The following is a 457,206-nucleotide window of genomic DNA, read 5'->3' as shown; positions in this document are numbered from 1 at the left end:
TTCAGGAACAAAGCAAGTGTTTGGGGCAAGTGTGAGCAGAAGTAATAGGCTCAAAGGAGAATTTAAAAGAGGAAAGAGAGAGAGAATTAGAGCTTCCAGTCTTTACTGAAGAGGCCCAAAGACTTAGAAGGTGCCCTAAGCATTCCTGAGTCTCACCTGCAACCAATGCAAGTTCCCTCTTGATCCTGGCAGCCCTGGGCAGAGTCGTACCCACCTACTTGAACTCCCCTGGGGATGGTGTGCTCATTACCTCCCACGGCAGCCCAGTAACCAGCAAACAGTACCAACTTCGAGGAAGTGTTTTCATTGCCATTGCCAGGAGTTGCATGGGAATAATCCTTCTAGAAGGGGACCTGGCCATTGATAAATGTCAACCTTGAAAGCCTTGAAAACATGTGCTTCTTGTGCCTCGGTCGCTCCCGGATCTTTTCTGAAGAGGAGACCGTTTGGACAACACTCTAAGCCTGGGAGTGTTTACTGTGTCATTTTCATGTTTGTGCAAAGGTTGAAAACATCCTAAATCTCCATCTGTGGTGGACTCAGGAAATAGTTGATAGATCTCCTGTGAAATACTGTTGTGCGGCCATTTAATACCCTGTTGTTCCCTCGTTTTTTAAAGAACAGAGGGATTTTATTTATTTTTATTCATTTATTTATTTAGGTCTCATCGAGTCTTCACACTGCACGAGGGCTTTCTCGAGTTGCAGTGCACAGACTTCTCACTGGGGTGGCTTCTCTTGTTTCGGAGCACGGGCTCTAGGCACGTGGGCTTCAGCAGTTGCAGCACAGGGGCTCGTTAGCTGTGGCCTGTGGGCCCTGCAACTCACTGGCTCAGTAGTTGTGGTGCACAGGCTTAGCTGCTCCGAGGCATATGGAATCTTCCCGGAAAAGGGATGGAACCCATGCTCCCTGCATTGGCAGGTGGATTCTTATCCACCGTACCCCCCGGGGAAGTCCCTGTGTTGGTTCTTCTCCTTTTCCTCCTCCGCCTCCTTCAGAGAGATGAAATCTGCTTTTCTAGATCATGCGTATTTGAGTTCTAGCACTGCTTCATGGAAGCAGTTTAGATCGCTGTGCAGTATCTGGAAGTCAGAAGAACTCTGAATTAATTGAGAGGAGAAGGGGTGAGGCCAGAGATCAGGCCACCCCCAGCTCTTTGATTTCTCCTTGGCTCCTCCCCAGCATCATACTATAGAGCTCCCTCCTGTTACTGGAGAACATCCAGTTAATCACCACCAAGATATTCCAGATATCTTCTGCTTCATCTCTCTATGGATGCTTATAACTTATTTTTGCTTGCTTGCTTAGTTTTTAAAAATGTTTTATTGTGGACCATGTTATACTTGCAAAATGAGGCAAAACTTGTTTACAGTTTGTTGACTGAAATAAAAATGTACAACCAATAAAAGTTGTGTTAGGTTTTATAGGGTTAAGTCCTCACTGAGAACTGTAGCCAGAAAGACAGCCTCTCAGATAGCTCTGAGGAACTGCTCCAAAGAGGTGGGAGGACTCAGAATATATATATAAATTCTGTTGTTGTTCAGTGGCTAAGTCGTGTCTGACTCTTGGTGACTTCATGGACTGCAGCACGCCAGGCTTCCCTGTCCTTCACTGTCTCCCGGAGTTTGCTCAAACTCTTGTCCATTGAGTCAGTGATGCCATCCAACTATCTCATCCTCTGCCACCCTCTTCTCCTCCTGCCCTTAATCTTTCCTAGCATCAGGGTCTTTTCCAATGAGTCGGCTCTTCGCATCAGTTGGCCAAAGTACTGGAGCTTCAGCATCAGTCCTTCCAAAGAATATTCAGGATTAATTTACTTTAGGATTGACTGGTTTGATCTCCTTGCTATCCAAGGGACTCTCAAGAGTCTTCTCCAATATAATAGTTTGAAAGCATCGATTCTTCGGCACTCAGCTTTCTTTATGGTCCAACTCTCATACCCATACATGACTACTGGAGAAACCATAGCTTCGACTAGACGGATCTTTGTTGACCAAGTGATGTCTCTGCTTTTTAATGCACTGCTTAGGTTTGTCATAGGTTTTCTTCTAAGGAGCAAGCGTCTTTTAATTTCATGACAACAATCACCATCCTCAGAGATTTTGGAGCCCAAGAAAGTAAAAATCTGTCATTGTTTCCACTTTTTTCCCATCTATTCACCATGAAGTGATGGGACCAGATGCCATGATATTAGTTTTTTGAATGTTGAGTTTTAAGCCAGCTTTTTTACTCTCACCCTCATCAACACAGTTAGTTCCTCTTCACTTTCTGCTATTAGAGTCGTATCATCTGCCTATTTGAGTTTGTTGTTGATATTTCTCCCAGCAAACTTGATTCCAACTTGTGATTCATCCAGCGTGGCATTTTGCATGATGTAGTCTTTATATTAGCTAAAGAAGCAGGGTGACAATATACAGCCTTGACATACTCCTTTTCCAATTTTGAACCAGTCTATCGTTCCTTGTCGGGTTCTAAATGTTGCTTCTTGACCTGCATACAGGTTTCTCAGGAGACAAGTAAGGTGGGGGCTGAGAAACACAAGTAGTTGAGCATTCATCTTGATAAAAGATTACCGCCAATCACTAAAAGCAGACACCTCAAGTTAATGATTTTAGTGCTTTTCTATGGGTGAGAAGATATAAGAATCTGAGGTCATTGAAATTCTCCCCTAGATATGCATCCATCTAGGGACCGTCTATCCAAAACACAGAGTGCTCCCTCTTGTCTTTCTGCATCCTGAATTTCCCTCAGGGTGCACTGGAGGTGGGCCATTGCAGTGGCTGATGACTTGATCCTTGTAGAACTGGAATGGCAGCAACTTTTTTTCTTTACAAGTTTAAAAATAATGAAATGAACAATGCCCTCCATTCAAGTTAAAAAAAACAGAACTATCAGTAACCTTGAAAGTGATATGGAAGTGTTAGTAGTTCAATTGTGTCCAACTCTTTGTGACCCCATGAACCGTAGCTTGCCAGGCTTCTCTGTCCATGGGCTTTCCCAGGCAAGAATATTGGAATGGATTGTCATTTCCTTTTCCAGGGTCCGTCTCCTTTTCCAGGGGATCTTCCCGAAGCAGGATTGAACCTAGGTCTCCTGCATTTGCAGGCAGATTCCTCACCGCCAGGGAAGCCCTAAGAGTCCCTGAAATCACCATCAAACTGCTGATTGTAAATCATTCCATCACTATATGTGTAAAACTTTCTTTTGTTCTATAAACATATATATTCACACATATCATGTATATATGTATCCTCTATAAGATAGTATCTATATATAATACATATAATATATACATTATATTATATAATATATAAAATGTTATAATGTATGGTATATATTATATATACTATATAGCTATATAGAATAGATATATAAAATAATTTTATATACTTTATATATCTATTAATAGATATATTGTATATCTATTGTATTATATATCTATTTTATATACCTATACATATAGCTTTACCACTCTGTAAGTATTCCTAAGTAGGCTTCCATTGTGGCTCAGCTGGTAAAGAATCTGCCTGCAATGTGGGAGACCTGGGTTCGATCCCTGGGTTGGGACGATCCCCTGGAGAAGGGAAAGGCTACCCACTCCAGTATTCTGGCCTGGAGAATTCCATGGACTGTATAGTCCATGGGGTCGCGCAAAGAGTCGGACACGACTGAGTAACTTTCATAGGTAAGTATTCCTAAGCAATGACTTGGGCTTCCCTGGTGGCTCAGATGGTAAAGAATCCACCTGCAATGCAGGAGACCCGGGTTGAATCCCTGGGTCGGAAAGATCCCCTGGAGAAGGGAATGGCAACCCACTCCAGTATTCTTGCCTGTAGAATTCCATGGACAGAGGAGCCTGGCGGGCTATAGTCCGTGGTGTCACAGAGTCGGACATGACTGAGCGACCAGAGCAGCAGAAGCGATGACTTGTTTTGTTTTGCCTGTCTCTGAATTTTATGGGAATCAAAGAGTACTTTATGTACTCTTCCGTGACTTCTTTCTTTCATCATCCTCTTTGTGAGCTTCGTCCCTGTTGTCTCTGTGCTGGCGGTTTGTGCATTTTCTGTGCTGTGTAATAATTAGTTCATGCCATCACTGCATGGAGGTTGATCTCTCCACTTTTTTCTGTTGATGAATATATGTGTTGTTACCAGGTTTTTGCTACCAATGGCATCTTTTTACATTTCTTCTGGTGCATTTATAAAATAATTTTTCTAGGGTATTGTTTTGGTCAGTGTTCAACCAGAGAAACAACCAGTAGGAGATACAAGTTTAAGAGATTTATCACAGAAATGTAAGAGTTGATCATCACTAGTTAAAAAAATATTTTTTATAGCAAGAAATGTATTTCCCTGACTGTGGGGGTGGCTAGGCAAGTTCAAAATTCACAGGGTGACTGGCTGGAAATTCTGGGGCACCAGCCAACCACAGGGGGAACTGCTTCTTCCCGGAAGCCTCAGCTCTGCATTTAAGGCCTTCCAACCAATTGGGCTGGGCTTCCCAGGTGGCACTAGTGGTAAAGAATCCACCTGCCAATGCAGGCAGCGCCAGTTTGATCCCTGGGTCAGGATGATCCCCTGGAGAAGGGATGATCACCCACTCCAGTATTCTTGCCTGGAGAATCTATGGACAGAGGAGCCTGGCAGGCTGCAGTCCATGGGGTCACACGAGTCTGACATGACTTAGCGACTAAACCACCAATGCACCAGTTGAATCAGACCCACTCAGAAAATCTAGAATAGCCTCCCTTACATAAAGTCAACTGATTACAACTTTAATCACATCTATAAAATCCTTTCACAGCAACACCCAGCTTAGTGCTTACTCAATAACCAGGGACTGTAGCCCACCCAGGTTGACACCTAACACTGACCTTCACATTTACAAGGAAGAGTAGTAAGTGTGCATCTTTATACACAATATCCTGTCATTTGTTAAAAGTGTCTTCCCTTTCTTATTGGAAGAACAGAAAAGCTTGTTAAAGTCTGAAAATCAATAAAACAACGAACACTGCTCTCAATCTCCTTCTAAGGACCCACCGCAGACTCTATGCAAATACACTCATAGAGGAATTCCAACTTGGATTTCATTCCACTTTTGTAAAAGTAGCCTCATATTATTGATGCTGTTTTGCAACTTGTGTTTTTAAAAAAATTAATACTACTTCATGGGGATCCCTTATGCTGGTGCTTTTAAGTCTAAAATCAGTCATTGTAGGGAATTCTCTGATGGTCCAGTGGTTAGGACTCAGTGCTTTCAATGCCAGGGCCTGAGTTCAATCCCTGGTTGGGGAACTAAGATCCTGCAAGTCTTGCAGTATGGCCAATAAAAATATAATCATTCATTATAGTAGATGCTTGATATTCTGTGGGATAAGGGAAGTTGTCATAACTTTGCAAACTCTCCCACACAGGTAGGTACTTGCTTTGCTTCTGGGTTTCGCTCCCTGCAAACAGTGCTCTGTCCACGTCCTTGAAGACGTGCTTTAAGAGCCAGGTGCTTTTGTTTCTGTGGGACAGAATCCTGAAGTGGAAGGCAGATTAGTAGGCGTGCAGATCTTAAATGTCAACAGCTACAGCGACTCCCTTCTGTAAAGAGCGGTAGCAAGTCACACTTCCACAGCAAGGTCCCATCAGAGAGTATCCATTTTCCTGCTTTCTCACCAGCACTAATTTTTAACAACTGGGTTAACTCTTGCCCACCCAATGAGTAAAAAAAAACCTTTGTCATCATTGCTTTGATTTGTATTTTCCCTGTTGGCAAAGTTGACAAGTTGTCACAGGCTTAGTAACTATCTGCATTTTCTTTTCTGTGAACTGTTTGCTCATATTCTTTGAGTATTTTTCTGTGGTATTGAGGCCACTGTGGGCTTCCCTGATAGATCAGTTGGTAAAGAATCCGCCTGCACCACAGGAAACCCTGGTTCAATTTCTGGGTCGGGAAGATCCGCTGGAGAAGGGATAAGCTACCCACTCCAGTATTCGTGGGCTTCTCTTATGGCTCAGCTGGTAAAAAATCTGCCCACAATGCGAGAGACCTGGATTCAATCCCTGGGTTGGGAAGTACCCCTGGAGAAGGGAACGGCTACCCACTCCAGTATTCTGGCCTGGAGAATTCCATGGACTCGCCACTGTGTCATTAACAAAATTGTTAGATCAGTGTTGGTTGGACTCCAAACACTAAAGCAGTTCCCATCTGGGGGCCCCTATATGCAGCAGGTAAGAATTAAATCTTTATATCAGCGAGATCTGGGACTCTGCTCACTTGAGTTTGTTCCTGGGGGACATTACCTCTCTTCTTGGACTCCATTTTATTTATTGATTTTTTGTCTTTAAAACGGGGTTTTAAGGGTTTCCTGGATCTCTTAGGGTTGTTGTGAAGATTTAAGGAGAAAAGGTGTGTCATGTGCCTGGTAAGTGGATGTCAGATGTCGTTACTGGGGGTTAAGTCTAAGGAACATGCCTTGCTCGGTGGTCACATGCAGACACCTGCAGTGCCTGGTCAGCCGTGGCCACAGGGGGTCACATGGCCCGTTGGGAGGATCAAAGGCCGTGTCCTGGGACAATGCTGTCACAGCAGAAGGGCCTGCTTCATGCTCACTGGGTCAGCCCTGGGTGCTCTCCGCCCAGGAGCTCTATTCTCTTAAATGATGTGAACTTCAAAAACTGGCTGGAACAGGGTAGCCTTTAGATAGGGGCCCTGGTAGGGTGGGGGGAAGGGGAGAGCACAGGCCAAGATCCTGAGGACGTTAAGGTCTGCCCCTTTGCCTGGGGCCCCAAGTCAGCTGAGGGACCCAAGGGAGTGGCCTTGGAGGGTGGGATGGGAGAGGCTTCCATGTCTTCTGGGCACTGCGCACAGCCCTCTCAACAAGCCCATATGGTACAAACGATTATGATACCCTCTTTACTGGGGCTCAGAGAGGTGAGGTCACTTCCCCAAGATCACACAGCCAGCAAATGATGGAGCTGGGATTTGAACCCACGTCTGTCTGAACCCACAACGCCATGCTCCTTCCTACCCATGACCCCTCACTGTCTGGCTAATGAGAGAGGGAACTGCCCTTGCTTTCAGAGGGTCAGTCCACAGAGAGCACACAGACCACATGCCAGTGGGAAATGTCACCCAGAATTCTCCATGGACAAGCAGTGTGCTTAGAAGGCATTAATGCTGAGAAGTGACCTTTACTGAGTGACACAGTTTCAGGTGCTGTGCAAGGGTCTTATTTAATCCCCTGCAGTGCTATGAAGTGGTAGGTCCTGTTCTTGGCCCCTTTATAGAGATGAACAAACTGAGGCACGGTATGGAGCCATCGCGTTGGACAAGGACCCCCAGGAAATAAGGGTTGGGGTGGGGACACAGGTCGAAGTCTGCCTTTGTATCAGTTTTCTGAGGACAGCAGGAAATGGTATTAGTTGGAAAAATAGTTGGGAATTGGTGGAGTGCGCCCTCTGGTGGCAGCCTCGATGGGCAGCGTCTATAGAGCGTGGAACTGAGCTCAAATCCCCACTTGGACATTTCCTCACCTGACCTGGGGCGTCCCTGGTGGCTCAGACGGTAAAGTGAAGAAGTGAAGTTGCTCAGTCGTGTCCCACTCTTTGCGACCCCATGGACTGTAGCCTGCCAGGCTCCTCGGTCCATGGGATTTTCCAGGCAAGGTTACTGGAGTGGGTTGCCATATCTGCCTGCAACGTGGGAGACCTGAGTTTGATCCCTGGATTGGAAAGATATCTAGGAGGAGGGCATGGCAGCCCACTCCAGTATTTATCCTTGGGATGGGAAGATCCCCTGGAGGAGGGCATGGCAACCCACTCCAGTATTCCTGCCTGGAGAATTCCATGGACACGGGAGCCTGACGGGCTACAGTCCATGGAGTCTCACAGAGTTGGACACAACTGAACAACTAAGCACAGCTCAGCACAGCATATAACCTAAGCAAGTCATGTCACATGCTTGTGCCTCAGTTTCCGCATCTGTAAAATGGGGGTAGTAATGGTAAGGACTTCTTGGGTAGCGGTGAGGACTCCATAACGGAAAGTGTTCACAGGTTATGATTAATACATGCTTAACAATGACAGTTATCCATGCCAAGGGAGTGACTCCTTTCGTGGTGGGAAGGGAACCAGAGTGCCCACTCTGCCCCAGCTCACCAAAGGGATGAGGAGTAATGGGAGGGCATCCTCAAAGCTTCAAAAAGTTACTTTGGGGCAAGTCAAGGACCATCCCATTACCTCCAGCCACCCTCTCCCCTCCTTCACGAGCTGCCTTTCTATTCTTCCAAGACCATAACAGCCAGGATGTGTCAGAGCAGCCTGGTCTGCCTCCCCCATCTGGCTGTGACCACATACCACATCTTAGCTAATCTCCCCCAAACCCTGCTTTTCTCATGCCCTTCACTTCCCAGCTCAAAAACCATGCATGGCTCCCCAAATTCACTGCCCACCATCTACCGTCAGCCTACCCTTTTGAACTACCTCTAGCTCTCACCCTCCCCTCATAGCAAGCCCACAAGGCACATGGTCTCAGAGGTGCTGAGCTCTGAGCCAGGCTTGGGGCAGGGAGAAAGCTGAAAATAGGGCTTGTCGTCAGATCCAGTCAAGCTGCTTTACTCTCTGCCCCAGAACCAGCCTTGTCCAGGCTGTACCCACTGCCGAGAATGCTGTCCTTTCTCTTTGATTCTAATGTCGCTATCTGAAGTCGGAAACGGCAGAAACCAGCTGCAGGAAACCAGAGTGTGATCAATATAACCTACCACTGCTTAAAGATGTGGATGCAGACTTTGACATATGGATAGTTATGGGGTGTATGTAGAAAAACATAAGGATAGACAAATGGATATACTTATGGACATATAAATAGGCACACACCTATTATGATCCCACCAAGAGTCTGCAAGATTTTCTTCACATCCTCTCCAACGTCTGTTATTGTCTTTTTTCTTTTTAAAATTATAGCTACCCTAACTACTGTGAAGTGGTATTTCATTGTGATTTTGATTTGCATTTCTCTAATAACTAATGGGGCTTCCCTGGCGGCTCAGACAGTAAAGAATCCGCCTGCAAAGCTAGAGACCTGGGATCGATCCCTGGGTGGGGAAGATCCCCTAGAAGGGAATGGCTACCCACTCCAGTATTCTTGCCTGGAGGATCCCATGGACAGAGGATGTTGAGCATCTTCTCATGTGCTTACTGGGCGTTTGTATATCTTCTTTGGAGAAATGTCCATTCAAGTCCCCTGCCCACCTTTTAATTGGGTTTTTGTATTTTTGTGGTTGAATTGTAGGAGTTCTTTGTATATTCTGGACTTTAAACCCTTATTAGATGTATTATTTGCAAATTATTTTCCCCCATCCTGTGGGTTGTCTTTTTGCTCTCTTAATGATATCCTTTGAGGCACAGAAGTTGTTTAATCTTAATGAAGTCTAATTTATCTATTTCTTCTCTTGTCTAAGCTTTCAGCGTCACATGTAAGAAACCATTGCCAAATCCAAGGTCAGGCAGGTTTTCTCCTATGCTTCCTTCTAACAGCTTTATAGTTTAGCTCTTAAAATTTAGGTCTTTGATCCACTTTGAGTTAATTTTTGTGTATGACATAAGAAAAAGGTGGATATCTAGCTTTCTCAGCACCATTTGTTGAAGAGAACATTTTTTTCTTCATTGAATCATCTTGGCACCCTTGTTGAAAACCAACTGACCATAGAGGTAAGGCTTTATTCCTGAGATTTCGACTCTATTTTATTGGTCTACATGTCTGTTCTTCTGAAAATACCACCCTGTTTTGATTACTTTCACTTTGAACCAAGCTTTGAAATCTGGATTCCTTGAAACTTCATATGGATTTCAGGATGAGTTTTTCCATTTCTGTAAAAGAAATACTATTTGGATTTTGATAGGAATTGCATTGAATCTGTATATCCCATTGGGTAGAATTGCTATCTTAACAATATTAAGTCTCCAAATTTGTGAACATGACTCCACTTGTTTTTTTAGAATCCTCTGGTTACCATTTGAATAGGGGATTCTTAAAAGTGGTAATGCCTACAGAACTCAAAGACTTGAATCCCTGATGGTCAAATTTGAGGCCAATGGGAAAGACTCATTTCTCTAAGAGACAGCATAGAATGCTTTCAGAAATACCACGGGTCAATTCAGTAGGATCTATCCAGTGTCCCTAGGCTTGAGGGAAGCCGAAAAGAAAGACAAAGGTTGTTTCAGAGCCTTTGGTCCACGATTCCTCCTGTATGTTAACAAGCAGTATGTGAGAATGCCAGCTTGCTGAAACATGCTTTACTGTCTGGATCATGACTCAAAATGAACCTCCCCAGGACTTCCCTGATGGTCCAGTGGTTAAGCCGCCATGCTGCCAATGCACCGGCCAGGGAGTTAGACCCACATGCTGCAACTAAAAAGAAAGAAAGAAAGATCCAGCATGCCTCAACTAAGACCTGGTGCAGCCAAACAACCAACACCACCACCACCACCCGAAATGAACCTTCCTCCGCTGATTGGAGCATTCCAACCTTCTTCCAGGACTTGCCTGCCTTCTGCACAGGCTAATGTAATTCTCTCGAAGACCACAAGATGGCAGCAAGAGTGGAGCTGCCAAGAGGTCAGGAGTACAGGCAAGGATTAGGGAAAGAAAGGGGACCGATGCCAGGGTGAAGGTGTGAGCAGCTCAGACGTAGTTCCATGGATGGTGCCCCCCCACCCCCAGTCGCATGCACGGTGGGTCTAGGATACTGACTGTGAGTAGGAAGCTGCCCAATGCCCATGGGTGGACATGCTCAAAGTTAAAATAGATACGAAATTGTTAGCACACCAGTATTTTCATATTATACATCTGTAATTGATATAAGATTGTACACCAACTATGCTTCCATTTATAGAAAGAAACAGAAGTTTATGTATGGAAAGATGTGTTGTGGCAAATTTTTCAAAAGGGAAGATCTTTTTCAAAAATGTTCAACAATAATGAAAGACTAGGACACGAATTGCAGCAAGATCTTTTTTGATCCACCTCCTAATGAAAATTTAAAAATGGGATCTAATTAAACTTAAAAAGCTTTTGCACAACAAAGGAAACCATAAACAAGATAAATATCATATGGTATCACTTATATGTGGAATATTAAAAAAAAAAAGGGTACCAATGAACTTATTTACAAAACAGAAGTAGAGTCGCAGATGGATAAAACAAACTTAACGGTAACCAGGGGATAAGGGGGTGGCTAGGGCTAAATTGGGAGATTGGTATTGACATAAACACACTGCCATATATACAATAGGTAACTAATAAGAACTTGCTATATAGCATAGAAAACTCTCAACACTCTGTAATGACCTATATGGGGAAAGAATCTAAAACTGAAAAAAAAGAGTGAATATATGTATACATGTAACTTATTCACTTTGCTGTACACCTGAAACTTACACACATTGTAAATCAACTATCAGTTCAGTGGCTCAGTTGTGTCTGACTCTTTGCGACCCCACGGCCTGCAGCACGCCAGGCTTCCCTGTCCGTCACCAACTCCTGAAGCTTGCTCAAACTCCTGTCCATTGTGTTGGTGATGCCATCCAACCATCTCAACCATCAAATCAATTATACTCTAATAGAAAATTTTTAAAAATCACAAAAGGAAAAAAATATTCTTGCTCTGGCCAGTATAAGTTGTTAGATATCCATACTTAATACTTCTAATAATATTCACTTATCTAAAATTACCCTTTAATTGATAGGGTAAACAAGCAAATAAACAAACCCACAAGAAAATGACTAACATCCCTATGATGACATACCTATATGATGGGACACAGTGACATCCATATGAGGAAATATTATGGTGGTTTCAAAGAACATTGGATGACTTGAAAAAATACTCATGATTCCATCAGTTCAGTTCAGTCGCTCAGTCGTGTCCGACTCTTTGTGACCCCATGAATCGCAGCACGCCAGGCCTCCCTGTCCATCACCAACTCCCAGAGTCCACCCAAACCCATGTCCATCGAGTCAGTGATGCCATCCAACCATCCCATCCTCTGTCGTCCCCTTCTCCTCCTGCCCCCAATCCTTCCCAGCATCAGGGTCTTTTCCAATGAGTCAACTCTTCGCATGAGGTGGCCAAAGGATTGGAGTTTCAGCTTCAACATCAGTCCTTCCAATGAACACCCAGGGCACACTATAATATATGCATGTTGACTCCATCTTTGTAAATATACATATGTTTGTATGGCTGCATAAAGGAACAGATGGAAGGTTAACTGAGATCATTCCTGGGTGGTAGGGGTTAGGGGTGACTTTTAAAAGCAGATTTCAGGGACTTCCCTGGTGGTCCAGTGGCTCAGACTCCTCCTTCCCAATGCAGGGGGCCCTGGTTTGATTCCTGGACTAGGAACTAGATTCCACATGCCAGGACTAAGAGTTTGGGTGCAGCAACTAAAAGACTCTGCATGCTGCAACTAAGACCTGCTGCAGCCAAATTTAAAAAAAAAAAGTTTTTTTTAAATGGAAAAAATCAGTTAAAAAACATGGGTTTCACTTTTTCAAAATTCTCTAATATGCCTGAATTAAATGCATAATCTGAAAAAAATACATACACACATGCACACAGATACACACATACTACACACACATAAGAAAACTAGCATTTTCCTTTAATACGGGGGATGGAGGAAATGAGGCAAAAATTGGGGCTAGTAAAGATCTCTCTCTCTCCCTGGCCCCCCACCTCTCTTCCCCTCATGCAAAGACACATCAAGAAGGCAGCCACCCTCAAGCCAGGAAGAGGACCGGCATCAGCTGTTCGGAGTTGTAGGCTTTTATAATAAACTGGTAATTAGTAAATAAGCTGTTCTCCTGGTTCTGTGAGCCATTCTAGAAAATTACTGAGCCTGAGGAGGGAGTCATGGGAACCCCCAGTTTGTAACTGGTTGGTTAGAAGCACTGGAGGCCTGGGGGCTTCCCTGGTGGCTCAGAGGGTAAAGAATCTACCTGCAATGCAGGAGGACCCGGGTTTGACCCCTGGGTGGGGAAGATCCCTTGGAGAACAGAATGGCACTAGTATCCTTGCCTGGAGAATCCCATGGACAGGGGAGCCTGGCGGGCTACAGTCCAGGGGGTCACAAAGAGTCAGACACGACTGAGTGACTGACACTTTCACACTGGAGGCCTGGACTCGGAAGTGGAGGCGGGGGCAGTCTCGAGGGACTGAGCCCTTAACCCGGGGGTCTGACCTGGACTCCAGGCAGAGAGGGTCAGAACTGAATGGAGTTGTGGGACACACAGCTGGTGTCGGGGAGTGGCTCACTGAGAGAAAGTCCCCCTCGCCCCCAGTCTGGGGTCAGACGTACTGGGAGCTGCCTGGTGGTCCAGGGGTTGGAACTCTACGCTCTCACTGCCAAGAGTCGGGGTTTTATCCCTGGTCTGGGAACTGGGAATCTACAAGACACACACCATGGCCCCCAAACCCCAACTAACCAACCAAACAGAAAGCATGGCGACTGGCGTCAGAAGTACTGAGGGCAGAGGAAGAAGAGAGCTTTCCCTGTTGCGTGGGAGCTGCCTCCCCTGGACGCAGGCTGGGCAGGGTGGACTAACAGGGCCTGGAGTTGGAGGAGGCCGACTCTCCTACAGGCCCAGGCCCCGAGCTGCTCACCAGCCCCTGTGCGCTTGAAGCAGCCACTGCCCGAACAGATTAGCACACATTTAGCGGCTCAGAACCACGCAAGTGCGTCATCTCACGTTCTGTGGTCAGAGGCCCAGCAGGCCTGGCTGGTTCCCCTGTTCTAGGCCCCACAAGGCTGAAATCTAGGTGTTGGCCAGGCGGCGTTCCTACCTGGAGGTCCTGGGGACAGTCCGCCTGCAGGGTCGCTCCGCCGGTGGGTGAGCTGGTTCCATGTGCTGTAGGACGAAGGTGCCTGCTTCTTGGTGGGTGGTGAGCCCTTAGAGGCCTCACAGTCTCTGAGAGCAGCTCAGAGGCCTTGCCTGCCTCCTCCGCAGCTAACTCTCTCTGACCTCAGGTGGAACCACTTCTCTGCCTTTAAAGGCTCGCTTGGGATTCAATTGGACTCACCTGGATCCTCTCCCCACCTCAAGATCTTCAACCACATATTCAGGGTCTCTTTTGCCATGTCAGGCAACATATTCACAGATTTCAGAGAGTCATCTAATGGTTTTACCCACTGACAGTCTCTGCTTAAACCATCTGTTTCATCAGAGGTTGCAAAAGAGCGGTATTTCTAAGTTGTCGTACTTTCAACAAACATTAAGTAGGATTTTCCAGTTAAAAATTTTCTTTATCAGTCGTGGCCGTTTGTTTAACCTGAAATAAAGTTTGTACGAGACAGGCTGGGTTTATTTCTTATTCATTGTTTTCTGAAAAAAAAAAAAGGGAGGGGGAGAAGGTAACCTAGGTAATTTCAATGACGATCCGTGACTACATGTTTCTTTTTTTTTAATTAAAAAATCTTTTAATTGAAAAATTGTTTAATTGTAGGCAAATTGCTTTACAATGTTGTGTCGGTTTCTGCCGTACAATAAGCCAAGTCAGTGATAATTTTATATATATATATCCTCCCTCTTGAGCCTCCCTTCCCCCCTTCCATCCCCACCTCTAGGTCATCACACAGCACCGAGCTGAGCTCGCTATGTTATAAAGCATCTTCTCACTATCTGTTTTACCTGGTAGATTATATATGTTAATGCTACATTCTCAGTTTGTCTCACTCTCTCCCTCCCGTGCTGTATCCGCAAGTCTGTTCTCTACATCCGTGTCTCCATTCCTGCCCTGCAAACACGTTCATCAATACCATTTTTCTAGATTCCATATATATGCATTAATACACAATATTTGTTTTTCTCTAACTTACTTCATCCTGCATAAGAGGCTCTAGATTCACCCAACTCACTACAACTGATTCAGTTTCTTTCCTTTTTATGGCTGAGTAATATTCCATTATGTATGTGTATATATTACATATATATACGTACCACATCTTCTTTACCCATTCTGCTGGCAATGGACATCTAGGTTGCTTCCCTATCTTGGCCACTATAAATAGTGCTGCAATGAACACTGGAGTACATGGGATGACTGCATGTTTCTTGATCACTGAAACTTTTCCTTTTCTTTGCTCTTAATGACCTGAAATGTCTACTGAATGCTGAGAAGACTAAAATGGTCCCGTTGTGCCTCTCTGAAGGGCTTTGAGTTGCTCACTTTATCCTTGCTGGTCTTTGTCCACTGTACACGTATCACTTAGCGTGAGGTTATAAACTGCCCTTCATTCTTCTATAAGGAATTTGTTCTGGTTCCTCCAAGTACATCATAAACCCTGTAAGGATGGAGCAATGTCTCACAGTTTCCTATCTATGGATCTAGAGCAAGTTCAGGTGTCTAGAGGGGTCTGGTCACCGGTGGACCGAGCAGATGTGAACTTAGACTGGTCCTTCTTCCATTTCTCAACCTCAGGCCACAGCACTTTCCTTTGTCCTTGTTCTGGGCCAGAATAGTGGTGCATTCCAACATCAGCTCACTGATACTAAGCGCGTGTCCTACAACAATTCAGTCCAGTTCTGACACTGCCTGAAGATGGTGTATACCCTACAGGTTAAAGGGCAAAGTCCAAACAAGATTGTTCCCCACTCCACATCCCAGCTGCAAGTGGGGTCCTCAGACAACTCTGACTTCTGCCTGACTTGGCTACAAATTCAAGGATTCCCGTGACCCCCTTTCAGGTTCAATAATTCATAGAATGACTCATAGAACTCAGGAAGGGGCTATTTTTACAATCACCGTTCTATATAAAAGATACAAATGAACAGCCAGATGAAGAGATACATAGGGGAGGAGGGTTGGCAGGCACATGAGTGCGGAAGCTGCCATCTCCCCATCTTTGTGATACATTCATATGCTCACCAACCAACCAGGAAGCCTTGTTGTCCAGAGTTTTCATTAGGGTTTCATTACAAAGGGACAGTTGATTAAGTCACTGGCCATGTGCTTGGCTTCAATCTCCAGCCCTCCTGTCCTCTTGGAAGGTTGGTCGTGGGCGGGGCTGAACATTTCAACACTCATCACATGCTTGGCATTTCAGGCATGGCCAATCCATCCTTTGAAACTAAGGACCCACACCTTGTTAGCATAACCCAGGGAAGGTTGGAAGGGGCTCCTCAGAATACAAAAGACACCCCAAATCAGGAAGTTCCAAGGGTTTCTGAAGCTCTTTGCCAGGAACTGGTGACAAAGACCAGACCTATTCTTGTTTACCTGAGAGTTGGTATATGTGGTAGTAATCAAACATTAAGTGGATATATGAGGTTAACATATTTAGATCTCCAAGTGTCTTGAAAGCCAAAGCCAGAGGAGAAAGCCTTTAGATTTGGCAAGAAGAAGGTCACAGATGTGGGGGAAAAGGTAGGCTCAGAAGGAAATGACAACAGTCATACATACGTAATACATGCACATGTCTATCTACATAAAATAACTGCTGATGTCTGTCTAAATATCTATCTATCCCGACAGTCACAATCCAAGCCTGTGGGGAGTGTGCAGTTGTAAGCAGAGCCCGTCTCATTACTGGTTTAGGAGACCTTGATTTGGCAGGGCCCCACGGGGTTCTGCGTACAGACGGGAAGAGACAGGAGGCAGGTAAGGTGGAGGAGTATGAGGGCAAGATGACAGAATCACAGGAACCGAGGGCCAGGAAAAGGGGTTCCCTCTGGGAAGAGATCCCTCCTCTAAAACTTAAAGGAAAAGGAAGGACTTAATCAGAAAAATACAGAATGGTTCACAAATACGGCGCACATAAAGCTGGATGAGAGCAGATATATTAATAACAGAGGTCACACACGGGACGAGATTTCAGCGAGGTGAGGCGAGATGTTATGGAGGACATGGAGGTGATGATTTCAAGAGAAGCTGAAGAAGCTTGGGAACAGGTAATGGGGCCTGTCAAGGGAGGCATGTGTTACTCGTTTATACCACAAACTGATTCTTTAAAAGCTATTGCTTGATGGCCTCTAGAAGTTTCTCCCAGCATTACTATTCCAGGAATCCACGACTTCTGAGTGAGTGCATCTCATTGGCAGTAGAATACATCCCTGCTCCACAGCTTCCTGCTGTCTGCACTCTCTTGAAAGAAAGAAAGAAATATATGTGCAAGAGTAAATCACATCCAAGCAGTCAGAACCACTGGTGAAAAGAGACAGGAAAAACAAAGAAGGAAGTGTATCCGAGAAGGTGCTGATAACCAGGGACAATTTTGGGGTACTTGTTGACAGAGAAACTGATGGCAGAAGCAAGTATACCTGGTGGCAGGTATCTTGGAAGGAGGTGGAGCTTCGAACAGGTGTGGCAGGCACTCTTGGTTGACTGACCCAACCCCTACCCATGGCTGTCTTCACCGCCCCGCTTTTTGGAGTCACTTTTAAGCTGCAAGCAACGCATGACAACGGTTCCGGGTGATGAAACATAAGACTTTGCTGGATGAGGCTTCAAATAAGAGACACCCTGTGGGTAGGTGTCCCCACTTTTCTGTTCCTCCAGCCTGACGGTGAACCCGCCACGCAGAGGGGCAACAGCTACTCTCAGTGCCAGGAAGACTCGACTAGACAAGTAAAGAGGGTGGAGCCAGAAGGAGCTAGGGGTGAGCGTGCCCCGGGTGGCACTCAGCCATCTCTGGAGACATTTTTTTTTTAAGAATTTATTTACTTATTTGGCTGTGACGGGTCTTTTTCATCGTGGCACACAGGCTTTCCAGTTGTGTTGCATGGGTTCCGGAATGTGCGAGCTTAACTGTCTTGCAGCACGTGGGATCTTAGTTCCCCGACCAGGGATCGAACCCACGTGCCCTGCACTGCAAGGTGAATTCTTAACAGGGAGGTTCCTGGAGACGTTTTTGGCTATTGCCCCCGGGGGTGGTGCGCTCGCATTTCCTGGGTAGGGAACCAGGGGCTGCTGCTTAACGTCTTACACTGCTTACACCACGAAGAACTATCCAGCCCCAAATACCAACTGTCACGGTGGAGACAATCTGCTCCCGGGGTGGGGGGGAAGCCTGATGGAGCTGTTGAGTGAGTCCTGGATTGCCCTCCTTAGGATTTCATCAAATGGAACCAAAAAAACCCAATCATTTAAGTGCCTGAGTTGGGCTATCTGTAATGTGTGGTCGAGTGAATCTCAAGTTCTTAGAGCAGAGGAAGCTCTTGGATGGAAGCCCATCCCAGGGCAATCTCCAGACAACAGTTCCTTTAGATGATTTTTTTCTGGCACTTTCCACGGTTGTATGGGACATCCCGACTTATCTTTGAAGCAGAGAGAAGACAACCATTCAGTCGCTTCTTTTGCTAGAAGATGCCAACACCAACAGTCCCCTCCACCCACGTCGCCAGTAGGATCAGCTGGGTCCAAGATCACAGGCCTAAACGAGAGGTTAGGAGTCATGAGAGGCATGCTTTTTCAGAATCGGTGGCCTCAGAATTAGGGGCCCATTCTCTTTTCCATGATAAAACAATGTGTCTTTCTAGCTTAGATGTCAGTCATTCCAAGGTACCGAAACAGTTTGAAAGGATTTCCTAGAATTAAATCATATTTGTCAGAAAAGTTCTGAAAGCTATTCGTTATTATGCACGTGAAGGCATGATATAAACATCTCCCCACGCTGGTGCAACTGAAATATGATTTATCATTTAATCAACTCTATTTCCCAGGTGGCTCAGTGATTAAAGAGCCTGTCTACCGACACAGGAGATGCAAGTTTGATCCCTGGGTTGGGAAGATCCCCTGGAGGAGGAAATGGCGACCTACTCCAGTATTCTTGCCTGAGAAATCTCATGGACAGAGGAGCCTGTGGGCTACAGTCCATGGGGTCGCAGAGAGTCGGACACGACTGAGTGACTGAGCAGGCACCGTCAAGGCGGTCACACCCCGGCTGGCAGAGCCGCGGCACCTTTTTCTCTTTTTTCCCCTTCTTCTGCCACTCTTTCTCAGTGTTCCTTTCTTTTCTCTCTTCTCTTTTCTCTTGCTTCCCTTGTTTGAGTTCCCTGCTGCTGGCGCTGAGTGGAGCACTAAGATTCCTTCCTATTCTTGAGGATAATGGTTTTGTAGGATGGAGATGGGAACCCGATCTAATAAATAGCCTGCAGGATCCTTCAGCGGTGAGAAATAGCATTATTTCTCAGGGACACTCTTCCAACTCCCACACCGTTTAGACCTGCTAATGAATCTCTGCTTTTCCTTCTGACCTGGAAAGATGAAAGCAACTCAGGGCCTGGTACCCTGGTCCTTCCCTCTCTGTTCCTCCTGGATGACATTTCCCCTGCCTCCCTGGAGACAGTGGGAGGGTCTGACGGTCAGCACAGTTCCCTCTCAGTTTCATATGAGGAATAATGAATCAGGGCCCCTGGGAGGTGAATTCCGGTCACCAAAATAGTGTTGGAGGGAATAAGGTTAAGAAAAGGAGGGGTTTGGGGCACCTGGTTCTCTGGATCTGGGCCAGGAGGAAGTTCCTCAGAATCTCATCATCAAAACTGTAGTTGACCGTCCAGAAGACACAGAGATGCTGATATTGTATGACCAACTCCAGGACTGTCCGGAAACCTTCAGCCATGTCAAAATCCTGTGCCCCGCTCCCCTTCTCCCAGGCGTAGATGGTGAGCAGCTCCAAGGCATACTTGGGGGGCAGAGACCCCTTTTGCTTCAGTTTGCTTTCACACTGAGGGAAGAGTGGAAACATCAGACGATACTGGTTAAAGCAGGGAGGCGACACACGCGTAGCAAGAAGGTACACACAAAGGATGCTACAGCCGCAGCAGGACAACCGAGTCATGAGACACAGCCCTGGGGGGACTGTTTTGCTGGGGGCCTAAGAAGGGCCGCTCTGCAGCTCAAAGGCAGCCACGCAGGCTTCTTTGTTGAACTTTGGTTTTATGTGCCTTTCCAGTGTTATAACATAGTCTTGCCCTGGATTTCGGTGGCTCAGACGGTAGAGAATCTGCCTGCAATGAGGGAGACCCGAGTTCCATCTCTGGGTCGGAAAGATCCCCTGGAGGAGGGCATGGCAACCCACTCCTGTATTCTCGCCTGGGGAATCCCATGGACAGAGGAGCCTGGCGGGCTGCAGTCTGTGGGGCCGCAAAGAGATAGACACGACTGAGTGACTAACACTTTCACCACTTCCCAAAGCCCCACTCTGTGCTAATTATGTGGCCAGACATTCCACCTGCATCATTCATTCCTGATCCTCCAACATCCCTACCCAGCAGGCAGAGGTCACCATGATGAAGTCATGGGGAAGCAAAGTGACTTGCTCAAGGTCACCCGGGAGCCCTGGGCGCTCTGAGCACCCTGGGGCTGGGCATAGAGCTGGAAACCACAGAATTCAGTCTTTTCCAGTTTCAGGAATCTGGACACAGAAAGGAAACATCTCCCGAAAGAGCAGCTATTGTGTGGGTGCTCAGAAAATACCCCCGTGAGCTGATGGAAGTGAAGGGAGGTAAACCAATATAGAAAATGCAGCCCCTGGTCCCACCTGTCACTCCAACCTGCCTTCCAGGAGTAGCATGTGTTTGTATTATGGGCACCCATCAGTAGGTAAGCCATGCTGGCGACTTGTAGGCATGCACATCCCAACTTCATCCTCCCTTCGGTTCCAGAATTCTTTGGGTGTCAGAGCAAAGGCAAAATAAACCACAAGTAGCAGCTTTGGGGGTATGAGGGGCTTACATCTGACCCAACGCAATGAGGTTAGTGATGCAAATGCCACAACGACACTCGGGTTAAGAGTGGGAAGATTCCTTAATGTGATTCAGTCCCCACCCAGCACGGGCAAGTGTGAGCACCTGGTAAGTGCTGGTTTCGTGGTCACAGCGTACTGACAAAAATAAAGACCAGGACTTCCCTGGTGGTCCGGTGGTTAAGAATAGGCCTACCAATGCAGGGGACTCACATTCAATCCCTGGTCTGGGAAGATCTCACATGCAGCGGGGCAGCTGAGCCTGTGGGCCACAACTACCAAAGCCTGTATGCTTAGAGCTTGTGCTCCACGCCAAGAGAAGCCCCCGCAATGAGAAGCCCGTGAGCCGCGACTAGAGAAAAGCCCAAGCAGCAACCAAGATCTAGTAAAGCCAAAAATAAATAAAAGCATTTTAAAAAATACAATAAACAAATAATTAAAAATAATAATAATGAGGTGGCTCTAGGACAAGAGCTGTCATACCCATTTGTACCAGTGCTTCACCAGGCGAATTAAATCCTTCAGTTTGGGGGGCAGGGAGCGAACAAAATTGCGCTGTAGCTTCGTGAAACACACAGAAAATTCTCCCCCCAGGAAAACATCAGAAGATTTATACAAATAGATGAGTTCAGCATAGGTCCTGGGGCTGGGTGTGGAGCCAGACTTCAGTTCACCTAGCATGGGCGAGAAATTTACATTATGCTATAATCTCTCTAGAAAGTAACAGATCTCAAAACACTGTTAATATGATTTAATTCTGGGAAATTACTTTGAACTCTGTTAGTGTATGTAAACTACTGACGTCTAATGTCTCCAGAGTAATGAGTTATTAAAAATTATATGGTTTATATGACTATAGATGGCATTATTCGGAGAAGGCAATGGCACTCCACTCCAGTACTCATGGCTAGAAAATCCCATGGATGGAGGAGCCTGGTAGGCTGCAGTCCATGGGGTCGCTAGGAGTCAGACACGACTGAGCAACTTCACTTTCACTTTTCACTTTCATGCATTGGAGAAGGAAATGGCAACCCACTCCAGTGTTCTTGCCTGGAGAATCCCAGGGATGGCAGAGCCTGGTGGGCTGCTGTCTATGGGGCCACACAGAGTTGGACACGACTGAAGCGACTTAGCAGCAGCAGCAGCAGCAGATGGCATTATTAAAGTGTTATCTAGATCTGCACTGTCCTATAGGGTAGCCATCAGGCAAAATGGCTATTTGCATTCAAACTCATTAAAGGAAAATTGAAAAATTTAGTTCCTCAGTTGCACTAGCCACATTTCAGGGTCTCCATAGATACAGAACATAGATATAGGACATTTTTGTTATTGCAGAAAGGCTTTCTGGACAGTGCTAACCTGAGCTTTGGAAACTATGGCCCCCAGATGACATCTGGCCCCTTTCTTGTTTTTATAAATAAAGTTTTATTGGAATACAGTCATGCTCATTTATTAATGTATTGCCTATGACTGCTTTCAAGCTACAAAGGCAGAGTTGAGTAGTTGTGATAGATACCTTATGGTCCTTAAAGCTGAAAATATTTGCTCTCTTATCTTTTATAGGGCTTTCCTTGTGGCTCAGATGGTAAAGAATCTGCCTGCAATGCAGGAGACCCAGGCTTGAAAAAGTTAGCTGACCCCCAATCTATATACTGTCATTTCCTCTCTAAAGACACTAAGAACCATTCAGAAGGAAAGTACCAGAGTCTTCTTGATTTTGATTTGGAAAATGCCTGACATATCCTTGGTTTCTTTTAATACACCATTGTGTATCTGTCACTCACAAATGGAATTTCTAAAGGAAATTTTTGCCTATGATTGAAGGTGAACACCCAGATTTCCTATTTTTGCCTCAGAATTTCTCCCAAAGTCTATTTTTAAAATTTCCTTCCCTAATACTTGAGGCATTTTATCTATAAATGTGTACTGAATTCCTGTGTACCTCATTCTTCCATAGACTGTGTGAGTGATACCGTGGGAATATAGGATGCAGGTTCTGGCTGCTGCCGTTGTTGTTGAGTCGCTCAGTCATGTCCAACTCTTTGCGACCCCACGGACTGTAGCCCACCAGACTCCTCTGTTCATGGGATTCTCCAGGCAGCAGTACTGGAGTGGGTTGTCATTTCCTCCTCCAGGGGATCTTCCCAACCCAGGGATCGAACCTGCATCTCCTGCATTGGCAGGCGGATTCTTTAGCACTGAGCCACCAGGAAAGCTCTCTGGCCTTCACTGGGATACTTAAATGAGAATGAAAATGCACACAGGTGAAAGATGTTGATGTCATTATGTCACGTGTTGGGGCACTGGACCCAAGACCGATTAGTAAGTCACATGACTTTCCCTCTACCCTGCCCCTGCCTCCATCACCCCAGAGTCCCTCTTCCTCTTCCAGAGGCTCAGATCTTGGGAGTCTTACCCAGGGCGTTAAACGCAGGCAGCACATCAAAGTCAACGCTTTCATTGAGGATGTTGGATTTCAGAGTGAAGCTCAGCACCCGGGGAGCCTTCCATTTTGAAATCTCAAACTTCACTTCAAAATCCTTCTCCTGATGACAGGCTTCCAGCTGCGCATGGACTTCCCTGATGATGTTGCATCTCTCGTTTTTTGGGGAGGCGTAGCTTTTCAGTGAGTCTGCGAACACTACGAGGTTGGCATTGGAGCCAGTCTTCAGAGCTGTGCCTTTCACAGTCGACCCCCCCTAGGGAAGAAAGGCAAATCGAGATACAGCATTTTCTAGAGCTTGAGCCCCTCACCTCTGTGGGCTGGCGCCCATTGGGCTAATTGATGTGGTTGCCAGGGGTAGTCTCAAGTTTGTGTCTCCAATTAGGGCTGAGTCCTAAGCAGAGTGTTTCATTTTCCCAAGAAATAGAATCCTCTGATTCCAAAGGTGGTTTGTCTCATACTTTTTGATGTGTGAATTTACCCACAAACAATGGATGGTTTAGTTTTAAATTACCTACTTCTCAAGTCAACGTCCTAAAGACTTCTGGTAAAGACTGCGTAGCTTTACAGACTCACGGACGTAGAGAACAAACTAGTGGTTACAGTAGGGGGAAGGGCAGGGGGAAGGGGCAATAGAGGTGAGGTGTAAGAGGTGTAAACTATTAGGAATAAAATAAGCTACAGTGACATACTGTACAACATGCGGAACAAAGCCACTATTTTATAATAACTATAAATGGAGGGTGCTCAGTCGTGTCTGCCTCTTTGTGACCCCATGGACTGCAGCCCGCCAGGCTCCTCTATCCATGGGATTCTCCAGACAAGAATACTGGAGTAGGTTGCCGTCTCCTACTCCAGGGAATCTTCCCGACCCAGGGATCAAACCTGAGTCTCTTGCATCTCTTGCATTGGCAGGTGGATTCTTTACCACTGTGCCACCAGGGAAGCCCAACTGTACCTTATATAATATTGTACAGCAACTATACTTGAAATCAATAATTTTAAGAAGAGACCATAGAGAGAAAAAAGTATCCTCAACTAATAGTAAAAATCTAAAATTTTCCCACTACAAGTGATACACTACAAGCTAAGGACAGGCAAGGATGGCCAAGCAGCAATTCTTCACCTCTGTGTCAACCTTGGAGGTTAACGCAGAATCAGAAGTCTATCGTGACTGGGAATTCTCTGGTGGTCCAGCGATTAGAACTCAGCCCTTTCGGCGCCGTGAGCCTGGGATTCGATACCTGGTAGGGGAATGAAGATCCTTCGAGACACACAGTGTACCTCGCCCCAAAGTCTATCACGAATGACTTAAGCAGTGCCTCAGCACCCTTCACTGAAAACTGGGGTCCCAGTTGCTGACCTCCCCAGCTTCCCCCCCACATCCTTTGCCCTCACATTTCTGGTGGTCAGACCCTTGCCAAGATCCAGGGACTGCTTAGTTCCCCGCCAAGAACAAAGGAAAAGGCCAGGGCTCACCTGGATAACTTGAATCTTTGTAGTAGAATGTCGAAAGCAATTTTCTTCAAGGAATGAACAGATGGTTTTAACAGCTTTCTTGATCTGCTCTTGGAAAGTTTGGCTGGGCTGGAGAAAGTCCTCGATGAACTTATCTAGAAGGTGGCCTGGGGTCATGTAGAGTGGTGCAGGCTGTGGAAGGAGGCAGCTGTGAGATGCCCCCTGCCAGCCGCCACCTCCCACCCTGCTTCCTCCCCTGCCTTCTCTGTTCCACCGACCCCTCCCTCCTACTCTCCAACCCTCCTGCTGGTACCTTTGTCATCTTGAGTTCTCACATCGACATACCCTAAGAACATGGCTGAGAGTTTCAGGTGGTACCCAAGATCCTCCTGAAACAAAAGCTCCCCTCCTTGCGCCTCCTTACCCCTAGGAGGGATCTGGCTCCTTCTCCCAAACAGGTTTGTGAGGCCCCGGGCTCTGAATCACTCTCTAGTTTCCACTTTCTGTTCTGGCTTCGTCTGCCAATGGCCAGTACCTCCTATGAATAGCTTCTCCTACTGCCGTGTTCCTTCCTTATTTTCCCATTGATTGTGGGTATTGTTGACTCCTGATGATCACACTCATTCCTTTTTTCAAGGTTCTATCAGCCTCTGTTAAACACCCTGTGCCCAGGTGGACTGGTTTCCGGGTGCTGCTGTAACAAACCATGGTTCTGGAGACCAAACGCCTGAAATCAAAGCGTGGGCGGGGCCAGGCTGTCTCTGAAGGCTCTGGGGAGAATCCTTGCTCGCATCTTCCAGCTTCTGGCCGTCCGCGGTCTTCCTTGTCTCATGCTGGCATCACGCCTACCCCTGCCTCTGTTGTCACGTGACCTCCTCCCCTCTGTGTCCATCCCTGAGTGTCTTCTTATAAGACCCAGTCACTGGATTCAGAGCCCACGCTGATCCAGGGTGACCCCTTCATTGATGACACCTGCAAAGACCCTGCTTCCAAAGAAGGTCACACTCTGAGGATCTGGGGGAATGTGAATTTTCCGGGACACTATTTGACCCTTCACGGCAGGGGATGTTGTTCCCTCTAAGTGTGTTGAAGCGAGGGATGTCCTGGGGTCGGAGGGGCTGTGTGCTCATTCTGAAGGGGACAGTTCCCTGCTCTCGAATCCAATGGGGTCCTGGAGGGTGGGACCTGCTCACTCCCTCGCACCTGCGGTCGCTTCTGGAAGGAAACCATATTCTGATGTGTAAAGGGGGTCTGACATCCGCCCAGAAGTGCGGTTCTCTCCTCTTCAGTAGAAAACGTCAGATGGGATGTGCCCGGTGGACCACAGGTCAAGACACCTCACCTGAGCCTCTTCCCTTTGCTGTTCTGCTCAGGCCTCAGTCTGCAGAGGCAGTCTGCTTCTTGCTCGGGGGAGGGGGAACAGCGATACCCCTCCCCAACGTCCGCGTCCTGCTCTATGACTCTGCCTACCTTATACGGAAGATGGGACCTTGCAGATATGATCAGACTTGTGTCGATCGATGTGCTTCTCCTTTGGGGGAAAGGAGGGGGAGAGTCAATGCATCTGGCCCCTTCATTACTTCCCATCTCCAGCCTCACTTCTCTCTCTCACCCCTACCCCCACAGTGTGTGAAAGGAGCTCAGGGCCTGGTCCAGCATCTGCTGGGGGGACCACCACTCACGTTTCCCGGGCTCTGCTCCATTCCACCCGTCACCACCTCTCACCTGCTTCCTCTCCTGCGGAAACTAACCTCTCGTCTGCAGATGCCCCCATTCCTCTTTGTTCAGTTTTGCACTACACCATCATTTTAATGGAAGGGAAGGCCCCTAAGGGTGCGTGTACAGGTTGAACTGTGTCCTCCTAAAAACTGCGTTGAAGTCCCAACCTCTAGGCCCTATGCACGTGACCTCATTTGGAAATAGAGTCTTTGCAAAGAGGTAATCAAGTTAAGGGGCCGCCCCTGGTGGTTCAGTGGTAAAGAATCCGCCTGCTAATGCAGGAGGTGCAGGCTTAATCCTTGGGTGAGGAAGATCCCTTGGAGCCGGAAATGGCAACCCACTCCAGTATTCTTGCCCAGGAAATCCTGTGGACAGGAGAGCCTGGGGGAGCTACAGTCCATGGGGTCACAAAAGAGTCGGACAGTGAGAAAACAACGACAAGAATCAAGTTAAGATGAGGTCGTTACTGTAGGTCCCTTATTCTGTATGACTGGTGTCCTTATAAGGAGAGCAGAGAGACACAGAAACAGACAAGCATGGAGGGAGGACACTGTGAAGACACACAAGAGAGGTTCACATGACAATGGAGGTAGGGACGGGAGTGATGCTGCCACAAGCCAAGGACTTCTTGCAACCATCAGAGGCCGGAAGAGGCATGGAAGCACTCTTCCTTGGAGCCTTCAGAGGGAGCGTGGTCTTGCTGATGCCTTCATCTTGGACTTCTAGTCCCCAGAACTGAGAAGGAATACATTTCTGTTGCTTTAAGCCACTTTGTCACAGCAGCTCTGGGAAACCAACTTAGGGTGACCTTGGATAGACTGTAGTCCGAGTGCCAGGCGGGCCCTGTCTGTAGCAGCACACCAGCTGTGCTGAAAAGTTCTCTCACCAGAACATTCCAAGATGGTCCAGGTGACTCATTCTGCCTGAGAGAACGCAACCAGTTTTGAGCTTCGTGTTTTAGCAGTGGCCAGCAGATGCTATCTTTGCTCACATTATTGGTTGGGTCAGTTGGATCCAAGATTACCGGCCTATAAATTCCATTAGATTAAAAAAACAATAATCAGTTGGGTTGCTTGTGGGAAAAGAAATCAGTTTAAGGGAAAGAGGCCTGGACTGGGCACCCACGAATCTGTATTTTACCTGCTGCAGTCCCTCCCAATTGCTGAAGTGCTTTGTCTAAGGTGTCTAGCCTCTCTGGTCCTGTTTACTCTGCTTCACAGACATGTTCCATTCATAAACTAATAAAATGGCCTCCTCTTTTTGCTGACCTGTCTCCTTAGCCCCTTCTTTCTATGAGGGGAAGTGCTTGCTTTGTGGACAAAAGGTGACAATGGTTTAGAATGTGAGAAGTGTTGAAGCATTCCTCTTTCAGACAGACCTCTCTTTGCCTCCTTAACCACTGCAGCTGGCATTCTTTTGACAGATCCCCTGGCTGGGAAAAGTGGGGATGGGCTCTCATTCTAAGGGTGCACAGCCTGGCATGTAGATAAAGAGGGAAGGAGAGATGGCACGGGAAGCTTGGTACCTTGGGGCTTGGAGCTGGCTCAGCAGGATGTTGCGGATGGTCTCATCTCCAAAGTTGTAGTTGACTGTCCAATAGACACACAGCTGCTCCTGCTTCTCGATGAGCCTCAGAACAGTCCTGACACCTTCAGCCATATCAAAGTCCTCCGCTCCACACCCCTGTTCCCAGGCGTAGACTGTAAGGAGCTCCAGTGCATATGGAAGCAGCAGGAAGGGATCATTCAGCTTTTTCTGGCACTGTGAGAGGAGAGAAGCCTGGAGGATAACTTGGGACCCATGCCAGGGGTCTGAAAGCAAGGAACTAGAAGTCTATAGGAAGTCACCACCCCCTGCTAGTGACTGAAATGATACTGTGGCTAAAATTCCATAGACTGACAATAACAAGTGTTGGCAAGAATGTGGAGCACCTGAAACTATCATACACAGCTGATGGGAGTGTGAGCTGGTACAACCATTTGGGAACGCTATTCAACTGTATTTACTAAAGTTAAATCTATATCTATATAGTCCACATATTTATTCATATATGCCATGTGTATATGTATACACATATACATACATATTCATATATGTAGCTAAGTCGCTTCAGTCATGTCTGACTCTTTGCGACCCCCATGGACTGTAGGAGCCTGGTGGGCTACAGACCATGGGGTCGCAAAGAGTCGGATACAACTGAGCAACTGAGCATGCACGTGCACACACACACACACACACACAGCATACCTCATAGGACAGCAGTTTCACGCCTGCATTTTTACCCAAGAGGAATTGACTGCTTAAAGTCACCAAAAAAAAAAAGACATGTAGGGGAATATCAACTGTAGCCTAATTCATGATAGTCCCAATTTGGGAATGACCTATATGTCCCTTAGCAGTGGAATGCATCCAAGTACAGTGTATTAATGCAATGGAATAGTATCAAACAGTGAAGAACCACTGCTTCCTGCAACAACATGGAAAAACCTCTCAGGCCTAATACTGAGCAAAAGGTGGCAAACGTAAAGTACATTTAGTATGATTCCACCGACATCAAGTTTAAAAACAAACAAAACTAATCTGTGGCGACTGATGTTAGGATAGAGGTTTGTTTGGGAGCAGTAGGGACTGGGAGTGGGCAGCCTGCTGGGGTGCAGGAAATGTGCCCTATTTTGATCTGAGGATTGCCTAAGAGGCTACAAGAATGCATTGAGCTGTATTCCTTTGTGTGTGTGTTTGTTTGTGGCATGTGGGATCTTACTTTCCCTACCAGGGTTCGAACCCGCACCCCCCGCATTGGAATGGTGGTATCTTAACCCCTGGACCACCAGTAAAGTCCTGAGCTGTATTCTTGAATGTGAACATGTTAGTCACTCAGTCATGTCCGACTCTTTGCGACCCTGTGGACTGTAGCCTGCCAGGCTCCTCTGTCCATGGGATTCTCCAGCCAAGGATACCAGAGCGGGTTTCCTCCTCTGGGGATCTCTGGGAAACCTCCTCTGGGTTTCCCCAGGGGGTCTTTCTGACCCAGGGTCTCCTGCATCGCAGGCAGCTTCTTTACTGTCTGTGCCACCATTCTTAAAGTTGTTGTATGGACACTTAACCCAAGATGAATCATCTCAGTCAAAGGGAAACAGACGATAGATAGCAACAGACACACAATTTCAAATTTACCTTTCGACACCAGTGTTTTACCAGCAGGATCAAATCCTTTAGTTTGCTGGGACAGTTGCTAAAAAACTTCTCCTGGAGTTCAGTGAAGCAGACTGAGAACTCACCGGGCCCGGCTCTCACCGTATCCGAGGCTCTTTTGAGTTCTCGGTAGCTCCAGAGGCTGGACTTCTCACTTAAGCCTGGTGTGAAAGAGAAGCAGAACTTTTGATTGTCAGGGAACCTGGCCTTGGTGAGCCCACAAAGAAGGCTGGATGCGGCTAGATAGCGTGCGTTCATTGCTTCATCTATAAGAGGATGGGTGTATTTGCATAAAAGGTGAGGGGTGGCCTGTCCTGCTAGATAATAAAATGTAGTTAGGCTAATATTTACTAAAGAAGGTAATTTTAAAATTCCCCTGTAGTTTACTTTCCTCAGAAATGAAATGAGATGTCAGTAGGTCAGTCGTGACCAACCATCTGAGCCACCGGGGAAGCCCTACTTTTCTCAGAAAGCAACCATTATTGTTTCGTCTAGGGAAAAAAATGAGAGAGAGAGAGAGAGAGAGAGAGAGAGAGAGAGAGAGAGAGAGAGAGAGAGAGAGAGAGAGAGATTCAGGTTTGGAACGTGTCACTCTGCCGCCATCTCGTGGCAGCTCCTGGATACTACATGTGAGGAAGACCTGATCTTTTCGTTCTCACATCATCCTTGCATGACGGGGTGAAGCCAGCAGAGGGCGCTCTGGCCTTATTTCCAACCACTCTGCTGTGAACCAGAGGAGAGAACATAGGATTTCCTACGAATTCTGAGTCACAGTTATTGTTTCGTCTAGAAAAAAAAGAGAGGTAAGTTTGGCATGTGTAATTCTGCCGCCATCTCGTGGCAGCTCCTGGATACTACATGTGAGGAAGACTTGGTCTTTTCTTTCTTACATCATCCTTGCATGACGGGGAGAAGCCAGCAGAGGGCGCTCTGGCCTTATCTCCAACCACCTTGCTGTGAACCAGAGGAGTTCGGTTCAGTTCAGTCGCTCAGTCGTGTCCGACTCTTTGCGATCCCATGAACCGCAGCACGCCAGGTCTCCCTGTCCATCACCAACTCCCGGAGCCTACCCAAACTCATGTCCATTGAGTCGGTGATGCCATTCAACCATCTCATCCTCTGCCGTCCCCTTCTCCTCCTGCCCTCAATCCTTCCCAGCATCAGGGTCTTTTCCAATGAGTCAGCGCTACGCATCAGGGGGCCAAAGTATTGGAGTTTCAGCTTCAGCATCAGTCCTTCCAATGAAGACCCAGGACTGATCTCCTTTAGGATGGACTGGTTGGATCTTCTTGCAGTCCAAGGGACTCTCAAGAGTCTTCTCCAACACCACAGTTCAAAAGCATCAATTCTTCGGTGCTCAGCTTTCTTTATAGTCCAACTCTCACATCCATACATGACCACTGAAAAACAATAGCCTTGACTAGACGGACCTTTGTTGGCAAAGTAATGTCTCTGCTTTTTAATATGCTGTCTATGTTTGTCATAAATTTCCTTCCAAGGAGTAAGCATCTTTTAATTTCATGGCTGCAATCGCCATCTGCAGTGATTTTGGAGCCCCCCAAAATAAAGTCAGCCACTGTTTCCCCATCTATTTGCCATGAACTAGAGGAGAGAACACAGGATAGCCTATAAATTCTGAGCCACACTGTCTCTTCACCTTGTCCCCAGGCCTCCTGTGAAATGGAGCAGGACACGATGATCCTTGCCTCTTCCCTCCCCCACCACGTTCTCTGTCTGCCTTTTGCCTGTGGAAAACTTTTGTCAAAGGATAAGTTTAACCGGAGAGATGAGAACATGCAGAAACAAAGGAAAAGAGTCAAAGGAGACCAGATAATAATAATGTAGTCATTAAACGTAATTGAGCTACAGTCCATGGGTCGCAAAGATCCAGACTCAACTAAATGACTAACTCAATATTAAGCTTAGTCAAGGACCTTTGAGAATTTCCTTCTCAAGGATTATAGATAACATTCTGAGCCATATCCATGAGCTGTCATATAGATACTGAAACTCCAGGTGGAAGAAGTTAACTACACCACAATGATCAGACTGTACCCATGACATGAGCTGCTGCAGTTCTGAGAATGGACCCCAAAGAAAATGGAAACAAACCGACCCTGGAACTGAAGATAAACTGTGCCTAAAATAATCGAGATGATGCTGGTCTGACCACTGATGACCAATTCGAAGATGACTGTCAGAGGTGACTGTACTTTTTCTTCATGTAGCCCCCTCCCTCGGTCTATAAAAGCCCTTCCCCACTGACGATCAGCAGGAGGAGTCAACCTTTGGACAGAGGTCTGCCCTCCCTCAAAGTTGCTGGCATCTGAAATAAAGCTAACTTTCCTTTCCATCAGCCTGGCCTATTTACTGATTTTTGGGCGGTGGGCAGCTGGACCCACACACCTTTCAGTAACACTTTGAGTCAGGCATGTATTCTCAATCTTTACTTTCCGAAAGCCCTGGAAGTTAGCTGTTTCTAGCTTTGATCTTACAGTTGGACAAAGGTGGGTTAGTAGTAGGATCAGGGTGAGAATTCAGGGCTGCCTAACTCACAAACGGCTGCATTTTTTTCTCTAAACTAGGTCATCTGTCTGTGAATGTGAGTCATCAGGTTGTGTGTGTGTGTGTGTCCACCTTGAAGGCACCAGGCCTGAGGCTTAAAAGACTCGGGCTTTTATTCTAGTTCTGTCAGTAACTTGGTGTGTGGCCCTGGATACAGTCATTTCTTTCTGATTCCATTTGTTTAATGAGAGGTTGGATATCAACTCTGATATTTAAGTTTGTGATAATATATGTACCTAATGCTTGAGACTAAGCTGTTGACTATGGTGAGTCTTGTCCACTCAATCAACCAACAATCCATCTATCCATCTAGTCAACCATCCTTCCATCCATCCATCCAGTCAGCCATCCATCCATCCATCCATCCAGTCAACCATCCATCCATCCATCCATCCAGTCAACCATCCTTCCATCCATCCAGTCAACCATCCTTCCATCCATCCAGTCAACCATCCATCCATCCATCCAGTCAACCATCCATCCATCCATCCATCCAGTCAACCATCCATCCATCCATCCATCCAGTCAACCATCCTTCCATCCATCCAGTCAACCATCCTTCCATCCATCCATCCAGTCAACCATCCATCCATCCATCCAGTCAACCATCCATCCATCCATCCAGTCAACCATCCTTCCATCCATCCAGTCAAACATCCTTCCATCCATCCAGTCAACCATCCTTCCATCCATTCATCCAGTCAACCAACCACCCATCCATCCAGTCAACCATCCTTCCATCCATCCATCCAGTCAACCATCCTTCCATTCATCCATCCAGTCAACCATCCTTCCATCCATCCATCCAGTCAACCATCCTTTCATCCAACCACTGATCCATGCAAACAGTTCCCCATGGAAGATCCTTGCCTTGATGTTGACCTGATTAGAGGGCAACCCCAGACCTGCTCTAGCTGGACTTTTCTCAGATGTTTTCCCCATCCTCTACCTCTAACCAATGTTTATTCTAGTTTACATCTTCACTATGGTCTGCAGAAGAGCAGCGACCACCATGAAGCTGGTTGGAAATACAGAATTCTGGACCTCAATCTCTTGAATCAGGACCATCATTTTGAAAAGTTTCTCAGGGGATTTGTGTGCATATCACAATTTGAGGAACTCTACTCTAGGTTCTAGAGTCTAGAACATTTCCTCCAAAGTCAACTAGGAGTTAAAGGAGAGGTTCTAAAGAACAGAGTAAGCTCAAGGTAGGAGGAGTCTTCTCTCTTGAAAGTCTTCCCTGGTGGCTCAAACAGTAAAGAATCTGCCTGCAATGCAGGAGACGAGGGTTTGATCCCTGGCTGGGGAAGATCCCTTGGAGAAGGGAATGGCAACCCACTCCAGTATTCTTGCCTGGAGAATTCCATGGACAGAGGAGCCTGGCAGGTTACAGTCCATAGGGTCACAAAAAGTAGGTCACAACTGAGCGAGTAACACTTTCACTTTCCTTTCACTTTCAGTGGTATTTATTCCATCCCCACGCTACCCACCACCTCTTTCATTGGCTTTGTTCTCTTGACAAGCCCTTCCAGACCCATACCCCCAACCCTCCCCACAACCCTGCACACACCCAGAAGGGCTCACCCAGAGCATCGAAGGCAGGCAGCACATTGAAAGTGACGTTTTGCTGTTTTGTGGAAAGCTGGACAGTGACCCTGGAGCTCCTGTTGGTGCTCTGGAGCTCCATCTTGGCTGCCAGATTCAGCGTGGACTCACAGCGTTTCATCTGTGCCCAGATTATGCTGAGGAGTTCATAGTGCCTTTTTATCTGGTCCTGGAATTGCTCAAGGTCCCCGAAGAAGACGACAAGGGTACCATCGGAGTTGCCCCTCAAGACCGTTCTCCGGCCATAGGAGCCACCCTACCAGCAACAGAGAAGCAGATGTGAAGGTCTGCACCCTCTGGGGTCCCCGGGCACCCCAACAGGCAGAAGTATTTCTCAACTCGAGCAAAAGTCCCACACGTCACCATAGTCTAAGAGTTGAGTGGCTGGTTGGACCAGGACACCCACAGCAGCACTTTCCCTACGAGCCCCGAACAGAAGGCAACTTGAATGACCATCAGCAGTAGAGCAGACAAATGCGGTGTGCCCACACAAGGGGATACATGGCCACAACGAAATGATAAAACAACAGCTGCACACAACAACGTACCCTTCAGCAACTGCTGGGTCAAAAACAAACCCCACACATTGAAGCCACACAGTGCATGATGTCTTTTAGACAGGGAGACCAACCTGCTCGGTTTTAGCCCCGAGACGTCCATGTCTCAGAAAACCCTTCAGGCGCGGACAAACCCGGAAGGTTGGTCACTCTATATGAAGTTTAAAAACAAGCAAAACTAATCTATGCTGTTAGAAGTCAGGAGAGTGGTTGCCTGGGGTTGAGGGTAATGACTGGACAAGGGGCCCAGGGACTCTTGGGCGGGGGCTGGGAAATTTTATTTCTTGACCTGGGTATAGGTCACACATGTGTGTTGTCTGTGGCAATCCATCAAGCTGTACACAGGTATGTGCACTTGTTGTACGTATTATTTTAATGAGAAAAAATTAACAATATTGAGAGGTAAGATGGCACAGTGGTTAAGGGTGCATGCTCCCAAACAAATTGCTGCCATTGTTTAGTTGCTCAGTCGTGTCCAATTCTGCGACCCCATGCACTGTAGCCCACCAGGCTCCTCTGTCCATGGGATTTCCCAGGCAAGAGTACTGGAGTGGGTTGCCATTTCCTTCTCCAGGGGATCTTCCTGACCCAGGGATCGAACCCATGTCTCCTGCACTGCAGTGTGGATTCTTTACCACTGAGCCACCAGGGAAGCCCTTCCAAACAGATTACCTGAGCTTAAAATCCCAGGTTGAATGCCAACTAATAATAACTTCCCCAAGCTTCATTTTCCTCATCTGGGCCAAGACAGGAGACATCATGTGTCTAGGTGTCTTTACTCCCAGGGTTAGTGGGTGTGTGTAAGGGCAGAGGCCAGAAAGCATGTGACTGCAGAGAAGTGGGATTCCAGTGCTGGAGAGCATGGGGGTGGGGTTGGGCATACATAATCCCCTCCCCACCCTAGGGTCCTGGCAGCTTCCCAGCATCATTTCTCCCTCAAAATTCCAGAATCTTCAGCCTCCACCTTAGGGTTTGTGCCAGAGCACCAAACATGTCTAATTGATGAGGCTTCCCACCTCCTTGGTGTTGAGAAATCACAGAACATCCTTGAGTAGTTTTACTGAACTCTTGTAGGCTCAGTTTACATGTCTGTAAAATGGGGAGGGTAAAAATGATGCAAGTAACCACAGCTAATTTACTGTTATTGCTTTGTACAAAGTCCTTGCCAGAACATTATGTGTTTAAGCCTCTTAACACTTGGCACTGAGTATTATTCCCCTCCCATTTTACACATTCAGACACTGAGGCACAGAGAGGTTAAGCAACCTACCCTGAGTCACACAGCAGTAAGGGGCAGAATCAGCGCTCTCCCAACCTGTACCCCTAAACTCTACAGCCTGTTCCATCATGTCACTCGAGTGTGGGCTTAGACAAGGTGATGTCTTGCACACCCAGAGCCCAGAACACAGCAGGTGCTCAGCACCAAGTCCTTGTGCCTCCTGGGTCCCAGAAGCACTGATCCCAGCCATCTACTCACTTTGGCCACCCCTGTCACGGTGAGGGACTGGCAGGGTTCCTGCAGGGCTGCACAGATGGCGTCCACTGACTGGTCGATGTCTTTCTGACAGTCTTCAGAGGGCCTCAGGTACTTCTGAATAAATTCCTCCAGTTTCTCAGAAGGCTGCTCATAGAGGTGGGACTCCCAGCTGCCCATGGCTCTGACTGTCTGCTGAGATGACAGCTGGTGGCAGAGCGGGAGGCTGAGGAGAATAAGGAACTTCTGTGTGCAGGGGGAGGAGAGGGGCGAAAACCGAAACTTAAAACAGGGGAAAAGGAAACTCACAGTCTTCCTGCCCAATCCAGGCCTCGCCCCCAGCCTTTCACTGCTCTCAAGGGAGGCTTGCAGTTAACAACGAGGCCCCTTGAGCTGGATTATGAGGGCTTGATATGGGCTAGGTCCGTGTCTTTGAACACGCTACCAGCCCTTTTTGTGCCTCGATTTCCCCATCTGTAAAATGGGGGTAACAGTGGTACCTATCTCACAGGCTTACTACAAAGATTAAAATACTTGCAAAGTGCTTAGAACAAGACCTGGTAAATGGCTAGTGTTGTAAAGTGTTTGTAAAGCGACTAATTTCATAGGGGGCCAGAGGTCTTTTTTTTTTTTTATAATTGAAGTATAGCTGATTTAAAATATTGTGTTAGTTTCAGGAGTACAGCAAACTGATTCAGTTATATTTACATATATATATACCTACATATAAAATGTAAAAAATTATTTTCCCAGAGGTCATCTTTTGAGCCTCTTTCCCCTTCTCCCTGTTCCCAATGGTTTGGGAATTCAGAGTTGATGAGAACAGTGAGGAGAAGAGATCAGAGAGGGCCTTGACTTCTTTAGGGACACACAGCAAGGCAGGGGTTCAGCCACTTGGGTTTTAGTTCTGCCCCTGAGCAAACACATGTCCCCAGAGGCCTGCTTCTGTGTGCCCAGTCCCTCAGCACACACATGAACACCTGCCAGATTTCATCGGGCATTTAACCACACCCAGCAAGGAAGTGAAACATGCCCAGTAGCACATAGGCCAGAGAGGAGACAGATGTGCAACTCTTGGGTCCAGAACCATGAAAACGAAACTCCTGGGCAACGCCCACTGGCTCCCTCTGTAACACAAAAGGCAAACATCTCCAAGGTGGGACAGGAACAGATCCCCTTTTCTGCTGTGATGATTAATTTTGTTATTATTATCTTTTAAATGGCAATTATTTATTTGTCGATTTTGGCTGCGCTGGGTCTTCACTGCTGTCAGCGTGCACTTTCTAGTTGCAGTGAGTGGAGGCTCCTCTCCAGTTGTGGTACATGGGCTTCTTATTCCCGTGACTTCTCTTGTTGCAGAGTTCAGGCTCCAGGGTATGCAGGCTCAGTCGTTGTGCCACACTGGGCTTACTTGTTCTGTGGCATGTAGAATCTTCACAGACCAGGGATCGAACTTCTGTCCTCTGCACTGGCAGGCAGATTTTTAACCATTGGACCACCAGGAAAGTCCTGTGAAGATTAGTTTTGTATGTCAACTTGACTATGACCATGGTACCCAGATATTTGGTCAAACATTCTTCTAGAATTTTTTTTTGGAATATATTTTTGAGATGAGATCAACATTTGTAAACTTTGGGAAAAGCAGATTACTCACTATAAGGTGGGTGGGCCCCATCCAATAAGGTGAAGGGATGAGAAGAAAAAGGTCTGATCTCCCCTGAGGAGAAGACAATTCTGTAAGCAGATGCTTCTTTGGGTTTCCAGCTACCCTGGCCACCCTACCCTGCAGAATTTGGACTCACTGGCCCCTGCAATGGCACAGCCAATTCCTTAAAACAAAATTTTCTCTAAATCTAGATTTATAAAACCAACTGGTTCTATTAACCTCAAAAGTAAAGCAACCATTGTTTTACCCGCAAAATGGGTTTATTTGGGAACAGCAAAGAATTTCAATTTGGGACAAGCAGGCAATAGCAAAAAGCCATAGGCAAGTCCAGCCAACAAAGAAGAGGAATATTACTTTATAGAAAAAAAAAAGGAGGAAGTTAGGAGGAGTTGTTTGAACCCGAGTCAGTTGGAGGAAAGCAAGAATTCAAGGTGATGATGGGTTCTCATTGGCTCAGTTGCCAGGGGAGTTGGCTTCCTCTAGGGGAGATGCAATTACATCTTTCCTGTCCTGGCCTGTCATTGACGATTTTTCCCTGTTGATCATTCTTCCTGCTGGGGGTGTGTTAATTGACTTTCTTTCCTGGGATTGACCTCCAGAGGTATTTGAGGTGTAGAGCTCCCTCTTCTGGTCTTCTGACTCCATGAAGTTTCCCTTTGCGAGTTCATTTTCACAATTTGGTTTCTCTGGAGAAACTTAATGATCGCTCCTGTCCATCAAGGGCCCTTCCCTGCCCTTATCCTTCTAAAACGCCTAGAGGTAGGCTGGGCTCAGGTCATAAGGCTTCTTTTCTAGATGAAAATATAGAGGCTTAGAGAGCTGAAAAATATTTGTCCGAGGTCATACAGCTTGTAAGTTGTCTGGCTAGCTTCTAACTACCTGCTTTCTAAAGTCTGTGCTTTTTTATTTTTAAAAATATTTTATCTTGAAATCGTCTGAAACACGAAGAACTCTCTCATATCCTTGATCCTGAATATTTCACATTTGCTCCTCATTCTCTGTGTACATTGTATCATCAGTATTATTATTACTGAGCCATGTGAGTTGTATGTTGCAGGTATTATGTCTCTTTACTCTTTAAAAAAAAAAAATATATATGTATATATATAAACTTAGTTTTTCAGAGTGGTTTCAGGTTCCCAGAAAAACTGAGCAGAAGCCAAGAGATTTCCTATATGCCCCACTACCACCACGCACAGCCTCCTCCCACCCCCAACAACATTCTGCAGTGGTATTTGAGCTGAGCCCCGAAGAATTGATGCTTTTGAACTGTGGTGCTGAAGAAGACTCTTGAGAGTCCCTTGGACTCCCAAGGAGATCAAGACAGACCATCCTAAAGGAAATCAACCCTGAATATTCATTGGAAGGACTGATGGTGAAGCTGAAGCTCCACTATTCTGGCCATCTGATGCAAAGAACTGACTCACTGGAAAAGTCCCTGATGTTGGGAAAGACTATGAAGGTAGGAGAAGGGGATGACAGAGGATGAGATGGTTGGATGGCATCACCGGCTCGATGGACATGAGTTTGAGCAAGCTCCAGGAGTTGGTGAAGGACAGGGAAGCCTAGCGTGCTGCAGTCCATGGGGTCGCGAAGAGTCGGATACGACTGAGCGACTGAACTGAACTGATTTGAGAGGTGAGAGCGCCCCCTTCTGGTCTCCTGGCTTCACTGAAAATGGGGTTTCCCGTTTCCGAGTTCATTTTCAGTTTCACATCAGTATCCCCTAGCAGGGTGGGACACTTGCTAAAACTGAGTAACCCACACGGACACATCATAACCACCCAGACCCCTTTACTCTTTTTTAAAAAAATAATTGTATCTGTTTATTTATGTCTGGTTGTGCTGGGTCTTTGTTGCTGTGCAGGCTTTTCTCTGGTGGCGGTGAGCCGGGGCTGTTCCCTAGTTGTGGTGCTGTGGTGTGCGGGCTTCTGGTTGCGATGGCTTCTCTTGCTGCAGAGCACAGGCTCTAGGGTGCGCGCGGACTTCAGTAGCTGTGGCCCGTGGGCGCTAGAGAGCAGTCTCAATAGTTGTGGTGCACCGGGGCCTGGCTGACCCGAGGCATGTGGGATCTTCTGGGACCAGGGATTGAACCCGTGTCCCCTGCCTTGGAAGATGGATTCTGAACCACTGGACCACCAGGGAGGTCCCTATTGAGGGTATCCTTTATGGCCTCGGTAGAGCTGTGTTCTCTGCTTTTCCACGGGAGATCATTTGGTGGGTGTTTTTTCTGGACTTATACAGCACATTGGCCCCAAGCACATCCACTTCCCTCACCTTTTAATCCCATCTCCCACCATCTCTCACAGGAATATCAGTATTTTGTTCTCACCTGGCAGAGGCTTGCGCTTTATCCGTTCTAAGAGCCTGTCTAAGAGCGAGTCTGCGCCTTCTCCTGGGGTCCTTGCCGGGGCATGAAGTCCTGAAGTCGAGGAGGAGACTTCCAAATCAATAAGATCTTGGTCATCTGACCTGACTCTGCAGCCCCTTAATGAAGTGCCCTTGGCGTCACTCCCCCACACACCCACCTGACTTGTGCTGGTACACGCTGCCAGGTCTGCTGGCTGTTACAGATACGGGACCATTCCTCCCTCAGCAGGCCCAGCGTGTCCCCAGCTGGGCTGTGTTGGGACTTGACCATACTTACAGTCCTAGTGGGCAGGAGGGGAGGTGGGTACTGGTCCTCAGAGTTGGGGGGAGTCTTATGGACGAGAAGTCTCTGCAAGAGTCTCCTTGCAAGGGGGCAGATGCTAGCTTTTAATAGCAGGGGTGGATGGGACAGCTCTGAACCAGAAACCTGGCTTTACTGTTTCTTGTGGTCATATAAGCAGTACAAATTACAGCCCAAAATTAATAATAATCTGAAAACTCAAGAAAGTATACAGATGAGCCCTTCTCGGTTGGGTTCAGCTACACCTCAAGTACTCAACAGCCATCCGTGACTAGTGACTACTGAATTACACAGGGAAGTTCTAAAATTTTTCCTAGGTAAATAATCAGAGATGTGGACAAAGGATGAACCAAAGATGCTTGTCTCAGGATTATCTGTAGTTGAGAATTGAAAGGACCCTCAACTCTCCAATAGTAGAGTATTCCACAAAATGTCAGCTCTATGAGGCAGGGATTTTTGTCTGCTTTACTCATTGCTATGCTCCAATACTTTGGCCACTTGATGAGAAGAGCCGACTCATTGGAAAAGACCCTGATGCTGGGAAATATTAAAGGCAAAAGGAGAAGAGGGTGGCAGAGGATGAGATGGTTGGATGGCATCACCAACTTAATGGACAAGAATTTGAGCAAACTCTGAGAGATAGTGAAGGAAATGGAAGCATAGCATGCTGCAGTCCATGGGGTCGCAAAGAGTCGGACACAACTCAGTGACTGAACAACAGTGATCCAGTGGCCAGAACAATGCTTGGCACAGGGCAGGTGCCCAATTAATATTTTTAATTGAATCAATGAATATGCACACACACACACAATATGTAGATATACTTCTTGGCTCTGTACCTTGAGGTTAACTAACACCCAACAAATGGCATTTGCTACCATTTTTGTTATTATTGACAATAAACTGGACCATCACCTTTTCCCCCAGGTTCATAGAAGAAAGTCAAAGCTGGGATTCCACTCTTCTGTCTGAGTCTCTCTGGTGTCTTGGAGAGGCTATTGTGAGGCTCCAATGGGGAGCGGGCTGTCTATGAAAGAAAAGAGAGCACAGAATAGTGGGAAGGCTGGGGGTCAGGAGACCCGGATTCTGGTCCCAGGTCTGACATCAATTCACGGCTGTCTTTGGATCCAGGCCCCCTAGCCCTAGAAATGAGGAGGGCTGGCCCAGACGGCTCTGGAGACTTTGCCTCCAAGATGCTCTGGCATTCAGAGGATGGTACATGTCCAGTTCTCTTCCACATGGGGAGGGGCTCCTCTGTGGAGTTGGGTTCTTGGAGAGGATCTATAGAGCTGTCTAAAATCATAGGCCTCCAACATCAGGTTGCTGTGTTCTTGGGGCTGAAAGAGAGAAGCACGTGGTCACATTGGAGAGCTGGGCCTCCCCGCTTGGCACGGGTCTCAGTGAGCATTCACGGTGGACATTGTGACCTGCCGCCTGGGTGCCCTTCGAGGAAGGCCACGCCCCCTCCTGAGTTGTCCACATTCAGTGGCTGACCCGTGTTGGGGAAAGGCCTGGCCACCTCGGTCTTCTGCAGGACAACTCTGGAGGCTATTGGGCCCCCCAGGGGGATGGTCTGAGATGGCCAGCATCCCAGCTGCCCCTTGCCTTGTGTTGGTACCCGCCTCACTCCCCTTCTTTACACAGGTGTCGGTTCCAATGGTCCTCCCCAGAAACATCCTGCACGCGAACTTCATCCCAGAGCCTGTTTCCTGGGAAACCCATCTCTGGCATCATCAGCCCTCCCCACGCCAGCTTGAGAAAGATCCCTACTCTTGGAGTGGAAAGATGAGGCCCTCAGCCCTGACTTAGCTGTGTGACACGCCCACGTCCTCACCTACGCTCGTTTGTCGCGTGATATGGAGGGGGGAGGGGATACAAGGCAGGCTGTTTAGCTCAGCGGAGTAAACCCTGGCATTGGAGTCTGCCAAGTGGGATTCCCGGCTCTGCGGCTCCCTAGCTGAGTGGCCTTGAGCGGTGACTTCACCATTCTGAGCCTCCTTTTCTCATCTGTAAGATGGGAGTAGAAATCAGGGCTCATGGGGTGTTATGAGGATTTAATGAAACAATGAAATTTAAGGGGCTAAGAACAGAGTCTGACCCCAAAGCGGGTATTCATTAAGTGGTGGTTGTTATTCTTTTTCTTCTTAGTGGAATGAGCCAACTGGAGCTGTTAAAAAAGTTACTTCTGGCCAAGGAGGTATTAATTAAAGAATAAGCTCTGAATAGGGATGTGAGAAATCTAGGAACCCTCTGATTGGGGTCAAGATGACTGTAAAACGGGGAGCACAGCCTGGCATGATGTGAATGGGAGTGACCTCTGTGAAAGTGAAAGGTGCTCAGTCATGTCTGACTCTTTGTGACCCCATGAACTGTAGCCCACCAGGCTCCTCTGTCCATGGGGATTCTCCAGGCAAGAATACTGGAGTGGGTTGCCATTTCCTTCTCCAGGGGATCTTCCTGACCCGGGGATCGAACCCAGGTCTCCTGCATAGGCAAGCGGATTGTTTACTGTCTGAGCCACCAGGGAAGCCCTAGTGACCTCTAGTAGGAGGCAATTTCTTTGGAAGGAATGGTCTCTAGCTACACACCCCATGCTGTGTGGAAGGGGTGGGGGCAGGGCAGCGGTAAAGAAGCAGAAGCTCTCACCGACACATTCCAGGAGCCCACTGGAGACCCGTCCCCTTTCTTAAAGCACGGGTAATCCAGCCAGACCAAAGCAGCTTGTGCCAGCCGCTGCCAGCTGTATGAGTCTTCACCAGCAACATTTCCTGTAGGTTCTGCCGGGTCCAGAATCACAGGCCTGAAGAGTAATATTTAGAGAGAGAGAGAGAGATGAGAAGCTGGGTTCTGTCTGGCGGGTGGTCTAGATGCTCCAGGAAGGGCAAAGTAACCAGCCTGGCACAGGCTCAGACTCAGGCAGCATCAGGGTTCCAGCAGAGCACCACTCCCTGGGGTGTGTCCTGGGTGCCCTGCTCCATGGAGGACGGTGAATGGAAGGAGGAGCCTTGCATTTGGGCTTTGATAGACCTGGGCTTGAATCTCACCTCTGCTCTTCTGTAGGAGTGTGACCTTGGGTAGATCTCTAGATCTCTCTAATTCTCAGTATGCTCATCTGTGAAATGGGCAGATTTGAACATCTCTACTTCAAAGGATGTTCTATGAAGATCTAGGTAAGCAACATGGAATACTCAGCACAGTAATTGGGCCATCATAAGGAGTTAGTGTGTGACAGTTACAATAATCATAATTTTTACTATAATATTAGAGTGTGTTAGTCTTACAGCAAGCTCTTACTTCCTTGGAGCAATTATTATTGTTGCTGCAGCTGTTGTTATTTTAGTTGAAATTTCAGCTGTTTCGCTCATTTTCTGTTAGAGTTTGGACAAGCTCTTTACTGCTCAGAATCTTGGTTTACTCATCAGCGAAGCAGTTAACATAGTGCCTGCCTCCCATGGTTGTCTGCACATTGTTTTTAAAATTAGATGGTAGTAGTAAAGTGCCCAGTAGTAGTAAAGTGCCCAGATACTTATCTGATACTGATAAGTATCAGAAAATGATCAATAAATGTGGAATCCTCCCAATTCCTTCATTTCCAGGGTGCTACAGCTGTAAGCAGGGGTTCATTTATGTGGGGAGATAAGCCACGAGGGGATAGAGTACCTGGGTTTTGCAAGTTGCCTGGTCAGGTATTCTTCAATAATAGGGTTTTCAGAGTTATAATTCTTTTCCCAGTAGATGCGAAGCTTCTGATGGTTCAGGACTAATTCCAAGACAGTCTGAAATCCCTGAGCTGTGTTGAATCTTGTTTCCTTGCACCCTTGCTCCCAGGCATAGACCGTCAGAAGCTCCAGGGCATATTGTGGGGGCAATGGCTTTCCAAGCTCCTCCTTACACTGAGGGAAAACAATCAGAAAAATGGGCTTGTCTAGCATTTGTGTAGAGCACATTTCTCATGGATCAAATTCAGCCTGCCACTTATTTGCAGGTATAAAGTTTTCTGAGAGCAAATCCACACCTATCCATTTAGGTATAGTCTATGGTGGCATTCACAGAACTATTAACTCACCTGTTCAAAGCCAGATGGCTAGGAAGTGAACAGAAGTGTGTGTGTGTGTGGTGTTGGTGGGGGGTATAGCACTCATTAATTCACCTAACAATCATTATTTGAGCTGCTCTCATGTGCCAGGCACTGTTGCAGGTTCCTGGGATACAGCAGGGAATCAAACATATCAATCCTTCTGTTCTTGTACGTTTATATGGGGAAAGCGAAAGCGAAGTCCTGTCCGACTCTTTGCAACTCCATGGACTGTAGCCCAACAGGCTCCTCTGTCCATGGAATTTTCCAGGCAAGAGTATTGGAGTGGGTTGCCATTTCCTTCTCCAGGGGATCTTCCTGACCCAGGGATTGAACCTGGGTCTCCTGCATTGCAGGCAGACGCTTTACCATCTGAGCCACCAGGGAATAGTGGGGAGACAGACAATGGCACTCCACTCCAGTACTCTTGCCTGGAAAATCCCATGGATGGAGGAGCCTGGTAGGCTGCAGTCCATGGGGTTGCTCAGAGTCGGACACGACTGAGTGACTTCACTTTCACTTTTCACTTTCATGCATTGGAGAAGGAAATGGCAACCCACTACAGTGTTCTTGCCTGGAGAATCCCAGGGACGGGGGAGCCTGGTGGGCTACCGTCTGTGGGGTCGCAGAGTCGGACACGACTGAAGTGACTTAGCAGCAGCAGCAGACAACAAATATGACTACTGGAAAAACGATAGCTTTGATTAGTTCTGAACAGATGTGAGACTTGGACCATAAAGAGAGCCGAGCACCAAAGAACTGATGCTTTTGAATTGTGGTGCTGGACAAGACTCTTTGAGGGTCCCTTGGACTGTAAGGAGATCAAACCAGTCAATCCTCAAGGAAATCAACCCTGAATATTCATTGGAAGTTCTGATGCTGAAGCTGAAGCTCCAATTCCTTGGCTACCTGATGGGAAGAGCCAACTCATTGGAAAAGACCCTGATGTTGGGAAAGATTGAGGGCAATAGGAGAAGGGGGTGGCAGAGGGTGAGATGGTTAGAAAGCATCACCGACTCAATGGACAGGAATCTGAGCAAACTCTGGGAGAGAGTAGAGGACAGGAGAGCCTGACATGCTGCAGTCCCTGGGGTCACAAAGAGTCAGACATGACTTAGTAACTGAACAACAACACTGAGACAATAAACAAACAAACAGGCACATGCAAAGGCCCCGAGGTTGGAGTGTAGAGTTTCTCTCCTCTAATGAAGAGAAGAGCATGGCCTGAGGGTGGTGGTGAGGGGGCAGAGATGGGGATTCAGAGAGGTCAAGGGCAGATCCTTTGAGCCTCCCAAGATGATCTGGACCGGGCGGTAACAGAGGTGGTGACCATGGATGAATCATAAATATATTTTAATATAGGACCAATAACATTTGCTGACTAGTTGGATGTGGGTGTCTGTGAAGAAGCCAAAGATGACGCTTGGTTTGGCCATAGTAACTAGAAGGATGGATTTGTGATTTCCCTCCCCTCCCCTCTATTACCTCTCCCTCTTCCCACTGCCTCTTCCTGGCTCCTCCCCACACCTCTCCCTGCTCCTTCCCTTCCTCCACGCCACCCCTCCCTCCTCTCCGGTCCTCACTCTCTCCCTTCCCCTCCTCCTCCCTCCTCGGCTCTCTGCCCAGATGGGATCGGCCATACCAGTTGGTACCAGTGCTTCACCAGGCGGATGAGGCTCTTCAGCTTGGTTGGACGGTTCTTCAGGAAGGCTCGCTGCAGCTCCGTGAAGCAGGGGGAGAACTCACCTTCTTTCCTCAGGTGCTTGCACTCTTGGATGAGCTGGACGTAGATTTGAGGGTCAGGTCTGTAACCTTTGGTCAACTGACCTGTTGGGAATGAATCCATGTTTCGACGTCAGCTCTTCTCTGAGATTCTTTCGGTCACCCCCAGGGACACAGACTCACTGGCCTTGCGGGGCAGTGGGGAGGTCAGCAGGCCCAGAGCCAGGAGGCCTGAGATCCATCCCTGGTCTTCCCTTCTCCTACCTCCACCGCCATCACCCATCGTCTCTCAGCTGGATTCAGCAGAGGTGGTGGCACCCTCCTCCCTGGATCCTCCACAGCCCATACAGAGGCCTTTAAACCTGATCCTTCCACTTCTTGCTTCCCAGGACCTCTGGATAAAATCCCAAGTCCTCACAGTGGCCCACGTGGATGGTTAGACCTGTCTCCTCCCTCATTTTACCTCCTGCCTCAATCCCTTTGCCACTGACTCCCCTGATTACTTCACTTTTTCAAATATGCCAAGTTCATTCCTGTCTTTGCACCTGCTGTTTCTTCTTCCTGGGAGATCTTCCCATGCTTGGCTCCTTCTCATTCTTTGGGCCTCAGGTCAGAGGTCACCTCTCTTGTTGCCCTATCTACCGAAGTCCCCTGATCCTCTTTGCTCTCTTTCGCGTCACCACATTTAGTTTTGGTCACAGCAAGTTATCATTTCCTTCCTGGTGTTCATATGGTCAGGCTCCAGGAGAGAGGTTCTCTGTCTGTCTCATTTAGAGCCATGGAACAAGCCTTGCACCTCCAGGTCTGTGTTCCTGCTCAGTCGCTCAGTCCTGTCTGACTCTCTGCGACCCCATGCACTCTAGTCTGCCAGGCTCCTCTGTCCATGGAATTTCCCAGGCAAGACTACTGGAGTGGGTTGCCATTTCCTTCTCCAGGAGATCTTTCCGACCCAGGGATCAAACGTGCATCTCCTGCTTGGCAGGTGCATTCTTAACCACTGAGCCACCAGGGAAGCCCCGCATCTAAGGTACACAGTGGAAATTGAGCCTCAAAGAATGTATTGCTTCCTGTCCCAATGATCCTGCACATTATCTCTAGATTCCAACCCTCACTATAAGTTTGATATGGTTGCCTCACATTTTGCATAAAAAATGAAATTAACATGTTGAATTTACCCTAGACCCCGTTTTTAGAAAGAGAAGATCACACAGTTTGCCAAAAGTCAAACTAGTAAGCCTGGTAGATGTTCTGTACAAATATCTTGACCCCCAACTGTACCAGTTTGTTGTTTAATGTCACTTCAGTGGCTGAGTATGACCCTAGGCCTTCTTGTCCCAGGAGAGATGCTGGGGTCTCCTCCCACTTGAAGGGATACCTTGGTTAATAAGATATTTTATTTCTGCTCAGAGACAAGAAAAGAGAACGGAAGAAGCCCTGACGTAGGACAAAGACTGTAAGAACATGTGGCTGGGAGCACTCACCCAGGGCATCAAAGGCAGGCAGGACATCGAACTCCACCGCCTGGTTGAGCTTGGGGGACCTCAGCACAAAGCTGAGAACGCGGGGATTCTCCCATCGCGGTTTCTGGACCTCAAACTTCACTTCAAATGTTTCCTCTCTTTGACAGGCTTCCAGCTGTCTCCTAATTTCTTTGATGAATTCTCCTCTGCGCTCAAGCTGTTCCTGAAAACTTTTGAGATTGATGAGGAAGACAACGAGGTCAGCATCTGATCGTCCTCTGAGGGTCGTGCCTTTGCCTGAGGAGCCACCCTAAAACAGGTGATGAGAATGAGAACTGACATTTATCATTGAGAAGAGCCTCTCTAAATAAAATGCTGAGAACAATCACTAACAGTTTGAGTGCTAGCCGCTGTTCTGAAGGCATCAGTGGCTGTAACTCCTAGAATGGTCACAAGAACTCTGGGATCTAGCTATTGTTATTATCTGTTGTCATCTTCCGGTTGGGGAAATAGATGCTGAGAGATCATGTATCAGTCGAGTCACACAGCTAATGGGTGACAAAGATGCAGTTCACATCCTGATTGTCTTTTTCCAGGGTCCGTATTCTTTCCTCCCTGTAATTTACAACCTTATGTGATTAATACTGTAAACTGGCCCATGGCTGACTTTACTTGATCTGCAAGCCCTACAAGGTACTGAAATTGATAGGTGAGGAAACTGAGGCACAGAGAGTTAAGTGACTTGCCCAAGATTTCACAGCCAGCAGGTGCTATCTGCTTTCAAAACATATACTCTTAACCAGCTCGTGACCCTGCAGAAATAGTGAGATCCCAGCCTGGTCAAAGATTAGTGGACTGTGGATGCTGCCAGGATTCAGATTGCTTATCTCCATAGCAGTCGTGACCTAGGTGGTTTATACACATCCTCAGGGCATTTGTTAAAAACTTACAGATGGATGCCCTCACCCCAGAAGCTATTTTCACAAGTGTGGTTATAGTTCTGGCATGGATAAATCCGAAAGCACCAGCCCCAGAGACCTCAGCCTTCTGCTCTCTGTCTGTCCCTGTGCAAATGCTTGCTCACCAGCCCCCTTTCTCCCCAACCAGGCAGTTCTGGACTCACCTTCACAACTTTGGACACCCGGACTGGGTGAGGGGCACATCGGAAACACCTCTCCTTCAGGAAAGTGCAGATGATGTCAATGGCTTCTTTGACCTGTGTGCGGAACTCCTCGTTTGGCAGGAGGTGGTCTTCGATGAACTTGTCTAGAGACTTGGCTGGGGTGTTTCTGAGCTCCATCACGATGCTGGGGACTGGAGAGCCAGAGGCGGCAGAGCTGCTGCCTGAACCTGTGAGCTTCTGTCTTTTCTGCTGCCTGCGTCTAGGAGGCTGTTAAGTTTCGTTTCACTGGCAGGGAGGAGCTGTGCCCATAGTCTGGGCTGCTGCTGGTTTCATTTCCTTGGAAGGGAGGAGCTTTAGCTGGAGTCTTTATCTCTCCTTTGCTCTGAGTAAACCAAACACTGCTTTCATCCTGTCAGGTCTCCCAGCACATTCCTCTAGAATCCCAGATTTACTCCTGCCTTAATGCAGGAGACCCAGGTTCGATATCTGGATCAGGAGATCCCCTGGGGAAGGGAATGGCTACCCACTCCAGTATTTTTGCTGGAAATCCCACGGACAGAGGAGCCTGGCGGGCTGCTATACAGAGGGTTGCAGAGAGTCAGACACGACTGAGTGACTAACACTTTCACAAGCAGCCTAGAACATCTGGTCTTTCTTCAGAATATACTCTGAAAAGGTGTTTTTAACCTAGGTTGGCATTGTACCCAAGAGTAACCACAAGTAGAAACAGATATTTGGTTTCTTTTTCCTCTTTTTTTTTGTTGCAGACAACATTGCTCTATAGCCTCCTATGGTCCTTGCAGCAGTACATGAATATTGCAAACAGAAACAGTAAAAAAATCTGGAAGCATACATTCCATCCTGATCCTAAACCTCAAAGACTAGAAGTGTAACTACTTCGGTGTAGTCTTGTGAGATATTTTTCTAGGTTAATGCACACATACATATAAACACAATTTCTCTTTCTCTCTTTTAATGGCCTAACTCCATACATTTCACTTTTTGATTAATAAACGTTATTTCCTGTCAGGGGAGTGTAATCTCCTCAGTTCTGCCTCGTCACACGGACGTTAAAGCCCTCGGCGCGCCACAGCTCTCAGACAAAACGTGTTATAGCTCTCGGGTCTCGGATAGACAGTAGTATAGCTCTCGGACAGATCAGTGTTACAGCTCCGAGTTATAGCTCAGTCTTATTTAGAAAATAAAAGAAAAATACATCCTGGAGGCGTGAGGGCATGCCCACCCAAAAGACGCAAAGAGAAGAGAGAGAGCCCCGGCCCTTTGGCTCCTCTTTTTTTTATGTTTTTCCCTCCCCCTGGGCCTGCGCTATGTAAACTGGAGTAGCCAGGAGTGCTGTTTGTCCTACCTGAGGTCCTTACGCCAGTCCTCGGAACTTCCTTTGTTCTATTTTCTCGGGCTTTTCCCTTCCTTGTCTTTTAGCCACCGCCATTCTGGACTCCTGTTTCCTATTCTAACTACCTAACATTTCCTAAGGCACTTTCAGGATGGCAGAAAAATTGCAAACTCTCCCTAACTGTGCAGTTTGAACACGAATGTACCCTGGCATGCCTCGGTGTCCCAATCTGTAAAGAGGGCGGCCAATGAAAAAGTATTCATAACGTAAAAGTTGAGAGTTGTGTTTTATTCGGTGGGACTTTTTAGGACTTGAAGCCGGGGAGACAGCCTCTCAAGTGCCCCTGAGAGAACTGCTCCAAGAAGGTGAGGGGAGGAGCCAGGTTGTATGGAAGTTTCTCAATGTAGGTCAGGTAGTCTGGACATCAAAGCTTTTTTTATATAAATGAAAGAAAACCAGATATTCTAAGTTAAGGAATTTAGCACTTTCTATGTATATAAAAGTCTGGGCTCAGTGTAGTCATTCCTTTCAAATGCATCTCAGCTCTCTGGGGCTGGGGTCCTGTTTTCACATCCTGATCTTTCTTTCCTTCCTCAGGGCCCACAGCAGGGAGTGGCTGCAAGATGGCAGGTATGATTCCTTCCTGAGTTCCCTCAGGGCTCACCAGCTCACCATTCTTGTTGACTGTGCCATCCTTGTTTACTAATAGGGCAGGCAATATTCCATTTCTCAGAAAACTTTTCTCTCTCACTCATGGAACTACTTCAGAGGATAATCTGAAAGGAGAAACACAAAAGGAGAGATGAAAGGTATCAAAGCTGAGCAAAACTGAAGGGCAATTCTGACTTTAAAATTCTTTGGCCTGCTTGCTTCGCTTCAGTCGTGCCCGAATCTTTGCAACCCTACGGACTGTAGCCCGCCAGGCTCCTCTGTCCATGGGGTTCTCCAGGCAATAATACTGGAGTGGGTTGCCACGCCCTCTACCAGGGGATCTTCCCCACCCAGGGATCGAACCCATGTGTCTTGTGTCTGCTGCATTGGCAGGCGAGTTCTTTACCACTAGCGCCACCTTTGGGACTTCCCTGGTGGCTCAGACAGTAAAGAATCTGCCTGCAATGCAGGACACCCAGGTTCGATCCCTGGGTTGGGAAGATCTGCTGGAAAAGGGAATGGCAACCCACTCCAGTATTCTTGCCTGGAGAATCCCCATGGACAGATGAGCCTGGTGGGCTACAGTCCCTGGACTCACAAAGAGTCAGACATGACTGAGCAGCTACCTTTCACTTTCACTTTTCGGCACCACCTTTGATCTTAAATTGGCTAATTTAAGATCATTAGGTCTCCTGTTCCCCTTTTCACAATGGTCACCAGGGCAGATCTTTCACTGGTGGCCGCTGTAACTCTTTTTTCTGGAGGGTTGGGTAGACGGGGTGCTGGGGGAGCTGGTGAAGAAAGCAATTCGCATATGGCTGGGATTTAAGGGAGCAAAGTAGAGGAGCCCAGGAGCTAATGTTTTCTATTGCACTCTATAAGAAATTACAACAAGGTGTGAAAAACCAGGGCTTCCCAGGTGGCACTAGTAGTAAAGAACTTGCCTGCCCATGCAGGAGACCTAAGAGACGCAGGTTTGATCCCTAGGTTGGGAAGATCCCCTGAAAGAGGGCATGGCAACCCACTCCAGTATTCTTGCCTGGAAAATCCCCATGGACAGAGGAGCCTGGTGTAGTAAAGAACTTGCCTGCCCGTGCAGGAGACCTAAGAGACGCAGGTTTGATCCCTAGGTTGGGAAGATCCCCTGAAAGAGGGCATGGCAACCCACTCCAGTATTCTTGCCTGGAGAATCCCCATGGACAGAGGAGCCTGGTGGGCTACAGTCCATGGGGTCACACAGAGTCGGACATGACTGAAGCGACTTTGCACGTGAAAACCCAGACTCATCCCTGACAAGCATATTCTTTTGTTAAGAATTTTTTACTTGAAGAAAATCTGTAGCACATCAACACTGGCCTGATTCTTAGCTGGGTTCCCGAGGGAAGCACTGCTCTCTATTATCAGAAACACTGTGGGCCAGGGCATGGGAGGGAGTGCCTATCAGGTTGGAGAGATTGGTAATAAACACTCTTTGCCGTGAGTAGGGTAGTGATGGTAATTAGAGCCATAATGGCAGATATTGTTGAGCACTTCCTATGTAGCAGATCACAGAAAAGTACACCTCTGAAAAAAAAAAAAAGAAAGAAAGATGCACCTCTCAGATCTCCAACTGCAGAGGACAGATCTATGCTGCCCCATTGTTAGAAAAATTAAGTTCACACACTTTGCCATAATTCAAACAAGTAAGCCTGCTAGGGGTTTTGCCCCTACATTGTGCCAATTTACTGTTTCCTGTTGCCTGCTTGGTTTAGGCAAGACTGCCCCAGGAGAGATATGATGATCTCTGCTCCACTTTTTAGAGACACCGCATTTTGGTAAGCCGCTCGAACTGTGGGAGACTTCTGCTCCGAAACATGAACAGAGAGAAAGAAGCCCTGAGATAGGACAAGGCTGAAGCCCCGGAAGGCAGGTAGTACAGCAGACCGCACCCCTGGTGGGGCTGGGGCACCTGACAGGAGGCGACTTCCAGGGAGGCTCAAAGAACTCCAGCCTCATCTCCTGCTTCAATCTCAGCTCTTCCCAGCTTCGTTTCTTCGGCAGGAAGTGGCCCAGAATGGGGACTCAGCGCTGGGCAATCAGGCATCTATGATTCTGGTGTTTCGAATTTCATACAAGCATTCCCATCATCCCTTACATGCTTTCTTCTCTGTTGCTGAGTCTGGTGAATTTGTGGTTGAACCAGCAGTTGTGAAGTGCAGCACTCTCGAGTTTTCTGTTACCTGCATCTGCCAGCTTTGACCAAATCATTACAGCTTAGCTGAGAAACACTTATCAAAAAAGTTTTGGAAGAAATTTGCTTTATTGTTTCTTGCAGTCATACAGGATATAGATTTACAGCAAAATACAATAAAACCACAAAATTCAGAGAAGTATAAAGCTCACTCATCATACTATAATCCAACATACCCACTGAAAACACTGAGGTCTTCATGAAACCAACATTACAAATGAAATTAAAGAAAACTTACTAAGTACACTAATATAAAAAGGATATCCAGGAATAATATGACAAAACAGTAATAGCAATGCAGGGAAAAACTATAAAATGTAGTTACAGAGTAATTAAAGAAGAAAATTAATGGAAAGAAGTTCCAAGTTTGTGGACTGGAATTCTCAATATTACGTGGATGTCATTTTCCCTGAACTAATTTATGGAATTCCAATCAAATGCCTCCTTGTATTTTGGGTGAAAATTCACAAACTGAGTATAATATTAACATAGAAATAAGAAGAGCCAAGAGAAGACATTAGTTTGGATAGAACAGAGTTTTCTACAAGACACTGAGAATTAATATCAGGCTACAGTAGTTAGTAAAGGTAGTATTAAACCAAGGACACAAAAATTGATCAATGGTATAACACAGGCTTACACACAGATGACTCTGGATATATGTCTGAGGTGGTTCTGCAGAACAGTGGGGAAGGATGGTCCCTTCAGCAAACGCTGCCGGAATACTCGGCATCCAGATAGCAGAACTAGTATGGACCACCAACTCACACACATTTGTCTGTGTTTTGATATGATATTCATAAAATCATTGCCAAATCTATGTCATGAAGCTTTCTTCCTGTGTTTTTTTCTAGCAGTTTTACAGTTTCAGCTCTTATGTTTAGGCCTTTACCTATTCTGAGTTGATATTTGTGCATGCTGGAAGAAAAGGTGTGATTTTATCCTTTTGCATGTGGATATCCAATTTTCCCAGCTTGATTTATTGAAGAGACTGTCCTTTCCTCATTGTATATTCTTGACAACATTGCCAAAGAGTAATTGACTGTGTAAACAAAACACTGACAATAAAATAAAAATAGACAAAGGGGAACTAATCCAACTAAAAAGCTTCTGCCCAGCAAATGAAAAAAACCCAATGAAGTGAAAAGGTAATTGATGAAAAAGAATAGATATAGGTATAGTTGAATCACTTTGCTGTACATTCAAACTAACACACAACGTAAATAAGCTATACTCCAATATAAAATAAAAATGAAAAACAGGTATAAAATGAAAGGGAGAAAAGGTAATGGAAATGGAGAAAATGATTACAAACCACTATCTGATAAGGGGTTAATTACAAAATAATGAGGGCCTTGGGCTTCCCTGGTGGCTCAGCTGGTAAAGAACCTGCTTGCAATGTGGGAGACCTGGGTTCGATCCCTGGGTTGGGAAGATCCCCTGGAGAAGGGAAAGGCTATACACTTCAGTATGCTGGCCTGGAGAATTCCATGGACTATATACAGTGCTTGGAGTCACAAAGAGTCAGACATGACTGAGCAACTTTCACTTGGACAACTCAATAGCTAAAGGACAAATAACCTAACTATATAATGGGCTAAGGATTGAATTTTTATTTTTCTAAAGAAGGTTTACAAAGGGCCACCAGGTATATGAAAAGATGCTCATCGTTATTATTATTTTAGCCACACTGTGTGGCTTGCCTGATCTTGGTTGCCCAACCAGGGACTGAACCCTGGCCCCAACAGTGACAGCGCCCAGTCCTAACCACGGGACCACCAGGGAATTCCCACACTCAATATTATGAATCATCCGGGAAACGGAAATCAAAATCATAAGACATTGCTTTTACCTGTTAGCATAGCTATTACATGTGTTAAAGGACACTCGTGTTGGTGAGCATGTGGAGGGCCTGGAACTCTTGACCACTCTTGCTGAGAATGCAGTTTGGTGCAGCCACTATGGAAACAGTATGAGAGTTCCTCAAAAATTAATACGATATGATATCTACTATATGATCCATGTGGCTCTTCAATTAAGCAACTATTTACCAATTCAGTTAATCTACTAGTGACTGTAGCTTTATGTATAATTCTGAAACACTCTCATAAAACAATACAAGTGGGCCACCCACATGGTAATTACATGTGATTCCAAAGTGTATTCTGGGCATGAAGAGATACCTGTGCTAAAGATAACACGATGGTAACAAAACCCCATCTGGGGTAGAATCCCATTTTCAGAAAGACTCAACTTAGACATGGAAATTGAGACAGAAAAGACTAGAAAGTTAGGTCCCAAATTTTGGAGATACTTTGGGATTCTTCCTCTTTTTTAAAAAACAAAAATATTTCTCACTTTCATGTTAAATTCAATGACCAAGTATGGTCCTCGAAAATCCCTAGAAACAGGAGACACAGCCTGTCGTCCTGTCTCCAGGCCACATGGGAAGCACCAGGGTCTTACGTGAGGCAGACCGAGTTAGAGGAAACCAAGGCCAAGACCTTTATGGTCGTTTCTCTGGGAAAGGCAGGCGAGGCAGGGAAAGCAGTCTTTGGACTGGCAAGTGTGAATAATGTAAGAGGGCTGTGGAGAGGAGGGGGTTTCCTGAGTCGTCTGGTACCTGGTCCAGCAGGAGTTGGGCAGGGTGGGTTGTGGCTCAGACTGGCTCTGAGTCTGGGCGGTGGAGCAAAGAGGAAATGCTCGACAGGTTTGCATGGGAAAGGCCAACAGGTGACCTGCTGGCTGTGTCTAGGAAACAGCCAACCCCAGGAGGGCAGTCTCTCCAGGATCAGCAGGGCCCAGATGTCAAAGCACCTGAGAACACAAATATAGAAAGGATAAAGACAGAAGCCCTGGACAAGGAGCAGGAATGAGGGTTGAGATGGGGTGGGAGAGGGTGAGATGGTGGCTTTGTCTGGGAGCCACCTCGTAGGCAGTGACATTGACTGAGAAGAGGTGATCGCTGAGGATGGCCAGGATGTGCCTCGGGTCGTCATCACAGCTAGGATTTGCTGAAGAGCCCACCCTACCTTGAGGGTGGTGGCAGAGGTGCTTGTGTGGGTCTGGGTCACTCCAAGGAGCAGATGCCAATGTGAGATTAAATGCAGGAGATTGTTATTTGGGGAAACACCCAGGTGAGAGACAGTGATCAGGGATTTTATAGAAGCTAGGAAAGCTCACAACCCTGATCTAATCTGACTCTGGGTGAAGGAAAGCAGGAAGGACAGCTGGCTCCGCAGTCAAGACAGGTCCAGCAAGGTCGTGGAGGGTCCTTTTGCGAACGTCCCATGTCAGAGCTTCCCCTGACTCTCAGGAATGGGGCTGCCTGAGTGTCTCTGGCTCCCTTGGTCATTGTCTGGGAGTTGCAGGTAGGCAGCGTGGCTTTGGTGTCAACGTGGAGATGGATCGCAGAGGGCAGTAGCTGGGACCCTCAGCTGAGTATGTTCCCTCCATTGAGGCTCTGCTAGATTCCTTCTCATGGTCCCCAAATGGGAAACAGAAAAACTCAGTGTATGAAGACACATTGAGAGCAGAAACAAAGAGCAGGAGCTTCACAGCAAGAAGGACCAAGGTTCAACTTCACACTCTCGTCTCTCACACACCAGGGGACTCTGAGTGAGTGGCCAAGTCTCAATGTATTATTATGAGAATCAGAGTAAAACTCATTTCACAGGGATGCTGGAGGCCTCAAAGGAGGAACAGCAATATGGAGAAGCCAAAGGCTGTCTTCCAGCCACTCACGTGACCAGTGACTCAGGTGGTAAGAACATCTTCATCTTTTGTGCATCCTTATGGGAGCTTTCCTGGAATGGACTTTTGTAAATGACACATTGGTTTTGGTACCGAGGCAGTGTGACAATGTAAGTTGGTAAGCCTGCTGTCTAACCCAGTGATTAATTCTGGGGCAGACACAGGTGTAATTCTACATTTTCCAGTAACCACATTGAAAGAATACAAAGACCGAGATGAAATTCCATTTGACTTAAGTAGCATTTCTAGAAGTTGTTGTTTCAACATGCCATCTAATGAGGAGGTGTCACTGGCACGTTCCAGGGGCTCACTGGAGACCTATTCTGATTCTTACAGCACGAGTACCTCAGCCAGACTTTAACCTCCTGTGCCAGCAGCTGCCACCTCTGTGGCTCTTCACCAGCCACATTTCCAGTCGGGTCAGCCGGGTCCAGAATCACAGGCCTGGAAACAATAGTCAGAGAGGACAGTGAGTACATGGGCTGTGTCTGGGGTGTTCAGAGCTCCCGGCAGGGCAAAATACCAGCCTGGGCAGACGGGTGTCTAGGGGCAGCAGAAGGGCCCCATGTGACACCTCTCCCTGGGTTGTGACTTGGATGCCCTGCCCTATGGTAGGCATTGAACATGAGGTGAAGGAGGCTTGCATTTGGGCCTTAAGAGACCTGGTTTGAATCTCACCTCTGTTCTTTAGTAGTGTCTCTTTGGGGAGGTCACCTGAATCTCTAATCCTCAGTATCCTCATCTGTGAAATGGGCAGATTTGAAAATCCCTACCTCAAAGGATGTTGTACGAGGATCTAAAGAAGCACTTGACATGCTCCCAACAGTAACTGAAACATATTAAGGGTTCCATACATGACAGGTTTAATAACCAAAATTGCACTATTCTATCAGAGTGTTTTTGTCTTACAACAAGCTCTTACTTCCTGGAAGCAATTTTTATTATTGCTGTAGCTATTGTTATGTCAGTAAAATTTCAGTTATTTCACTCATTTTCTGTGAAGGTTTGAACAAGCTCTTATTTCTCCAAACCTCAATTAATCTGTGGAGTGGTTAGCACAGTGCCGGCCTCACAGGGTTGTAGGTTATTATTTAAATTTATTATTTAAATTGTGTGGTAAGAGTAAAGCACTCAGCCTGATTGACAATAGCTGATGATCAATAAACATGGAATCCTTCCTCTTCCTACATTTCCAAGGTACCACAGCTGTAATCAGGGCTTCATTTATATGGGGATCTAAGCCATATGAGGGTAGAGTACCTGGGTTTTTCAAGTTGTCTTTTCAGGTATTGTCCAATAATAGGGTTTTCAAAGTCATAATACTTTTTCCAGTAGATGCAGAGGTCCTGATGCTTCAGGACTAGCTCCAAAACAGTCCGAAATCCTTCAGCTGTGCTGAAATTTGTTTCTGAGCCTTTCTGCTCCCAGGCGTAGACAGTCAGCAGCTCCAGGGCATACTGTGGGGGTAGTTTTCTCCCATGTCTCTTCTTACACTGAGAAGAGGAAAAAAATTAGAAACATGAATTTTTCAGCTTTTGTGTGAAGAGTTAATGAGTTAATGCAAAGCTTCTCAAACTATTCCAGAAAAGTGAGGATCAAGAGATGATTTCAAACTCATTTTATACCAAAACCAGACAAATATAGCACAAAAAAGAAAACACTAGGTCTGATGATCATAGATGGGAAAATCCTCCACAAAATACTAGCAAAGTAAATTCACCAATATATTATAAGGTCATAGACCATGATCAAATTATATATATTCCAAGGATGCAAGGATGCTTCAGTATCACAGATCAATCAGTTGATACATTTGTATTAAGAAAATAAAGGATAAAAAGCATATGACCATTTCCCCAGATACAGAAAAAACATTGGAGAAAATTCAACAGGCATCTGTGATACAGACTCTTTCCAAGCTGGCTATGGAGAAAACACAACTCAATATAAGCCATATATGACCAATGCACAGCTAAAATCACACTCGGTGGTGAAGGCTGAAAGCTTTTACTTTAAGATCGGGAACAAGACATATATGCCCTCTCTCCCCACATTCATCCAATATAGTATTAGAAGTCTGTCCACAGCAATCAGGCAGGAAAAAGAAACAAAATACAACCAGAGTAAAAAGGAGGACGTTATACTATTGCTATTTGCTGATGACATAGTATTATACATAGAAAACCCAAAAGACACCACCAAAAAACTTAAGACAACCAAAAACTGAATGCAGGAATATTGTAGGATACAAAAGTAATACATGGAAATCTGTTGTACCTCTATACACGAATAGCAGACTGTTGGAACGAAAAATTTAAAAACGATCCCATTTATAATTGCATCAAAAAGAATTTAAAAACTAGGAATAAATTTAACCATAGAGGTGAAAGACCTGTACCCTGTAGTGTATAAGACTTTGATGAGACAAACTGAAGATGACAAAAATAAATGGAAAGATATAGTGATGATGGATTTGAGGAATTAATGTTGTTAAAATGTGCAAATTACCCAAACAAACCATATGCACATCATCATGGTGTATGATTTAGTGTCGCTGTGCCATGTTACTCTTCACAAGTGAGAAAATGGGAAGCACAAATTCAGACAGTCAGGAAGTGAACAAAAGAGTGTATGTTGGGAGGTGGGGAGTAGGGGATTAGCACTCATTAATTTATTGAATAATTACCCACCGAGCACCTATTATGTGCCAGGCACTATTCTAAGTTCTGGGGCGATAGCAGTGAATAAAATATATAATATTATATTGTATATTTATACAATATATATAAATAAAATATGCAAATCCCTTCTTTTGTGGACCTTTTTAGTGGGGAGATAGACAATAAACAAACAAATAAGCTCATGCAAAGGCCCTGAGGCTGGAGTAGCGTTTCCTTCTTGGAGAACTAATGAAGAGGAGAGAACAGCCTGGGAGTGGTGGTGAGGGGGCAGAGATCAGGGTTCAGAGAGGTTGAGGGCAGATCCTGTGAGCCTCCCAAGATTACGGACGGTGGGGGAGAGGATATGGGGGTCGGTGGAAGTGACCGAGACGGTAGCAGTTGATGATAATGGGTATATTTTAGATACAGGACCAAGCCACTTGCAGACCGGTTGAATGGGTGTGTGGGTGTGTGTGTGAAAAAGAAAAGAAAGACCCACGGTTCTGCCCAGAGTAGGCGGAAGGATGGAGCTCTCATTTGCTGATATGGGAAGACTAGGAAGAATGAGATGCCCACTGGCACTGTCCCAGGCCCCACCTTTTTTCCTCCCTAACTTTCCCCCTCCCTACAACCTCTACTCCTCCACCTTGTTTCTTCCTGTCGTCCTTTCCTCTTTGTTTCCGGCCCTCTCCCCTCCTCCCTGCCCTTCCCTCCTCTCCATTCGTCTCTGTCTGTCTCCCTCCTGCCTCCCGCATCCTTTCTGATCCTCCCCTCTGCCTTCCTCTCCTCTTCTCCTCCCCACACCTCTCCCTGCTCCTTCCCGCCCTCCACGCCACCCTCCCTCCTCTCCCGTCCTCACTCTCTCCCTCCCCCGCCTCCTCGGCTCTCTGCCCAGATGGGACCGGCCATACCATCAGATACCAGTGCTTCACCAGGCGGATGAGGCTCTTCAGCTTGGCTGGGCGCTCCTTCAGGAAGGCTCTCTGCAGCTCCGTGAAGCAGGCGGAGAACTCGCCTTCTCTCCTCAGTGTCTCACACTCGCGGATGAGCCGAACATAGACTTCAGGGTCAGGTTTGTAATCTTCAGTCACCCGACCTATGGAGAAGGCATCCAGAACTTTAAGGCATCAGCTCTTTTCTGAGTTTCTTTCTGTCGCCCCGGAGACACAGACTCACTGGCCTTGCGGGGCAGTGGGGAGTCAGCAGGCCTAGAGCCAGGAGGCCTGAGGTCCATCCTCAGTCCTCCCTTCTCCCACCTCCACCGCCATCACCCATCGTCTCTCACCTGGACTGAGCAGAGGTGGCGGCACCCTCCTCCCTGGATCCTCCACAGCCCATACAGAGGCCTTTAAACCTGATCCTTCCACTTCTTGCTTCCTAGGACCTCTGGATAAAATCCCAAGTCCTCACAGTGGCCCATCAGGATGGTGAGACCTGTCTCCTGCCTCCTCTGCCATCTCACCTCCTGCCTTGATCTCTGTGCCACTTACTCCCCTGGTCACTTCACTTCCTCAAATATGCCACGTTCATTCCTGTCTTTGCACTTGCTGTTTCCTCCTCTGGAACCCCCAGATCTTTGAGTGCTTGGCCTCTTCTCATCTCTCAGGTCTCAGGTCAGAGGTCACCTCCCTTGTCACCCTGTCTCCGAAAGTCCTCTGATCCCCATTGCTCCCTTTTGGGTCACCCTATTTAATTTTTGCCACAGCAAGTTATCATCTCATTCTCGGTGTTCATATGGTCAGACTCCAGGAGAGAGGTTCCCTGTCTTTCATTTAGGCCATGGAACATGCCTTGAGCCTCCAAGGTACACAGTAGAAATTGAGCATCAGAGATGTATTGCTCCCTGTCTGAGTGATCCTGCAGATTGTCTATAGATGCCAACGCTCACATAAGTTTGCTGAGGTTCCTCATGCTTTGAAAAATAGATGAAATTAACATTCTGAGTTTACATCAGATCTATGCTGCTTCATTTTGAGAGTGGGATTTATCTACTCTTGGGCTTCCCTGGTGGCTCAGAGGGTAAAGAATCTGCCTGCAATGCAGGAGACCCAGGTTCAATCCCTGGATGAGGAAGATCCCCCGGAGAAGGGAATGGCAATCCACTCCAGTATCCTTGCCTGGAGAATCCCAAGGACAGAGGAGCCTGGCGGGCTACAGTCCACGGGGTCACAAAGAGTTGAACATGGCTGAGCGACAAACGCTTTCACTTATCTATTCTTATTTTATTGAAGTTAATTTATTTACAATATTGTGTTGGTTTCGGGTGTCCAGCAATGTGATTTAGTTATAAATAGATAAGATACACTGTAAGATACTGAATATAGTTCCTTATTGAAAGTGAAGTTGCTCAGTTGTGATCAACTCTCTGAGACCCCATGGACTCTAGCCTACCAGGCTCCTCCATCCATGGGATTTTCTAGGCAAGAATACTGGAGTGGGTTGCCATGTACTTCTCCAATAGTTTCCTATGCTATTCAGCAAATCCTTGTTGGTGATCTGTTTTGTGTGTAGCTTCCTCATTTTTAGTAAGGTAAGATTCACACACTTTGCCATAAGCAGAACTAGTAAGCCTGGCTATAAGAAACATCTTACCCTGAAATTGTACCAATTTGCTGTTTAATATTGTCATGGTGGCGGAGTATGACCCTAATTATCTTGCTCTGAGAGAGATCCTAAGATCTCCTCCCCGTGCTGACGGGATGTTTTAAAAGGCTCTTGAACTGAGGGAGATTTCTGCTCAAAACTTAAATAAAAAAAAAAAAGAAAGAAAGAATGAATCCCTGACATAGGACAAAGACTGAAATACCTTGTGACTGGGAGTGCTTAGCCAGGGCATCAAAGGCGGCCAGGGCATCAAAGGCAGGCAGGACATCAAACTTTACCCCCTGGCAGAGCCGGGGGGACCTGAGCACAAAGCTGAGGGCACGGGACTTCCTCTTTCGCCGCTTCTGGACCTTCACTTCAAATGTTTCCTTTCTTTGAAAGGCTTCCAACTGTCTCCTAATTTCTTCGATGAATCTTACTCGGTGCTTAAAGTGCTCCTGAAAACTTGTGAGATTGGTGAGGAAGACGACGAGGTCAGCATCTGATAGATCCTTCAGGGTCGTGCCTTTGCCTGAGGAGCCACCCTAAAACAGGTGATGAGAATGAGAACTGACATTTATCATTGAGAAGAGCCTCCCTAAATAAAATGCTGAGAACAATCACTAACATTTTGAGTGCTAGCCACTGCTCTGAACTCATCAGTGGCTGTAACTCCTAGAATGGTCACAAGAACTCTGGGATCTAGCTATTGTTATTATCTGTTGTCATCTTCCGGTTGGGGAAATAGATGCTGAGAGATCATGTATCAGTCGAGTCACACAGCTAATGGGTGACAAAGATGCAGTTCACATCCTGATTGTCTTTTTCCAGGGTCCGTATTCTTTCCTCCCTGTAATTTACAACCTTATGTGATTAATACTGTAAACTGGCCCATGGCTGACTTTACTTGATCTGCAAGCCCTACAAGGTACTGAAATTGATAGGTGAGGAAACTGAGGCACAGAGAGTTAAGTGACTTGCCCAAGATTTCACAGCCAGCAGGTGCTATCTGCTTTCAAAACATATACTCTTAACCAGCTCGTGACCCTGCAGAAATAGTGAGATCCCAGCCTGGTCAAAGATTAGTGGACTGTGGATGCTGCCAGGATTCAGATTGCTTATCTCCATAGCAGTCGTGACCTAGGTGGTTTATACACGTCCTCAGGGCATTTGTTAAAAACTTACAGGTGGACGCCCTCACCCCAGAAGCTATTTTCACAAGTGTGGTTATAGTTCTGGCATGGATAAATCCGAAAGCACCAGCCCCAGAGACGACAGCCTTCTGCTCTCTGTCTGTCCCTGTGCAAACGCTTGCTCGCCAGCCCCCCTTCTCCCCAACCAGGCAGTTCTGGACTCACCTTCACAACTTTGGACACCCGGACTGAGTGAGGGGCATATCGGAAACACCTCTCCTTCAGGAAAGTGCAGATGATGTCAATGGCTTCTTTGACCTGTGTGCGGAACTCCTCGTTTGGCAGGAGGTGGTCTTCGATGAACTTGTCCAGGTTGTTGGCTTGGGTTTTTCTGAGTTTCTTCATGGTGTTTAGGCGGGGAGGGACGGAGAACCAGTGGAGGGAGGCAGAGTTGGTGGCCTAAACCTGTGAGCTCCCGTCTTTCCTGCCGCCTGGGGCTAGGCTGCTGTGAGTTTCACTTCCTTGAAAAGGCGGAGCCTTGCCGGAGTCCGGGCTATTGCTGGTTTCCTTGCTTCAGAAGGGAGGAGCCATACACTTGTTTTTTGCACTGAAGAAATTAACCGCCTCTTTGATCCTGACCTTTGTCTCCCACCTCTTTCTCCTGCTTTCTGAGACTTTCTGTCTTTAACCAGCCCCCTAGACAGTGGCCCCCAACCTTTTTGGCACCAGAGACTGGTTTCTTGAAAGAAGAATATGAATTCTTGCAGAGGGTTCAGGCAGTAATGAAAGCGATGGGGAGCCCCAGTGAAGCTTTGCTTGCTTCCTGCTGTGTGGCTTGGTTGGGACCCCTGCCCTACAGCATTAGGCCTTTCTTCAGACTATTCTGAAAATGTTGCTTTTTTAACCCAGGTTAGTACCTCACCCAAGAGAAATCATAAGTAAAAACATTTTGGGAGATTTCCTTTGTCTTTTTTGGTTGCCTACCAAACTGTTTTATCGTCTATGATCTTTGCAGCACTACCTGCATATTTCAAAAAGAAAAATGCCAGGAAAAGAAAAGAGCATAAAGACCATCTAGGATCCCAAACCTCAAGAACTACATCTATAAACATTCTGATGTAGATCTTTTCAGGTATTTTTTTTCCCCTAGGTTAACGGGCAACTGTGTGTTTCTTTTTTCTAAATGATGTTGTCCTGTACTTTCCCCCCTTTTGATTAATAGACTTTATTTCCTAAAGAAGCTTCAGGTTTACAGAAAAATTGAATAAAAGTACAGAGTTCACTTATGTCCCCATCATTTCCCCTATTTTCGACTTTGGTGTGGTAAGATGAATTGATATTGATATGTGAAAGGTTGTTGCTGAACCTCAAAAGACGCTGGGATTCTTGGCCTCTGGAGAAGAATTCAGTTCGGGGCCAGGGACGAGGCTTGATCACTCAGAGCGTTTGTGCAATAAAGTTTTACTAAAGTATAAAAGAGATAGAGAAAGCTTCTGACATAGACATCAGAAGGGGGCAGAAAGAGTGCCCCCTTGCTAGTCTTTAGCCAGATATTATATAGCTAGCAGTCTGCTAACTGAAGAAAGGAAATGTCTCAAAACTCAGAGAATGGCACCAGGCCCGTCACCCACAACATGCATTTTGAGTTAACCTTGGCACCAGGTGAGTCATCCCGGCCATAAAACGATTGACTTGACTCTTGAAGAAAGGCAGATTTCCATACAAATATATAGTTTCATTAACATAGATTAGGAGAACAATGTATGAGTATAACATACTGGTTTGTCCAGTAGGTTCTGAGCCTTTAGGTGAACCAACTTGAAGACAGAGTCTGGGGTAAATGCATATAGTACATTAACATAGCTTAAGATAAACATTTCCATAAGAAACATGCATTGGTTAGCTCAAGGTTTGGGAAAAGTTAAGTTCAGGTGGAACCAGGTGTCATTATGGCAAAACAGGATTTTAAGAGAAACTTCTTTTCAAATTTGTATGTTATAGCCACGCATTCTGGGGAACAAACTCACTCAGAAGGACAATGCAGATAGTGGAGTGAAGTTTATTACACCGGCGGGCCCAAGGCAGAGTCTCCTCTTAGCCAAGGACCCCAACCGACTTTTGTGAAAACCTTATATACCTTAAGTGTACTGCTCAAGCCCACTTCCCCAAATTCCTTAAACCTAGCCTGGAAAGTGTTAAATGGAGATACAATCAGGTTACAGCCATGATTCATAATCAGAAGGGTCAGCTGGTTATACACTGTAGCCTATACCAATGGGTGCCATAAAGATTACAAAGGTGATTGACTACATAGGGGATTATTACCTTCTTTTTGGCGATGGGAAATCTGGGTATGGAATCTGGTGTTTTATCAGTCCAGGAGGCCAGTTCAGCTGTAGGTATGTTATCCCCATGGCTACCAGGCACATGGTCCAAAGCTCACTGAAAGTGCAAGATGGAGTTTCCTTCTTTTTCAAGATGGAGTCAGCTCAGCCTGTTCCTTTTCTCCCTCAGTATAGAGAAGGGGAAAAAATACAACACTAGTTTGCTTCCTCCTGCCGCTTAAGAGAGAGATGAAAAATGTCTGACACTTGCAGCCTATTTCCTCCGTTTGGAGACCCCTGGCCTTCCTGCCTGTTACCCTTTCATGTGTTGTTAGCAAACAAAGCTCAAAGTTTACTCTACGGTTCACTCTATGTTGTACATTTTATGACTTTGCCCAGATCATAATGTCTTGTCTACCCCAGTTATGAAATCACCCCAGAATGTCTTCACCTCTTGCTCCACCAACTTATCTCTGAGCTTAGATGTTTCTCCTCTTCTAACATATGCATTCAGTGCTAAAAGTTTTCCTCTAAGGGCTGCTTTCACTGCATCTCAAGATTTTAATTGGTTGTTTTTTTTCTTTTCCTCGAGTGCAAAATATTTTTTCCATCTCTCTTAGACTTTTGGACCCATGTGTTAGTTAATCTTCAAAGATGCTGGACTTCTCCAAGTATCTTTCTTTTCTTCATTTCTTGTTTAATTCTGTTGTGGTAGACAGCGTATCTTGTATGCTGTCTATTCTTCTGAATCTGTTAAGGTGCATTCTTTCTTGGTGAATGTCCCACGTGAGCTTGAGAAACATCTGTATTCGACTGTTGTTGGGTGAAGCGGTCTATAAGTGCCAATTAGCTCTTTCTGAATCACCCTTGTCTTAACCAGCTCATCATTAATTGACACTCTCCACTTCTTCTACGTAACATATTGACAAGACATTTGGAACCATAAAGGGGATGGGTATCCATCTATGTGTCACTCTATACATACATTTGGAATATATGTTTATCAGAGATTGTTTGCTCCCAAATGACTTTTGGGCAATCATACATATTGATGAAATATGTACTTTTGACAAAATATATGTAAACAAATCCTTGTTGTTGTTCAGTCACTAAGTCATGTCTGACTCTTTGCAACCCTAGGGACTGCAGCACGTCAGGCTTCCCTGTCCATCACCAACTCCTGGAGCTCGCTCAAACTCACGTCCGTTGAGTCAGTGATGCCATCTAACCATCTCATCCTCTGTCTTCCCCTTCTCCTCCTGCCCTCAATCTTTCTCAGCAGTAGGATCTAGTGGTGCGCCATGAGCACAGGAGAGAGTGGTAATTCGGGTCTCCTGCCATTCCCGAGAGAGCTCTGTGGTCCTATTGGGCACCTATCTCCACCTGGTGGCAGCTGACGGGATTAGAGGCAAAATGATGGACTTTTAGGGCAGAGGTTTGCAAAGTCATGATGGAGGTAGGAAGACCAAGCCATCAACCAGGAAATGTTTTCAAATATACCTCTAGTCCCCAGGGTGCAGCAGAATCTGAAGGGAGCAGAGAAGATAGCAGGGCAAACACGGTACTTGGAAAAAAAAAAAAATCTCTCCAGGTGATTCTAATATGCCAGCTTCTGTCCCCAACCTTGAGAACCACCCTTTTGGGGGTGAGAAAAGGAAACTGCCTCAAACTTGGCATGGAAGAGAAGTGTCCCTTGGATGGAACTGTCAGCTCCTTCTGAGAGGTAACCAACCTTCCTGATGAGTTGCTTAAGCACTTTTGGTGTAAGCTGAAAAATCTCACTTGTAGGGAGCTTCCGAATCCTTCTGAAAAGTTAGTTTACTTACTAGCTCACATTCACGACCATTGAGAATCTCAAGTGAGGTATCCTCTCTGAAAAGGCTCAGCACAGGATGTGCTAGAATCAAAGGAGGTGTTTGGTGAGTTGCCTTCTTGGATTGGTGTGTTAAGAGCAGTGCACAGGGGGTCCGCCAATCTAGCTCCTTTCCTAGCATTGCAGCCATGAAATGTGGGGTGTGCCATTCCCTTCTCCGAACCCTGGGTTATTCAGCTATCAGATAAGTGAGTTGACTGAACTAGACTCTGGCTCAACTCTATGGTCTCTTTCAGGCTTGACTATCTGATTCCACAACCACTAGGGGTTTTTCCCCAAGGCTGGGCTAGGCAGGAGAAGAGGAGGCTGTCCCCTTCTTATTGAGTGGACACCAGCAAAAAGCATTCTTCCAGGAGGGTGTGAGCTCAGCCAAGTTGGCTGGAGCCCACTTTTCCAAGATGAAATCCACCAGAAAGCACACTTCATGGGCTCAGGGACCACATCTGCCTTGTTCACTGTTATAACCCCAGTGGCTGCAACACAGTAGATGCTCGTTAAATACTGACTATCTGAGTAGGCATCATGCATGTTCGGCAGGAAGAGAAAGCTTCCAGAAACCAGAGAGGACAAACACCCAGGCCACTGGTTTTCCTGGATATTCCTACTTTATTTTTGGCTACATCATCACAAAGAAAGGCGATGGGTGGTTCTGCATGCACCAGAGGGCGTGTGTGTGTGTGTGTGTGTGTGTGTGTGTGTGTGTGTGTGTGTTCTAGGCAGGGAGGTGCTTACATCTGTCAGGGCGGGGGCACGCCTGGACCGAGGCACTGTGAGCTAGCTGCATGCTGAGTCCAGCGCCAATACCAGCGTTAGGCCTGGGCAACACAGCCAGCATGCTTTCTCCTAAGGGCAAACCGTGAGAAGGACGTGGGCTGAGAATGGGCACCAAGGGGGCCCCTGGGGAGAGAGAGGGTCAGCAGGGAAGATGGCACCCAGGAAGCAGCTGGCCATCGTGGAAAAGGCTAAGTGCCTGGCGTCAAGAAAATGGTTATTCAAGGCAAGAAATCGATGCCTTCTGATGACTTGTCAAGGGAGCTGGGGGTGGAAGGCCCTGAAATGGAAGGTTAACAGGTGTGCGTTTGGAGACAGTGCGAGTTTTAGCGTCCATCTGGCTACTTCTGTAGATAATGGTGGCATTTTGGAGAGAACAGGGTGATTTTCATGGAGGAAGACTTACTGGAAATTGGGGGGAAAAAATCAAACCTTTCTCGCAGGGCACTGGAGATAACCTGACCTCAAATCTTATAAAGCTTGGCCTCACTGCCTTTTCCTCCTTTAAAACAATTATTTTTTTTTAATTTTTAGAAAGACTGAACAATCCAGGATGGAATAAAAGCCTTTGGTGTCAGGATCTGTCACTTTCTAATGTTTTATGTGCACGATGGTGTTTTATTCTCCCAACACAATGAACAGGGTACAAGAGATAAAGAGACAGAGAGAGAGAGAGACCAGAGACAATTCTGAGTTAGAGGCAGGATACAAGAGAATCAGAGAAAGAGAGAGTGAAGGGAAGGGGTCATGTGTTCATTTAACTAAGAGCAAAGGAAGGAGAAAGGCTGGGGGCTGCTATGGAGAGGCCCCCTGGAAATCAGGGCTCTGGTTTGAACACCTTCTACGCCCACTTGGGGAGGCCAGGGGCTGAGAAAGGCCCTCTACGCGGAGCATCTACACAGCTTGCTGGATGCTGCCATGCACCCGGGGCAGTGCTAGCGAGCGGCCCAAGGTCCAAGTTCACCCGGCTCTGCCAAGAGGAGAAGTGGTTACAGAAGCAGGGACCTATGTGGTAGTTCAGGATTTTGCCGGTTTCTCAGCATTTGCTGGTCAGGCTGGTGAGAGGAGGCAAGGAGGTGAGCCTGTGTTAAGATACACTTTTTTGCTTTTGCTATTCTATCCCCTCAGAGAGGGGGAAAGAAGGGGCGAGAGGTGGGGGCAGAGAGAAGAGATAAGGGGGTGAGGAAGAAAGAGGTGAATGTGGCATCGGGCGAAAGGAAAGAGAAGTGGGAGAGGGGTGGTACAGAATGGGGGCTAGTTTCTGCTAGGAAGCAAATAGGGAACATCCTGAAAGACGGGGGCTACCCAGTCCCTTGGGGTATTCTGCATGGTCATTTCTTGATGCATCTAGAGCCGGGAAGTGTGTTCCTAGTCACCGGACAGTTTAAACACGGGAGTCTATTTGGTGGCAATTGAGTGTATGATGTGAAGAGGTGGGGGGGAGCTGGGATGCTCCATTTCTGTTCCAGTGCTCATCCTCATGACCTCTGCTGACAGCTGAGGGTATAGGTGGATGGATACTAGGTGTGTCCAAGGCCAGGAGGGTCTAAAAACAGTCCTAAATGATGAAAAGCCTCTGTAATTCACCTGGGCTGAGAGGTTATTAAATGAACAACCTCCTTGTGAAAACTCCCCATCCCTACAGCTCCATCCTGGAGGGATCAGAGACAGGCTGGATTCAGAGCCCACATCACAGCATTGCAGAGAGCAGAGGTTATTGGTGGCAATGTCCGCGGTGCAGGGGAGACCTCAAAGGCAGGCTCCAGGAGGGATGGGTGGGGGAGGTGTTGAGAAGAGAGATCAGAATGCAAGGGGTAGCTGGGGCAGGCTGGGGGCAAGAGTGAGGGAGCACAAGGTCAGGGCACGGAGCGGGGGACCTGGGTGCCATCCTAATCACTCGACACGTGGTTCTCGTTCTGTAGCTGGTGCCAGCGTTCGATCTTCTTGTCCTTGTTTTTCAGACACTCGTACCAGTGTTTTAAGCGCTCTCCCTTGGCTGAGATCCCCAGCTGGCAGCCTCCTGGAGGACAAGAGGGGAAGACAGGGGCAGGTGGTCAGAGTGGAGGGATGCACGGGAATCTCATCTGGACTCAAATGAGTCCCCCAGTTCTAGCTGGGGGAAAACCTGCCACCAAGCAGTGACCACCCCCCTCCTCAGCCACTTGGGATCCAATCTTTCTCCTGGAAGTTGTGGTTGCGATGTTATTATTACCACTGGTTTTCTTTGTCTACAGACTCCCCGCTTAAGAACCTGCGCTCCCTACTGTGGCATCAAGTCATAACTACACTATCTATTTTTCAAGACTTTATTTTTTTTTTAAGTCTTTATTGAATATGTTATAATATTGCTCCTGTTTTATGTTTCTGGCATGTGGGATCCTAGCTCCCTGAGCAGGGATCAAACCCAAATTCTCTGCATTGGGAGGTGAATCCAGAGAATTCTTAATCTCTGGACCACCAGCAAAGTCCTTAAAGACCTTTTTAAAATCACCCCTCTGCTCACTGAAATTCTCTCACTACTTCTGGGGAGTCATCATGCTTTTCCAAGGAGTCAGTTTCATCACCCTGCTCAATCCCGCCTGCACTTCTTTGCTCAAAGCTGTATCCATTGTCTGGAATTCCCTCCCTGCTCCACAGGTAATGATGGTGCTTCCTCATTATTTGGAGGGGGACTGGGAACAGTAGAACCTTCAGCCTGGACTTGCCAATAGACTATGGAGACTTCCTTTGCACCCTATTTTCTGCAGAGGCCACACACTCCTCTCTTCTGCAATTGTTTATTCCACTGGAGGTGATTTGTTCAGCAAATAACCAATCATGATCCAATCTTCCCAGCTTTGTAACTCAAACTGGACCCAAATGAGGACCCTGGGTCCCGACTTAGCATTTGGACAAAGTAATTGCCAGAGTAAAGCAGGGTCCTCAAACCTCTGCATCCCTGGGTAAGGCTCTCTTCTGGGAGGACAGAGGATAGCGTTTTGCCCGAGAGCTGGGAGCACTCACCGATGTAATCATTGGACTTGCCGATGTCATAGTCCCAGACTGAGATGTCCAGTGACTTTTTCGCCAGGTCACTGTGTTTGATGTCATAGAAAAATTCCTAAATGCAGCAGAGGAAGGCACGTGAGTGACAGGGTTCTCTGAGCCTTCAGCATCAGGAGTTAAGAGGCTGAGTCCCAGGGGTGCATGGACCAAGGGGAGGCCCTTGTATTGGTTATTTGGGATCAAGGGGGTCTTTACCCCAGGCCTGATAATCCCCTTTCAACAGACACTCTGTATAACAAAGTTTCTCTTCTCAATGACTCTGCTTGAAGTTGAGAAGACTGGTGGGGTTTTTCTAAGAAGGCTAATTCTGGTTACATTTCCTTGAAGGTAGATACACATGAACTCAGTCCTTCCATTCTGATAGCTTCTGAAGTGGTTTTCCTCCCTCTTCATCATTCAGAGATTAAAGGTAGTTGAGGTTTAGGTATTTATGTTTTCAGATAACCTGATTTTTCAATAACTCTTCTGCTCAATCATAAAATTCACTCATGTTCACTTTTATTATTTTTTTTAATTTTATTTATTTTTTTTCATGTTCACTTTTAAAACAAACATGGAAGCAACCCTGGCCCCCTGCAAAAACCCAAAATCAAACTTGTAATCTATCTGCCCAAGAATGACCATGGTCAACATTCCCCATGTGTGACCATATTGGTGTTATGTCTTAAAAAACCAATGTGAATATTAAATTGAATTTTATATCATATGAAATATTCAAATATTAAATTATAGAAATACAATATGAATATACTATACTGTGATTTCCTTTTTCCATTTTATAACAGATGGTAAAAACCAATTTTGCACGTTAGCAGTTTTTCTGCATCACCACTTTATTCTTTATTAATAACTTTTTTTTCTAAATCACCACTTTAATGGCTTCATCTACCAGCTTCATGGCTGTACCGTAACCTAGTGCCCAAGAGTTCAGGATTTAGGTCCCTGACAAGTCGCAGTGTGAATACAGAAGAAGGAACACCTTAAATGGGTATCTGGAGAGTGGCTTTAGCAGGACTGGATACATTGGATGGACCTGGGAATTGAGGGAGAGGGAGAGGGCAGTGCCAACGGGGTGGGTGGTAAGGGGGACAACTGTTTCTATTTATTTCCTCAAATATCAGTATTATACACAATTAGAGTTGGTAAAGATATTCTCTCTCCAATCACAGCATCTTTCCTTTGACATTCCAAATCTATAGACTTCTGTCTTAGGCTTGATTCCCTCCAGTGATGAGGAACTCATTCCTTCTTCTTTAGATAATTCAAGATTATCTATGAAAGAAAGCTTTTTCTTTTTAAATGTGCTTTACAACTTTCTAGCAGGGAATTTGTTCCACCTTCACATATAGGAACTATTACAGTGCATGACAAAAAATGGGGCAGCCATACCTCATTAAATTCAGGATTCAAGGTTTTCTTCTTAATTTGAGTCTTGTGTTTGGCTTTCTTTCCCATGTCTGGTTTCAGCCAGCTGAGAGGAGACGTAAGAGGCTATTATGAATGAAGTTTAATGAATAGGAATAGCCTCCTGATGACCCTAAATGGCCAACTAGTGTCAGAAGAATAATTAATGAACAGATCAGAAAGTGAATCAATGTTAATAATGCCCGGTGTGCATTAGAGCATTACCTGGTGCCAGACGTTACCTAAGCACCTTACGCACATTTAATCCTCAACAAACCCTAGATGGTACAGCCGCCCGTTTACATATAAGGAAACTGAGGGACCAGAGAAGTTGAAACATGTGCCTCCAGTCACGTAGTTGGCGACTCAAGCCAGCTGTTGCCTCTGGAGTCTGTGCTCTTAGCCAGGACTTTCTCTCAGTGGATCACTGAGAACCTGGATGATGGTGTCTGGGGCTTCACTACTGATTACCTCTTAAGCTGGGCATCTGTCTCACTGTGTGACCTTGGGCAGGTTCTTTGCCCTCTTTGGGCCTCAATGTAAAATGATCTTGGGGAAGCTCTCTGGTTCTCCCATTGCAAGGATCTAGGACCCTCTCTGGGGCCCATGGACAGTCCCCAGCATTGACTCACAGCTTGACGAATGGATCTGAGTAGCCATTGGCGTCCATGGCCGCCAGGTGCACACAGCGTATGATGCCCACAATGAGGCCTCCCTGCTGTGTGCTGTACATGAGAGACACCAGGATCTTGCCACGTTCCTCTGTGTCACCAATACGCTCCACCTGCTGCAGTAGGAGAAGAGGGTGTGTGGGTCTAGGAGGGACAGGGTCCAGGAACATGGATGGTGATCATTAAGAGACAGTCTGTGGAAAGTAGGAGGACTTGGGCCAGCACAAGAGCACCATGAACAGCAGACACTCCCCTCCAACCTCCAGGGAGGAGCAAATGTTGAAATCCAAGAGGCCCAGTCCTAGGCACATGGGGGCTGGTGGCTTTATTCTGACTTAGTCACAGACGAAGTCTGACTCTGATGATAAACTGAGCCTGACCCTGATCCCAGCCCAACTCTGAGCTCAGAACCCCCCATCCAACCAGTCTTCTCAAAAGTGTAGTGCCTGGGACCAAGGACATGGTTGTGAAGCCCAACTTGAGCCTCTGCCAGACACATAGCTTAAAGGACCTGCCCTACCTTCCCAAGGAGGGAGCGTGGCATGGCCCTAGTGCAGCAGAATTACTAGAAGAGCTTCTGCAAACAAGGCCAAGGAACATGAGGGTGTCTCCTGGGGGCAAGAGGATGGGGCTTCCCCCACCAGCTGTGAAGAGCATGCTCCTGGTCTCATGTTCTAATGCCCCGGGCAAGGGCACTTCTCATCATGAACCAACAGGTGGGTGGTTTGGGGAGAAAGAATGGGAAAAGGGCCAGGGAGGGAGAGAAGAGGGAGATGCCAAACCTCGACTGTGGCTTCAACTATATTTTCCCATTTTACTCAGCACTCACCTCCTCCTCATAGAGGGCCATGCCTCGGGCTGACCCGGTGGTTCCGGCACGCTTCATCTTGAGGAGGGAGATAGAAAAGATAGAAAAGAAAAATAGCACTGTCAATGGGGCTCATTGCCCTACTCAAGAAAGGCCAGAGACCCCTTCTCCCCTCCACTAGCATCCAGAGCCGTGAGGAGGGGTCCTCCAAGCTTCAGTAGCCCTCCAGCACTCCCCCTTTCAGCTAATGTATATATATATAAAACGCTAACCATTTGAGAGACCATGTTAATGCACAACAGCCTATGATGTAGATTGCATTAATGTCCCCATTTTACAGATGATGACACCAAGGGTCAGAGTGGTCAAACCACTTGCCCCAATCAGTAAGTGGCAGACTACCAGATCCACAAAACAGATAAGGTTTCATCTTCTCTGGCTGAAGTGGCACGGGGGTCTTGAGATATAGTCCACCAGATGCTTCTTCCCCTATGGCTCCTCTGGGGAACAGAATGTAAAAAGTGCTGGTTAAATCCAACCTCTCCCCTTTAGAGATGAGGAAACTGAGGTCCAGAGGAGAGGGCACAGTGTTTATGAGGTCACTGTCCTTGGTGGGACACATGAAGGGAGTCAATGGTGAGAGGGTGAAGAGCAAAGATCAGCAGGGTTCTGGGGCCAGTGCAGGCCTGTCCTGCCACCTCTGTGCCTCTGGGACTGGCTGTGTCCATCACAGCAAGATGGGCAGACCCAGGAGCTGAAGACCCAGATGGGGGCCTGGTCCTGTTCTGATCAACTGGACTCACTGAGTGAGGGGAGGGAGACGAAGCCTGAAGAGCCAGCTGTTACCAGCAAAGACCCAGAGGAAAGGCTTCCTCCCAGGCACATCTAGCGATTTATTGGAACCTGGCATCCGGTGTCAAGTTTTCCTTGTTGCTTTGTCTGTACTATAGAACATGGTGTGGCACGCATGAGAGTCCCTCCTGAGGCTGGCCATCTGGTGGGAGGATGCTGCAGGCAACTCCATGGGGGCACTGGCTCACTGCCCAGCGAGTAGGCACACTGGCCATTGCAGGAAAACTGGGCTATGGCTGGTGTCTGAGAGCAGAGTTACTGACTCGTGGTATATCTTAGCAACTCCCTCCTCTTTCTGGGCCCCAGGTGGCTCAGAGGTTAAAAAAAAAAAAACAAAACTGGGTAGGTTGGATTATCTCTAAAAATACAGATTGCTAGGTCTCACCCTTCCTCGCTAAGTCAAAATATCCAAGGAGATCTCCCACTAAATCTATTCTGTAAAGCTCTGGTTTTAAAATCTCCAGTTGATTCTGAGGTGCAACCCATCTGAACAGCCTCAGTGTGGTTCTCGTCCTTTCTCAAAAGGTGAGTATCACATCTCACAATAACTGTTGTAATGCTTTACATGTACTCTCAAATCAACCCTTAAAAGACCCTATGAGGTTGGTACCGTATTTTCCCATTTTACAGATAAGAAAACTGAAGCACAGGGGGGTTAAGTCAAGTGATTCAAGTTCTACTTAAGTGGCAGAAACTGGGACTCAAACCCAGTCTGGCTCCAGAGCCTATGCTCTTAAGCGCTATGCTATCCTGCCTTCTGTGTGTATCTGCGATGCTTTATGAACTTCTTGACTGACAGGTGGGTAAGACAGCATTATTTTCTATAATAACAACAGTTAATTTATGAGTGTCCATTATGTGCAAGGTTGTTTTAGTTATGTCTTTCACACAACCCTCCTACGAGGCAGGTGCTGTTGCAATGCCCATTTTATAGACAAGAAAAACTGAGGCCCAGAATAGTTCAGACCCTTGGCGAAGGCCAGGGGGCAGGGACATGGCAGGGCTTTGAACTCAGGCAGACCACCCTGCCACACTACACTGCCCTTCAGAAGTGATGCTAACCAGGGTTGGAAGAAGGCATAGCCAGGAGGCAACCCTGATGTTCGGAGCTGAAATCTTTACCCTCCTCCCCAAAGCTGCTGCAGCCCCTCTCCTGTCTGGCACCCGACAGATCTATCTCATCTTATCCCTCATTGAATGCTCAGGGCATAGGCACTCACTGGTATCACCCGCTCCAGACAGATATTGAAGTTTTTCCTCTGATTGGGCTTCAGTTTCTTCAGGGAGAATCTGGTCTCACCAATAAACTCATTATGGCCAAATTTGTCCTCATCACAGACAGAGATCCTGTGGTCAATAAAAAGGATGGGGAGGAAAAAAAAGAGTATATATTGAGCACCTACTGTGTACCAAGAGCTGTGACTGATGATGGTAGGGAATATATAATGTGCACAGGAATAATACAATCTCCTATTTATTGAACACTAGGCCAGGTATTTTTAATTTCTTCTTGATCGCAGTATAACTTAACAAGCAGTAACATGCACAAAACTTAAATTTTTAGCTTGCTGGATTTTTGAATATGCATACACCCATGTAACCACCACTCAGAAAGATCAAGATGTAGAACATTCCAGCTCCCAGAAGACCCTCATGATTCCTCCTAGTCACTAACTTCCTCAAAGATAACCATCTTGTACCCTTGGCAAGATTCAGTATCTTGTTTTTGACCTGCATATAAATAAAATCAGATGTATAGATTCTTTTATATTTGGCTTCTTTGTTCAACATTATGTCTGTGAGATTCATCCATGTCTATAGTAATTTGTCCTTGTTTTGGTTGTATAGTATTCCATCATGTAAATATACTCTAATAATGTTGCTACATATGGGCATTTGGTTTTGAGCTATTTCTAGTTGTTATTAATGAAGCTGCAAGGAAATATTTACATTCATGTCTTTTTGTATGCACATGGGTGTGTTTCTATTGGGTATTCCTGAGCCAAGCTTCTCCTGAAGTTAAACACACAAATTTAACCTCAGTAGAAATGTCTAAACAGTTTTCCAAAGTGATTTCTCCAATTATATTCCTACCAGTAGTTTATGCAGGTCCTGGTTGTTCTTCATTCTAATTTTGATTTTGTCAGTTTTAACTTTTACATTTCTTAGTAGACCATAGTATTTATCTCCTTGTAGTATTAATTTACATTTCCCCAATGAGTAACGAAGCTCAGCCCCCTTTTCATCTGCTTTATGGCCATTTCAGCAGCATGTTTTGCAAAGTTAGGCTAGGACCTCTTCTCATTTAATTCTTTCTCTTCTCCCAAACCTGTGAGTTTCCTACTTTGGAGAGGAAACTGGGGCCCAGAAAGGTTGAATAATTTTTCCCTAGTAAGGGGCAGAGATGGCAACTCATTCCAGTATTCTTGCCTGGAAAATCCCAGGGATGGAAGAGTCTGGCAGGCTACAGTCCATGGGGTCGCAAAGAGTCAGACACAACTGAGCAACTAAATACCACACAAGGGGCAGAACCAGAATTTGAAGCTCCTGAATCCCAGAACACTGTATTGTCTTTTGCTATTCATTCTGTACAGCATTAAGTATGCTAGAGACACAAAAATGGCTGGTCATGAGAAAGGTACTTCAGGAGGCCCAAAGGACCAGTTGAGGCATGATAATTCTTCCTGACATACTAAGAGGAAGGAAGGAATTTCCCCCTCACCAAGGCATGGGAGGCAGATAGGAACTAACAGCACCTTGCTTCTTGGCCATCAACATTTGTTGAATGAGTATACTCCAATAAAAAAATAAAATTGCTGAACAAGGTTCATAGTTCTACAGGGTCAGAACACCCTCCTTCTGAGCCCATGTGTACACACCATTCGGCCAGTAGGGGTGTGAACAACACCATCCTTTCTACAGGACAATGTGTCTCCAAAGACTTAGGAATAGTCATCATATTTGACCTAGCAATGTCACTTGTAGGAATTTACCTTGAAGACGTAAGTGCAAAAATATGTAACTAAAGATCCTTCCTATAGTTTTGTTTGTAATTGTGAAAAAGCAGAAATAACATAAGTATTCTGTAATGGGGAGACATCTTAAGAAAATTATGAAATAATCCTGGAAACATTAACAGTACACATTGAAAATAATGTTGTAATTACTCACCAAGGAAATGCAAAAACCACAATGTGACACCCCTACACACTCACCAGAATGGCCAAAATGGAAAAGTGTTGATGAGGACGTGGCTGGAACTCCCAGACATTGCTTGTTGGAGTGTAAAAACAGTTTTTGCTAAAACAGTTTTGGAAAACTGGCAGTTTCTACTAGAGCTGCTGCTGCTGCTGCTGCTGCTGCTAAGTCGCTTCAGTCGTGTCCGACTCTGTGCGACCCCATAGATGGCAGCCCACCGGGCTCCGCCGTCCCTGGGATTCTCCAGGCAAGAATACGGGAGTGGGTTGCCATTTCCTTCTCCAGTGCATGAAAGGGAAAAGTAAAAGTGAAGTCGCTCAGTAGTGTCTGACTCTTAGCGACCCCATGGACTGCAGCCTACCAGGCTTCTCCGTCCATGGGAGTTTCCAGGCAAGAGTACTGGAGTGGGGTGCCATTGCCTTCTCCGCTACTAGAGCTAAACATATACATATACTGCGGTTCAGTCATTACACTCCCAGGTGTATATACGACAGAAATGCATGCAAGAAACAGCTACTACAATGTTCCCAGCAGCACTATTTGTAATAGCCCCAAACAGAAAATCAACCAAATGCCCATTAACAGTAGAATGAATAAATGAAACCATGTTATATCCACACAATGGAATACTAAACAGCAATGAGAAAGAACAACTTACAACTACACACAACTCGGGTGACTATCACAAATAGACTATTGAATGAAAGAAGATAGACATAAAAGAATGATGTGGTTTGATTTAATTGTATCAAGTACAGAACTAGACTAAGTTAGCATGTCCTGTTAGCAATGAGGGTGGTGAACCCCCTGCGGGGAAAGGTCCTTACTGAAAGGGGGCACCAGGGGAGGGCTTCCGTGGTCCAGGGCTGTTCTGTTTTCTTAACTCAGGGTGTTCACTTTGTGAAAATTCATCTATCTGTACACTTTTCCCATGTGCACTTTTCTCAATGGATGTTACACTGCTATAAAAATGTGTGCTTAAGATAATTTTGTAGCTGACAGGAATGTACTTGGAACAGCCCCTTTGAAGAGCAGTTTGTATGTCTTGTAAAATTAAAAAGACCCACACCCCATATCCTGTGATCCAGAAAATATTCCTCCTTGATTTCTAGCCTAAGGAAATACTCATATGAACACAAGGAAGCATGAAGGATGCTCACTGAAAATTTGTTGATAATAGAGAAAAGCTGGAAGCTGTCTAAATGTCTGTCCACAGGGAACTGGATAAATAAACTAGTAAACAATCACATAAAATTTTAAGATATGCCAAACAATACCATATACTGTTTATAGACACATAATTATGCAGCTGAAGCATAGGATATGCTTGGGAATGATACCCATAGAATTCAGAATAGTGGTTAGCCCTGGGGAAGGAAGAAGAAAAGGGGTGGGGAATGGAGTATACAAGAGGAGCTTCAACTTGCATCAGTAGCGCTTAATTCTTTACAAAAAAAGAGCAGAAGCAAATACAACAAAATATTAAGGTTTTTGAAAGACAGAGTATTGCACTCATGGGTATTTGGTTTTTTTAATACTCTGTAAAAGTGTTACTCGCTCCGTCACGTCCGACGCTTTGCAACCCCATGGACTATAGCCCGCCAGGCTCCTCTGTCCATGGAATTCTCCAGGTAAGAATACTGGAGTGGGTGGCATTCCCTCCTCCAGGGGATCTTCCCAACTCAGAGATCAAACCCAGGTCTCCCGCATTGCAGGTGGATTCTTTACCATCTGAACCACCAGGGAAGCCTGTATATATATTCATGATATTTAATAAAAAGCGTTTAAAAATATGTAATAAATCTATGCCGTGGCATACTCCGAAGCAGTTAAAAATGTAGGTAGATCTAATGTGTAAAATAAATAGCTAGTGGGAAGCTGCTGTCCAGCACAGGGAACTCAGCTTGGTGCTCTGTGATGACCTAGAGGGCTGGGATGGTAGAGTGGGAGGGAGACTCAAGCTGATTCACCAACACAACACTGCAAAGCAAACATACTCTAATTAAAAAGTAAAACAAACATCCTGAAAAAAATTAGGTGGATCTAAATGTCTTCTCATGGCCACAACGCTAAGATATATTGTTAAGGAAAAAGGCAAGTTCCAGATATATTCGACAAGATATTTCTTGTACTGTAAATGACGGTGTCTGTATATTTATGTACACTATATGTATGTATATGGGGCTTCCCAAGTGGTGCTAGGTAAAGAACCCATCTGCCAATGCAGGAGACTAAACCACCACCACCATGTATGTATATAATGAATATACACACACTCACAGAAGGAGAAGAGACCCCCAGGCTGGGGAAGCGACGAACATTTAAAGGCAGCTTTATTTTCTCAGTAATTCTTCACGAGAAGAATATACTCATTTATTGTGTGCTAAGTCGCTTCAGTCATGTCCAACTCTGTGCAGCCCCATGGACTGCAGCCTGCCAGGCTCCTCTGTCCATGGGATTTTCCAGGCAAGAATACTAGAGTGGGTTGCCATGCCCTCCTCATTAATGCATTTTAATACATTACAGAAGAATATGAAATGGCATCAGTATGTTGTTAAGTGAAGCTGGCTGATTACTCAATAGGATGGTCCATTCTTATAAACATTTAAAAAAAACTTTGTTTTAAAAAACTACTTTTGCACACACACACACAAATACACACGCTAAACCGAGATGTCTAGACATCAAGATGTTAACAGTTTCACTTATCTGTACTTTCAAAAATGTCTACCTGAAATAGATAACATCTTTTAGAAGTAAAACTACCCTGAGATGTTTTAAGGCATAGCTCGTGGGGACTGTGCGTGCTTGTCTGCCCAGCCTTGGCCCTGTCTCTGCCCTCCCACCCAGCAGGCACCTGAGGGTCTTCCTTTGCATGTCGTCGTCTGTGATGCCATGGTAGACCAGAGTTTCGTTCCAGATGGGGTTTCTGGTGTTCCGCAGGGTTTTTGTACGAAGCTTGTTGGACTAGAACCCAGAGAGATGGACAGACAGACACCTGCCTCAGTGGGGAGCCAGCCCTGCAGCCACAACCCTTGGGTGTGGCTGGGTGACTTAGGAGTCCACTCCCCTTAGGAGTGTCCACGGGCTCTGTTCTCCCAAGTGCATGTTCTCGGGGGAGTCGGGGTCAGGCTCTAGGGTGCATCACCAACACTGGACAGTGGGCTACCCCCTCCCTCCAGGCACTGGGCCCTCTCACTGACCTTTTCATAAAGACTAGAAAGCTACGATTTCTTTCTTTGAGAAAAATGATTATTTCCAGGACAGGGAGGCAGAAATGAGAGTCACTCACTCCTAGGCAGTGAATACATAATTTCTGGGGATACTGGGACGATTCTATGTCCCCAAATAGCATCCTCTATGTTGGAAATTCCTTGGAGGGGACAAAGTTTTTCATTTTACTCTAAGAGTGAAGGCTAGAAATGCACCTGGTGACAAATCTAATTCATACTAACATGTAAATGACTGATTGAATTCTTTAGCAAAGCAGGTTTGGATTTAGGAGTGGACAAAGGAGAGAGTGTCAAGCAGAAGCAAATGTTACTCAGATTAGAAGGAGTAGTGGCCAACTAGTTTGGCCATGGCCAGATGGGACTGTCTTTTCTTCACTTGATCTTAGCCTAAAGGCCGAGAAGCGATGGGACAGTCTTTTCTTGATCTAAACAAAAAAAGAGTGAGATAAAGTGTGTGGGGGTGTGTGTGTGTGTATGCCTGCACACATGTATGTGTATCCTTTTTTGTCTTATGGGGCACTGGATACTTACAGAAATTTTTAAAAAGGTGTTTTTCTAAGATCACATGTATAGTATATAGTCAGCTTTGTTTTTAGGACATTCATGTCAAATAACACAAAGCAAAAAATAAAACTCAAGGCACACTTTCATTTCCAGCCTTGTGTTCTGAGGGAGTCAATCCAAAGAAAGGAGAATTAATCCCACTTTTCCTCCTCAGAGCAAAATAATGATCAGCAGGTGAGGTGGAATGGGAGAGAAAGGTAGGAGGGATGGGGGCTCATTTTCTCTTAATGATAGAATATTTTCTCAAGTTATCTGGAGAGAGTTTTTCATCCTTGTTGAGAGATGTTTGGCTGAGGCACAAAATGGGTGGGGGAGGTGGACCGTGGTCAGCACTGGGGAGCCACTGAAGGTGGTTGAGCAGGTCAGGGCATAATGAGGGCATCTGTTTCTCTATTGGATCCTCGGTTTCTGAGTTGGAGAAATGAGCAGAGCCCCTGCCTCTTGAAGGAGGATGGCTCTGGCCCATGCCTTACCCCGTGCAAGGACTTTGCCAATCAGGGAAGAGGGGTTTGGGGGCAGATAGGGCTATTTTAGGCTCTAAGCTGGGAACCTTGGGTGCTTTCCAGAGCCCATGTGCCCAGCTTGCCGAGAGGCCCAGGCCATATGGTACCTTGCTGGCTCCCGGCAGGAGGTGCAGCTTAACATAGGGATCGGCCAAGCCATTCGAATCCATGGGCTTCAGTCCCTGTAAGAAAAGAAGGCAACGGTGTGAGGGCCTGGGGAGGTCTTGGGCACTCAGCTATTGAAGGCAATATGCAGTTATTGGTCCACCCTGTGTGCTTCCTCCTCTGAAGAAAGAGAAAGGAAATACAGCATCTCAGAATGAGCACTGGAATCAGGCAGATGAGGTTTAAAGCCTGGTCATGTCACTTACTGGCTGTGTGACCTTAGGCAAGTGTCTTAACCTCTCTGAGTCTCATTTTCCTTGCCTGTCAAATGGGATGTGTCTTGGGCTGGTGAGATCGAAATGAATTCCCACTTGTAAAGTGTTTGGCACAGTGCCTGGCACACTGCAAGTGCTCCATCAAGGTTGGATTGTTATTGCTTAGATGGAAGGACATGTCCCAGAATGGGTGGGAGAGGAGGAAAGGCTAGGGAGAGGAGGCTTGCATTCTGGCCCTGGCCTCTTCACTCACTTCTGAGACCTCAGTTTCTCCATCCATGTGATGGAGATCACAGTCTCTGCTTGGTCCCTCTCAGAGCTGATATGGGGCTCAAATCAACCATAGGGAGAGGAGTCTGTCTGGGGTAGGAGTTAAGCTGGGCTTGTTAGTATGAGCAATTCCAAAATTCCTGGGGCTCAGATACACTTTGTCCACTCCCTAGGCCCTGGCTGGGCAGGTGTCTTATCTCTGGGCTCCCACAGTCTCCTTTTAGAGCACTAATCTCCAGTCCCACGGGTTGTGTCCTGTGTTCTCTGGGAACTTCAGTTTCCCCATCTGTTCAATGGGCTGATCACAGCCCATGATTCATGGGATTCTTGGAGGAGTAAAGGAGCTCTCATCTGTGAAGGTTGAGCTCTGGTCCTGGCATAAGTTAAGTATGATCAATATTTGTTAGTACTATATGGGAACAGGAGGCCACAAAGTAGGGTGCAAGGGGTAAATCTGGCCTGGTAGTCTAGTGGGTAAGAGCACAGGTTTTTGAGCTGGACAACATTGGTTCAAATCCCAGCTCCACTTCTTCCTGGCTCTGTGACCTGAGCAAGTCCCTTAATTTCCCTGTGTCTCAATTTCCCCATCTACAGAATGGGAATGATGACGGAACGTTCCTCACAGGTTTGTTATGAAGATTAAATGGGACAAAATAATCTGTAGAAAGCCCCAGAGGGTGAATAATATTCGTGTGTGCAGGAGTGCTCAGCCGCTCAGTTATGTCCAATATTTTGCAACCCCATGGACTGTAGCCCACCAGACTCCTCTGTCTGTCTATGGGATTTCCCAGCAAGAATTCTTGAGTGGGTTGTCATTTCCTTCTCCAGGGGATCTTCCTGACCCAGGGATGGAACCTGGGTTTCCTGTGTCTCCTGCATTGCAGGTGGATTTTTTACTGCTGAGTCAACAGGGAAGCCTGAATAATACTCAGGAGATGCAATGGTGATGGTTTCTTATCCATTTCTAGAACAAAGTTCATAAGAGCACAGCCTATTCTCGCTCATTCTAACATTCTCCAGCATTAGCGTAGTTCCTGGTACACAGTAGCTATTTAATAAACATTTCTGGAATGTCTGCTTGGATTTTGAGTTTGCAAATTAGCAGATGTCGTGGTTTTCAAATTGAAACTGGAACATGTTTGTTTGGTAAACATACCAGTTTACCAAAGTTACTACCATTCCCTAACACTTTCCACATGCTTTTCTTGTCTCTATTACCAACCTAGCCCCTAAGTCATTAAGCCCCTGTCTCAAGGGGGCTGTAATGGTGTGGCTTTCTCCCATTTCTGAAGCTGGAGGCCATTACATCTGGATTCAAATCCAGCTCTATCCCTTACCAGTTGAGTGGCCTCAGGCTTTAACTTTCTAAGCCTCAGTTTTCCCATCTGTACAATGGGGCTAATAATAATCTCTTCCTCAGAAGTTCCTGTGAAAATTAAACAGATAATATAGGGCCTTACCTCACTGTGTTATTGGGGATGGGGTGTAAATGCATCTAAACACATGCTGAAGAAATGACCTGGGTGTGTTGATCTAGAAGTTGTGTTTAGCATTTCACACATCACTGATCATCCAAACTGGGACATTTTGTGAGTGGGAAGGAGAGTTCTTAATTATTTTAGCAAGGCAACAGGCATAACTGGGGACCATCTGTGCAAACTGGGATACCCAGCTACCCTCCTTGTAATACTCACCATCGCCCTTATGGGAGAGGCTCTACTATTATTCCCAAGGCAGAGAGGTTAAGTAACTTCCCCCAAGTCCCACAGCTAGGAGCAGTAGAGCTGGTGTTAGAACCCAGGAAGTCTGGTTCCTGAGCCTTGCTTGTTCTCTACAGACCAGACCTGGGGCAGGGGAGATCCTGGTTAGTTTTTAATACTTCCTGAGGTGGGCACTGGCATCATCCAGGCTTCCTCCGGGGCTAGAGTGGAGTCAGCTCACTACCCCTGGAACCTGCAGCTTAGAGATGCTCTCCCAACCTGGTCTGCCCTTCCCGCCCCCTCAGAAGACCAGATGACTGTCCTTGTATCTGCAACAACAGGGCTTCCCAGGTGGCTCAGCGGTAAAGTATCTGCCTGCCAATGCAGGAGCCACAGGAGATGTGGGTTCAATCTCTGGGTCAGGAAGATCCCCTGGAGTAGGAAATGGGAACCTACTCCAATATTCTTGCCTGGGAAATCCCATGGACAGAGGAGCCTGGCAGGCTATCGTCCATAGGGCTGCAAAGAGTCAGACACTATTGAGGTAACTTAGCGCACCTGATCTGCAACAATAGGCTCCTGACTCTCTGCTACTCCAGCTTGACAGCCACATCTGTAGAAGGAGCTGTTCAGTGACATGTAAGCTGTCAAGATCGGCTGTCACTGCCTCCTGGGTGACACCTCTGCGGTGCCCTCCAGAGGCTGTGGATGGGGCAGGTCTCAGCTCTGCCTTTGAAGCTTGGTTGCCTTCATTCCAGGAGGCAGATACAGTTGAGTGAAACCCCTCCCGGGCCATCCCCACAGGAAGTCCTCCCCTAAAGGAATTAGCCATGGCCAATTCCTGCACTTTTCTCATTACTGTCACTGTTACAGATAGACAAGGCCATGAGAGGAGATAGGCCTAATAACCCATGCCATCCCCAAGTCCCCTTGAAATGCCAGAGCATACTGAGCGGTCACCAGCTTGGCTTCCTCACCCACCTTGGCCTTTATGATGGTGCAGTGCAGGGAGCTGTTGTCCTGGTCATAGAGAAGGCTGAACTCCAGGGCACCCAGGGTGGCTGAAGAGGACAGAGGCAGGTACCAAGAAGACACCCATTCAGTCATTCAACAAACATTTCCTAAGCACTTACCATGTGCCCAGTCTGGGATAGGCATTGAGCATACAGGGGAGAGGAAGACTTATCTGGACTCCTCATCCTCATAGACCCTCCTCTTCCTTGGAGCCCTCGGCACACCTATGATCAGTTAATCATTTGTGCAATTGTCTAGTTAATGACTTCTATCCGCTAGGTTGAGAACCCCATGAGGGTAAGGCTGTGACTGTCTTGTTCACTGGTATGTCCGCACTGGGCACAGTGCAGGGCACACAGTTGGTACTCACTTACTTGCTGAAGGAATAAATGAGTCTTAGCGTTTGCTGTTGCCTGTGTCTAGAATGCACTTCCTCTAGATCCTCATGTGGCTGGTGACTTCTCATTATCCACTTCTCAGTTTAAATTAAATGCCACCTCTTTAGAGAAGCCCTCTCTGATTGCTCCACCTAAAGCAGCTCCCTTCTTGGTCATTCACCCTATTTTATTTCCTTTACCGTGCTCTATCTCTATTTGAAATCAACTCATTGGTACATTATGTATCTTTCCACTAGAATGCTAGTTCCATTAGATCAGCCATCTTGTCTTTCATGGTTTTTTTTTTTTTTGGCCATAGTATCCCTAGCACTTATAATAGTTTAGGGGCACCTAGTTGGTGCTCAATAAATACTTGTCAATACAGAGATGAGGGAGGGAGGGAGCCAAATACAGAGACAAGCTTGTTATAAATCATCGAGGACAGCTCCTATTAGGGATATATATCGGCTGGGAGGGATATTCTAGGCTTGGCAGGTCAGCGAAGAGACACTTCAGGTGGATGGAAGGAGCAGTGATCACTGCTCTGGGCAGAGGGACCAGGATTCAGAAAGCCAAAAGGTAGGATAGACATGGTGCCTTTCCAGAGCAGAAGCAGCCTGTGGCCGACAGCTCAGGCTCCTTTCCCCCGAGCCTGCAGCCCCATGATCCCTGGGGGAGATATTTCCTCCAGGTCTGGCCTTCGATCTGCTGCAGCACTGAGACTGTCAGTCAGCCCCTCCACTCATTGACCATGTGAACTAGGACAAGGCCCTGAACCTCTCTGAGACTCCATCTTCCTATCTGTGAAATCAGAATAAGAAAAGTGACTATTCCTACACTCACTGGGATGGTTCAAGTGAGCACATGCACGTAACACACTTAGAAAAGTGCCTGGCACAAAATAAGTGCTCAGCAAGTGTTGACTATTACTATTATTACTTCTGATGCTCATGTTGCATAATAATAATTCCTCATGTGTGTTTTGTACTATATAAAATGATTTTTGGTTTTTGATGCCCTTTCTCAGGAGGTAGCTCAGTTTACCCTGTACTTGTACTTTGTACTATCTAAAATGTTTTGTGTGTGTTTTGTACTATATAAAATGATTTCTGGTTTTCGATGCCCTTTCTCAGGAGGTAGCTCAGTTTACCCTCCCCTCAGCCCCACATGGGAGGCAGTATTCACTCCCCTTTTTACAATGAGGAGAGATAACATGAAGGGCCAAAGCCTTTCCACCGATTACAGCCATTGGTCCATTTCTTCGGAGCAGGTCCAGTCTCCCCATCTGACCAGCAGCTCTTGGAATGTCCCTCCAACCCCACAACATGAATCAAGTCCAGGCACGACCCATCTGTGCTTCCTTCTAGCTCACAAAGGCCACCCCAGCTCTCCCCTGCAGGGCCCAGCCACACCCAGAAGTGCCGCTGGTGTGTGTGTGTGTGTGTGTTGTGTGTGTCCCCTTGGGACTCAGGCCCTGAGTGAGAGAAGCACAGAGTCGACACTTTATAAATCATCGAGTGGATAGATGCAAGAGGAAATACCAGAAAATTTTAAATCATGGTTAAAAAAATGACTTTTAGAAGACACACTGAAGAGTTTGGGAAACTATTAAAACACACACCTCTTTGTATCCACCTAGGAGTGGAACTGCTGGGTCATATGATAATTCTATGAAATCACCCAGTAGAACACTGTGAAGGTAGTTGAATTGTACTCATAAAAAATGATGTAAAAGGTAACATTGATGTTATGTGTGTTTTACAATGATGAAAAACCATATAACACCTATACTTCAGAAAGCTGATGTCATTTTGTGAACTTAGTAACACCAATTTGTATTTTTATAACTTGGCTAACATGTTTATGGGGGGCTGGGGTATACAGAGCCGTTCCCAGGCTCATTCCTGTTTCCCAAGGGGTGACCACTGAAGCGACTTTTTCAGCCACCCCTCTGTTACGAGTCACCTACTTGCTTCATCTGAATCGTAGCTGTTGGCTTCCTCCTCGTCCTCCTCCGGGGGTGGGGGCTGACGGGCCGGGGCCACTGCTGGCTGTGGAGCAGCCGCAGAGGTTTGGGGATAGGGGCCCGGCGGGTGGCCCGCTCGGTCCTCCCTGGTTCCAGCTGCCGAGTAGCCTCCGACTCCCCCGGTTCTCTCCTCCCGGGGTGGGGCGGCGGCCCCTGTATAGTCGGGGTCACTGGGAGCCACCTCTGCAGGGGAGATGGGGAGAGGGTAAGAAAGAGGCAGCTGAGTCGCTGTGTTGGAACTCTAGCAGTGACAACTGCTGCAGTGTTACTGCGAGTGATGAGCACCAACAAACCAGGTGCTTGTCAAGCTTTGCACCAGAATCACCCACTGCTCTGCAAGGCGGGGACTATCACTTCCCTTGGACGGTGGGGGTGGGGTATGGCACATCGTGCTGTTCCCCAGATCTCAGAATGTCGCCTTTGTCAAAGCCACCCAAGGAAGTTTGCAAAAATGCAGATTCCTGGGCCCCAGCTAGGATCTATTCGCCCTGTGATGGGGCCTTGGAATCTATGTCTTATAACAAGACCCACGGGCTGATTCAAATGGAGGCAAAACAGACCTCACTGAGAGCGCTCGCTGGTGTGGGCTCTGAAGCCAGGCAGCCTGGGTTTGAATCTCAGCTGTGTGTCATGGAGCAAGTGACTTGTCTCTGAGCCTTAGTTTCCTCATCCCCAAAAAGGGGAATTTTACGACCTGAAGGTGCTCAAAAAGTAGTAGCTATATTTAAAAATTTTTTTCTAATATATGCACAGGTGGCTCAATGGTAAAGAATCCACCTGCCAAAGCAGGAGATGCAGGAGACACAGGTTTGATCCCTGGATAGGGAAGATCCCCTGGAGAAGGAAATTGCAACCCACTCCAGTATTCTTGCCTGGGAAATCCCATGGACAGAGGGGCCTGGTGGGCTACAGTCCATGGAGTCACAAAGAGTTGGACATGACTGAGGATCTGAGCACATCTCACAGTAATTCGTGCATTAGCAAGCAGTCAATATGTTGTAGCGATTGGGGTTGTTACATATATATTATGTAATAATCACTCTCACTTGGAGTGGCAAAGAGAGAAGGAAGTTTGGAACGCAGAAGGCGACATCATTTGAGTGTTTTGCCCCAAGCACCACCCGGCCTCCATTTCAAGGTGTAGACACAGGCCCAGGGGCAGCAGGTGATGGGCAGAGGCCACGTGCTAAGGTTTTCTATCTATCAGTTTACTTAATCCTCACAACTCTATGAGGTAGGTCTTTGTGTTATTCTCATTTTAGAGATGAGGAAACTGAGGCTCAGGGAAGTTAAGTGACTTACCTAGGGTCACACAGTTAGGAAGTGAAGCAGTGATTTGAATCCAGGCAGCCTGTGCTCTTAACCACTGTATGTATTGTAATTTTCTGTCCATCTAATGTTAGTACGGACTCTCTAGAGTTTTAGAATTAGGGGGATACTTTATAGAGATCATCAGCTAGGTCTCAGGATGCAGAATGGGCCAATGTCTGGTAGCCCCTGCTCTCTCTCTCTGTCCACCTCTGTCTCTCTATCTCTGTCTCTGTCACTCTCTCTCTCTCGGTTAGTGAAAGAGAGGTGGTCACCCGCACAGGCACAGAAAGAAGCAAACACTTGCCTGGTCTCTGATCTGGAAAGCGTCCCGTCGGCCCCGGACCGGGTCTGTTGCCTCCTGGGGGTCCTGAGTGGGGCAAAGAGAGAAAGAAGCTTGGAACAGAGAAGGCGGCATCATTTGAGTGTTTGCCCCAAGTCCCTATCATTTCACGGTGCAGACACAGGCCCAGGGGTAGTGGATGATGTGCAGAGGTATCCGGGGGTGCAGAAACAGTACCACTGGGGGGATCCTGGGGTTGGAGAGACCTGGCTTCAAGCCCCAGTCCTTTCTTTCTGAATCTCAGCTTCCTCCCCACTGTGAAGTGGGGCTGGTGATACCTGCTCTTCATATTTTGCTGGCTGTTATGAGGTCAGCGAGCTAATGGAATAAGAATCGCTTGCAAGGTAACAGGCAAGTCCACGCTTTGTGTCCACCATTATTACAGGGTCATTACCAGTCCAGAGGATTCTCTACAACTACATTTCCAAAGCTTGGGATGTGGGAGCGAGCCACAGGTTTGGGGCATGAAATAAAAATAACATTCAATGACACAGTGAGAAAGTCATTCTGGGCTCCATTGGTTCGATACTGATCCCATCATGGGAAAAGTCTTACTGAGGTGCCACTTTTCTTTACACGTCTCTAACCTTTATAAGTGTCCCTTCTGAAAAAGTAAAAGAGGACAGGCCTCAGGCCCCCAACCTTCAGCAGGCCAGGGTACTGAGAATATCACTGCACTGTTTTATCTTCAGTACATTAATCTTTTAAAGATTTATTTATTTGTTTATTTTTGGCTGTGCTAGGTCTTTGTTGCTGTGTGCGAGCTTTCTCTAGTTGTGGTGAGTGAGGGCTACTCTTCATTGCAGTACGCAGGCTTCTTATGGTCCAGGTGTCTCTTGTTGCAGAGCAGGGGTTCTAGGCACACAGGCTCAGTAGTTGTGGTACATGGATTTATCTGCTCTGCCCCATGGCATGTGGGATCCTCCCAGAACAAGGATCAAACCCATGTCCCCCTGCATTGGCAGGCAGACTCCTAACCACTAGACCACTACAGAAGACCCAGTATAGTAATTTTTGTAATAGCTTCCACAGTAGGTTGAATTGCATTCCCCCAAAGATGTTCAAGTCCAGATTCTCAGTCCCTGTGAATGTGAATATTTAGGAAGAGGGTCTTTGCAGATGACCAAGTTAAGACGCAGTCATTAGGCTGGGCCCTAATCCGATATGACTATGCCCTTATAACAAGGGGAAATTTGGACACACAGGACCCAAGCATGGAAGGAGGATGATGTGAAGATACCTCTACAAGCCAAGGAATGCCTGAGGGGAGAGGCTGGGACACATTCTCCCTCACGGCTCATGGAAGGAACCAACGCTGGCGACACCTTGATTTTGGACTTTCGGGCTCTACAACTGCGACACAATACATTCTTTTTATTCTAAGCCACCCAGCTAGTGATAATTGTTATGACTGCCCTTTGTGGTTTAGTCACTAAGTTGTGTCCAATTCTTTGAGATTCCATGGACTGCAGCACGTCAGGCCTCCCTGTCCTTCACTATCTCCTGGAGTTTGTTCAAATTCATGTCCATTGAGTGGGTGATACTATCAAACCATCTCATCCTCTGTCGTCCCCTTCTCCTCCTGCCTTCAATCTTTCCCAGCATCAGGGTCTTTTCCAATGAGTTGGCTCTTCAAATCAGGTGGCCAAAGTATTGGAGCTTCAGTTTCAGCATTAGTCTTTCCAATGAATATTCATGACTGCCCCAGCAAACTATTAATACACTCTCTTTTTTCTGGTATGGAATACTGGTTTCCCATTATTATGGGTTTCTTTTAAAATAACAAAATTTTTAAAATATTTTATTTATTTATTATTTGGCTGCACCAGGTCTTAGTTGCAGCATGTGGGATATTTAATCTTTGTTGCAGGGTCCTTATTTGTGGCATGTGGGATCGAGTTCCCTGACCAGGGATTGAACCCAGGTCCCCTACATTGGGAGCATGGAGTCTTAGCCATTGGACCACCAGGGAAGTACCTAAAATAACAGCTTTTTCAATGCACCTATTAGGAATTATTTCCATTCTTTTATACAAGCCACATTTGCTCAAATTTTCTCATATTGCTAATCTCTTTCCCACTATTTCTTCCTGAATCTCACACACCTGTCTGAGAACATTTGCCTTTTCATTAAAGTCCAAGGTCCTTAAATTTTCCTTGAGAGAGAGTTTATGATAACAACTTTGCTCAGTTATGTTTTTAAAGGGAGGTCAATTTGAAGAAAATATTAAGGAAATAAGAGGGCAGATGGTAGATGTACATGGTGAGAATTGTAAGAGTGGAGTGACAATACTGGAAGGTGGGACACACTGGGGGATGAAATACTGTCACTTTTTGCATTTAGGTGGATATGACGCTACCCACCCCCCTCCCATCCCTGCTGGGCTCCCAGCCTGGAGTATTACTCATTCTAAGGGTCTTGGAAGAGTTTAGGGTTTGGCAGTGGCTGCAGCTTTGCAAAAAGCCCAGCAGATTCTGCAAGCAAGGGTGGGAAGTATTGGGGTCACAGCCGAGTGACAACCTGGGCAGGCAAGTGGGTGGCAGGTACCTGGTTGCCCAGGCTGGGGAGGTGCCGGGCTCTGCATTGAGGCTGGGGCAGGTCTAGGAGCCTGGACTGAGTTGGCCCGTCTCAAACCTGCAGGGGAAAGGAAAGAGCCTGTCATGTTACACACACACACACAGACACACACAGACACGCACACACACATGCAGTCAAAACAGGAAGAATCTTGGGATTGGTGAGTTGGCAGAAGGTACGGTCCTCTGGGTATGAGCTGGATGCAGCTCCCTGACATTCTCGGCTCTTTCAGACTCTCTTCTCCTCCCCTCAGTGTGTTCTCTCTTTTCAATACTTAGATCCCCCTGAGCAAGTCACAGCAGCAACGTGGGTATTGAAAAGCCCAGGTTCTGTGATGTTGCTCTCAACATCTATGACTTTACACAAATGACCTGTCCTCTCTGGGCCTCAGTCTCCTCATCTGTCAAATAGGGATAACAATGCCTAGCTCACAGGGCTGTGGTGGAGACACATAATGATACAATACATGTAAAGTGCTCAGAACAGTGCCTGGCATAGAGTAAATACTCAACATCTGGTAGATGTTAATAATTTACTTTATTATTGAAAAGCTGTTTTATTTTTAAAAATCAATTTGGAATTTATTTTGGTACTTGTATCAAGCAGATTTCTTTTTTGGTCACACCTTGTGGCATATGGGATCTTAGTTCTCAAATCAGGGATCGAACCCATGTCCCTCGTACAGTGGAAGCGCTGAGTCTTAACCCCTGGATGGTTGAGGAAGTCCTGAAAGACTGTTCTTATCCTCATGAGGACTTAGTTTTGCATCCCAGATTTTTCTTTTATAAGCTGTGTGTCTTTGGGCTGGTCACTCACCCTCTGTGAACCTCAGATGCTTCATGCAGGCAATAACTCTACCTACTTGATAACAATGGGCTGATGTTTATTTATAAGAACTTACTTAATTTCACACCCTGTGAGGTGGGTGCTTTATGAGCTCCATTTTACAAATGGGTAAACTGAGGCACAGAGGGGTTAAGGAGCTCACCTAGTGTCCCCTGGCTGGTTAGTAGCAAAGACAGGGTTTGAACTCAGGTGTCTGATCTCTGGAGTCTGCCTGAGACTGTTAGGCTCTACTGCCTCTTGTAGAGCTGCTGGGGGATCAAATGCAGATGATACACATAGCAGCTCCTGGTGCCCAGAACGTAAGACATTCCTGGAAGAATGCCTTGTCCTCTCTCACCTCACTGGGCTGGATCCTACCTTTCCTGAATTTAGATCTTTTTAAAAAATGTATAACTTTTATTTCCAGAAATAAAAATGTGTAGGCTTTATAGTAAATCCTCTTTTTTTGGCTGCACCCTGTGGTATGTGGGATCCTTGTTCTCCAACCAGGGAAATCCTGATTATTTATTTTTATTTTTATTTTTGGCCATGCTGAGTGGCTGGTGAGATCTTAGTTCCCTGACCAGGGATCAAACTCATGCTCCCTGCAATGGAAAGTGTTGAGTCCTAACCTCTGGACCACCAGGTAAGTCCTGAATTGAAACATTTTTCACAGGAGAGATGCTTGAATGCTCAGAACAGAAAGTACTTGGCCACCTCTGGCTGGGACTAAATAATCCCCAGTTTCTTGTCCCAGGGTCCTGCATTAGCACAGCTTGTTTGCTTGTTCATTTTGGTCCTTGTTCATCCATCCATTGACTCACTCACTCATTCAACAAGTGTTCACTGAATGTCTACCAAATGGCCAATGAATAAATGGATAAAACACTGTCCTCCCCATTCCTTCTGATTCTCCTTCTCCGGGAAGCCTGTCCGGATTTGCCCATCTCTCTCACCTGCTGGGCTCTGGCTGGGGTCCCCAGCAGCCGTGCCGTGGCTCTGGTCCCAGCTGTCTGAGTCCCGGCCAGAGGAGCTCATTCGTGCCTCAGAGGCCCTGCGCACAGGAGGCCCGTAGCTTCCTCGTCCAGGAGCAGAGGTCATGTCAGGGCCTGGAAGGAAAACATAAATTGAATGCAGAAAGGGCACCGGAGGAATGGGGGAAAGGACTCCTGTCCCCAGAGTAGAAGACCGAATCGGCAGAACCCACCTGTCTTCTGACCTGGGCCCCTCCTGTCTTCAGTGTCACCTGCAGAGAGAGAGAAAAAATGACGAGGGCTATGTATTTGATGTTTTTGAAGAGGCATCACTTAAGGAGCTCACAAAAGGGTCTGTCCACCATTCCTAAGAGCTAAAAAAAAAATTAAAAATTCCCTCTCCCAATTTCCCCTCTAATGTAGAGACTGCTTACAACATCACATTATTTCCTTTGAAAATGAGTTGGGATCATCAGCTCTGTATTGTTTCTAGAATGTGCTTTGTTCACTTACTTTGATTTTCCCCAGGATTCATCAGGCATGCTCCAACCTCAAGCCCTTTGCAAGCGATAGTCCCAAAGATTCTATGGGCATTTTTAACCACCTTGGTCAGTTTCTCCCAAATATCATCTCTTCAGACAGCCCTTCTCTGACCATTCTGCCCAACATGAAGCTTCTATTCCCTCTACTTATTTCACTTCTCTTCCAGGCACCTATCACTACCTGATATTTATTGTATTTGCTTTTGCTGTTTGTTGAGCATCTGTTTGTCCCACTAAACTTTAATTGCATGAGAGCATGGATTTTATCTGCTTTATTCACTGACTCCCTAGGGCGTAGAACAGAGCCTGGAACTCACTAGGTGTTCAGTAATTGCTTGTTAAAAGAATACTGAAAGCTCATATCATGGGCATAATTCTAAATCTCTTATGTGTGAAATATCATTATGTCTTAAAAAATGTACATGCCTTAATTTAAAAATATTTCATTGCTTAAAAAATGCCAAAACAATTGCCACGGTAACATCAAAGACCACTGATCACAGATCATTTTTTTGTGTGTGAAAAACTGCAATTACTGTGAAATGCAATAAAGCAAGGTGCAATAAAACGAGGTATGCCTGTAGCATCTCATTTAATCTTTAAAATAACCCCATGAGTTATTAACCTCATTTTATAAATGAGGAAAGAGTTTCAGAGAAGTTAGATTACTCATCCAAGCTCACACAACTTGTAAGTGGCCAGGCTGGACTACAAATTCAAGTATTCCTGGCCTCAGATGTTCAAGATATTGACAGTTTTGCTATACAGTCTTCTCAGCTTAGATGGAGTAATGCTTAACAAGGAAGAAAGATGCCCTAGTGATGGAAACCCAGGGCTCCTCAGGGATACAGAGTATGCTGACAGTTTGGTGAGTCTCTGCAAGGAGCAGAAATTGCTCATGCCTTGCCAGGATGAAAGTATTTGTTGAGGGCCTTTTGAGTGTCAGACACGGTACTGGGTGCCTTGAGAAGCTGTAATTGGGCACTTCAATTTTTGCAACCTTCAACTATAACTTTCCTTTCAGAAGTACTGCCTGAGCTCAACTCCAGAATTGTCATTCAGAACAGTTTTTAACACTTTGTTAATTGAAAGTACTGCGAGAGCTTTATGTGGTCAGTCTTAGTGGCCTTATTAAATTAAAATGTGTTCTACTGAGGTTACATCTTTCCTTTTTACTGTTTGGTCACTCTTTTTATTATCATTTTAATAATTAATAATAATAGATAATAGTGATAATATCTATAGTAGCAGTAATTTTCTTTTTGCTAATTTCCTTTTTATTCATCTTTCACTTTTAATTAGTCCAGTTTCAGATTTGCTGGTGATTGATATAAGAAATATCAGGAGAAAATAAGGCCTTTTCGGCAAGTCTCCAATCCCCTGCCCTCAAGACTCCAGTGTGTATTTTTGTGCTGGAAGTCTTTCTCAGTTCCTAATTTTGACTTCCACCTCTGCTGTACCTCTAAGTACTACATCAGGGATGACAACAAAGCCTTTTGGCAGCCTGGCATTGCTGGAGAGTTCCCTGTGCTACCCTCTTGATAAGGGCTCATGGTGAGTTGTGAAGGGGACATAGGAGTTCTAGACCGAAGCCCAGAGGCTGGCTGGCTGTCCACCAGCTGGGTAGAAACCCAGACATGATGTCAGGACATCCTCCAGGTAGACCAGTTAGCCAAGATCTGTCCTTAGTCCTGAAAGAAGAAGTTGTTATTTTCCTACCTCGAGTAGGAGCCCGGGCAGGGTGCTTGGGCTCAGGAGTGGGCTGCTCAGGGGCAGTGGGCACAGGCTCACTGACCGGCTGCTGGGGCTTGGTTTTCTTTATGGGCATAGGCTGTGGGAGGACCTGTTTGGGGAAGCCCTTGAAGAACCATGCTCCAGAGCGCTTCCACACCTGGAGGAGGAGAGGTAGAAGATGAAGACATGGCAGCTGAGCACTACTGCTCCTGTCTTGATGGATGCTAATTTTCCACTTTGCTCCCTACCCTCAGAGCACTGACACAATAGGCTCCAGGAGTCGAATGGGACCCGTCCACTCACCTCTCTCTGTTCGATGCAGATTTTGCAGAGCCACACAGGGTGTGGGCGGTTGTTGGAGGTCTCCACCCCACACTTGGTGCAGACATTCTGGGGACAAAACAGAGCCCAGCACACACTCAAGATATGCCAGGTTCAGAGCTTCTGGTAATAAGAAGTGGCTGGGAAGGGTGGCAATGAAGCCCCATTCTCCCTTGTTCCTCATCTGCCTCCCATGACCAAGGCCAGTTAGAATAAAGTTCTAATTTGAGTCTTGATTTCTGATAACAAGAACTGGAGTCATTCCCAAGCCCTCAACGCAGGGATTCTCCAAGAGTCTCTGTGGGGCCTGAGTTTTCAGCATCCATACCAGGGAGATCATTGACATAATTTTTTAAAGAGAGACTATTTATCTGTTTCTTACTTTATTTCTTCTTTCTTTCCCAAATGAATCAGAGACAACCTAGACTATGGCTACATGTTCAACTCCTTACAAAAAACGAAGTTATCTGAGTAAATGCTGTGACTATGAGATGGAACATAATACTTCTGGCTGAGTTTCCTGCCAGTCAAAACAAATAGGTCACAAAATTCTCACTATCTAGCTGACTACAGAAGGCAAGTTTTTTGGAGTAAGATAACCTTTCCCCAATATTCCATTCTAAATGTTAATTGGGACCCCAAGTAGGAGATGCCAGGTGATATTATGGATCTCTCCAGCTGGGTTGTTTGTTCCCTTGAATCCCTTTTCTGGGGATCAGACAGACCCAAGGACAGTTGTGTTTCTGCAGACAGCTTGAGCAGAGGGTACAAGGTGGAGAGGGTACAAGCCCCAAGAGTGAATGCTTGGGGCTTCCCTGCCAGTCCAGTGGCTAGGACCTCATCCTCCAATGTAGGAGGTGTGGGTTTGATCCCTGGTTTGGGAACTAAGATCCCACATGTCTCATGGCCAAAAAACTAAAACATAAAACAGAAGCAATATTGTAACAAATTCAGTAAAGACTTTAAAAATAGTACATGCCAAAATATCTTAAAAAAACAAAGAGTGAATGCTTAAGAAGACCAAAGTCTAACTTGGCCTAACTTGGCTGGACAGGGGCTTTCTAAATATAATGCAGGGTAGAGCTTGCTGTGTATGCTTTCCACGTGCACATGTATGTAGACATAACCTCAACATACTTTTTTTTTTGGCCACGCAAGATCTTAGTTCCCCAACCAGGGATTGAACCTGCACCCTCCTGTGGTGGAATCACGGAGTCTTAACCACTGGACTACCAAGAAGTCCCCCAGTATGCTCTTTAGGATGACCAATATCTTGCTAAGCCACAACCAGGATATCTGTAGGTTCAACCACAGTTCATGTTCTGCCTCATTCTCCCAAGTTCATGCTGTATGGAGTAGAGCTCCAAGGGGACAGAAGGGTCAGCATGACATCTAGGGGAGGAACCATGAACAGGCACAAGAACATGCTAGAAGGAGTCACATTCTGGCAATTACCCTTCAGGATCCAAGCTCCATCCCTAAGACCCAAGGCCCCCAAAAGCCTGGACCCCAGGCTCAGGCCCTCTGCATGGGGTGCGCAGGGAAGCAGGGAAGGGGAAGGAGATGGTACCTTCTTACAGTCCTCACACACCACACAGGCGGAGCCCAGCATCCCCAGCTGTTCTCCACACAAGATGCAGCGGTTCACCCCGTCCCCGGCCACGTTCTTCCTCATGTTCTCTAGGCGGTCCACCAGGCGCCTGGAAGCAGAGTCAGGGTTATATGGACCTTACAGGACCAGGGACCACCAGCATCTCCCTCAATATCTGGCTGATGGCCTTAACTTTCTTTGGGGCACATATTCTTGAGTATCTGATGATGACTATCGGGCCCCTCCCCAGAAAAAAGGTACAAACATTCTGATACACTTCAGAACATCGTGGAACCCCTTTCCTGTACCTCAAAGCCCATCTATTCTACTGGCCTCAGATTAAGAAATTTAATCTTTTCTCCTGTCACCTCCTCCAGGGACACTGTCTTTTGAACTACAGATCTTTTTATCTAATTGTCTACACAATGTCTTCACTTGGGTCTCAAACTTGTGCTTTCAACTCAACTCTTCATCTTGGCTGCTCTTCATCTCCATCCCCAGCAAATCTGCTCCCATTCTCAGAAAGCAGCAGTGCTATCCACTAACTTGCTCCAACCAGAAACCTAGAGGGTCTTCCTGAGCTCCTACTCCCCATTCAATGGCCCTACCAAATCTTACTGGGTCTAACTCCCTAACATTTCTAGAATCCACCCATTTCTCTCCGTCTTCATCTCAGCCAAGCCGCAGACATCTGTCCTCCGGGTAACTGCAGGAACCTCTCAGTCTCTGTGTCTCCATTCATCTCCTTCTATCGTCTGTTCTCCCCACCACAGCCATGGAGAGATTCCTAAAGCATAAATCTGATCATGGCACTCCCACTTCCCCCTAAAACCTTTAGCTGGTTCCCATTCCACAAGGTTTCCATGATCCTATGTGGTCTGGCCCTGGATAAAACCCTAAACTTCTTCTCCCTCTTAGTTTTACTTCAGTGGTTCTTTAAGTGTGATGACCAGACCATCAGCACCAGTGTCTCCAGGAAATTTGTCAGAATTGCAAATTCTTGGGCCCCATTCCAGAATAACCTAATCGGAGAGTCTGGGAGGTAGGGCCTAGCAATCTGCTTTAGCAACCGCTCCAGGAGATTCTGGTAAAATTTTAAGAACCACTGCTTTGGTTACCCTGGTCTTCTTTGAGTTCTTGTTCTCCTAACTGCCTCAGTGCTTCTGTACAATCTGTTCCTTGTGCCTGAAACATGCCTTCACCCATTGCACATCTTTGTGGTCTTTCTCTCTCTCTCTCACACACACACACAATTTTCCTGACTAGATTCCCCTTATCCTTCATATTCCATATATGTTTCATATTCCAATATCCTCTCTCCTTAGAAACCTTCTCTGACTACCCATTTTATTTACTCTAATTGCAACCTTTCTGCATAGCACTTGTCACATGTATAAGTAATTGTGGGATTGTCTACATTAAGCAATTAGTTAACTGTGAGTCCATCTCTAGACTATGAACTCCCCTGGGTCAAGGATCTTGTCCTCAGGGCCAGAATAGTGCCTGGTCCACAGTGAGTGTTCACATGATGCTCAAATGAATGAATGAATGAATGCAGCCCGCTTCCCAAAATTGTATCCATCAAAAGCAAGCTGAATTGGATGTCAAATGATGTATAACAGAAGTTTATACTTACTAAGTACATAGTGCTTATTATATGCCTGGCATGGTATGAAGTGCTTTGCCATCCAACCCTAGGAAGTACTATTAATAAGCCATTTTGCAGGTAAAGTAGTGCTTATTATATGCCTGGCATGGTATGAAGTGCTTTGCCATCCAACCCTAGGAAGTACTATTAATAAGCCATTTTGCAGGTAAAGAAAGTGAGGCACAAGGAAGTTAAATTACTTGCCCAAGGTCACACAGCTAGGAAATAGCAGAGCTAAAACTGAAACCCATGTATCTTATGTGCTACACTGTGTGTGCGTGTGTGTGTGTCTGTTAGTCACTCAGTCATGTTCGACTCTCTGCGACCCCATGGACTGTAGCCCGCCAGGCTCCTCTGTCTATGGAATTCTCCAGGCAAGAATACTGGAGTGGGTTGCCATTCCTTTCTTCAGGGTATCTTCCAGTGCCAGGGACTGAACCCAGGTCTCCTGCATTTCAGGCAGATTTTATCTTCTGAGTCACCAGGGAAGCCCATGTGTTATGTTAACCCTTCTCAAACTTAATGTGCACACAAGTCACAGTGGTATCTTGTTAAAATGCAAATTCCAAGGCATCCGGTCTGGGGTAAAGCTTGAGGTACTGTGTTTCTAAAAACTCCCAAGTGATTCCACACGACACTACTGGTCCCAGGACACACTCTGAATAGCACAAGGCTGCACATAATGACTCTCCCTGTGGGGGCATCCTGCTTTGATCTCAGGTGGGTTGTTTTTGACACTTCCCACCAGTCTGAGGGGCTTCCCAGGTGGCATCAGTGGTGAGCTGCCTGCCATCCCTGCAGGAGATGTAAGAGACACGGGTTCGATCCCTGGGTTGGGAAAATCCCCTGGAGAAGGAAATGGCAACCCACTCCAGTATTCTTACCTGGAGAATCCCATGGACAGAAGAGCCTGGAGGGCTATATAGTCCGTGGGGTTGCAAAGAGTCAGGCATGACTGAAGCGACTTAGCACACACACATCAGCCTGAAGAAATCTCCTGCTTTTTCCCTCAAACAAAACCTTATTGTTTCCATGCCAGCCACTGCCAGTGGACTCAGATGAATCTGCACCCTGCCCACCCCTCCATCCGCTGGCTCTCAGCTGTGGACACCAGAGGCATGAGAACCACTGGGATGGCACTTGGGCATCACAGGGTCCAGGAGGTCCCTGGCCAGCCCTGCTGGCAGCCACCTGATGCTGACTCTCCCCACAGGCCTTCTCTCCTCACTTCCGCCAACCCTCAAAGCGCTCTAGTCGCTGTGCTATAAATAGCAGCTTCTCTCTTTATGTTCCATTCAACAGGGGCACCCGAGGAGGAGCCCAAAGCAGCTTGTGGGCACTAGAACCTGCTGTGACCCTGATCAGACAGGGCTGTTTAGGGAGGCAGCATGTGAAAAAGCAAAGGCAGCATGCTCTCCCCCTCCTCCTCCTCTGCCCCAACCCTCCCCACATTTTCCCTAGAAATGGTTTTTATAGGATGATGCAATGATGCGAGGTGACCGAATCCAGGGGCTCCCGGTGCTCAGTCTCAGTACACAAGTAGCCAGTATCTACTGAGCACTTACAATGTGCCAGGCCCAGAGGTGAGCACTCCATGTGGATTTCGTTAATGAATCCTTTCAGCAGCACTGCAAGCTGAAGACTATTCTTTCCCCCGTTTTCCAAATGAGAAAAGTGAAGCACAGAGAGGTTAAGTGAGGTAGTCAAGTCACACAGCAGGAAGGTGGGTGGGGAAAGCCTGAACTTAGATCCAGGCAATCTGGTTTTTGAGTACCTGTTCTTTTTTTTTTTTAATTATTTATTTATTTTTAATTTTACATTTAAGTAAATAAAAAATCTTAGTTCCCTGACCAGGCATGGGCCTGTGTGCCCCTGCCGTGGAAGGGTATCGTCTTAACCACTGGACCACTAGGGAAGTCCTTCGAGTCCCTGTTCTTATTTAGACCTCGCTGCTGCTACTGCCAAGCAGAGCCATGGGGATTTTATTGAACAGTCCAATCTCCCCCTGCTCTATTCCATTGCCTTCCGCACATCAAGGGGACCTCGATCACTGGTAGGGACCAAATTGCACACATGATTCTATCTCTTTTGCCTCTGACTTCTCAGAAGCTGGGATAAGACACCCAACTACTGAGCTGCCATCTTGTTCCCCTAAAGAATCCTCAATGTAGGGTGGAGAAATCTGGATGTTAGCCTTGAATTTTGCCTCTCTGGACTGCAATTTCCTCATCTGTAAAAGAGAAGGTGTTGGGCTAAGTTGGTCATTGTCAAATTGTGCTTTATGGCACCCCAGGGGTTCCTCAGAGACCATCTTGGGGCCACTCACTGGAGTGGTATATCGGGAGTGATGCTGAGAGCTATAAAACACCATTTCATCCAGAGTATATCTGTGTCTCTCTTTCATTTGTTTAAGCTGTTGAATTAGATTTCCTTTGGAAAGTTGGTTCCACTATTTAAAGAAACAGTCTGAAGTTGTCTGGAGCAGACAGATTTGAAGATGCCTTTCAATGCCATAGAATTACAAAATGTTATGAGACAATGAGGTAAGCTAATGGAGGCAAGGGATGGTAATTGCACAGTGTCATATATATATATATTTCTTTTTTTTTTGGACACACATTTGTTCTCACATATTTTTTTCCCTTCATCCACAGCCAGATGAAGTGATGCATCTAGCCAGAAAGTAGTTCCACTTTGTTCTTCTCACTCTATCAGTGGTGGTGATAGTGGTGAAGGGGGCGGTCCCAAAGCACAGAGCACACTAAGCCTGGGCTAGAATCTGGTTCTCTGCGTCAGTGAACCATCTTCGCTTTCCATGAAGTCCCCTCGTGGCCTCCTGCCTCAAGTCAAGCTTTGCCAACCCAGCTCAGGAAGAGAGCATGGGATAGACGACCCAATTCTAAACTGCAGCATACTTTACTCAGGAAACCTAGAAGGCTCACCTGCCGCCACCTGCAAACCCGCATTCTCGCATCCCTCCCAAGATACTTGCTCCTTCCATAATTCAGTCCTCAACTCCAAAAGGCCCCATTAACATGCATTGTACTGAGAGTGTCTCATTAGCTTCTATCAGTGGCAGCAAATGGCATGGAAAAACAGATTGAAGATCATTATCCAGATCTCTCAGCATAGCAACCCTTGTTATTTGTGAATTCAGTACAGACCGATGAAGAGAGAGGGAAGTAGAATAGGGCTGGGCAGACCTTCCTTCTCTGCTCAAAGATAGGGATGAGCTGGGTGGCAGGTGTGGGGGTGGTTCCAGTAGCCTGACCATTCGGACAATCTCTCTGCAGCCCCAGATGCTAGGGCCTCAACATGGAGGGCCTGAATAGCCAAGGAGCATAAATTTGGAAATAAAACTTTGCAGGGAACTAAGTCCAAATTATGTCAAGGAAGACCATGAGTCATAGATGGGTCTTTATCCTGGTGATAAAACACATTTCAGTTTCTTCAACCCATAAGGAATGTTTCTTGTTACCAGCCTTGGCAGTAAAGTCCTATATGCACTATGAAAGACGCCTGTAATCCTCAGTGCACGTTAACGATCCAGAAAGAATTAAAAATACCAACGCCTGGGGTCCCAGCTCTAAAACTTCTCAGTTATGGATTTGATTCCACCCAGAAACCAGTATTTCAGCCTGTGAGCCTGTTGAGAGCCACCACGTGGGGGTATGTTCTGCAAATGGATGGTCCATCTAGATTACCCTAGGAGAGTGTTCAGCATTCAGATTCTGTGGGACTGGGATGGGTTCTAAGTGTCTGTAGTTTGGAGTGGCTCCCTATGGGATCCTGATGCTGGTGAATTTTTGGCCACATTTTGAGAAATGCTTCAGTAGGGAAGGAAGCAGTGGGACAAATCACATGAGAAAATGCTCTCCTCATTATGTTAAGTGGAGGAAAGCCCCCCAAATCCATGCAGAACTGTGATCGTGATATAAGGCCGGGTTTGGAACATGCTCATCTCAATACATTTGCCTAGTGTGCAGTAGGCAAAAAAAAAAAAAAAAAAAATTAGAAAAGAAACACACTGAAATAGTCACAGTGATTATTTCCAGGTAGTGGGATTATGAGTAACTTTTATTTCCTTCTTTAATACTTGTGCTATCCTCTTCCCTTAGGCACCCAGTTAGCTGGACTCCTCTATACTTTCTTAACTTTCTATAATAAACATGAGCTACTTTATGTTAGATAATAAAATTAGCATTTTTGGAGATAGAAAACATGTAAGCCAAGGGTTAAAAGCCATGGCCTTAAATCCTACCCTTTATCCAGTCAATGACCTAGAAAAAGCTTTGTGCTCTGTGTGCCTTCACCCCAGACAATAATGTGAGCAGTTAGATGAGACACACCCCAAGCTTCCTCCCTTGGGCAACATTCAGGGATTCTCAGATGCTGAGGCTGAAGTATCAAGATTTCTCCTTGTGTTTTGAAACTGACGGACCTTCACTGACTAAGGGAAGACCCGTCCGCATTGGCAGGCTAGCTTTGTTTGCCTGTCTAATGTCTCCACATTAGGTGCCCAATTAGCTGGACACTGTAAGTGGCTGTCAATCTCTAGTTATGTCTTTACATGCCTGATTAACTTTATGATTCCTACTCGTGCCTCGGATCCAGGAAACCCATCCATCACCAGGCTGGGTGCTGAAGGGGAGCTGATGGTTATTCAGTGAAGTTGGGTGGGTATCTCCCGTTTCCCAGGATGTTTCTGGAGGCACCAGAAAGGTTATGTTAAGGGTCTCCTCCTCTGGGCACCAACAGACAACTCCTGGAGGTGGTGGGAAGTGGATTCCCAAGGTGCTTTGACCTTGCCATCCAAATAGATGCAGATGGGCTATTCATTCATGTGACGAATATTTATGGAGAAACTACTATGTGACAATAGACAATGAAGACACAATGGGGAGCAAAACAGATGAGGTGCCTGCCGTCATGGAGCTGGCATTCTAGTGAGAGACTTGGACATTTTTAAATGATCACATCAATCATCATAATTATGCTCAAAGTACTCTTAAGGACAAGCATGGGCAAATGTGAGAACTCAGAAGGGACATTAAGTAGGATGGGGCCTCAGAGAAAGCAAACACTGAGATGAGACCTGAGGATAGAGGAGCTGGACCAGTAAAGAGGGTGAGGAAAAGCAATGCAAGAAGAAGGAACAGCAAGTGCAAGGGATTTGAGAGTTGCTTAACTGGGCTTAGGCTGGATGGCAGAAAATGAGGCTGGAGAGGTGGGCAGGGGCCACTCCCTTCAAAGTCTTAAGTCTAACATGATGGGACAGCATGAAAGGGCTTTCGGTAGAGGAAACCCAAGTTCCTCCATTTAGAGACAATGTATACAGTGGAAGTGACAAATAGATTTAAGGGACTAGACCTGATAGACAGAGTGCCTGATGAACTATGGACAGAGGTTCGTGACATTGTACAGGAGACAAGGATCAAGAAAATCCCCATGGAAAAGAAATGCAAAAAAGCAAAATGGCTGTCTGAGGAGGCCTTTCAGATAGCTGGGAAGAGAAGAGAAGTGAAAAGCAAAGGAGAAAAGGAAAGATATTCCCATCTCAATGCAGAGTTCCAAAGAATCGCAAGGAGAGATAAGAAAGCCTTCCTCAGCAATCAGTGCAAAGAAATAGAGGAAAACAACAGATTGGGAAAGACTAGAGATCTCTTCAAGAAAATTAGAGATACCAAAGGAACATTTCATGCAAAGATAGGCTCGATAAAGGACAGAAATGGTAATGGACCTAACAGAAGCAGAAGATATTAAGAAGAGGTGGCAAGAATACACAGAAGAACTGTACAAAAAAGATCTTCACGACCCAGGTAATCACGATGGTGTGATCACTCACCTAGAGCCAGACATCCTGGAATGTGAAGTCAAGTGGGCCTTAGAAAGCATCACTACGAACAAAGCTAGTGGAGGTGATGGAATTCCAGTTGAGCTATTTCAAATCCTCAAAGGTGATGCTGTGAAAGTGCTGCACTCGATATGCCAGCAAATCTGGAAAACTCAGCAGTGGCCACAGGACTGGAAGAGGTCAGTCTTCGTTCCAATCCCAAAGAAAGGCAATGCCAAAGAATGCTCAAACTACCGCACAATTGCACTCATCTCACATGCTAGTAAAGGAATGCTCAAAATTCTCCAAGCCAGGCTTCAGCAATACATGAACCGTGAACTTCCAGATGTTCAAGCTGGTTTTAGAAAAGGCAGAGAAACCAGAGATCAAATTGCCAATATCCGCTGGATCATCGAAAAAGCAAGAGAGTTCCAGAAAAACATCTATTTCTGCTTTATTGACTATGCCAAAGCCTTTGACTGTATGGATCACAGTAAACTGTGGAAAATTCTGAAAGAGATGGGAATACCAGACCATCTGACCTGTCTCTTGAGAAACCTGTATGCAGGTCAGGAAGCAACAGTTAGAACTGGACATGGAACAACAGACTGGTTCCAAATAGGAAAAGGAGTCCGTCAAGGCTGTATATTGTCACCCTGCTTATTTAACTTCTATGCAGAGTACATCATGAGAAACGCTGGGCTGGAAGAAACACAAGCTGGAATCAAGATTTCTGGGAGAAGTATCAATAACCTCAGATATGCGGATGACACCACCCTTATGGCAGAGAGTGAAGAAGAACTAAAGAGCCTCTTGATGAAGGTGAAAGAGGAGAGTGAAAAAGTTGGCTTAAAGCTCAACGTTCAGAAAACTAAGATCATGGCATCTGGTCCCATCACTCCATGGGAAATAGATGGGGAAACAGTGGAAATAGTGTCAGACTTTATTTTTTTGGGCTCCAGAATCACTGCTGATGGTGACTGCAGCCATGAAATTAAAAGACGCTTACTCCTTAGAAGGAAGGTTATGGCCAACCTAGATAGCATATTTAAAAGCAGAGACATTACTTTGCCAACAAAAGTCCGTCTAGTCAAGGCTGTGGTTTTTCGAGTGGTCATGTATGGATGTGAGAGTTGGACGGTGAAGAAAGCTGAGCGCTGAAGAATTGATGCTTTTGAACTGTGGTGTTGGAGAAGACTCTTGAGAGTCCCTTGGACTGCAAGGAGATCCAATCAATCCATCCTAAAAGAGATCAATCCTGGGTGTTCATTGGAAGGACTGATGTTGAAGCTGAAACTCTAATACTTTGGCCACCTCATGCGAAGGGTTGACTCATTGGAAAAGACCCTAATGCTGGGTAGGATTGGGGGCGGGAGGAGAAGGGGACGACAGAGGATGAGATGGTTGGATGGCATCACCGACTCGATGGACATGGGTTTGGGTAGACTCCGGGAGTTGGTGATGGACAGAGAGGCCTGGCGTGCTGCAATTCATGGGGTCGCAAAGAGTCAGACACGACTGAGCGACTGAACTGAACTGAACTGATGGACATATGAATGGAGCCCTTGGAGACCTGGAGCAGTGAGAGCTTCAAATGCCAAAGTGGTTCTAGGTGGAATGAGGCAAGCAAGTCCCCAGACTTTGTCTACACATGGGGCTGGACCAGGCCTCTTGAAACTATAAGATTGTCCCCAGTGGGTCTAACTCAGTGGTGAAAGTGTTCCCTAGCAGGAAGCCCATGAGATGCCATTGCATGCTAGCTGGCTTCAAGGAGTCCCTCTGTGTTAGCTTCTTAGTAGTGATGTCACAAATTACAGCTTAGTGGCTTACAGCAACATAACAGTTCTAGAGATTACATACCTCACATGGGTTTCACTTAGTCAAGGTACTGGCAGGCAGGGGTGTGTTCTTGCTGGAAGCTCTAGGAGAACATCTGTTCCCTTGCCTTTTCTAATCTCTAGAAGCTGCCCACATTCCTTGGCTTGTGGCCCCTCCCTCCATCTTCAAAGCCAGCAGTGTAGCATTTTCCAATCTTGCTGTGACCCTCTCACCTCTCTCTTATAAGGACCCATGTGATTATATTGGCTATTCCAGGGTAATCTCTGTATCTCAAGATTCTTAATCATACCTGCAGTCCCTTTGGCCATGGAAGGTAACACAGTCACAGGTTCTAGGGGTTAGGATGTGAACATCTTTGCAGGATAGCATTATTCTACCCACTATACCCATATTCCTGCCCCCATCTGGCATGCAAGTTCTGTTTCCACCTGGTTCAGGTCCGAATCAGATTCAAGCCCTCTTCTCTGGAGCAAGGTTTGGGCAGTTCCTCCCTGCCTGGCTGTGGATGTCAGACAAATTAAGTTTTTGGACTCTGTGAGTTTCTGATCACCTTCTCTGGGTACTCAATCCCAAGAAAACAGACTCTCTCCACAGCACACGCACATGAACACTTGAACACACACACACACTTTTAGAATTTAGAAATGCGAGGCACTTATGATGCAGGAGTTGGGGTATCCTTGCTTGGGTGCACATTTGCACTTTGCGATTTCCTGGCTCTGAGACTTCAAGAAAGTTACATAACCTTTCTGAGCCTCTGTTTTCCACCTTAAATTTAATGAAAACAAAGTCCTTGCCTCCTGGAATTGTTGCAAAGATAAAACGAGAGTGTTTGTAAAGTGCTCGGAACATGGTAACTGCTCAGTTGTGGTTGCTGCTAATTATTTCTTCTGGAAATTTGTGGCTTTAATAGCTCCCTAGGCTCACATTTTTTCCCTGTGTAACTAGGGTGCTAAAATCTGTGCATGAAATCCGTCTTTCAAAAGCTTTTAACGGGGCTGCTGTAACTAGAAACTGACAGGACTCGTGTGCTCGTCTCTAAACACACACACAGATGGCACATACAACCACACAGGAACACGGGTGTGATTGGCACCCGCATACAGAGCATGCTTTCACACACACATGGCTGTATACACTGCTTTTGCAAGGAGCCTAGCCCTAGTTGGCTGCCTTCTGCAGACAAAGATATAAGCCAATTGCAGATCTGACAGTGCTTGTTTGTTAAGCTCAGGCTCCCTCAAAAAAAGTCCAAATTGGCCCCAGAAACGTTCAGGCAACTGCTTTTGAACTTTCAAACCAGCATTGCCATAGCATCTTGATGAATGTTGAAGAGAAGCCTAATGGATGTACAATTACTCCAGAAAGTAGGTTTAATGGGGTGAGCTGCAGAGCTGAGCAGAATACCCTGCCTGTGAAGGTGTGATGGCTTTACGTGCTGGTCCCTGAATTGGTGAGGAAAATGGCGAAAAGCTGGGCTTCCATCACTGATGGTGTGGAGATAGACAGCTGCCTTTAGAGCCATGATGGAGCATGATTGCACAATGGTTTGTAAGACGCAGTGAAGTGGGAGAGGGCGTCATGTTGTCTCTCTTTCTCTCTCTCTCTCACATACACACACCATTAATTCCAGAGTCATGCTGCTTTCCCCATCACCTTAATTGCCAAGTGGGGAGATGCTACCGTTAGGTTTATTAAGCTTGGCATTTCCTGAAGTCTAGATTGGGTCATCTAGACTGTGAACATGGCTGCTCTGAAGGGGGCTGGTCTGAGACTCCAATGCCAAGGTGTCTCAGGAACCGTCCTTAAATCCCTTCATCATGAAGCCATGCTGCTGGCATGCAGGGTGCGTGCAGTTCAGACTCATTAATTTCTACTGCTATTTATTACAGTCATTACCTGGGGAGCTGTTGATCATACTCTCTCTCCTTGATGGATTGGTCAATGGGATTCTGGTCTGGACCCCAGCACTTTGGGGAAGGTGGTCACCCCGGGTCAGGGTTGGAGCCAAGAGAGCAAGCCTGAGGGCCCCACTGGGCCGATGTGGTCAGCTGGGCAAGGGACTGGGTCATTTAAACCCAATAATAGCAACAGTCATCGGGTGCTGGGCTAAGCATTCCTTGTGCATTGTTTTCCTTAAGCCAGCTGATCTCACCTGTGAGGTCAGTTCTATTATTCACTCCCACTTTACAGGTGGGGGAATGAGGCACACAGACAGGAAGTCACTTACCAAGGGCACACAGCCAGCAAGTGGCCGAGATGGGACTGGAGGCTGGGTCTAGCTACTTGGGTGCTGTTACCCACTTTGGAAGAATGAAGCCTTTGTTTCTTTTCAGTGCTTACAGTTGGGGCTCTTTCTAACTCCTGCAACTGCCCTTTCTTGTCATGGAAAGTAGGGTTGAGAGAATATGATGCTAGGCCCACAGCGAACAGTGGAGAAGGGTGAACTGCCCCACTGTAGGAAGAAGTGTGTGACATTGAATCTTTTAACCTGAGCGGATATATGAGACACCCTGTAAATTATTGACTTCCCTGAAGCTCTGAAGTCTTTTGTCAATTGCCTTCCCTACCTGCACCTCTGAAAGGCAATAAGATAATGTGGAAAGACAGATTCAAGTTCAAAGTTTGGTTTGGCCATGAAAAGACTGTGTGCCCCTGGGCAATGCCTTAACTTCAACTTCACTAATTTCATCTCTGACATAAAGACAGTAGTCTGTCACTCTGAGAGGACATAGTAGGGATTAAAGGTAATACAACATATTTGAAAGTTCCTAATACAATGCGTGGCTATAAATGATTCTCTCTCCATCAGTCAGTTCAGTTCAGTTGCTCAGTCGTGTCTGACTCTTTGCAACCCTATGGGCTGCAGCACGCCAGGCTTCCCTGTCCATCACCAGCTCCCGAAGCTTGCTCAGACTCATGGCCATTGAGTCGGTGATGCCACCCAACCATCTCATCCTCTGTCGTCCCCTTCTCCTCCTGCCTTCAATCTTTCCCAGCATCAGTGTCTTTTCCAATGAGTCAGTTCTTCGCATCGGGTGGCCAAAGTATTGGAGCTTCAGTTTCAGCATCAATCCTTCCAATGAATAGTCAGGACTGATTTTCTTTAGGATTGACTGGTTTGATCCCCTTGCAGTCCAAGGGACTCTCAAGAGTCTTCTCTAACACCACAGTTCAAAAGCATCAATTCTTCAGCGCTCAGTTTTCTTTATGGTCCAACTGCCGTATCCATACATGACTACAGGAAAAACCATAGCTTAAATCTCTCTATAGAATAGCAGAATAGGCATCTAACTCTGAAGCCAGCTAGTCTGGGTTTGCAATCCCAGCTGTATTGCTTGTTAGCTGTGTGACCCTGGGAAGTTGCTTAACCTCTCTGTGCCTCAGTTTCCTCATCTGTAAAATGGGAATGATAATAACATGGCTTAATGCGTAAAGCTATTGTGAGGGTTACATAGATAAATCTACATAAAGCTTTAAGTACATTGCCAATGCATGATGCTTTATAATGGTGGGCTATTATTATTTCCCTAGAAGTTGAGTATGGTTGGAGGAAAATTCTCATTTGTTTCTTCTTCCTTTTTTGAGTCACTCAGTGAGAAGGCTAGAGCAGTGATTCTCAACAGGGGGTGATTTTGCCCCTCAAGGGGGCATTTGGCGATGTCTGGAGACATTTTGGATCATCACAGCTTGGTAACAGTCCCAGTTACTACAGGCATCCAGTTGGAGGGAGCCAGAGATGCTACTAAAAATTTCCACAGGGCACAGAACCACACCCACCACAAAGAATTCTCTCTCTCCTGATGTAAATATTGCCAAGGTTCAGGAACCTGGGACTAGATGGACTTGGAGATGGACATAGTCCAACTCCAACTCCCCATTTTGTAGATGAGGTCTGGTAAGTCAGTTGGGTTTAGAATTATCCAACATGCATTCATTTGCTCTCTTCCTTTTATGCCAGGCACTGGACTGCTTAAAGAATCAGGAAGATATCTGTTTTCATTGGGGGCTTCTCATATAGCTTAACTGGTAAAGAATCTGCCTGCAATGCAGGAGACCTCAGTTCAAGCCACTCCAGTATTGTTGGGCTTCCCTGGTAGCTCAGCTGGTAAAGAAGCCGCCTGCAACGTGGGAGACCTGGGTTCGATCCCTGGGTTGGGAAGATCCCCTGGAGAAGGGAACAGCTATTCACTTCAGTATTCTGGCCTGGAGAATTCCATGGACTGTATAGTCAGTCCATGGGGTCGCAAATAGACACAACTGAGCGACTTTTACTCACTCACTCAGTTTTCATCTTGTGCAAACAGATTCCATATATTATTAAGGATGCATGGACATAAGAAAGCATTGATCTGATCCCTTGGAAAACTGAGGTACTACTCAGTGTTTCTCAACATTTGGGGATTCAGGATCCCCCCAAACCTGATGACATCTATAAATATCTATAAATATTTCTTCTTAAAAATGAACACATACACACAGATAACTATGTTTATAATAACAGGATGCCCCAGAACCCTTGAGTTCTATCCACAGAATGTCTAGGACTCCAAGTTAAAAAAAAAGTAGCAGAGAGGAGAAGATGACCTGGCTTGTTGTCAGCTTGTCAAACCAGAGGAAAGATGCCTAGCTAATTAGATGTAGCAAATTCCAAGCATTATTACTCACTTCTCCCTCTGTCCTCATTTTGAGAAAAATTCTGTGCTAAGACTATAGGGGATGGTGGAACTGAGATGGGGAGGTGACAGAAATTCAACAGATTTTGTCAACATCAGGTTTCCCAGTGTCTCTTGGACTTCCTCCTCCATCACAGTGTTTGGACACCAAGGTTAATGACAAACCCTAATTACTTCTTCGGATCCATCTGTTGAGGGACATCAACCTCAAATGGAAACTACCAAGCTGCCTGTCCCCTTGCAGACAGAATATATGAGCAAATGCCTTTGAGAGGCTCTGCATAGAAAGAAATATGATAAAGACATGGAGGAACCTACCAAGGAAACAAAACAAAAACAAAACCTGCACACACAAATTTCCCCAGGCAAATGTTTAATTCCAGATTTAATATGTTTTAAAAGTCCTGTGGGCACCCTCTGGGTGTCTGTTCAATTCACAAAGGACCTTGGCACTCTCTTGAGAAGCACTCAGCATCCTTGTTTGTGTAGCCTGGCACCTCTGGTCATGGCTGATTGGATGAGGGGCAGGCACTCAGAGTGACCTGGACCAATCAAAGTGCCTTTCTTGGGAATTTGGAATAAGGGCTAAGAAGAAATATAGCAACCAAAGAGGTACAGTATGCGATTATATTTTCTAAGATGTGGATGAGAAGCAGAACTTTCATGAGTCTAGGCTGTGTCCCTGCCCTTGGATCCCTTGAGATATCTCTGAATCCTTTACATTCAAGTCCCCCTTTTGCCTAATGGAGTAGAATCTCCAAAGAGAACTCCCATTAACAGCTTCCTCCCCTGGATGTGTAAGTCATTCTTCCAGGAAGAGGTGGATCCCTTTCTCCTCTCCAGTAGAATCCAGTGGAGTGATGCTCTACCAGTCCCAGACCTAGCTGTTAAGAATCCCGATGACTTCCATTTTTGCTCTCTTTGCCAGGTAAAGGGACTCAGGCCAGACAACTGAATAAGGAAAGATTTCTTGGAAAGAGGGGCCATGCAGAGCACACTGTGTGGAAGGATTGGAGCTTTCCTGGCCCTTCCAGTCCAACCCAGTCACTCACTGAATGCAGTTGAGTGAGTGACCCCTTGCCCATGCTACACGGAGCAGAAAATCAATCTGTCAGAGTCCTGCCTAAATTCTTAACCCACAGAATCATGAAAAATAGTAAATTGTGGTTGTTGGCAGTCAGGAAGTGTTGGGTGGTGTGTTATGCAGTCATAGTTAACTGAAACAATCTAGCTAGAGTTAATATCCTTTCTTGCAAGCCAAATGTCCTAACCAGTATAGAAAGTTTATAGCAGTCAGGGCATGCAAAATAAATTCTGAGATCCCACTTAGGCTTGAATAAGGAATGTGGGCAAAATGAGGCTCTTTAATGAGTTTCCCATCTGACTGTCATCCTTCCCTCCAGGGATGCTGAAGAAAGCAGAGCTTGATTGTGGGCTGAGTAGTGAGTGAAGGTTTAGATACCCCCATGGTCAAAAGCAAACAGGCTCCAAGGCAAGAATCAGCTCTGGTCAGCTGCATTGCCTGGGGCTCCCTAGGGCAGCTAACTCTAGCTAAACCACCCTAGGGAGGCAGCAACTCCTGGGACACCTGAAGCTGATTCTCACTTGGAATCCTCCACGGCTTTAGGACCATGGAGAAAAATTCTGACAGCTTTGGAGGTAGAAATAGGTTAGTAAGATCACTGGGAAGGAATCACTGGGCCATTATAGAAGGGATTCTAGCTTCTAGCTCCCCAAATGTTCCCTCTAAACCTGAGCTTTAAACACTTCCGTATTCTGCAGAGTCTAACAATTTGAGGCCAGGCCTTCAGGAAAGACACCTAATAGTTAGGAGCATAATTCTGAGAGTCAGCCAGAGAAGGACACGTCTCTTAGCTCTGTGTGACCTTGGACGAGTGACCTAGACTTTCGAAGCCTCAGTTTCCTCACCTGCAAAATGGGGATAATAATAGAACTACTTGATCAGGCTGAGAGGTGCAGTTAATGAGTTAAGCCCATATGAAGATTCGGTGTTTGGCAAACAGTAAGTACTCAGTCTATAAATGGTACCCATTATAATGATTGCTTATTATGTAAACAATGACTTTGCATGTCTCCCAGATGACTGTTAGGTAACAGAAAAGGAAGTTCAGCATCACAGAGCTGTCTGGGCCCAGAAGGGGACACAGTTGTATCTGCAGGTTTAGTAGAAAGAGCTCATTTGTTAAGAGGGGCAGCCAAGAACATGGTACAGGGTCTTCCACCAGACACCCCCAAATACTGTACAGTTGGATCAGGAAGGATCCTGAGACCCAGGCTGACCTGCCTTACTGGATGGGTGGGGAACTGAAGCCCCCAAGGCTCATTAACTGAGCCTCAGGTTCTGGAGGGGGAGCCCCGATGGCACCCCATTTTCAGCCTCACTCTGTGTCTGATGTGTTGCTCTCCTTTCATCTGACTCCACTCTGATCCTCTCCCAGGAAAGCGTGGGTTGAACAGGAATGAGGGCAGGTTCGAGCTCATAAGACACAAATAGCATGGGTTTGCCTCTGGCGATGCCACCAGCGAGGGCTGGCAGCTGGAAGGGTGCGGGGAAACAGCGGCAGCCAGAATCCTCCAGGACTGTCCTCCCTCCCAGCAGGATGAGAAAATGTACTGTCTCAGCAAGGGGACACTCTGTCACCATGGGCTTGGCCCCGGCTTCCCTGGAAGGCTCTCAGATTTCCTTCAGGGGAAGCCAGGGGCTTGCCAAATCACAGTCTCGGGCATAATTCTAGAACAGAGGCCTTGGTCGGTGTAAAAACACACATTTCCTCAGCAAACGCATTGTTAAATGATCATTACCATTAACTGAGCATGTGCTCTGTGCCAGGCACCGTGATAATATTTTGCATGTGAATTAAACAATCCCAGAGAAATGTGTGCTAAGTTATCCGTGTTCTTGTTGTCCTTCAGTCGCTAAGTCGTGTCTGACTCTTTGCGACCCCATGGAATGCAGCACACCAAACTTCCCTGTCCTTCACTATGTCCTGGAGTTTGCTCAAACTCATGTCCATTGAGTCGATGATGCCATCCAACCATCTCATCCTCTGTCACCCTCTTCTCCTCCTGCCTTCAATCTTTCCAAGCATCAGGGTCTGCAGAGGCTGCAGGGTCTGCACCTACTTCCTGTGTGTTCTTAACATCATTTTCCATCCAGGAATAAAATGATCTGCAGAGCCTCCCCATTCTGCAGATGAGGAAACTGAGGAAGGGGGAGCTCAAGTGGCTTTCGTAAGGTCACACAGGGGATAAGAAATAGGGCTGGATTTTGAACCCAGGTCTGTCTGACTCTGAGGCCTCAGGAGTTAACTGCTGTGCTCTTCCACCACATCACCAGATCAGGCAATGTAGCAGGACATGGGAGGAAAGGCAGGGAGCCCACCTACCCTGTTCTTGAATGTTCAAGCTAGAATCCGCTTAATTCACAGTTCAGTTCAGTTCAGTTCAGTCGCTCAGTCGTGTCCGACTCTTTGCGACCCCATGAATTGCAGCACGCCAGGCCTCTCTGTCCATCACCAACTCCCGGAGTCTACCCAAACCCATGTCCATCGAGTCGGTGATGCCATCCAACCATCTCATCCTCTGTCGTCCCCTTCTCCTCCCGCCCCCAATCCTACCCAGCATTAGGGTCTTTTCCAATGAGTCAACCCTTCGCATGAGGTGGCCAAAGTATTAGAGTTTCAGCTTCAACATCAGTCCTTCCAATGAACACCCAGGATTGATCTCTTTTAGGATGGATTGATTGGATCTCCTTGCAGTCCAAGGGACTCTCAAGAGTCTTCTCCAACACCTCAGTTCAAAAGCATCAATTCTTCGGCGCTCAGCTTTCTTCACCATCCAACTCTCACATCCATACATGACCACTCGAAAAACCACAGCCTTGACTAGATGGACTTTTGTTGGCAAAGTAATGTCTCTGCTTTTAAATATGCTATCTAGGTTGGCCATAACCTTCCTTCTAAGGAGTAAGCGTCTTTTAATTTCATGGCTGCAGTCACCATCAGCAGTGATTCTGGAGCCCAAAAAAATAAAGTCTGACACTATTTCCACTGTTTCCCCATCTATTTCCCATGGAGTGATGGGACCAGATGCCATGATCTTAGTTTTCTGAACGTTGAGCTTTAAGCCAACTTTTTCACTCTCCTCTTTCACCTTCATCAAGAGGCTCTTTAGTTCTTCTTCACTCTCTGCCATAAGGGTGGTGTCATCCGCATATCTGAGGTTATTGATACTTCTCCCAGAAATCTTGATTCCAGCTTGTGTTTCTTCCAGCCCAGCGTTTCTCATGATGTACTCTGCATAGAAGTTAAATAAGCAGGGTGACAATATACAGCCTTGACGGACTCCTTTTCCTATTTGGAACCAGTCTGTTGTTCCATGTCCAGTTCTAACTGTTGCTTCCTGACCTGCATACAGGTTTCTCAAGAGACAGGTCAGATGGTCTGGTATTCCCATCTCTTTCAGAATTTTCCACAGTTTACTGTGATCCATACAGTCAAAGGCTTTGGCATAGTCAATAAAGCAGAAATAGATGTTTTTCTGGAACTCTCTTGCTTTTTCGATGATCCAGCGGATATTGGCAATTTGATCTCTGGTTTCTCTGCCTTTTCTAAAACCAGCTTGAACATCTGGAAGTTCACGGTTCATGTATTGCTGAAGCCTGGCTTGGAGAATTTTGAGCATTCCTTTACTAGCATGTGAGATGAGTGCAATTGTGCGGTAGTTTGAGCATTCTTTGGCATTGCCTTTCTTTGGGATTGGAACGAAGACTGACCTCTTCCAGTCCTGTGGCCACTGCTGAGTTTTCCAGATTTGCTGGCATATCGAGTGCAGCACTTTCACAGCATCACCTTTGAGGATTTGAAATAGCTCAACTGGAATTCCATCACCTCCACTAGCTTTGTTCGTAGTGATGCTTTCTAAGGCCCACTTGACTTCACATTCCAGGATGTCTGGCTCTAGGTGAGTGATCACACCATCGTGATTACCTGGGTCGTGAAGATCTTTTTTGTACAGTTCTTCTGTGTATTCTTGCCACCTCTTCTTAATATCTTCTGCTTCTGTTAGGTCCATTACCATTTCTGTCCTTTATCGAGCCTATCTTTGCATGAAATGTTCCTTTGGTATCTCTAATTTTCTTGAAGAGATCTCTAGTCTTTCCCAATCTGTTGTTTTCCTCTATTTCTTTGCACTGATTGCTGAGGAAGGCTTTCTTATCTCTCCTTGCGATTCTTTGGAACTCTGCATTGAGATGGGAATATCTTTCCTTTTCTCCTTTGCTTTTCACTTCTCTTCTCTTCCCAGCTATCTGTAAGGCCTCCTCAGACAGCCATTTTGCTTTTTTGCATTTCTTTTCCATGGGGATTTTCTTGATCCCTGTCTCCTGTACAATGTCACGAACCTCTGTCCATAGTTCATCAGGCACTCGGTCTATCAGGTCTAGTCCCTTAAATCTATTTGTCACTTCCACTGTATACTCATAATGGATTTGATCTAGGTCATACCTGAATGGTCTAGTGGTTTTCCCTACTTTCTTCAATTTAATCTGAATTTGGAAATAAGCAGTTCATGATCCGAGCCACAGTCTGCTCCTGGTCTTGTTTTTGCTGACTGCATAGAGCTTCTCCATCTTTGGTTGCAAAGAATATAATCAATCTGATTTCGGTGTTGACCATCTGGTGATGTCCATGTGTAGAGTCTTCTCTTGTGTTGTTGGAATAGGGTGTTTGCTATTACCAGTGCGTTCTCTTGGCAAAACTCTATTAGCCTTTGCCCTGCTTCATTCTGTACTCCAAGGCCAAACTTGCCTGTTACGCCAGGTGTTTCTTGACTTCCTACTTTTGCATTCCAGTCCCCTATAATGAAAAGGACATCTTTTTTGGGTGTTAGTTCTAGAAGGTCTTGTAGGTCTTCATAGAACCGTTCAACTTCAGCTTCTTCGGCGTTACTGGTCGGGGCATAGACTTGGATTACCGTGATATTGAATGGTTTGCCTTGGAAACGAACAGAGATCATTCTGTCGTTTTTGAGATTGCATCCAAGTACTGCATTTTGGACTCTTTTGTTGACCATGATGGCTACTCCATTTCTTCTAAGGGATTCTTGCCCACAGTAGTAGATATAATGCTCATCTGAGTTAAATTCACCCATTCCAGTCCATCTTAGTTCGCTGATTCCTAGAATGTCGACGTTCACTCTTGCCATCTCCTGTTTGACCACTTCCAGTTTGCCTTGATTCATGGACCTAACATTCCAGGTTCCTATGCAATATTGCTCTTTACAGCATCGGACTTTGCGTCTATCACCAGTCACATCCACAGTTGGGTATCGTTTTTGCTTTGGCTCCGTCCCATCATTCTTTCTGGAGTTATTTCTCCACTGATCTCCATTAGTATATTGGGCCCCTACTGACCTGGGGAGTACATCTTTCAGTGTCCTATCCTTTTGCCTTTTCATACTGTTCATGGGGTTCTCAAGGCAAGAATACTGAAGTGGTTTGCCATGCCCTTCTCCAGTGGACCACAATCTGTCAGACCTCTCCACCATGACCCATCCGTCTTGGGTGGCCCCACACGGCATGGCTTAGTTTCACTGAGATAGATAAGGCTGTGGTCCGTGTGATCAGATTAGCTAGTTTTCTGTAATTTTAGTTTTAGTGTGTCTGCCCTCTGATGCCCTCTCGCAACACTTACCGTCTTACTTGGGTTTCTCTTACCTTGGGCCTTGGGTAATTCCTCTAGCCGCCGCCGCCGCCACCGGCCCCAGCCCCTGGCCTGGCCTGGGCCCTGTCGGCCGCCGTCCCCGGCCCCCGGCCTGGCCTAGCCCCTCTTGGCTGCCGCCCCCGGCCCCCAGACCGGCCTAGCCCCTGTCGGCCACCGCCCCCGGCTCCCGGCCCGGCCTAGCCCCAGAGATCCCCTTAATTTACACCCAAAGGCAGCCCAGTTAACAGGGATAGATTCTGACATAAATCTAAACCAGCCAGTCGCAGTGTCTTCTCTGGAAATTTGGACCCTGGACTACAAAATTCCAAGCTCTCCAGCCTCATGGCCACAGGAGACGCAGAAAGAAACTGGGTTGTGTGGGTGGGAGGAGCATTGTCTACCATGTTCACTCACTCACTCAACAAATACTTTACTGCACACCTACTATGTACTAGGTCCAGGGATTCCATGGTGAACAAAATAGGCAACAAGGTCTATACTCAGGAATCTTATCATCTGATAGTGAGAGATATACAGCAGTCAAATTCAATGTAAAATACAAAGTGTGTTAGCTGGTGGGAAAGTGGTATGTAGGAAAAAGGTTGGAAGTTCTTGCCTCCAAGCAAGAATTTAACATCCATATCCTTTTGCAAGGATATCCTTTCTGCAAGGCTGAGGCCTCTTATTGGTTGAAGTGAACACACACACCTACACACACACTCAAGCTCACACTCACACACTCACAAGACCTCCAGCCTCACCTCCAGTGAGGACAACTCCTCACTCCTGATATATCTTTTTAAAAGCAAAATAAAAACTCAACCCTATAAGCAAACCCCTCAAGACCTACTCAGGAAGCTGATGGAGGGCTGAACACAAGCTGACTCTGCCTATGCCAGGTTATATGTCACTTGTCAGCATCACCTCTGATCCCCCAGTCCACCCTGAATAAAACGATCCGCAGACGCTCAAATCAAAGGCGCCCACTTCCTGTGTGTTCAGAACATCATTTTCCACCCAGGAGCCTTGTTAACCCCCTGCTGAGTGGATGGGCAGGGAGATGGAAGGACACCCCAATGCCCAACCAGTTGTGAGCAGTCAGCAAAGGCTGCTCCCCACTCTGCCCCAGGGAAGAAAGGTCTGGGAAGGAGGTGACATCTCAGTGACCCCTCCCATTTCCCATCTGAGGTTCAGTCTTGGAGGACCGCTTGGTGGCCTCCCTGAGTCGTGGCAGTGGAAACTTCTATCCATGCCATGAACCGCACCCCCACCCCCCAACACACATATACTCACTCTTCTCTTCTCCCAGGCACGCCACCCCTCTCACTTCCCCATCCACTACCCCTCCCGCTCTAACACTCCCCTGGCTCACTGACGCTTTCACTCCCTGACACACACAAGCCACACATTGTTCTTCCATCCCTTATGTGTTTTTGTTACCTCTGCCCTCCAAACCCCACTTTACCCCTCCCTGCTACCTACCATTCATTAAACACAAAGTATGCCCAGACCACATGATGCAAAGAACCAACTCATTGGAAAAGACCTCGATGCTGGGAAAGATTGAAGGCGGGAGGAGAAGGGGATGACAGAGGATGAGATGGTTGGATGCCATCACCGACACAATGGACATGAGTTTGAGTAGGCTCCGGGAGTTGGTGATAGACAGGGAAGCCTGGGGTGCTGCAGTCCATGGGGTCGCAAAGAGTCGGACACAACTGAGTGACTGAACTGAACTGAATGCCCAGGCCTGTGCCAGGAATGATACAAGCATCATTTCACTCCTTACGACAGTCCTGTGGACGATGACTTTTATATCCATCCCCCAATCTATGAGTGAGCAAACCAAGGCTCAGAGGGTGAAGCAACGGGCGTGGGAGCTGCAGCTGATAAGCAGGGAGTGGAGATGGAACCCTGAGTTCTTGGTGTCCAGACCCATCAGCTTAACCTCTGCTGCCTCCCTCTCACGTTGGCTCCCCTTTAGGAAGGATTTCTCCCGTTCTCTCATATAGTTCATTTCAGGTGTGCATTCTCTTTCCCGTACTGTGCCTTTGATGTAGACTTGCTCCCCTTTACCTCACCCTCAGCTGTACGTTCTGCCTATGTCACTAGAACACATTTCTGTGCAGCCGGAATGTACTCACACACACACCTCCAGCCTCCAGAGACAATCTCCCCCTTCTCCATCTTTAATGCACCCCCCAGCCCAGACATCCCCCTCCCCAGCCAGCCCCCAGCCCACTCTCTCCTCTGTTCTCTTTTCTCCTCTCCCAGCTCTCTCATCTCCTGCACCGAGGATTCCGGTTCTGCCTGAGTGGGTGGCTTGGTGCATCACAGATCACAAACCCCAAAGGCAGCCCTGCTCCGTCCCCTCTCCCAGCACCCCGCCCTGGGCAGCACGGCCTCCCGGCCCTTGACGGCTCTAAGAATGGAGGGAAGCGCGGGGCCTCACCCGATTCGCTCCTGTTCCATCTCTTCCATCTTCTCAGCGCGAGCGATCACCTTGTTGATGATTTCCTTCTCCTCATCTGTCAGCTCTTCCTGTTTCCTCTGTCTGTCCGGCTGACTGCTGGGGTGGACAGACCATCCTGTCTGGAGCCTGAAAGGTAATTTGGGAAGGCGTGAGGCTGGAGAGAAAGTAGGCTGTTGTGGTTAGGCTCTAGCCTCTGGAGTCTGGTAAACCTCAGTTCAAATCCCTTCAGGCAAAAGAATCCCAATCTCTCAGAGCCTCAGTTTGCCCATCTCTACAATGGGGCACATGGGGGCTTTGCAGGTGGCACAGTGGTAAAGAATCTTCCTGCCAATGCAGGAGACGCAGGAGATAGGGATTCAATTCCTGGGTCAGGAAAGTTCCTCTGGAGGAGGACATAGCAACTCACTTCAGTATTCTTTCCAGGAAAATCCCATGGACAGAGGAGACCGGTGGGCTGCAGTCCATGGGGTTGGAAAGAGTAGGACATGACTGAGCGACTAAGCATGCACACACACACACACACACACACACACACACACACACACACACATTGGGGAACATATACATCCTTCATAGAGTTCTGCTGAGTTTATTTTTCTTAAGTGCTTAGCATGTGGCAGACACTCTTGACTTGACATTTGAAGGAAGTTAATGGAAACCTGGGCTTCCCCTGTGGCTCAGACAGTAAAGAATCTGCCTGTAACGTGGGAGACCTAGCTTCTATCCCTGGGTTGGGAAGATCCCCTGGAGAAGGGAACGGCTACCCACTCCAGGATTCTGGCCTGAAGAATTCCATGGACAGAGAAGCCTGGTGGGCTACAGTCCATGGGGTTGCAAAGAGTCAGACACAACTGAGCGACTTTCACTTTTCATGGAAACCTGTAGGATAATGGTGCTCTCAGGAAAAGAGTCCAAACAGTAGACTTTACAACTGGAGTGGAAAAAATTCTGGGAGAGTGGTCTGAAGCCCTGGATCCCAGGTTGACCCCAACCCCTACCTGGCACAAATATGTTTAGTGTGGACCACAGCAATTTTTTTTCAAGTTTAAACTAGTCGCCAATTAGTTTTATAAAAATCTCTCCATTTCACACAAACATCTAGATTTCCTGCCTCCAAAGCTCCTGCAGCATTTTAAGTTCCATCCTGTGCTCTTCTTGACTTTTATGTTTTAATAAAAAAGCAAATACTGACATGGACTTCCCAGGGAGCAACAGTGGTAAAGAATCTGCCTGCCAATGCAGGATATGTAAAAGACGTGGGTTTGATCCCTGGGTTAGGAAGCTCCCCTGGAGGAGGGCATGGCAACCCACTCAATTATTCTTGCCTGGAGAATCCCTTGGACAGAGGAGACTGGTGGGCAACAGTCCATGGGGTGGCAAAGAGTCGGACATGACTGAAGCAACTTAGCAGCAGCAAATACTGATGTAGCACCTCCTGGAGGCCCACATTACTTCATTTAATCCTCACAAAATTTCTACAAGGCAGGGATGATCATTGTCTATTTTCTGGTGAGGAGACTTGGGTGTGGAGAAATTAGACAACTTGGCCGAGGTCGCACAGCTGGAAAGTGGCAGAGGTGGAATTCAGACCTGGGCAGCCTGCACACTTAACCTCCCCAATATGAGGTGAATTGAATGCCTGTCTGTGTAGCCCCGGGGATGGTGCAGAGGATCAGAGCTGGGTAGAGAGCTAATGCTACGGTCTATGGCAAGTTATCATTTTCTCCACTAATAATATCCTCCACCACCCCAGGCGCTGAGGGGCATCACCCAAGTGGAATGCAGGGCTCAACACCACTAGAAATTCTTGTCCCTGTTGGGGAGAAAAAAAATCAGTAATTACGAATCCCCTGGAGCCAGCACCCAATTAGCTGCCAGCCTCTATTACTTCCACTGCTCTAATCACGTCAGCAGGCATGAAATTGCCTTTTGACACTTAAAGTTGAAAATTAAAAGCCCCAACTCCTTCCCTCCTCTCTCCCCACCACCTCTCACATCCTCCCACCTTAGCTGGTTTGTTCAGAAGAGCAAAGAAGGAAGAGTTTGAAAGCAACTGGAAGCAGATGTCTTGTGAGAAAGAGGAGGGAGCGGCTGGGGGAAACACTGATGGAAACATACCTTGCTTTGGATCAGGGGCCTCTGGGGATGAACAAATGCTAAACATACTCGATGGAAGAAAGATCAATATGGCAGCCAGTATACCAGATGGTTCCCCAGGATATCTGCCTCCTGGTATTCACTCTCTCTGTGTTGTCTTCTTTCACATTGAATCCCAGCTGGTGCTGTGTGACCAGCTGAATACAATGGGTGTGACCATGGGTGACTTCCAAGGCTAGGTCATGAAAGACATTGAAACTTCTGCCTTGGTCTCTTGGGTCATTCAGTCTAGGGGAAGTCAAATGCCATGTTATGAAGACACTCAAACATCCCTGTGAAGAGGAACTGAGCCCCTGCCCCCACCCCACCCCTGCCACCCAACAGCCAGCACCAACTTGCCAGTGACCCTCTAGTCCTTGTCAAATCTTCAGATGGCCTCAGCCCCAGCTGACATATGACTGCAGCTCTGCCAGGATCACCTAGCCAAGTCACTCTCAAATATCTACCAACAAAATCTGTAAGAGGTAATAAGCAGTTACTGATGTTTAAGCCACTGTGCTTGATGTGATTTGTTCTATAGCATTGTTGTTCAGTTGCTAAGTTGTGTCTGACTCTTTGCGACCCCATGAACTTCAGCACACCAGGCTTCCGTGTCCTTCTCTATCTCCCAGAGTTTGCTCAAACTCATGCCCATTGAGTAGGTGATCCGTCCAACCATTTCATCCTCTGTTGTCCCCTTCTCCTCTTGCTCTCAATCTTTGCTAGCATCAGGGTCTTTTCCAATGAGTCAACTCTTCACATAAGGTGGCCAAAGTACTGGAGCTTCAGCTTCAGCACCATTAGATAACTGGAAAAATCAACCTAGCAGAGGATATAGATGGGGTGGAACAAAGCCCCATCTACAATGCCTATGTTCATTTTCGATTGCTGCATAACTAGTTATTACAAACTTAGGGGCTTTACACAACACACATTTATTATATGTCACAGTTTCCATGATGGGAGTCCAGGCACGGCTTAGCTGGGTCCTTTGCGCAGCATCTTACAAGGCTGCAGTCAGATGTCAGATGGGTCAGATTTTCATCTAGAGGCTTTCTAGGGGAAGAACAAGCTTCCAGGTAAATCTAATTTCCCAGCAGCCATGTGACCTAGGACCCCAACTTCTTGTTGGCTGTTGGCAAGAGACCACTTCCATGTCCTAGAGGCAGGCTGCAACTCCTAACCAAGCACACTTCAACTTCACCCCATGGGCCATGTTCTTCATCAAGTATGCAAGGTGACACTGCAGCTCCAGTCAAGTGAGACGGTCTTACATGACATGACGTGATCACAGGGCTGAGGTCCCATCCTGTTTGCAGTATCCCATAGGTTAGAAACACAACCCCGGTCCTGCCCACACTCAAGGTGAGGAGGTTACACAAAGACATGAACACCAGGAGGGGAGGGCCATGGGGGATCACCTGCAAGCCTGGCTTACACAGCCTCCCTATGGGGGTCCTTCCAGCCTTGCTTGAATGCTCCCTGGGATGAAGACCTCATTCTCTCATAAGGAGTCTATGCCGTGCTGTTGGAAAGATCTTCCTCAAGGTATGCTAATATCCCTCAGCCTGATGTTTCTTTCCATCAGTTGCAAAGCATACAATGGACTCCTGCATGAGGAAGACCACCCATCCTTCCCAAAGAGCCTTAGTTACAACCTCATCCAGCCACCTCCCCTCTTCTTCCTCCTTCATCCCCACTTCTCTTTCTTCATTCTCTTCTGATCCCCCTCCACGTATTAAAAGTGAAGTGAAACTGTTAGTTGCTCAGTCGTGTCTGACTCTTTGTGATCCCATGTACTGTAGCCCACACATCTCCTCTGTCCATGGACTTCTCCAGGCAAGAATACTGAAGTGGGTTGCCATTCCCTTCTCCAGGAGATCTTACTGACCCAGGGATCAAACCTGGGTCTTCTGCATTGCAGATTCTTTACTGTCTGAGCCACCAGGGAAATCTCCATGTATCTCCTGTCTTTAAAAAGCAGCTTAGGGACCAAGACGGAGCACACGTGAGATGCTGGGCCATATACCCAGTAGAGACCCTTTCATGGACACATTCCTACAGCTCACCGTCTGGTGATGGGTATGGTCAGACCTGAAATCAATGCCTGCAACCCCACCACACAACTCGCTGGGATTAGCACGCACAGGAAATGTACGACTCCAGAAACACAAGCAGGAATGGGGTCCCCAAGAGGCCCATCTAGGATAATTGCCTCCATCTGCAGATGAGCAGAAGGCCTGCTTGAGCTCCCAGCATCTCTCCAGACCTTACCCACTCCCTGTCCTCTGCTCCAAAACACGAAGTTGACAAACAACTCATCTAGTGTTTGAAAATGTCACCAATTGGTCCCAGTGGGGATTCACAAGCCTCCTGTGGATTTTCATGTTTTAATTTCAAAAGCAAACAGAGGGAAACTCTGGTTTTTCAAACCAAAGCCTTCGCTCTGAAGGGAGAGAATGGCCATATCTGGGCCTCCTGTGGGCTGGGGAACATTATGAACATGGGGGCCTTGAGAATACTCCAGTGACAAGAAGGTCCCTAAGGGTCCCCTCCCTAAGGATTCGGACTCCACGTCCCTAAGACCAAAGTCTGGTGTTGGGATCTCATTAAAGACCAAAAGTGAAAGTGAAAGTCGCTCAGTCGTGTCCAACTCTTTGCAACCCCATGGAATGTAGCCTGCCAGGTTCCTCTGTCCATGGAATTCTCCAGGCCAGAATACTGGAGTGGGTAGCCATTCCCTTTTCCAGGGGATTGTCCCAACCCAGGGATCGAACCCAGGTCTCCCACACTGCAGGCAGATTCTTTACCATCTGAGCCACAAGGGAAGCCAAAAGTGGAGACTAAAGTGTTGCCTCCTTGGACAAGTTCCTCAGAGCATTGTATCCAATCCAGTAAATCCCTAGAGGGCCTACTGCACACCAGCTTGAGTCCTTCTTGACCTAGAGGGGTTTAAGACCCAAATCCTGGGTCTGTAGCTTATTAGCAGTGTGCACTGGGGCCCTGCACCACTCTGAATGTCTGTTTCCGATCTGTTAAGTGAAAATGATTTCATGTCTTTTTTTCTACCAGGACTCTCAGAGGCTACTCCTTTAAAAAAAAAAAAAATCACTTATTTCTTTGGCTGTGCCAGGTCTTAGCTGCTTCATGCAGGATCCTGGATCCTCTATCTTCACTGCAGCACGTGGGATCTTTAGTTGCGAACTCTGTTGTGGCATGTGAGATCTAGTTCCCTGACCAGGGATCAGACCTGGGCCCCCTGCATTGGGAGCGAGAAGTCTTACCCACTTAGTCCCTCAGAGGCTACCCCTGACCCTCAGTGGCTGCATGAGGAAACACCCCCAGCTTAGTGACTGAGGCAGGTCAGGGCAAAGAGGGCTGACCCATCTCCACTCTTATTCACATACTTAGGACAAGGCTTCCTGGAGAATTATGAAGGCACCTGCCTCTTATTCCCCCAAATTGTCTAAGCTGTTATAGTTCCCTGAAGAGATCTCAAAGGGTTGCCGGTGAGTGGGCCGTAGAGGGACAGAGTGGACAGGGAACCAAGCCCTCCATCCTCACTTCAGCCCAGAGAGCAATGCTGGGTTCCCACTAACAAAGCAGGGATACCTGTTAAAAAGAGAGTGAGCAAAACCAATTTTTAAGAATTTAATATTTAATAAAACCATGAGATCTAGTTTATCGCATTGGTGACCTCAATACTTCACCCTTCTAAGGATCCATACCCTTTGCCATGTGGATTTAAAATTGCTTTCACCCAAAGGGCAGAGTCTATTTCTCAACCCTTGAATCCCGTGTAGAATTGTGGCTTACTTTGGCCAATAAAACAGGGGATAGATGTGCCATCCCGGGGCTAAGCCTGAAAAAGCCTTGCATGTTTCTATTTACCCTTTCATCACTGAAACAAAAAGCTCAGGACAGGATGAGAGGCACGCAGAGCTGAGTCATTCCAGCCACAGCATCTTAGATCAGCCGACAGTTTGATACACAAGAGAGCCCAGCCAAGACCACCAGAGCCACCAGCCAAGCCCAGACTGCAGAAAATAAATCATCATTGTTATATGCCACTGAGGTTTTTTTTAATAATTATTTATTTTTAATTGGAGGATAATTGCTTTACAACATTGTGTTGGTTTCTGCTGTATATCAACATGAGTCAGCCATAGGTCTATGTATGTCCCCTTCCTCTTGAATCTCCTTCCCACCTCCAACCCCATCCCACCCCTCTAGGTTGTCACAGAACATCAGATTTGTTACACAGCAAAAGATAACTGATACACTATCCACTGTGGCAGCAACAACAACAAAGTGAAGCTTGCTAAACTCGCTACATTTACTTTATAGTTTGGTATTATTTTAACTTACAGTTGCACCATGATACGTTTAATGCTTTCAGCCACTAAAGATCTTTATGCAGCTCCACTCTTTATCTATCTTATATATTTGGCTTCTGAATAAAATTGTATTCACAGAAAGAATTTTGCTGCTAATAAAAGTCTAAAGATCACTGCATGTGACCTGCTCACCTTCCAGATGCCCAACCATCAAAAGAGGTAAGGGAACTGCCAAGAGAGCTGTGAGGGGAGGATATGGTCAGAGGCTCAAGAAACCAGCATTCTGGGTGCGCTTCATCTGTGACCTGAATGTACCTGCTCAGGTGCATCTAGAGACTGTTGGAAGGAACCCTCCCCAACAAACCAGCACAAGTGGCCTCTAATACAAAAGGAAACTAGTCCTGACTCCAGGTGGAAGCCCCTCACAGATGTTCCCCCCACCAAATACTGGAAAGCACAGACTCCCAGCTTCTTCCTGCCTCCTACCTTGATTCTTCCTTTCATACACACAATAGTCACGTAATAAATACCCACCAGATGTCTCTATTAATATATTATAACTCCCCAAAGGAGTGGGATGATGGAAATGCTGTCAGGGCACAAAGGCTCTGAAGCATTAAACAGCAGTGGTGTGCAGAAAATTAATCCTTTTTCTTTTCTTTCTTCTTATTCTCTCCCTTCCCCTAGGATGCCAACAGAAGCAGGTGTCAGCAGGAACTCTCTTTACAGCTCAGAGAATGAGATTTTAATGAATCTTGAAGGGGAGGGTGTGGAAGGAGGGACATCCACAACACAGAACATTTTATACAAGTCCTGCTGCTATAAAGGCCCTTTTGGATGAAATTTACCCCTACCAGATTCAAGGGGGTGCCAGAAGGATGCTATGGTTCCCTAACCCCCTTCAGAAAGCTAAGGGGATCTCAGCTCCCGGCAATCTTTTAAGCCAGACTGAGTTCCGTTCAGCTTTCCTAAAATCTCATGCTCTCTCTCCTATTTAGACTTTTCGTATCCTGTTCCCTTACCTGGAATTCCTCTGTCTCTTCTCTGTCTTGTACCTCCTTTACACAATCTCAGCTTACACAATACTGCTTCCAGGAAACTTCCCCATCATTGTCCTCCCACAGGACACCGTGACTCTGCTATTATAACTCCTTGCACAATAAAGTGTATTTGTTGGTGACTGACTATTTATTTGTTTGTAAACTCTTCTGGGGTTTGGACCTAACAGAAGCAGAAGTTATTAAGAAGAGGAGGCAAGGATACACAGAAGAATTATACAAAAAAGATCTTAATAACCCAGATAACCAAGGTGGTGTGATCACTCACCTAGAGTCAGATATCCTGAAGTGTGAAGTCAAGTGGGCCTTAGGAAGCATCATTATGAACAAAGCTAGTGGATCCAACATCCGCTGGATCATCGAAAATGCAACAGAGTTCCAGAAAAACATCCATTTCTGCTTTATTGACTATGCCAAAGACTTTGACTGTGTGGATCACAATAAACTGTGGAAAATTCTGAAAGAGAAGGGAATACCAGACCACCTGACCTGCCTCTTGAGAAACCTGTATGCAGGTCAGGAAGCAATAGTTAGAACTGGACATGGAACAACAGACTGGTTCCAAATAGGAGGAGGAGTATGTCAAGGCTGTATATTGTCACCCTGCTTATTTAACTTATATGCAGAGTACATCATGAGAAATGCTGGGCTAGAAGAAGCACAAGCTGGAATCAAGATTTCTGGGAGAAATATCAATAACCTCAGATATGTAGATGACACCACCCTGATGGCAGAAAGTGAAGAAGAACTAAAAAGCCTCTTGCTGAAAGTGAAAGGGGAGAGTGAAAAAGTTGGCTTAAAGCTCAACATTCAGAAAACTAAGATCATGGCATCTGGTCCCATCACTTCATGGGAAATAGATGGGGAAACAGTGGAAACAGTGTCAGACTTTATTTTTCTGGGCTCCAAAATCACTGCTGATGGTGATTGCAGCCATGAAATTAAAAGACGTTTACTCCTTGGAAGGAAAGTTATGACCAACCTAGATAGCATATTAAGAAGCAGAGACATTACTTTGCCAACAAAGGTCCGTCTAGTCAAGGCTATGGTTTTTCCAGTAGTCATGTATGGATGTGAGAGTTGGACGGTAAAGAAAGCTGAGCACCGAAGAATTGATGCCTTTGAACTGTGGTGTTGGAGAAGACTCTTGAGAGTCCCTTGGACTGCAAGGAGATCCAACCAGCCCATCCTAAAGGAGATCAGTCCTGGGTGTTCATTGGAAGGACTGATGTTGAAGCTGAAACTCCAATCCTTTGGCCACCTGATGCGAAGAGCTGACTTATTTGAAAAGACCCTGATGCTGGGAAAGATTGAGGGCAGGAGGAGAAGGGGACGACAGAGGATGAGATGGTTGGATGCCATCACCGACTTAATGGACATGAGTTTGAGCAAGCTCCGGGAGTTGGTGATGGACAGGGAAGCCTAGTGTGCTGCAGTCCATAGCGGTCACAAAGAGTTGAACACTACCGAGAGACTGAACTGAACTGAACTGAAACCCTTCTAGACATCCACTCAGACTTTGACTAACCTTGTATTCCTGATGCTTAGCACAGTGCATGATACATACTAAGCACTGGGTATTTGTTAATGAAGGAAAAAGGGAAGGCAGAGAGAGGGGGGAGTAGAGGATAGAGGGGATGAAGGAGGGAGGGAGGGAGCATGGATATATATCCTACCTTTCAGCTTTCAGCATTCAGGAAGCCTAAAGTTCTTAGGACCCTCTAAAGTCATGAACTTCTCTCTTGCAATGTTCATATTTATAATCAGACATCTCAGCATCTCTACTAGCATGTCTGAATGATACACTCACAATATTCATAAAAAGATATTGTCTGACCAGAATTTTACCAACCAACAACAGAGAACGTAGAACACACACCGTGTGTGTGTGTGTATGCACACATACACAATGTATACATACAAGGTGTGTGTGTATATATATATATAGTGTACATATATATGCACACACATAAGGGTAAGGTAAAGTTGTAATCCACACCTTCCTCTGACTTTGGTGCTTTACAGTTTACTAAGCTTTCCCACGCATCTCATTTGACCACACCACCTCCCAGTGAAGGTGGAAGGGGAGGGTTAACATAGCTAGGAGCTTCGTGTATGCTCAGTCACTAAGTCATGTCTGACTCTTTGCAACCCCATGGTCTGTAGCCCGCCAGGCTCCTCTGCCCATGGGATTTTCCAGGCAAGAATACTGGAATGGTAGCCATTTCTTCCTCCAGAGGGTCTTCCCAGCCCAGGGATTGAACCTGTGTCTCCTCCTGCATTGGCAGGTGGATTCTTTACCACTGAGCCACCTGGGTTAACATACCCATGTTATGAAGGAGATGGCCAGTGTTCAAGGAAGTAACACTGAGTCCCAGAGCAGAACTTACAATTGGGTGTTCTGAGGCCAGACTCAGTGCTCTGCTTGTGGATCTGTGATAACTTCCCTACCATGGGGAGTGTAAAAATGACCTTCCATAGTCTCCCAATGTGTATACACAATCAAAGCCCCATCTGCTTTGCAGCCTAACTGTTCATTTGTTGGACCCAGCATACAATCCGTCATGCATATTTAGCAAATGAATCTAATTTGAAACAAAAGTTATGAGCAAAGATGGGACCTCTGAGTCAAAGGCATTTCATTGGGAAATCAGGCTGACCTCCCATGAGGTGACAGAGACCATGTGTTTAGCATATAACTTTCCACAAGCTCTGTTCTTCTCTTCATCATCTTTGATTAATGACAGCAGTCATTTGAGTTAATATTTTCTTTATCTAAGCACAGTGTTCCCCGGCAAAATGCAAAAGAAACAGAAGGTGGTTAATAAACTTGCTGAATCCCACAAGCTGCTAACAAAAATTAAATTGAGGGCTCCCCTAAGGAATATTTTCCATCCTTTTATGAAGAATTTTTTTCAAGAAATTTCACATTTTTTTCTCAAGAGGGGTGTGCTTTTTTTTTTTAACAACTTGGATTTTTTTTTATTAGATATATAAAACATGCTAGTTCCTTTTTGAACCATCTCTCTTTAGGGTCAAGCCACTTTCATCAGAAAAGAGATAAAATTCAGTCTGTAAAAAAATAAAAGTATCATAAAATACTCACTGTTCTTTATCACTGAAGGTAGGCAAAGAAAGAAAAGAAAGAGAAAAAATGAATAAAGTTAGGGAGAAAAAACATCTCAACAATATCAACACTGGATGCAACAACCACACAGTTCAGTTTAAATTACAATGACCTACTTCCATTTTTTATCAGTCATTATTATCTTATTTTAGCACATCTAAAACATGGTTGCTGTAGGGTCGTATATCTACAGCTTTGATGAACATGACCCATCAGTTCAATTTATTAATTAACCTGTCTGATCATTTATGTATTTGAATAATATTTTTTTGGCACTGAAGAGGAATCATTTAATGATAACAAGGCCACCACCATTCTTGTTTTCTGTTGTTTCAAACACTGAGGGTTAAAGAGCACACCGTTGTTTAGTAGCTAAGTTGTGTCTGACTCTTTGTGACCCCATGGACTGTAGCCTGCCAGGCTTCTCTGTCCATGGGATTTCCCAGCAAGAATACTGGACTGGGTTGCCATTTCCTTCTCCAGGGGATCTTCCCAACTCAGGGATCGAACCTGCATCTCTTGCATTGGCAGGTGGATTCTTTACCACTGATCTACCAGGGAAGTTCTAAGGAGCACATTAAGAAAGGGCAAAGAGCCCTGAACAGTGGTTGGATCATCCAAAAGCAGAACTCACAGTGCCCCAGTTTGGGGAAGCAAGTCCTTTCATTCTAAAAAGAAGACCAGCCTCTCCATTTATTAGTCATTCTGCCACAGACAGGTCACATCTTCCCTTTGTGCCTCAGTTTCCACCTCTGGTCTCTAAGCCACAGCGAATAATCAACTATCAGAGACAGCATTTCTCCCCACGTATCCCCAACATAGAGAACTGAATCCCTGCTCCACCCGTGCAAGAAAAAAATACATTTTCTTCTTTCAAACACAATCACAACTGTCTTCCAAACACCATCGTTGGATTCAAGGAGACTGAGAGAGGAAGGTATTTGAAAATCACAAAGGCAGTAAGTGTATCTGGCTAGCCAGCAGTTAATTAAGACTAGATTTCTTAATTTACTGGAGAGAGACATTAGAGAATCATCTGCATTAGCACATCATCACTGCCGCAGACTAGATAGCATGTGTGATGACTATAATTCACCCATTAACATTTATTGGAAAACAATTTTTAATATCTGAAGAAAATGCAGTAGCAATCACACCAGCCAGATGCATTAGGAATGCCAAGATGTTTCACAGGAACCCGGGAGCACTTTAAGGAAATAGCATCCAGACTGCTTGAATAATTCTAATTTAATTGTAAGGCAAATTGTTTGGCTTCATATTGACTAAAGTAAACTGTGATGGATGGGGTTTTAATTAACTGACATTTCTTAAATAAAATAAATATTTTATCCCATCCACCTTCAGGCAACTGTCTATCTTATAGAGAGACAGTTTTTGGCTGATAAGATATTCTTTGCCAAATGAGTTTGGTATCAAGAGAACATTCATGGGAAGGGCTTGGAAACTAGAAATTTCCTTCCAAAATGGAAACCAACAGAGTTCAATAATGTCTTCAAAACTGTTAAACTCGTAGAACTAGAGGAGGTTTTAGGTGGAAATAGTAAACAAACAGGGACTTTTGCTTCAGAGAATATGAGTGGACTAAATATTCTGAAAGACCCTCATCAACATATAATTAGGACCTTGATAATTAAGGGTGAATCTTATTAACACAGTTCTAGGATTGCTAGAAAGTAAATGAATTCTCCAAAACTCCTGTACCTTTGAAACAAACAGACAAAATAGACTTCATCAAAATAAAAAACGTTTCCTCTTCAAAAGACTCTGTTATGAAAAAGAAAGTGCGAGTCATAGACTGAGAAAAATATGTGCAAAATGTCTCCAACAAACGACTTTTATCTACAGCACATTAAAAAAAAAACATGTAAAACTTAATAACAAGAAGATAAATGACCTGATTTTTAAGTGGACAAAGTGTTTAGACAGACACTTTAACAAAGAGGTTATATGAATGTCAAACTTACATAAAAAGATGTTCATTATCATTATTCATTAAGGGGAGTGTAAATGAAAATCACAAAACAAATACCACTATGTACCCATTAGAATGGTTAAAATGGAAAAGACAAATCTTATCAAGTGTTGGTGAGAAAGGAGACAGACAGAACTCTCATACACTTCTGGTGGAAATTTAAAGTGGTACAAACAATTTGGAAAACAGTTTGCAAGTTTTTTTAGAAGTTAAACATTTACCTACTAAGCCACTGAGACGTTTTCCTCCTAGGTATTTCCTCAAGAGAAATACAAGTATATGTCTACACAAATTTTACTTGTACTAGCCAAAAAAACTAGAAACAACCCAAATGTCCATCAATAGATGAATGGCTAAACAAACTGTAGTACATCCACACAACGAAATATTACTTTTTTAACAATAAAAGGAATAAACTATTGATATGAAAAACACTATGAATGGATCATGAGTTTATGCCAAGTGAAAGAAGACATCTTCCCTTGAAGAACTGATTCCATTTATATAATTACTTAGGGATGGGTGGTGACAGGGAGGGGCAAAGGGGAATGAGAACGCATATAAGTGTAAAAATGATCAAATTGTACTTTAGATGTGTACTGTTGGAGGTACATTAGTTATACCTTTACAAGGCAATTTTTTTAAAGAAAAAGAAAACCCAGCAAACTGAATCCAGAACTGGGAACTCTGAGCAGGAAACCAATGTAAACACCAACGTTGTGTCTCAGAGACTGACTCTGAGCTCCTAACTAGATGAAGATGCTCAATCTGGGACCCACTAAGGGAGCTCAGATCACATCCTTGGTGAGTAGCACACACTTCCTGGCAGAAACAAATACAAATCTCTCTGAAGAAAATATTCTTATGGTAGATCCCCAGGATTCTCAACAAGATGAGCTCATAACAAAAATTACCAAGCATTCAGGGTAAATAAGCTGTGATACATATATAAAATGGAATACTACTTGGCCATAAAAAAGAACACATTTGAGTCTATTCTAATGAGGTGGATGAACCTAGAGCCTATTATACAGAGTCAAGTAAGTCAGAAAGAGAAAAACAAATATCACATATTAACATATATATATATGGAATCTGGAAAGATGGTACTGATGAACCTATTTGTAGGGCAGCAATGGAGACATAGACATAGAGAAGAGACTAATGGACAAGGGTGGTAGGGAGGAAGGAGAGGGTAAGATGAGTGGAGAGAGTAGCACGGAAGCATATACACTACCACGTGTAAAATAGGTAGCCGATGGGAATTTGCTGTATGACCCAGGGAACTCAAACTGGGGCTCTGTAACCATCTAGAGGGGTGGGAAAGGGTTGGAGGTGGGAGGGAAGTTCAAGAGGGAGGGGATATATGTACACCTATGGTGAATCCATATTGATGTATGGCAGAAATCAAACCAGTATTGTAAAGCAATTATCCTTCAATTAAAAATAAAGAAATTTTTAAAATTATCAAGCATTCAAAAAATAAGACCTTTGAGTGAAAATCTTCAGTGATGATAAATAATAGACATAGATTGCCAAGGTCTTTAGGCGGTGGTATGCTGGTGAATGTTTAACAGTTGCACTTTGAGAGAAAAGCCCCACTGAGGCTGATTTCGAGTACCTATATGATATCACTAAATGTAAAACTGGGAAGGAACATGCAGTAGCACACTAATGTACAGTGTTTCACTATGCAAGTCTCACAGACAACAAGTAACACTGAGAATAGCAAAATGTAGTAAAATAAGCAAGACATGATTAATGCTGAGTATTTACCACCCATGTCTAACATAATTTAATTATAAAACTATACAAGTTAATTTTTAATAACAGTCATATTTAACAACCAACTTGCAAAATTCCTGCAAACTTAACAGCTCTAAGGAGCCAGCATGGTACAGAGCCAATACACCACCGATTCAGGTATAATAATTACTTAATACAGAATGTGAAGTTATTTTTATGTGAATTTCCCAATTTTTAAGTGATCAGGCCAAAACTAAAAAATATATTTCTGCAAGTCAGAGTCAGCTGGTGGTCTGTCAGTTTGCAACCTCTAATTGAGACCAACTTCCTTATTTAATTGATGAGGAAACTGAGGCCCAAAGAAGGGAAAGAGACTCAGCCAGTAAATTAGTTCAGATTTAGGACCAGAATCAAGTCTGATTCTAACTAACAGGTCAGCGCTCTTTCCATTTCACCAGACCACCCCTCATTTAGGGCATGGAGCTCAGAGTTTCATCTTGTTACTCCAACCTTGCAAAGTAGTAAAATCAGTGGAGGAGTTTCCATGACAGACCTCACACCAGCTTCTTTTCTCCCCACCCCAGAGATGGAAGTTCTCTTTCTTTCCCTGCTACCCCTCTCCTTCTTCAAGTGTAGATCAGGACCTCATTGCCCCAAAGCAGACGACTCCCAGGAATACCCAGCGACTTACTTTGATTGCAGGGCTCGGTCACTGGGACACATCCAACGGCTTGAGCTGCTGCTGAACACGGTGTCAGTCATGGCCAAAGCCTAGCACTCCTGGAAAACATCAGTCCAGAAAGGTCATCATGCAAACGGTCATTCAATCACTCCTTATTTCTCAGGTCCCTTGTCTATGTCTGAGGGGTATGGGGAAGAAACAGAGCTTCATCCAGCTTCTCTGCTTTCCAGATGGGACCTTCAGGACCAAGAGCCCCCTTTTGGCAGAAATGGATCAGAATGAAGAACTCTTTCCCTTTAAACTGTGTTCCTCCCATTCATTTTTGATGTAAGAGGAAGGGTGCGTATGTGCATGCTAAGTCGCTTTAGTTGTATCCAACTCTCTGCCCCCACCATGGACTGTAGCCCACCAGGCTCCTCTGTCTGTGGGGATTCTCCAGGCAAGGATACTGGAATATTGCCAAGAATACTGGAGGGTTGCCATGCCCTCCTCGAGGGGATCTTCCCCACCCAGGGATCAAATCTGCATCTTTTATATCTCCTGCAGGAGGGTTCTTTACCACCAGAGCCACCTGGGAAGCCCAAGAGGAAGAGTCAGAGCTCTTAACTCCAATCCAGGATATTTCTACTAGCGGATGTCATCTGGCTAATGTACTAGTCAACTTGGCCTTGAGTAGGTTAAAAAAAAAAAAGCAAAACCCATCTCTCAGAGTTTTGAGGTCTCAAATGCTAGAGTCATCCCTGGCTTGCTTTCTTTTTAATACTCTACATCTAAGCCATCAGAAAGTCATGGCTTGATCGTCATAAATAGAGCCAGAATCTTCCCAATATTCTCTGCCCAATTTGCTTCTGTGCTGATCCAAATCTCTGCTGCCCCAGCCTGCCTTACTACAAGAGTCTCTTCACTGTCTCCCTGCTTCTGCTCTTGGCCCACCTCAGTCTATGCTCCACACAGTGACAAGGGAGATGGTCACAGACGTAAACCACAGTTTGTGAAAACAACATCACCACAGCTGGAATCTCCCTGCTAAAATGTAAACCTCTTGCAGAACTCTTCCTGTTTTGTTCTCTGTTTAATCTCTAACACCCAGCATAGCTCCTGGGATGGAGAAGGCATTTAGTAAGTAATTGTTGAAAGCATGAATGAGTCGCTATCAATGCTAAGCAAGTCCAGCTGAGCTTAGGCGAACTTGTGTTCTTTCTGGATCTCCACTCCTCCCCGCTCCCCCAGGTATAGCCAAAGAATAAGGGGAAAGAGACCATGGAGATCACATTTAATTTATTGTTTTAAAAAGTTTTGGAAGGTGGGTCATGGGGTCCAGTGGGTCCTGATTTCACTGAAGTTCTTGTTACATCACAGTCCTTTTCCCTAGGAAGCCAAATAGATGAGCAATTGGGAGGGGAACAGGGAGAGAACTGTCTTTCCTATTCTGCAACCAGTGCAATTACTAAATATTCACATGGGTGGGATGGGGGTGGAGGGCTCTGACGGTTGGACACAGGAGAGGAAAGACCCCTTACAGGAAAGCCATTTCATCTGCTCCCAGGTGGTTAACATAATCTTCCTAGAATAATATGACCGTTTGATTGTTTCCACTCTGAAAACAGAAAAAGGAGCGATGACTCCTGTTGTGAAAGAAATATGCTGAAAAGAACCTTAACTTCTCATTACTGCCTGTACCAAGAGCTGAATGAGGCTGCCCGGGCCCCCTGGGGTCCCCTGGTCCCTGCTGGGTACCGACAGCCTCAGTCCTCAGTAATGAGCTTCCTCGGCTGCCTTTGACCAGAACAGCCAAGCGTTCATTTGAATGCATCGCCTCCTGAACCAAGATGCAACAGTGCCCTTGGAGGATCCCAGGAGGCGGGGATGAGGGGATGGGACAGGTGATACACAGTCCCCGCCCAGGAACTCTGATCTCCAAATTCTGGTGCTCGGAAGAGACAACTGCCCACCCAGACCCCTGTCTGGGGATCACATGCTCTGTTAGAGTTAAAGCCCTGGCTTAAATATAGTGAGCCAGCGCCAAGTTCAGAAAGCATAAAATAACTACCTTCCCTGGAAGCCAGAGGCTCAGCTCTCTGCTGGGCACCACAGCAAAGGGTCCACCACAGCCCTGTTGTGAGCACCAAGGAACGAAAGAAACAACAGCAACAATCACTAGTTCAAATATCAAGGGTTTGGTACCTGCTAACTGCCTTTCAGGTTTTATCTCATTTAATCCTCAAAAGGTCCGCACAATCAAAGCTATGGTTTTTCCAGTAGTCACGTATGGATGTGAGAGATGGACCACAAAGAGGGCTGAGGGCTGAAAAATTGATGCTTTCGAATTGTGGTGCTGGAGAAGACTCTTGAGAGTCCCTTGGACAGCAAGGAGGTCAAACCAGTCAGTCCTAAAGGAAATCAACCCTAAATATTCACTGGAAGGACTGATGCTGAAGCTGAAGCTCCAATACTTTGGCCACCTGATGCAAAGAGCTGACTCATTGGAATAGACCCTGATGCTGGGAAAGATTGAAGGTAGGAGGAGAACGAGGCAGAAGAGGATGAGATGGATGGATGGTATCACTGACTCAATGGACATGAGTTTGGGCAAACTCTGGGAAATAGTGAAGGAAAGGGAAGGCTGCTGTGCTACAGTTCATGGGGTCATAGTGGACAGGACATAGCGACTGAACAACAACAACAATCCTCAAAATAGATTTAGGAGGTTAATGTTCTTAACCCATTTCACAGATGAGTAACTGAGTCACAGAGAGTTTAAGTGGACTTCCCAAGGACCTTCTTGAAGCCCTTCAAGGAAGCAATCTAAATGTCTAATAACAAGCACTGGCTAGCAGGATGCTGGTGCATCTGTATGGTGGAGGACTTCACAGCTGCAAAGAATAACGAGACTTTATGATGGATATGGATTGATCACCAAGATTGCTTGTCTAGTGGCAAGGCCAAGATGTAGAACATTGTTCCAGAAGAACATCATTGTGTAGACAAGGAAAGTAGGACAATGTGCATGTTTAGGTTGTATATGCATAAAGCATCTCTGCAAAGAACACACAAGAAACGGACAACATCATTGACCTCTATGGAGGGAACCTGGGAGGCTAGGCCTGAGATGGGAAGAATTATCACATGATACCTCTTTGTATTTGTAGCCATGAGGATATGTTAGCTATTCAAAAATAAATGTCTTTTTTAGAAGATAATTTTAAAATAATCAAGTACTTCAATGGCTGTCCATCGCATATAAGATTTAAGACTCTCTCCGTGACCTCAAGGAACTGTCATGACCTTCTACCTGCTACTATTCCTAGGTCTCGGACCCTGCTCCAGTTCAGTTCAGTCATTCAGTAGTGTCTGACTCTTTGCGACCCCATGGACTGCAGCACACCAGGCCTCCCTGTCCATCACCAACTCCTGGAGTTTACTCAAACTCATGTCCATTGAGACAGCGATGCCCTCCAACCATTTTGGCCTTCCCTGGTGGGTGGCTCAGAAGGTAAAGCATCTGCCTGTAATGTGGGAAACTCAGGTTCAATCCCTGGGTTGGGAAGATCCCCTGGAGAAGAGAATGGCAATCCACTCCAGTACATTTGCCTGGAAAATTCCATGGATGGAGGAGCCTGGTGGGCTATAGTCCATGGGGTCGCAAAGAGTCAGACACAAATGAGTGATTTCACTTTCACGCTCCAGTTATCCTGGCTTTTCCTGCTGCCAGGTGTTAGCCTCTGCTGTTTCTCTGTCTTGATAGCATCTTCCTCTTACTCTTGCATAGCTGGTTTCTGCTCGTATTCTGCTGGTCTCGCCTCAAATGTCACCTCCTCCAAGAAGCCTTCACCGACTACACCTTCTAAGTCACCTCCTCTCACCCCTTACTTAATTCTCACTGTTTGTTTCCTCTATAATATTTATCAAGATATGTTGTTGTTGTTTAGTCGCTAAGTCATGTCTGACTCTTTGCAACCCCGTGGACTGTAGCCCACCAGGCTCCTCTGTCCATGGGATTCTCTAGGTAAGAATACTGGAGTGGGTTGCCATTTCCTTCTCCAGGGATAATACTTATCATGATATGTAATTATTATTATTTTTTAACTTATTCACTGTTTGTTTCCCCACCTATTCCATAAGATCCATGAGAGCAGGGTCTGCGTCTGTATTTGTTCAGCAGCGACTCCAGTGCATATGGAACCAACTTCATGAAGCTTTGACCTGTATAGTCACACAGGGACCCATGTCTAGGACCTTGAACTTAGAATGGCCCTGTACTTAGATGAGCCCACACTTGGCTTAATGTTTTACTCTCATCATTTCAAAATGTTTTATAGTATTTGAACATGGGGCCTTACGTTTTCACTTTGCAGGGGTGTGGTATACAGTAGATGTTCAATGAATCTCCACAGAAGTCCTAGAGCTCAGTGAGTGCAGCAGGTACTCAGTAAATCTGCATATAAGTGACAGAGCCAGGCCTTGTTCCAGATCTGCCCACTTCCACAGCTTGGTACTAATCTTTAAATCACCTGCATTTTAAAATGACTCAAAGACCCAGTGCCAAGCCCAGAAAAGATTCCAGAACCCTGCCTTTCTCCCTCTGCATTTTGTTCTATCTACTTCTCCCCTGGCTCCCATCAGCACTCTTTGTTAAGGAACTGTGCCTCCATTCCCCAGAATCGGCAAGGTCTTCTGCTGGGTTTAGCTGAACTGAAAAAAAAAAAACAACCCTAAACGTTTATCCATTAAGCTTTAGAGTCACAGCAGGTGTCTAAGAGTGAGGTGGCGGGGCTGGGCTGGGCTGGTAGCGGCCCTGCACGTGGCACGTCAGGGCACTGCAGGGACCCAGCGTGAGCTGCAGCTGTCTGCGTGGAGTTCAATGCCACAGTCAGTCTCCCAGCCCCACAGAGCTGGAGTTAAACCAGATGCTTTGCAGCAGAACCTGCAGCCACCAGCTTGGATGGTGCCAAATCGGTTCCATCTCTCTGTCTTTTTTCCTGCCCTGTTCCTCTCCCCCTGAGTCCAGCCTATCTCTACTCAATTACGAATCTGGGGGGGAGGGGAATCACTCAGACTGCCTGATGGGATGGTACATGCAACTTAACACCAAGGGCTCCAAACAGGAGTGAAATGAGGCTGGGGGCACTTCACAGACAGCATCCAGGCTGAAAGTGTGTTTTGTTTGGCCCGTGCAATAGTTTTTAAAAGTAAGAGTAAGCCAGTATTTTAAAGGCACAGGATTTAATTAAAAATACAGATTGCCAGCTTCTCTTGAGAAATGGGAAGAATAAAAAATAAACGTATAGAACATCTATTACTCTGTGGCAGACACTGGTCTAGGCACTAGGGATATGGCATTAACACAAATAAAAAAGGAAAATCTTTGTCTTCATGGAGCTTCCCTTCTAGTGGGGAAACAGTAAGTCAAATGAAAGCGTGTCAGCTGGTGATTGAGTGCTTTAGAGAAAAACAAAGGAGGATTGGTGAATAAGAGGGAAGTTTGATTTTAAATAAGTGGTCTAGGGAATTCCCTGGTGGTCCAGTGGTTAGCGATCTCACTACCAGGGGCCTGGGTTCGATCCCTAGTTGGGAAACTAAGATTCCACAAGCTGTGCGATGTGGTTAAAAAAAGAAAAGGTGGAGGCTCACTGAGAAATATTTGAGCAAAGACCTGAAATGGGTAATGGACTGAGTCATGTGGCTATCTTGTGGCAGAGCATTCTAAGTGGAGGGGGAAAGCAAGTACCAAGGCCCTGGGGTGGATATGTACCTGGTTAGTTGGAGAAATGATAAGGAGGGCAGAATGGCCGGAATGGAGTGAGCAAGGGGGGGATGAGTGGGAGCTGAAGCAGCAGTGGAGGTCGCGGGGGGTGGGCGGTGGACCTCAGATCATCAGGACCACTTAAGCTTCTACTCTGAGCAATGTAGGAGCCACAGAAGGACTTTGAGAAGTGAACTGAATATATCCTATTCTGTCTCAACCATGCATCCAGCTTTGATTATTTGACAGGCACTCATGGTTCCTACATACCTTTGCCATGGCAAAGACACTTGGTCCAGTGAGAGAAAGATGGTGGTCTCTTGCCCTGCCTACTGTACTTGACAGAGCTGAGCATGCCTCCACCTGCCTGCAAGCCTTGCCGTTCCACTCTCTCAGAGCCCCAGAATCCTTTACCCCAGTTTCATCCAGGGGGTGCAGGCTGCTGCTGGCTTCTCTTTGCTTCCAGAACCAGATGGGTCATCCCCAGCCTCCCCTGAACCTGGCCAAAGCTGGAATGACAAGACTGTGACTCCTTCCACGCTGAGCTGGTTGGTGTCCAAGATGAGGACAGAAACAAGTCTGAGAGATGCTCGAGATAAAGGCATCTCTGTGCTGCCAGCCTTGAAACAGAGCAAATTCACTGTCATCTCCCCAGGGTTCTCCCATCACCGTATCGCAATAACAGATGGTTCCTGCCATAAGCCCTCAAAAAATTCCATAGGAAAGTCCCCATTTTATGGGTTTTTAAGGCAGGCACAGAGCTCATCCCCCACTGCTCTACAACTCTGGCAATTTGCAGAGACCACGTTGTAAGGGACCACAGTTGTCCTAGCCTATGCAGCTGATCCATCATAAACTAGCCAGTCCCAGTTAACGTACCAGCTGACCACAGAAGTGAACAAGCCCAGCCAAGATCATCCAAGTCTGGCCTAGACCTGAAGAACCACCCAGGTGAACTCAACCCAGTCGCTGACTTTAAACAACCTTGAGATAAATAAATGGCTGTTGTTCTAATTCATTCATTTGTGGGTTGCTTTGTTATGCAGCAAAATCTGGCTGATAGTGCAGCCCAAGCTGTGGAACAATCACCGGCTTTGGACCCAAAGTCTGGGATCTGACCTTAGTTCCCCTATTCATTTCCTGGCATCTCATTTAATCATTCTGGGCCTCATTCAGGTTTTGCATCTGTAAAATGAAGACATAAAAATTCCCATCTTTGTCATGCCAACTTCACAGGGTTTTTAGGAAAAGCCGAAGGGTTAATACATATGCAGAGGCCTGGTAATACAAAATACTTTGTAAGGATTAGGCAAAGAGGTCATTGTTAGTGCTATTTGAAGGTGGGGCTGGGGAGAAGAACACATGTCTAATTTCTAGGTGTTTTTTAGGCCTGAGTGAGACACTGCAGTGGATACCTGGGGTAGAGAGTTCTTGCTTTTTCCTATCCAGCACTTACCCCTTATTATTATTATTTTTTTTAAAGTAACAGCACCTCCAATTTTCCTTTGGGAAACCATCCCTCTCTCATATCAATCTGTGTGGCTCAGACAGAGGTTACCCAAACCTGGCCCCTAAAGGTGGACCAAAAATCCATCTCTAAACAATCAGTGTATTATGCACCATGAGCTCAGGGATAGGCACATGTCCCAGTCTGGACCAGTAAAGGTATGCCCTAAGACTTGCTGGATCTATGTGGAAAGAAGCATTCTTTTTCTGTTGTGATTGCTAAACTGGTAGAACAGAAGCCTAGAGCTGCTATTGGTCACTTTTGCCACCAGATGAGAAACGTCTGTCAAGGGATGAAAGAGCTGAGAGATGGAGAGTGACTGGTTCCTAATGATGCTGTTGGAATGCTGGATCCAACAACACCCGAATCTCTCATGGTCTTTTTTGGCTACCATATGTTGAACATATGAATGAATCAGTCCAGATCAGTCGCTCGGTCGTGTCCCACTTTTTGCGACCCCATGAATTGCAGCACACCAGGCCTCCCTGTCCATCATAAACTCCCGGAATTTACCCAAACCCATGTCCATCGAGTTGGTAATGCCACCCAGCCATCTCATTCTCTGTCGTCCCCTTCTCCTCCTGCCCCCAATCCTTCCCAGCATCAGGGTCTTTTCCAACGAGTCAACTCTTCTCATGGGGTGGCCAAAGGATTGGAGTTTCACCTTCAACATCAGTCCTTCCAGTGAACACCCAGGACTGATCTCCTTTAGGATGGACTGGTTGGATCTTCTTGTAGTCCAAGGGACTCTCAAGAGTCTTCTCCAACACCACAGTTCAAAAGCATCAATTCTCTGGTGCTCAGCTTTCTTCACCGTCCAACTCTCACATCCATACATGACCACTGGAAAAACCATAGCCTTGACTAGACAGACCTTTGTTGGCAAAGTAATGTCTCTGCTTTTAAAAATGCTATCTAGGTGGGTCATAACTTTCCTTCCAAGGAGTAAGAGTCTTTTAATTTCATGGCTGGAATTGCCATCTGCAGTGATTTTGGAGCCCAAAAAAATAAAGTCTGACACTGTTTCCACTGTTACCCCATCTATTTCCCATGAAGTGATGGGACCAGATGCCATGATATTAGTTTTCTGAATGTTGAGCTTTAAGCCAACTTTTTCACTCTCCCCTTTCACTTTTATCAAGAGGCTCTTTAGTTCTTCTTCACTTTCTGCCATAAGGGTGGTGTCATCTACATATCTGAGGTTATTGATATTTCTCCCGGCAATCTTGATTCCAGCTTGTGTTTCTTCCAGCCCAGCGTTTCTCATGATGTACTCTGCATGTTAAGTTAAATAAGCAGGGAGACAATATACAGCCTCGATGTACTCTTTCTCCTATTTGGAACCAGTCTGTTGTTCCATGTCCAGTTCTAACTGTTGCTTCCTGACCTGCATACAGGTTTCTCAAGAGACAGGTCAGATGGTCTGGTATTCCCATCTCTTTCAGAATTTTCCACAGTTTATTGTGATCCACACAGTCAAAGGCTTTGGCATAGGCAATAAAGCAGAAATGGATGTTTTTCTGGAACTCTCTTGCTTTGTCGATGATCCAGCGGATATTGGCAATTTGATCTCTGGTTCCTCTGCCTTTTCTAAAACCAGCTTGAACATCTGGAAGTTCACGGTTCACGTATTGCTGAAGCCTGGCTTGGAGAATTTTGAGCATTCCTTTACTAGCATGTGAGATGAGTGCAATTGTGAGGTAGTTTGAGCATTCTTTGGCATTGCTTTTCTTTGGGATTGGAGTGAAAACTGACCTTTTCCAGTCCTGTGGCCACTGCTGAGTTTTCCAGATTTGCTGGCATATTGAGTGCAGCACTTTCACAGCATCATCTTTTAGGATTTGAAATAGCTCAACTGGAATTCCATCACCTCCACTAGCTTTGTTCATAGTGATGCTTCCTAAGGCCCACTTGACTTCACATTCCAGGATGTCTGGGTCTAGGTGAGTGATCACACCATCGTGATTACCTGGATCATGAAGATCTTTTTTGTACAGTTCTTCTGTGTATTCTTGCCACCTCTTCTTAATATCTTCTGCTTCTGTTAGGTCCATACCGTTTTTGTCCTTTATTGAGCCCAGCTTTGCATGAAATGTTCCCTTGGTATCTCTAGTTTCCTTGAAGAGATCGCTAGTCTTTCCCATTCTGTTGTTTTCTTCTATTTCTTTGCATTAATCGCTGAGGAAGGCTTTCTTCTTTCTCCTTGCTATTCTTTGGAACTCTGCATTCAAATGGGTGTATCTTTCCTTTTCTCCTTTGCTTTTAGCTTCTCTTCTTTTCACAGCTATTTGTAAGGCCTCCTCAGACAGCCATTTTGCTTTTTTGCATTTCTTTTCCACGGGGTTGGTCTTGATCCCTGTCTCCTGTACAATGTCACACACCTCTGTCCATAGTTCATCAGGCACTCTGTCTATCAGATCTAGTCCCTTAAATCTATTTCTCACTTCCACTGTATAATCATAAGGGATTTGATTTAGGTCATACCTGAATCCCTTATGAATGAATATGTTCCTTTTTTTTCCTCCTGAAGTCAAATTTGAATTGAATTTCTTTCATTCAGTTCAGTTCAGTTGCTCAGTAGTGTCCGACTCTTTGCGACCCCATGAAGTGCAGCATGCCAGGCCTTCCTGTCCATCACCAACTCCTGGAGCCTACCCAAACTCATGTCCATTGAGTCGGTGATGCCATCCAACCATCTCATCCTCTGTCGTCCCCTTTTCCTCCTGCCCTCAATCTTTCTTAGCATCAAGGTCATTTCAAATGAGTCAGCTCTTCGCATCAGGTAGCCAAAGAATTTGAGTTTCAGCTTCAACATCAGTCCTTCCAATGAACACCCAGGACTGATCTCCTTTAGGATGGACTGGTTGGATCTCCTTGTGGTCCAAGGGACTCTCAAGAGTCTTCTCCAATACCACAGTTCAACCCTCCTAACCTCTCTCTATATGTCTTTGTAAACCAGCTGCTGCTGCTGCTAAGTCACTTCAGTCGTGTCCGACTCTGTGCGACCACATAGACGGCAGCCCGCCAGGTTCCCCCGTCCCTGGGATTCTCCAGGCAAGAACACTGGAGTGGGTTGCCATTTCCCTCTCCAATGCATGAAAGTGAAAAGTGAAAGTGAAGTCGCTCAGTCGTGTCCGACCCTTAGCGACCCCATGGACTGCAGCCTACCAGGCTCCTCCATCTATGGGATTATCTGAGCAAGAGTACTGGAGTGGGGTGCCATTGCCTTCTCCGTATAAACCAGCTACTGTGGAGCAAACAGGGAATCTCAAAAAAAAAAACCAAACAAACAGAATTGGCTGAAGTCGGGAAAAAAACACCCATCTTCAGCCACCCACCAGAAACGACCCCCCACCACTTTACTTCAGAGGCACTGCCACCCAAGCTCAGGTTGTGCAAGAGGACAAGAGACATTTGTAATGCATTCTCACCAAGGCCTGTTGAGACCCTGCAGTGACAATTAAAATTCAGTGACAATAAATAGCACTAATTAAAAGCAAAACTAAGTACTTAATAAGACAAATGAGGTGCCAATATCAAAAACTAGGATGAGAGAACTGGCATTAATTAAAAACAAAGACTAATTTCTTCCCTCCTCCAAATGGACTGCATTGTGTGTGTGTGTGTGTCTAGAAAATGTTTAGATTTATTAATGTACAAAATGCCATGGAAGCAGACAGGTTATGGGATTGGCTCTGCCTGGGTGTGTGGGTGGGGTTGGTCCTTCCCAAAAGGGGGAAGATTGGGACTGGTCTCTGAAGGATGAGCTGGAGTATGCAAGACATGAAGACTGGAGGAAAAGATGAGGGAATAGAGTGAGCAAAGGCTCAGAGGCTTCAATGGACATGGAATATTTAAGGAATGGAGAAATTCAGGGGGATGGAGCCCTGAATTTCAGTGATTGTAGGGCTGGAAAAGAGGAAAACAGAAAAGACTGAATAAGTCCCAGTGATGAACACCTGTTTCTGTAGGTCAACAAGGACAGTAGATAGTGTCTCCAACACTCTCCACCCAGACAACCCCTGTTTCCAGTTAAAGATCCAGAGGCTAAGATCACATATTCTTAGCAGACAGTTCAGCAAGGTGACTTAGGGTGTGAGTTGGGGGGCCAACACCATTCTGCTATTTATGAGCCTGACAAGTGGATTCCCCTTCCTGAACCTCAGTTTCCTTATCTGTAGAGTGGGGACAATAACAGCACCCATCTCAAAATGGAATTTGTGAGGATTAAATGAGATGAGTCCTGACACAAATCTTCCTCTTGTCAAGTGGGAACTATCATTTATTTATGTTATTATTATATCAGTTATGTTTTCTTAAAGAAATGGGAACCCAACTTTGGCACTAGTAGGAAATGTCTCAGGATTCTTGAAGCCAGATTAAGTGTGTGAACCATGATAATGAATGATGGAAATAAAAACAAGAAAATGCATTCTGTTATTATGATAAGAACAATATAATTGTACTAAAGCGAGGGTTATTTGAGAGTGCTATGGAGAAGGAAATGGCAACCACTCCAGTATTCTTGCCTGGAGAATTCCATGGACAGAGGAGCCTGGCAGGCTACAGTCCATGGGGTCGCAAGAGTCAGATATGACTTAGCGACTAGATCATCATGGTTGTCGTTAGTGCTGATAACTAAATATTTCTGGCTTCCCCCAGTGTGGTAAGATTGCTCTTCCCTCTCCCTGGAAAGCTAGAACATAAACTGTTTTGGACAAAAAAAAAAAAAAGAAAGAAAGAAATTTCCAGGTGGAAACTCTAAAGCTAGTGCTCATGTCACCACTTTCCCCTTTTCCTGTCTTGACAATCGTAGATGTATGAGGATGGAGCTGCACCCTCAGTCTGGGTCCCTATGTGAGGACACATGCAGAGCAGACACCCACTGCTAACCCACTATATCCAGGTAGCATGAGTGAGAAACAGATCTCTGTTGTTTCAGGCCTTGCAATGTTGAGGATTGCTGTTACCATAGCACAACCTAACCCATCCTTTCTGGGCTCACTATGAGCCAGTAACTGCACTAAGTGTTTCATGTGCAATATCTTGTTGCTATCTTCATAAACATCCTAGAAAACAGGAGCTTTTGTTACCCACTTTTACAGATCAGAAAACTGAAGCCCAGAGAGGTAAGGTCATTTGTCCAAGGACACACAGCCAATAAGCTGTAGCAGTGCCTGCATTCAAAATGAGGCCCCGGCGGAAAGCACCTGACACACGCTGGAAGCAGGGCAGGGCATCCAGCACCGACCTTCCTGAGGGAGAAACGTCTCCTGCTAGAGGGAGGTGCCCCCATCATTCCCCTCCTTCCCTAGGTTATGAATCCCTCTGAACCCTGAGTCACAACCAAATACTGAACAACAAAATGCAAAGGCAGACACTATTAACAGAACACTCTTCAGGGCTCCCTGCACGGCCCAGCCAATTACCTGATTCCTTGATAAAGTGGAAGCTTGCCTTTATTGTGTTGTTAATCGAGTTTATCTCTGCTCCAACTCCATTGTGGTGAGTAAGGAGAAGAGGAAAAGCTCAGGATTGATTTCTGCACTTGCGCACACTTGCACAGACACACACAGCCCCAAACAGGAAAATGTGATTAGACAGGTCTGCGTATTAAAACAAGTGATTTAGCTTAATGGCCTCTGGCTGCCACTCAGGCTCAAGTTGCAATACCATTCATTCTGATTAAAGCTCAGTTGGAACTGACTTATTTGCAGCCCTAAACTAACTCTCCTCATGTCACAGAGACCACAAGTGCCACCGTGATCCCTCCTCTGCCTCAGGGATGAAATACTCAGAGCAGAGATGGGCATTTATCGCTTTGAAAAAAACAGCATCCTCTCATCTGAGGGGCACTTTCACAAATCATAGATAGGAGACATAGCACTCCCATTTTACAGATAAGGAAACTGAAGCCCTGGTTTGCCAAGGTCACATGGTAGCAGGTAGAAAATCCAAAGATATTCCTGGATCTGGGTTTTGTATAAATGGGCCTTCTGAACACTCTGTTATCTTGACTATTGTTGCAAATAATACAATATTTGTTCTTTTAAGTGAAAGTTGCTCAGTCGAGTCCGACACTTTGCGACCCCATGGACTGACTATACAGTCCATGGAATTCTCCAAGCCAGAACACTGGAGTGGGTAGCTGTTCCCTTCTCCAGGGGATCTTCCCAACCCAGGGATCAAACCCAGGTCTCCCGCATTGCAGGCGGTTCTTTACCCGCTGAGCCACAAGGGAAGCCCAAGCATACTGGAGCGGGTAGCCTATCCCTTCTCCAGCGATGGTGGAGCCAACCAGGTATAAATCCAGGTGTATCTTCCCTTGATACCAATACTCCTGACCATTACTCTGGACAACCACTCATATAACACAGCTGCCTAGCTAGATCTGGCACCAACAAGTGAAAGGTACAGTGAGGGAAAATCTGGCATAAGGTAAAGAACAGTTCTTGGGAATTCCCTGGAAGTCCAGTGGTTAGGACTCAGCGCTTCTACTGCAGGAGATATGGGTTCGAACCCTGGTCGGGGAACTAAAATCCCACAAGCCACACAGTGTGGCCCCAAATCCCCCAAACCAAAAACAAACAAACAAAATCCAGCTCTTGTTAGAGCTGATACCATCAGAGGTAGCAAAAGGAGGATGTGCTACTTTGAGAAGTAATGAATTCCCATTCACTGGAGCTGGTCAAGCACACACAGCAAAACTACTTGTTGGGACTGTTGTAAAGAGGGCTATGTGCTTTTCTGAAATGGCCTCTTTCTGCATTTGAAAAGGAATGGTTCAAGTTCACAGACTTTCCTCTTATGTGTGAGCAAAACTCCTCAGATTTCACTTGTCTGACTCTCTCATCAAGCAAGCAAGGCCAGTTTCCGTTTATAAGACAGAAAGATTCAATACTCTGGTCTCAGATGCGCCCTGCCCTGGGAAAATGCATATTTCATTTCATCCTTGGGAAGAAGAGGCAATCAGGGATCAGGAAGAGCTTTGCTTGCCTCCTCACCTCAACACACACAAACACACACTCACATTCACTGTCACCCACACCATCTACTTCGGTCCACCAACACCTCCCTATACCCCTGCTACAGCTCCCTTCCTTCCCACACCACATACTTAGATTTGTCCATCCCCACTGACAACATTCTGATGCACTTATGCCCATTCACACTCAAACTACACATCCACACACCCTCTACCACACACACTCCACACACTCCTAACCACCCCTCCTCCACACCCTCAGCACCTTCTCCACCCATAACACACCCACGTCTATGCCAGTCACCCCCATACCCAACTGCATCTACACACCAACCATCTTCAGTTCCAACATACAGCCCCCCCCCCCCAACACAGTCGTTTTCACACATGGTACAAATTCCATGACAGACTCTTCCACCAAGAGCTCAGGCTTTGGATTCACATGGACCTAGATTCAACCCCCAGCTAAACTTGAGCTGAGTGAAACTGGAAAAAATTACTTAACATTTCAGAGCCTCAATTTTCTTGAGGCTGTAAAATGGGGGCTGTAACAGCCCTTACTTCATAGGGTTGTTGAGAGGTTGGAGTGGAAAACACGGCAGTAGGGAGCATAGATGCTAGTGCTGGGCAGGGCAAACCCTCCCTTGGTGCCAGCCAGGGGCTCTTGCAGGATTCCTACCCTCCAAACACACACTGGTTACAGGGTCCCTGACCGGGAAGGACAGTTTTTGCCTCAGATGGTCCAGCCATGCTACCTCCCTGGGATGTGGATTCTAAGAAATCTGAGATCAGGTCAGAAAGAACAAAAAGCTTCTCTTGGTTCCCATGAATAATAAATATTGAAGACTTGGCTCCATCCACTCCTCTCTCCTAGTCTCCTGACACCAGGTGGGGGAAGGCAACAGAAAAATAAATCTCGGTCAGTGTTGGCTGGAGAACCCAAATGAACCCCAAAGTTCCTGTTCCTCTCCCTATGTCCCCATGAAAACAGCCACCAGAGTAAGGATGGATGGAGCACTCTGCAATTTACAAAGCCCTTGGTCTTCACAATGACCTGGGCAGGTGGGTGCTATGACCTTCATCACTGGAGGCAGAGGAGTGCAGAGGTTGAAAGGTGCTGAGTTGCCACAGTTCAAATTATAGCTCTGTCTCTTTCTAGCTTTATGATGTTAGGATAGTAACTAAACCTCTCAGTGCCTTAGTTTCCTCATATGAAAAACTTCATAATAATAGTGATAGTAGCAGTTACTTCATAGGGATGTTGAAGGATTAAATGAACTAATATTTGTAAAGTGTTTAGAATAGTGTCTGGTACATGGTTAGAATTAAATAAGGAGCAGTCCCCATTATATCCTGTCACATCTCCAGGATATAATGGCTGAGAATAACAGCTCTAATGGTATTTACCATTTACTGAGTGCCAGTGACCACACTAAATGATTTACATACATTGGCTCATACAATGCTTGCAAAGAGACACTACTGAGTGCGTTTTACACATGGAAAGTTGAGGTCTAATAAAGTTAGTTGGCTTTCCCCCAAACTGAATCAGAGCCAATAAGAAGAAGGACTTAGAAAAGCTGGGGAGACATCAAGAGAGCTTTGGCCCAAGCTATGGTTCAGGACCACAGACAGCGGCACACGTTTAATACTTTACTTCTCTCATTTTGGAGCTTCCCTGGTGGCTCAGACGGTAAAAAGCATCTGCTTGCAATGCAGGAGACCTGGGTTTGATCCCTGGGTGGGGAAGATCCCCCGGAGAAGGAAATGGCAACCCACTCCAGCAGCACTCTTGCCTGGGAAATTCCATGGATGGAGGAGCCTCGTAGGCTACAGTCCACGGATGGGGTCGCAAAGAGTCGGACACGACTGAGCGACTTCACTTTTACTTTTTCTCTCATTTTAGTGAATATATGAAAGTGTGTGTGTGTGTGTGTGTGTGTGTGTGTGTGTGTGTGTGTGTGTACATAGGGGTAAAACTAGTAATTGATGAACTTTTTAAAAGTTGGGATCCACCATCATTTTATGACGTGATTCACACTTTTCTCCCTGAAGTTCATGCAACGGAAGCTACCAGGATGGTAAGGTGTTGAGAAGTCTTTTTCATCCTCTGAAATGTTCCTGCTCCTCCACTTAACACCTCAAGTCCCAGTTCAACTCTCACAGCCCCATGATGCCTTCTATAGCCCCTTGAACACTTTTGATTCTGAAATTTTAAAGTACTTGGAATACAGAAACTCAGGGCTTAGCCTCCTATAGTTCACAGAAATCATCCTCCACAAGATGGAATATTCCATGGGGGGGATGGGAAGTGGACAACTGTCCCTCCTTCTCCTGGTATCAGCACTCCAATTTTATTTTAGTGAACCATCTTTTTCCTATCTTACCCATGGAGTTCTGATGGGGATGACCTCAACTACCAGCCTTGGCGCAGTCACATGACCCTGGTCGGGCAATCAACATATTCTCCTCTTCTGATTCAAAGTTGCATTGGTTCCCCAATACAAGCCAATTAGACTCAGTCCCACAACTTGTGTTGGAGTATCTTAGGAAGGAGTTTCTCTTTTTTCTTTACTGGACTGAAGATGGGATAAGACAAACTTAACTTGGTGAGGTTTGACCAGGTAGAGAAAATCTGCCTGGGAGTGAGGGTAACCCAAAGGGAAGCAAAATGAAGAGACAGTCAGATCTCACCCCTACAGCTGTTAAGCTGTGGGATCCAGTCACGCCTCAGATGTGTCATGGACTCATTGATTACACTGACCAATAGATGTCCTTTAGCATCGCTTGAATTAGTTTGAGTTAGGTTTTCCATCAATGTAGCTCGAATAGACTAAGATGTGTATTAAATAAGGTGTCTTTAAACAGAAACACTGGAGAAGGCAATGGCACCCCACTCCAGTACTCTTGCCTGGAGAATCCCATGGATGGAGGAGCCTGGTAGGCTGCAGTCCATGGGGTCGCTACGAGTCGGACACGACTGAGCGACTTTACTTTCACTTTTCACTTTCGTGCATTGGAGAAGGAAATGGCAACCCACTCCAGTGTTCTTGCCTGGAGAATCCCAGGGACGGGGGAGCCTGGTGGGCTGCTGTCTATGGGGTCGCACAGAGTCGGGCACGACTGAAGCGACTTAGCAGCAGCAGCAGCAGCAAACAGAAACACAGAAAGCAAGGATATATAAAGATTGGTTGATGCAGTGTGACTAGAAGTTTGCAGGAACTTAACCCTAATTTTCCCCTGGAAGCAATGGTTTAGTCATTTGTTCATCAGTGACCATGATGATGAACTTTACAGAATATAACATGATGACTTTACAGAACATAACTACTGCAAAGAATGATAATTTGCTCCCTCCCTCTCTCTCTCCTCCCCCCCCCCCCGCGCCCCACACAGCTTCCCAGGTGGCTCAGCAGTAAAGAATCTGCTGCAATGCAGGAGACTCAGAAGATGAGAGTTCGATCCTTGGGGGGGGGGCGGAGTGGGGGATAATCCCCTGGAGAAGAGCATGGCAACCCACTCCAGTATTTTTGCCTGAATTTTCCAGGCAGAGGAACCTGGTGGGCTACAGTCAGTCCATGGGGTTGCAAAGAGTCAGACACAACTGAGCAACTGAGCACACACACACAAACACACATATATATATACATATATGTACATGTAAAATAAACAATATATACATAATATGTAAAGATGTTATATATTATATATACATATGTATCATATGTAAATATATATAGAATACTAATCAGCAAGCACTTCTACCTTTCCACTTTTCCTCTTACAAAGAGGACTATTAAGTGGGACAAATGCTTAGTAGTTTGGTCTGTTTTTTATTTTATTTTTCAGAGTGCGGTAGAGGCAAAGGGCCGATAATAAGATAATTGATGCAAAGAGGCAATTTGGGAGGCAAAGTGCCAAGGACCTAAAAGGACTGTCATTGTGGTTTGTTTCCTGGCCAGTTTCTCCCATGCAAAGCCAAAGGTGCACTTCAAGTCCCATTCCTACACCATCACCTTTCTGGGGGCAGAATGAGGTGAAGAAGAAGAATGGAAACCAGTCAAAAGCGAACATATTGACTTGGGGTTTCACTGGGGATGGAAAGCTTGCAGGAATCATCCAGTACACAGCCTTTCTGGAGTCTAGTCAGATAACACACCACTGCTGGGAGCAAATGGGTTTTTAAGTATATTTTTAATCTCTGACATCCACGGGGCATGCTCAGAGGCAGAGGGTTTGCAGTGAGCCAGGCGTAGTTGCAAGTGGTTCCTCTCCAGCCAAGCTGCCAGCTCAGTTTCTACAATAAAATGGGTCACTTATGAGGGCTGATTTGAGGGAGTAGGATAGTCCTCATCTTTCAAAGTCGAGAACGAGTGAGGATTGAGTCCCCTTGTCCCTGATTCCCAGCTTCTTATTCAGGAAAGAAAGGAAAACTTGAAGGTCATTTCTCGCTAGAAGAGGAGTTGAAGTTTTGCAGTTGTTTCTGAGTTTTTGATCTGGTTTTTGCATGACCAAGTTGCCAGGAAAATCAAGAAAGGAAACGAAAATGTCCCCAACAATGGGACCTGGTGACAGAGGAAGCTTGAGTGAAAAACCAAGCTCTTGTGATGTAGAACTGAAGCCAGCAGGAGGTACTGGGTTAAGGGTCTGAATTTAGAGGCAAAAGGAAGAGGAAAGTGAAAAGTGAAGTCGCTTAGTAGTGGCTGACTCTTTGCAACCCTCTGGACTGTAGCCCATCAGGCTCCTCTGTCCATGGGATTTTCCAGGTAAGAATACTGGACTGGGTTGCCGTTTCCTTCTCCAAAAGGAAGAGAAGGTGATACTCAACTCCTCCCACACTCATTTCACCTGGTGCTTCTTGGGACATCTTCAGACCCTCTCCTCAAGAATTACCTTTCCTAGGAAGCCAACCTGTCTTTAGTTTAGGGACTCACAGCATTTGAAGTACCTAAATCCAGACATGTCACTGAGGCTGGTCCTGGCTCTATCCCCTGCTAGCCTGGAACCTTAAGCAAGTTCCTTGGCTCCTCACTTTCCTTGTCCAGAAAATGGGGCTTATCACTGTGTCTTCTACTCAGGACTGATGGAAGAATGGGATGAAATTAGACACGCAGCACTCCTAGCATGGTGCTGGCCCATATTAAATGCTCAATAACTGGCAGTTCTCATTCCAAAGTAATAATAATTCTAATACAGGGTCCTCATTGCCAACCACAGCCTGTAAGATCTGAACTTACACCCGGGTCCTCTTGTTTTTCCTGCCTTCTGCACCTTGTGTTGACCTTTCCTCTCCCAAGTGCAGTAATCTCCAAACTGAGGCACCTCGGTGATCTTTTAAAATCTTGGGGGTTGAGGTGAGCATTCTGTGGCCCTAGAGCCCCAAGAGGATGAGAGGGGTCAATGAGGCAACCAGAAGGAAATGGTCAAGAACCATCGAAAGGCACTGACACATCCCAGGAGACCCTCATCAACTCTCCTACATGCACAGCATTTTAACACCTACAAAGATATCACAATAGCATTCCTCTTAATCTTCATTTCCTTGCAAGTCACATAAGATTAAGAGTTTTAGGGCCCACTTCAAAGATGCCCAAAATGAGGACACAGGAGGTAAGATGACTCACCAAAGGCACATCAGTGGTAAACAGAAGGATTGTCTTAGAACAAAGTGTCACATTCCTGGCTGCACCCTAGAACTGTTGAGGGGGGATGGGAGGAGTCAACAATGCTAATTCCAAGATCCCAACCAAACCAACTAAAGAAGATGCTCATAGTGGGTACCCACATCATACCTTATGAAAGTCCTCCTGATGATGTTACTGTGCAGCTGGGGCTGGGAACCACCAGCTTAGAACCATGTGCCCTGAGCCACACTCTTTCCAGGCTCCCTCTCCTCAAGCCAGTGTACCTTCAACTTGAATGCACATCAGAGTCAGCTGGAGGGCTCAGGAAAGTAGACCGATGCCCACTTCCCAGCCCTGCAGATTCTGATTCGGGAAGCCTGGGATAGAGCCCCCAAATTTGCATTTTTAAGTTCCAGGGTGATGCTATGCTGCTGGTCTAGAGACCGACCACACACACACTCCGGGGACCAACTCTGCGTGTAATGCTAGAAAAATAGAACAGTCTTTTGGACTTTGTGGGAGAGGGCGAGGGTGGGATGACTTGGGAGAATGGCATTGAAACATGTATATTATCATATGTGAAACAAATTGCCAGTCCGGGTTCTATGCATGAGACAGAGTGCTCGGGGCTGGTGCACTGGGATGACCCAGAGGGATGGGATGGGGAGGGAGGTGGAAGGGGGGTTCAGGATGGGGAACACATGTACACCCGTGGCGGATTCATGTCAATGTATGGCAAAACCACTACAATATTGTAAAGTAATTAGCCTCCAATTAAAATAAAGAAATTTATATTTAAAAAAAAAAAGAAAAGAAAAATGGAGCCCAGGAGACCTAATTTCCTGGTCCATAGTTTCCCTTCTGCCGACAGCACTCTCTTTGCTCTGAGTCAGAGCAAATGTTTCCAGAAACCAAGGAAGCCTAGGGGGAGGCTGAGGGCTTTAGGGCTTTTTCTTCTCTTGTTTCTCTCCTTTTAAAAATAATCCACCACTTAAGAGACTGTCACTGAGTATTTGCTGCTTGTTCTTCCACACTCAGTCCAAATCCTTCTCCTGCAATGCAGGTCTTCTTAAATATTGAATAAGTCTGCTGTTCCACCAATTGCCACAGCCAGAGCTGAGGTAATGTTGATATTGACAAAGGATTAATATCATTAATCAGGTTACAAAGATCAGGCTACTGAGCTGGTTTTATAAAAGACCTTCACTTTCTTTCCCATCACCAAAATTTCTAGTGCCTTAGCACCTTCCCTGACTGTCCCTGACCCCTTCTAAGGCACGGGGTTTGCTTTCTCTTTTACTGTTTTTGCCATTTAATGAACCGTAGGATGAGTCAGAACAGCCTGGGGAGTGGGTCAGGTTTCGAGCAAGAGCAAAGAGCATTAGATTGACACTGTCAGTGCCCATTTGTCTAACAAATACTACTTACTGAGCACTTACTGTGTTGCCAGACGCTGTGGGATACAGTGTATTGAGCTTATAGTCATAAATAAAATAGTCAGATATTCCTGCACTGGTGGAGCTGACATTCTAGTAGGGGGAGATAGACAACAAATGAAATAAACAAGTAAAATTGTGTGTCATATGGTGTTAAGTACTAGGGGGAAAAATAAAATAAAGAAGGAAGAAGCAGAATTCTGGAGGAGGGTGATATTTTAAATAAGATGATTAGAAAAGGCCTCACTAAGAAGCTGATGTTTAAGTAAAGTCCAAAAGGAAGTGAGGCAGTGGGCAGAGAGGGGAAAGGATTAAGAGTACCCCCTCCAGACTGTTGAAGTAATTTCGTCACTATCATCAAAATAACAGTAACTAGTGTCTATCACGGAGAAGGCAATGGCACCCCAATCCAGTACTCTTGCCTGGAAAATCCCATGGACGGAGGAGCCTCATAGGCTATAGTCCATGGGGTCGCTAAGAGTCGGACACGACTGAGCGACTTCACTTTCACTTTTCCCTTTCATGCGCTGGAGAAGGAAATGGCAACCCACTCCAGTATTCTTGCCTGGAGAATCCCAGGGACGGCAGAGCCTGGTGGGCTGCCGTCTATGGGGTCGCACAGAGTCGGACACGACTGAAGCGACTTAGCAGCAGCAGCAGCAGCAGCAGCAGTGTCTATCAAGCATCTCTCATGCCTGTTCCAATGAAAGTTGCTCAGTTGTACCCAACTCTTTGCGACCCCATGGACTATACAGTCCATGGAATTCTCCAGGCCAGAATACTGGAGTGTGTAGCCTTTCCCTTCTCCAGGGGATCTTCCCAACCCAGGGATTGAACCCAGGTTTCCCACATTGCAGGCAGATTCTTCACCAGCTGAGCCATAAGGGAAGCCCCATGCCTGAGCAAAGACTATATATATATACTGACGTCTTAAATTCCCAAGACAATCCCAGGAAGTAGATGTTATTGTCATCCCCATTTTCCAGATGAGGAAACTGAGGTACATGGAAGTTTAGTAACTTGCTCAAAGTCACACAGCAGCAGGAAAGTGAAAGTGTTAGTCGCTCAGTCATGTCCGATTCTTTGCGACCCCATAGATTGTAGCCTGCCAGGCTCCTCTGTCCATGGAATTCTCCAGACAAGAATACTGGAATGGGTTGCCATGCCCTTCTCCAGATCTTCCCAACCCAGGGATTGAATCCAGGTCTCCCGCATTGCAGGCAGATCATTTACTGTTTGAGCTACCCAGAAAGCCTGCACAGCAGCAGAGATGGGATTTAAACCCAGGCAGACTGGCAACTATCCCTACCTCCTCCCTCCACTCTCAGCCCCCACATTTTCAGGAATTGGACCCTATATCATGATTAACTGCAGAACACTCCCTGGTTGGGGTCCCACTGTCTTCCTGATTTCTAGGAAGTCAGTGCTATAAAGAGAATGGGTGTGGGGGGATTGGCCAATACGAGAAACTTTCTCAGTCAGTTTAGAGTATTTCTTCCCCTTATTGTGAATCCTGTGTTGAAACTAGGAAGTCATTTTCAAAACAGAAAATGACTAGGTCATCTTTTTGCTTGTAAAATCGCATTGCTCTCAGAATAAAGACAAGTTGCCCTATGATGGCCCTGCAGGTACTACCAACCTCATCTCACACTGACCTCCCCATAACCCTATGTTTGCGCGATGCTGGCTTTGTTCGACCCTTGAATATCACCACCTCAGGGCCTTGACACATGCTGTTTTCCCCGCCATGAATATTCTTTTCTCTTTTTACTTGGTTAACTTCTATTCATTCCTCAGCTCCCAGGTCAAATGTCACTTCCTCCAGGAAGATGAGGTCAGATTTCTTCATGACATGCGTTCATAAACTTGTGTTCCTCTCTTTAGAATCCCTGCCTCAGGTTCTAATTATACATTCATTTGTATCATTACTGATTTATGTCTACCTCCTCCAGGGAAGGTACCAACTCTAAATTGTTTTCCACTGTATCCGCACAGTGAGCACAGTGCCTGATAAATACTAAAAATGACCAAATAGAACATAAGGACCCCCCCCCAATATCCCTCAGAAAATGGAAATTTACCTTCTATCCAGGTCCTTAAAGTTTTTTACACTGTCATTATCTCTCTCGATTTACTTGTTTTGAATAACAAAATAGTTAAGAAATTCTTTCTAAACTTTTCAACCATTATGCTCCAAATGTTATCTCTTCCTTTTCCCATTCTTTAACAAAAGGTATTTGTAGCAGATGACTTTTTTAAAAATTATAAAATTGTCCTTACTTTTCTGGTTTGTTGATTGTTTTTAAAATATGTATCAGTGGCAGAAAGCATAGTTTTTACGGATTTGATTATTTTATATAATAAGTATTTTTGCATAATATAGTTGATGAATCAAACACTATAAATGGACATTTGACCATTTCATCTATATTCCTTAATAGGTTTTGTTTTCTTTCTTTCAGCTCCTAATAGGTTATTTTTTAAAGTCTGGCTAACCATTTTGTGCAAGTCAGGAGGGATTGATTTTACTGGGAAAATGTGGAAATTGAAGGTCGACTTTATTATTTGGGGACATCTGACCTACATGGTAGTAGGCAGTCAATAAATATCTATCAACTGAATAGTGGTATGTTGAATGAATAAATGATTGTATGTTGGTTGAGAGGACCTCTAAATTCAACGCAGAGCAGACCAGACATTCATTTTTGAATTATACCCCTGACAAAAATGAACTCAGATTTATAGCCTCATACAATTACCTCCTAATGTGCACTTAAAGATCATGTTCTGTCTTAGGATTTTCATTTCTTCAGTTTGGCTCTGGAAGGTAAAATGATCAGAAGTGACAGGAATCAGATCTAAGTTAACATCAAGAAGGACAACCATGCTGATCGGACCTGTTCAGCAATGCACAGAATGACTTTGTAGGTGCTGAGCCAACCATCCTAGAGGCATTCAAGCCCACTGCCCTGAGAGTGATGAAGAGAATTCATCCATGGGAAAGAGCACTGTTCTTCCCAGAATGACCCATGGGTCAGCAGCAACCATATCAGTCAGGAAACCCTTTACCTTGCGGGTTCCGGGATACAACTCAAACCTTCTGGGTCAGAATTTCTAGGGATGGGCCTTGAGAATTAAAAAATACCCCAGGAGATTCTTGCTTACACTAAAATTTAATAACCCCTGAAGTTAATGACTGGGTAAAATAAGCTCCCAGACGTTTGGATTTCTCAAATGGGTACAATTCTCTTCCAGATTTTAGGGGGGCACTCCCTAGGGTTGTCAGCTTTTGTTGTTGTTATTTTCCAAAAGGGCACTAAAAAAAAATTTTTAAAGAAACTACCATCAACTATTGCCAACGTGTCATTTTTAAAGAACATATTTTAACATTAAATGAGCAGAAAAGACAATGTCAGACTAAATGAAAAGTTGTTCTAGGAAAATTTAGTTGGTAATGTTTTGCCTATCTCTAAAGGCCTAATTTCCTCCTTTCACCAAGGCTAGTGGGAACTTTATTACAGGCCAGATCCATGCTTGGAAACTACTAGTACAAGTGATCTCCTAGAGCCTTCCTGAACTAGGAATAAATCCAAAGATCCGAGAAAAAGTATCGGCTATTAACAAATAACAACAGTGATGATGATAGGATCCTGGCATCTCTGCCCATATGAACCTATCTGACCTTGTGAGAACCCTGTAAAATCCATGTTGCGGTTAACAGCATTCCCATTTTACAGTCGGAAAAAAACTGAGGTACAGGGAGCTTTGGTAACTGGCCAGGTCTGCACAGTTAAAAGGGATGAAATGGAGATTTGAATACCCAAGGAGTCTTAGCTCTCAATGCTAAGCCCCTAACAGCCAGGCTGTCCCACAGGCAAGTCAGGTTATTTACAAATGCCTGGTCCACTCATACCCCTGCCTTGAGCCAACCAACTGGTGGAGTGAACAACAAAGAGCCCAGAGGTTTGCTGATGGCATATGCAGGGGAGTGAGGACAAAAGCTGGGAGAAGGGGAGATACTCAACTTTCCCCAAAGCATGAGAAGTAGCATACAGAACCCTGTGTGTTTAGCATGGGGCTCCCAGCACCCTATGAGAGTCAGCCACCTGCTGTGTTTTGTGACTCGGAGCCACCCACCAGGAAGTGCTCACAGCCACAGCTGCTGGGGCCCACCAGGAAGGATGCTGAGGACACAGTTTTAACTAGCTGCTGGGGCCCACCAGGAAGGATGCTGAGGACACAGTTTTAACTATCTGCTTTTTCCAGCATATTGTCACATTTTGTCAGCTTGATGCCTTGTCACTGGCCTGGTGGGCCTGCTTTGCTTTAGAGTTCTGTGGCTTAGCCATTGTCATCCCTAAAGACTGAACCTTTTTCTGGTCCCCAACTTACCTTGTGATCTTGGGAAAAAGGTTTACCTCTATGCGGTTTAGTTCCTTCATCTGTAAATGGAAGTAGTAAATCCCAACTCTCCCCTTCAGAAGGTTATTGTGAAACACCATTGACTCTAAAAGTAATTTTTTTAAATGTAAGTCCTATGCAATAATAAACAGCTAGCATTTCTATAGTTGACCATGTACTGGGCACTATTCTGAGTGCTTCATACGTATGTTAACTCATGTAATCTTCATAGCAGCTCTACAAAGGAGATGATATTATTATTCCCATCTTATAGGTGAGTAAACTGAGGCCAGAGAGGCCAAACAACTTGCTCAAGGTCACAGTCCAGCAAGTAGCACAGCTGAATTCCAAAGAAGTCTAGAGGCAGTGGCTGTGCTGTAACCACTGAGAATACAGCATCCTACTGGTCAGTGCCAAAGAATGCTCAAACTACCTCACAATTGCACTCATCTCACACGCTAGTAAAGTAATGCTCAAAATTCTCCAAACCAGGCTTCAGCAATACGTGAACCGTGAACTTCTAGATGTTCAAGCTGGTTTTAGAAAAGGCAGAGGAACCAGAGATCAAATTGCTAACATCCGATGGTTCATCAAAAAAGCAAGAGAGTTCCAGAAAGACATCTATTTCTGCTTTATTGACTATGCCAAAGCCTTTGACTGTGTGGATCACAATAAACTGTGGAAAATTCTGAAAGAGATGGGAATACCAGACCATCTGACCTGTCTCTTGAGAAACCTGTATGCAGGTCAAGAAGCAACAGTTAGAACTGGACATGGGACAACAAACCGGTTCCAAATAGAAAAAGGAGTACATCAAGGCTGTATATTGTCACTCTTCTTATTTAACTTATATGCAGAGTACATCATGAGAAACGCTGGGCTGGAAGAAACACAAGCTGAAATCAAGATTTCTGGGAGAAATATCAATAACCTCAGATATGCAGATGACACCACCCTTATGGCAGAAAGGGAAGAAGAACTAAAGAGCCTCTTAATGAAAGTGAAAGAGAGTGAAAAAGTTGGCTTAAAGCTCAACATTCAGAAAACTAAGATCATGGCATCTGGTCCCATCACTTCATGGGAAATAGATGGGGTAACAGTGGAAACAGTGTCAGACTTTATTTTTTTGGGCTCCAAAATCACTGCTGATGGTGATTGCAGCCATGAAATTAAAAGATGCTTACTCCTTGGAAGGAAGGTTATGACCAACCTAGATAGCATATTTAAAAGCAGAGACATTACTTTGCCAACAAAGGTCCGTCTAGTCAAGGCTATGGTTTTTCCAGTGGTCATGTATGGGTGTGAGAGTTGGACGGTGAAGAAAGCTGAGTGCCGAAGGATTGATGCTTTTGAACTGTGGTGTTGGAGAAGACTCTTGAGAGTCCCTTGGACTGCAAGAAGATCCAACCAGTCCATCCTAAAAGAGATCAGTCCTGGGTGTTCCCTGGAAGGACTGATGTTGAAGCTGAAACTCCAGATACTCGGGCCACCTCATGCGAAGAGTTGACTCATTGGAAAAGACCCTGATGCTGGGAAGGATTGGGGGCAGGAGGAGAAGGGGACGACAAAGGATGAGATGGTTGGATGTCATCACCACCAACTCGATGCACATGGGTTTGGGTAAACTTCGGGAGTTGATGATGGACAGGGAGGCCTGGCGTGCTGCGATTCATGGGGTCACAAAGAGTCAGACACGACTGAGCGACTGAACTGACTGACTGGTCAGTGAGATCCAGTCCTTTACAAGAGTGATGTTCTTGCTTTGGCTACAAACCAGAAGGAGCTGAAGACTAGACAATCCATTTCTGTAGAGCTTTACATTGTTAAAAAGCGTTTCTAAGTTGCTCGATCTTTGCAACAATTCTGAATAGTAAGGGAAGAGGTAATTGACTATTATCCCATTTTACAGAGCAGAAGAATGAGGCCCTGGGAAGTTTATTTCTTTGCTATGGAAACTTGACTGTAATATCCCAAAGATCTGGATTTGAGTTGCTGAATCCACCCTTTACTGAATGAACTGGGAGCAGGTGGGGAACTGAGACCTCTCCAGCTTTATGCAGCCTCAGAATTCTGTATGCAAAATGGGAATAATAGTACTGCCTCTTTCCCAAGGATTTCTGAGGGTTAAAGGCAGTCACTCATGCGAATGAAAACCACAAGGGCTACTCCTTGGGACTGCTCTGTCTATCCCCCAACTCATTTGCTTCCTGTACGAAACTACAGCTCCAGGATATAATTACCACGTTGCATAGCTGGGACTTGAACCCAACTGGATAGACTTTATCTCAGAGATCCTTCTAGCAAGAGGATGATGGAACACTGAGAGCAGGTGGGGAGCTCCCCAGGGCATCAGAGACCACCCTGCAGTAGAGCCCTGAGGCAGCCGTTACAGTCTGTGTCAAGCAGAAATGCCCCCGTGCTGTTCCATTGGGGTAAAGGCTTCCATTCCAGCTCTGCTGCCATGACAACCAGAGGGAGGATTTTCCAGAGCTGAAAGCTGCTCAATCCCAGGGCCTTGAGGTGGCTCTGGGGAGCCTCTACGGCCACTGGAGGAGGCCAACTACCAGCCTCTGAAGCATTTTACCCTCTGAGCATATTCAGGGCCAATGTGATCCTTTCTTGCCATCAGTGTTTTTCCAGAGGCCACGTTAGTGTTAGAGGAGGAAACCAAGGCTCTGTGGGGTACACAGAGCAGCTGGTGTGGCTGAGTCTGGAACAGGTTCTGGGTCTCTCTGTGTAGTTGGGGAAATGACTCAACAGGTGGGCACTGCCTCAACCTCAGCCAGGAGACTGCTCCCCAACACACACATACACTTCCCTCCACACACAGGGTAAATTCAGCAGAACATGGAGGGGTCATGAACACCTATTTATCCACATCTCAACCCCAAGTGTCATTTAAGACAAAGTTTTCTTACACAAACCATATCATGCATAATCTCATTTCACTATCAAGCAATCTTATAAAATATGTTAAGACTATCCCCATTTTACAGAAGAAAGTGAGACTCAGAGAGACAAACTCACTTTGCCAAAGGTCACACAGTCAATAAATATCTGAGACAGGATTTAAACCCAGATGTCCCAGACTCCAGACCCCATTGACTTAATCTCTGCTTCCCTCAACATACCTATGGGGTCTTATATTAGAAGCTGCTACTCAGTGTTTTCTGAGCAAACCATCAAAAGTAAAACAGTAAAGCATCAACCTGCACCTCTCAAATGACACTGCTATATGCTAAGTTGCTGCAGTTGTCTCCAACTCTTTGTGACCCTTGGACTGTAGCCCACCAGGCTCCTCTGTCCATGGGATTCTCCAGGCAAGAATACTGGAGTGGGTAGCCATTCCCTTCTCAAGGGGATCTTCCTGACCTAGGCATTGAACCCGGGTGTCCTGTATTGCAGGTGGATTCTTTACTATCTGAGCCACCAAGGAAGCCCAAAATGACATTAAATTTCTATTAAAAATGAGTCTCTATGTCTTGAAAGAATCCAAATGCCCAGTGCAGGGACATTTCCAGAGATGATCTGGGTAACTGGAGAGAAACTAATATAAGAAAATGGGTAAAACATAAGGGATTTACACTTTGGAATACAGCAACAATTAGAAGCAAAGGATTAGATACACATCTCATGATCTCTTAAAAAGCAGTGCTGAGTGGGGGGGGGTAAGAAACGGTGAGATCTATACCACCATACCATTTATGGAAATTAAAAATACATGTTTTTCGAACTTATGGTTGCTGGTGGAAAGGACAGTTAGGGAGTTTTGGAAGGTCATGAATACACTGCTCTATTTAAAATGGATAGCCAACAAGGACCTACTGTCCAGCACAGGGAACTCGGCTCAGTGTTATGCAGCAGCCTGGATGCGAGGGGAGTTTGGGGGAGGATGGATACATGTATTTGTATGGCTGAGTTCCTTCGCTGTTCACCTGAAACCATCGCATTGTTAATGGGCTATATCCCAATACAAAATAAAAAGTTAAGAAAAAAATACATGTTTTGCAGGTGCCTAAACAACAAAAGAGATGATCATTGAACAGAATAGAAGGGTTGCCTATTAGGGGAGGGGTGTGGGATAGGGGGATGCTGCTGCTGCTGCTGCTAAGTCGCTTCAGTCGTGTCTGACTCTGTGCGACCCCATAGACGGCAGCCCACCAGGCTCCCCCGTCCCTGGGATTCTCCAGGCAAGAATACTGGAGTGGGATAAGGAGAATAAATAATGAAAAACTGAAAAAGAAGCCGGCAAGGATGGATGATGGTCATGGTCGTGTACTAGAATATCAGAAAGAATAAGTTCACTCTCGGCACCTTGTATCAGAACGAAAATTTCACGCTAATCTGTAAAGCAGATGAGTTCTCCGTGGGAAATTGAGAGGCTGTTAATGAGGACAGCTCTCCTCCCACTATAACCAGAAGTAAAGCCCCCACCTGGTAACCAGCATATAAGCACTGTTTATTTTTCCCGGGGATTACTTCTGCAAGTGGCTTATACGCTGTTGACGTGCCCAGGCCCGTCTTTAAAAAACACACAGATAACACGGAGGTCGGCTCTGGCCAGATTAACCCTTCCAAAGTTTAAAAAAAAAGAGAGAGCGAGAGAAAGCAAACCAAAAGAAACAGCAGCAGATGCCTTTCTGAAAGGCATATGAGGCACGTCATTGGTCTGCACGTCGCTTTCCCCCGCTCCTGGGGGGACGGGGCGGGGGGCGGGGGGCGGGGGGCGGTTGGGGATGAAGGGCCTCCTGCGCTCTTCCTTTGGCGCATGCTCAGTGCCGACGATGCCCTCTGGCCTAGGTTCCCGGCTCAGGTGAGCCACAGGTAGGTCTCTAACGATCAGAGGGGAAGCTGCAGACACCAGAAGTGGTCCGTCATCCTGGCCAACAGCCTTTCCCGCAAGCCCCCCCAGCGCTCCCCACCCCCGATCTCCAGACCTTTAGGAGAGAGACTTGGCCCCACGCCCCAGCCTGACATGGCGGCAGCGGCCACTTCCAGTGGCTTCCTCGGCTTAGCCAAGTTCCGCCGATGTCCTCCTTAACCCTGACAGGTTAATCCAGCCACTGCTCATGGGATAAAGAAAAACTCCAGCTGCTGCCTTTTCCTCTGGGGGTTGGGGGGGGGCGGGGACGGTGCACGTTAGCCGGTCTGGGAAGGGCATTTGCAGACCCCCTGAAAGGCCCCTTCCTCTGCACACCCTGTTGGTCTTGGCGTCTTACCCCACGGGCCCCACTTCCGGTGCCCGGAATCACAACCAATGAACCACTGCCGAGAATGGGCCCCCACACCTAATCCATCAGTAAGAGGTGGCCGAGCTACTGCAGATGCCACCTCGAGTCTGACCACCATCTTCCTTGCACCCCCTAGTCCCCCAGGCCGCGTCACTGCTCCCCATCACTGGTCTCCTGGCTTCCACTCCTGCCTCCTGCAGAAAACAGGAGTTTTCTGCTCTCCACTCAGAAAATACAGCGATCATTACCAAAATTGTAAACTAGGTCATGTCACTCTTCTGATTCAAACCCTCCCCCCTCCAATGAAATAACATCCAGACTCCATGCCTACCCGGGCAGGTCCTGCAGCCCCCAGGCCCCTCCCACCTCGGCCCCTTCACTTTCCAGTCATCCTACCGCACTGGCCTTCTTGCTGTTCCATAAAGACAACATAGTTGTCTCTGCCTTTGCAATTGTCGTTCCCCCAGCCTGGCTCCTTCTGGCTCCTTCTAGAGACTCAGCTCTCAATCCAACCAATACCATCTCCCCTGGCCATCCTTTTTGTAGCTAATTTTTAAAACTTTTTATTTTGTATGGGAGTATAGCTGATTAACTATGTGATAATTTCAGGTGAACAGCATATAACTAAATTTTAATTACTAAGTTACCTCTCTCCCTGCACACCATTTATCACTACCTGTCATGTCATACTATTTCCTTCATAGCACTTGACATGGTCTAAAACCATCTTGTTTGTGTGTTTCTTTTGTTCCTCACTAGACTGTAAGCTCTAGAAAGGCAGGGAACTCGGTCTCATTCACTGCTGAGTCCCCAGTGCCTGGCTCATAGTAGGATACAATAAACATCTGAGAATGAATGAATGAATGAATAAATGAGGGAATAAATAAATGAAAGGGAATGAGTTTGCAGAAAGCAGTGGGTCTCAAAGTGGAATTCCTGGAGCAGCAGCATCCATGTCCCCTGGGAATGATGTGTTAGACATACAAATTCTTGGGCCCCATCCTAGTCCCACTGAATCAGAAACTCTGTGTTAACAGCCCTCCAAGGAATTCTGACCCAGGCTCAAGTTTAGGAATCTCTGTCATAGGGACCACCTGCAGTCTCTTGCCAAATCCCTCTTGTGACTAAGGAGTGCAGAACTAACTGGCTGGGTGGTCAGTCTTGTTGGAGGATGGAAGTCAGAAAGGAGGAAGGAGTCAGTCCCATGCCCTTGACTGACCACTGGTCCTTGCATGCCCAGGTAGTCTTCAGAGCTATGCAGAGCTGTGCTGAGCACACTGAGGCTGGGGAGGGCTTCAGAAACCACTCTGCCCCTCCCCAGAGCAGAAGGACAAGGCAACTTGCCCAAAAAGTCACATCTCTGGCCTTTTGAAAGCTCCACAAAGTCCCAAGCACTTGACCTTAGCAGTAAGATGATCAACTGATCCTGATTTGCTTGAGCTTTTCCCACTTTTAACACAGAAAGTCCCGCCTGCCAAGAATCCCCTCAGTCCCAGGCTAACTGGGAGAGTTGGTTCACCCTACTCAGAGCGCTGACTTGAGGTCTCAGGAACTCATAAATGCACTTGCTTCCCAAGTCACTTTTTATTTATCTACCTGGGTGAGACTAAAGATGGGATGGGGAAGGGCAGCATTTAGGAGAGGAAGATGGAAAGAGATTGGGAGAAAATGCCAGCCAGAGGGAGAGAGCAGAGATCAGATGAGGGAGAATGAAGGGAAGGAAAGATGAACCATGAGAAGAAAGAAAGGGAATTTTTAAAGGGTGGGAAGGATGGAGAAGGGGATATGGTGGGGGTGTGAGAAGGGGAGAGAGAAGAGACAGAGACTTAGAGACACAGTACTACAGTGACAGAAAAAACTGACAGGTAGAGGGGATAGGACAGGGGCAGCCTGGGCTGGGGGGAAGAGTGGACTACACAGATGCCTTCTGGAAGCATCTCGCATGGAGGGCCTCCCGACAAACCTTGAGAAATTATCTCTCTTCTCAGGAGCCACAGACACCACACCACCTCGCCACCAATGGCTGGCACCAAACTTGCTTGCCTAATCTGTTCTCTACTGAAAGCTGCTTTCATTCACAAGCTGCTGCTTGTCATGGTGTAGATGCATTCAAGAGGAAAGAAAGGAGAGAAAGAAAGAAAGAGAGAGAGGAAGGAAGAAGAAAAGGCAGATGAATGAACTTATAAGATTATATTAAGAGATGCGGAGAGATTTTTTTTTCTCCCGCTCTCCAAATAAATCTTTCACAAACCAAACATCATCATGACGCTGTCAGATGAATTTTCTCTTGTTGATTGATTGCAGAAGGGTGGGCAAAGCTCCCAGCTTCCTGAGGCCTGTTATCTTGCTCACTAGCTGCATTCCTAAGCCAGAGTCTGACACAGCTCCATTACAATGAGATTTAAGCGTGTATTATGTCTTTAAAAGTAATGACAGCAAGACAATTCCTTCGAAGAAACCACAGTGACAGTGCATGCGCAGTCTGGTGGCTCGGCACAGCACCGTGGTCTTCCACTTTTCCCTGGCCCAAATGGGAAGCTTTGTTGGACTAAGAGGAGCCAAGTCTGTTCCCTGGCCAGGCTGGAGAGGTGATCCTTACCACGTTGACAACGAACCATCCTATAACCTGAGTCCTTGTATCCTGCCTGAGAAAGCAGCAGCCCCCTAGAACACTCAGGTTAGCAGGGAATGCTAGGTCCAGCTTGTGCTCCCATGGGAAATAAGAGGGAGCCAGTATCAGAAAGATAATGATGTGTACTGGGGAGACAACAGACTCTGTTCTCAGCCCCTTGGGGGATGTGGAGGGTGGGGGACCATGGCAAAAAGTCTGAAGCTCACAACACACCTAGAACTGTTATAACTAACATCTGTAAAAGTGTTTTGCATTTCAAATAACTCTTTAATCTATAGCATTGGTGGTTTAGGAAAACACCGAGCCCAGGGCCCTGCACTCAGGGTTTCTAATGGGATGGGTCCAGAATCTAACCCGAGAATTTGCCTTTTCTAACAAGTTCTCAGATGACACTGATACCACTGGGGGTGGGGATGGGAGGTGGCGAGGACCGTACTCTGAGAACCACCGAGTCACATAAACCACCCAGTTCGGTGAATCAGTCTCTTGAGCACTGAGAGCTTTTTACAGCAGAATGTGAACCCAGCAATGTTTGTATTTCTCTGCCTTTTGCCCTCCCAGGTAAAGCCGCAAGCTCACTTTGTGCAAATGCTGCTTCTCACTAGCAAAAAGCTTTTCAGAAAGCTCCCCTCACTTTTTAGAAAGGATTTTACAACTCCTCCTCACTAAAGTGTAAGTGACTAATAAGGCAGGATGCATTATTCCACCCCAAAAGCATCTGCTCTTCATCCAAGAGCAAAGCCTAAAGACAAAGAATGAAACTTTAATGACGGATTTCACATGTCAGTGAGCTGAGTGTTTTAGGGTGAGAAGGAAGCCCTCTTTGTGCTAAAACCTGCGCCCCTCCTCGAAAAGATCACATTTTGTAGGCAGTCGCTTACTTTATCTAAGTCCCAAAGGGATTATGTCTTTGTCACTATTATTTTTTTGCCAACGCCCACCATGGTGCCAGGCATACTGTAAGTACTCAATAAATGTATGACATATGGATAAACATCAGCTAACTCTTTGACAGGAGAGAAAGGCCAGTTCTTTGCCTGTAGCAGATCTGAGATGAAAGCCAACCTTTTTTAAACTCTTCACCAATGACTCATCATAATGAACCAACGCTAACTAAGGACCTACTGCATGCAGGTCACTGGCTGGACCATAGGCTAAAGGCATCTCTCCAAATTGACCAGTTCACTAGTCAATCAAGGATTCATTCATTCATTTATTCACTCATGCAAGTCATTGCTGAGCACCTGCCATGCTAACTCTGACTCTAAAAAGGAAGAGGGCACAGCCTTGGCCCTAAGGATCTTGCCTTGTAGCATCTTGGGAGCTGCATGTAGGGACACCCACCGTGGCAGGGAAAGCACCAAGGCAGGGAAGGGAGGGAAAGCTCAAGTCTCCTAGGAAAAATCCTTGGGCTCCAAGCTGGTGAGTAGAGATGATTCAGCAAAAGCCTCCTAAGGATTTGGAGGAACAAAAGACACAGCGTAGTCAGGAGGGCTTCTCCTCCTGAATGCTCTCCTCCAGGGCCTGCCCACCACACTCACGACTGCCCTGCTTCCTTGGGGCCTCACAGGCTTAAAGAAAGGTGGTCATTATGCCCATTTCATGGGTGAATAAACTGAGGTCCACCTCCCCTCCCCCCGCAACTGCACAAAGACCACGTACTGAGTAAGTGGGACTGGAAGTCCCCTATCTCCATGCCATGTCCTCTCTCTCTGGGTCCCAGAGCTGTATGCCTGGCACAAAGGAGTCACCTTTCTCTATCTAACTCAGTCTTATTTAGGTCAGGGGTGACTTCACTGTTACCATCACCAACAGCATCCCCATCACTCAAATTTATTGGATACTTACTCCTTGCCAGGCTCAGTGAGAAGAAGTTTGCAAACATTAACTCAAAATACTCACAGTTCCTTTACTATCCTCACTTTAAAGATGGAGAAACTGAAGCCCAGAGAAGTGACATGACATAACCAGAAGTGCTAGAACCGGGATTTAAACTCAGGAGATCTATTTCCAGAGCCTATGCTCTTTACCACCACACTGTGCTCCCTTCCTGCACCTGAGGAAAATGAGGCTCAGAGAGGTTTAGGGTCTCGCCTGAAGTCACACAGCAAGCAAACATTGGAGCCAGGATTCAAACTCAGGTCTGGTTGCTCCCAGCATCCCACACTGCAGCCCCTAGAGGCTAAAAAGGATGGCTAAAGAAACAGACCGAGTGGGGAACAGGAAGGAGAGGGGGCTATTTTTGTGGTACCTCCTTCACTCTCCTAGCACATCAAGGATCTCCATCCTGGGTGGCAGCTGAATAATTTAAGCTCATCACTCCAGCCCACCACTACTGGGTCCCGGATTTATTTTTATCTCAGGTTACAGCCACAGTGCTTAACAGAAATAAACCATGCTGTTCGCTTCTCATCGTCTTTACATCAACTCCTGATTTGTCTGCATTCATGACTAGCTCTCAACTTGAAGGGGATAAAGAGCAGAAGATAAGCCCATATGTCATGGTGGTTTTTATTAGAAAGTGTCAGATTCTCTACGACCCACAAAGAGACAGAGAGAGAGGGTTAAATAAAGAGTAAATATCACAGCCTACAAATAGATCCCCAGAGCAGCCACTCTGACCAGACCCACAGCATTAGATAGGCAGCCAGGATGTGTACAGGCAGCAAGAAAACAAAAAGCACAGCAAACCAGGGAGACTGACCTCCCAGACCACTGCTTCGGACTGCAGAATCTCTGGCCACTGCCTCCCTCTCACCACTGAGAAAGGAAACATCCGCATTTGTCCCCACAGCTATGCTTCCTGATCACCTCACAGGACAGAAAATTGGAAAGGAGCTGCTGAAGGTCCTCCCCCTGGACCCCGGTTGGGTCAGGGGAGTGGCGGCTGCTGGAGCCAGGAATGAAGGCAGGATGCCTTGTCTTTGTATGTTGGCTGTGCATGATTCACTGTGTGGTCTTGGGCAAGCTGGTTGCCTTTCCTGGCCCCCCTGAAGACTAGATCAGAGGTTCTGAACTCGAGGTGCTCAGGTGGGCTATAGGGTATAGGCATCTTTCCAGAGTGGAGGTTCTCAAAGGAATCCTTGGTGTCTTTCTGGGATAAGTCTCTAGAGGGCTTTCAAGTGCTGCCAGATCTGCATGTCTATGCAACTGAAGCCACAAACCAATAAGACCCCTCTCCAGCTGAGCACAGGATTCTAGGAACCTAGCAAAGTTCTCACAAGAGCCAGTCTTCTTCCTGATTCACCCAAACAAAACCTGCTCAACACATCTGATAAACTCCCAAACACAGGGTTAACCCTTCCTAGAAGCATGAGTGTGCACACACACAAATATACATACTCAATACTCATCACACAGTTATAGAGCCTCGGAGATGGAAGCGGCCTTGGGGTCACCTAGACAAGCTACTTCATAGCACAGATGGGGAAACTGAGGCCCAGAAAGGGGAGGCAGACAGAGCTGGGGCTAGGACCCAGGTCTCCTGATCCAACTTCAAAGCTCTTTCCAGAAGCTTCTGTTTCTCTTATGCTGGTGCACCACAATGCACCAATTCAAATGTGATGAGGGAGGAGGGAGAGCAGCCTCTTGGATCTTAACCACCCCCAAGGAAGTAAGGATGGGAGGCAGTGAGTAGATGTTCGAAAAGCACCCATGGGTGGATGGCCCAGTCCCAGCTTACCTCAGGTGGGCTGGCCTGCCCTGCATGGCTGAACCAATGGTTATCATATGTATGTGTAACTGAATCACTTTGCTATACCCCTGAAACTAATGCAACACTGCAAATCAACTCTGGTTTTATATATATATATATATATACACACACATACACTCCTACACTGGTTATATTGCATTGGATGGTTATATGGCCCCAGCCCCCTAAACCTCCCTGTAATCCAGCAATTAAAGAGTTAACACTCAGCATAGCAGGAGACCCCTGAGATCCCCTACTCCAGGGCCCCAGCGGTGGTCCAATCTGACCAGTTAGTGCCAAAGTTCAAAATTTTAAATATCACCCATAGGCTGATCTGTGGCTCATTTGAATCAAATTTCCCCACATTCATCATTCACACTTAGGTTTCCCAAGGAGAAGACAAAGGCAACTTCCTCCCCAAGGTCACCCAGCAAGAAAAACCTGGGATTTTGAGGACCAACTCTTTGGTACTAACCACCACGCATCCCTTCCCGCTGCCTCACATGTCATGTCCTGCCTGAGCAGTCACATACTTTGGGATTTTGGTGTCCCCACTTGGCTCTGGGGATGGAGAAAGTGACTGAGTGGGCCCTGCTTACGCTTTCCAGTCTTGGGGGCTGATGTTTTATTCCTCCCACCTCCAAGAACAAGAACTGGAAGAGGAAATCCTCAGGGACGGGGTGGCCCCTGAGATAATAGTGAAGATGCTAAAAATAAAGACATTCATTTCCAGAAAGGTAGATATAATCAAACCAGGAAGCAAAGCAAATCCCCTTTTGATGGGTCACAGATTAGCAGCAAAGGCATTTAAAATTAAATGTGAGTTTTGGATTCAGTTACAAGGGACCTCCCCCTCCCACTCACTAACAGGTTGGTGAGGCTGATCCCATCAGAATAAAGAAACTAGAGCAGGATATGGTCTGTCCTGGAACAAATCTGAAGCTGGAGCCTAGAACCCTTCCCAAGAAGCCAAACAAACCTTATTCCCTCCATTCTCTACTCTGAGACAGGCTCAAGGATGAAATCCCCTGGGCTTGGTGCACCCTCTGTGTAATCACTTATAGGTTATACCACCTGTGAAAATAAAACCTTGTCTGCTCAGCAGACAGCTGGCTGCTCCCCTCTGACCTGCCTGACCACTCATTCCAAGAAAAATGTGATCCTTTCATGTCTCCCAGATCTCTCATCTCAGGAAACTGTGAACAGGCAAGCTTGCACAAAATCACCACAATTAAATTACTCTGCTGTCCCTGGAAGATGGTACAATCTGCACCCAGTTCTAAGCAAGCTTTACTTGGCATGCCTAGGTTACCCTAGGCAAGGGTTAACCATCCAGCCATAAGTGATCCTGTCTCATCCAGAGTCAAGGTGCCCACCCACTAGATCAGAATACCCAGAGACTATCCATGCCAGGCTGGCCAGTCCCAAAAAGGGTTAATTCACTCAGAGAACTGCTGGCTACTTTCAAAAGCTTCTGTTGCAAGGGAGAGGACAAATTGGGCAGAAGCCACAATTCTGATTGCATTGCCTAAAACATGAGCATATTTTACCCCCACCCTGGGCAGTGAGCCGAAATCTCATTTGGCTTTGGGGTGCCACTTAGGCAACCAAACACTGCAGAATGTGGGCAAATAAACATGGTCATTCCTCAACACCCTTTCCCTCCCACCTACCTTCTATCCCACCAGGTCATGTACACACCTCGTTGCAACTGGGACTCCAAAACCCCTAGCCCATTTACACAATTGAGAAGAATATCACTTACCAAGACACCAGAGGATTGCAGGGGGAATGGGCAAGTCAAATTCTTGCCAACTCCTCTTTTCCCTGATGGGTGGGAAGATGCTAACTCCGGATGACTTGGTTTGAAAGCTCAGCGGAGGTGCCTGAAAGAAAATTGTTCATTTCACTTTCCTACTCTTCCCAAAATAAAATCAAAGCAACTGCACGCGTGAGCACACACACACACACACACACACACACAAACACACAGAGTAACTATCCCTAAATCATGCAGGTCCAAGATAAAAAGAAATACCGCTGCCGGAAGAGGAGAAAACTCAGACTAGTCAGTCGACAAGGTAAAGACAGTGGCTCCCTCAGCCTGCTCTCCACATGGATGAAGGTTTTCGCTCTGTGAATCTCTCTTTCTCTCTCTGTCCTCTCTCCCTTTCTGTCTCTTTCTCTTTCTCTCTGTCGTCCGCGTAGGCAACTCTGGGGCTGCTGGCAGTAGACGAATCAATTGCTTCCCCGGTGCGGGAATCAGTGGCGGCTGCCACCACTGCTGCAAAACCTGGTGTGAGCAAGGGAGGGGGCAGCAGTTTCCCGGCGCAGAAGGAGCTAAGCCTGCCTTCCCCCCGCCGTGATTTATGTGTGAGGTGCCTTGAGAAAGAGGGATGGGAGCCCAGGAGGTGAGATTGGGCGCACCAGGGATTTTAGCTGGTGGAAATGGCAATCGGGAGACTGGCGATGAGCACCGCGGACAGCGCTAAAATGCGGCGGCGGAGGGGATGGGCGGGAAGCGCACCCTCAGGCTGCGAAGTTAAGTAATTGGATGGTTACAGCAGAAAAGGGGGAGAGTCCAGGGGAGGTCGGGGGGGGGGGGCGGAGAACGGGACTTCTCGACATCACACAGTGAAGTCAGTGACAGCCTACCTACCACACACTTGTTCTAATCTTGTCGTTCACTCTCGGAGCAAAGAAGCTGTAACTTTACAGCCCTTTTCCCACATATGCCCCCAGACCTTCACTCCTCGCTCAGAAAAGAGTTTGACCCCAGCGCTGGAGCCTCCAAGTGGCTCCTTCCACCAAATCAGCCTAGCTGACCTGTCCTCACCCACGTTGCTGCAGATTTCTGAACTATACCTCAGGTGCCTTGAAAACCAGGGCAGGAAGATGAGGCTTAGCAAATGGAAATTTCTATGGGGCAGGATGGCTTAGTTGAATAAGCGCTTGACAGGTTTCTGGAACCAAGTCGAGCCCCCATATAACCTTGGAAAAGTCACTTAACATCTCCAAGTCTTATCTGCATAAAATGATCATATGACTACGTGATCTTCCTAAAGATAGGAAGCAAGAAGTTAAAAAGCAACAAAAAGAACACCCAAGTTGTGGGCTGCTATAACCCCATGATCCATAATGTGTCCTGTGATTCAAATGCCTTGACAGAAGGAGAAAGGAATTGGCAGCCAATCCAGAATGGTATATGCCAGGCTCACTTTTCAGTTCACGGTTTTGAGTGGGATGAAGCTGGGAGATTATAGAAGGTCTAAATCAGACAACTGAGCCATGGTCAAAGACCTAAACCTCAAAGACCCAGATTCATCTTCTGAAGTGAAATCACTATACAGACAAGAAAATAAAATCATTAAAAGGAGAAATACATAAAGAGAAATTGAGTGGACTTCCCTGATAGTACAATGGATAAGAATCTGCCTGTCAATGTAGGGGACACGGGTTCAATCCCTGGTCCAGGAAGATTCCACATGCTGTGGGGCAACTAAGCCCATGCATCACAATTACCGAAGCCCATGTGCAGAGCCTGTGTGATGCAACAAGAGTCTACTGCAATGAGAAGCCCACACACCACAACTGAAGAGTAGCCCCCTCTCTCTACAACTAGAGAAAGCCCATGTGCAGCAAAGAAGACCCAGCACAGCCAAAAAAATTAAAATAGATAATTTTTTTTAAAAAAGAAAGAAGTTGATTCCCATGGCTTCCAACATTCCAGATCTCATTGGGTCTTATTCCTGCTTGTTGGGAGGAAAGGACAGGAAATCTCAAATAGACCAGGATCTGTTTAGAACTTCTCAGAAAAGTGAATTCGAACCCTCTTTACTGGAGACCCTACTCTAGACAGTCCCACTGAGAGGGCCCAGAGTGAGCTACCACATTCCTCACCTAATCTCCTCCTTGAAAAGTAGGGCTTAAAACATCAGGATCTTAGAGACCATTTAGAGCTTCACGTTATTGATCATGATGATGGTGATGATGGTGGTGGTAGTGATGATAATGGCTGCTGTCATTCATTGAGAACCAACTACACACAAGCCCTTTGGCTAAGGACTTTACACGTGTCATTTCCTTGAATCTTTACCATGACCTTTTGAGGGAACTATTATTATCCCCACTTTACAGATGAGGAAACCAAGACTCAAGAAGTTAAGTCTCTTGCATAATGTTACACCAGAAATGTCAAGACGTAGGATTGAAATCCAGGGTTGTATAATTCCAAAGCCCATGCTTCGGGATGCCTCTCTCTGTCAAGTCCAAATGCATTGTACAATTCTTTGGCAGGACTTTATTGAATCTTTTCTAGAAAGATCTTATGACACAGGTTTAATGCCCTCATTTTGCACATGGAGAAACTGAGGACCAGAGAGGGACAGTGACTTACCCATAGCCCAAAAAGATAGAAAGTAGCAGAGTTGAGTCTGGACCTTAGGCCTTTCAGATGCCAAGGCCTGTGTTCCAGCGTCTAGAACAGTATCAGGTACATATCTCAGTAGACATCCGAAGACTGATTCAAGAAACCCACATAGGATGCTGATGGTGGAATCAGAATCCAATTAATTCCCAGGTCTTTTGGCTCCCAGTTCCAAGGAATGTCTACCCACCTCCCCCACCTCACAGCTTCCCTGGCATTAGGCACATGTTCTGGGAAGGTCTGTTATGAATTCAGACCACCCTTAGGGAATGAAAATAGCTACCACCTGCTAAATGTCTAGACATCTGCCACCTGTATTAAGCACTTTACGGTTGCTAACTCCAATGTTCATAACTACGAGGTGGGTGCTATTATTGCCCCATTTCCAGTTGATGAGACTGAGACTCAGGTGAAGTAAAGCCCCGAAGCTCACACAGCCAAGAAGTGGCACAGGCAGAGATGCAAATCTTGGGTCTGTCTGATTCCAGGGCCTCTGTTTTTGCTATCCTGCTAGTTTTTTCTCAAACTGGCCCCCTCTCAAGAGGCCCCTGTTAGAGTATAAGTGAGGCCTAAGTTCCACCACCCTCCTCCACCCCTGCTTTCAACCTGAGCAGTCGCACTTTTAAATGTTTTGCATACTGGTCATCTGCCCAAGCCTTCATTGGAAGAGAGCTTTGCAGTAAACTTAAAAGATAATAATATGGTTGAAACCAGAGCTCTGCACCTTCCCCGGTGACCATGCCATCTAGGAACCAGCTCTGCCTTCTCAGATTTTGCCTCCAACCTCCCTACCTCCCTGCTCACCATCTTCAAATCCCTCTTCCATTCTGAGAGCTTCTGGAGAACTCTTCATTCAGAGAACCAGCTGCGGCTATAAGCTCAAGGCTAACTAAGCCCAGTCAGGCTCTGATCCTCTCGAGGATGGAGCACTGCAAAGGGATTTCTCAGGGCCCTGGATTCAGCAAGCTGTCCTGTCCTGTCCTTGTGCTGCTGAGGCCAGAGGCAGTCCATTAAGACTCTCCATCACCTCCAGAATAGACAAACAGTGGTGATGGTGGTGCAACTATAACGAGAGCTACCCACTGTGTGCTGGGTGACTAGTATGACCATGCTGTTATGCCATCCTCACAACAATCCTATGTGTTAAGGTGGTAATTGTTTTATTTCCATTTTAAAAAATGAGAAAACTGAGACTCAGTTGCCTAAAACAACTAGCCCTTTAGTTCATAAATGGTACCACTAGGATTTGGACCGAGGTTTATAACTATTATGCTATATGACATCCTAGTTAAAATTGCTGCTTCCATTTTTTACGTGCGTGTGATTCACCAGCTGACATGTTTTATCACCTCAGCAATATTCATGACTTTTAACAGTGAAATGAGATTGTCCTGCATTATCTGTCCATCTTAGAGATGAAGAAATTGGACACAGAGAGCCCAGGTGATGGGTCTAAGGTAAGACAGCTAGAAAGAGATAGGAAGGGCAGGGTGTGAATCTGAACAGTCAGTCTCAGGGGCCACGTGCTCTTTTGTCTCCCGGAGAAATGGTGCTGAGTTTGCCCAGAAAGAGCAAGTGTTCCCATTTCACTTGGCAAGTGGGACAGAACAACGGCCCTCTAAGATGTCCACGTGCTAATCCTCAGAAGTGGTGAACATGTTACCGGATGTAGCAAACGGCACTTAGCAGGTATGATTAAGGATCTTGAGATAAAGAGATTACCCTGAGTTATCTGGGTGAACCCGGTGTAATCACTATGGTGTTATAAGGGGAAAAGGAGGCAGGAGGATCAGAGAGGAGAGGTGATAATGGAGTAGAGGGTTGAGAGAGATGGGGAGAGAGAGGGAGATGAGGGAGAGGGAAGAAGGAGATGGAGAGAGAAATAAAGAGAAACAGAGGGAGGGAGGGAGGAAGAGAGAGAGAGCTGTGTTATTGGTCCTAAAGATGGAGGCTGCTGCTGCTGCTGCTAAGTTGCTTCAGTCGTGTCCGACTCTGTGTGACCCCATGGACGGCAGCCCACCAGCCTCCTCTGTCCACGGGATTCTCCAGGCAAGAATACTGGAGTGGGTTGCCATTTCCTTCTCCAGAAGATGGAGGAAGGGGCCACAAAGCAAGGTATGAGGGAAGCCTCTAGAAGCTAGAAAAGGCAAGGAAACAGATTCTCCATGAGAGCTTCCAAACGGAGCACAGCCCTGCCAACACCTTGATTTTAGCACTCTGACCTCCAAAACTGTAAGACAATAAATCCGTGTTGTTTTAAGCCACCAAGTTTATTGATATTTGTTACAGCAGCCATAGGAAACCCATACAGCAAGTTTGCTGGAGGACCCTACAATGAGAAACCCATGGCAAATCAGCCTCAGGAATCACAACTGAGCCCCATCTTGGCCAGAGGACCCAGGGCTTCAGTCCTATCACTGCCTGTTCTAAACAATACAGTGTACATGCGTGTGCAGGTGTGCATGTGCACATATGCCTGTAAACGAGTGTACACAGAAGGAGGTCCTGCAAGAGAGAAGATTCATGCTCAAGCCTCAGCCCAACCGTCAAGCTCTGTCGCTGGATGGCACTGGCAAGGCACGACATGCTTTATTCACTCCCTCCTTCTCTTTCTTTAAGAGCCTCCAGGGAAATGCTATCATCGGGAACACAAAAGAGAAGAAATGTCACAGGGCAGCTTTCCAGGAGCACAACTCATCACAGGGGATAAGTCAAAGACAAAACAAGTAGATGGAGCAGAGAGACAAGTGAGCAAGAAAAAGAGAAAGAGCTAAAGAGGGAGAGAGAATTGCTGGGTTCCTCTCACAGTTGCTTTGTGCCCTGGGAGATCCTGTCCCACCAGAAAAGGGACAAATCTTAGGAAAGACCATTAGTCCCCTTAGGAGAAAATATGGCTAAGTACAGGAGAGATGCTGCAGGACTTGACAAAATAAGCTTTTAAAACAAATCAACAAGTATTACTTATTAACCAGTCGATTTGGTGTTATCAGGCAAGGCACTTCTAGGGGAAAGAAACTTGGACTTTCCTTCTGGTGCTATGAGCTTGATCCTGGACTCCCCCCACTCACCAGCTGTGTGACCCTGGGTAGGTCACTTGAACGTTCTGAACCTCAGTTTCACCAACTGTAAAATGGGACTGCAAGACCCTTCCCACCTACCTGCAAATGTGGCTAGGACATTTCATTGAGCTAATGAACGTGGATGAGTGTTATATACTCTAAAAAAAATAGCAGTTACTATTTATTAAGCACCTACTATGTGCTGGGTGCTTAACTAGGCTCATTTTTTCCTCAAGGAGTGCAGTTAAACATCCAGTCTCAAACTACTACTGGTGCTGGAGGAAGGAGCATCAGCAGAGACAGTATAATGAAACGGTTAAAAGGCCAGGTTTTAGGGTAAAGCTAGCTCGGTTCCAATCTGGCTTTACCACATACAAACTGTGTGGCCTGGACGAAGTTACTCAACCTCTCCATGTCTCAGTGCTCCCATGAGTAAGGTGGAGATTGTAACAGTATCTCTTCATATGGCTGTCAGTAACTAATGTATGTAAACCCCTTAGCTTTCCTGGCATATAGAAAACCCCGTGTGTATCATCTTTGCTTATTATTGTTACTACAGTGATGATGATTATTGTTGAAGAGAGGCGTTTTCCAAAGGGCGATACATGCTGTGCTGAGGTGAAAAGGGTGATGTTAGGTGGCCTATAGACACTTTTTTTTTTTTAAGGTTTAAATGTTATTTATTTATTTTAAAGTGCATCAGAAAAAATATTGTATTTCCATTTCCAGTAGTGACATAATGTTTTCTTCTATGCAAGTATACTTAAGTTGATGCAATGTAAGGCAAAAATAGGTTTGATTTTCTCTTTTATTTCCAGCACTTCAGTAGCATTATCTGCCCTGAATCCATCCTCTAGGTATGCTAGATTTACCTAACTGCCCTGCCCCCAATACCTTTAGCAACTGCATCTCTCGTGGGTGGGGGTGAGGAGTCCCAGTTACTCCAGGAAATCCAGAAGCATGGTCTAATGACAAGAAAATAAAGAAAGAATAGAGAATCTTTGCACTCCCAGGCCCCCTCCAGAGTATGCTCCTAGTCTATAACAAATCACTTCAGTCGCTCAGTTGTGTCCGACTCTTTGTGACCCCATGGACCCCAGCACTCCAGGCTTCCCTGTTCATCACCAACTCCCAGAGCCTGCTCAAACTCATGTCCGTCGAGTTGGTGAAGCCACCCAGCCATCTCATCTTCTGTCGTTCCCTTCTCATCCTGCCTATAACAAATAAATAACACTTACTGAAGACTAACCATATGTTAGTCCATCATATGAGCTCCTGAAATACAGCCTACTCCCTGGGTCCAGCATACATTATAACCCATTCTCCCATCAGACTGGATGCTTCAAGAATACAATTCAGTCTTGAGTGTCTCTAAGTTCTCAGGGCCCAGACCACTTTGATATTTTGTCAGTTCTGCATGTGGACTTCCCAGGTGACACTAGTCGTAAAGAACCCAGCTGCCAGTGCAGAAGACATAAGAGATGCAGGTTTGATTCCTGGGTTGGGAAGATCCCCTGGAGAAAGGAATGGCAACCCATTACAGTATTCTTGCCTGGAGAATCCTCATGGACAGAGGAGCCTGGCTTAGAACACGTGCAGTGTTGAATAAGTGAGTTATTCTTAGAATGTTTAATATTTGTATCTTTTATTTTACTGAAATCTCAGAAAGAGGGTGTCTGACCACCTGAAATTGCATGTATAGTCATAAATGGGATATGACAGTAGTTTGTGGGATTCTGCAAGGGGCCTCATATCTTCAAGATACAGCTAGCTTTGAACGATTTTAGAAGGACTGGGGCTAGATCATCATCCAAGATGATCAATACCAGAATTGCTGGCTACAGGGAGAGAGCAGAACAAGCTAGGAGAGGCCAGGAAACTAGCCTGAGGAGTGAGATTTTAAGTTGGTTAAATTTGGACAAGAAGAGTTGAGTGAGGAAGAGCAGCTTGAGAAAGAAGTTCAGCTGTCCTGACGCCCACTAAGGCATGAGGCATGGAGGGGACTGACATTTGCTGGCAGAATCCACATTTTCACAAGAAGCTTTAAGCTCCGGGTTTGTTTGTTTGCTTTTGAAAGAATGAATCCATAATGGAGGGATCCCAGGCACTCTGACTGAAAGTGGGGAGTTCAGGAGAGGCAGAACTGTATCCCATTAGGTCTTTCAAAGCACACCTCCAAGAAGACCCTCTCAAACTCTGGTCTGGCTTTCCTCTTAAAATAAATAAACCAGATTCCTCACTTCTGCTGAGAACAGGTATCTGTCGGTATCTCCCATTCATCAGCCAGTATCAGGGAGGGAGCAAAGGGCAAGTTTGGGGTAGGAAATGGCAACCAACTCTAGTATTCTTGCCTGGAAAATCCCATGGACAGAGGAGCCTGGCAGGCTACAGTCCTCTAGACTCTACAGGCTAGAGTCAGACATGACTGAGCACACACACACTCAAAGGGAAAGTTGACTCCTCATGAAGTGACTTAGATACTCACCAAACACCAAGAAGAATGACTGCAAGGGAACTGGTCTTGGGTCCCACCTCTTCCACTCACTGGCTGTGTGACCTTGAGCAAGTCACTTCATCTCTCTGAGCCTTAGCATCCTTATCTGTAAAATGGGACAATACTAATACCTACAGCATATGTTTAAGGGAATAATTCAATGACATAAAATATGTGGCCTGATACAGTCTGTGGAGTGCCTGAAAGTGAAAGTGTTAGTTGCTCAGTTGTGTCCAACTCTGCGACCCCATGGACTGTGTAGCCCATCAGGCCCCTCTGTCCATGGAATTCTCCAGGCAAGAATACTGGACCGGGTTGCCATTTCCTTCTCCAGGGGATCTTCCCAACCCAGGGATCAAACCCAGGTCTCCTGTGTCTCCTGCGTTGCAGACTGATTCTTTACCACTGAGCCACCAAGGAAGCCCCTGGCACATAGCAAATGCTCAGCACATTAGTTGTTGCTATTGTTATTATTATCCAGATCTTATTTTTTGTTTTATCATTACCTTTTGCCAGATACTGGGGATACTGAAATGAGTAAGATTCTACTCTTCCATGCTACAGGCCAGCCGGAGAGATAGAAAAATGTCCCCCAAATTACAAAACAGTATATGACAAGCCAATAAAAGAGCCGCGAGATGCATACTACAGAGAGGACGCTTGTTTCTGTTGTGTGTGTGCGGTGGAAAGAGGTTGAACAAGGTTACCTCCGCAGGAGTCAAGGGAAGCGGATGGGGGGGAAGAGGGGCATGCCACGTGCTCCCAGTGCCCCCAAGCGTCCCTCCCTCCCCACTCCAGTACTTGCTCCAACATCTGGGAGCATCTCTCCTCCAAGGAAATTTCTCAAGATCACACTTATGTAATACTAACATGACACGACAGATATCCAGAAGGCTTGAAAAAGGAAAAGGCTGGTTCTCTCCAGCAATCCCATTTGGCCAAGCAGGCAAGGCAGTGAAAAGTGCTGTGGAAATGGTGAGAGGCCGTTTTTCAGGAAGCAGGCTGGTGATCAGATTAGCCGACTGTTACCCAGCAATGTACACTGACACAGCCTTCCTGGAGGGTGCTCTAGCACTAAAGTGTCCAAAATCTTAAAAATTATATGCACCTACCATTTTGACCCCTGAGAGTCTCTTAAGGAATTTAACCTAAAGAAACAAATAAATGAATGTGCAGAGATTACAGAGATGCTGAAGCCCCGATACTTTGGCCACCTGATGCAAAGAGCTGACTCCCTGGAAAAGACCCTGATGCTGGGAAAGATTGAGGGCAGGAGGAGAAGGGGATGACACAGGATGAGATGGTTGGATGGCATCATCGACTCAATGGACATGAGTTTGAGTAAACTCTGGGAGATGAAGGACAGAGAAGCTTGGCGTGCTGCAGTCCATGGGGTTGCAAAGAGGTTGACACAACTTAGTGACTGAACAACAACAGAGACTATCATCATGACAATGCTTATCATGATGACAAATTGGAAACAACCTAAGTATCCAACAGTAGGGGGGCTGTTTAAATAAACTGTGGTATACATGAGAAGAGGTGACTCATTGGGAAAGACTCTGATGCTGGGAAAGAGTGAAGGCAAAAGGAGAAGGGGGTGGTAGAAGATGAGATGGTTAGATAGCATCACTGACACAATGGACATGAATCTGAGCAAACTCTGGGAAGTAGTGGAGGACAGAAGGGCCTGGAGTGCTTGCAGTCCATAGGGTCACAAAAAGTTGGACAAAACTTAGCAACTGAACAACGGCAACAAAAATATTTCATACCGGGGAGGTGAAGCAGCCCCACACTGATAGTTTTGGTATAATCCCCAAAAGATACAATCTTTGTATTTTAAAAAAAAAAAAACAAAACATGCAAGGCACTTCTCTGGTAGTACAGTGGTTAAGACTCCATGCTCCCAATGCAAGGGGCACAGGTTCAATCCCTGGTCAGGGAAGTAGATCCCACATGCCACACAGCATGACTAAAAAATTTTTTTTAATTTTTAAAATGTACAAAATGGTATATATGGTTTGAAAGTGAAAGTCACTCAGTCACGCCTGACTCTTTGCAACCCCATGGACTATACAGTCCATGGACTTCTCCAGGCCAGAATACTGGAGTGGGTAGCTGTTTCCTTCTCTAGGGGAGCTTCCCAACCCAGGGATCGAACCCAGGTCTCCCACATTGCAGGCAGATTCTTTACCAGCTGAGCCACCAGGGAAGCTGAAGGATACTGGAGTAGGTAGCCTGTCCCTTCTCCAGTGGATCTTCCCAACTCAGGAATAGAACTGGGGTCTCCCGCATTGCAGGCAGATTCTTTACCAGCTGAGCCACCAGGGAAGCTGAAGGATACTGGAGTAGGTAGCCTGTCCCTTCTCCAGTGGATCTTCCCAACTCAGGAATAGAACTGGGGTCTCCTGCATTGCAGGCAGATTCTTTACCAACTGAGCTACCCCATTAATAACTACGGTTCCTGGGAAGACAGAAATGCTGGAAAGATCCTTCTATGTGCACCTTATATCCCTCCTTCAAAGTTCTGGCCAGTCATTCATTTACTCACTCAACAAACATGCAGAGAGCCAACTTGATTGCCAGATGCTAGGGATATAGAAGGATGCAAAAGTGTTACCATCCTTGCTTTTGCCAAGCTTACAGACTCAAAGGTCACTTCCTCCAGGGAGACCTCTCTGATAGTTCCTCTTTTCTGATCCCCAGTAATCACCTCCCCAGAATTTATGAAGGAGGATAATAGCAATTTCCTAAGATTTTAGCTAAGTTCTTTACTTGGAGGATATTGTTTAATGATTATAGCAACCCTGGAAAATAAGTCCTAGGATTGATCTCCCTTTTTTGGATGAGAAGACTGAGGCTCAAAGAAGCTAATATATTTGTTCAAACTCACACATTAGCAAGCAATCAAGCAGGGACTCAGCTCACTTCTGTCTGACATCAGAGCCCATGCTCTTAAGTACCATATTTGTGTTCAGCCAACACGGAAGACCCTGGAACTGCCCTCCCCAAGAGCCTTCCCCAGCTCCTCCCAACAAGGTTGGACTCTCCTTTTCTCTGTGCCCATTGCACATATCTGGCCACCATAATAGCCTGTCTCTTTCCATTGTGATCCCCAACATGGGGGAGACAGACATCTGACCAGCCTAAGTTTCAGGCTTAGTTATCATAATTAGAATTTGTCAGTGGTGAAAGGGATTCTGCAAGAAGCCCCATGTCTTCCAGATGCTGTTCTCTGTGGACAAGTTTAGAAGGACCTAGGCTAGATCATCATCACCTGGCAAGACCAAGGCCAGAATTTCTGGCTGCATCCAGATATCTGTTCCTTGAGGACAGGGGACTACATCTGTCTCATGTACCTAACAGGATAAATCCTAAATAAATAGCTGAATGAATGAATGATTGAAAGGGGGGCATCATTTTTGCCAGCCATTTATTTCCTACATAAAAGTTGTTTCTTCCTCTGGGCTGGATGCCAAAAGCTCACTGAGTCTTCCACCATCATCACTACGCTCAAGAAACTGCAAAGAAACTGAGCAGAAAGAAATACAGGCCACCCATCCACCCAGGGTCCCACATGGAGGAGGAGGCTTGGAGGAAAGAAGGGGAGTGATGGCTGTGGAGGAGGCCAGCTGCAAGTCTCCTGCCCCAGAGCTGATGCTTCTAAAGCTGCAGTCACATGGGACATTCCTGCTCACTCAGACGGCAAACCCAGGAACCTCATGCCAGCCCTTTCTAGCACAGGAAACTGAGAAAGAGAGAGAGAGCCACAGAGAAGATGAATCTGGCTGCATTTTGAAAATGCCTACTGGTTTTTAGGGGGAATCACGTAATTTCCAGAGGGCACTTTTCATAAGAATTTATGTGTCATTTTCAAGTCAACCTTGAGGGGCATCAAAGCACAAAATCATTTCTCCTCATCAGCCCATCTTGATATTGCTGCAATTCATTGCAGGGAAAGGGAGAGGTGATTCTGAGCCTCTCCATCCGCACCTGTAAAATGGGGGCAAGCTTATCTACCTTCCTAGATGTTTATAAGCACCACAGGAGTACGTCAAGGCTGTATATTGTCATTTAACTTATATGCAGAGTACATCATGAGAAACGCCGGGCTGGAAGAAACACAAGCTGGAATCAAGATTGCCGGGAGAAATATCAATAACCTCAGATATGCAGATGACACCACCCTTATGGCAGAAAGGGAAGAACTAAAGAGCCTCTTGATGAAAGTGAAAGAGGAGAGTGAAGAAGTTGGCTTAAAGCTCAACGTTCAGAAGACTAAGATCATGGCATCTGGTCCCATCACTTCATGGGAAATAGATGGGGAAACAGTGGAAACAGTGTCAGACTTTATTTTTCTGGGCTCCAAAATCACTGCTGATGGTGATTGCAGCCATGAAATTAAAAGACGCTTACTCCTTAGAAGGAAGGTTATGGCCAACCTAGATAGCATATTTAAAAGCAGAGACATTACTTTGCCAACCAAAGTCCGTCTAGTCAAGGCTATGGTTTTTCCAGTGGTCACGTATGGATGTGAGAGTTGGACGGTGAAGAAAGCTGAGCACCGAAGAATTGATGCTTTTGAACTGTGGTGTTGGAGAAGACTCTTGAGAGTCCCTTGGACTGCAAGGAGATCCAATCAATCCATCCTAAAGGAGATCAATCCTGGGTGTTCAATGGAAGGACTGATGTTGAAGCTGAAACTCCAATCCTTTGGCCACCTCATGCGAAGAGCTGACTTATTTGAAAAGACCCTGATGCTGGGAAAGATTGAGGGCAGGAGGAGAAGGGGACAACAGAGGATGAGATGGTTGGATGGCATCACCAACTCGATGGACATGGGTTTGGATAGACTCCAGGAGCTGGTGATGGACAGAGAGGCCTGGTGTGCTGCAATTCATGGGGTCGCAAAGAGTCAGACACAACTGAGCGACTGAACTGAACTGAACTGGGGGACTGAAACATATGAAAGAACCCATAAAAAAGCTCAGCAAACAGCAAGTGTTCAAAGAATGCCTGTTCAGTCTGAAAGCGGTAAAAATCACCACTAAACTTCAGTGTTGTGTGCTGCGTGTTTAGTCATTCAGTCGTGTCCAACTCTCTGAGACCCCGTGGACTATAGCCTGCCAGGCTCCTCTCTCCATGGGATTTTCCAGGCAAGAATACTGGAGTGGGTTGCCATTTCCTACTCCACAGGATCTTCCTGACCCAGGGATGGAACCCACATCTCTTGCATCTCTTGCATTGGCAGGCAAATTCTTTACCGCTTAGCGCCACCTGGGAAGCGAAACATTAGTGTTATTCCCTTTCAAATGTATGGAGATTTATTTTTGTAAATAAGTCTTTTTATTTTGCAATGATTTCAGATTTACAGAAGAACTGTGAGTGCCCACAAATCCTTCATGCATCTTTTACTAACGTTAACATCCTACATTTGTCAAAACTAAGAAATTAACATCGGTACAATACTAACTGACTTTTTATGGATTTTACCATGTCTTTTTTTGGTTGTTCTAGGATCCAACATTGCATTTAGTCATGTTATCTCTTAGTCTCCTTGTCCAAACTGTGAATTTCTCAGTCTTTCTTCTTCCATGACATAAACACCTGATGAGTACTGGTCAGATGTTTTGCATAACATCTCCCCAATCTGGGTTTGTTTGATGATTCTCATGATTAGACTGGAGTTATGAACTTCGAGGATCCCTTCTCATCACGTCCCATCAGGGGACATATGATATCAACATGACTATGTCTCTTTTTCAGACACAATCCTTAGACTTGCATACAACCCAAATCTTCTTGATCCAGTATTTCTAACTAACTAACCACGGCTCTGTGGCTTTGGATTTATCTAATCAGCACTGCCCATGGGACTGGGTGGGGGCAGAGTCACACAGCACAAAGAGGAAAATCAGAGAGGTGACAGGTTCTTTTAAGAGGCTATGTCAGTGTCCTAGGGTCACCGTAACAAATTACCACCAACTGGATGGCTAAAACAACAGATTTATTCTCTCACAGTTCTGAAGGCTAGAGGTCCTAACCAAGGTGCCAACAAGGCCATGCTGTCTCTTGAAGGCTGTAGAGAAGGACCTGTCCATGCCTCTCTCCTCCCTTCTGGTGGTTGCTGACAATCTTTGGCAATCCTTGGCTTGTAGCCGCATCACTCTGATTTCTACCTCTGTCACCACGTGGCCTTCTCCTGTCTGTCTCTTCTGTGGCTATGTCCTCATCTCTTCTTCTTACCAGGATACCGATCACATCAGATTTAGAGTCCACCCCATCCAGCATGGCCGGTCTTAACCTAGCTAATTCTATCTGCAAGGACTCTATTTCTAAATAAGGTTCCAGGTGGACATGAGTTTGGGGTATGCTGTTCAACAAGAGTGCAGAGAGGGGATGATAGGTAGGGAGGCAGGTCAGGATCTGAGTTCAGCTCTTCACTGACTAGTGGCTTGGACAAATCATGACCTCTGCTGTCTTACCTTCCCCATTAGTAAAATGGGAAAAGGTGATGACGATCATTATCTGTATCATGGCCATTAATTAAGCTAAGACCTATTATAGCACCTTTTAATCTATGATATACTTTACAAATATGAGTTATTATCTGTGACAGCCATGAGAACGTGCCTTACAAAGTTCCGGCTACAGGAAGCTTAATTGACTGAGGGCCCCAGCTGCTGTGCTCTCAAATCCATTGGTGCAAATGAGGCCACGCTTCCCATGGGCTGTTCCCAGCCAGTAACTGAACGCAGCAGGAATGCTAAAACAGGCCTAATCTGGGAGAGATGGGACTTCTCTGCCAGAGACTGTCAGGAGAGGACGCCTGACACCTTGCTGAGACTTTCTTGCAATGCCTGGGAGTCCAGGACACTCCTACTGAATCTTCCTTCTCTCTCCCCTTCACTCAGTCTGATGGCTCGCCAAGCCTTCCCAGCTCCCTTGCTATTTCTTCCCCCAGGTGTTTCCCCTAATTAAATCCTGCAGTATTTAATCCCATCTCAGTGTCTGCTTCCTGAAAGACCCAGACTGGCACATTATCCCAGAAATCACCTGTTATCTTTGCCCGAGCAGCACACACTTCCCTGCTCCTGACTGCCTTTCAAGTAACTCACTTCTCCCCTACAGTCTGTCCCTGAGGTCTGGGTGAAACTGATGCCTCCCTCTACTCCAGAGGCTGGCACCTGCACAAGCCTAACCTATCTGTCTGCTGGATTGGCCACAATAGCCAGTGTTTGGTACAGAGAAGGGCGTGGGGACTCGATGCAAACCAATGAGATCCCCATCTGAAACTCTGCTAGTGCTCTTAGGAAGAAGGCATACTTTTACATTGGATTGCTAACATGGTAGAATATAAGTCTGGAGCTGCTGAGGGGCATTTTTGCTTCACTCCAGCCTGAGACTGAAGTCTACGTAAAAGAGAGAGTGATGTAAGAAACTGGTGCCATTATTTGAGCACCTGGATCCAGTAATGTCTGAAGCTTCCACACTTGTCCATAATGTAAACCAATATATTCATTTCTTGCTTTCTGCTTTTTGTTTTTTTTTTTTTTTTGCTTTAGCCTATTTGAGTTGAGTGTTCTAACTAAAAAATTAAATTTATAATTTTTCCTGACAAGACTCTTCCAAGTGAGGGCCAGAGGATGAGATTGGGGCTTCTAGAGAGGGACTACAAAGTCAAGTAAATATCAAGGATGGACAAAATGGATTGTTTTAATTCTATGTGTGAACTACTTTCAGAGTGTCAGAAGGATTAACGAGAAAAAAGAAACAACCAAAGAAGCATCAGTGGGAGCCAGTTTGGCATTAGGCTGCTTTTTAAAGAAAGCTTCGCCACAATTAGGATTTCCAAATATAATCCCTCTCTCCTTCGACAGAGCCCAGTACCTAGACAGCTACTTCTAAAAATAAGAGAAATAAAATCTGTTTTCTGATGAATCACAAACACATTTCATCTCTGGCTCTTCTGTCTTGGGGTGGAACTCAAAAGAAGGTGTTTCCCTTCTCATAAAAAAATTAAAATTTGTGGAGATTCCTATCAATAAATTTGTTCTCCTCTTCTCCCTAAATGTAGATGCTTTTTTTGCAGATGCTGGTGCCTCCCATTTGGAAAGGAGGCTGATGTTAGGCCCGTAACATCAAGCACGTTGAGGTTCATCCCACAAGGTGAAAAGCATCTTGGCCATTCTTTGCTTGGCAATAAACAAGAGCCCCAACAAAACCAAGACTCAGTGATCCCTATTCTCATAGCTCATCTAGGAGCATCCAGCCTGCTGAGGCATTGTGAGCAGGACTATAAAATTTAGCAAAAATGCAACCTGTGAGGCATTTCTAACTCAGGGCTCAATCTCCCTCCTTTGCAAATAAAAACAAATAACAAACCATTAACATTTGGCTGTGTCATCATTAACTAACATGAGGAGACCAAACCTCACTAAGCAATTAATTCCACTTTCTTGAGTAAATGCAGACGGCAAACTAAGGTCTGTCTTATATCAGGACCCTCCTGCCCCTGTTTCAGATGTGTCTCTTTCCCTGGCACAGCTTTGATGGCAAAAAAGCAAATGCACCTACTTGTTCTTTAAATAGATCTCTGCCCTGGCTGCCTTGACAGCTAATGGCCAAAGGATGCTAATGCACAGTGGCACCTGTGTTCGCAAAATCAAGGAAGTTTTCCATCAACTGACTTGCTCCTTTATTAAGAGGAAAAGCAATCAGGCATGCAGGAGCAAAGCTCGGTTAGGAGATCTGAACCTCTGAACTGCACGGAGCAGATGCCCAGGGATGAGAAGGACTCAGATCAATAATAGTAATAACCTTAATTATTCCCACAACAACAGCAGCAGAAATGGCTATTATTTGCTGAGCACTTCCTGCAAGCCTGGCTCAGAATCACTGCTTTGTATGCATGATCTCACTGAATTCTCATAGTAACTCTAAGAAGTAGGTGCTAATATTATCTTAGCATAACAAGATGGTTGCAGCAGATTGGCTGCAAAAAAAATGACCCTAATTCTTCCTTCCTTGTACCCACAGTCCTTGCAATGTGACTTCACAATGCAGTGAGATTTTGCAGCTCTGCCCGTTAAGAGATGGGTGTCCCTGGTGGCTCAGATGGTAAAGAATCTGCCTGCAGTGCAGGAGACCTGGGTTGGGAAGAACCCCTGGAGAAGGGAATGGCTACCCACTCCAGTATTCTGGCCTGGAAAATTCCATGGACTGTATAGTCGCAAAGAGTTGGACATGACTGAGCGACTTTCACTGAAACTGATACCGTTAAGAGATGGAGTCAATTTCTCTACTCCTGGAATCAGGCTAGCTTGTGTCTTGCTTTATCCAATAGGATGTCAAGAGCCTAGAGTTCAAAGGGCCTTGCAATTTCTGCTTCCTCTCTTGAACACCTGCCCAATAAGAAGCCCAAAGTGTCCTGCTGAAAGATAAGACACTTAGGCTAGTCTTGACCAGTCAGCTCCCGGAGACCCTCAGTCCCTAGGATAGCACAGAAAAACTAGCCAAGCCCTGCCCTGATTGGCATTTCCACCCAGGCTACCCACAGACTAGTGAGCAGTAATAAATGCTTACTGTTAGGTGCCCCTCGGGTTTTGTGATTGTTTCTTACATAACACTATTGTAGGAACAAATAACTGATACAATGAGGAACCTAAGTCACGGAGAGATTAAAGCAATCTCCCAGCAACTTTCTTAGCACAAAGATGTTCAATCAACATTAGTTAAATGAGTGAATGAATGACTAACTAAATGAATTGGAATTCAAGTCCAGGTCTGTCTGACACCATAGTCTGAGCATTTGACTAATAGGCTATACGAGAATGTACATTTCTATCTTAAATGAGTTTGTTCCCTTTCAAAACCATGCAGCACAGACCTGACTCAATAGACACCCCCTCATTTCTAGTCTCTGCCACTCCTGATTTCTCCCCAGCCCATTTAATTCAAACCCTTGCTTATGAAGGAGAGAAAGTGGGAAATGTAAGTAGTGATAAAAGATGTTGGACACAATTATAATCCACCCCTGGGGGGAAAAACGTATTTCAACTTTTCTCTGTTTTTATATGTTAGATATACTGGATTACCACTACCCTGCCCCCATACTCTCCATCTTGATATCTATTTTTTTCATCTTTTTTTGGGGGGGTGTGCTGTGCTGAGTGGCTTGCAGGATCTTAGTTTCCTGAGCAAGGATTGAACCTAAGCCACAGCCGCAAAAACACCAAGTACTAACTACTGGACCACCATGGAATTCTCTGATCTCTATCTTTTAACTAGTAAGTTTAGACCATTTATATTTATTATGATTACTGAGATTTTTTAATTTAAACTTTTTATGTTATATTGGAATATAGCCTATTAACAATATTATGATAGTTTCAAGTCCACAGCAAAGCAACCCAGCCATACATATACACATATTCAATCTCCCCTAAATTCCTCTCCCATCCAGGCTGCCACATGACATTGAGCGGAGTTCCCTGTGCTATACAGTAGGTCCTTGCTGGTTATCCATTTTAAATGTAGTAGTGCATACAGGTAGATCCCAAACTCCCTCACTGTCCCTTCCCCTCACCCTTCCTCCTGAAACCACAAATTCTTTCTTGAAGTCTGTGAGTCTGTTTCTGTTTCAATTACTGAGATATTTGAATTTTGCTCTACCATCTTATATTGTGCTTTCTGTTTACCCTGCATTTTGCATGGTCCTCCCTCTGCCTCTCCTGCCTACTATTTTCCCCGTTGCTAATAGGAAAGTTATAGTTTCTTTCTATTCTTTCAGCGGTTACTTTCCACTTTTAATATGCCTGTGGCATTTGATCTAAAATGATAACAACAGCAATCTAGAGATTTATTTTCACAACATGGCTGTTTCCTTTGTTAAGAGGTGCTTTGCACATCTTCATTGTATCCCTTTCCTTCCCTCATGCCTTTTTTTTTCTTCTTAATTTTTAAACTTTTGGCTGTGCTTGATCTTCATTGCTGGACAGGCTTTCTCTAGTTGTGCTGAGTGGGGGCTACTCTTCTTTGTGGTGCACAGGCTTCTCATTGTGGTGGCTTCTCTTGTTGCAGAGCACGGGCTCTAGACTGCTTGGGCTTCATTAGTGGTGCACAGGCTCAGTTGCCCCTGAGCAATCTTGAGGACTCTTCCTGGACTAGGGATAGAATCTGTGTCCCCTGCCGTGGCAGGCAGACTCACAACCACTGGACCATCATGGAAGTCCCCCCTCGGGCCTTTCTTTACAAAGCAGACTTGTTACTTGACTTTCCTTTCCAGCACCCTCAGTTCACTTCAGTTCAGTCACTCAGTCGTGTCCGACTCTTTGCGACCCCATGAATTGCAGCACACCAGGCCTCCCTGTCCATCACCAACTCCCGGAGTTTACCCAAACCCATGTCCATCAAGTCGGTGATGCCATCCAACCCTCTCATTCTCTGTCGTCCCCTTCTCCTCCTGCCCCCAATCCTACCCAGCATTAGGGTCTTTTCAAATGAGTCAACTCTTCGCATGAGGTGGCCAAAGGATTGGAGTTTCAGCTTCAACATCAGTCCTTCCAATGAACACCCAGGACTGATCTTTAGGATGGACTAGTTGGATCTCCTTGTAGTCCAAGGGACTCTCAAGAGTCTTCTCCAACACCACAGTTCAAAAGCATCAATTCTTCAGCGCTCAGCTTTCTTCACCGTCCAACTCTCACATCCATACATGACCACTGGAAAAACCACAGCCTTGATTAGATGGACCTTTGTTGGCAAAGTAATGTCTCTGCTTTTAAATATGCTATCTAGGTTGGCCATAATCTTCCTTCTAAGGAGTAAGCGTCTTTTAATTTCATGGCTGCAATCACCATCAGCAGTGATTTTGGAGCCCAGAAAAATCAAGTCTGACACTGTTTCCACTGTTTCCCCATCTATTTCCCATGAAGTGATGGGACCAGATGCCATGATCTTAGTTTTCTGAATGTTGAGCTTTAAGCCAACTTCTTCACTCTCCTCTTTCACTTTCATCAAGAGGCTCTTTAGTTCTTCATTTTCTGCCATAAGGGTGGTGTCATCTGCATATCTGAGGTTATTGGTATTTCTCCCAGCAATCTTGATTCCAGCTTGTGTTTCTTCCAGCCCAGAGTTTCTCATGATGTACTCTGCATAGAAGTTAAATAAGCAGGGTGACAATACACAGCCTTGACGTACTCCTTTTCCTATTTGGAACCAGTCTGTTGTTCCATGTCCAGTTCTAACTGTTGCTTCCTGACCTGCATACAGGTTTCTCAAGAGACAGGTCAGATGGTCTGGTATTCCCATCTCTTTCAGAATTTTTCACAGTTTATTGTGATCCACAGTCAAAGGCTTTGGCATAGTCAATAAAGCAGAAATAGATGTTTTTTTGGAACTCTCTTGCTTTTTCGATGATCCAGCGGATGCTGGCAATTTGATCTCTGGCTCCTCTGCCTTTTCTAAAACCAGCTTGAACATCTGGAAGTTCATGGTTCATGTATTGCTGAAGCCTAGCTTGGAGAATTTTGAGCATTACTTTACTAGCATGTGAGATGAGTGCAATTGTGCGGTAGTTTGAGCATTCTTTGGCATTGCCTTTCTTTGGGATTGGAATGAAAACTGACCTTTTCCAGTCCTGTGGCCACTGCTGAGTTTTCCAGATTTGCTGGCATATCGAGTGCAGCACTTTCACAGCATCATCTTTGAGGATTTGAAATAGCTCAACTGGAATTCCATCACCTCCACTTGCTTTGTTCGTACTGATGCTTTCTAAGGCCCACTTGCCTTCACATTCCAGGATGTCTGGCTCTAGGTGAGTGATCACACCATCGTGATTATCTGGGTCGTGAAGATCTTTTTTCTACCCTCCCTTAACCCCTACTTCTTCTTTCACCATGGCCAGTGGTGATGTGGGCAACAAAGTAATTCTATCCACTGACACCAAGAAATGAAGGAAGATTCTGGAATGCTGAATATCAACATTAATTTTAAAAAAGTGATACACCCCCTCCTCTCTGTAAAGAGCTTTAATCTTTCTCTTCAGGGGATTAAAACATTTGAAAGTAGCAAGTGAAAACTAATTTAATCTCTCCATTCAAATATGTTCCATCAGCCTATAGATTAGTTTTCTTAAAAAAGAAAAAGATGACAGTGCTAAAAGTGAGAAAAATAAACTCAATTTGTAGTAGCAATCAACATTTCAAAGCTGGGGTCAAGCCTCATAATGGAAAAGAAGCAAAAAGTCTTTTCCACACCAGGGAATCAATTCCACCATCATTATATTGTACCTCTTTTTGCTTCTGCAAAGCTCCATCCTTCAAAGTAAGGTCTTATTTATTTTCTCCTCCCCATTAAATTTCTGTACAAGCCTTGAAGAACAATGTCCCAATTACAATACTAATAAGAGCTAACAATTATTGAGCACTTATCATGTGTCAATCACTACTTTGGCCACCTGATGTGAAGGGCTGACTCATTGGAAAAGATCCTGATGCTGGGAAAGATTGAGGCAAGAGGAGAAGGACAGAGGATGAGATGGTTGGATGGCATCACCAACTTGATGGATATGAGTTTGAGCAAACTCTGGGAGATAGGAAGGACAGGGAAGCCTGGAGTGCTGCAGTCCATGGGGTCGCAAAGAATCGGACACAACTTAGCAACTGAACAACAACAAATCACTAGTCTAAGTACTTGACATGCTGTATAATACATTCAATGGCCCACACAACGCTATGTACTGAGCACCATTATTATTCCTACTTCATAGATCAGGAAACTTGAGACACAGAGAGGCAACTATCTAGGAAGTAGAAGAAGAAAGACCTAAGCCCAGGGGGACATTGCCTCTGGCACCCATGTTCTTAACCACTATACTCCATGGCCTCTCAAGTCCACACCATTGCTGTCCCCTAAGATAGATCACTGTCCAGTTACCTGTTTCTCCCTCAGAGTACTCTCCACCCTTGTCCACTCCGCTCTGTAAGGACCAAGGATACAGGAGGCTGAACTATACAGACTGCATCATTGGACTCCCTTGCCCGTTAGGTTTGGCTAATGGGAAGCCTTGGTAGGAGGTCAGAGGATGGGAGGAGAGACAGCTGGTGTATTTGTTTCCATGTGCCTTTCCAGTGGGGTCACCATAGGTTGGCCAAGCACCTTACCCAAATGCCATCCAGCTCTGCCCCTGTCAGGTGGCCCTCTCCACAACTTTCTCTCTCAAGGTCCAGGTAACTTTTCCCTCCTCTCATCCGTTAATACCGAGAGCCGTAACCTTCTGCTGGTTCAAGCCCCCTGGTTGTTGCACAACTTTTTGAAGGTTCTCTAAATCTTGCCTTTCATACCCTGCAGACCTCCTGCCTCTGTTTCTGGCTGGTTCCTGACATGGCCTTGGCTGATACACATGCCCAGAACAATTCATCAGAATTTCCTCAGAATATCACTTCACAGACAGCAAAGAGCTTCTCCCCAAATGAAGCCTCTCCTTGCGGTGGCTTCTCTTGTTGCAGAGCTTGGTCTCTAGGTGCCCGGGCTCCACTAGCTGTGGCTCCCAGGCTCTACAGCACACTGGCTCAGTAGTTGTGGCACACGGGCGCTTAGCTGCTCTGCACAGCATGTGGGATCTTCCCAGATCAGGGACTGAACCCATGTCTCCAGCATTGGCAGGCGGACTCCTTACCACTGAGCCACCAGGAAAGCCCAGGAAGAACTTTAAAGCAAAGGTGATTGAGACTTAATTTATTCAAGTAGAACTCTAGCCATTGTTTCCATCACCCCAGAACCAGCAGCAGGACTTTCCACTGGGGATGGTACAACCTCCTAGGGAGAACTAAGAAAAGTGGAGAAGAGGCATTATTTTAAGTTGCAGTGACCAAGAGGGTGCTCCTGGTATTTAGTGTCTGGGGGCAAGGATTCTAAATGCCCTGTAATGTGCAGGACTGCTCCTCACCAGGAAGGCTGATGTGTTCTGAATGTAAATAGCTCCCCTTTGGTGAAACCAACCAGCTCACATCTGACATGAGGTTAGGTGGGGTCAGATGACAGAAGGCAGAGTGAATTTGCATCAGTACATTTTTCTCAAAGGACAGGACGAGAGATAAAAAGGAAAGGGGAGCTACAAGAAAAAGAGGATCTGGAGGATTTTTGTGTTTTTTTTTAAATTTTAGAGTGAGAGTCGAGAGTAAAAGATTGGTCAAGAAAGTAACTGCCATCACTGTAGTAATCTTTTCAAACTCTTTAGACCAAGATCCATGGTAAAGACTACGTTTTACATCACAACCCAGTTCATATACACACACACATATCCAGATGCATGGCTAAAGCAGAAGTTTGACAAAACAACACTTTACATTACCATTAACAACGTTCTCTGTTATGTTCTATTCTATCCTATGCTGATTTCTACCTACTAAATTAACTTTCCAAGACATTACTTTGCCAACAAAGGTCCATCTAGTCAAAGCTATGGTTTTTCCAGTAGTCGTGTATGGATGTGAAAGTTGGACCTTAAAGAAAGCTGAGCTTCGAGGAATTGATGCTTTTGTACTGTGGTGTTGGAGAAGACTCTTGAGAGTCTCTTGATCTGCAAGGAGATCCAACTAGTCCATCCTAAAGGAAATCAGTCCTGAATATTCATTGGAAGGACTGATGCTGAAGTTGAAGCTCCAATACTTCAGCTACCTGATGCAAAGAAAAGACCTGATGCTGGGAAAGGGAGAACTAAGAAAAGTGGAGAAGAGGCATTAAAAGACCCTGATGCTGGGAAAGATTGAAGGAAAGAGGAGAAGGAGATGACAGAGGGTGAGATGGTTGGATGGCATCATTGACTCGATGGACATGAGTTTGAGCAAGCTCTGGAGTTGGTGATGGACAGGGAAGCCTGGTGTGCTGCAGTCCATGGAGTTGCAAAGAGTCAGACATGACTGAGCAACTGAACTGAACTGAAGCAGATCTCACTACTTGGTTTGAAAAACATGGCTGAAGACATAACCAGAATGTATTTTAAACATAAAAGATGTGATACTACATTATGTTGATAAGCATGGGGGGAAATGAACACTCTCGTAACTACAAGTGAGAGCAAGAATTAATGCAATTCCATTAGTGGGCCATTTGGCATTCCATATCAATATTTTAAATGCATATGCCTTTGACTCAGCAATTTCACTTCCAGGAATTTCTTACCAGTTTATTCACGTATGTGCCCAAAGATGAATGTAAAAGAATACACACTGCTGCATTGTTTGTAGTGACATAAGATTAGAAACAATACAAAAGTTCATCAACAGGACACTGGTAAAGTGAACTACAGGAGTTGTGTCTGACTTGTTGCGAACCCATGGGCTGTAGCCCACCAGTGTCCTCCCAACCCAGGGATGGAATCCAGGTCTCCCACATTGCGGGTAGATTCTTCACCATTTGAGTCACCAGGGAAGCACCCTCTTATATAGAATCCTAAGCAACCATGTAAATGAGGCAAGTTTACACAAACTGAAATGGAATCAGGTCCAAGACACAATCATATAGTTGAAAAAGCATGGGCAATATGCTGGTAATTGTTCAGCTGAAAGATGAGTACAGAGGGATTTATCATACTGTTCTTCCTACTTCTGTTTATGTTTGAATTTTTTCCATAGTTAAAAAATGAAAAAGACAAGCGTCCGAACTGTGTTCAGTATGGTACCATTTATGTTTAAGCCAATTTGTTTTCATAGACAAGAGGATATAAAAGACTGGAATCAATACATGTCTCTGGCAAGACAACTAGGGGACAGATGCAGGAGGGAGGGTTTTAATCTCATATCCTTTCCCGTCTTTTAATTTGTAACTATGCATACCTCTTCTCTATGTGTGAATATATCATTCGAATGGAAATAAAACTGGTTTGCCAACCTCCATAAGGATAAACACAGTTTCTATCTGAAGTCAAAAGAATCCAAATAATACCTGAAAACAAACACACATTAAAAGGACATTTAAAGAATGTCCTCCTAACTTTGACTCTCATCCACTCCCCACTACACCACTACCTTTGGGGATTTCCTGGGCAACCTAGTAAAAACAGAATAGTGTTTAATTATATTTGGGGATCAGATTGTTATCTGTTTGAATTGACACAGAACAAATCCTGGGCCCTGAGGATGCCAATTATACCAAGTTATACAGGAAATGATTTCAAGTTTAACCTGTTCAGTTTCTTCACTTTAAGAATAACAGAACTACAATACAGCATTCTATTTCTCAATATCCACCTAAGAGAGGAGGTCTGAACAAGATATTTATTACATACAGCATGGTTTACAATAAGGAAAAACTGAAACCAGCCTAAACATTCATCAATAAGAAAATAGCTAAGGGAACACCCTGGTGGTCCAGTGGTTAAGACTCTATGCTTCCAATGCAGAGGGTCTGGGTTCAATCCCTGGTCGGCAAACTAGATCCTACACGCCGTAACTAAGCGTTCACATGCCGCAACTAAAGATCTTTCATGCTGCAAGGAAAGATCGAAGATCCTAGATGCCACAACTAAAACCTGGGTCAGCAAAATTAAATAAATAAATAAAATTTTTAAAAAAGAAAATGTTAAGTAGGTAGTGACCTATTTGTAGGATGCAATACCTTTATGGAGTGAATGTCTGTCACCCACTCGCCTACTGACATGCATTGTTGGCCCCTAACTTCCAGTGTGATGGAATTAGGAGGTAAGTCCTTGGAGAGGTAACTGAGTTTAGGTGAGGACACGAGGGTGGGCACCCCATGGTGAGATTTAATGTATGAGGGAGAGACAGCAGAGTTTGCTCTGTCTCTGCCACATGGTGACACAGAGAGAAGGTTAGCTGTGAGCCAAGAAGAGGGTTTCACCAGGAACGAAATCATTTGGCACTTTGATCTTGGACTCCCAGCCCCCAGAACTGAGGAATGAATGTTTGTTGTTTAAGCCTCCCAGTCTGTGACATTTTGTTGTATATTCTGAGCTGACTAATAAAAATACCATGAAGTTATTCAAAAGTATAAAATGCATATATGTACTGACTTGAAAAGAATTTTAAGACACCTGTTGGGTGGAATAAGCCAGTTGTGATTACAATCTTACAGTATTTGTATGTACATTTATGTATAATACATGTTCATATACCAATACTATACATATTAATGCATTCCCAGGTGGTGTAACAGTAAAGAAACCATCTGCCAATGCAGGAGACACAAGAGACGTGGGTTCAATCTCTGGGTCAGGAAGGAACCCAGGAGAAGGAAATAGCAACCCATTCCAGTATTCTTGCCTGGAAAATTCCATGGACAGAGGAGCCTGGCAGGCTACAGTCCATGGGGTCACAAAGAGTCAGACATGACTGAGTACACACACACACATTGGTACACAGATGCACAGAAAATTATCTGGAAATGTAAACATTTAACATATAGGATACTTCAAGAACGTGGGAGAGTCATGATCAAACGGGATTTTGGCTTTGGTTTTAAATTTTAATTTTTTATTAAAATATATTTCTCTATTACTTATGTAATTTTAAATTATTTCAGGATGTACCCCTTCCAAAAGGTTCAGAAAAGATAGTCTGACCTCAAGCCATATGGTCAGTCTATGTCAAGGATATTTCTAGAATCGAAATTCTAAAATCTGCATCTCAATCTGAGAGTTCTTCCCACAAGCACTTAGTTCTCCATCTTAATTTCGAAACCAACAAAAATTACATTCTCTTCCTGAGACAGAATAAAGCAGAACCCATATCCCCCCAGACACCAACGAGGAGATAATGTTTTTATGCACTAAACATAACATGGTTAGATTTCAACAAGGTTAGCTAAGACAATTAATTTCAAAGCCTTCCAACTGACAGCAATACACAAATTAGCTTCCACATCAGCTTTAGGAAACTAATTTCGCTACGGTGAAGAATTCAGTAGGGGGTTCTGATGCGTTTTAAAGAAGAAGAGGATTCACTTCAAAGGGAGACAAAACTATTTTCTAGAGCAACTTCACAATTATACCACAAGGACAGTGTTTACCTCTAAAATCAACACCCAGTAGGAATATGCTGGGAGGAAGAAAGAAGCCTCAAAACAGTGGCAGGTTGAAATCTGCAAGAGACATCCACGAGAGGAAAATAAAAAAAGAGCAGAAGTCTCAGGAAGTTTGTTGGCAAATAAAGTAAGCACTAACATTCATTTATTTGGCCAAAAAATATTGAGTACTGACACTGCTAGGTGCTTGGGAAACAGCAGCGAATAAGACACACAAAAACCCTGCCCTCTTGACACTCTGGCAATAAATGTAAGTACTACAATAATCTGAGCAGGTGAATAGGGAGCACTCAGTTAAGGGGTTTCTATTTTAAATACAATGACTGGTCAGGGAAGGTCCCACTGAGAAGGTGATGTTTGAGTGGTCACCCGAAGGAGATAAAAGAGCAAGCCTGCAGATATCTAAGGGACTTTTTTTCCAGGCAAAGGGAATGACAAGTGCAAAGGTCCCGAGGAAGGGACATACCTAGGATGTGTTGTGGAGCAGTGAGAGGCTAATATGATTGGAGCAGAGAGACCACAGGAAGAATCCCAGGAGATACTATAAGAGAGGAAGCCAGGAACCCAATGGTGTAGGTTCCTGTAGGTCACTGTAAAGACATGGGCTTTGACTCAGAGCCATGGGAGCCATAAAGGAATTTAGAGAGCAGAAGTGACATGAACTCACATACCACTGAGTACTCTGATGGAGAGCAACGGGAGGGATAGGAAGACTAGTTAGGCGTCTTACTAATTGCAATAACCCAGGGGAAGGATGGTTCGAGTACTGGCTTGTGAGCTAGGGACTTCACAAGCCATATATTCCTGTTTGTTTGTTTGAATTGAGATGTAATCCCCACACCATAAAACTCACTATTTAAAAATGTACAGTTCATAGACCCACAGACATAGAAAACAAACTTATGCATGCTGCTGCTTCTGCTAAGTCGCTTCAGTCGTGTCCGACTCTGTGCAACCCCATAGACGGCAGCCCACCAGGCTCCGCCGTCCCTGGGATTCTCCAGGCAAGAACACTGGAGTGGGTTGCCATTTCCTTCTCCAATGCATGAAAGTGAAAAGTGAAAGTGAAGTTGCTCAGTCGTGTCCGACTCTTTAGCGACCCCATGGACTGCAGCCTACCAGGCTCCTCTGTCCATGGGATTTTCCAGGCAAGAGTACTGGAGTGGGGTGCCATTGCCATCTCCAAAACTTACGCATACCAAAAAGGAATAGTGGGGGTGAGGAGGGATAAATAAATCAGGAATTTGGGACTGACATATACACATTATTATATATCAAACAGATAAACAAGGAGCTACTGTATAGTATAGGGAAAGTGAAAGTAATAGTTGCTCAGTTGTGTCCAACTCTTTCAACCCACGGACTATAGCCCGCGAGGCTCCTCTGTCCATGGAATTCTCTAGGCAAGAATACTGCAGTGGAGAGCCATTCCCTTCTCCAATGAGGGGTCTTGCTAAGGCCCTTGTTCATGCCACGATTAGGCAATCCAGTTGATGACATGGTCAAATGGTCAACAATGATCCTCTTCTCTAGGGGATCTTCCCAACCCAGGGATCGACCCCAGGCCTCCTGCATTGCAGGCAGATTCTTTACCCACTGAGCCACCAGGGAAGCCCAGGGATACTCAATATTTTGTAATAACCTATAAGTGAAAATAATCTGAAAAGGATATACACCGATATAGATAGTTAGATCTGAATCACTTTGCAATATGCCTGAAACTAACAGAACACGTAAATCAATCATATTGCAATAAAATATACAATTTTACAGTTCAGTTGTTTTTAAATGTTCACAACGCTGTGCAGTGATTGACATTATCTAATTTCTGCACATTTTCATCATTTCCAAAAGATACCCAGTCACTTCCCATTCTCCATGACCTCAGCCTCTGGTAACCACTAATTACTTTCTGTCTCTACAGATTTGCCTATTCTGAACATCTTGCATAAATGGGATCACACAGTATGTGACCTTTCAACTCAGATTTCTTTCACTCAGCATCCTGTTTTCAAAGTTCCTCGATGTTGCAGCCTGTCTCAGTATTTTGCTCTTTATGGCTGAGGAATATTGTTAATATCTTATCAAATCCTCACAAAAGGCCATGAGGAACAGCTATCATTACCATGCTCAGTTTTTTCGTGAGAAACTGCAGCACTGAAAGGTCAGGTAACTAGCTCAAAGGCAAACAAGAGATTGGAAGAGCTGGCATTGACCTTGGCAGTCTTACTCCAGAGTTGACCATTTGACCATATCATTAACTGTCTTGCCTAACGGCGGCATGAATAAGGACCTTAGCAAGGCCCCTCGTTGGGCTGGGGAAGTGGGGACCCTGATTTCATACAGAACCGAGCAAGGCTATGACTGAAACTCAAACATCATGACATTCTATTCATCTGGGTTCTGCTCTAGCATCTCCTTTATGCACTGGTGGGTCCTTCTCATTCTGGTGGAGTCAGATGAGATGGCTGAAAGGGATATATACAAGGTGAGATCAAGGCAGTAGAGGTGGGAGCAAAATGTCAACAGCATTACTTCTCCCACAGCTGAACTCAACATCAGTTCAGCTCAACCAACATTTGCTAAGCACCGACTATGTGCTAGATCTCTGTGAATAAAAGTCCCAATGAGATGTGGTCCCTGCCCTTGAAAAATTCACATGGGAGTTTGGAAAATGGCCATCTCAGTATTATCTCAAAGAAGAGGCTGTGGCACTCTTATCTTTGTCTTGTCTTTGCTATGCTGGGTGCACAGCGTTTGTCCAACAGACATCTGCTAAGGAACATCTCTGCACTAGCGATGTCACCTGTTCCCATTAGCTCTGTCTTATTAACCCTGCTCCACCCTCAGCATTCCTTCAAACAGGCCGTTTAATGCCCTACGCAATCCCCCAGCCACACCTGTTTGGGAAACGGCTGGTCACCTCACTCACGCAGTACCAATCAGAGTTCTGTTGCTGAGGATTTGAATTAGGGCTATAAAGACTGAGCTATTTTGCTCTTGGAAGGAGCGGTTATTGCTGTCAGGGCTCTGTCCAGATTGCCTTCAATCTCTTTACCATTTTTGTGCACACTGGCTGCCTCTTAGTTGACACAGAGAAAGCCAAGAGTCTGGGAATTAATTCCCTTAACTAGTGACTGATACGTTGTTGTTCAGTCACTGAGTCATGTCCGACTCTTTTGCGACCCCACAGACTGTAGCCCTCGAGTCTCCTCTGTCCATGGGATTTCCCAGGCAAGAATACTGGAGTGAGGTATGGGGATGTAAATACTCCAGCTCCCTCACCTACTTACAGGGACAGCTCCAAGGTCTGACTACACTGTCTCCAGAGCTGCCCCTGCAGGATTCAGTGAAGATCACTCCCATCACTTCATGCCAAGTAGATGGGGGAAAAGTTGAAACAGTGACAGATTTTATTTTCTTGGGCTCCAAAATCACTGTAGATGGTGACCGCAGCCATGAAATTAAAAGACGCTTGCTCCTTGGAAGAAAGGCTATGACAAACCTAGACAGTGTATTAAAAAGCACAGCCATTGCTTTACCAACAAAGCTCCATATCGTCAAAGCTATGGTTTTTTCCAGGAGTCATGTGAGAGTAAGAACACAAAGAATGCTGCAGTCCATGGGGTCACAAAAAGTTGGAGACAACTCAGCAACTGAACAACGATAACTCCCTTGGAACTGTCCTTGGTAACCTGTTCCTGCATGGCCTCTTTTCCTTCCCTTGAGATCCCTATTTCCTTACCCTCTTCACAGTTTCCCCTGGGAACACTTCTTCATAAATCCTTTTCACATGAATCCTCATCTCAGGGTCTGCGTCTGGGAAACAAGCATTGCTTATCCATTCTCTTTTCTGTGAGGCACACCAGGGAGCTATGGAGTCTTCACTTAACTGCATCTGCACTTGCTGTTCAGAAATAATCTCACAAGCCACGCCTAACATCTCAGAGTCCAAAGGGAAGCTGGCCTTCCTTCCAAAAAACAGTGATAACAGACATACAGTAGAAACATCACACCCTCCTCTCTACTGCGTCCGTGACAAACATCTTCCGTTTCTCCCACTGATAAGCTCCTCCCTGACCAGCTGGGACCACGCAGACAAGCAGCAAGGTGTCTGAGGAATGGAGAACTTTCAGCGAATACAGGGTCTTTAGAAAAGGATGACTTGTCTCTTTCAAACCAGCAGGAGAAACATTCTCCTCAGGACAAACCGAAGTCCCTCATGGATCAGATGACTGTGTAGAGCAGGTGCATTTCCCATGGTTTGAGGATTCCAAAAGAAACCCTCTAATGGGTCGGTATCAATCAGATCCCAGCCAGGAAAACAGGTGCCTCTGTAAGTATTTCAAACAAATGAAACTTAATGCTGGAAACTGTATGGGGGACAGAAAAGATCAGAAGCCACAATGGGATGGTGAGATGACCAGAGACTGGCCACAGCAGAAGGCCACCACTTGTCCCCAGGTCTGTATAGCCAGAGGGAGGAAAGGGTCTTTACCGGACCCCATGGGTCAGGGCCACAGGGCAAAGGCCGGAGCTGTAGAGGATACACAGCCATGGCCAAAGAAGCCTTCCATGGTAACAGGAGGCAGAAAAGAAAGGCTCCAGCTTCTGTGACACCAGTTTTTGCTGATTGATCACCATTATAATAAAGAGTAATGGTCACTAATGGGCTTCCCTGGTGGCTCAGCAGAAAGAATCTGCCTGCCAATCCAGGAGATGCAGGTTCTATCCCTGGGTCGGGAAGATCCCCTGGAGAAGGAAATGGCAACCCACTCCAGTATTCTTGCTTGGGAAATCCCATGGACAGAAGAGCCTGGAGGGCTACAATCCACGAGGTTGCAAAGAGTCAGACATGACTTAGCAACTAAACAACAATAACAATGGTCAGTGAGGAGGCAATGAAAACACCTACATTTAAAATCTAGAGACTGATGTGGGACTTGAGATGCCATGTTTCACCTTACTAAATCTGGTGTTTCAGCTCAGAGCCTCTTTGGGGTGGTTGCCAGAGTCTGAACCAGGCTGCAGTGGCCACTGGGCCGTGAACATCCACACTGCCTGGACTCGGGCTGCCTGGTCCAGCTCAATGTGACTCAGCACCTGGAAACATGTGCTTCTTTAAATAGATCCTGCTCTCAGCTGGGTCTCAGTGGTGATCAATGACTTATCTGTCATCACAGGGACGTGTCCTGGGGCTTGCTGAGCTGCTGAGCTGCTGTGGAACAGAGGGACATACAGGGCACTGGAGGAAGGTTGTTGGTGGCTGTGACCCTGCCAGAGGACGAAGACAATGGCCGAGTGAGACACCACCCAGAAGCAGGGGGTTTGTCTACACCCGTCCCCCAGACTGGTCTCTTAGGGTTTAGTGCCACTCTCCTCTCCCCAGAGCCCCTGCAGCTTTGTAGAGGAACCAGAAACAAGGTGGGCCAGGATCAGGAGACCTGATCCAATTCCAGCTTTGCCACCAAAGAGCTACACGACGTTGGGCAAGTCCTTCACTTTCCTATCCTCCTATCCATCAAGTGACACACTAATTATAAAAGCATAACAGGAGGCAGATGACAGCCTGTTCATTCTCAATGGAGGATCGGCCAAATGACTTATGGTCCATCCATATCCTGCAACAAATGCTACTCAGATGAGAGTGGTAATTGACATGGGCTGAAATGAAACCATCTCCAAGCAGGGTGTGGGGCAGTGAGCTGCCATCTGAGTGTTTTTAAGTGGTTTCCTATACAGACAGGTACTACAGAGTATTCGTACAACATCTCAAAGGATACGTGCACATACATTCTGGTGAATCACATGAGCAGAACTGGGTTAAAAGCCCAGCTGATCATGTAGGTGGGTAATCATCTGAACTTCACAATGCCTCATGCCTCAGTGGATAAAAGGGACAAGAGCAGCTGCCACAGGAAGAATGACAATAGCAAGGACAGTGGCAACAACCATCATCTCCAACCCCACGAGAATAGCATGAGCTAAGCTCACTCTGGCCAGAAGGCAAGATAGGCGCATGGTTCATGAAAGGTACATAAACTAGGCCTAATACGCCTTCCATCCAGGTGAGAGACCAGATTTGCCACTTTAATATCCATACTATGATGCCAACCTGCCACCTGTTCGTCTAGTGCATAAAGCACATAGATCCACCCCCAACCACCCATCTTGGAGAATGAATTAGGTCTTCTGGGCTTGGGAAGCACACAATCCCACTCTACTCCACTCCCACTGAAACTACCGCTAAGGACAGAGAGCTCTCTGGATATTCTCAGCCCTTTTCTCCAGAAGGCTACATACTCGGATCTTGTTACTTCAGCCTCTTGTAGAGCTGTCCACCAGGAATGGCACTTAAACGTGAAATCCTGGGCTTTTTATCAACGAACATGACAAATAACCACAACCATGCCAGATCTATTCTTGCTTCTGCAGAGTTTTATTTGGGACACTGACCCCTGATATTTCGTGCCCCCTATTTAAATTCATCTTAATCCATTCATGTGTTTATTCAGTAATTATGCAGTGAGGGAATCAATAAGAAAAAGACAATCTAATAGAAAAATTGTTAAAAGGTAATGAATAGGCAGTTCATAGAAAACACAACTGACTCTAAAGCATTTGAAAAGATGCTCAATCATACTAAAAAAAGGGGGGGGGAACTGCAAATTAAAGCTACACTGAGATACCATTTTCCCCATCAGATTGGCAAAAATTCAAAAGGTTAATAACACACTTTGTTGGCGAGGCTGTGAGGATATAGGTATTCTCAAGCACTGCTGGTAGAAGTGTTCCTATGGTGCATAATTTGGCAATATCTATCAAAATTATGAATGCAGATATTCTTTGACACAGCAATTTCCCTTCTGGGAATTTATCCTGCGGCGATATTTGGACTTGTACGAAATAATGTATGTACAAGGTTATTCACTGCAGAATTGTAAAAGCAAAATACTGGGAACAATCTAGATGCCTTTGAACAGACTAGTTGAATAAACAAGAATATATCCAAACAATGACATTCTATATAATTTTTTAAAGAATGAGATCTCTTTATTCACTGATTACAGAAAGACTTCCATGATACATTGACAAATAACAAGACATAGAGGTATATGGATATGGCATTTCTGCAATAACACTGCCTAACAAACCACCCCAAAACTTTGAAGAGTAATCATTCATTCTCATGCTCATGGATCTAAGAGCTGGCTGAAGTTCTGTAGATCTTGGCTGGGCTCGGCAGGGTAGCTCTGCTTGGAGCTGCCCTTCAGGTCCTGATTGAACCTACTCCACATTCTTTATTCAAGGGCCAGGGTGAAGGGGCAATAGTTAACCATGACATGCTCCTCTCTTGGTGGATCATCGAACACAAGAGAGCAAGACCAGTCACATAAAAACATTCCAAGATTCTCACATCTTGTCAGCTCACACCCCATTGGCCAAAACAAGTCTCATGGCCAAGTCCAAAATCAAAGGATGAAGAAAACCCACCATGAGATCACAGCTAGAGTGTGGATGTATGGGACCACCAAAGGGGAGTGAAGAATGGGACCAATAACTGAATCTAACACTGTATCAACACACACGTATAACATTTAATTTTACTTATCTTGGTATAAAGATGTCTGACATTCCTGCCTCCCTTGTATAGACTCTCTGATTACATTGTTCTGTCAAACCCTAGAAAATCCAGGATAATCTTCCTACCTCAAAATCCTTAACTTAATGGTATGTGCAAAAGTCCCTTTTGCCACACAAGATAACATATTCACAGGTTCTTGGAATTAGGACATGGACATTTTTAGAGGGCCATTATTCAGCCAACCAGAGCTAAGATTCAAACCCAGGCCTCTCTATCCCCTAATCATGTGCACTTTTCACTGTTCTTTGCTGCCTCGAAGAAATCTGGTGATTATTTCTGTGAAATCATTAATCCCAGGGCTTTTGTGGGTCTATGAGGAGAGAAAAGTATATTTCTCTGCAGATCGGACACAACAAAATAATAATACACACTTTACCAAAGAGAAATGCCCCCCTATTTCCAATTGGAGTGGGCAGTGTTATTCATAAGGTAGGGCAACAAAGGGTGATCCTCACCACCCCTTGCCATTTGCCAGGTGAGGCTCCAGGAAGCGGCCAGTGTGACTTTTCTGCACTATTCATTTGTTTCCTTGTTTGTTATCTCTTCCACTAGAATGCCAGCCTCAGGAGAGTGAAGACGTATCCATCATACTCATCACAGTGCGCCAGAGCCCAGAAGAGTCCAGCACAAAGTTGTCATTTCATTGATAAATGCAAACCCCAAAGTTGCTCTGACCCAGTGGAGAGAATTTCACTTGGGTATGAAATTTGAAGATGGGAGAGGGAATCAAGTGGGCTCCACCCAGAATCCCCTACCCTTGGGAAGGGTCAAAGTGAAAGCTGAGGTCCCTGGTCAGGATCATAACGATGGGAAAATGTGAGCAAGATAATGTTTGCTTAGCCGTACCCTTCTGAGAACAGAGATTACATCTCTTGAACATTCTACATGAAGCATTCTGAATCGATCGTGCTTAGACATCAATAACAATTCACCTATGAAAAATTCTCCCACAAGGGCACAAAGATAGATGTACAAGGATATTCACTGTACTGTTTGTAGCAGCAAAAATACTGGACACAACCCAAATGTCTATCAATAGGGACTTGGGGAAATAAATGATCATACAGTCACAATGATGGAATGCTTTGCAGCTATTAAAAGAACGAGATAGATGAGGGAAAACGTCCAAGATATATCGCTAAGTAAAAACAGTAAGTTACAAGAAAGTGTATAAAGTATGGCCCTATGTTTAAAAAAACAATATATATCAAAACTCATCGAACTGTGTACTTTAAGATCTGTGCATCTTACTGTACATAAATTATAACTTGATGCCTTCTAGTTCTTTGATTTTAAGAAGCAATTTTTCACATTGTTTTTGAAATTAAGACTTGCCTTTTCATGTAATGCAGTATTTTAAGTTTTGTTGAAAGGCTGTTAAGTCAAAAGAGTAACTTACTGATGATGATGGTTTAGAATGGAAGAAATACAAAGGAAATGCATTAGCATATACATAGACGGTAAACAAGAGATAAGCATATGCATAGAAAAGCTAAAAATATAAACATTTTGAATTTAGGAGTGAAATAATGGAGGGTAGAAGGTGTGGGAACTAAGTAATATTTTTCTGTAATTGAATTTTTCACTAGGGACACACATTCCTCTGGTAATGAGAAACAAATTAAGGTTAAGGAAAAACCCTTTCTGTGACCTATACTTTTTGTGGGGAAGAGTGAAAACCCACTTCGTATTTAGGAAACTCTGGGCCATCAAACCCTGGGGAAGGAAATGGCAACCCACTCCAGCATTTTTGCCTGGGAAATAACATGGACAGAGGAGCCTGGGGGGCTACAGTCCATGGGGTTGCAAAGAATCGGACACAACTGAGCGACTAAGCACACAGGGGCATCAAAGGGACATTTGACAATTTAACAGACCAAGGGAACTGAACTTCATTTGTGTTGTTAAAATAGAAAGAACTTTGTTGTTTTCTGATTATAAAAGTAATATGTATTCCTTGCATGATTAAACACCCAAACAACATAGGAAATTGGCACTGAAAATTACCCACTGTCACACACTCTACCCCCTCAGCGAGACCGAACCTGAACATTGGGGTGCATAACCCCACTTTCAAAAGCAGCACCAATCTATACATACTGTTTTAAAACCCAATTCCATCCCTCTTAATATGTAAAGAATATCTTTGCATGTCATAATACTACAATACATACATACACATTATCATTTCAATGATCCTAAATATATTCCATCACATTTTTATACTGTAATTGGTATAAAAGACTCTGTTGCTGAACATCTACATTGTTCCCAATTTTTTTGTCAATGTAAATAAAAGTACAAAGAAAATTCTCATACATTTATCTTTAAACATTTATCTGATTATTTACTCCTCAGTAAATTCCTAGAAGTTTAACTTGCTGAGTAAAGAACGCTGCACACTCTAAGGGCTTCTGATCCTTGTGACCATATTTCTTCTCCATAACAGGAGTCATCATTAGCATTATCAAATATTGAGCATGGACTTCTTGCCAAGGCTTTCACTCCTTCTGAACAATCCTATGAGATTGGTGTATTATCTCTCATAGGAAACTGAGGTTCGAGAGGTATATAACCTCTTGACATCACACAACTAAAAACTGGCAGAGCCAGAAATAAGACCCAGAACTGTCTCCAAAGGGCAGGCTCACAATCATAGCACTTTGCTGCCTGCATTTGAGCAAGCTCCAGGAGTTGGTGATGGACAGGGAAGCCTGGCGTGCTGCAGTCCATGGGTCACAAAGTGTCAGACACGACTGAGGGACTGAACTGATTAATTTGACTCCCAGAATAATTCTATCATTTCACCATCCAGCCAACAGTGCACAAGAAAGCCCATGTCCTCGCTTTCTCCTGCTTCGTCCAAACTGAGTATTCTCATTTGAATCATGTAAGGAGTATGCAATCGCTAGCAACAGAAAGCTCAACTCAAACTGCCTTAAATAATTAAGTGATTCATTGGCTCAAAACCACAAGTCTTATGGAAAGCTAATTGTCAAGAACAGCTTGACTCTGCAGCACAATGATAAGACAAAGGTTCAGGTTTTGTTCCTTCCCCCTGTGTCCGGGGTGCTGGCTTCATCTTCCACTTGACTCTCCTTCATGGTCTTGAGACAACTGCCAAGGCTATGTGCTTTATTCCCCAAGTCCAGACAGGAAAGAGAAGGTTGACTTTGGAAGTCCTCTCAGAAGAGTAGGAAAGATTTCCCAGCACTCTTAGCTTCTCCATGGCTTGAACTGGCCCAGAAGCTCATCTTGAACCAGTAACTGTGGCCAGGGGGTGGGATTGTGATGATGAGTTTACGCCTATGAGCTACAAATATGAGCTACATATTTGCATTCCTAGATCCCAGAGTGGGGGTTGATTTCTTTCCTGGTGGCTCAGATGGTAAAGAGTCTACTTGTGATGCGGGAGACCTGGGTTCGATCCCTAAGTTGGGAAGATTCCTTGGAGAAGCAAATGGCAACCCACTCCAGTATTCTTGCCTGGAAAATCCCATGGGTGGAGTAGCCTGGCGGGCTACAGTTTGTGGGGTTGCAAAGAGTTGGACATGACTGAGCAACTAACACACAAAGACAAAAAGACAAAAGGCTAGAGAGAAAAGGTATGGAATGAAAATCAGGACACTATCAAGAGAAGGAAGGCTGATTTGGGGGTTGGTAGAATGCACTTTTGTGCTCCACCATCTCCTCTTGGGCTCACCATTGTAGTGCACCCTACATGTTAGTCTATCCTTGCTCATGGCAGCGAGATGTATCAGGGAATTAATATCCCCAGGAGCAACGTGGAACCAATAATGATAGAGGAGGTGTATAAATACCCCAGCTCCCTTACCCTTTCAAGTGGGTCATCATGTTCTACAGTAACCCCTAGAGTTCTCCAATGGGATTAAGCTCCAGTTGCCCACAGTAATAACTGACTGGTGACTCGGTCTTTTCTGGTCCTTTCTCTTCCATTCTCATATCCCCTCTCACCTCCCCAGGTTTCCTGGGACGACCTTACAAATAAACCACTTAACACCTGACTCCCTGACTTGGGGTCTATGTATAGAGAATCCAAACAATAACTGTTAATGCAATTGCAAAGTCTGCTACATTATTGCTTTTGGTATGTGTCTAATTTAACCACATTCTGCAAAGATAAAACTGCAGCATTATGATGGAAGATAGACATTCATGTGGTAGCTCTCCACACTGATGAAAGAACAGTACCTATCCCTAAACCACCTTCTTCACCTTCAGTGTGAAGGAGAAAAGAGGCCCGCTTCCATCAGAAACCACTTTGCATGCACAGCTACCTCAACAGTGACCAGACAAGAATGTATTACTAAGCCCCTCATTGGGAGACTGTCCTGCAGATAGAGACATTTGGACTCCTTGGCGAGATTCCTTTAGGAAAAAGAGTGAGAACTCTCTCCCATGGTAAATTGGAGTTTTTAATATGCTTCTTCCTGGGAGTGTTTGCTATAAACAAACTATCAGTCTGGTTGAGCGATAAAAAGGAAGCTCTTCTTCAAAAGATGCCACACATTAATTTTTAAGTTCACTCCCAAAAGATGTAATCCCCTCTTTTGTGCTTGTTAATGGGATTTGCATGACAATCATTTATTTATAATTAATTGCCATATAGCTTTGCATGGCTGGATGCAGCACAGGCAAATGGCTGATTCCTATCAGAAAAAGGTATGTGAGCAGCTTCCTTTTAGGGAATGAGCCATAAACTAAGCAGATTTCTAGCTCAGAAATGGTCCTTTTCAAAGAGGAAAAACCTCTAGACTCTTTTAAATTGGTCCCAATTTCTCAGCCTCAGAGTAGGAAAGAAATTAAAAGATGATTGAATTCAAATGCCTCCTTTTACAGATGAGAGAACTGAAGGCCAGGAAAAAGAAATCTCTAAGATTACCAAGTGAGTTAATGCAGAGTTAAAACATCCCAACGCCCAGCTTGGTGCTTGTACCATTAAGCCCTCTGCCCACACCTCCGAGCACTGATGAAACAGACAAAACATATTTCTGTTCCCAGAAGGCAGGGCTGCAGGCTGTTCGATCAAATGGATTGAAGGCAGAGGCAGAAGAATGCCTGGCCTAGAATGACCTTGAAAACACATCACTCTCTCTCTTGCTTGCTCAGAGGAGACTAATTCTGGGATGAACTAGAATTCTTACGATAACACACAGACTGTTACTTAGATCAACAGTATCAAATGCAAATGCCTTTAATCTCCATGTAGGCAACAAATGGGCAGAAGAGGTAGAAGGTGAACCTCAGGAAGTGGTGGGGACTGAGGCATATATGAGAGCCCTTGAGCATCTCAACCATGCCAGCACTGACAGATATTCCACATTTTTAAAGAGAGACTGAAAGTCCAAAGTGTGATATGAAAAAGTGTTGCATGATATCTGCCAGCTTTCAAATCTTGGTAATTGGCATAATTTCTTAAATAAAAGATCTAATCTCCACACAAGTCAAACAAAATATATCATCTCCCAAAATATCAGTTTGTAACTACTGGCACAGGGTGATAACATCTGGTGACAGAGCCAGTCATTCATTCATTCAAACATGCATTCGTTTGTTCAGGGTCAATCAGAGTGATTTTTAAGTCTTTCTACACTTCAGAATCACCGTGGAAGCTTAAAAATCCCAGGTCTTACATCATACCAATCACACCAGCAAATTCAAGAGTGGGCACTAGGCATCAGGATGTTTCAAATACACCTGGATGATTCCTGTGTGCAGGAAAGTTTGGAACAGGTGGTCTACAGTGCGCCAGGCTGTGGGTTAGCTACTAGGGACACAAGGATGACCAGGACGAACATATTCCCCGTCTTCACAGGGCTTAGAGCCCAGTGAGGCATTCAAACAGGTAACCAGATGTGGCCATGGCTGTCAGCTATCCACCAAACCTGTTCTCCGCCCCACCATCTTCCAGGGCGCATGCCGGACTAAAGTTTTCCTAGTGTCTTTTGCAGATAGATGGAGCCACACACGGGAATGCTGAGCAATAAGAATGTGAGAAGAAGCCATTTGTGCCACTGCCAGGGATAACTCATGACACACGGCAGGTGTGCGTTTCTTTGCTATTTGATTCCTGCTGCCAGGTATTGAGGATGGCAGAGCCACTCTCCACCCAGGTCAATGGGTCTGTGACCAATGGTGAGGACCATTTATTGACGTAGACATGTCCCCTCTGAACAGTTGTTGAGATCTTGTTACAGCAGCCCAACCAATGCACTAAACAATTATAATAAAGACTATGACAGCAATAGCATCAGATGCTAGGGGAGCACAGATCAAGGTGTGAGGAGGCAATCAGGGAGGGCCTCCCGTTTATTCACATACTCATTCATCCAACAAATATTTCTTGAGCACTTGCTATGCACCAGGCATTGTTCTGGATGCAATTAATGAAATCAGTTAATAAGTTATTATATAAAAATCCTGTTTAAGAGTTGCGAGGGATACAGCAATGAAGGAAAGACTCAAAAATCCCTGTCCTCATGGAGTTTAGGCTCTTCAAAGTATAAGTGGCATTTAAACTCAGACCTGAAGGATAAACAAGGTAGACAGAAATCTGGGAAGGGAACACAGATATCAGTGCTCCTGGGAAGAAAAAAGACACGTCATGCAACAGCCATGAGAAAGGGAGAACGTGTCACTCTGGGGGAGCTTTGGGGCTTCCCAGGTGGTGTTGGTGGTAAAGAAGCCACCTGCCAATGCAGGAGACGTGAAAAACACAGGTTCGATCCCTGGGTTGGGAAGACCCCCTGGAGAAAGGAATGGCAACCCTCTCCAGTATTCTTGCCTGAAGAACTCCATGGACAGAGGAGCGTGGGGTTGCACAGAGTCAGATACAACTGACGTGACTTAGCATGCGTGCCCGCCAGTAACTGGGCATGGCTGGAGCACAGAGCAAGAAGCTGGGGGTGATGAGTGGCAAGACAAGAGACAGAGACTGAAACCGAGAGACATCCAAAGAGACAGAAAAAGAAACCGGCAGAAACACAGAGAGGGAGACAGAGGAAGGCAGAGAAACTGGCAGAGACAGAAAGACAGAACCAGAGAGATATCTGACAGGGACAATGTGACAGGCACCACAGAGCCATCTCCTCCTGATCTCACACCCTCTCAGGGCTTCCTTTGACAAGGGAGACAGATGTCCACATTGACTTAAATTTACCTTGCTTTGTTGAGAAGGTAAATATTTGATCTCCTACAACTCCCAGAGATTTCTCCTAGGTGAGAAAAGCATTGTTAGCTGGAGAGCAAGCCTATGATGGGCTGGGACAGAGTCAGGGGTGAGGTTTGTAATTCATAGACTGGGGCTTGGGTTGAGGAGCTGGCACGAGACTTGAGTTCTAGACCCTCTTTGACTCCAGGCAGGAGTGGGGCCTGTGCCTCAGTTGCTTCATCTGTAAAATGAGAACTTTCCTACTCTGACTTTCCATGGCAGCGCTCACCAAGGTTTTTATCCTATATTTAATTGTGAAATTGTTTAATGGATGCTTTAAGAGCTTGAGAGAGAGGTGTGTGTCTGTCTTATTCACAGATGAGCACGTAATACATGTTCAAGAGCACTGACTTGTTTAAAAAGAAAAAAGGAAAAGAGTGGGAGGAAGAAGGATAGAAGGAAGAAAGGAAGGAAGGAAATGATGTTAAAGACATAATGAGTACTATGGCAAGAAAGCAAGGAAAAACAGGATACAAGGGGACTTAACCTCACCTGGCTTAAATCTTTAGGAAGAGAAACCCAGCAGGATGGGTCTAAAACGGCTTTGATGAATTTCCCAAGTTCAGTTCAGTTCAGTTCAGTTCAGTCACTCAGTCGTGTCCAACTCTTTGCGACCCCATGAATCGCAGCACACCAGGCCTCCCTGTCCATCACCAACTCCCAGAGTCCACCCAAACCCTTGTCCATCGAGTCGATGATGCCATCCAACCATCTCATCCTCTGTCGTGCCCTTCTCCTCCTGCCCTCAATCATTCCCAGCATCAGGGTCTTTTCAAATGAGTCAGCTCTTCGCATCAGGTGGCCAAAGGATTGGAGTTTCAGCTTCAACATCAGTCCTTCCAATGAACACCCAGGACTGATCTCCTTTAGGATGGGCTGGTTGGATCTCCTTGCAGTCCAAGGAACTCTCAAGAGTCTTCTCCAATACCACAGGTCCAAAGCATCAATTCTTCGGTGCTCAGCTTTCTTTACAGTCCAACTCTCACATCCATACATGACTACTGGAAAAACCATAGCCTTGACGAAACGGACCTTTGTTGGCAAAGTAATGTTTCTGCTTCTTCATATGCTGTCTAGGTTGGTCGTAACTTTCCTTCCAAGAAGTAAGCGTCTTTTAATTTCATGGCTGCAATCACCATCAGCAGTGATTTTGGAGCCCAGAAAAATCAAGTCTGACACTGTTTCCACTGTTTCCCCATCTATCTGCCATGAAGTGATGGGACCGGATGCCATGATCTTAGTCTTCTGAATGTTGAGCTTTAAGCCAACTTTTTCACTCTCCTCTTTCACTTTCATCAAGAGGCTCTTTAGTTCTTCTTCCCTTTCTGCCATAAGGGTGGTGTCATCTGCATATCTGAGGTTATTGATATTTCTCCTGGCAATCTTGATTTCAGCTTGTGCTTCTTCCAGCCCAGCGTTTCTCATGATGTACTCTGCATGTTAAGTTAAATAAGCAGGGTGACAATATACAGCCTTGACGTACTCCTTTCCCGATTGGGAACCAGTCTGTTGTTCCATGTCCAGTTCTAACTGTTGCTTCCTGACCTGCATACAGGTTTCTCAAAAGGCAGGTCAGGTGGTCTGGTATGCCCATCTCTTTCAGAATTTTCCACAGTTTATTGCGATCCACACAGTCAAAGGCTTTGGCATAGTCAATAAAGCAGAAGTGGATGTTTTTCTGGAACTCTCTTGCTTTTTCGATGATCCAGCGGATGCTGGCAATTTGATCTCTGGTTCCTCTGCCTTTTCTAAAACCAGCTTAAACATCTGGAAGTTCACGGTTCACGTATTGCTGAAGCCTGGCTTGGAGAATCTTAAGCATTACTTTACTTGCGTGTGAGATGCGTGCAATTGTGAGGTAGTTTGAGCATTCTTTGGCATTGCCTTTCTTGGGGACTGGAATGAAAACTGACCTTTTCCAGTCCTGTGGCCACTGCTGAGTTTTCCAGATTTGCTGGCATGTTGAGTGCAGCACTTTCACAGCATCACCTTTGAGGATTTGAAATAGCTCAACTGGAATTCCATCATCTCCACTAGCTTTGTTCGTAGTGATGCTTCCTAAGGCCCACTTGCCTTCACATTCCAGGATGTCTGGCTCTAGCTGAGTGATCACACCATCGTGATTACCTGGGTCGTGAAGATCTTTTTTGTACAGGTCTTCTGTGTATTCTTGTCACCTCTTCTTAATATCTTCTGCTTCTGTTAGGTCCATACCATTTCTGTCCTTTATTGAGCCCATCTTTGCATGAAATATTCCCTTGGTATCTCTAATTTTCTTGAAGAGATCTCTAGTCTTTCCCATTCTATTGTTTTCCTCTATTTCTTTGCACTGATCACTAAGGAAGGCTTTCTTATCTCTCCTTGCTATTCTTTGGAACTCTGCATTCAAATGGGTATATCTTTCCTTTTCTCCTTTGCTTTTCGCATCCCGTCTTTTCACAGCTATTTGTAAGGCCTCCTCAGACAGCCATTTGCTTTTTTTTTTTTTGCATTTCCCAAGGGAAGCTTACAAATATTTATGCCTCTTGTAGAGGCAACCACAACCACAGAGGAAGGAGAACCTGGCATATACAAGCCACCACCAGGAAATCAGCAAGTTGGGTGGCCACCATCCCCCACCAGCCCTCACCCCCACAGTGCAGGCTTGAGTGACAGTGTCGTGCTGGAGGAGAACCTGTGTGAGCAACCTGGCTCCTAGACATTCTGGAACCAGCCCAGGCTTCCTCTGGGGCTTGACAGTGGTTCTGTAAAATCCCCAAGCATTTGTTCCTCTCCTTCCTCCTTCTTAGGGTGGAATTCTGGAATTTGCTCCTTTCTAGCTAAAGCTGACTATTTCTAGACAGTGGGAGGACTTGGGATTTTCCAAGGATGAAACAGGAGGTGAACTGGTAATAGGAACAAATGAGGAAGTGACAGCACATTTGTGGAAACAACCAGTTAGGAGATCAAATTCATAAAGACTTGGGTGACTCCATGAACCCCTGTCAATAAAGTAAATGTGAACAAATGAACAAATGTGGAGAAAGGAAGCTCCTCTTTATTGGAGAATGCAACAAAGAAATGTAAAAGGGATGATGGAGTTAGAAGTGAAAAGTGAAATACTCAGTCATGTCTGACTCTGTATGATCCCATGAACTATAGCCCACCAGGCTCTTCTGTCCATGGAATTCTCCAGGCAAGAATACTGGAGAGGGTTGTCATTTCTTCCTTCAGGGGATCTTCCCAACCCAGGGATTGAACCCAGGTCTCCTTGCAGGCAGATTCTTTACCGTCTGAGCCAGCAGGGAAGCCCTTCAGAAAACCTTCAGTGGATGCTGATTGATGAGTAAAGTGAAGTGAAAGTTGCTCAGTCGTGTCCGACTCTTTGCGACCCCATGGACTATACGGTCCATGGAATTCTCCAGGCAGAATACTAGAGTGGGTAGCTGTTCCCTCCTCCAGGGGATCTTTCCAACCCAGGAATTGAACCGAGGTCTCCTGCATCGCAGGTGGATTCTTTACCAGCTGAGTTACTAGGGAAGCCCAACACTGATGAGTAGCAAGAGAGATTTATATACATAATCCAAAGTATCTCCCCACAACTTCCTTATTAATCACAAAGAGGAAGATAGCAGCCTTCAGTGGAGAAACATATTGGCCATATAAATCAAGTGATCAAGGTGACCCTCACCAGGAGTAGGACAAGTTGACAGCATGCACTTCCTGATATGATGTACTGAGAATTCAGCATCACATCTGCATTATCCCTGCTGAAGTACACAGCCTGACTCTGACCACAGTGAAGCACCAGGGAAGCCCAAATTGAGGAACAGTCTACAAAATAACGGGCTTGAATGCTTTGAAGGTGTCAAGGTCAAGAAATGGAGAAGGGCTGAACAGTTGTTCCAGGACAGGGAAGGCTAAAAAAGACATGACAACTCAATAAAATGCAGAATCCTAGACTGGATTCTGGACAGAGAATGAAAATATGTTACTGAGAGAGTTGACAAAATTTGAAAGTGGATGTAGATTCAGTAACAATGTCACAGAGATGTTAAACTTCCTGATTTTGAAAACTGAATTGTGGTTACGTAAGAGAGCATTCTTTTTCCTGGAATACACACTGAGTTATTCAGTGGTTTAAAAAAAAAAAAAAAACTAGAAGAATCTGAACATCAAAGCAGAGGGTAAGGGCTGGTTTTAGGGGTTGGAGGAACTGTGTTCAAATCCCAGGTCTATTATACCCTGGCTGTGTGACCTTGGGCAAGGCACCTGACTCTCTGAGCTTCAGTTTTCCCATCTCTAAAATGAGACTAAATGGTTAAGACTCCACACTTCCAATGTAGGTGTCACAGGTTTGATCCCTGGTTGGGGAACTAAGATCCCACATGCCTAATAGCTCAGCCAAAAATAAAAACAAAATGAAGCTGCCGATGGTGCCCGTCTTCACAGGATTTTTGCAAAGATTTGATGAGGTAACCAACTGCAAGACCTGAGCACAGTCTCTGGTGCACAGGACACTAGAGGCAGCTCTCAAGCTACATGTCTCTGGGTTGGAGGAGATCCTCAGTCTTTCAGACTCGCTTTCCTCCCAAATGAGGGTCTTATTAGGAAATGCTCTCTAAGGAAAGAAGCATGATTCTAAATACCAAGGAAAAGACAGAGATGTTAGTGCCGTAGTCTAATTCTTTTGCTTTACAAATGAGGAAAATCTCTGAATCTCCCACAGTGGCTAACACTGGTCTTGCCCATAGTAGGTGTTCATTAAAATTTTGGTGAGTCCAACTGAACCTGGCGAAGCCACTTGACCTTGATAGTTCTAGCCTTCAAAGATAATCAGGATCAAAGACTGAGCATGAAAGCACATGTATGTCATTACTAGAAAGTGAAGATGAAGGCAAACCAGAAGGAAATCTCACCCACATCTCCCCATGAAACCTTACCAGTCCTCAAACCTGCATCTTCATCCTGGATTGTCTGGGTGAGCTCTGAACATAATTACAAGTGGGAGGCAGAGAGTGATCCGACTCCAGAAGAAGCCAGAGAGGAGACGACAGAAGCAAGAGGCTGGAGAGAGACAACTGCTGGCATGGGCTATGTGCAAGAAATATGGGTAGAAGCTGAAAAAGACAAGGAAGTGAATTCTCCCCTAGAGCTTACTGCCAACACCTTGATTTTAGCCCCAGGAGACCCATTTTGGACTTCTAGCCTGCATGACTCTAAGATAATAAATACGCATTGTTTCAAGCCACTGAGTTTATGATAATTTGTTACAGCAGCCATTAGAAACTAATACCTGTGCATCATGCCATCTCACAACTCCCTTGGTCCTCATAGCACTGTGACATCAGGAGCAATATTTCCCCAACAAAGAACCAGACTTTCTTCTTCAGATCTGCAGGGATAATGACCCCCTCCCTATCCACCACACTGATAATAACCCCCGTCTAGAATTCCAAATAAGAAATGATAAAGAATACAAAAGCCCCCTGAGAATTCTCAGATATATCCAAGAAGCCATTGGACTTCTCACAATACATAGGATGAGTGTTTGGACCATTTTTATTCTGATTTTGAAGGGACAAGCGATCCAGAAAGTGTGAAGGAACAGGTGACATCCAAATGGTATATGCAGGTGGCACTTTCAGACTTTGAACTTGAGCACTAATGGTCAAGGCCTCCCAATCATAATGCAGAGTAGAGATGTGTCTGAATCTCTGCTGAACCGAGGTGTTAATTACATGTCTTTGAGACAGACAGTTGGTGAGAAGGCTAAAATTAGCCAACAATCTGATATGTTGACACTTGGCATCAGTAACTGAAGCTTCTATGAAAGATATATTTATGAGATGAGCTTATGTTTCATGATGACATACAGGCTTTCAGAAGCCCCAAGAAACTCTGAAAGTTCAGCATTTTCTCTCCATCCTCCTGGCTATAATGGTGAGAAAAGCTGCTGGCCAGCCCCCTCCTTGAGGTTGAAAAGGGAAGAAAAAGAGAGGGGCAAAGACATCTGATTAAACGCCAAGTCTTTGTCACTGGAATGTGTCTTTCTGGTGACATTCATTAATGTGCATACCCAGAACCAATGATTTTCATAAAAGTAAAGCAGAATAAGTCTTTGTGGCTAACTGTAGAATCAATTGTGCTTCAATTGCTGGAACTCATGCCTAGAGTCTCCGACCTCGGAACACCATTATTATACGTCATAAACTGAACCCAAAGTTTAACTAAAATTATCTCATTTAATCCTCACAAACACATCAGGTGATGGATGCTATTACTCCCTTTTACCGATCAGGAAACCAAGTCTCAGAGAAGTGAAGTCACTTAGCTGTGTCTCAGGCCGGGTTTTCCAAGGTTTGAAGTATTTACAAGAGAGAGAATTTAATGCAGGGAATTGATCACATGGGTGAAGAGGGAACAAGGATGGTGAAGCCACCCAGAGATTAGTGATAGCAGAAAGAAGATCTACACCTAGGCTGCAGGATGGAGGGGGACAGTCATATACCTGGGCCACTGGGGAATTAGTTCACCTGATGGAAGCTGGAACCTTGAAGGGAGCAGAGAAGGAAGAGCAGAAATACCGTGGTTTCCTCTCTCTTCCCACATTTTAGTGTAAGGCCAATGCCTTTCACTGGCCAGACCTGGCAGGAAGCCAGCCAACAAAGAAGTCTGAGTTATGCAGCCCATAGGGATTGAAACAGAGCAGGACTCTATGGTCCTTGTCCCACCACGTCCTCTACCTGCCTTCTGTCTGTGGAAAACTTTAGCCAAAGAATAAATTTAATCAGAGAAGTGAGAAATTCAGAAACAAAGGAAAACAGTCAAAGGAGACTAAATAATAATAATACATTATTAAGCTTACTCAACTCTGAAAATTCATTGGAAGGACTGATGGTGAAGCTGAAGTTCCAATACTCTGGCCACCTGATACAATGAGCCGACTCATCGGAAAAGACTCTGATGTTGGGAAAGATTGAAGGCAGGAGGAGAAGGGGACGACAGAGGACGAGATGGTTGGATGGCATCACCAACTCAATGGACATGAGTTTGAGCAAGCTCCAGGAGATGGTGAAGGACAGGGAAGCTTGGCGTGCTGCAGTCCATGGAGTCACAGAGTGGGACACAACTGAGCGACTGAACAACAACAAAGCATAGTCAAAGACCTTTAGTTCTTTCTCAAGGGCTGTAGATAATAATCTGAGCCATATCCTGTGAGCTGTCTGATAGACACTAAAACACCAGGGTGAAGAAGTTAACTATAGATGACCAGACATGAGCTGCCACAATCCTGAGAACTGGCTGCGAAGAAATGGGAGTAAATGGACCCTGGAACTGAAGATTAACTGTACCTAAAACAACCAACATGATGCTGGTCAGACCACTGATGACCAACTTGAAGACGACTTTTAGAGATGACTGCTGTTTCTGCCTGTAGCCCCTCTCCCACTTCTATCTATAAAAGCTCTCACCTCCCTGCCTGGGCTGGGTGGGTGGGTGGGGCAGTCAGCCTTTGAACAGACATCTGCCACCCTCTCCTCCACAGTTGCCAGCATGTGAAATAAAGCAAACTTTCCTTTCCACCAACCTGGCCTGTTTATTGACTTTCGAGTAGCAAGGAGCCGGACCCACCACACACCTTTTGGTAACAGGATATGCTCCCAGTCCCAGGAGAGCTAAGAAGAGCCTTAGCCAGAATATGACACAGGTCTGCACCATCCCAGTAAATCACAGGTCCTTTCATGGGAGAACACAGAAGCCAAATGTAAATTTCTTGAAGATAGCACCTGTGGTCCCCTACAGACACTGAAGAGGCTCAGATAACCCTTCTAGATTCTAGGCAATGCTCCCTTGTAGGCAAAAGAGGAGTTGCCCAGAGGACTGAGTCCCAAGCCTGGCTCAGAGAACAGCTCCTTGTGTGACTTTAGACAAATATTTTTACCCTCTCTGAGCCTCAGTCTCCTCCTCTGGTACACGGGTGATAGAAATTTACCCCTCGCAAAACTGATTTACAAAGCACCTGGTTCACAGCAGGTAGTCCAAAAATGGACCTAATTACACCACTGCTACCATCAACATTATGTAACCTATTCACAGGATTATCATTTTATCTATAGGCGGTGGGCTCTCATGAGGAGACAAGATCGGCAGAAAAGAAAAATGAGTTCCTCAGTCACGTCTACAGAGCTGTCCTGGGCATTCTCTCAGAGACTCCTCTGCTATCAAGTAAACTTACTCAAGCTGAATAACAGTTACACGACCTGCTTCCAGGAAAGAATACCTAGGGATGCCTAAACTCTGTTTATTCTTGCTTCTCCTTAATGAGTGCATTTATCTCACGCTGTGACCTTCCTTTGCTTTTCTTAGAAAATTATCCGCTAGAAAGTAGAGAAAGCCAAATACCTAAAGCAAACAAACCCACCTCCCAGACCCCTGCAGATCTGTTGTGAGCCTTTGCATTAGAAGGGATCAGGGAAATGCAAGGCCATCATTAAGACAATGAAATGTATGAGGTGGGGACATTCAGCACTGCCGGAGCCGCTCTGCTATGACTGGATGGGCTTCATCTGTTCTGCGTATGGCCATCCAGTGAGTCACCTGCTGTTTCTGATTGGGCTGGAGATACGGTGGCTCCCCAAATGTCAACACCACTCACCTTTCAGGGGTACCCTCCTCACTTCCTCCACACCTGCGCTGTTGAGGCAGAAGGAGGGAATCATGTAAAACAGGGCTACTCAAAATACAATCTCAAAAATGCTTACTCTCTGTACCATATTGAATAGCACTCCCCTCTGCCAAATGAACATCCACCTAGAGCTTCTGAATGTAATCTTATTTAGCAACAGAGTCTTGGTAGATGTAATGGGTTAGGATGATATCATATTGGTTTAGAGTGGCCCTAAGCCCAATGACTGGTGTCTTTATAAGAAGAAGAGAACACACACAGTGATGCTCACAAGGAGGAAGGTCATGTGATGATGGAGGCAGAGATGGAAGTCATGCATCTACAAGCCAGAGAATCTTGGTAGAGGCCAGGGAAGCTGCTCAACACCCTACAATGCCCAGAATAGCCCTCATAACAAAGAAATGTCCATCCTAAAATGTGCTAAGGTTGGAAAACCATAGGCTAAATGAGTCAGTCAAGGTGAATTTAAGATGGGTTTTGAAGGATGTGTAGGAGTTTATGAAGTGAAGAGGAGGGGAAAAGGCCTTCTAGGCAGAGAAAACAGCCTATCCAAAAGCAAGGAGGAAACTAAAGGGCAAGGCCTGTTCAGAGAAAGGGGACAGCTCAGTATGAGTAATAAAGTAGAATAGGGCTGGATCCCAATGGACCCAACTAAGTCTGAATTTCATCCTATTAGCAATGGGGAGCCATTTACAGTACTTGAACAGGGTACAGTATCATTACTGAATGATAATCTCATATGAAAAATTAAGGGAAGATGAGCAAAGCCAGGGGTAAGAGGCCATGAGATCAGTCTGGTTCCCCACACCTTCTCTGCCCAGCCTCCAGTTAATCCTACATCTAGGCATCTAATCTCTGGCAGACCTGACTGCAGAGTGGTGTTCTCCATCCCAGACTCTGCCAGGCACACATTCAAACAGCCATGGGCCTCAGTGACACTGCTGGCCCTGCCTGGGAAATCCTGATTCAAACAGGAAAGAGTACAACAGACTTCCAACCCCTGCCCTCTAGCATTTCCAGCCATTTTTATTTGGAAGAGACTTTGTTTCCTGCTCCCTTAATGAGAGGGAAGGCAGTCTAATTTGAGCTCTCCTTAGAGGCTCACACAGAGACACAAAGAAGTTCCTAAGGTTCTGTCCTCAACACTCTCCATGCCTTCTCCCTTCCTTTCTATCGACCTTGTCTGCAAAGTGGTTTTAGGGTCACAGTGGAAAGGCCAAGCCTTACCTCCTCCCAGGGGACACAGAGACACCCCCTAACCTCCCAGCAAATCAGCCGCTTGCCATCTTTGCCATGAGCCCACAGAATCAATACCATGCTCTCAGATCTTGTTTTTTCCTTGAGTGATCTTCCCAAGGCCTTTATCTCTGCTCTGTGGCAATCAGGGTCACGAACATTAGAGTTTCCATTTCAGGAGCATGGTGGACTCATTCATCGTATGACTTGGACAAGTAACCTCTCCTGTGGGTCTTGTGTTCCTCATCTATAGAGTGGGAACAGTAAGTTCTCTAATTCAAAGGATTGTGCAGGGATTCATGGGAACCATGCATGTAAATTGCTTAGTACAATGGTTGGCATGTAAGAAACACCCAGCAGATTGCATAGTAACAATATCATGGTTACCAAGTCATCTAATGCTGCATGATCTTTCATACACCCCTATTTCTTGCTACAAGATCCAAAACCACAAAAGAAAAAGGCGGAAGGGGAGGAAAAATTCTCAAGGTCCTTTTACATGTTTGCCATACCTGCTATGTGCATGCATGCTCTCCTCTAAGCCTCATATGGGGTTTTCTAGGTGGCTCAGTGGTAAAAAGAATCTACCTGCCAATGCAGGAGACATGGGTTCAATCCCTGGATCAGGAAGATGCCCTGGAGGAGGAAATGGCAACCCACTCCAGTATTCTTGTCAGGGAAATCCCACGGACAGAGGAGCCTGGTGGGCTGCAGTCCACAGGGTTGCAAAGAGTCAGACACGACTGAGCGACTAAGTACACTCACATGCAAATTTCCCATGGCACCCTTGAAGATTTCCTTCAAGAAAGAATTTCCTTTAGCTCTGAGAACCTTCAGGATCAACTGCAGCATTCAAGGCAAGGCCACCTTCTCAGGCAGCCCCAGACAACAACACGCATGTCAGGGGTGCCACAGCCTAGCCATTTCTGTCCAACATAGGGTTCTCCTAATAGGTGCCCTTTACTCCAGGGCCCCCCATTGGATTGGCCAAGACTTGAGCAGATCTGCATCATGGCCTGAAGGCTCTCCTTGCCCATTCTGCTTCTTTCCCCCTTTGTCTTTCACTGGCATCAACCGTTCAATAAACCTCTTGCACCCATAGCTCTGTCTCAGCGTCTACTTCTTGGAGGACCTACTGAAATACCTTAAAACAACTCTAGATGCTGTATCTGTGTGTTTGCCTGTGTGTGTGGGTGTGTGCAAGTGTTAAGAGTGTGCTTCCTTAGGACTTCCCTGGTGGTCCAGAGGTTAAAAATCCACCTTGCAATGCAGGGAATGTGGGTTCAATCTCTGGTCAAGGAACTAGATCCCATATGCCGCAGTAAAGATCAGAGATCCTGAATGCTGCAACTAAGACCTGGTGCAGCCAAACTAAATGATAATTTTTTTTAAATACAGAGAGTGTGTGTTTCCTTCCTTATAGCATGGAGTCATCCTGGTCTATCCATCACATGAATTAACTCTGAAAAACATAAGACCTTCATCACAAACGTGAGATGCATGTGCAAGCCAGTGGACGGGACCCAGCACCCAGCATGGTGCCTGGCACATGGCAGGAGTCACTCAATACATACTCATTCCATAAATGACTAATTGATGACTGTAACATGGTGTTCAGGACACTCCTCTGAACACTGTAGGACAGTGCTCTGCATCTTACAGAAGCGAAAAACATTCAAAACGAATTGCTTTTAGTCCAGGCCCAGTAATAAGAGGAGCCAGCTTGTACTGAGAGCTATGGTGGATGACGGATGCACCCCCTGGCTCCCCTACAAGGAAGGATGTGCCACCCTAGCTGCAGAGCCATGGCCCTCATCGCAGCTCCAAGCTCTCCCTCTGCTCTTTCCTGCTCCCATCCCCTCCTTTTCACGAGTGTTGATCCTGAGAGGTTTCCTTAATGAACATCCTGCCAGCTCAACTCCACTTAACGGTGCTAAGAGCATGCACCTGCATGAACTCGGTGCATTCTCACTGCCATCTTAGGGGCAAGGATAATGCATCCCCCTCCATGTTGCCGACGAGAAATCCAAGGCTCACAAGGGTATCACCTCCAGCAAAAAGAGAGCTGAGGTGCAAGCCCCAGTGTTTGGGACTTCAAAGCCCGAGGTGTTACATCTTTGGGAATGAAGGTTGCCATCCTACACCTCCAAGCTGAGTCTCAAAGGCAAGCCCCAGTCGCACAAATAAGCCAAGGTAAGCACCATAGGCAAGCGCCTGACTCCCCAGACCTGAGTTTTCCCTTGAGTGTCCCCAGAGGAGCCTCAGTGGGACCCACATTGACCCAAGAATGCCAATCAGTTAACACAAAAGGTCATTTTGAAAGGAGTCCCTGCCAAGCCAATAACAAGTTTAAAAGGATGTTTAATCAAACCTATTTATCTGATTCAAGCCTGAACCTGAGAAATGAACTTGAGACTTTTCACAGCCCACTGGAAACCTGTCAAAGCAATCAAGTAAACACAGAAAATATGTAGCTTCTTTATGGATTTTTTCCCCCCACCGTCTCACTGGGCAAGAGAAAGAGAGAGAGAAAGTATAAGGGATGCACCAATTTGATTGAAATATTTACTGTCTTTGGAACCAAAAGAAAACCTTTCTCCATAATGAAATGTCTTTTTTTTTTCTAGAAGACTTAATTAGAAAACCTTCAAGGGAGAAAGCTCCCAAAAGGGTATGACATGATACCTCCATCTGAAACTGTTAAATTTTAAGAGGAAGAGGAGGGAGAGGGCTTCCCAGGTGACTCAAGGGTAAAAAATCCACCTGCCAATGCAGGAGACGCAGGAGACGTGGGTTCGATTGCTGGGCTGGGACGATCCCCTGGAGTAAGAAATGGCAACCCACTCCAGTATTCTTGCCTGGAAAATTCCATGGACAGAGGAGCCTGGCGGGCTGCAGTCCATGGGGTCACAAGAGTCAGACATGACTGAGCGAGGGAGCATGTACATGCACGCATGAGGAGGGAGAGGTCACACAAACCACACCAACAGGCAGAAGCCAGGAGGCTGTCGAGAGCCCCTTCAACAGAGCAGAGATGTGAAGAAAGGAAATTAAGAAATCTTTTCCTGATTCACCCTTTGCTGTGAAGTCTCTGAATCGCATCCACAGGTGACTAAGCTTTTAGAAGACAGGCATTTCCTTTAAATTTAATAGGAATAGAGAGCTGGACATTTATTGAAGCCAAAATGCTAAATAATAGGTCATGTATTTTTCACTTGACTGGCAGTTTCCATCATGCATTGGGGGGTGGATAAAATGACTGTTACTACCTGACTCTCTGACGACTTAAAGTCTCTCCCTTGACTCTTCAAAACGACAGTGGTGGGAACTTGTGCGCGTGTGTGTGTCAACACGTTCCCCGCCCGTTGAGACTTCTCCCTCTCTCACTTCCTCCATCACTCCCTCCCCGCCACCTCTGCTCTCCCTCTCTCTCTCCTATACAGGTACACACACACATGTGGTTTAGTGGTGGTCTAGTGGTTAAGAATCTGCCTACAAATGCAGGGGACACGGGTTCAGTTCCTGGTCAGGGAAGATCTCACACGCCCAGGAGCAACTAAACCCATGTGCCACATCTATTGAGCCAGTCAAGTACAAAATACATGACCTCTCTCTCTCTTATACATGAAATGAACTTGGAGAACTTAGAATTTCCCTTCCCCCTAAGTGAAGAACACCTCACTCTTCCCCATCCTCAATATTTAAACATCTCAAAATACAGCCAGCTTCAACACAGAATTCTTACAAATGATTAATGACAGCCCAGGATCACTCTGAAACTCTGCCCGTCTATTTCCTTGTTTTTAAAGATTTGTATATTTATTTTTGGCTGTGCGGGGTCTTCACCGCTATGTGTGGCCTTTCTCTAGTTGCAGTGATTGGGGGCTACTCTTTGCTACAGTGCATGGGCTTCTCATTGTGCTGACTTCTCTTGTTGCAGAGCATGGACTCTAAGCAAGCAAGTGAGCTTCAGTAGTTGTGTCTCAGGGGCTCTAGAGCACTGGCTCAATAGATGCGGCACATGCGTTTAGTTGCTCCTCGGCATGTGAGATCTTCCCTGACCAGGGACTGAACCCGTGTCCCCTGCATTGGTAGGCGGATTCTTAACCACTAGACCACCAGGAAAGCTCTCATCTATTTTCTTGTAGGAAATCGCAGAGGATTTCACAGAAATGCAGTCCAAGCCATCCTCGTTCAGCCTATCACCAGAGGGCAGAGGGTGGGGGTAACAGCCTACAGGACCTGGTAAACGCACTGATTGGAGACCCCAGATGCCCAGTAAACCAGCCTCAGAACAAACAGCCAGCTTCATTCTCTGCTAAATTCTTCAGCTGGGGTTGGAAGACCTTTTCATGGTTCTCACTTTCTTCTCAGGTGCCATAGGGAAGGGAATGGGGCTTCCCAGGTGGCTCAGAGGTAGAGAATTCGCCTGCCAATGCAGGAGACACAGGTTCCATCCCTGGGTCAGGAAGATCCCCTGGAGGAGGAAATGGCAACCCACTTCAGTATTCTTGCCTGGGAAATCCCATGGACAGAGAAGCCTGATGGCCTATAGTGGGGTCTCAAAGAGTCAGACATGACTGAGTGACTGAGCTCACGCACGCACACAGGGAAGGGAATGGACAGAGACTCAGCTGTCACCAACATCGGCAAAGGGCCATGCCAAGGGTTTTCAGGGCTTGCAGATGGGAAAACCGAGGCCCCATGTCACAAGTCAAGGTCTCTAAAAGCACACATTGAAATAAGAGTTTGAAGTTCAAGATGTTTACTAGGGATCAAACTTGTCAAAGGAGGAGGTGGGAAGCAAGACTGGACAGAGAGAATTGTCAGTTTCAGTGCTGGCCAACAAAGCCTCGGCCAGCCCCCTGAGGAGTTCTGGGATAAATACTATCCATGGGAGTCACCCTGTATCAGGCTGAAATGGCCGGGTCTCTATGCCCCGACCTGGCTCAGACACTTAATGCTGACTTCTCAAGGAAAGACATGCCCTCAGGCAAGGTGGCTCTGCAGCTGAGGTGGACCCTGAAGGACTGACCATCTGCTGGCCACATTCTCTGCAGCTGGACAGCAAATCCAATCATGTATCTTCGTGTCTGCTTCACCCAGTGCATCAGCTTCCTAGGGCTGCCATATTAAGGCACCATAGGTGAGGGCCTTACAACAACAGGGATTTAGTGTCTCACAGTCCTGGAGGCTAGACATCCAGGATCAAGGTATCAGCAAGACTGGTTCCTTCTAAGGGCCAGAAGGGAGAATCTGTCCTGTGACCTCCCCCTAGCTTCTGGTGGTTTGCCAGCAATCTTTGGTGTTTCTCAGTTTCTGCTGTATCACTCCAGTCTGTTTTTGTGTTCATGTGTGTGTGTGTGGATCTAAATTTTATCTTTCTATAAGGACATTAACCAAACTGAATAAGGGACCCATCCTACTCCAGTGTGACCTAATCTTAACTAATGACATCTTCAATGACCCTATTTCCGGATAAGGTCCCATTCTGAGGTATTAGGGGTTAGGACTTCAATATATGAGTATGGGAGGCAAGGGGAGACACAATTCAACCCATGATGCACAGAAAGGCTAAAAAACACACCCACATTCACACAGAATGTGAGCAGCAGAATTGCAATTGAAAGGGAAGTCTTTCAACTTTTAAGAGACCAAAGCCAACTGAGTTACAAGTTATCATAAACTAAGCAGTTCACTGGCCCTCACCCCAGACTCTGTTAATGCCACTAGTCAATACTTGGGATTGCAGTGTGTTCCTCTGCTCCACCCAAAGTGGGTGGGGAATTCTTTAAAGGTTAAATCCTGGGAACAGTCTAATAGTTAATAACCACCTAGAAGGCACTGGGTCTTAAGCTTTTATGGGTCTCAGAACACTTTGGTTTCCTAATCAAATTTATGACTGCTAGAAAAAAAAATTATTTTTTGTGGCATATAGGATCTTAGTTCCTCGACCAGGGATTGAAGCTGTGCTCCCTGCAGAGAAAGTGCAGAGTCTTAACCACTGGACTGCCAAGGAAATCCTAGAAAAAATTCTTATATGGAACTTTGCACTCCCCAAATTTTGCACACAAGTTCAGGGCATTCATAATGCTCATCCATGATCATCAGTAGATATTACTCCTGCTATAAGGACAAATTGAAAAAAAAAAAAATAGAAGCCTAAAAAGGGAGTTCAAGAAGTTATGAAAACATGAAGTTAAAAGTTGGGATCTGCCAATTTTGCCCCACAGATGTGGGGGCAGGGTCTTCCACAAGTCTGGTGACTTGGGAACAGATGGAAGGTGGTGCTAAATTTTCCTGCTCCCATGATTTGCCACTTCCAATTTTATGTTACCAGCAGAGAAGGAAAATTCTGCTTTTGGAAAAGAAGGAAGATCTACACCCAGCACCCAACCTTCAAGAGGATCTTGCCTGCAGTTGAAAGTAAAGTCACGTCAAGACTTCCCCCTTTGAAGATGAACTGAAAGGAAAAGGGGGGTACTTTGGTTTTCCTCTTTCATAGTAGGTCTGCTTTATGTATCCATGTGTTTTCATTTATTGAATTATTGGGCTAAGGTCTGGCTTCATAACAAACTATTGTAGGCAAAGAAACCATCATCCCAGGAGAGAAGTTATGTTTCTGAATCAATGAGGCCTTCTTTGGTTTATAAACAACAGAAAACCCTACTCAAACTGGCTTAAGAAAAATAATAGAATTTTGTTTTTTCATTTAATGTACTGGTATCGTGTTCAGGTAAGGTTTGATCCAGGAACCAAAACCAGGTCATCAGGACTCTTACGTTTCTTTCTAATCTTTAGAATCTGTCTTTGCTACTTGGCTTTATTCCTTGACTCCATGCGTCATTTCCAGTATTATCAAGATTCCACCCCCCTAGGTTCAAAGTCCATGGGAAAGAAACTTTGCCTATGGTTCTGTCACTGGTTTTAACTAATTGCAGTAGTCATCTGATGATGAAGCTGAAGCTCCAATACTTTGGCTACCTGATGCAAAGAGCTGACTCACTGGAAAAGACCCTGATGCTGGAAAAGATTGAAGGCAGGAGGAGAAGGGGATGACAGAGGATGAGATGGTTGGTTACCATCTTTGACTCAATGGACATGACTTTGAGCAAACTCTGGGAGATAGTGAAGGACAGGGAAGCCTGGTGTGCTGCAGTCCATGGGGTCACAAAAAATTGAACATGACTGAGAAACTGAACAACATCAAGTAGTCATCTAAGAAAATGCCTTTATATTTTAGAAATATAATCTAAAACATGTAGGGGCAAAATGGCAACTATGTGAGTTTGCTTTAAGAAACCTCAGCAAAGATAGAGAATTAAGGGATAGGTGAAGCCAGTGTGGCCAAACGTGTATAATTGTTGAATCTGAATTACGGGCATGTGAGGATTCTCCATGCTACGATTTCTACTGTGGGTTGATCTACAAATTTTCATAATAAAGATGTATTTCAAGAGTCATCAAATCTCAGTGGCTCTGATTTTATCCCACATCTCTTCCTAAACCAATCGCTGTGGCCAGAAGAACGCAAACCTCTAATTGGTCACATTGAAAGCAATTTCCCACCTCTGAGCTGTGGATGAAGCCAATGTCACCTGCAGCATCCCTGGGAGGAAACCAAGGGGTCATTACTAGAAGAAGGGCAGAGGAATGCACAATCAGCTAGTGTCTACGTCTCACACCGCCTCAGTCAACAACAGTCATGGTCACAAGAAAGCTGATGTAGGCCTCTTTTTACCACTCAGCATCATAAAAGCTCCCTTTCTTTCTCCCATCTCCTCCATCACTTTCCTAAAAAGTGAAGCTGATTTTTTTTATTCCTGAATGAGAATTTATTTTTGGCCTACTCTGTATATCTACCTACAGAACAGAGTTAGGACACTATCTCTGAAGAACTCCACATTCCTTTCCAAATGAGGTGATTCCAGTGACCTACTTTCAAGTTTTCTGGGTGAGACACAAGAGAAAGGAGGAGAGCTTTCCAGAAAAATCCAAGTCTAATAGGCAAAAGTTCTCCCAATCAGCTTCTAATCCATTTCCAAGGCAAGGAGTCTTCCCACCTATAAATGAGGGAGCTGAGGAATGGAAGATTTTTCTGGGCTCTTCCAGCCCTGACATTTTATAGCACTTTTATAGAGTTCGTTCATCAAATTATCACAGGTGCTGATAGATTTTTATCTTGGAAGAGTTTGGAAAAGGGAAGTTTCACTATTTTTAAAAATCCATTTCAACTTTACTGAAAAAAGAGGGTTTTTTTTCTTTTGTTAATGGAACTTGGAAATGCATAAAAATTGGAGACATAAACTCTTGGATAAAAAGTATTAAAAGCTCCACTTCCCAGCTGCCTTATCATCTTCATTTCACTGGGTCATGTGTAACTTGGGATTACAACATCTAAAACGGCCATATCGCAAATGCAATTACTGTGGCAATAGTGGGTTCCATAAGTATGCATTACTGAGATTGGCAGCTCTTGCCCATGAGCTGGAAAATCCAAATAAGGTAGGCTACCACAAGAAAAAAATCATTATCTAATCTTATTATTCATTGCAAAAGCTATCAAAGCACAGCAGTCTACTTTAGCATTTTTTTTTTAAAAGGATATTATTTTGCTTACAATTGTTAGCCCAACAAGTTTAATATATTTAACTTGAGCAAATACATTAATGTTTTCTAATATATTCCTGGAGTGTGGTATAGTCACAATCTGGCCTTCCATCTGTTTGCTTCCCTGAAATATTGCTATCCTAAGTGACTGCTGTTGTTTGTTTTCCTGCTGATCAACTGAAAGCTTAACACTCTTCCTGTTTCCAAGGGTCAGATCTGTTAAGATCATCCATTGTGACCCAAGCCAGGCATCGCTGGAGATTCACAGACTTCTCCAGGCAACTGAAATTCCAGGAAGGGCAATGAAGTATTCGTTTTCATGGTGGCAGATAACAAAAGTAGATGTCTAGTTCATATTCACACCCCTAGAGGAGTTTATTCTTTTAGAGCTTTTGTTTCCAGCTACAATTTATTGAGCATTTGTCACATGCCAGAAACTCTGATAAGTGGCTTATGTGTATCATTTCATTTAATCGTTGAAACAACACCAAGTTGTGGATATCTTATTATAACTGTTTGTCAGATGGATGAGAAACCTACACTTAAAGAGATTAAGTCATTTGCTCAAATCATAATCAGTCACTGGTGGGACACAGATTGACTTTAATCCAAGTCTGTCTGTCTAATTCCATAACACTGGCTCTACACACTGAGATAGAATAAATTCTTCACCATTTCCTGGATCCATGCCCTTTGCCATGCACTGCAAAGGTCCCCCCACAAAAGACAGAATGTATTTCCCTGCCCCTTGACTCTGGGTTTGTCCAAGTGAATTGATTTGGTCAACATGATTCATGCAGATATGACAGAATCACATACTTGGAACATGGCATACAGTTGGGCTTGCCCTCTTGAAATTCTACCATTACTAAGAAAAGACCATGCCTTGGCTGGCTTGCTGGGCCTGGGGGGAGGAGCTATTCCAATCTACCTGCAAATTTGTGAGCAAAAACTAAATGTTTGTTATCTCCCACTGAGATTTTGAGGCTGTTTGTTATACAGCAATAGCTAACTGATACAAAAACTATAGTTTACAGTCTTGTGTATTATAGAACTTTATCACAGCTGGGAGGAAAATTCTGTTCTTTTAATTCAGTGTTAGTCACTAACAGTTATAGTTATAGAAAAAAGAAATTATATAGCCACCAACAAGAGGGAGATATCACCTGCCTGCCACAATCGATATCCTCAGAGCTATTGGCCCCATGTCATTTATCATTATATTCAAATGAATGACTTGACTAAGTCATATGAAACCTATGAGTCTGAAGTTGAACTGTGCACTTCCTCCAAAAATCTCCAAATAGTCTATCAACAGAGGAATAAAGAAAGAAGATGTGGTGTGTGTGTGTATATGTATATGTGTGTGTGTGTGTTTGTATAAAATGAAATATTATTTATGAAAGTGAAAGTCATTCAGTCATGTTCAACTCTTTGCCACCCCTTGGACTATACAGTCCATGGAGTTCCCCAGGCCAGAATACTAGAGTGGGTAGCCTTTTCCTTCAGGGGATCTTCCCAACCCAGGGATATATATATATATATATATATGTGTGGTTTAGTTGCTAAGCCAGGTCCAACTCTTGTAACCCCATGGACTATAGCCTGCCAGGCTCCTCTGTTCATGGGATTCTCCAGGCAAGAATACTGGAGTGGGTTGCCATTTCCTTCTCCAGAGGATCTTCCCAACTCAAGAAGCAAACTCAGGTCTCCTGCACTGCAGGCAGATTCTTTACCAACTGAGCTACAAGGGAAGCCCTCATATATAAGGGCTCAGTTGGTAAATTATATATATATATATATATAATGGAATATTGCTCAGCTATAAAAAAGAATGAAATAATGCCATTTGAAGCAACCTAGATGGACCTAGAGATTATTATACTGAGTGAAGTAGGTCAGATACAGAGAAAGACAAATATCATATGATATTGTTCATATGTGGAATCTAAAAATGGGGTACAAATGAACTTATCTACAAAACAGAAATACAGGTAGAGGTATAGATGTAGAAAATAAATTTACAGTTACCAGGAGGTAAGGAGGCAGGGATAAATTGGGAGATTTGGACTGACATATACACAATACTATACATACAACAGATAAGCAATAAGGACCTACTGTATACCACAAGGACTCTACTCAATCTGTAATGACCTATATGCGGAATGAACCTAAAGAAAGAGTTGATATGTGTTTGTTGTTGTTGTTGCTGTTTAGTCAGTAAGTCGAGTCTGACTCTTTGTGTGCCCATGGACTGTAGCCCACCAGGCTCCTCTGTCCATGGGATTTCCCAGTCAAGGATACTGGATTGGGTTGCCATTTCCTTATCCAGGGGATCTTCACGATCCAGGAATCAAACCTATGTCTCCTGCATTGGCAAGGGGGTTCTTTACCACTGAGCCACCTGGGAAGCTGACACATATTTATGTAAACTAATTCACTTTGCTGTATAACAGAAACTAGCACTACACTGTAAATCAGCTATACTCTAAAAAAATTTTTAAGAAAACAACATAGCTATTTTCACTGTAAAAATAAATAAATACATGGCAATTTTTTTTTTTTAAGAAATCTCTAAACATACACACACACATCTCCCTATCATTCAGGAAGATGGTTGTCAATATTAAACTTCAATCTGTCTCTCAGCTATTGCAAAGGGATTCAAGAAACAACCTAAGTACAGAACAAGCCTGTTGTGGGGACAGTCTTTCTGACATTTCTTTTCTTCAGGGTCTTTTGGTGCAATGAGGAGAAAGGGGAAAGGGGAAAAGCGACAGATTCAAAGAGAAGCTGCTTCAGGGCAGAACGCAGGTGATACATGAGGGGAAAAATAATGAATAAAGAGAGGAAAATAAAGTAGTGGTCAGATTCAGTAAAAAGGATGACAATACATTCCCAATTCCACTGGCATGGGGAAAGTACCCAATTCAAGTCACACAGAGGTTGAGTCTGCTGTTTCCTTGAAGTTCTGGAGCAGCATCTGACTTGGCTCCTATTAGTACAAGATGGACAATTCCTTAACAAAACAATAAAAAGCTTAGATTGGCCAGCTGCTCCCACCTTTCCTGTGATAACATCCTACACAATAGTCACTGTGTCCTATTGCTCTCTTTGCCATCCCTGTACTCAATCACACTATTGGACAATTTCTTTCTGCCCCATTATGGCCAGTAGATACAGCCCACTCCCCTCAGGAATACACAATGGCAATCATTCTCAACTGAAGGAGGGAACACACATTCACCTGTAAAAAGATCCAAATCCTGGGGGGGAGTATGTGTGCATATGTAATGAACCACCTGCCAGTAATCTTGACAACCCAGACACCCTCCACTTTGTCCCCCAGTTGGGAATTATTTCTATAAACTGTAGACGTATTTCCTCAGGAAGAAAAAAATGTTCTTTCTTTCACTGCATTTGCCCTTTAAGAAAATATGAGAATGTTACTTATGCATGGAGTCCTGGATATATTCGATTTTCTTTAATAATCCAAATTCGTATTTAAGTATATTTTTAACTTAGTGTAACCTGAATTATGACTGTTTAATTTGAATAAGTCAACATACACTGCTGGCTAATTGAAGGTAAATCTTTCTCAAGCTCTGGGCTAGAATAAATTTTCATGGCACTCCTTCCTTGGGAAAGTTAAGAGCTGCATTAGACAAGCACAAGGAAAAGAAAAAATTCTCTCCCCGCCCTCCTCCACCACCCTGTTACCTGTGTGGATACCAGAAGAGGACAGGCTCGATTTGATAGTGAGAATCTAAGCTGGCACAAAATTAAACAGAATGAATTTGCCTGAAGAAGAAATTCATGTTTAAAAGCAGGACCATTGCACTTTCTTTATATAATAGTTTGCATTTTGGTTATTTGCTGCCCTGGATACTTTCGGGAAGAATGAATTAAATATTCAGGGTGAATGAGTTCCATTTAAGATCTGAAGTTTTCAGCTATGAAAATAGGAAAAATATATAACATTTTAACTTGACTGTGGAAGATGATGGTTGCATGTTTCTAATTTGTATGTGTTTCCATTTTGAGATAAGATGCTTTAATAAATCTCTTAGATATTAAAAAAAAAAAGCAGGACCAAAAGAATGAAACAATACCGTTTGCAGTAACGTGGTTGAACCTAGAGATTGTTATACCGAGTGAAAAAAGTCAGACAGAGAAGGACAAAAATCATATGATATCACTTTTATGTGGAATCTTAAAAAAAAATGGTACAAATGAACTTATTTACAAAACAGAAATAGAGTTACATATGTAGAAAACAATCTTATAGTTACCAGGGGGAAAGGAGGGAGGAACAAGTTGGGAGACCTGGACTGACATATACACAGTGCTATACATAAAACAGATAACTAATAAAGACTTACTATATAGCACAGGGAACTCTACTCAAAACTCTGTAATGACCTACATGGAAAAAGAATCTAAAAAAGAGTGTATGTGTGTGTGTTTAGTCACTTCAGTCATGTCCGACTCTCTGTGACCCCATGGACCATGGCCCACCAGGCTCCTCTGTCCATGGGATTCTCCAGGCAAGAATACAGGAGTGGGTTGCTGTTTCCTTCTCCCTAAAAAAGAGTGGATGTATGTATATGTATAAAGTCATTAATTTTGCTGTACAGCAAAAAGTGAGACAATATTGTAAATCAACTATAGTCCAACAAAAACTTTTTTCAAAAAAGTGAGACCAAAATATATTTTAATCTGACAGCAATACTATATACCTATTAAGGTGACTTAAAGCAACAAGAACTCAATGTCAAGAGCCAGCAAAAACACAGAGGGACTGGAACCTTTGTACATGGCTGAGGGAGATGCAAAATGTTACAGTTACCCTAGAGAACAGTTTGGCAATTTCTTGTAAAGTTAAGCAAATATTTACCATTCAAACTAGTGATCCCACCTTTAGATAGCTACCCAAATGAAATGAATGTTTTTGTACATTTGTACCAAAACACCATACCAAAATGCTTAATAAAAGGGCTTAATCACAATTTGTCAAAAACTGGACACAACCAAAATGTCACTCAACTGGAGAATGGATCAAGAGATCATGATACATCCACACAATGGAGTACCACTGAACAATAGAAAGGAATGAATTATTGGCACGTGTGATAATGTGGATAAATCTGAAATGCATTGTTACAATGAAAGGTGCCAGATTTGAAACATATATACATATTCCTTTTTATATAGGAATTATGTGGGAGATATAGATATATATGCTTTTGAATCTGGCACCTTTCATTTTATATATATATATATATACACACACACACATATATATAATTATTCCATTTATATGAATTTTGGGAAAAGGTAAACCTACAAGGATAAAGAGCAGATCTATGGCTGCCTGGGGGTTAAGAGTGGGGGGGGATGTTTGACTACACAGGGGCAGGAGGAGGGACTTTGGGGACAGAGTGGTAGTTCTCTACTTTGACTGAGATAGTGGTTGCATTACTGTATGTTTGTCAAAACTCATAGACTTGTGTACCATAAAGAGTGAATTTTAGGGCTTCCCTAGTGGCTCAATGGTAAAGAATCCACCTGCCAACTCAGAAGACATGGGTTCCATCCCTGATCTGGGAAGATCCCACGTGCCGCGAAGCAACTAAGCCCCTGCACCACAGCTGCTGAGGCTGTGTTCTAGAGGCAGGCAGCCGCAGCTACTGAGCCTGAGCGCCACGACACGAGAAGCCTCCACACTGAGAAACCGGCACACTGCAACTCAGCGCAACTAGAGAAAGTCCCTGCAGGAACGAAACCCAGCGGAGCCAAGACGAAATAAATCAAATCATTTTAAGAAGAGTGAATTTTACTGTGTATAAGTTCAAAAATAAAAGAAAACAAATTGAAAGTAGCCTCTCAATTGATTACATTATCCACCAATCCAGACTATCTTAGAACACTTCTCTTAGCCTCATCTGGAAAACAGGGCAACTTCATAGACTGTTATAAGGATTAAATGGGACCAAGAATGCAAAGTGCCCTGCACATAATAAATCTTCAATAATTGATTTTTTCATTATTCATTTAACATCCCTTACCCTGGGGAAGGCTCCAAGTATTAGATTTACTTGCCTGTCTTGTACATTAAGTTGTAGGCTTCTATTGGGCAGGGAACATGCACGGTGTTTATCTGTACAAACCACAGTGCCTATTTCCAAGTTTCACACAGGGGAAACAGTAAATTTTTGTCAAATTGTAATGTTGTGAGCTGCTGCTGCTGCTGCTGCTAAGTCGCTTCAGTCGTGTCCGACTCTGTGCGACCCCATAGACGGCAGCCCACCAGGCTCCGCCGTCCCTGGGATTCTCCAGGCAAGAATACTGGAGTGGGTTGCCATTTCCTTCTCCAATGCATGAAAGTGAAAAGTGAAAGTGAAGTCGCTCAGTCGTCTCCGACTCTTAGCGACCCCATGGACTATAGCCTATGAGGCTCCTCCGTCCATGGGATTTTCCAGGCAAGAGTACTGGAGTGGGGTGCCATTGCCTTCTCCGGAATGTTGTGAGCAGAGACTGCTAATTGCCCCAAAACATCCATTCTCTATTTAATAATACTCATGAGTTTTAGCTGGAAAGTGACTACATTTCCCAGACTCCATGGCAGCTAGGAGGGGCATGTGACTTGATATGGGATGTCAGCAGAAGTCAGGTATATCCTTCCAATTTGTGGTGCTGGCTGGAGAGCCAAGACTAGCGGCATTGCTTTGATCCCAGAGACGAAGGGACACATGAAGATGACAGAGGTATCCAACCTCCTATATCGAGAGACTATTATGTGAGGAAAAAATAAACTTATAGCCTCTGTTAAAGCCTAAAGCCTCTGTCAAAGCAGGCTAATGAGACTTTAACCCACACAACTGGATGCCACTGTACAATACTGTTCCTTCATTCAGTCATTCAAGCATATATATTTTTTTTTGATCATCCCCTGCAGCATGTGAGATCTTAGTTCCCTGACGAGGAGTCAAACCCATGCTCCCTGCAGTGGGATCACAGAGCCTTAACCACTGGACCACCAGGGAAGTCCCTTTGACTACCTTCTATGTGTCTGTCACTGTTTTAAATACCAGGAATAAAATAAGGAGAAAGAGTCAGGATTCCTGCTCTCTGGGGGCTTACATTCACGTGAGGAGGGGGCAGGAGAGAAGATAATAGACAAAAAAGCAAATAAATCAACAACAGTAATTAGTGCCTGGATGAAAATAGAAACAATATAGTCTGATAGAGAGGAACTCAGGGGTTAATCTATATGAAGTGGTCAGGGAAGGCTGCCCAAGGAGGTAAGACCTTTAAGTTGAGACCTTAATGATGAGAAGGAGCTAGTCATGTAAAGATCTGGGAAAGAATGCTCCAGGTAGAAGGAATACAAAGTTCAAAGGCCCTAAGGAAGAGCAATTCAGATATGCTTTGGAAATTCAGAAGAAAGGTCAGCGTGGTAAAACAAACAAAAACCAAAAACACATTGAGAAGGGAGAGAGACAGCGTTAATATAATAAGTATTTATTAAACAATACAAACACTAAGAATATGAGTAAGGAGGAAACAGTGTGAATTAGATTTCTCAGAGAAGGCTTCCTGGAGGATATGAAACTCAAGCTGGGTAGAGAGGAAAGAAGGAGATTTGGATCAGCAGAAAAGGCAAGGGAAGTCATTTTAGAAAAAAGAAAAAGAAAAGTGGGCAAATTATAGAGGTAAAATGGACCTGCTTTACTCTAAATGGATATATGGATGACAGATATGCAGCACGGATTCCTTTATTTGCCATTTCTTCACCCATGACAGACATTGCTAATCAACCACAGCACTTTTCCTACAGTGCCTGAGCATGGTTGTAAATCTTCACCCATCACACCATCAATTCCAATCAGTCAAGTAGTATTAATATGAGTAGTATACTAGGCAAAAACTCTTGAGTCAGCACTGAATGAATTTAAAGGGTCCCTTTAAAGTTCAAGAAAGTTGGAAGGGGAAAGCCCCATACTTGAAAATGACATTATAGATTTCTATAGTTTCTTGTCAACTGCTGAGGCAAGAGCCTCTTACTCAGCAATCTGCAAATACAGCTCTCCGTTAAGTCCTGCACTACACAGAGACCTGGACACCAACAAAGACAAGGTTTTGCCATCCCTGTTCTTGCGTTGGCACTCCAATGGTGATGACTGTGCAAGCTGAATTTGTCTAATTCCAGTGACCTTTAGCTCTGCTTCCCAAATCCTTTTCCATAACAGGAGTAGCTTCTCACATCTCCCTATAAGCACCAGCTCCTCGCCTCATGGATTATGTTCTAAATAGTTTTCTTTGGCATTTAAGGCACTGCATCAAGATGCACTGCAGTGACTATATGATCCCATTCCAGGTGAAGAGGCCCTCCTGAATGACTGCTCTCAGGAGTCTGAGGTTCCACTGAGGTGGCTTGAGACCTGTCCAGCCATGTGGGCCCCTCAGGGGTGGGCAGAATGGGACAGAATCATGTTGATGACATTTAATAGGGGCCAGAATCTGTGCCAAATGCTTCACATAGCAACCTCCCTTAATCCTCTTATTAACCCCATAAGACCTTCTTATTATCCCCATTTTGCAGATAAAGAAACTGAGGCACACAGAGGAGCTAGGCAACTTGCCCAAGGTCACTAATAAATGCCAGGAACTGAATCCAGATCTTAGCACTGAACCCAGCTTCCTTGCTTCACTAATTCAATTCCTCTCTTATTTCTCTCACCCATACCTCCTACTCCATCCTATAATACAGCTTAATTCAAAGCAAAGAACAAAACTGATTTTAACTCAGAGCTACCTTTTGCCGTCACTTGAGTTCTCTCAATTGGGGTGCCTCTTCCCTTTAATTTGTTCTTACAACAAATATTGATTGGACATCTACCATATGCTAGGCACTGCCAGCTGGTGGGACTCTTTGTACTAGAATATTGTACTAGACTTTGTACTAGAATATTCTTTTACTCTTGCAAAAGCATGATTCCCAAGATGGTGGCATACTTCTGTTGTTTATTATTAAATTGTGTTTTTTGTCTTCAGCAAATCTCATGGAATCTTTCTCAATACAAATATTTTTAGAAAATATAGACTGAAACAAGCTTGGATGAAGGCTGGGGAAAAGACTGTAAAAATGAAATGTGTTTCTTTTTCCATGCACTGTTGATTTTACTGCAAATCCTTTCAGCTACTTGATTTTTGAAAATAACATTAAGCTAGAGCTACACAGATAGACATGAATGAATTTCAAACATGACTTGAGTGAGGAAGGCAAGTTACAAAAAGGACTCATGTCCCTAGTCATCATTTAAATAAAGTAAGATGCAAAACAATACAATATGTTTTGTTTTGGATACATACTTAAGAGACAAAAATGTAAACACATATATGGGAATTATAAGGATCAAATTCAATATGTAGGTTACCTTTGGTAGGGGGAAAGGACATTGGGGAGGAGACTCCAATTGTTTTAGTTAGTGTATTATTTCTTAAACTGGATAGTGAGTACATGGGTGTCCATTGCATTATTCTTTATACCTCTTTGAATGTCTGAATGTTTTATACACTTAAAATAACTTTAGACATCTGGATTAGTTTATCATGGTTTCTATTAGATTGAACTATAAGAAATCACCACCATTCAACTGTTTTTGACATACAAAGGGTAATTTCATATTTCAGCACAGAATACAGGTCTGCAATGTATCAATTCATCTAAAATAAACCTTTCTATAATAAAACTCAGTTAAAAATAATTAAGAATAGAAAATGGTGATCTGGACTGATTTATGTGTGTGTTCTTGAACTCCAATTAACTACAGTTTCCAGAGGACAGAACTAAAATTAATCTAAGAGCTAAGATGTGCAGAGAATGGGAAAAGAGATCTTACAGCAGCAGGTGGGAAAATGTAGCATTTGCCTCATCTATCAGTGTGGATTATCACTCCTCTTGTTTGCACTGGTCAATAGGGCCCACCCAATGAAGTGCCTGGAATAACTGTCCTCTCTCAACAACCTGAAGTCCAGTGAGGCAAATTTTTGACCACTAAAACCATGAGGAAGGCTTTATTAGATATATAAAACAGGCCACTCGTTTCTAAGGTGTTGAGTATATTTTCATTATCTTATAATCAAAAAAAAAAAAGAAAAAGAAAATCTATTTATGTCAAGTACTGGAACTCATTCCAAGACAGAGGAATAATGAGAAAACTATTGCACTGTAATCATTTCACTCACTTCTCAATTCTTTTCAACTGAGAGTTGTCCCCAAAGAGATGTGCTCCTTTATTTTTCTCAAGGCTTTCAAGAAAAAAAAAAAGAACTTTTTTTTACTAAAGAGTGAGAGAGAGACTCAAGATTATAGCACTGATGATCAAAGCAAAGAAGCTATACTTATATAGGGCAGTTGGGGCTTTAAAACTTGAGTGAACACAAGAAACATTACGGGGAGCTTATTAGAAGCGCAGATTCCTGCCCCTGCCCAGGTTCTGATTCAATTGGGTCCAGCCACGAACCCAAGAATTGTACATTTTTAACAAACATCTAGGGCAATTCAGATGCAGGGCATTTGCAACAGGAAATAAACATGGTGGGAGGATCTGGCCACCCTAAAACTGGTCTGAATTCTGCCAAACACTGTTCTTGATCAAAGAAAGGGTAATTCTGCTCCCTGTTTGGGGCTGATTGTGAACGAAAGAAAACATTCTAAGCTAATTGACTAGCTGCCGGCCTACAGAATTGTTCATTCACTTAATTTGTTCAACAAATATTTATTATGCTAGGTGCCTGTGTTACAGTAAGAGATTGATGCTCTTCATAAAAGGAAGGTGGTAGAGAAGGAGGGAGGAAGGCAGGTAAAAGGATGCATTAAAAATAAAAACACAGAACTGCCTTGGTGGTGCAGTGGATAAGAATCTGCCTGCCAATGCAGAGGGCAATGGGTTCAATCCGAGGTCCAGGAAGATCCCACATACCGTGGAGCAGCTAAGCCTGTGTGCCACAACTACTGAGCCCACACTCCAGAGCCCTCGAGCCATAACTACTGAGCCTGAGCACTGCAACTACTGAAGCCCACACGCCTAGAGCCTGTGCTCTGCAAGAAGAGAAGCCACCACAATGCGAAGCCGGTGCACCGCAATGAAGGGTAGCCCCTGCTCGCCGCAACTAGAGAAAGCCCATGCAGCAGCAACCAAGACCCAGTGCAGTCAAAATAAAGAAGCAAGATTTTAAAAACAGAAAAATACAGATCAGCGAAAATGAAAAGAAAATAAATCATCAGGCAGCTTAGTGTGGAGACATGGCACATAATTTATCATGACTACTTCACATATCTTGCTGCTGAATGTACCTAAGTCCTTTTTATTTTCTCTTCTGGAGAATAAGTTCTAGGCAAAACCGTCTCATTTGTTATCTACCACCAGGGACCATGCACACTAGGGAATTCTTGCTTCTAGCTTTGGGGGCCTTAAGGATATGTCACAGCATCACAAACATGACTGGGCCTGAAAGGGAAAAGCAGAGGCCAGGGCTGGTGTATTGGAGCGTGTCATGACTGCCTGGGGACCTCACAGGGCACAGAAGCAGAGTCCTCATTCCCCTTCTCCTATGAATGTAGAACCACTCCTTTCTGTCCTCTTTGCTTTATCTCAGCCAACCTTCCATCCCAGAATGACTCACCATCCCTGTTTGTCCAGGAATGACAGGGTTCCCGGGACTTGAAACTTAAAGAGCTAAGACCAAGGGAGTCCCGGGAAAACCAAAACAGGTTGGCCACCCTGCCTCCTCCCTCTCCCCCAAAGCATCAACTAAAGAACAAGAAAGAAAACCAACCACGAGCACAGGGCCTGGGACGTAGTAGGTGCTCGATAAATGTGTGTGGAACGAATGAACAGTACACATCACAGGACCCAACACAGAGTAAAGCTACCAACTTTCACTATTATTATTAGAACTAATACTGATTAAGTATTCGGGACTTCACTGGCTGTCCAGCGGTTAGGACTTGGCCTTCCAATGCAGGGGGTGCAAGTTTCAATCCCTGGTCAGGGAGTTCAGATCCCACATGTCTCATGGCCAAAAAATCAGAATGTAAACAACAGAAGCAGTAGTGTAACAAGTTCAATAAAGACTTTAAAATGGTCCACATTGAAAAAAACTTAAATAAATAGTAAAAAAATAATGATTAAGCACCTACACAGCACACTTCTCAAACACCCCGCGTAGCAGACATCCTGCAGGGTCCATTTTTAAAACTCAAAATAAAATCTCTGATGTCGCCTTTGCCATGCATACCCATCCAGGTGGGCTGCAGTTTAAAGGGTTAAGGGTTTGGTTATTTTGTTGTTTGGGTTGGTTTTTTTGAAGGCGGTTGCCATAAAATTAAAGGGAATTGTTTCACAGAAACTTCACCTAACTACTCTTTATTTTAATTCTCTGTATCAGGTATTCCTCAAAGGATATAAAGGATAGTGAAAATCAACGCTGCAGTAGTTTTTGTTTATTTTCATACCTGTATGATTCTTCATAGGATCCAGGTCTGGGAGGGAAAGAAAACAGGAAACAAAGGGAAACAAGCTTATTTCTGAGACTTCCTCACTATTCCTGGCACTTCTCACCTTCAGGTAGTTCTGTTTTCATGAACAACCTTGGCCCCTGTGCTGCTGGATAACTCCTTGAAGTTTAAGATTAGATACTTGGAACTCATGCAAAGTTGCCCCCAAGCCCAAAAGCAAAGACCTTGCTCATCACTACCAGAGCTCCTCTTCCCTCCACCTCCCCACGACCCACTGGGCCTAACACAGCACCGAGCACACCATGGGTGCTCCACAAACATCTGCTGATGGGATAGATCCCTTTCACCCCCGCTTTGGCATCTCACTAATGACTAGTCTGCCATCTTTGACTTCAATTCCAGTACTGGCCCCTTTTCTTTTCTCAACAGCCTTACAGATGCAGTCATCCACCTGGACAACCTGATGAGGTTATATGAGCCATTTCTCCTTCTAGCCCTGGAAGAACTGCACTATTAACACCTTGACTACTCCCTGAGAGAAAAAAGTAAATGAAATTAAGATGAGCTATTCCACTTGGGTATATAAAATCTCTCTCTGCTATGTGAGTATCCCCAAAGACTCAGTCACATTCTGAAACTGCAAATACCCAATGACATAATCAAGATGAATATGATACTTGCTACAATTTATTAAATGCCCAGCACAGAGCTAACCAATACATATATTCTCATTTATCCGGACAACCACTCTATTAGTGGTTAAAACCACAAGCTTTGACGTCAGATCTTGGTTTAAATTCCAGTTCTGTGGCCTTATTGGGTGGTGCTAGACAAGTGACACAAACCTCCTAGGCCCCAATTTCCAATTTACTTGTAAAGTGGAGGCACAAATAACTACCTGAAAGGATTGGTGTTGGAGTCAAGGGTGGAATGTGTCTAAATAAATTATCCCAGTCCATGTTTAGGTAAATGGTGCTGATAATGATCAAGAAGAAAGAAGAGGAGGAAGATAAACCAATTCAGAGAGGATAGTTACCTTACTTAAGGTCTCACAGCTAATCAGGGACAAACGTGGAATTCAAAGCCAGGTTTAGCTCATTTTCAAATGATTTTTAGCATCAGAAGACTCTCTTCCAACATTTCACTGGGACTTTCCTGGTGGTCCAGTGGTTAAGAATCCACTTTGTCCATGCAGGGGATGCAGGTTCAATCCCTGGGATTTTAGTTCCTAAAATCCCACGTACTGCAGAGCTACTGAGTCAGCGTGCCACCACTGCAGTCTGTGCACCATGACAAAAGATCCCACATATCGCAGTGAAGATCCCACTTGCTGAAACTAAGACCCGACACAGCCAAATAAACTTTTAAAAAAAATCTTACAACTCCGAGCATTTGTGTCCCACCCTCTAATCAGCACTACTCTGAAGGAAGCTAAAAAGATCACTTAGGGTGCTGAGGAGCACCATTTGAAAAACTGCTTTTAATAATTAATTAATAATTAATTTAATGCAATATCACTTCCTATGAATCTGTTATCTACTACTGCAATAATGCCAGGTGTAACAAAACACCACAAATAATGAATGTTTATTGCTCACACACCTGCAGTCACCTGAGATTTGGCTGGTTGAGTTTGGCCTCAAGTCCATATCTTTCTTGCACCAACAACGAACCAGAACAAGTTCTCAAGGCAATGGGAAAAGTACGAGAGAACATGCGGAAACACACAGGTCTCTTGAAGCACAGGCTCAGAACTGCTACCTTGCTCTGTTGCTTAAGTGAGTCACACGGCCAAGTCCAGAGTCAGAGTAGAAAAACACTGCACAATTAGATGGAGAGGGAGTGGTACCTTGGGACTCACTGAATCTTTTCATATTCAAATCTCCAGTGGATGACACATGCCAGAATGTTGTTGAAACTCCTCGCCGAGTTTGGCAAAGATCCCCAAGAGCAGTACACAGCTGTCCTTATTTCACCTCTTCTTCCCTCTCTGCAGTTACCCTCTTTGCTCGACAGTTATTGCTAGCTCTTTTTTTTTTTTAATAAATTTATTTATTTTAGTTGGGGGCTAATTACTTTACAATATTGTAGTGGTTTTTTGCCATACATTGACATGAACCAGCCATGGGTTTACATGTGTTCCCCATCCTGAACCCCCCTCCCACCTACTTCCCCATCCCATCCCTCTGGGTCATCCTATTGCCCCAGCCCTGAGCATTTGTCTATTGCTAGCTCTTTAATACACCCTAGCACCAGGGAAATAGTTCAAAGCCTAGAAACCTGTTCCCTACTAACTGTGTGATCTTGGGCAAGACACTTAGCCTCCCTGAGCCTCATTATCTTCATTATGAAACAGAGATGATTATACCTGCCTTCATCTCTCTGGGGATGATTAAACTATCTAGGCAAAAAATGCTTCCTGAATGCTATAATGATTCCTGAACTCCTGAGCAAATCTTTTTGAGGTGTTTCTCTCAGCCCAGCTCCTAATACTAGGTTCTGCCCATAGCTAACTCAAAGAGAAGCTGATGCAAGTATAAGCATCTGGACGCTTCCTTTGACATAGGATGGGAAGAGAAACTGTTTATCTCATTGTTGCCCAAAGGCAAGTGGCAAGTGGGAAATGGGAGACATTTTCAAGAATATTCTGAAACCTAAGAGAACCTTAGTGTTGTTGTTGAATCTCTAAGTTGTGTCCGACCCCATAGACTGTAGCCCACTAGGCTCCTCTGCCCATGGGTTTTCCCAGGCAAGAATACTGGACTGGGTTGCCATTTGAGCCTTGGTGTGGCTTCTGCCTATAAAGTAGAAAGGGAAACAAACCCAAGAAATGCTGAAACTGAGCCAATTCATCTGCATCCAATGGCAACTTTTGTCCTTCAAACTTTTCCAGACGCACAGGCAGCTTAGTTGGTATTCAGGTCATGGCTGTGCTTGCTCAAGCCATCCAGCATTTATCCCAAGTGGAGTCCCCTAACTCCCTTCTGCTTTGTTCTTAATCCCGAAACTAGGGGATAGCAGGGGAGGGTTAGCTCACTTCTGAGGAACAGCATATATGCTCTTTGCGGGTAATGTATTAATACTCAGAGCCCAGATTAGTTGACATCACAAATGCAGGAATGAGGCACCTGACCTAAGTTTCTGGGTGGACACTCTCAAAATAAGTGTAAGGATGGGTTCCTGCATCCTGGTTGTCCTTTCTTCTAACCACATCTCTTTGCTGTATTTCATTCTTGTCTCTTTGCCCTCTGCCTTTAAGCCACAGGTCAGTCAGCCCTTGGACTGGAACTGTTATTAGAACTCACTCAGCTCAATCACAGCATATTAACCTCTCTCTCACTCCCCAGTCCAAAGTTGAAAACAATCCACTAGATTTTCCCCAAGCTCTGCTGAAATACCTCTGGTAAGAGAGACCCCCTGCTTCCTTAGAAATTTGTATGCAGGTCAAGAAGCAACAGTTAGAACCGGACATAGAACAATGGGCTGGTTCCAAATTGGGAAAGGAGTATATTAAGTCTGTATATTGTCACCCTGCTTATTTAACTTATATGCAGAATACATCATGTGAAATGCTGGGATGGATAAAGTACCAGTTGGAATCAAGTTTGCCAAGAGAAGTATCAATAACCTCAGATATGCAGATGACACCACCCTTATGGCAGAAAGCAAAGGGGCACAAAAGTTTCTCTTTATGAAGGTGAAAGAGGAAAGTGAAGAAGCTGGCTTAAAACTCAACATTCAAAAAACAAAGATCATGGCATTCAGTCCCATCACTTCATGGCAAATACATGGGGGAAAAAATGGAAACAGTGTCAGATTTTATTTTCTTGGGCTCCAAAATCACTGCAGATGGTGACTGAAGCCATGAAATTAAAAGACACTTGCTCCTTGGAAGAAAAGCTATGACCAACCTAGACAATGCATTAAAAAGCAGAGATATTACTTTGCTAACAAAGGTCCATCTAGTCAAAGCCAGTAGTCATGTACAGATGTGAGAGTTGGACCATAAAGAAGGTTGAGCACTGAAGGACTGATGCTTTTCAACTGTGGTGTTGGAGAAGACTCTTGAGAGTCCCTTGGACTACAAGGATATCAAACCAGTCAATCCTAAAGGAAATCAACTGAATATTCATTGGAAGGACTGATGTTGAAGTTGAAGCACCAACACTTTGGCCACCTGATGCAAAGAGCTGCCTCACTGGAAAAGACCCTGATGCTAAAAAAGATTGAAGGCAGGAGGAGAAGGGGACGACAGAGGATGAGATGGTTGGATGGCATTATGGACTCAATGGACAAGAGTTTGAGCAAACTCTGGGACGTGGTGAAGGACAGGGAAGCCTGGTGTGCTGCAGTCCATGGGGTTGCAAACAGTTGGACATGACTGAGTGACTAACACTTTAGTTAGGTTAAACCACAATTCACCTTTCCACAGCTCCTTTAGCCCTGATTCTATTCACTGAGGCTTCTCTCTCCTACAGTTGTCCTTTGGTATATGAAGGCAACTGTCACATCTCCTCACTGAGAAATTTTAGGTTTGATCTTTTTCAGCTTCTTACCCTGTACCTGGTCCCCATCCTCATCCCCATCCATCATCATGCCCTTCCCTAACACGTGAAGAGTATAATCACCTCTTTTTCTGTTTTCAATCTAATCTTTCCACCTATGTTCTTGGCTCCATCTCCTCCTACCCTCTCCATCACCTTGGTGATTGAACTGGACTTGGAAATCAATAAAAAACAAGAAGGAAGGTCCATACCCAAGTTTATAGCTTGCATGGCTAAATGAATGGGGAAGCCATCAATTACAAGAGGGAGAAAAGAGAAGCAGGTGTGGAAGGGAGATAACAAGTTTGAGGGTCAGAGGCAGGTCGAGTTTGAGGTGTCTGGGGACATCCAAGTGGAAATGTCTAGCCAGAGGCTGGACATAAGTTTCTAAAGCTTGGCAGGTGGGAGGAATTGAGAGATTGGGACTGGCACATATACACTATTGATACTATGTATAAAACAGACAACTAATGAGAATATACTGGATAACACAGGGAACTCTACTCAATGCGCAGTGTTGACTTGAACATGAAGGAAGCCCAAAAGAGAGGAGATATATGTATATATTTGCCTGATTTGTTTTGTGGTACAGTAGAAACACAACACTGTAAAGCAACTATAACTAAAATAAAAATTAATTTAAAAAATAAACTGAAGTTTGGGAAAGAGGCTTGAATGGGGATAAAGATTAGAGAATCATCAGCATAGAGAAGGTGGTTGAACAAGAGAAATGATAAGATTGGCCCAAGAGGATGCATCAAGGAGACAAGTATACTATTTTGGGGGACCTCAACTTTTAAGGGGCTTCCCTGCTGGCTCAGCTGGTAAATAATCCACCTGCAATGTGGGAGACCTGGGTTCAATCTCTGGGTTGGGAAGATCCCTTGGAGAAGGGAAAGGCTACTCACTCTGGTATTCTGGCCTGGAGAATTCCATGGACTGTACAACTCAACAACTTTCACTTTTACATTCACTTCAACTTTGAAGAGGTGAGAAGGAAGATAATGCAGAGATGGAAAAAATACAAGGAAAATCAAGAGAATTTAGTGAAAGAAGAGCCAAAGGAGTAGAGAGAAGGGAAGGAGGGGTGATCAGCCATGTCAAATGAGTCATGCAATCCAGGTAAAGAATTAACGGAAAATATCCAGCAAACTTGACTGTTAAAAGATCAGGAGTGAACTCAGAGAATTCAATTCTTATAGACAGATGGAGGCAGAAACCAAATTCCAGTGGGTGAGAAAAGGTTGAAAGGAATCCCAACATAGATGTCCCTTTTGAGACAATTACACGGGAATAAGAGGAGTTTCTAAAGGAGTTTCTGATTTCAGAGTTGTATTAGTTTCCCAGCACTGTTGTATGAATTATCACAAACTTGGTGGCCTTAAACAACAGAAATTTATTCCTCACAGTTGTGGAGGCCAGACTTCTGCAACAAAGCTGTTGTCAAGAATGGTTTCTTCTGGAGGCTCTGAGGAAGAATCCATCTCATGCCTCTCACCTAGCTTTGTTTACTGTAGTTAATCCTTGATGTTCCTTGGCTTGTAGACGCATCACTCCAACTCCAGCCTCTGTCTTTCCATGGTCATCCCCTTCTATGTCTCTGTGTTTGTGATTTGAACCTTCTAGCCTTTTGGGTTAAGGATCCACCCCAAATCCAGATCATACAAAATCCTGGGTTGGATGACTCACAAACTGGAATTAAGATTGTCGGGAGAAATATCAACAACCTCAGATATGCAGATGATACCACCTTAATGGCAGAAAGTGAAGAGGAACTAAAGAACCTTTTGATGAAGGTGAAAGAGGAGAGTGAAAAAACTGGCTTAAAACCCAACATTCAAAAAACAAAGATCAAGGCATCCAGTCCTATCACTTCATGGCAAACACATGGGGAAAAAGTGGAAACAGTGTCAGATTTCATTTTATTGGGCTTCAAAATCACTGCAGATGGTGACTGCAGCCATGAAATTAAAAGATGCTTGTTCCTTGAAAGAAAAGCTATGACAAACCTAGACAGCATATTCAAAACAGAGATATTACTTTGCCAACAAATGTTTGTCTAGTCAAAGCTATGGCTTTTCCAGTAGTCATGTACAGATGTGAGAGTTAGACAATAAAGAAGGCTGACTGCTTAAGAATTGATGCTTTCGAGCTGTGGTGCTGGAGAAGACTCTTTACAGTCCCTCGGACAGCAAGGAAATCAAATCAGTCAGTTCTAAAGGAAATCAACCCTGAATATTTATTGAAAGGACTGGTGCTGAAGCTTAAGCTCCAATACTCTGGCTACCTGGTGGGAAGAACTGACTCATTGGAAAAGACCCTGATGCTGGGAAAGACTGAGGGCAAAAGGAGAAGGGGGTGGCAGAGGATGATATGGTTGGATGGCATGACTGACTCAATGGATATGAGTTTCAGCAAACAGTGAAGGAGAGGGGTCAGGGCTTCAACATATCTTTTGGACCCATTATATTCAATCTACCACAAGGGTCCCAGTATAGATAGAAAACAAGCTTTGACAAAAACTCTCTCCTCCCTCGCCAATCTATGATGTCTAAAAAGTAACTCATCTTATTAATATCTCATAAAGATGAATTCATTTAGGTAAATGGAAATTTTAAAAGCCTCAACAGGGGTAATATTCATTCAACAAGGATTTATTGAGCTCTTCTTTTGTGCCAAAGCATATTGCTAGGCACTGGGGATAATGAAACGGACCAGACAGAAAAGTAAAAACTCATTGTTAAATTAATTTCTGGAATTCTTTGTAACAAAAAGCCAGAAAAGCCACCAACTCCGGAAAGTGTATCCAGATTTTCTTTAATGGATACATGATTTTTAATTTTTATCAACCTAACTGAGATATAATTTGCACATAGTAAAATGAACAGACTTTACATGTAGCAGTTTGATGAGTTTTGACAAGTGTAACCACACCCCCAATCAAATAGAGAACATTTTCGTTACCCCCTAAAAGTTCTCTTATGTCTCTTTATAGTCAAATTCATCCAGCAGTCACTAGTCTGCTTTCTGTCACTATAGATTAAAATTGCCTTTTCATAAAAATGGAATTGTATTCTTTTCTATATGGCTTCTTTTACAGAACACAATGTTTTTGAAATTCATCATAGTGTTGTGTGCATAGGTAGCTTATTCTTTTTTATCCCTCAGTAGTATTCCATTGTATACATGTACCCCAAATTGTTTATCCATCTACCTACTGACAGACATTCAGTTTCTTTCCAGTTTGGGATAATTATGAATAAAGCTGATGAGTGAAAAGGTGAAGGCAAAAGTGTTAGTCTTTCTGTGGCATCCTACTCTTTGTGACCCCATTGACTGTAGTTTACCAGGCTCCTCTGTCCATGAAATTCTCCAGACAAGAATACTGGAGTGGGTGGCCATTCTCTTTCTCCAGGGGATCTTCCCAACCTAGGGATCGAACCCAGGTCTCCTATATTGCAGGTGGATTCTTTACCATCTGAGCCACCAGAGAAGCCCCATATAGGGCTAGTTATTATATATATATATATATATATATATATATATATATATATATCACTCAGTTCAGTTCAACCATTCAGTCATGTCTGACTCTTTGCAACCCCATGGACTGCAGCATGCCAGGATTCCCTGTTCATCACCAACTCCCGGAGCTTGCTCAAACTCATGTCCATTGAGTTGGTGATGCCATCCAACCATCTCATCCTCTATCGTCCCCTTCTCCTCCTGTCTTCAATCTTTCCCAGCATCAGGGTCTTTTCCAATGAGTCAGTTATTTGCATCAGGTGGCCAAAGTATTGGAGCGTCAGCTTCAGCATCATTCCTTCCAATGAATATTCAAAACTGATTTCCTTTAAGATTGACTGGTTTATCTCCTTGCTGTCCAAGGGACTCTCAAGAGTCTTCTCCAACACCACAGTTCAAAAGCATCAATTCTTTGGTGCTCAGCTTTCTTTATAGTCCAACTCTCATATCCATACATGACTACTGGAAAAACCATAGCTTTGATTAGATGGATTTCTCCTGGATAAATAACCTAGATGTCTGTGGTCATGTGATAACTCCAAAATCACTGCAGACGGTGACTGCAGCCTTGAACTCAGAAGACAATTGTTTCTTGACCAGAAAGCAAAGACAAACCTAGACAGTGTATTGAAAAGCAGAGACATTACTCTGCTGACAAAGGTCCGTAGAGTCAAGGCTGTGGTCTTCCCAGTGGTCATGTACAGTTGTGAGAGCTGGACCGTAAAGAAGGGAGAAAGCCAAAGAATTGATGCCTTCGAACTGTGGTGTTGGAGAAGACTCCTGAAAGTCCCTTGGACAGCAAGGAGATCAAACCAACCAATCTTAAGGGAGATCAACCCTGAATATTCACTGGAAGGACTGATGCTGAAGCTGAAGCTCCAGTATTTTGGTCATCTGATGCAAACAGACAACTCATTGGAAAAGTCCCTGATGTTGGGAAAGATCAAGGGCAGAAGGAGAAGAGGGCATGAGAGGATGAGAAGGCTGGACAGCATCACTGATGCAATGAACATGAACTTGGGCAAATTCTGGGAGATGTTGAGGGACAGGGAGGCCTGGCGTGCTGTAGTCCATGGGGTCACAAAGAGTCGGACACAAGCGGACAACTGAACAACAACATGGAAACTCTACATTTTACTTCATAAGACACTGCTATGCCATTTTCTGAGGGGTTGTACCATTCCTATCAGTAACATATGAGTGTTCCAGTAGTTTCATATCATCATCAACTTAGTATTAATCATTTGTTTTAAAAAAGCCATTCTAGTTAGTGTGTAGTAGTATCTTATTGTGGTTTCGATTTGCATTTCTCTAATTATTAGTGATGTTGAACATCTTTTCATAAGTTTATGTGACATCTCTTCTCTGGAGAAGCATCCATTGAAATATTTTTGCACTTTTAATTGGTTTGTTTGGTTTCCTATTATTGTGCAATGGGATTATATAGATGTATATACATATTTATGTGTGTGTCTTGCAAAGTATAGAAGTTCTGCATTTTTATGAAGACAAATTTATCGAAGTTTCATGGTTCATGCTTTTTTTGTCCTTCCTAAGAAATCTTTACCCAACTGAAGGTCACAAAGATTTTTCTTCTATGTGTTTCGTAAGACGTTTTATAGTTTAGCATTTTAAATTTAGGTCTGTGATCCATTTCAAGTCAATATTTGTATATGGTGTGATGCAAGGATGGAGGTTCATTTATTTTCATATAGATATCCAATCGTCCTCGCACAATTTGTTGCAAAGATTATTCTTTCTGTATCGAATTGTCTTGGCACCTTCATTAAAAACTGACGGCCCATGTATGGGTCTATTAATCAGCTCTCTGTTCTATTCCATTTGTATCTTTCTATTCTTCTGCCAATATCACATTGTATCGATTACTTTAGCATTTTAGTAAGTCTTAAATCAGGTAGTATGAGTCCCCTGAATCTGTTCTTTTCAAAATTCTTTTAGTTGTTCTGGATTCTCTACACTCCATATAATTTTTAGAATTAGGTTGTCAATTCCTAAAAATAGAAGCCTGCTTGGATTTTGAACAAGATTACTTTAAGTCTACAGATCAGTTTGAGGAGATTTAACATCTTAGCAATATTGAGTCTTCAAATCCATGATATGGAATATTCTGCATTTATTTAGATTTTCCTTCATTTCTCTCAGCAATGATTTCTCATCAGTACAGGTTTGATACATATTTCATTAAGTCTATCCTTAAGCATTTCATGGTTTTGATGTTATTATATGTAGTATTGTTTTAAATTTTTTATCTTATGTGTTGTTAGTATATAATAGTACAATTACATTTTTATATTAACCTTGTATCCTGAAACCTTGCTAAAAATTCTCTTATGTATTCTAATAGTTTTAAAATAGATTCCTTAGGATTTTCTACATACATGAGCGTGTTGCCTAAGAATAAAGACAGTTTTATTTCTTCCTTTCCAAACTATGTGCCTTTTCCCTTCCCTTGCTGCCATGGCTAAGCCCTCAAATATGACGCTGAATAGTAGTGGTAAAAGGGAACATCCTTACATCCTCCCCATATTAGGGGGAAAGTTATCAGTCGTTCATTAATTATGAGGCTAATGATAGGTTTTTCATAGATATAACATTTTTTAAAATCAAATAGTATCATTGTTACTATTCACATTATAAAGAATACGTGTATTTAAATGTAAAACATGCAAACAGAACTGAAGGGTATGACATAAAATGTCGTGACCCAGTTCTACCATTTTCCCCTCAAAGGTAACTATTATAATTATTTGGATACTGAAAGAGATAAAGACAGAGATAGGAAGACTGGGAAGGGGAAGGGGCAGAAAGAGAATACATGTTTATTTAAAAAGAAAAACAATGAGAAGTTGCTGTATAGCACAGGGAGCCCAGCCTGGTGGTCTGTGAAAACCTGAAGGTGTGGCTTGGGGTGGGAGGTTGGAGAGCGGTTCAAGAGGGAGGGGACATGTGTATATCTACGGCTGATCATGCTGATGTATGGCAGAAACCAAGCAATTATCCTCCAATCAAAATTACATCAGCTTTAACAAAAGAAAAATAACTTCAGTTATCTAGAGCGCACCAAATCTTTTCCATGAGGGAACTCTCCTCTTTCCTTGAAGTTTTACCTGAGCCCAGATCATTCTGATTCTACTGTCTTCTCTGTATACAGAGGACAGGGAACATGCTCCTTGGGATCAGAAGAGTGGGAATGAGAAGAAGCACAGCCTAGCAATTAAGAGCCTGAACTTCAGAGTCAGACATATCTGAGGTTATATCCTCATTGCAATTCTTACTCATTGGTAAGCCCTGACCCTCTATTTGCACATCTGTACAAAAAAAAAAAAAGAGCCATGGTATTAGCATAGGTCTTACAGGGCTGCGATATAAAACATGAGATGTAATACATGGATGTAATACACTCAGTACTTTGCCTGCACATAACTAATCCACCCTGGATGTGAGCAGTCACTGGGTGTCTTTGGGTCCATTTATTAACCCCTAGGATCCCATCAAATGAGGTTCTGCCCATCTGCTTCCCAAGATTACATGGAAATGAAATGAGAGGATGAACATCAAAGACAGAGCCACACAACCAAGTTTGATCAATAACTGGAGGTAAAAATCAAAACTTGATTTAAGATCTGTGTTCATATTTATCACTCAAAATTGATTTCCTTGCAAAGCTCCAGCACTTGCTCCTTTATTAACCAACTTCTTAGATGACCGATATTATACTGGGTAGGCAGTAGCCTCAACTTTTAAATAAGAATTTTTGTTTACTCTGAAATGAGCACACTTCATTTTTTTCCTTCCCAAACTATTACCCTTTCTAATGATGTGCCAAAAATAGAAGAGTGTCTGGCAAACCTCCCAGTCCTATAGGTTTGGGATAGAATATATATCAGAAACAACACCAATTATCTTAAGAACACATATCCTCAATCCTTGTCTATGGATTAGGATTGCTAAATTTAGTGAATAAAAACACAAGCTGCTGCTGCTGCTAAGTCGCTTCAGTCGTGTCCGACTCTGTGCAACCCCATAGACGGCAGCCCACCAGGCTCCGCCGTCCCTGGGATTCTCCAGGCAAGAACACTGGAGTGGGTTGCCATTTCCTTCTCCAATGCATGAGAGTGAAAAGTGAAAATGAAGTTGCTCAGTCGTGTCCAACTCTTAGCGACCCCATGGACTGCAGCCTACCAGGCTCCTCCATCCATGGGATTTTCCAGGCAAGAGTACTGGAGTGGGGTGTCACTGCCTTCTCCGAAAAACACAAGATTCTTAGTTAAAAGTGGACTTCAGATAAACAGTGAATGGGAGTGGGATTCTTTTTTTATAAGGATAACCCATACAATATTTACACTAAAAAATTATTGTTTATCTGAAATTCAAATGTAACACGGAGTCCTGTATTTTATCAAACAATTCCATTATGGATTTCATCCCCAAACTGCGTCTAAAACTTTCAACAAGTTAGGGTGTGAGAATTCAGAAGGAAACAGCAGAGATGGAGTAATGAAAGGGAATTTCAAAGATGGTGCTAGGTATTTTAGATACTTTTCCTCATTTAATCTTCACTTACACATTCAACAAAAGGCATATGGGTTGGCAAGCTCTCCCATTTTATGAATGAGGGGATTGAAGCTAAAAAGATTGAGTGGTTTATCTTAAATCTAAAGTAATTATCTAGGAGAGTTTCATGGCAGATGAGACCATTTCAAGCAAAAAGAATGCTTAGAAGGAGAGGATCCAGGAATAAGAATGGCTTGTCATGGGGATACTGAGTGTAGGACAGAGGACATTCTCTTGAACTTCACCCAGGAATGGCTATGAACCTGAGAGCTTACCACAGCCCAGGATGCCCCCTGGGCCACTTTCACTGGTGAACTGCATTACTGAGCTTTCCTAGATCGCTGACTCGTGGTGTGGTGCTCTCCCCTTCTCTCTCTCCCATCTTTTCCTTTCCCTTGCTTCTGCATGGCCACCTCAGCTCGCTGGTCACTCCGCAATAACACTGCCACTTGGAGGAAAGAAGTGGTCCTACTCAGTCCTAGGCTTAAGTCACTGGCCTGAAAAACCTACATGGGGATGGGGCACTTACCAACTAATAACCAAATGAAGCTTCCACTTCCTATTTGTCGCTGTGCCTTGTATGTGTAAAACTCCACCTAGGAGATGGAGTGGCTGGGCCGAGCAGGATTCAAGCTGTCCCTGGGTCCTCCCACCAAATTCCAGCAAATGCTCAAGGCCCGGCAATAGTAAGTCTGGTCCACTTGGAGATGAGAGTCGGGAAGTTTGGGAGGAAAACGACAAGGAGCCAAGGAACAGCTCTGGAGGCAAAGAAGAGCCACTTGAGGTGTGTGAACAAGGCAGCTGCCGTGCTGCTGAGGTGTGAACAACAGCTTGTTGACCAGCTAATGAAACACCTTCAGCCTCAAGAGGAGTTTTTTGCTAAGAGTGTGCAGGGCAGACTGGATACCAGTTAGGAGAGCCATGCAGGACTCCTGGCCTTCAGTCAGCAAATATGCATCAGGCATCTTCTAACTGGAGAAGCAGGACAAGCACTGCATCTATTCTAGATGCTGGGGACATAACATCTAACAAGAAAGACCTGGTTCCTGCTCTCCTGGAACTTACATTCTGATGGGGAGACAATTAGCAAATAAGCTAGGGAATAAATAAGCACAATTTTTTCAGTTGGCAGGGAGTGTTTTGAAAAACTAGTTGATGGGATAGTGGGGAACAGGAGGGCATCATTACAAAAGAGAGTTGGGGGAGGGAAGGCATCTCTGGCTTCAGTAGAGACCTAAAAGATCAGAAAGAGGCAGCCATGCAAAGATCTGGAGAAGAGAACATTCCAGAGAGAGGAAAGAGTGAGCAAAAGAAATTGAAGCAAGAATAGATAGCCATGTGGCTGGAGCAGAGTGAGTGAGGAGAGAGGGGGAAGGGGTTGAGGTTGGATTGGTGGGGAAAGGCCAAATGACACAGGGCCTTGCAGACCAAGTTAAAAAATGGGAACTTGCCCCAAGTGCAAGGACGAGCTTTTGGCTAACATGATAAATGATGGCAGCAGGGAGGAACATTTCCGAAAGTCACTTCAAACCTGGAGAAGCCAGGACTTGATGAGACGTGACAGTTGAGGAGCCCAAGAAGGATGCTGATCTCCTTGGGTTTGATTCCAGGACACTGATGAGCCCATGTTTGCTGGTGATGGGAAGGGTTTTCTAGTACATGCAGCTAAACTTGTTTCTAATTGGTATTGGGGACCAGGTTATCCAGAGAAGTTCCATCCGCATACGGGCCAGTGAGCCTCACACCGTCCCCCTGAGAGAAGCAGGAGATGGGAACTCCCACATGCCACCTTCCTTTCTTCCCAGCAGTGGAAAAAACAGGACAAGAGCAGCAGGGACTGGGGTTTACTAAGTAAGACTCTCACTCCCGTTTCTGATCCCAGAGGCTCACGGGCACAAGAGCACACGGTTAGCTAGAGATGGAGTGAAAAACTGAACACACATTGACTGACTTGACTTAACCTTGGGGCCTCACGTTGTTGTTGTCGTTCAGTTGCTAAGTTGTGTCTGACTCTTTGTGACACCATGGACTGCAGCACACCGAGCTCCTCTGTCCTCCACTATCTCCCAGAGTTTGCTCAAACTCATGTCCACTGAGTTGATGATGTTATCTAACCATTTCACCTTCTGTCACCCTCTTCTCCTTTTGCCTTCAATCTTTCCCAGTATCAGAGTCATTTCCAATGAGTCATCACTTCAAATCAGGTGGCCGAAGTATTGGAGCTTCAACTTCAGCCTCAGACCTTCCAAGGAATATTCAGGGTTAATTTTCTTTAGGACTGGCAGGTTTGAGCTCTTTGCAGTACAAGGGACTCTCAAGAGTCTTCTCCAGCACCACAGCTCAAAAGCATCAATTCTTCAGTACTTAGACTTCTTCAGGTCCAACTGTCACATCCATACATGACCACTGGAAAAACCATAGCTTTGACTATACAGACCTTTGTCAGTAAAGTGATATCCCTGCTTTTTAATATGCTTTCTAGGTCTGTCATAACTTGCCTTCCAAGGATCAAGTGTCTTTTAGTTTCATGGCTGCAGTCACTGTCCGTAATAATTTTTGAGCCCAAGAAAATAAAATATGTCCTTGCTTCCCCTTCATGGATCATAGCCTTGTCATGGTGAAGGGGCTTGCATAACTCAATGAAGATATGAGCCATGCTGTGCAGGGCCACCCAAGATGGAGGGGTCATAGTGAAGAGTTCTGACAAAACATGGTCCACTGGAGGAAGAAATATCAACCCACTCCAGTATTCTTGCCGAGAGAGAGGACAGTATGAAAAAGCTGGGCCTTAGGGCTACCTGATAAATCTCTTAGATCCTCAGATGCAAGCCCAGTTTCTTGGCCCTGAGGCCAATTGGAACCTGCCATCCTTCCCCTCCCAGCCAGGGCATCCTCCTGTCCCAGTGGAGACAGGTGGTTCTCATAGCCCTTCTCATGGATAGAAGCTTTGACTGCACTAGGACATCTAAAGGGTCCTCTTATAAGTTCTGCATTTATAGGGAAGATCTCTTCATTTTTATTTCCAACCAGAAGCCCCTTCTTGCTTCCTCATCCAAAGCACTGCCATTGCTCTCATTTGTCCAAGCAATGTAGCTTTGTGAGAGTAGATAAATGGAGTTCCAGTGAGGGCTCTTCGGAGTATTTTTGCCAATCAGAAGAGTGCTGGAGTAAGATACTAAGACCAGAGATTAGGAAGAAAAGTATTTTCAGACTTGAACACATTATTTTTTTCTGTACAGTTAGACACTGAAAACAAAAGTGGAAGACAAATGACAAATCAGGAGAAAATATTTGCAATGTATATGATAGGAAACAGGTTAATATCTGTAATATAAAGTGAAAATCAGCAAGAAAAAAGGAGCAACACAACAGATAGAACTGACAAACTTGGGAACAGATGCTCAGCCTCCTCAATAACCAAATAAATAAGAATCAAAATCAGTTTTTTTATCAGATTAGCACAAGACTGATCTTTTGCAGAACTGATGAGAGTAATTAGAAATGGACATTCATATTGTTGGTGGGAGTTTAAAATAGAACAATGTTTTGAGAGAGCAGTTTGGAATGTCTATCAAAATTTTAACATCAAGTTGTATAGATTAAATATCCACAGCTTTTTGCATGTCAGTCATACCTCAATAAAGCAGTTAAATTTAGAAGGAATGGAGGGAGGGATGGAGAGGGGAGGGAAAGAGGGAAGATAGGAAGGGAGAGAAATAATGTGCCTGCTTCCGAGGGTAGTCAGGGCACAAGAAGTGTTCAAGGAGGAGTGAATGAATGGACTGGGGCTGCCACTGCTGTTAATAACAGACTAACGCTTTTTTCCAATCACCTAAACACTGCAGGAAGAGAATTTCCACCCTGCAGCCACAGTGATATTATTCAACCACCTAAAACTCTCCAATAACAATTAAGTCCAGAAAATTCCCCTGTGGTCCCGTGGTTAGGGCTCGGCAGTTCCACTGCCGTGGGCCTGGGTTCAACCTTTGGTTGGTGAACTAAGATCCCACGAGCCACAGTGTGGCAAAAGAAAAATAATAATAAGTCCAAAATTCCTACCTCAGCCTTTAAGGCCCTGCCCACCGCTCCAGCCTCCCCTTGTACAACTCTCCCCAATTCATGTCATTGAGCCCCAGAGGCACTTTTTTCCCATTCTGTGATTTCCCACCTCGGGTCTTTGCACATGCTGTGCCCTCCACGTGGAACATAACTCTCACTGCTGTCCTCATACCAGGTTTCCCCTGTCCTGCACAGCTTGACTGAAATGAGGCATCCTAGGCTTTCTTGACATCCCACTCCAAAGCCAGCCACCCAACATCAGTCTCCATCAAACACCCTTTTTGTTTCCCTCCCAACACTTGGCACCCTCGGCACTACGTATATGTTTATTGCATGGTTTTTTTTCCATCTCTCTGCCCTCACTGGACTGTGGAGCTTCACAAGGGCACAATCATGCCCGCTTTGCCCCTGCCCTTGAATTCCAAGCACCTGGCACAGCAAGACCTCATTAACCATTTAATGTGCGAAGGGATGCCAGGCTCATTAAAGGACCCTCTCGCCTTAACCCCCTCGTGGCTTCCCCATGAAGTTCTATCTTCCAAGAGACAACGGGCCCTGTCACACCAGGACAAGAGTGTTACAGCCTAAAGGAGAGCCAGGCTCCTTGGTGGAGGTGAAATTGGCATTCTGATGTTTGAAAGAAGAGAAGAAATGGCATGAAGTAGCTTGTAGTCTAAGAATAGAGATAGAAAACACAAAAAGCAACAGTAGAAGAATGTTAGAGTTCATGAGAACCCCACATGGGGTTTCCCAATGGGAGCCCCTTCCCATGGGCTTCAGGTCCTATCTAATCTATCACACAGAACAGAGATTCTGTGTTTTCTGGTCTGCTTTCGAGTAGACTGTCAGCTATCAAAATGGAGACACAAAGATGTTACCGCAATACTGAGTCCCACCACATCTCTTCCATCTGAACACCTGCCTGACTTAGAGTCAGCATCCAATTATTTTCTGTTGAAAGGCTGTTAAATCCCTCATCTTGTTTCTTCCCTTCTTGCAGCCTGTTCTGCAAAACAGGTGAAAATAACTATGTCCAGACCCTTATAGATCTGAACAGGAGATGAATCCAAACAGGAAGGCATAAAAGTGATTTTCTTGATAGAAAATCCTCCATGGCATTGATTTTTGTTGTTGTTGATGATGACTGCATTTATTTTGTTATCTCTGCATTATAGGCTGAGTGAGCAAAGATCTTAGATATCCAAAGCAGATCAAGTTTCAAATATCCTTTCCTCTTGCCTTCATAGCTGCACTTGTATTTTCAATTTCTGGTTCTGGCTTCTGAATTTTAGGAAAAAACCCAAGAATAGACTTTTTCACTTGGAGAGAAAAACCTGTCCTTGGGTTTCTTTAATTAATAACAATGATGATGGTTGCCTCATATGGCTCATTTGCTGTGTGCCAGGCATGGTAATATGTGCCTTGCCAGCATCACGTACCACTGATGCCAGGATTCCCTGAGATAGGGACTACTCCTGCTCCCATTTTACAGAAGAGAAAACTGAGTCTTGTAGTGGGTATAGAGCCTATGCAAGATATCACAGGGAGAAAAACAGCAGGCCCCCCAGCCTGTGTAATAATGAAGCCCAGGCTCTTGATTTGCTTTTGTTTTCATTGTTCTCCTTTAGCAAGAGCCAGGTCCTATCCGCCCCCCCCCCCTTGTAAGCCAGGCTCATCCCACCAAGAAGGCTCTAATAGGTTAGCCTCCAGAAACCACAGAATTACTTTCCTGGGTGTGATTCTTCTTTTTCCAGTTGCCTGACTTCATGAGCTCTTCATCAGAGTGGAACTGGCTTCTTATGAGCCCATGAAGAGGTTCTATCACAGAAAACCAGATCTCACTGCAGCCCGCTGTGATTACTGAATTGAAGAGCCCCACAAAGAATCCACCTGCAATGCAGGAGACTCAGGAGTTTGATCCCTGGATAAGGAAGATCCCCTGAAGAAGCAGATGGCAACCAACTCCAATATTCTTGCCTGGGAACTTCCACAGACAGAGGAACCTGGCAGGCCACAGTCCATGGGGTCACAAAGAATTGGACATGACTGATGCACCACAGTATACACAGGAGGAATCCCCAAATCCCAGACTGGCTGGGATGCACTCTACTTTCAGCGGGGCAGAGAGGTTCCTGCCACCTCCCCACTCATTCCTTCTCTTACTCTTTCCCTAATTGTTGCTGTTGTTCTGTCGCTAAGTTGTGTCTGACTCTTTGTGACCCCACGGACTGCAGCATGCCAGGCTTCCCTGACCTTCACTATCTCCCAGCTTTGCTCAAACTCATGTCCACTGAGTCAGTGATGCCATCCAACCATCTCATCCTCTGTCATTCCCTTCTCCTCCTGCCCTCCATCTTTCCCAGCATCAGGATCTTTTCCAGTGAGTAGGCTCTTTGCATCAGGTGGCTTCAGCTTCAGCATCAGTCCTTCCAATGAATATTCAGGGTTGATTTCCTTTCGGATTGCCTGGTTTGATCTCCTTGCTGTCCAAGGGACTCTCAAGAGTCTTCTCCAGCACCACAATTCCAAGGCATCAGTTCTTTGGTGCTCAGCCTTCTTTACAGTTCAACTCCCACATCCGTACATGACTACTGGAAAAACCATAGCTTTCCCTAATATTGTCATCTTATTTCCAGATGCCCCTTTTCTGTCCACCCCAGCCTCTGAGAACAGCTCACAACAACATTAGAATGTGTCTCCCAACTTTCACACAGAGAAGTTCATTTCTCCAAGCCATCACTAATACTCTGACAGTGTGCCTGAGAGGGAGCCATGCCTGGCCTTCTCCAAGCCATTTGAGCCCCTCAACACTGCTCCCAGGAAAGGGGCCCTTCCCCTGCACAGTCTCCTCCCACACCTTCAGATTTCCCCCAGGAGCTCCTGTCAGCCCACAGAAGGGAACATAGCGGCATCTGAAAAGAAGACTCAGTCTCATTCTTACTGGCATCTGAAGTTACTGTGGGCCCCAGAATCCAATTTTGAAATCAGATGAAGTCACACCAAAATTATGGTTTAGTTTGTGAGTTTAGCCCTGCTGGGAAGAGAAGCCAGGAAGCAGCTTGGTGAGAGAGTTTCAAAGCAGTTTTGATGGGTGGACAGCGGCTGAGAGCCCTTGTGCTACCGTGTTGGTGGGTATTAAGGAAAAACCAGAAACAACGCACAACCTGGATGAAGTGAGTCAGAAGGAAAATGAGTTTGGTTCATGAACATTCAGTGTCACCCTTGGGCCTCCTCTGCCCTCAGACCCATCCTCCCCGACTCTGCCCTGTGTCACACCCTACATTTCCCGGGGTCCACTGCTCACTTGAGGAACACCTGAAACATTCGAGTGGAGATATTTAATAGGTAGTTGGCTACACAGGCTAGAGCTCAGGCATATAGGGGGAAAAGAGCATATAGATGATAGTTGAATCCCAGATTGTGCCCATGAGCAAGTGAGAAGAGTCCTGAGGAATTGTGCTTAGAGGAACACGGATATTTAGAAGCAGGTGAAGTAAATGAGAGAAAGACTGGCAAAGAAGTTGGAGGAGAAATAGGTCTTGGAGTTTTAAGAGTCAAGGAAGGAGAGAATTTCAAAGACAAAAGAAGAACTGGTCAGAGGGAAGGCAGCAGCTTTAGAAACTGGATTTTTTTTTTTTAATGTATTTAAATGCTTCTATGAGAGGAACCAGGAGACGCAGGTTTGATCCCTGGGTCAGGAAGATCCCCTGGAGGAGGAAATGGCAACCCACTCCAGTATTCTTGCCTGGGAAATCCCATGGACAGGGGAGCCTAGGCTACAGTCCATGGGGTTGCAAAGAGTCAGACACGACTGAGCGACTGAGCATGCGCATGAGCATTGCTCACTGGCGTCAGGTAGGTTCTGCCAAAGGGAAGCCCTGCAGAAATCCAAGGGCAGGAGAAACGGGAAAGCAGGGGTGACTCCCTTTCCCTCTCTGCCTCGGGCAGCTTCTCTGGAAGGAGCTGCATGTCCTCTGTGAGTCCAGCACCAGCTGGGCACACCTCCCTGATTGTGGCTTCCACCAGGAAGACCTCCGCTCCTTGACTCTATTCACACCCACTTCTTCCTCTTCCCTCCCATCCTGGGGTAGCAGTGTCCTCCAGCTACTGCTGGTCTCCGATTTCCTCACCACCAGCTGTTTAACCAACTCCTGAGCTCTCTCTCTTTTACTTAAACACTCAAGAGTCATTTCTGTTCTCCTAAGAGGACACTGGCTGATACAGCCACCAATACTGATTAACACAACCCTGAAAATACAAGATTCATAGGAATGCAATTTTTCACAGAAAGCAATGAATACCTGAGCCAAGAGTTCAACCCTGCAGATATAGGCAGAGCTGATAATCAAGGCCTCCCAGAGGGGTCAAGGATTTTTTTTTTTAAACTAGAAAATGAAAACAGAAACAGAAAAACACCTTTCCAATCAAATATGAGTGGGTTTTCAAATCAAGCCAACTTGGGTTTGAACCCTAGCTCTGCCTTTACCAGCTGAAGGACTCTGAACAGGTCACTTAAGCTTCTTGGGCCTCAGTTTTTCCATCTGTAATATGGGGAGAATCGCACCTGTACTTTATATGGTTGTCTTGGACATAAAGAGGGCACAGTTTCTGGCATGGAGTTAGTTAAGTCTTATGTAAATGCCGGTTTTCTGGACCTGAAAAAAATTTATAGTCACCACAAACATACTCTGGAGGTGACAGATCTACCTATGACACTTGCTCTAACATTTTGGTCTGTTGTGAACCTTAAAGAAACATGAAAAAATGCCCTCAGCCTTTCAGAAAAATCCTAATGTCTCTTGAGAAAATTCCAGAGATAAATCGTCAGGAGGGGGAAAAAAAGTTACTTCCTTTAACAGGAAAGTAGCAAGTTCTGGTGAGGAATAATAAAACTTTTGACACATGAAACCTGTTTTATGTAGTTTTAGATCTGACAGAGATGAAAGAAAGAGATTCCGCTAAGACACTTCTGCAAATGTCATCTCTTTGGAGCCGGAGAGAGATTGCTACTGTTTTACAGGTTTGGAAGCTGCCCCGTGGGACCTTACTGCTCAGAATTCTTTAGTCTGTGGTTGGTGTGACAAAACTGAAAAGCCAGCTCTGCCTTTCACTTGTGATGTTTAAAATAAACCAAGGAAGGAAAGCCCCTGAGGAAGAATGTCGATTGGGTCTTTTTTGCTTTTTTGTTTCAAATAAATACCTGCTTCTAACTTTCTATTGCCCATCAGATGAGGGGCTGTCCTGCTGCTCCTGTATCTCTTTTGCAGGGGCATCTGAAATAAAAGCTCAGATAGCTGATCCTCAGGAATGTGAGATGAAAACTCCAATTCTGGTATCTTGATGGATTCCTGGACAGGGTCAGAGATAGCAAATCTCTACACTCTCTACCTCCAGATGCTCCCAGGGAGGTAGCCTAGGAGGGTTGGCATAACTCAAAGAGATTTGAAACAGTCTCTTGCTCAGCTGTGTCAGGGACCCTGTTGGGTAGAAATAAAGTCATCAGATGGCAGAGCCCAAATCACCGCCATTCAGTGGTGTTCTGTTGCAAATCCAACAAAAGAGACTTCCTATGTCACATATGTGTCACATACCTATATGGCACATGCCTATGTATGCCAAGCAAGGCCCACATGAACAAAACTCACCAACTGTGCAAGAAACAAAAAGTGAGAGGAGGGGGTAGTGACACAGGATGCTGGGAGACCTTGACTGACATCTCAGCTCCTCCTCTTCCTCACACTTCAGTTGTCAGCAAGCGACCTGCCTCTCTGTCTCTGAGCTTTTGTTTTCTCAGTTGCCATACAAAATGATAATACATCTAACAATAATAAGCTGTGGCCCTCACAGCATTACTGGGAGGATCTAAGGAGAGAATGAAGAGGAAAGTATTCGATAACAGTAATTGTTCAAATAAATGTATTGTCTTTAGACTGTTTCCTCCAGAAGCCAACATGACTGCAGAGTTTTATCTGGAGAGGGGGGTGAAGTGAAACAGGGAAGGAAGGGAGGCAGGAAACGGTGCAGGTCAAGAGCTGTGGGCACTTCTGCTGGTAAATATGGGACATGGGACAGGATACACTTCAAAGAAATCCCAACTGAGGGGTACATCAGCTGGGTATTTCCTCACTAACTCCCCATCATTGCTGCAGGCTGATTTGGGGAATGTTGGCTTCATCACACTTCTGGCTTACTGGCTGCAAAGGCCACTTGGGGAAATCTGGGAGCCTGTGGAGAATGTGCACCCAAGTGAGGATGCTTGGGACAGAAAGGTTTCTTAGGATGCAGGACTTTCAGTGCTAAAACAGGGACAGTCCTGAACATGGAGAGGGCTGGTCACCCTGGAGCTAATCCACCTGAGAACTGCCTCCAGGGACATTAATTCTCTGATACTTCCAGCCTGCTCTGAGGATGGGCGTGCATGGCCCAGGGTCAGATGAAAGCCCAGAGGGTGAGTCCCGGATGTTTGCAGTAAGCAGGCTTCAGGGTGTCAAGGGGAGCAGTAACACTGGCCGCGAGCCTGGGCTGAACCCAGCACTGAGCTCCCGTGGCATCTCACTGTATCTCACCACAGCCCTGTGAGCTTCCATAGGAGCAGCCAAGGTGCAGAGAACCACACGGTAAGTCAAAGGCAGAGCTGGGATGGTTCATTCTCTGTGTGCATTTGGCTAGACTGTTGTGCCCATCTGTGTCATCAAACTCCAGGCTAGACATTGCTGTGAAGGTATTCTTTGGATGTGATTAACATTTGTTAATTTAATTTTGTTTATTTTGGCCGCACTGCAGGGATTCTAATTCCTCAGCCAGGGATCGAACCTACACCCCACGCAGAGGAAGCATGGAGTCTTAATCACTGGACGACCAGGGAAGTCCCTAAATGTGATTAACATTTAAATCAGTAGATTTTTGAGTAAAGCAGGTTACTCTCCATAGTGAGTGAACCTCATTCAATCTCCCTCTTTCTCTTTGTCTCAGTCTCTGTCTCTGCCTCAATCTGTCTCTCTCATCTCTAACCTGGTCTGACATGCCTTTAGCCCTCCTGTTGCTCATCCCTCCCATCCGACATGTGTTCCAGCATTCATGCTTCTAACAGACTTTATTCCTGGAATGAGGCTATGTACTATCCCTGGTTTGGATTGTTTCTTGAAAGTCTTTTAACAAGATGTTAAAATAAGACTGTAATTCGTTTTCTCTCCCTCAGCCCCCCTATTCCCCATTCTGGGTCTTTCAAAGAGTGATTTCTTTCCCCTGATCTTTCCCAATGAGCAGCTCTCATTAACCTCCTACCCACTCTCTCTACCTTTGGTTTTTCTTATTGCCATGTGAAATTTTAAAAGGAAAATGTTACATAACCATGAGTAAGACTTCAGTTCAGTTCAGTTCAGTCGCTCAGTCGTGTCCGACTCTTGGTGACCCCATGAATTGCAGCACGCCAGGCCTCTCTGTCCATCACCAACTCACGGAGTCTACCCAAACCCATGTCCATCGAGTCAGTGATGCCATCTGACCATCTCATCCTCTGTCGTCCCCTTCTCCTCCCGCCCCCAATCCTACCCAGCATTAGGGTCTTTTCCAATGAGTCAACCCTTCGCATGAGGTGCCCAAAGGATTGGAGTTTCAGCTTCAACATCAGACCTTCCAATGAACACCCAGGATTGATCTCTTTTAGGATGGATTGATTGGATCTCCTTGCAGTCCAAGGGACTCTCAAGAGTCTTCTCCAACACCACAGTTCAAAAGCATCAATTCTTCGGCACTCAGCTTTCTTCACCATCCAACTCTCACATCCATACATGACCACTGGAAAAAACCATAGCCTTGACTAGACGGACTTTTGTTGGCAAAGTAATGTCTCTGCTTTTAAATATGCTATCTAGGTTGGCCATAACCTTCCTTCCAAGGAGTAAGCATCTTTTAATTTCATGGCTGCAGTCACCATCAGCAGTGATTCTGGAGCCCAAAAAAGTAAAGTCTGACACTGTTTCCACTGTTTCCCCATCTATTTCCCATGAAGTGATGGGACCACATGCCACGATCTTAGTTTTCTGAACGTTGAGTTTAAGCCAACGTTTTCACTCTCCTCTTTCACCTTCATCAAGAGGCTCTTTAGTTCTTCTTCACTTTCTGCCATAAGGGTGGTGTCATCCGCATATCTGAGGTTATTGATATTTCTCCCGGCAATCTTGATTTCAGCTTGTGTTTCTTCCAGCCCAGCATTTCTCATGATGTACTCTGCATAGAAGTTAAATAAGCAGGGTGACAATATACAGCCTTGACAGACTCCTTTTCCTATTTGGAACCAGTCTGTTGTTCCATGTCCAGTTCTAACTGTTGCTTCCTGACCTGCATACAGGTTTCTCAAGAGGCAGGTCAGATGGTCTGGTATTCCCATCTCTTTCAGAATTTTCCACAGTTTATTGTGATCCACACAGTCAAAGGCTTTGGCATAGTCAATAAAGCAGAAATAGATGTTTTTCTGGAACTCTCTTGCTTTTTCGATGATCCAGCGGATATTGGCAATTTGATCTCTGGTTCCTCTGCCTTTTCTAAAACCAGCTTGAACATCTGGAAGTTCACGGTTCACGTATTGCTGAAGCCTGGCTTGGAGAATTTTGAGCATTCCTTTACTAGCATGTGAGATGAGTGCAATTGTGAGGTAGTTTGAGCATTCTTTGGCATTGCCTTTCTTTGGGATTGGAATGAAAACTGACCTTTTCCAGTCCTGTGGCCACTGCTGAGTTTTCCAGATTTGCTGGCATATCGAGTGCAGCACTTTCACAGCATCACCTTTGAGGATTTGAAATAGCTCAACTGGAATTCCATCACCTCCACTAGCTTTGTTCGTAGTGATGCTTTCTAAGGCCCACTTGACTTCACATTCCAGGATGTCTGGCTCTAGGTGAGTGATCACACCATCATGATTATCTGGGTCGTGAAGATCTTTTTTGTACAGTTCTTCTGTGTATTCTTGCCACCTCTTCTTAATATCTTCTGCTTCTGAGTAAGACTACCTTAGTTCATTTGGTTGATCCCCCATATCAGTTCCTAATAGTCTCAGACACTTGTGCTGTGTTTTACTTAATCTTTAATTTATTTTAATTTTTATATTAAAAAAACTAACATTAAAAAAATCTCGAGAGAGAGACAGAGAAACAGAAAGAGATTGATTCATATTGGATCTACTTTTTTGGAAAACCTTGACTAGGACAAAGCCTAGCCTAAGTTTAGTTCAGTTCAGTCACTCAGTTGTGTCTGACTCTTTGTGACCCCATGGACTGCAGCATGCCAGGCTTCCCTGTCCATCACCAACTCCCAGAGCTTGCTCAAACTCATGTCTATCAGTCTCCAAAGACTGCTCTTATACTCTCTGCTACTCTATCATTTGTGAACTATAAAGTGCCCTCTAATTCCCATACTCCGGTTCTGCTCTTTAGTTCATCAACTGATAGTTCTTCATAAATCTCTGCTCTGCCTGGGGAAAATGCAAAAGAGAACACAAACCATGTCCCTTAATATCCATTCATCCCTTCTTCTTTTAGTAATAAGATTCCTTGAATGGGGCCGGGAGGAGGTGCACTGCATGGCTTGCTGGATACAATTGAACCCAGATCACTATAGTGCAGGGTTCTAACCATTGGACCACCTTAGAATTCCCTAGATTCCTTGAATTTTAACTGGGCACATAATTACCCAAACTAAAGACTATCCTATCCTTGCAACTAGCTGTGGCCATGAGAATAAATCCTGGCCAATGAGACATGAACAGAAGTGATTTGTGCAACTTCTGAGCAGTTCCTTTAAAGAGAAGAGGCATACCCCTGTACCCTGCTTACTGATGGAATATAGACATAATTGCTGGAACTGGAACAGCCATTTTAGGACATGAAATGATAACCACGAGTTTGAGGATAGCAAGGCAACAAAGCAGAAAGTGTCTGCTGAGGTCTCTATGACTGGGAAACAACCACATCAGTCCTAGACTGTGTTCTCAGACTTTGAAAGAAATAAACATTTATTATCTCATTTTAGGTCTCCTTATTACAGTAGCAAAATTTACATTCTAACCAATATAAAGACTCAGAGTAGGAATTGGCTCCAGCCGACCGCTTCCATGTCTACTTTTCAAAGTCAGACACAACCATCCACTTTCTTTTAAATCTACTAATCATAAAAATAAATGACTCATGGCTGGTGGCTCAGAAATCAGAGCAGTGTCTTAATGCCAAAACTTTTTTTAACAGTCAAACTTGGACATCTCCCCTATAGTTGATTAATTGCTTCATGGTCTCAGTTAATACCCTTCCAGTATCCATGTCTTTGCCGCATGACTTTGAAGCTCCTCTCATCAGGAAGTTGCCTCCCCAGCTCTTAAATTGAGGCTGGCCTTGTGATTTGTTTTGGCCAATAAAATGTTACTGAAGTGATGGTATGCTAATTCCAAGTCTTTGCCTCTAGAGACTTTGTGTTCTTCTGTTCTTCCTTGGGACATGTCTTCCTGAGAACAAGGTAGAGTTACACAGTAGATAAAGCAGATATAATTCATCCCAGCCAAGTCCATCCCAAATCACCTACCACAGACACATGAGAACCCAGCCTAGACCAGCTGAGCAGAGCCCAGACCAGAAGAACCACCCATCCAGTCCATTTTAAATTGTCAACACAAAATCACTTACTAAAAAAACAAAAAAACAAAAACAGCTGTTGTTTTAAGCCACTAAATTTTGGGGTGGCCTGCTACAGTCTAATAGCTAAGCAGTATACCCTCTTATTGGAGAAGGAAATGGCAACCCACTCCAGTATTCTCGCCTGGGAAATCCCATGGACAGAGGACCCTGGTGGGCTATAGTTCATGGAGTCACAAAAGAGTCAGACACGACTTATCAACTAAACTACAACAAACAACACCTTCTTATTCCACGTGCTGTTCAAGAGCTCAGATGGTCCAGTGGTTAAGAATCTGCCTTCCAATGAAGGGGGGACTCAGCCTCCCTCCTTGGTCAGGGAACTAAAATCCCACATGCTGAGGGAAAACTGCACACCACAACTAGAGAGAAGCCCATGCACCGCAATGAAGAGCCCGCATGCCACAACTAAGGCCCAGAACAGCCAAAAATAATAACTAAATTTTTTTTAAAGAGCTGGAAGCTTTAGTTACCTGCAGGTGGATAAGTAAACAGATATCGGCTCTTGAGAAGGTTCTTGGCAATATCTAATATTTTAAATGCATGCACCATTTGATCCAGTAATCCCATTCCTGGAAACAGATCTATGGAAACAGTTGTGCATATTCTGAAATCTAAATACAGTCATCCCTCCGTTTTCACAGGGGATGAGTTCCAGGAACCCTGAGGATACCAAAAGCCACAGATGCTCAAGTCGCTTATATAGAATGGCATAATATTTGCACATTACCTACACACATTCTCTCATATACTTTAAATCATCTCTAAATTACTTGTAATATCTAATACAATGTAAATGCTATGGAAATAGTTGTAAATACAATGTAAATGCTATGGAAATTGTTGCTGGCATGCAGCAAACTCAAGTTTTGCTTTTTGCAAGTTTCTGGAATTTTTTTCTGAATATTTTTGATCCAAAGTTGCTTGAATCTGTAGAATCGTAACTTGCAGATACAGAAGGTCAACTGTGTCAAAGATGAACATAACACCATTATTTATAATAACTAGATATTAGAAACAATCCAACTATCTGTCAATTGGAGACATTAAATAAATTATGATATAAAATGCAATGGAATACTACACAGCCATGAAAAGGATGATATAGGTGTGTACGTGCTGACACAGAAAAGTGTATAAGATATATTAAAAGAAAATAAGAACAATATGCTTAGTATTATCTCACTTAAATTATGAGTGTCAAATTTATGTGTGTACACTCTAGAAAAATATGTGTACAGAAACATTTTAAAAATCTGGAAGTAGAACAAGCTAACACAATAGTAATTGGTTTTATAGAGTTTAAGGGGAGTTGAGGGTTCACTTTTTCCTCTACTTCTTTGTGATTTGGATTTGTTTATAAAAATGGGTCTTATTTTTGTAATTTAAAAAATCTCAGGGAGGAACTACCATGGTGATCCAGTGGTTAAGACTCTATGCTCCCAATGCCAACGGCACGAGTTTGATTCCTGGTCAGGGAACTAAGATACCACATGCAACACAGCACAACCAAAAAAAAATCACAGAGAAAACTTTTAAGCAGCAATGTCTACAATGAGCTGGTGGCAATGCATTTAACAGTATTTTTTGCGAACATTTTCTTTTTTTTAACCACAAGCTTGCTTTGCTCTTAACTGTTATTTTTCAGGGCAACTGCTAGTTCCTATAGCCTTTGAGGCAAGTTAAGAAAAGGGCCCCTCTTTCCAAGTCCATTCATGTGATAAACAGATTATGGGCTGGACATCAACTCCCACTCACTTCTCACCCTTGAGCAGTGAGCAACTTGCACAGCCACACCCAGCAACTCTGGTTATCAGTGATAGAAATTGCTGTCTTTAGTGGATTTAGATGGAGTCGGGATTTGAAATAGAAAAAAGGAGAAAGAATCTTCATTTTTCATTGCTCATGAAGCTACTTGGAAGACAAATGTCTACACATATATCCACATTGTTATTCTGCTCTGAACACAAAAGAATAAAATCCATAAGGAGTTCTGAGAGGGTGAAATCAGGGCAGCACTGAGAATGTTGCTCTACTAATTCATTCTCTACTCAAGTGTACCTACAATAAAAACGGAACCAGTGGGAAATTCAAGTTTACAGAGCAGTCAAATTTGGAAGTGCTTTTTCCAAAAGCATCATTGGTCACCCTAAGAGATATTTATAGAAAATTACCTACCTGTTAGAGAGGGCCAGTCTTAGAGAAAGCTCATTTATTATTTATTTATTTCACAAAGATTTTGTGTCTGCGGGGGTGGGGAGCACCTGTGTGCCAGGCATTATGCTGAGTGCAGGGGATAGATTATGAGTAAGACAAATAGGACCACTGCCATTCCAGATCTTACAGCTTGGTCTATGAATTGAGATACTAACAACATAATCACACAGATACGTAATTACAACATGTGGTGGGGCTGTGAAGGAAACCAAGGAAGTATCTGAGGTGAATGATCTACTCTGGGGAAGTCAGGGAAGGCTTCCTGGAGGAAAGGACATTTGAGCTGAGGTCTGAAGAAAGTGTAGGACTTAACTAGGCAAAAGTAGCAGAGGAGGACTTGCCATCCATTCATTCAACAACATTGTTTTAGTTCCTACTCAGGCCAAGCACTGTCCCAATAGGGAGCAAGGGATCAGATGAAACAAGGGAGTATTTATTCCTCATCTTTTCCTTGCAAAATTTCCTTAGAATAGTTATGTTCCCTGACCTCAGTGGTCACCCAAGGTGGCCTACTCCACACAGTTCCTCCTTCTGAGTTTGAATAGTATTTCTCTCTTTTCATTTACCTCAGGCTAAGACTAACACATCTGCTTCAAGTCCTGGCTTCCAGCACTATGCCTAGAAGTTCTTTCATTCACATCTTTCTAATTGGTCCCTTTATAAGTAACTCCTCCTTGAATTATCCTGATTTGTATATGCCATGTTTTCTGCTGGAGCCCTGACTGATATGGAAACAAATCACAAATGACACTTGAATTTGCTGCCTGAGCAAATCCTTTTTCAGAGACAAAGATTTGGAGAAGAGAGGGTGCAAGGTGGGAAAGGGAATCCAAAGCATATTATGTGAGGTTCCTAATAGACATGCAAGTGAAGATTTAGGCTTATATACAGTTCTTTGGTATGTGTGTATATATATATATATATATATACACACACAAGTCTGTATTGCAAGGTAGAGGTTGGGACTAGAGATTCATACCTGGAAGATGCCCCACACATCAACAGCATTTAAAAACTTAAGACTGAATGAGATAATCAAGAAGGGAAGAGCAATAAAGTGAGCTGAAACAGCATGTGCAAAGGCCCTGAGGCAGAAGGGAGTGAAGCACTCTACTTTCAAAGAACTTGGAAATGGCTCATGTGACTGGAGTAGAGAACCAGACAGTGGCTTTAGGATGAGGCTGCAAGGGTCAGTGGAGAGGTTTCAAGTCTTCATCTTAAGAGCTTTGAAAGTCATTGAAATGTTTTAGGTAGACAGAATAAGGTCAGCATTTCCTTTCTTTTTTTTTTTTTTAAGATTTTTTGATGTGTACCATTTTTAAAGTCTGTATTAAATTTATTATAATATTTCATTTGTTTTTTAAGTATTATTTATCTATTTATTTGGCTGTACCAGGTCTTAGTTGCTGCACGCAGGATCTTTGATCTTTCTTGTATCATGCAGGATCTTTAGTTGCAGCATGTGAACTCTTAGTTGTGGCATATGGTATCTAGTTTGCTGACCAGGGATCAGACCCGGGCCTGCTGCATTAGAATCGTGGAGTCTTAGCCACCGGACCACCAGGGAAGTCCCTGCTTCTGTTTTATATTCTGATTTTTTGGCCACAAGGCATGTGGGATCTTCGCTCCCCAACCAAGGATTGAATCTGCACATCCTGCGCTGTAAGGCGAAGTCTTGACCACTAGACTTCCAGGGAAGTCCCAGATCAGCCTATCTTAATGATGATGCCAATTAAGGTGTGGAGGATGGATTCAACTTAAGTCTCTGCTGACAATGAATCATAAATAAAGATGTTGGTGATGGTTTAGTTGCTAAATTGTGTCTGACTCTTTGCAAGCCCATGGACTACAGCCCACTAGGCTCTTCTGCCCATGGGATTTACCAGGCACGAATACTAGAGTGGGTTGCCATTTCCTTCTCCAGGGGATCTTCCCAACCCAGGGATTGCACCCATGACTTTTGCTTCATACGTAGATTCTTTACCACTGAACCATCTGGGAAGCCCCTCAGTCAGTTCAGTCGCTCAGTTGTGTCCAACTCTTTGCGACCCCATGGACTGTAGCACACCAAGCCTCCCTGTCCATCACCAACTCCCGGAGCTTGCTCAAACTCATGTCCATTGGGTTGGTGATGCCATCCAAGCATCTCATCCTCTGTCACCCCCTTCTCCTCCTGCCTTCAATCTTTCCCAGCATCAGGGTCTTTTCCAATGAGTCAGTTCTTCGCATCAGGTGGCCAAAGTATTGGAGCTTCAACTTCAGCATCAGTCCTTCCAATAAACATTCAGGACTGATTTCCTTTAGGATTGACTGGTTTGATCTCCTTGCAGTCCAAGGGAAGCCCCCAAATAAAGATAAAACTCAGCTAAACATACTATGACAATGACATTAAAATTTAGGCTCCAGAAATGCGGTTTACACAGTTTCTCAGGACCTTCGCTTTGGGTCAAAGTACATGCCTGAGGGGTCAACACTGGAAAATTTAGGAGCAGAGACCCCTCCCTTTCCCAATGTACTTTCTGGCGCCTACCACGTGGGTGCCGGCATTATCTTTTGCCCCATAAAACTCCTTGATTCAGGCATCTCTTTGCCATTCTAGCCACTGTTCTCTCACTCAGTTCACTTTGAGCAGACAGGATTTTACATTGGAGGGGAAAAAAAAAGCCCCCCTGCCTCTTATTCTCCCAAGTCCCAAGGTTGGGAACTAGACCAGCCCAATGTTCACATCTTCAACTGCCCAGCTGGACTGTAGCAGTAAAACAGGAGAGGTTTCAGAGGAGGCCCACACCAACCATAGATGTCAGAACTGGGAGGCCCAGGCTATTCCAAAGGCAGAGAGAATTGATGGCAGTGAGGGTTAAAGACTGGCCAGGGAGGAAAACTCAGAATATGGTCACTGAGCTAGCAGCCAGGACAGGATCCTAAAAGGCAAAGCTTTCAGACATAACCCCTCCCCAACCCCGCCTTTCCTCAAGCTATTAAAATGTCTCTGGCACCACACAGCAGAGAAAAAAGACATAAGCTATTAAGTTCTGTTTCCATCTGAACAGCAGGAAGATAATTTCCCGTCGGTGACCTACATTGTGTGACAGCAGCCACGGCTGAATCGGCAGAACCTGACTTCCAGCTCAGGTAAATGCAAGAAATTGGAGTCATCTGCTACATCAGTGCTTGTTCCAAGTGAGTAGCAAGGGAGCTGCACTGCTGGTCTTGAACCTGATGCTTCTGACTCTCAATTCACATAGATTCACCTGACCAGGCAGTGGCTTCGTGCTTTTGCAGTCACTGTGCCCCCTACAAGTGAAAAGCCACACTTGGCTCAGGAAGCCTTTGCAGTAGCGAAGAAGCTTTCAGGAAATAGATTTTTCAAATCTGAGTTTATAAAAACAGCGAAGGGTGATTATTTGCTTTACTAGAAGATGCTGCTTCTTTTTCAAATGGATTCACAACTGTGTTCCAATAAATAAGTATAATCTCCTTGTGCAAGTAAGCTTTGTTTATAGACCATAAACTCTGAGGATAAAAGAATTTTGAAGAAAGACCGCTAATAGCCAAAATCAAGCAAACATTCAAATTTGAATAAAAATAACTAAAATTTTATAGCATATCTAACCTGGTGGCAGGCACTAAGCCTTTTATCTATATTTACTCATTTAACCTTTGCAGTTTTACCTCTGAGATAGGAAAAATTAATGTCCCCATTTTACAGATGAGGAAACTCTCATCATCAATTTATCAGTTTCAGAGAAGACTCTGATGGGCTCGGGTTGGTCACATGTCCATCCTTGTAGCTTCTTCTGGTGCAGGTAGTATGGGTCACCATAATTCACAACTCTCAGGACCACAGAGCAGAAGTTGGTCAACTACAGCCCATGGGACAAATGTGGCCTGCCTCCTGTTTTTCTAAGGAAACATTTACTGGAACAGTGAACACATTCATTTGTCTACTGTCTTTGGTTGCTTTCATGCTACAGCAGAGTTCAGTAGCTATGAGAGAAACTGTATGGGCTGCAAAGCCTAAAATAATTACTATCGGGACCTGCCACAGACAATGAGACAGGAGTGAGCCCCTCTTCATGCTTATAGTAAAACCCAGTACTTCTCCTTATTGGATGAATAACCTTAGGCATTGCAGGCAGACGCTTTACCCTCTGAGCCACCAGGGAAGCCCTGGAGAAGGAAATGGCAACCCACTCCAGTATTCTTGCCTGGAGAATCCCATGGACAGAGGAGCCTGGCGGGCTACAGTCCATGGGGTCGCAAAGAGTCGGACATGACTGAGCGACTTCACTTTCACTTTTCAACCTTAGGCATGTCACAACCTCTCTGACCTTTAGGTTCTTATCGGTAAGATAAAAATAACAATACTTTCTTCTTTTCTTGCTTTGTTCTTTTTTTTAATTTGGCTGCACTGAGTCTTCATTGCAGCATGCGGGATCTAGTTCCTTGACCAGAGATTGAACCCAGGTCCCCTGCATTGGGAGCATGGAGTCTTAGGCACTGGGCCACCAGGAAAGTCTAAACAATACTTTCTTCACAGGATGAATGAGTAGATGGACGAATGGACGGATGGATGAATGGATGCATCCATGCCATGCATAGAGGAGCTCATACTAAAACTTCTTTGTCTAACACATCATTCCTTTAGAGTTAGATTTAATTATGGAAATGGCTAATCTGGAATGAGCTGAATGGGAGACATGCCAGAGAAATGCTCCCGTACAAAAAATAAAGAGCTTAATATAGAGTCATGCACACAGTAAGCACTCAATACATAGTAGACCAAAAAAAAAAAAAGTTAATGGAAACCCAAAGAAAGTGAAGCTGCCCCACTGAAGGACAGCAGCGTTAATAACTTTGTAAAGGTACAGAATAACTTACGGCATGCATTTCATCCTACCTCCTCCCTACTGAGATCCTGACACAACTATGCCTCAATCAAGAGGAAAGCAATTTTGTCCCCATTGTTCGGAGACAAGAGAATGGTCCCTACCTTGATGTTTGAACACCTCATAATGTTGAGGCACAGCTGCAAGTGGACGCTGACCTAGAATGCACTGGATTGCTTGTTTTGATGGGGAAGTGTGGGGAGGCAGAGGGGTGTTTGTGTAAAGCTGCTGTGGAAACAACTCTTTTCATTCTAATCAGAAGAACTGCTCCAAGAATAACTCTTCCTTAATTGTTCACAGAAGGTAGCACACTCATTTTTTAATGGAACATTAAAGACTGAACAGCACTTACAGACAAAACTCTAAGTGCTACAGTGCTACATCTGCTTCCTTTCAAGAGCTTCTTACTCTTTGTTGGACTCAGTTGCCCCATCTGTAAAATGGGAAGACAGCACTTCACTTCCATGAAGATCTTCGAGGGGCCTAGACCAAACTGTGCCTCTAATTACTCTTGCCCTGTTTTGAATGGAACACTATTTTCAGGGATCTAAACAAGAATCCCAGAAGCTCATTTACCAACCCCTTACCATTAAACCAGACTCTCTTCTAGGTAATTTACACATATTGTCCCATAGAATCCACACACCCCCATCTGAGAAAGCAGGTGTTGGAATTATCTCCTCTTTCAGATAAAGAAATTGAGGCTTAGAGAGCTGCCCTACCCTGCCCAAGACCACCCATAAACTCAGTGGTAGATCCAAGATCTCAACTTAGGCCTGTCTGATTTAAAATCCCACACTCCAGGCTTTTTACACTAGAGGAAATGGAAGCTTCAAAAGGCAGCTTACTGTCAAGTGATTCAGCAGAAAAAAAAAAATTTAGTACTGTACTCCCAACTTTTCTGTAACTTTGTGATTATCTCAAATTAGTTTTCTAAATATATATCAAAGAATATTTATCTACTGTATGAGATTTGAGTGTTAAGAAGAGCGCCAGGCATAGAGAAAGTTCTCAATCAATATTAGCAGTTATCACTATCAGCATCTTCTTCTTCCTCCTCTGAACCTGAGAAGACAGACCATAAGGCACCAGCCGGTGAAGGTCAGTTAATCTGATCATCTGGGCACCAGCCCCAAAAGCAACCATCTTCTATCAATAAATAGCTCTTGCCCCAATATATCAAACCCTTAGCAGCCATTCCCACAGATGCAGCAAAACATTTGGTTTCTTTAGAGCATTTTATTGACAAATAAGTCACATAATCCACCCGCAAGTTCTTTTGGCTCAGCCTGCAACACATCTGAATCCAAACATTTCGCATCACCTCCACAGCTAACAGTCTGGACATGTCCTCATCTTCTCTCCCCTGGATCATCATAACTGCTTCCTAAGTGGTCTCCCAGCCTTTGCCCTGGTCCCCCTTGCAGACTGTGTATGTGTGTGTGTTAAGTTGCTTCAGTCACGTCCGACTCTGTGACCCCATAGACTGTAGCCCACTGGGCTCCTCTGTCCATGGGATTCTCCAGGAAAGAACATTGGATTGAGGTGTCTTGCCCTCCTCCAGGGGATCTTCCCTTGCAGACTACTCTCAGCATAGTAGGTGGCATAAACCCACTTTATTTATTTATTTTTTTTTTCAATTACATATGAAGCTCAAAAACAGGTAACCAAATTTATAAGTCTGAATAAAATGGTTTTTACAGTCATGATCAAATGAAGACATGAAGGTGGCCTTGAAGTATGACGTCTTATTTCTTGATCTGGGCAGGGGGGGTAATGACCATGCTGCTGCTGCTAAGTCGCTTCAGTCGTGTCCGCCTCTGTGCAACCCCATAGACAGCAGCCCACCAGGCTCCTCCATCCCTGGGATTCTCCAGGCAAGAATACTGGAGTGGGTTGCCATTTCCTTCTCCTATGCATGCATGGTAAGTCGCCTCAGTTGTGTCCAACTCTGTGTGACCCTATGGACAGCAGCCCACCAGGCTCTTCCATCCACAAGATTCTCCAGGCAAGAATACTGGAGTGGGTTGCCATTTCCTTCTCCAGTAAACCCACTTTAAAAAGGAAAGAAAAGGAGGGACTTCCCTGGTGGTCCAGTGGTTAAGAATCCACTTTCCAATGCAGGGGACACGATTTTGATCCCTGGTGGGGAACTAAGATCCCACCTGCCACAGGGCAACTAAGCCCATGCTTCACAACTACTGAGTGCATGCATGAGTTGGTGTGTCAAAGCCAGAGAGAAGCCCACTGCCACAACAAAGATACCAACTGTCACAGCTAAAACTCAATGCAGCCAAATGAATACATAATAAGTATTAATAATAATAATAATAAAACGGGAAACATTTTTTTTAAAAAAAGGAAAGAAGTCAGATCCCACTATTCCTCCAGTCAAAATTTTCCAGAGATGCCCTCCTTCACTCAGAAAGGAAGCCAATGACCTTGCAGGCGTCTCCAGGTGGTCATTCTGCCCTCACGATCCCCCTAGCCTCATCTCCTCCTGTTCTCCCTCTTGCTCACTGTTCCTAGGCACGCTCTTCCAGAGCATGGAGGCTCCTACCTCAGGGCCTCTGCACTGGCTGTTTCCTCTGTCTGAAATGCTCTTCCCTTCATCCACACCTCCACCTTCCTCCTTTCCACTTCAGGTCTTTGCTCAAAGGCCACCTTCTCAGTGAGTCTTTCTCTGACCCCCTATTTAAAATAGCAACATCCCTCATCCCAGCACTCCCTGCCCCATTCCCCTATATTTTTTTCCTCCATAACTATCTTCACGCCTCTACATTTTCCAGTGTTATCTATTTATGTTGCTTATTGGAATATTTATAACTATCATCATATTAGCTCCTTGAGGGCAGAAGTAGTATTTTCACCAGAATATTCCAGCACCTAAACCTATGCCTGAAACATGGCAAATCAATCAATATATGTGTGTTGAAACATGAATGAATGAAAGAAGGAAAGGGTGTTTTCATGGGGCAGAGGAAAGAAAGGAGGAGAACAAATGTGCACAGGAGCCACACCTGATGATGGGGGCTCTCCAATGACAGAGTTTTATGTTTTCTCTTGGGTCATTCACCAGCCACCCACTCGCTCTGGCCCTGTGGTTACACACACAAATACAGGAAGTGACTGGCTTTTCAAATGAAGGTTCCAGATTGGTGGTTGCTCAAAACAAGCTGTTATATGATCCAGTAATTCCACTTCTCAGTACATATCCTGAAAATTGAAAGCAGGAACTCAAACAGATATTCATACACTTGTGCTCACGGCATCATTAGTCATAATAGCCAAATGGTGGAAACAACCCAGATGTTCATCGACACATGAACGGATAGACAAAATAAGTTCTAACCCCACAATGAAATACTGTTCAGCTTTTAAAGAGGAATAAATTCTGATATATGTTGCAACATGGATGAACCTCAAAAACATTTTGTTTACATAAAATAACCCAGGGACTTCCCTGGTGGTCCAGGGGTTAAGAGTCTGCCTGCCAATGGAGGGGACACGGGTTCTATCCCTCCTCGGGGAAGATCCCTCACGCCTCGGAGCAACTGAGCCCATGGGCCACAACTGCTAAGCCCACTTGTGTAGAGCCTGTGCTCTGAAACAAGAGAAGCCTCCGCACCGAGAAGCCAGAGCACCACAATGAAGAGTAGCCCCACTCATCGCAACTAGAGAAAGCCTGAGTACAGCAACGAAGACCCAGCACAGTCAGAAATAAAATAAATAAATAATGAAATACATAAAACAAGCCAGACACAAAGGGACAAATATTGTGTGACTCAACTTCCATGAGGTCCCTAGAAAAGGCAGGTTCGTAGAGGCAGAAAGCAGAAGAGTGGTTACTAGAGGTTGGCAGGGGAGGAAATGGGAGCTATTGTTTAAGGGCATAGAGTTTCTATCTGGGTGGTGGCTCCACAATGTTGTGAATGTACTTAACACGACTCAGTTATACACTTAAAAATGTTTGGGATGGGAAATTGTATGTTATGTATATTTTACCATAATAAAAAATGAAAGTTCACGATACCACGAGTCTCTGGTATCAAAGTGACATGGATCTATAGTACTGATATGCAAAAACACCAAGATATAATTAAGTTTTAAAAAAGTCAGATGGTATTTATAATATGAACCCATTTGTATTTTTAAAAATTAGGAGTTTGGGATTAACATATACACACTGCTATATATAAAACAAATAATTGACAAGGGCTACTGTATAGCACAGGGAACGATACTCAATATCTTGTAATAACCTACAATGGAAAGGAATCTGAAAAAGAATATATATATATATACATACATATATATACATATATAACTGCATCATTTTGCTGTATACCTGAAGCTAATACCCACTGTAAAACAACTACACTTCAATAAAAAAATGTTTTTAATTTATACTGCACATATATCCACTGATTCATTCAATTAGTTATTGAATGTCTTCGATATTTATTATACATATTGAAGGCTTTCAGATAATTATTGGGCCCTCATGTGTACCACATCTTGCTACTGGCACTAGGATATAGAACTGGAAAACCAAGACAAAGCTCCTAGCTGTCACAGTGCTGGCGTTCTTGTCAACATTACCTCTGAGAGTGGGCCTGGATATAAGCAGGGAGAGGGCTTTTTTTCTTTTTTGCCTCTCTGTACTGTTTGAATTATTTTACCATGTGTGTGTTACTGTCCTAGTTTAAAAGCTACTTTTTATTAAAAATATCTATAAAGGGGGATGAGAAAGATTCTACTTCTGGATTCCCTTATCATACAGAATCTCTTCTTGGCTTCCTCTTTGATGTTGTTCAGTCGCTAAGTTATGTCCAACTCTTTGCCACCCCATGGACTGCAGCATGCCAGGTTTTCCTGTTCTTCACTATCTCCCAGAGTTTGCTCAAATTCATGTCCATTGAGTCGGTGATGCTTATGTAACTATCTCATCTTCTACCATCCCCTTTGCCTCCTGCCTTCAATCTTTCCCAGCATTAGGGTCTTTTCTAATGAGTCAATTCTTCGGATCACGTGGCCAAAGTATTGGAGCTTCAGCTTCAGCATCAGTCCTTTCAATGAATATTCAGAGTTGATTTCCTTTAGGCTTGACTGATTTGATCTCCTTGCAGTCCCAGGGACTCTCAAGAGTCTTCTTCAGCACCACAATTCAAAAGCAATCAACACTCAGACTTCTCATATCTGTACATGACTACTGGAAAACTCATAGCTTTAACTATAGTTTGCCAGCAAATTGATGTCTCTGCTTTTTAATACACTGTCTAGGTTTGTCATAGCTCTCCTTCCAAGGAGCCAGTCTGATAAGGAAGCCTTCACTGGATGAAGAAGGGAAGATTTCTAGAAAAAGTGAGAGAGGGACTTCCCCGGCGGTCCAGCGGTTAAGACTTCCGCTTCCAAAAAATAAGGGGCACGGATTCGATCCCTGGTCGGGGAGCTATGACCCCACATGCCTTGCAGCCAGAAAACCAAAACATAAAACAGAAGCAACGTTGTAACAAATTCAATAAAGTCTTTAAAAATGGTCCACATCAAAAAATATTTAAGTAAACTAAGGGAGCTTGGCAATGATCAAGCCAAGCTTGTCAGTGTGGCAGGAAGGTTAGAAGTTCTGATTCTGACATCAGGAAGGCCTGGACTTGAGTCTCAGCTGCTTCAGCTCAACATCCTCAACTCCAGAACAGGGTTAATATTAGAGATGAAGTTATACAGAATGGGACTGCCTTGGCTGCCTAGACCAAACTGGAGACGTCAGCTTTCCCAAACTTCTAAGATGCTGCCTTCATTCATTCAACAGAAGTTTCCTGAGAGTGTATGTACCAGGAACTAAGGTGATGTGGATCTATGTGTGTGTGTGTGTGTCAGTCGCTTAGTCATGTCCAACTCCTTGTGATCCCATGGACTGTAGCCTACCAGGCTCTTGTGTCCACGGAGTTCTCCAGGCAAGAATATTGGAGTGGATTAGCCATTCCCTTCTCCAGGGGACCTTCCCGACCCAGGGATCGAACCCCGGTCTCCTGCATTGCAGGCAGATTCTTTACCGTCTGGTCCACCAGGGAAGCCCCAATGTGGATCTATTTTCAGTGCTAAATATATGATGACAATGTTGGTTCTAAAAGCTGCATATAACGGCTGAATTCTGTATCCCCTCCCCCGACCCTGTCAAATTTTTATGCTGAAGCCCCATCACCCAGTCAGAATGTAACTGTATTTGGAGAGAAATCCTTTAAAGAGGTGATCAAGTTAAAATGAAGACAACAGTGTAGGACCCTAACCCAATATGAAGGTGTCCTTATGAGAAAAGAGAGAGAAAGACCAGGGATGCACCAGCACAGAGGAAGGGCCACATGAGGACACAGTGAGAAGATGACTGTCTTCATGCCAAAGAGAGAGAGATCTTGAGAAACCAATCTACTGACCCTCTGATCTTGAACTTGCAGCCTCCGGAGCTGTGAGAAAATTAATTCCTTTTGTTCAAGCTCCACAGTCTCTAGTATTTTGTTATGATAGCCTGAGAAGACTGATACAGTTGTAAATAAAGCAGACAGGATATCTGACCTTAGTCAAGTGAAAGTCACTCAATTGTGTCTGACTCTGCAAACCCATGGACTATGCAGTCCATGGAATTCTCTAGGCCAGAATACTGGAAAGTGGGTAGCCTTTCCCTTCTCCAGGGGATCTTCTGAACCCAAGGATCGAACCCAGTCTCCCACATTGCAGGCGGATTCTTTACCAACTGAGCCACAAGGGAAGTCCATCGGACCTTAAGGAGCTTATTATAGTCTAACGCAGTATTCTGGAAAATTGCTCTAAGAACATGGGGTCAATTAATGCAAACAGCACAAGTGCTCAGAACACAGGAGTCCTGCAGTCTTTTCTATAGGGGGAACACTGTGACCCAAAGAGAAGGTAGGACTTGCCTTGGGTCACAGGTCTTGGTTAGCAGTTTCATCTTTTACCCCACTGATTTAACTGACTGCATCACCTGAGTTCCTGGATAACCAAGAGTCATAAAGTTTCCACAAGGCACTGGATGGAGATCTTTTTTTAAGTAATTTAAAATGAAAAGTGCTAGGGGTACCAAACAGCAAATCTCACTACTCTCAAGAGATGAATGGACATGAACTTTTCCAACTTGAAAAGGGAATAAAATGCAATGTCGCACTATCTGAAGTCTACCAAGAGATATGGTTCACTTCACATCAACGAACCTCCCCCCACAAATAAACACTGTAGGTTTTTCATTTTTGTAAGTGAAGAACCAACCATCTTGAATTTTGAATCAGTAATTTCATATTTGAAAATGTCAACTAAGGAAATAACCCTAAATATAAAGGAAGAAAAATGTAATGCACATTATGCACGTAGAGAAAAATGAAAATCAGCCTAAATGTCTTTTAACTGGTGACTTGGGTTAGCAAGTTAGTCAGTAGAACATCGTTCAGCCCTAACAAATCATGTTTGTGGCACATTTGTATCATGGAAAATATTTATATCATCAGGTCAAGTTAAAAAATAGAATTGTATACAGTATATGTAGTGATTTGTAATTGTGATAGATGAAAAACTAAGCATATAAAAATACCAGTGGGAAATACACTAAAATATTAACAGTGGCTGTTTCCATATGTTCTCTCATCTGTATTTTGCAAATTACTTACAATGAATACATATATAAAATATATAAAGGAGCATATATTCCTTTCAACACAGAAGAAAACTAAATTTATTTTTAATATATTTTGTAATGTCAGTAAAATATATAACCTAGATTTTCCCCCAGAAAACGAGTTTTCTCTTCTGAAGACTCAATGACAATAATAATAATAGTGACAATAACTAACATTAATGCATTTGCTGTTGTGTCAGGCACTGTCCCAAGCACTTGACTTGTGTTCACTCACCTAAGCGTTTGCTCACTCACTCTGTTCTACCTGCACTGCCCTCCTTTTGCTGCCTTGTGCTGTGCTCAGTCGTGTCCGACCTTTGTGGCCCCATGGACTCTAGCCCGCCAGGCTCCTCTGTGCAAGGGATTTCCCAAGCAAGAATACTGGAGTGGGTTGCCATTCCTCCTCCAGGGGATTTTCCCTACCCAGGGATCAAACCCAGGTCTCCTATATTGCAGACAGATTCTTGACCCGCCGAGCACTACCCTCCTTGCTGTTCCTCAAACTCTGCTGCCTCAGGGCCTTTGCACTTCCCATTCCCTCTGCCTGAAACCTGCTCTTCCCCCAGGTACACATCCACATGGCTCACTTTGTCCAGGTCTCTACTCAAAGTCACCTCCTTGGAGAGGCCTTCCCTGACTGCATGACCTAGGACACTGCACATCCTTCCTCCCTAGTCCCATTACTCTTGTTATTTTTCTTCATGGTACTTACCCCACCTGACATATTATGTTGTTTACTTTTTTTTTTAATGGCTTTTTTTTGTTTTTCGCCATGTTGGGTCTTAGTTGCAACATGTGGGATCTTTGATCTTTGTTGTAGCACATGGAATCGTTTAATTGTGGCAAGTGAACTAGTTGCAGCATATGAGATCTAGTCTAGTTCCCTGACCAGGGATTGAACCCAGGCTCCCTGCATTGGGAGCACTGATTCTTAGCCACTGGACGACCAGAGAAGTCTCTTGCCATTGACTTTGTTTATTGCCTATTAACCCCATTAGAGCATCTGCCTGTTTTATCCACTGCTGTCTCCAGCACAGAGAATAAGACATAATAAGACAAGAATAAGACATATCTATCACATAGTAGGTGTTCAATACAAAGTGAATAAATGCAACAATCCTATGAGGTAGTTACCTTCAGTATCCCCATTTTACAGATGACAAACTGAAGCGCAGAGGAACTAAGCTAATTGTTCCCAAGGCTGTACGGTCAGTAAGTGGCAGAGGAAGGGTTCAAAACAAACAGTCTTGCACCAGAACTCACGTTCTTGACCAAAAAATGACCTGAAGTGGTGTAATAACAGGGTATTGGTAAAATGGAAGATTTTCAGGAAAGACAAGTCAAGGACAGCATAACTTCCATTCACTAAGGATGAAATGTAGATCTTTGAGCCGGGGAGCAGGGGGTGGAGAAAAACTGGTTTGTGCAAGTGTAACACACTCAGACTCCTTGATTTTTGGTGTATTCTGGGCTCTGAAAGAACCAAAGCTAATCTGTGGCTAAACGCATACTTCCGAGTGGCCTGTGGCCCAAAAGAAGTAATAGTTTCCCAAATTATAAGATGTGATCCCTCCAGTGTTAGCAAAAGGGATCATGAAGTGAAGACACTGGAGAAGGCAGTGGAACCCCACTCCAGTACTCTTGCCTGGAAAATCCCATGGAGGGAGGAGCCCAGTAGGCTGCAGTCCACGGGGTCACTAAGAGTCGGACACAACTGAGAGACTTCACTTTCACTTTTCACTTTCATGCATTGGAGAAGGAAATGGCGACCCACTCCAGTGTTCTTGCCTGGAGAGTTCCAGGGACGGGAGAGCCTAGTGGGCTGCCGTCTATGGGGTCGCACAGAGTCAGACACGACTGAAGCGACTTAGCAGCAGCAGCAGTGAAGACGTGCCCATTTACAAAATGATCTCCATATCCCTCATCAGGACAGCCCTGCAAATCGGGACTCTCACCAGCCATCAGCAACGTGAGGACAGAGACCATGCCTGCCTTGTTCCTGCCAAGTCCCAGGCCCCTCAAGTGACATCTGGTAGACAATCAGTAAACAATGAATATCGAAAGTGGAATGAATATTAGGAATGAGAAAAAGGGGGCTCAGAGAGGGGACGCCACGTTTTCAAAGTCACACAGCTAGTAGGCAAGTGTTTCATTTGACTCTTCAGTTCTCCAGGGAGTATCATTTCTTCTACCAGGACAAGGATAATTCAAACTGTCAGACCTCACTGTGCACTTGATGGTTTTAAAGCAGAAAAGAGGGGAGCTCCCCTAACCTGTCTTCACTTACAGAAGTTTAAAACCTACAGCGTTTATCTGAAGGGTTCTTTGATGCAAGTGAACCAGATCTCTTGGTAGACCTTAGGTCATGTGCGGTGGCCACGAGAGAGCAGAGCTCAGATCTCAGAGAGCAAAGCTGCAGAGTGTGATTGGCTGACAGCCTCCAGAGAACCCAAAGACCCACTTTCCCAGGGTTGTTCCCAACCTCTGACTGAGCACGGCAAAGGTAGGACAGCCAGGCCACTCAGGATAGACACAGGACTCGGGGGATGCATCTCTATTCTGGGGCTCCCCAGAAGCCTAGCTGAGATCTCAGGGGTGCACTGGGGTCTCAGGCTCTTCCTAGGCAACCTTCCTTCCTGCCCCTCCCTTTTCACAGGTGGCAGACCCACCTCACACTCTATTCCTGCTCCCTCTCCTCTTCATCCTTCACAGGCCCTCACCCCCATAACTCTCCTAACATCTGCTTCCTGCAGGACCTGAACAGGCACAGATGAAAACCTGATCCATCCAACAGACTTTTGAAGGATTCTGGGTAATTGAGGTGGGGTAGATAATGACACTGCTCCCCCCAAGATGTCCACATCCTAATCTGTGGAACCTATAGATATGGTACCTTATTTGGCAAAAGGACTTTGCAGAGATGATTTAAGTTAAGGATCTTGAAATGGGAAGAAAATCTTAATATCTGGACTTTTCAGGTGAACCCAATGTAATTACGAAGGCCCTTATAAAAGGGAGGAGGGAGGTGGAGGACTCCCCTGGGGGCCCAGTGGTTGGGAATTCACCTGCCAATGCAGAGGACGCAGGTTCGATCCCTGGCCCCAGAAGATCTCACATGCCATGGAGCAAATAAGCCCATGTACCACAACTACCGAGCCTGTGCTCTAGAGCCTGCAAACCACAAATACTGAGTCCACACGCTGCAACTGATGGAGCCTGTGCACTCTAGGGCCTGTGTTCTGAAACAAGAGAAGTCACTGCAACGAGAAGCCCGCGCACTGCAACAGGGGAGCCCCCGCTCGCCGTACCTAGAGAAAGCCCACGCGCAGCAATGAAGACTCAGCACAACCAAAAACAAGCAAATAAATAAAGGTTCAAATTAAAAAAGAGGGAGGCAGGAAGTCACAGAGAAGAGAAGATGCTGCATTGCTGGCTTTGAAGATGGGGGAAGGAGGCAGGAGCAGCCTCTAGCAGCGGGCAGAGGCAAGGAAAGGACTCTTCCCGACAGAAAGAACCGGCCCTGCTGACACTTGATTTCAGTCTTCAGCATGAAGTCTTTGATTTCGTCCTTCTGACCTCCAAAATTTAGGAGAACAAATTTGGGTTGTTTTAAGTGACTAAACTCATGGTCATTTGTTACCACAGCCATAGGAAAGTCATACACTGATGAAGTACAAGGGAGTAGCTGGATTAACAAAATGTTAAACCCAAGCTTTTTGATCACACGAGGCTTTGGCATCCTTAAGGCATCCTTAACTAGGCCATATTTCAACGGTCCTGCTGTTGGCCAAAACACATGATACTGTGATTAAAGCATTCGATCTGTGTCTGACAGATTAACAAATACTCTCCGCAGGATGGATGACACAGTTCACAATTTATTTTGCCTCAGGTTCTTTGAAGCAGTTCAGCCCCCAGAGAGTGAATGTATCTGTTAACACTTCCAATGTCAAGGTCATGAGACAGTCCTGGCATCAAATTCCAGTTCTGCCCCTGTTTATTAACTGTGGGAACCTGGGCAAGTCATCTCAAAAGTCATATGGTTTCACTCTTATTGTAGTCACAAGCTTGCCCAGATTCAAAGGGAAAGAACATAGACATTGCCACTCGAGGGAAAAAGCATCAAAGTCACACTACAAGAAGAATATGTGGGCTTTCCTGGCAATCCAGTAGTTAAGACTCCCGGATCCCAGTGCAGGGGGCCCGGGTTCAATTCCTAGTCAAGGAACTAGATCCCACATGACACTCAGTGCAGCCAAAAAAGAAGATGTGAGATGGAAGATACTGTTGTAAAACTTGGAAAACGCAATCTGCCACAAGATGCTTGGGTAAAGGTGACCCTCTCCCATGGTCATCATTCTGGTTCCATGCCCTTTGCCTGGCTTAGGCATGTGATGTGGTTCTAGCCAGGGAGTTGTGGGGAGAAGCCTGCTGGGGTCTTCAGAGAAAGGTATTTTGTTTTACTCTTAAAAAGAGACACACAAATGAAAAATGGAACTTCTTCCATGACTGGACATTAAATTTCATCTGAAAATGACATCTAGAACTGGGAGAGCCATCTGGTGACCATTAGAGCTGCTGACATAAAGACATTAAGATGTCAGAGGAGACATATGAAAAGAACATCGGTCCTCAGTGAGTTAACAAGGTACTGAATTAATCTTGGAGTCACTGTTACTTGAAACAATAAAACTTTATTATTGTTTAAGTCAGTTGAATCAGGATTTTTTTTTGTCCCAATAAAAGCATCCTGAATGATAAAAATAAGCTACCTTTTTCATTGAGCATTTACTATGGACCCACAGCACACAGAACCATAATCTCTTCCACTGGGCTAACTATTGTACATTTGTTATCAAATTAAATCTTCACAGCAACCCATGAGGCAGGCAATGTTATCAATCTCATTTTACAGAGAGGAAGCCGAAGTTCAGAGACAATATGAAAACTGTCCGGTGTCTCCCAGCTAGCGGCAGAGCTAGAATTCAAACCTAGGGTGGATGCTCTTGTATTTTACCAATCTTCTATAAAACTGCCTCCGTTAACTGTCCACAGGCTATCTGCTTCTTCCATTCAAAACCCCACTCCTATTTACAAACTGATTGAGAGTGCAGCTGTTGCAGCCACGAACTTATGAATCAAATCTACTGGAAGCAATTGCAATCTTCGAACAATTCCACGAAGATACTGAAGAGCCATACTATGAAATCCAAACCAGATGTGATTTATCCCTAAGGATGGCAATTCAAGCTCCAGCTGGAGGGGAAAGATGAAATTTGCAGAGCAGAGCTCTCTCTGCTTTGAAACATCCTACACCTGCCTCGTCAAAAGTGAGATCCCAATTTAGTTCAAGCACTGCTTGTAGAATTTGTTTTCAGTTGTGATAACAGTCTTAAAACATAGTTCAAGTACTTTGCTCAAGTGGTTAAAAGCACACCTTTCAGAGAACAACAAGACTCTCTGGCAATAAAACGAGTAGACCCGTGACGTGCTCGGATGATCTATATCCAGAGAAACAGAAAAAACTGCATAGATAAGAACGTCGTTTGGCAAAACCAAAGAAAACTGCAGACATTTAATGAAATCAAGTGAACTAACTTCAAATGAGGCAGAAACATACATAATGATACTAGACAATATGACCCTTTGTTATGGCATCAAAGCAATCCAATTGTGTGTGTGTTCAGTCGTGTCTGACTCTTTGCAACCCCATGAACTGTAGCTCACCAGGCTCCTCTGTCCGTGTGACTTCCCAGGCAAGAATACTGAAGTGGGTTGCCATTTCCTTCTCCAGGGGATCTTCCCAACCCAGGGATCAAATCTGGGTTTCCTACATTGCAGGTGGATTTTTTTTACTGCTGAGCCACCATCAAGGGTGACATTAAAATTAGTGATGCCTCGTGTGGTTTTATCCAGTAACAGTCACTTTAAACTCTGGGCCTTGTAGGCCTCACTTCTGTAACTCTCACAATATCTCCATGTTTGACTTACGGGTCAGAACACTTTAGGTTAAACCTGAACAAACCTCTCACCCTCCCCCAAAAAAACCAAATGAAAATTTATTGTTTCTCGTAAATAAAATGACCAGGAGTCTTTTGCTTCAGGTAAAGCTGGATCCAGGCACTCAAATGAGATGGTCAAGACTTGCTCTCTCCCCAGATCGTGATTCTGCTTTTCTCTGTGTTGACTTTCTTTTCAACCAGGGTCCCTCTTTGAGGTAAGTCCCCCCAGTTACTTAGGGCAGCACCAGACTTCTACCTATCTGCTCTAGAGAAGAGTGAGTCTCTTCCCCACTCATGCAAGGTTTTTGTGGATATTCACTTCACCTACACAGCAACTAAAGCTGAGGATGACTAAGGACTGAGAAAAAGCTGTTGGAGATGGTGATTTGAGGATCTTTCATGGAGTTCAGAAGAATGAGCTAATGTTGGAAAGTCCCTGATATGTAGGAGGTGCTCAATCGATGTCTGTTGCCCACTGCATACAGTAGGTGCTCAATCAATGTCTTTTGCCCCACTGCAAACAGTAAGTGCTCAATCACTGTCTGTTGCCCACTGTAGCAGAGACTGTCAGTGCTCATCCATACCCCCTAGAGACTCATCAGATGGTGTGCCCTTGTGACTCTGCACCAGAGGGCTTGGCCCACTTACAGGACAAGTCAGAAGTGAAAGGGAGTTAAATGTGTCAAGAGTAGCCCAGTCAGTCAACAAGAGATTGTGTTGGAGGATAAATACCGTGACTTCCTTGTCCCCTTAGATGGAACAACTCTGAGGCTTGTGTTCTATGCTGTTTCCCAGAGTTCCCCAGCCAAACTGACCTCTAAGCACCAATCACCTACAGTGGTATCAGGTTTACTACTGAATGCGTAGGATTGTCAGACAAAATACAGGACACCAGTTAAATTAGATTTTAGATAAACAGCAAATAATTCCTTAGTATAAATATACCCCAAAATATTTCATGCAATATACCTAATACTTAAAAATGATCTATTGTTAGAAATTCAAGTTTAGGGACTTTCCTGGTGGTCCAGTGGCTAAGACTCTGGGCTTCCAATGCAGGGCCCTAGGTTCAATCCCTGGTCAGGGAACTAGATCCCACATGCCACAACTAAGACCCTGGTGCAGCCAATAAAGAAATAAAAGTGTCTTTTAAAAAAAGAAATTCAAGTTTAACTCAGTAGCTTGTGTTTTTATTTGCTAAAGCTGGCGCATCTCTAAATGTATGACTTGGGACAATTTAATTTAACCTCTCTGAGCTTCAGTTTCCTCATCTGCTGGACAGAGATAAAAATTCCTACCTTATCAGCTTATTGTAAGAAATAGAAAAACATAGTAAATGTTTGTTGTGCTGTGCTTAGTCACTCAGTCATGTCTGACTCTTTGTGACCCCATGGACTGTAGCCCGCCAGACTCCTCTGTCCATGGGGATTGTCCAGGCAAGAATACTGTAGTGGGTTGGTCATACCCTTCTCCAGGGGATCTTCTCAACCCAAAGATCAAACCGGGGTCTCCTGCATTGCAGGTGGATTCTTTACCAGCTGAGCTACCAAGGAAGCCCATTAAATATGTAGTACCTATCATACAGTAGGCACAAAACAAATGATATTATATAAATAGCTATATATTATAAATATATGCATAAATGTAAATATATTATAAATAGTTACTGGAATTATATATTCAGGGATTTAAATGTTGTATTTGTTATTTATGCAAAGAAAGTGAGATCCTTGAGAGCAAACGCTGTCTGTCTCATTCATTACTTCCTCTCCTACATTAAGCAACCAGCAGGGAAGAGCATGTGCTTGGAAGCCAAACACCCTGTGTTTGAGACTCAGCTCCATCATCTACTGACTGTGCAACCTTGAGCAAGGCACTTAATGTCTCTGTGCCTCCATTTCCTCACCTGGAAAATAGTAGTAATATCAGAACCTATGTGTAGGTTCTATAGTCATATATGGATGTGAGAGCTGGACTATAAAGAAAGCTGAGCGCTGAAGAATTGATGCTTTTGAACTGTGGTGTTGGAGAAGACTCTTGAGAGTCCCTTGGACTACAAGGAGATCAAACCAGTGCATCCTAAAGGATATCAGTCCTGGGTGTTCACTGGAAGGACTGATGCTGAAGCTGAAGCTCCAATACTTTGGCCACCTGATGCAAAGAACTGACTCTTTGGAAAAGATCCTGATGCTGGGAAAGTTTGAAGGCAGGAGGAGAAGGGGACAATAGAGGATGAGATGGTTGGATGGCATCATCAACTCGATAGTCATGAGTTTGAGCAAACTCCGGGAGTTGGTGATGGACAGGAAGGCCTGGCGTGCTGCAGTCCACGGGGTCACAAAGAGTCAGATACGTCTGAGCAATTGACCTGAACTGACATGCAGGGTTATTGCAAAGGTTAACTGAGTTAACTGAGTTAATAATAAAAGTAGACTGCTTAGTGCCTGGCTGTGTTAATGTGCTCACCCAATCCTGGTTGAAAGAATGAGTGAATTAATGAAGACAGCTGTACGTTATCACATCTCAGTCCACACAAAAATCCACTTATCTGTCTCAACAGTATAATCACAGAGCTCCACAGTCTCTAGCCTTTCTCTGGCGTTAAGGGTCTAAACTCCACATTCAAATGCATCTAACACCCCTCTGTGATTCAGGTCACTTAAAGCTTGATATTTCAAGCAGCAGCCAGAATCCTGAAAGAGGTTCACCAGAGTAAACAAGCAACCAGTACATTTACTGTGTAGCTTTGAATTTAATAGAGCTGAGATGCAGGCTGGCTGCAAGAGGCAAAAATTAAATGGTGACCTTTTCAAAATTTGCTTTCTCTGATGCAAATACTAGCCCATGGCTGCAACCAGACATTTATCATGTCTGGTTAGTAGATTTATAATCAGACAATCCTAAATGTACAGAAAACAGAAACATGCTCTAATTTAACTGTACCCAGACCTCTTTCTTAACCAAGCTTTTCAATGTTCGACTGTTCGATATGAGTCAGCCACTTTCCATGCCCCAGACACACAAATGCCCCATTAAGAATGACTGTATTTATACCGTAGTTACTTTTTTCCACCACCTCTGCTGGAAAGCTGGAGGGGGGAGGGAGGATGCTAAAGAGGAGAAACTGGCAAAGAAAAGTAAAGAAAATCTAGAGCACTCAGAAGGAGACATCGGAGACTAAAGGGTTCCCAGTTGTCCTATTCATCATTCTTCATGCTCCCACACTCCACGCCTGTTAAGAGTATTTTAGGAGGTTATTGAGATTTGCAAAGGGTATTAAATTCCATGGCCACAATCCCCTATCTCTGCAGAACTTGCACGCACTCAGATTTCTGTGACAGTTGATTCAATCAAAATTTAGTGAACTAAGCATCTATTACTCCAAACTGGGATGCTATTCAATTAAAAAAAATATGTATCAGGCATTGAGTGTCCCAGGATAACTATCATGAGAAAAGAGAGGGAAGAGTGGAAGGGAGGGGAGATGAGAGAAGAGGGAAGAAGGTGAAAAAGAGAAAAGGGAAAGAAAGAGGGACGGTTAATGAGCATCTGCGTCATGTGTCACATGTAATGAGGCTGTGTGGTGCAGCGGTTAAAGTCACAGCCTTCAGCCAGAGCCTGACTTTGAGCCCCTGCTCCACTATTCCCCAGCTGTGTGACCCTTGATGTATTACCAAACCTCTCTGAGCTTCCATTTCCTCAAACGTAAAATGGAGGAAATTGACCAGAGGTGTTTGAGCTGTTGTGAGGACTCAGTTGTGTGCCTGGCATAAGTCATTACCCAACCACCGGCAGATGTTATCACTGTCAGCAGGTGTCATGCTGAGTGCTTCCGGGTCTGTCCTCACCTAACCCTGCAGTACAGGGTCAGCACAATGTGTGTGGATCTGGTTATGGAGCTGATCCTCAGGACTTAGCTCTTCTGTGTCCTCCAACCATTTCTAGCTGCCAACGTCTGCATCTTTGTGGGGCTTTTGACAAAACCACAGAAGCCTCTCTGGCCAGCAAGCAGAGTGGATGTACCCAGGTGTCAGTCCCACCCCCACCTAGAATGTAGCCTTCTGGAGACCAGCTTAATGCTGCCCCCATAATGGCTACCATCCCTTCCCAGTATCACTCCTGTACTCTTCTGGCACCACGTGCACAGAAATTCTTGCCTTGGGATCCATTTCTTAACAGAGGCTCAGAGAGGTTAGGGCAATTACCCAAGGACACACAGCTATTAATAAGGGTGGGGGTGGGAGGAGGGGAGGGGAGTTAAATTAGAAGAGTCTCATTCCCTAAAGGCTGTGATCATTTACCATCTGGTCTCCTTAAAACTAACAATATGCCAGTGCTTAGGGGTGGTGGCACCCATCAAGAGGAGTTTTCCTGCAATGAACAGAAAAGGCTGCCAGCCCCACCCATATTCTCTTTGATCCACTGATGAAAGGTGGCACTTTTTCTAACATCTCAAGTCTCCTCATCTCAACTTGATGGGGCAATATGGCAATGTGTGGCATTCCCTCTCTGGGATATTTGAATAGAGGATTCAGGGAGCATTTCCAAATACCCAGTCCCCAAAACGGTTTGATGTGGTGTTTAAAAGAAGAGTCCTGGGGATAAAATTACATGGGGCAATTCTGGATTTGCTAACCCCCTCCTGGAGCCTCACAATACCATTAATACATTAAAGATTATGAGAAATTCTGCAGTAAACCACTTTGCTTAACCCACTGTTTTCCAGGCTTATTTTGACTATGAAATCTTCTGGGGGTTATCAATGATCAAGATCCCAGTAGAGTCTCTTCAACAAGTGGTGCTGGGAAAACTGGACAGCAACATGTAAACCAATGAATTTAGAACATTCTCGAACACCATATACAAAAATAAACTGAAAATGGATTAAAGACCATATAAGACCATATACCATAAAACTCCTAGAGGAAAACATAGGCAGAACATTCTTTTACATAATTCATAGCAATAGTTTTTTGATATATCTCCTGAAGCAAAGAACATAAAAGCAAAAATAAACAATTGGACCTAATTAAACTTAAAAACTTTTGTACAGCAAAGGAAACCATTGACAAAATGAAAAAACAACTTACTGAATGGGAGAAGATGTTTACAAATAATATGACCCCTAAGGGATTAATATCCAACATATATAAACAGTACATGCAACTCAACATCAAAAAAACCAAACAACCCAACTAAAAAATGGGTGAAAGAACCGAATAGACGTTTTTCCAAAGAGGAAGAGTAGATACTCAACACTGTTAATCATCAGGGAAATGCAAACCAAAACTACAATGAGATATCACCTCACACCTGTCAGGATGGCTATCATCAAAAAGAACACAAATAACAAATATTAGTGAGGGTGTGGAGAAGAGAACCCTCATACACTGCTGGTGTGACTGTAAATTGATGCAGCCACTGTAGAAAACAGTACAGAGGTTTCTAAAAAAAAACTAAAAACAGAACTGACATATGACCCAGCAATTCCACTCCTGGGTGTATATTTTAAAAAATACTAATTTGAAAAAATACATACACCCCAATGCTCATAGCATCATTATTTGCAATTACCAGATGTGGAAGCAACCTAAATGCCTATCAACATATATTGGAGTACTACTCAGCCATTAAAAAGAAGGAAATTTTGCCATTCACAGCAACATAAATGGACTTGGAGGGCATTATACTCAGCGAAATAAGTCAGAGAAAGACAAATATTGTATGATATAACTTACATGTGGAATCTGAAAAATACAACGAACTAGTGAATATAACAAGAAAGAAGCAGACTCACAGATACAGAGAACAACCAAGTAGTTTCCAGTGGGGAGAGGAGGGGAAGGGCAATATAAGGGTACGGGAGCAAGAAGTGCTAACTATTAGGTATAAAACAAGCTACAAGGATATATTGTACAACATGGGGAATACAGTCAGTATTTTATAATAATTATAAATGAATTTAAAAATTATGAATCACTGTATTATACACTTGTAACATGCAAAATTGTTCACCAGCTATACCTCAATTTAAAAAGATGAGGGGGGGTGGGGAAAAAAAAGAAAAAAGATGAGAGGAAAAAATAAAATACATACATAAAAATAAAAATTTTAAAGATTCCTATAGAAACTAGTGTTCCACAGAACATATTTTGGCAAATACTAGATTAGGGATTGATCAGAGATAGATAGAAGCCTTCATCTTGCTTATTAAGTAGCATCTAATTAACGTGAAAAGTGAAAGTCACTCAGTGTGTCCAACTCTTTGTGACCCCTTGGACTATACAGTCCATGGAATTCTCCAGGCCAGAATACTGGAGTGGGTAGCCTTTCCTTTCTCCAGGGGATCTTCCTAACCCAGGGATCGAACCTGGGTCTCTCGAATTGCGTGGATGGCTATTAATCAGCATGTGTAGATCTGGCCACTGGGATAAGATGTGGATAGGTTTATGGTGCCAATCAGCCAACACCAGCTAGACCCATCAAGGATTATCATGGTGCCAGTTAGCAGGTACTTACTGTCTATATCATAAGATTCCAAGAATTGAAAGGCTGTAAGAGAACCAAGTAAACCCCTGGAAAGGATGATCAACAACTGTCTTCAGACCCATTTCATCACCACCCTTGCTACTGATCATGGTTGTGTGATAATGGTGAGGTGGTTGAATAGAAAGGAAAATGGAATTTATTTACAGGGCAACAATGGAGAAACAGACATAGAGAATAGACTTATGGACATGGGGAGAGGGGAGGAGAGGGTGAGATGTATGGAAAGAGTAACATGGAAACTTACATTACCATATGTAAAATAGATAGCCAATGGAATTTGCTGTATGGCTCAGGAAACTCAAACAGGGGCTCTGTATCAACCTAGAAGGGTGGGATGGGGAGGGAGATGGGAGGGGGTTTCAAAAGGGAAGGGATATATGCATACCTATGGCTGATTCATGTTGAGGTTTGACAGAAAACAAAATTCTGTAAAGCAATTACCCTTCAGTAAAAAATAAATTAATTTTTAAAAAAGAAAGGAAAATGGAAAAACTAATGTAAAATGAAAGAGGTCTGGCTAGATTAACTATGGCCCTTAATAGACAAGGTCTGCTGATCCCTGATCTACTCTGTCATATATTATTTTTTCTCTAACTCATTGCACTCAAGTAAAATTATCATAAGGAAGGATTTCCACCATCACCCCCTCCACCACAAAGAAAGATGGTATATCATGACCATAAGTAGAAAATCAACACTCACCAAAAGACAAGGAAGAGAAAAATGTAAAAACAATGGAAGCAACATGATATTAAGTTCTAGCCAAGCTCTGTTACCTGCCCAGGCTCCGAGTCTGAGGCCCACTGCCTGTTTGCTAAAGAGAGGGATTAGAGCCAGTGTTGGGAGCCAAGGGCACCCAACTGAGATTTTCTCCATGACCAGAAGACTGAAAGCAATTTGGAAAGAGAGCACACATTTCTCTATGTGAGTCACGAGGTTATGAACACGATGCCCCAGATCATCTCACATCCCATCAGAAATCATCTCATATACCAGGGAGCACATTTGACATATGGGGAGACACTCAACCAACTCATCATGTGAATCTCAAAGCAAACAACGGCTGACATGGATGCCATCCACTCAAACTGGTGACCCGTTTATTTTTTTAACTGGCCTCAAGTATGTTCATCACTGCTACTCTGAGAAGCATGTGCTTTGGGCAAATCACGCTTACTTCTTGTTTTGATTGAAACTTTTTTTTTTTTTTATAAATTTATTTATTTTAGTTGGGGGCTAATTACTTTACAATATTGTAATAGTTTTTGCCATACATTGACATGAATCAGCCATGGGTTTACATGTGTTCCCCTTCCTGGACCCCCCACCCACCTCCCTCCCCATCCCATCCCTCTGGGTCATCCCATTGCCCCGGCCCTGAGCCCTTGTCTCATGCATCGAACATGGAATGGTGTTCTGTTTCACATACGATAATATACATGTTTCAATGCTATTCTCCTAGAACGTCCCACCCTCACCTTCCCCCTATATGCGAGATAGAATAAGAGACACAGATGCATGGAACAATTTTTTGATTGAAACTTGAACGCCATCTCAGACAGAAAATTGGAGAGCACAGGAACACATGCAGTGTGAGCCTTGAGGGAGAAGACAATTAGATCTCAAACAACTTGCCAAGGGCCACCTAGCTGAACCTAGATGTGGACCCAAGGTGCCCACTCTGGGTCTTGAGCTATTCATAAATTCTGAACTTTGAGAAATACTGTCTCCAAGCTCAAAATCATAAGGAAAGATGTGCTTTCAAAAAAAACATGACTCCTTATGAAAAGGTAAACACAACTGCTGCTGCTGCTGCTAAGTCGCTTTAGTCGTGTCCGACTCTATGCGACCCCATAGACGGCAGCCCACCAGGCTCCTTCGTCCCTGGGATTCTCCAGGCAAGAACACTGGAGTGGGTTGCCATTTCCTTCTTCAGTGCATGAAAGTGAAAAGTGAAAGTGAAGTTGCTCAGTCATGTCTGACTCTTCGCAACTAACAATCACTATTTTGAAGGTAATTCATATAGATTGTTTCTTTTTTTAAATTTATTTACTTGCTTGGCTGCTCTGCATGGCATGTGGGAGCTAGTTCCCCAGCCAGAGATGGAACCTGTGCCCCCACCTGCAGTGGAAGGGTGGAGTCTTAACCACTGAACCACCAGGGAAGTCCCTAGATCACATTTTTTAAACATCAGCTCCTTACTATAGCCCCACATGATCCAGCCCTGCCTCTCTCTCAGACTTCAGCTCTCCCCTCTCCCCCGATCCAAATGTCCTAGCCGCACTGGCTGACAGTTGTAGGGGGCTGTCCTGTGTATGGTAGGGTCCCTAGCAGCATCTCTAGCCTCTACCTACTACATGCCAATAGCACCAGCCTCCTCAGTTATAACACTCAAAAATGTCCCCAGGGACTCCCCTGGTGGTCCAGTGGTTAAGACTTCACCTTCCAATGCCAGGAGTGCAGGTTTGATCCTTGGTCAGGGAGCTCAGATCCCACATGTCCTGCGGCCAAAAAAACAAAACAAAACATAAAACAGAAGCAATACTGTACCAAATTCAACAAAGACTTTAAAAATGGTCCACATGAAAAAAACTTAAAAAAAAAAATATCTCCAGATATTGCCAAATGTCCCCCAGAACAGAGGGAGCACCAATAGACCCAGCGTTGTATCTTTTTTTGGTTTGGATATGTAAGTGGCACTAGAAGTAAAGAACCCACCTGCCAGTTCAGGAGACACAAGAGACCTGGGTTTGATCCCTAGGTTGGGAAGATCCCCTGGAGTATTCTTGCCTGGAGAATTCCATGGACAGAGGAGCCTGGCAGGCTACAATCCATGGGGTCGCAAAGAGTCAGTCGTGACTAAAGCGACTTAGCACACACACGTAAGTTTCTAAGCCACCCTGGGAGAGGAATTCTAAACACATCCTATCATACAAGGAGGGTGGGCTCTACCACTTGGAGGATTTCATGTGGTTTATTCACTGTGATGGATTCTGGGCACGCAAGCTTGAGCCTGGGCTGAGGCAGAGTGAAACTGCTTGCCATAAAAAAGGGTAAGGAGATTTTGAGAAAGAGCTGGAGGAGTCAAAAGCCTGAATCCTTCAACCCACTGAAAAAAGAGAACCTCAATGCAGCTAGTCCCAAGGAGGGCATCCATTCCTCGTTCTGAGGAGGAGAACAGAAATATCCAGTGGCAATCTTTCGAGTTGTCCGGTAATGTTTTGCATGATCTGCATCTCACTATGAAATCTTCAGCAAAGCCCACAGTGCTCAATCTTTCGTGTGACTTTGGGCCTTCCCTGGAGGACCCTGAAGAGGTGTGGAATTTTGTGTCCAGGTTGCCACAAGGTTAAAGCAGAAACAACATGGGCGGAGGCAGAAGTCAGAGGACAACGGGCTGCAGTCATCTGAGTTACCCACTAAATACCTGTAAAAACTAAACAGACATTGGCAGGCTGGGGATGAGGCAGCCCCCACATCACTCCATCTCCTCCACCTGGAATATCCTTCCCCGCACTTCACACCTGCTCACCCTGCCACTTCATCAGGCTAATCTGGTGTCAGCTCAGCCATCACCTCCCACCCAGGGACTGAAAAGTGAAAGTCGCTCAGTCATGTTTGACTCTTTGTGACCCCGTCTAGTCCATGGAATTCTCTAGGCCAGAATACTGCATATTCTGAAGGGAAAAAATACTTTCCCTTCTCCAGGAGATCTTCCCAACCCAGGAATCGAACCCCCATCTCCTGCACTGCAGGCGGATCTTTACCAGCTGAGCCACAAGGGAGGGACTGAACCCACTACATTATAATCACCTACTGAAAGTCTGTCTCCTCCACCCACCTCCCAGACTGAGAACTAATGATGGCAGGGACTGTATCTGTCCTACCCCCACATAGCCGGTGCCTGGAATAGTGCCTGGCCACCCAGGAGTCACCAGCAATTGTTTATAGAGTAGATGCATGCAAAACTGACCTGCACAGCAGGACATAAAGGGCAGTGGATGCTGCTGGCCACCTGACGTGAAGAGCCAACTCACTGGAAAAGACCCTGATGCTGGGAAAGACTGAAGGCAGGAGGAGAAGGGGACGACAGAGGATGAGATGTTTGGATGACACCACCAATGCACTGGACATGAACTTGGGCAAACTCCGGGAGATGGTGAGGGACAGAGAAGCCTGCTGTGCTGCAGTCCATGGGGTCACGAAGAGTTGGATGTAACTTGGTGACTGAACAACAAACAAAATGCTCTTCGTGCCCTGACCAGAACCTCTTTACCGGGGTGGGGTACACATTCCCCAGCTCCTGTGGGTGTTGGTTGCTTAGGGCTCACAGCTGTATCCTTCTCCAAAGAATGTCCTCCAGAAGGGGACCACCTTGCCCAGGAAGCTACACCCCAGTCCACCCTTGGGCAGCCCACAGCCAATAACTGGCTAGCATTGTAGTACAGAAAGCCAGTGCCCTCGTCTCAATATGGCACCGACTCCATGGTATGATGTAGGTTCCAGAGCTCCCTGCAGGATCAGGCTGAAGTTGTCTCCACCTTAAGACCATGTCCCTGCTGAGCTTTTTCCCTGCCAGCTCTGGTTTTTCTCACACCCCTTCTTCTGAGAACTCTCCTTTAATAATCACTTGAACAAGAATCCCCATCTCAGAGAATCCTAAAATAGGACTAAATCATTGAAAGCATTAGGGAGGAGATGAAATCTGGGCAAAGCACCATGGTATCACTAACACTCTAGCATATATAGAACTCAGTAAATATTCGTGAAATGATTGGATGGATGAATAGACAGACAGAAGGGTCCACTAACCTATGACAGCAAAAAAATAAAACATACTGACATCACACCTCAAGTAAATGGCAAAAGATCATCAGATGGACCTGAGTCTGAATCTTTCTCTACCTCTTGCTAGCTGTGTGACCTTGGGCAAACTACGGCACATCTCTGAGCCTCAGTTTGCTCATCTGTATTATGGCAGATAGTCACGGTATCTACTTCATAGGGTTGTTGAAATGTGCCCAGGATTTCAGAGAGAGAGAAAGCTCTTAGCAAAGTGCCTGATATATAAGTGCTTGTAAACAACATCTATTATTATTATCAAGATTTTCATGATTACTATTGACACAATTAAAAGTCAAATACAAAGGGCATTCCCCTACTGTGTCACAATACAGACAAACAAGTAAAGCTGGTTTAAAAAAAAAAAAAAGCAACTGTCAGTAGCTAATTGTTCAAAAGGGAGAGATTAAGTTCAGGGAAGTAAGCTTTTCCCTGTTGCGATAAAATTAAACCCAACACAGCAAACAGGTTAATTTCTCAGGGAAAGAAAGTAATGATCTCACATAGGAAGATGCCCTACATGAGTTCTGTAAGTCTGAGTCCTCCAGAGAAGCATTTATCAATGAGTATTTTAATAGCCTGGCCTTTTCACCTACAGCCAATCAATAAGTATCTCCAGGTCCCTCTCCAGTTTTTGATTAGTTGTTTTCATTATTTATATTTGGCTACATGCAGATAGGAAAATGTTTTCACATTATCCCTAAACACCAGGAATCAACAGTATAGGAAGTTCTGAAAGTATGAGGCATTGGGCCAAGCCTGGTGGGTCAAGGAGGAATAAATAATACACTGCTTATCTCTTTGACCTCAACACCCCACCACCACCCCAGCACTGTCACCTTCCTGGTTCAAGGCACCATCAGGAGCATCCTCCTGGGTCTCCCTGTCTCCTTCCTCACCCCACTTCTGTGGATTCCCCTCATAGCATCTCCAGAAATCCTGTTAAAATGTAAGTCAGGCCTGCTCTAAAGCCTTCTTGGGTTACCCATGTTAATCACTGTTAGTTGTTCAGTTGTGTCCGACTCTTCCCCATGGACTGTAGCCCACCAGGTTCCTCTGTCCATGGAATTCTCCAGGCAAGAATATTGGAGTGGGTAGCCATTCCCTTCTCCAGGGGACCTTCCTGACCCAGGGATCGAACCCAGGTCTCCTGCATTGAAGGCAGATTCTTTACCTTCTAAGCCATCAGGGAAGCCCCATGTTAATCAGAGTGACAGTCAACATCCTACAGCAGTCCCAAGGCTCTGCCCAATCTGCACCCTCCTCCATTACCTCACTGGATTTGCTTCTTATGACTCCCCCCCTTGATTGCTCCACCTCCAGTAAGACCAGCCTCCTTGCTTTTGCCTACACATTCCAGGCATGCTTCAACCTCAGAGCCCTTGCACTTGCTGTCCTCTGCCTGGGATACTCTTTCTCAGTTATTAACAGGCCTCACCCTCCCACTTCCTTCAGGTCTCTTCTCAAATGTCACTTTGTCAGTGAAGGTCTTCTGACTTCCCTATCTCAAGTGGAAGAGACTCCCACTCCCTCCCACACTCGATTTCTCCATCAGAACAGGCTGGTGGAAGGCAAGAGAGGACTGGCAGTGGGTTGGCCCCAGGTAATAGCAAGTGAAGGTATAAGAAGTGCTCAGTTCTGGAAATGGCTTAAAGGTGGAGCAGACAGGATTGGTTGATGGTCTAGCTGTAGGACTAGTGAGAGGAGGAGAGGAATCTAAGAAGATGCCAGGTTAGGGACCCATGACAGAGAAAGGATGGAGTTGCCAATTAGTGGCACTGGGAAGATTATGGAAGGAGTACGGTTTTGTTTGGAGACTGAGTTTTTGAATGTTAAGTTTGACACTCTTATGAGACATCCTAAGACATCCTAGAGGAAGCATTGCATAGGCATTTGGCCATGCAAGTCTAATAATCAGGGGAACCACTAAGCTGGAGACAATAAATTTAGAAGTCATACACACTGAGATGGTACTTAAAATCAAATTTAGATGGAGAATAGAAGATGTCCAAATAAAGACCAAGTCCTGGAATACTAGTATTGTTTAAAGGTGGAGGAACCAGCAAATAAGACTGATAAGAAGCAGCTAGGGAGGAAGAAGGAAAACAAGGAGAATGTGGTGTCCTGGAAATGACGACTCAGTAAGTATAATGGGGGGTTGTAATCTGCTTCCTCGGCATCTGTCCCCCTTCTAGTGGTTGCCCTCAATTTTCACTGAGCATGTTGGTGGGAATGCAAACTAGTACAGCCACTATGGAGAACAGTGTGGAGATTCCTTAAAAAACTGGGAATAGAACTGCCATATGACCCAGCAATCCCACTGCTGGGCATATACACCGAGGAAACCAGAATTGAAAGAGACACGTGTACCCCAGTGTTCATCGCAGCACTGTTTACAATAGCCAGGACATGGAAGCAACCTAGATGTCCATCAGCAGACGAGTGGATAAGGAAGCTGTGGTACATATACACAATGGAATATTACTCAGCCATTAAAAAAAATACATTTGAATCGGTTCTACTGAGATGGATGAAACTGGAGCCCATTATACAGAGTGAAGTAAGCCAGAAAGAAAAACAACAATACAGTATACTAATGCATATATATGGAATTTGAAAGATGGTAACGATAACCCTATATGCGAGTCAGAATAAGAGACACAGATGCATGGAACAATTTTATGGACTCTGAGGGAGAAGGTGAGGGTGGGACGTTCTGGGAGAATAGCATTGAAACATGTATATTATCGTATGTGAAATAGAACACCATTCCATGTTCGATGCATGAGACAAGGGCTCAGGGCCGGGGCAATGGGATGACCCAGAGGGATGGGATGGGGAGGGAGGTGGGTGGGGGGTCCAGGAAGGGGAACACATGTAAACCCATGGCTGATTCATGTCAATGTATGGCAAAAACTATTACAATATTGTAAAGTAATTAGCCCCCAACTAAAATAAATAAATTTATTAAAAAAATTAAAAGAATTTTCACTGAGCAATATACTTCTTCTATTCTAAGACCACGTGATCTGGGTGGGGCTTTATTCTCAGCTCCAAGTGTAGAGCATCATGACCTTGCTGTTGTTCAGTTGCTAAGTTGTATCCAACCCTTTGCAACCCATTGGACTCAGCATGTCAGGCTTCCTTATCCTTCACCATCTCTCAGAGTTTGTTCAAACTCATGTTCATTGAGTTGGCACTGCCATCCAACCATCTCATCCTCTGTGGTGCTGGAGAAGACTCTAGAGAGTCCCAAGGACACCAAGAAGACAAAACCAGTCAATCCTAAAGAAAATCAACCCTGAATATTCACTGGAAGGACTGATGATGAAGCTGAAGCTCCAATACTTTGACCACCTACCTGATGCAAGAGTCAATTCATTGAAAAAGACCCTGATGCTGGGAAAGATTGAAGGCATGAGGAGAAGGGGATGATCGAGCATCATGACCCAGAGCTAATCAATAAAAATGTGCTTCACAACACTGGCTGGCGATTGGCTTAGGGGTGAGCATGTGGCTTCAGCCAAGCCAATTAGAGTGAATATCAGGACTCCTGCAGAAGCTACTGGGAAATGATTTTCAGCAGGATTTTTAACTTTGCAGGAAAGCACCCACCATGAGGGGAGTTTATCTGTGAAAGAAGCCCACAAAGTATGGTGGCGGAGAAAGTGGATCCTAGTGACTTCATTTGTCACCTGGATCAAGCCACACCTAAAGTCTTAAGTGCTCAACTTTTCAGTTATGTGAGTCTTTGTGCACACCACTTTGGTTTGGATTGTTTTGTAACTTGGAAAAAATCATGGGAATGTATAAAATCATTAGAGGGTATCCATCCTATAGAATATCATTATGTTGATAAAAGCAAGGTAAAACTCTACCTGTTGACCTGGAAACATGCTCGTGATCATTAATAAATGGAAAAAAGCATACTGTACTTCATTTCCACTAAGATGGCTTAATCCAAAAGACAGTATGTATTGACAAGGATGTGGAGAAACTGAAACTTTCATACATTTCTGGTGGGTGGGATTATAAAATGGTATAGCCACTTTGAAAAACAATTCGGCAGTTCCTCAAAATGTTAAACACAGGATTACCATAAGACCAAGCAATTAAAAAATTATTCCACTCCTAGGTGTGTGTATACATTTCAGTTCAGTTCAGTCGCTCAGTCGTGTCCGACTCTTTGCGACCCCATGAATCGCAGCACGCCAGGCCTCTCTGTCCATCACCAACTCCCAGAGTCTACCCAAACCCATGTCCATCGAGTCGGTGATGCCATCCAACCATCTCATCCTCTGTCGTCCCCTTCTCCTCCCGCCCCCAATCCTACCCAGCATTAGGGTCTTTTCCAATAAGTCAACCCTTCGCATGAGGTGCCCAAAGGATTGGAGTTTCAGCTTCAACATCAGACCTTCCAATGAACACCCAGGATTGATCTCTTTTAGGATGGATTGATTGGATCTCCTTGCAGTCCAAGGGACTCTCAAGAGTCTTCTCCAACACCACAGTTCAAAAGCATCAATTCTTCGGCACTCAGCTTTCTTCACCGTCCAACTCTCACATCCATACATGACCACTGGAAAAACCATAGCCTTGACTAGACGGACTTTTATTGGCAAAGTAATGTCTCTGCTTTTAAATATGCTATCTAGGTTGGCCATAACCTTCCTTCCAAGGAGTAAGCGCCTTTTAATTTCATGGCTGCAGTCACCATCAGCAGTGATTTTGGAGCCCAAAAAGATAAAGTCTGACACTGTGTATACATTTATATATGTGTATACATTTATATATGTATATATATTTGAGGCTTCCTAGGTGGCTCAGTGGTAAAGAATCCTCCCGCCAAGCAAGAGATGGTGTGATCCTTGGGTCAGGAAGATCCATCCCCTGGAGAAGGAAATGGCAACCCACTCCAGTATTCTTGCCTGGGAAATCCCATGGACAGAGGAGCCTGGCAGGCTATATAGTCCATGGAGTCACAAAGAGTCAGACACGACTTAGTGACTAAACCACTAACACCACCACAAATATGTGTGTGTGTGTGTGTGTGTGTGTGTGTGTGTGTGTGTGTGTATTCATTCCCAGGAGAGTTGAAACATACGCCCATACAAAAATTTGGACACAAGTGTTCCTAGCAGTATTATTCATAATATCGCAAAGATATAAAAAACCCAAATGGCCACCAACTGACAAATGGATAAGTAAATTGTGGTCTATCCATATAATGCAATATTATTCAACCATAAAAAAAAAGAATAAGTACTGATTCATGCTTCAACACAAATGAACACTAAAAATATTATGGTAAGTGAAGCCAGACACAGAAGGATAGATTTTGTATGTGAAGGGGGGCAGAATATACAATCTCAAAATCCACCTCTTTGGCATAAGGATTATTTCAGGTTGATTATTTAAAAAAAAAAAAAAAAGCAGATATATGGAAAGCTCTGAAAACTGAGTAGAAGTTACCTTTTTGTTAAGAAACATTCATCTTGCTTAAGAGAAATCTGCATTTATAAAGGTGTCTCCCTTGCTGTACCAGGAAGAGGGGATGACTCTAAATCCCTAGAAAGCTTTATCACTGGAGAAGGGAATGACTTACAGCTGTGTAACAACCTTACTCTTCTTTACCGTGCTTTTCCTAGTAATCTCCCTGACTCACTGCTTTCCCCACCAACATCTTCTTTAGTAGTTAGCTGGACAAATTTAAATTTCTTAATTTTTCTGGGTCTCTCCCACATATAGTCAAAGCTATGATTTTTCCAGGAGTCATGTACAGATGTGAGAGTTGGACCATAAAGAAGGCTGAGAGCCAAAGAACCAACGCTTTCAAACTGTGATGCTGGAGAAGACCCTTGAGTGTCCCTTGGACTGCAAGGAGACCAAACCAGTCAATCCTAAAGGAAATTAACCCTGAATATTCATTGGAAGGACTGATGCTGAAGCTGAAGCTTCAAGACTTTGGCCACCTGATGCAAAGAGCCAAGTCAATGGAAAAGATCCTGATGCTAGGCAAGATAGAAGGCAGGAGGAGAAGGGGGCGACAGAGGATGAGATGGTTGGACAGCATCACTGACTCAGTGGACATGAGTTTCAGCAAACTCCTAGGTGGAGTTTTCAGCAAACTCCAGTGGAGCCTGGCATGCTGCAGTCCATGGGGTCACAAAGAGTAGGAAATGACTTAATGACTGAACAACAACTCCCACATATACAGGAGGTATTCATGTTATTAAACTTTTGTTTGCTTTTCTCCTGTTAATCTGTTTTTTACTACAGGAGTTGTCTCAGCCAAGAACCTAGAAGTGTAGAGTGAAAATTATTTTTCCTCCCCCATATATGATTCCATTTATATGAACTGTCCAAGATAGGCAAATCCATAAAAACAGAAAATAAATTAGGGGCTACCAGGGGCTGAGGAAGGGTGAGGGAAAATGGGGAGTTACTGCTAGGGGTTATGAGTTTCTTGTAGAAGGGATGAAAATATTCTAAATTTAAACTGTAATGATCTAGATTAAGATTGTACGACTCTGTGAATACACAAGAAACACTGAACTGTACACTTTAAATGGATAAAATGTATGGTATGTGACATATCTCAATAAAGCTGTTTTTAAAAAGCAAATAACTCAGGTTGCTTCCCCAGGGTAAAATGGGCTAACATATCCCCAGGTCATGGCCAGAGAATCATACACCAGAGACAAGCTGACTCCTGAAGCTGTAATTAAGAAATAGAAACATCAGAAGATGATGATTAACCCCAGTCTCTGTGTTCTTCCCCTTAAAAAAGGAAAATCCTACCTCAAAGACCACTTTGGGAGTGGATCTGAGACTTGTCTCCCACTCTCTTTCTTGGCACCTGCAATAAACGCTGTACTTTCCATCACCACAAGCTGTTGTCAGCTGGGTGGCTTTGCTGTGGATCCAGCAAGCAGACCCCAGTTCAGTTCAGTAACAGTGACACCTGATATTAATATTGATTTACGTACACAAATACAGGCTTCCCTGGTGGCTCAGACGGTAAAGAATATGTCTGCAATGCAGGAGACCCAAGTTTGATCCTTGGGTCTAGAAGATCCCCTGAAGAAGGGAATGGCAACCCACTCCAGTATTCTTGCCTGGAGAATTCCATGGACAGAGGAACCTGGTGGGCTACAGTCCATGGGGTCGCGAAGAGTCGGACATGACTGAGTGATTCATTCACATTCACATACGCAAGTACAGGAAGACCTTGAAAAGGATAAATGCTACACCAGTAACAGTGGTTCCCTCTGGAGATGGGATTGAGAGCAAGGAAAAAGAAAACTTCCAGGTACTTCTTTTACGTAGTTCTGGTTTGTTTGAATTTGTCATCATGAACATGAACGATTTTCTCATTCTGAAAAAGTGAAGAAAAAAAAAAAAGCCAACTCAAGTGCCGCCTCCTCCAGGAAGCCTCAGGGGCTGATGTAAGGAAGGATCCCTTCCTTAACAGTGCAGGTAAATGTTGTTCCTTCTGCTCCTTCAGCACTTGCCACTTGAGAATTAACCATTCTGGTGAGATAGGAGGGAAGTGGGCAAGGCACAGTCTTCAAAAGAATGACACGGCCATTGAGGATATGACAAAAACTGGCTAGAACCCACTAGACCCAAGATGGCAGATGATTCGACTTCTGGTGGACTTCCAGCCTCATCATTTGTTCACTGTAATACATTAGCATATGCTAAATGACATTCCCACAGGCACCATGACAGTTCTGAGATGGTGTGTGCTCAGTCTGTCTGACTCTTAGTGACCCAGTGGACTGTACCCCACCAGACTCCTCTGTCCATGGAATTCTCAAGGCAAGAATACTGGAATGGGTTGCCATTTCCTACTCTAGGGGACCCTTCCCCACTCAGGGATGGAACCTGCATCTCTTGCTTCTCATGCATTGGCAGGCAGATTCTTTACCACTGCGCCACATGGGAAGCCTGACAATACTGAGACTGACCATAAAAGTCAAAAAGTGGGCATAGCCCAATTCCAGGAAATCTCTGCCCTTCCCAAAAATAGTTGAAATATTCCTCCCATTGGTTAGTCTATGAAATTATCCAGCCCATAAAAACTAACCACCCTATTTTTCAGGGTGCTCTCGCCTTTTGAGAGGGACCGCATTCTGTCTATGGAAGGTGTGTCTGTTTCAGCAAACATGCTTTCACTTTACTGTGGCTTGCTCTTGAATTCTTTCCCGCACAAAGCCATGGAACTTCACTTGGCTGCCCGTCCCAAGAACTTCTGTAAGACCTGCGACATTATCATGTTCTCACACCTCATTTTCCTGCAACCTCTTTCCAAAGGATATTAATAAATCTATTTCTTGCCTATTGCTTTGCCTCTCACTGAGTTCTTCTGCACCGAGATATGAAGAACCTGAGTTTCAATGAATCCTGAGACAAGGTGTACAGTTTCCGTCAGAAGATTGTGGGTTCAAGTCCCATTCGAAGAAGGGCAGTTTGCTCTAGAGGGCAGAGGTTGTTCATTTTGTCTCTCTGATACTGATCTATAAAAGGAACTTAGTAATAACTGTCTGGGGAACGAATGGAGAGAGAGTGAGTGAGTAAATGAATGAGTTCACTATGGCCACAAGCGTCTCTGAATCCCACCTGCCCCTGTCCAAGCACACCCTACGGAGACTGGCAAAATGACAAGAGTAGCCATTTGGGGATGCTGGGTGCCCCAAGGTGCCTGGGATTAATGCCGCCAACACCTGAGCAACATGGATTTGCAAGTCTTAATTACATGCAGGGACCAGCAGGAACAGCTCATTCGATAACTCCGACCCCAGAGACTCAGTGCTTTTCTTTGTCTCTTCCCTCTTGTTTTCCTGGCACCAGGGATCAAACCCAGGCCCACTACATTGGGAGCAGAGTCTTAGTCACTGGACCACCAGGGAAGTCTCAGGAATACTCTTCTAAAATGCAAAAAACCCTTTAAAAGTCTCCAACTCAGCCTTGAACATTTGAGAATGGATCTGATCATCAGAGGCTAACAACCTGATATTTAGGAGGGCCCTGATGATGGGAGACAGGGAACAGGGAACAGACAGGGAAGATTTAATTGGGAGAAAGAAAGAGAAGTTACTCCCAGAGAAAGAGAAAATAGGATTGCTGACCATGAAGATTCTAGAGAACAGGACCCAGGCCTCAGTTTCCCCATTTCAAGCAGATATTATAGAGGAAATTTTACTGAGTATTTACTAGCTTTCAGGCATCATGCTAAGGGCACCACAGATTCTCTATTCATGTTTACAAGAATCCCATTTTACAGATGATGAAACCAAGGCCCAGGAAGGTTAGGTAGCTTGCTCAAGGTCACACTACTAGTATATGAGGGAGCCAGCTTGAAATCCCAGAGATTTTACTTGACAACAGTGGGTAACTTCAGGTTCTTTGGAGGCACTGGAATCCTTATACAAGGTTGGGGAAAGGACGTGACAAAAGGAGGGAGTAAGGAAAGGAAAGAAGTCACTGAAAGACAAGTCCCAGCCACTCCTCAATTGCTATAGGATCTGCCACCCTCTACAGCTGAGCTCTCCACTGGAGACCAAAGCATACTGGCTTAAGCGTGTCCCCAGGAAGCACTGGCTGGCATGGGCACCCTTCCCTCCTTCATTTCCTCTGGCTTCAGTTGGCCCAATGCCCCTGAAACTGTTGCCATGGAGACTTCCTCTTCGGTGGCCAGAGCAGGGAAGGACTGGCACTGGGTTGGGAGAGTGAGTGCTGGTGGCCCTGGGGAGGTGGCGCCAGGGTTTGCCAGATGGCTGGGGGCAGAAGGCAAGCCCATCTCCATAAGGCAGGTCTTCAGTTACGCTAGGGTCTGCCAAACTCCTCAAAGCTACTAGGGAAAAAAAAAAGGATAACAAAAGCAAAGAAACACCGATTTCTAGCTGTCATTGCTTATTCCTTAAATATTTGTGCAGTACCTGCTGTGTCCCAGGTACTATGCAGGCTCCTGGGATATGATTATAGGAAATCCACAGATTCTCTGAAGTTCATCCATGAGTCCCCTAATATAGAATGAGTCCCCCAATATAAAATAGTGCAATATTTTATCCAATAGACAGGATATCCAATATCTAATATCCAGTAGACAGGATATGAATTAGCCCAACACAAAGTTGCTACTGAGTTGATTTTTATTTTCAGGTTGACTGGCATGCTTATCTCCATATTAGCATTAATAATAATAATATTAGTGGTAGTAGTAGTCATTGTGGTCGTTGTTCAGTCACTCAGTCATGTTGAACTCATTGTGACCCCATGGACTGCAGAACTCAGGGCTTCCCTCTCCTTCACCATCTCCCAGAGTTTGCTCAAATTCATTTCCACTGAGTCAGTGATGCCATCCAACCATCTCATCCTCTGTCACCCCCTTCTCCTCTTGCCCTCAATCTTTCCCAGCATCGGGGTCTTAGCTAACATTTAATCAACATGTACTATGTGCCAAGCATAAAGGAACTTCCACGTATCAACTCCTTTCATTTTCAGTATCAGGCTATGATGTAGGCATTGTTACTATTATGCCCATTTCACAGATACTGAAATTGAGGCTCAGAGAGTATCATTCATAAGCCCAAAGACAAACATCCTGGTGTATTAGTTCTCCATTGCCACTATACCATAAATTTAGGAGCTTAGAATAACGCAGATTTATTCTCTTGCAGTTCTGGAAGTCAGAAGCCGGAAATCAGGTTCCCAGGGCTAAAGTCGAGGTGTCAGGAGAACTGGTTCCCTCTAGACGCTTTGAGGGGAGGACCTATTTCCCTGCCTTTTCCAGCTTCTAGTAGCTGCCTGCATTCCATCCTTGGCTTATGGCTCCTTCCTCCATCTCTTAAGGACATCATTCCAATCTCTGCTTCCTGTTCCTATAGACAGGATGTTTATGCCCCTCCAAACTCATATGTTGATAATTGATTCCCAGTGTAGTGGTGATTGAAGATGGAGCCTTTAGGAGATGACTAGATCATGAGGGTAGAGCCGTCATGAATGGGATAAGTGCCCTTAAAAAAGAGACCCCAGTCCTTCATCCCTTTCACCCTGTGTGAACGCAGCGAAAAGACAGCTATTGATGAGCCAGGAATTGGGCTCTCACTACACACCAAATCTTCCAGCATCTTGATCGTGGACTTGCAGCCTCCAGAACTGTGAGAACTAAATGTGGTTGATAAGCCTCCCAGTCTGTGGTATTTTGTTGTAGTGGCCCGAAAGGATGAAAACAGTTGTTATATTCCTTCTCTCAACTCTGACCCTCCTGCCTCTCTCTTATACGGATCTTCAAATTACACTGGGTCCCCAGATAATCCAGGATAATCTCCCCATCTTAATCACATCTACAAAGTCCCTTTTGCCATGTGTGGTAACATTCACAGGGATTAAGACAGAAACATATTTGGAGGCCATTATTAAGCCTACCATAATAAGAAGTGGCGGAACCAGGATTCAAAACCCCAGATCCGCCTGACAGCAAAGACTATCTTGTGAATCACCAGGCCAGCAAGAGTACCCCTGACACCTCATTTCCAGAGAATAGGATGCCTGGGCCCTCCAACCAGCAGGCTGGTGGATTCTCATAAAGCCAGGCCCTAAACTAACTCAGGTGGTAGCCAATCTCCTGGATTACCACCCTCATGCTTCAGTCTGGAGCATCTATTTAGCAGAACAAGGAAGACTGTGGGCTTTGAAGTCAGACAGTTCTAGATTTCACTCTGCACAATGACCTCTACCAGCTCTGTGACCTTGGGCATGCACTTAGCTCTCTCTGAGTGTTTCTCCATCTGTAAAGTGGGCATAATTAGACCCACTTCACAGGGCTGTTGTGTCCGTTAAATGAGGTTAGGAGAGAATGGTCTTAACACAGACCTAGCAGAGTCTGAGTTCAATAAATAGGAGTAATAATAATATATAATAATAATTTACTATTATTATTGAATAAGTACACTAATTTGAGCAAACTCCGGGAGATAGTGGAGGACAGAGAAGCCTGGAATGCTGCAGTCCATGGGGTTGCAAAGAGTTGGACACAACTTAGGGGCTGAACAACAACAAAAAAGAACTTTGTCACCAGCCAGCCCACCTTGCATAACCTTGTTTACACCCAGATGCTCTCCTTGGATTTCACCTGGAAGATCTTAGAAGTTAAAAAGTAAAACTCTCTGAGGGAACCCCAAGGGCAGACAAAAGAACCCCAGTCATGGGTGAAAAGTTTAACAGAACAATAATGAAGTGCTAACAACTTCCTGAGAAGAAAACAATGACAAGATTTCCCAGCCCCATTAAAGGGGTGTGCATTCTAAGAACTGGGGTAACAATATGTTTAATTTCAATCACACCAACAGCCTTTTAAGATCTAGATATGCAATAGGAAATAAAACAGAAGTCAGCAGACTTGTTTCAGCCCTGAAAATGCACCAAAAGCTGCAAATTAAGAGGCTCCGGAGTAGTTGCAAATACATAGCCCACCCCCTCAAAAAAAAAATATTTTGATAGGCGGGGATGAATTATTCAAAAGACATTGCTCTTTATTTAAAGCAGAGTGTGGGTCTGCAAGAGGTTGCTTTGTTTCCACTTTATTTCTTCTCTGGAATCTTTATAGTTCGGATTTCATTAGTGTTCCAAAAATGCCACACTGCAGAGCATGGGGAAATGCAGCAGCGACAGTTAAGATTCTGGCCGATGCACCTATATCTGACAAATGCTTCAGCCACTAGCCATATGTACATCCATTTCAGTTAAGGAGTAGGAAGGACAGTTATCCTGCTGCAGGCTGCTAATTTCATTGAGGGAACTCTCATTATTTTTTCCTTTTTATCTTCTTTCCTGACTAGAACAATTATGTAAGAGTATTTCTATTTGCTAGAACTAAACACTAAAGTAAGAAATAATGACCATGATTTCTCTCTAAGATTCTCCGAACAGGATAAGTAAGGATCCAGGCAGGGTTAAAACATTCCCAGAAGAGTGGCAGGAACTCCCTGGGGCAGAACTCTTACACCTTTCCTGGGGAAGTAAAAAGAATGTTCAGCTGACCATCTCCGATTGCAGTAGTGGTTACAGGACTACATCCATTTTTCCAAACCCATAAAACCACAGGACCATGAACCAGTTCTATTATATAAAAACGAAAAGACATCATTACCACTGGCCAATAAAATTGATTAACAAACAAAAAAGTAAGAAAGAAAGAATGTTTGGAATCTGCCTAAACTGATCCTTGGGAGTATTTTTGCTTGCTAAAAAGCTTAATTGCACATCCAATCCAATTGCACATCCACTGAACAAGTATATATTGAGCACCTAGAGAAGACTCTTGAGAGTCCGTTGGAGAGCAAGGAGATCAAATCAGTCAGTCCTAAGGGAAATCAACCCCAAATATACATTGGAAGGACTGATGCCAAAGCTGAAGCTCCAATGCTTGGCCACCTATGCAAAGAGCTGACTCACTGGAAAAGACCCTGTTGCTGGGAAAGATTGAGGGCAGGAGGAGCAGGGAGAGGATGAGATGGCTGGATGGCATCATCGACTCAGTGGATGTGAGTTTGAGCAAACTCTGGAAGATAGTGAAGGACAGGAAGCCTGACACTCTACAGTCCATGGGGTCACAAAGAGTTGGACATGACTTAGGGACTGAACAAGATTCAAGGCACTGTTCTAGGCACTAGGGAAGCAGCCATGCTCCCATTCATGAATCAGATGACAAGGGATGTACATTCAAGCAGAAGAGGCTAACTGTAAACAGAAAAAGTATATACATAGAACAATCTCAGACAAGTCTAAGTACCACAAAGACAACAAAATTAGATAAGGGAATGCAGAGGGACTGGGCAAGGGGCTACTTTAGGTAAATCAGAGAGGGCTTATCAAAGGGAAAGCCATTTGAGACTAGAACGAGAAGAAAAGCCAGAAAGAACAGCAAATCCAAAGGTCCTGAGGTAGAAACAGAGTGATGATGGGTATGGTGTGGATGAAGTCAAACGATCTAGGGAAAGGGTTTGCTGCAGAGGAGGGTGGAGAAAGAAGATGGGACAGGTGAGGTGGGCAGGGTCAGATCATTCAGTACTTTTCAGGCTGTAGGGAGAGCCTGAGTTTTATTCTAAATGCATTGGGAAGCCATTGGTGAGTTTCAAACGAGGGTGCAAAAGTGGAACAATTACTCCATTGGCTCAAGGTACACACTGGGAGGTGTGCTAGCTATTCTGTCACCATGGGTACCAAGACCATTGGCCCACTATGTGTTAGACTTGGATTGGGGGTGATTTTCCAGAAGTTAGTATTGGATTTGCTTTCCATCACCCAGATGCTTCTGAAGAGTAGGATGCAAGCTGGCAGATTGGTTTGAGAAGAAAGTTCTGTAATCTATTCAATACATATTACCAGGTACCTATTCTAGACATCATTCTAGAGACTGGGGAATATAGCAGTGAAGAAGGCACAACTAGTCCATAACCACACAGAGTTCTGTCATTGATGCCAGAAGGTGGCAGGGAAGGGAAGTACCAGAGATGTAAGAGCATTGACGAGGAGCACCTAATGCAGACTCAAGGGGATCTGAAGAGGCTTCTCAGAGGAAGTAAACTGAAGGATAAGCAGGAAGTAGAAGCGGGGAAAGGAATGGCATTCCAGACAGACAGATTATCATGTGCAAAGGCCCAGAGGTCACAGAGGAAACTTAAGGGACAGCATTATAGCTTGACTGGACCAGAAAATATGAGGATGGAGCAGTTGGCAAAGCCTCATAAATCACATTGAGGAGCTTAGAATTTATCTGAGGGGACACAGAGAGCCATGGAAACGATGCAAGCCACAGGAGAAGGAGGGAGTGATCAGATCTGCATGTTAGGAAGATCAAGCTGTCTTCAGATGGAGAAAAGAGTGGCAGAAGGTGGAGTGACCACAGGAAAAGGAGACTCCAGTAAGAAGACTGATACAGTCATTTCAGGTGAGAGACAGTAGGAGCCTCACCTAGAGAAGTGTCACTGCAGACTGGAGAGAGGACAATGGATCAGTAAGCCATGGATGAGGTGGATTCAACAGGACTCCTGACTGGTGGGATGCTAGAAAGGGGAGAAGAAGAGGTCAAGGATAATATCCTTGAACTTCTAACATACAGATGTATGGTGGTACCACTGGATAAGAAACAGTCCTTGAGGGGTTGGGGAAGATGATACTCATGAAACATTCAGACCTGCACTGTCCCAGTATAGTAACTGCAAGCCACACGTGGCTACTGAGTATTCAAAATGTGGCTAGAAATGTGAATTTTTAATAAATTTTAAAACCAAGATTTGATCCAGTTATGAGAAAAATTTTATGTATTCTGAAGATTTAGTTATATGACTCTACTTTGCCAATTGTAAATTTTAAGAAATCTAAATCAAATACTTCAGATGGGAATTTAGCATCCCAACTGCAATATGCTTTAAGTGTAAAATACACACCAGGTTTCAAATATGTAGTACAAAAAAAAAGTGTGCTTCTGTTTCATGTTCTCTTTTCAAATTTTGTGTGCTTAGTCGCTGAGTCGTGTGTGACTCTTGGCAACCCTTTGGACTGTAGCCCGCCAGGCCCCTCTGCCCATGGGGTTTTCCAGGCAAGAATACTGGAGTGGGTTTGCCATTTCCTTCTCCAGGGGATCTTCCTGAACCAGGGATCGAACCAGCATCTCTTGTGTTTACTGCATTGCAGGCAGATTCTTCACCTGCTGAGCCATCAGGGAAGCCCTTTTCAAAGTTTACTGCATGTTTAACAAAGAGGCTCAAGCCCTTGGAAATTAACCATTGCTTGCTTTTCACAAGTAAATTTGCCTGTGCCAAGTCTTGAGTCCTACCATCTTAGAAGTCAATTTCCCCAAATATCCTAATGAGTTAACATCTCAATTGAAAGAAGTCCTTAATCAATGAAATAAAAAAAACTAACCTTGAGAACAAAAGTGTTCCCCAAAGCACAATACGGGAATTTGCTAATTTAACGCAATAAATATTTACTAAGAACCTACCATGGGCAGGACAGTAGTTAAAGGGGTATATTCAGTAACTATTGCTTTGTGACAAACCACCCCAAATCTCTGTAGTTTCAGCCAATGATGGCACTAGTGGTAAAGAACCTGCCTGCCAGTGCAGGAGACATAAGAGGCACGGGTTCAATGCCCAGGTCAGGAACATCCTCTGGAGGAGGGAGTGGCGAGCCACTCCAGTATTTTTGCCTGGAGAATCCCACGGACAGAGGAGCCTAGCAGGCTACAGTCCCGGGGGTCGCAAAGAGTCAGACACAACTGAAGTGACTTAGCACGCATGCACACACATGCAGGTCACCTTATCAAGGTTGGGCTCTCCTGGCGGCTCTGCTCCACGTCTCTCAACCTCTTCGGCCCAGTGGCACCATCACTTCCTTCTCACTCTTTGTGCCAAAGTGAAACATCTAACTGAACCCAAAGACCAGAGGTGGGGAAACACAGGGTATACCAAAAATTTTAGGGCAGTTTTAAGCTTTAATAACTTTGGGAGTATAAATGCTACAAACTTAGAGAACACAACATGCGAATGTTTAACTTTCTTTTACACTTATTTAGGGTTATAAATTCCAAATATAACACTTTTACATTTTTGTTTACATCCCTCTCATTGAAGACGGCAAATGTTAACCAAAATAAATCTTGGCTACAAGAAAGAATTAAAGTCCATGATGCAATTTTACCAGCCAGTGATAGAGATGAGTTTGCAAGGAGCTAGCACTCTGGCTGGAGTGGTGGGTGGAGGACAGTGGGCATTGATTGTGGTACGTGCTACCAAAAAGTAGGAAGAAACAAATATAAAATACATTATTATACATTCCGTTTCTAAAAATAAACATGAACCTGGCAGTATACTGTTTCATATGCATCATTTCATTTACTCCCCACAACAACACAAAGAAGTAAATATCATTATCCTCATTTTACAGACAATAAGTTTAAAAATTAGAGAGGGGAAGTGACTTTGCCAAGGTAGCACAGTGACGGAACCCAGATTCAATCCCAGGTCTGTCAGATTACCAAGCTTGTGCTTGGAACCACTTAACTAGATACTGAGTTCCTGAAATTAAACCTAACAGTGATTCAAAGAACAGAGAGGGAATTGAAAGTCTTCTTGGAAGAGAAATCCTTTGCCTCTGGGTCCTGGTAATCTGAGTATGATGGTGATAGGTAGAAAAATAGGAAAGGGAAGAAGAGCACAGAAGTTGGAGGGAAGAGAATGAATCATATGAGGGCAAATTTTTAAATCCCAGGGCATGTGTGGGGAGAAGCAAGTTAACTGCTCTGGCTTCCCAGGAAAGTTAAGATTCTGGGCTGAGCAGCCGGTATTCAATGCAGTGAGCAATAGGGAAGCACTGAAGGTTTTAGAGCAGGAGGGTGACTTCAGATCAAACTGCCTTTCTGTTAGCCATAAAATGGAGCACGTGCTGAGCAAAGAACAGTGTATTTAACAAACAAGAGTTAGGGCCAAAATCACAGCTAGGCATTTGTGGGGGAGGAGAAATTGGAAAGAGGATTCAGGAAGAATTCAGTTTACTGGTGTGCAGAGCCCTGCTTGGAATCCGTTATTCATCAACTCTAGTGAGGACAGGGAAAGCTTCCCTAAGGGGGCTGCAGAACTTCCTGCAAACCCATCAGACACTCACATTTAGGTAGATGATTAAAAGCACTTTTTCTAACTGAGTGCCTCTCTTTTTCTTATGCTATTTAGCATGTCTTCCAATTAACATAAAACTGCATTTGCCAGTTTCTTGAGCCAAGGGGAGGGGAAAGAAATCACTGCTAGCTTTTCAATATGACCTCCTAGACTGCAAAGGAAAAGAAAAGGTAATTATGTACATAAGTATGTTGCTCAATCCCTGCATGTAAAAAAACATTCTGAACAACCCCTCTGGCTTCTATTACTTCTGTGCAACTATTATCTCAAATTACTACAGCAAGCAAAGGCAAGCCGGATATACTGAATAGATTTTTTTAAGTAAATAGTATGGGTGTGCTGTATAGGCAATCCAGAGGTGTTAATTGTTAAGAGATGGAAGGAACCTCGGGAATTATGCAATTGAACACACTCATTTTAGAAGTGAAGGTAGTTTGAGAGGCCAAGGAATGTCTCCAAGTCACGCAGCAAGCTGAGATCTTGGTATACAGAGAAGTGGCTTTTATAAGGGCAAGTGTGTTCAGAAATGTAAGGTGCCTTTGGGTGTTGACTATCTTGCAGTCACTAAGCTAAGCACTTTTTATGTATCATCTAATCCTTGTAACAGTCCAATGAAGTAGGTATTGTTTTTAATCCCCATTTTATAGATTCAAAGAAATAAAGTTGCTTGCCTGAGGACCCACATCTAGTAAATGGTAAAGCTGGAATTTGAACCCAAGTTTAACACAAACCTATGCTCTTTTCACAACAGTAAATGCAAATTAGAATATTAACTCTGATGCGGATCAGAATACCACCCACAATATGCCACTTTGACATAAGAACTATCTCAAGCTGAATGCAACTGAGAAAATAGCACACACAGGAAGAGCTCTCTACCATCCTCTTTCTGTCTAAAAATAAGGCATAAGTTTTCCTTGTAAAAGTGAGATGTTTCCACATATAGAAGTGTCCTCTTCTCCCCTACCAAGTAAAGAACCACTTTTATCATTAGAGATTACTTGAGTCTAGTCTGCATAACAATCCTTAATAAGCCTTTGTCTACCATATATTGTCTATCACCTTCCTCAAACTGACCATCCATATGGAGCCCAAATCCCCTTTTTCTTTGACTAGTCACTTCTCCACAATTTATCACTCTTGGCTAAGATGGCATATAAACCCTTGAACTTAATCTTTTCTTTGGGTTTTCACTTCTGCAAAGCCCTTGTGCACATAAAAATATTAATATGAATAAAATCTGTTTGTCTTTTCTTCCGTTAATCTGGCGCTTGTATTTAATTGCAGTCCTACAAGACATAACTTAAGAGGGTAGAAGAAAAGTTTTCCCTACCCTTACAGTTCCAAGACCACAAACTGCTATGGCTCTGTTGACTGTAGGAGCCAGCAGAAAGACAGAGGTGTGGCCTGTAGGCAAGGAGTCAGTGCCAAGCAGGTATCAAGAGAACAAAGGTACATAGGTAAGTGGTGGCTCAACGTAGCTTACCCAGAAGATCGTATCACTTGCCTCCATTTTATTAATGGGTTTTTTGTGAGAATCAGGTGATATGCTGTGTATAAATGACCTCTGAAAACTCTGAAGAGTTATACGAAGGTTAAATTAAACAGACCCTTATAATTATCATTATTTTATCCAAACCTTACTCACAACCTCAATGATCTGCAAGACGAAGAATCAGGAATAATTGAAGAAAGCTTTCAGAGCACTCCAAAATGTTATAAATGCCACCTGATGAAAAAGAAACCCCAAATAGTCACTCAGAGTCTACTCTCAGTGGACACACAACTCACACTAAAAGTTGCCACGTTTCCCAATTTCATAGGAGATTCAAAATTCCAATTTAGAATAAGAAGGATGTTGCTTAGATGTGACAGATGATAGTTAGGCAGATAGAAAGGGGAATGCTTTAAAAGCAAATAAAGAGGTTTGCAGTCTGGGGCAAATAAGCATAAGTGCAAACAGCTCTCCATTCCTCAGTCAGGGAGAAATCACAGTACAGTGAAAAGAAAAAGAGTGTGAAACCATCTAGAACTATGGTTGCATCTAACCACTTACAAACCCTATGAACTTCGGCAGGTTGATGGCACCTCCCTGAGTGTGGTAGTTCTAAAATAAGTACCAATTCTTTAAATCTTCCACCTTCAAGAGGTGTAGAGCCTAATTCTCCTCCCCTTCTAACAAACAGAATAAAGCAGAATTGACAATGTTCACCTACAGAGACTAAGTCTTAAAAGTTATCACGGCTTCCATCGTGGTCTTTGTCTCTCCTGGATCATGCCATGCTGTGAAGTCAAGAAGGTAGCTTATGGAAAGATCTATGAGGCAAGGAACTGAGGCTTCTGACCAACAACCATGTGAATGGAAGTAAATTTTTCAGCCCCAGTCACATCTTCAGAGAAGAGATTATAGCCCCTGCCACCCTCTGATTGCAACCTCATGAAATTCTCAGCCAGAACCACCCAGCTAAGCTGCTCCCGAAACACTGATTCCTCAGAAACTATGGAAGATCATAAATGTTTGTTGTTTAAAGCTGTTCATTGTTATATAGTGATCGATAATGAATACACACTGAGCCACAGTTTCTTCATCTATAAAATGGGAATAATAACAGATAATAGGGAACATAAATAGGAATGTGTAAGATGTCTAGCAGATGCCTGGTATGTGGTCATTGGTGAATACATGTTAGCTTCTTTCTCACCTGCTCCTCAAACACACCTGAGAGTATAACTTCGGAAAGGATGCATAACTGAATTTTATAACATAGGAAAAAAGTTAAATTGTTCCCCTACCCTCTTTTAGAAAGCAAAACAGTTTTTAAAAGGAGGTGATTCCCAATACAGTATATTAATGCATATATATGGAATTTAGAAAGATGGTAACGATGACCCTATATGCGAGACAGCAAAAGACACAGATGTAAAGAACAGACTTTTGGACTCTGTGGGAGAAGGCGAAGGTGGGATGATTTGAGAGAATAGCATTGAAACATGTATATTATCATATGTGAAATAGATCACCAGTCCAGGTTCGATGCATGAGACAGGGTGCTCAGGGCTGGTGCACTGGGATGACCCTGAGGGATGGGATCGGGAGGCAGGTGGGAGGGAGGGTCAGGATGGGGAACACATGCACACCCATGGGTGATTCATGTGGATGTATGGCAAAAACCACCACAATATTGTACAGTAATTAGCCTCCAATTAAAATAAATAAAAAATAAATTAAAAAAAGAGGGGTGATTCTTGGAGTGAAAGTGAAGTCGCTCAGTCGTGTCCAACTCTTTGCGACCACATGGACTGTAGCCTACCCAGCTCCTCCATCCGGATTTTCCAGGCAAGAGTACTGAGGTGGGTTGCCATTTCCTCCTCCAGGGGATCTTCCCAACCCAGGGATCGAACCCGGGTCACCCACATCGCAGACAGATGCTTTACCGTCTGAGCCACCAGGGAAGCGATTCTTGGAATGACTGTCATTAAAATCACCCTCAGTAAAATAGAAAAGTTTTAATTATACATTAGCAAATAGAAACACAGTCTTGATCTACCAGGTATCAGCTCAGCCACTTTACCAGCTGTGTTCCCTTGGAAAAATCACTTAACCTCTCTGAACCTTGCGTTCTGCATATAAATATAGATGACCTCAGGGGTGTATGTTTTGGCCAACTGGAAAATGTACTTACTTTACTGATAGAACTTCTCCTACCATGGAGTTCCAGATCAAAGGGTCAGCTATCAAGAAGGCCAGAGCTGATGGCTTGGCAAATGTTGCTCCTTCAGTCATCTACAACCAACACACACACACACATACACACACACACACAACTAGGCAGTATGCTGGAAGGTGAGGAGCGGTATATTGCATTCTCTTTTCACTTCAAGACTGCTTTTGGTATGCATTTTAATAAAACTTCTCTTACAAAGAAGTTGGGATTGGAGAAGAGGAGCCCTACATATGATGACTTGTCTCAGTCCTGCCGGATAAGGTTGGTCCCATTTCTGCAGTAGTAAGTATGCTGCTGCTCCGTTGCTTCAGTCGTGTCCGACTCTGTGCGACCCCACAGACGGCAGCCCACCAGGCTCTGCCATCCCTGGGATTCTCCAGGCAAGAACACTGGAGTGGGTTGCCATTTCCTTTTCCAATGCGTGAAAGTGAAGTCGCTCAGTCGTGTCCGACTCTTGGCGACCCCATGGACTGCAGCCTACCAGGCTCCTCTGTCCATGGGATTTTCCAGGAAGAGTAGTAAGTATACCTCCTGCCATCTCTTCCACACACCCACCCCAAGAAGGGCCAATGGATATCTGGGAGTGTTTGGAGGTGAACAGAATGAAGCCAAGGAGATGAACGGGTGATTAAAACACAGGTGGGGAAAGCAAAAAAAAGTGCTTCTTTAACATGCAAATTGAGAACCTGGCTGCCAGGAAGCTCCATTTTGAGCCAGGTGGGCTTGGGGTTTTGTTACTGAGGCACTAAGAAGAAATGGAGGTTGGTGGAGAGAAGCTTTGGGTTCAGGAAGATTAAAGAATCTTTGATGGTTTGTGGGGGGGGCAGAATCTCAAGAATACAGAGGGGGTCCCTAAATTCCTTTCCTTATGGCTGGGGTGCAATTTTTTAAAATTACTGTTACCCACGTGAGATGTATGTTCAAGGTGTGAAATGAAAATATCTCCTGCCATATCAATAAACGAGAAATGTCACAGCCATCAAATGCAAATTTGTTGTTGTTCAGTCACCCAGTCGTGTCTGACTCTTTGTGACCCCATGGACTGCAGCATGCCAGGCCTCCCTGTCCTTCACCATCTCCCAGAGTTTGCCCAAGTTCATGTTCATTGCATCGGTGATGTCGTCCAGCCATCTCATCCTCTGATGCCCTCTTCTCCTTCTGCCCTCAATCTTTCCCAGCATCAGGGATTTTTCCAATGAGTCATCTGTTCGCATCAGATGACCAAAATACTGGAGCTTCAGCTTCAGCATCAGTCCTTCCTGTGAACATTCAGGGTTGATCTCCCTTAAGATTGACTGGTTTATCTCCCTGCTGTCCAAGGGACTTTCAGGAGTCTTCTCCAGCACTACAGTTCGAAGGCATCAATTCTTTGGCATTCTGCCTTCTTTACGGTCCAGCTCTCACAACTGTACGTGACCACTGGGAAAACCATATCCTTGACTATACGGACCTTTGTTGGCAGAGTAATGTCTCTGCTTTTCAACACACTGACTAGGTTTGTCATGGCTTTCCTACCAAGAAGCAGTTGTTTTCTGATTTCATGACTGCAGTCACCATCCACAATGATTTTGGAGCCAAAGAAGAGGAAGTCTGTCACTGCTTTCAACTTTTCCCCTTCTATTTGCCAAATGTGAATGAGGGCTCTCAAAACTTCAATCCAGTGGATGCTGCCACCCTCCACGGTGCTTGCTGAGGAATTGGGAGAATGCTAGAAGCAAGGTAAACAAGGAAACAGGATTGGCCCCAGACAGCTGAGGTGCATATGAAAGGAATGAATTCAGTGAGCCCAGAGGCTTGCATCTTCCCATACATAGATTGCTAAATTACTTAACTGATACCTGATCTTCCATGTTCAACTGCCTGCTCCCTTTGTTGCAAACTTGTATAGAGCCTGACTTTCCCTCCTGCCTCCTTGGAGCAGTTTTCTCAGAGCTACTGAGATGGTGTTTCCCTGGCTCTAAGTCCTAAATATTCCCACCAAATAAAATAACTCTCTACTTTCAGGTTGTAACTATATTTTTTAGTCGACAAAAGACACAAAAGATAATAAATGCCTCCAATAGCAGATTAAGAAATAAGCATCCAGGGCTCCCTAGTGGCTTAGTGGTAAAGAATCTGGCTGCCAATGAAGGAGACACAGGTTCGATACCTGGTCCGGGAAGATCTCACACACTGTGAAACAACTAAGCCCATGCACCACAGCTACTAAGCATTTGCTCTAGAACCTGGGAGCTGCTGCTACTGAGCCCACATGCCTTGGAGCCTGTGCTCTGCAACAAGGGAAGCCACCACAATGAGAAGCCCATGCTCCACAATTAGAGAATAGCCTCCACTCTCCACAACTAGAGAAAAGCCTGTACGGTAATGAAGACAGAGCACAGCCAAAAATAAATATTTTTTTTAAAAAAGAAATAAACATCCCAATATATCTGAAGGCTCTTGTGTGCCCCCTCCTCAACCATACCCACCACCACCTCCACTGAGGGAATCTCTGCTATGAAGGTGGTGTTTTCAGTCTCATGTGTCTCTATACTTTTACTACCCATGTGTGTAATATGTATCCCTGACTTTATTCAATTGCTCTGCATAGTTTTAAACTTTATAGAAATAATACTCTGTATGCATTTAGGGGCAACTTGCTTTTATTGCTCTCAACATTATGTTTTTTGGAGGATTCACGCACATTGATTCACAGAGCCCAAGCTCATTCATTTTCAGTGGCATGAATCTAACGTATATACCCACTTTCCTGTTGATAAGGGGCTAATTTACATCCCCGCTCCCAAATACACTGTGAAGAAAAGATTGTAAAGGGAAACGGATTTAAACATTGAAGGCATCTGTTTGTCAGAGTGTTGCCATATGAAACGAGCCAAACGCTTTTCATATCTACCTCAGAGGGCTTCCATCAGGATTGAGGAACATGATGATAACAATAAAAGTGAACATTTATCAAGTGCTTATGGCGTGCCCAGCTTCAGGCGAAAAAGTTTTGCATTGGTTGTGCATTTAACCTTTAGCGCAACTTTGTTGATGCAGCTCCTGTCTTCCTATTTTACATGTGAGGACACTGAGGCTCAGAGAAAAGGGAAGTGATTTGCCTGAAGACAAACTGCTTGGAGGAGGCAAGAGTGGCACCTGAACTAAGGTTTCTATGAGAATGCTTCACTCTAGACCCCATGCTAGAAAAGGGCTCAGGGCAGAGTCTGGCACAGAACAAGCCATTCAATCAATGGCAGTTGCTGTTATTAGTAATAATGAACCATTTTTGAGTCAGGCAGGATTATCAGAACTGGCGTTAATTATTCAGCTCACCTGGGGAGAGTGACTTGCAGTGGAGCCTGTATTTAAACTAAGGAGGGAAATAGATGGCAGAGTGGATCTACATTTCCCATAATCTGATTCTAATTATACCCCCAGGGAGTGCCCTAAATCCATAAACATTGGGAAGCTGCACCACTGTGATTCAAAATCTGTGTTATGCAATCTTTTTCTCTAGGTTCACAGCTCAGGGTGAAGAAATTATGCACTTATTGGAGCCACAAGGTATAATTCTGAATGCTCCAAGTGTATTAACTCACTCAGGCCTCAGAACAACCAAGGAAACAACTTTTGTCGTCCTATGGGACACCCAGAAGCTAAGGATCAGGAGATCAATCCGTAACCTAAAGACACTGAGATAGTTAGTGACTGTGGTATAATACCAAACACGTTTGGTCTCCGTCCTTGGTTGCTTACACAGAGCTCCTAGGACTCTTGTCATTTCCTAAATGACAGGGTGCTGTGTGCTTAGTTGCTCAGTCATGTCCGACTCTCTGGACTGCAGCCCGCCAGGCTCCTCTGTCCATGGGATTTTCCAGGCAAGAATACTGGAGTGGGTTTCCATTACCTCCTCCAGGGGATCTTCCTGACCCAGGAATTGAACCCGTGCCTTCTGCGTCTCCTGCACTGCAGGCAATTCTTTACCCACTGAGCCATCTAGGAAGCCCCCAACAAAGTGCTAGGAGCATCTTTTGTTACAGTAGTTGGTCTTAGTCCCCTGTTCTTGACACAAGCGCTTCTAAGACCCTTGGGATCTCTGTAGTGATAAGTGTATTTTTATGCTGATGAGATGACAGGTTGCTGGGAGCCCCTAGAGAGTTTCAGGATGGAAGCTGGTTATGGAAAGATCAAGACATAATTAGAGGATTAGAACTTGCAGCCCCAAACCCCTCCCAACCTCCAGGAAGGGAGTAAGGGCTAGAGCTGTGAGTTAATCATCAAAAGCCAATGATTTAATCAATCATGTCTGTGATGTGGACTGTGGACTATGTTAGTCGCTCAGTCACATCCTATTCTTTGCAACCCCACAAACTGTAGCCTGCCAGGCTTCTTTGTCCATGAAATTCTCCAAGCAAGAATACTGGAGTGGATTGCCATTCACTTCTCCAGGGGATCTTCCCAACCCAGGGATTGAACCCTGGTCTGCCTCTTTACTGTTTGAGCTACAGGGAAATCTGTGATGGGATCTCCATAAAAACCCTAAACAGTGGGGTTCAGAGAGCTTCCCCTCCCCATGCTAGAAGAGTGGCACACCCCAACTCCACTGGGGCAGACGCCTCTTCAACTGGCTGTTCCATCAACTAGTTGAGGTATATTACAATGTGTACAGTGTTTCACAGAATGAAACACGTATCAATTTCAATTACACAAAGTAGAACTCCTAGAACCAGAGATAAAGGTGGTTGCCAGGGGCTGGGGTGGGGGTGGGGAATGAGATAATAGTCAAAGTATATAAAGTTTCAGTTATAAGATGAATAAGTTCTAGGGATCTATTATACAGCATGATGATTTTAATTAATATTATATTGCCTACTTGAAATTTGCTAAAAGAGTAGATCTTTTATTTAAGAATTTTTATTTTATTTTATTTATTTATATTTTGGCCACCTGTGAGGCATGTAGGATCTTAGTTCCCTGACCAGGGAACAAACCCACATCCCTGTGGTGGAAGCACAAAGTCTTAACCACTAGACTTCCAGGGAAGTTGCAAGAGTAGATCTAAAGTGTTTTCATTACCAACAACAGCAACAACAACAAAAAGGTAACTATATGAGTTTATGGATGTGTTAATTACCTTGATTGCAGTAATCATTTCACAGCGTATACATATATTAAATCATCACATTGTAGACCTTAAAATCACATTGAACAGCCTAAGTATATATAATTTTTACTATACAATGTATACAAACTACACATTTTTTGTATATACAATGAATATATAGTATATATAATGTATACAAAATATACAATATAACTCAGTAAAGCCAGGTGGAAAATAAAATTCAATTTTTTCTTTAATTTTATGATTTTCTTTTCATATTTCAGAGGCCACTTTTTTTTTTAGTGTGCAAATATTGCCACAGGCCTTTGTAAGGCTCATAAGCTCCTAGTTCATCTCACAATCCCCAATGGATAAACCAGATCTCATCTCAGACACATGAACAGAAAGTCAACTTTCTCTTATTACACAGACACCATGACTCACTTTTGTCTTCCTCCATGTTGGCCCTTGTAATATGTCAAAGCCAATGCGGCAGGTGATATGGAAAGATGCTGACAGCAGAACACCAAGAAGACAAAGGATTAGTGGCTGCCCCACCCCAACTCCCTGGAAAAGAGAGGTTAATTACTGGCATCTAAAACATCTGATGGGAAGATGTTACACATCTATATTACCAATTAACCTCACCTCTAAGAAACTGTCATCACTGCAAATACTAGAAAATGACTGTCATCCTAATTACAAGGACTGTACAAGAGGCCAGGGTTAGGCAAGGAGGTTTCTGTCTTCACCTCCTCCTGGTTAGTTTCCTATTCTGTTTGGCGTCCTTGCAACACATTACACTTGGGTTCCACTTCCTCCTTAAAGCTTTTCCTAGAAACAGTTGCTGCCACTAATGTAAATCATTTTTATTGAGCACTTACTATATGCCAGGCACCACACCAAGTACATTCTCCTCCTCCTTCCACTCACTTCACTTATTCATGGTCCCTGCCTGGTAAGATCTTTTAAGTTTCCAAACTCAATCTAGGCTTCTCTACGGAATTCAATTCTGGCCATGTACTCCCCCAAAGGGGCTGTCTCTCTTGACTCACACCATTCAAACTCACAAAAGACCAATGTATAAATCAGAGGGCCAATGTACTGACTGCTGTTAAGACTCAGAAGTGCTCAGGGAAAAAAAGCTCATTTTCTTCACCAAACACATTTTCTTCCTGTTACAAACCTGTACCAGAAAACATAGTATACACTACTGCTGTCCCTCTCACCATCCCTTGCACACTGATGTGACAACTTCTGTTGATACCTGTGATTCTTTACCAGGTCTTTCTCTGGCTGCTGAAGCCTGGTAAGCCAGTGTGTAGAGTGCGTCAGAAGTGTATCCCAGGAGTAGCCCTTCAATGATGACTGGTGTGAGTGAAGGACATGTTCTTCCTCACCCACACAGCTTTGCACACCATGAGCAACTGTGAAGCACGTGCTACACAGCCTCCCAGATGCCCTCAGCAAGATGCTACTGCTTACTGCCCTTCTCTGTCTCAGTTCCCTGCCCGACTAGTGCTTTGTGGAATCACCTGTCAGATAAACTCCTTGCATTGAAACCTTTGTCTCAGAGTCTGCTTCTGGGGGGACCCATCTTCCCAGGTGGTGCTAGCAGTAAAGATCCGCCTGCCAAATGCAGGAGACGCAAGAGACACGGGTTTGATCCCTGGGTCGGGAAGGTCGCCTGGAGGAGGCGATCCTCCAGTATTCTTGCCTGGAAAATTCCATGGGGAGAGGAGCCTGGTGGGCTACAGTCCGTGGGCAAAGAGCCAGACATCACTGAACAACTGAGCACAACTCTGCACAAGCCTCATAACCTTGAGGCCCTGTATTCTACCGATTTGCCAATGTATAAACAGGTTCTTTTGCTTACTAGTCTAGGAACTCTCTTGTGGACAGTTCTGGGCACATACACTGACCTGTCTAGAGTCCCTGGACTCACTTCTTTAGATCCTCAGTTAACACAGCCTCTCTTCAGAAGACAACCCAACTGATCAGCTTTTTGTGCTTTTTAATTACAATCCCCATTCAGGCACCTTCTGACATAGGTAGGAAGGGTTCTAGGCTCTCCTAACTCATCAATCACACACATACCCCTATCTGGGCTTCCCTGATCGCTCAGTTGGTAAAGAATCCGCCTGCAATGCAAGAGACCCTGGTTCGATTCTTGGGTCAGGAAGATCCGCTGGAGAAGGGCTAGGCTACCCACGCCAGTATTCTTGGGCTTCACTTGGTCTCAGCTGGTAAAGAATCCGCCCGCAATGCGGGAGACCTGGGTTTGATCCCTGGGTTGGGAAGATCTCCTGGAGAAGGGAAAGGCTACCCTCTCCAGTATTCCAGCCTGGAGAATTCCATGGACTGTATAGTCCATAGGGTCGCAAAGAGTTGGACACGACTGAGCGATTTCCAAGTTTTAGGATGGTCATTTACCTTTTTCTTGTAACAGATTCTTAAATATATTAAAAACAGTCCCATTTTTATAGTAATTAAACCATGACAAATAAGGTAAAGACCCTCTTGAACACCACCTTTCTCCAGGAATCTCAGTCCCCTTTTCCTCTCCCCTGTAGTCAGTTTGGTATATACATTTCCAATCTCTTCCTATGAATTTACACAGATATATTAAGTCATGGAAATATATGGATGAGGTTAACATAAATGGTTGAACTGCTCCAATATCTGAGCAAGCATAGTTGGCTTGCTCAGATACTGGGGCAAAGAGGGAAAGGGGAGGGAGAAAGCTGTTGGTGGTCAAACATCAAATACAGACTCCGACTCTTTACTATACTTGATTTATGTCAACTTGGGTAAGCACTTCGCTGCATAAACCACATATCCTCTAGATCAATAGACAGTCACTAATCAATTTACCTTCGACTCTGACTTTAGCAGATCATATCAGGTTAAACTTGTTTCTGCTCCTGACTCCATTCTCCCATATGAAAAACTGTTAAAGAAACCCACCTAGTGAGAGGTATATCTAAGCTTATCACTCATCTCTTGTTGAGCAATTACTTTATATAGGAACTATTTGGAGAACTTTTGCCTTAGTTAACTCTTTGCCATATAACAATTCTCTGAACTAATGGTTTTTATTATCCTTATTCTATCGGAGAGGAAACTGACATATAGAGAGGTGAAATGATGTGATCTGCATAGCCAGTAAGTGGCAGACATGGGACTCAAAGCCAGGCTGTTCAGATGTAGAGCCCAAGCTCTTAATCTCTATGCTGAAATGTGGACTCCTTCAGGAGAGTGGCAAATACATGGTCCCATGTATTTGTGCAACTCCAAGACCACATAGAATGCAATGTGAATGGTACCCTCTAGAGCTGTGAAACAAATTGGGTCTTGTGTGCATCTAAGAATGCCTGGCATATAGTAAGTGCTCAATAAGCATTGATGACTTAATTAATAACTTTACATATAATAATAAAAACAAAGCAGCATTATATTATCCATGAGGATATAAAAACCAATACAATAAAATCAGCTAAAGAGCTCCAGCTCACACATTGAACATTATCTCAACATCCCATGTCAACAGCCGCTGAGGAGAAATTGCCCTCTACTCATAAGAATGAGGGCACCAGGAAGGCAGAAACTGGATGAATAAAAGGATGGATAGGTGGACGGATGGATGAATGAATGAATGGATGAATGTTTGTGGATTACTGGATGGATGGTAGGGTATATGGATGGATGAATGATTGCATGAATGAATGGATGGATGACAATAGAATAAACAGATAGGTGGGTGGGTAGGTAGATAGGGGACATGAGCAGTTAAAATCATGAACTCTTCAGTTAGACTGCCTGGGTTCATAGCCTAACTCTGTAAATTATTCCAGGAATAAATATGGAATTAAAGAGCCTGGAAAGCAACCCAAAATTAGACTCTGAGAAGGAATAGACCATGTGAATGAAATAATTATGAAATGCCAGAGCCAAAAGGGACTGATTTAATCAAACATCTTCCTTGTCCTAGTGGAAACACTGGGATTTGGAGATAAAACTACTCGTCCAAGATGACACCATTGATTAGTGGCAGTACAAGGACACAAGTTCAAACTTTCTGACTCTCTTTTATTCAACAAACATACGTTGAGTACCTACTATGCTCCAGGCAGTGTACTAGATGCTGGAGATACCACATTGAGCAAAACAGACACAGGACCTATCCTTAGGGCAGTTAAAGTCTAATGGGAAGTTATGTGGGATAATGTTATATGGGAGGAGTACCAGGATTTAGGGGATCATATAACAGTGAGAAGCACTCTAACTTGGTGATCAGGGAAGCCTTCCCTGAGGAAGCATTATAGTTAAGACCTAGAGACAACTGAAAAGATGGATAGGAAGCATTCTGGCAGAACCATGTATTAAATAGCTCTATGACCCTGAGCAAACTACCTAATTTCCCTGGACCTCATTTTCCTCATTTTTAAATGTGGAAAATAAATAACAAAATAGATAGCACTCAATAAATGTTGGTTCTCAACCACCAGAGAAGTTCCCTTACTCATTATTTCTAGTAGAGAATGTATCAGTCAGCCTAGCTTAGGCTAGGTTATGCTGCAGTAACAAATACACTAAAACCTCAGTGCTTTAACACAATAAAAATTTACTTTCCCCTAGCAGAGTCTGCTACGGTTCCAGGTAACTCAGAAATCCAGGTAAAAATAGTACTCTGATTCCACATTTTTAACATGAGGCCTTCACAATTCACACGGCAGAAAAAAGTACACAGAGCACTCATAACCATTCCTATGCCTAAGCTGGGAGGTGACGCACACTCTCTGCTCATAGACCACTGGCCAGAACTAGTCTCAAGGCTCCACTTAAGTGCAAAGGGACCAAGAATGCAGCCGAGAACATGGACTGTTTGATGAGCATTACTATCTCTGGCACAGTGGGGATACACACAAGGACATAATTACAATTCCGATATGTGCCAGGAAGGGTCTGACTGTGGATAGGCTGGCCAAGGCTCCTGAATTACAACTTCAGAAGTCAGCAGACATACGTATAAAACCACACACACAAAAAAAGAAATAAATGACTGTCCATCACAGAGCTGGTCTCAAAACCAGGGTAGGAGTCTTATGAGTTATCCATCCCTGCAGCCTGGCCGCAACCAAGCAATGATTTCATTTCTAAGCACAAATCACTAAAAAACAATGAAGAGCACAGAAATTCAGCCACACAATTCCCACAACACCTGTAAAAACAGCCTGACATGGCACAATGCCCAGGATTTATTTACTGGGTCCCGTTCTGAGTAAAAAGCTCAGCACATCATGGCCCATGCCTATCCAGTACCTGGGTTCAGTTCAGATCCGATAAGAGTCAACAGAGGTCTCAAAGGAGAAAGATGGTCTCACAGGACTGGGACCAACAGGAGACACTGACCAATTTAAAGGGGCAGTTGCTCCTCAACACCACCTAAGCATTACTACATGGGATTATTTTTAAATTTCTAAGAGAAGTTGGAACTCTGGATTTTTCTGTGAGATCTCTTTGATTTTTGTAAAGTGGGAATTAAATAAAATTATTAAAAATATTCTTTAAGTTGAACAAAACACATCTGCTGTCAGATTCATCCAGTGGGGCTGTCACGGAGCAGGCCTGCTGTGAAGCCAGACTCCAATTCTCTCTATTCAGACTCTGAAAAAAATGTAGCCTGGAGCCTTCAGAAAATGAGTCATTCCACCATCAGTAGCCTTAAAAGAGAAAAGCTGCCATCAACCAGCATGACACCAGTTAGGGAGTGGTTATGTAAATTAAGTCGCCCAATGAAATATTACACATCCATTAAAGATGTTGTTCCTGAAGACAGGAAGGACAGACAGACACGCGTAGGGAGAAAAAGCTAACAGAAAAGCATACAAACCTGTTATTATGTAGAATAAAAATAATCTGCATATCAAAACTGTATAGTAAAAAAAAAACAAAAAGAAATGCACCAAAATGTTCACGGCAGTTCTTTGGGTGGTACAATTATGGAGAGTTTTCATTTGTTCTTTTTATTTCTCCCCAAATCATTTAATGAGTTTGTCCTTTTCATAATAGGAGGGAAATACATATTAAAAATTAAGCATTTGTTGGTGTGTGCATTAAAGAATTTTAGACCTCAGAAAAAACGTTAGTGGTCATCAAGTTCAAAACTTCTCCCTCAACAGAAGAGGAAACTGAAGCCCAGAGAGGTTGAATAACTTTCCCACGGTAACACAGCAGCAAAGCCAGAACTGAACTCAGCTGTCTTGATGTCAGTCTAGGTTCAGGTATAGCAGGCTACCGACCCAGACATAACATAGAGGAGAGGAAAATTAAAAAGGAAAAGGAAGGCAGGAGGAAGAGGGGGGGAGAGGAAAAATCTTAAAGCTTTCCAAGCTACCTATCTTTTTTTTCTAAACATTTCACATTATCTCTATCTAGACCTGCCCGTTTCCATAAAGGCTGATGATCTTAATTTTGCCAAGACTCTGCAAAACATTTCCTCTCTGTAATATTCCCCAAGGGAAGAAAACTTGCAGGAAGTAACCAAAGAACAATTTTTACCTTCTAACTTAATTACTGCTATTTTCTTCTATGAGGGTGCTCACCAAGAACTGAGATTTAAATGTTCCCCCCTATAAGCTGGTGTGTAATGAGTGGACACAGAATTAAGAAAAGTTAATTTTGAATGTCAGTGTAATTCCTGTGGGAGAATACACTTCTATAATTTACCTCCCTGATCCATTAGTGCTTTGATGGTTTTAGGCATTTAATATTTTAGTCACATTTCACATCTCGCAAACCAATCTGCACAAATTTGCTAATAAAAAGACTATCTTGCTAAAAGTTAGCAAGCCAGCTAACTTCCCCCTGCCACTGTCATATACAAAATACAAAAATTATGTTAGCTAAGCCCTTGATTAGGGCTTCCCTGATAGCTCAGTTGGTAAAGAATCCGCCTGCAATGCAGGTGACCCCGGTTCGATTCCCAGGTCTGGAAGATCCCCTGGAGAAGGGACAGGCTATCCCTTGGAGAAGGGATATCCCCTGGAGAAGGGATAGCCATGAAATTAAAAGACACTTGCTCCTTGGAAGAAAAGCTATGACCAACCTAGACAGCATATTAAAAATCAGAGACATTATTTTGCTGACAAAGGTCCATCTAGTCAAAGCTATGGTTCTTCCAGTATGGATGTGAGAGTTGGACTATAAAGAAAGCTGAGCGCTGAAGAATTGATACTTTTGAACTGTGGTGTTGGAGAAGACTCTTGAGAGTCCCTTGGACTGTAAGGAGATCCAACCAGTCCATCCTAAAGGAAATCAGTCCTGAATATCCATTGGAAGGACTAATACTGAAGCTGAAACTGCAATATTTTGACCACCTGATGCAAAGAACTGACTCACTGGAAAAGATCTTGATGCTGGGAAAGACTGAAGGCAGGAGGAAAAAGGGACGACAGAGGATGAGATGGTGACATGGCATCACTGACTCGATGGACATGAGTTTGAGCAAGCTCCAGGAGTTGGTAATGGACAGGGAGGCCTGGCGTGCTGCAGTCCATGGGTTTGCAAAGAGTCAGACACGACTGAGCGACTGAACTGAACTGAAACCCTTGATTAAAAATGGCCTTATATGGAGGGGACTCTTCATAAAGTCATAGCTTGTTAAAAAAAGGGGGGGGGCTAATGGGAAAGATGGGGTGGTAGAGATGGGATAAGGAAGCCAGGGGAGACAGAAAGAGGCAGAGAGATACCCTGGTTGTCCAGTGGTTAGGACTAGGTGCTTTCAGTGCTGGGGCCATGGGTTTGATCCCTAGCAGGGGAACTAAGATCCCACAGGTTATGGGGTGTGGTCAAAAAAAAGAGAGACAGAAAGAGAGTTTAATATAAAGTCTGTAGAGAGAAATAGAGAGATAAGCAGAGAAAGACAGACAAAAGAGTGAGACACAGGAAGACAAAGATATATAGACACAAAGAGAGATTGAGAGGCAGACAGAGGCAGAGACCGGAAGACAAAGAAACCGACAGAGAGCAATAGAGTAAGAGGGGAAGTGAGAGGCAGGTGCCGGTCTTCCTTCAACCTTAAAGCCCTCATCATGTCATCATCATCAGAGCAACAAACCCTAATCACTCTGTCACCCGGGTTCAGGGTGTCCACCAAGGTTGAGAGCGAAGTCAAAATAAAGCGGGTTGTTAGGATCCCAGGCAAGACTCTGGAAGAGAAAGACCAACACAGCTCTCCGGCAGAAAGTTAGACTCCCAGGACTCTGAGCCTTGGACGTGGAGGCAAGTCTTCTAGTGCTTTCTAGGCAAGCTGGTCCCCAAAGTATCCATTTTCTGCCCCCTGCCCAGACAGTACTAACAGGGAATGAGAATGAGGCTTCACGTGGCTCTGAAGCACTTCATATTATAAGGACTAATGCCTGCAGGCCAGGGAAATGCCAGGCTCAAAACCTGTGTGCTCTTTCTCTCCACTGTGACCTGAATGCATCACACATGTTCATCAGCACAAACTACAGCCTTTTTGTCCTCCAGACTTCATTGGTCTTCACAAACTTGAAATTTGCCCTAAATTTTCTCTTTCAGCTGATATTTACACAGAAAAAAAATAGCGATGATAATAATAATATCAGCAGGCAGTTTTTAACCACTGATTGTGTGGCAGGCACTGGGCAACACTTTACAAGAATTATGTCATGCCATGCTCACCACAAAACTCTTTACATTTTAGTAACAGTATTTTTTAGGTAAGAAAAGTATGGCTCAGAGTTATGTTTTGTTTAAGAGCACACTGCTAATGGGTCAGGTAGAAAAAATTTGAACCCACGAACCAGCTCTTCACCACAGTGCCTCTCCTTGAAGTCTCTCCTGTGAAGGTTCATTTAGTTAAAGAATGCAGTTCTTTAGGCAATTCCCTGATGGTTCAGTGGTTAGGACTCTGCATTTGCACTGCAGGGGGGCATGAATATGATCCCTGGTCCAGAAACTAAGTTCCTACAAGCCGCACAGCCAAAAAAAAAAAAAGAATGTGATTCCAAGTGGCCAAGAAAATGGTTCCTGGAATTGTCATGCTCCCTTTCTCAACAGGGCTTTGCATAATTAATTTAATTAATAAATTATTTAATTATTAAGAGAGTGAATGAAATAACTAGAAATATATGTTAAAATCAAAATTAGAAATATAAAGATAGGGAAATGCCATAAGAATCAGCTAAGGGAGTTGAAAGTAGTTGCCTCTAATGATGGACTAGGAGAGAAGTGGGAAATATGATTCTTCTGTTATCAGTTCAGTTCAGTCGCTCAGTCGTGTCCGACTCTTTGCAACCCCATGAATCGCAGCACTCCAGGCCTCCCTGTCCATCACCAACTCCCGGAGTTTACCCAAACCCATGTCCATCGAGTCAGTGATGCCATCCAACCATCTCATCCTCTGTTGTCCCCTTCTCCTCCTGCCCCCAATCCTTCCAGCATTAGGGTCTTTTCCAATGAGTCAACTCTTTGCACGAGGTGGCCAAAGTATTGGAGTTTCAGCTTCAACATCAGTCCTTCCAATGAACACCTTTTTTATAACTTCTTTTATAATTTATAACTTCTGTTATAAATATGTGATAATTGACTTCTCAGCTATATGCATGTATTATGTCAATATAATTAAATAATAACAATTAAAAGCAATGGCTTTACTGGAATGTTTTAAATATAAGAAGAAAGATGAAATGGAAGGAGAGAAGGAGTTTTTCAAATGGGACGAGAATGGAGTGGTGAGGGAGGGGAGGATGTCAGGGAAGACACATCCCGGACAGCAGTCCATGCAGTTCAAAGAATCTGTGCTTGGGCTTAGTCGCTCAGTCGTGTCTGACTCTTTGAGACCCCATGGACTGCAGCCCATCAGGCTCTTCTGTCCATGGGATTTTTCAGGCTAGAATATTGGAGTGGGTTGCCATTTCCTCCTCCAGGGGATCTTCTCAACCCAGGGATCAACCCGTGACTCCTACATCTCCTGCAATGCAGGCAGATTCTTTACTGCTGAGCCAACGGGGAAGCCCTGGGTACCCACAATCTAATTCTCAGAATGAGGAGTCACTGCCGACCTTTAGCTACACAGTGGAATGGAAGGAGGCTTCTATGAAATTGTATACAAAATGAAGTTATGTGTGAATTTCCCAGGTTCTGTGTTTTTGACCAATTATCAAAGGAAGCTGTGATGAAAGGTTAGGAACTAGCAAATAAACAAGGTAAAAAAAAATTGTTTTTATTTTTTAAAATGGAAAGGGTTCATGCAAAGTTCTAGATTCCCAACTCTGTCCACCAAAATACAGTAACGCTGAGCCTGTAGTTTCTCATGGTAATGATTGCCCAGAGCTGAGTTGCAGCTGCTCCCTGTGTAATAGGCAAGAGCAAATCTGACTTGATATTGGATCTATTAGTATTTCTTTACTTTAACCTTTGTATTCTATTGGTTTTGCTACAGATTAAGAATGTTGCCTATAGCCCGAAATATACTGGAGAGCCCATTTCCAAGGCTCTGTCCTTTAAAAGTATAACATGTTCCCATCATATAGAGATAAAAAATTGCAAAACAGAGAATAACATTTCTCATGTTGGAACTTTATAGGAATATGGTGACCTGACCTATATGGACAGCTGCAAAAACAAAGGATTCTCACAGGGTGAAGTTTGCACCAACCAACCACCCACCTTTTAGCATAGAAGAAGCCTGAATTTTAACTTGGGTAAGATGTTGTTGCTATTTTTGTCCCTAGGAAGAATTTTATTGTCAAGTAATTCTCTTAGGGAACAAAGCCTTCTGAGAAGTCTGAAGCACACTTCCCCTTTTCTTCTGTGATTTAAGATGGTTCTTTGGGACACTAGACTACCATCTTCTTGGCCTGCTGACTTTCCAAATAATGTCATTATTCCTTTTGCCCCAACAACTCATCTGCCAATTTATTGGCCAATCATGCAAGAAGCAGTATGAGCTTGAGCTCTAACATCTCTAGGTGGAGCGTGTGCTGTGCTCTCCAACTCACCATATCCTACCACCCTTGTATTTTCCTGGCCCAGCCTACTTCACTTGTTGACATTTTATGCCTGAACCCTGTAAGCAGTTGAGTTTGCAACTCCTAGCTGTCAGAAAGTGGCTAGTTCATTCTAAAATGTGAGTGGCTGATATGTTTGCATGGTTCTGTGGTTTCTTTTTAAGAGAAGCTTATTGAACCCATCAAAATTCTTAATGATGAAATTCATAGGCAATCTATTTCTGAGTGCCTCAGACCATGTTTATACACTCTTTCTCCCATTCAAGTTAGACCAACAGAAATCCAGCTCCAAGCACTCTCCCTCCAAAAACCTTCTTTCTGTAGACGTTCCCAGATTTCTCCACAATCTATTTTTATTGTTAATTTAGTTTGGATTTGCTGGTTTTGGCTTGTTTGATTTTGGAGTCTTTGATTGGGTAGTTGTTTTTTTGTTTTGTTTTCCATGGGTTTTTTTCAGTTTGGTTTTTACTATTTTAAGACAAATTATTAGCTGCTGGCAACAATAACTTTGCCTGTTGAAAGAATCTTGGCATCCAAGAAAATGGGGAATCAGTAGCTCCCTTTGATTGACACATACTTTTGAAAGCTTCTGTTTGCTTCCCTAGCTGTGAGGTAACTATCATAGACAGCCACTATTGCTAGGGTCACACTGAGAAAAACCCTGTTACCTTTCCATAATAAAATGCTGCTCAGTTTGAAACTGTCTCATGCTGGGGCCATTTTCCTAACTGTTTGGCACCTGCAAAGGGACACAATGACTTTGAATTGAGGGGTAGTGGTGAGAAAAACAAAGGGGAGCAAAGTCAGAGACTGTGATGTTCTTTATATGAGAAGTGTGAGAACAGTGACTTCTATTGCAACTCAAAAGGAGACAGAGATTCCTTGCCTGAGGCTGGTGTCTAAGAGACTGAATCTCTACTTCACTTGAGTCAATTACATTTGATTCAGTACTTCCTAAGCATCATTATGTGAAATGCAGTATGTCTGACTTGTGAGGATGCAAAGATGAGGAAGACAGAGCCACAGTTCTCAAGGAACTTGAAGTCTAATGGGAGAGATCAGACAAAAACTCTAAGAATGATAAATAAATAAATATGGTTTCTAATTACATAATCTTTCTACTCTTTTCTAACAAACGTTTATTCCCACTATTCTTGATAACCACCACCATGTTCCCACTTTCAAGCTATTTGGTCCAGGAGAGCCCCCTGAGAGAAAGATAATTTCAACTATACTGGTTGAGCCCCTTGATCAAGCCATACCTGAAACATTCCCCCTTAGTCTTTTCTGAGCCTTCAAGCTGTAAAGTCCCTGTTTGTTTTGCATAAGCAGGTTTAAGTTATCTTTTTAACTGAAAGAATCCAGACTAATAAAAACATATACAAATACTCTTGCTTATATTATCTCATTTCGTCTTCAAAGCAATTCTGTAAGATTTACAAGAAGGAACTGCTCAGGGACCTGTAAAGGGTAAGACTGGTATGAATAAAGCCAGTTCTATTATGTAACCTAATCAAGCCTTCCTAAAGAAAATGCTTACTCCACCAAATTATCTTGGGCCAGACCTGAGCTTTAGGGTACCAAAGGCAAGAAATTCAATGCTAACATCAATAGAAGATCATGAACCTGGAGACATGAAGAACTATCTGGAAGGAGACTCATATAACTTGTCCAGGCAAAAAAGGCCTAGAGCAGTGTCTCTCAAACTTTGGTATGTATATGGATCAACTGGGGATCTCATTAAAATCCAGGGTCTAATTCAGGAGGTCTAGGGTGGGACCTGAGATTCAACATTTATAACCAGCTTCCAAAAGCTACTGATACAGATGCTGCTAAACCAGGACCACACTTTGAAGAGCCAGGGCTCAGATCACGGCAATGACCATCCAGACACGTTTAGGACAGAGGTAGCTATTGAACATGTTTTATTTGGCTCACACAGTATTTTTTTAAAAAGGTTACTTTATCAGTTTCTCTATTTTGTGTTTGAAACTTTTCATTATAAAAAGTGTCTTAAAATTTAAGCCAATTGTCAAAATCTAAAGATGACTTTACAAAAATGTCCCACTTTCTTCTTCTCAAGAAATCAGATGATCTGGCCACACTGGGCTCACAATCCTGCCTGGAAACATGAATCTCTCTGGTGGGGCTCCAAGTTGATCCCACAGTCCATCTGTTCAGCACAGCACAATGGTTAAAAGTCTGGAACCTGGACCTACCCTGCCCATCTAGTCCTGACCTGGTACTTCTTACCCATGTGACTGAGGGCAAGTAACTCTCACCAGTTTTCCTATCTGTGAAATGGGAATGATAACAAGTAGCAACCTTGAGGTAGGGTGAGGATTAAGTAAATGGATTTGTGTAAAGCTCTCCAGAGAGTGCCTGGTACCCAGTTGGGGCCAGGTAAGGCTTAATATCATTATTTATCTCCTGGTCCTTGTATGCACCTGAGTTTGCCATCCTTGGTTTAGAAGATGAAATTTCAAGAATATTGTCAGTGGGTGAGGCCAGGAAAAACCCCCTCTGACTATGAAAACCACCAACCCTGGGGTGAGACATGAAGACCAGGGTAACAATCTGATACACACAGGCTGATGTTCACTGGCTCTTAAGAGTCCAGATAACAGCACTTTCTGGATCTCCCCTGTTCCTCTCCCTTTGAAAGACCCTTGACTAAGGCCCAAGCAGGGAGAGGTGTCCCAGTTGATGTCAGGCAACCCGTGGAACCTCTGGAGAAGGCGCGCATCCAACACAGGAGGCTACCGAGACCAGGTGTTAACCCCCTGCCCACCTGGGGAAGAGGGACACCGCTGGAGACACGGGCCGCTAAGCCCCAGGGACCAGTTGCGCTGAAGACCACCTGTTTTCCGGCGCGCAGACGCTGCCACTAGCACACCCTTTCGGGGACCCGCCCCCCAAATTCCTGTCGGATCCCGCCGCCAGTCCTGTGTCTTCTCCCCGCCGTCCAATACCGTAGTCGCCCCACCCTCAGTTCTAGCGCATCCTCCAGCTCCAGCTGGCCCCGGGAACATCTTCCTGCGTCCCCCTCCCCACCTCAAACACCACCCCACTATCCTGGACCCCGCGCGCTCGCGGTGGTAGGACCTGCGGTGGCCAGTCCCCCTCCCCTGCGCAAACGCCTTCCCTGCCAGCCCACCTTACCCTCCCGCAGCGACGGAGAGCCCGCCGTCCCTCGTCCTCCTCCTCCAGCCTTGTCGCCTCTGCCACCGCCGCCGCCACCGCTGCAAAGCCACCTGCGCGTGACCCTCGATCACCAACACCCTCCCCCGCCAACCCCCCACGTACACACCCGCGTGCGCGCTCAGACCTTAGATGTGGAGCAGTGGACCAGGGAAAGCTCAAAGATCAGGAAGACCACCTCCCTTCTCCATCCCCCCTCCACCACCGCCTATAAGTTGTCTCTGCAGTTGGGCTTCTTGGCTGGCAGAATCCATTCACCCACTCCTCCCTCCTCCATTCAGTCATTCACTCATGTTCCTTGTCCCCAAATACACAGTGGACTACTGCCACTGGTGGAAGGCACGCGGGGAGCGAGGGGAGTCGTGGGGGGTGTCACTTGCTGTCCCTCTAGGAGCACTTTCTCCCCCTCCTAAGGGTCCTCAAAGAGAAAATCAGGAAAGGTGGGGTTGGGCTAGGCTGGAGGAGTCAACTTTCATCTCTACTCTCAAGAGGAACTGCTGGCTAGAATGAGCAGGATTTTTAATCACTGACTTAAAGGGTGCCTAAAGTGGACTTTCAGCCAGTTTATTTAACCCCTCTGGGACCAAATGAAGTAGAGTGGATGTTGGAAGTATTAAATGCACTGTTCTATGTAACAGTCTTAATAGTGTCTGGCATACAGTAGGCACTCAATCATGGTAGCTATTCTTATTGCCCACTGCATTCAGCAAGACACCTATTTCCAAAGCTGGAATGGAAGAAAACATCCTGCCAGTGTGGAAATCATCTCATTCTCTTCCTCTTTAAGCCAAGTGATATAAACCAGAGCCGTGTGGCCAAGGGTGGCCTGCAAAATATGTTCTGTTTAGTTTAGTCAGTTTTGTTTTTTTTTTAAGTAAACTAATTGCCAACACTTACAAACTGAGAGACTGATGCTGAAACTGATGCTCCAGTACTTCAGCCACCTGATGTGAAGAGCTGACTCATTAGAAAAGACCCTGATGCTGGGAAAGATTGAAGGCGGGAGGAGAAGGGGACGACAGAGGACGAGATGGTTGGATGGCGTCACTGACTGAATGGACATGAATTTGAGCAAGCTCCGGGAGATGGTGAAGGACAGGGAAGCCTGGCGTGCTGCAGTCCATGGCATTGCAAAGAGTCGGACATGACTGAGCGACTGAAAAACAACAACAAACTGAGAGGGCACATAAATATGGGGATTTTCAGTACCTCTTTGATAAATAGAAAGTTTGGGCCATCTAACCCCACTTTCCTGGAAGCAGGAAGTTCAAGAGCAGTGGGTCCTTTAAACAAGTGTTTTTTCCAGCATTTCTTTTTAATTTTTTTTTGGTCAGACCATGTGGCATGTGGGATCCTAGTTCCCGGACCAAGAATCAAACCTGTGCCCCCTGCATGAAGCATGGCATCTTAACCACTGGACTGCCAGGGAAGTCACGGGTGTTTCTTCTGATTAGTCAGCTTCCACCAGGCACACAAGGTCTTCTTTGCCCCTGTGAACTTTTATATTTATTAATTTATTTGGCTTCATCAGATATTCATTGCGGCTTGCAGGATCTTCATTGGGCTTATTCTGGCTATTTACAGGGCAGGCTAGAGCTAGGCTAGTGTCAGGAGTTAGCTCCCCTCCCTTCTCCCAGAGCATGTCAACCCATGCCTGGCCAAAGGTGGGGGATAAGCATCAGATCCCAGATCCCTCACTCCTTGGAGGAGGATACACTGAATGTGGATTTGGGCTCTGTTGCCTCAGTGGTAGTCTGTTCAAGATGCATCTGATTTGCTTCCTTCCTTCGCTTTCCCCTCTCCCCCACTGATGCTTCCTGAGGCTGCCTCCCCAAATAATTGATTTGCACTTACATCTTTGTCTCAGGGTCAGCTGCTGGAGGAGGTCATCGAGAGGATGTGACTACCCTTTGGCCCTTGAGGTGACCCTGGGCAATCAGGGGCTCTTCACCTCCCGTCTTCTGACCTAGGAATGTACATTCTGCCCACTGTTCCTGCAGTGAGAAGCATTTTCCAGGACAGCCTTGGGAGAGTAAGGTGAGGTTGATACCATCTGGATGGTATATGTAACTGAGCCCAGTTATGGCGTCTCTGTAAACTTTTCAGACTCTGGCAGGCCGGTGTGGAGATATCTCCATCTTGTGTTGGTCCAAGACAAGCCTCGGAAGTAAGTTCCCTTACTTACTGAAACTGCCACCTACCAGCCTGGAGTGGCTGTCCCTTTCTTTGGTCTCTCCTTGCTCTGTGTGTGTGAACCAACATCTGCTGCTGGAGGAACACAAATTAGGACACTCCACACTGCACTTAACATACTATCCAAATACCCTATCTGGTCTACATTGCAGGGATGACCTGGTCCCTGTTGCTGCCTACTCCCAGCAGTTCAGTGAGCCAGGCTTTCACCTCCTCAGACTTGCTGAGATTCGGTGGCCTCAATGCTTTTCTACAGGCCCTCTATCCTTTTCACTTGTGGGCCATTTCCCCAGAAGAGCTTTCTCTCACTCCTCATCCTAAATTCAGCACCCCTCTGCCTGCTCCCGATTATTTTCCTTCCAGCCTGTATCACCACTTGTAATGATATATTTGTCTGCTTATTTAATGCTTACTTCCCTTTCCAAATTGTGAGCCTCTTTGAGGATAACCATATCTGTCTTATTCACCACTGTAAACCCAAAGCCTGCTTCACAGAGGTGCTCAATACATATTTATTACACAAATGAACAAAGTGTTATTATTATTATGCCCATTTCACAGAAGAGTAAGTTGATGTTCAGAGGATCGAATCATTTGTTCAAGGTAACACATTTGGAAAAGTGAAAGGGTCTGGATTTAAACCTGACTCAGGAAAATGTCTGCTGAGTCATATGGTAAGTGTCTATTTAACTTTATAGGGGACAACAAACTATTTTCCAAAGTTGTTGTACCCTTTTGCATTGCCACCAGCAACATATGAAAGTTCTAGATGCTCCATATTTTTGTCAATACTCAATGTTGTCAGCTTTATTAATTTTAACCATTCTACTGGGAGTGTTGATGTACCTCATTGTGGCTTTAATTTTGCATTTCCCTAATGATTAATACAGGCCTCCCAGGTGGCACTAGCGGTAAAGAATCTGCCTGCCAATGCAGGAGATGCAAGAGACGCAGGTTCGATCCCTGGATTGGGAAGATCCTCTAGAGAAGGAAATGGCAACCTGCTCCAATATTCTTGCCTAGAAAATTTCATGGACAGAGGAGCCTGGTGAGCTACAGTCGGTGGGGGTCGCAAAGAGTCGGACATGACTGAGCACAGAGCACAATAATTAATAACACTGAACATCTTTTCATGGGCTTATTGGCCATTTGATATCTTCTTTTGTGAAATCTTTTTTATTTCATAAAATAAAATAAAGATGGGAAGATAATGACCCAATCATGGAACAGGGTAGAAGCAAAGTATGAGACGGGAGAGCAGAAACCAGGTCAACTTGGCAGGTGGGAAGACCGAGTGGAGTTGTGAAATTAAAATGTTAAAAGCTGGAGAAGGAAAAAGTAAGGACTATTACAGCAGGAAGATTTGCCCACTGCTGTATCTCCAGCACTGACCTTGCCTGCCATGTAGTAAGTACCCACTAAATATTTGTTGAATGAATAGTAGCAGCCTTATGATATTTTTACTATTTGTCCCATGACTGCCCTCCCTTCCCTCCACCTTTCTTTCCTTCAATATTAGAGAGTATATTCACATCCTATGTAACTGACTGGGGGCTTGAATAGGGTGGCAGGATGAGTCAGGGGCAAGTACTTTGGACTGAATGCTGCATCCTCCCAAAATTCATATATTGAAATCTTAATCCAAGATGTGATGGTATTTGGAGGTGGGGATATGGGCCTTTGGGAGGCAATTATGTTAGTGGGGCCATCGTGACAGGATTAGTGTCCTTACAAGGAGAGGGAGAGAGAGATCTCTCTCTTTCCTTCTCTCTCTCAGCACACACCCAGGAAAAGACCATGAGAGGACAGAAGCTGGGACAGAGCCCTCATCAAGAACTCCACCATGCTAGGACTTCCCTGGTGGTCCAGTGGTTAAGCCTCCAAGCTTTCACTGCAGGGGGTGTGAGTTCAATTCCTGGTTGGGGAACTAAGATCCTACATGCCCCCACAGCACAGCCAAAAAAAAAAAAAAAAAGAATTCCACCATGCTGGCACCCTGATCTCAGACTTCCAGCCTCCAGAACTATGAGAAATAAATGTTTGTTATTTAAGCAGCCTAGAGAGCTGAAGCATTCAGAAGGCATGGATTTGTCCTCCAAGGAAATCACAGTCCTATTCACCTCCAAGAACTAAGATAATGGCTGTAAAAACACCTGGATCAAGATACAGTGGTATCTATCCATAAAGTAGAATATTATTCAACCATAAAAAGGAAGGAAACACTGATTTATGGTGCAACATGGATGACTCTTGAAAATATTATGCTCACTGAAAGAAGCCAGTCACAAAAAAAACACGTAAGATCCCATTTTTATGAAATGTTCAGAATAGGTAAATCCATCAAGACAGAAAGATGAGTGGTTGCCAGAGGGTAGGAGGAGAAAAGAGAGTGGAAAGTGACTGTTAACTGGGTACACATTTCCTTTTTGGGTGACAGAAAGGTTTTAGAACTAGATAGTGGTGATGGTTGCACAACATTGTGAATGTCACTGACTTGAACCCCTTAAAATGGTTAATTTTATGCAAGATGAATTAAAAAAAAAAAGGCCTATGAACATAAAAATGGGAATTTTTCTGAAAAATCCCTCATAGGGGTTATTCTAGCTAATGCCAGAGACTTTGCTGCTGGTGCCTAGTTCCATGTCTCATGTGGGGCTGCCACGCTGCCCGGTTCCAAGGGCACTATTCACACAGTATTTATTCTACATAAGTGGCGCCCCCTAGAGTTGTGAGACGTGGCAGCTCCACTTTTAGGGTCAGAAACAGATCTGACTGGCTGGAATGCCGCTGCCTCCCCAAGTTTGTGTCTTTATCCTCTCCCCCAAAAGGCTCAGGGACGTGGCTCTGACAATCCTGACTCCAATTAGAAAAGCAGTCTTAGAGGCTGGATCACGGGTGCCTGCAGGTGGCTGGTGAGAGTCCCAGACAGCCCCGGAAGGACGGCTTCTTCACTCTTTACAGAATCTCTATCCCAGGGTTGTTAGGCTGGTTCAAAGGGCAGAGTGAAGAGTGCTTGGTAATTGCATTGAGCTGGGGAGCTTGCTTCCCAATTACTGGCCATTTGAAGTTATTTGATGTGGGAAAAGTGTCTGCACTGCTGAACTTCCTCTAAGCTGCTGTGGGAACAGCAAGAGAGCACCGGCTCCACACTGAGATGGACCAGATGCCAACCAGAGATGCCTCTCTGTCTATTTTGGTGTTAGCCATTCCCTCCTGGGCACAGCTGGGCCAAGATGGGCACTTAAAAATAATCATCCTTATCAAACTGTCATTGACATGCCATAACACTAAAAAAAGAAACAACTTTATGGTGGTATGATTTCCGTACAACAATGCACCCATTAAGTGTACAGTTTGGTGCATTCGGGGGCTACCCTGGTGGCTCAGCAGTAAAGAATACTCCTGCAGTGCAGGAGACAGCCTGCAATGCAGGAGCTGCTGCTGCTAACTCGTTTCAGTCGTGCCCGACTCTGTGCGATCCCATAGACGGCAGCCCACCAGGCTCCCCCATCCCTGGGACTCTCCAGGCAAGAACACTGGAGTGGGCTGCCATTTCCTTCTCCAGCAATGCAGGAGACCTGGGTTCAATCCCTGGGCATCTGCATAACCACCACTCCAGTAAAGATACAGAACCTTTCCATCACCCCAGAAACTTTCCTCATATTCCTCTGCCCTTAATCACCACCTCCTCAATCCCAGACAGCCATTGACATGTGAAAGAGCTCTAGAATTTCATTTAAATAAAATCATACAATATGCACGTTTTTCTATCTGGCTTTTTTTTTGCTTGGCAGAATGTTTTTTGCATTTGTCCACAATGTTGACTGTATCAGTGGTTCATTCTCCTTTCATCACTAACAAGTATTCCATTATATGGATACACCAGAATTTGTTTATCTATGCACACATTGATGGGTGTTTGGGTCACATCCATTTTGGAGCTATTATGAATTGCACTGCTGTGTGCAAATCTTTGTATAAGCATATGCTTTCATTTCTCTTGGGTAAATGCCCAGGAGTGGAACTAATGGGTCATATGATAAAGTGTATGGTGAACTTTATAAGAAATTGCCAAACTATTTTCCCAAAGTAATTGTACCACTTTGTGTTCCCATCAGCAGCTCATGAATGCTCCAGTTGCTCCACACCCTCACAAACACTTAATATTGTCAGTCTTATCAGTGTGAGCCAATCTGGTAGATGTGTAGTGGTTGTCTCATTGGGGTGTTAATTTGTATTTCTCTAATGATTATTACTGTTGAACACCTTTTCATGTGTTTATTGGCCACTTATGTACATTGTTTTTTGAACTGTCAAGTATTTTGCTCACATTTTGATTGGGTCATTTCCTCGATGTTGAATTATAAGATGATATATTCCAAAGGCAAGGGGTGAAGTTATTCAAGATTCTCATTGTGATGGGAAGGGTTCCTAGTCTCTGTTTCTCTCTGGGGTCTGGCCAGGATGACTGAGAAGGGAGCCTTTGGTCGTATAACCTGAGGTGCAAAAAGATTAAAAGCATAAATCCTTATAGCATAAAGCACACAGGAGGATGTTTGGTAATTGGTATTCATGAGAATCACCTAGAAAACTTGTTGAACCAGAGATTCCCTGGGAGCCTCACTCCAAGTGTTTGACTCAGTAGCTCTAAGGCAGAGCCCAGGAATCTGCCTTTCCAACAAGCTCCCAGATGATTCTAAAGCTGCTGGTCTGGGGACCACAGTTTGAGTTACACCTTAAAGATGCTTGATGCTGAAGATAGACCACAGTGAGGACCCCTTACTCCACCCTCTTTTCCAATCTGTCATCTCTGAAGCCCTCCCCTCTTCCCCCATCCACCCACCCATCCCACACTGCAGAGTAACTGGACAGAATGGAATGAGTGACAGACCACATTGTCAACATAGAGAGGACCAACACAGTCCAGGGGCTCAAGGAGAGTGCTTTCCCCACTGACCTCATAGGGGTAGACACACCCTACCTAAGGAGTGCCCTAAAAGTCAAGAACAGAAGTCACAAACTAGCTGAGTCAGGCCTGGATATGAGCTTCTTTTTTTGTGGGCAAGGGGGTTGTCTACACAGTAGTCAAGATTCTTCTGAATTAGTCATCAAAATTGACAAGGTACACAAAATTGACAATAAATCTAAGGTCATTTTTTTAAAGCCAATGGTTGCAACCAAATTCTTTTTTTTTCTTTTTTATTTAATTTTCTATTTTTTTAAATTTTTTTTTTTTTTATAAATTTATTCATTTTAGTTGGGGGCTAATTACTTTACAATATTGTAATAGTTTTTGCCATACATTGGTTTTTATTGTTGTTATTTTTAAATCTTTTTTCAAACCCTTCTGTCAAGGCCTGACTTTCAATAGGTCGAAGCTAGGGAGCTGCTCTGCTACAAATGAAACCCCAACACAGAAGCAGGTCGTCTAAGAATCAAATGCTTCTTAAACTTTCGTGCAAAAGGTAGAATTATGCTTATTAAAAATAACTCTTAGTGACTTTAGCATCTGAGTTTAGGACCTAGAAATACATCTGGGGGCAAAGATACCTGGAGAGACAGCAAAAGCTTATTAGAAGTGGGAATGTATATAGATAGGCGTGTATGTGCACAGCACACTTTTGTTTCCTTTTCTTTTTTTTGGCGACACAGCACAGCATGGGGGATCTTAGTTCCCCCACCAGGGATCAAAACTGCCCCTTGCACTGAGGATTCAAAGTCTTAACCACTGGACCACCAAGGAAAAACACGTATTTTTTTCTTATTATGTGTTTATTGAGCTAAAAGACCGCACAACCCTAATTGAAACCTTAACAGGAAAGACACTTTGATTTTGCAAATTTATAAACTACAGAGTAAAATATAAATAAAGAAACCAGGAAAAAAAAAAAAAAAGAAGAAGAAATGGAAAGGAAAGAACACCTACAGTTGCCAGTAACTAGGGGCGGATGAAATAAGAAATATTTTCGGTCTTAGTTAAACCTTTAGAAATTTTCCAAAGTGCTTAAATGACAGAGGGGAAAAAAAAAAAGGAAGTAGAGTGAATACGGGAGAGGGCACTGCCAATTCAGATGAAGCTAAAAATTTAAATTCTTGTTAAACAATCCTAACAAGTTGGCATTCAAAAGATGATATTAATAAAAATGCTCTATTCAAAAAGATGGTTTGGTGTAAAGTACTTTTTCCCCTTTATACTTTCCCTTACCCCTCAGGCATTTGGGATATAAAGATTGGATTTGAATTTCAATGTTGCTGTTTATTAGCTGTGTGACCTTGGACAATTCACTAGACCTTTCTGATCCTCAGTTTCCTTACTTGTAAATTGGGAATAGTGAAAATTACTTCTCAGGGAAACTGGAGAAAACTCAGCAGTAGACCTTAGGCAGAATTCAAAAGGTCCACAGCAGCGGACCTCCCTGGTGGTCCAGTGGCTAAGGCTCCACTTTCCCAATGCAGGGGGCCAGGGTTCAAACCCTGCTCAGGGAACTAGATCCCGCATACTGCAACTAAAGATCATGCACTACAAAATGAAGGTAGAAGATTCTACGTGCCACAACTAAGACCCAGCACAGCCAAATAAGTAAATAAATAAATATGTATTTAACACTAAACACTAAATTTATTACTAAACTCATGTTTAAAAAAAAAACCCTTGCCTACGAATATTAGGTGCAGCTGGCTGCTGAAAGTTTTCAGGTCTGTGTGCCCAGAAATGGAGTGTGCCAAGTGGATATGAGCAGGGCACCCACAACATCTGTTACAGGGAGTCACTGAAGGATTTTAAGCAGAGTGATTTTCAAAGCTCACTCTGGTCTTTGAGAGGATAACAGGCTGTAGGTGACATCAGTGGAACACAAGTGTAGCGTGGATCCTGCTGGCAGTAACTCGGGCAGGAGATGGCCGTAGTTTGGACCAGGATGGTGGATGGGGTTGGAGAGAGTTCAAAGTAGGAACTGCAGGGCTTGGCGATGGATTGGATGTGGGCCTGAGAGAGAGTGGGGCATCGAGGATAGCTCCTAAATGTCTGGCTTTGTCAACTAGGTGAACGAAGATGCTATTCTCTGAAAAGGAATTGGAGAAGAAAATGCTGGTATTATGTGGAATTTTATTACATTAAGGAGACTGCAACTAGTCTGGGGCCTTCCCTATGCTAGGCACTCAGTAAGGTTCTGTGTTTTACCTTCCACTTTCATGTTCTTTGGAGACAATATCAAAGCCTGCTGGGGCCCACAGAAAGTGAAACATTTAATCTCTGGGAAATAACAGACAATAGAAACAAACTTCCCAGCCCACCTTGTCAGGTTTATTGAAATTTCATGTGATATCCCTGGTGACTCAGATGGTAAAAATCTGCCTGCAGGAGACCCGGGTTCAGTTCCTAGGTCAGGAAGATCCCCTGCAGAAGGGAATGGCAACTCAGTCCAATATTCTTGCCTGGAGAATTCCATGGACAGAAGAGCCTGGCGGGCCCGTCCGTGGAGTCACAAAAAATCAGATACGACTGAGTGACTAACACACATGTGACATCCCAACCCAATTCTGGAAGCAAATTCCAGAAATTACCTTTGGTCCTGATACACCAGGGGCAGATCTTTTTTTTTTTGATTGGCATCAATTATAAGCTGAGGGTTAGAACAATGTGGTCATTTTCAGCTGGCGATGTGCTTTTAGTTCAGTATTTTCAAATGGCTCAGAGTTTTCCTCTTAACACATGGTCCAAAAATAAACATGGAAGAGCAAACATTTGGGATTGCTCCAGAAGATTTGAATCAGTCATTCATATATTCAATAAACATTAGCATCGAGCGTTTTCAAGGGAACTGGTAGAGAGAGGAGCTTTCTCAAGGAGCTAAATCATATGAGCAGAGATGAAACCGTTCACAGCCAAGAAAGAAAGTGTACTGGGGGGGGGTCAGAAAAGGGGGTGATTATTATCCACAAGTGTCTTTATAGGGAATACAGGGACATGGAATGATGCAATAGACTTAGAGACAGAAAGACATGCAGAGTTACCTGAAAAGGACTGCAAATTGGTACAACCACTTTGGAAAACTGGCGATAACTATTAGAATTACACATACATAAACACGGTAATCTAGCAATTCCATTCCTAGGCATATTCCAAAGACAAATGCATTCATTTGTTCACTAAAAGACATGTGCTCGAAAGTTCAAGGTCATGCTATTCGTAAGAGCAAAAAAATCAAAGAAACTGGAAACAACACAAGTGCTGACCAATAGTAGTCTGAATGAACAAACTGTGGCATATTTACACAGTGGAGTATTATTATATACTGTACAGCAATGTGAATAGTTTACAAGAACATGCAATAACATGGATGATTCCCATACAGTTATAATTCTAATAATAATACTTTACAGTTGGTCATACTGTTAAATAATTTCAAGAAATACTGAGAAGTAATTGCTAGAATGGGCTTCCCTGGTTCTAGGACTCAGTGGTAAAGAATCCGCCTGCCAATGCAAGAGATGGGGGTTTAATCCCTGAGTGGGGAAGATCCCCTGGAGGAGATCTATTCTTGCCTAGAAAATTCCATGGACAGAGGAGCCTGGTGGGCTACAGTCCCTGGGGTCATGACTGAGCAACTGAGCACAATACACACATACACAATTCCTAGAATAAACACTGTCCCAGGTACTGGAGATGCAGACAGTAAACAAGATCTTGAAAAACTCTTACCTTCATGTATTGTACATTCTAGTGAAGGGAACAGACAGCAAATAAGTAATATATCTGAAATCCCTGAACATGTTTTAGTATGGTTTTGGCTTTTTAATGGAATTAAGTAACTTAATGGCCAGGATTGAATTAAATGAACATTATCCCCTAAACCTGGAGTTGAGGAACATCTGTGGAGAGGGGTGGCCCTTGATGGATATCGAGGGACCACCAAATCTCATAGAATTATATGTAAAATGTTGTATGTCTGGGGGTTTTTCTGGGGAGATGGTCCAAGGCATTCTCAGATTCTTAAAAAGGTTGCTGACCCAAAGGGAGTTCCAAATCTCCAGATTCTCCCCAGTGCTGCTCAGGGAGCATATACACACTCCCAGAACACTTGCCAATAATTATGGGATCAACTGTATTTTGCTTGATTTGCTCAACATTATTTCTCTGAACCAGCAAATGTATAGCCCTGTCCTATGTGTCATTCATAAATGCTACAAAAGATCTTGCTGCTTCATACTCTGATCGCTTTGCAGAACTACTCCCTGCCCATCCGTCAGGCATGGGGTTGTCTCCCCTGTCTTACCATCCCACAAAGGTTGCTGTGAGCGCTTTGGAAAGATTGTTTGTCCCTTTTAAAGTGTTGTCTTGAAGTGTTTTCAAAAACTGCAAGAAGTGGGTCAAATAGTACCAACAGTTTAATACTCCAGAATGGCTTTTGACCGCATTTTCAATACAGCAAGAATAGCTATTAAAAATCACCTACAGGATATGACAAAGGGATCGTTTTAGCTTTAATTCATCATTGATCTTCCTCTCCCCCCAACAATAGTATTCATTTATCTGTGATAAAATAGCAGAATGAAACATACTTATTACAATAATGGAAAAATACCTATTTTCTGGCAAGATATTTCATGCTTCTATGCCCTTGGAAGTTCCTCTCAAATTTTTTTCATTCACTATAACCAATGTGTCAGTTTCAGGGTAAACAGGCAAGATGGAGTGGGGGTGGGGGGTAGGGGTTGAAGGGTGGAATGTTGCCATGGTAACAAAGGATTTCAGTGATGAGTATCCATGGTGATTGTTGCTAAATTCTGAAAGGCTTTAAATGCTTTATCTAAAATACATAACAACTGTGCAGCTGCTGAGGATGTTGTGAGAGGAAGAGAGGAATGGACTGTTTGTTCCTTTATGGATATGTGCTTGGTGTGGTTCAGAAGGGAAAAAATAAGGCAGTTTAAGGACAGACGTGTTCCCTGTGTGATGCTATTTAACAGCTATCAAGGTCTGCTCTCCCTCTAACACAGGATGCTCTCACAGTTCTGGGTTGCAGTTTTACCTCGATTGCCTACTTGACAGGATAACGCTTGAGATAAATTCCAGCAGGAGCCAGTTCCCACCCTGCTTGGGCACCCTGCCCACATCACTGCCTCAGAACAGAAATACCCAGAACCCTGAGCAGAACTGAGAGTTCCCAAGGGGTGAACCCCAATGGAAGCTTAAAATGAAGGCTGAGGATTGTGAAGCAGGGACTATTTTTTTCATCCCCAAATTTGAATGGAAGATGAATTGGAGGAGTGGGACTAGAATCCAGGTGGTCTAATTAGTAATTCAGAGTTCACTCATTCCCTTTTGTATTAGAATGAACTTTGGCTATGAACAGCAAAGATCCAACATAACAGAAACTTTTAAAAATAGAAGCTCATTTCTCTTTTATAAATCCAATCAATTCATTAAGCAATAAATCCAGAGGCTCAGGGGGCCAGGGTCCCCTTACTGCTCCACTAGACTCCATATTCATGGTCCTTTCTTTGTCTACCATGGCTGCCTAATTCTAACCATCACATCCAAATTCCAACCAACAGGGAAGAGGAAGCAATGAAGAAATAAAAGCAATGGTCCAAATAAATGTCTTTTTAAAGAAGGTTCCTAAAAACTGCTCCCCGACACTTTCCTTTATACCTCATCTATTGTTACCAAACACAAGTCCGTGTGCCGATATACAGCGAGGCCAAACAATATCAAAACGATGGAGTTTGGAGCAGAGAAAGGCTTACTGCAGGGCCATCCAAAGAAATGGATGACTCATGCCTTAAAAACTCTGAACTTCCTGAAAGCTTTCGGCAAAGCTCTTTTGTAGGAAAGGTGAGGGAGGGGCATGGTTAGTTGTTGCAAACATCTAGGTGTCAGATCCTTTTGTTCTTGAGGTCAGGACATAATCAGGTTATGATATATAAACCTATAAACCTACAAACCTATAAACCTTCACCAAAACAAATGTTAGTCTCTGTTCTGATAATAAAGAGCAAGGTCCCAAGGCTTAACTTTTGCCCTCTAGGGCCCCTATGCCAGCCAGTTACTCTGCCCAGGAGCATTTGTCCAGCATCCAGTCTGGGTCCTTCTGCCTGTGCCCAGATCCTGCTGAAGAGGCAGATCTCAGCTGGTGGTGCCCTCAGGGCCAGATCCCCAGACCCTGCCCAGCCGTCATCACTGAGGGAGCCAGGCACCCAGGACCCAGCCACTCTCAGGCTTTTCATTTAGACAGGAGAGAATAGTTGTATAAGATCAATAGAACACATGTCATAGCAAGTCTCAGGTTAATTCCCAGCTCATCACAATTGCCCTTCTTTGAGAACAGCCCCAACTGTTACGGAAATCACTGACCAAAACTGCCCACCCTCGCCAGGCATGATAGTAACCACTTGCATGAGTTATCAAACACTAAGTCCTGGTAAGGAACATGGAACTGACAAGCTACTACCAACCAGAATAAAAAAAAATCAAAAGGAAAGAGGTGAGACGCCAGTCCGTATGTTCTGCCATCTTCCCAGAGACCTTCTCACCGGACTCCATCTTGGCTGAGCAATGCATGCGCCACCAGGAAGGACCCTGAGTCGGAATGATTGGTCAGAAACAACCTGGAAACTAACCCCATCACCATAAAACCTGAGACTGCAAGCCGCCGGGCTGAGCAGTCCTCCTAGGTTCCCTTACCCTGCTGCTCTCCGCCCAGGGCGTCCCTCCCCAATAAAGTCTCTTGCTTCGTCAGCACGGGTGTCTCCTCGAACAATTCCTTTCTGAGTGTTAGACCTGAGCCCAGCCTCCGGGCCCTGGAAGGGGTCTGCTTTCCTCCAACACAACCACAGAGGTGGACTTGAGGTAATAATGTGCAATATCCTTGCAACTTAACCCTGGCCTCTGGTTATCTCCTAGAGGTAGACAACTGATCTAAACTCACCAAGTTGTGAAACTTGAACAGAGAGACTGAAGCTGATGGAAACTATTTCCTTAAGGGCAGCATCCACGTACTCCAGCTGAGGCCTCTGCGGACATCAGGACGTTCGGAGACGGCCGCCATTAGGTGGAGGAGGCGGGGATCAGGGAAAGGTTCGCCTCCGCCTCGAGGCCAGGACGAGGGCTCTGGAGGTCTACCGGCAAGACACAGCCCTCAGCCTGTCCCTGGGCCCCTGGTTCACCTGCCAGCCCTGAGCTGGAGGGCCCCTGGGAGAAGGCTGAGCTCCACCTCTGGGCACACTCGCCTCTGAGAGAGCCACCCGCTGCCAGGCTGACCGCTGGAGGAGCGAGACCTCCACCTCCGCACACTCTGGATCTCGTTCCAACGGTCTTGCTGCCACGGTCTCGCGGTAACATGCCGCCCCACCCCCACCCTCCAGGACTGTAGTGTTTGAGACGATCTTAAATAGTACATAGGGCTTCCCTGGTGGCTCAGACTGTAAAAATTTGCCTGCAATGCAGGAGACTGGGGTTCGATCCTTGGGTCAGGAAGATCCCCTGGAAAAGGGAATGGCAACCCAGTCCATTCTTTCCTGGAGAATTTCATGGACAGAGGAGCCTGGCAGGAGCAACTAACACATAATCTTTACCTTGGGAGAATTCGTCCCTTTTTTCATTCCTTTCCAATCCTGAGCACAACAAGGAGAAAGTCTCAAGTTGGTAACCACAGGTCCCCAGTGTTGCTCACACTTGCTATTGCCTCCTTTTAACAAAGAGAGTTACATCAAGGCTGTATATTGTCACCCTGCTTATTTAACTTACATGAAGAGTACATCATGAGAAATGCTGGGCTGGAAGAAGCACAAGCTAGAATCAAGATTGCCAGGAGAAATATCAATAACCTCAGATATGCACATGACACCACCCATATGATAGTAAGTGAAGAAGAACTAAAAAGCCTCTTGATGAAAGTGAGAGAGGAGAGTGAAAAAGTTGGCTTAAAGCTCAACATTCAGAAAACTAAGATCATGGCTCTGGTCCCATCACTTCATGTGAAATAGATGGGGAAACAGTGGAAACAGTGTCAGACTTTATTTTTGGGGGCTCCAAATCACTGCAGATGGTGATTACAGCCATGAAATTAAAAGACGCTTACTCCTTGGAAGGAAAGTTATGACCAACCTAGATAGCATATTTAAAAGCAGAGACATTACTTTGCCAACAAAGGTCCATCTAGTCAAGGCTATGGTTTTTCCAGTGGTCATGTATGGATGTGAGAGTTGGACGGTGAAGAAAGCTGAGCACCGAAGAATTGATGCTTTTGAACTGAGGTGTTGGAGAAGACTCTTGAGAGTCCCTTGGACTGCAAGGAGATCCAACCAGTCCATCCTAAAGGAGATCAGTCCTGGGTGTTCATTGGAAGGTCTGATGTTGAAGCTGAAACCCCAATCCTTTGGCCACCTCATGCAAAGAGCTGACTCATTGGAAAAGACCCTGATGCTGGGAAGGATTGGGGGGTAGGAGGAGAAGGGGACAACAGAGGATGAGATGGCTGGATGGCATCACCGACTCAGTGGACGTGAGTTTGGGTAAACTCCGGGAGTTGGTGATGGACAGGGAGGCCTGGAATGCTGCGATTCATGGGGTCGCAAAGAGTCTGACACGACTGAGAGACTGAACTGAACTGAACAAAAAGAGAGGAAGTCTCTGCCCAGAGTTCTTTTTTAATAATTTTTAAATTTATTCGGCTGCTGTGGGTCTTAGTAGTGGCATACGGGATCTGGTTTCCTGACCAGGGATTGAACCCCGGATATCTGCATTGGGAGCTCAGAGTCTTAGCCACTGGACCACCAGGGAAGTCTCAGCCCAGAGTTCTAAGTAGCCCTTAGTCACTCAGTCGTGTCTGACTCTTTGCAACCCCATGGACACCAGGCTTCTCTGTCCATGGGATTTTCTAGGCAAGAGTACTGGATTGGGTTGCCATTTCTTTCTCCAAGGAATCTTCCCAACCCAAGGATCAAACCCAGGTCTCCCGCATTGTAGACAGTAACTTTAATGTCTGAGCCACCAGGGAAGTCTCTAAGTAGCCCTAAATATTCCTAAATACTAAACCCAATGGGCAGAGAAGATGCTAACTTTTGTTGTACATGAGTCATTGTCTTAACAATCATAGTTGCCTTACTAGAGCTTCATACATGGTTTTACTTGCCTTGTATAATTATCATTTATTTTCTATTTTTGTGGGTAATAAGATTTTCCATTTACACTTGGTCAGTTATTTCCTTTTAAATAAACACCTTTATGTTTTTTAAAGGGAATCGATTTAAAAGGAAAAACTTACGTGCGCAATAGTACTGGGGGCACATGAATATCTTATGAGTGTGACTGAACTGCTGCTGCTAAGTCACTTCAGTCGTGTCCGACTCTGTGCGACCCCATAGATGGCAGCCCACCAGGCTCCGCCGTCCCTGGGAGTCTCCAGGCAAGAATACTGGAGTGGGTTGCCATTTCCTTCTCCAGTGCGTGAAAGGGAAAAGTGAAAGTGAAGTCGCTCAGTCATATCCGACTCCTTGGACTGTAGCCTACCAGGCTCCTCCGTCCATGGGATTTTCCAGGCAAGAGTACTGGAGTGGGATGCCATTGACTGATCTATGGGAACACAAAAATTTCATGGAAAATACAACTACTGAGGCTGGAAGGGGCCTCACGCTAATCCCAATTATGCCACCGATTTGCTGTGTGACTTTGGACAAGTCCCTTTACCTCTCTGGGCTCCCATTTCTTTACCTGTAAAATGAAGAAAACTGAGTTCAGTGGTTGCTAAGATCCCTACTCTAAGTGATAGGAATTCTGGGGTCTACAGAAAACCCCAAAATATAACTTCCAAGGACCCAGACATTATTCCTCTAGCGATACCAGCCTTGCCTCTGTGAGCCTTTGAGAGCACGTGCATTCATGCATGCTAAGTCGCGTCCAACTCTGTGTGACCCTTTGGACCATAGCCCACCAGGCTCCTCTGTCCATGGGATTCTCCAGGCAAGAATACTGGAGTGGGTTGCCACACCATCTTCCAGGGAACCTTTCTGACCTAGGAATCAAACCCGTGTCTCTTAAATCTTATGCAATGGCAGGTGGGTTCTTTACCACTAGCACCACCTGGGAAGCCCCAGTGGAGAGCACATCAAGCAGCAAAAGCTTAGTTTAGCAATGGAGATTAATCTGTATTCAGAATATTGCAAATAAATAAAGATTTTTAAGCCAGTGGAGAGCCATCTCCCAAACATGCAAAATTAGAGTTAATTATTTTTAAAACAATACATCTCTTAATTTGCAAATGAGCAGAACCGGCATGCTAAGCAGGGTCTTATTTTGGATGCTAACTACAGTAGCTTTTTCAATGGAAGATTTTCATACTCTCTCTTCACACTTCCCCTCAACTGTTTATTAATAACTCTGCCTTTTCCTTGGGTTTAAATTATCCCTAAATATTAAAGCCGGTGTGCAGAGCAGATGCTAACTGTTGTTTTACGTAAGTCACTTGTCTTATTATAACCCCAAACAAAGACCCATTTCCCATTTTATCAAGAAATCCCGAGAGATGGTCTACTTTGGAGCTCTGGACTTGAACAAAGTTGGGGGGGATCTGGGGGACACAGATCCACTGTCCCTCAGAAATGTTGACATCTGAGTTCCCAGGCATATCAAGAAATACATGGGGAAACCACTATTTTACATCCAAGCACTGGAGAAAATTGAAGTGTCTAACTATACCAAGTGTTGCCAAGGATGAGGAATTCTTATAGACAGGAAGCCAGTCAAGGGAGTCCCTGTGCCTGCAGTGGACAGAACAATGGCTTTGGAGTTATTCACTCAACAAATATATATTGAGCACCTACTGTGTGCCAGGCGCTGCTTTTGATGCTGGGGAAGCAGCAGAGAGCATGACAGACAAAGCATTTTGCTTTCATGGAGCTGATCTTTTTGAGGGAAAGAGTGAACAACAAACAAAAACAAGTAAATAATAGAGTGTGTTAGATAATGAGAAGTGCCAAGGAGAAAAATAAGGAAAGAGGGAGAAATCGGGAGTAGTGAGGAAAATTTGCAATTTTTAAAAGGGCTGTCAGAGAAGAGTCAGTGAGGTGACATTTGAGCACACACTTGAAACAAGCTTATGCAACTATTTGGGGGAAGAGTATTCTAGGCAGAAGGAATAGCCTGTGCAAAGGCCTTGAGGTAGGAGTGTGCCTGGTTTGATTAACAAAGAGGTGGGGAGAGAGGATGTAATCAGGGAGACCAGGGAAGAGGCTACTGAGATGTGAGAGTGGCTGGACCAGGTGATAGCAGTGGGGTTGGGGAAAAGTGGGCAGGTACATATTTTGAAAGTAGAGCCAAAAGATTGTGCTGAATCCAGTTAGAGCTGAGTTCAAATTCTAGTTCATCCATTTTCTCCAATGTGTCACTTTTCCTCTTCTAGCCTCAGTTTCTTCATCTGTAACATGGGGATAATCGTTCCACTGGCAGCTGTGGTGGAGAGTCGGTGACATAGCTGGTGCACAGTAACTCTAAGCTATTATTATTATCTCCTCCAGCCAATGTCCACCTCCTCGGGGCTCTACTGACCACCTTAGAAAGACAGAGTGCCCTGGGGGTGGGGGGTTATCACAGAGTCATGTTCTGATATGGAAAAGGGAAATGGATCTGACCAGAGTGAAACCTAAGAAGCTGATGTCACCAGCCACATAGAAACAGGATGGGTCACGGGCACAGGAGGAGACTGACCACCACCACATGACCTGTCCTCAGCTAGAGGCCAGGAAAACCTCCTTCTGTCCTCCGCTTCTCTCTCTGCTTATGCCAGTCTCATCTTATTTCTCAATTAACTGCAGCCCCTCATTCTCAGTGGCGAGTTCTGGCCACCTCTGATGGCCTTTCTGCACACTGAAGATGTCGGAAAAACAAAATAATTAAACCTTGCCTTTCTTGGTATCTTTCAGCTGGGAACCCAAAGTGCTTTTCCAACATTAATGAGACTGCTGAGGCTTCCAGCAGCTGAGCACGGATGGCAGGTCACCGACAGAGCATGGACCCGGCTGTCAGGGTCTTTCTGCTGCCTTAAGAGCCCTCCAGGAGGAATATCAGCTAATTCAGAGAAATGTCCATGCAGTTCTAAAAGGATGGATGAATCTGCCCTTTGGGTTACCTCTTTTAAAAACAGTCAAATTCAACACAGAAAAAGGAAGCCAGAAAACCTTAAAATGTGTATGGAAGAAATCTTATGTAATTCGCACTGATTACCAACAATCAGCTTATCCACTTCTGCTATAATCAAGCTAGAAATCAGCATAATGTCATTAAGTCAATCAATAAACATTCTCTGTCATTTCACATGTCACTCAGACATGTTTATTCTGATCTCTATATTTAAAACAGCATCCCACTGCCCCCATCTCTATTATCCTTTGTTCCTTTATCCTATTTTATTTGTCTTATTTCTCCTATTATTGTATGAAATGGTGATTATTTATCTAATTTCTTATTTACTATTTTCTCCTCCAGCTAAAAGTAAACCTCATGTCTGCCTTATTTGTTGCTCTGTCCCAGCACCTATCACAGTGACCACCACATAGTACGCCCTCAATAAATACTGAATGAGTGGATGAATGAAAGAGGGAACAACCCTTCGGGGTAGGTGGGACTGGTATATCTTTGCCATTTAATAGCTGAAGAAACTGAGGCTTATCCAGATTGAAGCAAATAGCTCAAGGAGGGGTACAGGACAGAGCCAAGGGTTAGAAGAGAAAGAAGGGTGGGCCATGAGGTCTCCTGAGTCATCACATTCTGGACTATGACTCTGAGGAATCCAAGATTCTAAATTCAAACCCATTAAGTGTGTCAAGATAGGAAGATAACTCACATTTTGTTTATTTTCTTGATGTATAATTTTCAAATACACAAACAAAAGATATCCTGGCCTCCTTCTGCACTCTTGCCTTGGGGCCTGCAAATGTTAGAGGTGCCCCCATCACCCCAAGCCAAGAAGTGAGCCTGGAACCCATGCTGGGCTGATTGCATGGCCCCTCTCCCACAGTCTAACTCCTGAACCTTCTGATTAGTGTCTTTGACTTAACTGAGCCCAAATTGGTGTCTGTTGCTTCCAACCTAAGAACCCACCAGGTGTTCCCAACCCCAAATTCATTGTTCCTTCCATTAGAAAAGGAGGTAAATACACATCAGGTCTGCATCCCCAGAAGACATACAAGATATAAAGAGGGAGGAAGGGGAGGGTAGGATGGAACCTCAGGTACATCTCGCAAGAGGTATCCAGAGACTGCGTTGGATCGTCCGTCCCCAATTCCCCCCACCTCAATTGACACAGGGCAAACAGAGTCTTAAAATTCATTGAATCTCATAAAAGAGATTGTGTCTTCAGCTTCAACCTCCACCCTCAAATGTATTGAACAAAAAAAAAGCAAAACCATTAAAAATCGTTTTAATTTTTGCTGGAAATCATTAAATCCGCCACACTTGATGCTCTGTCTTTTGTAAATATTTCTATTGCATCCCCTAAAAAGTGATGTCACTGAATGGATGAATAAATCTAAAGAGAGGACAAGAGGAAATTACATCATTTAAATGAGAGCCTCTATTATGCAAAATTATTATTCAAATCATGCAAATATCACCCTCTCAACTAGATGGACTTGCCAGGGGAGGGGGGAGGGAGTGGGGGCAGACCACTCCATGGAGAGAGGAAGCAAGATAAGCAGGATCCTAGAAGAGCATCTGGAGGGTACTAAAGCCTGCAATGGTCCACGGTGGGCTGAGTCTTTGTATGTTAGATTTGTTTGTGCATCACTCTACCCTAAAAATATGCAAAAATCTGATTCATTTCCTGTGATTCCTGCAAATCACAAGAAATGAACCCCTCTGATGTTGTGGCTGTACATCAAGAATACTTGTAGCAACAGAAGGATGGCATTCTCTCCCGGCAGGGTGTCTAGTAAAGATGAAACAACCTGAAAAAAAAGTTAGCTTTCAGGATAAACGGGAAAAGGACAGAATGTTTGCTACAACAGAGACCAATCGCCATTATCATTACCATGGACGCTGATACTGCTGATAAGAACTCCCTTCCTTTGCCAGAGTTTTCTTTTCCTTTCTTCCTTCCTTTTTCTTTCTCTCTTTCTTCTTTCTTTTCCTTTCTTTCTTCTCTCTTCCTTTCTTTCTCTCTTTTTTTTTTTTTATAGGAATTGGATGGTGCTGTTCGCCTGCCTAAAGCCTCTTAGCAGCTTTTCATTCTTGATGTTGGGAAGGCTACACGTCCTCCCATCTGTCTAGGAGTAAGTGTGATTATCATCCAGTGTCCCAAGCTGAAATCCATAGGAAACTCATCTGGAGACAGAGCTTAGCATATGGGCTATTTATTAAGGAGGGCCCTTGGGATGGATCCCTGTGGAAGGCTGGGGAAGGAAGTAGAGTGGATAGTGGGGGAAATTGAGCTTGTGATGCAGGTTCAACCACATCCTCAGCCTGCCCCATGGGGAGGCCTGGTGTTAATTTGGTGATGTTCAAAAGTTGGGTCTCGATGGCTAGGCCTTCATACTCCACCTTGAGCTGTGGGCTGACCCGGGAAGGGAAAAGGTCAAGGTGGCTCTGCAGCTGAGGGAACCTTGAAAGGATTAACAGCTGAGGGCCATCTGCTGTCAGCATCCCCCTGACAAACCCTCCACCAAAAGGGGATCTGAGTGACACATGGAACTGAGACTTAATGAGATTTTGCAACCTGCCGAACGTCTCATAAGTACAACACAGACAAACAGCAGAGCCAAGATTTGAACCCAGATCTGTCTGATGCCAACATTTTCCCCACCAGCATGTACTTCTTTTTTTAACTGCTAGTCTACACTGGTTAGTAAAAAGCAAAGGAGTTCATAATGACTTGGATAAAGGGAATAAAACAGAAAAGACTGAAAGACCAATCTGCAGTTTGACAGCCTGGGAGCCTGAGTATATGATGGCATCCTTGACAAATGGGAAAGCTGGGATGTGGAGCCAGCAGAGGGAGGAGAGGTGACAGGTTCGGATCTGACCAAGTGGCCTGTGGCAGAGGTTGCTAGAAGGAAAATTTGCATTCAGGGATAGATGCGAAAAATCACCATTTTTTGAACTCTCTGAGTTGGCAAAGGGCCAGGAAGATAACCCAGCATTTGTTTGGAGCATTGCATGATGGGAAATGCCATTAACACTTGGAAAAGATGAAATGCAGCCGAGGAGATTAAATAACAACACTGCACTTTCTTCCAGAAACTGTGAGGACTTGGGTTTCTCCCCAGAGAGAGGTAGCAACTGAAGACAGTTTCACAGATGATGACAAAATAGAACAAGTACACAATGAGGAAGCAGGGGGCCTGAAGTTCAGCAACAAAACTAGGTTGACAAACTGTGCTGTGTGTCCTTGAGCAAGCCACTCGCCCTCTCTGAGCTTCAAAGTGAGTGAGTTACAGTGAGCAGTGAATTCTGCCTTAACAGAAGCCAGATATAACACAGAACAAAATCAGATAGGTTTGTTTCCTAATGATGTCTTAGTATTCTTTTGTCCCAGTCAGACATCGTTTGCACATTAAGGCTTTGCCAAGAGCACTATTTCCACAAAGGAAACATTCCTTCTTCATCTGCTTCTGAGGAAAAGCCCTCTCCATCTACCCTTTGTCCTTCCTCTCCAAGGGGCATTAAGTAAAAGAAATGTTTTGGTTCTCTCTTTACTGTAACAACATATATGTGCTGATACACAGCAATGAGTGACACTCCAGCTGCAAGTTCAGAGGCACTAGAAAGTGATCTGGGATGCGCAGGAAGGAAGGAGGGAGGGGGCTTCCTTCTGGCCCCTCCCTGCTCTGACCACCTACCTTCTGACCTATAGCGGCCCCTCCTGCACAGCCCCACCTGTCCTTCCCCACCCCCTCACCCCACCCCCCGCCTCCAACTGCACTCCTTCCCTTTGCCCTGGAGGTGGTAATGATTCTGTCTCTGCCAGCCCTAACACCTCATTATGCCCTGTAGTCCCCTTGATCACAACCACATCGTTATACTGGGTTATAGTTACATAACTATATAACTATACAGCTATAGTCTTTTTTTACCAAACTCAGCTCAATTATCTAGTTGAAGTGTGCCTTCTCTTTCCCGCTGGAACCCTAGATGATACAACAGGTGCTCAATAAATATGGATTTTAGAAAAATAAATGAACGAGTATTTGAATAATTGAGTGGATGAAAATGGTAACTGTGTGAGGTGATGAGTGCATTAATTAACTTGATTGTGGTCATCATTTCATAATATATATGTATATTCCCTAGTAGCTTCCCTAGTAGCTCAGATGGTAAAGAATCTGCCTGCAGTGCAGGAGACCCAGGTTCGATACTGGGTTTCGAACTGGGGTTAGGGTTAGTGCTAGGGTTTGTCTGCAAAGTAGAGGGAGATGGGATGTCATCAAGGCAAGCAGAGCCACCCACAGCCATCTCTGGTGCTGTGTGCAGGCTCCTCCATCCCATCTCTGCTGCCCAAGGGGCCGTAAGATGACTGTACTGTGCAAAAAGCCCATTAATTACTTTGGCTGAAGGTCAGTCGACACACCCCACAGACAGTACGTTAAAACACCTGTCACATGGCAGTCCTTCTGAGGGTGGCCAGCACCTCCATGAAAGGACACTAACCTCAGCCTCCAGCAAGGTCAGACTGAAGGAGTCCTGCATGCCTGACGCCCTTAGGGGAAGTCACCAGGCTCTGTGGCTACGAAAGGAAGACATTTCTCATTTTAGACAAGCAATTTTGTGAGCTACCAGAGCTATGGCTTAGAATACACTCAGGAGCCCCCATCTGGCGTCTTCCCTGATGCAGGCATTTTCCTTGTTTATGGAATTCTAGGTTTCTAGAGCATTCAGCATTTCCTAAGTTTCAGTGATTCAAAGCCATGGTCACAATTTTGCTGTACCCTTGTCATGCATGCTTTATTGTCTGTTTAATATTTTTCTTTAAATTAACTCTCACCTCCTTTTTTTGTTCTTGTTTTTTTGGTAAATCTATTTTAAAAAGGAAGCATTATGTCATGCATCAGCAAAGTAGGATGGCTAAGGGCACAGGCTCTGAAGGCAGAATTCCTGGGTTCAAATCCCCCTTCTGGTATGTACTAGCTGTGTGACCTTGGGCAAGTGCATCAACCTCTCTGTGATTTTATTTTCTCATTTCTAAAGTGGGGATAATCATAGTATCCTATCTCGTAAGAGAACGGAATGAGTTATGCATGTAAAATCTTGAGAAAAGTTCCTGGAATTCGTAAGCACTATGTTGGTGTTGGTGGTGGTGGTTGCTGGATTATAAATAAATGGAAAACTAGTTTTCACTGGCTACACAGAGAGAAGGGAAAGGAAAAACACAAATAGAAAATAAAAACAATGTTTTTTATGGATATATATCTGAAGAAAACAAAAATACTCATTCAAAAAAATACATGTATCCCAATGTTCATAACAGCATTATTTGCAGTAGCCAAGATTTGGAAGCAATCCAAGTGCCCATCAACAGACGAATGGATAAAGAAGATGTGGTGCATATACACAACGAAATACTACTAAGCCATAAAAAAGAATAAAAATTTGCCAGGGACAGACTTGAATGGTATTGTGCTCAGTAAAATACATCAGATAAAGAAAGATACTGTATGATATCACTTACATGTAGAATCTAAAAAATACAACAAACTAGTGATATAACAAAAAGAAACAAACTCAGAGATATCGAGAACAAACTAGTGATCATCAGTGAGAAGAGGGAAGAGGAGGAGCAATATAGGGGTAGAGGATTAAGAGTACAAACTAACTACTATGTATAAAATAAATAAGCTACTGGGGTATATTATACAGTACAGGGAATATGCCTCCCTGGTGGCTCAGATGGTAAAGCATCTGTCTGCAATGCAGGAGATCTGGGTTCGATCTCTGGGTCGGGAAGATCCCCTGAAGAAGGAAATAGCAACCCACCCCAGTACTTTTGCCTGGAAAATTCCATGAATGGAGGAGCCTGGTAAGCTACAGTCCATGGGGTCTCAAAGAGTCGGACACGACTGAGTGACTTTACTAACTCATTAACAGGGAATATAGCCATTTGTTTTATAATAACTATAAATGGAGTATAGCCTTTAAAAATTGTGAATCACTATGCTGTACACCTGAAGTTTATATAATATTGTAAGTCAACTATCTCTCAACTTAAAAAGATAAAATTTTTTAAAAGGCAATGTTATTAAATTTTCTTTGTTAGAAAGAGAGATTAGCCAATGCAGGTAGTAAAATCTTATTGCAACAAGCTGCATTTTTCTTCATGGGAAAGACAGATGGAATTGATCAAGGAAAGGAATTCCCCAGCGGTCCAGTGCTTAGGATTCATGGCTTCCACTGCAGGGGCCCTGGATTTGACTCCTGGTTGGGGAACTAAGATCCTACAGGCCTCTTGGTACAGGCTAAGAAAAGAGAGAATTGAACAAAAGACACTTTAACCAGATGATCCAGTGATATTTGAAGCTCCATCCTTGTATTAACTAAAATTTGTATCATACACTATAGTCCACTCTGGTTTTACCTTCCAGGACAGGGGCAAACAGAGGTCCCAACATTGGCTTGCCCAAGGGCACAGGCAATTTAATACAGATGTCATTCTCAGCCAAGCTGGAAGTTCTTTGGACATCAGAATTCCTAAAATCTCTTCTAGACAAGGATGCCCAAGAGCCCCAGTTCAGCTCTGTTCAGTGGGTTTATATTTTCAGGCACCAGACCTGGAAAGACCTGAAATGTAAAAGAAATCTTTTACAAAATTCCATAAAAACTTGAGAAGCAGTCAATGGCCGTGACACAAAATGACTTGCAGAAGCTTCAAATATTTTCATCTTCTCCAAACTGCCTTTATGAAAAAAACAGCTATAAAAGTGAAGATTTTAGCAGCCCTCTCAGGGCTTTTGAACACACAGGTAGATTGCAATCAGTGTTGCAGTTAGCCTCAGGAAATGAAATTTTTTTGGCCACTGAAAATGCCTGTGATATTCTTCTTTGGTTTTCAAAATAAATTCAAATGCGCATCCCTCAAGGCAAAAGGAAAGTAGGGAATAAAATAAAAAATAAAAATGCCAGGTTTGAGGGGATGAAACCAGGAAATAGAGTTTGTTGCTGTGGGAGGTGGACCAATTATTTTACCACGTTCAGGGCCTGGGTTCTTCACCTTAAAAAATAGGTAATTGAAACTAATGGTCTCGGCATAGAGAACAGATTTGTGGTTGCCAAGAGGGAAGGAGGAGAGGGAGGGGAATAGACTGGGAGTTTGGGGTTAATAAATGCAAACTATTAAGTTTAAAATGGATAAACAACAAAGTCCTACTGTATAGCACAGGGAACTATTGATATATCCAGTTTCCTGGGATAAACCATAATGGAGAAGAATATAAAACATGAATGTATATATGTGTATAACTGAATGACTTTGCTGTACAGCAGAAATTAACACAACATTGTAAATCAAGTATACTTCAATTAAAAAACAACTAATGGTCTCTAGTAACTGCCACTTACATCTCTTACACACACACACACACACACACACACACACACACACACACACACACGAGCTCTAACAGGGAAAACTAGCTGCTCCTCCACACACCCACTCAGCCCTTCCCCACATTATTCTTAGCTGAAGGTTGGCCATCCTCCTAGGAACCAAGACTCCAGACTTGAGGCCTCTAAGCACCTTATCTCCATCACATCCATCCACACAGCATCCCAAATTTTGCTATCTCTCCTTTTGTTATTTATTTTTGCTTTTATTTATACAACACTTATTATATTCTGGGGGGAAAAATGGGTTTAAATCTTTCCAACAGTAAGTAATGAGCACCTATTATTTTGCCACCTAGCACCCATACCCCTTCCTCTGGTAATGGCACCCTGTTTTCTTTTGAGGACCATCCCCCACTCTTAATCCATGAGGCTTGAGAAATGCCAACACACACTCCCTTCCAATGACCCAGGCCTTACAATACGTGTGTGTATTCCATCCCTCTGGCTATAAGGATTCACACAGGAATGGGCATGTGACCTGTGGTGATCCAATTACCAACCCCACAATTTTTATCAGAACTATTAATAAAGAGGTAATCTCTTTACATAGGATTTGCTGAGGGAGTGTGACGTAGGTCTGGATGTATTGGCAGCTACCTTGCCACCGTGAGGAAACAAACCACCTAAATAAAGCCAACACTTAATCAAGAGATAAATCCCTAGTAACTTTACTAAAGCCTCTGGATCCAGCCTTACCTGAAATCAGAGCAGTCTCTAGTGAGCATACAACACAAGTTGTTACCTTAGTGGGAGAATGAAAGCAGAATATCTCAGGTAGAACACTGAGGCATATGCAAAGGCCCTGAGGCAGAAACAGAAAGGAAATATTCATTTTTGTGAAACAGAAAGAAAGTCATTGTGGCTGGGGTGCAGAGATCACGGACAGGCAAGAGTGGAAGAAAATAAGTTCTGAGAGAAAGGTAAGGGTCAGACCATCAAAGGTAGGCCAGAGTATGTATTTAGATATTTATTCTAAAGTCAATAGACAAAATAATAATAATAATAATAAGTAAAGACAATAGGCAAAGTTTTAAGGAGAGGGTTAATAGTCTGATTTGAATTTTGAGACTGGGGTTGTTTGAAGGAGAATGGACTGGGAAGGCAGATTTTGGAGGGACAATTCAGGGACTATTGTAATCATCAGGGGAGAGAAGGTGGCCTGGAACACGGTGGCATGTGTCCAAACAGCTGCCCTTGGAAAGGCCACAGAGAGGAGGAGAGGCCGGCCACATGCTCTATCTTAGTAGCTACATGAAATGAAAACTAATGCAACAACCAAGGCAAGATTTGCCGCCCCCAGCAGCCCGCCTGAACCACTGAATCGTGGAGAGCTAACACAATCAATAAATCCAGAGTTGCTGGGCAAGAGTGTTGCTCTGCATATATATCGGCACGAAGTAAGGGACCAGTTACATTTAGTCACCCCTAAGGCTTGCAAGAACCTGGAAGCTGGGCAAACTGTCTGCCAGACAGGATCCCTTGTACCTGTTTGTCTTTTCCTGTTTACACTCTAGAGTGATTTCTCTTGAATAATATTTCCCTTGAACTTAAAAAATGGCAGATGTTCATCATGAAGGGGAATGACTCCCTTACAAAAAGGGGAGAAATTAGACAATATCACCTTGGCCACATGATCAAGGTTAACATCATCTATAATAGGACAAATGACAACTCGTGCCTCCTGATGGGACACACCGAGAAGGACACAAAGATGCCCACATTGTGTTTTTGCCAAAAAATGTTCAACCCCAATCTAATCATAAGAAACAACCAAACAAATTCAGATTGATGGACTTTGTACAAGACAAACGAACGGCCTGTGCTTCTCAAATACCAACATCATAAAAGAAAGACAGAAGGGAACTGCTCTAAATTCCGGGAGACTGATTCAAAAGGACTACTAAATGACATGTGTGATCTCTGATTGGATCCTGGTTCCCAAAAAAGCAAGACATTTGGGGGACAATGGGGAAATCAAAATATTGACTATATATTAGACAATGATGTTGTGTCAATGTTAAATTTCTCGAGTGTGAACATGGTATCATAATTATGAAGAAGGATGAGAATGTTTTTAGGATTTGCACTCTGCAGTATTAAAGGATGAAGTGTCATGCTGTCTGTACTTGAGTCTAAGGAAAAATAATGATATTGATAGACAAAGACAGTATGTAGGTAGGTGGGTAAATAGATAAGTAGATAGATAGATAAGATGGGTAGGTAGGACTGATGCTGAAGCCGAAGCTCCAATAGTTTGACCAAAGAGCTGACTCATTGAAAAAGACCCTGATGCTGGGAAAGATTAAGGGCAGGAGGAGAAGGGGGTGACAGAGGATGAGATGGTTGGATGGCATCACCAACTCAAAGGATATGAGTTTGAACAAACTCTGGGAGATAGTGAAGGACAGGGAAGCCTGGTGTGCTGCAGTCCATGGGGTCACAAAAAGTCAGACATGATTTAGCAACTGAACAACAACAACAAGAAGATAGATGGGCAGGTATATAATATAGATAGATAGATAGATAAGATAGGTAGACAGATAAAGATAGGTAGGTTAAGTGGGTAGACAAATAAGACAGATAGATGGGTAGATAGATAAAATAGGTAGATAAAGACAGGTAGGTAGGATAGGTAGATAGAGAGGTAGGTAGATAGAGATGGCATAAATGTGGCACCTGTCAAAAATGGCTCTATCAAGGTAACAATTATGTTAAGTGTTCATTGCACTAATCCATTATTCTTGCATTTCTTTTGCACTCTTGAAATCTCCCAAATTATAAATTGTGGGGAAAAATCAGTAACTTCTTTCAATGCTCACACATACAGCACACAGCCAGTGTCCTGCTGTCACTGTGGTGAAGAGTCACCTCCCTGACTGGGGATGTTACCAGGCATCCTGGTTTGCCCAAGACAGAGAGCATTATTAACAGTGCCCCCTGAAAACCAAGATGGCTGCCCAAAGTGGAGAGAAAATATCACCATCATCTGACTTCTGAAATATCAGCATGTAACACTCACATTCATCAGATGTATACTGGGCATGTAATGGTGTGCTGAGTATACAATGCTGAACAAAGTCAAGAAGTTTCCTGTCTTCATGGAACTAATGGTCTATAGCCACTTTTGGCAAACTGCAGCCCACGGGCCACATCCACCCCCTGCCTGCTTTTCAGTAACTTGTGAGTGAAGAAAAATTTTACATTTTAAAATGGTTAGAAAAAATCAAAAGGAAAAAAAAATCTGTGACACATGGAAATTAAATGAAATTCAAACCTCAGTGTCCATCAATAAAGTTTTATTGGCACACAGCCCCATCATTCAGGTACACATTATCTCTGTTGTGTTCCAACAGCAGAGTCATAATAGTGACAGTCTGGCCCACAAAGCATGAAATATTCACTCTCTGACCCTTTATAAAAAAAAATTCGCCAACCTCTGGTCAAAAGTTGTATTTTCAATTGATTTCCTAGGGTCGCCAAAAGATGAAGTAAGATAAGGCAAGTGTAACAGAAGGACCTGGCACTTAGTAAGTTCTCAGACAATGTGATTTGGTTAACTGTCTCAATTTACTCATCTGACAAGTGAAGGTAATCGCACCTACAGAGACTTCCCTAGCAGTTCAGTGGTTAAGACTCCGCATTTCCACTGCAGGGGCGTGGGTTTGATCCCCAGTTGGGGAACTAAGATTCCACATGTTCTGTGGTGCAGCTAAAATTTTTTTAAAAAAGGAAAAGAAAGAAATCACCAAAGTTCATATCGATAATCTCTGCCACAAGCTATCATCTGAGAAGGCAGTTGTGGTGTGGTGAAGAGAAAACATTGCAGCTACAGGGTGTGGTGGTTGTGTGGAGGTAGTCAGAGAATGCCCTTGGCACAGTGCCTACACCTGGCAATCACTCAACAAACAGCAACTACTGGCTGTTATACAAGCTGACTTGAGCAGTGCACTATTCACGAGGTGCTTGTCACATTTATTAGCATCATCTTTTTAATGTTTCATCGTGAAATATTTCAAATGTTCAAAAGAATATATGGAACATATAATCTTGTAATATGAACATATTACAAAATGTTATAAAATCCATAAAAACATGAAACATATCATCTTATAATGTAAATACCTTAAAAATGTCACAAAATCTAAAATTATATGGAACTTATGCTCTTATAATGTAAATAGATGATAAGACATAAAAACTAATAACATGAAGAAACAGCTCCAATAAGCATAGTGGAAGCCATTGGAAGCCCACTGGTCCCGCTCTTACCCAGCCTCGTCTCTTCCTAATGTGGAAACAACAACCAGAAAGTGGGGGTTATCGTTCCTGTATTTTCCTTTAGAGTTTGACTATGAACAATTTTATTCTCTAAACATGATTATTTGTTTTTGCATGTGGCTGGGCATGCAGGATAAATGATCTCACTGTGTTCGTCTTCTCCCAAGATTTCCTTGTCCCTTTGTGCGTAGGATTCATCCATGTTGACAGGATCTACTTCCTCCCTTTGCTGTATCACACATCAGTCAGTGTATGAAAAACACCACAACTGATACCATCCATTCTTCTGCAGAGGGAAATTTGGGGGATCTTTTATTGCTTTGCTCCTACAAACAATCATTCTTGTGTATTCTGTTAGCTCATTTTATCTGCACAGGCAGTATGATCGTCACCCCATTCTCCATGAGGTTCTGAAAGCTTGAGTTACTTCCCAGAGTCACATGAGCAAAACTCATGACCTGGTCTTTACCATCAGCCCATCCCCATTCTCAGCTCTTTCAGATCACGCTTCCCAAATTGAAGCAATTTCCCACTTATTGACTATAATAAAGTAAAAGGTATTTGCTCAACCATTACCTTTTGGAAGGGCTATGTAAACTCTAATGCAACCCACTAATTTCATTCACATCCTCCCTGCTATGTGTAATTAGCTGGTAAATTCATATAACACAGGAACAAGCTATGTCAAGGGTCTGCAAGATATTCCCAAGTTCTGTAGGAAGAACAGAGATGTTTATTGAGTGCCTACTATGTGCTGAGTCATCCACCACCATTAAACTTATCAACAATCCTTCACAACAAGGTAGATTTCCTAAAGAGGAACCTGTGGATCAAAGGCCTGAACTGACTTGTCTACGATCTTACAGCCAGTAGGTGACAAAACCAGGAAACAAGCTCAAGACTGTAGGATTTCAAAGCCCTGATTTTTCCCACTAAATTAACACTCCTAGCACAGAATGTTCCATCTCCTCCTGGAGCCTAAAACTCCAGCATAATTAACACCTTGTACCAAAACATATATTTTAACTTCCCCTTAGCAGAAACTTGATGGTTTATTCTTGTATCTCATGAGAGGAATTGGGACTTACCTGTCTGTCCAGTGGTTAAGACTCCACACCTCCACTGCAGAGGGCATGGGTTAGATCCCTGGTTGAGGAACTAAGATCCTGCATGCCTCGCAGTGTTGTTCAAAAAATAAAAAATAAAGAGAAGACGTATGTGTCCCCAGCAAGGATCTTGGGGCTTCCCAGGTAGCACTAGAGGTTAAGAATCTACCTGACAAGCAGGAGATGTAAGAGATGTGGGTTCGATCCCTGGGTTGGAAAGATCCCCTGGAGAAGGGAATGGCAACCCACTACAAGCATTCTGGCCTGGAAAATTGCACAGACAGAGGAGCCTGGTGGACTACAAGTTTATGGGGTCACAAAGAGTCAGACACGACTAAGCATACACACACAAACAAGGATCTTAGTCCATTTTCAAAGGTGGAGAACATATTAAACACAATAAATCAATTCACAGTAGGGCACTGTTAGAAGCTTATTTGTATGACGGAAGCTTAGGAATCTTTTCTGTCCATAACTCAAACCTTTGTTAGACCTTTTCTAAAGCCTTCATACAAGGTAACACTTGAGAGAATCCACCCTTTAGAAAGAAGGAAATTGATTTTCGTATGAGAAAAAAAATAATGGTAAAAGGGGAAGCAACCATCAAACATGTATGAATGAAGATGAAAAAAACTACTTCTTACAAGCCGAGAAATCTATCAGGACCTAGACATCTGTCACCTCCCAAACAGACTTTAATTTTAGAGTTTGCTTCCTCTACATTTTTCCCCCTTCTCTTCCCATAGTTAGACGGATTTAACATATGCTTGGGATTTCACAAACTCGGTTTTGGTAGGTGCGATGTCTAAGAATATCTAAAGCTGTTTTTGAGGCCTTAAGGGATGACGCTTGTCTTGTTCTTTGAGAGTCAGTCTTTGGACTTTTCTTATTCTTCGTGGGTACTCTTGTGATGTCAAGTGATTCCCAAATCCCCGTCTGCAGATATGAACTGAACCAAGCACAGGTCTGATTTCCAACGACCTTTCTCTCCAGTGCAGCTCATCTCAAATGTGCCCACACAGCCCCTGGTAATCTTGTTAAATTACAGTTTGTGATTCAATCCCTGGTGGCTCAGACAGTAAAGAATCCACCTGCAATGCAGGAGACTCGGGTTCAATTCCTGGGTCGGGAAGATCCCCTGGAGAAGAAAATGGCTACCCACTCCAGTATTCTTGCCTGGGAAATCCCATGGGGAGAGGAGCATGGTGGGCTACAGTCGAATAGAGTCACACAAGACTGAGCGATTAACACTTTCACTTTTCTGATTCAGTAAGGCTGAAGGAGGGCCTGAGACACTAAATTTTCTTAACTTCCAGGAATACCACTGACCTGTCTCCTCGACCTTCAGAAATAGCAGAGGTTGACTAGGATGAGAGTAGTAGACACAACAGACCAGGGCTAGATATACTTTAGGAGAGTGAACAGAACTGGCTGCAGGGATGGACAGGCATCGGAGGGGTCACAGACGATCCCTAAGTTTCTGGTTGAAACAACAAAGCGGCGGTGATGCTGTGTCCTGCACCAGTGGAGTAGATGCTGAGTGCTGGCCCAGAGCTTAAAGGGGCTTCCGCAGGGGCCGGGTGTGACTGTTCAGAATTCACAGCTGTCCCAGGCAATCAGTGAGGCTGGCTCCACCTGAGACCGAGTCCTGCTTATCCTGCGCTCCTGGGCTCAACAGACCCTAATTCCCCACTTACTAAGTGAGTAGGACCTCAGATAAGTCAATCTGTGTCCCTGAACCTCAGTTTGCATGCATGCTAAGTTGCTTCAGTCGTATCTGACTCGGTGCATCCCCATGGACTGTAGCCCGCCAGGCTCCTCTGTCCATGGGATTCTCCAGGCAAGAATACTGGAGTGGGTTGCCATTTCCTCCTCCAGGGGATCTTCCCGACCCAGGGATCAAACCCGAGTCTCCTGCAACTCCTGCACTGTAGGCGGATTCTTTACTGCTGAGCCACTGGGGAAGACAGAACCTCAGTTTACTCATCTGTAAAATGGAGATCAGCCATTCATCCATAACTACTGAGCTACCCAGGCACCATGCTAGGCACAGGTACATGGTGGTGAGCAAAACAGACAGGGGAGAGTACCTGCTTTGCCAGGGGAGGGTACCTTTCAGTTTTTGAAATCATCTCTGATAGGCTTTCCATAGCTGCTTTATTTTCCATCTTTTATTAAGCCTGTGTGTGTCTCCTTTCCCTAAATGGGGCATCAAGTCTTTTTAAGACAGGGGTCAAGATGGATATTTGTTTTGTATCCCTCACAGTACCTAGCCCACGGGTCACCGTACTCATTACAAAGGGGTTGAATGGATGCATGAATGCATACTGCTTGGTGATTTTGAATCTGACAGAAAACCTGAAGAAATTCTAAACTCACTAGCCAGGATAATTAAGACTGGTCTCACATGGTAGCTGGTAGAGAGCTTCAGCATCCTGGCAATGCCAAGAATGCCTTCCTTCATCCTGAGGAAGGAAAAAACTGAGAATGACAATCACAGCAAGGCCCAAACCAAAATGCACAGACAGGTATATTCCATATGCACCTAAAGAGCATCTACAGAAATTGATTGGTGACTCAGTAATTCCAAACAAGTCAGCCAGTCAGAGAGAATTGAATATCTTTAATCCTAAACTGAAAACAGGACAGATCCAGAACTGAAAAGGGGGGAAAAAAAGGCAAGTGACATAAAGAATTCACAGAAAGGGATATACAAAGCATTTGAAAAGATGCTTGAGAGAAGCAGATTTAGTTACATTGAACCATCACTGTTCACCTATCAGAGGGATGAGGGCTCAGGTTTGACCACAAGGTAAAGCTATGAGGGGAAAGAGGCTGGTCGGGCTATAACTAGTGTCAGCCACACTGGGGGACATTTCAACATTCTACACCCAAGGAACAAATGTAAACTCTTGGAACCAGCACTTTGTTGTTGTTCTTGTCTCTCAGTAGTGTCCACCTCTTTGCAAACCCATAGACTGCAGCACACCAGGCTTCCCTGTCCTTCACCATCTCCCGGAGCTTACTCACTCATGTCCATTGAGTCAGTGATACCATCCAACCATCTCATCCTCTGTCATTCCCTTCTCCTCCTGCCTTCAATCTTTTCCAGCATCAGGGTCTTTTCCAACGAGTCAGCTCTTCCTATCAGATGGCCAAAGTACTGGAGCTTCAGCTTCAGCATCAGTCCTTCTGATGAATAGTCAGGACTGACTTCCTTTAGGATGGACTGGTTTGATCTCCTTACAGTACAAGGGACTCTCAAGAGTCTTTTCCAACACCATATCCAAGTAACAAATGTAAACTCTTGGAACCGGCACTTACAGTGGGACATATGTTCAAAGTTGCTCTCAGTCCTTGAGGATAATGAGAAACACTGTTCACAGGAGACAGGTGTGAAGAGATTTCCCACTGTATGCTCTTTTGACTGATGCTGAAACTGAAGCTCCAATACTTTGGCCATCTGATGAAAAGAGCCGACTCATTGGAAAAGCCCCTGATGCTGGCAAAGATTGAGGGCAGGAGGAGAAGAAGGTGATAGAGGATAAGATGGTTAGATGGCATCACTGACTCAGTGGACATGAGTTTGAGCAAACTCCAGGAGACAGTGAAGGGCAGGGAAGCCTGGCATGTTGCAGTCCATGGGGTCGCAAAGAGTCAGACACGACAGCAAATGAACAACACAAAATGCTCTTTTGAATATTTTACACTTTGTTCTAAGTGAATTTATTATGTATTCAAAAACAAACACAATTTTTTAAGCCTAAGGGAGGGAAATTTTTAAAAAACAGACATATTGGTTAATGGGTCCAGAATTTCCATGGTGATGATACAGTTCTGGAAATATCTGTATTTGTGGTTAATATTGCACAATAATGTGAATTCCTCATACCATATACTTAAAAGTGGTATAAACGTTTAATTTTGTGTTATTCATATTTTACAGTAAAAAAAAATTTTTTTAAGAAACTAAAGACAAACACACAAGAACTCATGAATCATGAGATCGCATTCAAATACCATTACTTGGGAATTCCCTGGTGGCCAGATGGTTGATGGCATCATCATGGACCAGTGGACATGAATTTGAGCACACTTCGGGAGACAGTGAAGGACAGGGAAGCCTGGTGTGCTGCAGTCCATGGGGTCACAAAGAGTCAGACACGACTGAGCGACTGAATGACAACCAGTGGCTAGGATTCTGAGCTTTCACTGCCAAGGGGCCAGGTTGGACCTCTGATTGGGGAACTAGATCCCAGAAGGCGCAGAGCCAAAAAAAAAAACATACCAGCACTTGGAAAATACATTCTGCCAAGCTGTTTAAGCTCAGAGGCCTAGATTACATGCGTTCTCTAGGGTAGTCCTGAATTAATAAATAAAGGAACATTTATTAATTGTAAAACTAAATTGCAGTGTAACTCTGTGAATTTATATGAAAACATTTACAATGTAGGAAAAAAAATCCTTCGCCTTAGGACATGAACTTGATTTTTCCCTTGAAAAATGTGGTCTCAACAGTGATTACATTCAGAATGAAATGGCTCATTTCAAACCATAGTTATACTCTAAGCTATACTAGGAAGTCCGAACAAAACTAGCCTAGATTATCCAAATAGTGACTTTATATTTCACTAACAACGGGATGGTTAAAAATGTGGTGAACAGGATGCATGGATAGAAGATAAAGACACTGATAAAATATGTACTATGTTTTGCTGCAGAATGTATCCAGAAGAGTCCCAGAACTGCCACTGGTACAGATTATGACAAACAGAATTATTCTTTGTTCAAAGATGAATAGAAAAGAAGAGTTGAAAGAGAAGAAAGGAAATAGCTATTTGCCTTGCATGTTCATTTCTAGAAAGAGAAGCAAAGAAACTGACCTTAACTGAACACACAAGAAAATGAAAGGACAGTTTTCCTATTTCTCTATATACACGCGCGCACGCACACACACACACACACACTTCCCCTCTTTCTCTGTACATACACACACACACACAGAGGCTCCCCCATGGTCAAGAATAAACTTAAGGGGCCCCCAACACTGAATTCTAACTACCCTATAATTTACTCCTCTATGTAACCATTCAGTTAATACCCTTAGGTCTTATCAGGTAGAGACAAGTCTGAGTAACATGTGAAATTTTTTGTCCATAAAAAGTTTGTAAGACTCTTTCTTATAAACTCTTGCTTTAGTAGCTGTGTTTTATATCAGGATGGAGATTTAAATCATCTAACCTCAAATGACAAGACTATCAGCTCACTAGTAACTGTGGCTATTGATAAAACAGCAAATCACTCTTTTTGGCTCAAATTCAGGGTTTGGAAGTTCACTTAATTCCTAGGGGGGAAAAACGGCACCTGCAATAAAACCATTTACTCCAGGTCACCATCCTTTTTTTTTTTCAACTGCTTCTTGTATGGGCTTCCCTGGTAGCTCAGCTGGTGAAGAATCAGTCAAAGCAAATGGGTGGGTACAAAAGCATGCACATGATCCAATAACTAGGTACCTTCTTCAAAAGCTTTTCATTTACAAGATGATCAAGACTGGTAGGCTACAGCTCAGTCCATGGGGTCGAAAACAGTCGGACACAACTAAGTAACTAACACAACGACAACAAACTAAATAAACCCTTAGCGCTCCATTCACAATTAATTTGTTATGGGGATTCCTGCTTTCCCCTTTAATCTACACATTTTCGTAGGGACTTTTCTTACATGTAGGAACTATAGAACTAGAAAGTTCTTTCATGACAAGTCAAAGATATTGCCATTGCCATCTAATGTACAGAAATTCCTTGGTGGCTCAGACGGTAAAGAATCCACCTACAATGCAGGAGACCTGGGTTTGATCCCTGGGTCGTAAAGATCCTTTGGAGAAGGAAATGGCAACTCACTCCAGTATTCTTGCCTGGAAAATTCTATGGACAGAGGAGGCTGGCGGGCTACAATCCAAGGGCTTGCAAAGAGTCAGACACGAACGAGCAACTAACATCCAATGTACAACTCAGGATCTCAGGCAGGCTGAAGGGGAACAAGTTTCCAGGCCATCAGTGTATACCTTTTCTGAAACCCCAGAGGGTACACACCAAAGTTGTTGTTGTTCAGTCACTATACACCAAAGTACCACGGTATGGAAACCCAGCAGAGTGCCTCCTCTTGTGAAAATTTCCTTGAGAGATACTCTCAGTCCCTCTTCACAGCTCTCATACCATTTGAAATTCATTGTCTAATTCCCATTTTTCCTGCTTGTCTTACTGTCCTGCATCTTCAGTAGTGCTTATCCCAAGTACAGCTAACTGCTTTTCTTCTATTTTTTTTGCTGCACCATGCGGCTTGTGGGATTTTTTATTTTTGACCACACCCCACAGCCTGTGGGACCCTAGTTCCCTGACCAGGGGTCAAACTCAAGCCCCTTGCATTGGTAGGTGGAGTCTTAACCACTGGACTGCCAGGGAAGTCCTTTGTGGGATTTTAGTTCCTCTACCACAATCAGGACCAGGCATTGAACCCGGGCCCTTGGCATTGAGAGCACTGGCCCACCAGGGAATCCCCAGTTAACTACCTTCTGACTTGTACCAGGCCTAGCTCCCGTGTTAGAGCATCACCACTGTGACGATGGCCACCACATCTGTTCTGCTCACTGCTCAGTCCCAGTGACGTAACACAGACAAGACACAGCACTCGGCATTTTGCAGGGGTTCTGTATTTCTTGAATGGATACATGACCAAACCAGCTGCATCTAAATACAGGCAACTCAGCTGAGACCAAGAGGAGGGCAACAGTATTTTACAAAAGTGTAAGTAAGTAAATAATACAGATCATTCCTTAGATTTATAATACAGAAGGAATACCTGTTTTGTTATTTACAAAAAAGGATTTCTTTCTGTGTAGCAATGTCAGAAGCAGCAAATGGCCCTGTTGGTATGAGGTATGAGACCTAAAGCTACTCATAAAGGGAGAGCTGACATCCTATGCCACGTGATTTACTCCTCCTGCAAGCCTCCTTTATCATATCTTTACTTCAGAGTCCCACTCAACACTATTTACATTCAGTTCTATATATTTTCTGTATATATTACACAGACATATTTTTTATTCGCTACTTACTCATAAGTTCTTTCGAATAAAATTGCCTTTGTGTCTCCCAGAGCTACTCAATAAGTAGGTACTGAGTAAGTGCTTGAGGAACTGATTCATTCATTCTATATTCCAAGTTCCCTTCTAGGTAAGAGCTGCTAAATGTCAGCATCTGGCCAGTAGAGAGGTTCAGGGACATATAAACCCAGTTTTTCCTGGACTTTTTTTTTCAATTTTTTTGGAGTATAGTTGCTTTGCAATGTTGTTTCTGGACATTTTTGATGAAGTAAATGACAAATACTGTAATATAAGAAAATGGTTTTATTCCTAATTTTTAGTTCCCATACAGTTTACAAATACACTTTTACTCTGATAATGCAGCTTTGCAACTAGCAAAGCAGTTAAACTAACACCCATAAATACAGGGTGGGGAGACAATTAACAGCCACTAACATTCCTCTACATAAACTATTCTTTTAATGTCATTTTTTTAAAACAATTGCAAATAGACTACGTAATATAATACGTGGGCAAAAAGGCAATTAACTGAATCTCTTGAAACACTAAATGTATAATAAACAGTGCATATTATCAACATTTACATGATTCACATCAAAATGATGACATCCTAAAACGTATTCCTTTTAAAGGATAGATTTATCAATAAAATATTACATATCTTTTAATACTCTGGTACAATACTTCATATACTGCAGGAAAATTAACTGTAGGTCTAGTTATCAACTTAATAAAGGATCCTTTTCCATTAGCTTTTATTAATAAAAGAATCACAATTAGGTCATAAATAAACAGGCAAATTATTAATTACATGATTTGAGGTTTAGGATGAAAACTTGTAAAAATTAGTTTGATATACAGCAAAGTTATACAACACACTAAAACCAACTGTTTAATATTTTTGCCTTGTGTGAACTGCCCGTAATGAAAAAGGAACAAACTTTTTAAGGATGGAAGATAAAATAAACTATATTTTGGAACTTACTTTTCAAGAGGAAGAGGAAAAAAGATTTTAAAGAAATTAAGGGCTAATATAGATCCTAATAAAGGCATAGTGAAATCAAGGAGGCCATGTGCTTGCTATATAAAACTTTATTCCTCCAACAACATACAGAAAACAAAAACTGCACTGGGTTTGTACTTATGTCTACAGCCTAAATTTCCCTTACGGATTAATAAGCTACAACAAAGCACTTCACAATTGCATACCTTTTTCCACATTCCTCTGCACTAGAAAGAACCCAGGACATTATATTAGTTCTTAAAAACCCCAGTAAACCCTTAATAACCCCTTAATAACACCTAAAAATAATCTTGATGACTTTCTTGGCTGTTCCAAAACAACTGGGCTTTGTAAAGGATGCACAAACACCAAGAAAATCATACATGTACTTTCTCATCCCTGTTTAGCCACATTTAAAAAGTCACTGAGTCACTGATTTCAAAGGGAGAGATGACCAGAATTTTCAGGGGGCCACACACTGAATACAAGGTGTCTTTTTGCATTTTTTTTCCTTTTTAAAAAAGTTATTAAGACTCTGAAATTTGGCTTCTTTTTAAAAAACCCCAATACCACGTGCCAGGTAATTTCTTCACCCCAAATATAAAATCCTATGCTTATAATTTTAAAATACTTAGCCAGCTACGGGATATTGTGCAAATTTAATGTCTACCAGCAACCCGGAAGCAGACTGCAGACTTGTAGCTATCACACCTATTTCCCAGGTAACCTGATTCAACTACTACTGACTGCTCTGGCCCCAGGCCCTCTGACTTCCTCAGAAACCACCTCTTCAGAACTTCCATTTTCACTGTATTTTTTTTCTACCTGCACCTTGAGCCCCGCCCCACCCACCCCCACCCATCTTCACAGTCCCTCCACCTGAATTCATCCCATGTAACCTTACCCAAGAACCTACAATCACCTTTACCAAACACATGGCAAACCTTAGCACCCTAGGGACTATTACAATCTTGACTTGGCATCAGTTTATAGCACATGATAGTTTGCTGACTTTATGGAGGGAAATCTAAATGAAATCAATGTCCCATTACAAATAAAGCTGGCCAAGATCAGGTGGTTTCCAAGTGCAAAAACAACTGATCTTAAGCTACAGGCAGAGACGTTAATGCAGCAGATATATTGTACAATCAAACCCTTGTATGCTGGTGAAAGACCTTGCCCCCAAAGTCCACAGTCAAAAATTTACCGCAAAAATGAGAACTGTTCAATGTGACAATGTAATAAAAAACAACAGGATGCAAGATCCTTGTTGCAAATACTTAACTGGAATCTCTTTCCTTACAGGTTTGACAAGAAGACAGTAGTCACTTACATTCCTCTTATAAGGTAATTACCTTCAGATCAGACCTGTGTTCTGAAGCACTGAAGGTACTGCTTCAATGCCGAAGTTCAATGGCTAGGCGGGATGGGAGATGGGGTAGGGGGGAAATCAATGTACATTTTTTTTTCCAATGTACATTTTTGTCTTCTGAAAATGGCAGCCAGGCTCTCCCCAAACAACCTCAGGATCTTAAAGGAGTAATATAAGAATTATATTAATAATAGTTCCTTCCTTTTCCTCAGGAAGGAACTACTACCAGGGTTGGATCTAGTCCTTCCTTTTCAGGAGACAAAGCAAGAAGAATTCGATGAAGGAGCCCATGACTTAACAGCAAAGTTGCCATGGCATTTTATTATCTTTACCATGTCCACCAATGACGCTTTAATTGAAATACACTCATTGAATGATGATTCAACACACAGGGCAAAGAGGGATGTCTTTGGAGAAGGCACTTCAGGTAGGACGTTAGCAAATCTTACTGCTCAGTTAAAACAAAAGTGAGCTACTGCTAATTCAGTCACATTAGTGGCCTCAGGAAGACTGCTCCTCCTCACTCAGCCGACGGCAAGCATGGGTGCGGGTTACGACTAAAACCAGGGGCGTGAAATAAGCACCCCATACACCTCTCTCTGTAGGAGCTAGGGCAGTGAGCTGGTTCTGCTTTCAAATGCTCTGCCCTCACAAATACATCCATCCTTAAGAGGTGCCCAAAGTGATGGTTCAGAAAATATGCTAAGAGCCAGCAGAAGTGGTTCGGGAAGCTTGCTGAAGGTCCTGTTTCTGCCCGACTCCCAACTTAAACCAGCTATCATAACCAGCTTCAGCTTCCCAAGGTTGCTAGTGGCTCCTACTTTTGCTTTTTTTTTTTTTTTAGCTGTTTTTCCATGGCACTGGTCCTTACTGTTATGCTGGGGGCCTCCAAGGAAGCTTACCTCCAGTTCACGCCCTCATGCAGTCCCCTCTTCCCAAATTGGGGCTGGGCCTGGACCTGGCTTTAATCAACACAGGTCAGTAGAAATGATGCGGTGACAGTTCTGGGTTGAAGTCTTCAGTGCACGGCTGCTACTACTTTTTACCCTTGGGGCCTCAGAGCTGCCATGAATGTGGTCCAGCTACCCTGCTGGCAAACAAGAGACCTAAGGACCACACGCAGACAGAGAAGCCAAGCCATCCTGCCCACCACCTGAGTGACACCAGCAAGACAAGGAGAGGAACCACTCAGCTGAGCCCAGCCCAGTTTGAAGAAGGTGAGGAAAAGCAAGCTGTTGTTTTAAGCCACTCAGTTTTGAGATGGTTTGTCAGCAACAAATGATAACCAAAAACTGGTTATCCGAAGATGCATTTTTTTTTCCCAAACACAAGACAATTACTCAAATGAAAAGATGGCAAATGTTTTCCCACCACAATGTTTTCAATCAACAGGCTGAATGGTAATTGGTCAATTGCTAAGAAGAAAGCATGCCTTTTATCCTAAGTTCCCATGATCTTTCCCCTCCTTGATTTTTTAATGTCAATGCAAAGGTAGAGAGTCTGGGGCACTGGCTTAATTATTCTTGAGCCAAAATAAGAGGTCATCAAAATGAATTATCCACTACTGGATAGGTGATGATAAATAAAACTGTTCTCTCTTCTATAGGATGTTGTTACTTAATTTTTCCAAATCATTTTTCCTCTTACAAGTGCCCTAGCATCCCCCACAAAGAGGGGAGGGGAAACTCAATTTGTTGAGGTTATCAAAAGAAAAAAAAATGCCAATAACTAGAATTCGAGTCATCATCATCTGTAAAATATACAACACAATTTAACTGCTTCTTCAATTTAAAATAAAATTCCATAAAAGATAACACTGTCTACATCACAGAGATGATTTCTTCTTATCTGAGGACATGAGTAACTGTAAATCAGGTATCATTGAGTTAAAATACAGTGGTCTTTAAATGGTTTCAAATTTTGCTTATCAAAAGGTAGCCAACCACAGTGCAAGTCTGCCAAATTCAAGTTCATTCTTCATGTAAGCTTTCTTGCATCTGTTCTTGATCTTTTCAGGGAGAGGGTGAAAGTTCACATCTAGCAAAGAAAGAAATTAGAATTTTTAAGGAGCATATACTGAAAAGTCTGGCAAGGCAGTAAACCATTTTAAAGCAAAGTTAAAGCTTTTAAATATACTACTCATTAGAAATGAGAACTTCATCATGAAATACTAAAAACTGTGAGCTTCTAACTTCTCTTGTGATGGATGGGTTACATCCATCACACACTTGGGTCACTCTCTAAAAAGGCGATTTACAGGGAGATGTACAAGGGAGATAATTCTCAGCATCAGAGCTGGAAGGTGTGGAGTCGAGCCAGTCAGAGAGAGCCCAGGAGGTCCAGTGCCCTGTGTCACACAGGCAGGCAGGCAGGCAGAGACCCGCTAAGGTGAAAACTGAGGCATCCTGACTCCAATCATCCAGGACTGTGTCCCCACACTTCCTAGATCCCTAGAGATCCTCTCCCAGCACAGCCTGGGTTAACCTACTTTACTAAAAATTGCAGGAATGATGACATCTGCTCTTCATCACCAGTTTCAACCATTTCTCAGTAAGTGCTAACCCTGCCCTTAACAGAATTAATTCTGCATTTGATTTCAATATTTAAATGAATCCAAGTTGGAAAAAGAAATACAGGCAAAAGAAAAAGAAGGCTGATTTCTAAAAAGGAGGAGGTTCGCTTTGTTGTAACAGTTACAGATTATCTGCCAGCTCCAAAATGCCACAAATTCACCAGACCCTGATGCTGGGAAAGACTGAAGGTGGGAGGAGAAAGGGGACGATAGAGGATGAGATGGTTGGATGGCATCACCGACTTGATGGAAATGAGTTTGAGTAAGCTCCGGGAGTTGGTGATGGACAGGGAAGCCTGGCGTGCTGCAGTCCATGGGGTCACAAAAAGCTGGACATGACTGAGCGACTAAACTGAATTGATATGAACGATGAACCCAAGACCACTTCCACTGAAATACCTATTTCTGTGCTTGACGTCTTGGCGGGTCTTCTCATCTGAAACTTTTCTGCTGCTGCATCAGGCCCACGTTTTCATAGACTCTAGCATTATCTTCTCTCATTCTGAAAAGGAGAGAAAGAAGAAGACACTAACAAAAACACAAACATACTGTTTAACCTTCTGTGATAGTTATAACCCACCTACTTCATTCTCTGGGACTGAGTATGGCACAGATATAGCCCTTGCCCCCAGGAGCTGACATTCTAGGAGGGGATTTGAGACAGAAACACATCAAAATTATTGTGAACAGCCTTGAGTCCCATGCTCTCAAGGGTTTGGCACAAGGAGAGTTGTTTCCCAGGAGGGTGGAGTGAGGGAGGCCCATATAACGAGGTCCTGAGTTAGACCGTGAAGGAAGCTGGGGCGTGTGCACAGAGAAAAAAATGGTATTCACTGCGAGGAGAGGATCTGATGGCCAGAGCTCCATGAAGGCAAATGTAGGAATGGTCAGGCAGTGACTCTAGATCCATTCAGTCCCCAATCCAGTTACGTAAAGACGAACATGAAGCTGATTGGTGGTTTAGGGCCCCTGGTGGGCAGGGAAGCATCCGAGTCCACACTCTATGGTAACCAGAACCGTCCAGGAGGACAAGGGAACCAGCAGCAGCGGGCTGGCCAGAGAGGAACAAGCTGAGACAAGCAGCAAGGGCTGGGGTCTCCTGGATCTGCACCCTATGAGGGGGATGATGGAGAAGGCCGAGAACCTGTCAGTCACAAGGAGGCCACTGGTAACAGGGGAGTCGTCAGAGCTAATTCTGTTGAGCCAACACATGGGGAAAGCTTTTTGGCAAGAAATCGGAGCCCTGATGTGCTGGTTCCACTGCAGATCACAATTCAAAGTATCAACTTTCCCCATTGGCCCACTGGGAAAGAAAAAAGCAGCCAGAAGGAAGAGGGAGCTTGGCGGAAAGCGTACTTTTGCTGCATCATTTCATCTCGATGTTAAATAGAAAGCAAATGTAAACACGAACCTCATATATGTTATCCAAAACGTTTATATAGAGTATTAAAGCCAGCAGGGGTTTAAAAATCCACATCAGAAGCAAACAGACATAAGACTCGCAGGGGAAAATAAAAAGTAAATGTTATACCAGAGAGTGACTTCAGGATATACAGAAAAATCATAACTTATAATTGCTATTCACATCATTGATTTAACAAATATTTTCCTATCACATGTTTTAGTTTAAAAAAGGAGTTGGCAAAGTTTTTCTGTACAGAACCAGACCAAAGATTACGTAGTCTCTGTGGGCCATATGCGGTCTCTGCCATGTATTATTCTTTTTTTTTTTTAATAATCTTTCGAAAACCATCCATCAGCTGTACGAAAACAGGCTGTGGCCCAGATTTGGCCTGGGGGCTGCAGTTTGCTAACCCCTGGTTTAAATAACCACAGTGGATTTCTGCTGACTGTAGAAAATTAGACCACGACTGTGTGGACCACTGTGTGCTTAGCTTCAGTCAAGCCCAACTTTTTGTGACCCGATGACTGTTGCCTGCCAGTCTCCTCTGTCCATGGGATTGTCCAAGCAAGAATACTGGAGTGAACTGCCATTCCCTTCTCCACAGGATCTTCTCGACCTAGGGATCAAACCTGGGTCTCCTACACTGTAGCAGATTCTTTACCGCCTGAGCCACCAGGGACCATTAGACCATTATTTTATGTAGCAAAGAATCTTGACTCATCAAAAGGAGTGTTACCTACCTCTGCAACAATCCTCCACCCCATTGAAATAAAAATAAAATTTTTTCTTGGAGAACCAGCACTTGATATATTTATAATCCCCTAGGCTCCTAGCCAGTGTAGCAAGCAGCCTTCAGTTTAGGTGAATTACAATTTAGCTTAGCTAGCCACACTCACCAACCAGTTAGGCAACAATAATGTGCACCAAGGAAAGGCGTGTACTGCACAGATGAGTCATTTTTTAAGCTTTTCTAAAGGATTATGTTTAGGTAAAAAGAATTTCCTTCATTTCTACTTACTCTGCACAGGATGGTGTTGGAGTACAAGGTGGCAGGGGACTCTGATCTCCACTTGCCTGGTCCGTCAGGGAATACTTAATATTTGTGTATTCGTGTCCTTTCCTCTTGCTTTTCTGAAAAGCAAAGGTTGCATATATGAAGTCCTATGACTTGTTTGAAGGAATGAAGAAGTTAAAAAGGCATTTCACAAGAAAGAAAAAAGGAGAGAGAGAGACAGAGCTGGACAGATAGATAAGTTGAACCCTGAATACTGGTAATGTCAGTAACCAGTGGTTACTGACAGGGTTAATGTCATAACCCTGGTAATACTGGCCAAATGTCAGGGAATTCACCTCCTCCATGTAAATTCATCCTACAGGTGAAAGGGACTTTTGAACCATACAATTCAAAAGCAGAATCATGCATTAACAACTTACTGTATTAAACGAAATGTACCTGCTTCTGAGCTAAAAGAGAATTCACACTTTCTTTGCCACATCAGCATCTAATCATTTCATAGTTCACTTGCAACACATTTAATGATTTTCAAGTAAACAGGTGGGAAAAGAGTTCCAGAAATAAATGCACTCCAAGTAGAAACGGCCCACGGGTACAAAAGATGTCAGCACTCTTATCAGGATCATACATTTTATCACATCGTCCCCATCCCACCCCTACACCTGAAAAAAACCCTAGCACATTTAATACTTTATTTTCAGCCTAATGATAAACTCTGGAGGCAAAAAAGGCAAATAAAATCAGTAGAATGCAATCTCATCTCAGATACAGAATGAACTGCATTCGGTAGGACTCCTGGTTAGATGATTTATCACTCTTTCCTCCTAAATTCACCCAGAAACAACCAATTCCAAAAATCTAACCCATAAAGTTCTCATCATTATACAATGCTGCTTTCATTTCAGGATTATTCAAGAAACAGCAAATATTAGAAAGGGTATCCATATCAGATACTGACATACAGCAGTGACTTTCGTTCACTGCTGGTGGGAGGGTAAACTATGCCATCACTTTGGTGCACAATTCGTCAGAACAGATAGTACTAACACTACTTACTATCTGGTAATGATGAAAAGGCACACATGTACTACAACTTTAAACATTTTCTTCTTCAGAAGCTCATGCACACAAGCCTAGAAGAGCTGACAAAGATGTCCAGTGACATGCTATTTCCAACAACGTTCACCAAGAGAACAAATGAATGTGATGTATTCATATCACAAAATAAGAGGAAATGTACGTATGTATGTGTGCACACCAAAACAGATTTCATACACAATGTTAGGTGCAAAAACACAAATGGCAAAATAATGAAACAGAACAATAGTATGATATCACCTTGCTGAACGTTCTAAGGGAATTTCATTACGCTGCTTCTGCGTATTTTTTTAAAATGTCTTTTTAATACTGTAAATGGAAGTTAACAAAAGAAATCAACTTCCAAGTAAACAGCAGAGTGTGAGATCAGAATATAAAGACCGGAGAATTTTCTCAGTCTTGCTCATTTGCATTTCCCCTAGATTCCCACCTCTGTTTCTGCATTTCCTCCTTCCAATGCTGCCTTGGTTACTCTTCTTCCTTTCCCCTGCTCTCCACCCCTGCCATTTTCTTTTTTTCCATTTATCCCTCTGTAGCACAGTCTTTTACTCCCAAAGGTCCTTAATACTTCATATTAATAATTTTGGAAATGCCTGGATTTCAGAATAATTAATTATGCTGAATGGATTTTGTTCTTTTGCTTAGTCTAAAAATCACGTGGGTGTAATATTTTTAAGTCTGCCACTGAAACCTACTAAATTAAAGTACTTCTTACTCTAGCCCCAAATCAAGTAGCAAGTTCCTACACTGAATCAAACAGTACGATGAAGGAAACAACATACCACAAAATCTAATTTATTTCTTTTTATTAGTGGATTTTTTAAAAATTTATTTTTTGCCCCACTGTGCCATGCGGGATCTTAGTTCCCTGACTAGGGAATCAAGGCTGTAACCCTCCTGTTGGGACCATGGAGTCTTAACAACTGGGACCACCAGGGTAGTCCCCACAAAATCTAATTTTAAAAAACAAATATAATCTAAGCCTACACATTTTTCTTTTAAATCCAAAGGTTCATATACCAAATAGCTAATGCGCCAACACATAATGGCACCGAAAAGTACTGGCTGAGTGGACGAATGCACACACTCATTCGAGTACTCTCGGGATGGGATTACCGGGGACGTCCAATTTCTATAGTCTACATTCTGTAATACTTAAGTGATTCTACCTCCCCTACGCCCCAACCAGTAATGCCGAAGAAGCTGAAGTTGAATGATTCTATGAAGACCTACAAGACCTTTTAGAACTAACACCCAAAAAAGATGTCCTTTTCATTATAGGGGACTGGAATGCAAAAGTAGGAAGTCAAGAAACACCTGGTGTAACAGGCAAGTTTGGCCTTGGAGTACAGAATGAAGCAGGGCAAAGGCTAATAGAGTTTTGCCACGAGAACGCACTGGTAATAGCAAACACCCTATTCCAACAACACAAGAGAAGACTCTACACGTGGCTGTCACCAGATGGTCAATACCGAAATCAGATTGATTATATTCTTTGCAGCCAAAGATGGAGAAGCTCTATACAGTCAGCAAAAACAAGACCGGGAGCAGACTGTGGCTCGGATCATGAACTGCTCATTGCCAAATTCAGACTTAAATTGAAGAAAGTAGGGAAAACCACTAGACCATTCAGGTATGACCTAGATCAAATCCCTTATGAGTATACCGTGGAAGTGACAAATAGATTTAAGGGACTAGACCTGATAGACAGAGTGCCTGATCAACTATGGACAGAGGTTCACGACATTGTACAGGAGACAGGGATCAAGAAAATCCCTATGGAAAAGAAATGCAAAAAAAGCAAAATGGCTGTCTGAGAAGGCCTTACAGATAGCTTGGAAGAGAAGAGAAGCGAAAAGCAAAGGAGAAAAGGAAAGATATTCCCATCTGAATGCAGAGTTCCAAAGAATAGCAAGGAGAGATAAGAAAGCCTTCCTCAGCGATTAGTGCAAAGAAATAGAGGAAAACAACAGATTGGGAAAGACTAGAGTTCTCTTCAAGAAAATTAGAGATACAAAGGAACATTTCATGCAAAGATGGGCTTGATAAAGGACAGAAATGGTATGGACCTAACAGAAGCAGAAGATATTAAGAAGAGGTGGCAAGAATACACAGAAGAACTGTACAAAAAAGATCTTCACGACCCAGATAATCACGATGGTGTGATCACTCACCTAGAGCCAGACATCCTGGAATGTGAAGTCAAGTGGGCCTTAGAAAGCATCACTATGAACAAAGCTAGTGGAGGTGATGGAATTCCAGTTGAGCTATTTCAAATCCTCAAAGGTGAGGCTGTGAAAGTGCTGCACTCGATATGCCAGCAAATCTGGAAAACTCAGCAGTGGCCACAGGACTGGAAGAGGTCAGTCTTCGTTCCAATCCCAAAGAAAGGCAATGCCAAAGAATGCTCCAACTACCGCACAATTGCACTCATCTCACATGCTAGTAAAGTAATGCTCAAAATTCTCCAAGCTAGGCTTCAGCAATATGTGAACTGTGAACTTCCAGATGTTCAAGCTGGTTTTAGAAAAGGCAGAGGAACCAGAGAGCAAATTGCCAATATCCGCTGGGTCATCGAAAAAGCAAGAGAGTTCCAGAAAAACATCTATTTCTGCTTTATTGACTATGCCAAAGCCTTTGACTGTGTAGATCACAATAAACTGTGGAAAATTCTGAAAGAGATGGGAATACCAGACCATCTAACCTGTCTCTTGAGAAACCTGTATGCAGGTCAGGAAGCAACAGTTAGAACTGGACATGGAACAACAGACTGGTTCCAAATAGGCAAAGGAGTCCGTCAAGGCTGTATATTGTCACCCTGCTTATTTAACTTCTATGCAGAGTACATCATGAGAAACGCTGGGCTGGAAGAAACACAAGCTGGAATCAAGATTGCCGGGAGAAATATCAATAACCTCAGATATGCAGATGACACCACCCTTATGGCAGAAAGTGAAGAAGAACTAAAGAGCCTCTTGATGAAGGTGAAAGAGGAGAGTGAAAAAGTTGGCTTAAAGCTCAACGTTCAGAAAACTAAGATCGTGGCATCTGGTCCCATCACTTCATGGGAAATAGATGGGGAAACAGTGGAAACAGTGTCAGACTTTATTTTTTTGGGCTCCAAAATCACTGCTGATGGTGATTGCAGCCATGAAATTAAAAGACGCTTACTCCTTGGAAGGAAGGTTATGTATGGCCAACCTAGATAGCATATTTAAAAGCAGAGACATTACTTTGCCAACAAAAGTCCGTCTAGTCAAGGCTATGGTTTTTCCAGTGGTCATGTATGGATGTGAGAGTTGGACGGTGAAGAAAGCTGAGCACCGAAGAATTGATGCTTTTGACCTGTGGTGTTGGAGAAGACTCTTGAGAGTCCCTTGGACTGCAAGGAGATCCAATCAATCCATCCTAAAAGAGATCAATCCTGGGTGTTCATTGGAAGGTCTGATGTTGAAGCTGAAACTCCAATCCTTTGGGCACCTCATGCGAAGGGTTGATTCATTGGAAAAGACCCTAATGCTGGGTAGGATTGGGGGCGGGAGGAGAAGGGGATGACAGAGGATGAGATGGTTGGATGGCATCACCGACTTGATGGACATGGGTTTGGGTAGACTCCGGGAATTGGTGATGGACAGAGAGGCCTGGCGTGCTGCAATTCACAGGGTCACAAAGAGTTGGACACGACTGAGCGACTGAACTAACTAACCTCCCCTACCCTTCATTCCCCATAAAAGGGCAGCAATAAAGGCATTTTGGTTTTAACTAGTTCCTAAATCCAAATTATAACTTCAGATTTAGGGTCAGAGGAACCATATACGGTAAATAATAGGAAGACGTGAAGTGCCAGATAAGCTGGGAGGGAAGGTCCCTCAATTCTCCAAAACCAGAAGAAAAACCAAAGCTTCTGAATGAAATAGAGAGCTTTTCCCCCAGCTTTTCTGAGCAAGACCACCTTATGGTCTTCAAGATATTCCCAAGTAATTTCCCATTTGTACCAGTGGTACTGCACTCTACTTATTAGAAGTCCTTCTTTTGAGGCAACTTCATGCTTTAAGTAAGTACTCCTGGCCCAAATCAATGTAACTGGAAGGTGAATATGAAATAGCCTATAGTAACCATCTAAAGGCTTCCCGGTGGCTCAGACGGTAAAGAATCTGCTTGCAATGCAGAAGACCTGGGTTCAATCCTTAGGTCGGGAAGAACCCCTAGAGAAGAGATGGCTACCCACTCCAGTATTCTTGCCTGAGAATTCCATGGGCAGAGGACCCTGACGAGCTACAGTCCATGGGGTTGCAAACAGTCAGACATGACTGAGAGATTAACACTTCTAAGTTCTATTCTAAGTTCACAGCACTTACATTAAGACAACGACTTAAAGCGGTAAAGTTCAAAACCAGCACAGAGCTTGTTAATTATTTGACCATGCCTTCCTATATCCATACTGTTTCTGAAGATGTTTTTGTACAAGGAAACAACCTAGCGAGTATTTCTACATGGACTGAGAACCTACTAAACTAACTAACTTGGGCTAACCAAGCTTTGATAACATGGCCGCTGAGCTGCTAGGCTAGAAACCTTTCAATCAGGTTGCAGGTCCCATTTTTGAGAAGCTGAGTTTTCCAGGAGGTGATAAACAGGGTAAAGAAGGCAAATATCACTAATGTTTAGACATCACGTCTATCCAGTGAGCAGCACGGTGATGGGGCTGGAGGTGGGGGTGGGGAGCAAACTAAGGACAGCTCCCAAAAGAGCAGTCTCCTCAGTCCTCATGAACTCAGCTTTGTATCTGTTATGAAGAGCTTCCAATGGAAAGGCTCCAGTGCCACACTGTTCATTATGTGTGGCTTATTAAAAATGGAATGTTTCTGTTTCCAACTCAACCACATTGGTGGTTCCAACCCTCATGTGCTATAAAGAGTGAGGCATCCATTTAAGAGATGGAATCAGGATGAATGCGGCCTGGATCAAAACTGGAACAGGCTGGAAACTTCGAGGCTTAGAGTTCTAAGCCTGCCAGGTGAGCCTGGGAAAATCCCAAACCCATCTGTTAGGCCTGGTGCCCCTCCCTAAGCTACTCCATAGTGAAAAATCAGAGTTGTGCGGTAGGGAATAATTCGCTTCCAGAGAGGTCCTTCCTGGTTGGGAACTTGTTTCTCCTTTTCAGATAAAGATAGTTATCTAGCAAAGCCTGAACTCTTGCTCAGAAGGAGAGCATATCTAAGCCAAGCTGTCCAGAAAAAAAACACCAAGAATCTACATGTCAGCCGTGTAGGCTTGGTACCTGCTCTTCTTCAATCCTGCGCTGTAGTGTTTCAATATAATGCTGGACGGCCATATAGATGAATCGGTACTGTGCTTCTGTCTGGACCATCCCTGACCTCTGAGACCGCACCATCTGAATGGTTTTGGGAACGTCGATGTCACAGTCGACACCTACAAAGCAAAGCACCACGGAGCATCAGGAGAAACTGCAGAGACAAGGTGAAGCGGTTTAAAGCACAACTTTAAGCAGAGATAAAGCAAATTTACTCATTCATGTTTTAACCGAACCTGTTCCAAGGGCTACGGCACTGGCCTTCTGACCGATACCAATGATCCTAGAAGATTACAGGTCAGGGGTGGGCGGTGAAGAGCCCCTCAGGTTACAACACCACCCCGTGCCATCAGCAAGGAGTGAGCAGATGGACAGAGACCACCACTGCTCCTAGGCTGTGTTTTATGCCAAAAGCTCAAACAGCATCACTTCTGTTCTTGGGCAAACATACTGAAAGTTGAAGTCTCTGGCCTAGATTTTTGTGAAAATACTTTAACATTCAATTTTCTTCCGCAGGCTATTTTCACTAGCACTTTCCTTCCATAAACTGAAAACAAGAATCGTAGCTTCTTGCCCTCCGAATGACCTACCTTTCTCTCTGATGATGTCAATAAGAATATCAATCACAATGAACGTCCCTGTCCGGCCAATTCCAGCACTGTGGGCAGAAGGATGAAGAGCGAGGACAATGGAGTCATTCATGACGGTTTTATACTCAAAACCAAGCTATTAATATTAACAGAAACAATGTCTGCTCTTGGGAGTATTTATAAGATTGTCTATTTATATTTGCAAACATATTAGCAAAGAGCCCAGGGCTTTGGACTCAGTCCATCCTGCACTTGAAGGCCAGCTTCTCCAGCACAGTGTGCCTGAGGCAAATCCCTTAACCTCCTGACCCTCGGTTTCTTCATCTGTGAAATGGGCTATTGTGACGATCAAATATCAGTAATGGGTGAAAAACAATGAACGCAGACGCTGGTATGGAGCAAGGGCTCAATCAAAGGGAGCTTTTATAGAACTGAATAAATAATGTTTCACACGCATCTACTTGCCCAACATATGAAAGATTTAGGAAACCCAACTTTCCCCAGTATAATCATGAAGCCTAAACTTGGGAACTGGCGCCTACAAACTCTGGTGCAGAGGCCATGGGCCTGGCTTCTAGAAGCCTGAATGGGGAGCAGTCTGAATATTCTGAAACAAACAGGTATGTTGTCAGGGGGAAAAAATACACCATATTTCCATGGAAAACGAGAACAGGATCACAATGAAAGAGATGAATCCTAAAATAACTGCATGAACAGAGAAAACCAATCAAACATTACCAGACTAAGGGTGCCTTAAGAAGGACTGTGTTCACCACCTCCTGCCCCACCACCCCAGTACCTGGTGGTCCCACAGGATCTAGAAGAAATGTATTTTGAGGTCAAAGTGTCCCTTAATGCCACAAACAGGGATTAAATTTTTCCCACAATTAAAGAGCTGTGGCTGGGGCTGAGCAAGTACAAACAAGCACCCTGGGCGTCGAGAGATGACGGGACAGGTGACATCCTAGAGGCGGAGGGGCCGGTCACCTGCAGTGAACCACCACGGGCCCTGCATCCACAATGCTCTCCTGCTTGTGGTGAACCTCTTCCAGGAAGTCCAGCACGCCCCCCGGGTCACTGGGAACGCCGTGGTCCGGCCAGGTCCGAAAGTGGTATTGCCAGACCGTTCTCTCCGTATTCCCCTGGAGTAGAGCCAAGAAAAACCAGAAAAGAATTAAATAAATCAAGAGGTTGAGGCATCGTCCAGGTCCCATCTTTCCCAGATCCTCCGTGAGCCGGGAGGGCCAGGCTGGCACCACCTCCTCACGCTCTGCTCACAGGTCCCCTCCACGAGTTCCCCAGATCTCTCCTCCTCCTGGGTCTGGCTGAGCAATCCTGGAGGCTGGAACCCCTTGCCTCTGTCCGCAGAAGCAAGATGTCTCGTGTGGCAGTTTGTTCTTGAGGAAACGACAACCAGCATCCGTGTCTGAGCCGTCAGCCAGCGGCAGACGAGGTCCCTGTTCCCCCTCCTCCAAGCGCAGCTCCGCGTGGGCGACAACTGAGTCCCCTCGGACTTGGGGCTCGCCTCCCGCCACCTGAGAAAGCGGGAATTCCCTCCAGACAGCTGCTCACCTCTGTTTTTTCGTACCTGGCCTTCCTCCCCTCCTGCAACATGCACTTTTATTATAATTATTTCAACTTCCATTTTGGTGCAGAGCAGGTAAGACAGGCTTTGCAATCAGGTGGATGGATTCAGGCCCCAACCCCAGCATTCACACTCACTGTGGCCCCTGGACATCTCTAAGCCTCAAACCCCTCATGTGCTGATGGGCATAAGGCTCTCTCTACCACAATTTATCATTGTGAGGACTAAACAAGACCAGTTAAACACAGAGCCACTGAGAAGCACACAGGAAGAGGCTCAGCACGCTGGTGCTCTTCTAAGGACTGACATTAATAAAGGTCAACAAGGGTACTGAGACTACAAAAAACCAAAAAAGCATCATGTTCTGGGTCCACCCAATTAGGTCACTATTTGTCACTGTGTCTTCTTCCTACATTATCTGGAGACTACATAAGCTAAGTAACATTTTTAAAGGGGGTTTTGAAAAAAAGTAAGAGAGAGAATAACCAGACCAGTATCCACCACCAGTGACCTTCAGAACATTCAAGGAATCTGAACCACAGTGAAGATCTTTTCTTGAATTATGTGCATTTAGTTTGCTGAGTCATGAAAAAGGATTTTTCTGGAGGTTACCAGTGAGCTAAAACTCAGGGGATTCCCAGGATCACAGAAAGGACAGGGAATGAGAGAGGCCCAGCCACCCTGAGCATCCTTGTTCCTCCTCCTATATAAATGGCCACTGAGGTCTCTGGTCCCACTCCTCCTTCCCAGGCGATTAGGAGGGTTAAATGAGATCATGTGATAGCACTTAAAAAAAAAAAAAGGAACATGCTATAGAAAAAGCAGATAATCCATGACCAGCAATTCTGGAGAAATGATCGGTCTCGTGTCAGCACCTGCATCCAAAAGTGCAAAACACAAACCCAAACACCAACATTTCCTGTACATGATACTCCCAAATCTCTGCTAACAAGAAGATGGATCGTTTATCAAAAAAAAAAAAACAAAACAAAACTGAAGAAAAATCCACCTGCTACTGAGAAACACCTGATAACAAGAAGACGGGTAGTTTATCACTACAGCTGAAGAAAAACCTATCTGAAATCTTTGTCCGATGTCCTCTAAATCTCTCATTTCTGCTTGACAGTGACATTCTTCCAGCTTCCCCGCAGTCTCACAATCGATTGAACCTCCACCCTCTCCCTGCCAGCAACAGAACTGCACATCAGAAGTTCTGATATCTCACCCTGGACCACAGCCACAGAGGCTCCCAGCTCACTCGGGTCCCCAGGCCACCTCATGGAACTCACCAGAGGACAGTCCCTCCTCCATCCTCCGCCCACCTCCTCCCACCCCGGCTACCTAGCTGGGACTCTATGCACTCTCTCCATCACGGATCTGCACTCCCCCCCACCCTCTCTCCATCCACTGCTGAGAAACCCCGGCACCTTAGGTGGATGTGACAGCAGGTGTCTGCTCAATGGCATAGGGACTTGTATCGTGGCTTCTTGTGGCTACATGACTGCAATTCCTTGAGGACAAAGGCTCTTTCGTTCACCTCTGTGTCCCCAGAGGCCCTTGAACAAGCCCCTCTCACCATGAAATCATTATGAATCCAAATCACGCTGGATGCAAAGTTAGTCACCCCAGATGTATACATATGAGTGACTCCCTTTGCTGTCCACCTGAAACTATCACAACATTGCTGATCGTCTATACTTCAATATAACATAAAAAGTTAAAAAAAAAAAAAAAGAAACAAACATAGTCATCCCAGGGACAAACCTGAACTACGTACAATTAGAAGCTGACACATGGAATATGGGCACTAAAATAGGCCTCAGGGCCTTTGCACTTGCTGCTCCTTTTGCTTGGAACTCTCCTCTCCCGAGCCTCAGATGCTGCTCCACCTTCAGGTCTCAGCTTGCCTGGCACCCCCTCAAAGAGGTCCTCCCTGTGTACTCCACTTCCTTCTCTAACACACCACAATGTGGCTTTCACATCCCCAGCACAATTGGAAAGCTTGGTTGGTTATTGACTCCTTAACCTTCCACCTCCCTAGGCTCTGTGGGGAAAGGGACCGTGCAGGTCTGGTTTGCCTTGTACCAGCCAAGTACCTTGTGGCTTCCCAGGTGACTCAGACAGTAAAGAATCTACCTGCAATGCAGGAGACCTGGGTTCGATCCCTGGGTCAGGAAGATCTCCTGGAGAAGGGAATGGCAACCCACCCCAGTATTCTTGCCTGGTGTATTCCAAGGGCAAAGGAGGCTGGCAGGCTATAGTCACAAAGAGTCGGACACGACTGAGTGACTAACACAATGACAACAAAACAAGTACCTCGGTGGTACCTGGCACACAGAGGGTGTCCATGCTAAGTCACTTCAGTCGTGTCTGACTCTGTGCGACCCCATAGACGGCAGCCCACCAGGCTCCCCCATCCCTGGGATTCTCCAGGCAAGAACACTTGAGTGGGTTGCCATTTCCTTCTCCAATGCATGAAAGTGAAAAGTGAAAGTGAAGTCGCTCAGTCGTGTCCGACCCTTAGTGACCCCATGGACTGCAGCCTACCAGGCTCCTCTGTCCATAGGATTTTCCAGGCAAGAGTACTGGAGTGGGTTGCCATTTCCTTCTCCGGAGGGTGTCCATAAATGGATGTTATTCAGTGAGTGAACGAATGCCTGAAGTTATGCAGACAGAAGTGACCGCATGACCCTGGATTAGCGCACCCGATGTGCAGTTACCAGAGTCTCTAAAGTACGACAGTATACTTACTTGTCCAACCTTTGAGAGTTTAAGTTCTCTTAAGGTATAGTCGTGAGCAGCGCTTTCCTTGACGTTCCTAACGCGCATGACTCCGTATTCTTTTAGCGCATACTCGTCAGGCCAGTATTTGACACATTTACTCTGGAAGGGGTCCGAGAAAAGACAGTTAATCTCTGTGAACTCTGACATGAAAGCCTCAACCAGCAGAAGAGCAACATTCAAGTGTTGACTACTAATATGGAAAAGGGCCTGCCTGGTGTCTAACTGTTGGATTTTCAAAGAAAAGGAAAGAAGAGTTCAAAGTAGAGAAGCAGATGCAGGGAGAACCAGGGAGAAGTGAGAAGAGAAAGCCAGTGTTGCAGAGTGGTTCATCCAAGTCATGGGTCTGAGGAGAGTTGGTGCTTGTTTATTTCTCGCTAAAGAACCAAGGAGGGATTTTCCTGACGATCCACTGGCTAAGACTCCATGCTCCCAATGCAGGGGGCCCAGGTTCGATCCCTGGTTAGGGTACTGGATCCCACATGCCACAACTGATAGTTTGCATACCTTGACCAAAGATCCTGCATGCCGCAACCAAGACTCAGCAGAGCCGAAAAAATAAATATATTTTTTAAGAAAGGACTTGAACTTATCTTTTTAAAAAAGAACTAAAGAGCAGAGAGCGGAGGACTACGGGGTGTGCAGGTTGCTGTCTAGCAACCGCTGAGTGCTGAATTCCGGAGATCTGCCAGTCACTCTGCAGGGAAGACAGGCAGGGGCTCTGGAGGTGGATGGGCTGCCCAACAAGCCAGACTGTCTGGTTCACTTCCGCGCCCGTGTAGGAGGCCTCCACGCCTTATCTAACCCAAGTGTGAACAACTCCGGCACGGAAAGGCAGCTGATGGAGTTTTGAACCAGCTGCTTTTTCTATATCCAGATCCACTTGATACCTGCTGCACACGTCACCCTCACTTAACCGGGCGCCTGGGAACGCCGAGCCTGCAATAGCTGCTGGCTTCAGATTGGAAAATATGGCACCAGGGGAATCAGTCTTGCTGCCAAAGAGGAAGATACTTTGTTCAATGAGACCTGAGTCCGCAGAGATCTGGTGATGCGTTCTGGGCAGAGAATGTTTTTCTGTCTTGCTTTTTTCCCCAGGAGCAGTCACCCACACCACTCATTTTCCACAGCCCCCAAGACACAACTACCGGCAAGAGAAATCTACCTTGTACATTAGGAAGATACAGCAATTCACTGTTAAAAAACAAGAAATCAGAGAACAGCTGCAGACACTCCCCTCTGAGTCAATGATTAATTGAAAAGAAACAAAATATGGTAGGAGGAAAGATCAACAGAAGAATTAATGGACAGCACTACTTTTTTGCTTGACATGCTTTACGTGGCCTTTTATTTATTATTCTGAATTTGGCTTTGCCTCCAGTATTTTGTAGATCCAAGTACCTCTTTGATAGATTTGATACAATTTTTATTATCCCCAAATGAACACTTTGACTATTAAATGTATGCAATGCTGTTACTGGTCAATCAATTCTGAGGACTCCTGGTCACCCAAGAGAACACAAATCACAGCTCCTAACACTGTAGCTGACTCTACATGTCTGCGAATGACTGCAACCTCCTCCCAGTTTCCCAAACTCTGATGTAAACCTTGGCAAACAAATTCTAAAACGTGAGCACTGATACTTTAGCTTTTAAATTAAAAGCCCAGGAATCCAGAGTCTGGTTTTCCTTCTGTGCACTACACTGGTTTTTCTTCTGTGCAAACACAAGTTATTGGAAAGACCTGTGGGGAGACCGGGAGCGCATCACGCCCTCCGCTCTAGCTGCAGAGTGAAGAGGGAGAATGGGAACACAGGCACAGGCCGGGAGAAGGAGGGAAGCAGTGGGGCAGGGCGACTGGTCCCAACGTCTGTCTGTTCCAGGAGCTTCTGGCAGCTCTTCTGAGAGGGACCAATCCTGATCCCTCTGAAGTAACCTGAGAACCCCCTCTTTCCAGCCCCTAGGTTGGCCTCCTGTAACTGCAACCAGAGAATGAGAATGGGCGGCCTCCTACAACTGCAGCCAGGTAACTGGCAGGACGGAGGGTTCAGTTTTCCTTTCCACACTGACAGCAGGTGACCCTCCCCTGAAGCAGAAATTATAAAAATGTTTTAACTTGTCCATTAATTCAAGAACATCTAATGCTACTGTGGGCGGCTGCTGGAGGAAGCCTCTATTTCACCATGACCAGACCTGGCCCCGAACGTATTCAGATGTGTTATCAACTAGCAGTACAACAACGAAAATCTTAGAAGGGAACTCCTCAGTGGTCCAGTGGTTAGACTCCACGCTTTCACTGAGAAGGGCCGGGTTTTGATCCCTGCCCAGGAAACTAGGTGTAGAAAACTACACCAGATTTCTTCCACTCCCCTTTTTCCAGAGGGTCAGTTAGAATAAGCTTAACATGTTTATTCGGTTCTTAACATGATCAACCCAACACGTACAATACTTCAAAAAAGTATACCTTTCCTCTCTCCACTTCTTTTGTTGTCATGACAATCACTCGGGAATTCTCCTGGAACACCATCCGCCAGAAGTCATTCACCGTGTTCTGCAGGCAGCCTTGTGTGGCAATGTAGCTCTTTTTGGGCTTTGAGTTGTTGCATTTGGTTTCAAATTCAGGCTAGAGATTGAGGAAGAAAACAACTTCAAACCTTTGAAAACTGCTTTCAGGCCATGTGGAAGGATTTTAAAATACAAAAACTGGCTAGCAATACACAGTCAGAAAACACCATGAAAGCAGTTTACCATGATAATGTTTGCGTTGATGTAATCCGAAACGGGCTCATTGGGATCACCGTCGTGGAGGACAACCCTGGTGTGATCGACTGGAAGAAGAAGAGACCACGGTCACAGTGGTACTCAGACCCCTTCAGGACAAATCAGGTCAAATCAGCTCACTCTCAGCGAGTCCCGGTTTTATTCATTTCATAATCAAATGGCATTAAAAACTAAATCCAACGTGAGCACAATAATCTGAATATGATGCCCCCAAATGCTTTCCTTAAGGAGTGTAAGGTAGCGATGTTAATTCCCTGGTTTTAATAGTGTACTGTTGGTATAGAGGATGTTATCATTGGGAGAAGCTGGGGAAAAGATACATGGGAACCCTCTACGTATTTCTGTAACTTCTTGTGAGTCTAAAATTATTTCAGAACAAAAGGTTTTTTGCTTTCTTGTTTTTATTTAAAGGAAGAGTAAAGTATAGGTAAATGACATGTCTGAGATTTGCTTCACAATAATTCAGGGAGAGAAGAGACGTGTACCAGAATACAGATAAATTGGGACTTCCCTGGCGGTCCAGTGACTAAGACTCCATGCTCCCAATGCAAGGGGCCCAGGTTCAATCCCTGGTCAGGAAACTAGATCCCACATGCCACAACTAAGAGTTTGTATCCCGCAACTAAAGATCCCATGTACTGCAACTAAGACCCATCACGGCCAAAATAAATTAAAAAAAAAGAATAGAAATGAATCAAGATTGGGCACGAGTTGACAACTGGTGGAGCTGGGTGCTAGGCATGTGTGGGTTGTGTATTATTATTTTGTCTACTTTCAAATATATTTTAAACTTTCTGTAATAAAAAGGATTTTTAAAAAGTAAAGTAGAATTAAATACAGTATCCAGACAAGATTCTGACAATAGTATCTACTGACCAAATTCTGTATAAAAGTACATTACTGATATAAAAATCTGAGTGTGCTACCTAAGCAACACATTTTACACTGGGAATTAGTAATAAAGTTGTATGTCTTAACACTGTTCTGTTTCAGATTGCCCATCTTTAAGAAAATGATGCTAAACAGAAGAAACATCTGACTGGGATCTTTAAGAGAGGAAAGGACAGTAATATTCTGTTTAGTACTGCATACCACTGTTCCTGTCATCTTTCCCTACATGCCCACATCTTACTAATGAGCACCATTCAGACCTCCTGAGCAGAAATGAAAACTTCAGACGTAAAGAGGATGATGCTTCCCCAAGGTCATTAGGACCATGCTGTGGCTCAGAATGATTCCCTGCAAATTCCTCTTTTTCTCTCCTCGATATTAGAAGAGCCTCCACTGCCTCCCATCCTCACTTACACACATCTATATGGATGTGATATTCATACACACCATGTATGTGCCCATACGAACACAGAAAGAGGAAGACTATGCTATACACACACACACACACACAGGATGGGTTTACAATATATAGCAAAGTAGTTCTGACCCGATGAGACATTAGGGCAAGGCTCTCCAATCTGATCATGCTCCCCAATAAACTTTAATAATGAAGTTTTTGAACACTGAAATGTATACATATTGAGTGGGTCAAAAAGTCCATTTGGGTTCTTCTGTATGCTCACAGTGTGGGAAACCCAAATGAACTTTCTGGCCAATCCAATCCAATTATAGATGCAAACAAGGCTTATTAAATACATTATACACACTCTGCTATCAAGCTGCACATCAGATTTAATTTTTTTTTTCCTTTTTCTTCCTTTTTTTTTTGGATAAAGAATATACATCAAGAGAAGTTCTAAATGTTTCTTCCTGGCCCACTCCGCAGACCTTGCATTAGAGCCTGGAGCTAAGAGTAGTGACTCTGGGGGCTCCAGTAACAGTTTTCCCACACAGATCCAAGGGCCAGGGACTGCAGAGCAAGGACACAAGCCTGGGACCCCTGAGGCTGATGGTGAGACCCTGGGAGAGAGCAAGCCTTGACACGATCTCTCCTGGGCAGTCTAAATGAACAGAAGGAAACAACCACACTCTAAGCCTCCTAGTGTAAATTTCACTCTATAAGCAGCAGCATCACAGGAACTGGATGAATGAGGCCATCCGTCTCCACCACAGCTGACTACTTTGGAAACTATTCACAATTAAAAGAAGCTAAGGCCTTGGATCTGCTGAAAAAGCACATGCCCCACCTCCCCAGAGAAGTGACAGAGACCCTGGGGATCAAAACCTCCAACAGTGACTATTACGGAGACTGGTACTTACAGGGCAGGATGTTCTTATATCTATTTTTGTTTTTATTTTCTTGCCTCTGACCCTCTTTTCGGCTATAGAGAAGTTTACACTCCTGTTGTTGTAGTGTCTGGAGAGAAACAAAAGTAAATATTATTATGCGTCAAAAGCTTCCCCAAAAAGCCTGACTGAGCATTTCTGCTTTAGGGGATTTATCCCAGGAAATGTTCAAGAGTTGTGGGCGACAGCTATAAGAATGCTCACCTTAATGCTACATCAAGAGGGGCAGAGACACTGGAAATAGCTGCCGAAATAAACACTTTCATTCATTCAAACAAAGGATATTCTACAGACTTATGCTAGGAGAATATCTAATGCCTTGGAAAGATGATCAGAGTAAGTATTAACTAAAAAGAAGGTCAAATTTTCCAAACAGTGCCTTACATAAGCCCTTATGTCTGTGTGCACCTATGCATGTAAGAAATGGCAGAAGTCTGTACACCAAAAAAGTATGGGGCTTTTTTATTTTCAGCAGTAAGATTATGTTTTGTTTTGCTCATTTTTTGCCTAAATTTTCTACAATAAATATTTATAAGAAGAGAAACTTTGGGAATTTCCTGTCAGTCCAGTGGTTAGGACTCCTCGCTCTCACTGCTGAGGGCCTGGGTTCATTCCCTGGTCAGGGAGCTAAGATAAGATCCCCCAAGTTGCCCGGTGTGCTCCCACCCTGAAAAGAGAGAGACCTTTAAAAATAAGTTACTAAGAATGAAAGCCAGTGAACGTTGGTAAACAGTACCCAAATTGGAGATGTGATCCATGTTCCTCAGGACTTTGTAATCTGCCTACTTTAACCATTGATGAATTCAGAGCAAGCTGAAACTCAGTTCTCAAATCTGGATTCCGGTGGACAGTAAAAGTGGTTTACTGTGGGCGTGCAATCTTTGTTGGCAAAGCTTTAGAGTCTTCCTGTGCCCCAAACCTACATCAGTGCCCCGGGCAGCCAAGCCTGCGTCTGCACAGACACCCGCTCCCCTGTGCTCTGAGGGGAGGGGGAGCCCCTCTGCTCTCCCCAGATAGAGATGGAGGAGGAGAACGCTCAGGCTCCTGAAGCGAGTGGTCAGGAAGGACACCTCTGCAGGGAAAGGAGGTGGGGAACGGAACCAGGGAAAGAAGAGCCTAAACAAAGCAGGCAGCCACAACAGGGCTGGCCCCAGGGAAGAAGGGACGTCGCAGGGAAGTGGAGAGGAAGACCAGCTGTAGAAACAGACAGGAAGGTGGACCAGCCAGGCTGAATGAAGCATTTTCAAGGATGTAGGCTTCATTTTTCAGAATCACCAAAAGTGCCTCTCAAGGAACCAATGGTTTCAGATAAGCCTCGTTTGAATAGGAAATCACAAATGGGCAAATCAAGAAAGTGAATGGCAAACTAAAAAGAAAAAAAAAGTGTTACATATTAAAAATATATTTATATATGCCAAAATGATGATCCCTTAAGAGATTTCTCTACGAGGGAAGGCAGAGCCAGTATTTCGTAACACAGTGGCCCTATTATATTTCCACTTCATTTATCTGCATTTCATAGACAGGTATGAAAGTCAGGAGTTTAAATTGCTATTTGACTCTAGGTTTCAAAATGCAATAATTTGGCCTTGACACACAGCTCAGAACTAAAATGTTTAGCCAGCTGAAACCTGGACAGAAATAAAATACAACGTACACAGTACTCTGACAATCAAATGGTCACTCAAAATTCTTCAGTGAGTTCACATACAGTAATTAGAGCCATCTGCATTCTCGGAGCTGGCATATCCTCTGATACTGCTGTTAGGAAGAAAGTTCGATCTTGATTTTTAGACAGTAAGGTGAGGTTCAAACCCTATGAACTGAATCAATCACTTAAACATCAACCAAGTGAAGAGAAACAACATCAACAAAAGCTAGGAAATAACTAGGGGCTTGATTCAAAACAAACTTGACAGCAAAGCATTCAAGTGCTCACTTATGGAACAAACTTCAAGTGACGCTTCACTTGTGGAGGGCACACTGCCAGAGCAAGCTCTAGAAAAGGCAAATCTCATCCGTCCCTCACTGTTTAATCACCTTCAATTTCTCCTCCTGCCTTCGAGACAAATGCAAGCTTCTCAGAACAACTCAGGGGACCTTCTCCTCTCTGAGTGGATGGAGGCCTGCCTCTAACCTCAGCTTCTGCTTGTCCGGTCACTATCCTGATTGTCCTTCAGTGTCCTCCGGTATAAGGCGAGGTGAACCCTGATTACCTACCCCTCAGAGTTGGTGTAAGAGTTAAGGTGCACTGTCTACACTCCAGCCACACCAAGTATCTTGAACCCACCGTATTTCTTCGTGCCTTCATGTTCTTGTTCATGGCCTCTGCCTAGAACTCCTTTTCTCTGCCTTGAGTACCTCTGAATGTTACTTTTTGGTTATTCACTAGGACCTGCCTCAAATGCCGCCTCCTCTGGGAAGCTCTCCTGACCCACTCAGCACGACCTCCCTGGGTCTCAGGGTACCTGCACACAGTCCGCAGCATCACCCTCCATGAGTGCTCCTGTCACACTGAATACCAGCTACGTCTTTACAACCTGTCTCTTCTATTAGAGAGCGTGGACCACCCCTGTTTGCCAGTAACCAGCTCAGCATCCAGCACAAAGCAGGCCCTCAAAATGTATCTGCTGGATGGACAAACAAATACAGGAAGGGGTTGGGGGGGAGACAGACAAACCACAGACCATCACTGGCGACGGCCGTGAACTGCAGGCCCCACACTCAGCATCCTATGCTGACACTGCTGACCTGGCCTTCAACGTAAAGGAAAGCCACTGGAGGCAAAATATGAGATCAGCATTTCCCAATCTTTAGTCATCTGAAAAGCATATTTAAGGGAATTCCCTGACAGTCCAGCAGTTAGGACTCCAAGCTTTCATTGCCAAGGGTGCTGATTCAATCCCTGGTCAAAGAACTAAGATCCCATAAGCTGCACAGCGGAGCCAAAAACAAAAAGATAAATGAAAACAAAGAAAGGAAAGCATCTTCAAGATGCTGTCTCATCTTGGCACACTGCCTATTATATCAGTTGCTTTCTTAAACTAACCTCCACTTTTTCCCCTTCGGAAGATGTATTTCAAAAGAAAACTGCCTATTACTAGCACATAAGAAAACCACTATCACTTGCCATATATAGAAGGTAACCAGAAGAAGGAATATAATAAAAATGGAATATTGTCAAATTCTACCTAGGTATTATAACATGCCTGAAAGTGAAAGTTGCTCAGTCGTGTCCGACTCTTTACCATCTATGGAATTCTCCAGGCCAGAATACTGGAGTGAGTAGCCTATCCCTTCTCCAGCAGTTCTTTCCGACCCAGGAATCGAACCGGGGTCTCCTGCACCGCAGGCCGATTCTTTATCAGCTGAGCTACTAGGGAAGCCCTGGTATGCCTGAGGCTTTATTTAAAATAAAAAAAAAAAAAAGGTATACTGGCAAGTCTTAAGAAATAGATGTTGCTGCTGTTCAGTCACTAAGTTGTGTCGGACTCTTTTGTGAACCCATGGACTGTAGTCTGCCAGGCTCCTCTGTTCATGGGATTTCCCAGGCAAGGATACTAGAGCCACTTCTTTCTACAGGGGATCTTCCTGACCCAGAGATCAAACCTGCATCTCCTGCATTGGCAGGCAGATTCTTTACCACTGAGCCACTAGGGAAGCCCAGGGGTAGATGTTAGAGGCATATTAAAACTGTACTCAGACCTTCTCCTAAGCCACGATAAAAGAAATGAATAAGGGTTAAAGAGATAAAAAAGAGAAAACCTTCTTCATTCACTAATTCAATTTTACTGTAACAGGGCCGCTGAAAATCACCTCACACACCAAGAACACTTTGCTAGAATAATCCAGACTTCCAGGCCGAGGAAACCCTCACCAATACCCAGTGCATGCTGGCTGGACCATCTACTCGCTCAGCCTCTGGCTTCCCGCATCCTGCATTAAGTTACCAACCGTCTCTTCCATGCGGATGTGAGGTTTAATCAGAACACGAGCTGAGACAATTTGGGCCCTGGAGTCTTCCAGAAAGGACAGGTCCAGGGGCCCTGTGTCCCTGGCTTTGCCGGGTGCTGACTGCTGGCGGCTGGCAGCTGTCATGGATTAGAACTGTGTAACTGTGTGTCTCCCGCTCCAGCCCTGCTCCCTCCTCAGACCCCATCAGCCCATTCTCAACTATGCCTGGGGCCCAGTTGCCTGAACACAATTCATTTCTCACAGTGGATGGCTGCCATCCCTCTAGAATGAGGCTGAATATAAAAAGAACTCAGAAATTGTGAGTTTCTGTACTCTGCCAGCAGAGGCTCCCTGACTGCACCCAAGATTATCAGCTCCCACCTGCTAAGGGGTGCTTCCTCCCCAGCACCAGGCTGGTGGAAGAGGCAGGGGAATATCCCACAAGCCCTGCCCCCAGGAGGTTACAATCCCTTCCAAGTTGATCTTCCATGAACTCCCTCTCAGCTGCCCCCAGGTCACCAAAAGCTGTGAATGATCTGCAGCTGACTGTCACTGTTTCTATCCCCATTATCCACTGGGCCAGGCAGGATGTCAGTGATAAGCCGTGGGACAGGCGGCTAAAAGGATAGTACAAAACTAGAGAGAAGCCCGTGTGCAACCAACAACAACAAAAAACAACACTATAAAGCTGGGGCACAAGGCTGCAAGATACTCCATCTTACCAAGCAATACAACCAAAAGGTTTGCACCCAAGGAGGAACCCTCCAAAAGGACCAGAGGCTAGCTAGCTACAGTCACCTGATTACATGAGCCAAAGTTGATCAACAAAGGGATTATATCAAATGGTTAAGCCTTTATAAGAGCCATGAAGAGAAAGAGAATCCCCTGATCCACACTATACATTAGGAGTGCCCAGCAGCACAACCAGTGTGGACAGAACAGGTGTTCACAGTGCAGAACCATCCCTTACATTTATGGCTGTTGAACACCCATGCTCCCCACACCTGGACTCCTGCCAGTCTCCAGCCCAAAAGCCAGTAGCAGCATTCCCAGTCTCTGTGATGATCGGAAGAGACCCCCCGAAACACCCCCTCACAGACTTCCAAAGCCCTCTGATTAAAGACCACTGGAACTGGCTCTTGACCAGAATGTCATGAATGCAAGTGGAAAAACAGAATCAAAGAAAGACAGACACACAACAGATGAATGGGCAGAGCCAGGCAGCCCCATGCGCCAGGACATGGCCTGAGAACCATTCGTCCTCAGTGCTCTGAGCAACCGGGACTAATTGCTAAGGGGGAAAAAAAAATAATGCCATTAACCATTAGGGGCAGACCAAGTTGTACAGTTACTTTATTTTTTTAATTCTAATTATTTTTTGGCTGCGCTGAGTCTTTGCTGCGCTGTGCAGGCTTTCTCCAGCTGTGGAGTACGGACTCTAGAGCACGCAGGATCAGTAGTTCTGACGCACGAGCCCTCTAGTTGTGGCACGCAGACTTCTCTAGTTGCAGTGCATGGGCTTAGTTGCTGCACGGCATGTGGGACTGCAGTTCCCTGACCAGGGATCGAACCTGCGTCCCCTGCATTGGAAGGTGGATTCTTAACCACTGGACCACCAGGGAATTCCCAGCAGTTACTTCATTTTCAAAAACAAAGCTACGAGGGGAGGAAACTAGATGAACAAAGTATTGCTAAGTGTTACAGCTGAGGATTGGGAAAAAGAAGGCCCATCATCCTATTTTCTTGACTTCAGGGTGTGTGAAAACTTCAATAATAAAAGAATGTTTTTATAAATTGTAAAAAAGAAAAACAGAAATGTAAAAGTTGCTATTAACTCTCCCGCTACCCACGCATGGCTGGCCTCCTGTGGGAGAGACAGAAGGCTGAGAAGGGCTGCCGGGCTGATGGCCTCTCTGATTTAGGACCATGAATAAGACAGTGGTAACCATGTGGGCAGGCTCCACGTGGGCAGGCCTTCTTCCCTGTCTGAATGAACTTCTGTTTCCCTTTGGCGTCTGCCCTCTGCAAAGAGGGACACTGGAATTCTCGCTCTGTCCTCTTTACTGCAAACTCAGTGATGTTACCAGGCACCACCAGCAGGGGAAAGCCCCCACTTCCAGATGCTACGCTGCCCGGCCTTTTACCACTTCCTCGCGGTGGAGTCTGAGCAGTTCCTCCCGAATGAGTCCACGGCAACCTCGAGAAACGAAGGGGCTGATGGATTCTCTCATGGTCAGAGAAGGTCCACACTGATGGACAAGCACTTACAAAGCACCATGAATAGACAAAACCAACCTAAGATCTGGTTTCTTTACAGGTGCATGTTGTAAGTCAAGTCATCACCTTCCTCCAACAAGGTGAATAGTAAGTGGAAAAACACATTCAGAAGACAGGATCCCCAGAAGAGAACAAGATCTGACACAGGAAATAGCAGCACACAGCACAAGACAAATCCATCATTAATAATCTGTCATTTGGTGTATAATGAATTAGGTGGTGTGGAACTTTGGGATTGAGATTCATGAATATTAAGGGAAGGTGGTTTCTGGGAGGAGCTGAGGCTTGAGGTAGGTGAGGGGTGAGGCAGAGAGTGCAAGGAAGAACAGAAGACATCCCAGCAAGGTAGGGATGTGAGCAAAGGTGGCTAAGAGGCCACAGCTAGTGACCTGAGAGTTGGGGGGAAGGAAACTGGTCAAAGAGTCTGGAAGCTGTGCTGTCAGTGGTGGGGAATGAGGTCAGGCGGGGAGCTGGGGCGTTTTGAGAACTGGACAGCAGATCTTCAACAGCTGAGCAGCACAGCGCAGTAGACTTGGAGTCAGAGGTTCTGGAAGCTCAAACCACAGCCAACTATTTGCCCGCCACATCCTTGGGGACAGCTTTTGCCCTTTCTTCCAGGTGCTTCATCTCCAGAATGAAAATGCTATGGCTCTGGTGGGACATCGGGAGCCACTGCAGGTTTGTGAGCAGAAGAGTGACAGGAGAAATGCTGGCAGCAGATGAGCACGAAGGGTGAATGGAAGGGCAGAGGTCAAGGGTAAAAAAGCAGCTGGTGTCCTGTGGGGCAATGAGCACCTACAGCCCTGGCATCAGGTGAGACTCCCGTGTCAGCCGCTGCCCCCCTGGGTGATACTGAGGAGTTGCCCTGATCGCAGAGCGTCCAGGGACACAAGATCTACCTCCCTCACAAGATCTGGGGACACAATGAGATGACTTCCTTAGCCCGCAGCACAGCACCAAACAGACCGTAAATGCTGGCTTGCTTCCTTCCGTCCTCTAAAAACAGAAAGACAACTAGGAAAGGAAAACCAACCAGACCTAGTGAATGACAATGTGAGAAAGAGGAGAAAGACAAGTTAAAGGATGCTCCAAGAATTCCAGCCTACAGGGTCAGAGAATATACAGGACAACCACCAGACGGAGAAGTAAAAACGGATAGTTGGTTTGAAGGAGAAAATAAAATAACAGGTCCGCTTGTGAATGCTTGAATTTGAAGAAACATGAAAGCCAAGAAGTGTGGAAGGCACAAATCAAAAGGTAAAACCAGAGCCTGGAAGCCACTTAGAGGTAATCGGACTGGGGTAAAAATGGACATGCTCTCAGTGAAGAGCAATTTTAAAGCCAGAAGAGCAGAGGGCCCTGGCCACGTCTTGGAGAACCAGCAGAGTTAACTGTTCGGGAGAAGAGAGAGCAGTGAACAGCAAGAAGGGCACACGGGATGGGAGGAAGGAATAAACCAGGCACATGCTGCTACCAGACAGAGAAACGAGAAGATGGTGGAAAAGAGAGGCTGGACAGCTGTCTCAAGAGCAGCTCACGGGAGAAAAAGGCCAGAGAAAAGACTATTTTTTTAGTCACAATTAAGAAAGTCATTGGTGGGACTTCCCTGGTGGTCCAGTGGTTAAGAATCTGCCTTCCAATGCGGGAGACGTGGGTTCAATCCCTGGCTGGGAAACTAAGATCCCATGTGTTACAAGGCAACCAAGCCTGCATGTTGCAACTGAAGAGCCTACACACCACAACTACTGAGCCCGTGTGCTATAATGAAGACAGAGCACAATCAAAAAAAAAAAGAAAGAAGGCCATTGGTGTCTTCTGAAAGTGTTATTTCAATATACCGGGGACTGTCACATTCCAAGGTTAAAAAAGAAAGGGGCTAAGAAGAAATGGAGGCCACAACACAGGCCCACTGGATGGAGAAGACAGAAGGACAACCACAGGTGTAGAAAGCACCAAGGTTGTTCAAAAGCAAAGGGGAAGGTTAGGCAGAGATGTGAGAGTACCTGGAAGTATCTTAGGCTCTTCAATTCTCTGTAAAGATGTCAGGCAGCTCCAGCAAATGAAAACATTCCTAAAGAGAAAAACCTGACACTGGAGAGGTACAGAACTAAAGCAGGAGTGGGGGGAGGTTGAAAGAGAAACAGTTCAAAGGAAACAAAGGAATTTCTCCAGAATGAAGCTTGTGGAATAGACTCCCTTAGCCACTGTGATGCTCTGCCCGCAGGAAGGTAGCAGCTGGGAGCTTGGGCCTGGGTGGAAAACCCTGATGACAGCTTCAAGGCTGCCATCCTGGGGCATTTTTAAGCAAGAGGCCGGAGCCCTGGTTGGGGGCTGTTGTTAAACGTGCGTTTGCTTAGTCACCCAGAAGAAGATTTCCGCTACAGATCATCAGGAAGAATCATTATTCGAGGCACAGCTTTGGGGTGCAGTTAAAAGTCTTGTCTCCATAAAAACCTAACCACCTCCAAGGAGAATTTATAGCTCCCCTGAGCGGATGTAATCACTTTAAAGAAATCAAACCGGACTGTGGGTTTGAAGACAGGCACGAGCTCCTTCTGGAGACACGCTGGCTGGCAGAGTTGCTAGCGGAATCCGGGACATCTGTGTGGCTGTCAGCAAAATGCCTGCAATGCCCGTGCAAACGGAGAACAGCTTCAGACCATGACAGGGAATAGAGGCTTGTGTATAATGGAAGGAGGATGGGCTTTGAAAAAAATTCTAAATACTGAGGAAAACAAGCTTTAAAGTGCTTTGGAAAACAGAACCCCAGGGAATAAGGTGCTGTGCTGGGTTTATCTGTGTGTGTGTCTTTTTTTTTAATCAGAAAGTTCATAACTGAAATCTTTTTGAAATTCATTACTGTGATCCTGAATGACATCGTTTTAAGTGTACGGAGAGGGGTTGCAGGGACTAAAATGTGCATTTGCCAAGCCTAAAACAGGGACTCCAAATGAAAAGTGCATGAGAATAAAGAGGGACATGTCAAAGCAAAGCCTGGAACACTTCTCCATACTTTTTAAGCATCAGAGAGCTGTTCTCTATTGAATATAAGCAAAGGGTCTTTAGCCAATACAAGTCTCTCTTGCTACTGAAAACAGCTCACACTCGACACAACACAAAAACATATATTGTGCCTACTGTGTGCCAGGCGCTCTGCTGGATTCTGGGGCTACAGTGAACAAAACAAAACAAAAAGGACTACCTGTCCTTACAGGGCCCATAGACTCACCTGGACTATTTTCTTAGATAATATGCACATAGCAGACATAAAACAGCAGGGTTGAAGTGTGTCTATTTGTTCACCAACAGTTTCATTTGAACAAAACCATAATGCATAATGGGCTTCCCAGGTGGTGCTAGTGGTAAAGAACCCACCGACCAATGCAGGATTCATGCTTTTGAGCTGTTGTGCTAGAGAAGACTCTTGAGAGTCCCTTGGACTGCAAGGAGATCAAACCAGTCAATCCTAAAGGAAATCAGTCCTGAATGTTCACTGGAAGGACTGATGCTGAAGCTGAAACTCCAATACTTTGGCCACCTGATGTGAAGAACTAACTCATTGGAAAAGACCCTGATGCTGGAAAAGACTGAAGGGAGGACAAGAAGGGAGGCAACAGAGGATGAGATGGTTGGATGGCACCACTGACTCGATGGAAATGAGTTTGAACAAGCTCCAGGAGTTGGTGACGGGACAGGGAAGCCTGGCATGCTGCAGTCCATGGGGTCACAAAGAGTCGGACACAACTGAACAACTAAACTGAACTGAACCAATGAAGGAGATGTAAGAGAAGCGGGTTTGATCCCTGGGTCAGGAAGATCCCCTGGAGGAGGAAATGGCAACCCACTCCAGTATTCTTGCCTGGAGAATCCCATGGACAGAGGAGCCTGGTGGGCTAGAGGCCATGAGGTCACAAAGAGTCGGACACGACTGAAGCAACTTAACACGAACGCTCTCACACATGATGCACAAGGGGTGAATTCAGGTTTCAGGTCACTTGCACATCACAGGGACAAAACTGCAGGATCATAACCTGCCTGTTCATTTATTTAGTGTCAGTCTTATTTCACCAAATCTGGAAATATTGTTCACCTCTTTGTAGTCATGAGCAGAGATATGCAAGAGACATAAGATGTTTACAGAAAAGGGCAATCTCATTTTACCACAGTAAAAAAAAAAAAAAAAGGTAAAACGTGGAGGAGAAAGAAAAGAGATGGAGAATCTACAGGGAAAAAAAATCAAAACTTGGGTTTGCAACATTTGGATCACACCACATGATCTAGAAGAAAACCATCAATCTGAATTTATTTCAGGAGCAAGGAGGAAAGAACCAAAGAGTTTCAGAAGAGACTTTGTATATTTTAAGATGCATCAAAATCGGAAGTAATTTGTAAGTGTCTTCTGGGGAGAAATAGCTGACAGAACATGCAGAATTTTACAGAAAACCAGAAGTCTGGCATACAGACAAACAAAATGTACCTATCAGAGCTAAATTCTCAATGGCACTGCAGTTTAGAGTTCTGGTTGACTTTAAAGACCACAGAACACACAGTAAGAAGGAACTGATCACAAATTTATCACCTTCTGGGAAAAAACTAAGGTACAACCACTAAAATAATAATGTCTTGCTGTTGGATCAAGCTTTACCTTCAGCGGACTTAGATTTTAATCAGTCTCTGCTTCCAAAGACCTAAGTTCTATAATGGTTCACTCTGTTCCCAGCCTTATTCCCCTAGCCCCAACTTTAAAGGGCAATTTTTAAAAAAATTGACTGGATTTAAGAAGCAGGTACATAAGAGATCTAGAAAGCAGGCCACCAGCTGTTTGGATCTAGCTCCAGTTTAAATAAAACAATAATGCCCTGACTGAGTGCCTGACAATTCATCACCCGAGCCTGACCTCTGAAGAGGATATAGGAGAGTTCAGACATGATCTTGTTTCTCTCCCATTTTCTTTGAAAGCCAACTCAGTTCTCCCTCATTTTGGTGTTAATAATGTATAAAAGATGAACTGAATTTGAGATGTCACGGAGTGAAACCATCAGGTGAGCATTTAGAGTCAACCTTCTTTCCATGGCCAGAAAAGTCAAGTTAGGCACTTTCCTTCTAAGTTCTTATCCTGACCCTACCAATGGGATCATGAAAAACTCCCTACTGCCACAAGCAGCAGGAAGGACTTAGTTTCTTTAAGCACTGCCTAAGTGAACTTAACAAATTCACCACTGCACCAGAAACCCAACTGGCTGCTATAATTTTTAAAATGTTCATAGTCACTTTATAGTTTCCCTGGTGGCTCAGTGGTAAGAATCCACCTGCCAATGTAGGAGACACAAGAGACACAGGTTTGACCCATGAGTCAGGAAGATCCCCTGGAGAAGGAAATGGCAACCCACTCCAGCATTCTTACCTGGAAAATCCCATGGACAGAGGAGCCTGGCGGGGTACAGTCCATGGGGTCGCAAAGCGTCAGACACGACTGAGAGACTAAGCATGCACACATGGTCACATTTTATAGGAAACATGGTTGATGCAAATGACTGCCCCAGTTATTTTAAAGTGTAACATAAAAATGGGTCTAGATTACAAAATAACTCACTATTTACTTCTTATAATTATTTCTTATATTTACCAAAAAGGTTTGATATTTTTAAATTTTAACTAAAAACAGTACTTTTCAGACTTTAAATATGCTAACCAAAATCAGGCAGGATAGATAATAAAGATTAAAGATGAGTAGGGAGTTTCCTGGGGGTCTAGTGCTTAGGTTTCAGTGCTTTCACTGCTGTGGCCCAGTTCAATCCCTGATCAGGGAACTGAGATTTAGCAAGCCATGTGGCACGGCCAAAAAAGAACAAAGATGAGTAACAACCATTGCTTTTTTTTTTTTAACACAGAATACAAAAAAAAAAGTTATTAACAATAATTCGCGAAAATAGAGAAACAAGCAGGCACAAGGCTATCCATTGTATCTTCTTTCATTTGGAAACTATCCAAATGCTTATCAATAAGCTGAATAAACTATAGTACATCCCCACAATGGGGTATTGCTGCTGCTGCTGCTGCTAAGCCGCATCAGTCGTGTCCGACTCTGTGCGACCCCATAGACGGCAGCCCACCAGGCTCCCCTGTCCCTGGGATTCTCCAGGCAAGAACACTGGAGTGGGTTGCTATTTCCTTCTCCAATGCATGAAAGTGAAAAGTGAAAGTGAAGTCGCTCAGTCGTGTCCGACTCTTCTCGACCCCATGGACTGTAGCCTGGGGATTTTCCAGCCAAGAGTACTGGAGTGGGTTGCCATCGCCTTCTCCGACAATGGAGTATTATGCAGTAAAAATGAATGAAGACTATCTGTAGACGTTATTGAGGGGGTGAATCTCCAATGTAACAAAAAGACAAAGCTGGAAAAAAAGTGTGTAAAATAATGCTACTGTTTATCTGTGAAAGAATTGGTTATGAAATTACAGATACATATTTGCTTATGCTTTTTGAAAGGCAATGATAAGCTGCAATTTTTTTAAAGGGCTATAAATATAAGGAGGAAAAGATGGGACTAGAAGGTAGACTTCTTTGAATGTATTTTTTTATATCTGACTTTAGAATCAAAGGTAATATTTTACACAATTACAAATAAAATTTTACAGAAAGAAATTTCTGAAATCCAAATATAAAATGAAACAACCTAATTGTATATACAGTTAGAAAATAACCAAATAGAGAAGAACTATTACAAATGAACTGAAAGAACAGTAATTTGACTCTATTTCTCTGAAGGAAATACCCTAAGGATTAAAAAATAAAAACTAGGAAAACAAACTGTTTTCAGTAATCATATTATTACAGGTAGCAGAAGTCTTATAATTCTGAGTCCTAAATTTGAATTGGAAGTTTCAACTGGACTCATAAGTTATTTCAAGAAAATAACTTTTTCTAGCACCACCCATTGAGAACGCAATAACCAACCTTACAGCAATAAGCACTTCTGGCTCCTGGACTATAGTCTCTAAATACCACTTCCCATGAAAGGAAGGAAGAGAAGGAAAGGAAAAAAGAGAGGAAAGAGAGAGAAGCTAACTCACTCCTTGGAGAAATGACTGATTCCAGTTCTGACATAGGAAATGTATTACCCTGTAACAACTTACTAAACCAGAAAGTAAGGAATCTAGCAAAAACTACTCCAGTTGTACAGGAAGGAGCAGAAGCCACCTGCAGAAGCTCCCAGCAGCCGAAGCTAAAATAATTTGAGCAACAGAAATGATAATGAATGCTGTAAACAGACGCACACTGAATGTGTTAAAAATTCATGAGTAGGGCTCCCCCGGTAGTCCAGTGGTTAAGAATCTGCTTTGCAATGCAGGGGACACCAAGTCCTATCCCTGGTCTGGGAGGATCTCACATGCTGTGGAGCAATTAAGCCCGTATGCTCACAACTTCTGAGCCCCTAGTCTAGAGCCTGTGAGCCACAACTACTGAAGTCCATGCGCCTAGAGCCCGTGCTCCACTACAAGAGAAGCCACTACACTGAGAGGAGCCTGTCACCACAACTAGAGAGTAGCCTCCGCTTGTCACAACTAGAGAAAGACTGTGCACAGCAATGGAAGACCCCAGCACAGCCAAAAATAAATAAAGTAAGGTACCAGTGCAAAAATAAAGTAAAAATAAATAAGTACAAAATGTTTTTAAAAATCCATGAGTACATACTGATAAAAAAAATTTTTTTGGAGGATGCTATTTTGAAAATACTTAGTAAAAAGGAAAAGAGTCAAACATTTATCTTGTCTTTGGTGACAAGCACCTCCTGACACACCAACATATATGCAGTCTCGCCAAAGAAAAACTGGATCGGACAAAGCTTCTAGATAGACCAATCTACAAAAAATACAGGGGACTTCCCTGGTGGTCCAGTGTTTAAGACTCCGTGCTCCCAATGCAGCGTGCATGGGTTGGATCCCTGGTTGGGGAACGAAGATCCCACATGCCATGCAGTGCAGCCAAGAAAAAAAGCAAGAGGGGATGGGGGTGCTAGCCTGTTCTTAGAGCCTCCCACATGAGAACATTAAGAGGCTTAGGATTTTAAAACAGAGATCCAGGGGGAACTTATTTGAACAATGATCCAACAACAACAAGAGACAACTAGTATAATGAGAACAATGACTACTATTTGATGAATCTTCATTATAAGTGGAGCAAAGCGTAAAAAGACTGGCCAGATAACAACAATTGTTAATGCTGGGTGACAGGTATATACTGCTACAGTCAGATGATTCTCTCTGCATTTGTATATATTTGAAATTTTACATAATAAAAAATTTTTTTAAAAAATAGGTTTTTCATTCAAACTCTGATGTAAGATTTCTGAAATTTCTATACTTACCCATCTCTCACCTCAAAGCTCCTTAAAGACAAAACCCTGTCCATCTTGTTCACCAGGGTGTCCTTGGTGACTAACCCAATGTTGGTATAAAGGAATAAACATGAGGTCAAGTCCCCGGTCAGGAACACTGAGCAAAGACCATGACTGTTCTATTCTGTACCCACCCTCAGTGCTGCAATTCAATCAGTATTTGTGGTACAGAAAGTTGGACAATTTACTTAGTCTCTCTGAGCCTGAAGGCTCCTCCCTCATCTGTAAAATGGAAATAATATCTCACCAAGGTGATCTGACATACGGTGGTTAAAAGGACTCCACGTGGCCATTTACTCTTTCATTCATTCCACAAATATTTATGAATCCTAAAGTCCTACAAAAAGTATGGAACGATCATTCCCATAAACAGTAGCAATAATATAATAACATAAATATTAGCTAAATGTAAATACTCATTCAACAAACATTTATGGAGCTTCTGCTGCTTACTAGGCATGCTGCTTAAAGGTAACTATGAAGATAGATAGAGCACACACACACACACACAATTGTCTTTAAGGACGTTTTCTGTCAAAGGGATGACAAGGTAGAGAACAAGGTTACAATGGTGACACATTTCAGCACAACAGGAACACAGCCCACTCCCACTGTGGACATTCTCCTACCCAAGCTGGTTTCAGGAAAGAAATCAGTTAATCTCTGAAAAGATATAAACTTCAGCTCCCAGATTAAAGCCACCTTGAGCTAACTGTCTTTTACTTGTTCGCTGCAATAAAGCTATATGTTCTTCCTAAAGACCCCAGCCAATGCTGGAAACCTTCCAAAGAATTAGGTACTTTTGTGTTTCTGGGATTTTGCCAGCAGTCCAAACCAAAAGAGCCAAATGGAGCAACTGGCTCATCCATTTGATATCAACTGCCAACTCCTTTCTCTAGAACATAACGCCAACTCTTTTGAAAAAGCCCCCTCAGCAACTTGCTCCATGTCAATCAACGACCAAATTAAGAGGAGCTGCAGATCCAAGTGAGTCTTTGAGATCCAATCCCAAACACAAGACTATCTTCCCTTCCATTAAGACTAGGATTTAATAAATCATGTAAAAAAATTTTTTTTCGTAACTTACCTCAAATTCTTCCCAAAAGCCTTGTTTGACTTTATCTGTGGTCTCAGCTAGTTTGCTTAGTTCTCGAACCCGACTTTCTATTTCAGCAGCATTGATACGAGTTGTGTTGAGGGGCTAATCAAATTCAGCAGTCGGTGTGAAATGAAGAAAGTATTACAGAAAAAAGTGTCAATGCAAAAAAAAAAAAAAGACTTCTTTGTTGGCATTTATAAAAGCAAGGACAGGAAGTTCACAGTATTCACAATAAAAGTTTTCAAATAGAGTTTCACTTTCTTTTCTGTCCGGTCAGGAAATACCTCTTTCTTGAATCTCCACATACTTTACTCTGTGATATAAATTCGAACCTATTTTTCTTTATAAATAGACCACAATGTTAGAGATGATGTCATTTGCCACTAAGTAATAAGAATGAGTTTTGAAATAGCAGTAACTCCCAAGTGAAAAGCAATGATCACCTAAAGATAAGCGAAGCTGGATTTACAACGAAAACTTTATCAAAACTTTGCTTTAAAACTCCATAAGGCCTTTTGAATTATATACGGAGACAGTCATGAAAATGATGTAATGTCTAGAGTTCATTTACAAATACTGAGGAAGAAGGTAGTGAGTGGACTAATAAATGAAACAAGATTTGATGAGTTGATCATAATTGAAGCTGGGTGATGGGTACATGGAGGTTCACAATACTATTCTACTTCCATCTGGAATATTTTATGTTAGGACTTCTTTAATTGTATAAGAAGGTGGAGTTTAGCTTTCCAATATGCTTACCTGCTTGAGTTGTAGTACTGTGCCCAATGTTTCTACCATAGGATTCTTCTTGTAATGCTCCACGAGGTCTGTCAAAGAGTCAAACCGTTCTCCTCCACCAACATCATATTTCAGTTCCTTTCACAACAACAAAAATTTCGCTCATGACCTTTATGTTAAATGACTGCTTTTCCCAACTCAAGTAGAGAGACTAACTCTCCCCCAACTTCTTGGAAGCCTTGAAAACCAATAGCTTCATAACCACAGTAGCTGGGAAAACAAAGCAGCTAAGCACAACTGGAGTAGACAAGATGAAACTGGAACACTGTCCAGACCAATCCCCAGAGAATTATTACTATTTGATCTGTTTAGCAGCTCCCTGTCTTTGAGCTTGTCTTAGAGCTTTTCTTTGAACTTGACTTACAGCCTACTTAGCCCTGCCTTCAGGGGGTCTCCCCAAAACAATCAGCAGCAACTGTTTAATATCACAGCTACCTAAAGCAGCAATACCAGTCAGTGCTTTATAACAGACTGAGCAAAAACTTAAAAGGAAAATCCAGGCAATGTCCATGGCGGGCTCTGAAAACCTCCTACATACTCTTGAGAATCTAGAAGGACATGTGCATTTGCAGGGCCATGTGAAGTTCAGGAAAGATCCAAAAAGGCCCTAATCTTTATCTCTGGCTGATTATGAGGTTGTGTGCAGGCAGGAAGTGAAGGCTAAGGATGAGTTTTAAGGTAGCAGAACAGTAACGGCAGATATGCCCCAACACGCACGCGCACACACACACATACACAGAGCCATGCTGGCAAAGTCTGGGCGATTTAATGTTTCAAGGCATTTAAGGAAATCTCTGTCCAACCATTAAATAATCACTGTGCTACCTAAGCAAAGACATCAGTGGCCACACATGACAAAGAATACAGGAAAGTCAAGAAACATACAAACAGCAACAACTATAGGAATGATAAAAAGCCGCAACAACAAACCCTGGGAAAGGAGGACATCAGGTTTCCAGAGCTGCCACATTATATTGCTTTAACTGTCTAGTTTCTAGGAATTTCCTGGTAGTCCAGTGGTTAGGATTCCAAGTTTCTACTGCAAAGGGCCCAGATTCAGTCCCTGGTTGGGGAACTTAGATCCAACAAGCCGTATGGTGTGGGGGAAAATTTTTTAATAAGTAAAATACTTTGCTGTCCACCTGAAACTATCACAACATTGTTAAATGGCTATACTTCAATACAAAATAAAAAATTTTTAAAAATAAAATGTCTGGTTTCCAAAAAAAACTCATGAGCCATGCAAAGAAACAGGAAAGTATGGACCATATTTCGGGAGTGGGAGGAAAGCATTCAGTGGAAACTGTCCTTGAGAAAGTCCAGACAAAGACTTTAAACCAGCTAGTATAACAAAGGAAACTATACAAATTAAAAGAAAATATGAACATCATGTCTCATCAAATAGAGAATATCATGAAAACTTATACATAAATGCATTATACACAATAGTCAAAATGCCCATCAATTGTTTAGTGGATAAACAAAATGTATATATCCATATGACAGAAAGTCTGACAACAGAAAAAGTTTATTGACACATGCTACAATATGGATAAGTCTTGAGAAACATGCTAAGTAAAAGAAGTCCGTCACAAAAGGCCACATATTACATGAGTCCATCTATATGAAATACCCAAAACAGGCAAATCCATTGAAATGAAAAGATTAGTGGTTGCCAAGAGTTGGGGGGAGGGGGAAAGATAGGGAGCGACTGGTAAAGAACACAGGGTTTCTTTTCGGGGTGATGAAAATATTCTGGAATTAGTGTTGTTGGCTGCATAATTTAGGAATATACTAAAAAAAAAACCCCACCACACTGTCCTCCCTAAAAAGAGTGAATTTCATGGTATGTGAATTGTATCTCAATAAAGCTGTTTTTTAAAAAAAATCTTATTTAAAAACTGAAGCAATAAGTGAATACAGTTACTATTTAAGAAACTATGTCAAAACAAAATTTGATGTAGCTGACCAAAAACCAACCTCCTTGGTCTAGCCAGCACATTAAAAACAAGAAATGGTGAGTTCAATTCTCCCAGCCTTAACTGATATGAAATCACATGTAGTCACAGGCTAGACTGTGCCAACCCAAGGGAGGAGCTGATGCCATCACTTTAGAAATGGAGATGGAGGCAGATTCCAGCTGCAACCACATACAAGTAGATTGCAGGGCTGGGAATTCCCTGGCAGTCCAGTGGTTAGGACTTCTTTGGTGTTAAGGGTTGGGGTCCGCATCACTTAAGCAGGAGAATCAGCAAAGGGATGGTGGTTTCCGAGAAGAAAGTCAAAGTGTTGTGGTCAGAAGAGAGGACGGTGGATTCCAGGCAGAAAGAGACAACTGCTGTTTCGTTCTGAGATTCCGTAAGAATATATCTGTAGAACAATGGAAGCCTAGTCTGAAAACTCCAAACTCCACACTTTCACTGCCAAGGACCAGGGTTCAAGATTCTGCAAGCCACGTGGTGCATCCAAAAAAAGAAAAAGATACCATAGGGCAGAAGGTGACTTGCTAGAGATACACAGGAAATAAGTAATATAATAAAGCCCTGAAATGATGAAATTATTTATAATTATAATTAACAAGGTATTCAAAGTGTAGAAGCCCTTGCCTAAATGAACAAAGAAAACTTGACTTGGGAAGAAATGGTGTTGGTCTTCTCCCAATAGAAAAACCACCCAAAGCTGACATTTCAGAAGACTCACAGTTCAGCTGGGGCTTTACCTGGCAGCGGATCATGACGTGGGTCACTTTAGACTTGGTGTCATTGCTCTCCCCTTTGTCATCTCCAGTTCGGACAGAGAGAACAAAATCTCCAGGGTGGCTCTGGCTCTCGCGCACAAGAAAGCTACCATGTTTTCCTTTTTCAGTTAATAACTTTTCTGCTTCTTTCCCAGAGAGGTGTCCATGAAACCACCTAAAATTTTTTTTTTTTAATGACAATCAATTGAGTTCTGCAATGCGTTCACTACATCCTTTCATAAAACTACCATCCACAGTCACCTCTCAAAACAATTTAAAATAGACATATTCGTCCAAGAGACTGATCCATCCCATTCGAGACTGAACCTGCATCCCCAGCATGCAGGAAAAATGATAAAGATGTTATGAGTAACCATTAAATTCCTTAAATGAGCCCACAGTCATTTGAACACAAATATCCTCAATTTTTCTTATTTTCTTTAAATCCCTCATCTTTTAAAAAGTCAGTCTGTCATTTTTCCACTGCCCAATCCTAAAAGGACCAACTATTTAATCACAGTCATTTAAAGAAATTATAATAGAGAGTTACGGTAGTGACAGAGAATCATTTGAATGTTTGCCCTTGATTTGGCATGCAAACACTCCATAAAAAAAGGATCTTCCTTAGAAATGAATTCAAACATTCCAAGCTTTTCCAGATTTTCAACTTATACTTCAAGAGCCTCCAAGTTTGCTGTTCACATATTTGGGATATCTGCTGGGTTATCATTTCAAATTTTAACGCACATGAGACCTGGAGTAGAGGCAAAGGACTGGGCTAACGATGTGAAGTCTCATATCTTATAATCAGAGATACCAATACACTAAGTCAGAATAGGGCCCAGCAATCTGAATTTTTAACTAGCACATTAGAGTCCTAATGTAGGCAGTCCAAGGTCAGATTTTGAGAAAATACCACTCTAAGTTACTATAGAAAATATCTTAACATAGTCAAATTAATAATGTGGCTTTTTCCCTCAGGATCTTGGTGAGGAAACAAGCATGATCACAGCACATAATGCTAATGGCTCATCACTGAAGGAATATATATCAAGATATTTTTCATCCACTCTCAACCAAAGACAGTAAAATTAAGAAATAAACTGCAGAGAGTTGGCTGACAGCCTTTTGCTTAATAATCTGGCTGTCAAACAAATGATCAGCATAAAATAACAGTGACATGAAGGTATAAAGAGAAGAAACCTATCTGAAGACAGAAAATATACAAAACTAATTAAGAGACCCTGATTTGGTACTGAGTCAGAAAGGAGAAAGAGAATGCAGAAGAAAACCAATAAAATCAATACAAATAAGTCAAGCCCCGGCTTTCATCAGCTTAGTTCCAAAACAAGGGAAAGATCTCGGAAATAATACAATTTCCTCTAAGCAAGGTCATTCCCACACATTTGTGGATATAACATCAAAGAACTGATGAACAATCTGAACCCTCTGAGTTCTCTGCTCTCCCACTTCTGAGCTTAAACTGACATCTGTTGGTGGCATTGCTGAATAGCTGGTCAGGAGCTACTAGAGGGAACTGCTACCGTTTTGGTGTCTCCATTAGCGTTTGTTTTCCTCTCCTAACTCTCGAAGTTCAGTAACATTCAAATTCAATAATCTTAAAATTACTGCATGTACCAAGTATAATCTATACAGGAACTGTCTGAGACTTCTATAGAATGAGTTGTAAGTAATAGTGACTGAAGCTTTTGCAAGAAAAGGCCACTCTGAGAGTAATCTGATCCTATCACTCTTACTTTAGTAAAACTTTTAAGATTATGAGATTTTTAAGATTTTAAGATTAATGAACAGATAGAAGCCAAACCCCCATGCTGCATTCACATCACACCTATGACACGAGAGAGACGCAGGCTCCACAGTTATGAAAACGGAACTGACCTTTCAGAGGTAGGATCGGCACAGTTCAGAGGATATTTGAGCTCAATAACATCTCCATTCTTCTCTTTTAGTTGCCCATGATGTTCCATGTAATACTGGACCAATTCAGCCAAAGTGGCAAATTTCTCTCCTCCATACAGGTCATAGTAATCACCAGTGTTCTGAATCTTGATGTGGGTGACAGCTCCATTTCTTCTAAAATAGTCCATTAGAAAGGTGGAGGGAAGACAAATAAAGAGCTATACTAGTAAAAATGGATCTCATATTCCTTATCAGATTTCACCTAACTGAAACAAACCCAAAGAAGGTACAAGTTTATGCTTTTCTTAAACAAATGCATTGAGTGAAAAATAACCACACAGTCAACCATTTCAACACAAAGGGTTCTGTGTATATTAAGGGGCAATCATTTTTCTCATCACTAATTAATCAAGATGAATATCATTAGAATTAAATATACATTTACCTTATAATTCAGTAAACCCGCTCCTAAGTATTTTGCCCTCCAAAAATGGCTACCAAAAGATTGGTACAAGAATATTCATTGCGGCCTCTTTGTAGAAGAAAAATGAAAAATCAAATATTTATCGCCAAAATGTATACAAATACTCATAAATGGAATATTATACAGGAATTTACAAAGAGAGACACAGAATGATTGATATACACAAACAACATAGCTGAATCTCTAAAACATTAGGTTATGACAAAGAAGCCAGTGCTCACTTTGGCAGCACATATACTAAAACTGGAATGGGACAGAGAAGATTAGCATGGCCCCTGCACAAAGATAACATGCAAATTCATGAAGCGTTTTATAATTTTTAAAAAAAAAAGAGGGAGAGGTCAGACACAAAAGAAAACATACTGTATGACTTCATTTATATACTGCTGTCAAATAAGCTAGTCAATGGGGATAGAAAAGAGAATATTGCTGACCTCTTAGGGGGAGGAAGATTAGAAAGGAGCACAAAGGGGCTTTCGAGGGTGAAAGAAATAGTCAAGATTTTGATTGTGGAGTTTTGGTTGCATTAATAAGTACACTTGTCAGAACTCGTCTCACTATACACTTTAAGATATTATACATAACTGTATCTTTAAAAATCATTCTAAAGACATATAACTGACAGAGTTTCCAAAATGAGATGGCTAATATGTCAACCCACTGAACTGATGTAACACACCGGCCAAAAGTTTCTACAACTTGGTATTCTAGTTAGCCTAGGCAGTCTAATGATTTTCTGTTTGGTTTTCCGAACTACTAAATATACCTCATCACTCATAATCATCTTTGTGGACCCAGGAAGTCTGGCAATCCCAAAATGATAGCCACTAACCTATATTTATTTTTTAGTCTGACTCTACAGCATTATCGATGAGGCCTCTGTTAAATATAAACACTACTATCTTTATCCAAAGATAAAGGAAAATGGGAACAAAGTAAGAAAAAGTACCCTACCATGTTAATAACAATATCTACTTCTAATTTGCGGTGACAATCTTTTCCATGTAAAAAAGGTACTTCAAGTAAGTCTCTTCTCCAGCTACACCTGATTCTATTTTAGCACATGAGCTTTCTATCTCTAACCTTAAGAACATAACACAAAAACAGATATTTCGGTTATGGACTAGATCAATATAAAGCAACATAGGTGGATCTCAAAAACACGATATTAGGAATTCCCTGATGGTATAGTGGTCAGGACTTGGTGCTTTAACTCCTGGGGCCCAGGTTTGATACCCGGTCAAGGAACCAAGATCTGGCAAGGCATGCTGTGCAGCCAAAAAAATATGTATATATATACATAAATATACATGATAGAGCATGAAAGAAGCACAGTGCAGAACGATATACTTAGCATGTACCATTTCTGAAAATTTCAGAATGTACACAAGTCATACCATATATTACTCATGACACAGACCACAGACATACATATAATAATGTTTACATTTTATTATTTTTATGTTCCATTATTTATTACATGTACCCTTTTTAAAATGAACTAGAAAGAAATATACCAAACTCAGAAAGTAATTATTTCTGGGAAAGAAAAGAAGAGCAGAAAGTGTGGTGAAAAAGAGGAAATTTTGCTTTACTTTATATTTTACTTTGAAGAAAAAAATAACTGGCAATAAACACAACATGAGTAATTGTACATAAATTTATGTATTTTTCTGTATTTTTTTTTCCTCAAAATTAAAACTGGGGATCTTCCTTGACTAACTAGCATGGGCACATAACAAAAAGTTTAGATCACCTGCAGAAAACTAGAATAAACACGTCATGCACACGCATACACACACATCTCATGTCTATTATATCATATACACAAAAAATCATATATATCATATACATAAAAAAATGAGTGCATAAGCAAAAATGAATACAGAAAGAAATTAATCTAACTTTGTAGTAAGTTCATAACTACACAGAAAATTAATTTCTGTAGCTTTTGAAAACAGTACTAACAGTACACCCTTATTGGGATATATTCTAAGAACAAAAAAGACTCCAGTGAAATCATGAACTTTACTTAATTAGAAATGTTTGTAATTAGAAATGATAGTGGTATAGTCATTCTGAAGCTATTTTCCTATTATAGGATTGGGCAAATGAGGTCATACACTGATGCGGCTATAAAACAGGGTTCTCTCTATAAGCGAAGGGAAATGCAAACATGGAATGAGAAGAGGTGAAGAAGCTGGTGTTGAATTGGAACTATCAAACTTGGTTTGATATATATTCATGTATTTATTGATATTGATATATTTAAAATTTGCTTTCAAATATATATTTACTCCCCAGCTCTGTCTACTACAAGGGCCTAGAAACAGTAACACTCCAGGAGCACAAACACCAAAAGATGAGACAAACAGATATTCTGTGCTTTCTGATGTGAAATAATGGGATGGCTTCAAAAGCCACTATTGAAATGACGAGAGAAATTTGAACAGGGATTGTACGTTAGATAATATTGAATCAATGTTAAAATTTCTCATATATAATAATAATGATATTGTAATTATACAGGATATCCTTGGTCATAGGATATGCACACTGAAGTAACAATATTTAGAGGTTAAAAATAAGCGTCCTGACATTTGCAACTTATTTTCAAAAGGTTTGGAGGAAGGAGTATACACAAACACACACTCATAAAAAGAAAGAGCAAACATAGTGAAATGTTATAATAACAGGTAAAGAGAATGTGGGTGTTAACTGTAGTCATCTTTTGACTTTCCAATAGACCTGAAATTGCTCAGGATAAAAAGCTGAGGAAAAATAAATTAAAAAAAAAAAACCTCACCAGTTCTGTAGTCCTGGCTCTGCTGCTTACTAGGTATAAGCCCAGCTTTCTAACTTGACCTTTGAGCTTCAGCTTACTCGCCTCAAAGCTGGAGATAACAGTGGTATTTATTCTTAGGTTATTGGAGAGATTAAATAAAATGAAACACATTCAAGTGTTTAGTAAGACGGCTAGGAATGTACCAAGTCCTCAGTAATGTCTGCTATCATCCTCCTCTTCCTCCTCCTCCTCATTGTTACTATTATATAATCTCCATCCAAACTCTTGTAAGTCAAATGTCACTCAACTGTAGGTTAGAGGTCTGTGTTAGGACAAGGCCCGAAAACTGACGAAGGCTTCTGCCCACTCCTGGTAGCAAAACAAAAGTAAAAGCTGACGACGACGCGGGCTCCTTGAAAAGCTAATACCCACTGAAAAGGGACTTCTCAACTCCCAACAGGGTCCTAGATAAATCCTCAGAGCACATTTTCCTTACTTTTTTATTTAAAAATAATAACAACAAAAGAGAATTCATAGAGCCGTTCGGATCTGGCTCCTGGAATGAGCTAGAGCAAGGAGAGCGAGTTTATAAGAGAAAGTCAATTGCAAGAAAAAACTCTCCCATGTGAGCTCAAAGAGACATGCAACAGGATGGGTTGGCCATACTGTTCAAAACAATTTTAAACCTAGTAAAGATAACTTAGTGTCCAACAATAGGGGATGGGATAAATTGTGGTATATTCACACCATTCAAGTATTATACAGCCATTAAAATTGACAATTAGATCTATATGTCCCAGCACAGAATTTAAAAAAAAAAAATTTTTTTTCAAGGGAGTCGCAGAATACGTACGTTATAAAGCCAGGGATATGAATTCTAAAAACACACAAACCAACTTCATATCATTCACACATAGGACAAATGCAGTACGAGTATAAAAACATGTTCAGGAAGGAGATATGTCAGCCTCTTGATGGTGGTTTCCTCTGAGGAAAGAGTGAGGGGAATGGGACTGGGCAGGGGAACAAACGGCACCACAACTTCCTCAGTGATGCTTTATTTCTTGAAAAAGAAAAGTGATCTCAAGAAACTCTTCTCTTTCTTTTTCTTTTTACTTGAAGTATAGCTGATTCACCATGTCGTGTTAGTTTCAGGTGTACAGCAAAGTGGTTCAGTTATGTACACATTTTTTTTTTCAGATTCTTTTCCCTTATAGAACATTACAAGATACTGAGTACAGTTCCCGGTGCTATACAGTAGGCCTTTGTTACCTACTTCATATAAAATAGTGTGTATCTGTTAATCCCAGACCCCCACCACCACCACTTTCCCCTTTGGTAACCTTAAGTTTGTTTTCTATGTCTGTGAGTCCATTTGAAGAAATACTTCAAGAGCATTTTTTTTTCCCCATTCAGTAATCACCAGAAGAGAAAGGAAAAATGCAGGGAACCAGATTCAGGATGAGTGGAACCAGAACTGCATCTTGTTTGGAATTACACCGGGATCGAATCAGGCTCAATTTAAGAACTTACACATCCTTATGTGGTCTCCCAAGAGAGAAGAAAACCCCACCTTTCAGGCCCCTTCTGCTGACTCCCCAATCAGCTCACTCTCAGGAGGTCATGCCCTAAAACCCCACAAACAGGCCTGAATCACCCCTGATCTGGGGACCAGGGCACTGGCAAGGCCTCACTCACAGGGCTGCAGACAGGTCTTCAGACTCTAAATGAGGGTAGCAGGTTGTCCAAATGTGGTCTTAACATTTCCCACCTGGCAGGCATTCTCAGGATGTGCTCTCGTTCTTCCAACTTACCTAACGGAAAGTGTGAAGTCTCCAGGGTTGCTTTTACTGGGCCTCGCCAAAAAACTGCCGTCAACTCCTCTTGTCAACAGTAGGTTTTCTGCCTCCACGCCAGTGATATTTGGGTGAAACCATCTTGAGAGAGAGAGAAAAAGAGCAATGAAAAACAAAGCACTGCTTTCCACACCATCGCAGCTTAAAATGCCTATGAGAAGAGTAGCAAATAAAAATACCAACACAACCCCTTTCCCCTCCTCTCTTTGATCACCACCTCCTCCTTGTCTTCCCCACAGTAGGGGCCTGGGGTTCCACTGGCACAGTAGGTGGGGCTGGGGGCATGGTTAGTGGGACTGGGGCTGAAATGGATACTATTTATACAGGGTGGTTGGGGACGGCCTCAGCCATAAGGGAGTATCTGATCAGATCTGGAAGAAGCAAGGCAGTAACATGCAGCCATATAAGACAGAAGCACAGCAGGCAAAGGGAGGAACAAGAAAAGGGCACAGGGGCAGACCGTTTCTGACCTGTTCGAGCACTCAAAAGGCCAGTGTGCTTGGAGCAGAACAGACAAGGGTCAGAGGGGAAGAAGATGAAGCCAGTGAAGTAATGAAAAGCCAGATGAGGGAGGGCCTTGGAGGACACTGTAAACACTTCAGCTTTTATTTTTTTGTGAAATGGGAAAGGACTACAGGGTTTTTAGGCAGAGGAGCAACATGATCTAACTTACATTTTTTTTTTAATTTATTTATTTGGCTGTGCAGGGTCTTGGTTGCAGCATGAGGAATCTCCAACATTCATTGCAACATGCAGGATCTTTAGTTGTGGCATGCAGAATTTTTAGTTGCAGCACGTGGGATCTAGCTCCCTGACCAGGGATCGAACCCAGGCCCCCTGCATTGGGAGCAGAGTCTTGGCCACTGGACCACCAGGGAAGTCCCTGACTTATATTTTAAAATCATCCTTCAAACTATCATGCAAGGAAAGAAGCATACAGATCAGTTAAATAAGCTACTGTGATAATCCAGGCAAGAGATGATGGTACCAAGGACCAAGGTGGCAGAAGGAGCAGTGATAAACAGTCCAACTGGGAATACTCTAAAGGTAGCCAACAGGACTTCCTTATTAACAAATGAGATGGGAGAAAAAGAAAGGAGTAAGAAAGATGCCTGGGTTTCAGGTCTGGGTTTCAGGTCTGAAGGTTGGCGGTACCGTGTACGAGACAGGGGAAAAGCGTGGGGAGAGGAAACTCAGGTGTTGGATCTGCCATGTACTAAATACGAGATGCTTAGTCATCTGAGAGTCTGGTACATATTATGCACTAAAGGTTGATATTATTATTGACAATCATAAGAATAAATATAAGATTGTTCTGACAAGGAATAATCAGAAAAGCCAAGAATTCAGACATAGCCTACCAACATTCCTGTTATTTACATTAACTGAAATTTGTTTTCTTTTTAATTTTTCCTCTTGTATCTTCCAGGCATTTGGGGGAAAGTCTAAACATCACTCTGATTGTCTCAGAGAAAAATCACAGGGCTCAGATGAAAAAAATACGTATAGATTAGTTTGCTTTTTACTCCCTCTGAAAGCCTGTCAAAAGATCAAGATGGACTTTTGCCCCGGGAAAACGCAACCTCAAGTTATATATATCTATCATCCCAACATCCCATACTTTAGCATACAGTGTGATTACTAAACTCTTTTTTTTCTTTTTAACCTTGCTCACAGTTTCTTTGATCTGTGGTTCCCACCTGAGTCCCCACAGCCCTAGGGAATCAAAAAGCAATAACAGAGGGTTTCCAGTTTCTTATAACTTTTCAAAAAGTACAATGAAAATCTTACATTAACATTCAATTTTTCTACCTATATAAGCCAGTTAGAATGTCAAATTTCTTTTGCTTTTGGCTACAAAACAACGTATTACTTGATGTGGTAGTCTGAAGCTGAGTGGGGGAACATACATATAACCAAAAAGAAAAGCATGCAATGCTGCTGCTGCTGCTGCTGCTAAGTCGCTTCAGTCGTGTCCGACTCTGTGCGACCCCATAGACGGCAGCCCACCAGGCTCCGCCATCCCTGGGATTCTCCAGGCAAGAATACTGGAGTGGGTTGCCATTTCCTTCTCCAGCGCATGAACAGGAAAAGTGAAAGTGAAGTCGCTCAGTCATGTATGACTCTTAGCGACCCCATGGACTACAGCCTACCAGGCTCCTCCGTCCATGGGATTTTCCAGGCAAGAGTACTGGAGTGGGGTGCCATTGCCTTCTCCAAGCATGCAATAGAACAGAACTAATATTTAAAACTAAATTGAGGGCTTCCATGGTGGCCTAGTGGTAAAGAATCCTCCTGCCAACGCAGGAGACATGGGTTTGACCCTTGATCTAGAAAACCCCACCTGCTGCAGAGCAGCTAGGACCATGTGCCACAACTATTGAGCCTGAGCTCTAAAGCCACAGCTACTGAGCCCACATGTCACAACTACTGAAGTCCGTGTGCACTAGAGCCCATGCACTGCAACAAGAGAAGCCGTCACAATGAGAAGTCCAGGAACTGCAACCGGAGAATAGCCCCAGCTCACTGCAACTAGAGAAAAGCCTGCAAAGCAACAAAGACCCGGCACAGCCAAAAATAAACAACTAAATAAATACATTAAATTAAAAAAAAAAAAAGACAATAAGTAAGATGTGAATGTATACACTGAAAAGTTTCACCAAGTACTTAGGAAAATTAGCCCAGAACAATCACTCTGACACTTGTTTAAAGACAAATGGGAAAAAAATCTTCAATGCCTACAGGAAAATCAAATAACTTGCTACAGGAAACAAATGAGACTAGCATCTGACTTTTTAAAGTCAATATATACAGCAAGCTGACAAATGAACAAGAATTTTTTAAAAACTCAATGAAAGAAAAGTGTAAACCAAGAATTTTATATTCAGCCAAGTTATCCTTCAACTATCAAAGCTATAGAAAAAAACAAGTTTCAACATACAAGAACTAAGGGAATGCTGCACATATGAGTCTCTCCTGATGAATCTCCTAGAGGATAAACTTCATCTAACCAAATGGTAACAAGCAACATTGACAAAATAACTGACAGTGGGCATTTAATAATCTGTAAGTGCACATGGACAACTAAAACAAAGATGGGAATGAGAGTAGAAGACTAACGTGCAGTAGTTACATATTGTCACACAGTAGAAATACTACAACTAGAAAATGGGAAAGGGAAAACAATAAAAACCTCACTGTTGGAGAACTAGGATCCCACATGAGCCCTCTTGATCTCCACCGCTGAAGAGTCTGTGTGCTGCCAGGCAAGACTCCCCAGTGCCACAACTAAGACCCAACACCGCCAAAATAAAAACCTCACTGGTGTATAGTGAAAGTCAAAGTCACTCAGTCATGTCCAACTCTTTTGCGACCCCAGGGACTATAGCCTTCCAGGCTCCTCTGTCCATGGAATTCTCCAGGCAAGAATACTGGAGCGGGTGGCCTCTTCCTTCTCCTGCAGATCTTCCCAATCCAGGAATCAAACCAGGCCTTCCTGCATTGCAGGCAGATTCTTTACCAGCTGAGCTACCAGGGAAGCCCCATTGCTGTATAGGCAATAGGCAACAGATGGGTATTTAAAGATAACGAAAAAATCTGATAAGCCTGATAATAAAAGTTAAATAACCAAACAGGGGTGTAAGGACTAGAATTAAGAAAAAAGACACAAACCTTCCTAAATATCCCCTCAAAAAACTATTTTCAACAAAAAACTTTTAAATACACATTTTAGAAAAAAATTATAAACACACACACACATCTTGAGAGAAACAATGCAAGGAAACACTATATATACAGCGGACCCCTGAAAAACTTGGGGGTTAGGGGCACTGATCTTTACACAGTTGAAACTCCATATTTAACTTTATAGACAGCCCTCCATATCCACTGTTCTGCTTCCAACCACATGATTTCAACCAAATGCATATTGTGTTGTACTGCAGTACATACTTATGGAGGAAAATTTGTGTTTAAGTAGACCTGTGCAGTTCAAACTTGTTATTCAAGGGTCAAATGTAAGTATAAAATATTATGATAGAATTGATACCAAACCTATCAGTCATAACAATAAATGTAGATGAGGTTGCTATCTATTAAAAAAAATTAACAAACAATTAACAAATCTATGAATATTTATGTACAATCACCTTTATGGAGCAAAAACTACAGGAGATGCAAGGAAACACACTAACAGGAGATGTTAATAGTCCACATTCAATACAAAATAAAATAGACTAAGAAAATAGGTAAGAGATAGAATATCTAAACAACATAAACAATATGACAGATATACTGTGCATATGTTGAACTCCACATCTTGATAATAGTCACATATTCTTCCCTAGTGCCCAGAGAATTTTCATAAAAACTGATCAGATATATTAGGTCACAAAGACAAGAAAACAGTAACTCCTATAAAGTAGAAGTACTACAACTTAATACTATTGTATCATGATTGGTCAACAGAAAATAATAGAATTCTATATCACCAAAACTACCATTTAGTAGAAAAACCTGTGATCACTTTTTAAAATCCAGATGCACATCAGAATTATCTTAGAATTTTTTGAAAAATACAAATGCCCAGGTATTGCTTTTTTTCTCCAGATGTGTTTCTAATGACCAGCCATGTTTCAAAGCAACTGGACTATACGATGCTCTTTTACTTTTATCTAGTTTGTTTCACTTTATCTATTTCATATTCAGTGCTCCCATTTTATTTAGCCTATGTTTTCGATTTTTTCATATATAGACATATATGTATATACATATATTACACATCTATATATTTATGTATAATATATGTATTTTAGAAAACTTATAAATTTTTGCCTAGCTAAAAAATTTATGACATTTTGATTCTACTTGTTTGATGTAGTATGAATAGAATGCTATATTTCTAATAAAAAAATAAATATGCAACAAACAACAAAAGTTTACTGTATAGCACAGGGAACTACAGTCAATATCTGATAATAACCTATAATGGAAAAGAATCTGAAAAATAACATATGTGTATATATATAAATGAATCACCTTGCTGTGCACCCGAAGCACTGAAAGTCAACTATACTTCAATAAAACATATATATTAAGAGAAAAATGTATTACCAAATACAGTATCATAAACCAATAAAACCGAATTCTACTAACAAAAGCAAAAAACTGAAAGGCCCTTCTACCTGGAAATTTTAAAACCTTCCATTAAACAGCTGTTAGGTAAAGGGGGAAATATAAGCTCAAATTACACAATTTGTAAGAAATAATGGTCATGAAGACACTATGTATCAATGTTTATAGCATACAGCTAACGGAGTGATCAGTGGAAAATTCACTACACAAACACTAACAATAATAAAAAAAATAAATTAAAAAATAAAGTCCCACCCCCCAAAAAAAGGCAAAAGTATACCACAAGGAAGGAAACATATTTTATAAAGATAAAAGCAAAAATCAAAGAAAAGAGAAAAGTAGCAGATCTAATTAATAAAAATCCTGCTTCTTAAAATTAGCAAAATAGACAAACCACTAGTTAACTTATTCAGGAGTACAAAAACAAGAAAAAAAATCACAAAATACACAAAATAAGAAATGACAAGGGGGGAATAACCATAACCACTGAAACAGAAGGAAAAGAATTTTTTAAGAAACTACTTTGCAAACTGGTGTGCAAATAAATTAGAAAATCTAGATGAAGTGAATAATTTTCTAAGGAAATACAGACTGCCAAAACTGGGTCCATTCGAGAGAAAATGCAGGCAAACCAATTTCTATGTAAAAACAGAGCAATTTTAAAACTAATCCATAGAAAAGCACCAGGCTTTTTATTTTTTTGGTTTCAAAATGGAATTCTACCAAACTTTCAAAGACCATACCATTCCAATGCTCCATAAATTATTCCAGAGAAGGAAAAGGAAGAGAAAATGCACCACTTTTTTCATGAAGCAGATACAACACTGATGTCTATACCAGATAAAGACAGCTACTTCAGTGATTTGGAAGGCAGACACCTTGTTCCTGATTCTAAGAAGATTCTAATTATTTCTAAATTATGATGATGGTTATATCACAGTACTTGAAAAATCTTTAAACCTACAATTCTCAGGTTACTGAAGTGGATGAAGGGAAAAACCACTTTGTCTCCCCTCTATGGAAGCGTACTGCAGGCTCAGCAGCTGCTTCACGTAAACTGGTCACCCAGCCTGGACCCCCACCACCTATGGGGGATCTGTTCCCTTACTGTCACCACTGTTACCTCCTCTTTGTTTTTCAAAAACGGTTCTTAGAAGAATTTCTTGGGTTTGCCCTCAACCTCACCACGGGGAGGGCTGCCTCAAGGACATTGTTTACTGCTTCTAGCAAGATCTTTTTATTTGGTTATCCTGTTTTTCATTCCTGTTTCATCTTTCCTTATCTCAGCCAGCTACTTTAGGCGGCTCTAATTTTGTACAGAGTCGATGTCCTCTAGGATCCTGCTAAGCACACACACTTAAAACTTTCTAAAACCTTTTAAAATTTATTTATTAAAACAGCACAGATAGGCATGAAATTCAGAGAAAAAGCCCAAGGTTCCACAGACTCCCAGCTGTATTCGTCAAAAGTAACTACAGTTAGCAAGTTTCCTGTTACACTGAGAAACGTCTCATGCATACATACTTACCTACATGTGCATACATACATACATACTTACCTACATGTGCACAGGTCCATACTCCATGCCAGGCTATGTGAAACACACACACAAATGGAATCTTGATCTACACCCCGATTTTTTCACTTACTACAACACAAAGATCTTTCCATATGATCTTTCTATTCTTTTTAATGGCTACACATTATTCTATTATAAGAATGTACTATTCATAATTTAATCCCTATTCAGTTCAGTTCAGTTGCTCAGTCGTGTCCGACTCTTTGTGACCCCACAAATCGCAGCATGTCAGGCCTCCCTGTCCATCACCAGCTCCCGGAGTTTACCCAAACTCTTGTCCATCGAATTGGTGATGCCATCCAGCCATCTCATCCTCTGTTGTCCCCTTCTCCTCCTGCCCCCAATCCTTCCCAGCATCAGGGTCTTTTCCAATGACTCAACACTTCGCATCAGGTGGCCAAAGCATTGGAGTTTCAGCTTCAACATCAGTCCTTCCAATGAACACCTGGGACTGATCTCCTTTAGGATGGACTGGTTGGATCTCCTTGCAGTCGAAGGGACTCTCAAGAGTCTTCTCCAACACCACAGTTCAAAAGCATCAATTCTTCGGCACTACATCTATGTTATTCCTAGATTTTTGTTAGTACAAATAATGCAGCATATCATACCCTTTATAATCATCTTTATACATGTTTACAAGTATGTTTGTAAATTAAAATTTTAGAAATAAAACTGCTTTGACAAGAGTGGTTTTTTAACTCTGACAAATCTGCCGAACTGCACTCAAAAGAAGGTAACAGTTTCAACTCCCATGAAATAAGTGTGAAAGTCCCTGTTTTCTCCCAGTTTTGCCAATACTACATATATTACCAAACTTTTTCATCTGAGTCATGGAAAATGGTACCATTCTAGTTTGCATTTCTGTGTGAGACTGAGCAATTTTTCATGTTTTCAGACCTTTTTTTTTTCCTTTTCTGTGCATTGTCAGCTTGCCATTGTTCATTTTCTACTGGATTTTTTCTTACTAAGGGGCTCTTGATAGAGCCAGAAAATGATCCTTTATTATATGTGTGACAACATTTGTCGTAGCATTTTTCCTTTTTTACTCACTTGTGGTTAATTTTTTTGGCCCCAAAGAAATTCATCTTGGCATGGTTAAACTTATCAGCTTGTTCCTTTATGACTTCTAGGTTTCTTGCTATGTTTAGAAAAACTTAACTCACAGCAAGTTGTTGTGAGCTTGAAGTAAATTAATAACACATAAAATGCTTACCAGAGAAAAAACTCGAAGGACTTTCACCTTGGGAACTAGGAATTTTGTTTTAGGTCAGAATAAAATACTTAACAATAAAGGCACAGATTTTAACAAGACCCTTCACAATAGGTACTAAAAAGACGGGGTGACTGGAAGAAGAAAGTAAATAAGACAGAGATGAGAATTTACATCAGGAAAGAGTATGAAGACCGAGAAGGCAGAATTATATTTTTACCACTAATAATATTTTTTAATTGGTGGAAAATAGCTTTACAATGTTGTGCTTTTTTTCTGAGGTACAATAACACAAATCAGTCATGAAAAGCATTAGTCACTCAGTCACATCCAACTCTGCAACCCCATGGACTGTAGCCCAACAGGCTCCTCTGTCCATGAGATTTCCGAGGCAAGACTACTGGAGTGGGTTGCCATTTCCTTCTCCAGGGGATATTCCTGACCCAGGGATCAAACCCGGGTCTCCTGCATTGCAGGCGGATTCTTTACCATCTGAGCCACCAGGGAACCCATAATTACATATACATATATATATATATGTCCCCTCCCTCTTGAGTCTCTCTCTCCTCTAAATAGTTCAGATTTAAATAAAAAGTTACAAATTATAAAACAGAAAAGACTTCTCCATGCTCATATTATTACATATTTTTTTTCTCCTCAATTATGAACTAGCTCTGGCAGCAAGGAAAAAAATAATTTACTGACTATTATTTATTATGGCTGGTTAAAACTGTGGCCGCAGAGCTTCCCTGGTGGTCCAGTGGTTAAGAATCCGCCTTGCAATGCAGGGGACGTGGGCTCGATCTCTGATCCGGGAAGGTCCCATACGCCATGGAGGCAACTAAGCCCAGGCATCCTAGGGCCCCTGCTCTGAAACAAGAGAAGCCACCACGATGAGAAGCCCGCGCACCACGTCTAGAGAGTGGCCCCCGCTCTCTGCCACGAGAGAAAGCCCACACGCAGCAACAAAGACCCAGCAGCCAAAAATAAAAATAAGTAATAAATAAATATTTTTTAAGAACTGTGGCCACATTTACTGACTGTTCGCCATGGGGCCAGCGCACAACGTAGACTCCAAAAATCAAATTTTTAGCCTTCACACTCTGTTATTTATTTCCAAAAACTTCTAGAGCAGGACTCTGGAGGCTAGATGGTCTTTATTTATAACCATGTGTTCCCACCTTTGTATATTTTAAAAATACAACATTTATGTAGAGCAGCCTAAGAGACATTACAAAAGTGACTTTCGCTGCTGAAGGTAGGCTAGGTAACCACCACGGACACTCATCAGGTAGGCTGGCACAGGAGATAAAGCTAGTGGTCTCTTTACCCCCTTATTAAACAAACTATTATTGCTTCATTGCCAAGTTCGAATTATGCCTATCATGTTATTAAGAGGGAACAGAGGAGAATAATGCTTACAGGGGAAACTCAGTAACCAGCATTTAGCACAAAGGCTAGACAGAGTAAGGGCTTAACAAACACTGGTTGTTGCTGTTGTTATCATTATTATTAGTGTTGGAAGATATGCAGATAGATTCTTCTCTTGCATAATTATGTTAGTTTCACATGGCCCATTTTGACAAATGAATCATTTATGTTACACTGCCTTTGCAAAAACTGAACTTCACAGCTCAGGGGCTGTCCCCATGTTATTTCGAACGATGTATAATTAGAAATTGAAAGTTCTACAACATAATCCACCCACTTGAGTTTTGATATACTGTAAACTCTCCTTCCTTAGCTATGCTTTTCAAAAAGTTCTTTGTATTTACCAGAAACTTTTTCCCAATTGCATATTTAATATCTGTAGTTCAACAACTAGCAGTTTTGTGATTCGCAACATGCTTACCTCTAACACAGAGCAGTTAAGAGTTCATTCAATCCCTGAGATCTTAGTGAGTGAGGGTAAAGGATATGCGTGTGCTAAGTCGCTTCAGTCATGTTTGACTCTGTGTGACCCTATGGACTGTAACCCACCAGGCTCCTCTGTCCATGGGGATTCTCCAGGCAATACTGGAGTGGGTTGCCATGTCTATCTCCAGGGAATCTTCCCAACCCAGGGTTTGAACCTATGTCTCTTACATCTCTTGCACTGGTAGGTGGGTTCTTTACCACTGAGCCACGAGGGAAGCCAAAGAATCATGAAGTTAATAGGATTAATATTAGATTATAGAGCTGGCCTCAAGGATGACAGAAACCCTTGTAATATGGGTACTGAGGCCACACATCTCTAAACCCTGCCCCCCATCTTCCGCTTCATGTGAATTCAAACAGCAGAGGTTAGTCTCCCCAAAGTCATGTAAATATATCTATGTTACCTCAAAGGAGAGGAAAAGGGCAAATGAACCCAAAAAGGTAAGTCCATAAAAGATGAGAAGAAACAGATAAATTCCAGTCTGCCTAATGTCTACCGTAGGCACTTGGTGAAGGACTGATGCCTGAGTTAATTCTGGGGAATGAAGGAAAACCAGGGAGGAGAAAAGCCAGAGAGGAAGGGCACAGGGAAAAAAATCACATGAAGAAGAGGGGAAGAGAGTTCTCTTCTTTATTTTTTTCTCAATGCTCTGCCACAAGGCGTGCTGGATCTTAGTTCCCTGACCAGCGATTGAACAGATGCCCCCTGCAATGGAAGTAAAGTTTTAACCACTGGGCCACCAGGAAATATGAGCCTTCCCCTCTTGCACATTGTAACTCTCGCAAACCTGCAGGTTCTTGACAACCCCTTCTAATCGGTCATCCTCTGGCACTGCCTATTTTTAAAAACATTTTTTTTTTTAATTTTTATATTGGGTATAGCCGATTAACAATGTTGTGATAGTTTCAGATGGAAAGCAAAGGGACTAAGCCATACATATACATGCATCCTTTCTGCCCCAAACTCCCCTCCCATCTAAGCTGCCATATAACATTGTGCAGAGTTCCCTGTGCTGTGCAGTAGGCCCGTGTTGGTTATCCACTTTAAATATAATGGTGTGTATATGTCGATCTCAAACACCCTAACTATCCCTTTCCCCATCCTTCCCCCTGATAAGTTTGTTCTCTTAGTCTGTGGCGCTATTATTTATTAAGACTCTCAGGTCATAACATGGCCCAGGTGGGTACCACCCACCTCGCAGAAAGAGCTGAAGACACATACACACTCACACAACCTCAACGCTTGTGAAAAAAGAGCCTCCAATCAATGTGTGAAACAAATCAGCCCTGTGCTGAGTGGGCTTGAAGAAAGGAAAGACAGAATCCCCCACCTCCAGGAGAGTTTACTAACCCAAACTACTTGCCGGAAAATCATACCAGAAATGTAAATCTCTCATTACTGAAAACAGATTCTGCAAAGTCGTAGCTCACTGAGACCAGGCTCTTCTTTATGTCAACTGAGTTTAAAAAAGAAAATGCTGATGAACCAAAAAGAAAATACAATGATGCTGATTATTTTATCCATGCGTCCCCTTCCCCCCAGTGATGTGGGGAAACAGTCTGAGCTGGCTGTTAATTTCAGGAACTTATTCTCAAGGCTGCTATGCTAAGAAGAGAGTTTAAACTAGGGATCCAAAGTCTAATTTCAGTTTCTTGCCTAAATATAAAGTGATACTGGGTATGGCTTTCTTACCCGCTGCTCCAGAAAAATCATTATCTTTATCCTTGGGGAGAAAGCTTAGAGTCTGGTACTTTCTGCAGATAACAAGAATACTCCTCTTTTCCAATTAAATGCTAATTTTCTATGGGGAAAAGGATGAGTCATGAGGGAGGGTAGTCAATAGGGAAAAGGATTCTAGGTAACAGAGGATAGGAAAAAAGTTAAGGCAGCTTTTCAACTGTAGTCAAGAGCTATGGCTTAATCGATCATTATCTTTTCATGGAGTTTCATTGGTCAGCGTCTCTGCTCTGATGACAAGGCAATGGAAACTGCCTCCAAAAATCTTTCCACAAATGGCTTCTACCCTGTTTGAAGTCTCTCTCTCGTTTGTCTGCTCTCCCAGGGTCTACTCGAGCCTCTTAGAATCCTCTCTTCAAAGCAGCTAGAGGGATATTTTTAAATAGATCGGCTCATGCCACTCCCCGATCACATCCTTCTATGGGTTTGCGCTGCTCTTAAAATACAATCCGGACTCCTCTCTGTGACGCTGAGGACCTTAACAATCCCTGCGTGGCCTAGTCCCCACCTATAGCCCCAGTGTCAGCTCCACCACGCGCTCCCATCTGTCCTTCAAGCACTCTGAGAACTCCCCACCTCAGCACTTTCACACTCGCTGTTTCCTTAAAACCTGGACACCCAACGCCTAGCACAGTGCCCCTCATACGTAGTAATCCCATGATAACTAAGTTAAATCCCACATTCGTGAGTGAGTGGGTCTAGGTTCCATTAGAGTGGGTCAGTGGAATGACAAAGGCTTGCATCTATAGTCTACTATTTTTAAAATAAGCATATTGCATGTGGGTATAGGTATGTGTATACAGACAGACATATACAGTGTGTGTGAATGTGTACATGAGTACACAAGTGTGTGTGTATTCTAAACAGTACGCTCTACACGGACAAATTTCAGTTTCAGTTTGGCACTACTTTCATCAAACTCATTCGATGTTGGCCTACAAGTCTGTCTCCCTCTAAAGTCAATGCTACTTGAAAACATGAACTGTGTCTTTCATGTTTCAGCACTGCCAAGAGTTTGCTAAATGCACATCACATTTCAAAACTCAGTAGTGAACTGGGCTGCAATTTTAGGGTGTTTGAATCCATTTCAGGGGCGGGTCTCAAACCCTTGGCTACAGTCCACAACTGCCACAGAACCTACTAAACATCAGTATTTGTCTTCCCCTTCCTTAAAAAGGGCAGCACTGGAGGGCAAGTGCTGTCTGTGTTTCCCAAAGGGAAAAAAGGAATAAGCACAGTGTCTTCTATTGTTCTGCTGCTGCCTAACAAAGTACACCAAGGTCTGCTAGTAACAATGACAAACAAGGGTTGGCTCTGCTTTTCCAGATCTTGTGTGACTCTCTAACAGTCACCACACTGACCACGTGCAAGATGGGTAAGTAATCTTAGCAGTGGGTCTTGCATTTGAGCAGCTCTGGACAAAAACCGGAGCTCTGGACAGGACGTTAGCAAAGACAACCAGTTTCAACTGGAAAGTCACAGAGCTGTTATTTTTCAGTAAGGCAAGTTTATTGACTCCCACAGGATATAAACAAACATGGCCACCAGGGAGAGCCTGGGACAAAATGTACTTGACATGCAACAGAAAAACCAAAAGCCTAGAGTTAGAGAACAAGCTAAATTTTCTGCCCCTCTCAGTATAAGTCATTGGGCGGTCTCTTCCAGAGAACAAAAGCAAATGCCAAAGATGTACCAGATGCTGAAGGATATAACCTGTTTGGTCAGCCGGGCAAGGCAGAGTAGAGCAGCCAAGCAATCTCAAAATCTAAACAGAGAACTGCCATCACTCTATTACCTGGGGTGGTTGTTGTTTAGTGGCTAAGCCATGTCTGACTCTGTGACCCCGTGGACTGCTAGGCTCCTCTGTCCATAGGATTTCCCAGGCAAGCATACTGCAGTGGGTTGCCATTTCCTTCTCCAGGGGATCGTCCCAACCCAGGGATCCAATCTGCATCTCCTACATTGGCAGGCGGATACTTTACTGCCTGGCCACCAGGGAAGCCCATGGCGGAGTGGGGAGGGGGGTGGGGTTTATCATTTAACTGCTCATGCCTTCCTTTCCCTACCTGTGATGCTCAGAGGCATCAGCATACTGAATATGACATTTTAATTACTGAACGCATAGAGACTCTAAACCCATGAACCAAAAAAGATTAGTTTGATATAGTTCAGTTCAGTTCAGTTCAGTTCAGTCGCTCAGTCGTGTCCGACTCTCTGCGACCCCATGAACTGCAGCACGCCAGGCCTCTCTGTCCATCACCAACTCCCGGAGTCGACCCAAACCCATGTTCATCGAGTCAGTGATGCCATCCAACCATCTCATCCTCTGTCGTCCTCTTCTCCTCCCGCCCCCAATCCTACCCAGCATTAGGGTCTTTTCCAATGAGTCAACCCTTCGCATGAGATGGCCAAAGTATTGGAGCTTCAGCTTCAACATCAGACCTTCCAATGAACACCCAGGATTGATCTCTTTTAGGATGGATTGATTGGATCTCCTTGCAGTCCAAGGGACTCTCAAGAGTCTTCTCCAACACCACAGTTCAAAAGCATCAATTCTGCGGTGCTCAGCTTTCTTCACCGTCCAACTCTCACATCCATACATGAGCACTGGAAAAACCATAGCCTTGACTAGAAGGACTTTTGTTGGCAAAGTAATGTCTCTGCTTTTAAACATGCTATCTAGTTTGATATAAGCTACACAAAATTCAGAATATCAGTCATTGAGGAGTCGGCTCCTATGATCACCTCCTCAGAGATTTTTCCTAAACCCATTATCAAAACTAACCACATGCTCCACATTTGCTTTTTTCGGCCTCCCAGAAGTTATTACTACCTGAAATAGTCTTATTTATTCATGGGTTTGTTCATGTTCTCTCTCAGTCATGAGAACAGCAATCTTTGCCTATTTTATTGCCTCACCCTGCCTGGTTCAATAACTACTTGGTGAATGTATTAATTCTGAGGTTAAACGTCATTTTAAAAAGAACAGTTTGAAGACTGTTTGAAGACACTATCCAATTTCAAGACTTGTTATAAAGCTACAGTGATCAAGATCATGTGGTATTGGCATAAAGACAAATAGATCAATAGAGCAGAAGAGAGTCCAGAAATAGACCCATGTATAAATGGACAAGTGATCTTCAAAAAAGGTGCAAGTTGAGTAAAGATGGACAGTCTTTTCAATAAGTGGTGCTAGAACAACTGAACACCCATATGCAAAGAAGAGAAGATACATCCACAGCCCATAACAAATACAAAAGTTAACTCAAAGTGGATCACAAACCTAAAACTATAAAACTTGGAGAAAACATTTGAGGCTTAGATTAAGCAAAGATTTCTTAGGAATAACACCAAAAGCATGATCCACTTTTTTTAAACTGATAACTTCAACTTCATCAAAATTAAAACCCTCTGTTTAAGACACTGTTTAAAAAAATGAAAAGACAAGCTACAGACTAAAAGAAAATACCTGCAATTCTGATCAAAGGCTTGTATCCAGAATAAAAAAGCTCTCAAATTTCAATAAGAAAACAAACAAGTAAATTTTATTTTTTACACATAAATCTTAAAATGGAAAATATTTAATCAATAGATGTGCAACCAAAGAAGAGATACAGATGGCAAACACATGAAAAAATGTGTCACCAGGGAAAATACAAATTAAAATTACAATAAATATCAAATCAGCATGCTGTACACCTGAAACTAATATAATGTTACACATCAACTATACCTCTATTAAAATATTAAATAAGTAAATTAAATTAAAAAGTACTGATATAGGAAAAAACTACAATGACACACCTTTATATGACTGAAATTTAAAAACTGACCACACCAAGCGTTGGCCAAGATGTGGAGAAACTGTAATTCTTAATACACTGCCGGTGGGAACATTTTGAAAAAGTTTGGCAGTTTCTGAAAAAATTAAATATACATCTGCTCAAACAGGGGCTCTGTATCAACCTAGAGGGGTGGGATGGGGAGGGAGGTTCAAGAGAGAGGGGACATATGTATACCTATGGCTGATTCATGTTGAAGTTTGACAGAAAACAACAAAATTCTGTAAAGCAATTATCCTTCAATTAAAAAATACATAATTTTTTAAAGTAAAAAAAATTGTAAATCAACTATACTCCAATAAAAATTTTTTACAGATTATATCTCCTAAATATATATATATACATATACATATATATGTATGTATATATACACATCTGCTATGTGATCCAGCCATACCACTGATAAGGATTTACCAAAGAGGAATGAAAGTATACATCCATATAAACACATGGACATGGACATTCAGAGCAGTTTTATTTATGAAGCCAAACTCTGAAACAACCCAAATGTTCACCAACAACTGGATGGAAAAATGAATGGTAGTACAGCCATACAGTGGAATATCACTAATCAATAAAAAGGAACTATTTGCCACACACAACATAGATGAACCTCAATATAATTTTGCTGAGCCCAAGAAGCCACACACAAAAATCCACTTATGTAAAATCCTAGGAAATGCAAACTAACGTAAAGTGACAGAAAGCTGAAGAGTGTTTGCCTGGCAACAAGGAAGGGATTATAAAGGGCTCGAGGAGCCATCACAAGGGGTGATGGATATATTCATTATCTTGATTGTGTTGCTGGTTTCTTGAGTGTATACATGTGTGGAAACATCAAATTGTATGCTTAAACATACGTGATTTGTTGCATGTCACTTATACCTCAATAAAGCTGGTTTAAAAATAATAAAAGATCCATGATCTGAAAACTAATAATACATAATCCCCAATTACGTGCACTGTTGTTGTTGTTGTTAGTTGCTAAATCACCTCCGACTCTTTGGGAACCCCACAGGCTGCAGAAGGCCAGGCTCCTCTGTCCATGGGATTTTCCAGGCAAGAATACTGGAGCAGGTTGCCATTTCCTTCTCCAGGGTATCTTCCCCACCCAAGGATCGAACCCGAGTCTCCTGCATTGGCAGGTGAATGCTTAACCACTGAGCCACCTGGGAAGTCGTGCATTACAATCATAATCTGACTTTTTAGGGGGCACATATTTCTCCTCCATAACAGGTATGGGAGGGCTGGAGTAGGAGAGGAGGAATTACTTCATTTCAAATTGTCATCTTTACCACTAGATGCTTTGGCTCTTCTCACACTTCCTGGCTTCTAAATTAACAAGTTGGACAATGTAGGGTCTATTACTACCCAGCCCCTACCCCACCCCCAGTCCCCAGACTTTTTGTCTCCTAAAAGAAGCAGATCCTTACTTGTCTGGAAAAGCAGACACAAGAACAAAAGGCTCAATGACTATTTGACAGATTAAAGAATAGACAACTGTTTTATTTAAATGCTCCCTAAAGAATTAGAACATCTGAGGCTATACACTGTTCTGCTGAAATGCAATTATATATTACCCAGATCTGTAAGCACTTGCCAGAAGACCTGTCCAAATCACTCACTGGTTAAGTTTTCAGTTTCCTCCTTTCTCTTTCTTTTCATCCCATGAATGAATAATGTGCAGGTGTATTTCTGAGAAGACATTCCTAGTATCTTGAAAAGCGTCTCAGTCAATAACTCCAACAGCTTCAAACAGCTTTCCAAATGTCTAAGACAGTGACCATAACAGGACACTGTTATGGTCTAAAAAATGGGTCTTAACTGTGAATCCTATACAGAGTGACAATACAAAATAGCAGGATCATTATCTGAAAACAATCGATCATACTAATGTTTAACAACAAAATTAAGGCTTACAAATGATTGGCAATAGTTATAAAATAATAGCAGACTAGTAATTAACAGTGGGGTTCTGTCTCCACCACTTACTGACTGAGTGACCTTAGGCAAGAGTCGGACAAAAGTGAGCAACTAACACTAGAACTAGCACTAGAAGGCAAGTTGCTTAACTTCTGAAATTCATTTACTCTCTTTAGATGGGGATAACAGTACCTACCTGATAGGGTTATAATAAGGATTAAATGTGTTTGGCATACGGTAAGAGCTAAACAAATGTCAGCAGTTAGTAGTATGGTTACTCTGAACTTTCCAAGGATCTCATTAACTCAGTCATCTTCCTTCTGACTCTTAGGTTCAAACTCTATCATTTAGCAGTATGTGTCTTCTGATCCTCAGTTTCCACATCCGTAAAACGGGGGTGATTAACGTTACCTGACTTTTAAGGTTGTGGTGAAGGATTAAAATAACTAGAGATACAGATCCCTTCCCTCCCACCTCCCAAAGCGAAGATCGCAGAGGAAGGAAATACTTCTAATAGCTGCAGATACAGTCAGTTTTTCCATTTCTGGCACGTGAGGGGTTGGGGGGTGAGGGGAAGAAGATGCAAAGAGGCATACAAAGTGGTCAAGGACCTTGAGTAAAGCCCCCAAATGCGCGCAAGACGCAGAGTGACCCAGAGAGGCTCGACCATCGGCCTGGCCTCGCGCAACTCGCTCCTCTTCCCTCTCGCGTCCCGGGCCGAGGAGCCTCCCCTAAGTGAGCGGGGTTATTTCGGAATCACCATGAGGCAATTCTCATGAGGCAATGGGTCAGGAATGCGGCGCGCCGAGCCGGGCCGCTGGCGTCCGCGGTTCCCCGGGCGGCTCTACCTGCCCCCGTCCTGACAGGCATCCCCAGGGCTGCGGGAGCCGGAACTCCGGGGAGGCAGGAAATGAATGAGGACCCGAGGGGTTGGGGGCGCGCTAGGGCCGGGCCCCGGGGCCCTGGAGGGCTTAGGGGGCTGAAACGGAGCCTGCCCCGCGACCCCGGGCGGGAGTCCGAAGCCCAGCCGGGCCGCCCCCTCCCGGGCGGAGCTGACTGAAAGCGGCGGGGGCCGGGCCGAGGCCCGGGCCAGGCCCTCGGGGCTCCTCACCTCCGCGATGTCATGTTCCTCCCGCCCTCCGGCTCCGCGACGAACCGGCTCCTTACTCAGGCTCCGCTGGGCCCGGTCACATCGGGCTGGCCCGAGGGAGGCCCGCTCCGGACCGGACGGGGGAGCAGAGCCAGCCGGCCGCGCGCAGACCCCCCTCAAGGCCTGAGGAGCCCGGAGACTGTGCAGCCGCCCCCCAAGCCCGGTTCGCTCCTCCTCCGCCTCCACCCCCTCCTCCCCCGCCCTTCGCCGCCGGCTCCTCCGTGACGTCACTCCCACGCGACGCCCGCCACTACTTCCTGCTTCCATTCTTCGCTGAGGCTGGTCATGGCAGTTAGTGGCTTTGTGGACCGTCCGCCGTGCTGTTTCCAAAGGACCTCTCATTCTCTTTTAGATCTTGGCGTTAGACCGTGCGTTGTGCGCTCAAAGTTACACGCAGTCGCGTGAATTGATCCTATCTGCTCCCACAGCGTCAAATTCCATCCCTGCGCTGTGAAGTCGAATTTCATTCATTTCATTCCTCAAATAGTTAGTTGTTCCACTTACTGCTGTGTAACCTTAGGAAAGAGGTTGGGGTCGCAAAGAGTCGGACACGACTGAACGACTGAACTGAAC

The 457,206-nt window shown here is 44.2% G+C and overlaps 5 protein-coding genes, 3 long non-coding RNA genes and 2 other non-coding genes across 49 annotated transcripts; 3 read left to right on the top strand and 7 right to left on the bottom strand.

The window, feature by feature from the left end:
* Nucleotides 1-17,038: 17,038 nt before the first annotated feature.
* On the bottom strand, nucleotides 17,039-35,943 carry LOC145527914 (2'-5'-oligoadenylate synthase 2). Of its 2 annotated transcripts, XM_081546328.1 has the most exons (11): nucleotides 35,746-35,943; nucleotides 33,691-33,967; nucleotides 29,524-29,702; nucleotides 27,875-28,110; nucleotides 27,236-27,377; nucleotides 24,652-24,822; nucleotides 23,146-23,428; nucleotides 21,213-21,403; nucleotides 19,471-19,709; nucleotides 18,259-18,416; nucleotides 17,039-17,124 (listed from the first exon to the last, which is right to left on the bottom strand). In XM_081546328.1, exons 1-11 carry the CDS (start codon nucleotides 35,920-35,922, stop codon nucleotides 17,039-17,041), a joined length of 2,139 nt encoding a protein of 712 aa, XP_081402454.1. In that variant the 5' UTR covers nucleotides 35,923-35,943. The 2 variants fall into 2 exon arrangements, with proteins under 2 accessions (XP_081402454.1, XP_081402453.1); XM_081546327.1 differs by lacking the exon at nucleotides 17,039-17,124 and having other exon boundaries at nucleotides 17,684-18,416.
* Nucleotides 35,944-40,820: 4,877 nt separating this feature from the next.
* LOC145527918 (2'-5'-oligoadenylate synthase 1-like) lies at nucleotides 40,821-48,720 on the bottom strand. Of its 4 annotated transcripts, XM_081546369.1 has the most exons (8): nucleotides 48,460-48,720; nucleotides 47,358-47,646; nucleotides 45,797-45,981; nucleotides 43,740-43,972; nucleotides 43,124-43,245; nucleotides 42,726-42,879; nucleotides 41,914-42,086; nucleotides 40,821-41,416 (listed from the first exon to the last, which is right to left on the bottom strand). In XM_081546369.1, exons 1-5 carry the CDS (start codon nucleotides 48,634-48,636, stop codon nucleotides 43,236-43,238), a joined length of 894 nt encoding a protein of 297 aa, XP_081402495.1. In that variant the 5' UTR covers nucleotides 48,637-48,720; the 3' UTR covers nucleotides 40,821-41,416; nucleotides 41,914-42,086; nucleotides 42,726-42,879; nucleotides 43,124-43,235. The 4 variants fall into 4 exon arrangements, with proteins under 4 accessions (XP_081402495.1, XP_081402494.1, XP_081402493.1 ...); XM_081546368.1 differs by lacking the exon at nucleotides 41,914-42,086; XM_081546367.1 differs by lacking the exon at nucleotides 43,124-43,245.
* Nucleotides 44,469-44,541, bottom strand: TRNAC-GCA (transfer RNA cysteine (anticodon GCA)). Its single transcript has one exon. It is a non-coding gene; the product is annotated as a tRNA-Cys (tRNA).
* Nucleotides 48,721-50,080: 1,360 nt separating the features above from the next.
* Nucleotides 50,081-63,309, bottom strand: LOC145527917 (2'-5'-oligoadenylate synthase 1-like). 5 transcript variants are annotated; one of them, XM_081546360.1, is made up of 7 exons: nucleotides 63,049-63,309; nucleotides 61,914-62,235; nucleotides 60,019-60,203; nucleotides 57,708-57,940; nucleotides 56,793-56,891; nucleotides 55,318-55,511; nucleotides 52,745-54,653 (listed from the first exon to the last, which is right to left on the bottom strand). In XM_081546360.1, exons 1-7 carry the CDS (start codon nucleotides 63,226-63,228, stop codon nucleotides 54,571-54,573), a joined length of 1,296 nt encoding a protein of 431 aa, XP_081402486.1. In that variant the 5' UTR covers nucleotides 63,229-63,309; the 3' UTR covers nucleotides 52,745-54,570. The 5 variants fall into 5 exon arrangements, with proteins under 5 accessions (XP_081402490.1, XP_081402486.1, XP_081402487.1 ...); XM_081546364.1 differs by lacking the exons at nucleotides 52,745-54,653; nucleotides 55,318-55,511 and adding an exon at nucleotides 50,081-50,589; XM_081546361.1 differs by lacking the exon at nucleotides 55,318-55,511.
* Nucleotides 63,310-67,606: 4,297 nt separating this feature from the next.
* RPH3A (rabphilin 3A) lies at nucleotides 67,607-363,299 on the bottom strand. Of its 28 annotated transcripts, none has more exons than XM_081546349.1 (24): nucleotides 362,937-363,299; nucleotides 355,337-355,502; nucleotides 175,340-175,460; nucleotides 136,331-136,419; nucleotides 123,739-123,854; nucleotides 123,361-123,627; nucleotides 121,222-121,368; nucleotides 98,031-98,160; nucleotides 96,443-96,529; nucleotides 96,125-96,296; nucleotides 94,097-94,135; nucleotides 93,846-93,998; nucleotides 92,035-92,121; nucleotides 89,452-89,514; nucleotides 87,780-88,019; nucleotides 85,401-85,480; nucleotides 82,177-82,251; nucleotides 80,627-80,736; nucleotides 75,792-75,918; nucleotides 73,741-73,797; nucleotides 72,873-73,027; nucleotides 72,226-72,307; nucleotides 70,795-70,891; nucleotides 67,607-69,811 (listed from the first exon to the last, which is right to left on the bottom strand). In XM_081546349.1, exons 7-24 carry the CDS (start codon nucleotides 121,248-121,250, stop codon nucleotides 69,681-69,683), a joined length of 1,914 nt encoding a protein of 637 aa, XP_081402475.1. In that variant the 5' UTR covers nucleotides 121,251-121,368; nucleotides 123,361-123,627; nucleotides 123,739-123,854; nucleotides 136,331-136,419; nucleotides 175,340-175,460; nucleotides 355,337-355,502; nucleotides 362,937-363,299; the 3' UTR covers nucleotides 67,607-69,680. The 28 variants fall into 28 exon arrangements, with proteins under 28 accessions (XP_081402475.1, XP_081402470.1, XP_081402476.1 ...); XM_081546344.1 differs by lacking the exons at nucleotides 123,361-123,627; nucleotides 123,739-123,854; nucleotides 355,337-355,502 and adding exons at nucleotides 131,880-131,891; nucleotides 175,613-175,867; nucleotides 327,414-327,494; XM_081546350.1 differs by lacking the exon at nucleotides 355,337-355,502 and adding an exon at nucleotides 327,414-327,494.
* On the top strand, nucleotides 74,335-76,339 carry LOC145527919 (uncharacterized). The gene is made up of 3 exons (XR_014069993.1): nucleotides 74,335-75,096; nucleotides 75,202-75,370; nucleotides 76,136-76,339. It is a non-coding gene; the product is annotated as an uncharacterized LOC145527919 (long non-coding RNA).
* On the bottom strand, nucleotides 76,719-79,399 carry LOC145527920 (uncharacterized). Its single transcript, XR_014069994.1, has 2 exons — nucleotides 78,170-79,399; nucleotides 76,719-77,001 (listed from the first exon to the last, which is right to left on the bottom strand). It is a non-coding gene; the product is annotated as an uncharacterized LOC145527920 (long non-coding RNA).
* Nucleotides 363,300-388,364: 25,065 nt separating the features above from the next.
* On the bottom strand, nucleotides 388,365-456,817 carry PTPN11 (protein tyrosine phosphatase non-receptor type 11). Of its 5 annotated transcripts, none has more exons than XM_081546326.1 (16): nucleotides 456,595-456,817; nucleotides 438,100-438,222; nucleotides 432,996-433,190; nucleotides 431,079-431,271; nucleotides 428,321-428,437; nucleotides 427,550-427,663; nucleotides 411,809-411,905; nucleotides 409,547-409,644; nucleotides 409,281-409,406; nucleotides 406,787-406,918; nucleotides 403,438-403,604; nucleotides 402,451-402,518; nucleotides 401,828-401,979; nucleotides 395,452-395,564; nucleotides 393,428-393,530; nucleotides 388,365-392,493 (listed from the first exon to the last, which is right to left on the bottom strand). In XM_081546326.1, the coding sequence occupies exons 1-15, from the start codon at nucleotides 456,606-456,608 to the stop codon at nucleotides 393,461-393,463; spliced, it is 1,779 nt and encodes a 592-aa protein (XP_081402452.1). In that variant the 5' UTR covers nucleotides 456,609-456,817; the 3' UTR covers nucleotides 388,365-392,493; nucleotides 393,428-393,460. The 5 variants fall into 5 exon arrangements, with proteins under 5 accessions (XP_081402452.1, XP_081402447.1, XP_081402450.1 ...); XM_081546321.1 differs by having other exon boundaries at nucleotides 409,281-409,439; nucleotides 409,565-409,644; XM_081546324.1 differs by having other exon boundaries at nucleotides 403,438-403,592; nucleotides 409,281-409,439; nucleotides 409,565-409,644.
* Nucleotides 409,346-411,944, top strand: LOC145527913 (uncharacterized). Its single transcript, XR_014069992.1, has 2 exons — nucleotides 409,346-409,702; nucleotides 410,591-411,944. It is a non-coding gene; the product is annotated as an uncharacterized LOC145527913 (long non-coding RNA).
* Nucleotides 433,714-433,820, top strand: LOC145528019 (U6 spliceosomal RNA). The gene has a single exon (XR_014070098.1). It is a non-coding gene; the product is annotated as a U6 spliceosomal RNA (small nuclear RNA).
* Nucleotides 456,818-457,206: the final 389 nt, after the last annotated feature.

The sequence above is a fragment of the Giraffa tippelskirchi genome, chromosome 11 (genome assembly GCF_054371585.1).
Source record: "Giraffa tippelskirchi isolate mGirTip1 chromosome 11, T2T-mGirTip1v1.2.pri, whole genome shotgun sequence".
Lineage (NCBI taxonomy): Eukaryota > Metazoa > Chordata > Mammalia > Artiodactyla > Giraffidae > Giraffa > Giraffa tippelskirchi.
This window is presented reverse-complemented; position numbering and strand designations above follow the sequence as displayed.

What these genes read in the sequence shown, in the direction of transcription:
- PTPN11 (XM_081546321.1), bottom strand. An exon ending in CAGTACTACAACTCAAGCAG is followed by an intron (nt 427,664 to 428,320) that starts GTAAGCATATTG and finishes GAATTTGATTAG; the next exon opens with CCCCTCAACACAACTCGTAT. An exon ending in CCCGTGGTGGTTCACTGCAG is followed by an intron (nt 402,519 to 403,437) that starts GTGACCGGCCCC and finishes TTCTGCCCACAG; the next exon opens with TGCTGGAATTGGCCGGACAG.
- LOC145527918 (XM_081546366.1), bottom strand. Translation starts at nt 48,636, where the DNA reads ATGGAGCTCAGAAACACCCCAGCCAAGTCTCTAGACAAGTTCATCGAA. An exon ending in TGAAGCACTGGTACCAACTG is followed by an intron (nt 43,973 to 45,796) that starts GTATGGCCGATC and finishes GTTTTCCCTCAG; the next exon opens with TGTAAGGAGGAGCTTGGAAA. An exon ending in TGGGCTCCTGGAATGTGTCG is followed by an intron (nt 41,417 to 42,725) that starts GTGAGAGCTTCT and finishes TCTCTCTTTCAG; the next exon opens with CCCCAAGAACACAGCAACCT.
- LOC145527914 (XM_081546328.1), bottom strand. Translation starts at nt 35,922, where the DNA reads ATGGGCAGCTGGGAGTCCCACCTCTATGAGCAGCCTTCTGAGAAACTG. An exon ending in TAAAACACTGGTGTCGAAAG is followed by an intron (nt 28,111 to 29,523) that starts GTAAATTTGAAA and finishes CTCCTCTCACAG; the next exon opens with TGCCAGAAAAAGCTGAATGA. An exon ending in ACCGTGGAAAGTGCCAGAAA is followed by an intron (nt 17,125 to 18,258) that starts AAAATCATCTAA and finishes CTTTCAAGAGAG; the next exon opens with TGCAGACAGCAGGAAGCTGT.
- RPH3A (XM_081546344.1), bottom strand. Translation starts at nt 136,401, where the DNA reads ATGACTGACACCGTGTTCAGCAGCAGCTCAAGCCGTTGGATGTGTCCC. An exon ending in CCCCAGCCAGAGCCCAGCAG is followed by an intron (nt 92,122 to 93,845) that starts GTGAGAGAGATG and finishes TTTCCCCTGCAG; the next exon opens with GTTTGAGACGGGCCAACTCA. An exon ending in TCCTGCCGGGAGCCAGCAAG is followed by an intron (nt 80,737 to 82,176) that starts GTACCATATGGC and finishes TCTGGGTTCTAG; the next exon opens with TCCAACAAGCTTCGTACAAA.
- LOC145527917 (XM_081546360.1), bottom strand. Translation starts at nt 63,228, where the DNA reads ATGAAGAAACTCAGAAAAACCCAAGCCAACAACCTGGACAAGTTCATC. An exon ending in GAGGTTAAAGTCTGGCTGAG is followed by an intron (nt 55,512 to 56,792) that starts GTACTCGTGCTG and finishes TTGTGTTCTCAG; the next exon opens with GTGCTTTGACATCTGGGCCC. An exon ending in CCCAACTCCTGCTGGACCAG is followed by an intron (nt 54,654 to 55,317) that starts GTACCAGACGAC and finishes CTGTTTCCATAG; the next exon opens with TGGCTGCACCAAACTGCATT.